A 503,483-nucleotide genomic window follows, 5' to 3' on the forward strand; every position below is an offset into this window, starting at 1 on the left:
GAGGTTCTAATCCTTTTTCCTTGTATGTCATCTGTTTTCAGTTATCTGAATTTCCTCAAGTATCTTTTCTCATTTAAAATATTTGACTAAATCTTTTATTTACCAGCCACCCTCATCTGATTGTGTATGATACATTTTTTCCTTTAATAACATGGAAATGAAATATTCATGTGTCCTTTCAATTAATTAAAATTTTCTTTTGATTATCTTCATATCCATGCATAAACTTAACCCAGTTCACAAGATGAACTAACTCAAAAGAGATAGAATAAATGTAAATGGTAAAATGTTTAGTACAAAGCATAAAGGGTGCATCTATACGGTTGTGGCTTCAAAAGTACACTTGCTCACATTAAAAGAAATGGATGTGGCTATTAGATTTGGGTCTTTTGGCTCACTCAGTGTCATTAAAAAGAAACTGTCTCTGCTTCCAGTTATATCTGGAGGTCTATTATCTTGAGTCTTCATCCTTCATTCAGAGGCAGCCTCTGGAACTTCAGCAAGCTTGCAGAGTATTAAATCAGGAATAATTTTGCCCACTGAGCACAAAGCAAACTATATTCCATATTGTCACTTCATTATAATTATTTTTCAGCTTAGAATTAAATTTTACAAATGGCAAATCATTGACTTCTCAATATAGACAGGATCCTCTGAATAATTTCTGATAGTTTATAGTAGTTTTGTTATTTCCCCTCTCCTAACACTGGCTAGGATCTGCTTCAGTGTAGTAGTGGTGCCCTATGTTAAACACTACATGCTTTTTCTCTGTCTTTTTTCCTCCCACATCTCCCTCTACACCTAACTTAAATTTGGCTGCCATTCCTATGACGATAACTTATTTTTACTTCTATTTCAAAACCATCTTTGTCTAAACTAGAATCCCAGCTTTGACAACACTGAGCTCTTCAGGATTCCTTATAAGCTCTCTCTGTTACTTCCTTTCTAAACCATAGTGCAGCCATTTGGTGATTACTATCAGATTTCTTTTTCCCTCTGGCTTCAGTAGGAACAATCTTGCCTCACTCTGATTAATTTGGAATGCCACTGGAATACTTTCCCAGCTTCTTCTTTTGGTTATGCCAACACTTTTATTGACCTCTTCTGTTGGTCTCTCTAATAATATCAAACTAGTTCTCTGCAAATAATTTCAGCCTCTGTTTATCTTGTGCAGATCTTAAATAGGAGAAGGTAAAAATATTTGCTAAGCAGCCTCATATTTGTGATCCAGATCTTTCTGTGCATTTAACTTTAGCTATCATATTGCCAAAGCACTTGACAATATCCAAGTGTTAGTTTGCTAGACCACTGGCATTTAATGGTGATCAGCATAATTTAATAGTTTTCTTGAACTGTCTGTACTTAGCTATTTGTTGTCCCTCAATATAGGATAAGGCCAGAAAAATAAACTTCAATGTAGATGCTTTCTCTTTCTGCTTATGTGTGTGCTTATTCTCAGTACTACCCTGTGATGAAACACGCTAGGAAGAAAAAAAAAGTAATATATACTATAACTTCTTTTCTGATTGTCATGTACTGTCATGTAGATTACACTGGATTTTGCATTTGTGCTACACTGCAGCACCTAACAGCCTATGTTTAGGGCCATGACTAAGGGTCATATATATTCTGCTAAAAGAAAAAACTACAAAATCTTTTGGTATTTAATTGGAGTTTGATTTAACTTAGTTGGAATGTTAGAGTGTTGCCAAGACATACTTGTATGAGTAGGGAAGAAAAAAAAAACAGATAATATCTCCTTTTTTCTATGTACTAAATCTACATTAAAACAGTTCTTCAACATAGTAAAAATGTACAAGACAGAGATTTGCAAACACATATAGCTACAATGATAAGTTTTACTTGTTCCTTCTATTTAGGTTTTCAGTTTGGTTTTACCTGTTCTTTATTGTGGCCATAGAAAGCTCTGATTTGCTCTTCAGTTAGCATTTTCTCCTCTGCTGCTTCAATGGTAAATCCTGCTCTTTTAATCTGCAATTATTCAGTTATTACACAGTGGCCTTTTAAAATGATTTCATACAAGATCATATGTTATTGTAAATCTAAAGATTGATTGATTTTTGGAAACTATCTTAAATTTAAAATTCTCTAAAATATTCCAAATATAACTGCTGAGTTTACATAAACTAAAGTTCCAGCTTTTCAAAACACTTCACTAAATTCAGGATTACAATTCCCACTAAATTAAGGTTTGTGCAAAATATAGTGCCGTTCAATGTATGTATTCATTCAGTTGTTAATAATAGCTGTTATTTAACATTGAACAAACTCATTTTAAACATTGTGAGTGGTTAACATGCAACCACTTCTAAAAACATTGTAAACTACATTATAATCTTAGTAGTCATATAAATGTGTACTTGTCAACAATTGTTGTACCTGGCTAAACTACTTGTCTTCAGAAACAGCAAGTAAACAAAAATAAAATCTATTTGATGATTATTTTAAATTAGATTACTGCATTAAATTTAGGTGTGCATAAGAGATGCACGCTTACATGACCTGTATCAAATTTCATAACCCACTGGTATGAGGTTTATGCCATATACTAATATTCAAACAACAAAGGCACTACCCAGCCCAAATACTGATCGTATGTCAATATCAATCTGCTTACCAGCACTTTTCTCTTTAAAAGCCCATATGATGCTGCTGAGTGTTTCCAGATTGTCTCGACAAGGCTGAATGTGGAAACATTATGGGTGCACACCTCATAAGGCAGTGCCAACTAGCAGCTGCTCAGCTCCAGCTAAATTGCTTTCAAGCACTGCCTGGTTTGTTTTTTTTTTTTTTTTGCCTTTGCTGAATTTTCTTCCTTTCTGGCCAAGGCAGAGTAACTGCAGGAACAGCCTATTCAACACTCTGATTTTCTTTCCTACAAAGGTCACTGGCCCTGTCATAACACTTTTTAAAATTAACATGGTTTTATCTTGATACACAGTGTTATGAGGCATTTTTTGTAACAGAAACAGTAAGAAATTCCTATAATCTAAATGTGCATTGCAGTAGTATCATATTCTGGAAGGCCAAATAATTTTTCTTTCACTGTGTGATGACTTAAACAAACATTGAATCCTTGAATGCACCCTTGTGTACTTACTGGAAACTCATTCTCCAGTGCAGGAACAAATACTGCACTACTGACAAGTATTAGTGTACTTACTAGTGCACATGAATTAGCCTCGCCATCTACATCCATATATTGTCATATATGTCTGCGTACAGACTCTCTTCCATAAGGAACTGGTTAGTTGATTCATGTGTGCCCACAATTCTTAAAGATGCTCTGAGAAGAATTAGCTTTACTAGCACAATTTCTAGTTCTTGTTTCTATTGCAATATGGGGGGCGGGGGAGGAGAAGATACTTTTCTGACTTCACATTTCACTGGTTAACACAGTTTGAATCAATGTCATACCTCATCAACATACCTCATCTAGTGATGTCAAATGTTAAAGCAAGAGTGTGAAATTGAATACGAAATTATTTCAGGTCAAAATTATCTTTCTTTTATCATCCTTATCAGAGAAGCATTAACAGGTCTTGTTCTAAAGCCTGGGCATAAATTAGGATCTACTTTATCTTACATCTTGCTACCATACCTATACTAAAGAGGATGAATAAATCTTCAAATTTTGTCTACCTTTTTTTTAATTTCTTTTACGTGTCCCTCTAAGACATCAGCAGGTTTTATTATTCCAACAGAGTATTTGACCTCTTCTTCTGGGAGAGGGGAAAAAACATGTGTCAGTGAATATATTTATTGAAACAAATACACAACTGAACTTTCCATTACTTATAAGAGGGTTTCTCTATATAATTATCCATTTTAATATTGAGATGGCCAAACAATGGTTCCAAAAATGTATGTGACTTGAACACATAAATTATGTCTTGGAGTGTAGGACTGTCTTTGGCCAGCCCTGGAATCCACATTCTTTATGAACCACTAGTGTTTTGGGTCATATGGTGGATAAATGATTCACATACAGCTAGGTGTGGTGGAAAAACTACTGTTTAAGGGTGCTTTGTCTAGGGAGCTAGCTCTGTATGTGCAAGAATAGAAATATGAAACAAATAAATATTACTGAGGAAAATTCACTAAGTGAAAATCTGGATGAATATTGGAGATTTCAAGATTTCAAATGGTTCTGTGATTCTATGATTCTAAATTAAAAACATGCAGAAGAAAAGCAGTTGGAATTTACAAAAGTCTGTGGCTTTGATAATGCTTTTCCCCAGTCACTAGTGGGGTTCCCAGTCACTAGCAGGGTTCTGCAGGGATCCGTCTTAGGGTCAGCACTCTTCAATGTCTTCATAAATGACTTAGACTCAGGATTTGAGGTATTACTTAGTAAGTCTGCTGATGACACAAAATTGGGAGGAGCTGTTGACACTCTCGAAGGCAGAGAGGCCCTGCAGAGGGATCTGGACAAACTGAGAACTGGGCAATCACCAACCACATGAAGTTCAACAAGGGCAAGTGCCAATTTTGCACCTGGGACAAGGCAACCCTGGCTGTACATACAGGCTGGGGGATGAGATGTTGGAAAGCAGCTCTGTGGAGATGGATCTGGGGGTTCTGGTCAACGGCAAGTTGAACATGAGCCAGCAGTGTGCCCTGGCAGCCAAGAGGACCAATTGTGTCCTGGATGCACCAAGCACAGCATTGCCAGCCGGGCAGGGAGGTGATTGTCCCGCTCTGCTCTTCACTGGTGTGGCCTCACCTGGAGCACTGTGTGCAATTCTGCGCGCCAGAGTAAAGATCTAAAACTACTGGAGAGTGTCCAGAAGAGGACCATGAAGTTGGAGAAGGGTTTGGAGGGGAAGACTGGCTAAAGTCATTGGGTTTGTTCAACCTGGTGGAGACTGAGGGGAGACCTCATTACAATCTACAGCTTCCTCACAAGAGTAGGAGGAGGGGCAGGCACTGAGCTCTTCTCTTTAGCAACCAATTGCAGAGCCCAAAGGAATAGCAGAAAGACATGCCAGGAGAGGTTTAGGTTGGACATTGGGAAAAGGTTCTTCACCCAGAGGGTGGTGCAGCACTGGAACAGGCCCCAGGCCTGACAATGTTCAAGAAGAGACTGAAAAATGCCCTCAGACACATGGTGTGAACTGTGGGGTTGTTCTGTGCAGGAACAGGAGTTGGACTCAATGATCATTGTAGGTCCCTCCCAACTCAGGTCGTTCTATGATTCTATGAAGTCAAATATACATTCCTGGTCACAACAGATGTTTGTTTCCTTAGCATTTGTGGATGGTGAAGCAATTTACTAGTTATTTATTATAACTGTTGAAGTAACATATGCTTGCTAACACAATCTAATGTTTAAAACAAGACATCTTCCTGGTTGTAGACATACAGTTGCAACATCCATAGCATACAGATCCTTGCAAATTGACAAAAAGTGGTCAGAATATAAACTTCATTTCTCTTTGCAGAATCTGAGGCTTACAGTTAAGCATGAGCACGTAATTCAATCACATCCCAAACACTGTAGAAGAACTTAATACCTCTAACAGAAACACCAGGCTACTACTTGTTTCAAATACCGGAAAACACTCATAGGCACCTGGACATGGTAAGGAAAGTATTACCACAAAGCGTTAGTGTATTATGGCTTCTGAGGGATCCTTTAACCTGGAGCTGGACCCAAGCTGAAAACTCTGTTGCCTGATTTTATCACACTTTAAGGTTCTGTGGATTAGTGTAAAGTCTGTATATAATCCTAGAGGATTTACAATACTGTACTCCTAGGTCTCAGAGAGTTAAAACTGAGGTCAGGAGCATGTCACTTGAATCATACAATAAAGAAGGCATGAATGGGAAGGAGAATGGACACAACTTAATCTGTGACAGTGATTGAATGCCCTATCACAGGAAAAAAGAAAAGCAAGATGAAGAAGAGAGGATGAAGTAGCTTATTCCATCTGAACATTGCCAAATGACATTCTGTGCATACATGAAGCAGCAGGAAGCTTCGATAGCCACAGATAACAATAAAAATAGAAAATATGTAGGTCCTAGCTCATGACAAGCCTGAAATAAATCATAGACATGAGACTTACAGACAGGACGGTGCATATTTTAAAATCTTTTTGGAACCTTATCCTACTGTTTTTGGTTTATGCTCTGATGTAAGTCTGGTTTTCAGTGCTTAAATCTAGTCTGGTGAAAGACTTAATTAAAAATAATCTGAAATACAAGGCATGCCATTCCATCTGAGATTAATTCTTCCAGTCTTCACAGGTTGCCCTCATTTTGGTGTTTCTGTAGAACATCCAAGGGTCAAGAAGCACCATCTCAACAAAAGTACATAGCTAAGGCAGGGACTGTGTAGAAGTGACTTCCAGACACTAGTTTTACACAAGAAAATTCCTGCCATGTAGTGCTGCTGCTATGTGTCAGCAACATGTATTTTGAAGGTTCCCAAAGGGAAGTGAAAACACTGTCGACAGTCTTATATCTTAACTGTTGACAGAAGAAAGCTTCCTCTTATTTTGATATCCTCCATCATAACTTGTTCTGTTATTAATTCAAAGGAAGGTCTATTGATGCTGAACATACATAATTCTTAATCAAATATCTAAAAAGATATTTTTTCTTTTTCTTTCCATTAACATTTCTAAAATAAAACAAATATATTTACCCTTGGGTGCATTGCCCTCAATACTCTCTTCTGACGATTTCTCTTCTGGGAAAACAAGTTCATCTACCTAAGTTAATAGTAAATACAGTACATTGCCAGTGTGAAGCTGAAGTCACTGAACACACCTGTCATATCTTTACAACATTTTAATCTTAAAATAATAGCATATTAGCTAACCAGGAAAGCAAGTAATTCTAGGAAAGACCTTGTGCTAGCCTGATTTTCCTTAACTGAGCTACAGTTTGTTAAAAGTTTCCTTTTACTGTAAGCAGAGTTCTTTGATCTCCATTTTAATTCAAAATAAGGAATGTAAGGAATGAGACATGACTATTTCTCATATATTTTTTTTTTTTTTTGTATAATGCATTCTTACTAAGTTATATATGAAAAATAGTCCTGAAAGAAAAAAAAAATTACTAAAACCTTTATGTGCTAGTGACATTTATTCTATTTCTCCATTTCTTCCACTAATAGGTTAATCCATAAATTTCTTAAGTTTTTATAAAGTATAATTTAATGGAAATTTCTAAAAAACCATGTCATATATGTCACTATACTGTCAAGAAAAAAATACCAAACATAAAACATGACATTGCAGAAAACACCATCACAGACATTGAGAGAAGCTATGTAAGTGTAAAAAAAATACTATTTAAATATCTGTTTTGTGTGTACCTCGATGCGTTCCTTCTGTCCAGCTGCTATTTGCTTCTCTTCTTCCACTAGCTCTATTGTTTTCTTAGTTAGAAGAGGAGCATTTGCACCTCTCACCATGGCAATAATTTTGCCATTCTGTAAAAGAGAAAATAACACTCTTGGTGAGTTTTCGCTGCTTAGTTTACACATTAACTTGACTTTTGGAACATGCTCTATCTTGTTGTTTCTTTTTTTCCAGCAACAGGACCACTTCCTATGCCCTCTGAAGTGAATACCCAATCTACTACTACCGTTCTTACTTTTACTTTCCCCCTTTTCTGCTTCATTTTCTACAGTTATTTCTGTGTTCACCATTAATAGTACAGTCAGAAATAAATGCAAATATGGAATTTATTAGCTCTTAATTTCTATACCATGGAGTTTTCTATCTTTGCATTACATTTCAGTGTGTGCTCTACTTAGGAGCACCATAGTTAAGCTAACTACCGATGATCAAAGATACTGCCAACTTCACTTAGCAGCATTCAGTTTAAAACCTGAAAGTATATTGAAAGTATTGTTCTTGGCCTTTATTTGTGGGAACTCAAAGCTTCATAGTGAGCAGTGATCTACATTGGAGTCACAGGAGGATAACCTTTCTGTATCCATCAAGGAGAGGTAATAAATATATGATTCATTGTTACAACTGTTCTGGTGAAAAAAGATGCATTTAGTTGTTTATTTTAACAAACTTTAAGTGGCAGGAAATGTAAACTCTTTTTCCCTGACAGAAGGTATGCATAAAATAATCATTTCACTGTAGCCATATGTGGACACTTAATGTGAGGCAACCCTGAAAAATTTATACTAATTTCTGACTAAGTAACTACCAAAACTATGGCTACCACAAATCTTCTGTAGCTGTATGTGCAGCAGCCACAAAAAAAAAAAAAAAATAGTGCTTGAGAACCACAGATTTAGGCATGAGAAAGAGCCTCAAGTAAACATCTGATTATATGATCCTACATACTGTAAAATGTAAATATCTGATTTATACAGCTTCACATTTCTTCTTAATCTGCTGAAAAATTAATGCAAAGGTAGACAGCACATTAAAAGAAACTGATGTGATGTACTTACAACACAAAAAAGGAACACAGGTTCACAAGTTTTCCTAAATGGTTCCAGAGTTGGAATGCTGTCAGCCTCTGCCTGAAATTAGATGCAAAAGATTGTTTACTTATGTGTTTATATGTATGCATGTATATATGTGTGTGTATATATACATATTATATAATATATACATTATATATATATAAACATCTTTTTGCCTGAAAGAAAACTGCAGTCTTATATACTTTGGTGTTACATATTTAAACTGCAATCTTAAATGCAACTAACAATCCATATGGCACTTTCTGGTGATGAAGAATGAACTGATTTGGTAACATGGGATTGGCCTCCGTTTATATCACGGAAGAATACATTATCCTAATAATGTTTTCCTATGTAGGTTGTAATAACATACATAAATGAGGAAGTAGCCCATACAGTCTTGACAGAAGAGACTATTCACTGTATTAAGTTCTTTGTCACATGTGGTCAATTCTATGAACACGCTTGCAATAATCTCTGAACACCTTTTTGTGTATAAAAAATACAAGTATTTTCTGCAGAAATGTTTTCATCAGGCAATTGAAAGTTCTCAGTAACACAAAAAAGGATGAACTTGATCAACATCTGGGAGGAATTGAATCAGTGAAACAAATTTATCTAGTTTGAATATGATATATACCTCCTATTTTATGTTGCTAATGCAGAGGAATATTTTTATACTATCATTTTATTGATAGTTTATTTTTGAATTCCTCCTTTTTGTTATCTTAAAAATGAAACAAAAGGGAATATTTGGCAAAAAGGTTCAACAGCCTTTTTCAGGGATGTAAGAATTTTAAATGTGATAATCAATAATGTACAGGTTTAAAACTAAAAATCACATAGTCCAGCTTTTGAGTGTTTCTGCAATCCCATCAAGAAAAACAAAAGTTGTGGGATATCAGGTCCCTTTCCATTACAACTCCTTCCATATCTATCGCAGTTTCTAATCTACCTCTAAACAAAGTCTTAAGAGGAAATACGCAGAAGAAGAGGAAATTAGGGCAAAATCAATGCCACGTATTAAATATGAAAGCTCTGTATATGCAGATATAAAGATATATTTAAAATAAAATGTTAATAAAGTTCCATACAGAATTTACATCCTTACCACTGCGAAATGCAACACATCATCTTCATCAAACTCAGTCTTCAGCTTTCTGAATAAATTCAACACGGCTTTGCAAGGACCACACCAAGCTTGATACACATCTATTACTAAAATGAGATAGTTTGGAATTACAAGCAGCTGACTTGTGGAACTTATAAAACTATATATATTTATGAATAGTACTGGGAAGGTGTTCATATACATCTATTAGTCCTCTCCTAGTCAGTGAAAGCATCATGAATACACCAGTGTATTCAGTGGATACACTACAGTTTCCTCTTTTATTTCAATTACTTTTGACATCAACAACCTACTTCATAATACTATTTGAGATTATTAATCCAAACCACTATGTTTCTCTCATATTCCTTTCCCTTTCAGTTGTTCTTTTTCTTTTACTACTATTGGTTTTCATTCTTATCTAATCTTTATTCTACAGGATTTTAACTTCATAAGCCCACATAAATAATTTATTTCCCATTATTGCTCCTCTGTTGATAATATCCTGTCACAAATTTGTTCCTTCTATTTAAATAGACATTTTAGGAGACTTTGGAGACACTGTCATTGGACTGAGTGAACTGAAAATATGGGATAATACACATCATTGAACATGTGCTCTCCAGAATGCTGACCAATTAGCTGCTCAGTATAACTGTACAGTATTAATTTAGTCTGTACAAGATTTTAGGGAAAAAATTCCACAGAAGTGTCCTACCTCCTACCATACAGAATATCATATTGGAAAGATATTTTCTAAACATCAGACTGTAGCAGTGCACAAAATAATGGATATTATGATTTGTGACAAGTATTTATTTATCAGAAAAGACAGTATATATCCATAAACAAAATATATAGTTTTATAAAGATATTAATATAAACTTTCTTTAAAAGATAATATTACAGCAGTCTTCTAGATTTATGACAAGTATCTATTAAAGATTATATAATATATATATATATATATGAAAAACTGTAAATGTTTTCATGGGAGATTAAACAGAAAATACTAACAGTACCTACTACACCTTTCTTTAGCAACACTTCATCCCACTGCTCTTGATTGGTTATTATGGTCTGAAATAAAATTAATTGACATTTTAACATCTTGCAAAGATTGACAAAATCTATATCCACTAAGCTCTGGAATTGTTCAAGTAATTAGGGTCTATACCTGGAACTGCATTTCTTTCTTCTTGCTTGCCATTTCTCTGTGATTATGTGAAACGTATCAAAATACAAAGTACATTAAACAATTTTTTAGAAGAACATGTGACAAGCAGAACTGATTTACATGTTTTTCAACACAACACTGCCTTCCGATTCCCTTAAAAAATAACTGAACAGAAGCCCCTACAACAATGACAGTTAACACCATGTGTCAGAATTCTGTGGTGCAATATACAACTTATATGCAAACCCCACATAGCACAGGAAACAGAAGAAAATTCAGTTTCTTAATCTGTTAAGGTTTTCAGAATTTTTTTGGTCTCAACAATTTTTCAAGCTTATAATTTTTCTCTTCAGAATGGCCACAAGGACCTTGGATGGGATGACCGCTGCTGTAAGAGCGGGCCATTTAAAAGAAGTATTGATTAAAGATCTTCAACTCTGATGACATCAAATCAGGCTTTCTGTCTTCTGGAATACATGAAAAGCAATGACTTACCAAATGACCAATGACTCCCAAACTGAATCCTGGTGCATTCATCATTCTGTCATTAATAAAACATGGTTTGAATATTCCCACTCCCCCCTCCTTTTTTTTTTTTTTCACCCTTTTCTCAATAGGTAATTAACTTCGAACTGGGCACGAAAATTATCTTAGTTAATGGATCTTGACTGAATAATGAATGTTATCACTGGATCAGCAGCTTGAGTGGAGGTACTGGATCAGCAGCTTGAGTGGAGGTTTATAAAGCTCTTGATAGTCTCTGTCTTGAGGAAAATGAAAATGCTGTCATGAAAGTCACCTCCACTGTCACCAATATCTGACAAGTCAACCAGCAAATACATCCAGAGTTTGAACTGTCCTGGCATTCCCACTGGAGATAGTCCCTTTAGATCGTAGACTGAGGCATAGTGGTCAACATGAGAAATCTTGCCCTGATGCTTCTTTCACATTTAATCTAAAAATTTTATTCATTAATAACATTTTAAATACAGGCTTTCTTCAAGTAATTAATTAAAACAGGTAGCAAGAAAGCGTTGTTAGCATGGTATTAGGTTCAGTCCTTTAAAGACTCTGAGGAGGCATGCTAACAATTCAAACCATAGTAAAATGACAGATTAAAATATCCAAAACTAGTAGAAAATCTTCAGCTAAAGAACTTATCTTTCATTGTTACTTACCTTCTCTGAGCAACAGGGATCAATATACTGCAAGATCAGATCTACAAAACACACACCACATATATCACAATGGACTATACTTCCCAATCAATGTACACATCCTCCCCAATCAAAAATGTGCAGTTATGCATTCTCAGATGTCAAATGAAAGCACTGCAGAACAGACACATATGTATGCAAATACACAAATATTAATATTAATCTGGCATAGTAGCTGTGTGAGACACGTGAAGATACATGTGACATCTATACTTTTAAATAACATTTTCTCATAACACATTCTTTCAGTAATACAGTATTACACTGATAAAACATGGACAAGCACACTTTCTCCATTATCTATGATACAGGCAACATGCTTCTCTAACCTTAATGCAATGCCTTTTGCTGTGTACATGCTACACCTCTTACCTCAACCAAAACTGCTTCCTTGGACTATTCACGTCTAAAAATAGATCTGGGTGTGCACTCAGATACACTGTCAAACCGGCATTCAAATATGCATGTTCTTTGCAGACAGATGTGGAATATCTTAGGACAAACCTTCATACACATATATGTATGAAAATACCCAGTGAGATTTTGACAAGCACTTGTGTATGCATACATACACATAGTTGCCTGTACACAAACACTTGTGTATGACAAGGGTCCCTGCATTCTCATAGGTAGCACTCTGGTGGACCATCTGCTCTCTACCCTTGAATTCTATGAAACTGGATAAAATGTGAAGAACCATGGATGGAAAACACTCATTGAGGTACACCACACTTCAGCTCATACACACATGCACACCTGCATGCTTCCACAAATATGTGCAAGGACTCACATCCTTCTGCAGGCACCCAAGCCTGCAAGTATGCACCTCTGTTACACAGGTGTGTGCTCATCTGCACAGGCCCTGTCTATGAACATGCCCAGGTGTGCACACATGCACAGACTTTTGTGCATAAGTCCGCCTTCTGCATGCACACACAAACTCACACAGAAACATGGGTAAGCAGACTAATAGAAGGACAAGGACCTGTTGGAGAGGGGCCAGAGGAGGCCACAGAAATGATCAGAGGGCTGGGACACGTCTGCTGTGAGGACAGGCTGAGAGAGTTGGGGTTGTTCAGCCTGGAGAAGAGAAGGTTCTAGGGAGACCTTATTGCAGCCTTTCAGTACTTAAAAGGGGCCCACAAGAAACATGGGAACAGGCTGTTTAGCAGGGCCTGTTGTGATAGGACAAGGGGTAATGGTTTTAAACTAAAGGAGGGGAGATTCAGGCTGGACATGAGGAAGAAATTTTTTACGATGAGGGTGGTAAAATATTGGAGCAGGTTTCCCAGAGAGGTGGTGGGTGCCCCATCCCTGGAGACATTCAAGGCCAGGCTGGACGGGGCTCTCAGCAACCTGGTCTAGTTGAAGATGTCCCTGCTCATGGCAAGGGGGGTTGGACTAGATGGCCTTTGAAGGTCCCTTCCAACCCAAACTGTACTATGATTCTATGAAATGCACAGACACATAGGAGGTTAGTGACAGCTTCCCACACAGGTTCCCATAACCAGGATGTTCAGGTGCTCGTGCACCCAGTGGTTTGGCACGCACCCCCCATGACAAGCAAACTGCCATGGCGCAAAAGCTTGGGTGCCTGCTCACCCCTGAGATTGGAACCCACCCGGGAGTAGGTGGGCAGTCCCATACCCACATCCACACCTTATCCCTGTCCTGGACCAGCTGCTTGCCTGGGGACACCCTCCAACCACCTTTGTGCCACCCCCCAACGGCTCTAACTGCCTTCCTGGACCGTTACCGCTCAGTTACTACCCAGTCTCCAAGGGCTGTTTTTCCCTCCTCACCCTCTTTCACCAGTCTGGGGATGACTTGGCACGAGGAGCCAAACTATGGGCATGCAGACTGGGGAACGTGGAGGGAGCTGAGGTAACCAGGAGACAGAGGAAGTGTTGCCATTTCCTGCACTGTTTCCCTTCTGTTTCTCACTGGGCAGAATCCAACCTTATCCTTTAAAATGTGAGAATATTAGGTATGGAACATAATTAGCAATCCACCTTCACTCTGTGTTACTTGCAAATTGTGAGATGATGGTGATGAAAAGAGGAAATTTTTTGTGGAAGTCACGGTGACCAAAGGAAGATCTTGAAAGCCAAATGGCGGTGACTGCTCATGCTCACCCGCTATCAATGCAGTCTGGGACTGCACCAGTTCATACCAGAGTATTGTTTTTTCAGATGCGAGCTTACATCTCAGCAACTCCCAAAATTCGCAGTTCTGTGTGCCTAAAGGCAAAGTTCATTTATACAGGTAGAAAACATGCCCAGAGCATGGTGTGGCTTTTTTCTTGTATAGATCAAATCTTAAAGGCACCCCAGCTGGTGACAATTTCTTTGTGGAGGGAAAGGTTTAAGAATGAGAACAAATTAAATGTAGGTGTCTCTAATGTTCACATTTCACATATGTGAGTTTTTCCTGATTTATAAATCATTTGGGCTTCCAATCTACTTCTGAAGCCCTGCCCAGGCACTAAATGTTGTTACGTGTATCTGCCTCATGTTAAGAAAATTTAGTTTCAGTGACATTCTTGTTACTTTAACTTTCTGGGACTGCTCACCTTGCAAAGCCACTACTGAAGAGTTAATTTTATTTCCAGAAACTGATATGAAGAAAAAAAGCAGGGTAATAGTACTTAAAGGAGCTAGAATAGATGTTCTTTCTCACTGTTAAATCAACCCAAGTTGACAGATGTTAATTCCGCAGCAGTGTGAAGTAGGCAGCGTTTCCACAGAGCTGTAGAAATTTTCAATGCTGAGATTGTGCTATGCCCTAACAGCTTGGATTAGACTGATTAGGTGGCAAGACAGACTGTGCAGTCGAATCAGAAATAATGCATTTATACAACCAACACTAAAACACATCCTATTATTTATTTATTTATTTATTTTTAAATTTTTAATGAAAATTCTAACTTGGAACTAATATAAATTCTGCATTCGCCTGCTTGGAAGTGAGGGAGTGCCCTTGAACAGTCTTTCTTGTGTGAAGAAGGAAAACAACTTTTGAAACCTTAGAGGCTTACAAACCTTGAAAGAACTACAAAAAATGAGATATTTAATACAATCACCATGTGGAAGTTAAAGCCCCAAAGTATAGGCTATGTTTTTGGATTTTCCTTCACAAACTGCTAACTTCTTTATTTAGACCACTTTCTTCACGAATACCCACTTTTTTATATATTAGGAAAATAAGTCTGAAGAGAAACACTGGAACGAAGTAATGCTCATTTATTAAATGTTAAGAGGCTGACAGCCTGTTATTTAACTATTCTGCTAGAGTGGATTATATGTATGCTTCAGATATCACAAAATATTTATTGTAAAGCGATCTTATTCATAAATTTGGTATTTTAAAACACTGGACTGAAGAAACTGATTTTCGTTGCACCCATCCTCATCAACACATTTGCAAAATTTAGAAGCAAGTGGTAAATCAAGATTGCAGTTATGTCATCTGTTTGTTATCAGCAGCTGAAGCTCTTCTTTTTGGGTTTCATACTGTGTCTCCCTCATTTTTTGTTCCGATAGTCATAATTTCAGTAAGGAATTAAATGTTACTGTCTAGTAATTGTTGTGTAAAGGTATATACCTGATTGTATGGGCATTAGGAAGGGGAGTTAAATAGTAAGGGCCTTGAATAAGGAAAAATATTTTCTCCAGCTTTTTATCTTTAACCTCCTCGTTTCTATATACTTCATGATATTGTACTAGTGTGAATTTATTTGAGGAATAACAGTCAACAATGACTATTTCTTCTCTTGGTCTCTGGGATGATGCTTAAAATATCCTCTCCACAGAGAAAGGAAAGCAAGACCTTGACTGGAGAGTGTACCTGATTTCCATGTCACTTCCCTCCTCACCCCCTAAACAAAGGGCTTTCTTCTGTCAGAGTCTTTTAGCTGCCATCTTAGGCCACTTCAGTGTAGCTTGTCGATTTTATATGTTGTTCTTTGATAATAAACACTATCAAAAAACTCTGCAAGTCTGCACTTTTAGTGGAACAAGTATAACATAAATGTGCTTCTTTAGGTTAGAGTACATAGTTCTGTAAAATTCTTAATGAATTTAATGATGATCTACTTAGTTTATCCAGACCAGAACTTTCTGTGGTCGTTATGAAAGACGTCAGAAAAAAAAGGGGTTAGGAGTTTACTGTCTTCCTTCCTGAATCAAAATTATTCTGTAAGTATACTGGAAAAATGCAATGGATAAACCAAAATGGGCTTATGATGAATGACTACATAATTTTTCTGAGTAACTTTAAAACTATTTCACTCAATTTTGTGCATAACTTGGTTTCAGATCTGTTCTTTGTCATGAGTTGTTAATGTCCCAAGTGACTTAGCTTTAAATGACTAACATTCTTCTACAAAGTAATGAAAACCAGTTGTAGACATTTCTGAGACTTGTAACCTTTGAGAAAAAAACTAGAGCTGGGTTTTCCCTGCAAGTCAGTCTTTTTATTTACCCTAGTACATGCTCTGGTGCCAGTGCCTATGTAGCTGTGATGAGTACCTGCCAGTAAACACACTGGAGACCTTAGTCACCTTAATTTATAATGTCTTGTGATCTCTTCTCTAGCTGTACAGTCCACAGATAAGCCAGTGCTGCAGTTTATTTGATAAGTGCTTTTTGCTTGCTAGATTTCCTGGATGTGTCCAGGTGTTCCTCCTGCCCCTCTGCCTCGATTCACTCTAGGATTGCTCATGATCAGAGAACATCTGACCTTCTCAGCTCCTCTGTAGAACCGTTCTTAGCCTGGCAGTGTAGCAGTCTGTGTAACTTGAAAGGTCTCTGTGTGTGTACTGGCTTACTCTGCATCAGACCATGGATCTGACAGCAATAGAAGAGCTTTCTTGCATTGTTGAGAAAAGCAGAAAGAAAGTATGTGAAATGGTGGGCATTTTAATCTATTGAAAAGAAAAATAGATGTTATGGTTCAGAAAGTTCCAAAACTGAAGAATGTGATCACAGTATCACAGTATGTTTGGGATTGGAAGGGACCTCAAAAGATCATCCAGTGGCTGCAAGTGCAGACCTCCATTGCACAGACTTACAGGTGCAATAGTTCTGTGTGGTAAAACCATATTGTTAAACAAAACCAACATAAAATAAATTAACAATCTAAGAAACTTTTTAAGGACTTACTGTGACACAACAGCATGTGTGTTCTCAAGGTGAGAGAACAAATGACCCCAAAACCAGGCAGTTAGCTTCCAGGTGGCAGTCCAAGCCTAGTACAGGTTACAGTTGTATAGGTTTGAGGGGCAAATAATTAGTTTTGCCTGTAAAAGGTAGCTAACATAATGGAATTGACAGATTGCTTTCAGAGAATTATCTGACTGTGTCAGTGATAGGCACATTCCCCTTATTTGCCTTGAAGGCTTTTGGACACTTTGTACCACAAGAGGTTCATGAATGCTACCATGGAACACACAGAAAATATGCAGACAAAAAGGAACCGAAACAATACAATGTTCTAGAAGTCCTGATAAATACCGGAATTAATCCTTCTGAGTAATGTGGCTATCACCTCTGGGACATGGTGCCCTAGAGCAAGAAAAATCAGTGTTGTTTTATTCTGCCTCACCCTAGAATCTCAAAATTATGTGAATGACAGCATGGTTAATAGTTGTAGATGTAGTACAAGTGACAATATGTTTTTTAAAATCTCTGCCTTTTTGAAAGTTTTATTTGTGTTTGGTAATTTGTGTATAAATGTTTCTATGTATTTGTCCTTCCTTGTCTGCATAATGGTTTGTCTTTTGGGTGTATGAAACGTATTCAACATCTTACATACTAATTTACGGAATATTAGAGTGTAACGTTGGATTTGTTCTTTGTAGCTGTGATATGTGCCCACCCATGAACACAAGAGGGCCACAAAAAATAATAGGTGATTTTCAAGAGCTCAAGTAGTCCTCATCAGAAAAATGGGTAATTCTGATCTGGATCACATCTAGGCCAGCTGAAACAGACTAGTAGTTTCTTCTCTGGCAGTCTCAAATACACTGATTCACCAGATCCATGTACAGTTTTCCATTACTCGTGTCCTGGTTAGGGCTCTACTACAAGAGAGGTAGAGAAACATGGTCTTTGCAACGGGATCTGTAAATCATAGGAAAGGAAAGATACATTGACTTGAAGCAGCTTGCTATATGTTGAAAAACAAAACCTGTGATATGAGTTAACAAAGATAGATTGTAAATGAGATTTACGTAGGTGTTTAAAATCAAAGTTAACTAGTAAAGATACAGAGTGGTTTCTAGTTTATCAAATCTAAAGATCTTCAGAGCCTAGTCTAAGTTAACAAAGCTAGACTGAACTCAGACCTTTCTATATTTTATGGAACTCCAGCTAGTAAACCTTGCTGTGTATTCCAGTTTTGACTGGAAGAAATTCATCTGCAGAGACAATCTGAACAGAAATATGCGAAAGGCTTTAGCATATTCATGGTAGTAAATCCCATCAGGGCAAAAATAGAGGGGATCAGACAATTGTGTTGTCTTGATACATTAAGGTAAGCATCGAAGTATGGTTGAAGAAAGACTTAAGGTTTTAGAGAATACCAGACCTGAAAATACAATGGAATATTACATGAATACTTGAATTGTGATGTAGTCTGAGCAGAATATGCAGTTACATTCCAGTCATGGGACAGGCTGGTATCTGCACAGCTGTATTGGGCAGAAAAATTTGTAGTATATGGTGTACTGTTCCTTGCTAAAATTGGAGTGGAAATTAAACAGGACAGAAAAAAAGCCACAAAAAACTTGCCAGAGACTAATTGAGGTATGTTTTTATGGTCATAATGAATAAAATAGTCAAACAGTTGGAGCACGATTTGGCTGCTGTAAGAGTTTGGTTTGGCTTTGCATTTAAATTCCCTACTAGTTGGCACTATGTGGTCATTTAAAAGGAAAAGTAAGATAGTGGGAAGTTTAGAAACAGGAAGAGCACACAAGGCAGAGACAGTTTATCAGGTCACATAGAGAAGGTTAAATGCAAATGAAATTTTGTTAACTTGTTCTGACTCTAAAGAATGTGCCAAAGGAGTTTAAACATTTTCAAGCTGTACTCATTTAAGCTTACATAGGAAAAAAAAGTCATGCTGAGTTATTATCATTATTGACTTTTTCAAGCTCTGATCCAGCTCATGCAAGTAAAAAAGACTACATATTTCTAAACAATTTGCTATATATCTGTTCTAAGATAACAAAATTGTAAGGAAGATAAAACAGGTCTCAATAAAATGCTTGCAGTCATCACATCTTTTAGTCAACTGTGGCTTTCAAAAATATACCACAGCACTTAGAAAACTACCGTTTAGAAATTATGAATGCCTGTGTCGCTTTCACAAACATTTTAAATGGTACATCCCCTTGCAGATGTCACTTTAACATTCAAGGTTTTATGCTGGTTCAACTTGTTTAATGGATGCCAAGTCCTGGCTTGTACACAGCATGTATCTGCACATAGAAGTACTGCAGAGGCCAGCAGTAGTCAAGCTTTCACCTGACATAGGCTGCACTTTTTTCACTAAGAATTTTGAGGAATAAATGCCATATGCCTCCCCAGTATATGACAAAAGGATGAGATAAACCACAAGTGATCGCTTCTGTCATATTTTCCTATGAATAGGAAAAGGAAATCTGGGGCTTGATCATGTAGTGTGTAATGATTTGTCAAACAAGAAGGTCATTGAGAGAGAGAGTAATAGTCACTGATTAGCAGAATCAGAAAGTTTTTGTGTGGATCACAATGTATTTTTATCTGTAGAAAAAGGGTCCTGCTGGAAAAAAGGTGATACAGGGCAAGCCCGTGGCTGGATGATACATCCTATTTGTGAGCTGCCGCTTGGGTTTCTCACAGGGTTTCCAATATAGCATGTATTGGAGGGTCAGAAATCACCTCTGAGTTATCTCAAAACCAGATTTGCCTCTGCTGTCATGGTTTCCTTCCTGTGCTCCAGCTGTACTCACTGCATGAGCATAGGAGGTGCTTTGGGTTGTAAGGATTGCTATTGCACACAACCTAATTGCCAAACACCCTGACAGTCCCATGGGCTCACCACAGAAGCTGGGGGGGGAACAAACTTGTTTCCCTGGTCATTGTCTTGAACACAAAAGACAGGTAGGAAACATGTATATACTCATTCATATATATTATACATTGCAAACTCAGGGTGTGAAAATGTACACAGTAATTCCATGTTCACAGATTGCTAACAGCTATGCCATCCACATGCTGTTCCTAGTACAGACAGTAATATGGTCTAACAATTTTTTTCCTGAAAAATGATTTCCCGGTGGAAGATGATCTGACAGTGAAATAAAGTATTGGAGATCTGTTAGGGAACCAGGGATGTATATTTCAGATATATTGAGAAAAGCTGATTAAAATAGTGTCCTGATTTTTTTAGCATTGTGTAGTTTCTATTCAGCAGTCCTCTTTGTTTGTTTGTTTGTTTTAAAAATGAATTCAGCTGCTGATCTCAGTGAGTTACCCTCCCTGTTCAAATTTGACAAACTTCAAGACCAAAGATGAGAAATTTCAATCTGAAGCACAACTGAAAGTTTATAACCTTTTCTCTTTTAATAAACATTTTAATTCTGTGTTTTACAGATAACACAGTGTGTAAATACATACTGGTGTATTTATACTGATATATATTTATATATACTAATATGTATTTATACATCAGTGTATGTTGATATAATTGCAATATGGTCATCATATCTATCTGGGAGAGTTTCGTTTTCAATTTATTTTGAATTATTCCCTTTCCTATGTATACAAAAATCTCTATCACACTGCAGGCAGTTGTTTGATCCTTAAATAAGAGAGGTTCTAGCTTTATCCAAATTATGAAACAGGCCATGAAAATGGTAATTATGTTAAGAATAAGTAAATGATCTTTCAAATATTCCCAAGATGGCATACTATTTTCTGCTTTTCGCTCTGTAAAACAGTACAGTAGTGTTACACTGTACATGAGCGTCTAAATTCAGTATTTTAAAACTACATGCTAAATGGAACAGGCCTATTCATTTTATACAAGTAGCTATAAAATTAGTTTTACCTCCAACTTTGAGCGCATACAAGTTTTACAATCTGATTGCACATATTTTCCACCGAAATTTGTTCAATGTTTTCAATTATCTCCAACTATTCAGTTAATATATCTCATAGCTACTTTATAAGTTTTTATTAACTCAAACTCAGATCTTTGAAACTTTCCCATGTGAATCTACTGCTAATTTCATTTCCACCATTTTGCCCAAAGTTTCAGCATCTGAAATATGCAGGGAAGCAGAGAAGTACTGCAGTTACAGATGATAAAAGTACTTTTGACACTTATATAAAAATTCTGATAGCCTTTCCTTTTTAATGCTAATCAAGTGCTGTATATAGCACAATAGAGCCATCGATATACCTAGAATTTTAAGTAACACACTTTCTGGATCAAACTAATTCTTTTCTCTGTGTCTCAAACTCATTTATAATTTCTGGGTTGAAATCTAAATGGTTCCAGGTTTAAATATAAGTTACAAAATAGTAATGATACATAACTTCATCTCTAGGCATAGTGTCCTATCACATCATTCAGCTTCACTTGATTTGCTTCACTTTTATGATTCACATCAGACAGGAGTGGTGCAATGACCTGATGAGTTCTACACACCTTAATCTTGAAAGGTTACTCAAAAGAGGATATTTGATATAAAAAACCAGCTACCTGAAGAAGAATCTGAATTGTGAAAATTTCTCTCTATTGAAAGCTTTCCAGTGACTTTGCCATGTAGCTAAACTGAAACGTTCCATACAAGGTTTAAAACATTTTGCCTGTGTCTGTGGAGGAAACACAGCAGTAAAACTCAGCCATAGCAGCAAGTTACAGTCGTACTGAGCAAAACCACACAGAGACGTCAGCTGAAGCCAAGGGAAAGATCTCAGATTTTCTTGTTTTCCTTGTAATATCTGTCCAGCATCAGGTCTATATCATTACACTTTGGCTGTGTTTTTACTACTGAATTGAATGGTGCATGGTTACTCCCTGGCATTGGGCTTTCTTAGTAAACTTGTAACTCTTAGAATCACCTGTAAATTTGATGAACAGCGTTAGGAAAGTATTTATTCCTGACAGCCAGCACATTCCCTAAACATCTCCTGCACATGGTGTGAAAGCTGGGGGTTGCTAGGGACCACTACTCTTCACTACTATGGACATGGTCATTGTTGCTTTGACATGGTACTCCGGCAATGTCTCAGCAAATCTCAGTCCATGCTCTAGGTTCTACTGGGCATACTCATGACATGCTGTGAAACACTTATTCCTTTCTTTTTTTACTTCAAGTTGAAAACAGGCATGGCTCTGGGAAGATGGCTGCCTTTCTCCTAGCCAAAGAAGATCTGAGACAAGAGTAAGAGGAATTCAGCCCCAGCTGGGACCCCTGAGGGACCACAGGAGAGGAGGTTCTGAGTACCATGTCCTTTTACGTCAGGACAGTGAAGAAGACAATGGTGATGTTCAGGAGAGAGAAGGGCTGAAACCTCAGACAACTGGAGTTTGGCATGTATAAAGTCACTGTGTTAGTCTGCAGCAGGTCTTCAGATCGGAGGCCTGAGTCGGCAGAAGGGAATCCCAATATGCAGTCTCCAGTTCCCCTTTTGGCTGTGTGTCATTCTCCAGAAGCATCATGACAGCCTCCAAGAATAAACCAGGCGAGGGGATCTTCTTTCACATGGGGACGTTCTGCTCAGACCGTGTCACTTGGCAATAAGATCTGGCCTGAGATTTTCTCTGAAATAGGAAAAATGAGGTTTATGCCTTAATTTTTCTCATGAGAGAGAATGGGTCTCAGTACTGGGGAGGTTTAAAGACAGATGCCTGTAGATGTGAGCCAGCACATGCAGAGGCAGGGAATGTGCTGTAGGAGACAGGAGGGTGGAAGGGGGGAAAGTCAACAGCTCTTCCTCAACTGAGAGTCTCCTAAGGCAACAGCAGCAGATAAAATAACATCAGCTAGAGTTTGCCTGCTGGCAACCAGACATTGTCCCCACTAGGACCTCCTCTCACTATCACAGTTGGCTCCAGAGTGGGAAGCACGATAAAGTGGTTAGAGCTACCAGCTGAGATTGACTTTGGCAGGCACATCAACTGTGTGTGGGTGTATGCTACCCCAGAGGCAGTAACTTTCATAACCTGTCCTTCCATTGCACGTGGGCCTTCTAGGGTGCTGCCGCACTCTGGCACCAACCACAGACCACATCCTCAGTGACACAGAGAAAAAGGCATAAACAGACCAAGACACAAAAAAATAAGGAATATAGCCTGGCTTCACTTGTAGAGACAAGCCTGGTTGCCTAGGGCAGTCCATCTGTCATGTGCAGCACTTAAGAATGGTTCACAGGTAGAGGAGGTGCAGGTAAAGGTCTACATATTGAGAAAGGCTGTATGTACAAGGTCTGCCAAGGGTGAAAGATCTAAAAAATTTTCAAAAATGTGAGCAGGATGGCTGCAAGGCTTTGACAGTTTGGTGCAGTGATTTATTTGAGTGCTGTGGTGAACTAGCCCTAAACCTGAACCAAGTTTGCCAAATGATCTCATTTGATTTTCTGTCGTTAGGTCTTGTGAGGCCAGTGGGGCTGGGATGCTTATCCAGGTGTTGGAAGTTCCAGGTTCTCCACTATTCTTTTGCTAGAAGGATGGTGATACACACAGTGTTCACCACATTGTCCAACCTGTGCATCAGAGCTTATCACTTCTCTCTTATGTAACTGAAGCAGTGGTCTGTTGACCCCATAAAAGTAGAATCACATAAAGCAGGATTTAATTATCAATAGCTTGGTTTGAACTCAAATGTAGGCAAACTAATATAACATAATTGGTCATAATATATAAGAATTTCTGTACCCAGTATCCCAGTAAAAAGGCCTGCTGCAATCACTAGGAACAGGTGTAAACGTGCCTTATGCTAACCATACAAGACTCCAGTCCTGGTCTGTTAGATTTGTAATCGAAGTGTTACGAAAACTTGCTGTATGAACCAGAGTTAGGTACTAAATGTCTCACATTATGACATACAGTCTAAGCTTGGAACAAGAGAAAAGTTTAAAACTCGTCCCATTAATCAATCTTCTAAACATTCTTACCACAGAATTCTCTAATTCATTAAATGATATGTGTATATTCAGTTGTGCTAGTTATTTGCCCAAAAATGTGTTCCTCTGAGACCCCAGATATCTACATACTGTAATCTGAAGTAGCACGTGGTCTGTGCTGTCTGCCAAATGTCCAAGTGGCACAGGATCATAGCGGGTAAGCATCATCTGTTTGGAGTGGCTCTCGGACCTTTCACAAACAGATGTCTGTGGGTGAGGGGAAGATGCCATTTCAGCCTTTGGAAAGTGTTTTACTCTGTCAGCAGCAGAATGGTTAGTATAGCTGCTGACAGTGTCCATGAATCTTCCCTGATGGCTCCTGAGACTTGGTTAACATTGCTTAACTTGGTTAACTCCTTGCAAAGATCGCTGAAAGGAAACAGGAATTACACTGCACAGATTGAGAGGCTGCAATGAGCAAAAGACTGGTCAGCCTTGACAACGTGGTGGTGTGTCAAATGATCCTCTCTTGTTGTGAGGTGGTCTATTGGAATTGTCCACTAATCAGCTCCACACTGACTAAAAAGAACCAGGAGTAGAAAGAAACCATCAAGATATCACAAAGCCAGCTTCTGCCAGGATGGGCTCCCAGAGGTGGTGCTTTGGCATGCAGTGGTTGGCAACAAGTCTTTGCACAGGGCACCAAAGCTGACCTCACACGTGGAGGTCAGTGTGGAATTAATGGCAGGAACAGCTAAGTTTGCATTTTATGTAAAGCTCACTTTTGTCAGTCCAAAAGTAGAATGATTTATTTTACTACTAAAAAATATCCCATTGAATTTAAAATTTACTCAACAAATGCGTTACCACGTGGCACAAAAGCACATAACAGAATGATCTGCAAGACACTGGAAACTGCATGTGTAATGAGAAAAATTAACCACTTGCCATGGGATCAGTGAGATATTTTTCTTCCCTCCTAGCTGGTGGAATAGTCAGAGAACTCACTGCACAAGTCATCTTCACCTGCACTCAGTTTCCAAAGCCGGTAAGTCTGTTAAGCCATTAGATTCAAGTATGGAATAATTTCAGTAACAGAAAGAAAAACCATTCCTGGAATACTATTGCTTGCCTAAAAGTCTTTGATTCTTTCTCCCCTCTTTCCCCACTTTTCTGGGTCTCTTATTCATCTGGTAAACAAAAATTTAATATTTTTTTCTGTTAGTCAAGTGGATTTTGACATGATATAAAAAAATTTTATGTATTTCCTGAATCCTTTTTGCATAAAAAACAGGCACAAAAGACCCCACAACATTTCCATAGAAATTTGAAGCATTTTCTAGGAAATTTTACTTCCTCTGCACGTCATGAAAATGTTAATTCTTTCTAACCTGTTGTTGATTTGTTTTGTAATTCTTACTTGTTGGTTAGCAATTTATTATTAATTAGCACATGTTAATAGTGCAATTTTACTTGCAAAAAATAAGGCCTTCGAGCAGCTTTTTGCAGTATTCTTTAAAAATCTGACAGTCACACTTAGGGTGCACCATCTGTAGAAGTCACTGATGGGTTTCAGGTTGCTTTAGGCACTAACTTTTTTCATGTCCGGTGGTGCCTTGCTTATTGCATCAATTAAATGTCTTGAAAAAGAATGTGGTGATTCATTTGGTTGTTCAAAACAATCAAAAGGACGTCATTTGTTCCTCTTCTCAACCACAAAAGAATGAGTAGACAGAGGACAGATTACAACGGAAGTACTCATTTCTTGGCTTGAGGTCTGCTTTCCATCATCTTAAATTGATTAGAACAATTTGTTATAAATGGTTTGTTTGTTTGTTTTGCTGAATTTTGAAAATGTACATGGTTTGTAAACTCAAGTAACTCAAGGTTACATTATATTTTTAGTTTGTGATTTACTACATGTCTTGGCTTAGGTATTTGTTTTTCAAAATTACATAAAAGTGTGTTTCTTTTTCATTAATTTTCTTACTTAAAAAAAATGTCATTGTTGATTTTTTATTTCCAAATGGAGACATTTTTGTTGAGTTTGCAAATACAGAAATTAAAGTAAAAGGTGACACTTTGGGCAGCAAGCTGTGGAAAAACTGATGCACAGCCAATTGTTGCAATTGTTAAATGATCTTTTGAGACATTCCCAAGGTAAAGTTGCTGTGTGCTTTTGGTTTAAAAGTTCCTTATGAATAATGGATTCTCTTCTAAAAATATATATAGAATTGAATATTGCAAACATTGAATCTCGCAGTTTGGTGAATTAAGAAAGTTATCTTTACTCAATTTAGTTCGTAAGCAAGAATCTGTGGAAGCTATTTGTTCTGTGCTTTCTTGTCTGATCAGTTGGTTTTGACTCTAGAATTGCTATATAAATAAACACAACAATGTGTAACAAAACATATTTTCAATCCATACATAGCTGTCTGGGAAAGGAAGTGAATCCCAAATGAAATCTTGAAAAGTTCTTACAGATTTATTTGAAACAAAGTTCTTACTGCAAAACAAGAAGGCCACTAGCACCCAGTGAATGTTTGGCACTTTGATCTCACACCAGAAGAGGTAGATTCTGGGTTTTTTTACAGGGAAAGTTACATACGTTTATTATACTGTTCAGCGTATGATACTCAAAAGATTTAGTAGAGGAGTGGCTATTCACCACTTTTTCATGTCTTTTCTTTTTTTTTTTTATGTGACTCTGCATTCACAGCGAACACAAATTTTTGTGACATAGACAGATACACTGTCAGCATCTTTGACCTGCACTTGACTGACTTTGCCAACAGGTATCACCACAGCTTAATTTAGGTGGACCTGTAAACACCCAACACTGGATTTTCATACGGTGTGGTAGTGATGTAAACCCTGTATTGCACATTATAAAAAGGAAGATTCATTTTTTTTCCCTGGCAAGCTGCATATCTGTGGTTAAAACTGAGTGACAATACATTGTGAAAAGTGTAGCATAATATAAATGTAGTGTTCACAATATGAACACAAAGAAAGACTGTGAACGAAATTTGCATATATTTGTACACAGACAGATGTAAACCTACAGAAAGGAAGTATTTTTTTTTTTTTTGCATTTGAATTAAATTCATAAAATACTTAAATTTTCTACATTTCTCAGTTATGTCATGCTCCTGGACTTCCTTTCTGTTGCTGATCACTAGCTTTCGTTCCCCCACCTTGTCGTTTTCTGGAGTTGAAGTATAAATTATTGTTTTAGTTGTCATTTATCTTGCAGATTTAACAACTGTGTTTTTTGGAATGATTTAGAGACTTGAAAATAGCTGCTACCACATTGCCTCTTGCAAACAAAAAGGACAAACTTGCCAACAAATGCTAACAAATCCTAAAAAGGAATGATTTGTAATTTCGTAGTAAGCGTATACTTTCAAAAACAATCATCCTGGAAAACGTGTTCATCCTTCAAACTATACGAATATCATGTGTTTAAAGTAATCGTCTTGAACAACCTGTTATGTGAATGAAACAGAATAATTCACAGCCGTTAGATTAATTATGTTTAGTGCCACTTGCAAGCTTTCTCTGTGTGGAATCTATCAATAATTTTTAGATAACTGAGATTTTCATCAATGTCATTTTCAACAGATGAAGTAATTAAACTAATCAAGTGAGCCTGTTATATCTTAGAAATAATGTAGATGTTTTGATTATCTGCTGCCACAACAGCTGCCAGTATTGCTACAGAAGCCTGGAGCTCCATACAGCGATTCAGCTGCACAAGGTGATTCATAGGTCCATTTCAAAGGCGTAAAGGTGCCTTTCAAGGGCAGATTCATGGGGGCAGTGCTTTATTAGCAGCCCAAGTTCATCACAAAGTTCATCTGTATCACTACTGAAAACTCATTAAGATGTTCTTTGGAAACATCTCTTTTTCTTGGTGCTGAAATGCCACATAGACATCCTGGAAGTGTTACAGAAGCATCAATTTGGTTTAGCAGTTGACAGGCTAAGCAAAGACTTGTGTCAACCGCAGCAAGAAAGTTTTTGCAACTAGATATATGTTGCTTGATATTCTTATCCTTCAAGTGGTAAATTTCTGTCTCTGGTATATATTCAGACCTGCCTGAGCTCCTCAAAATAGTTGCAAACCAATCTGAGATTTTTATCACTATTTGAACACTATTTCAAGGTGCTCTTGCAACTCTGAGAATTGGTTCTCAGCTGTAATGGAGTGCAGCACTAAAGCAGACTCCATTACTGTGCCGTAACATGCTTCTCACTGTGATTTTGGTAAGGCCACTGCACCAACTCGAAAGCAGTAAGATTGATTTGTCACGCAGAATCCGAGGTACGACAATAATTCCCTTCAAGTTATGGATCTCTTGAAGACCCTGCAAAGGATTATCAGCTTCCATGTTCTTGATGTGTGTTCAGTGTTGGCCCCCTTGTGTCTTTGGTGTGGAGGTAAGAGTTTTCCACCGTGGAGGACCAACAGGAAGACAAAAAAATATATTTTTAGTAGAGAAATCTAGCACAAAATTGTACTAGAGCAGGAAGACCAATTTAGTCCTCTTAATTTAGCAGTTAAAAAAATAATCTGTTTCACTGCATTCACTTGCTGCAAAGCAAGAAAGGGTGCTTTATCAAGTATGCTTTATGTAGGCTGATACTTGAATGACTTGAGACATTTCAGTATCTTTGTGTTTTCAACTACTAATTGTTTCTCTTATTATAGTTCTGTGTGATCATCCTCATATCATGCTGTGAGGATTCATGTTTACACTCATACTGCACACATGTTCTCATGCTTTAAGCTCTCAGATCCAATTGTAAGTTGTACGCCCAAAACGTTTTACCTGGTGGTCCATGAGACACAATGTTGTGAGTTTTTAAATACTATATTGAGTCAAAAGCCCCTCTTGTGCCAAAATTGAAGTAATTGCTGATTTTGTTTATGCATGGGAGTGCAGTCAGACAGGCTCTGCCATATCCTGAACCACTTCAGTGTGATAACCCAATGGTCTTGGGGTACTTCTGGATCCTTTAAATGAATACCCTTGAGTGGAATATGGATGATGCACCTTAAAATTACATGATAGTGGTGGGACAAGTCTGGATCTGTCAAAGAAGAAATAAAACAGTTGCTGTTCCTATTACCTGCCTGTCTCTCTGCTATTCAAAATCTATTTGTATGATATTCTTTGTATGAAGCTTCTTTCCTGATTTGATTTCTCCTTTGGAAAAAATTCATTTGTGAAAATGAATTACTGTAGGACTCCCATAAACAAAATCCTTGACAGGAACAACAAGTAACCTGTAAGTTTTCCACTGCTATCTCACTAAAATGGTGACTTGTGGTCTGGTGAGTCCTTTTCCAGTATCAGGCACCCCAGCTTTGTGTTTTCTCCTTCCACGCAGAGGAAAGTGAGGAGATTTTTCCTATGTACACCATGCAGAATGTTGAAAATTTGTAAATAAAAACATAATAAATTTTAAAAAATCATTGGATAAAATAAAATATTTCACCAATTACTGCTTCAGTTCATTCTGCCCACTGTTGGTATTTTTTGTTTTGTTTTGTTTTGTTTTGTTATTGTAAAACTAGGAAACAGTAAGACCAGGGAGCTCTGTGACGTGGTTCTGAATAATTTCAGAAGTTTTTAAAAATTGATATAGTCTATCTTGAGGTGTTCATAAATTGTGTTAGTACCTCAGCAGAATTGGATCCTGAAGAGCAATATGAATGGTGGAGGAGTGGAGTGAGGAAATGGTGACAGCTGACAGAACAGTAACGAGTTTGTACTAAAACTTCACAGTTACTTTCTCCTACTGTTCTGAAGTGATAGACGTGATACCATATAAACAGCTAAGCAGCAGTGCAGTTATCAGTGCTTCTCCCTTCCTGGATTAACTCAAATTCTTTCTTTAGACATTATTTATCCTTAAAATATGAATAAACTGGAAAAAAAAAAAAAAGGAAAGAACAAAGATATTTGTTTTTGGTTCTGTGGGGTTTGTTTGCTTGGTTTGTTTGTTTGTACACCTCAGGTATTTTGTTAAAAAGCTTTACTACTTGGTATATAACTAACATACACTTTGGAATAATGTTCTTAATGGGACTTTCTCTTGGATTTTTGTGTTCTGTGATGCCTTCTTCTGTCATATTCACATTTTCCTACAAAAGTGGGAATTTTGTACTAGCACATTTAAGACAACACTTGTACAACTGGTTGGACTCGTTTAAAGGTAAACTAGCCTGCCTGCAAGTTGCCACTACACCGTGGTGTTGATCTTCACTATCAGAGTTGGTAAATCTTACGTTAGAGCAGTGTTTCTTTTGAGCTTCGCTTTTATCCTAATCTTAACCTCTGAATTTACTGAACTGAGTGGAATGCCCTGAGTTTATTCCCTAGAGCTGAGTACAGTATGGAAACCTGCACTGGAAGGAGAAAGCCAGCAGGTGGCATTCACTGCATTGGGAGAGAATGTCCTGCCAGGAACAGACAACGGGCATCGGTCACAGACTTAGCGGTCGCAGGTGATAACACAACAGTGGTTTGATGCATCCCTCGTGGATGTCATCCCCTTCTATGGCAAGATCGAAATTACCCTTTAAACAACAGACATCTGAGGTCAAAAAGTAATAGTCTTAATAGTGAGCCGTGAGGAAATGGATTTTTTTTTTTAATATGCTAATAAAATCTATATATTTATCTTTCAGATGATAACACTGCAATTTCAATAATAACTATAAAACCACAATAAAATAATGAAGTGTGGCTACCATGTAAACCCATAAATTTATCACTTTTACCTTTTCTGTCACAGAAGAAACTTATTTTCAAATGTTGTTTAAAAAGATGCCACAGAGTGACAGGGTGGGATTTTTGTTTTTGTTTTCTGTTTTGGTTTTAGGTTTTTTTTTGGGGAGCGGGGGAACATTTATTCTCCTTTGTTGTTGTTGTTGTTTCTTCTGTGTTTTTGTGTTTGTGTTTTGTTTTGTTTTCAGTCTGTGTGTATGTTAAACTTTGTGTTTCTCAATTCTTGACTCTCTTTTTTTTTTTTTTTTTAAGTTTAGTTTGTATTTTAATCATCTTTTCATATCTTTCAGGTTCTAGAAACCATGCTGCCTTCCTGGATTTTCAAGTTCATGTATACTTACTTCTTGTCTTGTGCAGTTTTTTTTTCTTTTTCGGGTCAAAGAAAACGTTATAACTGAAATCAGGGTTTGCTTTTTAAAGAAAATTGATCTGTAGCCTGTTTTTAACTATAGGTTCTGGGTTTTGTTCGTATCTTTATTCATGACTCACTGAAATGGTTCTTTTACTAGTAACTACTTTCTGCATAACCAGGCTTTCTGCCATCAATCATATTGGCTGTTCAGCCAGAAGGGAAAAATGTAAAGAATGATGATATTACAGTAGCACTGATGTGCATTTTCAGAGCTTTAATAGGATAAGTGTCAGCACTGATGCACATAAGTATTGCCTATTGCAGCAATACTGAAAAGCGGAGGAATAAGACAGCCAAGTTAGTTGACATTTATGTATGTATCTTATGTACAATCAACGTAGTATTTTCTCCCAATTGAAAGCAAAAGTATATAGAAGAGAGGATTATGCAAAGTGAAGATTACTACTCTAAACACATAATAATCTAAACACTTAATCTAAAGTTACGAACAGAAGACTACCTTTCCGTGAGGCAGGACAGAAAAACTGATGCAGACATGTAAATTTGCTGTGTAGTTTTCTAGCTGATTAACTTGCCATTTTGAAGGAAAGATTAGGCAGGGAAGAAGTAAGAACTTGAAGCAGCTCAGTGAGGCAGCTCAATTACAACTCACCTTTGAAATGTGAAGCAGCTCAATTATGACTCACATCAGAGTTTCATCTCCTTGGGTTTGTTGTCTGCTCTTATTTTTAAATATAACAGTGTCAGCAGCAGACTGGTTTTAAGCATACCCTGTCTCTACCTGCTATGTAACTTGTGTGTTGTGATTAGTGGTTAATGTTGGAGAACCTGAGACTAAAGTACATCTCTCCATCAGCTTCACTGTTATGTGATTAATACCAGTTATGAATTCTGCATAGCTCCTTTCAAAGAGCTCAGATAACTCAGATAATTCCCCACAAATTTATCAACCTTGTACTGCCCAGTGTGACTCACTGTAAATATTTCCAAAAGGATATAAAATGATCTAACGAGGCCATGAAAACTACGTTGTGAAGCACTAGATATTAGATCAGTTAGGCACCTTACAATAATATCTTTAATGCGAAGTGCAGACAGCTTGAGCACTTGATCTGATAGCGTCAGAGGGATGATCTGTTTGGTTGTGAGAGTCAAGTGCGGATGGAGATCTGGTGGGCAAAATATTTCCCTTATATTACCAGAGGTACATGTATTTTCCTCATACTGTATTGTAGAATTTAGACAGAATAAGGCAGATATCTGGAGTCTCTGAGTAGTGATAAAGATAGATGGGTGAGTTCAGATGTTAATTCTCCTATTTATCTTAAATATGTGTTTTTGAAAGGGGACTGCTGAAAAGTACTGCTGAAAGTACCCATCTCTTCAAGATGACTGTCTCAAACTATATAGGTATCTTTTGGGTGGCCACAGCAGCTGCGAGTGACGTGACGAACGGGAAGTTTAAACAGTGGAAAGACAAGGAGAGATAACACCAACCACAGGGCGATTCATTACAGCTAAATGGAAAAAAGATTTTGTAACCTTCTCTAATCTTCTTTAAAAACATTCTGTTAAATGTTACGCACTGCTACTCTTTTTCCAGTGAGTGCTTTTCAAATAGTAGATTACTTGATGTAATTGGTTTACCGTAGCTCCACTGGCACGAGGGATATTCTCAATTCTAGGTGTTTTTTCTAGTGGCGTGTTTCTCTGAGGAAGCGCACAGGTATCTGTGAAGGGTAGTGAGAGGCAATCTGTTCTGAGGCTGGCTCAGCTTCTGGTGAAGAACCATAGAGACCTGGATGCTCTTTAAGAGGGACTAAAATGCAGGAAGCACAGAAACTATCCAGACAAATTCGAGGATGTCACTTGGTGGCAAGGCTACTGCTGAGGAAGAGACTCATGAAAGTGTGTAAGAGGTTTTCTGAGAAGCTGACAAGTGGGTAGACGCATCTGAACACGGTGAAGAAGGAAGAGAAGAGAGTGCTGACGAGTAATTCCACTTGAATCCCATTTGAGTCTTTCATGGCACCAAAACCAACAAAAAGTGTCATGATACCACCAAGCATCACAGTTCTTTTAAACAGATTTTAAAAGAATTATGTCAAAAAGGGTACTAATGGTGGCACATTTTGAGTCATCTAATATAAATGATTACGGTATCAAACATACAAAACGGTTATTGGAAAATGTGTCTGAAAGACTTGAGTTAATAATTGCATTGTTATGAAAGCTTCATAATGTGGTGTTCTTCATACTGTCACAGCTATTGCCTATGCACATGCAACATTCTGCACAATAAAACTAGTGTGTTACTTAGAGTGACAAAGACGAAGGCTTTTTTTTTTCCCTTGTGACATTACAGGAAAAGCTACTTGATAAAACAGAAGTCAAGGCAAAAGAAAGAAACAGTTATGTGGCTGGGTTTCCAGTTGCTGCAGTGGTTGTGCTCAACCTAGCTACCTTTTTAATGAAAGAACATCATTGTGTCATTAGGTGCTTGAAAGACAGTTGCATGCTGGGCTGCAGATAAATCCAGAAATGTTACACACTACCTGTTGTACATTTGCTGCAGGGCAGCAGATATTTCTTCTCCACTGAAATTATTGTGGTGGAGAAGAGCTTGTTGTTAACTTTCCTCCTCATCAGTGAATCAAGCTGTGCTTGTGTCACTTCTACATTATTTCCAGCTGAGTTCATATTGACAGAAATTTAATGTTTTAAAACATATCTGTGAGCTTCTAATTTCCAGCAATATTACCAAACTGGTCATATTTTCCTTAGGCAAACAAAGTTTGTTTCATCATCTGGTTGATTCAGCCAACATTTAGCTAAAATTGGTTAGCTGGTTATTTTTCTTTAGTTGTCTGAACTTGCTTCAAAGGAGATACAAAGTCAGATTCTTACGTATCACCATGATATTTGCAATTTTAGAGACAGAAACAAGTTATGTCCTTCTTAGAGACCCAATGCAGCCTTGTGTTTCTGTTTTCGACCCTTGCAGCAGCATGTTTCATTTATTGTGCAAGGTGAGCACACATGCAAGAAGCTCAAAGTACAGTCAGCATATCCCACAGCAAAGACCTCACAGTGCGGGAGGCCTCATGATGTTCTCTCTGCTGCTGTCACCAGCTATGTCTGACAGAACTGAGAGGATATCTTGCTTTTTCCAGTCTCAGTGGGTCAATATTAACTAACAGCCCTGATAACCTCCAAATGTCTTGCACTCATCACTGCCTGTTGTTTCAATCCACAGTCACCTGGGGCTGATGTATATCCTGTTTTGATTGGCACATGAGGAGATTACAATATTATATGCTATCAGTCCAAAGCAAGAGGTTCACCTACAGATGGCCCCATAACTCTTCAAAAAAAAAAAACAACTTTGTAAGTTCTTTTGGAGGTGGTTGTTGATGTGGGCTACTCATGTATTCTACACCGGTTCAGGATGTTCAAGAATGCTGTCTGGGATGTACAGGAGTTCCACACATCCTGAACAGCATTACTTCTTTCTCTGTAACAAGTAAGTAATCAATCGTCACAGTCACAAGTAGGTCCATAATCTGCTGGCCACTGCATGTGAAAGCATGAAAAGAAATGAAAGCCAAAGACCAATAGGGTTGCTGCATGAAGCTCTGGGGCTTAAATTCCCAGTAAGAATTTTCTGGTAAGTATTCAATTTCTCTGTAGCTTTCAGAAAGTTCTGAAATAATTATTTCCCCACAATGAAAATTGGGATTTTGTTCTTGCCAATAAAGTGGGAGTCAGTGAGATAAGTGCTGTTAATTTTTTTTGTGCCACTTACTCATTGCTGACACCTGTACACTCACCAGGAACACCTGCTCATCGTTTCCTTATTGTTGTAGAGGGCATGAGATCCAGTCCACCGAGCTTGCACCTGTGTTTTAGACATAGCAAAACTGTCTTGCAAAATGCCTCCCTTCCCTGAACAATCAGTGGGGAGAGGTATGTGCATTGGAACACTATGGGTAAAACTTCTCCACCTCAGAACAAAGACTAGAAAAATAACTTGCTGGCATATTTTACCTTACTTCTTTCAACATGTAGGTCTCACCAGCTTCACATACAGAGGACGTCTATGGGGTCCTGTCATTTTGATGGATAGGAAGAGGAGCTCTAAGTGTAAGACAGGAAAAATTAAGAGCATTAGAACAGGACATGGATCATTACTGGTCCCTTCTTCCCATTGCTGGAACAGAACAATCAGGCAGCTAGAACTCCTCAGGCTTTGGTTCATACTGAGGCAGAGCTGAGCTACAAAAGGCAAAACAGTGTGATACTAGTACTGCACATATGTCAGTAATATCCATGCCTAATCATATTAGTTTTCCTCAACATCATTTAGAATCACACTACTACCATAATGCTGATACACAATACAATAGAGTTTGATAAGAGAAGAGGGGAAGTTATCTACAGCTTTGATGGATAGGGACAAGTGATGTTTATCCTGTGAAAATGTCTACACCATTAATTCCATTGAATGTCCTGAAGACTGCTTTTTTTTTTTTTTACGTGCATTTCCATGATGCCCACTGGATTATCTGAGGACATGCAGTAGCATACTCCATTTAAGAATAACAAATCACAGAGTGACAGGACATTCTCATGATATTGTGTTGTGGCACAATTATACCTCAGTTCAGAGGTTAATGAGTTATTTCCTCTGAAAGCTTGCCCAGGTTTCAAGAGCCACACCTCAGAGCAACTAATGGAGTTGTTTAATGATTGTAAAACTGGGTCCTTTCATCATTGCTGTGTCTATTTGAGGTATTCCATCAGTGCCTCTTCTAAATCTGTGTAGAAAGGGTTACCAGATGGATTAATAGCATATTTTGACTGAATGAAGTCTTACCATTTTTTTATATGCATTCACATAATTATTTTTCTGATTGGCTAGTATCCATCTCATTTCACTCTCTGAAAGTGTATTCTTTTGGTTCTTCTAGCTGCTTATAAACTCATACTCTCACTGTCTTTATTCCCAGAATCAAGTGCACAGCCATGTTCCATTGGCCAGCTGGCAGCACCTCGTGAAGTACTCCTACTGCAAGGACATTATTCACTGCAAAAAAAGGCTGGGGATTACCCTTAGCAGCAAGGAACGGTGGATGTTCTCTTCTGGTTTTGCAGAAGAAGTAAGAGTTGGTGATCCAAAACTGTCAGATTATGATTTTGCGTAGATTTCATAGATGGGAAGGCCTGTGAACTGTCTTCTAACTCAGCAGAAAACACCAAGCTCTAGCTTACCTAGTGTTACGGAAGTTTCTTTTCCCTATGTTTCCCAAAGCAGAAATTCAGGCATAGATCCCAGAAATTTTTCTTAAGTAAATAATTTATTTGTAAGGTACAGTATAGAGAGCAGATTGAACTGGGAGCTTCCGGAGGAGGAATCCCAAGCAACAAAACCCCTGGGCAATTATAGCCCTATAATCTGAGATTCCCACCCTCTGAGTGTCAATTTAGGTCAATTGTGAAGTTAGAGTCTGAGGTCTCTCAATTCTTCATTGGATCTCTTAATTTTTGTCAGATGAGCTCTTTCTTATCTCTGTGGGTAGTTGTTTGTATTTCACTGACTACACTGGATGTCAATCTAAGTCCTGTCTATGAGTTGCTATTTTGCCCCTGCAGATGGGGAGAAAAATAAGTCCTCAGCAATAACCAAACCATTCTTCTGTTTGTCTGCTTTAGATGTGTCATTCCATTCCTTTATTTATCGCTAGGGTTGCAGTTTCTGATGATGACCAAAAGCTCCCATATTTTGAACCAACTCTGGGGCTCTTCCAGGCAGAAACTTTAAAAGTTCACAGTTTGCAGCCTAAGCAAACCTAGTTACTTATGCTTAGTGAGTTACACTAAGAAAGTTCTGTATGAGCAGTTTCTTAGCAAGCTCTGTAAGAAACAGTATACCAAATAGTTCAATAAGCTGAGGCAGTGTGTATGTCCTAACACTAGCTATGGGATACAAGAGTGGTTCTGAAGTCTGAGGACAGTGGCTTTACAGCCAGGTGGCTGGCAGGACCTGCAAAGTACTAGATGACTTTTGGTTTGATCAGATGATATCCAAGGCCCTTACTCCTCCCTGGTTCTTCATGTTGTCCATGTGTACCATGATCCTCCAGGCAGAGGTATTCCAAGCACATCACGATGCTCTGTGGCTGGATTACAAAATGACACCACTGGGGTGGAAGTGCCTCCACGACACTTCAGCTGTGGCTTTCTCTGACAGCAGAAGCTCAGGGAAACATAGGCATGGGGAGACAGTCTGGTGGCTTACTGCCTCTTACCTGCTGGCAGGAAAGCCAGGATGCTTTGATCAGGCTTTCACTGGCTTACGCAGTGTGGGTGTGCAGGGACAAGGGCAAGCTGAGAGCTTTTTCCCAGGAGCTATTTCATGAGGAGCTCACTACTGCAGAAATAGGTGTAGAGGATGTATTGCTTTCTTATTAGATTAGAATTCTGTCTGATCAGACAGGATCTCATTAAACAGGTATTATTCCATCTGATAATGAAAGAAGAGCATTTATTTTTAATTGAATTATTTTTCAAGCTCTGTGAGCAGTAATAAAAGAATAATTCTAGAAGAAAATGTTCAGAATTGGACATTGTTATATTTAATAATATAGATACTCTGATTTGGGATTACTTCAGAGAACAATTCAACTTCTGCAAGTGCAATCTCTGGTTTTGGTCTACTAAGACTCTCCTAAAAATGCATTTCTTTTTTCCCTAACATTTCATCTTCAATTTTACTCTGTATTCCTGCTTACTTTGGTCACCTCTGTTAGCCAGCAATGACTGTTTTTCTTTGACCCATCAAATTTTGTTAGCTTGCTTCAGAGACACATTTTTGAGCTGCCTCATTTGTTTCTTTGCCTTTTGTTTTCTGTTTCTCTCTTATACTCTCTTAACTTTGTAATTTTAAATAATAAATAAACAAGTAAATATGTGTTACACATTTCCTTCTTCTCCCATTCTCCCTTACATTGTTTAACCTTGACTGATAATGACCTGGGTTTTTAAACTGAGCTGTTCCTCTCATGTAAATCTTAAGAAAGATTTTGTTGTCTCAGATTTTATTGAAGATTTTATTGAAGTCTCAGTTTTGCAGACTTCTCAGAGTTCCTTCATTTTCTCTTCATGGTTCTAATCTTGCTCTAATGTTTCACATGTAGATACTGCTGTTGTGAGACTATTTCAGAAATGGTTCTTACACAGAGTGTTCTGTCAGAGGAAGAGGTCATCAGCACTGCTCAGATATTTCAACCAAGTGCCCCTGCTTGGGCACAAAGATTGTCTCATGAATCAGAGGGCTGTGTCCATTCCATGTATAGGATATGGATCTTAGAACGAGGCTAAGGAGGTGGGGCGGTTGTGTGGTAGGAACCTTGTTAAGCTACAGATGCTCCCTCTGTGGGCAGACACAAAGCTTTGTAAGAGTTTTTGTTACCTAAATAAACTTTAGAGCTGTTTAAAGCTTCTGGAAAGTTGCTGCAATCATAGCATAGCTTTGGTTTAAATCAGTAGTTCTCAAACCCTATACTCTTCAGCCTCCTTGTGTCAGAACTTGGCTGGTAACAAAGTCAAATAAGATAAGCATTAGGGCCTTCAAAAATAGACTAGCTCAAGTCTAGAAACCTGGAAAAATTACATTGAACTTCCCGATGCTCAGTGAGTTTTCCACCCACAAACATAAAACCAGTATTTCACTAAACAGGTGAAAAGAAAACAGACAATGACAAGATGACCCATGTGCCACATGATACCAAAATGCTCTTTCCTTAAAGCGGAGTAAGAGCTTCTTATGAAAAGCTCTTCATTCAGCTATTGCTGAGGAGTCACTCACTAAATCCAAGGAGAGTCATAAGTTGTGACAATCTGTTGTCACACGAAGTGTGTGATATAAATTGTACAAAGATATCCTGTTCATCAGCTTACGTGTTGCCTAAAAATTTAGAAAGTTGTAACTAATCCGGTACTATTTTTTGCTGGTGTTATTCTTCTCAGGAAGAGTTAGAGGTTAAAAAATTCAAGGGAAAGGGGAAGTTTGAGGTAAAAAAAGCTTCTTCCTTGAAGAGTTATAGGGGTCAGGAGGAAAGATTATTAGCCATTGGGAAAAGTCCCTTTTTACAGATAGAAGTGTTTTTAGGATAACTGTAGAGGGTAGCAGTAGAGAAGGAGAGTGCCTGGTGACTTGTGTGGCACATCCTGCTTACAGGACAGGCTCCACCAGCCTGTGCACTGGCATTTCGTGCTCTCACAGCAGAGCCGGAAGACAGTGAGAGAGACACCAGGAGCAGCGCATGAGTCAACTTCATGTTCCTCCTTGTGGAAAATGCTCTTCCTGAACTCGTTTCTCCATTTTCTCCATTCATGATACACAAACAGTCACCTGGTTAGGTTAAATTTTGGGAAAGGAAGCTGGTATGACAATTCCAGGGAGAAAATAAAGTGTGGGGTTCATGAAGATTCCCCTTTATTTCCAGTTACTCTTATAATCTTGGGGAGACTAAGTTTTTTTCCAGTGGGTAGCCTTTTCATGTAAATCTGCTGGTTTTCATATTGCAAAATTTTAGGGGGGGTTTCCACAGAGAGAGGATATGAAGATGAAAGAGGAAGAATTGCTATAGGAAGAGGTTTTATTAAAAAATGTGGCTGAAGGATTGTTTATCACGTCTTTGAGTAAACATTAGCGGTGTACTGACAAAAGATGTGTCACTGGATTTACTTAGTGTACGATGCTTCTGCCAAGCAGAGTATGAAATGAAAGAAGCATGTATCTTTATGCTATTATTTAATATCACATAAAGGCTCTACCTTATCATAGTGGGTTTTAATTTTCTTGTTAGATAGATTAATGTATTTTATTGCCATGGAGTATTAGAATTTATACTGTGTTTTGTGCAATGATAATATGTCTTGGGTAATGCAAATCAGCCTTCCCAATTATTCAAGAGCAATCATGAATGAAATAATCAGCATGCAAGGCAAATGTCTTCTAGTCTGTCTCCTGCAGCCTTCTTTCCTCTGAAACTTTAATCTCCCTCCTTGCTTGCCAGGACCTAAAAGCAGACAGCTACGTTCTTGTTAGCGCTAAGACAGAGCACTGAGAACCACCATCACACCTTTCCTTGGCAGAGAGAAAATTACTTCATCTGGACCCAGCTTTCCCCGCTTCTGCTGTGTGCAAGTCTGGTGCTTCACAAGTGACATTCACTGTCTTGTATATTTATATATGTACTTCAGTGCTCCTGTGTTGGGCTTATCCAGCCTGGAGAAAGGAAGGTTCTGGGGACAACTTTCAATACCTAAAGGGGCCTATAAGAAAGATGGGGACAGGGTTTTTAGCAGCTCCTGTTGCAATAGGACAAGGATTAATGGTTTTAAACTAAAGGAGGGGAGATTCAGGCTAGACATGAGGAAGACATTTTTTATGATGAAGGTGGTGAAACACTGAAACACATTGCCCAGAGAGGTGGTAGATGCCCCATCCCTGGAAACATTCAAGGCCAGGCTGAACAGGGCTCTGAGCAACCTGATCCAGTTGAAGATGTCCCTACTCATTGCAGGGGCACTGGAATAGATGACCTTTGAAGGTCCCTTCTAACCCAAAGTATTCTACGATTCTGCAGTTCCATTCCACAGATGATCATATATATCTACTTGAAGCAGGAGAGGCTCTGCAGGCAAGGATCCCATCTCAGTCCCAGGTGGGTCAAAAAGTGGGAAATGAGGGGTGCACTTGAGGGTCCAAAGTGGGAAGAAGCAGCTAAGAAAGACAAGGAAGAAGAATCAAGCTAACAAGGAGCTGATCTCACTGAGTGTACACTGAATATATTTGTTGAGGACTTCACATACTTTTGGAGAGAAGTTCCTGAGACCAGTTGGGAGCACACTGCATGGATCAAAACAGGTATCCTTTAAAGAGTCCAGGTAGAATCCGTGGAATTTAAGGATTCAGAAATGGGTTTGCTCAGTGCACCTGATTTTGTGCTGTCAGATTTTTTCTCTTTCCTCCCTAGAACTTCCAAGGATTTGTATGCTCTACCTATTCAACACAAGAAATCTTACAGCTGTGAAATAGGTGAAGCAGTTCACTGGAAGCTCCTGGCCTTGACTGTTGTTCTGTTAAAATAATGATGGGGAATAGATGACCGTGAGCAATTACATTTATCAGTGACCACATTTAGAAATGACATTTTTTAATATTAACTTGCAGTTACATTCTGTGTTTTCTGTGATGCAGGTCTGTCATCTTGTACAACGTCACCATCTTCCTCCTAAGCTATGGCTCCTGCACTTCGTCAGTCTGGTCACAAAATTGTCACCTGATGAACAAAATATCTCTGTACAATTTATGTCATACCCTTCTGCATGACAACAGATGGTCATGACTTACCATGGATTTAGAATGTGGCTCTTCACCAACAGCTGAAAACAGTGTAGTAAAGAAGACATCAAGAAATTGTGGGTTTTGATGGTTTTTTATAGCTTTGTTGTTGGGTTTTGGTTTCTTTTGTTTATTTTTTAATTATTTTTTTCATTTTTCTCTGGGCTTAGTTTTGTCTGGTATTTATTCTCTACATAATAAACATTGCTATAAATGCTGCCCTCCTGTTGCTTTTCTGCAATGTTTTCACCCATGCACTTATGCATAAAGTAATGTTCAACACAAAACTCCTTTCATAAGTTTACTCACATGTGGCTTTGCTCTATATGCCAGATAGTTGCTCTGTGGTTCCTGGTAGCATTGAAACCCCCAAACTGGAGTGTGAATGATAAAAGGCACAATACAGATGACAGCTTTAACCCTGAATTCTGGGCAGAGTATGTGAAGTGGAGACAAAGTTGGTCTGTCTGTCTCTATCCCACATAGACTCTGCAAGGGCGCCATGCCGTCCTCTCCGTGGCCTCTTACAGATCACTTTCTTTAGTTCATACTTCTGTAACTACAAAGTAGATGATCTTCAGCTATTGCAGACAGGAAAATGGGGATTGAAAATTGGCATGAGCTTCCTGCTAGGTATGGGTTGGGCAGCTTGAACCATCTGAGGTAAATAGCATTACTTGGTCATCCTTTCTTTTTCCCCACCAAAACCTGTTAGTGCTTAGAATGCCAGTGCTTGAGTGCAGAATTAAAGGGGTGTGTGCTGTGTACCTTCGTTTTCTCGTAATGCATTTGTTCCTTCTGCTTGCTTGCAGTGAGAGGCATGCCCATCTGACAGCATCATCAATATGACCTTTCCCTATAAGCAGGTAGAAGGAATAGATGCATCAGAAGGAAATGGAGATTTTTTATTATTATTATTTAAGAGTTGCTGTTCTGGATACTAGCAGATACGAATTAAAAATCTATGCTCCTTGTGCAGTTTGCCTGTGAGCAGGCTTGTATCACCATCAGCACTGTTTAAAAGGAGATGCCTGAGCTAGAAAGAAACAGGCCAGCTACAGTAGCACCGTAGTTATGACAGCAGTGAACACACTAATATTTGATGGTAAAAATCATCTGGGCCATCCTACAGATTTCTGTTAACACACTAACTTTGAAAGTTAGGTTTACAAATGGGATTTTGTTTTTGTTTGCGTGCTCTTTTTATGCAGAACTTCATGCAGAGAACAACGAAAGATACATTTAGCAGTTTGATGTTCTTTCCTTCCGAATGTTTGGGGAATTTCACAGTGTTCATTTGATGGCATTAAAATTGAATGGGATGACTAAATGGTTTACAATTTTTACATATTCAGTTAACGTGAAAGCATTTACTAATGTGTATAATTATCTCCAGAATTACTTGGATCATGCAAATGGCATTCAAACCAACTGTTTTTAACTATTTTCCTAGGGATGTGTCATTACATAATTTGTAGTAAGAATAGTGCCCTACAATCTGAGCTCAATATTATTGCCCTTTCAGAATTTACTTCTCAGATTATCCTCCTGAAGAGTGATAACTTTCTATTTTAGCCAGTTTTTAGAGTGCTTTCATATCTCAGCAGGGGAGTGGGTATTGAATACAGTTTATCACTTTAATGGAAGTCTCCAATATAGCAACACTAGGAACAATGCTCAATCCATTATCCTCTGAATTAAGAGGACCATACTGGGACCAGTGAGTTGTTTAACCTCGCATGCCTCCTAAGCCCTGATCAATGATAGAAGGTACAGGGGAAATGATTAAGTTTTTTTGTTTGTTTGTTTGTTTTGTTTGGTTGTGTTTGTTTGTTTGTTTTTGTTGTTGTGTGTTTTTGTTTGTTTGTTTGTTTTTTAAAAAAAAGCATCTTAGGTTAAAATGAAGGAAATATCAATCAGTGGTGAAGGCCAAGAGGTAGAGAGGAGTGTGTTTCATGCGTAGGGTTAATGAAAGTGACTGTTGGGTGGAAGAAGGAATGACAATGAGGTATGGTCTGGATTGTACAACAGGCACTAGAATGAAGTTCAACCTGAAGCCTTGATGCAAAAACTATTGTGATTTTTAATGACTGTGGAAAGAAGCTGAAGCATAAGCTGCACTGCACTTTCCCTCATTGGAACAGTTAATAATAAAGGTTGTTCGGCTGTAGCTGCAAGGAAAAAGCACCACAAATGTAAATTTCAGCTATATCCAATTTTCTGGTAGTGGAAGGGCAAGTGCCTCACTGATGAGGGGTATATGGTAGGCTGACCCTGGCCAGGAGTTGAGCACCCACACGACTGCTCTCTCAGTCCCTCCACCCCCAGCAGGATGGGACAGAGAAGAGGAATAACAAAAGCAAAATTCATAAGTCAAGACGCAGAAAGTTTAACAGGTGAAGGAAAGAGAAAAGAAGCAAACAAGAAGCAGTAAATCACTTATCATCTCCCTTAAGAGGATCAATGCCCAAACAGTCTCTGAGCAACCACCACCAAAACAGTCAGTCCCCTCCCTGCTTCTTCTTTTACCTCATCTTGCATTGCTGAGCAAAACATCATATGGTACAGAATGCCCCTTCAGCCAGTTCAGGTGAGTTGTCCAATGTCTTGTTCACCTCCAGCTTACTCACTGCAGGGCAGAGTGGGAAAGAGAGAAAACCTCAATGTGGTACAAGCATCAAGCAGTAGTCAGAACACTGTGTGCTATTAGCACTGGTTTTAGCCACAGATCCAGAACACAGAGCCATACGGGCTGCTATGAAGAAAGTTCACTCCATCCCAGCCAGACACAGTGCAGGGTGAAATCCCATGGTACCCAAGCCAGGCAAGCAGAGCAGGTCCAGTGACAGTCAGTGGTTACCACACAACTCTGAAGGGCTTCAGCATCACACTGGGAAGTCAAGTCAGTGGGTCAGGGTTATTTCAGCAAGGTACACAACCAGGCACAGGTGAAAAATGTCAGGCAAAAGCCAAGGGCAAGGCTGCCAAGGCATGATTTGTTACCATAGCTGAGGACATGCTTGGAATTCCCTTTTCCTCTCCCAAACTTGCACACCATTATGCACACCATTAGATTATCAGCAGACTCGCAAACAACACCACATTACTCTGATTTTTACCGGGTAAGTCATCCTGGAAACACTGTTCAGTGAGAATAGATAGTGACGCAGGACACATCTTCAAGTAACAGAATTTTTATTTAGCCATAGGAGTCCAGTAACCAGAAGGGAAAAACAATGTACTTGTTGCCCCACCTACAGCTTTGCCAGTTTTGCTGAAGACTTTGGTAGATCAAACTTACTCCAGCTTTTCTGGTGGCAGGGGTGCAAATGGCTTCTCTACAGGCCCTGCCTTGTTTTCCTCAAAACTCTCCTGAAGTACGAGAGCTGGAAGCTTTTCCACCTTGTGGGGCCCTGTCTCTCTTATCAGCCACGTATGCTGCATACTGCCTGGAGAAGAATTTGAAATGCTGCTGGTCTGGGAGCTATTCACCCATTTTAGAATCTGTCCCTTTGCATTTCATCTGTGTTGTATTGTATTGTATCTCTAGCTGCCGTCTTTGAACATCACAGGCTGAGCAGACTCTATGATATGAACAAGATAGAATCTGGGAACACTAGGGGAAGCCATAAGGGCACAATTCTTGAAGACTTCAGGACTTGCTGCTGGTGTCCTGGATGCCTCCTACTATTTAAAAGAGACAGAAAGGATACTGGAACCATTAGGAGTTTTCAACAAGGCTTTTTCAATGGAAACTTAAAAGGAAAAACATTTTTTCAGGATGGACAAAGTAGGTGTAAGTTCTTCTTTCAAAGAAATGCCATCAGTCTGAGGCATCACTAGCATTACTTTATAGATGTAACTCTTTAACCCTCCAAAATCAAGTTTTGACCTGTTTGAATCCAGGGATCATGGCACTTCTGCAGAAAAGATTTCCAGACTAAAAACTGTGGCAGCTTATGGGTCTACAAAGGAGGAAGCATACTGTTGTGTGACTCCTGGGAGTCTGGGGTGGGAGAAATCTGGCCTCAAGATGTTGGGATGCAGCAAATGACAGTGGGGCCTTCAGCAGAAGGGTTAGAGACCTTCTGCACTGAGCAGAACAGGCAGAATGCAATCATGAAAAAAACTTTTATATAATTAATATAAAACAGAGCTTCCCAGAACGGATGTAGTTCCCAGAAAATATAATCCATCTAATGGAGAAAATATATACTCCAGCATAAGTTTGTATACACATACGTGAGCATATGTTGAACTGATTAAACACAGCTCTGTTAGTTTATTCTAGCTTTGCATTGTTACATGTGCAAATGGAAAAAATGTGGCATCTGATGATAAATCAACAGGCAACTCAAAGTGACCAGACATCAAAGGTTTTTGGAAGGCTGTTAAAACATTTCTCTCTCCTAGAGAGCAGCTGATCCTTCAGTAAAGAACCAGACCCCTTGATTTGAATTCTACAGTCAGTTATGGGACTACAGTAACTTGTATTTTTTTGGCTACAATTGACCTAAGGGATGACAGCCAAAGATCCAGTCCTGACAGGAAAGTGACATAAGGCAGAAGTTTTGAAACCTGTGGTCTGTTCTGCTCTCACTTGCTCTAAACATGTAATTACCACAATTCAATGAGCTGTTTGTGGTTTTGGAATGAAGCAAGTAAAAGTGAAGTTGAGAGAATGACAAGAATTTTCATACGATTTAATTTAATACATACTCTGTATAAGTAACGAAAATAAGGATTCTGCTGAAATATGCTACTGCATACCCTGTTTCATACCTTGGATACTTTCTGTTTCAATAGAGTGTATGTCCTTGCTATCTAAGACCACTAGTACAAAAATCCTGTAAAGGAATCACTTCCTTCCCTCTCTTCCTTTCAGTATTGCAGTGGCCAGAAGTCGTTAGACTTTCAGACTGGGCAACTTATTGGCCACAGTGGGTTGTTGTTACTGAGACTTTTGAGGAAAAAGAAAATAATGGATACTCATGTTGTAATTGTTAGAGACAGATAGCTGAGGAAAATCTTAATGAAGCTTAAGGGCATGATTCTTGGGTCAAAGACTAGAGTAACACATATCTGCTTTCAAGAGAGAAGATAAAAAACAGTAGTTTCCGAAAGATGTGCCTTACTGATCTGCAAAAGCCAAACAATGCTACAGACCTATTCAACCATGCTGAAAACTCAGCAGTGTCCCTAACCCAGCAAAATGTTGACACAGTTTTATTTCTGTCAAAAGCCAGTACTGGCACACTGCAGCTGGATTTCCTGGTAGTTCACACTTCAGTGGGCTATTCCTGCTATGAAGCACAACATATCCAAGCAGCACATTGTTGTTAAAGCTAAAAAAATTTCATTGTATGAGAGTAGTTTATGGTCTTTATCCAGGTGGTAGTTTTGGATGTAATATACTCTGAATACATGATGAGGCATAAAACACACTAATGTTACCAATATGAAGAAGAAACTCTTTGCCTGAGCCCTGAATTCCACATGAGAGTTGATGTCAGGCCAGTACTTCACAGCCAGTCTGTAGAGCACAGACAACTGGATTACGGTGAGCACAGCACAAGCTGCCACCAAGACCCCAACCAAGCAGAAGTTTGCAGTCACCATGGGTGCCTCTTGTATCTCCTTGTGGAACTGAAAGCATTCAGAGGAGCGGTATGTCTTAAGGGTGCCATAGTAGGAGAGAAAAACAGGTGTGATCACCAGCACTCCCACCATCCAGACAGCAGCCACCCAGCCTGTAGTGTAGCACGTCCTAGACTCAAGTCGGAAGAGACGTATGATGATGATACCCATATAAAACATGAAGGTGGTGTACATGTGGAGGTAGATCATGGCACTTGCTAGCCTGCAGGCAAACCTCCCAAATTTCCATTCCCCTAAAATGTAGTAGCTGAGGCGGAAGGGGATGCTGAGAAGCATAAAGCTGTGCAGCACCAGGAGGCTGATTATGATAATAGTCATCACAGATTGTGATCTCCTTTGAAACAACTGATGGGACATTACAATGATCCCGAAGGTGCCGCCAGCCAGGTTGATGATATACAGGGCCATGAGAACGGTGAGGAGCCTCTCTGAGGTGTCTGGCAGTGTCTCATTGGAGGAATGGTTCTGCTGGGTTACACTGTTGTTAGACATCTTCCTAAGGTCCTCTTTCAAAGGTTACTGAAAGTGAAAAATGAGAATTTTTAAAATAGACATGTTTTCTTTGTTGGTTCCTTTGTTGTCAACTATGGAATGTCACAGATTTATTTTACTGAATTGTGTTTGAAACGATGTTGTCCCATGTAGTATACAACCTCATAGCTGTTGTCATACTGTATATGACAGAAGTAACCATTGCCTCTCAGTGTTACAACTACATTTTATATAATTATGAATGAGTTTTTAATTTACTAAACTGCATTCTAGATTTTTTTTTTATTTATTTGCCTCTAGATTCAGCCATTTGAAATAGCCAAGATGCTGTCTGTGAACTACACACATTTAATCTGCATCCATGTTATAAAGCTAAGTTGAAGGTGGGAAAAATACTGAAATGTGAAGAGTTTGTACTTATAATTTGTGGATACTTTATGAAGACACCTGACCCTTCCTTTTAGCATCTTGCTGGATGGGTGCAGGACACCCATAAGGCAGCAACAGTTTCGGTTTCTAGATGTATAGAGCGCATTGAAAATAAAACCCAGCAGATTAAAAATTCAATTTCATCTTGCTTCAGCTCCAAGTCTTTTTGCTACAGAATTTCACCTGCACTACTCTACTACAAAAAGTGAAGAAAAGCCAAAAAGTTAGTTTAGGAAGAATCTTCTGAAAGATTTAATCCTATTGGTACTCGTTGAACATAGCCATTTACTGCTGCGTTCTTATTTAGACTTAAGGCAAGATGTGGACTGTACAGTTTTTTTGGGCTTGCATACAGATTTCTGTACAAGTATATGGGGATAGCATGCAAGGTACATGCATACCTTGCTAATGAAATCTATTCTTCGCTTACAAAGGTTTTCAATACAACAAAGTTAAGAGCTGAAGAGCAGTGTTTTAAAAACGCAGTGTCTTCTGTCTCTGATTCCTTTGAAGTCTGAAACTCGTAAACTTGTTTTAATCAGCAATTCTTAGTTCTGTTGCACTTATCTGTAAAATGATGCACTGCAACTGCAAGACATTTTCAGAGAAACTTCTTATTCATGAAGCATCAGATAAAGCATCTTTAGAAAGCCATTGGAGTGTTGTGTCCAAAACTGATATAAACTTTTATGTTAATTACCTTTTAAAATGCATGAACTTAAAAGCATTTAAATGGTTACCATTTTATAACAGTCTAATATTCCTGAGATAGGCATGAGAAATTTGTTTTCCCAGAAACTTTGCTAGAAGAAAAGTTTTACAAGCTTTAAGAAGATTACTTTCTTCTCCTGACACAAATTCATTTTCCCATGTATATTGTTAATATTTAAAACTGGCTTTAAAAAGGTACAATATTCTTGTTATAAACAGCATAATTACAACCTAGATGGCAACATTTTGCATTAGTCAGAAATAGATTACATTTTTTAATTATTTATAGAAATAAAATACTTGAATTTTACCTTATCATTTCTTATGTTTGTAACTTCGCCTTTCTTCTTTGCCATTTCACGCATCCATATCATAACCCATGTGAAGAAAAAGAGCCTTTGGTGTTAACTGTTTGACTGAGAACATTTGAGGGGTTTTCTCAGCCCACATACAGGAAGTCACAAGCCTTCTTTCTTGCTTCGCTGCGATAGCAATCACATATAGGAACATGTACCACTATTTTGTTCATGCAGTGAGAACTGCTGAAAAGCTGCTGATCTGTCAGAGGCCATTGTTGTGTTCAGATATGTAGGACAGACCCACCCACCAGGGCCACTTCTGCCCACAAAGTGGTCAGTCTTAAAACTCAGATGTGCAGTGATTCCCTGAGCTGTACAACTACTACACATTACTGGGTTTTGCTACTATGCAAGGAAGAAGCACCACTGATCAAGCAAAGAAATACACAGCTGAGCAGAGGAGTTTTCATTATAAATGCACTTTTCCCCTGAACTTGTTTTATGTTTCATAATTAAGCTAAATGTGCCAGAATAACAAAGTGTTTAGCAGAGTTAACAAAAGATTTCACCCTAACATGCTATTAGATCTTCAAGAACCCAGAGGAGATTACTCACTGTTTAAACACTGTAAGTAAAATAATCCTTGGACATATGCAAAAAGAGACTTAAGACTTCCTGCTGTTAAAAAAAGACATGCAGAGGCTAAGGGTGCTTGAAGACTATGTTTGAACTGCAGGCATAAATGCTGACCGCAAACCATATCATTAGTATAAGGTAGCTCACAAAAAAAAAAGAGGAAAGCGTTGAGTCAGAGCTCTTCTGGAGACATTAAAAGTCAATTTCTTGACCAGAAATTAAACACAAAAATGTTAGCCCAGTTTATTTTTAACTAGAGTTCTAGACCACAGCCAGAGTCATCAGTACTCAAACACAAAAGGACAACACATAAGGTTTTGTGGGCAATAACATAAAATCAATATTCCAGCAGGGATGAACTAGCATTGCTCCTACCATCATGTAGTCATCCTCTGCTGTGTATCTGAGGATGGTTCCCTCTGAGAGGCGCATCTCCTATTATTAAGTACAGTCGTAAGGAAGAACAAGTTGTGAAAAAGAACAATTACAAGTAAATATATACAAAGACTCAAAAAAACAAGGGTGCTAAAAGTGAGGGAGAGAAACAGAAAGAGTTGTGAGGGTGAGTAAGAATATGTAGACAGTAGTCTGTGAGACATTCTCAGGATAAGCTCTGAAAGCTTTGAGGGAGCAGTTACCATCTCACCTAGGTCAGGAGGGATGTCCATTTTGGAGATTGCACATACTTATGGGCGTCAGGTGAGAGAAGTGTTCAATTGTTCCAGCAGACAGAGCACTGAAGGAAAACAGCTACGTGAATAATGGTACTCACCAGGTATGGTTCTAGCATCACTTAATCCCACATAAGGACAGGCTGCTGCCAGACCTGGTAGCAACGGCGTTTGGATGGGAAAATGATCAACTGGTTCTGCAGAAATGTACAGGAAGCTATGCAACAGCCCAGGTGTCAGACACCGATGGTTTCACAGAATCACAGAATTCACTGGTTAGAGCAACAAGAAACTACATTCACAGCATCTGGGTAAAGCAGGGAAATGTCTGAAGCCCTGTGTTCTGTCCACAAGACCTGAAGTGATCCACAAAGCTGGAACCATCAAGGAATAGTGCAGAAGAGACGTGAAGAAATTGTATTCCTGAAATGGCTGCTATGTGACTGATGGAACTCCAGATATAGCTGAATCGGGCTATAACATCAAGAGCTTTGTGTGCACTATCACTGTGTTAAGTCCAGGCTGAGATCTTTGGATTTAAAGTGATGCCAAAATCCCTGAAAAGGTGTTACAAAAATAATTCTCTTGTCACCTTGGGGAGAGCACCTTTGGCTGACACCAAAACTGCTGGGAGACAGAAAGCAAACTTCTCAACTGATGTTTCATAACTCTGAGTCGCTTTTTCCCTGAAACGTTTCCTAAAGCTCTTCAGTGTGTTAACCTTTTATTTTTGTGTTCTTCTGTTAAAAAAAAAAAAATCACTCAGCTCAACTCTGTAATCTAGGTCTTAAATTTTGGGTTAGTTTCTCATTTGAGTACCAGAGGAAATTGAGGTCACATCAGCCTGTTCAAATGAACTTTCAGATATTGCTTTCGCTTTGTCAGCACATAGTTTGCCTTGACCAGTGGTGAGAATAAGGTTGAAAGAAAAATGCTTATACACATCAGAGAACCAGGTCAAGCTTAGCATAAAAAAAGATTCTAAAGAAAGAAAGAACAGGGGATATATGGTACAATATTGGGGTAACAGAAGACAAAGAAGAAAGCTGGAGTTTTAAATTATTAAGAAGAAAAAATGAAACAGAAGAAGCAGCAACAGTTGAGAGAAGAGGAACAAGGCCTGTCCGATGTTCAGACACAGGATTAATCTCTGTTGAAGTGTCACCAACTATGCCTATGCAGGGGTGAAGTGGAGTTCCTTTAAGTAGGGGGCATATCCATAGTAGAACTCCAAGTTATTGGTTTCATTTAATTTTGATTTCCTCTGCTTTCTGTGTCACTTCATATGAAAACATTATGTTTACTGGTCAATGTAACAGCAACCAAAGTTTCACATACAGACTCAAGACCTCCTTACTGTCTAGGAACAACCATAAAACTGTGCTGTCTTCTGTTACTGCATAGGTTTTCAGTTTCAGCTACTTCCAGTCTAAGGTCATAATTGCTGATAATTTCAGATATTTATTAATAATAAACCCTCTATGTATAGTTACTTGTAGTAACTAAGCTACATATAGGCCATAAACAACAGTAAGATGGGGAATACCTGAGTTATGTTTTAACATACTGCTCTTCCTGTGATTGCAGATACCATCACAGTTCTTGCTGTCTCACTCCCACTCCATTAGACATGAGTCACAGGTACTGGGAAGTGAGCAAATCATACTCTATGATTAATGAGCTTGGATAATGCCTTTAATTTTCCAATCCCATCCATCCATGCAGCGTGAAGAATTTAATAACTTCAGCCAGTAAATGGGCAACAATATTACCAGGAGATTTGAGATTCTTGGACTAATCTTCTACTTATTTGGTTGCAGATTTGCTGAGAGGTTTCTCAGGATTCCTTTGTCAGGATGGAAGAGGCTATCTGGCTTCTCTGTTTATCAGAAAGAATAATATATAGTTCTCTCAGTCATATGTATTTAATATGCCTCAAAAGTAGACATTATGCTTTACAAAAGTGAAAGTAATATATCACGGATTTATGTGGAGGAATTTGGCAGAGCATGTCACAGGTAGGCTATGACTTGGCTTTCAAAACAAAACTTATTTCTTAGTGAAAAGAGATGAGATTTATTATTACCAATTTAGTAACTTGTCATTATTCTCCTGTGCTGGTCCATGCCAGTTTAGTAGTGAGTTAGAAGATTTCTGAAATAGTTTTGTCCTACTATTTGGTCTAGTTACCCTCTGATACCTTCAAGGGCAATTAAAGTTGTTTCTGCTTTAGGTTATTCCAGAAAACTGATAATACTGGCTGTAAAGCATCATTATACTCAGGAACAGCTGCAGACAACCACATGTGAGCCAAGGCTCTGGTACTGGCAGTATAACCTTTTCCTAGTCCCAAAGGCTTTCCTTTCTGCTTGAACACACTGCCCCCCATCCTCCTTGTCAAACTTAATTCCCTTTGTTTTCAGTCCCACAGCCTTTCTCAGAAGCCTGTGTTTCTAGGGACAGCCCCCCACAATGCCACTTAACCCTGTTTCTCATGTTCTGCTTGATATATGCAGTCACAGCCTCAGAGCCAAAATTCTTCCTTCCTGATACTAATATGCAGAATCAACAAGGCCTGCAGGAGTTAGATCCCTGAAACCAATTTTTGCTTGACACAGAGTTGGACAAGGCTTAATGTTTATTAATTTAAAAAGCAATTAGAAAGAAAACACATAAAACAACTAACTTATACAGGAAAGCAGAGGTCCTCATTATACTGATAGGAGTTTTCAGTAAGATACAGAAAACATGGAGGGTGTCCAAAACACAGAGGTGGTGCTTTCAAGGTGTGGTGGAGAGGTTGGTTTTGGTGTGGCTTTTATTTGTTTTGGATTGTTTTTCCAAATTCCCCTTGATCTTTAAATCCCACATATCCTGCAATTGTGGTTGTGACTGTCTCCCACAAAAATGAGCTTTACCTTTACTGAAGAAAGTTTCCCATTTTTCTGGAAGAAAGATGAGTGCTCACATTCTGGATGGAGTTGCAGAGAGAGAACTAAAAGATAGGGACTAGGACTCCAAACGTAAAAATTGTTTGCATTTGTCAGGAAGTTAGTTTATAATTTGATGTCAGGTGTCTAGAGGCCTGTCACTCAGTTTTGTCAAAATACACGTCTCAAAAAGCACATCTACTAGAAAAACAATAACAGAAGAACATTTTGAAGTACTGAGAACTTGAAGTATCAGACATCAGCAAATCTGAAAAAACGGGTTGGCTTTTATCCTTACTGGGGGGGTTGGGCTGAGGGAATCATCAATAGTGAGAATTCTGAAATACAAAAGAAATATCAGCATGAAACAGAAGACCTAGAGCATCTCCAATATATAGTGGTAGTATTTCATGCCCTTCTCAGTGATGGAAACTGTACTGGTTCTGAAACTAGAAGAGTTTTTAGTTCCTATCACTAAATAGAGATTTGAATACAAAACCTATGCTGCAAGTTACCAGCCTTTTCTGATTTAACTTCCTGTAGGATTTCCAAAGATGCCTAGAGAAGCAAGAATGAGTTTGAAATTTCAGTATTTTGGCTAGTGGATGCCACCACAGAAGCTACTTTCTTCAAGTCCCTGGAAGAAAAGGCAGAGCTGAGGTTTGGAAAACCTGCAGAGGGGCAAATCCACAAGCAGAGGAAGCTCCAAAGCTGAGGTAACTTGTGCAGTGGACTAAGTCCTGTATTTACAAAAACTGACTCTCACGTTCAGAGTGCCTTGTCCATAGCATGGCCACCATTTGCAGAAGAAAACAACACATGGAAGAAGAGCAGTCTGCGACACACAATAAAAGTCTCTTAGGAAGCAAAGTGTGTTGCAGACAGTAATAATCTGAAGGAATTAAAAACTATATGCTCATCATGTATTTAAAGTACACCTACTCTCTGCCCTGCCTTGGAAAAGGTTCTGTTGACATCTTCAGAGATGCCAGTAGTAATCAGGAATGAATCTATATGCTGGCCATTCCATCATCCATGGCAAAACTGGCAGTTCCAACAGACCCATACACTTCTCAGGGCAGAGCTGTCATTTCATATTCTAATCACAAATATCACTGGTATAATCATATGTGGAAACTCAATGGTTTAGAAAAAGACTGCCAAAGCTGCAAAAAAAAAAAAAAGCATCTCTATTGGGGTCTCTCTCAGGCTTCTTTTGGGTCCAAAGCATCCAGTTCTTTCTCTTTTCAGGAGGAGGTTTTAGATGCCCTAAATGACAGCAGTGATTACCCCAGATGCTCTGACTTTCAACCAGACCAGCACTTCTGCTCCTTCTAGTGCTATGATAATGATTAGTAGTCACCACAGTTTCCTTACAGAAGGGTATTTATTTACAGGAAACAAAAAGTGGCCTTTAAGAAGAAAGACATTTAAATCAATAAAGCAGTCTCTGGGCTTATTTAGGTCTTACCCAGGTTTGCTATTTGCTGAAATGTGAGGAACAATTACTTGACAGGATGTCCTGAAGCAACTCAGAAAGTCTTGTTGTTCACTATATTGGATAACACCTTAAAAATTGTATATGTTGGACATATTACTAAATAATTCAGTATTTGGAAGATGAAATAACAATGTAATTTCTGTTGTCTTTTTGCTAATTGGGAAGTCACTGTGCTTCCGTTATACATGCGGTTTGCAGGAATGAAATTAAATGAATGCCATGCCGAGTGTCTGTTTATACCCCATACTCTCAACACATGGCAAAGCAAATATGTACAATCACTCAAAATATTCTCATACTAAAATGATCCTCATCCTAAGTACCATCAAACTGTCTGCATCAATTCATTCCATAGCTTTCACTGTTTCTTTGTTTTCTCAGTTCAAGGATTTGAGCAATTACTGTAATTGTAAGAACATTTCTACCCTAAAGCATAGATGGGCCATGCAGCTAATTAACATACTTCAAGCTCACTCTGTGAAAATGAAATATGTGATGGGATCCAAATGAACTGTTTAGCAGAGTCCTATTGGTCTTCTCTTTCCATTGTAACAAAAATAGATTGCAGAACAAGAGAATGAGATGGAAGGGAACATTTAAAATGAAGTGGTTAGCTTAACTGATTTTCTTTCAACCACCAACATTTCTTAGAAGTGAAGGATGGGAGAAGTCTTTGTTAATATAGAAGACACAAGGAGGAAATTATTTCTGCATGTGCAACATGAGGTTACTTTATAAAATCTTGTACTCAACTACCGATGACTGGAACTCAAATAAGTACAAAAACGTCATAAGCTTGAAACTTGAATATTTTAAAGCATCACTTGCCAGCTAAAAAGAGGCATGGAGAGAGGTAGTCAAGATCAATGACCAAATACCTCTGTTGCAAATATTGTCCCACAGTCTTGGCTTCAGAGAGGTAGGAGAGGGCTACTACTAAAAACAGAAGGCAGTCTGTAGTATTCGGGAGGTTGAGGTAGCTCTGTTGCTGATGCTTTTTCTCCACTTTCCATGGGAGTGTGCAGGGGTTACTGGGTGGTCACTATTCCTGAGCTCCAACGAGCCTCTCCTGTTTCTGGTTTGAAAGCCTCTGAGCAAATATGGTAGATAAAACATTAAAAACCTGCTACTCTTCATCCAAAAATTTGGTAGGGGGGCATCCCCATATCCAGGAAGAGTCTTAAATCCATGCAATACAGAACAAACATAACACTTGCTTGCGTTGCACCCATTTCCAAAAAATTAGAATGAAAGACCAAGTCCTGTTCATGGAGAGAACAGACTGCCTGAAACACTGCAGCTCTTGAGCACAACAGGAGGAATCAAATTCCCAAGATGCTTAGAGAATGAGGTGAATGCTCATATCCAGAAATAAGATCTAGAAATAAGGGGTAGAAAAGTTCTTTGCATTAGGTAAGCTAAGACAGTGGAGAATCACAGAATCACAGAATGTTAGGGATTGGAAGGGACCTCAAAAGATCATCTAGTCCAATCCCCCTGCCAGAGCAGGAACACCTAGATGACGTTACACAGGAAAGCATCCAGGTGGGTCTTGAATGTCTGCAGAGAAGGAGACTCCACAATCCCCCTGGGCAGCCTGTTCCAGTGTTCTGTCACCCTCACTGAGAAGTTGTTTCTTCTCAAATTTAAGTGGAACCTTTTGTGTTCCAGCTTGCATCCAAGGCCCCTTGCCCTACCATTGGATGTCACCGAGAAGAGCCTGGCTTCATCCTCGTGACACTCACCCTTTATATATTTGTAAACATTAATACGGTCACTCCTCAGTCTCCTACAAGCTGAAGAGACCCAGCTCCCTCAGCTTTTCCTCATAAGGGAGATGCTCCACTCCCTTGATCATCTTTGTTGCTCTACACTGGACTCTCTCCAGCAGTTTCCTGTCCTTCTGGAACTGAGGGGCCCAGAACTGGACACAATATTCCAGATGCGGTCTCACCAGGGCAGAGTAGAGGGGAAGGAGAACCTCTCTCAACCGACTAACCACCCCCCTTCTAATACACCCCAGGATGCCATTGTCCTTCCTGGCCACAAGGGCACAGTGCTGGCTCATGGTCATCCTGCTGCCCACCAGGACCCCCAGGTCCCTTTCCCCTACGCTGCTCTCTAATAGGTCATTCCCCAACTTATACGGGAACCTGGGGTTGTTCCTACCCAGATGCCATACTCTACACTTTCCCTTGTTATATTTCATTAAATTTTTCCCCGCCCAACTCTCCAGCCTGTCCAGGTCTCGCTGGACGGCAGCACAGCCTTCTGGTGTGTCAGCCACTCCTCCCAGCTTGGTGTCATCAGCAAACTTGCTGATAGTACACTCTATTCCCTCATCCAAATCGTTGATGAATATATTGAATAATACCAGCCCCAGTACTGACCCCCGAGGCACTCCACCAGATACAGGCCCCCAGCCAGACTGCGCCCCATTGACCACGACTCTCTGGCTTCTTTCCTTCAGCCAGTTCACGGTCCACCTCCTTCTTCCATCTCTGGCACTACCACAACCAACTAAATGTATAGGGTATAAATGCCCTTATTTACACAGTCTGAAAGTACATATCAATTTTGGCACCAATGTAGCAAATCACAAGAAGAGTATCTTCCTTACCCTTTTAGTACTCTAAATCCTAAATCCTGAAGGAAAGGGGGATTTGCCAGATAAGATCTGAATGTGTTTCCACAAAGAGAGATGAGCAAATGGGATGGAGGGCTCTAGGCTGTTCAGGAGGGCTCAGCAGGGCAGGTGAGGTGGAGGAGTTGCACCGTATGTAGGGGAGAGGTTTGACTGTCTGTTGGCTACAGTTAGGGATGATGTGGTTGAGAGCCTCTGGGTGAGGATTATGGGGATGGAAGATGAAGCAGATATGGTTGTGAGTGCCTACTATTGATCTCCCAGGCAATATACTTGTTGAATATGGTCACCTCATAAATAGGGATGAAGACAAATCAGAGGTATTCAATGCTTTTTTTGCCTCGGTCTTGAATAATATTGACAGATGTTGGGCTGACCTGTCCCCTGAGTCAGAGGACCATGCGTGTGGCAACAGTGACTTTCTGTCTGTGGGCACTGAACTTGTAAGGTGCCAGCTGTGCCAGCTGAATGAATCGCAAGTCCATGTCACCTGATGGGATTCATCCCAGAATACTGAATAAGCTAGCAGATGTTACAGCAGGACCTATCTTGGTCATCTACCTAAGGCCTTGGGAGTCTGGGGAGATCCCCGCTGACTGCAAGTTAGTTGACGTTCTTCCAGTTTATAAGAAAGGCATGAGGGAAGACCCAGGAAACTACAGACCTGTCAGTCTAACCTCAGTACCTGGAAAAATTATGGAGAACATCATACTGGGTGTTAATGAAAGACATTTAAAGAACAATGCAATCATCAGGCACAGTCAACATGGTTTCACTAAGGGAAAGTCCTGTTTAATTTAATATAATTTAATTCTATGATGAGGTCACCTGCCTAGTGGATGAAGGGAAGGCAGCAGATGTAGTTTTAGTGAAACTTTTGATACTGTCCCTCACAGTATCCTTCTGGACAAGCTTGAACTTGACATGAGGTCACTTCCAGCTGAACTCTTCCTCTGCTCTACAAAAGGTGAAAGTCAAAATCAGCTGTGGAAGATTTGCGCCGTGGCTGAAGTGGATTTTGTATCACATATAAATCTGGCCAACGGGTGTGTTTGATGGAGGAGCTGTGCAGCTTGGATTCAGTGGGATTGGGGCAGGAGGCTATTTTTGCTGTTTGGAAGAGGCAGCATTTGCCTGGCTGTGCTTTGGCAACGGATCCAAATGTTCTAGGCCTGAACTTGACCGTTCTTTTCACCACACTTCAGTGTCACCACTGCTCACTTGTTTCTCATTCCCATGCTGGTCTGTTGGCACTGTCCAGTTCAGCCTATGGCTCTGGCTAAACTTTGGAATTTCTCCAGGCTGCGGCTGCTGAAACCACCTCCTCTTATCCCTGTTATCTCCTCGGGGCCAGCAGTAGCCCAAAGGGTTCCTCCAAAGGGTGCTGGGCAGAGCTGTGGTGGGCGGGGCTGCACACGTTGGATTCTGTCCCCCATGTCACTGGGCCACGGTCACAATGCCCCTGGGGCAGGATCAAAAGGAGCAGCTGGGTCCCGTGTCCACTGCCAGAGCTGGCCCGGGGGCAGCCCCAACACATCCCCGAGGAAGCACTTGAGGAGCTGGTGGAACCACAGGGCAGGGGCTGAGGGAGGAGGAGCTTGCATGAGGCTGCTGGAGGTTCTTCACTGCAAGGCAATCTGCTGGCAGGGCCGCCTTCCAAACTCAGCTAATGGATGGAAATCCTTCTCATCTGGATAGCAGTGGCAAGACCAAGGGAATACCTTCTTGAGGAGCACTGCAGAGCTCACCATCCTCATCCCCCTTGAAGCCAGAGTCAGCAGCTGTAAGAAGTGGGATTCCCAAATGTTGCAAGGGGGACCCGGTGCTCTCACCCCCATCAGAAGAAGGGAGTTTCTTCCTTCCAACAAGGTGACAGAGCCAGAGCTTGGGTTGGAACATGTTTATGAGTATTTGATGCCTTCTGTTAGTGCAGGGCTGGGAAGAAATGTCATCAGATTTCCTCAGCACGTACTGCTGGGGAAAGGAAGAGGTAGGAACAAAAGGAGAGGAGAAGGGAAAATAGGAGAGGTGAGAAGAGGAGTTCATCTGGAAGAGACCTACAATGATCATGAAGTCCGATTGCCTGATCCCTTCAGGGTTCACCAAACGTTAAAACATGGTTTGAAGGGCATTGTCCAAATGGCTCTTAAATGCTGACAGGCATGGCGTATCGACCAGCTCTCCAGCAAGGCAGTTCCAGGGGCTGACCACATTCTTGGGAAAGAAAAGTTTCCTCTTGTCAAGTCCAAAGCTCCCCTGATGGACGCAGCTTTGAGCCACTCCCATGCATCCTGGTACTGGGTACTGAGGAGAAGAGATCAGCACCTCCCTCTCCACTTGCCCTCCTCAGAAGCTGCAGAGAGCATTGAGGTTGCCCCTCAGCCTCCTTATCTCCAAAGTAGACAAACCCAATGTCCTCAGCATCTACAAAACAGAAGAAAGAAGCTCTATCTCACAGTATAATTCGACAGGCCCCATACCCCCTCCCAGCTGAAGCTCTGACGCAGGAGATATCCCCTACATCAAGACATGGTAAACAACAAAAAAAGCATTCAAGGACATCTTCCCAAGCAGCCAACCTCCCCATAAAAGCCAGCACAGAAGCACACGTCACTTGGTGCATTGGGAAGGAATGGTGAGGAAATGCGGCATGCTGTCTTCATCTCTTTGGCTTTCCTCCAGCCTACAGCTGCTGAAAGCTTCCCATGTTATGCCCTCTGAAAAAGGTTTGTGTCCCTGGTAAGCCATAAGGAGTGGGATACAGAGTGGTTGCAAGGGGGCCCAGTATTTTGGAGCACCCACCCATCAGGCATGGGAAGGATCCTTGCCCCCAAGGGCAAGGGGTTATTTGGGAGCTCTCAGAAGCCCCTGAGAGGGCTCCAGGTCAAGGGAGAATAGGGCTTGGGTACTTCCTGGGCAGCACGACCAGCCTGTGGGACAAGGAGCCAGGTCTTGCTCCCATGCTCAGGGAACAGCCGATCGCCAGCACTGGGGTCAGGAAGGAATTTTTTCCCCCGGGGCAGATTGGCACTGGTCCCCGGGGGTTTTTTGCCTTCCTCTGCAGCATGGAGCATGACCACTTTGCAGAGCTCCTCTGGTCCCTTTTGGCTTGGTTCCTGCCTGCTGCTCATGCACCACGAAGATGGCCTCTCGTGTCCTGCAGCTGGGGGGAGGAAGGCTTTTTTTCTCCCATGTGAGTATCAAGTGTCTCCATGGGTTTTTTGCCTTCCTCTGCAGCAGTGAGCACAGCTCCTCGGCCCTGGGCCACCTTTGGGCCATTGTGGCTGGGTGCCTGCTGCTCCTGCTCCATGAAGGTGGCCCTCGTGCCCCACATCTGGGGGGAGGAAGCTTCTTGGACTCCCAGGGCGGGCCCCGAGGGTGCTCCCGGGGTCCTTCATGGACTCCCAGGTTGAGCCCCAAGGGTGCTCCCGGGGTCCACTATGGCCTCCTAGGTCGAGCTCCAAGGGTGCTCCTGGGGGTCCTCCATGGACTCCCAGGGCGGGCCCCGAGGGTGCTCCCGGGTGTTGCTTCTCAACCTCTGTCGCATTGAGCACAGCCCCTGTTCAGGGCTCCTCTGAGCCTTTTGCCCTCAGTTCCTACCCTGCTTGCCCTTGCACCTCCCAGGCCAAGAAGCCCAGTGGTGGAGCAAGTTTCAGAAATCCAAAAGTCAGCTTGTCATTGCTGCGTATCACACTTTGGAAGATACCTCATGGTACCACACAACTTCTCCATCTTCTTTTGTGTGTGGTCGGTCCTGATCCTCATTCTTCATGTTCTCAGTCTTCAGGAAACAGGACAGCTTGGCCTGTGTTCCTGCTGTTGCTCTCTGCAGCTCTGTGACTTGCCTTTGCCAGGATGCAAAAAAATAAAGCAAAATCCTGTTTCCACTTGTATCCTTTGTGTTATGTGTCCTTGAAATTAGTTTTGGAGCTCAAACCCTTATGGCATTTCTGTCAAATAGTCACATCTTTATTTGAGTCCTTCTGAGTGTACAGAATAGAACAGCGCAGCACAGCACAGCATTGCTGTGCTCTCTTATGCCCCAAGTTCTGCATGCCGAGCTCTGACCCAGCACTGAGGGCTCTCTCCATCCAGGAGAGCCGCTCTCTGCAGGGCAGGGCCCAGGCCCAGCCTGGGACAGGGGCCAAGACGAGACAGGCACACACACCTACAACACGGCTCAGGCAGGGACCCAAGGCCCCAGGCTGAGCTGAGACACGTCCCCTGGGCCCTTGGCAGGAGATGGTGGTGGTGGGTGGAGGTCCCAGGGGAACATAAAACAATTCAGGACTTCTTTCCAGAAAGAAGACTTCACCATAGACAACATGCTTTCTACGTCTCTGCAAAGTTCATGTAGAGAGAATCACAGAATCACAGAATCACAGAATCACAGAATGTTAGGAATAAGAAGGGACCTCAAAAGATCATCTAGTCCAATCCTCCTGTCGGAGCAGGAACACCTAGATGACATTACACAGGAAAGTGTCCAGGTGGATCTTAAATGTCTGCAGACAAGGAGACTCCACAACCCCCCTGGGCAGCCTGTTCCAGTGCTCTGTCACCCTCACTGTGAAGAAGTTTCTTCTCGTATTTAAATGGAACCTCCTGTGTTCCAGTTTGAACCCATTACCCCTTGTCTTACCACTGGTTGTCACCGAGAAGAGCCTGGCTTCATCCTCGTGACACTCACCCTTTACATATTTATAAAAATTTATGAGGTCACTCTTCAGTCTCTTCTTCTCCAAACTAAAGAGCCCCAGCTCCCTCAGCCTTTCCTTATAAGGGAGATGGTCCACACCCTTAACCATCTTCGTGGCTCTGTGCTGGACTCTCCAGCAGTTCCCTGTCCCGCTTGAACTGAGGGGCCCAGAACTGGACACAATATTCCAGATGCGGTCTCACCAGAGCAGAGTAGAGGGGGAGGAGAACCTCTCTCGACCGACTAACCACCCCCCTTCTAATACACCCCAGGATGCCGTTGGCCTTCCTGGTCACAAGGGGACAGTGCTGGCTTATGGTCATCCTACTGCCCACCAGGACCCCCAGGTCCATTTCCCCTACACTGCTCTCCAGCAGGTCATTCCTCAACTTATGCTAGAACCTGGAGTTGTTCATGCCCAGATGCAAGACTCCACACCTGCCCTTGAAACACTTACAGATTTTGAAAAGGAAAAGGTAAATGAAAATAAAGTTTAATAGCATGGCAAGGAAAAGTGAGGTTGTTTTTCTCAGTGAAGCAAGTGAAAGGAAATAAGAACTTTGCTGCTTTCATACCCTCGTAGAGCAGAAGGCAGGATTTCACAGGGCCCATGTTGGACTGCTGCAAATCTGAAAAGGCTCCTGTGATAGCAGTCATATACAGGGTCATCCATGGGGTAGATATACATTCTGGCACTAAATAGAAGGAGAATGTGATGTTTCTTTAACCATAGCTGGTGGGCTATTGACGTCCTTGCCAACCTGACTAAATAATCTCCTGTTGTACAGTGACAGTGTTGTCAGACGTCTGTTCATACAGACCTCCAGGACCTCAGTCGGTACAAACCTTTCTGTAGGGAAAAGCAGACATCTGGTCTGTGAAATAATTGAAAGGGCCATAAGTCTTTGCTCAGCTCCCATTTTAAATGCCTGTGAGAAAGTAAGTGATTACACTTCACAGAGGATGATAGGACTGGCTCAAGCCAACTCAGGTTTTATAAATCACAATGCTTTTAGATGTTTCCTATATAACTTTGAGATAAACACAAGTCAAAAAACCAGCAGAAGAGTTTCACTGCTTTGTCACTACTATTTCTTTCTCACTTGTATGTCCTTCCCCTGTTCATACAAAAACCTTCTGGGTGGTACTGGCCTTAGCACCCTACAGCTGCCTTCCAAGGATGATGGAGCAGGCAGGTCTTTCCCCAGGATTATCACTGACCCATGCTACAGATTTGCTTCGCAAAGTGTTTTACTTGCAGGACAACTACAGTCACACTCATTTGCATGAGGAGATTTTCCATGGTCCAAGTACCACACTCATTTACCTACTCTGACCACATGTATCAACCCTTCAGTAGCTATTTACTCACTATGAGAAATAAGCTCAGGGGAAAGATTTTCTTTTCAAGAGGTCATGCTTTTCCTCTGAGCAAATCCTGACCTCTTTGGAGATTTATTTTATTTAAGTCTGAGAGTGAAAAAACTGCCTTAAATATGATTAATAAATTGATCTAAAGTGCAAATGAAAACCGGGGAGGGAGTTTATCTACGTGTTTCAAGAGTACATAGATTTATGTGTTTCCATTGTATATTTTCAATATACAAAATAGCAGAAAAATGTTTAGTAGAAATAAATGTCTTTAAAAACACTACATTTATCTGTAAAGCTGAAGGCTCATTTCATCTAAAAATTTGAAGTTCCTTTGCATTAGAAGATGTACAATCTCAAAAATAAATCCAGGGATTATATCCTCAGTTCAAAGGAGGACAGTGAAAGAGGCAATTAATTATCTTGTTTCTTTTTCACTAAGCATGGTTTTAGTAATGACTTTCAAATTGTTGTTAGGCAGTATCAATCAGTGGTTACCTTTGAGAAGCTAAAAATGAATTGATTAAAAAGTTGCTTGTTAGATTCTCCTGATACTTGAAAATCATCGTGGTTAAAAAATGTATAAATAACACAGGTTTTTCCAGTTTGAGCCTTGGGGATTTTTTGCTTTGTTTTTTCAAATTTAATGATTTGAATAAAAGTAAGTTTGTATCAAAATCCAACAGCCTTTTAATTTCTTCTTTAAAAATATGGCTTAAATTTGGAAGTGTGGCAGGTTGATCCAAGCTGGCAGCTAAACCTCCACCCAGTTGCTCACTCAGTCTCCCCAGACAGATGGAGGAGAGAATCGGAAGGGCACATGAGAGAAGAAAACTTGTGGGTCAAGGTAAAGACAGTTTAAGAGGTGAAAGGGGGAGAGGCATGGAAAAGAAAAAAAAATCAAATTATGCAAAACCAATCATCACTCACCACCAGACTGATGCCCAACCAGACTCTGAGTAACAGCTACTTTGGAAAAGTTCCCACCTCTGCAGTATTATTGCTGAGCATGATGGTATATGGTATGGAATATCCCTTTGGCTGATCCAGGTCAGGTATCCCAGCTGCATCCCCTCCACACCTTTTGCCCACCACCAGCCCACTTGCTAGTGGGACAGAGCAAAAAACAGAGAAGGCCTTGGCACTATGCAAGCACTTCTCAACGAGACCTAAAACACCAGTGTGTTACCAACACTGTTCTGGTCACTGATCAAAAACACAGCACCATACGGGCTACTATGTAGAAAATTAACTCCATGCCAGACAGGCCCATTACGGAAAAGCTTTTCTGGAATATGGATTACTTCAGAAAAAGAAAAAACCTTTCTAGGATGCAATTTTCTTCTGAATGGACCACACTTAAGTAAGCAGGACCATGCATCTGTCTCTAGGAGCAAAAATCTCTCTTCCTGTTTGTAGAGAAAGGCAGGGGCAGAGTGGGGTGAGTTTTAAAGGCTTCAGTCACTGCAAGATAAGGCACATCAGGTGAGTGAAGACCTCATGTGTGGGGGTCAAACAGGGCACTGAAAGATCACTGAAGATGAGCCGGCAGGAATAAGTGGCACTCAGTGAGGAGCGAAGCTCCTCAGTGCTGTTTCTGATACCCTTCAAAATCCTCACCATGACCTGTGTAACAGGGCAGGGCTTTATGGATATTACCAAATGAGTGGGACAATAACACGCTGGAGGGCAGGATTGCCATTTAGAGGAACCTCAGCAGATTGGGGAAATGGGTCAGTAGGAATCTTATGATGATATTAATAACGATTTGAGAGTGGTGCATCTGTGGGCCAGGAGCACAGAGATGATGTTTGGATTCTCCATCCTCAAAGATTTTCAAAACATGACTGGACACAGTCCAGGGCAACCTCCTCCAACTTTGAGTTTAGCCATATTTTGAGCAGGTGATAGGACTAGATGACCTCCAGAGATGTCTGTGATTTTGACTCATCTTAATACCACAGAGGTGAACCTTTCTTCCACATCTTTATTTTGTGTTTGCAGCTTTGTGAAGGTTCAAATCTAAATCTGATTACTAAATACAGTAAGTAACTTGCAGCAATTATTAATGTGGAACATCTAGTAATACAAATCTAAATTACCTCTTGCTCTAACACACATTCTGACTTCCAGTGCAAGATTTTGTCCTTGCTAATAGTTTATCATCTCAGGAATTTGTCTTATATCAAAAATACCCCTTGACATTAAAATATGTGAAATCACTTTGGTGCAACACTTTTTTTTTTCCATTTTCACTTCACCAGTAAATACAGTGGTTTCACACTCCTATACACATTTGTAAAAGGTGTTGTCATGGTGATGTATTTCACATGCTGTATATTCCACTTTTTCTTGTGTCCCTTGTAGAGTTAAATATGCCCACCAGTGACCAGTTTGGGGTATTTAAGCAAGCCACAGTTGAGATTTTTCTTGTGGATTAATTTTTGTCTCACAGCTTGGTTTTACTTATTTGTCGGTGAACTAACTCTTTGCTGTTTAATTTCACTCATCATGTTTTTCATCTGTTCTTGTAATTTTGCTGCTTCCTGCACTTCACATTCATAGGAGTGAAAAGCTTGTTGATGTTGTTTGCCAGCTTTATATATCACTCACACCCCACTGCTGCATTACAAAGAGCTCCATCTCTCCTACAGCATCCAAGAAGGCTCAACCTTTCAAATTGCTTCATTGACTGAACATTAATACTGCTCAGTGAAAGAGGTATCAGCCTGGGTTTGCAGTCTGCTGTTAGTGGTGGACAGAATGAGAACTCCACTTTCAAGAGTGATTATTGTTCTTTATTTTGTTTGTGACTAAGTTTCCAGGTAGAATATTATTGGGATAAAGTAAAATGCATGGAAATGTGCAATATCCACTTAGCAGCCCTGAATGGAGCATGTTCTTGAATATCAGAGCACTGCTGCAGTAAATTTCCTCTTTATTTATTACAAGATTGAGTACAGAGGAGATACAGCAGAGCTAATGAGACTGTGGATATATACGGATTGCATTAGTAATGAGAAACAGCTACGCTAATTAAGTCTGCTCCCTAATGAAATTAAAAGACATTTATAATAAATACAAAAGCAAACTACATTGGTTTCTATTTCCTTCATTATAGCAGGGTGACATAAACAGTATCATGATCATATGTTATCATACAACAGTAACCATTGATAGGGATGAAAGGGGACTCTATGTTGGTAGGGTGAGGTTGTTCCAGTTTCCATCACAGAAAACAATAGTTTTCTTCCTTCACCCCTTCATCTCCTCCAGACATACAGACTGATAAACTCGTGAACTATTATCTCCCACTTTTAAAATTAATTTTGGAAAAATACCTCGATGCATTAATTTGCACACATTAATTCCTTAAAAGTAATGTAATCTCAAAATGTAAGCTGGTGTAGGAGACCTAAATCAATATTTTTTTCCCACAGAGCTCAAAATTATTTTCACAATTGAGACAATGGTGACAATGGTTGTTGATGCTTCCATTTTGGCCCTGTAACATTTCAGTCAGCTTGCTTCCTGGTACATCTGGGGGACAGTCACATCGTCTCCGTTGTTGTGAGTTGTGTGTTGGTTTGGCTATACCTTCTTGTCTCAAGATGCCAGCCCATGTTGTCTGTCAGCCAGCACAGTCTGTCCATGCTTCTTCATCCTGCTAGTGTAAACAGAGGTCAGCTTTAGAGTGTGGGGTAGCTAGTGGTTGTCCACTGGCCGTGAACTATGATGGCAAAAAGCTATGTGTCTCTATAGACTGTGTGAGTGGAGGTTTCTGAGGTCATGGGTGAATTTCGTTTGATGGAGACCCAGAGGAAAGCTCTGTTACAGTCTCAGCTCTGGTGGTAGTATTGGTGGGGTCCTCTGAAGATGCACAGGCTGTGGGGTGAGGTGATGCAACAGGAGTGGTCAGCACAGAGACCAGGTCCTCCTCAGTCATTAAGCTGATGATATCTGATTGAAGAGAGGTTGAGGTGAGCCCACACCTGGGATCTGTTCCAAACAGAGCTGAGTACAGTGCACAGTTTATTCCCGAGTGCTGAGCTAAATTCTTGGCAAAATGCACAAAGCATATTTCCACAGACAAACCTCATGAATTATTGTCTGCCATGCACTCCGTGAGCATCTCCTTCATATTGCTGTTCAGATGCTCTACTGGTTCTTGGCTTCGAGAATGTCCTGATTTTCCATGCATCAAGCTGAACTGGGACCACAAATACTTTAGTTCTTTCATTACTTCGGTAACAAATTCCGTTCCATCATCACCCTGCAATACAACAGGGACTCCAAAAATGTGATGTCAAGAAGCTCTAAAAGACACCTCAGCTCCTTTTTTTTTTATGTAAATGGACAGAGAACACAAAATTTGTTGACGCGGTCCTGGTGCACCATTATCCACTCCAAGCTACCTAGACACAGGGACTGCATATTGATGAAGTCAATTTGTCTACGTGCTAAGTGCCACTTAGTCAGAACTGACTGGCCAGCAGATAATTCCACGTGGTGCCTTCTTTTTTCTTGACACACTGCACAGAAGAACTTGAAGAGCTCAACAGCATTTCTGGTGATGCTCACATTCTTAGATGACAAGTGTTTCATGACATGGTTGTGATCACCATGGCCAGTGGTGGTCAAAATTTTTGATGATATTATATGTATCCTTGATGCTCACATAATATGTGGGAGATCCTTGTTGTGTCTGCCTCCTCTTAATTAGCTTCTCAGTGTCTCTGCATTGTAGAGCTTCATATCTGAAAAGAGGGAAACAGCAAGCAGTTTATTAAGAATAATGCTGTGTATTTAAATGGGGAAAGAAGCAAAGTACACACTTAGAGTTAAAAACAAACAAAACCAAACAAACTCCAGAAATTATAGTTTTTCCATACTTATTTTCCAAGTAGATACAATTCATGTCTTGACTTTGACTTGGGATTCCACTTTGTCTTCTTTATTTCAGTAATAGTTCTTCTTCAAATGTAACTTCAAAGTCCTGAGGCATCTTTAGGAATGATTACTGAGTAAGTAGAGAAATCTGATCCCACTCCCTCCTTTTATGTACAACTTCTCTAGCACAAATTTCTGACATATGATACAGTCACATCATGAAACCAGTCATTTTGCAAAATGACTAAAATCTTCAAGCTATTTTGCAAAATAACAGAAAATAGTAGGCAGGTAATATGCAAAATATCTAATATCTAGCTTTTTGAACTTAATAACTTGAAAGACAACAGAAAGAGCAGTTTTATTTAATTTTATTTCCAAACTGCTCAAAACTGCACAATATATCACAGAAAAAGCTGTATATTGTGTTTTCTAAAATAGAGACTCTTGTGAGGTCAACTTTACTTCACAAAATTCATAGTTGTTTTTAAATTTTTTGTTCCATTGGACTGATATTAGAAACACCTGACCTCTTCCACCAGAACAACAGTGACAACCGTTCCCATTTTGTGAAATGCTAGGAACCATTAGACATTTCAGGTGATGAGCAAGTAAACAATGCAGTCCAGTGGTGTAATAAAATGGCCATTATTTTCTGAAATGCCTGAAACCAGTCATTTTGTGTGGCTGAAACATGAATGGTGGACAGCAGGATGACCATGAGCCAGCACTGTGCCCTTGTGGCCAGGAAGGACAATGGCATCCTGGGGTGCATTAGAAAGGGGGTGGTTTGTAGGTCGAGAAAGGTTCTCCTTCCCCTCTACTCTGCCCTGGTGAGACCGCATCTGGAATATTGTGTCCAGTTCTGGGCCCCTCAGTTCCAGAAGGACAGGGAACTGCTGGAGAGAGTCCAGTGCAGAGCAACAAAGATGATTAAGGGTGTGGAGCATCTCCCTTATGAGGAAAAGCTGAGGGAGTTGGGGCTCTTCAGCTTGTAGGAGACTGAGGGGTGACCTCATTAATGTTTATAAATATATAAAGGGTGAGTGTCACGAGGATGGAGCCAGGCTCTTCTCAGTGACATCCAATGATAGGACAAGGAGTAATGGGTTCAAACTGGAACACAGGAGGTTCCACTTAAATTTGAGAAGAAACAACTTCTCAGTGAGGGTGACAGAGCACTGGAACAGGCTGCCCAGGGGGGTTGTGGAGTCTCGTTGTCTGCAGACGTTCAAGACCCACCTGGACGCTTTCCTGTGTAGCCTCATCTAAATATTCCTGCTCCGGCAGGGGGATTGGACTAGATCTTTCGAGGTCCCTTCCAATGCCTAACATTCTATGACGAAAGAACTGCAAAATCACTTTTTTCTTTTTTTTCATAATAGCCACCTTCACAGATAAATATTTACAAATTGTCTTCTGTTTGGAGTTAAACTTCTGAAAACCAGTTTACTGTAGAGATAGTTTTACTTTTGCAAGAATAATTTAACTTACAAACTACTTTTCATTATGTGAAACTTTGTGATATTTCTAGTGTAGGGACACATTCATATCTTAGGCAGAAGATACAGCCGCTCTTTCTGTAGCAGAAGATGGGAAGTGGGGTGTTTCTCTGCCTGAAAGCCCCCAGACCAGTAAGGCTCTCTTTTTCTCCAAGTGTCAAGGTTGGAGATTGAATCTCCAAGATTCAAGGTTGTCCACCACAGGATTTTTCATCAATGCAGATACAGTCTGTGCTGCCCTTTCTAATTTTCTTCAGTGCTTTTGTAGCACCTGACTAGTGGAGTCTCTGTGAGGTCTCACATCTGTTGAGGAAAAGCATTAGGAAGACAAATCCTATCTGCAACTCTTACATGTCTCTGTTAGAGATCATGCTGCCACTACTACATGCCTCCCCCTCAGCCATAGGCAGGTTGTTTCTTTATGATGTAGACCTCTAAAAGAGATGAGAGGCTGTGAGCTCTTTTCCTTGAGTCTTCTTCCCTTAGTGTGCAGCCCCTGCTGAGCACAAGTGAGAATCTTGCATCCCAGGTTCACATGAAGCATTTGGAGGTGCTATTACATTTCTGTAATAATATCCATTTTGCCTCTTTTGTAGGTACTGAGTATGCAGGTCTTGCTAACTATGACCCTGCTGAACCCGTAGTTGGTTGTGTGTTAGCCTTCCCAGATATGAGACTTGCACCATTTCCATTAGCAAGGCCACGGAGTCAGCTGAGTACACAATTAATTGAGGGCACAGCTACCAGAGCTAAAGAGGGAAAAACAGTCAGGCGTTCCCAAACTGGAGGCGCTACTAGGAGAGAGGGAAGTGTTACTGGTTGAGATTGAAAGCAGCCAGCTGGTCTGTCTACTGCCTCACGAGAGGAAAGAGAACTATATATTACTTACAGGTATACTTCAGGAAATGGATACTGTGTATTATCTTTATTGATATTCATATAATAGAATCATAAAACCATTTTGGTTGGAAAAGACATTTCAAATCATTGAGTCCAACTGTTAACCTAGCACTGCCAAGTCCACCTCTAAACCATGTCCCTCAGAACCTCATCAGAAAGTTTAGTTTGATTTTCTGAAGCTTTTGGCTGTGAGGTCAAGCTGGTGTTTTATTACTGATCCCTTTACTTATGAAACCAGCTCTTGTTTCGAATCAAGTCCTAGCTATGGGATTTACTTACAGGAAAAGTGCACATAAAGTCCTATTTCTCTGAGAACAGAAGAAATGGGTGACTTCATGGGTCAGAAATGTCCAGCCCTGCAACTCTATTGAGGTTTCTGTTCAGGAACTGCTTCTTCTGCTGCCTTCAGAGGCTGCCATCCCCATCTTATCCTCGGAGAGAACCTCAAGTGGTGATTCTGTGATTCCTGCCTGCAGATGTGTAGGTCCTGTCTTTCCTTACCAGTATCTCTAGTATAAGGCTCCCTGGTCCTTGGGGGTACATGGAAATGGAAATGTCAGGTGATGTGGATCTGTAGAAAACTGCCTGAAAAGAAAAGATCTGTATCCTAAGGAAAATTAGACAAGTAGGATTGCAGTCTAATAAATGCCCTAAATCAGGATTGCTGGAAAAAAGCAGTCTTTCTGTATTTATCCCTACGTTGACTTGATATTCCATGACTCCCTGATGAGCTAGAGTGGAAACTGATGCAGCTGAAAGCCATTCAGCAGAAGAATCTCAGCCCTACGGAAAGAGCGATGTGGGAAGGGAAACAAAGAGTTGTAGAACACAAGTTTTCTCCTGTTAGTAAGAGTGCCACTTTTTGGCAACATTAATGGTTGAGAGCAACTTGAAACAAAGGCTAGAGACACAGTCTGTGTTATCTTGCCACTGTGTGGCAGAAACATGCTGACATTCTGCTCTCTAATCCTCATCCCCTATCCCATTCTCCATGGTACATCCCCTGTATGCCTTCCTGTAATACTGCTTTTTGTGTTCTCGTGTGGTTGTTTCCTAATCCAGAACTATCCTCCATGATCCAGAGTCAGCAAAATCAGGGTCTCCTTTAAGCCAGTGGTGCCTCTGACCAAGCAGGTGATGGTAACTTGAAATTCCTCCTTGCCTTGTAGATTGTTTCCTGTATGTCAGCTGTTCTCCATCACTGCCTCTGCCATCCCCAGTCACAGGAGCCACTTGGCTACATTTTGAATGTTGCTCTGGCCTTGTCCACATTTCCATTTTCAGGAGTTATTCAGACTCTTTTCCTTCTGTGTCATTACATGGAAACACCTCCACCCTCCCTCAACCCCCCTGGGGAATGCGAGCAGGGAGGGTGCCTGGGAGGGTGGGAGAGAGTAAGAAGCCGGTGAGGGGAAAAGGGTGGGGAAGCTGGAGGGAGCAGCACCAGTCCTCCTTGCAAGCCCTGTCAGCGCCCTTGCTGGAAGCATCGCTTCTGTCATCACCTGGCAGGGCAATTCCTGCCAGAGTTAACCACAAATTTGTTCTCTCAGAGCAATGGCAGCCTTTCTCTGCCAGACTCTGACATCCAAAAAGCAAGATGAATGGCAGATAAAAAGTTCATGTAGACAGTCCCGTATAAAGCATGACTTGGTGCTGAACAGTATCACCAGCTTCAAGTATGGAATTATGACCCCCTAATTCTGCTTATTATCATCCTGAGGTAGTATTAACATCATTAACATCAATTTTTGTTTGGAAAAAAAGACCACATTCTAGTATTTTTCATTATGCTATGGTTCAGGATATTGTAAGTGTGTACATTTTTGCAAGAACTATGCAACTTGTGATTTTAACACATACATTAATAAGATTGGTTAAGTTGTATGGTCAGGAGGTACTGTTTGTAAACATACAATTTATTTGTTTAAAATCTTGCCAAATTCAGATACAAAATCCTTTTCATTTGTATGCATATTTGCAGGAACTTGCAGGCTTGCTTAACTTTTTTAGCACATAGTTATTTTGTTTGTTAACACTTTATTACAACAAAAGGTTTATAATATAGTGTTACAAAGGTATGCAGTCCCTACAGAGCAAGGCATTTTCTTCACCAACAATGTTTGCTATAGGAGGAAAAGAAATGTCATGACATTTTTCATCTTCTCTCCCACCCCAAAGAAAAGCTGATTTGTTCATGTAGCTTTAAAACAAATCTGGATCGGAGCAGTTTATTGCCTTCCTAATGACACACAATTAACTAGTGGTGAACTACATATTCAAGATGACCCCTTTCATGTTGTGAAACTCTCTGAGATTCCCCAACTGCAGCTGAATCTGGCTGCTAGTTGTCGTCGTCTTTACCATGGTCCTTTTGGGGCAAACACCTTCTCAGACAGTTTTGTCTCAGATCTGCACACACTGTGAGCTCTCACATTTCTATCTTAACCGCTGGTGTGATTCAAGCTATATGCCAAGAGTGGGTCACGAGAGTACCACCACATCTCGCTTGTGTTACAGACTTCAGTGATTTCCAACTTTTGGTGTTACATAGCAACATTTAGACATTGACCTGAAAATACTTTTTCCTGATCTCCCAAGAGATAAAGGAGCTTGAAGCAAGAGGGAAGACGGGGAAGAAAGACTATAGATGATATGGCATCATCTTGGGTGGGATCAAAAGCAACAAGCCTAACTGTAAGATTGTACAGGTACAGCAAAATCAATCAATCAATCATTATTTGATTGTTATCTGATGAGCAAGAGATGTTGAAGGTAAAATACAAAGGAATGGAAAGAATCCAAACTATGGAAAGGTGGACTTGAACAGCATCATGAGGAGAGTCTGTGGCTGAAAATCAATCAGCTGAAAACCTTTAATTTGCTAAACTATTAAAATATTATTCCACTGACTCTAAACGGAAACAACATGACATTATGCAGATGTCAAGAAAAGAAAGATAAATTAGCCATTGCTGTCTTGGGTTATAGCTGTTGGAGATATATACACTTTTTTTTTTTTTTTTTTTTTTTTGTGATAGGAGTAAAGCAGCTTAGCTGTGAAAACCTGAATGTATTTCACAGAATTATTTTGCTGAATTTTTGCTCTTTTTAAGTGGAATTCAATTCTGTCTTCAGAGATAGCAAAACATAGTGCCTCACTGAGATACGATAAGCTTTTTAGCTGCACCAGGTTTATTAGCTTTTTGCATCCCTCCAATCCAAGCAGTAACATTTTAATTTCTTCTAGTTGTACAGGATACTGAATTTATAGAATTGATTTGAAGGTAAAGATACTGTGAGTAATTAGTTCCAAACTTCAGAATTGCACAAAATCAACATAGGTGAAAAAAAGCTATTGTTGTCTTGGAGACCTAAAATATTAGACTTTTTAAGAGAAGACAACTGCTGTCTGAATCATCTAAGCAGAACTGTCACCATTGCTATTTTTTTTAATTGAACAATTCTGTAAATAAAAATACATGCTTTGATTGAACTTACAATGTTCCTTTCAGTAACAATGTGCAATTTTTGTTGTTAGAGACATTTTCAGAATGTGGGAAAGAGAACAAAACTCTTTTCTGCTGCAATGATATCATCTTCAATAGGTCATTTTGAGATAATCTTTTAAGAAATACATATTTATTGCTGGCTTGTTTTGAAAGAGTTGTTTGATTGTTCAGTTCACTCAGGAAGTTACACTTGTCTTTGCAGTGAACAGACCTACTCAGGACGAACAATAGCTTCCCTTCTTTTTACGAGAGCTTGTGAGGAATAAACAAGAAATGTATATGGAAAATTATATAGATCATTACATTTCAAAAAGCTGTGCCTTATTCCATACAAAGCTGTTTTTCTATTTGTATTTATACATATTTTGCAAATTCTCTTGTGTTTCCTCCTAGTGTCTTTGACTTCACAAACCTTGATGTACAAATAGTAAGACAGAAGAGCCCATGCCCTTTCCTCCCTCTCCTCCTCGTGCATCTGCAACTCACTGAAAATCCCAGAGGTAATACTCCAGTTATCCAGCTGAGACACTGGAGGTGATCCACCCCATTATTTGGGGGAACAGATGTGCAGAGCCCTGTGCGAGTGTGTTGCGCTGTTTCCAGGGCTTGACTTGCTGAGGAGGGGTTTTGCCATGCCTGTCTGGCACTGTGTTCTGCCAGGTCCAGGTCCATGCGTGCCACAGGAGGTTGATGCTAGCAGCAAGACAACCTGCTGCGAAGCATGCCCACCTTTTGCTTGAAGAGACGGCTTCCACTCAGCACAAATGACAGCAGGTCCAGGCAGCTGAGGGCACTCAGACTCAAAAAAACTTCATTGTAGCTTTCTAACTGCTCATGGTCACTCACACGCTGTACGTAGTAGGCCCTGAATAGGTGATAGGGAAGGAAACAAACTATGATGACACAGATGAAAATCAAGTTTTTCACCTGGGCCCAGAACTCTTGGTGTGACCAGAGGGAGGCAGAAAGTTTTCTCGCCACTTTTACCAGGATGAAAATCTGCAGGCCCAAGAGGGCACAAGTAATGCAGGCAACAACTGCAATTATGATGTAGTTCAGGGCTTTCACACCCTCCTGCTGTAGTTCTTTGTGGAACTTAAAGCATGTTGTATCATTGTATGAGCCTGAGCGTCCATACTCAAAGTAAAAGACTGGCACCACAAAGACCATGACAAAGACCCACACAGCAGCACTTGCTGCAATGGCGTGCAGCTTCCTGTAAAACTCCACTTTGTCCTTCCATTGAAAGAAGATGAGCCACCGGATCACCAGCGTGATGACATAGAATAGGAATGTCAGGTGCATGTGGATGTGCACCATTGCACTCACCATTTTGCACAATGGCATCTTGAAGACCCACTTCTTGTTGACATAGTAGTGCAGGCGAAAGGGTACTGTGAATATGAGGAGGCTGTGCACAACAACCAGGTTAATGATGGCTGTAGTGGTCACGGACAGGGAGTTCATCTTGACCAGCACGAATGACATTGTGATGGACCCGATCCCACCTCCAGCAAAGGCGACAGAGTAGACAGTAATGAGTATGGCAGTCATGGTGCTTGTGTGGGTGAAGGCAGAGGAGGAGTCAGTGCTGTTCCTATTCTCTTCAGTCATGTTCCTGAAATCTTCCTTGTACGTATTCTAGAAATGAAAGAATACATAAAGACTAAGATAAGGTAGGAATGAGAGGGCCCACCTGAAAAGCCAGCAGAGTTTTCCACCTGGCTCTTGCTCAAGCAATAATCCTGGAATTTCACAGCTGGTACAAGCTGTAACCAGTAGTTTTATCCTAACACACTCCAGCCTAGAGAAAAAGGGCTGAGAAAGTTGGGCAGAGAAACTGCTTTAGTCCTTAAGACATTTCTAGCCCTACCCTTAAAAACAAGCATGACCTAGCAACATGTGGGAAGAAGAGATCCTTAGAGAAATGACATAACTGTGGTGGTTTTGAGCTCTCTATGTTATTAGTGCTCCTCTCTTCTGAGCATCTCATGCTTTTTCAGTGAAGAGACATTATTTGAGTTCTGTAACTCATTCATCAGTTTGTTTGGAACATAAATCTGCCCTTCCCAGAGCTAGATAATAACCATATGTTGCTCTATCAAAGCTACAAATTTTGTTTGTGACCAAGGACTGAGTTTTGCACACATTACAGTCAACTCCTCCTTCTCCATGGACAGTTTATCTGACTAAGGGATTAAACACCATGGATACCCAGGCTCCAAGGAGATCCTACTCAGATCCTGCCAGACCAAGTAGCGTGGACAGTGTTGTCCTTATGCATAGGGACATTTCACTTCTAATATGTGGTAACAGGGTGTTACAAAATGGGCTGTTAGAAAATGTTAGGAAAGGGTGTCCTGGGTTAGTACAAACAAGCCTGCTGGCCTGAGCTGAAGCTGGATGGAAGTTAATAGCAAGTTCAATAAGTATGTTATACATTTAAAAAATAGTACTGTTTCAAAGAGAGATTATAATTCTTAAAATTCTAAGTGTAACTTCTGGTAGGATTTTTAAGCACTATATGATCATGTGGGAGAGGAAGAGTTCAGGTAAGTGGTTATTGTGAAGCATGTTTGCAACTATGAAAGTATCAAGAGGATGTCCATGCTACAGTCACACAAAAGAAGCAGGGAAAATTGAACAGTGTTGGAATCTGTACTGTCCCAGTTATACTGCTACTGTTATCTGAACTATAGTTCAAAATTGACTCTGGAATGTCATCCATTTCACCAGTGACTCCCACAACACAAAACGGAGTTTTCTTCTGGGTAAGGTTTTTCAGTTTTTCTTTTAATACTGCAATATCATTAAATTCACAAAGTAATTTCTCTGTCTCTTTGCATGAGTGGTGTTTCAACTTATTTTCATTTTTAAGTGGCACATACTGCCAGCAGTTGTGAGGGAAAAAGTTCTTTAGCAAACCTCCCTTTTGTGGAAAAGAGGAAATACCTATAACAGGTTTTATAAATGGGTTTTGCTCACAGTGGGAATATCCGTGATGCATCTCAGATATATTTTGTTGTTTCTCAGCAATACTTCTAAGCATTAACCCTTAGAGTAATCAAGTTGTGCTTATCCATTGAAAAAGATCAGTTATTCTCTAGCTATCCCAAGGCATCTAAGACTCCAGATATTTTATAGTAAACATAACTGCCACATCTCAAGCTGATGTGTTGGTTGTTGACACTTGCTGACCTTTTCTGTTTGAAACTACTTTTCAGAGTTACATGGAGAACTAATTCCAGTGCATTATGAGAAGTAAAATGGGTTGCAATGAAGGAGCTTTTTCTTGAAGGCACTGCTGATTGACACACACTGCAGCTCTTGCATCAGAAACCATGCAAGTTCCTTCCAGTTCTGTTCTTGTTTCTGAGACGTTGCCTTACACCCGTGCAAGCCAGAAGGGATTAGCAATAGCTGTTCATCAGTTTCTCAAAGTTGTTAAGCTTTAATTCGAAAAGATATCTCTAAAAAGTGGCATTATCACACTCTTTTGATTTAAAATGCATGTTTAAAGTTTTAAAAGTGCCACAGCCCTAAAGGCAACAAGCTGGAAGTGCAGGTTGGTGTGAGCAGCCCCAGCAGCAAGGCTGCGCTTGGAGACAAAGGACGTCTTGTGGTCACCCTTCGGAGCCCAGCACTGAAACTTGAACTAAAGGCAGTAAGGAACAGATATACAGAAGTCAGATAACTGACATTTTCCTCAGATGTTCCTACTAAGGGGACAGCAAGAGACCTATATCTGTCTACAAATAAGTGACTGAGACACTGAAATGCATGTTTCTGCAGAATTTTGCAGCCATCACTAAATCACTTCATTTTAAGATTCTGTAGGAAATCTCGTTTTCATCAGTCATAAAAAAAAAAAAAAAAAAGAAGCTACTGGCAGCTATGATATGGGATTATCAGCCTCCCAATACTACAGGCATCCCACTGACCTACCTTGGCATGATGAATACAGAGTATAGCTTGACACAGAGTATGTTTCAAAGAGAAAAAGCTCCTTTCTGGTGAAATGAGGTTTCCTATTGTGTTGATGTTCACGTAGTCATAACCTGCTGGCCTGAAATACAACTAAGAAGTCCTTTGGCCAGAATTTAACAGGAGGCATGGGGAAGGAGAATGAATGCAGGTGTTACAAGAGACTAATTAATTATATGGCATAAGGCTACATATTGAACCTCACTGGAAATATGAGCTATAGAAGCCCAGAAGAGCCAGAAAATATCTCATAGCAGTGGAGGAACAAGAAAAGAGACCACTGAGAGTGGTATCAACCTGCCCAAGAAACAGTCTTCCCCCACACTGCTTAGCACCTTGCCAATGTCAGCTGGTATAAGCTTTTGCCAGCTATAACAGCATTGCTTCTGAAATGAACCCAGTTTGTTTAAAAGTAGCTTTTTAAACTATCTTATCATTACCTGGCATTTCACAGAGTGTCTGTATCCTTGTCACAGAGGTAGAGTTCAGTTTCAACTCTTCTTGACTCCTCCCCACACACCCTCCTGGCCCCAAAATAATGCGAAGCACCAAGTAGTGTCCTTCAGGACAATACTCTGCAGCTTTGCCTCACCTGGGCAGCTCCACTTCATGCACACTGATGTTAGCTCTTGACATCTATAAGAACAGAAGGAATGCAGAGAGGACTCACCCCATCGCACATCCAAAGGCAGAGAGTTTCTCCTCAAGGAGGTGTTATTGTTTCTGTGCCTTCTTACCCCCTCTAGCTACTGCCAGCTCAGTGATATTGCTCAAGTTTTGGAGCAAGTCTTCTCCTGTGTTAAGCCTCTCACCACCTGGCTAAACTGCCGGCTGACATGTGCTTTGAACAAGCATGAGGCAATGATGGTCACCCACTTCGTTTGAATGCCATAGAAGTTAAAGAGACATCTGCTGCTGCCAAGGGCTTGGGGACAATTGCCAAATAGATGTGTTTTAGTTTGACAAAGGAGGTAGATTGCCAAGAGGCCAGATGCTCATTTCAGAAATATTATCAGTTAAAAGATTATTGTGCATTCAAGATTCATAAGTTACCAGTGTGGATAAGGCCATCACAATCATTTTCTGTGACTGCTTTGTGCAGCACAATGCACAGGACTTCCCTGGACTGCTTTCTTCAGGCCAGACATGCAATTTATGAATACGATTCAGTCTCTGTCGAAATTTTCCCAGGAAAAGAATATTCATTCCAAACTTCAGGAACTTGTTTCTCTTTTATTCCACTGACAATGATCCTACTGTTTAAAAAAAAAAAAAAAAAAAAAAAAAAAGAAAAGAAAAGAGAAAAGAAAAAAGAAAAAAGAGAAAAGAAAAAAGAAAAAAGAAAAAAGAGAAAAGAAAAAAGAAAAAAGAAAAAAGAAAAAAAAGCTGAACCATATTTCTAGACAGGATTTGTACAACCTCAGCTTCCAAGCATGGTATAGGTTTCTGGTTTCGCCTTCAGATTTAAAAATCCTTTGCCAAATTTTGGCTTTCCCTATAGATACCTGGAGAGACGGAGAGATAAGAGACAGAAGATAATTACTTTCTCTTAATCCCAGTCATACTTGTGGCTCCTCACTGAACTGCTTCTATCAGCACTGTGCTCCTTTTGGTTCTTAGATTATCGACTTTGTATTTGGCAGTGGTAAAATGTATGTTGCTAGTTTGCACCTGATTTAGCAATCCAGATCAGATTGTCACAGGCTTGTTTCCTTCATTGCTTACTATTTTCCCAGCCAGGTTCATCAGCAGTTACCATTATGTTACATGAACATTATATCAACTTATTAAAAAAAACCACAGAAAAAAAATTTGTCAAAAATTATTACACTTCTACAATCTCTGCCAAACAGTAAGCTCTGCACTGTGTATAACAAGTGTTTGCAAAATTTATCCCCCCCATACATCTGCTGAGGGACTGGCAGGTTTCCCACAGATTTTCATGTGTTCCAACAGTTGGGTTCAGCAGAAGAAATGTGTGCAGCCTACATACATCCAACTGAGAAGTTTTATTTTAATTTGGAAGCGGAAAAAAAGTTTAATTAAAATGAAAAATTTCTATTTTTGACAGACTTAATGTCATGGTTTAACTGTAGCCAGCAATTAAGCATCACACAGCCATTCACTCACTCCCCACCTCCCTGCTTCAGTGGGATGGGAGAGATAATCAGAAGAGTAAGAGTGAGAAAATCCATGGGTTGAGATAAAGAAAGTTTAACAGGTAAACCCAAAAGCTACACACACAAGCAAAGCAAAACAAGGGATTCATTCACTGCTTCCCATGGGCAGATAGGTGCTCAGCCTCCCCCAGGAAAGCTGGGCTCTGTCACACATCACCATTACTTGGGAAGACAAATGCCATCACCCCAAACATCACCCCCTTCCTTCTTCTTCCCCCAAAATATATATTGAGCATGACATCATATGGTATGGGATATCCCTTTGGTCAGTTTGGGTCAGTTTTCCCAGCTGTATCTGCTCCCAGCTTCTTGTGTACCTGCAACCTTCTTGCGTACCTGCAACCTTCTTGCTGAAAAGTCCTTGACTTGGTATAAACACTACTTGGCAATAGCCAAAACATCAGTGTATTATCAATATTCTTCTCATACTAAATCAAAACCACAGCACCACACCAGCTACTAGGAAGAATATTAACTCTATCTCAGCCAAAATCAGACACTTAATAAAAAGGAAAAATGAGCGTTTGTCAGAACTGACAGTTCTACATTGAACTAGACTACGTTGGAGGCAGTGAAAAATACAAATATTATTTAACAGAAGTCTGTTTAAAATGTGCCATTGTTTCACAAATACCCTCATTCAGTCTCAGAGATGCTTTATGTTGAGAACATTGTAATAGCTTTTCTATTTGCTCTAATTCCATGCTGTGTTATGGTAATTCAGGTTATGCCACTAGAATAATTGCAGAATTCTCTTCATTTCAAAATAACCACACACACCTGAAATTTGAAGTATAAACATCTGCTTAAAGGAAAACATTGCAAATTAAAAACATGAAATATCATGTCTGTGTCTACATTTAGATATTGACTTTAGAAAAAAAAACTTTTAGTGATTCCTCTAACTCATTCACTAGCTCATTGACTCATGTCTTGCAGGTTGTGTTCTTATTATACTGATACTTTCCAGTTTAAAACCAGTCTATTGAAGAATAAATAGGATGGAAAAACATGTTAAGTTAGTCTTTTTTTTGTTTGTATCTTATCAAAGAGAAGAAACTTACCTCTCTGGTCTTTACAGAAGTTGGATAATACCAAACATACACACACAAAGATGGATGAAAACAAAGTGAATCACCTCTCAGGTTTAGGAGGCAGTGCAGAACTACAGGATAGCAGTATGAAAGAGGATGAAGCAATGTTTTCCTGTGCTAGGAAGTTACAAATAATGACGACAAAAACAGTCATGCAGAAAAGCTTTAAAATTTGATAAAATAAAACAGCTAGACAATTGGATACTTTTTTCCCCCCCTAAAGTTTAAAACATTGTTTTAAAAGCATTGCAAACTGTTTAAGAGGATGGGAGCAGACTGTTTTCAGTGGTGCCCAATGATAGGATGGGAGGCAATGGGCACAGGCTAAAGCACAGGAGGCTCCATCTAAACATGAGGTGAAACTTCTTTACTTTGAGGGTGCCAGAGCACTGGAACAGGCTGCCCAGAGAGGTTCTGGAGTTTCCTTCTCTGGAGACATTCAAAACCTGCCCAAACACATTCCTGTGTGATCTGCTCTGGGTGAATCTGCTTTAGCAGGTGGGTTGGACCAGATGATCTCCAGAGACCCCTTCCAACCCAAATCCTTCTGTGATTCTGTGATTAATTCTGTGTATACTTACAGATTACCCCCACTCTGCAAGTATTGTTTACATGCCTCTTCATTTCATGTAAGTGCTAAGAACAAAAAGCAAAACAGCCAGTATTTTAATGAGTCATTGCCTTACTTCTTTCTTTGAGCTTATGAAGAAGCAACAACCATGAGCCTTAGCTATGTGATGGCAGGATTGCCCATAAGCACACAACCTCAGGAAGATTTTTAGTTGCGTTCCCAGTGAGGAGTTCACGGGGAGAAGAAATACCCCCTTGGCTGGTATGTTACTGTCCCCCACCAGTCATCTGATGTCCTGTCAGAACACCTTGTGTGTGAATGTAACACAGGATCCCATAATTAGAAGATATTTCTTAGCCAATAGGAGGTCTTCAAAGTCTCGCAATTCTGAACTTACATTCTAGTACTGCCTAAAATGACTAAGTAAGAGATGAGTAAAATATGATTTTTTGTAATGGACTAAGTATGGGTTTGGATATGGTTATACAGCACAGACATCAAAGTGTAAGAGATGAAATGAAGCTCACCCTAAAGCCCAGCATCATGTCTCAGCCCTGTTTTCTGCCAGGATAGTAGCTCAGCATCTGGATCTTGGGATTCTGAGCTACTGCTATTCCTGTACGACACTAGCAAAATGAAACTGGGAGATTTTATCAAAAAAACATTAGCCATGTCAGTATCGAAGGCTCATCAGCGGCGATGGGCTTATGTGGTGTGCGTGGTAAAAGATGTCTTATTGTAGGACTGTGTCTCTGTGAGGAGTCTGCAAGGTCAGTTTTGCCCTGCTGCAAGCTTTATTAATTTCTGTCAGAACACACAGTTATGCTTCAGTATAATAGCTTTGAAAGCAAGGCTGTAAACATTCAACATTTACATAGAATCTTACATAAGAACGTTTTAACTGACTACATCCTGTTGCTTCATGTTTGGCTAAAAACACACAAGGGATGAGCTGTTCTGTGGTACTCTACAACAGACTAATATGTGATGGAGATCCTCTTTTTGCATTTTGCAATTTTAACAGTTGTTAACACCTAAAGAGCTGTTCAGATAATATTAAAAAGTTATCACCATAATAATTCTTACCTCTTACCTAGTACTTTTCTGCAGTTGATTTCAAAGGTCTGTTAAAAGACACACATATCATTCTCCCCATGCTACAGCTAAAAAGCTGAAACCTCTGAGGCAAAGCCACATAAAAAGCCAAGATATCCTTAAATCAAGTCGTGTACCTTCTCAAGTTAATCACATTGTCTTGGTTTCTTGTGAGTCTTGTTCTAGAATCAATACATCCCAATCAATAGTGGGAAGAAAGACAAGATATCTTAAAGACCTACAGGTAGTATGTGTGGGTTTGTTTGTTTTAGTTACATTATGTTGTTGGCATATATAATAAGTTAATTCATATGTTAATATGTATAATATTGATATATATTGTTCATACAGGTAATAATTTATATAGCATATACATTATATAATATGGTTGACAAAGAACAACATTGATTTCCCAAGCAGCCATCACAAATGGGGATTGCCAGGTTGACTTCTTTTCATATGTTTGCATTCTGAAAATCTTCAATCCTTGCACTGACCCAGGAATAAAACAAATATTGAAATGCCAGATTATGGTCTGGGACAGGCATTACCATTGTCTTTCTTTGTCTCTAAATTGTAGTTAGTGCCAAGCTCTAGATAAGTATAGAAAGCTTAGTACACGATTGCAATTCATTGTCCCTGCTACACTGATGAAATTTTGCCCAAGGTTTGTCTAATCTCTGAGGTATGTTTATCTCATTGTGGTTCAAATAATAGATTTCAGACTAGTACGTTCAGATTTTCACCAGTAATGTACTGAACTGGTGGCAGAATGTGGTTGTTTCAGAATATCACACATCAGTTGAATTTAAACACAGGTGCTAGAAGCACACCTATTTTGTAAGTTTTGAGTAATTGTTGTAAGTTTTGAGTAATTGTTGAAACTTGCATTATAGCAAGTTTCATGGACAAAGTCTGTTTAATAGTAGTTGAGAGTCTGACCCAGATTTCAAGCACTACTTGTCCTGAGACCAGAGTAGCATCGAATCTCCTTTACTCTGGATTCCAGGAAAGGTCCTTGTGAAATGAGAACCGTGTCCTTTATGGTCTGGCATAATACATGCTGTCAGTGACTTTTCAGCTTTTCCGAAGTTGGAAATGTACACAGAATAACCATGGCAACCCAGATATTTTGTTTTTCTGCATTTATTGTGCCACGACTCAAGGATTTGGAGTGCTCATTCAGAAGTGGACCATACAGGGTGGTAGGAAATATGCAGGTATGGTGGCTGGGTCTTCTAGAAAACGACTCCTTTCCTTCACTTATGTAGGTGGCAGAAAGTAAAAAAATAAGATCCACCTAAACATCTGAAATTCACTGTGGGTAAGCTGACTCTTTTAGTTAGTTGAGGGTAAAGCTGGAGCAACACTCCTGAAAACACCTCACTGATGTTGATAGCAGAGAATCAGGCCCCCAGAGGAGTCTCTAAACCTGCACTTGCTAAGACTGAGTTTTGAAATATTCCCCAAAGTGTTAAGGACAGTTTCCTGAACTGATCAGACTTCCGCCAGACAGAAAACTCTATCAGAAGTAGCAAAATATTCCATAATTATATAATTTTATTTTACATAGGAAGAGTTAGACCCTGCTCCTCATTGCATTCATGAAAGTATCAGGACCTGAATTATCAAAAAACTACTTCAATACTGGTTCTAGCCTTCTTTGTTCCCTGTATATATTCAGATCCATCATGCCAAATTCATTTATTTTAATAAATGTAAATGCATTATCCCATAGTGTATTAGTCTTGCAGTAAACTGTGAGCCTGATGCTCCTCTAATGTATAATTTTAATAGTCTCCAGATCCAGTTTCACCAGTGACACCTCTGATTGACTCTGGTGGGACAGCAGATCAAGGCTCAGATTTGTCAATTTTCGATTCATGGCTGAATATAAAGCAGCCAGTCACAACTATGGCATGAAGATAGGTTCCTCTGAAACCATCCTCCAAAATTCCGCAGTAGAGATATGAGGGGGCTGATCAGATTAAACAAGATTCAGTTTCTTGACAATGGATCTGATATAATCTTCCCTTTCCTAAACTGGGGAAAACCCTATATTGCCATGCATGTTTGACTGTGAAAGGGCTGGGTTTAGTACATGTACCTGTGGACTGACCAACACTTGTTCCTTAGGCCTTTTCTTAAGATGAGTCACAGCAGTGTTGCCAAGTAAGTGCAGTGTCTGCTTCCCACGTAAAAGGATGAGATACAGGGACAGTGTCATCTGCCACAGCCTGTGCTCCTTATGCAAAACCCAGATCTGCTCAGAGTCCCTCCCAGTGCCAACTGCAGACCTGGTCCTATTACGTAAGACTGGCTGGATCAATTATTAATCTGTAATTGTGAGAGGTTAATTGCAATTTATCAGTAAGCAAAAGATCAGCTTCTAATATGAATAGCTGAAAGGTAAAATGTAGTTAGAGTAACTTTTAGCTGCTACCAACAAAATTATATTTTTTACTCGTATTCTTAATGTGCCTTACTATTTCAAGCACCTGAATAGAAAGATATTAATTATCTACAAAAGTAAAAATGTTCAGTATCAATAACAGCCAAAAGCATTTTGGAGATAACAGGTTTATTAAAATGTCTCTATCTGGATTCTGAAGTAGTTGTGATTTGTGGCTGTCACCCAGGCAGCGCAAGACATCCTATCAGTGAGAAATACTGCCTGTGACACATCTGAAAGAACATTTTGGGAAATGTATTTTTACATGGAGAAGTACTGCAAACAAAACAAAACCTAAATCCACATCAAAATCTGTTGTGCTTCTTTAATATTCTGTGTGGGAGGAATCATAAATCTGGGAAACAATTGTTCTAACCCTGATAATTTGCCCAACTTCCCCATACCCACTTCTTTTTTCTACTGGGACTCTGTTTTGGCCTCAGTATTTGTCACTGAGGACAGGAGGGACAATCAGAACCACATACAAAAGAGATCTCTGCAGGTTTCAGTCTAAACAGACCTTTTGGAGAAGGTGTCTTATACTTATTTTTAACAACTGCACATTTCCAGCAGCCTGTCATGAACTTTAACATTATCTTGTTCTGCAGGATTTTACTAGTTCACATCTCTCTCATGCCAGTATGTTTTTCAGGAGATATGCCTTTCATCAGGAATCCAGCATAGCTGTTCACTCATTATTGGAGCTTGTTCTCAATGGGATAAAAAAAATGGAGGGGGGAACTGATTGACAAGGAGATACATTACTCCTACCGTAAGGATGACATTAGACTGCAGAGAATGAAGTAAGAGGTAACGTACCATGCTGATCCTATATGTATATATGCCTTTCTGAGAGGAAAAAACCCTTCCATTCACCTGAAAAGACAGTACTCATCCTAAAATTTGTTTGAACTCTGTACTAGCCTCTTACTAATTGCCTGCTGAGGCAGTCAGCATGTTGTGAGGAACAATGTATTAAAAAAAAAACAAGACAGCACAAGGCTATTGCTACTCATCCTCAAAATGTTTGCTGCAATTGCTAAGGCTGTTTTGTACTCAGATTGTTTATTTCATCAGATTTCTGACTGCAAAGCTAATACAAATGCTATGATCATGTGAGTGGAAAATATCATTTTACTAATGATCACTTTCATGCTGAATGTAGACATACAGATATTTACGAAATTTAATATACTAAAATGTGTTGCCTACGTTGTCAGAGGAACAAATCTCCCTGCATTAGTCTAAGAGTGTCTGCCTAGGAGCAGTACAGAAAACAAAAACTTAGTACCAGTACTGCTAGATTGATACTGAAGATGCTTTCCTATCTCATCAAAAGGACAATGAAATACATGACTTTGCTACTACATTTGGGTTAGAAAGGATTTCAGGGTTCCTCCTAGCTTTTTCAGAAATGAGGAATTTACTGCAAAGGAATTGTTCCACACTGCCTTCATAAAATACATTGATTTGTAAGAGCCTTTCCTGATAAGCAAGCTAAAGACTGCATAATGGAATGAGGCACTGTATCCATGAGGGTGCTCTATTGCATCAAATTGTTTGCACTGAAATGGTTTATTTTGCTGTTAAATCTGGAGGTTTCTGTTCTGAGCTAGCAATAAGGATTTGTGTTAAATTAAGGTCTTCAGTGCATTTGCCAAAGCGCAAAGCTAATTGTGTTAGGAATAAACTCATTACCGATGAATTTTTTAAGATGCATTTTTAAGCTCATTACTAATGCATTTTTTAAGACTTTTGACTATCCGACATTCAGCTGAAATGCTTAAGACATAGCTAGAGAATCCATCCAGGAGTAGCTACAGAAACACCGAGGGTAAGGACTGCTGTTGTGGGCTGTGTGAAGAACATCCACATCTGCCCTCTGTCCCACCATCCTCCTAACTTGCGTTCCCTAAGCCTCTCTCTTCATTTTGGTCACACAGGTCTCCCCAGAAAACGTTGAGCTCTGCTGGTTGTGGCCAGGTCTGATAGTCCTTGATCAAATCTGCTTATTTGGTCTTGGACTGCCCTCTGCTGTGGTGTGGCACAGAGCACCGTGCCACTGGATCCTGTTCTTGGTTGGTCTTTAAACCTCTCTGTAAAAAATAGAATAGAAAACAACAAACTATCAATTAGCTTCCCTGCCTAGCCTCCTTCATTTCATTCAGGTTATTTGGTGTTCTGTACAGCTTTCCAATCACTGGAAAGTAAAAGTGCCAAGTCTTTTACATCATTATTCATTACAACTCTTACTAGGTCTTTTTAGCTGAAGACAAACTGACAGAACATTCCTTTATGTTATTATGAGCCCTACAAGACAGATGTAAAAAAAAAAAAAAAAATCCAGCTGGAGTCAGTGGAGTTTGGTGGAGAAAAGACCAAAATAGTACCAACATAAGTTGATAAAACAGTACATGGTGTAGGAGATACCTTGTGCAGAGATGTGCTCTGATCCCAAAGCAAAATAGCTGCTGTAGGGCAGTGACAGCCCTTCAGCTTCTCCACAGGCTTTGTCGACACTGGCCTTAGCAACATGCCTCTTTAGCCCCATTGTTTCTGGTTCTTAAGTTAGCAAATTAAGCACTAATTCAAAACACCTTCATAGAAAAGACATCCCCAAGATGGTTTTCCTGCTGATACCAGTGGTGTTAAGAATTTGGGGAGATAAAGAAAATAAAGCACACAGTTAACGTGCTCAGTTGTACAACTGAATTGGAAATGAGAAGCATCAACCCACCAAGAAGAGATTCCTGTTGCAAGCTCTGTACCATCAAATCAGGATCATCACTGAAAGTGATCCAATGATTTCTACAGCCCTCATGGTGAGAGAGTGCACCATTCACTGCTATGTATCATTAGCACAATGAAAAGTACAGATAAAGTGATGCCTATCGAGTATCCACTCCAGACTTTCCCTTATGCCACTTGCTTTGGCTAAAACTCTTTTCCCCTTAATTTCACTTAAGAAAGATTTTACTCTGCTCACTGAGCTGACAATAAAATAATGAATTCTGTACCAAAAGCTATCTCCACTTAATATTCAGATTCAGTTTCTCCTAGACAAGTTACTGGGCATCTGAGCTCATTCTGTTTCCACACCTAAAATTATCCTTACTTGAACTTAATTTCAGCTGTGTACCTGAGATCTCTTCTAGGTTAGGAAGAAGTTGATGAATCTGGTGAGAGGTTCCAGCACTATACTCCATTATGCCTTTTTTTTTTTTTTTTTAAGTATTTCCCCCCTCAATTTTTTCATTTCAGATTCAGAAACAGCCTGCACATATCGTTTTAGAGGTAAAAGGGTAGAATTCATGCAGTCTTTCTGTATGGCATTGGCAAAAGAAGATATGCATGTTACCATATGAGTCTGAGGTATGCATGCAATTCAGAATGCAATACTATGAAGAAATACCTAAGCTAGCTTTACATACATAGGTAGTTGGTGATAAATCTGTGCTGGTATGACACTTTGTCTAGACAAATTTATCCCAGTTTTCCAGGATTAAAGGCTATAGTGTTTCCAGCATTTCAGTTAGTTCCTCCAGAGCTAGTTTTGGTACCTCTGCATGACACTGCAGAAAGCCATGTGCACAGCCCAGTTTGTGGCTCCTGAGTCATAAAAACATCCTGGTCAGCATGGACTTCCAGAGATGTTACAGTCCAATGTCCTGTTGAAAGCAAGGCCTTAGACTGGGTTGTCCAGGGTTCCATCAAACTGAGTCTTGAATATTTCCAGCAAGGGAGATTTTGTCACTCCAAATTTTTCAGTGTCTGTCTTGAACTGGGGAGACCCAATCTGGACAAGAGAGTCCTCTGCCTCAACACCAACTTCCCATAGAAGATGAGGAACCCATTTCTTTACTTCAAGATCCTCTACAGCCCTAGTCTTGTTTTTCAAAGCAGCTACTACAGTTTCAGAATAAAGATTATGATGAGTAACTGCACTTCCCAGAGACTCTTCAAGATAAGGACTCTTTAAGATAAGTTCTTGAGATGTTCCCTCTCTGGGATGGCTCTGGGGCTGAGAACCATGAACTAAGAACCACAACAAAGCTGAAAATGTGATGCAATCTCTCTGCCCAAGCTATTGCCTCTCTTACCTCTTACAGAAATTCATAACAGCATATTTATTAAAAACAAACAAACAAACAAACAAAAACAGCTTACCAAAATAAAATATTTGTTGCAAATGTTTCTGCATTTGAGTAAGGAGAAGATGTGGTAAGAAACAATCTGGAGTAGCTGGTTAGTATAGTCACTTTATTCAATCTAGATTTGAAAGGTACTCAGATACTTTGTGAAGATCAGCTAGATGTTATGACAATGCCATCATTACATGAACTTATACCTAATAGTAACAGAATTCCAACTATTTTATCCAGTTATTGATATTGCTAGCTTTTTCACTTATAAAATGGTGATCTGAATCTTCTCAGACTCTAGTTGCTTCTGGCAATGTACTTGAAAGGCTGGTTCCTCTACATACCAAAATGAAGCGCAATCCTATAGCATACAATCATGCAACAACACAAAGCAAAATTGACATCACATATCCTACTTTTGAATAATATGTGACTTTTGCAGAAATTCTCTTAGAAAGATAAGTTGGTATTTGAATCACCATCTGAATAAGGAGCAACTACCCCTTTCTTGGGGTCAAACATAAACAGCATACTCAAAGGAGCAATGCCTTTCCATGGGGGCTAAGAACACCAAAAGGGTTTAAGCTCTCACGTAGTGAGATGCTCCTGAACAGCAGCAAGTGTATGGACAGCTATTGTGGAGCATCTGGTGCCCTTCAAACATGCAGCCTAGTTTTTCCTGCTGTAAGTTGTTCATGTGCTTCAACTGACAATGCTGTCACAAAGGTGAAAACTGCAGTGGTGCAGCTCTAAGTGGAAGGTGAAAAAACAATTCTGTTATTTTCTGTCTTCTCAGCAGTAGGGGCATGGAGCTGTGTGTCCACAACAGGGGGACAAAAAAGCTGCCACTGCTGCTACAGAGGTAAAAATGACACACCCGATACATGATCACCCAGCAAAGCTACAGCATCCGAACAGAACACCACTGCGTAGTTACCCCAATATTATACACATAGACCAGTCTGCATTTGGTGACATGGGTCATTTTTGCTGGTGTACTTTCTGATCACTTTTCTCTGTCCCCCAGCCACAGCTCTATTTTGTCTGGCTTAACTGTTTTACTCAGTTCATGCTCCTCTGTGATCACTGAGAAAGACACTCAGCTGCTCTTCCTGGCTAATGAAGAGAAGCTCTGCAGCATTAATAAAATAAAAAAAAACTGTCAGCCAGGACTCCTTTGTTGCCTTCCTAATGGCCTCCTGTACATGCTGAGCAACAGGAGAACAGGGACATAAAATTCAGTATCAGAGCAGATAGCCGGCGGCTAAGCCAGCTGTCCAAAGTCCCTCAAGAAGTGGACACTAAACCACTGACCAGGCATCCTTGATGAGCTGTACAAGTGTCTGAGACATCAGGGAAGGTGTCCAAAAGCCCCGAAGGCAGAGCTGGCAACCCTCTGATCATCAGGGGACTTATGATCCTCAGCATCTGAGGTGACTTTGAAAAATTTACTCTTCATTAAAGTGTATCAAAACCTATGAGAAAGGTAGTAGAAGCACTATGGAAATTTTCTTCTTATTCTTTATTTAAAGATTGTCAAAACCAATAACACTACTCTTGTCTTTCTGGTTTACATTTCCTTTTGATAAATTAACTTTCAGAAAGGATTATGAAAGTGTGTGTACTATTGTAAAAGTAACCCAGGTGCCATTCCTGCAATGCCGAGTCCCAAAATACAGTTTAAACTATTTTCTACTTGCTTCCGCAAATTTCACAAAATCTGACATTCAAAACTGCTGCAGTGGACTAAAAACCCAAAGCACTTTTAACTTCCATCCTATAACATTTCCTCCCAGCTTTGCCTTAACCTTACCTCCCATGAGGGACCATTAAGCTTCATCCAGATCTGCAGTCTTCTCATTTGAGTTTAATATTTCCCTCTTCCTCTCCAAGGTGAGGCTAAAATGTGCCCTTCTGCACATCTGCGTCCAGTACCTTTGCTGAGTACCTGTGCGGCACTTACCCACAGACTCTCCAGAGGCATCACAGGAGTCTCCTCGCTCAGTACAACTTCTGACTTTGCAGAGAAGAGCTGCTGAGGAACTGCAACTGCAACCCAGCTCTGTCTGTTTCCTGAAATGTTGCCTATTGCCCAGAAACCACAAACAGCTGACAAAATCGTGGACTAATCATTATCATCTGACGTATCGAGTCTGTTGATGTTGAGGTGTTTGGGCGTTTTATTTATTCTTGTTCTGTTCAATACATATTAAGAATTTCCAGTTACTGCAAAATGTATCTGCTTGTAAGCAGCTACAGGTGCAAGGAGAGAGGACAAAACGGACTGAAAGTGAAGAGGCACAGGTGAGAGTATGCATTTATAGTCACGTATGAGGATATATAGATACAGGTATTTCTCTCCTGTGGTACAATGGCCACTCAGCCTCTCAGTGGCATTTTCTCAGTTGCTCTGATAACACCTGAGAGGTGAATATACTGATCCAACAGCCACTGCAGGCTCTTTTCTCATGATGCAGTGATGAAATGCATGTAGCAATCCTGAGGCAGGGAGCCTAAAAGGCTGAATACTTTCTGGCACCCCTGAAATGCTTCTATCTCATTATCAAACGGTGGAGACTTCCAAAGATATTATAGTACCCGCTCATGTGCTTTTTGTACACTACAGTCTTTTTATAAATGAAAAGTATTGACTCAGTCTTTTTATAAATGAGGAGGATAAAGCATGTGAAACTAAGAAAGTTTTGGCAGGGATTTGCTATGAGATTATAATGATCCTCTTCATTATACACTGTTGGCTACATTCTTAATTGTATTCAATTTATATATCTGCTGCCAGAAATCTGGCAGAGCAGTAGAGGTACATGCAAAGGTTCTACTATTGCTTCACCCCTTTCAATTTCCAAATGTTATTTTCTATCAGAGGCATTGCAGAATAACTGCAAATCCTGGCCATGCAAGAAGTAGAGGGACAAACTCATTTCTCTTCAAAAACTCAAAGATACATTCCCGGGAGATTTAGCATGAATAATAAAAGTGTACAGGATTAGGATGTTCTCTTTCTTCCAAATTAAGGGGATATGCTTGGGGACTTTTGAATCAAAAAGCTCATTAAATCCTCCATCTTATCCCTATGTTAAGATTCTACAAGATAAAAAGCAATATTTTGAGAAAATAGAAAATTATCCCTGGCAATGTCTAACTGCTCTTTTTAGGGTTTAATAAGGAAAGTATTGCTCCAATTACTGGTTGAACTAAGAAAATACTCTTTTAAGATTTCTGTGATCTATGGTTTAAAACTTACAACCACTTCAATGTAAAAAAGGCAGAGTAAAACCTTTCATCTAATGACTGCAGCAATGTTTTCCACTGCACTCAAACGCAAAAATCAAAAACACTGTTGAATTTATCTCAACTGTGTAATAACCTGATAGTTCTATGTTACATGTTATGAAGGTAAGACATAGAAGAGTTCAGATCATTTCTTCCAAATCACTTAGCAAGTCTGCTACTGAGTGACCACTTTTCTCCTAATTCTTATGCTTTAACTTGTAGTCTGTATTTTGCCTTTCAGTAACTAAGAAAGGTTTCCAGAACCTTCTTCTCACATTAACCTGTGAAATCCAGTGCCCTCACTGTTGCCTCAAGCCAAAAGCAGTTTTTAAGGAGCTGCTCATCCTCAGCACTTTTTTAGAGCATTATGTATCCCTGAAACTTTGCTTCTTAGATGAGTAAAGTTTGCACTTGTCCTGGGAATGTAGCTTTATCCATGGCTCTTAAAGACTGATCTACTTGCAGAGTCCTAGGGTAATATAGGATATGGACTTTTGGAGGTCATCTGTTTAATCCTGTCACTCAAAGCAGGGCCAGCTTATGTCAGGTTGCTCAGTGCCTAGTCCAAGAGTGGAGATCAAATCATCTATGGGCACTTGTTTCAATGACTGACCACCCTCATAATAAAAATAATTTTGTCCTAACATCCGACTGGAATTACTCATGCTGCAGCTTATATCCATTGCCTCTCATTCTATAGCTATGTACTTCTGAGAAGCATCCATCTCCATCTCTTTCTACAGCCTCTCACGAGGAAGCTGGTGAGAGCTGTAAGACTTGCCTGTGTTTTTGGTAATGCAGTCCAGGATGTGGCTGGTCTCGCCTGCCAGGCCTTGTGTTCAACTTCTCTATCAGGTACCTTGTGGTCCTTTTATGAAAACCTGTTTTCTAGACAAGCAGTGCCCAGCGCACACTGTTTCATGGGTTTATCCTCTCCCAGATAAAGGGTTTTCCATTTGCTTTTGCTGACTATCATGATGTTTCAGTCAGCCTATTTTTCCAGCTTGTCAATGTCCCACTGAATGCCCTCGATCCCTGCCCTTGAGTGTACCAGCCACCTGCCCTAATTTGGCACCATCCTCAAATTGATTGAGGGTGCACTCTGTCCCCTCAGCCAGGTCATTAATATAGACGTTAAACAGTATTGACCTCAATATCAGATGAGAAATGCTGCTAATAGCTGGTCCCCAGTTAAAATTCATACCATAGATACCAACCCCTTTAGCCTAATTAGCCGTCCAATTTTCCACTTAACTTGCTGTCATCCATCCAAGCTGTATCTCACCCATTTAGCTATAAAGATACTGTTGAAAATTGTGTCAAAGGCCTTGCTAAAGTATTCAACATCCATTGCTCCCCCCTCATTCAAAGAGCCAGGCATAACACCATAGAAGGCAATCAGGCTGGTTAGTAAGGATTTGCCCTCAGTCAGTCTTTTCTGGCTATTACAAATCCCCCACCTTTTACAAGCCTGTATTCTATTTCCAGAAAGATTTGCCCCATAACCAGTTCCCACAGCCCTCCAGAGATGATTGAGAGTATCCTTGTAACAGGAACAGCAGCTCTAAGCAGCCCTGAATGAACATCATGTCCCATGGATTGGGCCCTGTGGCACATGGGCTGTGAGCACTTGATGGCATTAGTGGCCACTGGTGAAGGTGTAGACAAGGCTGGCATCAGGCATGGAACCTGCCCACCATGCCACTGTTTGCATCACAAGGGCTGGCAGCCCTGTTGCAGCACCTCACGTGGCTGGATGTCTGCTGGTGCTTCTGCCACGGTATAACATCCCTCAGGTAAGCAGTAAAAAATGTAGCAGTAAGTCAACAGCTGTTGCTCATCTGTTTGATTTTGGAAATATTTTGTCCTGATGGCTTGACCATGTCCATTGATAAATCACACCAGAAACTCAACAGCCTTCAACTGCCTCCTTAATCTTTACAAGGGAAAACTGCCTGATTCATACTATTACTTCCAGAGAAAAGCAACAGAACTGTACAAAGTTTCAGACTAACTACAGAACCATGAAGAGAGAGAAAAAAGTTCAGGCAAACATGCAGTCAATACAGCATTTAACTTCCATGGCTTTTCTCTCCTATTTGCTGTCTTATTCTTTTCTTTTGTGTGCAAACAGAGTCTTACAACGCAGCAAGGTGAGGATTAAGGATAAAGGGTAGTAATGGAGAAAAATGGTACAGGAAAAGGGTGTGGTGGCAGGTGTGAAGATAAGGTCATGGTCACCAGAAGAACTGACAACACCTCTTGACTGAGTCTGTCTTTCATTCTCTTTTTCCCTCCTTCGTAATATTATTCTTTCAGGTGAGAAATATTTTAATCTTTTTCATCTGGACAGTAGCAATCTTTGAAGGGTCAAAAGCATATGAACATGATAACTTATTCTCCCAATTCCTAGATGGCTGTAGAAAGTTATTATAATCAGAACAACATCAGAGCTTGGCAGTTGCCCCTTGAGTTATCATGGCCTTTCTCTAGCATTCAGAAGCTATATATTAATGGACTAGAAGTTCAACTAAACATCTGTTCTATGTGCTACGTCACACTATAGGCTGAAAACCCTTTCATTCTCCTATAATAAATGTCTGATGCATTGTGAAGAAGAAAATACTAGCAGCATCAAAATGCTGCTGGACAGAAATGGCTTGAGACAGTATGTCTTTAGCCAAGTGCTGTTTCCTACTCTGTGCAATACAACACTTCTGTGAACTACAGTTGCATCCGATGAAAATGGGCTTTGTAAACATGTATCCTGAAATACATGTTCCTGAGAGCAGATCAGAGGACATCTCCTCACTGCCTCTGAGTAACTCCTTAAGCAATAAAGAGGATAGTGGATAAGCCTGTGAGAGACAGAAACAGAAATTGCTTATTGCAACTTTTATTATTCCAGGAGCGTTATGCGGGTGAGTCAGCAATACAGTACGGTCTAGACTGAGGAAGGTTACAAAGAGATTGAACAGTTTAAGTATTATGATATCACCTCAATTTATGCACAGATGTCTTTGGTAATTTGTACAAATTTTCTCTATGCTCACAGATCTGACCAGAAGCATTCAGTAAACATGGTAGATGTCTGTTGTTTGCATCGAGTTTTTACTATGTTCTCCAATATCTTTCTCTTGGAATCAGAGTTTAGTGATGCAGTCATAACTATTAAGGTCTCTGGATCCTGTGAAGACTATTTGAACACTGAAAAGATTATTTAACTTCTTAAGAAAAGCCAATGAATTAAAAAAAAAGCCAAAGCGAATAATTTCTGCTAGAATAGGGCACAGTTGATTCTAACTGACCTTTACTAGCCAGAAGAGTAATGTATCTGTTTTACAAATATTTCTTGTATCCTACACAAAACAGGAGAGCAGCAGGCAGTGATCAAGAGCAACTGCTGAAGCCTTGAGTTATACATCTTGGCATTGAATGCTCTGGAGGGTTTATCTTTCCTGTAGTGCAGGATGACGTGGTTTTTGCTGCAACATGTGAAGAACAAGGTTTGTTGGTTGTGCTGTGCAATGCTGTGCCAGAAGATGAAATAGAAAACATCCTTTGCTTCTGCTATTGTGGTATCCATGACTGGGAACAGGTTTGCCTATGGGCAGACAGAACTGGTTTTGAGGCAATGACAATCTATATTCTGCCATTTGGGATTTCCTGTGCAGTGTATCAGTGAAACGTGGTCAAAGTCTTTGGTCAGTGAGGAAAGGGAAGCAGTTTAGACACAAGGAAGGTAGATTAGATACTAGCAGCAGTGAAACCGCTCAGAGCAAGAGCGATGTCCTGAAATTTTACAGCATGTCAGGTCCTTTCCTGTAAAAGTGTGTGACTTACTTTTGTAACGCAAACTGGAAATGCAAGGAACTGCAAAGCTTTCTGTGTTGGAGGCATGTTTTGTCTGTCTCCTCTCCTGGAATAAGCACAGAAGTCTTGGTCTTCTGGGAGAGTTCCCAGCCTTAAGCAATAGGCCTTGCCTCTGGGAACTGTCTGAGGTGAACAACTAATCCAAGTAAGGCATAAAAATACCCCTATTTTTATCTGAGTTCAGATGCTGGCAGGTGGTTGTCATGGTTGCCAACTCTAGCTTAAAAAAAAAATACAGGAAAATGAAGTCTTTCCAACCACATGGAAGAGAAACCAAAGTAGTTTGAGCACTGTGTCTACTAACAACAAGATGTGGGCATCCACTATCTGAGCATTCATGGCAGATATCCTTCTCTGAGCAAACAGACTTGGAAATAACAGATGATTTTAAAAAATACCATTAAATAAACAATTAAATTGCACTTTGAAAACTCATTATGAATGCAGAACAGTGATGAAATCAGAGGTGGTTTTTTTTTGCCAAATAGGACAAATATCTGTACCACAGAACAGTCAAAACCCTTGTCTTGTTCAAGTAGGGTCCTCTGGATCTGGTGACAACAAGATTTCACCTTTCTCTGCAGGATGGAAGAGCTGTCTTGTGGGATATTGTCAGTGGTAGCCCAGTACTTTCCCAGAGTGAAGTATGTGGTCTGTGAAGAGACAGCGATGTCCCAAAGAAAGACAGCCATAGTGTGTAAAGGAGCACAAGCAGAAAAATTGAATTAGAAGTCAAGGTATGAAGTCAGGAATACAACACCATTGAGAGTGCAAAATCAGGCCCTCAAAAGTCAGGGAATGGAGAAAGTAGAGCAGAACAAAGCCAACTCTCTCAGCCTAGGTTTTTCTCAGAGCCACCTTCCTCCATTTGGGAGACAACGTTTCCAGTTTACTAAATGCTGGGAGGATGGAGACAGCCACTACAGCACTACAGCTGCCAGCAAGCTGCTAGGGTTAACCAGATCTGTCTGGCATGCTCAGGCTAAAGACTGGGCCCTCCTTATTGCCTCAGTCACACTGTTTTGGTGATACTTGTAGGAGCGCTGATGAATGGGAAGACCAGGCTGATACTTCTTGTTGGGTCAGCCGCACATTGAACCTAAACGTATTTCATTTGAGCTACAGTGGCTAAAATAGAAATATTTACGGATGTGCCCAAAGGCTGGTATTCAGCATGAGAGCCCTGCAGCACTGGCTCCCTTTTGTACATTGCTGAGAGATGATCACTACCTGAGAGAGCTCACAGTCTGAGCTGTTGTTAAGGTAAAGCTTGTTCCAGGAAACAGCTCTCGCTGTTTTAAACTGAGCCAAGCCAACATCCTTCTAATTACCTAGGCCTCTTGTCTCACCTCCTACACTGTTGCTGGTGACCCTCTGTACTACCACGCCAATGGGAAGTGTCTAAGGCTTCACTCCCACTCCCTCTATAGTGAAAGCATGGCTTCTTCCTGGAAGGCAGATGTCATTCCCATCTCTAGGTCTTCTCAGAAGTGGATGCAAAGCCAAAAGTATTTAATCTCAGGCAGCTATTGCTTTTTCCTCCCTGACCTTTTATATGCATGTATTCATGCACACATGCATATACAAACACAGCTATGTCTTGGTTTAGACAGGTTTGCTTCATAGTCCAGAGCTGGACATAGTTGAATACAGGCTTTAGATGCCTGAACTAAAAATAAGTACTCCCTGCTAACACATCACACACCTACACAAATAAAACTGCATGCTAGTTATCACAACAGCAAGTTTTCTAGTTCCTGTTTTTTAGTCATGGCAGTGGACTTCCAGAGAAGACTTCAGTGCATTACACTAACCCATCCCTAGAGGCTGGAGGGGAGAAGGACATCTCTAAAACATGAAGAGGCACAAAACCAAACTAGATGATGCATCTGAGCCAACAACAGCAAGAACAGCAAAATCATTCTTCTGTTTAAAATTAAACTGGGAAATGTATTTGGGAATTAGTGGAAACAACACCAGCTCCAGCTGGTCAGACACATACTGCAGCAATAATTTGGTCCAGGTTTTTGAATCCCGTACAGGAGCATGTAGCACTGCATCCAACTTTAGTATCTCTAGTTCCTCAGAGACTGTCTCTGAAAAATGACAGCCTAGGTGGGCTGCTCACCGCATAGCTCAGTAATAGCACGACAAACTAAGAAGATGTGAGCTACAGTAGCTTGCCATACAAACCACTGCAACCACAGCTGCATCACAGTTTCTGTCCGTCGCACGATTTTTGTTGAAAGAGTTGAAATTTTTGATTTTGTAGACTTCTTCTACAGAAGCATGTAATTTAATTGATAAATTCAGCAGTTTATTTAGGTTAGGATGCCTCTGTAGTTAGTCTAAGCACAGTCGTTCAGAATAAAATACCATTTGCTGGTTATCAAGAGCTCTGAGGTGGTTTGTTTCATAAGCCTCCATGGAGCCTATGCCCATGAGAGAGTGTTATCTGGCTTCAGAACTATGTATTGCTTCTAATCACCATCTCCAGCTCTATCTGCAAAACCTTGCAGATAGCATCCTACCTTTCCTGCTGTTGCCTGCTCAGTTAATCCTTCTGTCACTCAGAGGTACTCTTTGATGGGCCTACTGTGGTACATACTAGAACTCTCAGAACTTTGGTGATGTCAAAAAAATACTTAGTTTTCAGATTCCACTGAGATGGCCTCAAGGGAGGAGGAAATAACCCTGTTTGCATTTTAATATGTAATTCATTTGTTTATTAAAGCATTTGACCGATTGTCACTGCAGTGCTGGCACACTGCATTTCCTTGTTTGTAAGAGTTAGCAAGAAGCAAACCGACACATTTCTAGTCTTTGCTATGCTACTACCAAATGTTAGTAGCTTTTTCAAGTCCCTATCTGCATCTATTTCCCCTTTTGAGGAAGGAAAGTCCAGGGCATGTATTTGTTGGATGGAGCTTGGAACTGACTAGATTAATGATTTGATTGGCATGATATAAGGTCCGATTTTAAAGGTACACAATTTACTTTAAGCACTAATATTGCCATTCAAGTCAGCCATTATTCATTTGCTTAAGTGCTTTGTTGAACTGGGTCCTGAATATGAAGCAGCCCTGTGTTACAAAATTAATTGTCTCTCTGCCCCAGGAGCTTAGCCACTTTACTGGTAGAACCAACACACGGAAATTATGTACGCTGTTTGCAACAAGAATTAATAGTGCCACTGACGTGACTGGTACCTGAGAGAATGCCCATCAAGAGAAGAAGATTTCAAAGGAAAATTGAAATACAATAAACCAAAACCAATGAGCCTCACATCTTGCTAGGGAGCACGGTTGGTTCAGGTCCTGTGAGCTGCCAAAGAATGCGAGCCCTGAGTGCAAAATTCTGCAGCTGAGAGAGTGGGGTCTGGGAGCCATCAGAGGGTGGTGGGATGGAGGGAACAGCATGAGAAGCATCCTTTCTGCACCTCTCAGCTCCTTGGGGCTGTGCTCAGGCAGCAGAAGGCTGTAGGAAGCCCAGGCAGACAGAGACCTCAAATGTGGTTCCTTGTCCCTATCTACCCTGCTTGAGCAACGCTGCACCCTCTTTGCCCCTCTGCCATGCTAGCAGGGGGAATATGTCCTCCCCATCGAGTACACTGCAGAAATTCAACCAATCTGCACCAAAGATGTGGATGCAAAAGCCACAGCAAGGACATTCAGGGATAGTGCTGCTGCAGGGACAGTGGCAGGGCTCTTTAAGGTTGGGAGCAAACCCTAGCCTACTTGGAGAATACAAAGACAAGATCCTGAGTAGTGTCTATTAATTAAGAAATTATTATTTTATGCCACCTGTGCCTGAGGACTTTGGGAGTTTGGAGGTGGTAGATATGTCTGTAACCACATTTGGAAAAGAGTTCATCTCTAATCTTCTGCAGTCAGGAGATATGCGCCTCTGACCTTAGCTTTTACTTTCTGCATCAGGTTTTTCTTCATTTCCATCCTATTTTCCCATATTTTGTTTCTGACTTGGGTGTAGGGTCCATCTTTTTGGGGGATGTGTAAATAAGTTCATGTGGCAGGACGGTATGAAGGTGTATAAGAGGCTGTATAAGGGTGTTTTTTTTGTAAGTTCTTGACAAGTTTATCTCTGCTTGTTTGGTCCACAGTGGTGAATTTCAGTGAAAGACTGTTCAGAGACATTGCAAACATCTCTGAGGGCCCTCTGCCCATCTATTTCTTCCTCTCCACAGTGCAGGTATTTACAGGGTAATAGAGAAGATGAACTCATTTCTCTGCCTGGATGGCTGAATTGAGTAAACCCAAGGCATACAAAGTGGCTAAAATAATGCAGCTTTTAGAGAGAGGAGAGAGCATGGGATGTTGTCCTCCCTAGGAGCAAAGTGTGAGTGTCTGGATTAGCTGGGATTATCCTGCATTTGAGAGATGATATAGAGTATAGTGTTGTCCAAATCCTACTTAATATTTATTATCAGATGCTCTATTCAGTAAAATTTTGGTTTATGCTGGAGTTTTCACACTGCTGGACTGAGACACCTGTGTTTCCTCTGGCACCCTGCATACATCCCCACCTCCTGACTTTCACCCTGTAGATACTCTTGTTCATTCAGAGTGACCTGAAGGATTTCGGTGTTGTGCCCAGCTGAGGGATGCCGGCATGTCCCTGAGGCCATACAGCCACCAGTCCTGTCCACAGACACTCATGGGGCTGCGGGCTGCATCCACGGCAGCAGCCAAGCACTTGCAGCATTCAGATGGGCAGCTGTCCCAAATCTGTCCCTCAGTTTATATTTGTCATCCTTGCCATGAATGTCAGAGGAAGAGCTCAATCCCTTCACTGTATGAATAAGGCAGCAGAGCTATCCATGGGAAACGCCTCCAAAAGCTCCCTTCCTGTGAACTGTTTTGTCTCTGAAAGCCTCTCCAGAATTTCAGCAGAGCTTTTTGTGCTTGGGATCAAGAAAAAATCCTGGAAATACTGTCACAGACTCACCCAGTAACTCTTTCTGCTGAGCAGGGGCAGAGTGAGCTGCCACAGCTGCCTCCCTTGCAGCATCCTTTGAGGCAGAGGTACATAGTCCTGTGTCTGTGGGATCCTCCTAGACGAAGCCTGGATGGGTTTGACACTGTGAGGTCTGACAGACATGAAGAATTTGGGAGAGCAAATTATATAGTCCACCTGAGCATCTCATTCCAACTCTGTAGGAGTTCATAGAATCATTTCAGTTGGAAGAGACTCTCAGGATCATCAACTCCAACCATAACCTAACCTAACTCTAGCACTAAACCATGTCCCTAAGAACCTTGTCTAAACGCTTTTTGAACACCTCCAGGGATGGTGACTCCACCACTTCCCTGGGCAGCCTGTTCTGATGTCTGACAACCCTTTCTATGAAGAATTTTTTCCTAATATCCAATCTAAATGTCCCCTGTCACAACTTGATGCCATTTCCTCTTGTCCTATCACTTGCTACTTGGGAGAAGAGACCAACACCCTCCATGCCACAACCTCCTTTCAGGTAGTTGTAGGCAGCAATAAGGTCTCCCCTCAGCCTCCATGACACAGTATTTTGTGCAAAACAATGGATATTTCTGTGAAATGTTTTTGCAGGAAGATACCGGCTTGAGATGTGACCTTATCTATAGAGTGTGAAGACAGATCTCAGTAAGATGGTTTCCAAACCACTTGATGAAAACAAGCAGTCCCTCGGTGAAAACAGACATTTCAAGAGGTGAGTGAAGTCTGAGAAGAGTCCCTTCTTATTGTGTCTTCCAGAGCAAGCAGAAAGCAAACAACTTTTAGTGTATTTAATGTAATAAGGTTACGAGGTGGACATTTTCTGGTGTCCTGTAGGTCTGAGGCACTTCCCAGCCCACCCAAAACTCACCAGGAGAAAACAATTTCTTTCTGAGATTTTTGTCAACTTCCTTTTTCTTGTTAGGCTAAAATAAATGCAAGACAAAGTTGTTCCCTATGTGTTTTGGTGCACACACTTCTTAGTCAAGTCAGACTATGAAAAGTGCAGAAAAAGCGAATTCGATAAACTATTTTGGGGAGTTCATCTAAACCTTTCATTGGTTGAAAGTGGGATAAAGCTGGTGTTACATAAAAAAGCTTGATTCAGTTATTTTATAATCATTTCATATAACAAGAAAAAACAGACATGGGAGGCGGAAAGAAATGCAAAAAGAGAAAGGTGAAGTTTGAATTTAGGTTTTAATGCTCTCATCCTGCCTTGCCCATTTTCATGTAAGCAGAACGGTGGCCCAGACTTCGGTCCTTCACCTGACACTGTAATTCTGCAGTTTTCAGACATCGCCTGTGCCTCCAAGGACTGATAAGAGACAGAAAGATGTCACAAGTTTCACTTCTGCAACGACCAAGAAAGAACTGGACTGGCAGACAGAGGAGGTAGGATGGGGGCTGCTAGTGGGTCTGTGGTCAAGGACCCACAACCATCTTGTAGCGCCTGCAGCTGATTCGTGGCGAGACTGTGGGCAAGTGGTTTGTACTCCTTTGGTCCCACCGCAGTTGGCAGAATCTTTCTGGGTGATCCAAAATGGCTTTCACCCTCTGTGCTTTTGGGCAGAGATGGGGAGGGAGCACGTATAGAACCACAGACTAAAATATTTACTGACAGAAAATGTGTGAGGTCAGGTGATATTCTACTGTAGCTAATTGCAAAGAAGGAAAAATACAGGTTTTATTTATGTACTTTCTGAACACTCTGAACTTCCTGATGACTAAAGACAACCAGAAAATACAGCCAAAATGCCTTTTAAGGTTCTTGAAAACAGCCTTCATCCTACCAATGTTCTTAAGTGACACCTATTGTTATCTTAATATTTCAGGTATGTTTTGAAAATTAAGTTATAAGTCCTTCATGGGAAGCATAACTAAAACAGCTGTTTCTACAAAGACACATCTTTAGAAGTTTTTACATTTTTGTACCAGTTTATTTCATAATTAGGCCCCACAGGGAAACTTTCTTTCATTTTGAACAGAAACTCACAGGTCTGAAGAATCGAGAACCTTTGTATAAAGAGAATGGTGAAAAAAATACACCTTATTAATTCACCACTGCATTGTTGCTTCCTGATGATGTATCTTTCTGGTTTTTGATTTTTATTTATTATTTTAATTTTCAGATTTCTTCATTCCATGAATATAAACTTCATAAGCATCAACATGTTCCATGTTTAGAGGACATAAGTAATTTGAAGGCAAGTGGTCAAATAATAACATATCCTTCTGTTAATGAGTTGATAAAATCTGTAATACACACGTTACACATTTTGACTTGATGCACAGAAATGTCCAGACACCATTATTTCCTAAGGGCTGGTTAACTTGAGCAAGAACATCTTTTCTGGGGAAGAATGCAGGTAAAAGACCCACTGACTGGTAATAAAATCAGAACTAACCTGAGATATACAGGGTCCTTAACCAGATATATTGTTCGGTATATCAGGTACTTTGCACACGTAAGGAAAAATCCAGTTCCTCCTCTAAAGGCTTTACAGTTTAGACACATGCACAAGAATAGCTGAGACCAGAGCTGCTGCTATTGGTAAAAACAAACAAGAGGACTTTATTTTTCTGCTCAGCTGGTTCTTGCACTGATTCCTATGTATAACTGCAGTAAGGAATGGGTTGTACGCTGAACACATGAATACACACATGCACCATACTTCCTCCATTGTCTGATGCAGGAAGTACTTGATTCATTATCTTATGATAGGAATAAAACCAAATAGCATAGTTAACATTGAGAATGCCTATGGATAGATATTGAGACATGCAAAGCTTATAGCAAGACTCACGCTTGTTCTCCCACCTTGCCAACCCTGTGAAGTCTCCCTGTGCCTCACTCTATCCAACCTCACCCAGCGCTAACCCTTTTCCTGTGACAGATGCATGTGCAGAAGCTGGCAAGAAAGTTGGAAGAAAAAGAAAAGGAACTTTTAAAGGTAACAAAATTCCATTCTGAAGAAAGAAATAGGCATGAGATGTGAAGAAACGGTGTGAGAGTCAACCATAAGATTATTAAAAATAGATTGAAAGTTTGGACTTGCCCCAGAGCAATTAAGACTGTGTCAAAGTAACTCTGTGACGTCTGACTCTGCCCACATGCAGGTCCACCAAAGATTTTGCTGGCTGTCATTGGCATGACAAAACTCCCCTGTCATTGCTGTCTCTGAGTGCAGGGATGGCCTGAGAGCAGGCTTTTGGGTGAGTCAGAGAGAGTGTGAGTTTGTGGCTTACTGAGTCTTAATGGTCTCTTCTGATTCTGCCCAAAGTGGATCACAAATTATTTACTCCTGAAGCGTGCAGTTATCCATGAAGAGATGTACATGGTCCAACTTGCTTTCACAAATATCAGCTGGTTACTGACCAATTATCAACTGTACATTTTCCTAATCTCCTATTTTGTGGGAATAAAAATTACCTTGTGCCAACAGGTTTTCTTCTTCTATTATACCACAGGATCAAATAGAAGCATTTGGGTAGCTGATGTATTGGTTTGTCCCTCCAGTGGAAGGGGCCTCAGGTTTCTATATGCTCAAGTGGGATTTAAACAAGCCTTATGGAAATCAGATCTTCCATATCCTCATTCATCATAAGACTTTGAAAAAGCACAGTGCTAAACAAAATAGATTGTTTTGACTTAAAAATTCCTTTTCCTGCCTCCCCTCCTGGTCTGGCTGATAGTTTCATTTGTTCAGTATGAATAGAGGATATTATTTTTTCCCAGCAAAACAATTAAATGCAAGCACTTGTCATAACAGTCTCCAGTAAAGTTTTGAAACAGTAAGTATGTCTGTGATTTCATGGTAAGTCACAGAAATTGACACTTTTATTTAGGAGAGCTCTCCATAAACCAAGCCAACTTGATTAATGAGTCGGTAGAGTCATGGGATCATAAAATAGTTCAGGTGGGAAGGGACTATGGGGTCGTGTCTCTGGTCTAACCTGCTGCTCACAGCTCAGGGCAGGGTGCTCAGGGCTGTAACCAGCTGGGCTGTAAAACCTCCAGGGATGGAGCTCGCAGAGTCCTGGGTACCTGCACAGCCACCGTGCGGCCTCCTCAGAACTCACTGCAGTTCACTCACATCCAGCATGTACTGGGGAGGACGCAGTATCCACACATGGTCTAATGAGTGCCAAGCAGAGGGAGATAACCCCTCCCCTTGACCTATGGGCCATGCTCCTGGACTTAGGGTGGGACGCTACTGGTCTCCATCGTTGCCAGGGCACGGTGAGGGCTCAAGCTCAGTTCCTGTCCCACCACCCCCAGGCCTTTCTCGCACTGCCCAACTCCTGAGGATGCTTTCCTGTTCAGGGCATTCTGTATTTCACAAGCTACTGAGCCTCCCACCCATGTGTTTGCAGTGATGGAAGGGCTGGGAGGGTTGGCTGATGCAGGGCATCTTGCCAGAGCCCATGACTGCACATCATCCCCTCTGCGTTAGCTTGCAAAACCGTGACTAAGCAGAGCTGCAGGTGACTGTGCTCATCAGTGATTCCCAGTGAGCTACCTGTCAGACCAGTCTGACAAAGAACACTGTCACTATAGGCACTAGTTTCTGCTGATAACAAAAAAAAAGCCATTCCGGTGGACACAAGCATCTTGCTTGTGTATATCCTCTGGGTCTGATCCAATAGCTATAATAATCCTCAAAGTATTTCTCTCAGCGTGGACTCCAGCTTCAGCTTCTGTCTTATATTCCACTGCCTGTTTTTACCAAACAGATAGGAATTTCATTTCTGTAAAATTTTCTTTCACTGTGGACATCAACCACAATTTATGGGGCTAGAAAGACTGTCAAACACACAGTGTGATCACATAATCCTCACTTCTGATAAATGTCTGATGGATAGAAAGTGCTGGTTTTAGCTTTTTACTAGTCTCTTTACATTGAAAGTTTAACTGATACTACTGTTTTAATAATAATACTTTTCCTCTAACAAGTTATATCTGATTTTGTTGATTTTTAGGAAAAAAGTGAAATATTAGAAGAAAGAGTATTAGTCATACAACAGGACAAAATTTTAGAGGTATGACATCCTGTTGCATACCACAGTACACTTTCTTTCTTTGTTTAGACCAGCACCATTCTATAACAGGTTTACAAAGGTAATTACAGGGACGACAGCAAAGCGATAAAGTATAATACAGGTAAAAGTGTGTGGAGTAGGTTTGACAGTGGTCTCAGGAATACAAAAATAACACAACACCGAGAAGTTTTGGGCTAGGAATTTTGCAGACCTTAGTCTGCAAACCAACAAGCACACCTTTAAAATGAGTAATCTTGTATTATTTGGAACATAAGCCATTCAGAAAGTTATTGCAATATAAAACTAAAACTAGGAAGGCAGATTCCTGTAGATTTCTATCAGAGCCAATTTGAGACAGCAGAATATAATATCTGCAAGTGCAGCACTGGTGCTGATCTCAGGCTAGTAAGCTCTGACTTGACTTTTATTGCACACCAGACTGATGGATTAACATTGAGATTGTTTGCTTTTCTTTTCAACTTTAAAGGACATGCAGATAAAAATAAGACACTTAGAAGCTCAGCTCAAGAACCGTGAACTAATTGGCTTGTAAGTATTAGCAATACCCTCTATTCTGCATTTCTTATTATATCCTATCCACAATATTTCCATGTCAGTCATACCTGAAGCATATGCAATTAATCGTAAGTTAACATGGTTTATGTGGCATCAAACAAGCACCTCATATTTATGTAGAACAGTTTCTTTCTCTGTCATGCCATCACCCAACCACAGAAATGCATATGAAATTCAGATTTGGAAAGTCTCATCTCACTCTCGGCAGATTCCAGGAGCAGCTGATCTTTTCTCAGAAGACTAAAGTTGTGGGGCATATCCTGGGTATTAATTTAAATTCTCTTCCTTAATAATATGAACCAGGTTCATGTTATTACTTTAGAGAATTACAAGCAAAAGCAGCAACTTGAACAGCAGCAGCAAAGCCTGCAGCTACACAGTTATTTTCAGAACAAGTGCTCTCTGCTCTTGGCCAGAGTTCAAGTGCCATTAAAACCATGCCCCTCCAGCTCCCATCTCACTGCTGGATTGCAGTTTCCTGTAAGAAATAAGGTTACATAGAATCTCTGAATTTTAAACCACCACATCTAAGTACAGAGCTGACCCCATGTGCATTTAAGCATCAGACTTCTTATTCTCTTCCCTTTCTCAACTGCTCCACAATGCAGAAATCCTATAACTTCAGCAAACACAAAGGGTTAAGTACCCTTTCTTGTAATCACTCACAAATTAAGCACTAACTATGAACTGGCTGTAAGTACGAGCCCTGTTTAAAAACTCCTCTTTCAGTTCTGTGAAGCGATTTGAGATTCAGTTTTGTGTTCTCTTGTGTTCTGGAGAGGAGAGCTGTGTAATGACATTATGGAAGCACTACATGAACTAACTGTAGCAACAGAGACTGAAATGAAATATAAAGTTTAAAATAACAGGAACTTCGGAGGAAATCTGCTGTTTGCAATAGTAGAGCTACGCCCACACTTGAGGGGCACTACAGATCCTCTATTTTATTTCCTGTAGTGTCTCCATCAGTCAAAGTTGGAGGACATCATAGCAGACAATACAAGACCCTTTTTCCTATTTGCTGCCATGGTAGTACATTTGATGGGAGAAACCCAGCAATACTAATGTTTTCCTGCAATAAAATGATCTATGTAGCATTAGCTCTGTGCTGTTGTATGTTCTCTTCCTGCTATGTGGCTACTTCAGGATTTCCTAGTTTTGCATGTTATCTAAGACTGACTGAACCCATGAATTCAGTTGTTCCACGTAGTAATTCCTATGAAGGTGCATCAAGTAAAGGGGTTCCTAATCTACATGCTCACAAACACATGAAAAGGTACAATATCCAACCAGAAGAAGTTTGAGGCTCTCTGTAAATGGCTGTGTAACATGCAGCAGGGAAATGTATAGCAAACCAACCCTGAAATGATCATGAGCCCAACTAGGTAGATGAAAATAATTATTTTTCTTTCTGTTTACAGAAAAATGTCCAAGAAATTGTGGAACCAGATAGAAGCCTTGGGAGCAGGAAGCAGGTAAAAGAGAAAGGAAGATTAAAAAGAATACACAAGATTAAAAGCACATGCTTTAGTGGAGGGGGGAGTTTGAGCAGCATGACAATAAAAGCTGTCAAGAAACAAAATCCTGATATCAGCCTGTTAGCACAGTCAAGTGATATGAGTGCTCGGCCTGGAAATTCAGTGAGTGAATCTCCTTGTCCCTGCTGTCCTCTGGAAGGCTGACTCCATCCTGGGAAGCCTTACTGGTTCTCCATTGCCTAGGTGGCTGTAGGAGACAGATGCCTTTTGGAAGCTGATTGTCCCCAGACACCATGCTTTTGAGGTCCTTACTCATGCCTAGTCAAAGCAGAAGTCCAAAACGAAATATCGCAACACGTACTTTTAGAAAGAAGAAACCCAAACATGCTCAACCCAGAAATGTGAAATTTAAGATGGAGAGAAATGGGAGGGAGAAATTGAGTATTTCTTTAAAAGTTCTCAAAAGAACTGCTTTGCTTTGCCTTCAATCTAGTCTTTATCCTCTATAGTGTTGCTGTGCAGCACTTTTTAATGCAATCACCTTTCTAGTGAAAAGCAGTAAAAAACATCTGTCAGGTTGCAGCTCCTTCTCATGCTGTTGCTTAATTGTGTTCATTAATAAGCACTGCTTGCAATAAGCCAAATCAGCTGCAATCTCTGTTGGTGTTTCTTTTTGCTCCACAGTCAACAAGAGAAGGTCGACAGCTGCTGCAGCTCTTCCTCTCAGAAGGTAGCCACGGTGAAACCAGTAAAAGAGAACTGCACTGCTCCCCTTATACCTCCACTTGCAGGGCCTTCTCCATCTCTCTTTGTTCCAAGCTGGAAGCCTCCATTTTTTTCATCATATGTGACTCATCTTTGAGGTTATCAGCCTCAGTGGTTCCTTATATCACACAGCCACTGTGTCTCAGGCTCACAACTTTTTGCTCAGTTTTCTGCTTTGCAAGCCATTTTTAATTCTTCAATATTTGTTGTCCAAGAAGTGAGAAAACACCCTTTCTAAGTGATTTATGTATTTTCTTTCTCTTCCTAGACCTGGAAATCAATGATCCCCTACCTAAAAAAATTCTGTTTCTATCTTGGGTAGGTAAAATGTTCTCATGGCATACATACTTGGTTAGTTACACCTGGAGCATGATGAAGTCAGGATTATTCTGGCTAATGCTAGAGTATCATAGGAGACATAGTGTAAGCAAGGAGGAGAAATGTGCTGCATGTGTAGAGCTGTGTGTGTGTGTGTGCAAACTTAGTGGAGCAGCAGATTGAAGTAAACAGAGTACAAACTCTCTTCTGGACCTTGGGTACATTCACTGAGCACCAGGGCAAGTGATGCTGTTTTTCTGTTTTCTTAGCCTTGGCTGAAGATAGTTTGAAGAAAAGGAGATGTTTATGGATGAATTCTTCAGTTAGACACTTTGTGGTCAGGGTGCAACTGCTGCTGAAGCTATTGATCATTTTAAAGGAAAACAACCTTCAGTTTGCTTCTGTATGATTGGAAGCTTTGGGATGGATCTTGCAGTTGTCTGGGTGTCTCGTGGACATTGTCTACCTGGATTTCTCTAAGGTTTTTGATAAGGTTTCCCACACCCTCCTCCTACAGAAACTGATGTGTTATGGTCTAGGCAAGTGGTCTGTGCAGTGTGCAACAGGCTGACAAGCTGACAGAGTGCACCCAGAGGGTAATGGTAACTCACTCCTTTTCAAACTGGCAACCTGTCACAAGCAGGGTGCCCCACCGACTGATATTGGGCCCAACATTGTTTAATATCTCCATAAGTGAGCTGGGCGATGGGATCAGGTGTACCCTGATGAAGTTTGCCAATGACAACAAACTGAGTAGGGAAGTGGATGCTTCAGAAGTGAGAGCCACCCTACAGGAAGACCTGGGTAGGATGGAAGAGGGAGCTAACAAGGACCTTATGAAGTTCAGCAAGGACAAGTGCAAGGTCTTGCACCTGGGAAAATGTAATCCAGGGGCACAGCACAGGCTGGGATCTACCCAGCTGGGGAGCAGCTCTGTGGAAAGGGCCCAAGGGATCCTGGTGGACAACAAGCTCAGTATGAGTGACCAGCATGCTGCTGTGGTAAAGGTGGTCAAGAGGATGCTGGTCTGCATCAACAAGAGCATCACCAGCAGAGACAAATAAGTCATTGTCCTCATTGTCTACTCAGCACTTGCAAGGCCACATCTGGAATATTGTTTTCAGTTTTGATCTCCACTGTACAAAAAGATGTGGACAGGCTGGAGAGGGTCCAGAGAAGGGTCACAAAGATGAGCAAAAGACTGGGAAACTACCATAGCAGGGAAGGCTGAGAGAACTGGGCCTGTTCAGCCTTGAGAAAAGAAGGCTTAGGGGACACTTTATCACCATGTTCCAGTATTTAAAGGGTGGCTACAAAGAAGATGGAGACTCCCTTTTTACAAGGAGTCACATGGAAACGACAAGGCATGATGGGTACAAGCTATTCCTGAGGAGATTCCAATTGGACACAAGAGGAAAACTTTTCACTATGAGAACAATCAGCCATTGGAATAATCTCCCAGGGAAGTGGTGGATTCCCCAACATTGGACACTTTGAAGATTCAGCTGGACAGGGTGCTGGGCCATCTTTTCTAGACTGTACTTTTGCCAGAAAAAGTTGGGCCAGATAATTCTTGAGGTCCCTTCCAGCCTGGTATTCTATGATTCTAAAATGGATCAATTGTTGTTTCCCCTCCTGAGGATAGAGAAGCATTTTGTACTGTTGCACAACCAAACATAATTAGCGAGTGGTTATGGCTTGTTTCATTTGTAGAGTTTCATTTCCACTTAAATCAGTGCATTTTAATGTCAGGAAGTTCTTCCTGCTAACACAGGGCGTTCACCTGAGCGGATAATTTTCCAAAAAGAACAGGGTTTGTCTGAACAAAATAATGGAGAAGTGGTATTGGCTGAGAGCATGGTTGAGCTCACAATGAACGCTACATGGTCCATACATGACCTCAGGTAAATTTATTCCCTCCAGGCTTCAGTTGCCTACTTGTAAAATGACAGTAGTATTTATTTTCTCCACTTTATGTCCTTCTCATGTGTTCACACCAGGAAACCTTTGGTGGCAAGAGCCATCATTTAGCATTAAGTACTTGACAGTGTCAGACTCCATGGTAATATTGCCAGCAACAGGAAGATAGGATCCTGTTTTGACCAGGGCAATGAAATACAAGATTAGATGCTCCAATCGTTTTTAATACTAATAGAGCTGTTTTACAGTGTCTTTCTCTCATGTTGCAGGAACCTTTTGTGGCTGTTTGGCAAGATTGTACTGCATTCTGGCTGCTCGTGCATAACACTGGCCTTCTTTCAAAAGTGTGGTGGTACCTGGGTATATTGGCTACTGAACAGAATCTCTCAGCAGTACTATGGATCTTGGGCATGGCCACATTAACCCCAGAAGTTTCTAAAGACTCCAGACTGGATTTCTGTAGGGCTACTGTATTGCTTCTGGGAAGACCCTGCACTTTAAAATAAAGCATTAAGGAATGCTAAAAGCAAACAATAATGTCTGTCTTTCCTGTGAGAAATGCATCAGCTCCTCAGAGAAATAAAATAAAGCCCATGTATCTCACCAAGAAGGAGTATGCGTGTATGCATTCAGTTGTTTGCTGTTGGAGGTGGGTCTGAGATGCAAAAGTTGCTTCAATGTCCATATTCCCAAATCCCTGAATGTCCTGCCCTCATCAGTGTGGACATGAGTGCGGGAAATCTGTAATTAAATCTAAATAGGATCTTCTGTTAATGCAAATTGAAACGACCTCATTATCAGCAGAGCAGTGATAACTGATAGGAGCCAAAGCCTTGTCCTAAAAAATGCATCTTGGCAGATTCAGGACCAGTCAACTCCATGGATTAATATGTCAGTCACACACCTTGCTGCCTAATGACACAAGTCCTGCAATAGCCTCTCTCATACATCTCCTCATGAAAAAAATGGGGTTGCCACTTTTGCTCACAGTGTAGGGACTATCTGCAGGCTGTGACAAGCCCTGGTGTACCCTGGAGGAACCTGCCTTGCACATATCATGTGTGTGACAGGGCTGCAGATTTCAAATGCCCTGTGTAGGCAGAGGCCAACAGTATATCTTCTGTGTGTCTCACTGAGCTGTCAGGCCTCCCTCATCCACTGCAGCATGCAAGAGACCTTGATCAAGCTCTCATTGGTCCCACAGGACAGCTCTTTGTGGATGCTTAAAAAGACTTCAGTGCAACCTGCCTTCTGGGCTTGGCCCTAAGATCCCTCTGTGTCCTCATTTTCTACCCTCCAGAAGAGCATTGTGCACCTTCCATCCTCAAGTCAGTTTTGGAAGTAGATTGTCTTTGATCACGATGGAAAACATGTTGCCTCACAATGTCATATGGAAATCTTACAGGACATGCAGGTTGCTTGTCCTAGTTACAAATTTACACGCCTAGTCTCTGAAAGGAGACCTCGATGGTCTCCACACAGGGGCTATGTCTACTTCTGGGTTTGAAAAATGTCTCTCAGTGCTTCAGCAGCTCTCAGTTGGCATCTTTGTTTCTAAGCCTTGCCAACAGCATGTTTTTCCCTGCATCTGCCAAATTCACCACCCATCAGCTGCACAAGAGCAGTGGGAAAACTGTCCTGCCTGGCTGTCTTTGCTGAGTAAGTAATGCAGCAGTGAATTAGAGCTGTTGAAGATCAAAATAACCCAGAAAATGGTTTTAACTTCCTTCTAATGTTATCTCCTGCTCCAGATATTTTTGCTCTTTTTCACAAATTAGGAAGAGCATGAAAACCACTCTCTAATGAGACGGTATTTGTGGGGTTGTCTTGTCTTATGCCGAGTTGCCTTTCATGGTAAGTACCTGATGTGAAAAAGGAGATCAAACACTGAAAGTTGGGAAAGCAAACTCACATAAAATGCTTGTGATGCAGTGAGAGTGTGCTGAAAGCAAAGCATGGTAGCAAAATGTCTTGTTCCTATGTAGAAAATGGAGTTTTCAGATTTGAAAAAGAAAATCCACTAAAGCTATGAAGAGGGGATACAATTGTAGGAAGCCCATCTTATGAGACAAAACATTGGTAGGAACTCATAAAATCTTGGCATATTGAAACAACCGTGAAAACCTGTGAAAGTGTCATCTCACTGATCCAAAATGTTGCATGGTACATCTGCTGCTGCTGCCTGCTTTCCTGCATCCAGCTTTGGGCAGGTTTCTAATTCTGGAACTCCGTGTCTGAGTCCCCAACACTGCTTGTGAGGCTGGGCTTATGTAGCCCTGGGGGGGAAATTTGGAAGTGTGCTCTGGAACAAACATATGCACTTATTGCTCTGTCTCCATTAAAAAAAAAAAATGTCCTAAGCCATCGCCATTATTCTCTGTAATTGCCATAACCCACAGGTTGTGGTCCTTGTGACAGAAGCCTTTATCAGAAGAAAGCATAGTGGGGAATGATTTTAGTATCATGGTTTGGCTCTGAGTGCAAATCTTTATGGGCAACTTGACCATAAACTTTAAAACACAAGATAAAGCAGCGTGGCACTTGATGGTGGCAAGAAAGAAAAGCAATTGAACAGCCCAGTTTGCAGCTGGGAGGGGGAGTTCCTGTAGGGAGGGCATGTGGGGCAACAGTAAAAGTTTGGGAGAGACCAGCTTCTTTTTGCTGCTAAAAGCCAAATTTTCCTGTCTTGTCAGCTCCTCCTCTCCCTGGGCAGGAGGAAGGGAACTTTCTGTTCTGCCCCCGTGGGGCTGTGCTGGATGGGACACAGAAGGAGGCTCATGGGGAACTGCAGTGGGAGTGCTGCTGGGAGAAGCCTTTCAAGGACATACTGTGCAAGACTTTAAAAAGGATAACAATATCATTGCTTATTTGCTTCCTTTACACATCCTAAATTTTACTTTTTTACTTCTGACTCAGTTTGTATGCCCCAGGCAGACAGTGTGTTTAGTGATGTTAGATGTGTTTGCAGCAGCTTTCTCTCTTTGGTTTTGCCTAGCCAGGTTTATCTCATTCACTAATACCATGTCCTCTGATGGGACTGGATTAAATCATTGCGTTTGTAAAGGAAGTCAATTAACTCCCATGTCAGCTCTTCACTCCCCAAGCTCACCTGACTTCAAGGGGAAAGTGTGTTCAGTTTTTACTATATAGTAGTTTTTTCTTGTAGCTTTTCTTACTTTAATCTCTGAGCAGACGAAAGGCATGGATTTGGATGCAGCTCAGCCACATGTCCCTCCTCATCCCCCGCAGGGAGGAAGGAGGCCTCAGGGCAGAAGAGTAGTTCTCTCTGTCAGACCCATCAGCCACTGGCTCAGAGTAGCCATGCTGTAGCTAATTCAAACTTTCTAGTGTCAGCCTTGATTTACTGGATCTGCTGGGAGGCTCACTTGGCTGCTCCATGGAGTACCATAATCTCATTTATTATCACCTTTATGCTGGATGGGATTTTTCAGGTCTGCTCCTTCTTGGTGTAAGCCTGCTTCTCCTGGCATCAGCAATGGCTTCACTTTGAGAGCTCTACAGCATTGTCCAAGTGTCCAGCATGCTCTGAGTGGTGGTGGTGGGGAAGTGGCATTTGTGATCTCCTTTCTAAGGTTTTGTCCTTTCTCCACTTTTTCTTCTCTCAGGTGGAAAAAAGATGGATGCTGAAACCAGACCTCAGTACCCTGAGGGACTATCTGGTCATTTGGGTTCAGAATGAGTTGCCTGACAAACCCTTCCAAATTTCTGCAGCTGCTTCTCTCTGAACCAGGAAAAGGTATTTAAGGGATGGACGGTTAAAAGTTAGAAACACAATGGTGTCGGATACTCATAGTCCCTCCTGCAAGGGTCTGGAGGAGGTGAGGAAAGGCACAAATCTATAATTGGTCAAACTGCAGAGCAGGGCGCCTTTCCTGGGTGCAGAAGAACCACTAACCATTGACACTCTCTGGGGGATGCTTTCTTCGCTGTTGCAGACCCTGACTCTGAGGCAGATTGGTGGTTCTCTAGATGGGTTTAAAAAAGTCATGATGCATTGAAATTTGTCACCTTAGGCAAGTGCATGTGTAGCTGCTATGTTTGCGTAATCTGTTCCCCAGCACAACATGGTCCCCAGTGAATGACTTTCCTTTTCTTCACCCTGCAAAGGACTGAGTGATGTGGATACAGAAAGTTCAGGTGGATTCACATACGAAAGCCTGAACAAGTAGTTGGAAGAGAAATCTCTTGAGGGTAACTAAATAGGCAAACTGCATTAGGCTTAGGAAATCCTCTGAACTGAAAATAGCTGGAGGCGGGGACAGTACTCAGGGGAAGTGCCTTATATTAATATCTTTGTCCTAGTCTTACTTTTCCCTGGATATCTGGTTATGGACACCATTATTACACATTCTGCATATTAGACATATTTATCAGCCCAGTCCTAACAAAACTAAATACATTTCTGCCTTACTCCCCAAACAATCAGGTCCTAGAAAAAAAAAAAAAGTGTTAATGTGTGGGGGTAGGGAAATAACAGGAAAAATGGAGAAAGGTTAAAGTCCAGTAGTCAAAAATGAAGTGATTTGGGCCAGCCTGGCCCCACTGCCCTGAGAGGGAAGAACAGGATCGGACTATGGCTTTATGGAAGGAGCACAGTCACAAGGGACAGGGTGCCCAATGGGGGTGCACAAGCCACCCTATGGAAGGGAAAATCAGTCCCCAGAGCCAGCAAAAAGTGGGGGGAAAGCCAGGGCAGGGCCTGCAGCAGTTGCGCTGCTGCAGCAGTTGCATTGCTGCAGCAGTAGGACCCCAGCACCCTGACCCTACTGGGAGGCACTGCAGAGGCAAAGTTACTTGATGGCCCCATGGGCTCCTTGGGAAGCACTTTTCTCACCTCTTGGGGTGATGCACTGTCAGAAGTACATGTGTAAGCAGTGGTAGTCTTGCTGCATCTCCTAGTGATGACAAACAGGTCAAGGTGGCCCTCAGGACAGCACATTAGTCAGCAAACGAGCCTGCAGACAGGTAACCCAGCAGGAATGCAGCATTTTCATTTATTCTGGGCTGTCTAAGCAGATATGCTGATGGACTCCAGTTTAGACATTCATGTACATTGTCTGTCCTGGTACCTACATGCCCGTCTTTCCTGGGAGAATGAGCAGAAGTGATTTATCAGGTCTTGAATAAATCCAGACCTTGTGCTGGCAGGCAGAGATACTCAGCTGTCACCAGAGAGAAGACAGAAAGGATGAGTCCAAAAAGGAACAGGAAGCGTGTTCCTCTGTGATTTCAGTGCGCTACAGGTCCAGGCATTTGCATGCATTATCTGAATTACTGGGGAAAGCCATGAGGCTACAGGAGTTAGCAGCAATGATTTCCATATCAGAGGAGTTTCTGACTAAGTATCAGAACAGACATTTCACCCTCTGACTGTTTTGGGTGCTGTTTTTTTATTATATTTTTTTTTCTTTTCTTCTAGACATCAGAAAGAGTAACAGCTTAATCTTCTTAAAGAAGCCTTGATAATTTTTTAAGCAGAAGTCTGGCTCTGATATGAGGTTCATAACTTACATCTATAGATGGCCAATCTTGAGTAAGCAAGAAACATTTAGATTCATAAAAAGGAGAAGACAAAACAAGTTCTGTCATTTTCACAGAAAAATTTCTTACTGTCTTCTAACATATATTATATATCCAGTGTGCATTAATATTATTGGCTAAAACTCAGAAAACTATACTTTAAAGTCTTAGCCACACCATCTGTTTCTCTCCCTGCTCAGTGCCCTAAGCATATGGCCAGAGAGAGCATATTTCTTTTTCCCTTCTCTTCTGTCTCCTTTTTTATTCTGCTTATACTCATTACTTTAGATATCCTTACTCTGAATTTATGTGCATAAGCCTTTTATTTGCCTTCTCTCTTAATCTAGCTGTGTGATTCTGAACATCATTTAGGCTGGACTGGCAACTCCACATTTTGCCTTGTCAGAAAAATTATTCACCTTAATGTATATTCATTCTTCTAAATCATGATATATAGGGAATTGAATTGGTCCTAAGGATGTTCTTTGTGTCACTTTAGTGCCTGTTTCCTGTCACCAAAGGCCATTTTCTTGTCAATTCACTCTTCTGTTTCCAAACTACAGAGAAATTTTCGTGATAAGGTAAAGCTGTTATCTACTTATAAAAATGGCTTTGAGCAGCCCTTGTGAGAACTACGTGTTTTTAACTACATGGTTCTTCACTTGAGTGAAACTCCTTGAATAAGACCCTTTTCATGCTAAATAACTTGAAAAGCACTCTGAAGAGTGATATTTTTGCTAAAACCATGTTACTTGTGTTGGTCTTCAGATGCGAATCCCTAGTTAGCATTTTTCCCTCTCTTAGCAAATATATTGACTTCAGCAAGAAGAAGGTATTGCTTCACCCATTCTTGCCTCTAGACAGTCTGAGTGCAGCGCTGTTTTTCTGACTGTGGAAAACCTCTGAAGCTACAAAGAAACAAAACTTAATGAAGGTACAGCTGTCTTATTTTTGTAGCGGTTGTAGTGATGAAAGCATTTCCAGCACTGTGCAACTCCGCATGGAAGAGGCTGAGGGGAGACCTTATTGCTGCCTACAAATACCTGAAAGGAGGTTGTAGCATGGAGGATGTTGGTCTCTTCTCCCAAGTAGCAAGTGATAGGACAAGAGGAAATGGCCTCAAGCTGCACCAGGGGAGGTTTAGGTTGGATATTAGCAAACATTTCTTCACAGAAAGGGTTATGAAGCACTGGAACAGGCTGCCCAGGAAAGTGGTGGAGTCACCATCCCTGGAGGTGTTTAAAAGGCATTTAGATGAGGTTCTTAGGGGCATGGTTTAGTGCTAGAGCTGAATTATGGACTTGAGGATGCCTTCCAACTGAAATGATTCTATGATTCTATGTACTTCCCTTAAATCTCTTTCCTGAACTTTTTCTTTCTTCAAAGCATTGAATTTCATTAATACTTCTACGTTCCTTGAGCCATGCAGAGCTTCCATCTGGGTTTGTGTCCAAAGCGTGAGGCTCCACTGCCACAGGTTATTTTCCAATGCAGGTCTGCTGGGCGTTGCTCATGGCTGTTTATGCAGAAACTGCAGGATTAGTGCCGACAGAGGCATATCACAGCAGGGCTACTCACAGATTACCATCTTTCTACGGAAAGCAGCTAAGCTGCAAGAAGACAGACAGGTCCTGTACAACCATCTCTCCAGCAGAAACTGAATATTTTCAGTTCTCTTTCCATACATGAGCCCCACCTAAGGAAAAAAAAAGGGGCGGCGGGGGAAGCGGAGGGGGGGTTGAGGTTTTCAGAGCTCATTATAGCCTTTATTACAGCGATGTGTCCAAAATACAGAATGGCATTTGGATTTTTGTTTTTGCTTCAAGGGAGTTGCTGTGGTGGTATTTCAGTTTTACTGTTAACCAGTACAGCACAGCAGAAAATGGAGAAACAGATGTGCTGATGTCCTTAACAGGACTTTCTTGATAAAGGGATGTTTAACCTTAATTGACTTATCCAGATGCAAAAAGGTTTCATAAAATAAAAAGTGCATCAACATATGGTACAGACTTGATGTTTTCATTTCGGTTTCATTGGTGACACAATCCTACAGTAAAAATTTGAATGAGAATTAAACCACCCCCGTTTGGAAAGAAAATAGAACTGCTCAGTAGGAAAACTACAGAAACAGCCTTCTGTTGTCAGGGATGAGAACAATTTTGCTGCCTTTCACCAGCAGAGCAGGGAAAGCTGAATGCTACTGGGAAACCATTGACATTTCTGCCTAATATCTGTGGAGCATTTTGCACACAGTAGAGAACAATATGACCAAAGCTGATGTCCAACATAACAGCCAAGAGTATTTTTTCTCCCTGGTATGGGAAATGCTGTGTTAAATACAACTATTACAAATGTTGATTTGAAGGAAAGATGATCTTTAGGTTAGGGCTTTGGCCTGACACTTGGGATATGTTGAGTGTTAGGTCTGCCCAGTGCCATGGACAAATCATTCAGTATCTGCCACCCTCAGTTTTATATCTATAAAGTTTAGACCCTAATTATTTCTTCTGCTTTGTCTTTTGAAGAGGGCAGGACTTTCAATGCCTAAAATACAGAGGTCAGCAACTGAATCCCTGTTATGTTTGAGGAATGCCCAATGTGACTGCACCCAGCAGTGGGATATCACTCCCTAGTAAACAGAATGGGAGAAAACCTGTCCAAAACAAGCGATTCCTGCCTTCCTGAAAGAAGTGTGGCTCTTACCTTGTTTTTTTCCCCCTGAAGGCAGGGCAGTGCATTCCATCCCAGCAGTAATGCTCTGTCTGGGGCTGTTGAGCTTGATCTCCTTCCCCCTGCAGGAAAGGGGACAGGGAGGACCCTGAGGTCCTCTCTAGGGCCAGACTGTAGCACCACTGCCTCTCAATATTTTATTTTCACAAATAACTGTGAAAGTACAGACGAAAATGCCGTTTTCATGTGTGTTGAAATTCTCTGCAGAAGAAAAAGGAATCCTTTGTGACCTCTTGCAGCGCAGCTCTCTGCCCCATGTAGCCTGGATATCAAACCCTGGTGTGACAAAAACACAGGCAACAGGTCACTTCGCCCACCACCCAGAGATGGCAAAGTGGTTGTCAGCAGCTGTCCTTACTCTCTGAGTATCCCAGTGAGCATCTGAGGCTCAAACAAAAGACCAAGGTCATGAAAACCACAGCAGATGTGAAATGCCTTCACTTCAGTCAATTTTATAAATTGCTTCTGTTTCAGTGGCCATGAAAAATATCCTTCTCTTTCTGTTGAAAAAATATTAACTGAGTTGTGAGTTGCCATGGATGCGGCATTCGGTTTATTGCAGACTTTGTCTCTTACTGTGCAGGACCTCATTCTCAGCAGTCTCCTGGGCTTATAAATATTGAATAAATTGGACCACTTTTTCTCAGAAGTCAGAGGCAAAATTGCCACTAACTTAAAGGTGTGGGCTCAGGCCCATTATGTATTGTGTTATATTTTTTAGAACACTGATCACCTCTATTTTGGCAGTATCCTGATTCTACCTAGCAAATCAGGCTTCTACTCAGGTATAAATAAATTTTCAAAACAATAAAGGAAAAAAATCCCTTTCCCTCTATAAGCCACCACAGGAGACTGTCCCTGGGAATGGTTTTGGCTGGGACCCCATGGCAAGTGTTCTCATGAGTACACAGAAAACTGTAAAGAAACTGCCTCTGCATTGCAGCAAGGTATTTGAAGAAACCGAAGTGATCTGCATATAGTATGTTGTTTAGCTGCAGTAGTTTTCCAGCCGGCCACAGTGTCAGGACTGAGTGGATGGTGCTGACAGATAAACATTTGAGAATTGCTTGGACTGCCTATAGCTGCAATTACTGTAATGAAACAAAATTTGTCTCTGGCCCTGTCATAAGTTATTTGCAAAGAAATGGGAAGGGATAGGGTCTAAATCTTCAAAGCCAGTTGGCAATATAGCTAGAAAAAAATTATGGAAATTGCCTTATACTCAGTTGTTCATTCGTCTCCCGCTCTAAACCATTATCTCTCTTTTCAGAGGAAGGAGCTCTGCAGATGCACAAATGTCTGTATAAATAGTTTTTCTCTGCAGCTAAATCTTAAGCATTTCTTCAGTGACCATTAAAAAAAAAAAAAAAAAAAAAAGAGAGTCTCAACATTTCAGGGCCAATTTTGTGATTGAATTTCCTGAGCTCTGATGCAAACTATCAGACTTCAATCTTTCCATTTATCTACCTGTGCAATTCAAGCCACACAAGGACATCTTGGACTACCACAGAGCACACGGTGTCACAAAAGCAGGGCAAGACACTCTATAGTCATAGAGCCTGGGGCAGTTTTCATGCAGGTTTGCTCCTCTGCATTTAATAAGGCATCTTATCACACTTGTGGCGATAAAAACCTCCCCTCAGACTTCCTCATTTTCTCAAAAAATTCAAAGCTGTCTACAGTCAGTGACCCCCACCCTGCTCAAGTGACTTTTGCATGCAAAATAAGATGTTTAAAGTCGAGAAGAAGTATAATGTAATGACTTGGCCAAAGTTGCTTTAAATAGTGGTATCCATCATTATTATTATTTATTCAATGCTGACAGGTTATTTCACTTGTTTTAAACAAGCAAAGAAAGGAAAACATTGAACTTCAATTCTCCTCCCTTAGGACTTGTTGTAACCCACCTCACTCACTCCAGTGTCAGTCCTGATTCAGAGTAGTGTAACCAAAGGGAGAATTAGATCCATAGTCACCTTCCCAGATGGGGCGAACAATCCAGTTCCTAACTGGGTTGGTCAGAAGCAGACACTTTTTAAATTGCCAGGTTGATTAAACTGGTTCCCCTTTCCTCCACGCACCCATTTTAGATTCCCAGCCCAGGGGGTACCTCTGTGTTCCCAGGGCTCAGGCCCAGGCTCAGCTGGGACAAGCAGGCAGCCAGGAATGCTGCAGAAGCTGGGGTGCTCCTCTCTAGCCTGAGAGAATATGGGCCTACAGCACTGGGATGGAGTGACACATCCTCAGGCATTTCTCTCATGATTACCTCAAAGGACAAGAGCTTGGCAACTGCCGTAGGGATACACTGTGTGCAGGTCAGCATACAACTCACAGGAGACCTATAGAGGGCAAGGTATACGTTTGGCTTTCCTCTGCAGCCACACAGGTTGTGGCCTCGCATCTTCATTTTTCTCCATTAAAATAATCTCTCTCTGGACACTGGCATCTTTATGTTTCATCTGAGTAAGTACAAGTGCCAAGAAGCACCTATTCCCTGTCCCATCCTATCACCTAAGGAGTATCTCTGTCCTAGTCTGATTCCCTTTGCAGAAGTCAGGATGGAGGCGCTGGACTCCCAGCTTCATGCAGTTAGGGTTTTAACCCTTCAGTACCTGCTGCTTTTTTTTTCTCTCTCTTTTTCCCCACACATGCTGTCCTTGCAAAGGCATGTTTTTTACTGGAAACCAGTTGTCTGGGACAGGGAGAAAGAGATGGAGAGAGCAAAGCTCAGGGCCGGTCCTCACTTCTTGGCCTGCTCAAGAAAAAAAAAAAAGATCTTTTCAAACTGAGAGCTTTTTGTCCTGCACTGACTGAAGTTTTACTATAGTTATGGAAAATTGGTGCAGGGGAGAAGTAAATTCTGGAAGAGAACTGCAGCAGCACCCAAAGGACACTGTGAGGATTACTGTGCCATACTGGGTTCAAGGTGATTGGAAATACTGCAGGTGAAGGGCAAATGTTACTTAACAAAAAAATAGTATGGGTTTGACTTTAAATAAGAATTTATAAATCTAGGCTTTGAGAAGTGAGAGAGGACTGGGAGAATGAATCATCCCAAGCAATTTCAGGGTAGTTTACATAGTCTGGCATTTTATGTCAAGCCACCCAGTTCTTCTATTTTTAGTAGAACTAGAGATGGGTCCAGAATGTGAGGATTAGAGGTAATACTTCCCAGCATTTGCAGATCTCTGGTTAGAGATTTTTGACTCAACTGTCAGCAAAGATTAGGTGCACCTGCAGAGTTTGGGAGCAGAATTATATATGTTTTCTTTTTCCAAAATTCAGGCCGCATTGTGTTTCAAGGCTTTGGATCAGAAATGTTTTGACGAATCAAACACAGAAGTGTCTGAATTGTAAGAATAGTGAAGGAAACAAAAATTTCAACCTGATGATAGGTTTTCTCTCATTCAGTAGAACATACCATGCAAAGTCATGGAATCATAGAGCAGTTTGAGTTGGAAGGGACCTTGAAAGGTCATCTAGTCCAACCCCTCTGCAATGAGCAGGGACAAGTTGAACTAGATCAGGATAAAGAAACTATTAGAAGTACACTCTTGTTCTTATTTCATAATTAGGCTATACGATATCTACAGTTAATTACACTGAAAGTTTGGAAGTACAGAAGAACTTTAATAAATAATACAAACTTGTTAAAATACAATTTGATTTTATTTCTGTAAAGGCTCAGTTGCTTGAATCCTTATCACCTTTTTTTTTACTTTTTTTTTTTTTTTTTTTTTTTTTTACATTTACTTGAATTTAGAGGGAGATTTCAAATACCTCAAGCAATATTGATTCTTCCATCAGGAAGATCTTGGTTTGCCATGCCTATGGCTGATAGCTATGACTGTTTTCTCTGTTACTTCTCTGAAGTTAAATTATCTTACCTGTATAAATGAGATATCTATATGTGAAGACTAGTCCTGGGAGAAACACTTTTTATTTACTTTCACACAAAGACTGTACATATGCATGTTTTCCCGTAGTTTGTTTGGGGTTTTTTATTGATGTGATGGACTGATATTCCTGACACTAAGGTGATTCCTGTCAACCAAGGATTTTGCCTAGGGGCATTTTCTGTTCCATCGGGGTGTCACAGCACAGCACAAACACTGCTTTCACCATGGTGGCCACATTGTCCAGCTTTTCCCAAGCAGCCAGATTTATGTTAGCCATGGAAAGCCAGGCTGCTCTTGCAACCACTGCAGGGAACGGCACAAGTACAGGGCAGCAGCTACTTCTGCAGTCCCTGAAACCAAATGACTGCCTTTCCTCCATGTGTTGCACTAGAAAATAAGACATTGTGAGGTTAGATAATCTTATGGTATTTCTTGAGACACCAGTCAAAAAAGTGACTGTTTCCTGCAAGGCTTTTATTCAGGTGATTTTACAGTTTTTTCAAGACAAAGCAAAGCTACTCTAACCTTGATTTGATCAGAGGATTTGACTTCGCCAAAACCATACTCTTAACAAGCACTTGTGTCAGAGCTCCTTATATTCATGCCCACAAAGTGAAGAATAAGTTCAAATTTATGGAAGTTAATGAATTTCCAGTTAAATAAAAGGAGGGGTTAAATAAGGGAGAAAATAAAAAGTGGGGAGAAACTGCTTTCAATTCTAGTTTCTGATCTTGTCTTGGAGTCACAGGATCTTATATGTTCATATGTCTAAAGCATCAGAGACTTCTTTTCCATAGTATTTTGGCTTTTGTTTGTGGTTCATGCTGGGGGCACAACAGGGGGATTGTTTTGTTTTGATGGAGGAGAATCTGCTTTTTGCATATTTTGAGTCATGGGAGACTTCAGTGAGAATTTCCCAGTTAACAGCCAATAGACGTGAGTGCCTTTCCAGTACACAGAGGAAAGGTAAATGTAAAAGACATCTTCTTCTGTGCATTATTGATCCCTTATAAGACGGTTGAGTTGCTCACAGAACAGGCAGTACTGGATTCACATTGGGTGCTGCACAGCACATAAAAACTTTAACTGTTTTTAATATTTTTTTTTTTTTTAAATAAGCTACTTCTAGGGCAGTTCTTCAGCAGGGGAAACTCCAGGAGTTTGCCTGGAGGTCCTTGCAAAAAGCTTGAAGAATTTCCCTGGATTATTTCTATGCATGTGAAGGGATGGAGGGAGGTGCCTCCTGCATCTCACAACATGAGGGACTAGGGGAAAACTCAGGAGCAATCTCTTCATGTGACGGTTACCATTTTCCCTCCAGCAGCAACAGCACAAAGCCATCAGATGGTATCCATTGTACCTGTCTCTCCAGCAAACAATTTCCCAAGGACATTTAGCCGTAGTTGTGGGAGGATCTTTGGGACCATAGAGGTGGCATGAGGCTTTAGCTTTCCCTGAGTCACACACTATGGTGATCTTTGGCTTATGTTCCAGAACTATGCAGAAGTGTCATGGTCACAAAATCAGCGTGGTTGCGAAGGGGACCTCTGGATATCATCTCATCCAACCCCCCTGCTCAAGCAGGGCCACCTACAGCTGGGTGCCCAGGACCATGTCCAGATATCTGGCTTTTGAATATCTCCAAGGAGGAAGACTCCACAACCTCTCTGGGCAACTTATGCCAGTGCTTGGTCACCTCGCAGTAAAAATTGTTTCCTGATGTTCAGACTGAACCTCCTGCATCTCAGTGTGTGCTCTTTGCCTCCAGTCCTGTCACTGTGAACCACTGAAAAGAACCTGGGTCCATTTTCTTTCCACCTAGTGCCCTTCAGATATTTATATAAAGCGATAAGATTGCCATCTCAGCCTTCTTTTCTCTGGCATAAACAGTCCTAGCTGTCTCAGCCTTTCCTCATCCATGACCTCTTGATCATCATTGTGGCCCTTCATTGGATTCTTTTCAGTATATCCATGTCTTTCTTGCGCTGAGTTGCCCAGAACTGGACCCAACAGTCCAGGTATGGCCTCACCAGTGCTGAGTAGAAGGGAAGGATCAGCTCTCTTGATCTGCTGGCAACGCTTTTTCTGACACACACCAGGATACTATTCACCTTCTTTACTGTAATGGCACATCACTGGCTCATGTTCAACTTGGTGTCCAACTGGGATCCTCATGTCCTTTTCTGTCAAGCTGCTTTCCATTCAGGCAGCCTGCAGGATTCATGAGAAGAAGCCATAAAACGAAGGACCTGCTTCCTCCTCTGAACACAAGAACAGGTCCTTTCTTGCACTAGGCTACAGCAACCAGTAATGCCTCCAACCACCTCCAGGACCTCCTCTCCTGGTTTGCCACACTGTGAAACTACTAACTCACCCCCAGTGCCTCCCTTTTAGCGAATTGATTAGTCCCATTCAAAAACTGAATGAGCTATTTTGTGGATACACCTTCTCATGGACCTCCCCTATAAGATAGCATGAAATAATTTATGCTAGATTTGGTTATCTGCATTTTGAACTCCCCTCAGACTATCCTAGTAAAATTTTCACAGATAAGTAATAGGTAAACTGCTTTTCATGCTATAAAAATCTCCCCTTCGGTGAGTAACAGTGCTTCCTCATAATCTCACAGACACTTCAACTTGAAGAAGACTCTAGATCCAAAATGATAGTTGTGTCTCAGAGCTGCAGGGGTATCATATAGGGCTCAAAGGAGTTGCATGGTCAACTCATGTGGACAGTGCTGCCTGCTCTGAAGGACCCAGCTGCTCCCCTTGGCCTGGAGGCCAGAACCTAGTTGCTGAAGCAATTGCAGTTAGTAAGCTGGCTTAAACAGTACAAGACCGCATAGTTTTTTATTATAATATCAGTTATTACTGTAATTATTACTAGTTATTCCCCAACTAAACAAAGAGAATTGAACTGATTTCTGTTCTTCAGCATCTATTATGAGAGGTTTGGTACATCTGACAGCAAGAATCTATTTTCTTGCTGTATTTGCCAGCCAAAACATATTGAGGATGCTGATATTTAAAACTAAGCTTGTAAACCAGACATCATATATTTAAATTTAAAGTATAGGTACATTATTTAGTAAATATTTGCAATCGATAGATCTGAGTTCTTGAAACTGAATCTACTGTCTTTTTTGCTGCCCCACAAGATGACTCTAGTATGAGTATAAGGCTTGGCCAATGAAAGGTAGCTGGACATATTCCTTGTCACTAAATATAGGCAAGTCTATGCACTAGCAATCCTGTGGCTGAGGTCTGGCATACTGAAATAAGTCAGAATAATTCAAGGTTATGATTCCCTCAGCAACTGTATTTCAGTTACAGTGCATGTATATAATAAGACATAAAAGTTAGCATCGCATACTGTGATACAAAATGTTACACATGCCCAAGGGGCTTTGAGTTATAATTTTTGCTGGAGTTAATTTGGTGCTGTTAGTGGAGTGATTCTTTTAAAGATGCAGTCAAGGTAACATATTACATTTAATTTTTCCATTGCCATTTTCTTTGGCCTTGTCAACTGTAAGAAAAAATCAATGGTGCATAAATCTCTGCTCACATAACTAGGTAGTAACAGTGGAAGATGCACAGTAAGGAGGGCACAGACATGACTGCACCTACTTAAAACTTCTTGGAGCTCGATGATGTGCTGCCTTAAGGATCTCTGTTTTCTTTCCAGATGCTTAACCTCAAGCACTGGAAAGACACCAATAGAGAATTATGGCCCAAAAGAGGTAAGATAGTTCTTTGCCAAGTCTAGTAATTTTTTTTTTTTTCTGCTGCTGTCTGACTGTATCACTGGTTCACCTTCAGTTTTCCTATGGAACTCTTCACTCTCTAGCAAGACATTGCCCATATTCTAACACAGAAATACTCTTCAGGTACTGTCATTCATGATATGGCTTAACAAAGTGTTCCCTCTAGGGGTTTCTCCTTGAAAAAGTACATAACAATAAAGCCAGGTGGAAGTATTTCCCTAACAGTAACGTGGCAATTGTTATTGTCCCATAGTCGGAAGGTTTCTCACAGAGCAGCAGTTTCTCTTCTTCTTGCTGCCTCCATCCTTTCCTCTTGAATACAACTCCTATAGTAAGTCAAATTGGGAAAATCAAGTGTTGTTTGTAAGAATGTGTAGAAATAGTTTGAGAAATCTTACTTAATTTAGCTTTTCTGATTAGTTATTTTATACATGGCAGATGTATTCACAGTAGTGACCCAGACATAAGCGCATTTCTCAAAAAAAGCAACCAGATCCATGCAGTTTCATTAGCAGAGACACAACAGATGTGCTGTGAAATTTAGATGTTTAAAAGCAACTGGGATTTGTTGGTAAAGCTCATGTTTCCAACTGATAGAAGAGGATAGCAAACCTCCTATCACTACTGTACAATCCTTCATCTGTTGCTAACTGAAACGGCTGGTGCTTTACATATTGCATTTCATCCGCTGAGCCAAACATCAGCGGGTTTGAGTTATTCACAGTAGTCCCAATTCTATGCTTGCAGTAACTGAAAAGTAGAGGTTTTGTAAAACTGAAGATGGAAGCCTGGTTTTGTGGACTTCACCGGAGACAAAATATCATGCTCTACTTAAACAGCTGCAGCTATGTGATTGTAAAGAGGCCTGGTTTTTTGTTTCCAAAAAGGAGCAAGTTCACACAGACCCACTGGGAGCTGCGGGCACTTGAAGTCTTTGGAAAGTAGGTCATTACTATGTTTGTGCCTCATTTGAGGTAGACAAAGCTTCAGCACGGCCCTGATTGCCACAGGAAATAGTATGAAGCTGAAGAGTGACATATTTGAGAACACAGACTGGGTATTCAACCTTCCAGTCCTGGTCACATCATGCTTTCTGCTGGATACTGATGGATACAATGCCTGAACTGCCCTTATTTTTCTGTGGATCAATTTATGTATTCTTCTCACAGAAGTGCCTAAGTATTGCACCACCCATATTTTAGGAGATGATCTTTATTGTGTTTCTGCTCTGGACACTATCACAGCCACAGAAAAGGGGAACATTCCTTTTTCTAATGAGGATTTTATTACTTCTTTGTCCTGGCCTATGCCTGTCCTAGCAAATCATACCCTTGTTATCTGAGGTGGCGGACCTTAGCTGATGTAGCACTTGCTTTGTGCATCCACCCTCACCTCTCCTTCTCCAGGAGCATCGTTACTCTTCATCCACATCCCTCCTCTGTCAGACATAGGCTCATCGCAGCTTGAGGGATTTCTGTTCTACAGTAGCACTGAGGCAGAGATTTGCAAGAAACACAGAAACTCCAGAAAGAGCAACCCCTGCAGTGAGTGGTACAGCATTTCTGGACCAGAGCCTCAAAGAGAATGGGGGAGGAGGAAAGGAAGATCAGGACTATTTAGCTGTATGGCCATGCCCATATGTGTGTCAGACGAAGAAATGCTGCTGCACGATGCTGAACTCTCCAGTGGGTGAATGTCTGCTCTGGAGCCAGAGGACAAGGTGAGCTCCTTGCAGCTTTGATGGCTTTTCATCCACCCCAGGTCAGCAGGAAGATCTACAAAATGCTGGCTTGGCCACTTCAAACTGCTTCATCCCATTGTAGAATGAGTACATTGAACAATATAACTAAATACGGGCTTTACTCAAGATGGTGGACATACTTTCTATGTCCTGGGGAAAGCACGATCAGCAGTGTGAGGAAGCTGCCCACCTGCCTGCTGTGCTCAGTGGAAGCCAAGGTGAGGCATTTAATATTCTGAGGGATTAAGAGGTTGCAAATTACTCGCCATCAGACAGATGAGATTTGCAAGCCAGCATTGCTAATGCTGCCAATGGCAGGTGCATGAACCCTATCAGAGAGTTTGTGCACTTCATTTGCTCATGAGCCATGATGGAAGAAAGGCCAGGAGCCAGCAGACCAAAGAGTTCCCCTTTGCCATCAGTGCTTAATGCTGCACTGTCTGCTTGTGATTGCTTTAAGCTTGTGTAGTGGCTGTACTGACGGGTAGAACTCTGTGTATTTGTATAATTTTGGATTGGGAAGTGGTTCAAGAGCAAATAAATCAAATGCGCAGTGGGATTTCATATACTGGTGTTTTTCCATAGTTAATTACATTTTTCTCGGTGAAATCTGAGCTGAGAAACAAATGCTTAGCACCAACTTCATTTATCACTGAATATGCAGCCAAAAGCTAAAAGGAGCCAACCAACACAAGTTAAAAAACACTAACATGCAAAACAACACCTATACTATGGAAGTTACTTGTTGGGAGATGTTTCCTCTGAGACCCTGGTGACACATAAATCTAGCAAATATGCAGGAAGCAGTGCCAAATGAAGGATGAGGGCCCATAAGAAAGACCCACAGCCAGAGCAAAGGGCAATTTACAGGGAGTTTCTCCCAGCTGTCAGGACGCAACCCCAGAAAGCAAGAAGGTGCTTGTTAGAAAAGCCCAGCATAACATCAAATGCCCTCCTTCATACGTTATTTTGCCCACTTGCCCGCCCATCCATCCATCCATCCATCCATCCTTCCTTCCATCCATCCATTTCTCCCTCTGTCTCCAGGCACCTTCCACATAAAATTGCTGTTTCACTAATGGTCTGCAATTCCAAGCTTCACCCCTCAGTGACCACCCACCAGTGGTGATGACCTAAGTGGTGAGCAGGAGGGACAGACAGGTGTAATACAGAAGCAGACGGTTCTGGAGGCGCAAAGAAAACATTGTGGGTTCACCCTGGAATTCAGAAGCATTTTGGAAAGGTGTGTTGAAATGAGACTGGAAACACTGGGTATCTTCATACTGTAGCCAGCCACTTCCCCGGAGCCTGCTGCAGGCAGACTGCCAGCAGTGCTGAAGCGAGTTAGGTGAAAGACAAAGTTGAGTCATCTCTGCTCCATAGTGTGTTTGATAGAGCTGTGAGTATAAACCTTGAAGTCAGAGACACTGTTTCTGACAGTCTCTTCATGACACGTAAGAGGAAAGAAGTTCAAGGACATAGGGGACACCACCATTGAAAGTAACACAATATTTGAGAGCTCGCTGCAGCTAGCAGAAAACAGAGGGGGTTGTTTGCTGTCATTCCTTATTAAAATGCAAAGCAATATCTTTGTGCACTCTGTAAACCTGACTATTATTTCCTGCCAGTGAACTCTGAACAGATATAAAACTTGGGTGTATCAGGTTTCAGAGGAGATACAGTCTAAAATATTTTTGCAAGAAATAACAAAATATATAATTTTACTCTGTGTCTTTCATGATGCATTTATATGTAGTGGGAGATGTGATATAAAAAGGGGGGGGGGGGAAATTAGCACAAGCATTTATCCTGTCCATTCTGGGAAATGCCATAGCTTAAAAATTGCCTGCATATTCTGCAAAAGAGCTCTAACAGAGCTCCCCACTGCATTTATTCATCTAAACTATCAGTAAACATACAACAGCAGAGTCTGCAGTGATTCTTCCTGGTGCTCTTTTCTTTTCCTGGAAAACTTGTTTCTCTTCTGTTAAGAAATATTCCAACAGAAGTTGTTCTTCCAGGTACATTGCTCACTCTTGCTGTACTACCTTCAGTAAGTCTAACCTGTAGTTTGTAGTGGGTTGTGTGAAACTGGGACTGACAGAAGGTGCTACTCAGGCCCTGCTCTGGAGCCAGCATCACTGGGAAACCCTGTGGAGTCACTGACCATCTCCTACTCTAGCTGCACAAGATCACAGGGAAGGCCACCAAACCTCCTGTTTCCAAGGTTAAGCCACTTCAAGCTGGAGTGCGCCATACTACAAAACTTAGTGTGAAATCTCCATATCTGGATTTAAAATCCTGGTGCTGCTCTGAAGTGCATCCCTATCACTGATGGTTTGGTGAAACACTTACTTTTTCTGCTGAACTAATGATGCGCCATGCAGGGGCAAGAGGGTCTGAATTTTCTTAGTCCTGCACCTTGCCTCCACCTTGTGATTAACTTAATCATATTTTCCTTCCAGTTCGTGCCAGTTTAAATAAGATTGGCCCCTGTAAACTCTGAGAACCATGGACATTCCCACTGATTTTAGTAACACAGCTGAAAGACTAAACCTACTTTTGAAAATGTAGTGTCACCTTCTACTTTCAGCATCAGTGGCACCGTTTAGGAACAGAGCATGACATGTATCCAACCAGGCAGAAGTGGGATGGAGCAAAAATGAGAAATTAATGTAACACATATGGCTTTATTTTCCCTGCAACCCACATTCAGTTTTGACCATAATGATTTATTCTAAAAGCACATTTAACCCCAATTTTGTTCTATATAACAGAACAGATGGGGGAAATCCACAGAGCTGTAGTCTTCTGCATAAATAAGAATGATTGCATTCATATCCTGATTTTTTTTTCTTTATCTTTCCCCATCCATCGTCAGCTGTTTGATTTTTACACTTAAAACAAAGTGAATTGACAATTAATTCATGTACTGAATTTATGTGGTCTTATCTGGGGGAGACAGGTGAGTTCTCAAACTAGCGTGTAGCCACTGCTGTGCAAAACTAACTTTGTCATTCTGCTCTTCCCTCTTCCTCCCCTTGTCCTATATTCGCACACAAACACCATTGTTAATATAGGGCCTACATTCTTTTGAGTTCTGCTTGTGATGAACACACTGAGCAGTGGAGAGAGAGAGGGATTACGTGTATTCCCACAGCTGTGCTGGCACAAATGGAGATGCTGGTGCATCAACATGGGAGCTATCAAAACAAAAGCAAACAAGGCTGTATTGTTTTGGTTTCATTGAGGCAAACAAGAAAGAATATTTTCTTCTTCACACTTGAAAAAGGAGTAAAACAGCATGACTGGCCTCGTGTTATTTCAAATTTGAGAAATCAGCATCTTAAAGAATTTCTAGCAAAACAAAAATTTTACCTTGAAAAATTAAGACCAGGTTAAATGCTTGGAGGCTCCCTATTTCTGTTTGTTTGTTTGTTTGCCAGGCTTGCTTCCCAGGCCAGCACCTTCCAGCCAAAGCAGGGGCTAACAGCAGTTGCCTTTGCCGAGTCAGTCAGAGCCAAGGCTGGAATGCCCTGAGCCAGCAGCCAGCTCTGACTCTTTCCAGCAAACAATTTTACAGCCTTTGAAATGACTCTGGGCTGGTAAATGGCATTTTTATGGGCCATCACCTCATTGCAGCACTTTGCTCCACTTTAGCATAATGTATCTTTTTATGCCTTATTTTACCACCCTGTTATCTCAGCTCCTCGCAGAAGCATCCTGCCATAAGGCTGTTTCCCACCACACAGGCAATATGCCTTGAAAGCACCATGCATTAGCCCTCACATCACTTGCCTGAGCTTGGAAGGCCAAAAACCATCACTGCCCAAGGTGAGGGGATCATTCCAGGCTTCTGCAAGGGCTTTGCCTCCCACATGCATATTTACACCACTGCCCAGTAAATATTAATGCTACACCTTTGGCTAATGCCTGCATTCTCACAAGCCTTGCACCACCTCTGGTGGTCCCTCCAGGTTCTCCTCCCACCCAGGGCATAATGTAGCCTTGTTCTGAAGGGATTGGTTCAGACTGGAAACGCGCACAAGAGAAAGGTGAGAGTGAGGGTAGCAGGATTTGATACAGCTGGCATTGCTGTTAGGGCTGATAGGGCTCAGGGAGATGAATGGGAGCTCATTCTTGTCTTCAGAACGAGGAATCTGAAACCCAAAAGATCCTTTCTTCATAGAGCCTGTAAGTTCTTGAGAGCACGAACAATCTCATATAGCTGGAAACTGCCTAGCTCACCAGGGATCCCACTTTTGGGGCAATGGTGGACTGTATAAACCTCATACATGATTCATATGTAACTAGACGAGTCACAATGGTATGCTTTCAAAGTTCAGTTCAGTTAGCTTTGCAACCCTTTCGAAATTCACCACTGAGAACGAACAGGAACTCAGAGGGAAGGACAATCACCTTGTGGAAGAGTAGGTCTACCTTTGCAAAGTCTGGGAGGTGCAAAGATGAAACATCCCTCTGACACTCGTTCCTGCTCTGGCCCTAAGTCAATGACTGTGTATGACAAGAACACACATTAGTCGTACCTCATTAGACATGTCTCTGAAGCTATGTCAGCCCAAGCCCTGCTGATAAACTTATAGCTATGGCTGGTAACTCTTTCCAAAAGGCCATGAGCAAATTAGAAGTCCAGAAGTCCTTTTTCAGGAGTCCAGGATTCCTTCTTTAGGAGTTCTTATTTCCAGAATCCCATCCATTAATCCCAAAGAGTAAAATCTTCAAAGGTATAAAGGTAAAAGACTATGTCAAATGTTTTTTTCAACTAGAAAGATGAATACCATTGAAACTAATAAAAATTCAGTAGAATTTATTGATGGTCTAGCCATGGACCAGACTACAGGAGGTGAGAGCTCTCTGCTATACATTAATTGACCATTTGTTACAATGAGTCTTCTAAGCATTCAGATGGATTTCTACATTTTTATTTTATATTTTCAGACCTGTCCAGCTGGCTTTTTCCTCCATCTGCTTCCTTGGAATGCCTTGATCTCTATTTCAATCTACTTTTCTTTCTTATCTCTCTTACCCTCCTTTTCTTTCCCTTTCATTATTCTTCTCATAATTAACCACCTCTACCTGCTCTCCTCATCCTAATTTCATGAACAGCATGACCTGGCCTGTTCTTGGGTCCCCTTGGGCCTCCTCTCTTGTTTCCTGGCCATTGCTAGCCACATCTTGCTACCTAACTTGACAGAGGACCACAAGATGCTGGCTTCTACACAGAAAAAAATGTTCATAAGCCACATGCTTCAGCCAGTTATGAGAAGGGGTAAATATATCTTGGGTACAAACAGGTTTCAAAAACCATCTGACAGGGAAAAACAAGTTGGTCATCCTAACCATCAAATCTTCTGTTTTGAGAAATACAAAAATTGACTCTAACGTGGCAAAGACGACTGTGGTGGAACTGACATCACCAGGACAAGCCAGTGAGAAGTAAATGCCATTCTGCCATAAAACTGGTTGTAGATCAGTTTTCTATCTTTTTCTTCTGTCTTGGGGAGCTCATGTTTTTCATAAAAGAAATGTAAGTAAAATTTTAAAAAAAAAAAGTTTTGGTTGTTTTGTTTTTTGGGGTTTTTTTTGGTAAATTTCCATTTGTGTTTTTCCTTTAGGGTTCCTGGTCTATAAGGTACCTATTACAAACTTTTGTGGCTCTGATGCATTCTCCACCCCCACAGTGATGTGACAGGGGATTGCCCTGGACATGCTCACCTCAATGGACAGGTAGGACCAGGCAACTTGCTAGCAGCCTTCACAGACAGATGGAGCCCTGACACATTTCCTACCTACCCCACTCCTTCCTCTGGGTGATTACATAGGAAAACAATACCATGTTTTGCTCTAATTCACTCTTAGTTTGGGAAACTGAGGGGAGGTCCTCAAGGCTAAAAGGACAAAACAAGTCTGTCCATGAAAATCATATTTTCAAGCCATCAGAATGGAAAGGCCTGACACTAAACACTTTGCCTTGTGTAGCCGGCCTACACTGCACATGCACCATCCCTGGGCTGTGCCTTTGCGTGTGTTTATACCTGGGGGTGTGCACTTAATTGCTCATTTCCAGAAACAAGCCTCCATTTGTACTCAGTTGCAGATGGACTGGCTGATTAGGGGCTTGACTGTGCCCTGCTCACATGCACCAAACAAACTTTGTCATCCCCAGAGTCCCATTTTGATCCTGCACCCTGAGAAAGGATGCGACTACCTGCAGCCCCCTGGGCCAAATGTAGTCCAGTGAAGAAGTAGGGACTTTACACCTTTATTCCTGCCAGCTGTGGCTGGTAGGAGGTACATCTGAAGCTAAGCAGGAAGCTGTGAAGGGAACACCATACCTTCTTAAGAGACTGATACTCAAAACATGTGTAGCTAAAGGTAAGAAAGGCTAAAATGCATTATCACTTGGGAAAGGATAAGTGTTTGGGAGTGGTTGATTTTTTTAGCTTTTTTTTATTTTGGAAAAAGTTTGCAAACAGTAATGGAAGAACAGAGATAAATTCAATATTTCAAGCCTTACATTCATGAGCTTTTTATATGGAATGTGAAATATTCAATGAATTTATAAGTGGATGGACTCAAATCCAAAAAGTGATGTAAATGTATCTGTTTTGAGTACCAAGGGGGTTGTCTTGTGATTTGCTGTCCCCCACATATTCCATTTGCGCCATTCATACTTGTTCATTGACTTCCTTAGCTATCAGAAATGACAATTTCTGAAAATTGTTGGGAATCCAAGACTCTCGTTTCCTGTCAAACATCTGCATAGAGCCTTGTTCAGCTTCAAAGCTTATGTCAACTGTGTTCAATATCTGAATTTGTCTCTGAAGCAGCAGCAACGGCAACTGGCAGTAATAAAACCCAACAGGAAATAAACTCAGAGTAGAGCATATGTGAGCCAGGTCTTGGTTAGATCTATCTTAAAAGCCAGGATAAAAGGCAAAGCCAAGAGGACTTTGCATCAGCAGGTTAAAGCATGGTTGCCAATTGCTTGTTGGAATTAAAGGATCTTACAGAGCTGTTCTATTCATCCCTCTCACACAGAGACTGCTAGGCATTAAGTCAGCCAAGGGTCTTATATTTCTAGCTATTTTGGTGCATTCTGAAACTGTTTCTATTCTTAATACTCTGTAGTCATTAAATTAGAGCCAGCTGTGTCCTGTCACTGACATTTTTTGCAAACTGTTTTTAAAATGTAGTGCTTGCAGTTCATAGATGTTTAGTTATCCAAGAGCTGAATGACAAAACAGTGTAGAACAGCACAGATCGGAGAGCAACCAATGAGTTGTCCTGCAGTATTTCACAGTTAATATGAAATGCAGTCAGAATGCAGAAGGGACTGGACACTGAGGAAAACTGATAATGAAAGGGGTTTGAGGCATAAGTGAAATTAAAGCACAAACTGACTTTGCTTAAATGAACAGGAGTGATATTTTGACATGTCATTTAACATTTTCCGCATGGCTTCAACTAGAGTTGATTTGAAACCTTTCAAAAAGTTTTCCTTGTGTGCAAATTGACCCTTTACAATAAACGAGAAAAAAACACGTAAAACATTTGACTGTTAAAGCCATTTTAATTAAGCAATTGAACTGGCCTACATGTCTCCTAGGTGGGGAAGTCTGGGATATTCCTTTTAAACAGCAGCTGCTGGCAGAGGCATGTTTGCTGTAGGGGAAGGAGAAAGGGTGAGATGAAATCCCCCCCTCAAACCTGTCTCTGAGCTTCAGGGGAGCTCACTCAATTCTGACCACATGAATCTCCTTCCTGGTGTGTGGCTGACCACATGAAGGTAAGGATCTTTGAAAACAACATCTGCTGTTGGGGCTGTCAAAAGTGTTTGTGCACAGAGCTAAGGCTGCTATGTGGGAACGTGATTTTCCAGCAGTTGGGAGCTCTGCACTTTTTGAAGGTATGAGTCAGAAGGGGTATGGCATGTTCAACAGTCAAAACCAGGCAATTACCTTAAAAATCAGGAGCCCAAATGTGTGAAGATAAGATCCTAAAGTCTGACTATTTTCTTCCTTCCTCTAGACGAAGTTTCCACCCAAAGTTCAGGTTGCAGAGCTGTGTTATTTGCTCCGTGTCACTGTACTGTTTGCTTGGGAGGCAGAAGCTGTGGCAGGAGCCGTGCACAACCCAGACACTGGCTGGCACTTACCAGAAACAGCTACTAGGCAGAAAGGGGGGAAAGAAAGGGGAGGAGGGGAAGGGAATAAAATAACAACAAACAAACAAAAAGAACACAACAAGAAGTCAGGATATTTCTGCAAATCAGAAGTGAAACAAAAAATAATTTTGTACAAAAACTTTTTTTGCAACAAGTAGCCTGACACACTTGTCAGGTGTCCTTTGTCTGCTTGCAAGGGAGCTGCAACCCCAAATTAGTCCTTGAAAAGCACCCAGCTTCTTTGAGGAAAGGTGCTCCCGAAGGGCAGGGGATTGTGCAGAGAGGTGTTTTGCTGCAGGCTTGCCATGCTCCAGCAGTACTGTTCAAGGGAGCTGTAGGCTGGAATTTTAAAGATTCTCTTTCCACCATCCTGTGCTTGAAGTCGGGGTTTTGTATTCAAGGAACAAAGGCAGAGTGAAACCCACTGCAGCTAGAAATCCTAGGGGAGAGGGGGTTTCTATCACTTTGCAAAGCAAATTGATTTTTGAAGTGTACAGCATAAAATGCTCAAAGGACTGGTACTTCTTTGCCATAAAAATACTGATACTACCTGGCTCTTGACAGCAGTTAATGTTTGCCTCCGTATGTGGGGCAGGGGCACGTCTATGTGCTCAGGGCTCTTCCACTGTGTTCCTTTCTGCAGATCTCATCCAGCTCCAAGGACAGTTGATTCAATTGCCCAGCACTGCCCAATAACACCTAGCAAGCAACATTTAATTTCCTCTTTTTTTTTTTTTTTAGTTATCTCATGCAAAAAGATTACCTGATTGCTCCTCAAAGAGCAGAGAATGCTGTGAATCCCAGTGGGATAGCAAGCAGCACGGCTAATTTCTTCTTTTACAAATGGTCTAATTTTCAAGCAACTGTTGCTGCCGAGCGCTTCAAAGCATAGACTGAGGCAGTTCAAACTAGGCGGGGGGGAAAGATAGTGACTGAGATCTCCTGTGTTCCTCGTTTTCAGTGGATAAAACAAGTGAGCATGCTCCTTCATAAAACAGAAGTTAAAGAGGGAAAAGCAGTGGTTTGTTGGGGTTTTCTTAGAGATTTTTAAATGTGGCTGAGATTGCAGTCAAGGTTATGACAGTTTCTTCAAGGAGAGGAATAGCTCATGTTATAAACACTTCTAGCAGGAAGAAAAATCTGCAAAATCACAGGATCTTCAAGCATGCTGAGTTGTAGGGTGAAAAAACCCATACACTTCTAGCCATGAAGCATCAGCTAACATAAATTGTAATGAGTGGGTGAAACGGCAGCTATAAAACAACAAAATCAGCCAAGAAATCAACTTTGACACAACCAAGTTCCTCTCCAGTGTCGGAAGCTTCCCTAGTGTTGATATTTGCCTGGTTTTGTTCTTTTGCGAGTCATGACTTGGCACGCTGCCCTCGTTGCTTCTCCACGCATGCAGCGGTAGGAGAAGCATTGTCCCTGGCCAAGTGCAGGGTGGGCTCGGCGCCAGCGGCAAGCGTGGCTCCCTGGCCGGGCTGTGGCCAGAGGACTTCTTCTGGAGGGTCTTTTACCAACTGATGTACCTCAGGTGACCCTCCCCAAAGGTCTGATGCCTTATACCCTTTGTTGCAGGCATAGCCCAAGGTCCTTTGCTTAGGACAGGGTATTAAATCCACTACATCAGTGTGGGACTGGTTCCAGTGTATCCCTAGTGGGACTTCTGTGATCCTTGATCTAAATTACTTCACTGATGGAGCTGCTCCCTCTTCCCTTGAGATATCACGAGCCCTTTTAGCCCTTTGCAGGACATGTTTTTGAACAGCATCCTCTCTGATGGGAATGAAATTGCTTTCATGTGCAGTAATGTATTCACAGTTGTGGAGAATGTGGGATGCTTTTGTAATTTTTTTAATGAATGGGCTGTAGGATTTGTTCTATACATTGTATTAACCTGTATGTGGGCGCAAAAGGATCTGTTTCTGCTTAGGAATAGGGGCACAAGAGAGAAAGTGTCTGAAATCCTATCAGCCTTTGAGAGTATGTTATTGGCAGTCATCAGGCATGACATGTCTTGGTTGAGTATTGCCTGTTTAGATGGGAATGGTGGCTTGGGAGTTGGTAGAAGAGAATTTTCTTTGGAAGCAAAACAGGAGAGCCACAGCCCCAGTGTGGATGTCAGGGCTCATTTGTTGGGCACAATCCCCATGTCCTGATGATATCCCAGATTTGCAGTACCCTGGGGGGATTACAGTTCTGCCCTTTGTGCTCAACCCCAGGCATTCATGCTTTCCTTAGCTCTCTTGTTTTGGTAAAGCTGCAGCAGCACAGAGTAATACTTGGAAGATAGTAGCAGGAGACGAGATGTTAGTGTTAGAGATTCAAAGTCACATATTGATGTGAGACGTCAAGTTACAGGACCCCCCTCAAACCCACAAAGACTGTTTATGCTGATGCAAGCTTAAATTTAGCTGAAGTATACTAATGTAAGGATTACTGACAGGCAGAACTACTTTATGTTCTTCCCTTACATTCACTGACCTCCCAGGACCTGCTCCTGCCCTTCCTGGTCCCACAGCAGGAAGAGACAGGCTGCAAATGCTTCAGTCATGGGAGGATGGAGGTGGAGGACAGTGGAGCAGGACCTTTAGTGCACCATGCAGAGCAGTGCATGGTGGGGAGGAAAGGGACACAAGATTAGTGTCTAAGATACCATGGCAGCACTTGGTGATTTTGATCTTGTCTGGAATTGAACACATTTTCATATCATGGCATTAGTGTGGTAGCAGCGTGTTACCTGTCACTTATAGGTGTGCTCTGCACTCACGGTCCAGGTGAGTGGGACATGCTGACTTCTATGGAAAAGCCACGTGCATCAGCCATGGCCACTTCTGTTGACGTTGCTCACCTGTTGGCACAGTCCTCGTGAGCAGCTGAGCTCATTTAGACTGAAGGACAAACAACAAGAACAAAAGGGTACTAAAAGCAAAGGCAGGACTCTCTCCTTTGAAGACTTTTCAGTTGAAAAGGCTTTTTGAGGATATTTAGAGGAACTACACCTAAAGCAGAGATTTTAAGCAACAGCTAAGTCCATCACCAGGGTAACATCTAAAGAAGTAAAAGTATTCCTCCTGGGAATGCTTCTTAGAAATCCAGGATAATCCAGTGTTGGAGGCAGGATACAGTGCAGTGCATGGTTGAGTAGGTCTGAGCCAGTGATGGCAGTTCCTGTGTCCCTAAAAGAAAGAATAATACAACTGAGAGCCAGAGGAAGCTGAGCAGTGGTCACAGCCAGCAAAGGCCTCCAGACTTTATTATGTCTTAGTTTACTGCAAAAAAATTACAATCTTGCACAAAGATAAGGCAGGTAGTTCAGCATAAGTTATGGAAAGAATGGGAATCAGGCATGGTATTAAATAAGGGATGAGAAATGTTGATAATTTATTATTATGGCTTTAAGGGAAATACATGATTCTTCTGAAGTGATTTTAATGAGCAAGTTAGGAGAGAGAAGTAATTCTGGAAATACTACTCAGAGATTTGCACCGGGAATCACTGAAATGCACCCACCAAACCAGCCTGGGGCTGCTGAGGAAGTTTGAGTGGGTATCAATAAAATAGTTGGAGAGAAAGAGCCAGCCTGAAAGGGCTGACCCACTCCCAGCATCCCTGGTCACCTGGGACTGATCTCCTTTGCCATGTGCAGCAGTTATTTACACGAGGTAAAACAAGATGTGAGATCCACTATGGCATGAAGAGTGCAGGTCAAATCACTGGACACTTGGCAGGCTTTACTTGCAGTCTACTCATGTTTACTGGTACAGAGAGCTGAAGCCCAATGTCATCTGCCCATATCCCCACAATAGGGAACCTAAAGCAGCTATAGGCTCTTCTGAGACATCTTTCTAGCCAGCTTCCTCCTCTGGTGTGCTCCCCCACACACCATGCTCATCTTCGTTAAGAGTGTCCTGTGTGTCAGGAGCAGCTTTGCAACTTCTTTGCAGTTCGGACACTAGGGTTCTCACCTCCACAAGCAGTAACACTGTGTTCAGCTAGAGGATGCCTGAGCCTTAGCGTGGCCTGGGTACACTAAGTGAGACTCTGCAATCTGCCTCATTGCATGGGGTGGATGTCCAGCACCAGAGAGACTCAGAACAGAAAAGTAAACTGCTTTTCTGGCGGTTTCATACGGCGACCACTGCCTGTGCAAAGCCAGAGACATCTGCAGAATCGCCTTTTTGCTGCATCTTTCTTTTCAGTCCTTCCATCTGTGGCCCCTTTACTGGGCAGAAGATCTGAGCATCTTGGAAAACAGCCTACTTGATCATTCATTCGTGGATCCTCATCATATACCGAGCAGGAAGGACTGCTCACTTTCTCCAAGGAGCACTTCAGGACATCATACAGACTGTGTTTGTTGCTTCTCAGGATATGTTGACCTTTCAAAGAAAAGGAATTCAGAATGCAGCTGGGTTGTAAGAATAACTCCTTCTCTTCACCACTTCTGTTTGCTGACAATGGGTTGCCTGTTTTTAGATAAACAATAATTTTTAAAAATTAGCAAACAAGGGTGTGTGTGATTTATTGCAATGGATGAATGTACAAGTGGGATGCTGATAATCCTGGGACCAGGGGCAGATACTAGATGAATAGTAGTTAGGCCTGCTGACAGATGAAATGTGAACCTAGACCCGTTTCCCTACAAACAGGCAAATTATAAGGTCTATGATAACCAGTAACCTGGTGATTCATGATTAAGAGAGCAGGATTTGCTGTTGTTTTTTAGTAATAAGCAAGGACAGAGTTGCTTCATAGTGATCCCCACAGGCAGAGTGTTCCTGGAGGAAGATGTCCTCTTCTCCAAGGGCTGTTTCACTCTGAGGAAGATTGCATGCTAGGCAGAAGGTGGACTTCCATTTGCTGCCCATGTTTTATTGAAGACAATAGCCTTTTTGCAGGAAAATAGCAAATCCTATTGATGCCTTTCCCCTTACTAAAAAGCCATGCCAAGTCATGGGCTGTTTCGGGACAGGCTTCACCAGCTGCATTTGGGATCTTGCTTGAGACCTGGAGCTCCAATCTGCCTTTCTTTCAGCTGCAGTGCAAAGTTGAGCAAGCAAAGCTGTTCTGTTCAGGGACTGCTTCCTTCCAGACTGAGCCCACGGGGACCGAAGGATATGCTTTGAGTGCAGCTCCCAAGGAGCACAATCCAGCAGAGCAGCCTGTCTCAACCATTTGCAGCAAGACAAACACATGGGCTAAGTTTCCCTTTCCTAAGGGCTGTGTGCTTTATAGGTGTCTGGAGGGCAGGCACTCGTGCTGACAACCTGCCACTCAAATCACAAACAGGCAAGCTCCAAAGGTCACCAAGTCAGTTATAGGAAGTCAACCAGAATAAACAGCCTCTTTATCAGGCTTTATTTTCTAGCAGACTCACAGAATGCTCCAGCTTTGCTCTCTGAGGGAAGTTGCCTGCTGTGAGATGTCTGGGGATTTATCTGGCTGCGGCTCAGCTAACTTACACGCATGGTCTCCTCTCCCACATCTGCTTCCTCTTCCACTTCACGCCTGGCACCTTCTCCTTCTGGAGGGTGAGCACAGGGGCTCTGCCAGATCCAGTTTGCTCTCTGGGTTCAAGTCAAGACTGCACTGGCAATGTTATCCTATATTGACTTTTTCCAGCATTTTCCTCCTGGGAAATTAAACTGTTAAGGTGGCTTGCACTTCCATGAGCCACTGGGAACCCCCAAACTAGGTTACTGTTTACAGCACATCTCTGATTTCAACTGGGGTTTTCCAACAAAAGCTGGGTGTGATGGGGTTTGCAGAGGGGAGCAGGCTCTGACATTTGCCCTTGTTCTGTGGCCAAGGTGGATATGGTGCTGCTCACCCCAGCCCTGAGAGCACAGTGACTTGCTTCACATCGGGCCATCTAAACAGGAAAGGAAATGGGCTCTTTTCTCACTTCCCACTCACTGAAACAAAGGCTTGTTCACAAGGTCTCAAGCTTTTTCCCAAACTCTGTTTCTCCATGGACAACTGCCACAGACCAGCATGTACTGATAGCATCAGAGTTTTCTTTGGAAATTCTCCAAGGGATTCAGCTCAGTGGACCACACAGCTGTTATTCATACACGGTTTTGGAACTCCTGATCTGCTTGAATCCAGCTAAACTTTTTTTTTTTTATTATTATTTCTGTGCCATTGATCTCACACTTTTCTCAACTACCAGTATGAAGCTAGCATTTCCCTTCTCATCAGCTAAATTTTACTATTTGGGATTAATCTGCGCATTACTTGGTATACTCACTGCATGCATCCCTTGGAGCAACACCAGCCCCACTCTCCAAGATTAAGCTCACCTATTCTCTTGTTTTTAAGACATAAATAACAATTGCATATGCCTAAGCTAGAAGGGAATGTTTAGTGAGATGAGAACCCAATACACATCTTCAAGACTTGCTGCAGGTATGATCATCCAGAATCAGAAAGATGGGACAAAAACACTCAGTGCCTAAACATAGTCCTTGAAAAATAGACTTTGAGACATCCTTGCCATCAAGTTGCAACAAACCTCACCATGGTAGCTGCTAAGTTCGAACTTTCTCTCAGCTTTCACCTACCTTTTAAAATTACTTGAGTGTAGGACGGCTTGCTGGTATGCATTGCTTCACATGCTTTTCTGCTGGGGTTATTTGAAATGTCCCTGAAGAGCTAATCACGAGGATTTAGCCTTTTCAGTGTTCCATTGCAGTGTATTTTTTTGATCCTATCACCAGGCTACTGGCCTGTGATTTCACCTCTTCTGCATGTAATTCACAGGGCAGCATCTGCTGAAAAACAAGAGGGTAGCTTTCCTAACTGGCCTCAGGCTGTAAAGCAGAAGTCTTTGCTGCCCAGCACAGCCACAACATGTACTTTCTCGTGCTCAAGCTATAACACAAATTTCTGCATTATCTCTATCTCTGCGTGATTTTATCCTAACAGCTTTGCTATCAGGAGAATCCACTTGTAGCACAAGATCTTTATTTGACATTTTGGCTGTTTACTTCTGGAAATAAGAACAAGGTCTGAAAAGTGTTTTGGTGGGCTTGTGTTTGGTTAAGAGGTGCCAAAACTGCAGGCTGGCTCACAGCCTGCCCACCAAGTGCAAAACAGCAGTGGTTGCTGGAGGGGACAGTCAGTGAGGACAGCATAGGGCTGGGGGGTCATGCTGGGGCACTGCCACCCCAGCAGGTCTGCAGGGAAATTCCACAGGGCTATTCCTTAGGAAAGTACTGAAATCTTATTTCTGTATGTGGGGAGGAATAACAGCCTGGAAGTGGTGTGCCTTCCAAAGTTTTGAGGTTGCTCCTACTAAGCTTCATTCCAGCTTGGCTTACACTATATTAAAAATAACTATGTTTTCATGATGTTTAAGGCCTCATTGACAATATGCTAAAACAAGTCTGATTGCAGTTAAGGTCACAGCATAAATGACTCAGAAAAGCTGCTCTTTAGGAAAGGGTTATTCTGATACAGACAGCTTGTATAGCAAGATGTCACTTCAAAGAGTACCTCTGGCAGGAAGAACTCGAAAGCAATTATCTTGTTGGGGTTAGGTGCCCTTCAGTGCTCCTGGATTGGAGTTTACAGAAGAATGCATTTACAGTCAGTCTGAATAAGTCATAATTTAAGAGTGTGCCCTGGGATGTGACTGTCATTACCATTGTTCCTGTTTCTAAAGGTATTTACTAGCACAAGGAGTGTCTGACTTGAGCTGTGGGAGCTGCTATCTATGCTCTGCCACTGGCTCATTGTGTGGCCTTGGGCAAGTCCTGTAATTACACTGAGACCTTGTTTCCCAGCACAGAAACTCATATAATAAATGTCCCCTCATTCACATTAGGTTTTCTTTGACACTTAAAGCCAGTCACTAATTCTTGCCTTTCTCCTTCGTGCCTTCCTCAGCAAGAAGCTGCATTAGTTTCAGTGAAGTTGTTCATTGTCATAAGGGCTTCTCTGGATAAGGGCAGCAGTGAGGTCTGTGGTGACCAGCCAGCACTCAGAGATGTGTGAGGGAAAGGCACTGTGTGATTGCAAACAACTAATTACATTATTATTAAGTTCATTACTGTTTCCTGCTGAAAGGATCAGTATTCAAACCCTGCTGCATTCTCACAAGAAATCAATGGGATGTAGGGTTCATATTAATTTCTCTGAGAGACCAGTAGATTCTAAGCAAAGATAGTGAATGGCATAAAGCGTTATTTAAAAAGTAGTTACTGTGCCTGTATAGGAACATATGCGAAGTACAGCATGACATTTGGGGAAAATGTATCTTTTTAAACAGCAAGGTTTTACTTCTCTTAAGTTGAGTGACAAAAGCTTACAATGGTGTTTTTTCCTAACAGATAATCTCAGAATGGCTTAAATATACTTGCGCCTTCCCTCTGTGTGAACTGTTCTTTGTTGTTTCTTTGGGCTGCAGTGAACGTCTTTCCCGATTATATTCTCACTCTTGCTCTCCTTTTTCTCTCTACTTTGACTCTTGTTGAAATAAGCTATTCCAGACACCACCATAGCCTGCACAGATTTTGACATTTCTTTATTGAAACACAGGGATGCAGATTAACATTTTGGTTATTCATGAAAGATGATTCCAGGATTGCATAGTCATTACTATTTCAGCTGCCTAGCAATGGGAACACCAAGTTCTCAGATAAACAGAAGGAAAGCTGCCTGATTTCACTCTAGCACTCATACATGCTACTACATACTTCTTGCCCTTCCCACCACATTTGAATAACTCTAAGTGTGCTCTGTACCCCAGTGATTGACAAGGGATGCTGCTGAGCTGAGTGGGCAGTGATCAAAAACTCCAGGACTGCAGCAAATGGTCACTAAATTAAAGTGACCAAAAGCTGGACTATTGGAGGTACAGCATCAAATGGATCAGTAGCAGGTAAAACAAAGGAGTTTCTCACTGTGGTAAAAGCAGCACTCGCTGCTCCAATGTGCTATGTATTTTTGACTTTTTTTTTTTTTCTAAAGCATCTATACTGGTCAGTACTAAGGGGAAGATGCTGGATACAGGAACAATATAATCTGTTATAACATCTCACATTTTCTGAAATAGCAAAACCGAAGTGTCTCTCTTGTGCTCCAGCTCCCCTGTGCTATTTGTTGTATTGTGACCACAAATTGACAAATAGTTCACTTTCAGTAAACTAGAAAGAATGTATTAGGTGTCTTTATTGATGTACTGCTGTTTCGCAGTTGATTCTCACTGGCAGAAAGTAAACAGAGACAAAACAGAATCCATTTTATTTTTTCCCTTTTACAGACAGCTGTATTTTTCCAGGGTTAGGGTTTCCTGGATCTTCCCGAACCATCCTGGAGATCTTAACTGGCATAATTAAGGACTTGGCCAAGCTTCTGATACAGACATTCATAACAGCACTCCTTAAGTTGGGACACAGGCAAATAACCTTTGTTATCTGTGGGCTATTGGTGCTCAGATACAAAGGAGCCCCTAAAACCACCACAGACCAAAAGATACAGATGATCTTTTAGGCAGAACTACAGATTAGTCTCTCCTAGTCTGTCAGCTCTGCATGATATGAAACCTGCTGTTTCTCTGTAGATTTTTGTTTAGAGATATCGTACTAATCCCTTCAGGATCAAATAAGCAATGGAGAATTTCATGCGATTTCCCCAAGTGAGACCTGAAACAAGATGTTAGGAAGGTGTATTTCTTTCTGTTGCACTCCCTGAGATGATGGATGTGTAATGGCAGTTTGTGCTTTGTTAGTGCACATCTGTGTTTGTTCATTTAAAGAAAAACAAGACTTAAAATTTAATGTAAAATAAGTTTAAAGTGGGCAGAATGGAAAAGCAGATAATCCTCTGGGTTGGCACCCAAACTGTACTTTTCCTAACTTGTGTTGAGGACAAACCTCCTGGTCAGCAGCCAGAAAGTTGTTATTCCAACAGGTTTATTATCACACTAGTTCTACAGTGAAAGACGGTATGAAAACAAGAGTTGCCCAGGGACATTGTGTTTTGCTGGAACAAAACAAGAAAATTCTCAGAGTTTCTCATTGTGCAATGCAGCACACTGCAATGCACTGTGCACTCATCCAAGCATTAACAAAAGAAAAAAAAAATCCAGTAATCATAAATTCACCACAGTTCATATGAGAAGTGTAATGACACCAGACCAAATTCTGCTCCCGCCTGAAGACATGAGACATCCAGAGAAATACCCCTCTCTCCCAGTGGAGCAGCTGCCTCTGGATTTACATGGGAGCAAATTTGTACTGAATTCAGCCCATTGTGTTCTGTTATGTTATTGTTTGTTAGACACAAAAGACAACTACATTAAGTTCTGTCTGAACAGCAGCCCCCAACCAAGCTATTGTAAAGGGCTACCCCATTCTCGGGACACGTGTTTGGCACTTGGAGGTTTCTCCAGACAGACATCAAGAATTACAAGCAACTTTTAAAATAGCAGGCCCCTAGTTGACATTACTGAATTCTTGTTGAGATTATTAAATTAAAAGTTGTTTTCATTTAAGATGGAAATTCTGGCCCTGCTGAAATCAATGGCAATATTTCTGTTGGGTTGGTTGCAGCCTGGGTTGCCTCATCCATATTTTAACAGCATCACTGCTCACTCTCCGGGGAAAAAAAGGAAGCTTCAGGGGAAGATTAAATTTGCCTTTCCAGGTGATTCTTGTCTCCTCTAACTAGTGGAAAATCTGAGTGTAGATCTTGTTTGTGGGTTATGCTCTTACCTAACAAAATAAATCGAGAAAAGAGAAACAGAGCAGAAATTCCTTCCTATTGCTTAATATCCAGTTATGTTTCCAGAGCCAGCAAAGCCAGTCGTCTTAATTGAATGAATAATGTTTTTCCACTATTCCGGATTTTCTGTAAATTAATTACTAATTGTTTTCAGTAGCACCCATCTGTGACAAGCATGATTAGGAGGTTGAATCAATTATGAGATCACTCTGAATGTACACCAAGTGCAACAAGGGTGAGGGAACAGCTGCCTCAAATAAGAAGTGAAAAGGTTTTGAAGCTACTTCCCAGGTAAGCAGACATACAGCATGAATTCTTCTCCTGTGAATCACATTGTGCTTATCAATTTTTTTGTGTGTCATTCGCTTTGCAGAATAAATGAAGCTCGCTTAGGCTCTTTCGTCCCCAGTAACCTTGCTAAAACTACATAGCCACTTCTGGTGTTTAGGTCCCCTACTTTCAGGTCCTGATTTTTTTTTCCCATCTTTTCCAGATCTCTCCTCAAGGGTATTCTTTCATTTACAATCTCCTTTCTATTTCACACAAAGAGATGACTAAATGCAACACCTCAAAAGGAACTAGTTCTGCACTGCTCATCATCTAGGGAAAATGTACTAAACAGTTCTTGAGAACAAGAGAGAAATTGGCAACTGTAGAGCTAATATAACTATGCAGGTACTGTGAGGATACTGGGTTTGGGAAAACCTACTTCTTTCAGAAATTCCAGAAATTAACTGCTGCAAAAATGTGATACTTTTGGTTACATATTGCATAGTTGAGGTCAATAGTTGCTCTGTAATTCTTTTGTCCCAAGAAAAGACCCCAGAGATTGTTTGGTCAACAAGCTTGCTCGAGCATAATACAGTTTCTCTGATCCTGTGGAAGTGCACTGGTGTTCTGTTTTTCTTGCAAGTATGTACAACATCCCACATCAGACAGATCTGTTTAAGATCCATGGTTGCAGCAGGCAGTCCAGGACCAGACCCCCAGCTGGAAAAAACAATTGAGGCCTCTTGATTTTAATGGGTGGCTGCTGAGCCACACCACTCCAGCATCCGGCCCCCTCATCTTGGGATGCAACTAATTACAGCAAATAATTAGGTTTTCTCATCCTCACCAGATCCAATATGCAATCTATTTTTAGTACTTCTTCAGCAGTAGGCTGTCTGCACCCTCAAAAACTATCCAGAAGCCCCCTCCCTATAGTGTTCCTATCAAGCAATGCTCATTCCTATTTTCAGTCTCACCATCTGGCTAAAAAAATAAAAAATAAAATAAATCCCCATGGTTTTATTTGTAAATTCTTTAGAGGGCGAGAAAACAGATCTTTTAACACCTTCATATTTCACAGAGAGCGTTCAGGCTTTCTCTTTATTTTTATGAAGGCCCACCTTGCAATGAGCAAAAAAAACCCCTGTAACAAAGCATGCTGCTAATGGGACTTCACAAAAGAACACAAGTGCAGTAACTGTTTGCTTAGTTCATCTTTGGGGGAAAAAAAACTCAATGATTTCCGAGAATGAGTGACCACCTTCTCTGCACCAGGCACTCTGTGTTAATTAAAGCACAGTTGGCATCATTTGGGTTCACAAGCTATCTGCAGCACATAGCACATCAAGCTGCATGATACAGAGCAGCGGGAGCACTTTCTTCCCACTTCTCTTGAGATGCCTGTGTTTTTAACATACGTTATGAGCTCCTCATTCTGATATTGTGATTATAGAAAGCAAGAAGAGCCAGGAAGACGTTCCCTGGGAAAATGTTTTAAAGTGCTTCAGCAACTTACTTGTTTCCAAACGGCAGCTTGGAATGGGCTTTAGTGACAGCTCAAAAAGGAAAAAAAGACCATTTTGAATGCACTGAACTCGGGGCTTGCCTTTAGAACTCTCTGCTAGTGCTGGGTTTTTTTGGTGGGTTTAAGCTTAAAAGACATACTGGAGAGAGATGGGTTGCAATATAAAGCCTCTTCTGTTGTTCTGAAAATGTATTTCTGGTTTCTTCCACTTGTGTGCCTGGGGCCTTATTCTAAACTGTATGTGGGGTGGATGGCCCTGAGGGAACTGTTGGGGTTTTCTGGAAGCAAAGCAGTAGATTTTTGTTTATTACCCAATTGACAATAACAGGGAGTGAGGGAATGAACCTGTGTGTGTGACAGATAGACACTTACAGTTGGTTTGGTTTGGTTAGAGCAGCTGATTCCTCCAGAGCTGCCCTGGGCAGAATGTCAAGGTGAGACAGTGGGAGGAGATGGTGCAGCACCGTGGATCTAGGGAAGTGTGACAGCAGAAGAAGAATGAGCTGCCCTAGCCTGGAGGGAAAGCAGGCAGGGTGTGAGGGGAGCAAGTGCCAACAGTAGTTTTAATTTTTTTTTTTTTTTAAATGCTGACTGTGAGAATAACTCAATAAGAGATACAGGATGGCCTGGGATCTGTCTGCGTCTGATCCAGTGTAAGCCAGAGGAGTTGACCTAAGGTAGGTAAGTCCTATGTACATGCAATGAAATGCAGGTTGCTCCATGATTGCCAGGAAGCAATGTTTACAGTGCTTGACAGTGCAAAGAAGCCCTTAAAAGGGCTTTATCTGCTACTCCAAATAGACACAGCAGTCTAGTGAGTGTGCAAGCTGGCCAGAGGAGCAAACAAGTGATGAACTTTCATAGAGCACTGAGTGCCAGGAAGCATCCTTGACTGGGGTAAATGGCTTGATCTTCTGTGGAAGAACTGTCCAGAGCATTGAAAAACCAAGCAGCTGCCAGCAGGGATGGCTGGATTCCCATATAGGAAAGAATTTGCACTGCAGTATCCAAACGGCAGCATGGAGAGCTCATGGGCACTGAGTACAAACCTCCTACCGATGCGTAGGATGAGCACAAAAATGCATTTTATCAGCTGTGTAAAAAGGACTCAGTTGGAATTTGTGCTGTGAAGCCTGTATCTTGCTGGTTTATTGATGAGCATCAGTGTCAGAATCCACAAGCTGATGTAATGGCATGGCAGCAAGTCATGGGAAGGAAGAGCCTGAGAGGAAAACAAAGAAATAAAATTGCCTGGCTCTTGTCAAAACAACTCTTTGATGGTGAAATAAGTCACAAAAGATGAAGGGGACAGGGGCAACAGAGCTGCTGCCTTTCTGAGATAAAATAAGCCCCCTCACTGTCATTCTGAAAACACAAAGCCTTGAACAAAAGTGGCTACCAAGAAAGAAAGATGACCTGATGGCTAGTAAAGGAGCAAGATAAATAGTTCAGATAAACATGGAGAACAAAATAGTGAGACAAACAATACCTAGGGATGTGTGGGTGAGCAGAAGAGAGCACTGCTTCTGGCACAACTAGGAAAAACTGCACCAAGGCAGTGGGTCAATCTACTGCAAAAGAATGAAGTTCATCTGTTCTGGGGGACTCCCAAAGCAGATTTAATTTAATGCATTAGGAGACTGCAATGCTCCTTTGGAAACTATCCTTTGCCTTGAAGAGGAGAAAGGCAAAAAAAATGAAGCAGAAAAATGTTTAAATCATTTCAGTTATGAAAGACACCTTTAAAATACTGAGAGCCAGCTACAGGACATTTTATCTATAACTAGTGAGAACCCAATATTGTTGCACTAGACCATCTTTAAACAAACTGACTTCGCTCTGTCCATCTCTTCTATCTAAGGAGATTTCCTGGGGCAAACAATGGAAGAAGGGGGAATGGCATTGAGGAATTCACTGGAAGAGAGTTAAGTGTATGAAAAACAGGACATATCAGAGAAGCAGTGATAGAAAAGCCCAAGCAACATGACTGGAACACACACTGAGAAAAAATACAGAGAAAACTTTTGGACTAAGTAAAGATGAATAAAGTCATTTAGTCCTTTGTTGTTGTTTCATTTCTGTTATACTAAGTTGTATTCTCTGTAAATAGGTGAGTCTGCATCAAAGATAGGAAGCTCCACTTGACTATCTCTTTCTAATGAGAAAAAAAAAAAAGCTGCGAGGTCCGAAGTATTTGACTAATGATACAGGACACAGCATGAAGTCAGAAATAACAGTAAGATGTAGTTGATAAAACTAGTCTCAAGACAAATAAGATATGGGCAGAGACCTTATGTGATAGCTCGAATCTGGTTAAAATTACAGCAAAGCGAGGTAAGTTTCTTTTGACAGTATTTTTTTCAACAAGTTACTGCCCAGCTTCTCACTCTGAGCAATAGGGAAGTGGGTAGGTGCAGGGGAAATTTCATCCACATAAAAGTTCTCAGCCTAGAGAAAGCCTTGAGCACCCATGCCCATAGCGTGACCTGATAATGAAGCGTGGGGACTGTTGTCTGATAAAGTCCCTTTTGAGACATGTCAGATCCTGCCTGCTCTTGAGGAGAATGTTGAGCGTTCATCAGGAAGAAATGTAGAAACCAGAGGAGCCCAGCTTTCTGCTGAAGCAAAGCAAGGAGTCTCCACAGCAGCACTGAGACTGGCTGCCTGTCCAAATGGGTGGCCTGGCATCGCAGGGTTGCTTACTTTATGCTTCTTGCAGAAAGCTTCTCATCCTTCCTCTGCTAAGCTCCTCACCACCTCTTTAGACCCTGTTCCCCATGGAAAAAGAAGGAAATAAAAAAAGGAGCCAAGGTCACGCATCAGGTCAGCTGCCACCCTTCAAATGCAAGGGGGTGCACCTACTCAACAGGGTAGCAATGACTGAGACCTGTTCTCAACATGTATGTGCCTAACATGCATCTATAGTGACAAAAACTGTGGGGGAGAAGGGCCAAAAAGCAAAACAAAAAACAAATAATGTCTATGATCCAGCCTTCTGTAATTTAGCCAAATTAAAAATCTGGGAGGGGGAAAATTTCCCAGAAAACAGCACCATTGAAAACACGTTTGAGAGAGGAGGGTGAGTGATCTTATTTATGAGCTTTTTTTTAAAAAATAAAAAAATAAAAAAATAAATACATATGTATATATATAACGCTTTGGTAGGAAATATTTTAATCTCTTCCTTTAGAAGGTTTATCTTACTCTTTATCAATGAACACAGTGTACTGATGTCTGTAGGAGTAATCTGGACTCTGCAATATTGTCCATTTGAAAGCGCTGCTGATCTGAGCTGTTCTGGTGGGCAGGCTTGCCATGGTTAGTGAGATCAGCCTGCAAAATCCTGCCTGTATTTGTTATATTCTCTCCCTCTGGGTTCTTCCATAGATCACACAGACTATATAAGCATAAGTCTATGTTTCCTGAGCAATGGATGAGAATTGATAAGCCAATTACCAAAAGCTCAAGAGCTGCCTTCTTGCTGTTTTTACGCCACACCAATTTTTGCAGCAGAGGATTGCAGTGCTGATTTTATCATAAATCATTACTCATTATTTCTTCCAGCAAAGCCTTTGACAGCTTGCTTTGTGTAGTGTAGTGGAATATTCCACAGGATGACAAAGCAAACATATGTTGGAGGATCTGTGCAAGATGCTAATTGCAACAAGGCATGGGGACAGGTGTGGGAACACGGTGTAGTGTGCTACATAGTGTGTGTGTGTGACACATAGAGCATTCAATTCCCCACAAGTCTTGCACTTCATTTACTTTTGGGAAGCTATCCTGCAATGCTGTCACAGACAGGAAGGAGAAGAGAAAGCAGAATTGGCAGCATTTTATGATATTTTATACTACCACAAGACAGTGGGGAACTCTGGTTCATAAAGTCAATCGATATTAAAGTTTCTTCTCTTTGAATGCTCACAGCCAGAGCAGAGGTTTTGCCATCCTGTTCCTCCATCTGTACACCAGTTCAGAATGAATCATCTGCACTAGTGGACAGTGAAGAGAGTGAGTGCTCTGACAAAACAGCTTTTTTAAAGACAACCTTTAGAATTAAACCGTAGCCATCTGTCGTGGTAAAGCACAGATACACTTTTCACCTTTCAGAGGGCTTCACAGGCACTGACTAATTAGTCCTTAGGATGTAAGAGGACCAGTTTTTTTCCCAATTTAGACTGGAAAGTCAGCAGGGACATCTTGTATCCTGGGGCAGGAATTTAGGCTCCCCGCAAGGCAGGAGAATTGCAATCCTTTTGTAGTAGTCAACGTTTGCAAGTGGGGGAGTGTGAAGTTGAGCACTTGTACTCCTACTTACACACTTGTGACAAATTAAAGGCTTTTTTTTTTTCACAACTGGTGCACATCTAGACACTCCTATTGACTTATAAATGTTCAATTAGAATAGGAGCTGCAGGTGCTCAGTCCTTTGAATATTAAGCCATTAAAAAGGGTGTGAATTAGACCTACACAAGTAAAGTGTCCATTGATTTGTTAGCTGAACTGGAAAACATTTTCCATGCTCTAAATGTTTTTGGGTTCATTTGTTTTATTTTTAGCCAAAATGGTGTTCCACTACCACACTTTTTTTTTTTTCTTTTGATTTTGTGCTGAATAAAATGTTTTATTTCATTTTCTGCATTGGATTAAAGAATAAGAACTTTAGGTAGCTGAAGCATTGAAAGGTCATGAGCTTTGCTTTATTCTGTTATTTAGAAATGCCAGTTTGAAGACTTCCACTTTTTAAAAAAGAAGAGGTGAAAAAATGATTCATCAAGTTTGATACAAATCCATAAACAGTTTTTGTTGACTCAGGATTCCATGTTTCAGCAAATAAATAATTCTCCAGTCTCTTACTTCAGGCTTGGGAATGGAACTTAGGACATTTGCAGAGGGATGAGAGAAATCTGATGCAGCAACCACAATATGTTAGCAACGAAATATACGTATCAAGGCTGTAACTTCCTCAACGCTTTGATATAAATAAGCACACAGTACTTTGAGCTATTGAATAAAAGGGGAATGGCAACAGGGAAAAACCAAAAAGGAGGCATGAAAAATGGGTGATATAAGTAGGTAAGAGAAACTCATTAAAACACAGGGGTGTGAGAATAGTGAATCACCTCCAGGATGTTATACCTACAAGACCTTTGCCCCAGCTTTTCAGAGTTCCCATAAATCAATACATAGTGCAGCAATGATGTGAATAAAACGTAGTATTTAAGGCCTTTCAGTTTATCTGAAGAGTCATATACATTGAAGTAGGTCATTTTGAAAATTGCAGCCCATTTTTTTTGTATGTTTGTTCTAAATAAACATAATTTAGGATACCATACTATCTAAGGAATAAAGACTAGGATGTTTTTAACAGTCCTTTATAACTAACTCTGAAGCCTCATGATTTTTTTTGGCATGGACAGTTGTTTTCAGCCATGAGCATTACAGTCCTAAAGAAATATGCAAAATAAAATATGACAGCAGGGCAAACTATTGTATAAGCAAAGTGACTTTCTATTATAATGGAATAATAAATGCAGAAGGGGAAAGGCCAAGTGCCAATGCTGAAATGCATTCACAAGTGCATCTGTGCTGCTTCTGCAGCTGGAGTGCCACTTGCTTGCCTGGATTCATTCCGTGAAGCATTTGAGGTTAATCACCTCATTAGGAAAGTGGGCATCCAGCACACCTCTGAGCAGTGAGCTTGTACTCTTTATTGCTACTTTGCTGCCAGCAGTTACTGTTGATCGATTAATATTATGAAAGGATTAAAATGGGTGATAGACAGAACAGTCTGTTATTCCCAGCAAGAAAGTCACAAATCTGTCAAAAGACTTATGAGTAAGTCCTAGGGAGGGTTTGCAAGTGCAGCAGTATTTGTGATGCTGTGATTTGGGACAGGGTAATTTGACCTTGACTGGTAGTGAATCGTCCTGTGCCATCGCTGGAGACAGATGTTGTGATACTCCTATGACCTTCTCTGTACCTGCTTGTTTTCCTTACGTGATAACTCTGTGTTTCAGAGAAAGGATGGCATTTACCACGAGTTTGGGCAGTGTTTAGGTTTCTTGCTAGTTGAAGTCTCTGTAGCCTGTTGCAATATAAATAACACCACTGCTGCCCAGAAAGGATGGAACTTGGTCTTTAATATTAAAGATCTGTAGTAGTATATGACATGACTTGGCACCCTCTGAACCTCAATTGCACATGCAACACAGCTGCTAAATTGATAAAAATAGAACACTTTAATCAAATATTAACCTGTATAGAACACAAGGTGACTAGAAAATGAGTGAATGTTGAAGAAATTTTGCAGCCTGTCGAAGGAGTGAGAAGCCCCTAAGTTTTACAGTTTTTCTTGTTTAAGTTTTCTATGGCTTGTGCACTGGCCAGTAATGCTATTACCTACAAATCGAACAGGATAGCAGACTGGGTAAAGAAGTAGAAACCTCAATCAAAATTCAGTGAGTTTCTTCTAAAGGCTAGGATTATTAATAATAACTGTGCTGCGGTTGCACCAGGAGACCTCAAATGAAATTGGAGCTGAAATATATTGGATATCTACAAATACACATAGAAAATACATGGAAAACTGACATCTTAAACTGACAAGGTTAAAAAACCAAACAAGTAAAAAACCCCAACTACAACAATAACAACAAACCCAAAACAAAACCCACAACCCAACCAACAAAACCAAAATGAAATTAAAAAAAACAAAAACAAAAAAGAAACAAACAAAAAATAAAACCACACACAAAACACAACAACAACCAAACAACAACAGAACAAAAGGAAAGAAATTAAAGAGGGTAAGAAATTAATTCCCCAAGCTTATACAGTTCACCCACAGTTATATGATGGGCTAAGGGCTCGCAGTTGAATCAAAACTCAGGAGTTTCAATTCCCTGACCGCCCAGCTCTGTCCTTTCTAGAAGACAGAAATAAAACAAAGGCTAAAATGAGTAGAAAATATATTGATCTTTAAATGTGGTTGAAACAAGTAGGAGGTTTTGCTGAAAAATGTTAACCTGACAGAAGATATAAGGAACGTCACTGTGTGGTAGAGAAGAAAACATGGCATGCAGCAAACAACTCTGTTATGTCTTGGGAAAGGTGATTAAAGTTCCACTAGTGTCTTCTCCAAGGACTTTCAGTGTTTCTTCTTTCAGCCAGGCATCTGAACTTAGAGTTGTGAAGAAATCAAGTTCTCTTGCCGTCTCTGCTAAACTCTCTGCATAGTTGTTGTTGATAAACCGCTGGTGTTACACAGAGCAAGGGGGACAAGCCAGCAGTCACACAGCCAGCAGCCAGCAGGGGCTTGGGGCTTGTCCTGGTTCGTGTCGGTGTTGGTCGTCTTCTTTTGTCAAGGTGCACAGCTGTACATCATGGCCTGTAGGTAAAGATGACTGATAATCAACTTCCTATTCCTTAGGTCAGGCACCAGCCACTTTTCTTCATTATTTGAACATGATCCAATGCTCTTTCTACCAAAAGAGGAATTTCTGCTCATTTCCATGAGGGGTGAGTTAAGCCCTGGGAACGGAGAGTGAAAACCATGTTTATTGGGCTACTCCTTCTATTGATGACAATGCTGTGGTAAGCCTTCCTCTCTAATATACGATTCTGCCACAGATTCCAGAGTGAACACGATGAGAACTGGCCAGATTCCTTGTTTTTTAAATAGGCGTACAGAACTTCTTATCAAAGTAAGTGAGAATTACTAGGCTTTACCTGAAAGCTGGGAAATATCACTGCATTCACTACATATTGCAGATCACAGGACTCCCTTGAATTCCTGCTTGAAGTTATAAAAGTGAGATTATGCCTCAGCAAAATGCCTGGCTTGATTTAAACTTTTCTGGTCAGGACCAACTTATGACAACCATTGGGCAGCTCCAGCAATTATTTTCACTGCAACAGGAGAGAAGCTCCTTTGAAGTTCAGAGCTTGCTGAACTTCAACACCAAATTGTTTTGTTTTTTAACTTTTCTAGCTCTTCCCAAGTTTTTATCCTTCCAACAGTAGCAGACTGTGATGAAATCACTTCTAGGCTTTATTGTTAATGAATTCCTGAAGAGATCCTTCATAGGCAAGCTAAAATATAGAAGAACAACTAAATGGCAGTAAAAACAGTTTGCAGAGGTGTGTTTTTCCTCCTAGAAACATGATAGGTAAATGGCATAAGAACTCTGAGGGTCATTCCTGACCTCTCAGTTTTCCTGCTTGTTCATGCTTGGATTTCATAACTGGTGTGATAATCAAAACTATTATAATTTCACAACCTTATCTTTTAACAATGTATTTCTTTGTAAATCTATGTCCAGATAAGATAGAAATTAGTCCATATGCAGACCCAAAAAACTTTGTAGAATGAGGTTGTTTGTAGGTTAATTAAAACATGTCTTACGTGAGATATAATTATTTCTTCGTTAAGATGGCTATTCTGCAAAGGTCATCGCCTTCCCACATATGTTGTATACAAATTAATATATAGCAGCAGATTTACAGTCTGAATAGGTATTCTAAAACTGAGTCATAACAACCTTTATATCATACTGACCTTGTTTAATTGTCCTGCACCAAGTGTTCATATATATGTATATACGAAAATAAAATTAATACATATGTAAGTCTATAAAAGCAAACAACTGTAATTTAGGGACTGAAGTATGGAGATGTGCAAGCATATTTCAGCTTAGAAAAATGAACTTGAAGTTTCTGATACAGTCCATTTTATTGATGTCATTATTTGTGAATTTAGGTCAGATTTTCAGGACCTATTCAAAAATATCTTATAGACTATACAGTCACATGTGTGCATGTATATAGAAGCAAATGTTTTCATTCAAATACAATAGATAGAATTGTCAAAGTGAAGATAAATTTATATGTGACTTTTAAAAAGCCAAAATGCAATAATGATCCTGTATTTTGTTTCTATATTCTAGCTGGCATCCCTGATATGTTTTAGTGGTTACGAACAAGATTCTGTAGGTCATAACTTATATACAATTAAATTGCTGATACTATTAAAGGCCTTTCATAAAGACTATAGGCACAGTAAAATCCACACAAGTTTGCTTTTGGGCATAACAAAGACTCTTGAATAATCTGTGCCTTGGGAAGGTTTTGGCCAGAAGTACCATGACAAAACTGAACTTCTTCAAAAATTATCAGGAGCTCTTTCATCTCAGGATCTAAGGTTTTCACTGTCAAAAGTGATTAATGGCTTTACTGCTTTCTGCAGTTTTGGGACAGTCAAGTTGAGATTTCTACAGGCCAGGTTTTGACAGGTGACCAGCACCTACAGGACTATCCTGAAACATCCTTGTTGTCAGCTGAGCCAAGCAGCAGTCCTTCCTGGCAATTCCTTTATTTAGTTACTTATTTCTTTTTAAGGCCGTAGCTGGAATAGCCACACCAATTAAAATGCTTAATTCTCGATGTTTTCTGTTCCTGCGCTCCCTCTTCTGGCTTTCTAGAATTACTTAGCAAACATCTTATACTGACATCATAAGAACAACTCCGGTATTGGCTGTAAAAGCATCAGTTGTAAAGATAACAAGCGCTTTGGTAGCAGACATCACAAAAGGGATGACTGCTACTAAATAATTTAGGAAATGGCCATAGAAGCCAAGTGCTTCTGTACACATGTATTCTGAGTAAAGGTTCCCTGGGCTTTTGGAGAGCAAAAATAATGCAACGTTGATGCAATAGTTGAAATGCTATGGATATTAGATAGGGACAGTGATAAACCGAAGGCTTCACTAAAGTGTGCTATCCAGATTTCTAGTTTGCTGTTTCTCTCTTGAACGCTGCAGTAGAATGGTGTGCTTAAATTCATCCCCATCAAGTAGTAGAATTTTTTTCACAAATTTTCTTCTAAACTCTGTAACAATAGCATTTTTAAATAAACATTCTCCCCCACTGTTTAAAATCCAGCTATTGTGGTAATATACAGCTGAAATCAATTTTAATGATTTTCATTGCTGAGCCTGAAAAACAAAAACAAGGAAAAAAATTTTTGCATTTAAACTATTGTTCATTCTTAATAGTCTTCCAAACATATTTCCTGCCACTATGTATATGTGCATTTATCTTCACAAATAAAACCAGTCCCCCACATAAGGATACTGGTAAAGTGGTCCTGAGCTAACAGTGGAAAATAAGGTAAGCAAAACTTTCTTGCACATCCCATGTTATATTTACAAGGCCCTTTTCTAAGTTGTAAACACTTTCTGCATTTCAAGCACCAAAATGCAGGTAACATACAGAAAAATGTCTCAGTATTACAGAAATGGTTCAAATGCAAACTGAACAGACATTTATTTGGTGTTGATATTGTCCCCCTTTCAATAAACTCTGTGCAGCAATAAGAAACTCTTAGGATGGTCTGAGAAGGGTTTTCAGTGTATGTAAGGAGCATTACATAATATATACACCTCACATCTTCAGTTTTGGAGTTCCACCTTAATAAAGCAATATGAAAAGGTGCTTTAAAATGTATACTAAACACAGGAACCAACACCTTTCAGTTCAATGTGTGAAGTCCAGCTTCTCCAGGGATTTTAACATTTAAGGAGGTCCTAAAACTCAATGGCTTTAAAGAGATGTTACTTGATTGCAGTGAATTCCTGCCGTAGAGAAGTTTTAGAATGTAGAACTGAGATGTTTTGTGCCCCAGTTCCCCTGGTTTTCATTGCTGCCACCCATGCCACACACCAGCCTGCGAGGTGCTAGAGGAAAGGTGAGCAGGCAGGTGATGTCTGCATGTGTGAAAAGGAGCTTTCATGTTTTTGGGGTGTACTCTTAACCTCTGTCATTTGGTAGAGTCTGTGCTCTGGTCCTAAAAATATAGTAATGTGTGACTCAGGTGAGTCATGCCATTTATTGCCTCACATGGGAGTATTTGCTCAGATTTAGCATGAAGTATTTGCTCAGATCTAACATATCACTGACATGGTACATTACAGCCTAAGGGGAGAATGAAGTCCCGCTTCCTCTTCTGGAAAGTCCCCAGCAGTTCTGCTGCATATAACATCCTAGTAGGCGGCTGTGGTACTTTCAAGGTAATGAGCGTCATAAATGTCAGATGATGCATAACAGCGTTACTGTGGTCTGAGGACCTGGGTGTTGCAGGAGAGTGGCTTTATAGGAAATCATGGGGAATTATTAACCTGCATAAAGATACTCTCATGCATAAATATCTGCAAGATTAGAGCCAGTAATTTTGCAAGTTTTGATCCTCACATGTCATGTAATAGTTCACAGAGGGAAAATTTTGTTATACCAGACAATAAAAGTTGCTGTACCACAGAAGGGCTTCCCAGCTATGCGATCAGTTCTTACCAAAGTGAAATGTACAGGACTTATTAAAACAAACAAACAAAAAACAACAACAAGAACCTCGCTGTTTGCAGTATTAGAAAACATAATTTAATGGCTTGTAGTGTCACATACTGTGTGTAGTCCATATAGTAGCTATGAAATAAGGCATAAAATACCCCGAAAAACTTACTGACTGCTTTTCTTTTGGGGAGGCTTAGAACAAAAAGCAGTGATCTGATGTTTAACTCATCCAGCAAGCGAAAGGCACAAGTGGGACACTCATCTCACACTGGCTTTAGCGGGCTCCGAGGATGCTCGACACACCAGCCGGGGCGGGAGCCGGTATCCGGTACCTGGGGGCGGCAGCTCGGCAGGTCCGGTGCGGAGCGAGAGCTCTGCCGCCCCCTCCCGGCCGGGCCCGCGGTGCGGGCGGAGCGTCCCGGGCTCCCCTGGGTTACAGCTGCTCGCCCTCTTCGGAGGGGAAAACACAGGTACGCCGCAGCTTGCGGGCTGTGAGGCTGCTCAGCTGGGAAGCAAAGAAGCAACAGTAAATAAATAGTTATTTCAAAGGTAACAAGGAAGCCCTAAAATCCCTCATTAGAAACTGCAGGAGCCGGGACATCATCCGCACGGCGCGGGGGAAGCGGCGCTCCCGGGCGGTGCAGGAGCAGGTACAGGCGGAGGGGTGGGCGGCTGTCACCCCCCGCGCAGGTGCTGCCGAGCCGCGGGACCCCCCGGCGGCGGCCGACCCGGGGCTGCACGTCGCGGCCGGGCCAGCAGGAGGAAGGAAGAGGAAGTGAGAGCGGCGGCAGGGAGCCGCGGAGTGCCTCTGCGAGCCCCGGGATGGGGTAAGCGCCGGCGGCAGCGCAGCGCAGCCCACCGAGGCAGTGGCGGCAGTGGCGCGGAGTCAGGCTCCCCGCTCTGCGCCGCGGGGAGGGGGCGGTGCTGCCCGCCCTGGGAGGTAGGCGAGCCACGGGGCTGGCGCTGGGAAGCAGCGGTGGAGCGGGTGGCCGGGGCGGGCTGCGGCGCTGGCCGGGCGGTGCAGGGGAGCAGTCGGGGAGGAGGGACGGGACGGGCAGGCGGCCCACAAGCTCCGCACCTGCCCGCGGCGGGCGCCAGCGACCGGTCCCCACGGGGGGAGGTGGCGGACGGGGGGCGGCCGGCGGGAGCGACCACTGTTGCTGCGAGGAAGAGGAAACGCAGCCTCGTGCTTGTCAGTGCAGCGGGGCCTCGGCCGGCGACTGCGGGCGGGGGGGACGGCCCGGCCCGGCCCGGCCCGCCTCGCATAGCGGCTCCTCCCGCCGCCCTGCCCTCTCCGCTGGCCCGCGGCCGCTCCTTCCAACAGCCGCCCGGCGCGACTTCGCCTGCGCCTCCCCCTCCGCCTCCTTCCCGCTCCGGTTCCCCCTCAGCCCCATCCCGTGCCCCAGGCGGCCGTGCCCGCCCCCAGCTGCACCAAGTGGTCGGAGGCCGCTGGTGAGGGGCGGCGGGCGGGGGCCGCGCACCTTCGGGCGCCGGGGGGTGAGTGGTGGCGGGGCCTGGCTTGACCCGGCGGGGCCGGCGCGTCGCTTCGCGGTTGCTGGTGGCCGGGAGGGCGGGCGGCTTTGGGGACACCGGCTCGGCAGGTCCCGCGGGGGTTAAGGCGCGGGGTCAGGCTCGGGCGGAGGCTCCGACCGCAGCAAGTGTCGGCACAGCCGCGGGCGCTGCACGGGAGGAGAAACAACTTTTAAGCAAGTGCATCCCCGCAGGCAGGCAGGCGGGCTCTCGGCTCGGCATTGGTACCCAGCCTTCTCCTGCCAGGGCATGCCTCCCATTGGCCTTCAAGAGCCTTCGGCAGGGTTCGTGTGCCTTTTCCTAAGTTTGTGCTCATGCAAGCGATGAAACCGCTTATCAATGTCAGATGAAATGATTGTTCGGTGAAATGTGGATGGCCATTATGCAGAGCAACGGTGCGCGGTCTTGTAGAGCAAGTGGGTATCGGGTCCAAAAAGTTACGTTTTCAAAGTTCCTTGGCTTGAAGCCTTTACAAAGTTTATTTTGAATATCTTTTCCTTGCAGAACTAATACAACTGTCCAACTCTCCCTCGAGAATGGTATAAAGTAAATATTGGAGTTCCTGAAAAATAACAGTGAGTACATTTCGAATCAGCAACGTTTTGTTGTTAAATTTGTAATAATACATTTTAACCTGCCAAGGCTCAAAATGTGCAACAAACACATTGAGAGTGCCAATGATAATAATAGTGCAGGAAATGTACCGTGTGTTAATTGCTTAAGTATAAACATGGTTGCCTGTGAGCTGTATTTCATGATACAGCAGTTACGGTGCAGTTTCAGCAAGGGATGTGTTGAAGTGCATTCATAAGCAAATGTGTTTTCTTTTGCTTTTGTCCCTCAGCTGCCTGATTGCCCCTGGTTAAAATATTTATCTTTTGGGAAGAGGAGGAAATTGACTGAGAACTGTGCAAAGTCCTGTATCTGTGACTGAGGACGTTGTTTCTTCCTTTTCACCTTAGCTCTTTCCCCTCCTTTCCCACAAATGCACACACACACATGCATGCTGGCTTATCTGCAGTTATATAATCTCGTAGACATTTATGGATCATTCATTGTTCACATTAGTCCCATTCTTTCCCTGTCATTCCTGCTTGATTGAGCGACTTATGCAGAATTTCACACAGCAAAGAAAAATCTATTTGAATTTTCAGAAAGTTCTTCCACTTTGAGCTGCAAGGTTTTCTTTTCTTGATCCCTTATTCACACACCCCCCACACACCCCCCCCCCTTATTTTTTTGGGCTGTGTAGTTATGTGGTACGGATCTAATCTGATGACGGTAACTAGATAAGGAGGAGGAAGAAGAGTGGTGACAGTTTGCTGGTTAAAGTCCCTTTTGCGCATAGTTAGGAAAATATCCATTTACACACATGTGATAAAGCTGTCAAAAGTGCTACAGCAAGTTTTAAAAACTCACCAGTCAGAGAAAATAAATATTTATATGGCTAAAATATCAACATGATGTGAAATTGAGTATTCTTTAGAGATGCTGTATGTGCAGTCTGTAGGTCTAAGTGTGTGATTTGACCAGTCTAGGTGAACCTGATTCCCAGTTTATTCCTGCTGCAGAGGTTGCATAGAGGTGGTTGACTTTCTTTTGTCTCTTATTGTAATCTGTTTGAAACTCATTGCACAGTACAACACACGTGTCTTCTCTGTAGCTTGCAACTTTGCTGTGAGTCTCATTGTCTGAGGATTTACTTTTTTTTGTAGTGAAGAATGGCAAGGTGGGGAAAGAGAACCAGTTTCTGTACTTACTATTTTGATATTTTTCCTTATGTTCTCCACGTGCCAGGAAAAACTTAATAGGTGCACAACTCAGATGATTTTTGATGAGGGGATAGGAAAAATTCTTACCTACTTATTCTGTAGCAGTCTTATGTGGTCATTGAAAGTATCTGCAGCTCAGTAGCCTTTATTATATTACATGACTATGTGTGTTCTTAAAAGCAAGTACTTCTGTTTCCTCGTTGTTCAAGTGCAACATATTGCATATGTTGTCCTGAGAAGTTGGGTATTTTTAATGCCACTTCACCCTCGTATTCACAAAAAGTGCTTATTATGCTACATAAAGGTGTAACTGTTGCTGATGTGCTGCTGAGTGCATTTTACTTCCTGACAGCAAGGCTGTTCTGTAGCAAACTGCAGATCAAGAGTAACGTGGTGCTCCACCCTTCCTTCCGCTCTTTGTTTTTTCTACCTAGCAGAAGTCTCTTTGATTCTAGAGTTTGGGCTCATAGATGTGTTTTCTGACCGTGTCCAGCCCACAAAGTGGTGTTGGACTATGATCTCGTGTTTTCTGTGTTGATACACAGGGAGCAGAGCTCCCATGTTCACACGTAAGATGTGTGGTTTTCGTTTGGTGCTCTAGATGTGTGTGATGGAGTGAGAGACTAATGTCTGTAGATTTAACTTCGACTAGGGAGGAGTTTCTTTAGATCTCTGCCAGTGTACCTGCACACTAAGGTGCAGTGTCCTGTTCCAGTTATAGGCGTCTTTTTTGGATATATTGCCAACCACAACATTTCCAGTTCTGTGATTCTCAGATAAGGATTTGCTTGGGACTTGGGTGAGGCCATCAAGTACAATTTTCCTCGTGAGCTGTGAGTCTGCGATCACTTGAGTTTCAGTTTCCTCAAAGTAAATGGTCTCTTTAAAGTTTAGGAGCTCTCTTTGTCATGCTATGGTGCGAATGTGCAGTTTGTCCTTGTAGTAAAAACAGTGTTTGTAGAAGGTGATGGGATTTTAGGAACCCTGGAAACTGGAAAACATCAGACACCCTTGGAGCAAGGAAAAGTACTGTTGTCTCTTATGGTTTATTTTTCTGCACAGTTATGCCTGGGTCTAGGAGACTTTCTCCTCTGCTTTGTCCCTGCACTGTCCTGAAGGTACAACTTTGAGTGAGAACGATTTGGTTTGCCTCCCTGTTCAGTCACTATCCTATTAAAAATGAGGCTTCAAAAAAAGGTTTTATGGTTGTAAAGTCGTTATGGTTTGAACACTTGTGACTAGAAATGGCTTTGTACCACCCATCAAACCACTATCCAGTAAGGTCTGTGCTGCATCTTTAAAAGATTTCCCTGCTTTGAATTAGATTTTTTGAAAAGGTTCTTGTATTCGTGGCAAGAGGAATGTGCCAAGTACACGTTGTTTAACTTGTGTTAATTTAACAGAGCAACTGTTTAAAGGATTTTGGATAGTTTTCCTTCTACTTGAATCAGTCACCTTTGTGGGTTTTGTTTTTGTTTTTTTAAATTTTATTTTTTTCCCCTCTCTCCAAATTTAATACTGGAAAAGGAGAGAAAGAGAAACTGAAAGCAATTGGCAGAAGCCAGTATATTGGCAGGTGTTCGATAGTACTGATTGTAAGAGGTGATAATATATGTGACACTTAACATAAAATAAACTGCATACATATAGTGTTACAGAGATGAATGGAAGGATAATCACAAAATTGCAAAGCTGTCTTTCAGTTAGCATTTTTGCACCAAGCTGTTTACAAGGATTTGGTTTTGTGGTGTGATCTTTCATTATTGCAAGTGTTGCAAGACACAAAAGAGAAATTGAAGGATAATGCCACAACCTTTCTGTTAGTTTTCTGATCACTTAACATTTAAGAGGAATATTAATGGGAAGTCTGCGCCATCGGGGATAGCTCGCTTTTCTGTTCAGCAGTAAATACTACTGTGAAGACGACTCGTGTCTTCTTAGAAAAGTGTTTTAGTTTCTGTGCATATGAGCTCACTTTGGTGCATTTCTAGTGAGCAGCCTTTGGAATACTTTAGAAAGCTGAATATACTACCTGGAGATGTTATGCAAATGTGGTAAGCGACCTATTCTTGCCGCCTTTGAGGACATAAGTCTTCTTACTGCTGCTTCTGCTGGATTCTATTTACAGTCAAATAACACTGCAAAACTGCACAGGAGCTAGTATTAGCTCAAAGGATGGAGTGAGAGCTACCAGTCAGTGCTGAGGGAAAAGATTTCCCCTTTCAGACTGAATTTGGTTGATTTTGACGTGTTTATGAAACCTCATCTTCAATAAAGAGGCGGGGAGGGGGGTGGTGGTGGAGGAAATCAGAAAACAAATTGTTCCCAAACAGATCTATTACAGAATAGTAACTGTGTCCTAGCTGTGTGTGTTTTCTTGTCTTTTGCTTCTGCTTTCCTTCTGGTTTTTATTTCTCAAAGTCAAACTCTTCTCATAATTTCTTCTTGCATGTTTGCCACCTCTACCTTGATACCCTACTCTTTGATCTTTGATGTATTATTTTGTCCCAGCTTTCTTGGTTTCACCAACTTTGTCCAGTCCTTAAATTCCTTCCTGGGTATCCCTTAGATTATTTCTCAATGAAATTATTTTATTTAAGATTTGCAAGAAAAGCTGTGGACTGAAGTGTGTACCACCTCCTATGTTCTTTCGAAGTGTCTGTCTCAAAGTGCTTATTGTACAGGCCTAATTTATGTGAGGCATAAATTATTCATATATTCTTAGTACATGCATGAATTCTGGTGCTTGAATTTGTAGCTGAAATGAAAATATTACTTGCCTATTTTTCTTTCTTTTTAGCCAACGTACATGTATTGTATAGTCTAGCAGAAGTGTAAGGGATATGTGGGTCTTGGCAAAGATACCTCACGTGGGCAGTTTGGGCTTTTGTCTGGCTAGACTGACAATCTGCTGTGTACTTTGTTGAATCTTGCTGGAGTGACCATAGTGGGAGTGACTTTAAATGGCTCCTTCGTATTTTAAGAGAAATGGTAATCTACTGAGGCTGGGTGATGAGGAATTTATAAGTACTCACATAATATCCTCTGACCAGACAATAAAGCTGATTCGCACATTGCTTGTCTAATAATAAGAGGAGAAAAATGGCTGTGATACAGGTTGGTATAGTACAATTATGTAAATACTGGTTCTTGCATTCTAGAAAGGATATCTAGTATACCCTTTGGTCTCTAGGCTTTTAAAATGCTGTAGTGGTGTTTGTTGTCTTTTTTTTTTTTTTTTTCCCCTCTCAAGTTTTCTCTTCCCACCCCCTCCCTTCAGGCACCAGGGCACTCATCTGTTGAAGCTCTACCCCCTGTGGTTCAAGTACATTCCTCCTATCAGCCTTTTCACTCCACCTCCTGCTGTCCCTCTTAACACATACTGACATCTCTTCTGCTCACCAAACTTAGAAAATTCAGGTCTAGATGTGGGGTCTAATTCTGAGCTATACTTTATGTAGGTATATAATCTCTTCTATAGATATACATACAAGTTTCTTGTGCTTAATCTTTTTTTTTTCCTGTAAAACAGAAAATTTGAACAAATGAGAACTTCTATTGGAGAGTGAAAGACAGAACGTTTGGTGTGGTGGTTGTTAACTACTCAGGAGAAGACTATAAAGGGGGGAAAAAAGACCTGACCAACCAAAACGGTTACAAAGGTGAAAGAAAATGTAAGGTCTTTACCACTTTAGACTGCTTAATGTAATTTTAACCATATCTATAGCAAGTAATTAAAGGTTTGACAGCTAGTGCCTGTTCCAGAGAAGGATGAAAAGGACATGAAAAATGGCCCACATCTTGAACATTTGGTTTTTAAAATGGTAGGTAATGATGAGAAGCAGGTCAGTTTATCTGGTCTTTTTTTGAAAGGACTGGTTTGCATATTTAGTAGCCAAAAGTGATTTTTTTTACAGAAATGCAATTGTGAAAAGCAATGTATAAAAATTGAAAGGGAAAAATCATCTTTTCTGCTCTATGCTGCTCTGAGAGTTTCTCTGTCCTGGCTTTCTTCTCTGATGTATTTGGACTTGACCTACTGACATTTCTGCACGTGTTCTTCCCTCCATATGAACTGCTGGCAATTTCAGTCTATTTATTTGGTTAGCTTTAGGATGTAACATGTACATCACCTTTCATAAAGTTTTCTAATGAGCCCAGTGAGCTGGGCTTATATTTCTTGACCTGCCAAAAATAACCCATTTTTTCCTTCAGCTACCTTAGGAAGTTGGCTGGATGGAAGAGTGTGTTTGTGTAAAAACAAAAGTCAGTAGCATTGTGTGCTGTGTTGGGATGGTTTTCTGGAAGGCAGAGGTTTCAAAGACTTCGTCCCCTGCAGCTGCGAATGAGTCAGAAAACACATTATGGTAAAGGAGAGATGTGCGCAGAGGGAGAAGGAAAGAGAATAATCTACATAATTTTAAATCCAAGTTGGAATTTGAGTTCTATTTTAAAACAAACTTATAAATAAAATGGTCTAGGGCTATTTGCACTGGAATTTTAAATTGATTTCCTGGCCCATATGCCAAGGGCATCAAAACATCCACAATTTGGTGGCAGTGGTGATATGTGAATTCAAGTTAATGCAGTATAAGATTTTTTTAAAATTATATTTCAGATTCCTTAAATTTTGTAAAATCATTCACCTCAATCTAGAGATGGCAAGGCTTTTAGTTTTGAAATAATTTCGTATAATTAATATGTGAAGATTGAAAAAGCAACTGTACTGACCTATGGGCTACTTTTCTGCAATTAAAGGAATGATGTCGCAAAGGGAAAAAGCAGTCAGACTTCCCTCCCCTGAATCGGTAAATAGAGAACCACCAAACTAGACCAGAAAATCAAACCTAAGTCAACCCGCAGATCCTTTGTTTTCAACTAATTGTTCTTGCTGTGTTCACTGGTCCCCATAAGCCTGACTTAGGGGGATAAGCCTTGCTTTCCTGTCTTGAGGCTTTTCTCTCTTGATCTATTGAAATTCAGAGCGGAGGGCCCCCTTTAGCTGTCTCCTCTGTAACAAAGAGGCTCCAGCTGTGGATATGGATTGCAGAGAGAGGTAGCCTCTTGAGCAAGCAATTTAGAGTAATTTAGGAAACCTGTAGTTTTAATTTCATTTGGAGATGGTAAGCCTGAGTCAGTGCAGTTTTCAGGCTGCTGGTGTCCTGTGCTTCAATTCAGACGGTACCTGGGCAGGCCCAGTGTGTTCTGCAACAGGTTCAATTTCTGAGGTATGTAACTTTCATGGAATTACATGGTGAAGCTGTGTAGTTTTAACATGATGGAAGAAACATTGTAAGTCACTGGTTTCAGTCTTTGTATCAAATAAAACCGGTGTCTTAAGTGAGTGCATCCTCAGGAGAGCTGCTCTCCGATGTTTCGATGCCAGCGGTATTCCTGCAGACAGGAGAGGAGGATTAAAGTGTGCCACGTAAGTGTGTAGGCATAACCCTGGTTAGAAGGGCTCATAAAATGTTTTCTGCATCTTCTAGCTTCTTTGTCACAGTCTGTTTCCATCAGCCTCATCTGTGTTGTGATACCCAGCCGTTAGTTATGCGTGTAATTAACTTCATTATCAGTATTAGCCAAAGGGAGAACTGTGTGTTTTAAGTATGGCAGTCCGTGTGTGTTGTCATTTCACATGCATACTAAATGAGATGAGGCACTACTTAAAGAGAAACCGTGGCACAAAAATATGTTTCTAAAAAATTAATCTGGATCTATTGTTTTGACAAAAGTAGTACCACTGAAAAATAGTAATCAGTGGTAACACCATTAGCTTTTGAGAATTGCAGAAAGATGTCTTAATCCAAAGAATTTACTGAATGGGATAGGTAAGTCTAGTATAGTCAGCATGGATACTTGATCATTACTCATCTGTGCAGAAATTACAAGTGGGAGCAAGGCATGAGTGTGTTCTGTATTGGTAAAGACAACCTGAAGCATTTAGAAAACTTGGAGATAGTTTTGAGCATCTTCTCAATGTTAAGTTAAAAATACAAGGTAGGTAGTAGGCAGAATACATACATAAAGGGATGTGTTTGCAAGGTATTTTCTGAATAAAAGCTGGGGATTTGCCTTCCCTAAGGAAAGCATGGATGGTGTGCACCAGCAGTGGAAACTGTTGTTTGCTCCTACTGTTTTTCAGATTGTAATATGAAGTTACTGCTGTAACTGTAGTGCCTTGTTGAGCTGATTCAGCCTACCTGGGCAAAGAAGATCTACAATCAACTATTTTCAGATACAGGCAGAATTCATAGAATCATAGAATTGTTTTGGTTTGAAGAGACCCTCAGGATCATTGAGTCCAACCATAACCTAAATCTAGCACTAAACTGTGTCCCTAAGAACCTAATCTAAACGCCTTTTAAACACCTCCAGGGATGGTGACTCTACCACTTCCCTGGGCAGCCTGTTCCAATGCCTGACAACCCTTTCTGTGAAGAATTTCTTCCTCATATCCAATCTAAACCTCCCCCAGCACAACTTGTGGCCATTTCCTCTCATCCTATCACTTGCTACTTGGGAGAAGAGACCAACACCCTCCATGCTACAACCTCCTTTCAGGTAGTTGCAGACAGCGATAAGGTCTCCCTTCAGCCTGCTTTTCTCCAGGCTAAACAGCCCCCTTTTTCTCAGCTGCTCCTCATCAGACTTGTGCTCCAGGCACCTCACCAACTTTGTTGCCCTCATCTGGACTGTCTCCAGCACCTCAATGTCCTCCTTGTGATGGGGGACCCAAAACTGAACACGGTATTCAAGATGGGGCCTCACCAGTGCTGAGTACAGTGGCACAATCACTTCTCTAGTCCTGCTGGCCACACTATTCCTGATACAAGGCAGGATGCTCTTGGCTTTTTTGGCTGCCTTGTCACACTGCTGGCTCGTGTTCAAGTGGCTGTGAGTCAACACCCCCAGATCCTTTTCTGCCAGGCAGCTTTCCAGCCACTGGAATTGAACTGCTCCATCTACCAAATAACGGTAGAGAAGCTCCTTGAGTGGTACAGGAGTTGCCACCAAACACTGTGAGGAGCTGAGGGCAGCTCTGTTTAGCTCTCACTGTCCAGTATTTATATTGAATAAACCTAAACATCAACTGTAGGTAGAAATTCTGAAAATCTTTTAGTAAATGCTGAGGGCAAAGAAAAAAAGTATGCGATGGCTGGATTCAGCTTGACGTATCATCTATTGTTTGTTTTCATTTCTTAATCTCTTGCTGGCACAAAGCCTTAGGAACACAAAGTCAACAACCTTTTTTAGAAGGCGCTTTGTCAACAGGTGTGAACAAAGGTGAATTTAAAGTGTTACTGAGCCACTGACACTAGCTTTTAAAGGAGTGTACTGAGAGACCTCTCTGAAAATATCTAGGTTTCATGAAGGGAAGGACCTTCAGCTCGGTCTTTCCTCACTGAGAGAGAACTGGTCATTCCAGTAACTCTATAGGCAATAGCAGCTGTCTCTTGGGCAGTAGTTGCTTTCTGTTACTGACGGTTGTCCACAGATGAAAATCACTAGGTAGCAATATGATTTTGTTGAAAAATACTAAACCTTGGCCTTATTCATGATTTTCTGGTTTGTATTCATTCTGCTTTCATTTCTAGATATCTACACTTTATAACTGGAAAAAAACCCAAAACCCTGAGTTTATTCTGTGAAAGAATAACTTGATATGCAACTTTCTGATGGTTAATGAAGAGGGCTTTGCAGGTGGTTATCTGGGTCTCATACAATGGACGTTGGTAATAATTTGCCATAATATTTCCAGTCAAAATGTTAACCATATAGTCCTGAGTTGCTGGCATAACTCAGTTCCTCCTGCTGACATAACACTGTTGGGTCCAGTAGTGTTAAACCACCAGAGAGTTTGGCTTTTAGAAGAAGAGAATTATCTCAGATATACAGTGCTGTACGTGTTGACTTTTCAGTTGTGACCAGTGTGCAGCCTTTTTGTGTATAGAGTCGGATCATGGGTTCACAGTTCAGCTCTTAAGCGTCGAATGAAGAAATTGGTTCAAAGAAAGGAAGATGCCTTCCTTGAACTGTGTGAGAAATTGATGCAGACTGGTAAAATATTCAGTTGTTTTTCCTTTCTAAGATCTAACACTGATCTTCAACTACTTTTGGTCCCATTGAGGAATTCAGTGAAAGCTGAGGGTAATACATGCGATAATTGCAAAGGCTTTTGCTATTTACAGAGCAATTTGCATACCATAAAGGAAGAAGTTGCCAGCTTCTTTCCCACTGGTATGCTACTAAAGCACAAGAATTGTATTTAGGAAGAGGAGGACCTTCTCTGATTTTCTGTCAGTAGAGGAGCTGTGTCTCGGGAACAGCCATTTCCCCATCATTACCCTTGTACATAATGAGATTGGGTTGCTGAAACATTTGCATAAAATAATGCATCTTTCCGCAGTAAATATTTTAAACTATTTCTGACAAAACCCAGCAGCTTTCTGCAGTTGTCGCTGGCTTGCTTTGTACAGCTGTCAAAAGAAGAGCAAGACTGTATCAGAAAGAACCAGCAGAAGTTTGGAGCATTTGGCCTTACCACTTGCTTCTGCAGAAACAGGGTAGAACTACTGGAGTGTTATTTATGTCTGTGCTTATGAGAGATCCACAATGTAACGTCTTTTCCTTCTTTTCTCCAGAGCATTTATATGTAGGTAGCAGGAGCAGGTGCTCATTGCTGGTGAAAGCCATTGTATGCTACCTGCCCCATTGGAAGGGAAAATTTGTGTGTTTTTATTTAAAAACTGCCAATGCCAGCGGCATTTTATTATTATGATTATTATTCTCCTTTTCAAAACCATGTCTTGGACTTCCTTATCTCCTTTCACAAAAAAAGAGATTGTTCAGTTTTGGGCTCTTTGTTGGAGCTGTGCTGCCAGGAGCCTTCCTGGCCTCTGGCACTATCAACAGAAAATGCTGCTCTTGAAAGAATTGAGTGTAATTTAGGCAGGGCAGGGAGGGGATACCAAGACTGGTAGCAAAAAGCACAACTTGGCATTGGAAAGTAATGTCTGAAAAAACATTCGTGTCCCTTGAAACTGTTGACAATGGTAAAATAAGGTTAAAGGAAGGAGGAGAAAAGAGAAAAAGAGAAAGCAAGCAGAAGGGGAAAGCATTAACAGGGTCAAAAAGGGGAGAGTATTTTCATGTTTATTTAGGCTTTTTTTTTTTTTTTTTTTTTTTGCAAAATAAGCCTGAAACTGGGAATTTATGATCCTTACAGTTTTAGTTTAGTAATTCAACTCTGTGTGATACATTTAATTATGTATTTTGGGGTATTTCCCCAGCCTCAACTACACAAGCTTAGTCTGCCCGTGGTATGGAAATCAAGTTTGAATATTGTTGAGTTGTAGTGTAACTTCTATAACTGACTCTGACAAATGGAATTGAGATATATAATGGCATCAGGTAAATATTCCTCAGCAACACATCACTCCTCCACAGCTTTAATGCATGCTTATTTTTACATAATATATTTTTCAACTGAGTGCAAAATCTCTAGCTGGTGGCAGGAGAAGACCATAACATGTTTGTGGGGTGAATGATGAAGCCGTGTCGCAATTCAGGTTGTCCTGGGCGTTAGGAGCTGTACAAACTCTTTACTGTCTCAGAAACATCATTCTGGGCTTTATCCTTTCGTGGTTTGTTTTTGGTGTTGTTTTTGTTTTTTTTTTTTTCCTCCTCATCCTTTCTGTCTGCTGTTGCAGAGCCTGTTTGAGTCCTCAGCAAACAGCATCATTGGTTGTCTACCGTAAGGCTGTAGTGGGAGTAAGGAAGCTCTTGAGCTTTTAAGGCCAATCCTAGATTATTCTGGGTCTTTTAAGGTGGGTGGGTGTGTGCAAAGACAGGAAGGATTCTTATTGCCATTAAATTACAATGAAATATACATTTAAGTTTTGGGTTTGTTTGAAGTAATCTTGATGATTCTGCGTATTCTTTTTTTGCAGTGCAGGCACGTATAAAGATGGAGAAAATAAAAACATGGGTCAGATCAGCTGAGTGGGAAGCACCCATCTTATGCAGCTATGCTTCTGACAATAGCTGCTTTCTGAACAGCTTGGAAGGTCTTCCAATGAAGATTTTTGCTATGTAGGGGTCAAGAGATTGTAATTCGCATTCAGGAATCATTCTTTTAATCAAAATATTTGGCTTTTATGTCCATGGACACGTGTGCGTGTGTGCAAACATGCAATATGATGGTGCAGTGGGGTCTTTGCTATTTTTTTTATGGTTGTGAATATTAAGAAATTAGCCATAAAACTGTAGCTGGAAACTGAGCTCCTGCAAATTTAATGGGAACTGCTGTTGGATATGCAAGCATATGGCTGCATTCTTTATTAAAAGAGTCTGATGAAGTCAGCTGGATTAATGTTTTTTCATCTCATTTCACTGACCTTTGACCCTGAGAATTTCGTGTAGCTGATGAATTAAGGCACCAGTGGATTATTTGCCATTCACTTCAGAAATCCACGATGCTACCAAAGTCGTGATGTCCGTCTCAGAGTAAGGATGCAGTTGGATGTCTGGGATGTGTGGTGAGGCGCAGAGCCAAAGCCAGGCTGCTCCTCCCCTGCTGCAGTTGTTGGAGCGCGATTGCTTGGCTTGTGTTGTTGCTCTTAAGCAAAACGTTGAGTGTTGGGGTTTGTTTCCTAGGTCCCCCTTTAAGGATTGAACATCATTTGCCATTAAGGGATAGTAGCATATTTTCTTGAAAGCTGAAAATGAATGAAATTAACACCAGCCCTTCACACTGTTCTGACTGCTGTGTTAGAAAAGGATCCTGGGTATCAGAGTGACGGGCAACGCATTAGAAAAATTTCTCTAAATGTGGTGCAATACCTGTGGAAATGAGTGGATCTCCAGAGTGCTAAAAGATAATAAAGTTTTATTGCTCACTGTAAAGCTACTGGTGGAGGGAGTAGTTACACTAAAGTAAGATGAAGTTTAAATTTAAACCAGCCTGCCTGTGCTGGTCCATGTAGATAGATCCATGTAGATATACTTCTTCTGAAATAAGCACCTTCATAGGTCTTGGAGAGGAAAGACAGTGAATTACTGTTTAGATTAGTTTAGGGGCTTTTGGATTACTTTAGATTCTTTCCTTACACTTGGTACTGAAGGGGAGCCACACTGATTTAAGCATGTAACATTTTGCTTTAACTACAAATTTCACCACGGAGGCAGGCAAAAGGAGGTGAAAGAAATAAATGTTTGCAGATATATTTTGTTGTCCTGACTATTCTGGCGGTTCTTAATATCCAGTGCGTGGATAGCTATTGGCAGGCCCTGTACCTGTGTACAGCTTCAGCAGCCGTGGCTGCCAGTGATGCCAGCAGCTTACTAATACCGGACTAATTGTTTCTGTCACACCTGCATAAACCTTTCTATCTCTCCAAAACACATTAGCATTCATGAGAAGTTATTGAGCCATGATGAATCACAAACACATTTTAAGTAATTCTTTTCTCATTCTGCTTGGGCCAAGTACACCTTTCCTTAAACGATACCTTATTTTTCTACCCTGTAAAACCTTTTGTTTTTTCAGTCGGAGAACTGAAAATCAGAGGAATGAAACTGATTCCAGAGGAAGGAAAGTGTTTCAAGCTTACCTTTTAATAAGGGCCTTTTACCCTCACTTCTTACTTTTTACCTCTGAGCCCCATCATATGATTAGATTAAAAAGCTCTGGTCTGTGCCGGTTTTGTTAATGCAGTAATACGGCTTGATCGCATAATGTCTCACATTGCTTGTGAAGCTTTGGATGCCAATTCTGTCACCTTCCTGGGTGTTTACCAGTTAACAGCTGGTTTCCACGGAGAGCTGTGTCTGTCTCAGTATTGCTCACTGGGTCAGATGATGGTTACTGAAGCTGTACGGGAACTCCACAAGCCTTTTCCATACAAGACAGCCCGTGCTATTCCAGGATCTTGCTGTGATCTCACCAATATGTGCCTGCCAAGTGCTTAGTTTGATTTACCGTTCTCATTTTCGATGTAGATTTAGGCAGTCATGAAAGGAAAGATTAAAATAGAGTGGGAATGACTATGCAAATAACTGATGGAAATGTAAGAATGAACAGCAACAGCTATAGAGTTGTTTAATTTCAGATATTTATTTGGAAAGTTCAGTAATGATAAGGTTGATCAAAAATGCCACGTTTTGCCAGGACTGGAAGGAGATCTTGTACAATGAGATGAAAGTATTAACTGAAATATTGTGTAAAAGAGAATCTTGGGTGTAATTCTCTTTGTTACTTGATGTTTCCAGTATTTGTAAGCCAAAGCTTTAGGACAGATTTCTGCTGGCAAAAAATATTAGAGCAAGAGAGGCTTATATTTCAAAAGTTGGCTCATCCTTCCTTCCCCTCTGCTCCCAGTTTTTAGCTTGGCACCCTTAGAAGCAGCAACAGATTCTGTAGCTTCTATGTGGGGAATCTGTGTCTCTGTTCCCATTCCCTCCCTGCAGTACCTTGAAAATTGTCAGCTGATTTAAGCCAAGTCAGACCAACAGAAGTCCCAGGGATGCAAAGTTCAGGCACGTTTTGTGAAAGTAGGAAACTGGATGGAGCAGAAACGAGAAGAGAGGGATTCTGTTGTGAGCCTTATTAAACAGCTGGAAACCTGCACCAGGGATTCAGATGAGTTTCCTTAGCGCTGCTGCTCACAGGGAAGTTGTTTGCTTTGCTTGATTAGACAAATGTACGAGAAAAGGAATCTCTCACTTTTCTAAGGAAAAATGGAAGGCCTGGAAGCTGGAACTTGTGCTAGAAACAGATTGCCACTTCATAACTTAGCTGACTTCTACTCTGAAACGCACAGGGTGTGATTTTATTGTACACAAAGCTTCACTGTCAGAGCAGTTATAAAAGGTCTTCTAGATAAGTGAGACTCAGGCTACTCTAACGTTTTCATCAAGGTGTTTAAATAAAAATATTTGGAAGCACTTACTTTAAACATAAAAGTGTCGGAACTTCAGCGAAACACTATATTTTATTCACTTTTAAGCAGTCCTGTGCTGATCTTAGAATGCAAGAGCAGAACTATGGGCTAATACTGCTAATGAAGGAGACAACAAAAACAGGCAAAAACGTACGGTGTGTCTATATGGGATAGTGCTGTGCAGATGGTAGACAAATACAGATGAAGAATTATGAAATCTTGCTTTACTGGGGAGCTCAACTAAAAGGAAACTTTTTACTACCCAGTAAGGATGGATTACAGATTAATTTTATGTGTTTGCTAGGGAGCTTAAAACTATCCTAAAGCATGAACCCATGCTGGTTAATATTGCTGTAACTGTAAAGTGTACAGATTCTGCTTTGTGTCTTTATAAATATTTTAAATTCTATGGGGATGCAGAAGGGAAATAAAAACTTCTCTAAACATGATGGTTAAGGAAAATAGGATTTTAATTGTTTCCAAATGGTTGCTTGCTCACTAGGTTGAATTTATTACTCATCTCAAATTGGAGGAGCCATGTAAATTCAGATGGCCGGTGGCTTAATGAGACACTAGGTCTGGTGAAGTCTTCTTAGAGCTGGTCTGATGGTAGCTTCTGCCATGGTTTTCCTCAGACCACAGCTTGTGGCTTATTTCTTCCTTTTGACCTGCAGTTAGCCAATGGCTTGACCAGGCTGTTTTTTTCCATCTGGAACTGGGAGAAAGAACTTAAGAGATTTGTTTTGTTATTCCTCCCAGCCAATAGTACCATTGCTGACTTCTGGTACCTGTGCGTAGATTAAATTAATAGGTGCTGTAACTCAGTGTCTTTTTAATTTTTTAAATAATTAGTCCACCTCCTCATGCTTAGCATAAATTCTGTTTTCAATTTGAAGAAGGCATACTGCCTTGAGTTTGTCATGTGTCTCTCCATTTTAACAGTTAGAATTATTAAGTACCTTTTTTTTTTGGTGATACTATTCTTTTCTAAGCCCTTGTAGCATCAAGACTCATGGGCTGTTGTAAAGTACATCCACCGATTGAATTATAGCTCTCACTGCTGTCTGGTTTTTAGTCCGCTCCAGTCCTGACTGCCTTTTTTGCTCTAGTCTCTGAGGTTTTGGTCTTTTCTGCCCTAAGTGTTTAAATTCTCACATGTCTATTGCATTTACGGTTCTTAAAATTAGATTTATTTTCAAAGTCCTTTTTGAGAAGGAATGTGTGTGTATAAACCATAAAAAATGTTAGTCCTTTGGGAACCACATCATTTTACAGTTTGTGTTCATACCTACTGATATCTTTAACTAGGCCATGCTTTCCTTTCTTTCCTTCTCCCCCCCTTCCCCTCTCAGGGAACACTATTTGAGGTGAACTTTCTTCCTTTAGGGTTTTGAATACCAGTCAGGGCAGGATTGTTCGTCTTTTACAGACATTAATTCTGAGGTACTGCTTCTGTAGCAGTCCTTAATATTATATTCCTCTTTTGGGTTTGTGGGGCTAATGTTAATTTAATGCAATTATTTTCAGCTGCTGTCTTTTCCCTTTAAATCCTATATTCTGCTATGCTAAGCTAATGAAACCCAGCTATTGTGGTGTACTCGGCTGCTCTGCTTACTAAAGGCATTCATAATGTGCAGTGCACTAACTGAAAGAGATTTTTCTGTCTGCAGTACATGACCGTTTGTAAAGGGTTGCAAGATTTTTTTGCCCTTCTAAATACTTTTCTTGGCTTAGTCTTTTGCCACTTCCTTCCATTTGGAATTTTCTTCTTATTTTTCTTGGTTTAAAAATAAAATAATCTTAGAGTCAATTGGTGATGGTATGGAAGGAAGGAAGGGAAAGTAAAAGCATCTGGTCTGCTGGTTCACCTTTCACTGATGCATCCTGAATGTGTCTCCTGTGTCTCAAGAAGCAGATGCTGGGGATGTTGGAAGTTATGCTGGTTCTTTAACATATGGCACCTAGACAGTGTGTTTCAGGATGCTTGTGGTGGTAGGGCACCTGGTAGCATACTGCAATGAGAATCGCTGTGCTCTCAGGGCTGGACTGCTTTCCAGATGAACTAAAAATGCCTACCTGCTTGAGAGTGGAGGATTCGGCTTGAAGTCAGCAAGATGACTTCACTGCTGTATCATGTAGGAGGAGAGGATTCACTGCAAGGGAGGCGACATATGTTTAAACTTAAATATCATATAATTAGCCAAACTGGCAAAGGAAACTGTGAACAACATAAGGAATAAGTATTAAGTCCATTTTTTGATGCTTAAAGAGTTCCCCAGTGTGAAAACCTCTACTCCAATATTATTCGTTTAAAAACATTCCTGTCATACTAATGGATGCGATCGTCTCTGTCAGCAATAGTTGCAGCTTAGTTTGCTCAGCTTCCTCTTCAGGTGTGTGGATGCACCTGTTGTGGTGGGGATTAAGCCCATTCAGGGAACCCATCCAGGTTAAAAATATAATGTTTATTTTTCTTCAGATTATTTTTCTGCTCACTTGAGGCTTGGATCATTTCCCTGTGTCATACCACAAATAGTTTGCCTGATGTGGCTGAGGGGCTGTGCTAGAGGAGGGGATGAAACAGGAGAGTAGGGGAAAGAAAGGACAGGAATTGAAAAAGTGGACGCTGGGAGAAATGCCTCTGTAAATAGACCTCCTTTAGGGTAGATTGTAGGCGTTAGTAAGGATACAGCAAACTTGTGAATGAGAGCAACATGCCACTCTTCCAGCTGTACATATTTTTAAAGAATATTAACAGGTTTAACTGTGTGGGTATTCTTCATTATTTAAATGAAAAGATTATTTTATTCTTGGCATGGCAGATGCTAGTAAAATCAGTCTCCTTTTCCAGTAAGGTATTATTCAAGCCCATAGGCTGTTTCTCACCAAAAATAGTGAGAGGCAGTCACTGCCCTGAAGATACTGGCCTGATTGGATAAGATAGTGCAGGGTTTGGGAGAGGAGCAGTGGCACCAAGAAGGGAAGCAGTTTGGCCAAGTTCATAAAGTGGGTCAGAAGCTGAGTCAGTCACTGAGGCAGGTCTCCCGTGTCTGTCTGAGTTCCTGTTCCTATCCCTGTCATGCTGCCAATCTCTTCAGCTTTCTGCAGTAATCCCCTTCATCCCTTAGAGCTGTACTTGGAGCTGCTGACAGGGTGGAGAGAAAGGGGAAAAAACAAGGGGTTTTATTAATAAACTTTTATCTATATAGCAAATGGCATCTTGAAACTTGCTCATTCTGGATGTGACATCAGTTTGTGGCTGATGGTGCCATCAGCAGCTACTTGCTTTGAGTGTGAGTGTGTGAGGTCTTGGGATGAAAATCCTTTGGCAGGGTGATCCTTTACCTGCGCTGAGAGCACTTCTGCTGCCTGACTTAAACCCCTTGCTATACTAGTGTTTGAAATACGCTGGCTATTAAATCCATCTGTCCTTAGTGCGAACTGTACCACGTGTGTGCATGTTGTCAACCTTCTGTACTGCAGCCAGACTTAAGAGGAAACAGTGATTTGTACATCCCACAGTGAAAGTGTTGCTACCATAACAGATTTTTATGCTTGTTTGCATCTTCTTTTTCTTTTTTAATGCAGAAAAAAAAAAAGCGCCAATTAATGATCTGAAACTTCTCAAACTGTTTTCATATGGTTTCAGTGAGACCATGTTATACCTCTTATCCTATCTGTGTGTGAGGTGCTGAGAGACAGTTCTGTTCGAGTAGCTTCATGCTGGACCTTCGTGCTTCGTTGTTAGAAAGATTCGTCTCTTGCTAGAAGAGTTTTGCACAGCCACTGTTAAGTGCTGAAGAGCTGGAAAAAGAGCTTTGCAAAAGTCCAGGAAAGGATTTTCATTTGAAGGCCTATGGATAAGGATGGCCTCTTTGGTAGCCGTGCAGTACCTTATTCTTTGGAATTATGACATTGCATATGAATCACTTTTTCATATGGGTCTAATTTGTTTATTAACTTCATTCTGCTGTCATCTGTCAGAAAAAGTATATTATTTCTGAGGTTACTCACAGAAAGCTGGCACAGTGAAGTGTTTTATGGAAAAACAAAAAAATCATGTACAGTTGCCAAGAGTGTATCTGCTGCCTTTTTCACTTGGAGTACCACCAAACTGGAGAAAAACTAGTCTCGTATCAAGTAAAGAAAACAAACAAACAATGTCTTATTCTCTTTTATGTTTGTAAGTGATGAGAAAGGGAAAAAGAAATTTGAGGGCTTGTATAGGTTAAGGATTTTTTTTTTTTTAGGGGGGAAGGACACATTAATAAAACAAAACCCCATTTGTATGAAGCCCTTCTGTGACAGCAGTGTTTTTACACTGCCAAAAGAACTCTTGGCTAGTCCACTCACAAATTTTATAAAGAAATGTGACATGCTGGACCTCCAGTAATTAACATGCTCCAAAGGCTGAGAGGTTGGCCATGAAAATTACTCATCCTTTTTTTTTCCTTACTGCATAACTATTTGTATCACTATAAACAGCTGATATTGAATTCCTTTGGCAGATGAGTCTCTTGAATAGCCATGCAGAACAGTGTTGCTCTGGTCTGTCTTTCTACCGTTACTTCAGCTTCAGCTCTGATTTCTTACAGTGGCTCTACCTTAAGTTCATGTTCTAAGTATCAGGTTCCTGTAGCTTTCTTTCCTCCTCTTAAGTTTTTTTTGAATTGCTTAAGGCCCCCTTCATGCTTCTCCTACCTGTGCTAGTAGTGATTCCAAACTTGTCTTTTTAATCTAACCTCGACTTTGGCTTTCTCTGTGGTGCTTCTGTGTCTGAAATGCCTTACCGATGCTCTGTCACACTTGCCCAGGTGTCAGTAAATCTATAGCAAGAACTCTATTGCAGAGGTGCTGACAGGAGGCAATCAAATTCAAAACACAATCAAAATATTCCTCATTCATCACTAGCTTTTTGCTGCACCTTGTCTATTCCCCTTTGTCATTTAGATTGTCAGTTTCTTAAAGCAGAAGACAATTTTCTTTGTAACTTGGATAACACTCAGCACTTTACAGATACTTAATAAATAGTAAATCAAATAATATATATCCATGTAATAGCCTCTTTTTATACAAATCACAGACGCTTGTCTTTTATATTGCCTATCCCTATTTTTTATCCAGCTTGCAAAGCAGCATTTACACAATACAGTCTAGCATTAGAAAACTACTATTTGAATCAGACAAAAATAGATTTTTCTTATAGTTCTATGGGTTTTTCTTTTGTCATGCTTGCCTTTCTTTTGGACTGGTTATTCCACTGAGGTTAAAGATACGTCATCATTCCAGTGCTGCTCAGATGGCTCTATACCTTACATTACATAGCATATTAAAACTATGAAGCCATCTGGTCATGCGTGGATGAACTTGGTCCCTTCAGAATAGTTGCTGTTGGGGAGCTGACTGATCTCCTTACCCTTACTTTCCATACAGCTCTGCATCCAGGCAGTGACAGGCATTTCTGCTGCTTTCTAATCGATTTGCTGTTGAGATCTACTCTCTTCTGCTGGAGCCTGACTCATCAGTGTTCATTGTAAAAAGCCTGTGAGGTGGAAGGTCAGTCCACACTGAACTGGGAGCTTATCAAGATTCTACAACTACATCAGAGTTGTGTCTCAAGTATGTATCATGGTCATGTCTTGGTTGCCCTGTGGAAGGACAGCCCCATCTGGCTTCCATACATGAGTTTTGTTCTGCTGGTTTAGCTTCAGAAGCTGATGACCATATCTCACAGACTGAAAGTGAAACCACCATGTGACTAGGGCTTAGGTAGACAGTATTTATCTTTAGGTGAAGATCTAGCCAAAGGTTTTAAGAAGCACCTGTGCCTTGTCAGGCTGCTTGTGCTAATGGCTGTTTCATCCCAGGTGAACTTTCTGTGGTTCCACGCCACATACACCATTTTTACTCTGGAGGACTCTGTGTTTCAAATGCTGTCTTGTTTGGTCAGAGAGTGAATGTGCTCCAAGTTGAAACTCGAAGCATCACATCAGGAAAGAGGGACTGTTTTGTTGTTGCAGTGGGATTGTATATTCATCAGGTTCAAAAGTTGTTCTTGTACCTCTTGATGTGACAGAAGTATTCGCAAATACTTGGTGTTCTGTGCAGTTCTGTGCAGTCCTGGTCACATCTGCTACACGTTATACTGCGTATATCCCATTATCTGTGTGAGTTACTTTTCTCTGTTTCACTGCAGTTTAATTAGTTATTCCAGGCATATGATGGAAAAAAAAAAATATCAGTTTCTCCGTGTTATCACCTCACATATATTCAGCTAAGTTGCATAAGCTTATCCTCATTTCACCCCAGATTTTGTTCCTGGTTATATTTAATAGGCACAGGGTAAATGCACTTCACATCACGTTGATATTGCATGCACATTTTGTGGCGAATTGTATCTTTCTGACCTTTCCAAGCCAAACTAGTTCTCACAAGAACAACTGAGGTCCAGCCTCATATGCCCCAGGAGAAGATCCTGAGTTTTGTTTCTTGCTCTTAAAGCTGAGTAAATTCATATCATCCTTCCGTTCAAATGCCGATTTTGCTCTTATATTCTCTGCTTTTTATATGCTTCTGGTTTACATGATTACCTGCTAGTTTTTTGTTGATTTATTGGCTAATGCTGTATAGTATTGCTGTATGGGAAGGGCATTGTGAGTATAAATGCGTGAACAGTTGTGAGGCATTTAGTTCTGTAAAAAAGACTCACATAAGAACTTAGAAGGAAGAAGATTATTTGCATGTATGCAGTTAATATATTTTGGAATTCTGGGACTTGTGAACAGTAGAGAAGACTTAGATAATGGAGCTGTAGCAAAAAAGCAACTACATAGCTACAGAATATTTTACTGGTATTCAGAATAAATATACAATTTAAAATACATTGTTTGACAGAATACTGTAAATCTATGATTACATATTTGTGTCCATAAAAGGTGTATCCCAATATTTGGGAGATCTAGTGTGAAATATCAAGTAAATAACAAAGCAGTGATAATGTGTTTTAGAAAGGTTTTAAGTTAACGACAGAGATTTATTTAAATTACATGATATTTCTTAGATTACTGCTCTCTGTTCTAGATTACAAATCTCTTCTATTTCAATATTTTTCTGTGGGAGTTGGTGATAAGAGTGGGAGGAGATGCATTTCTGGTTTCATCTGTATCCCTGAATTAACTATGAAAAAGGGTGAGTTCTTCACTTAACTAAAACTAAATCTTATTGAAAATACAGCTTATAGACTTCTGCACAAGCTTCCACAACTTGTTTTAATTTTATAAGTGTCTTACTTTCATTAGTTGACCATACTGGGAAAGCAGGTTTTTCACAACAAGAGAAAGACTTCAAATACCAACCAGCTGGGCATTAGTTCCTCCGCTTTAATAGCAGAGCCTCCTTGCCTTCCCCTCCAACTTTGGCCACAGACCCATTTTCCCCCTTGGATTAGGGCAGGGTGGCTTTCTCTTTCCTTGTTTGGGGGACCAGCTATAAAGCTTGGTAGAACTTCTGTGCTGGGTTTCAGTCTCATCTCACCTGTGGCTGGTGGTACTGGCTCCTTCTGAGGTCCACCTCACTGTTAGGTGGGATGGTTGCCCATGGGCTGCATACAACACCTGACCCATAGAACAGATTTTATGGCTTTGACACGGAGTAGTGGCTCTTGTGGCAAAACGAGTTTAGGAAGAAATACATCTCCAGCTGTGATTGTACTCTGCCAGGGTCCTTCTGCATTTTACAAGCGAGTTTGTAAGCTGGTGGCTGCCTCTTATACAGAGAGAACTGGGTCATCTTGGTGAAGTGTCTTACAGATGTGGCCTTTATATACATGAGGAAGCTTTGCGCACAGAAAAGTCAGCCTACTTTGTATGCCCTCCCAATACCACCTGCAAGACATCACTGAGTCTCAAGAAAGTCTGTAAAACTCTGATTGTGAAGGAGGTATATTTCATTTGACTGAAGTTAAGACATATACATGAAATTAAATAAATTGTATCAACCCATCTGTAGGCAACCATTGGTCTTGATAATGGTAAATAAAAGATTAGATGTCATATGTGAAATGTTCCTTTCTGGATTTAAGGGACAAAAAAGCTGAGAGATCTGGTTGAGACTGTATATGAAACTGCTTTAAACTACAAGCTCAAAACCAAAAATTTAATTTCCAGTAGATGGGAAATTTTGAACCTGAGATTAAGGATATCTGGATTCTTTTACTTAAGGGTATGTAAGTGGGATATTGCTGTGTCAAAATGTGAGTTTATAGGTCACCAGCAACTCACCAATAATCTCAATCTAAGGCAGTTCGTCGTCTTTGAGAAAGCTGCCTATGCATTTAGCGTATGCTGAGTGTTTATCTGCATAGAAACACTTGGAAAAAGTAATATGGATTAAGATATGCTTTGGAAGTGGATTAAATTACATAGTACTCCTATACAAGGACTTCTAAGCAGGATTTAAGTGGCTTTTATTTTAGTTTCTTCCTCAGTTAAGTATATTAAATCAACTTAAAGGCATTTAAATTTTACTCACATGCCTGTAGAAGTTTAATGTAATCTTATTAATGTGTTTTTAATTTTATCTGCATTTACTTTCATTATTTTCTTGTAGACAAATTGGAGACATATTCAAATGAGCAGTAGCTGAGATCAGCCAGTTTAGTGTAATTTCATAGTTTTTATTTTTTGTGCCGTAACATTCTTAGATAGACCAGCTCTGTCTCTCTGTTTACTGATACCACCCAACACAGTCTTCTGGTTCTCAGATCCCTCATTTGTGAATTGTTAGTAATGATTTTGATATCCTCAAAGGGACTAAGAGCCCTCCATATGAGAAATGCTCAGTAACAGCTGTGTGGTGGTATTTGATTATCATCCAAATGGAAATCTGAAGTTTGTCTTTGGCTTTGTTCATCAGTGTAAAGGTGAGGATGGAGTAGGAGAAAATGAATGATCTAAGAAATTTTACCCTTGAGTATTGTTATTTTTCTGTAAAATTATGGCAGGCACAAGGAAACTGTGGTTTTAATGTAACATAGAGTTCAGACAGCTACATCTGTTCTTGCTGCACCTGGCTTAGCATATTCATGTATGATAAAATGTGCTCTGTTTTTTGCAGATTCTCACATGAGAGACATATATACACATTAATCAACAGATGGTAAATGTGGTGGTTTTTTCTCTTACAGAAGTAGAGACAAAATGTGAGAGAAACCTTGCTTTGACTGACCAGAACCTAATGTTGCAGAAGTTGATTTGTAAAATCGCAGCAGCAACTTTAGACCTTTCAAAAGACACTTCTTTTACTTTGTTGTTTGAGGCTTGATATAAATCCAGTGACACGGGGCTCTTGAGAATAGTAAATGTTGTGCACGAATAAGAATGAATGGCTTGAAAGTTTCATGACAAATTACTCATGTTGGCATTGCAGCGTGAGGGCTGTATAATGCTGCTGTATGAGGAGACAGACAGTGATTGTAAGTGTTCCCTCTGAATATGCAGCATGGTGATCTCTGGCATGTGTTTTTCCTGTATGTGGCAGCATCTAGCAGTGGGCAGTTGTAGCTTCTGATGATTTGAATTGCCAAGTGATGCCTTTACACTCAAATCCATAAGAAACCAACCTTATCCTCTCCCACCCACAGCCCCATTGAGAAGGGAAGCATACTGAGTTGCAAAAAGTATGTCAAATATGCATTTAAATGGCTTGCTTCTCTGACGTTTCATTTGATATGTGCTACATGTGACTTTGAAGCATAATAGAACATTGTCCTAAACTGATGGAGTTAGACAGTGTTTGATCTCTTCAACTGAACAAATGTATTGTTTTAATGCTAAGCAGAAGACCTTTTAAATAGGAGAATTGCTTTTATGCAGTTTTAAAGAGAAACCAGGATATAGCTGTGGTTTCTTTTTCCTTTTGGTTTTACAGCAGTATAACAACAGATAAGTAATATTCCCTCAGGCTGAGGTTAAATGCGTAAGAGACAGTAAGTTCTGTGGTAATGTTAAGCCCCTAAAAACCAGTTAATTATGAAGTGTGGGTAAAAAGTTTTCTTTAAATCTCTTTTGTTTCATTTCAAGAAGTTATCAACATCTTTGGAAAGTAAGATCTTTAAAATAGACATATTCCGATGACAGTAATGGTTTTAATTATTGACCTGCTGTTGTTCATGAAACATCTAGATGGTGTACTTGAAGGAAGTAATAGTTTTACTTACTAAAATAATGTTCTTATGGATATAGCACAGGTGAGGGAGAAGGAAAAAATTCTAAAAAGCATACTTGGCAAATTCTGATTTGTGCTAATAGCCTTTTTTGTCATTTTCTGGCAGCACTTTTCAGACACCAGGTTTTAAATTGTGACGCACCAGCTGTTGGTACAGGTAAGTCAGTGGTAACTAGTTTGAATACAAGTAGATATAACGTGCTCTGTACTTAGGCAGCGTTTTTTTGAAATATTGTGAAAACTGGCTCTGTGCAGATCTGCAGCTGATGTGAGCTGGAGGTTAGATCTATTGGATAGCTCTGATATAAGAATTGTACCCTAAGATTGTTGTTAAGATTAACCTGCCTTTTGCTTTGTGCTTTTCCGCCCCCTCTTTCTGAAATAACACTACATTTTGAGATAACAAATTGGCTAGTATCCCTTGTGTATGGTTCCTGGCTATACACAGTTAGGTAAGAGCATGAGCAAAATGTAAATTCTTAGGTAACTCGGCAGAAGATACTATTTCATCACAATTGCTATTTAATTTTTGCAAAAGAACCTCCCACGCTGAATGTTCTTTGAGTTATTTGGGGTTGATTTTTTCATGAATAAAATTCTTAGTCATCTTCAGAATCTATGCAATATCTTAAAGAAATAAAGACTTTGCACATTTGAGTAGTTAGTTGGTCTCCTTTTGTATCTCTCTTGATTCTTACGCTCCTTGTTGTGTATGTGAGAAGTTGCTCTTGTGGTTGTAGCAGTGGCCTTGAATTTGGGAGTTAAATGGTGAAATCCTTCCCTCGTGGAAACATACGGTGAAGAAATTTACTTTTGTTTCCTACTTTAAGCTCTGATGGTAACTTTCTACATGACCTTGGTGTGAAGATCTTATCAGCAGAGTTTACGTAAATAACCTGCACCTGGATCTACAGGGCAGGAATGCACTGTGGGCTGCCACATTGCAAAGTTGCCTGCAGGTCAGTGGTACGTGTGGCAGTTGTATTCCTCCTCGTATGTGACTCTTGAGGATGCACGAGGTCCTTCATCTTTCATCAAAATGCAGATAAGCCACCGAACAAGAGGCATCTTTACCTCAGCTGTGGTCTGTGCCCTGAACTTCTGCTCCCCAGCTGCACAGCTCACATCAGTTTATATCATGAACAGTCTTGGATCAATAGTTTTGTGGAGGGCGGAGTACTGGGATGATGTGCAAATTGGCCCTTTAATTGCTGCAGTGAACATAGTCCTGTGGACAAATCACAGAGCTTGTTGGTATCTGGATAATGACATGTATTTCCATGCCTAGTAGTTTATCCTAATAATATGTAAACTGGAAAGTTCCAGAAGATCTTTATGAAGGTGTTTGAGGTCACTAAAAGTTATCACTGAAAGCAAATCCTGTGCTTTTATTGCAAGTACCAACTCTTGATGCTATTCTAAAAGCCTGAGCTCATGAAGCTAAATGACTGCATTAAAAAAAGGTTTGTTCATGGGGGTAATAACTCTCATTAGTCTAATTGGTATAGCTGGAAAAAGTAAACAATCCTGAGTTGCAAAAAACTGTTCCCTGTCATGCAGTACAAGCAGCAGACTTCAAAGCTAAATTCAAGTTAGAGAACACATGCTTTGAACTTGCTTAGGTCTGTATCAGTCTGGCAGAAAAGGATAGTTTGTGTCTGCAGAGTAACGGACGTGATGGTAAAGCAAAACAAGGGAAGAAGGGTGTTGTCTATGGGAAGGAGTGAGTCAAGTAACATATGGTCTGTAAAACACGGAGACATTTTTATAATGTGCAATAAAACTATTGTCTCTGTATCTCATCTTTTTGTTATGTATTACAGCTGTGATCTGAGGCTTGTTTCTGAAAGGGTGGTGGTTTGTTTGTGGGATATATTTATTTATTTATTTTTAATCTCCTGTGGTAAGTGGTTGTTTATTTTAGGTTTTACTTGTTTTAATTGGTTACCCATGTGAGTTTTCTCTGGTGCACAGTAATATGCATTTAGAAATAGTTAATTTAGAATTGCTGCATAAAACTAATTAATGAAACAATATCATTTTTTTTTGGAAGCAGGATTAAATAGTACCAGCTGAGAAAGGTAGTTCTTGATTTGTGTTTAGGTAGTTGGGGTAGCAAATTTGGGTTTAGTTTCCTTTAGAATACACTTGTCACAGCAGAAAGGGAAGGGGAATTCAAAGTCTGAAAAGCACTCTCTATCTTGCTCAGTTGATGTGAAAAGGACATCTAGGAAAACTTGCAAGAACCATTTTGAAGATTGATGAAGAGTGTGAAACACTTTGCTCTTTCCAACTTTGCTTCTGCTACATTTACCACTTGGTTAAGCCTCAGGAAAGCTCATGAAGGTCCAAGAAACTTGGAGGACATACCTTAATAATTTGTAAAGATGTGTTCTGGTTATATACTGAATGTATGAATGTTGCTGTTTTCTGTTGCATGTGTACGTTATTCTGTGTGTTGGAAAGACACAAGCGTTCTCAGGGCTTTAGGTTTTGGTTTTAAAAAAAAAAAAAAAAAAGTAGTCCAGATTAAAAAAAGCTTAAAGTTAACTACACTAGCAAATCTTTTTTATGAATAGAGGGAGGGAAGGAACAAAACAACTAGCTTTATGTCTTTCCCAGGGAAGATGTTGGGTACTCCTGGTGTGCATGGCAAACTCTGGTTCTTTGATCCAGGCATTGCCCAGTGGCTTTGGTGTTGGGGAGGAAAAAGCAAACTGTTCTTTAGCTCCCGCTTAGTCCTGTGGGCAAATCCATGGGAAGAAGAAATGCTTTCATAAATTGGGTGGAATTGGGTAGTATATTAAGATCTCAAGAGAGATTTTTAGGGTCAAGGTCCAGGTTAACAGTGTGATGGAGAGCAGAGTGTACTAGTGGGGAGAGGACGCATTTCTGCTGCACTGTGATGCAGTGGCCTCAGGCCAAGGGAGGGATGCTGTGTGCAAGGCTGGACATCTCTGCCTTTGGAACCCATGCTATCTGGCCTTCAGACTGTTGTCTTCTAGGTCACTATGCCAGTTCAATTGCATGTTTGTTTTCCTATGCTGGCCCTTACATGGAAGGCTATGTGCCATATGTGTCGCTCTCATATTGCAAGGTTTGTATTCTGAGGTCAGTTTTAAATCACTGAGCTTCTTGAGTGGTACAGCTGTGACACATGCATGGGATGTTTAATTACTTTATGAAATGCAGGGGTTTTTTTGAAAGGATTATGTTCCTTCCTAGACACTTGCCTTGTGTGCTAGTCTTATTGCTGAGGGGAATATCAAAGTGTTTTTGTCCTGTGCTCCATATGGACTGCAAGTGAACTAGTATGAACTATACTTGCTTCCAAGAGAGGAGAATGGAGCTGAGTAAGCTTGGTGAAGAAAAGTTCAAATAAAATCATGGTGGCTTTAATGTGAATTTCCTTTTTGATTAAAAACTTACTCATTTCAAGTCTAAAATCAGCTTAACTTTGAAGGGAAGTTTCTTTTTATGATGTAACTAGGAAATGTTATTCCAGCTGATGAATGTTATTTTGCTATTAGGTGCAGTCGTAAAAGCCATTGACTTCTCAAGTGAAAGAAATAATACTTTTTTCTTGATATGAAAAGCTAGTTACCGTGTTATCAGGAAAAGGCTTTAATGGCTGTAGCTCACCTAATGAGGGCATTATCAAACCTTCTATTCACAGATTTATGGGGTGATATTTCTTGAACTGAAAAACTGTATTGTCTTTGAAACTGCCATTTAATCTTAAATTCCTTATAGTGGAATAGTTGGGGTGGTGGTGGGGTGTGTGTTTGTGTATGTTTGTTCGTTTTCTTTTATTTTGCTTTTTTCTTCCAGGTCAATATGAAAACATTTTGGTAAGTTTTACTGTTGTTTTGACCATAGCAGAAATCTTTTTTCCAAGTCCCTGTAAAATGTTTCACTAATTGCATAGCTTAGGTACTAGTGTGAAGTTACTGCTTCAAATTTATCAGTAACCTTTAAAAGTAAGCAAATGAATAAAAATAGTTTCTGACAAAAGTCTCTGTTCTTAAATGCTGAAGTTGCAGGGCTTTTCTTTAAATTATGAAGAAATTGGGTAGGACTGGGACTGAATGTGTTTTGTTTTCATATTGTGGTATGTTACGGTTTTATTTTAATGGCATAGGCTGGAAGAGGCAAACTAATTGCTGTTGTGGTGTAGAGGCATGTTGGAGTTTGAAGAATTGCGGAGTTTGTGTCAAACTGGAGTGCTGAAATACAGATAACAGGCCACAGCTGTGGCCACAAATTAGGCCTCTCCAATTTGATGCTGAAAGTATTGCATTAGAATTGCTCTTCTAGGATTACCATGGGATAAAGTCTGAATAAAACCAGATCTGAAATAGGGAAGCTAGAAGTGCATGCTGCTGTAAATGTTTGTTGGGCCTTCATTGTTGTAAAATGAAGGTGACCACTTTCTTAGTGAGAGCAGTGCTCAGGAGCTTACTGTTCTTCAAGAACTTCCACTGGTTTTTGCATCTTAGTGTTTCCTTAAAGTATTGGAGTTCTTGGTAGTTCCTTCCTCTTAGAACCAGCATGGTTTAGGGGAGGCTGAGAGATGTCCCTCCCGTGGTCCCACAGCACCTGTCCTAATGTGGGATCCATCAAGATTTGGGAGCATGGGTTTTACCAGGAGATATTTCAGGAAGGTGTGTAAGCTCAGTGCTTCCAAAATAAAATCCACCTGAAGTACTGTGCAAAGACCTTCCTATATAGGAAGGATCCAGTGAGGAAGTAAGCATCACCTTATGAACTCCTGTGGGTATGGGAAACCTCAACATGTGGGTATTGTTCTTGCATTCTGTGGAGTTACCCTGGTACTGTAGGAACAGTAATACTCCAGGTTTTTACAGGCACAGGACAGTAGTGTAGTAGTAGATCAGATCTAACTTACAAGGATAATTCTGAGCATTGATAGTTTTATTAGCAGGAATGTTCAGAAAAGCAAAACTACAGGCTTGTAGTCCTGTGTTCGGGTTGACCTGCCAAGAGGCCAATGCTAGGTACACAGTTGGTCCAAGTGCAAGAGTGTGAACTGGGGTGGACGAGCTGAGGCTGTCATAGATGCCTTATGGTTGCCAGGGTTCTTCAAAGTTGGCTGGAGCATTGAGTTCTTATAAAACCAAGGTATAGCTCTGGCCAAGAGGGGGCTGCGTGTCAACTTCACTTGTCCCACAAACACCAACTTTGTAAAGTACAGGGACTGGATTCAGGAAGACACTGAGTAATAAAAGACTGTGCAAGGTCCCTCCTGCTTCCTCAAATGTTCTCATTCAGTGAATGTAGCTCTATTCTGACCTGCAACATCCCGTTCATTGTTTTCATGCTAGGAGTTTCCTGAAAGCCCCATGGAACATGTGACACACTTTGTGATGTAGAACAATCACCTTCTGGAATGGGACACAACCAAAAGGATAAAACCTTGTTCTGCGTTGTGACTTTAATCCAGATTTGCATTTCAGTGAAAGACTCTATGGTGGGGAAGGTGTCTGGAACATAAGATACCACAATGTAAAGCACATGGTCGTTCCTTGGATTTGAGCATTTATGTATGCACAACTCAGAATTGGTAAATGTCTGAGCTTTTCAAAGGACTATTCCTTTTTTCTTGCTGATACTTTAACTGTCAAATGCATTTGGCATTTTAGTGGATTGAGAGATGACCAACTGATGTCTATGTACAGAAGCTTGAAAAGCAAAAACATGAATAAATCAAAGTGGGTTAAAGATCTGGCACGAAGTTTTATTTTAAAAAGGGATAAAGGTGAAATCTCACTGAGTGTACATTGTTCAGCACTTGTTCTCTGGGGCATATGAATCAGTCCCATCATTACTGATCTGTAAGCTTTTCCTTTTGTGGTTACAGTATATTTTCATTAGAAAAAACAATGTAAGATAATATTTGGTGTGCTACTTTTTGTGCTTATATATATTCATGTGCAAAATTCATGTTGTTTGCTTTTTTTTTTTTAAAAAAAAAGCAAGCATTTTCTGGCCATGTGAAGTTCTGACTTCACAGAGTTAAGTTTGCTTGCTTGATTTATATCTTGTCAGCAGGAAGGGGATTTTGAGAAAAGGCGTAGTAAGCCTGCAAGCTTGAGAAAGAGATATAATTTTCATCGTTATGCCTGTGTGTCTGGGACACGTTTTCCCAAAGGATTTGAAGTAGAATGTGCTTTGGGGACTGTGTGCTGCGTGTGTGGGGAGGAAGTCAGTAGGAAATGTGTGTTTCTCCTGGCCTTTTTTTGTTGCTGGTAGTTAGCATTTGGAATATTGTGCCCTGAAGAAGGTGAGGTCAGAACCTGGTGGAAGAGGGGGAGTCATAAATAAGAGAAGTAAAAACTTTGAGACCCATCCCCTCGTCCCCCTTGCTGCTGTACCTTCACATCCGTTCGCTCTTTGGTGGCTTTTTATCGGAATTGTTGAAAGAGGAGGCTAAATGAAGAAACCAGCTTTCCTTTTGAACTTTTAACCTTCATGAAAGCTACAGTAATTGGCTTCTGCAGGGCGTAGATTGTTTGAATCTGACATTTAAAGAAAAAAATACAGGAAGAATGAAATACTGATGTGCGCTTCTGAAATTCCCAAATTGCCAGTGAAGGCCTTTCTTCTATGTGCTTTAAAAGCCTCAAAAGTGCAGAGAGAGACTGGGGAGGGGTGAAGTGTCCCTGTTGCATCTCAGCCAGGATGTGCTTTGGCTGAGATGAAAGTGCAGCAGTTGGTACAAAACCTCCACCTGGGGAAAAATAGTTGGCGTATGTGTCAATGTAATAATCTCTTTGAGGGAGTGGAAGAAGGCTTGAAGAATGGGTCATAAAGCACTGTCAGAAAAGAAAAGGGGCTGTGCGTGGGGAAATGCCGAAGATGAGTGAGATTGATTGTACTGCCTAAGCTAAAGATGAGTATTATGCTTAGCTTTTGTCTATGAATGAATGTTGTATTTAAAAATAAATAAATAATAAACAAGTGTTTCCCCATTTAGTCCTTGTTAACAAGAACACAGTGAAACTCCTGACAGTTGCTGTTCTTTCTAAGAGTTGATCATGTGAAACATTTATTTAATAAATAAATTTATTTACTAAAAGCAAGGGAAGCACATTAAAGTCTAATACCTGCTTATTCTCATGGATCTTAAAGCAGTAATCAAAAAAGCAAATATAGTGTCTTAAATACAAATGACTTTTTGCCTCCAATGACTTTTAATGCACAAGTCAGTAATTAAAAAATCTAAAAGCCGATCCAGATCAAATCATGCTTTACATGACATTTATTTGAAAATGCTTCAAAGCAGCTTTCATGGGTATTGTTGCTAGCTTTTTCATGTATATAAAAATGTATTATATTTTTGCAAACTTGAAAATGGAAATTTAGAAGGACACAACCTGACAGCAGAGACCTGTAGCCCTTCCTTCTCACACACAAACTAATAGCTGTGCTGCACAGATCATTGCACGTGTAGCTGCTCAAAAGGAAAATGTGATCAACAAGGCTTTGTACTTATCAGCTGCTAGAAGGAGCTGCCAACCTTTGGCATGGTTGAGTTTCTCTTAACAGAAAGCAGCAATAGATATTGCAGTTAACTTGGCTGGTGGCACGCAAAACTGCTTGGCTGCCTTCTTCCTTTTAAGATATGATTCTTCTTTCTTAAATAAGGTTGGGTAATGAACCAGGAGAAATAGTGATGGATTTAAGAAAGGAATTGTTAGAAACAGGCAGCTCCTCAATTTACTGGGAATAACGTGGTTTGATTTTGTTAGAGGTGAAATGGTTCCATGCAGGATGCTTTGAGAAAATACATATGAATACCACGAGAAAATTTGGATCCTTTGTGGGATTTTTCATTTTGCTGTTGTGTTATGTGTTTTCAAAGCAAGAAGCACATTTTTTTTCTGTCATGTGCCAGTCTCTTTTAACATCTGTATTTCCACTTCAGCAATTAAGTGACTAAAAGCAAAGGCAGGAGGGTAGGGTAGGCAGGAGCCGTGAATTAATTTCACTATGTAAAACTAGAGAGATTATTTGGGGCCAGAAAGCGGTAACTGTCACAGGACAGTGGTCTCTTCCTGTCATGTGTGCTGAAAATAAGTCGGTTGCCAGGAATGACTGAGCCAAGGAGCCAGATGACAAGTTATTTCTAAGTTGAGAACAGCTTAAACTTTCAAGGCTCTAAAACCAAAGCACACAGCGTTTTGCAAAGTCACTCATATTAAATTATGAAAGCCTGAGTAGAAGGAAGAATGTGGTAAAGAGGTGAGCAGTAGTTGCTCACTGGGCTGTTTCAGAGTATTTGCATTTTGATTGGCTCTGCAGACATTTGTGAGTGCCTCAGGGACTCTTAATGTAAGGAAAAACAGCTTTATATGTAAAGAAAAATGGCAATGCGGCTTCAGACTTGCTCCCTGCAGCATGTTCTGTGTGCTCTTTCAGTTTTGGCTTAAATGAATAAAATGGTGATGCTTTCATTTTGCCTGGGAAATTAGTTTCCCTTGTTGATTTCTTTTAAAGTATGTAATCCACCTAGAAATCTATTTGTAATTTTGTGCTTGTAATGACTCTTTTAATTTGGCAGAGTAAGAGAATTAGAAGACATCGGTCAATACATACAGCCACAAAATGGTTTACCTCTTTCTGTCCCATCTGAAAGTCCGTACCTGGGATGCTTGTGAGAAGCCCCATCTGATGGATAATTGCAGCAATGTGCTCTGGAATGTTAAAAAGAGCACAGACTGTTTCCAGCAGACTCTGAAGCTGCAGCCTTCACTTCTACCTCTCTGTTTTGTAATGGCAGGTGTTGTATTCACACTAAGGATGGCAGTGAGAAATAGGTAAGCCAGTCTCTGCTTTCAGGAACTTGAGGGCTGGGAAGGGTGAAATGCTGGAAGCACTGGGTACATAGCCTGTCCAAGCACATGAATAAATTAAGGCAACTGCCTATTTTGGGTAATCTGTCAACCTGATTCAGATACAACCCCCTACAGGCTCTGAGTGCCTTTCAACTTCTCTGAGGAAGTGTGGTGCCCCATTTTATAGTTGGCAATTGGAGGCACAGAGGGCCAAAGGGCAAGTACATGGCCACACAGAAAGCCTTTGAATAAAAGAAAATTAAACACAAGTGTTCTTGGTTCCAAGTTTAACATCCTTGTCTTTGAAGCAGACTTTCTGTTCATTTAAACAGTGTGATTACTATGTGTGGCAGGGAGTTCTCTTTAATCAGTGCTGTGGGGAAAAAACTTGGTAGGTGTAAGGTCTGTCTGCAGGTGGGATTTTTTCGTTCTATTTTTCTCTGGTGTGTCTTACACTGGCTGCTAATGATCACATTCTCTCAAGGACACCAAGGTCAAATAAGAATCTGGGGCTTTATGTCTCAAGAGGTTTGTTTTGCAAATTCAAGAATACATTTTTCTATCTTGTTCAAATGAGAGCATTAGACTTTGTCCTGGGCACTGATGCAACATATTTACCTATTGGCTCTACTGCCTCAGAATTTCCTTCAAGAGGAACTTTTCAATGTCATCATTTTTTTTCCCAGTCCTAGTCAAAGTTGTCAGCATAGTTGGTGAGACCAACAAGGTAAGAGATGTGGCTGAAATTCGTCAAATTCCTTAACACCCCAAGAAAACAGCTTGTGAAGGTGTTGGGTCTAGCAGGAATCTGCTTCAGAGTTTGGAGAATCGCACACGTGTAAAGGAAACTCAAATCTTCAAAAACATGTTCTCCTTCATTTCTCCTGTACACCATCCTCCTAAGTTTTGTGTGCCCAGGCCAAGAAGCAGCAACTGGGAACTCCGTGTTGTGGAGAGCATGTCTTTCGTGAACCCTAATGCTGGAGTGATATTCCAAGCAAGGTAGGAGGAAGTCACAACCAGCTCTGACAGAACAGCAGAATCCACTTTTGGGAGCAGGGGACTGTACTTGAGAAGGGCTACAAATTCTGATCTTCAGGGATGTGGAGTCCACTTTTTACAGAGCAGGTTGTTTGACAGCTTTGGAGATATGACATCTCTTTCCTGATCATGTTTCTTACTCCAAATTAAGACCTTCTGATGGGCTGTGGCCACAGTTCTGTGAATGCTGCACGATGACTGCAAAAAGAGCAACCTGAAGCAGCAGTGTGCTGTTGGATGGGGTGGGGGGAGAGAAAAGAAAATAGAGTATTCTTTTAGCAGAGATGTGGCTTTTTGGAAATGCTTACACTTCCAGTGTACAACTTGTGAATATTACTTAATATAATATAAAATGAGAGTAAGTAAAGCTCTGTGTTTACTGTTGTCACCATGCTGCCTAAGATGTAAAGCTATGTTTTAGTCTTCACAGCAGGGTAGAAGTGCTTTACTGAAGGGCAGAAAGAGGACTTCATTCTGTTTCAGAGAGATTCATAGCTAAATCGCACTTGCTGCTTGAACATCAGAGATCTACTGATGTTAAATTACTACTGAAAGCAGATGAAAAGTGCCACGGAGTTACTGTGTTGTGCTTTGTTTTAGTGTTGCCGTTTTCACACAAAGGGCTTTTCAGCCAGGTGTTAGCCCTCTAGGAAGTTCAAAATGGTCAACTTTGGTTGACAGCTTTATTTGGAAACACTTCTAACTATGTCAAACTGAACTAGACAGTTAACTGAACAGTGATTTGCCATCCCTCACCCTCAAGTGAATGGGAACATTTAATTTGGGAACACTGAAGTCTGAAAACAAGAAGGATAAACAGTGGTTACTCTCATAGGGGATGTGGAGGGATGTTACTTCATATTTCTGAAGATATGAACTCTGGCAATCATCAGAGCACTAAACATGTACTTGGATTTTGTCCAAATACTTCAATCTTTTAATGTCTGTTACAATTATAAAGGAGCTCATTGAGTTAATGAAACATACTGTAATGAACTTAGTAATTGCATATTTTTACATTGTTCTCCTCTATGGAATTAAATCTCAACTGTGTGCCATTAACTTTGCACAGGTGCAATAAATCAATACATCTTTTTTTTTTTTTTTTTTTTTTTTTTTTGGCTCAGGGCATATTTCCATGATGGTTAAAGATACACAGGTTATATTCCTGTTTTCTTCTTTGTCCCTACCCATTCCTTTTAGTGGCCTTGATGCTTGGGTGAGTGAGTGGCAAATGCATTCAAGGGGCTAATCTGGCTCAAGATGTATCTTTGTTTCTGTTTTGTGGGGTTAGCTTTTGAACAGTCCTTCTCTGAACTGGACTGCTGGACACGTACCAGTGCTGGCACTGAGGAGGAAGAGGCCAGGCCATGACTTTGGGGAAGCAGGCACATCAGATCTGGTGTTTAACTGGACTTGGAATGGCAGAAGACTGAGGTTTGTGGAGTAGAAAGATTACATTTTAGCAAAGAACATAAAGATAGTAGCTTGGGATGATGTATGTATTACAATATTTTTAACAAGAAACAGTTCTGATGATCCATATGTTTGCTACATAATAAGTTAGAGGTGTGCATGTCGTTATGCAGCAAAGGCATAGTGTCCTTATGCTTGCTGCTGCCACCATATCCCTGTTCTGTAGTTAGCATTTTTAAGTTCTTAGCAGGTAAAACACTTGGCAATAACTCCTGGGTGTAATCAAAAGGGTATTATATGTTTGAGGCACTCTTATTTGTTTTTAGGATAATAGAGAAAAGCATTACACAACAAGCGCTGGTTCATTTTCAATAGGTGTTTTGATAGAAGTTGATTGAGTTGCAGCAGCAATCGGTGACAATTGATTTTTCTGGCTCTTGAGAAGGAAACTGCCAGAATAACGTGGCTGGCACAGTCCAGTCCTCAGTGTGCAGCTAGTGCCGGTCGCGTTGTCTGGATGTGTGTATTGTGGGAAGGCTGAGTGCTTGGTTCATTGATTAGCCAATTTGGAAACAGTGAGTGTTTTGCTCGTTCTTGGCATAACTGTGCATGTTCCCAGAGAGGCTGGAGCAGGAGCTTCAACCGGAGCGTGGAGATGGGGAAACACAGCTGTGCCATCATCAGCTTTGGACAGTGAGTGTAGCTGTAGCCACGTGGGGAGCCTTAGAGAACCTTTGTAATTATAGTTACTTATGAGACAGGAGGTACTTCGAGAAGCAGATCATATATGCTACAAAGGTGACTTTTTAACTGATAACTTTTTACCTGAGCAATGAAGTAACCATATTTACTAAATTAGCTAGTATTTTTCATGAGTCAGGTTTCTTTGTTATAGTTTTTCAGTTTTTTTCTGATAGTAAAACAGGAGACAATCATAACACTTCTCTTTAACTTTAGCTGCAGTGGCTGAATTGGTGGCTCTCCCCTTCTTGCACCCCGCCCCCACCTCTTTTTTTTTTTCTTTTTTTTTTTAGTAGCCCAACATAATAGTGCAAATCGGATTCAATGGGGTTGTAATGTTCACATGTGGGTTGTAATTTTGAATTTCGGAATGAACGCATTGCCTGCCCTGCCGCCCCTGCTGAAAGGGAGAGACAGTAAGCTTTTCAACTGTTGTCTGCTGCTTGAACAGCATGACTCTCTAGAGCTTATGACTCAAACCAGTAGAAGGGTGATGTTTGCATCACTCTTTCCCTGGGCCTTGTGGATTTTAATGTTAAATAAAGTGTGCAGTAACATTATGGGGTGACCACAAATTGTACCAAGTGCTTGAATGTGATGTATTATATTCGATTGTAACACAAAAGCATTTTACACTAGTTTTCCTGTCAGAAGTTTCATCTTTGAAATCTCAGTTGAAGTATGGAAGACTGGGATTTTTTTTTGCATGGACACTCTTTGATGCCACCTGGGAGATTGTTGTTCCTAAATTGTAACCAACGGCTGGTTTTAGTGTACTTGGAGAATCTACTCAGGGCATAGAAGGCAAGCTGCTACAAAAGCAGTTCTTTTTGCTCATTGTGTGCACAGCTGAGTACAGAAAAGGCCCAGTGTTTGAACACTGGTGGGCAGGGTATAGGACTTGAGAGTGCTTAGTCATTTTATCAGTGTGCTCACAGAATCACGGAATGGTTGAGGTTGGAAGTCATCCTGTCCAACCCCCTTGCTCACGCAGGGTCATCTGCTACTCATGGTTTTGCAACACAGAGATGAGCAGGGGATAGTCCCCTCTTAAAATACCCAGATCTCTTGTTACTAAGTGTCACATTTAATGCAGTTTACCAGGCTTTACACAGGACACATCTCCCCTGGAAATGGGGTGAACAGAGTGGTGGTACTGCTGTTTTCTGGTACTCAAGTTTCTTCTGAAATGTTTCTAGGATCCCTCCAAAATACCCTCTGCGTTCTGGTTGTATTAACCTCGAGCTTTCCCTGTTCTTGGGCTCTTCAGTATCATTTTGCTTTTATTTTACCTTACAGTGATCTTATGGTTGACCTGGCTGGGTATTGAGAATATCACTCAGGTATGTAGGCTCTTCCTGGCCTAGAATTACAAATAAAGGCCCCAAGGTATGTGACAGTATTGAAAAGGAGGATGATATCTGGTTGGGATGTCTCTGGAACAGTGGTTCCAGGCCTGCAGGTACACAGACTGAAGAGTACTCAGCAAAGCAGGGTGGCATCGATGTTAAGGATGGGCAGGTTTTTTTGGGGATGTTACTGTGTCCATATTTGTTTCCTTAGCATCTCTCTTTTCCTGTTTCCAAAGTGGTTTTAATAATGTCCATTAAAATGCCAGATTAGTCTCAACAACCAATATTGTTTGGAGATACAATCACTTTAGTGCAGAATAGCTCAAGTTATTCCACAAGTTTTAGCATAGACAAGGTTTCTAATATTAACTGTGACACGGTATTTTTTTTCTGGGTGGCCATCACTGTGTTTCCCATTTTCAGTTTGGTCGCTTTGCTGAATGTCCTTCAGAGAACAGGCACTGCAAGGTTTGTGAGTGCTAAGGGCAGATTGTTCTTTGTGACCATGAGAGTGTGAACTGGCAGAAATCTAAGAGTCCACAGGAGTGGATTCAGACACTGTATAGTGCTGAGAAGCCAGGAAAACGTGGCCTGTTTTGACTGTTACCAGTTTTGATGCACTGATTTAGGTAAGCATAAAAGAACACCTCTGTAGATGGAGCTGCTTTCTGCTGCAAAGATTACTGACAGGTGTTTTTTTTCCTTCTCTTGGTTTTTGTAATCTTAAAGGAGCACTGTCGATGCCTGAAGCAAAAGGCTGGTGTCTCCAAAACTTTTGTGTCCTCATTAGACCCATAAATGGTATCCAGTCTTTCTTCTACTGTTTCTGTTACTTCTTATGAGCATGATGAACATCAGGTTCTGCTTATGCACTGTGGAGTTTTAATGTGTCTCTCTTTTCCACAGTACTTTTCTTTGCAGAATGATTTCTTTAAAAAATAATAATTTGCTTCAACCTCAGACATCTTTGGGTTATTTCCTTTAGCATTCACTGATCTCTGCTCTCTCTTCCTCCATTTGACTGCTAACTTCCTGACTGTACCATTAGTTCCTCTGTATGTGTCATAAGCACTGATGGGGTAAAAAATTCTCTTTGTTTTCTTTTCATACTGCTGCTTCATCTTGCTTCTAGCAAGAAGTTAAGGGTTTCTCTGAACCCTGAGCTTATCTTCTTGTATCTGTTATCTCCTTTGGGATACAGCCAGTCATCATTGTCTTGATTCAGCCTCTGCTGAAGTGAAGCAATAAAGTGTTATCATCTTGACTCAAGTTGCTCTTTTGTGTGTCCTGTCTAGTCCCCTGATTTATCCAAATGCCAGGGAAGTCCCAAGTACCATAGACAGATCCGTGCTGGTGCTAGGAAAGAAAACTGTGACCTTTTGTTATTTTTTTTTCTCTTAGTTGTATTCTATTAAAAAGTGCTTTCCTGAGTCACAGCACTTTTGATGAACTTTCTTTACTTCTCTTCAATATATTTTCAGCCAACCTCTAATAAACTTATTCTATTTCCCATTACATTGGACTCCTTTGGAGCGTACTTAGCTTAAGCATTAAAAAGCAACTTCCCTCACTGCCCCAAATAAATTGTGCATCCATTCTTCTGAGTTGTAATATTTAGTATTACTTTATTTTAGTGATTATTTCATGGTACCAGTTTCCTCTTTTTTTTTTTTTTTCCTTCACTCAAACCTTCTTACTGCTGAAAACTTTCATTCAGTCCTTACAACCCTTCAAATACATCAGCACTACTGCTGAAATTGAGGCTTCTTTTTCCCATTACTTCCCTCCTACCTCTCAGGTTATGTGAGATTATCCTGAGAGGTAGGAAAAGAAAATTGTATTCGGCTGGACTTTAAGGGATATTTTTTGCTGCATGCTTCAGTTTAGAAACATCTGGAGTACAGCCTTATGTCAAGAAACAACCCCAAATGGAGTGGCAGGGCTTGATAAACTGTGAAAAGTTTAAATGGATTCTAATGTTTTATTCAGAGTAGTGTTTGATTTTGTTTCTCTACTTGATACCTACCATGGTCTTTAAATTCCATATGTTAGGCAGGTACTCAGCACCTTAGATAAATCATGCTTTTTCTGTGATGCTGTGTTATTTTTGGTATGGTGGTGATTCTGTGGTGGTGTGGTTTTTGTTAATTTATTTCTTGGAATAGTCTTTTGAATACCTGAGTTTGGTACTTTCCTGATCTCTGGTTTGAAGAGCTCAGATAATTACATCTTTAGTAAACAGAACACCTTTATCTGACTGGATGGTATATGAGTGTTAATTATATTGCCACAAGGATTCAGATACCTTGAATAATCAAACCCAAGTTTCTACTTCTCTCTCTTCTGAATTATAGATGTGTAACTAAAAGTTCCTTAGTAGAAGGAGTGCAATCTTCCAAGAAGCGGGGGAGTTCAAGTTAAATAAGTACCTGAATTTTTCTGGTATGCTTCAATATGTGCTTTAGAAGCAAGACCAGACAGCCTGCTCGCCTGTATTCTAAGTACATCCAGTCTGTTGTGTTTCTCTCCACCTTTTCAAGCACCCTTTAAAGCCTATTTTTCTCTCTGGTTTTGAAGAGTACTTTTTTGAAAGTGGGCCCGTCAATGGCAGTGAGACTTCAACCACATAAAATGCTTCCTAAGGAGAAGAACAACAAGACAACTGTGGGAAAGGTAAAATACATGGAATGAATTTGTGAAGAAAGGTTATGTGTATGTGAGAATGAGATTGGTGATAAACACTCCAATATTCAAAATCTTTCCTGGGCAGCTTTTCCAGTGGCAAAAAACATCCTGCTCTGTGTATTTCAATTCAAGGTTCCTAGATATTTTAAAGGGGAAATGTGGTATATTTAAACCCGGAGGGTCCAAAGCTAATCTTGTCATAATATTAAATGATGCGTTCCTGGGCTAATGATGCATTATTGATCAGCAGATTGTGGGGTCAGCATCACAGAAACATTCTTGTTGGGAAGCTGATGGACCGTTCTGAGCCGTGGTAGGGTCAGGTCTTCCTGCGGTGTCTGTGGCTGCTGCAGAGCAGGGAGCAGCCCCCCTGCATTTTCTGCTCGCCGAGATCACCCCCTCTTTCCCAGCACTTCATAGGATGTTGCTCATAGCTCCCGTGGAGCTTTTCTCCCCATTTGTGGCAGAGCATCTGTGAATTTTATTGACATGGGTCTGCTGGGTCTTGACTGCTGTCAAGTTCAGGGTTGAATAGCACAGAGTGCATAACAAAGGGAAGAAGGCAACATGAAAGCCTTTTTATGTACACAAAGTGTACATCCAGCCCCCTGGCTTCAGTGTCTTGTTTTTATTTCTTGCAGAGATGGTAGAGTATGTTTACAGCTCCTTGGACTCAGCTGTTCAGTCATGCAGTTTTAACTCCAAAAATAACTCTCTTGGGGGATATTAATCCAGCGTTGGATTATCTTTCTAAGATCGTTAATCAGACTTGGTCCCCGAGGGACCTTCCAGCTGAACTTGCCACTTAGTTTCCGCTCTCTGGGGCGACGGGAGCCGAGCGGAGGAAGCTGATGAGGTTTGACAAGAAGCGGTTACTTACGTAAGGTCCCGAGCAGAGGGACCTGTGTCCCTCTGCTCCCACTGCAGGTCCCTGCCAGCACCCGCTGCGTCCTGCCTGTGTTATTGCCCTCCCCTCCCTTCGCCTTCTTTCGTCATCCAGAAATGCCATGGGAAAACCTGCCTACAAGCAGGGGGTGCTCTGTGCCAGCTGCAGGTGATTCCTGTGTGCACTGCTTTTTGTCCAGGGAGGAGAAACACGTGCTTTGTTTTATTAAAATCTCAAATGCACGTGACATCCCTTCAGTCGCTTTTTCATCGTTAACTTCCTTACTCGAGCGGTTCGTGAAATGACCTGGCCTCCTGTGTGAGTATTACCTTTCCTCCGTAAAAGAAGAAATGAGCTGTTGTAGGCTGCTGTTTTCATATACGACTAGAACTGCAAGTCATATAACTCCTATTAGCCTGCATTTTTTCTTCTGTTTGTGGAGTAAGAATAGAGTTTATTTCTTGAGAGATGTGCTCTGATAGCTCTAAGTTATTTAACATATTTTGAGATCCTTGTTTGAAAAGTGCCAGAGAAATTGCAAAACAAGTTTAAAAAAAGAGTTCTACAGAGAACTAATTTCATACATGAATAAAATCCTGTTTTCCATATGCAATACATAGGTAGAAGGGGAAAATTCAATATGTTTTTACCGACATACATGCTCCGTCAGAGCCAGGCAGGTAAAATGAGAGCTTGTGTGTTTGTGCTGATGCATTTTTGCATTAAGTTTAACATACTTTGATTTCCAATTTGAGTGTTTATAACTCTGATTTAGTAGACCACTGGAAGCACTGCATAACATGGTTGAAATGCAGGAATGTACTGTCTGTGGTAATAACAATAAGTTGCAGAATTTGCACTTTAATGGGCTCATCTGTTTTAGTTGTGAAAAACCCTATTGATGCAAGGAAGTGTAGACAAGCGGTAGAGATATTTTGGCCAGGGAGCAGGGTTTCACTCAAATTATAAAACAGCATGCTGCTGAGCATGGAAGTTGCTTAAACCTCCAGGTTACAGCTGCGTGCATTCATTAGGGAAAATAATGGGACGTTGCCTTCCTTTTCATGAGACTCTTCCATCACTTCATACACTCGTGTCCTCACATGCATCCTGTTGCCTGGAGATTCTACCTTGAAAATGAATGTTGTAAAAATGAGTTGCAAAGTTGCTCTTACATATCAGTGTTTCTCAGATCCCACTGGGAGAGAAAAAGGGATTGCACTTGAGAAAACTCCTTGACTAGACCTTTTAGTGACGTCCATATACTTTTCACTGCTTGACTGCTGCTGTCATAACAAAAAGCAGTTCAGTTCTAGTTCTTCATTCATATCATGAAAATCACTTACTAAATTGGAAGCATTTCACACCAGGAATTGTGCCTTCCTTATTTTACTGGGCAGTGTCCAACACACTGTGTACCGCTGGAATAAATAGTAGGCAATTTGTAATTGTCAGCACTATAGGTTGCTGAATTTTCTGTGCAATCATAATTTTGTGATGACAGCTGTTTTGGCCTAAAACAAAGAATGCTTGTTTCTGGCATTGCCACATAGATAGAATGAGACTAAATTATCTTTTGGATCCTGCACTGGATTCATAAGATTGTAAACCAGGAAAAAAAGTTGCCACATTTGACTAGGATGTCACCTGAGAAACAGAAATAAATTTGTAGTGATGATTTTATATATGCTTTTCAGCATTCAAACTACGCTGATGTCTCTTGAGTTGGTCTTCTTCTGGTGAGAGAAGTGGAACTACATCCATTTGTATTAGTTAAAGATCTGTCACTTTGCTTTGTGTTTTATGACTGTATAAGCATACGTATATTAATAATTATAATTATGTAGGAGATCTGTGCTAGCCTGCATTAAAAACTAGTCACATTGAAATTATCTTCTGAATACTGTGGCAGAGTTCTCTTGCACCTTGCTTTGGAATGCAAATGCGTATTTTCCATAGCTGAATTTGATTAACTTACCATCAACTTCCCTTAACTCTTCTTGCTTAAACCATTTGCTTTCTTTCTTTCTGCATGACTCGATTAAGACGGACCACAACTCATTAAAGCAAAATGGGGGTTAATGCCCATGTTTGTATGTGAGAATGGAGGTTTTATGCAAATTTATTGCTGTGTGATGTAGTTTTGCTTTCGTCATTGTGGACAGTGATCATGAATCAATGTTTTTTTCTCCATTCTTTTCATTGTGAGCTCTGGAGTTAGCTAAACTCCTAGGAGTTACCTTCCGTTTGCCTCGCGGTGAAAGGTGACGGTGCTCCAAATTGGTTTCCTGTCTTCCCAGTTAAAAGGAAGTGTTTTTGCCCGTGCATTAGGTGGATTCTGTGGTTTTTATAGGTCTCCTTTCTCTCTCTATAGATATGTGCCCTACAGGTGATATTTTTTTTTCCAATGGAAACCATAAAAGAAACAAGATGCAGGTTGAAACAAAACTGTTGAAAGCAAGGGCTTAGTCGTCTGAAGCTCTCCTCAGTCAAGTCTGTCTGGCAGGAGCTGCTGCTGCTCTTTTTTGTGTTGTGGCCAGTGAACTCAGATTCTGGCTGAGGTTGCCAGCATCCCTCCTGCCAGGGATGCAGTGCTGTGCCAGGGCACGCCAGGAGAAGCCTGTCAATCTGGCACGGGGTCAGCCAGCTTTGCTTAAGCACTACAGGAGGTTTCATACCAAAATATCACCAGGCTGAGACTGCCGAGGACTGTTCTGCTGAGGAGGTGGGAAACACCATCACTGTGAATGAACGTGGGAGCAAAAAGGCGAAAAGGTCTCGGTTTGAGTGTTGAGGTGGATTAACAGGTCGTTGCTGCCAATAAGTCTCTCTTCTCTTCCCCTGCCACGTTCCACCACTGTTTGACTTGAATGTGGTAAAAAACAGATGACTGAAAATACTTGTTTTACTGGTTAGTTGAGTCAGGGTAACGCTCAGGGGAGAAGGAAATGGTGGGAGCGTGAGGTGTCAGGGGAGAAATGGCGGGAGTTTCACATCCGCTCAGGCTCTACGCGGGAAAAGACACCCAAAAGTGAATGACTGGCTCTTCTTACAGACCAGCAAGCCAGTTGCATGGTTTAGTTGTGTTTATTCCTGGTCCCTGTAACATCTGCCAAATGTAGACGATATCAGTGTGTTTCTTAATCATGCTGTTTAGTCTTTCAAGGCACTTCCTGCAATCCAGTCTTATTTATAGACCGTCCATTGTCTTATTTACTGCCTTGTGGTTTGCTTTGTGGTGATGTGCGATCCTGTCGGCATCGGAACTGCCATTGTTGGAAATAAATTACTGGAGTGTTAAAGTTGGTAAATTGCTCTCTTAGTCTGTGTCGAGAACCCTACGTAGAATGTAGCAGGGCTTGCAAACATGAAGGGCTGAGCCTTTGCAGAGTAGACCAGAAGACACACACGAAAAAAGGAAGAGCCATATATATACATGAAGACTGGACAAACTCCCACTTGTTAGTTGTGTGAGATGAAGGTACAAAATCTTTCGATAAAGGGATTTCATGATTTTGTTCAGGCTGATCTGAGTTCATGCTTCTGTTGCAGTTGCAGGAGAAGGATGGTTAGACTGGCTTAAGCCGAAGTAGCAGCTGAGGTGGTCAGAGCCTTTTTTTTCCCTGTATCTGTCTGTCACTTTTGAATGTCTGGTATATACTGTCAGCTCCTTTCTTGCCTTAGCTCTTTCAAAGGGTACATGTGCAACCATGTGTCCACGCTTTCACCACTTCCTTCTCTTTTCTGCTAAGAAGAAGTGGGACTGCACCTCTGGGGGTTTCTACAGCTTATCTTGTTTTGTCATACACGATGGCTTTCTGCTGGGTCTGGGCAGAGCACGGTGAAACACCGCGGTCGGCGCGGAGGGCTGGGCACAGTGAGCGGGAAGCTGGCAGCCCGCAGGAGGGTGAACGAGTCACTGTGCCTGAGAGTTGCAGAGCTTTACTACTTCAGTGGCAGTCCTGCTGCCACCCAGCTGGGAGAGGGATGCAGAAGGCTTGTTGGCGAGCTTAGAAGCTTGAAAAATGTTTGTTTGTTGTTGAGAGGTTACAAACTTTGAGCCAAAAGAGACAGAATTAAACTCTGCAGAAGCTGAGGGTTTGATTCTTTCCTCCCCCAAAATTCACAGATTGCACTGTTTGACATGAGATCCTATTGATATACGTATTGTTGCGGAACTCTGATGTTCTATGTAGCTGATTATATCATTGTGAATGTATACTCTATCCTTGTGTATTCACATATCTGAGGTTTAACATAAAGAAGTATTTATATATGAGTATCTCTGGATCCGTTAGGTGAGGATATGTGTGTGTATGTATATGTGGAAACTGCTGTGTTCTGCCTTCTTCCTGACATCCTGGTTGCTATAGTGCAGTGATCTATTTGTGAACACCCAGAAGATCATTGCTATAGTTAAAAGAAACAGTGTTTCCTGGCCATAACTTCCTGGGCAATCTCTTCTGGAGCACCAGCTTTAACCCATTCCACCACCTTCCCTGGGACTTCAGGAGTGACACTGTAACAGGAGGTTTCTTTAGTTCATCGCTTTTCCAGACCAGCACATTTAATAATATTTCAAAATAGTTTGTCTATTTAAATCTAATGCATGCCTGTTATTCACCGTACATTTCAGTGCTTCAGCCATCTTTCTAACAGGCTGTCGAGCTGTGCAGTGTGTTGTGGCATTGTGTCCTGTGTTTGCTTCTGGAATATGTGGCATTCTTCTGCTCTTGCACATACCTACACACATCCATTTTCATCCACCTGCCCAGCCAGGCAAAATGTAGGAGACCAAACGGCAGCGCTGGAGTTCTGTCTGAACTGCTGTGTGTTTTTTTTTATTTTATTTTTTTTTCCTTCTCTCTGCAGGTGTGAATGAGAGAGACTCTCTGCAGTATTTAGTGTCCAGTTGTGCTGGCTCCGAAGAACAGCAGTGTCGCAATGCCCCCTCCTGCTGATATAGTGAAGGTGGCGATTGAATGGCCAGGTGCCTTCCCCAAGTTAATGGAAATAGACCAAGTAAGTGCCTGTGTTCGTGTGCTCCTAGTAAATAAGTTCTCTGCTTGTGTGTGTGTCTCTGCATTTATGTTTACTTGGATGCACAGATATGTGTCTCTGAGTTTATGTCTGGTAGATGTTTTTGTAAGGGGTGTAACCCTCTTCCTCTCTTACTGCTTAATGCTTTTGATGTGTTTAGCTTTTTTTTTTTTTTTTTAAATTTGCTTCTTCTTTTTAAATAGCTGCTTAAACAAGCCCTTTACTGCTTGTTTGACACACTTAACACTTTTGTGCCTTAGTTTGTTCTACTGTAAAACTGTTGCAATGTTGTTACCTTTAGGTGGAAAGTCTTCACATTTTTAGTCAGTGCTTTGCATTTGGGGTACGGTCATACTGAATGGCTGCAGCAAGTGCAGATTTTGAAACTTAAGTAGTGATGCACTGTGAGCAGGAGGATCTTTGCTGTTCCATACAGGGATCTCTGGTTTTGTCCTGTTTAGCTGGTTATTTCTTATGCAATGGCCCTGTGGACTAATTGGAGGCAGTGTACAGAAACTAGGAAATTCAAAATTGTCAATTAAAGACTCTTTGTAGGAAATTTTGGGGGGAGGGGATTGAGCTGGGGGGAAACAAACCAAATCACGTTTCACAAGTGCTATATTTTATGTTTTGGGCTCTCTGAGATTGTTTTTATATCACATGTATTAATATTAAAAGCAACCTCTTTAATATTTAACAGCTTATCTATAACGTTTTGAAATCATACGGCATGTTACCTGTTTAGAATAATTATTATTTCTGTAAATAGTATTCAGAGTGAAGGAAAGCATTTCATAATGTGCTTTAGACCCTAGTGTATCTGGGGACCAAGTACATTATAAAGTTCTATTGGAGAGGAGAAAATTTGAATTCGTGCTTGAAATGTTTCACTGAAATGAGGTCCTAATTTCTTCATGCAGTGTAATCAGTTTCACTTCTAGTTAACCCTTTTGTGGCATATGCCTGGGAAGTTCCTGTGTGAACTTTGGAGAAACATGATACTAGAGAGCGGCTGGAATAACAGCAGCAGGATTTTTAGGCACTCTGAAAGCCCCTTTAGAGGAAAGGGGAGTTCCCAAGCTGTTAGCACTTTTTTGTGTGTTAGCACTGCCAACCTTTTCCGTGTTCATTTGCTGACATTTTTTAGTAAGTATTTATCTACAGATACAAATCTCTTGTCTTCTTGGAATGAAGAATGTTTTACTTTTTTCTTCCTATATAACAAATGGTAGACATTGTACCCACTGTGTTCAAGGAAAGATGAATGTTAGTCATGATGAACTACAGCTTATTGCTACTAAGTACAGTGTGAACAAAAATGAACAAATATTATGCAGTCTCCTTCCAAGCAGCAGTAAAATAATACCAAAATGTTTGGTTTTAATTTACAAAATGGCTTAAAGTAACTCTCCAAAAAACCTCATACCTTATCTGAAATATTAGCTTACTGTCAGGGAACCTTGTTTTTACCTTCATTATATGCTGGCTTAAGTCGGGTAGAATTCTTCCAGCTTAGCTTGCCAAGTTGCCTGCTATATTCCTCATGGCACTGAGTGGAGACAAGGAGGAAGAAGAGGGGAGATCATGTTGAAAGGGAGAAGCCCAGCAGCAGCCTGCTCCTGATGCAGGAGGCAATGGGGGAATGAAGGTTGAGGATCTCATCTCTCACCTTTCTGACATGGAAAAAACAAGTGTTGTGAACAGAAATGAAGATGGTGGGGGGGGAAAATCTCTTCCTAATACCCATACACACAAATCCACACATTAGCCTTTTCCAGGGATGGGAGAAATATGGGAATGAGCCCTGAAAACATACAGGGGACACATGCTTCTAAACACAAAGCTCTGTCTTTGGTTCACTTAATGCTAACTTTTCCCAATCTGTTTCTTTTCAAACATCTATGTAGTTGAAGAGCTGTAGTGGAGGAGATGATTCATACCTCAGATGGTGAGCTGTCGGGGATGATAAAGGGGAGGAGGGAAAAGGAAGGCAGAAAAGAGAAATTATTTGCCGATTGACCAGACATTGCAGCCAGTGCCTGTCTCCCAGGTGGGATCTGCTCATTCGAACACCATTTGACTTGTATTCAGAAAATCCTAAAAACTGCCTGGCAGTTTCCTCCCTCTCTGATCCCTTACCGGTAAGAACAGTATTTAAAAGAACAGCACTGTATTATTACTTTGAAAAGAACAACAAAAAAACCTCACTGTAGCATGACGCAAGTTCTTTATCTTTCAGAGTACTGAAGCTGTTCCAAATATTAAAGTACAAATAACATGTAAGACATCAGAGGAAAATCTGGATTTTTTTTGTTTTTAGGTTGTTTGTTGTATACACTTAGTAGCATTTATTTAAATTCAGTTGCACAGTATCCCAATTCACCTGCTGTGTTCAAGCATATTTTGCTTGACAATGAAGAGAATAAAATATTTTCAAAATGTGGAAATGTCATTGTGAAACCATAGTGATTGACAGTGGTGTACTAGGAGGTTTTGGGCCTGAAAAGAGCTGATGAGTATTTTTGTCACCAAGTGTTATTAAACTGTACATTTAAAAAACCTCCCCTTCAGGTGCATGACTTCTGACAACTTGGACTTCATGAAGCACAGAGTTTTTTTCTAGTTCATGCTTCCTGCTACATTTCTGTAGGTTTGTCAACCTGGGTTCATCAATGGTGGTGTTAGATTTAATAATACAAAATTAGTCTCACTGAGTTAGACTCTTTGCTTGCACTATTAATACATAATTAAATGCTTTTCAGAACCAGCCTCTGTGCCTAACCTTTCTTCTCATTCATTGAAATGTACTATTTGACATCAGGGTTTTACAACTGCTTTTTTCCTGGAAAGCTGTTTTAAACAAGGAGTGCAAAACTGCATATTATTTACTGCCCTCTCTCTCACCAGGTGAGAATTAAGTCAGTTGCAGCAATTGGCTGTTGCATGTATGCATTAAAGCTGATTTTAAAGCATGTACAATCTAATGTACTTTTCTGCTTTGTCTTTGAAAGATGGACTTGACTGAATTCAGTTGCTTTCTTCCAGAATACTTGATTTTTTTTTCATTTGTGTTTCCCCTCATTTCCATCACTTTCCTCAATTATAAATTTGAAAAATAACATCTAGACTCTTCCCTGCTGCATAAATCCCTACGGGTAATATTTGTACCATGTTCGAAATTAGTTTTTAGTGAAAAGATTTTATTATGACTTGAAGAGCAGGATATAGAAATGATCTTCCGAATTGAAGTCTTCCTGTCACGTAAGAGGAGGAATGGAAATGGGTTGGTGTCTGAATTTGCACTGTGATCTTTTTCTGGACTTTTTAGGGATACAGTCTGGGGAAGAAATGAATGGTAGATGCTGAGTGCCTGGTACGTTCTTCTCCCAGTCTTCTGGCTGATAATTCTGGAAGATGTTAAGAGTGGAGATAGATGGGCTCTGTACAGATGAACCAGGGTGCCGGCTACTGTGTCCTGACTTCTTTTATTTATCCCAGAAATAGCCATTTCATAAGAGGATGTTATTTCTTGTGTTCAGATGAAAATTTGCGTGCTTTAATTTGTGCCCATTATGTATAACTCATTCTCAACTGTTGGTGTTCTTCTGCAGCACAAACTATTTTATGTAAGCCAGTGCTGGTTTTAGGTTACCTGGATATTTTGTTCAGTGGGTTTACAGCTTCACTGTTCCTGCTGCAGGGGAAGCAGCTTCCAGGAGAGGCACAAGGTGGATACTTGGGGACAAAAACTATTTTAGCTCTCCCATTCAAATCCACTCATGTGTTAACACAAGTTGTACTGAAACCAGATTTCTCTAAACTCGGGGGCAAACTTCCTCAGCATTGGAGGTGAACACTGTTCCTACAGAAAGGAGTGGTTTGAAATTAAATTTGTCCATACAGTCTCTTCCTCTAGATTTACTTTTTTCTGTCAGATCATTAAACATAGATTAAATTAGAAGATGTGAATGTTTTACCAACAAAAAACCAAAGCAAAACAAACAAAAGAAAAAACCCTGTGTATTCTTTTCAAAGCACAAATGTGTTACAGTGAGCAAAATTTACAGGAGCACTGTCAAATGATAATTTCATGTTAATACATTGCAGTGCTGCACATGGGATGAACCACGGGCTGCTTTACATTAATACTTTTTCTGAGGTTTAGATTTAGTCAGCAAATTTACCTTGTAAGAGTGTCTTTCAAGTAGTCTCTTCTGCCAGTGTATGCTATAAATGTAATATTGATTTCTTTTTTCTTCAGAGGTGTCATTGTACTTCACTGCATATTAAAAGGAAACCAGTAAGATTTTTTTAAAGGGAATTTTCAAATAGTTTTGAGTTTCAGACCTAAATCTGGACCCTTGGGGATTGTTAATTGATTTAGTGCTGTGTTTCTCAAACTGTGGGGAGAAATACAGTTCAAAAGGGGTTGTGAAATGCTTAGTTAGAAAAAAGTGGCACATCGCTTCTGCCATGTGTGCAGACTAAGAATAGCTGTAGTTTCTACAAGTGCTGTCACTAGTAATAGCAGTGTACCGATACAATCCTAGCATCACAAGTCTAAATGTATGCAGTATTAGTGAGCACCAGCATTGCTCAGGTGGTGAAGAAGAAAGGGATATTGATGTCTCTCTGCACCAGAGACTGGACTGTAAATTTAGTGTCATTCCCTGTTGCTTAGTTCTGGCTCCAGACTCCCTCAAAATCAAGGGGTTTAGTGCTGAGGGGATGAAGGAAGAGAGAGAGGCTCTTACCTCCTTGCCACAAACCTGCAAAATCATATGAACTCCTATCCAAAAACTGCAGTAGTATTGCAGTAGCTGGAGCTACTGATGCTTTTTGGTATGCATATTGTGAAGATTTCCAATGTTATTGCACATTGTGAGTTTAAAGTAGTTAAGGAAAATGTCAGTGCCTTTCACAGCTGAGAAGATCTCGGTTTCTTGAAGACAGAGGACTCGGAAGCAGCTCATGGAAGAGTGATGAAAAGCCTCACGCTGACTTATAAAATTGTTTCCTGTCTGGATCTACTGGCAGCAGCTCCTTTCTGTCAGGTCAGAGAAGGGAGTTAGTGCCACTGCAGCTGTATCTCAGCCGTTCATAAGGATGAGCTTGGTTGCTGCTGATGGGAAATTTACCCAAAGAATGACAAACCAAAAGATGGCTACCTTTTCAAAAAGATCAAAACACACTCGACTAGCTTAAGCTGGTTTGCTAAAGGTAGGGCTTGCTTAAAATTGACTTATAATCCTTCCAGTTTTGTTACCATTGGGGATTATTAGTAGGACTGGTAAGGAAATGGTATCCACTAACTTAATGTGCCATTTTCTTTGGACTAATGAAAGGTCTCTTTTTTCCAACAAAAAGCTGTTCAGCAACAAGAATAATCTTGGAAACAATAATGCAGATATTTTAACGCATTGGATATAATTCAGTGCACTAACACACGTATGTACACAGACAGTGCTTTGTTAACATAATGAACCAATCATTGTTAATTGCAATGGGTGTCGAAAAATATGATTTCTTTTTTTACAGGAGTGTGGGGTTTGAGTAGTCGTTATTAGAGCTCCAGTTCTTTGCTGTGGTGGCAGCCAGGCATCCTGGATCAAAAGGCAATGCTATCATCACATGTTACATTTTATTAGTCTGGCTTGTCCAAAACCACATTCCCACTGGTTGGTTGAAGTCTTTCAAGGTTGAGAACTGGCATCTTGTGGTGCGTGGCTGGGACCTCATCACTGAAAAACACATGAAAACTTTGTCTTATACTGTTGAATACAGAGACTACAGCAAATCTTAACAGACTGAAGAGGCAACAGGTCTGGAGAATGATTAGAAATTGTAAAAGAAATGGGGGGGGGGGGGTAAGAAATACAAATATTTAGTGAGTTACATTCTAATGGATGCTATTTATGATTTCTACTTGGTGCTGTCTTCTATGTTAGGAAGCATTAGCTAAATGCAGTAGACAGATAAATATATATATATATTTTAAGAAGTGGATATAAAGCCAGGAGACACTTGAGGTCCTCCAGAAATAGTGTCCCAGTGTTCCTGATCTCCAGCATAAAGGATGTTCAGGAAATAGTATTTTAGGAAATACATGAAACACCTCATTAATTTTCTCCTTGGATTTTTTTTCCTGGCTCTGATTTTGTTAGCCCCATAGTGCTAGGCAGAATCTCTGCATTGGAGCCTGAATTTTGCTGCCTTCAATGATGGCATTTTCAAGATGAAGGCTGAACGTGGCTATCAGATTGTTGCATCTACAAATTTTTTTAAGAAACAGAAGAAGTCTCTTCTCTTGAAAGTTAATTCTGCTATATTTAAAGGAAGCGTGTGACGATGAGATTCCTGGAGTTATGCACCAATGAACTAATTACAAGGTACTTCATTCACGTTTTGGCCAGCTGAAGTATCCAGGTGTACTTTATGATTCAGTTGTATTCTCCTTGTAGAACTCTAAGATTCTAGTACAAAAGAGAGTAATATTAAAAATCCTGCTGTATAATGTTTTTGTGTCTTTGTGTAAAGACTCTTCTACCTGGGTAGCCCAACAGCGTGTTAGTCATGAGCTGTGGGTTTGAGGTTTCTTCGTTCAGTTTTCAAAGGTATGCCCAACTAATAAAGTGGTTGTGTGAAGAACCACATCTTAAAGACCTGCTTTGTATGTTAACCTGTATTTTAATTGGTTTTAAATAAGTGGTATGAGCATGTTGCATGCAAACATACTGTAACCCACAGCTGTAGGTCCCTAGGTGTTTTATAACTCTAAAGTACTCTTGACTGGGAGTTTATGGCATTGCTATTTGTGATGTACTTGAGGAAATGAGGAATGTTGTGGCTTGTCAGGACACTAAATGTGGAATAAGAAGTTTCTGTACATTTCTGTTTTGTTTTGTTGGTTGTTTTATAATGTTATGTTCCACTGCTTCTTTATTGTATAGTCACTTCAACATCCTAAACATATCATCTCTGTGGCAATGCTTAGATCTGGTGAAATGCAGATTTAGAAGTGAGGATGTCTTTGGGGGAGGGCGGGGAGTAACTGAGGAAGCTGCAGCTAACAGTAAAGGGGAAGAGGACATGAACATCCAGATTTCCCCAAGTCTTGTGTGCTCTGCAGAACCTCTGCTGCTATATTTGTATCGAAGTGTTTCTACTGACACATTAAAACGGAGCCAATAAAAGCTCTCTCCCATTGGCAGGCTGCACTTGCTAAGGGTTTTGCCCATCAGCTCTGGGATGCAAATGTTTCCCACCTTGGATTGTGTTGTTGCACTGACAGAACCGTGTGGTGTTGAGGTGGTCTTGTCTGCGTTTTATGGTCTCTCTTACTGCAGTGTTGGGGAGTCACCATTCTTCAGTTATTTACTCCCTCTGGTGCTCCCTTGAGGTAGAGAGATTTTCAGTCTTTTACAGATGCCCAATGCCTAATTAACAAGTCTGGTCTTAGTAATACTCCATTGTAGTCAATGGAGAGAACTGATTCCCAAAGTGGTTCAGAGCAGGTTGAGGAGGCTGAAGCGTAAAGTTCTCCAGGACCTCCCCCTTACAGGAGAAGACCTTGCCTCTTACATCATGAGAAACCAGTGGTGAAGTAGTGTGTCAAGGACCCAGGTGTCCTGGCATCTGGTGTTTGCCACCAAACAGTCCTGCTTCTGTTTCTGTAGCCCCTGGTGTATGACAGTAACAGATGAAACATCCACTGATTGTGAAAAGAGGTGTTTTTATGTTTTTAATAGCCATAAAAATGACTTCTGCACTAAAAGATTTGTTAGTAGAATGGTAGCATTAATTATAGATAGAATGGTGTATTTACTGGCTTGAGATTCTGTTTTTTTGACAGATGTACAGATCAGCAACAGAATTCTTTTTTTTTTTTTTTTCAGTGCTGAGTGTTTTCCACCAACAGATGTGCTGCATCTGCTGTTTTTCTGTGATAGGCTTTAGTGACAGCAAGGGTTAAGGGTTTTTTTGTTACTTCTGTGGCTAAAAGGTGTCAGCCAGGGAAAGTGATACCCCAGTCATTGTCCAAATCCAAAACAAAACAATAACCAAACCCAAAAGAAAAATCAATGAATCTCTGCTAGTCATTTGAAAAGGAAAGCTATTCAACCTTGACCTAGAAGAAACCTGCCTACAGTTCCCTGGTATAGCACAATCAAAGTATATCTGAACAATCAAAGTATATCTGAACTGCACGTATAACATGGTTTCTACTCAGATTTAGGCTTCTGACTTCTCTACAGTTCACACATGCACATTCACACACACTTGCTATTCGGTTTGGAAAGTGCTTTAAACCCAGGTTAGTGTACTGGTGCCTTGAACTGGACCTGTGGCTGAGTCAGCGTTGGTGTATTTGAATGTTCTTACGTTTCTTGTGCTTATCCCACGATTTCCTTGGAACAAAAGAGTTGCCCGGACTCAACCAGTTGACACTCTTGCCTGCCTGGGCTTGGTGCTTCCTGGTGACTCGTTCCCTCCATGGGGAGCCCAAGGTGTAGGAACGAAAGGATGAAACTGGTGAGGAAATAGCAGTGAGAAATTTCAGTCAGTGTTCTGCCAAGTTGTTTTAGAAGTGCTACAAAACAGGTAGCAGGGGCAGGTATTCAAGAAGACTGAATTAAGGATCTGTGTGCATCTTAGCACAAAAAACCTGGAGATATGACCTCAGACTTAGGCAGGTGAGTGCAGAAGTGGGGACTAGGACTGGCTGCATGGTGGATGTCATTAAGGCTACAGTTAGCCAGCATCTCAGACACGGGTACAAACCAGTCAATGCAGGCAAAGCTTTACTGGGTGTGTAAATTCATATCAGCTCTAGCGTCAATGGCAGGATTCTCCCTATGTGTGCAGATCAATAAGTCACAAGGCCATAATACCCTATTATCATTTCCCACTGGATTTCAGGTATCAATTGAATACCTACCCTAGGAAAATACTTTCGTACTAAGCAGTATGTTCAGCACAGATGGCTGTGATATGTTAGCTGAAGGGGCTATCTCCTATAGGAAGCATAAGTTTACTTTGATCCATGTTATTTCATGCATTAAAGCTACAGCTTGGTCTTCTTAGAGCCTTAAATGAGCTTCTCAGCATGTGTAAAAAACCACTTCATTTTTACTGGTGTAGGGGAGGACACAGAGGCAAAAAATAAAACCCCAGAAGTAAAGTGCACCAGCACAATATACACATTTTGGTTAAGGAAAAACTTTGAATTATTTTTGGACTGTCTGATTGTAAGGAATTCTTTGAAGTACCTTGACTAATAAGGTGAATTTGACTTTTTCAGGACTGTAAATGCAGCAAAGGTATTATGTAAATTTCTGTAAACATAATTTTATGATGATTAAAATAACAAAAACATCAAGTCCATTCTCTTTGACATCAGGCAAATATTTACAGCCAGGCAGAAAAAAAAAAAAGTGTCTTTGAATGGCCTGCTGGGTGGATTTACTCCACAGAATAGAAATGGGCTTTTACCTCATCTTTCATGGTTTAAAAATAAAAAAATACAATAAGTTGCTTTTGTTTGTCTTCTAGTACTGCCGCATTCCTATACATACAGTAAATAGTCGTGTCCTGTCACTGCTTCTGTAGCATAGATTCATCTCTTGCTGCCGTCTGTCTGTAGCAGGGTGAGGGATTCTGGACACAGCCATGAGCTGGATGGGAAGGGGCTGTGGGAGCCAGTCACTCACCTGCCTGTTGCTGCTTGAGCAAATGGGGGTTTTCTTGTCGCGGATGCCTGGCCATGTGCGGGCAGGGTGGCAGGAGTGCAGGTGCTGCCTGTCCTGCCTGCCAGAGCCCTCCTGCCCGTGCTGGCCAGATACCGCCTTCAGCAATGTCTCACTGTGAGCGGGGCACCAGCCACAATTTATCTGCTTGGTAGGGACGGGGAAACAATTCTGTCTGGAGACTTAAATGAAGGGAGAAGGCAACCCAAGGGATGAGTAGGAACAGCAGCTTATTAGGATTGCAGTGGTGTTTATTTTACTTTTATTAATTTGTAAAGTGCTATCAATTTACTAATTGCAGTCTCTGTATCCCAGAAGAGTTCTGCATTTTTTTTCATCCTGTTGCTGTTAGCTGGGTTGTACTTAGCCACATCAGTAGTGCCACAGGAGGACAAAGCTGCACCGTGGAAGGCTGGCTGTATTCGCAATTTTTATTATTGAAGACCCGTTTTGTTTTTCCTTTTTAGCTGTCCCTTACAGGTCCTAGTTAATTTGTTGTGGGTTTGTTTTGTCCAGGTTTTTGACATTAAAATGATGTCATATAATAATTTAAATGTGGTGTAGAATAGGAAAAGGGGGAGGGAGATGATTAGGATTGAGAAAGGACATAAAAACTGATGGTGTAGAGGACTTAGAAGTACCAAAATAATGATTTGGAAAGCAATTGTATCCGACCTTCCCCAGTATTTATATTATTGCCAGTTTGGGTTGTTTAAAGTGTCTTTTTGTCATAGTTTCCGATAGGAAACTATAGTTGCTATGGGAAGTAATGGAGAGGAGAGGCAGTTAACTCTTTTTGTCCTCCATTGTATTAAATCTGTTAGCTGATGTCAGTTTGCTTTGTAAAAGGAATTAATGTCCCAGATATAAATTTTGTCAAAATAGGGAAATAGCGGGGCAGGACCCACAGTAGAAATTAATGTCCCAGATAAAAATTTTGTCAAAACAGGGAAATAGTGGGGCAGGACCTGCAGCAGCATCCCGAGGAGGGAAGGGGAGGCAGCGTGCAGAGCTGTGCGCTGCACTTGGGAGCAGCTCACCCACAGGCTGGCACACGTGTGCTGGGTGGTAAACTGGTGTTATCCTTCCTAGACAAACCTGTGCTCCTCCTCCTCCTCCTCCTATCCCTCCCAAAAAATGGGGTTTTCTCTCTTTTGGGGAATGTTAGAGGGAAGAGAGCAGTTGGAAGCAGGGATCGCTTTCACAGGGTTGCAGAAGCTACAAAATCCCTGGAGGAGGAGGAGAAGGATGACAGCAGGTCAGAGCAGCTGCACGTAAATGACACAGTTATCCAGACTGAGGAACTGATTGGGATAAAAAATTGCGGGGAAGAAAATGCTCTTTTTCATTTCTGATCTGCTTGACAGCCTGGCTGTGGCTATGTAAGCAGTTGAGCCAGCGCAACAGAGAAGCTGCTGTGGAGAAGGGACACGCTGGCTGCTCCAGAAGGGAGCACAATCACACCTCCTGCCTTTTCTCCCATGTGCAGCTATTTGCTGATCATTTGGGTAGATAGCAAGTCAGATGAGGAAATCGGTGCAAATGAACGCTATTTTTTCTCCTTTTTACTAGGCCAGATTTTCTTTAGATCAAGTTACCTGGTGTGGATCATCTGGGTGGTCATGTGCAAATAGTAACAGCAGTGAAAGAGGAAGGATGGAAACTAAGGACTGAGACACTATGGCAAGCAGCGACAGAATCCTTTCAGCAGATGCTTTCATTCATGTTTGATTAAAACGGTCTTGTGTTTCTTTTTGCCTGTTTATAAACTGGCTTAGTTGACTTCACTGTTGAGGTAACAAATCCTTCTCTGATCCTGACCAGGGAGTTCTATCTCTGGCTTTCTCTCTATGCAGTGATGCAGTTCAGAATACAAATCCAAGGGAGAGATAATTCTTCCTCTGCATAACACACTCTGCTACTGAGTTAATTTCTAGCCTAATCAGTTTTCTATAAACATTAAAGGGAAACAGCTTGTTTCGACAATATTGTTAGTTTATGGGTGGATTTGTGTATTTTGTTAGCTTTGTTTGCTTTTTAAGAATTCAGTGAACTGTGGTTGCTGGAAGTGGGGAGGTGGTCCTATGCTGTTTAGGTGATTTGGGGAATTTTCACGAAGCAACAGATCTGTGTTGCACAATGTGGTCACCCATATTGGAGAAAAAATGCTCAGTAGTCACCCAGTGGGTGAAATTTGGTCTGTTTCTTTTTGCCGTGCAACTTCGTCTGTGTTTTGGGATATAAAAATGCATTTTTTTTTTCAGCCAACAGTCTTCTAAAAACACTTGGTTGTGCACCCTGTGTTTATAACAATGCTCAGAACATTGCAACATCACCAAACTAGACTGTTCCTTCTATTTTGGGACTGAAAGCAGCAGAGCTGTTTTCAGTCAGTCCAAATGCTCGTGTTCACAGATGCAGAGAATAAAGCAGAACTGATACATCTGGGATCTTAAACACCTTCCAGCTGGTGTTTTATCGGGCGGAACCTGCATATGTGTACTTAAAAGAGAGGATTACTGTCATCATATGGCCATAAATGAAAAGGACAAAAGGTGGTTTAAAAATATTGAATGTCTTCTTGCTTCAGATGTCATTCCTGGAAAATGCTCATGTTGATATCTAAATCTTCTGTTTCTGTTGGGTAATGAGATTCAGTGTAGACAAAAGACCCTTTGATTACTCAGTTGAGAAGCTGAGTTGATGCCGTATGGGCTAATGTTGACAAAAAGCACTGATAATGTCATCATGTGTCTGTGTAGAGTTGCTGTCTTTACGGATTATCAGACCAAAACGGCAGAAAATTTTGGGATCCTATCAAGCTTGATATTAAACAGAAAATGAAATACTACTAACTTGTTTTGTTCTTTGCGGTCAGGGGTTTTGGAATAATGTTTTGAGAGCACAGACCTGTTACAATTTGGTGATTTTTTTTTCTTTCTTTCTTTTTTCCTTAACCAGAAAAAGCCACTGTCCTCAATAATAAAAGAAGTCTGTGATGGGTAAGTTCTACCATATAATACATACTAGATACTATACTTTTGGATTTATTAAACAACCAGGAGATATTTTTTTCAGAAGAAAATCTAGATAGTCTGTACGATTAGTCATTAGTTTTGTCAATCTTTAAGTTGTTTTATCTTCAGATTTTGAATTTGCAGTGTATTTTGGATCAATTACTTGCAAGATGTGGGCCTAACAAAGCAGCTCCATCATGTGGGTGGCTCTCATTTAGACTGTTTTTTTACTTTCCACACAGAGATGCATTTTACCTGCTTACTTGATGCTTGTGGTTCATGGGTTAAGGAACTAAAGCACTGACTGTCCCTTTGATTTTTGAGTGCTGGGTGTAGTGACTACTGTAAGCTGGTCCAGTTGGTGTGACTGCTCATGTAAAACTGAAATGTTATGGGTCCTGCAATATGAACTAATAATTGGCTAAGAGAAATATCTTGCTTTAGTTTTATTACGTTAATATTTGGGAACAAAAATGCTGTTTTAACGAAGTGCTGCCACACATGATAAATGAGTTTATATTCATCAAATTGTTGCCGAGTTTAAAAGATGGTATTTTATACATGATGAAATGTATCACCTTTATACTACATGCATTGGGTGTTGCATAAACGAGCATGAAGTCCTCATACTGTAAATTCTTTTTTTCCCTGTTTTAGTGATATAGTGATCTTGCTTACTGCAAGCAGAAATTATGCTTGGTATTTTTTGTAGATCTGGACTGCATATTAGATCATTATCGACTTATTTTTGTAGCACTGAAGTGTCACTGTAGCGAAAAAGTAGTTTCCCTTCCTTTTATCTTTGCTTTAGAAGGAAGGTATTTGTTATGTAATTTGTTTCTTGACCATGGTCAAGTTTAGGGCTTTATTTCAGTATGCAAAAGGAAAAATCTCATTTATAGGATTTGTAGTGAAGTTTTCCCTCCATAAGCACTTTTTTATCTCAGACTTTGGAACTCATCATCGAAAGCTATGGAAAAGTATGAGAAATACATGGGAATGACAGGCACTTGTTTGGTCATAGTAAAATTATGTAAAGGGTAGTTTTTGAGCTTTTAATATTTCATTTTGTGATCAATTTATTTTCATATTTCTAAGGTGGTCCCTTGCAAATCATGATCAATTTGCACTGCAGCATGCTGATAGTTCTAATTTCTACATCACAGAGAAGGTAGGTAAATAATTCAGCACAATTCTTGCACAACCTGTCAAAATGTTTGCCATGATAATTTATTTTAAATTAACATCTGTAAAAATGTAGAGTCTTTTCTGTAATGCACTGCCAATGAGAGGGTAGGTACTGGGACGCCTGGTTTAATGATTTTGTGCTGATTTCTTCTGTTTGGAAAGGCAAATAAAAGTTTGAATGTGCCAAGGCCTTTGTATCTGTTGAGTTTAAGACTTTATCACTGAGGCCTTCAGCTTTGGTATTCATGCACATTTAGTATTCTGCTGACAAATGGTGTACAGGAAATTGAAATATGTAGAACATGAAGGGCTCTTTGAAGTCCAGAGAGACTTTCGGTGTGTGACGCTTCCCTCTTTGGCTGATCAGGTAGAAATAAGTTTCAGTGACTATGTAATATTTGCTACTCCTTCCCACCTGCTGTCTTGTTCTTTTCCAGTTCTGTAGGTTATGTTGGCTTATCTTTTTGGTCCCCAGGTAGCGTGGCAATAGGCAATTCATGAAGTGATGCAATGATTTCAGCATAGAGTAACAAAATGACTGTAGCTGTAATAAGAATGGAATGTCTAGTCTAAATAAATGGGACATGCTCATCTGAATGAGACCAAGTAGTACATTCATTCCTAGCATTGCTGATAGAATTGCTGAAACTACTGAAATTATGAAATAAAAGATTATTTTGTTTGGAAGAGTGTACACATTAGTACTGCAGAGGTACAATTTCTGAGGAATCGGAAAAAAACACTACTCACAACCTGCTGAAGTCTTCATGAAGGTTCCCTAACCTCAGTGGATTTTGAGCTGTACAGACCTGAACTTCGTTACATAAACATACGTGCCTCTTGCTTACCTTATTATAAGGTTAGTGTGGCTTACTCTTTAAGTAGAAGAGGCTTTTGGTTTTGTTTTGCATTTTTACAGTTGATTAGAATCTGCTAAACACAGCTGAGACATTAACTAACTTTTGCTTTAAGTCTTTCTTAAGGAAACTTAGACACAGTTAAGCATTTAGAAAGACTAAATTTAGCAAGACAGCTAAAGCAGTTGCTCATGAGATAGTGCTGCTTTTAAAAAATTTTTTTTTTTGCAGACTAGTTTCAGTTTTTCATTTAACTGTTTATCACCCCAGTCAACCTTCTCAATTTGTCACAGCTTGTTTTGGGATGTCCCATTTTTCACTTGAGCGGGTTTTTTTTCCTTTCTTTTCAAGTTTCAGTTGACAGACACTTCAAAGGTCACCACAAGGAAAACTGTTAAAGTAATTATTGGCTGCTGTGCTTTGCCTCCGCTCAAATTAGATAGTGAAACTGTTTTGTTAGTTGCCCCGAATTGTGACACAACATTTTCCAATAAGCTAGACACAAGTGAACTTGCCTGTTGGCATTTAATCTCTGATTGCACAGTGAATATTTCTAACAAGCCAAGATTGAGCAAATACTTGGGCTTGTTGAAGGAATTTGTCTTGATACAATTATTGGGATCTTCCAGGCTTTGCCTCCACTTTTGGTGGGTAAGATGCTGCAGCTTTGGACAAGAGAAGTCTTTTCTGTTCCACATAAAAGAAAGTCTGATGGCTTTTGGCTGCCTTTAGCTTTGCAATAAGGGTGGAAAATGATGGTCTTCTAGAACATTTTGGATTGTACTGCAGAGAGGACTTTGAGTTTGTTTATTCCCTACTGAAAATATGCAGAGTGTCTGACTCTGAGTCACATAAATAAGAGAGAAGAGTTCTAAATGCCACCACTATTAGTCAGATGTCTGTGACTTTTATTAGATACTGTTCACTGTTTATCACTGCTTATTGGATAGTGGCTGTAAAAAGAGACTTATATAGGCCATCACCCCTTCTACTACTTTCCCTCATTTGTGTGCAGTAGCTTATTGTTGCTTTCTGAATTAAAATGTGAAAAACACCAAACGTGAGGACAAACACATTGCACTTCATTGAAGCTACAACACTAATTTTTAAGGCCCACATTGCTTTAATCTGTCTCTTACTAGGGCATGAGCAGAGCTCTTGCGACCGTGACAGCTTCTAATAAGTAAATATTTTTCACTGCTCTCGAAGTTGAATTGTATGTTGGTACGTATGCAGAAGACATCATGTATCAGTTATGTTACTGTAGAGCCTGGGTGACTGCTGATTTATGGTCTTCCAAGTAGAGACCCCTTTGTAAAATATCACCATGTTTAAAGTTACCAGAAAGAAAAACAATTAATGAATTCTTGTCACTATGTATAACAAACTTTGAAGTGAAAATGTTACAAATGTGGGACTTTCAACACATGGCTTACAATTATATTTTTGTTTTTGGGTAGCAAACAGCACATCTGTGTTTTGGTTGTCATATGTAGAACTCTTTATCTCTTGTAGCTGACTTATATTTCCCAGTTATACCACATATAAATAAAACAAATAAAAACAACACTCAAGCATTTTTTTTTTCCTGGCTGTATTATTTGGAAAAATGCCTCTACAGGAGTAGCAATAACTCCTTCAGACAGTATAAGGGTGATCTTTTAACAAATCTTGAGTCAGCCAGGGTTTGTACTAGACAGGGCTTATCACAGCTGATGCAGTTTGGACTTCTGCCTTGGGCTTCTGGTTTGGCTATGTCTGTGCCCCTGAAAGAGCTGTGGAAATTATGTATTTTAGTGACTGGGGGGTGGTGGTGGTGGTGGTTTTGGTGTTTTTTTTTTTTTTTAATGGGAGAAATAAAATAAGCGGATATGCGAAGAAGAAAACCAAGCAAGCATAGTGCCTGAGCTCAAGCTTAGCTGGTGTTTTGATCACAATGTATTTGATTTTTAATTATGTTCATATGTGTGTGTGTCTTATTATCATGGAGGGGCATTTCTTTGGTAGGTCAAACATCCAAAATCCTGACTTCTGAATTGGGATCTCATTGTGCTAGGCACTATATAACAGAGAACAAAAAGTCACCTTTTCTTCTGTCTGTCCAGGTTGTACCTGAAGAGATGCTTGTGTACATCAGGTGTAATAACTCACAAATACTATAGCCTGGATGATCTCAGGTTTAGAACAGAAAATGCAATGTGAACAGTAGAAAATGGCTGTATAATTTTGTGTGCTATATGTGTTCCTGGACTGAAAACCACAGCCTGGATATCTGTCCACTGTGTTCCTCTGTTGGCAGTACCAGGAATCAAGGGACAGACATCTGAGTGGCTCATGCAGCACATTGGTGGATGTGCCCAGTCCCTTATTGCTGCTAACCCTTTGGGCTCCTCTACACCCATTTGTGCACCTGTACTGCCCACCACAGGTTCTAGGTTAAGGAGGGATCATGGTTAGCTCAAACTTGGTCTCAAAACACAAAGAGATTGTGAACAAGCTGAATCATTTAGGATGAGAAGAAATGGCCTCAAGTTATGCCAAGTAAGGTTCAGATTGGATATTAGGAAAAATTTCTTCACAGAAAGGGTTGTGAAGCACTGGAACAGGCTGCCCAGGGCAGTGATTGAGTCACCATCCCTGGAGGTGTTTAAAAGATGCATAGATGAGGTTCTTAGGGACACGTTTTAGTGCTAGAGTTAGGCTGTGGTTGGACTCGGTGATCTTGAAGGGTGTCTTCCAACCAAAATGATTCTATGATGCTATGACTGCAGCTGTTTAGATTAGTGTGTTGTCAACTTTTTTTTTTTTTTTTCTTTCTCCTTTGTCACAGAAAATCGTAGAATCACAGAACAGTTTGGGTTGGAAGAGACCTTCAAAGCTCATCTAGTCCAACCCCCCTGCCATGAGCAGGGAAAACTTCAATTAGATCAGGTTGCTCAGAGCCCCATCCAGCCTGGCCTTCAGTGTCTCCAGGGATGGGGCATCTACCACCTCTCTGGGCAACCTGTGTCAGTGCTTCACCACCCTCATTGTAAAAAAAAATTTTACTCATATCTAGCCTGAATCTCCCCTCTTTTAGTTTGAAACCATCACCCCTTGTCCTGTTGCAACAGGCCCTGCTAAAAAATCTGTCCCCATCTCTTTTATAGGTCCCTTTTAAGTACTGAAAGGCTGCAATAAGGTCTCCCTGGAGCCTTCTCCAGGCTTAACAGCCCCTACTCTTTCAGCCTGTCTCTTCATAGCGAAGGTGTTCCAGCCCCCTGATCATCTTGGTGACCTCCTCTGGACCCTGTCCAACAGATCCATGTCACATCTGAAGGTGTGATACACCACAATATTTGTCACTATGGGAGCCTTGCAGGAGTGTGGGACTGGGGAAGAGCAATGTTCAAGCTGGCTTCCCTGATGGAGGCAGAATGTCGTGTCCCTTAAACTTGCACCAGAGCAACTACCAAGAATTAGAGAGTAACTCATTCTTGCTGAAGGTCTTTGTGACCCAGCTCTGAGCTATGTACAGCACACATTGATGATACTGATGCCATTTTTTATGTTATCTTTTAAATGTAAGGACATTTCATGCTTATGTTAACTGATTTTATTCAGTCATAATTTCATTGTATTCATTTTTTTTACTTTTGATGCCTCTAAAGACTCCTGGTGATATTTTTCCTTCTTTCCCGACTCCCACATTTCCCTTTCATTCTTACGTGCTTATTGCATGAAGTGGAGGAGAGTAGTCACCGAGTGCCCTCGATTAATTTTGAGAGACTTCTGTGCTCTTTTGCACAGGGAGCTGCTCTCACTTTACTTTCACTGCGATTACTCTGGTCTTTGCTGTGTTTGCAGATGGGACATCCTTCTGCCCTCCACCTCCCGTGGACTGGGAATCAGAGTAGAGTCCCTGGAGCTTATTCTTTCTCAAAGGTGCTTTTGCTTGTGACCTATTTTTTTGCTGAATACAACCTGTAATTGTATATTCATGTGAAATTCCACCATGCCATTACAGGCTGCCTGCGTGGGAGTGTATGCAAATGATGGGACAAGAAATGAACTGCTTGCAGGGTCGGGGTTTTTTGGATTTTTTTTTTTCCCCACATTTTTAGGATTCATCTGTTTTCGCTGGTTCATTTGAACTTCAGTGAGCTGGAAGTAAACATTGTCAATAATGAAAGTTTTTCATTCACCAAAGGACCTGTTACTTCCTAAGCAGCTGAAAATGAGAAGTAGCATGAAGGCTGGAAACTGGAGAAATGTATTAAGTGATCTGTTCCTTGTATCTACCATTTTGCATTACTCTTGATAATACCCTTGTTAATAAAGCTACATAAATGGCAAATTCCAATCCAGATTTGACCAGGACCAAACTACGCCCAGCTTTCCCTTTACTCTGACACTGATCTGACATGTGGTATTCCCTGCATATTTCTGAACTTTTTACTGTTTTGGGGCATCTGCACAGCCCTGCAGAGATTCCTAACAATAAGAGCAGCTTATTATTAGGCATCAGAGTGGGATTGCTCCTGCCTGCTTGATGAGTGCTGGTAACACTGCCCTGAGGACTCCAGTAAAATCTGGTGGACAATAGTGTATTTCTCCAGGGGACAGTAGTAAAACTTGAGTATCTGTGCACTAAATCACTTTTGATCCTTCTTTGTTCAGGCTGATTTCAAGAACAGTTGTCATCCTTTTCTTAGCGAATTAGTCCACATTTTTAGGACTCATATTGTAGGACTTTAGGTTAATGCTAAATTTTCCAAAGAAAATTGTTCTGTCCTGTCAACCTGTTACACTTTGTGGCCCCAGCATGAACAGCTTAATTCTTCTGCTTGCCTACTTTTTAAATATTTGGTATGACAATACATTCTTTTTAATTCCTTAGTTCCACATTAAGGCTGATGAGACAAATCTAGTATTTTTTTTTTAAACCTGTGAAGATATTAATTTTCTTGAGTTTAGTTTGTAATTTTGCCTGACAAATAACCACTAGAGAGGCCAAGCTCTGAAAAAGTTTGTCTTTCTGTTACAGCACTTGAAGATAGATATGGTATATCACAGGCACAGTGTGACTGTTTGGATTCAACTGATAGCAAACAGTTCTGTGTAAGATCTGACTGACAGAAGCATGCTCCTCAAATCGACTTTTGTATTTAAAAACCACCCTATTTAGATGAGTAGTTTTACAAAGTGCGGTGAACAGACTTCACAGCTGAAAGGGCACGGTTCTGATTTCTTCCTTCCTTCCCCAAGAAATCCTGCTGCTTCATTTCTGCTGACTACCACTTTTTTTCTTTTGGACAGTTTTTGGAGGTGATGTCAAAGTGGGATCCTTTAGTGTCACTTTAGTTCATTAAATTTGCTTAATAAAAAGTCTGCCTGATCTGATGTAAGGGTGAGGCAGGCCCCTTGAATCATATCCAGGAATGAGCTGTAGAGAAGGAAGAAGCTAAAGGAAGGGTAGGAGGAGGAATGAAACTTTGCTCTTTGCAACAGCTGTGAGCCGTTATGTCCCTCAATTGCTTGTGGAATTGGCTTAAGCTGATGTGGGATGAATTTGTGGGTGAAATCTGACTGCAGTCACAAATGGAGAAGGGATGTTTTATCTGTAGGCTCTCTGTGTCTGACAGAAAGGACACAGGCAAAGGCGTAGGAGTAGGATGTACATGCTAGAGAAGCACAAGCACCTGCAGGCTTCCCCCTTAAACAGTCTCTGTGGTTCTAAATGTGGTGCTTGCAAAATGAGCTGGCCCTCTTTCCTGCTTGTGCTATGGTGCTTATTCCTGTCTTTTCCCTTACAAACTGGGCAAAACCCAAAATGATAAAATTTTCAGCTGGTTTAGTTCCCTTGTTGACTCATCAAGTAGTTATACAACTGTTTATGCCACATAAAAACAATAGTAGGAATGAGCAAGAGCCTGAAAAGCAAGACTTTGCTTTCTGGAAGCAAGCTGTGCTTTAATTTGGCAAAAGTGACTGTGAAACACCGTCTTGGCTTGGGTCTTCAGATATCTGTCTTAGGAGCAGCGTCTGCTTAAGGAGCTACTTCTCCTGCAGGGATCCTTCAGGGGTGCTGTGGGTGAATGTGTTGGGTGAACCACATCAAAGAAGTGACTTCAATTTGGCAATCCTTGTTTGATTTTTGTTTGGTTTGTTTTGGTGTCTGTACCAGTTCTCTGTCCTGATTTCCCCACATGATCTCACCAACAATAGTGTGAGCCCAGCTAAGTCTGTCATTTCCTGATGTTTATTTTGCAGGGTACAGCTCTTATGTTCCCAGCTTATCAGAGGATGGTGGGGCTGCGTGTTATCTGCCCACCCCTTCCGTGTTACTGGTACAACTGTCTGTGTGGTTGCTTGAATTGGGGAACTGATCCAGGTTAAAAATAACTTGTGTGTAACTTCTTTTAATGTGTCAGAAGGATGTCTGCCTACAGTGTAATGCCACTATTGCTCTGCAGAGCAAGTGATACCTGATAGTGTTGTCCCTGTAGATCACTCCACGTAAAAATTAGTAAATCATGCGAAGTATGAGCTTTTGCTTAGGATGTGATTTTCAGTGGCATTCAAGCTGGTATAACTGTAGATTGCTGGAGGAAAAGGTAGTCGAGCTTTCTTTTTCCTTTCCCTTGCTGTATTCCATTCAGTGCTCTAGCATCCTCATGTCTGTACTGCTGGAAGGTTTGTTCAGGTCATAGATCTGATGGAAGAAAACTCTGGATATTTTTTTTGTTTCTCTCCTTTTTGTGAACTGAAGGGGAGAGGAAGAGGTAAGATTTTTGAGGTTAGGTTGTGAACTGTGCTGCTTGTTGGTAGATTCAATGTTGGGGAAGTGATGGGAGCCTACATGCTAGAAGGCTATGTGTAGAATTGTGCCTCCAGAAACATTCCTCTGTTTAGAAACTTCAGCCAAACTACCAACACTTAATTTTTTAAGGAAAATGCTATTATCAAATTCTAATATGAAAAACTAGAAGACATTCTCCATTTCCAGCAGCTTCCCAGAAGAGGAATTTTATCACAAGATTATTTGCCTCAGTATTTCTTCTAAAACAGTACAAGTAGTACAATGTTGATAATGACCTATTCCTCTTAACTCTCATCTTATTAAAGTTTTTGGTGACTGAAAATAAACTTAAGCAATTTCCTACCAAGTAAGCAGAATGTTACATCTAACCTCATAGTCTGTCGTCAGCTGCAACAGTAGCAAATGCCATTCAAGGTTGGGATCTGATGATGGCTTTCACTCCCTTCTTGCTTCCTCAGCATTTGCATTTGTTGTACTACAGGTGTTGGAGGCTACATCTACACTTAGTCCCTTTAGTATAAGAGCCATGAAATTCTCTCATCTCTTCTTGAACCTGCTGATACTGCCTGCCTTCACAACCTCTTGTGACAGCAAGCTCAAGAAGTTTGCTGCCTGCTGAACAAAGAGTAATAATATATTCTTCATCTTCTTTTAACTGATCCTTTACTGCTTTCATCAAGTTACCCCCTGGTTTTCATACTGCAGGATTTCCTAACAAACAGTTCTGCATTCAGCTTGTCAACTATTTTCCCTTCTTTGGCCCTTGTCCCTCCAGACTGAGGAGACCTTGCCTTGTGAGGCAGCTGCTGAAGCCCACTGACCATTTTGCTTGCCTTTCTCTGCATTTGCGCTGACAATACTGTATCCTTCTTAAGATATGAAGGTCAGAAGTGCACAATGCCCTGCACATGGGTGCATGAAGTTCTTGTGCTATGACAAAATGATGCACATGGTTCAAAATGGTTCATGGTACCACCTCTGGTGATGCCCAGCATTTACTGGCTACTGTAGCATATTTGAATCAGCACTTCAAGGGAAATCTGCCAATAAGGACTTTGCTTCCCTTTCTTGAGGTGAAACTTAAAAATGAACTTTATTATATATCATTTTTTCCTTATTTACTGCTTGCCCAAAGTCTTTGTGATTAAAAGCATTATGGAGTCACTAGCTTAAAGTATATCTCATATCTCTAATTTTTTGTTGTGCCAGTTTGGAGGGAGGTGTACTGAAATAAATAATAGGAGTATGGGAAGAGGGAATAATCTATTGCTTGACAATATAAAGATGTGAAGAGTTTTAGATTTCTTTAGTCCTGTTAGAGATGTCTGAAGGAAACTGTCTGGTCAAGGTTAAAGAATAGTGCTGAGCGAGCTATAACCATGGGAACTAGTTCTTCTAGGTCTTCCTCAAATATGTTGAGAAAACATTCCATTCCAACCAGCTGCAGTGGGCTGAATCATGAGGCATTTTGCTGGGTATAACGGATTATTAAAATGATAAGACAAATACATGGCAACATAAACTTTAATTTTGCTTGATAGCTTTTCCGAAGTACCTCTCCAGCAAAGCTCTCAATGAATGGCTTGACTGTTTTGATAGGATTTTTTGAAAGCAAATTCACATACCTTCATCCCTCTCCATGGCTTGGTGGACTCTCTTAATGCTTGAGACCTGCTTTTTAAAAGCAAGTCTATGCAAGTCTCCTGCATGTATTTTGGTCAAAGTAGACTATGGCACAGTAAAGGCAGAGCTTTGAGAAGGAACAGAATCTGATGGCAGATAATGTAGGTTCATGTTGCTCCAGCTGATGGAGCTGGAAGCCAGAGGACCCCAAGACATGAACACATGGCAAACAGTCCAGGTGTTCTCTGCTTCCTGCATGTGTTTTGTTGTTTGTGTGTTTTCATGATAGTAGTTTTCTCTCTGATGGAAAACTCAAGCTTGGGAAGTGTCATGGAGCAGCATGATACTTGGAAATACTACCTACTTGATTAGAATAAAATAATCTCGTGAGTATAGACTCTTGCTAGATAATAATATTGCAAATGGGACTTATTTGTATCCATAATATAACTACTGTCTTAGTCCTAGATGACATTTATAACCGATCTATTTTCTTATGACGGAGTTTTTTTAGAGGCATTTTGGATAGTGCTGTTTCACTGGTTCCCTCACTGCCTATGAATAAGCCTTCTTAATATGGATTAAGAGCATGAACAGTATCAACAGACCTGATGTGCACTTGAGAAAGAGATCAGAAATGCCTTGGAGGAAGTTTTTGGTAGCGGTGTGCCCTGTCCTGAATAGCAGTGGTGCCTAACAGTACAATTGCCAAAGCTGGGCTACTTTGGTGGAAAGACATTCTGTTATCCTGGAAAAGAAATCCACAGGATGCTGTCCCTAATGCTAAGCAGATTAACTGTGTGTAAATGCTGCAATTGAAATTAACTGGCATGCTGACTACTGCATCACACGGTTAATGTAGGAAATCCTCTTGGCTTAATTGTACACTTACACGCTGTTTCCTGGTAGGCGCTTAAGTCATTATTTAGAATGGATAAACAAAATTGGATTTTTGATTGGGGAGCAGTTAACTCTTTTCAAGTTTTGGCTAGCTTGCTGTGTTAGAAACTTGATGCTTTGAAAACTTTCAGGGAGAAGGCATGGGCAATTTTCCTTAAGCCTTTGTCTAGAGCAAGACTTGAAGACTCTCTCTATCTCTTGTGATAGCAATGATTGAATTTACAGTATAGGTCAAACTTACGTGTTTTGCTCTAAGCCAGGCATGATAAAAAGTCTTTTGGGCTTTGTGTGCTGTGGACTCTGACAAATGTTGCAGCTTTGAGTCTGAAAGTTTTGGTATTTCTGACTCAGCTTGATAAATAAACAACCCCCAAATAGAACTTCCAGCAATGCTTTTATGTACTCTCTGTGTTCTTTTTCCTCGGCTATTTTATATATAACCTGCTGACATATGGTCACTCTGAAGAATAGTGTTTCTCTTATTTATCCATATGTGGTGTCTGAACTTCAAACAGGTGATCAGCTTCCCTTTTCCCACTTGTTTTTAAATTCCTCTGACTATAGAGAAATAGTGTATTTCTAACAAGATATTTTTCACTTGTTAGATTGATTGTAGATTAAATCTATGCAATCTAAGTGTCCTTATATAATCAGAGGTTTATTTTTAACCTGGATGCCTGACACTGTAGAGAGCATAACAGGTTAAGCCCAACTTTTTATGACAAAACTACTGTAACTGAACAAATTGTAGAGCATGGTTGCGGCCTGAAGCAACTGCAAAATAATGTAATTCAGGCTGTGGCTGACAGCTTGCTGCTCCCAAAAAGGGAAGGTATAACTCCTCCTCATGCTTCTGCTTTTCTCTTTCCTCTCACCCTTCCCTGCTCCCAAAGATGTGGTTCCACCATCTTCCCTGAGTTAGCACTGCTGCTCAACCCTTGCAGGCTTTGTTTCTGTTTATTAACCTGACAGAAAATTCTCTTTCTTGCCAGAGCTGCTTTCTGCCAGGTTAGTGGGATCGCGATTGACTCCTCAAATAGGTCTGTGAGGTAGGAAAGGGTGCACTGCGGCAGGAGGGTGATGAGGGACCCCCCCCTAGCAGTAGTGCGCTGCTGTTCAGCCAGCGCCTTGAACCTCCTGAGGCCACAGTGTAGCCTTCTCACACAGAGCCTGGTACCTTGTGTTTGCAATGGACTAGGAGTGTTTGCAGAGATGCTTATTGTGGCCCAGATGAAGTGACTTAACTTGTTAAACCACAAACTAATTTGTACACATGATTTGGTAGTTTGTGTTAATTAGAACAGGAATCGTGAGAAACCCCAAGCTTAAAGTTATGCTGCTGAAAAAATAAGCCTGTTTGTGTGCTTTAACTTGTATTTAAGAACAGTCTACATACTTAGCTCCAATATTTTCATAAGGGTATCAGTGAGCTTTCACTTCTGAATGTGCTTGGTACAGTTCAAGTTACTTAAATGTTGTCTGATTCCCTGTTTTAATATTGTTGCTTGCTACCTTTCGAGTAAAGATGATGTAGCCATGGGTGTATGTGTGCACACATGTACTCTGGCCTAATGCAGCTGAGGTCCAGTGTCTTAGCCTAAGCTTTTGATGGAGCTAGATTTAACCTATGATGACTGTCAATCCTAAAGAAATTACTTTTCTTCAGTTCCACAAATCCAGGAGTTGGTAACAGTTTAAGCCACCACAACTGTTTGCAAAGTGAGTTTGTTTCAACACTTATTTAAATTAAACCACACAAACGCGCTATTACCACTTCATACAGATTCCTTAGACATGATGAGACGTAGCTGAGTCTGGTGCTGTTTTACTACGAGAGGAGAAAATCTGGCACTTTGTTAGTGCTGTGGCAAGTCACCCTGTACTTAGCTGCTTGCCCTTTTTTGCCCCTCTCTTAAGTATAGTCTGGTGGCCTCCCTAGGGCTGTCGTGGCAGGACAAGACTCCTAAGGGCTGAGACGAGTTAGCCGCATATGTAAGCAAAGATGCTGTAAAAAAAGCTTCTCCCTTGTACCCCCTGTGTTGTCTGGCACTTAAATTATTTCAGCTAGAGTGAAAAAGTGTTAGTGGGTGGAGGATGATCTTGCATATAGCTAGAACCAATCCCACAGAGCACTTGGGTGCTGAGAAAGAGACAATGTACTAGAGTTCTATTTTGGGACTACTTGACCTGGTTTCAGGCAAGATTTATCCTGTTTTTAGCATTTTGGATTTGAGATGTATCTGGTTGGAAGCAGGAAGGATGACATTAAATTGGGAAAAAATGCCTGAGAAGAAATACACTTTCATTTATTTGGCTAAACACCAGCCTGCAGAAAGCCTGCAATGTGATCTTGAGCACAAAATTAGCTCTTATCTCTCAAACTGTTAGGGATTCCTCTGATTCCTTTGGTGAATTGGGGTAATGGCGGGTGAAGAAGCTATTGAACCATGAACGAAGTTGTGACTGCATTGCGCTGTGCACAGTCAGTACCTGTTGTGATGTTCATTGTGCTGGGTACTGTATTCTCCTAACCTGTGGTAAATACGAGGTAGCTTGCTGAAAGAGGAACAGGCTCCCCTATGCTTATTGCAGGGAAAGACCATGCACATTGGCACTGACTGCAAGTTGTGAGGATACTAAAAGCGTACACCACAGGCTGTGCTATGGCAACTTTTTCATCTACCCGTAGCTTTAGTTTAATTGAACACGGTATGTGAACTTAAATAAAATGTTTAAGGCCACCTCTTTCTGCCAGCTGGGTAAGGAGAATGACTTATGACATGTTCGAACTTTACTTACCACTGATTGCGATGCTTTTTTTACTTTGAGGGAGGATGCAGAGTTGTGGTGGCAGAGCTCAGTGGGTTGGTTCCAGTGGTTTAAGTCAGCATGTTCTTGTTATAGAAAAGGGAGAGCCAGTGGGATAATTTTTAAATCATGCAGATGTTTAATGACAGGTTTCAGCAAACTTACAAACTCCTCAACTATGTAGCACAATACCAGAGCCAGACACCATGAACAGTATATTTCAAATAAATATTTGGAAGTTGCCAGTGGAAGCTAAACATTGAAAAACATGAAGTCATTCTTGAAAGGGTTCAAATTTGTTAAATACCATGTGAACAGCCATCTAATTTTTGAAGCTCATATTAATATGCCTCGGTGGGGAAAATGCTGATAGCTGTTAGCTTATGTATGAAAGAGGGAAGCTTTTGCATGCAGGCAGGAAATTACTGTTGCTGGTTTATTGTGGCGGTTCTGCTCAATGCATGTTTCATCTTCTTATGTGAGTCTTAAACCTTCTGTATTTTTCTTTTTCAGAATCGTAATGAAATAAAAAATGGAGCGATCCTTCGGTTAACAACATCTCCAGTGAGTTACTGTTCTGTTCTCAAAGTGAAGATCTAATTAGTAAATAATTGTGAACCAGTGTATGTATTTTTAAGTTTTAGCACCACTGTATCCCACAGTTCTGCTGCAAAGGAGGATGATGGTGTGGTCACAAGATGACTATACATGGTGTTCTCTCTTTTTTTGAGTTATAGTGGCAGGGGTGGTATTTCTGAGTGACACTGGGTGGTAGGGTTGGCACAAATGGGTGGGTTTTGTCTCTCACTTCTCTCTCACTGGGAACAGCTTTTGTGTCCAAGATATCTCTGTTGCCCTGATGGTGTTGTAGCCTCACTCAAGTGCTCCTTTTCTGCTCCAGAGCACAGAGCTAAGAGGAAAGGCTGGGAGTTGAATGACAGAGAGCTCTGCTGGGCAGTTCAGGTCAGAGCTTTCCTGCTCTCTGAATTTCTATTGAGTTAGCAGCAACTGAGATTTTATGGTTTTCATTTTAATTTTTTTTTTCAACACCACCTCCTCGCCAACTCCTCAAAAAGCACGGCAGAGTTGCTGTGTAATGGCCTGTTTTCCTGCTGAGTTGAGCAGTACTGTTGCCACATGCTGAAAGCCACTATTAATCCCAGAAGATGTATGTCTAGGACAGCAGCAATCCTATTTCTTTGCTGACAAATGTAGTGTGTCATTAAAATTGTTTACCTCTTCATGGTGGTGTTCCAGCTTCTGCAGATTCATAACATTCTTATGGCCAAACTCTGCCACCCCCTACTGCAGCTCACTTGAACAGGCAAGACCGAGCTGTGGTGGTTTAACTTTTGGCTTCTGTTGAACCTGTTAAGAGTGGGGTCAGTTACTGCCATAAAACGTGAAAGCTTCTATCGAGAAGCCACACAGATATTATTGATAGGTTTTTCGATGGATCACTTTTCAGCTAGTAGGGTCAGGCTCAAAGTAAACAAACAGAAGTATATGTTGTTACTAACTTCCCAGGTTCTCCAGGCATCATGTGTGTTTCCACTCCTCTCCACCCTACATAACCAGATGATGACTTATATTGCACTTGGTGACCGAATTTGTACACAGGTTTGTGTATAATTGGAAGTTGAAGAAGCCAATGTGGAAACATATACATGACTCAATTTTTTTAATAAGTGGCTGCAATATTAATCTACAGGAGTGTACCTTTTCAACAGAAAGCGCTTCTAAGCAGCTTCCAGCTGGGCAAAGGCAAGAGATTTCTGTTATCCTTTATCATCTTTTTCAGTGTTTGCTATATACAGAGCTTTACAGTCATAAGAATAAACAACAGTTTAAGACCATGGCTCTGTCAGAGCCTATGTGACTCCAGAGTCTCTTGCCATATGTCACCAGAACAGCCTTGTATGTGGGGAAACCACTTGCTGGTGGAGTAAACCCCATTTGGTGAAACTTCCTCAGAAACAGACAGCCCAGCACCAGCTCTTCCTAACCTTTGGGACTTCTTAATAACAAATATCCAGTCCACTGAAAAAGGGCTATCTACTGGCCAGACTTAGGATCTCACGAAATCAAAACAACATCTGTGGTTCATCAAGAACCGATGTGGTCTGAACACACTGCATCATTCTTTTGTGTAACCACAGCATGGAGTGACAACATGAGATGACTCGTGGAATCCTTCTCCGTCTCAAAATCCACAACCAGTTGCACCATGCAGAACTGAAGAGAGGCTGTGCTGCAGCTGATGTGTGGAAATGGCTGTGTGCCTGTCTTCATGGTCACTAGTGCAATTGGAAACATGACCTACAAATACAAAAGACAACTTTTGGATTTATAATACTTTCTGCTAATACCTATGGGCAGGAAGGTGAGGCTTCCCATAAGACTCTGTTCTGCTTGTTCCTGTTCTTTGGGAATTTGCCTTAGGGTCAGTCAGCCATGATAGAGGTCCTTCAGATGCTGAGGTATGACCTGTTACATACCAAGTTGTAGACCACACTGGCATGGGCCTGTGGTTATGAGTGACTCAGCCATCCTGTTATAAGAAAAAAGTCCAGTCTACTTTCTAGCCATCAGTATTGGTATATACCATTGCTTGTTTGCAGGTTTTCTGAAGTTTTTATAAAGTTTTTGTTAACTTTTCCCCAGAATCAGGGAGGTGGCTTGGAAGGAGGTTTCAAAGGGCTAGGTTGATTTTTGTCAGATTAGAGCGTATTTGTATTCTTAAAATAGACATAAAATGAAGTTCTGTGTGTTCCCACCCTACAATGGTGTCTTTGATTTTAAGGTACTGTCAAAGTGGTCATCATAAAGGTACCTAAAATAGATAAATTAAAGGCTTCCAAGCTGTGGTTTTTAGACTAGTGACCCACACATCACTTGCCATTTACCCTGAAAAGCTAACAGGCCATCTGTTTCCATTTTTCCCCTGACATTCTGTATGAGAGTAACAGTAGCTGGAGAAGATAATGTGAAGAACAGACTGCATGATATACTCCTGCAAAATGGGAAAGATGCTGTCCTAGCTGCTGGGTGGGAAATGTTTTTTTCATCCTGTGAAAATATTAAGATTCTTAAATTTTTACCTGCTTTTCATCTGTCTTACATCAGCATAAAGTTGAAACTACCTCCTTCTTCCCCCAGAAAAAATGGCATCTTACCAAAAATGCTTTTTTAAGAGGTGGAAAAAATAGAAAAGAAGGAGAGGAAGATTAGGAGAAATTAAGAGGATCCACATGTGGATAATGCAATGTCCATATAGTTCCAGAGAGGCTTGAGCTGCCTACTTCCTGGCCTTTGTCAGAAAAAATAAGTCTCAAACTTCACAAGTCTTTTGAACAAACTTTTTGCCTTGGAAACTTGAGAGGAATCATTTTGACCAGTTCTGAAGGCTGCATGCTTTTCTAGTTCTTAATTTTTTGTGCAACTGATTACCATAACAGCCAGTAGTCTGGCTATACCCATTCACAGTTGCATGCCGTGAGTCATTGAAAATTGAGTGAAAAGGATGAGATACGATCTTTTCGAGTTCTGTTGTCATTAACCTTAAATTGTGTATTGCTCATGTACCCAGAGCAGGTACTGTTAAAGATTAAAAGTAGGGAGAGGAAAAAAGGTATTTTTATCTAGGAGTAGTAAAACAGCGGTTTTGGGTTGGATTTTAAAATTAAAATTTGAAGTCTTACTCCCCAAATCTGAATGTTAAATAATTTCTCCCCATATGGGGATCTCTTTCTGAAAATGATTGCTAATGTTGCAAGGACAAAACTGCAGTTATGGTGTGCTGCTAAATCCATTATAAATGCTTGCATTTGGAGATTTTAAATGTCTTTGAGTGAAAACTTTGTAAACACCAGTCGCTAGGTCTGGTGGGAATTTGAACTGCCTCTTTGTTTCCATAGGTCTGTTTGCTAAGTTTGTGCCACTCTCTGAAAGGCTGTTTTTTTCTAAACAATGCTATTTTTTTTCCTCTATAAACCACTCGCCACACAGACACTCTGTTTCCTAGGTAACTTGAGTACAGATTAAATTTCTTTCGTATTATCTTTGTTCCTATATCATCTTTCTTATTTATTTTTAACCTGTCGTATCATTTTTCTTAACAATTCTTCGTGCTGTTGTGTGTTTTTGCAGTTTTCCATGACCTGTTTTCCCCCTTTGCCCATTTGCATTTCTGAAGGAACTCATCAAAAGTTTCTTATGCAACATTTCTTTGAATTTGAACATATGTGGCAGTTGAAATGCCAGATTGCTATTGTCTTTTTTGTGATAGCCATATTCCAGTGAACGGTGGGTAGGTGTATAAATGAGCTGTAATCGCTCCTGAGTGTGAGACTGTTCCAAAAGGACAGTTGTGTCCTGCGATGCAGCAAGCGGGGTCCAACCTTTCAGTGTGTGCAGCTGCAGGATTCCTTTGATTGGATCCTGCAAGTCATTGTTCAAATGGCTAATCATTTTGAAAGGATGGGAACATTAAACTGAAGGAACTGCCCTATTTATTTATTTAATCATTTTCAAAGAGAGCAGATTATTTGAGCACTCAGTATTTATTTGAAGGTAGCTTCTCAGGCACTTAAGTAATGTGGGTTGCTCATGAGCTATGTGCCCTAAAACTTGAGTCAATGGGTAGCCTTTTCTAATGTGGTATTTATGGTGCCTGAACATTTGCTCTTGTGCGTGATCAGATATTGGTTGAGTTCTCAAACCTCTAAGTTGTTTGTAGGCTGATGTATTAGCATTTCTAGCATGAGCGATCATGTAAATAGGTGTGTTCATTAATAGTCATAATAGTGTTTTCCCTGAATGCTTTTACAGAAGTAAGCAACCTGTTTTTTTTTTTATTTATGTGATCTACACAGACAAGGAAGTATAGAGTTTTCTTAACCTATTTCTACTTACGAACCTGAATCCTTAGTCTTTGAGTAACAGTTTGGGGATCTAGTATATAATCTTTGATCTGCAATTGCTTTAATATGTGCTCAACTGACTTAATGTTCTTGAAGTTCAGTAAATGCACAAATATTTACAGGTCCAGTCTATGATTGTGATTATATTTATCATGTAACGGTGAATTAGTTATTATTGAACCCTATATCAGGAGCACTGACCATGGAAGTCAATGAGCCACTTTTGTATTTGTCTGCTCATAATACAAGAGAAAGATTTGGGAAGTGGAGCTGGTTGTTGTCTTTACAGAAAAAGATCTAATCTCATGTTTTTAGATTTCCAAAGGCGTATTTTGAATAGTAAGCAAAAAGGGTTGTTTCAAATGCAGCAAGAGAAAAAATTGCTTCTCAAACATTCATAAGTGGCTACTGATTGCATAAACATATTTTAGGCATATTTATATAATACATATGGTTATGCATCTATAATGCATTTATCATTGATTTAGTACGTGACTCTGGACATGACCATTTCCCTGTTCCTCTGTTTCCGCCTCCTTAATTGTGTATGATGATAGCACAGGGCTACTCTGTGCATTACATTTGTACAGGGCTTTAGATGTGGAAATTGCGCTTGAATATTAATGTAAAAATGCTAACAATAACGTCTTTACTAATTAAAATGGAATCTCATTGCTTACCTGGCGTCAGAGGCTATTCAGCCTTACTGGGTCTGTTGAATCTTGTTGGTGTATAATGGTGATTATGTAATGTATCCACTCCTCCATTGCTTTCTGACATTTATGCAGTTTTAGGTGAAGTGGCAGTAATAAGCCAGGAAAAGGTGGCAGTTTAAACCACCATGGTGTTTCAACAGTGAGCGATTTAAAGTAAAACATAGAAATGCACCTGTTTGGTTAGTGCAAAATTGTATTTGGTAGCTACTTGTGGTCTGTATGCCCTCTTTTTAGCAGAAAGTTGAATAATGTGATTAACTCATCTACAGGGAAGACCAAAATACTTTCATTTTATTATATTTGCTTTTTGTAAAGGATAAAGAAGAAAACTGATTACATAATCTCAGTGAGGGTGACAGAGCACTGGAACAGGCTGCCCAGGGGGGTTGTGGAGTCTCCTTCCCTGGAGACATTCAAAGCCCACCTGGACACCTTCCTGTGCGACCTCACCTAGGCGTTCCTGCTCCAGCAGGGGGATTGGACTAGATGATCTTTTGAGGTCCCTTCCAGTCCCAAACATACTGTGATACTGTGATAATGGTAAACCAGCAATTTAAATCAATGGTCCGAATTTCTTCAATAGCCCATTAATGTTTGATAGTGGTTGCATCTGGAATTTGTGTCCTTCCTCCTGCCCTGGCTCTCTGTATTTTGTATTCTATACAGAAACCCTGCGTATGTCTGAGTAATAGGTTGCATTCAAAGTTTGCACAAAGTGGCAAAGAAATAGTAATTTCATCAGTAGAATCCCTTGTTAGGATGATCTTGGGATTCCTAACCTCCAAATGGCTATTTGAGTCTCTAAGCAAGTCACATCTTGGATTGAGGTCATTAGTTTTCTTTTTAAGCTGACAATCTCATCAAGCGGCTCCTTTTAAGCACTGCTGCTCCCTGAGGTCAACCTTTCTGACTGTCCTTGGAGCAAGTCATTTAAGACTAGATGTGCAACTTATGCCTCTTGACAGCCTTTTGAAATGCTGGGGCTTCAACCACACAGGTTTTACAAGCCTCCTGTCTTCCTTCCCTTCTAAACAGGAGAGCAGTTAATGCTGTCTTTCATTTTCTTGAACAGCCGTGTTTCTGTTAATTCCATCATAACGGTTCTCAGTTGGGCAGATTTTATATATTTATTTATTCTTACCTGAATGATATTTCAATAAAAGCAGAGACATGGCAGCTAGCTCTACTGTTGCTTTAATGAGCTATGCTCTCTGTCCATCCACTGATGGATTGTAAGTCATTAAAATAGCTCCCTGGTAAGCACTCGGAGCATATTTCATCTGGGTTTCATTTTTTAATGCAATCATAAATGAGCTGTACATTCCATAAGCACGTATGAGTGCTATGGCAACAAGAACTAGGAGGCTTGTGAGAATTGCATGGTATTCACTGAAGCAATATTTTCACCCATCAGGCACTTGTGATGACAACAGCCAGCATTACTTTTGGCCATGTTTCCAGTGAGACATGTACCAGCTCTCCTGCTGAGACAAGTATTTGTTCACCCCTTTAATCAAGGTCGGCTCTGACATTATCAATTCTTTTTGTTTCCAATAGTGAGAGCAAGGTTTATTGGATGCAGTGTTTTGCAAAACTTGGTTAATGTAGGAAAAGTACAACTCTGTAGAAACTTTGCTGATGGGGCATAAGCATTGACGTGGTCAGATAAAGCCTATGATTTTGGTAAGCTCTCTTTTATGTGCTTAAAATAGGACCGAACCACTTCTGTGTCAGAGAGACATTGCCGTATAGACTTTTGTGCTCTGTAGAGAGGCCCAAGCTGTCTCTGATCTAAGATTAGATTTCGGTTTTAGTGCAGTGAATTTCAAAGCTCTCACTGACTTCAGAGGAAATAGCATTAATGTATCTCTGTCGATAGGCTGGTCCTGCTCATGCAGGACCTGTTCTGCAGTGTAGGTGAGCTGTTAATGCATGTCCCTGTACTGGTGTTTTGGTGAGAGGCAGGGTTAGCTCTCTCCATGCTTAGTATTGATTCATGTGCGATGGAAGTCCAACTGGGATGGCAGCAACAGTTCACCAGCCCCAGTTTTTTTATGCTGAGGGCAGGAATCCCTCCTCAAGAGGAAGGATCACAGAATGTTCAGGGTTGGAAGGGACCTCTGGAGGTCATCTAGTCTAACACACCTGCTAAAGCAGGTACACCTAGAGTAGATTGCACATGAATGTGTCCAGGCAGGTTTTGAATGTCTCCAGAGAAGGAGACTCCACAATCTCTCTGGTCAGCCTGTTCCAGTGCTCTGGTACCCTTGAAGTAGGTTTAGAAGTTTCTCCTCCTATTCAGATGGAACCTCCTATGCTTCAGTCTGTGCCCATTGCCCCTCATCCTATTGTTGGGCACCACTGAAAGGAGTCTGGTCCCATCTGCTTGACACCCACCCTTGAGATATTTCTAAACATTGGTGAGATCCCCTCTCAGCCTTCTCTTCTCCAGGTTGAACAGACCCAGCTCTCTCAGTCTCTCCTCATAAGAAAGGTGCTCTAGGCCCCTAATCATCTTTGTAGTCCATCCTGCTTGACTCCCTCCAGTAGGTTCCTTATCCTTCTTAAACTGGGGAGCACAGAACTGGACACAGTACTACAGATGCAGCCTCACCAGGGCAGAGTAGAGGGAAATGAACTTGTTCATTAATAATCTGTTGTTAATGTGTATGAAGATGAGGTGTTGTTTACACAGCAGGTGTAGATGTGATGTGAAGGGATTTGGAGGTGGATGTTCTCCTGGCTGGCTGTACTTAGATGTTCTTTCTTGCTTGCTACTGTGCTACGTGGGCCGTTATAGTCCCTATCTGTTCGGCCACAGATCTGCTGCTCGAGTTCTGCCCACTCAGACTTACTGGTTGAACAGCTCAGGAAAGCTGCTTAGTCACACCAAACCAGGTCTTTTGTATATCTTTCCTATTTATTTCATTTTCACTGGGTACAGAAGACTTCAGAGAACCCACCTTTCATGGAAAGCTGGAAGAACTGTATCTTTCAGCTGGCAGATAGTAGGGGTGGTAAATGCCCAGAAACACAGCAGGTGAAAGAAGATGTGCACAAATTTTAATAAGGTTAAGGTTAAATGTGAGCAACCATTTCCAAAGTCAGGGCAATGCAGCTGCCATGGGGGTATTGAAGATTTTCCAAAGTGTTTCTTTTCTGAGGTGGGCAGGAATTCAGAGGTTACTTCTTTTCTGTGAAAGACTAATGTTTTGAGGATGTTTGCACCTCTGAATCTTCCTGACTTGTTATAGTGGGGAGTCTAGATTAGAAACAGCTCAATGAAGGAAGTTATTTGGTGAGGTAGGAGTTGGCTGTTGAAGTTCAAGTTCATGTAATAATAGTGGTTGCTCTGGATTTTTGTAGCTTGTTATACAAGAGTACTTGAGCAGAAGTTCCTTTACCTACTTTGATGAAGGGAAAGGGTTGGAGGAAGTATTCTGTGGTTATCCTGGAAGCTGGAAGTTGGCGTAATCTATTTTTATTTCTTCCATAGGCTTTGGCAAATGATTTAGTCTACCAGCTACTTAAATTTGAGAGAATATTATTTTAGTACTATTTGGACAGACATTGCCATTACAGAAGTACAGTACAAGCCATTGTTTCCCCATTACAGCTCAAAACAGTTGATGAAGTAGGTAACTTATGGTGGCAGAAAGACCTTTTGGATGACAGATTCTGCCTTTTTATAGATAATGTAACTGCTATGGATGCAGCAGCCAATACTTAAAGCATAGAAAAACTCAGGACTAAAGATATTGTTTCTTTTCAGTGCCATCTTAATGGAAGATGTTAACCAGCATCATGCTACCTAGAAGATACTTCCTCCCGGTAGATGCTCCTCACTGCATAGATTCTGTCCAAAAACTGATTAGAGACTGTACATTAATTTTTCCTTATAAAAAAATGGAAGTAACAAAGCTTGCTAAACTCTGAGGCTGTTGGGACATTTCAGTTATTAATGTTTGTGAAGCAAAGTTATGTTGACAGGAAGCTGTATCTGGAACAACACAGCGGTGTTTTTTGTGTTCCCTTTTTAAATTTTCACTTGCACTAAAAATGTCCACTATGTCAGGATCTTGATCTGCAGAGATGACCATCTTCTGTGAAGGGTACATTCATTACTTGAACGGAAAAGGAATTGTCTCTCAGCACAGCCTTTTCTTATATTTTTCTTCTCCAGCTGAGAAAGAATAAGCATAATCTCAGAGAAAATAACTCTCAGCAGAATTTACCATTAATTTGGTTTCCTAATGACACATAGCTTCTCATTCACCTTTTATTCGGTGCAGGTAAGAAGTGAATTTTAGGAAATTGAATTTTGCAAGTATCTGTATATAGTGAGGAGGATTATTTTTCTAAGAAAAGTATTGGCTAGCGAGCTATTAACTGAAGCTTTAGGGTATTATGTTTAGGTAAGTGAGAGCATCAAATTGAAAACGTGAGATGTATTTTAACATATTTGTACTGCTAAAGAGCAAGACAATTTAATATGCATTGTTTAAATATCCCTTTAGCTTTTTATGATCAATGTTCATTTTGGATTTCACTGTCTCATCCTGCATTTGAAGCATTAATGGGAAGAATAGCCTAATATATGTGGATGTTGAACTTGCTTTAAGATATATGAGTGATAATATCATAGTATTATGTGGGAAGTAATTATTCCTGTGCTCCTTGTAAGAAAGTGTGTGAGTTTTTGAATTGATTGTGAACAAAAGGAAGAGGGGGAGGAAGGAGCAGAAGACCTGAAGTTGGCCTCTACTGATATAACCCAAACAGGACAGTATATGGTACTCGCTGTTAAAGGTCATAAGAAGTGCATAAACTGAGTAAGCGTTGACAGGGAAAAAAAGTGCTACCATGATTACACTGAGATTGTCTGAAGCAATTCGTTTTGGTTTTGTTTCTACTTTTATTGATATGACACATAAGCTCTTTAAGCCCAAGGCAGTCTTTTATAATGCTTACGTTTTGCCTGAGACAATGGGATGTCTATCCATTGCTCATCTTATGTTTCTGCAACAATCAAAATAATTATAGGTAATAATGGACAAATACATGAGTAATATACTTTTACAAAAGTAATAGTATGTGAGCTGATGAATAATTTCTAAGCATGCAAGTGTTAGGTATCATTAATATTAAACATGGCCATTGTTGCTCCGTGCACTAATGCTTTATTCATTATTGCCATTGTAACAAAAGTTTGTTGTTGTTGTTGCTTTTGTTTTCTATGTTTTGTTTCTCTTAGGCTCAAAATGCACAGCAGCTCCATGAGAGGATCCAGTCTTCTAGTATGGATGCGAAGTTAGAAGCACTGAAAGACTTGGCCAACTACTCACGGGATGTTACGTTTGCCCAAGAATTTATAAACCTAGATGGTATTTCCCTCCTAACACAAATGGTTGAAAGCGGCACAGAGTAAGTATTCTGCTTAAACTCTGATGTCCCTCCCATATGGGCTGCTTTCGTGCTCTCTGAGTACCTGAAGTATTTCTGTGTACAACTTGTAAGATTTATATAAAATAAAACATCTGAAGAGTTTGGGGCTGCTAGGACAGCATATCTGTTATCAGTAAGATTATATATTTTAAGTTTCCCGTAACAACGGGCTGGTGAGGATTGGAGGTGAGCAAAGTGGGAAGACACAAGTACCCTCTGTGCCATAAAGTTCTGGGGAGAATGTGGTCCTAGTTTCTTCTCTGCTCATTGAAATTTAGATAAATCATTGATAGTCTATTTCAAGGCTGATAATTAAGTGCTGTCATCTGAAAGCTGTGTGAGGATGTGTGGAGCAAAACCTAGTGCTTGCTTTATTTCCATTTTTATTGTTTTAATTCTGGCTGGGGTTCTTCAAATGCCAGTAGCTTTTTGAAATGAAAATGAAAGCTGACTTCTGAAAATACATTTATTTTTTACCAGAACATCTAACAGTTTTCACTATTGGTGATATTCAGGACCATAGTCCCGAATAAGTGTTTATTGGTGTAATGTGGAGGGTGCTACAGAAAAGTAGCAACTGGGTTGTTGAACTATTAAATTAGGTTCTAACAGTTACTATTTCAAGCAGGCTTTTGCTTTCAAGTAAAAGTTTTAGTACTTTCCATGAAGAAATTGACAATCCCCGCACCCTTTCCTGAGAGAAAGAAAGTAGATTTCTTATTCATTGGGGATCTTCAGTCTGGTGGACCAGACTTCAGAAGTCGATTGAAATCCATCCAAATTCCCTTTCAAAATGTTCTCATGTTCCCTTGGATTCAAATAAGTAAATGCTGTTAGGGGCTAAAGAAAAAGTAGTAAGTGGGCTTGTAAGGCAAAAGTAGCATGTGGGCTTTGAAATTGAACACAAATTGTCTCTGATAATCCGATGAAAGATATACTGTGGATTTTCCACAGAGAAATTAAAGTACTTTTTAGAATCCAGTAGTCCTTAGATTGAGAAATATAAAAGCACACTGTCACTGATCTCTGCCTGTTATGTGGTCAATAGTTTATTGGACGTAGAATCCCTATTGCCTAACTCCAGCTGTATAATGAATTTCCAATAGCTCTTTGTTTCTTCTTCAGTGTTTTGGGGTTACAATCTTTATTTTTTGCAGTGATTTGCAGATATCGTGCCACTTAAAAAAATACAAAAAAAAATGCTTCTAGTTATCAAATTTGTCAGCTTGTCCTATATTAATACAATATTTCTTAATTAGGGACAAAATTAAATTTAAAACCAAAGACAGGCTTAAGTTGATATAAACATATGCATACAGTTTCTGTACTAAATAAAAAATATACTGAATGAGTAGGCTCACATGTGTCCATGAAGATCAGAACATAAATTAAAAGTCACTGCCTCTGTAGTTTATTTTGTCACAGATTTATTTAAGTTAAATGGTTTAACTTACTCCACTGTGGAAGGTATTTAAACTGAAGCACTTCATTTTCTATTGAAACAGATGGGGAACATTCACATTTTTACAAGAATTTCTTTTGGCTGCGTCAAGGCTGATCAAATGCCCTCCTCACCCTTTAGATGTGTCTATACTACTGTTTTGTAGTTATGGGGTGGATCACGTTGTAGCAGGCTGGTCTGGGTTAAAAGTAATTATTTGGGGGGGAAACTACTTAAGCCAGCACCACTGTTGAAAGAACTGCTCAGCAAATTACACCCTAGTAGTAATTCCTGGCTGAGGGTATAAGTTTTCAAACCACACAGCAAGCTTGTAGACTGGACATATGAGCAGTCCATTGCTTTTTTTTTTTAAGTGGCTTGCATTTGGAGAGATTTCAGATTCTTCTTTTTAGCTGATGTAATGTATCACCAAAGATGCATTGATCGATCCACCTGTCTAATCTAGTTATCAGTGTTTCTGCCTGTGGGGAAAAACGCTGTCTAGTTTGGGCATTGAACGAAGGCTCAGACTGTAAGATTTTCCACCAGCTTCACCTGTTGATGAACTCTCAGTACTCACTGCAGTCTTTTTCATGTTCAGCAGCCTAGATGTTCTGCAGCTTCTGATGTCTGCAGGTCGGGTTTTTCCACATTTGGCTTTGCGAAGGGAATTGTAAAGCAAGGACATCTGTGCTATGCTGTACACTCCTTTCCACTTTTATACTGTGCATCACGGGCTGATAAGCACATATTTAACAGAACTTCAGATTTAATGAAAGGAACAAATTCTGATACACATGGACTCAGCAGCCTAACCTTGCTGTGGTGCTGCTGTTTTCCTTTCTCCTCCGACTTCAAGCTATTGATCCTGTCCTCCCACTTCAGGGTCTGTCACTCGTTACTATTTCAGCACAGGAAGCCAACAGACTAACTGCTTCCACAGAAGAAGCAATTTCATTTTGATTTTCAGCTTCATTATTACAACGAAACAGGTTCCTAAAATGTCCTGTGAGTGAACAAGGTGTATGTGGGAGGCACAGAAAGTTAGTTAGTATCTGGAGGAGAAAGTGAGACAAGGACAGCAAGCCATTTGAGTGCCCTAAGCTGTCAAGGAAGAGCAAGTGGAGTCAGTTGTCCTCCTATGTTCTCTGTTCCTGTCTTCACTTGGACCACCTGCAATACTGTTAATAAGCTGTCCCACAAGAGGCTTGCTGAAGAGGCAAAGCAAGCCAAAGGCCTCCTTGCCTTTAGCTCCCACCCTGGGCTGTGTGCCCTCAGCACTGTGACCTTGTGGACTGTGCTGCTGATCAGCTCACCCAGGTGCTTCAACCCAAAAAGCTCTTTTTCCCTCCTTTTACCTGCCCCAATACCTGCCACTTTCTTTCCCCCAGTGGTATTTTTAACTCCGGTCATTTCAGTGTCTCTATATGTACCTACCCAAACAATTCTATTAGCATTAGAAAGGGGGGGCAGTATTAAAAGAGGAATGAGCAGCCAGAAGTTTCAGGGAAGGGCAGAAACTTCTTTGATGGGCCAGTTTTAGAAGGCAATATGTGTTGTAAATATACCTTTAAGGTATATCTTCACTGCCAAGTTCTTACCCACCTATGAGTTGCTGTTGTTGAGCCAGCCTTGCTTGAGTGAGCTTGTGACTCAACCATACAGCTGAGAGAACCCCAATGGCTTGGTGCTGCTAAGAGTGGGTCCAGCTCCCTGCCTTCTTCTGGTCCTTGTGTTCACCCCCATTCTCCAGCCCAGTCCTGCTTCCTTCCTGGAATTGTTTCTGGTGTCTGGATGCTTTGCAAAACCAATCCAGATTGTTAACTTGGCTGAAAAGTATCCACGTCTGTTCTGCAGAGATAGTTTTCTGCTTGGCTTGAGATTTGCAGAAGCAAGAGAGGAAGTGTGCATGAGTGGATGAAGAAAAGGCCCTTTTTTGTGGCGACAGACCACTACATTGGCTTAGGTGCATCAGTGAGCCACAACCTGAGAGCAGGCATGTTGTGACATAGTGTGAGAGTGGCTGTCCCTGCTCTGGCATTGCAGCCTGGAGACTGGCACTGTGGCTCTGAGGGGCTGGGACATAGCCCATGGGGCAGCTGCTGCTGCTCTGCAAGGAGCCCCTCTGTGCCTCCCCAGCTGCCCGTGGGTTAATGCCGCTGAGGGCAGCCCTGCAGCAGTGAGCCCAGGCTGAGTGGTGCTTCTGTTCACCCTGTGCTGCAGCTGTGCTAGAAATCGATGAATTTTGTTAATTCAAGCTTTATTCTCTATTTTCCCCAGAGGGGCAGACAGTGCTCATTAAAAGTACCGTCATGCTCAGTGTAAGGTTGCTCTGAGGTTTTCTTTACACGTGGAACTCATGTTAGGGGCAGCTCTTAAGTTATAATTTGAGTGTGTAATTAAGTTTTAGTGGGCAGCCTCTGGAAGGCAAGACTCCAGCTTTTTATATAACTTTGTCTGAGGAAGAGGTCTATGCTTTATTTATACTTGGCTTTATTTATTGTGCTACTTACTCATTATTTTGGTGAAGCTGATGACTATAAAAGTACAGCAACCAGAGTAAGAGAATGTAAATGCCTGGGCTTCTAGTTACCTCTGCTTCATTTTCCTGGTGATGAAAAGAACTAGTAATATAAAAAGCTGTCAAGAACTAACAGTGTTTCCTAGTTAATTTTCCATATGTTATTTTTCTGAATATTGAAGAAAATTAGAATGCATTAGAGAACAGCCTGTCTAGTTTCTTGCTGTTAATATAGCTTGAAACATAACAGAGAGAGGCTTTTTTAATTTTGCATATGTTTTCAAAAGTGGTTTTAATACTATGTGTAGTTACCATAATTTGGGCCAGATCTCCTTGAGAGCCTGCTACTTAGAACAAATAAACTGTAGACATGGTGTGTGCTGGGACAAAGCCATAGGGCTTGGCAGTGAGCAGATTGTAGGGTGCATGGGGCCCTAGTGAAGCTGAGAGCGTATCTTGTCAATATGAATATATTTATATCAGCAGAGATGCATCATGTCTCAAAAACTGTCCACATATATCTTGATCCTGTTGATTGAGATGGCTCATCTTTGTTTTTCCTTCAGGCTCATTCTTGCTTCCAGTATGTGCTACGCATCTTCTTATTAACTGAAGAAAAAAAAAGACTGGTTTTATGTTTATTTTTATGGTTTGGGTGACCTATAAATTATAGCAGAGACTGCAAGACAAGTTAGGTCATGAAGAACAAGTAAATGCTGATTCAGTTTTATAATTGTACATGGTGTCCAATCATTTCTCAGGCTGTGTGCATCTGTATCACCAAAAAGGGGAGTGAGTGTGCACACAGTTATTTACCTTTCCAGAAGGAGATTTCCTTGGCACTTCTAATGCTGATTTTTTGTCTGAAGCCCAGTTTGTGCCTAAGGGGAGCTGAATATGCAGTCCACCTGGCTGGATGTACGTGTGCTGCTTCCACTCCCCCCTAGAATGCAATGCTGTAAAATGAGGCAGAAGGAGAACAATGCTAGAAGGTCCTAGTTACCATAATGACTGATGGAAAATGTCTTCAGGAGCCAAACTGAAAAAAATGATCATGTCTCCTTGCTACCCCATCTGAGATAATGTAGTTGGTTCATTCAGAGCTGTATTCCATAGTCTAGCCCATAATTAATATTTCAGAAAATCATGGCTGTATAAATAGTCTTTCTGATGTAGTAGAAGACTGGTAAAGATGTGGTGTGGTTTTTTTCTTGATGTATCAGAAGTTGTGTGACTGGGACAGACTCAGCTTTCCTTAAAAGGAAAAAAACCTCTCATAGTCCCTTATAAAGTAAGAAAAGGAAAATGTAAGTCATAAGCCATAAATATTGGAAGACCGAAGAGTTAATAAAAGGAATCTAAATTTATTTTTATCATTACCAGTAATAATAATAATAAATAATCTCATTACTGGGGGAAAAGGAGGAAGGCCTATGCAGAATTTTCAGTATTTTTTTCATTGGCATTATCACAATCTCTGTCACTTGTCATTTGGCTGTAATAACAGGCAGTTTTTGCCAAAAAACTGAGACTGTGCTAAGCCTAGCTGTCTTGAAAGTAACCAGAATTGTTTCTGCTGCTGTTGAGGTTTTTCTTCCAAGGTCTGCTTCACCAACGTGGCTCTGCTCAGCAGCTTTATGTGGCACAGGAGCATGCTAATCAATGCATGATTGCAGATAACCTGGTTTTATTTTTAAAGGAGTTGTAATTGCTTAGGGCACAGATGGGAGAGGAAAACTTGCTTTAACAGTTGGATGGTTGTTAAATTTGGTTATCTTCCTATTGGAAATAATAAGTACAGCTAGAACAGGTTAATATAAGCGGCTAAATAAATGTGTGTTTGTATGTTTTTTTGACTCTTGGCTAAGAAGAGTCTTCTATTGAACTCCTGCAGTTGCAGAGTTGGCTGCTGCACAGCCAGAAGTCTCTGAGACTGCAATTGTGCATGCTTTAAGGACAAATTGCATTGTTCAGTGAAATTCTAGCTCTTGGCTCATCTTACAGAGATAATATTGTATACCAGCCCAGTGGAAAACTGAAGACAGATTGGTCTGGAGTTATTCCGACTTTAACACACTTTTGGGGACAGTTGCTCACATACCTGCTAATGATTTTTTCCATCCCAGTCTGATGAGTATTTCAGTAGTGCTGTCAAAACACTTAAGCAGCCCTTGCTCACAGCCACTTGTCCCTGTCCTGCTTCATCTGAAGACTTATGCCAGTATTGTTTGTAGTAAGCTGTACTGGAAAACTAATGTAGATTATTGAAAGTGACAATAAAGGATACATTTAATATAGCATTCCTAAATCCAGTTTAGTTCCCTGATTGAGCTCACAGGGTTGCCCCAGAAAAAACAGTTGTGCAAGCACAACTCACTGGGTAAATGGAAAATGAATTTTCAGAACATATGAAAAATGCTAAGCTCTTAGAGGTCTTTGCCACTAGATAAAGTAGCCCTTTTCCACCCTTCCCAGCTACTGGCTGTGTAGTACCTGCTCCCTCTCTTGGTCGTCTGTAAGTGGCTCCTTAGTGATTCAATTCAGTTTGCTAATCCAGCAGAAAACAAGCCAGACGATGGAGGGAGGAAAAATAATTTGTATTTTTGACAGCACTGGCCTGTAAGACAGGCTCAGCCATTCCTGTGAAGCTTCACCTGGAAGCATAGATTACTTAATCTGACATCGCTGCCAAAATCGATTCTTGTCCAACAGGAGCTTTATGCAATCTTCATTTCTTAGCGCTTCTGTAATGTCGGGAGAGGGTGACTATTGTCTATAAGGCAAAAATCCAAAAGAGTAGATAAAATTAGGTTATCCGGCTGTACCACTGTGGAGATGGTAATGGCAGGAGAATGGGAAAGGGCTGCAGCCCAATCTTTCAGTGCGGTTCCTATAAAGGAAGAAAGTGTGATAGGTTTTCTTTGTGGGAGGATTTTTGTGTTGGTTTATTTTTCTCCTGCTTGCTCTCTTTTGGGTTTGATTCCACATCAGTCTTCAGGCTTGGATTCCACTCTCCCTCTCAACACACACACAAGCACAATTTCTTGAATATCCTTCTGATCGATGTCATATACATAGCACACACGGTACATTTTAGAAAAAAGCCTCATCTAAAGATTGAACCATCAAAGATCACATCTTTGGAGAGAAGGGGAGAGCTGCTGCTTCTTGCACTCCCCCCATCCCCCATTTCTTCAGAGTTGTTTTTCTTACTTTGCCTGTGCTTAAGAATATTAGCATTTAAATGGCCCCTGCTAAGTACTGATATCAACACCTTGTTGATAGGAACAGGGAGGAAGAGTGGAGACAGTTTCACTGGGTTCTTTTTGCCGACCACTTTTATAAATGTGATAAAAAGAGTAATTTCAGCAGTGGATTTGTATTTCCAAATGTTCTTCAGAGTATCAAGCTGGACAAAACATTTTTTTTTCTTTTTTTAACTCCAGACAGAAGTGTAGTCTTTGAGGAACCAGCATAAATAAGGAAGAAGTGCTTAAAATCTCCACTTCTGCAACTTACCAGGATGTTTTTGTCTCTTGGACTGTGGTGGCTGTGGGATGTTGTGGTGACTGTCAGGAGTGGCTGCTGCGTAACTGAATAGTCATTTCATCCAAATAATTTATTTCAACTTCCTGGCCAGAGTGTTTCCCAGACTTCATTTATATGTGTTAGCCATGCCTGATAGAGACAGAAGCCAGAAATATGTACTTCTGTGTATTTGTCTTGTCATAATTCTAACCACTGCCTGTTATCCAGAATATGGACTATCCTTGTGTTTGCCTGAAAAGCAGTAGCCAAATACTGATTTGATGTTGTTAACCGGTTGTTCATTCATCATCCCACCAGTTTTTCCACAGAGGAGGAAGTTTTTGTGAACATCTTCCACCTTTGCTAACAATGACCCTTTCCAGGGCCACACTGCATGAAGAGGTTTTATCCTCGATGGTATTTTTGTCCTGCTCTGCAAGCGTTTAAGCAGTGCAGGCTCAGAAACATTGGTTGTGGTGATGTGACTGCTTTACCTCTTGGTATTGTTAACTCCAGTGAGTCCACACTGGCTTTCACAGCGGGACAAAATTTTAGTCGTTCTCCCTAGTGCTGACCAACCCTTACTGTGCACTGTGTTACCCCACCTGAAGTTTAGATTTTGGGTATCTTTGGTCCCCGTAGAGCAGTTTTTGCACATGAACAGATAGGAGTTGATCCGTTATGGTCCTTGCTAAGCTGATCTCTGCTGGAAGCTGCTCGTGACATAACCTGCAGCATTCGAGCAGGTATTAAGTCTGAATGGCTCAGGGAAGTCCAAAGGGAACTGCTGCTCCTTGGGATTCAGCTGGAAATGTATCACAAAGTTCCTTTGAGGCCAAACAGGGAACATATTATGGTAGCAAAATGTCTAAACTGGTAACTTGTTTTTAATGTTTATTTTGCATTATGTTGGCATTTGTTTGAAGATTTCTCCCTGTATAAAAATTGCTGTCTGTTTTTGTCTTTCACCAATATATTATCTGAACCTTTCAGAAATGCTGCTTAATTTACCCTCATAATGTTAGTGTTTTGGCCATGGTTTTGTTCCCATCTATGCAAGTGCCATTTTGGGATGGTCTCTAATTAAAAAGATAAAAAAAAAAAAGTAAGTAAGTGAAATATTGAGCTAATTACAGTGTCTAGATCAGTAAGGCCATCAGCATTTTTTACTGTACCTGTGGTAACTCACCCAGGAAGCATTTTACAGAACTGGCTGGTTGCTACCACAGTCAGCCCTCTAGAAGAAACCCCAGTTGAGTATATATAGGAAGAGGAAAGCTGATGGAGGTGGTGGGCTGTACTAGTTCCATTCCAGGCTGACTTGCTGGAATAGTGAGCTTGGCTCCTCCTTCATTGTGATCTGAGGGTGAATATGAGAGGGACTCCTGCTCGTGCCATGTCCTTTTGTATTAGGTTTTTGTTCAATGATAGGATGAAAATAGCATGCGCTCCTTCAGATAACAGCCTCCACCTGTTCAGTGGTAAAAATCTATCTATAATCATCCTGTACCATGTTGCTGCAACATTTGATGTCCTAGATTGATTGCTACTCTTATCACACTTTCCAAAGCAACAGAGATTAATATAAATTGTTTAGTCTAATATGATAATTATCTTTCCTCTCAAGTCAAAATTTGCTGTCTTTGTATTGCTTCACTAGAAAAGTCCTAAGTGATTCAATTTTTTCTCCATATTATTCTAATTTCATATTTGCTTTTACATTGTACATCTTCTGACCTCAAATTAACTGATTGCCAGTTAACTCAAGATGGATGAGAGTTCTGTAAATACTAAGAGCGTTGCTGTCTGAATGTTTTGTTCTAGGACACAGGTGTTTGTTCTTTAATCCCTGGGCTCAGTAATGGAAAAAATGTACCTGATTATAGCCTGTTGTGAAAAATCTCTGGCAATCTGCCCTTTGAGGTGGTACCAGTTTACAAACACCACTGGTGTTTCTCTTTGATGTCAGACAGACACGGCACAAATTTCAAGTTTACTTGCTGTTTAGCCAAAACCAGCACCTGGATGAAAAGCAGCTGTTTTAAAAACTGGATTGAGAAGGATGCTATGAAGTTTTGCTGCCATGTGCTGCATGAGTTTACTTAGATCCACACACATTTGGGAGATGACAAAACCCATTTGTGGTGATGGTTGTTCTTGCTAGGGTTTAGCAGAGTCTCCTACAGCAAGGAAGCACTCTGTTTACAGAAGCAAAAGAATGACATTCTGCTGAATTTGAGATCTCCTATAGTGAGAAATGCTTTGGACTCTTCTACTCCTAAAAGCATGTTGAGGGTAATTTTGTCCCCTTTTTAAGGCTGTCTGACCATCAGGATGATGTGAATTTGCTCATTACTGCTGGTTACGCAGATAGCTGTTGTAGCATGGAAGAAAAACAAAGCCATGAAATCCAACAACAAAATCTTGTCACTTTTCTAGTTTGAGCTAGGCTTTAACCCTGTCTGTGGTTGGATAGATGGTAAACTGTGCCATCATTCTGTTCAGACATGGGTGTTGCAGCTCACAGCTAGAAATGGATGATTTCAAATCACTGATCCTGTGATGTACACTGTGTTTTCTCCCCTGATGGTTACACAAGCCAGCCCAAAAGCTGCCCTCCCTGAGACTGGTCCTTCTCAAAAAGGAGGTCTTTGCAGTCTGTGTAGAAAGCACATTGCTTATGCATAAACGGAATGGAAAATGCAAGGTGGGAGGAGTCACTGCTGTACCAAAAGGTATAAAAAAATAAATGAAGTCTAGCCAAGTTCTGGGACAGGCAGTTGGAGAGCTTGGAGTCCTGGAGCTGTTGCTGTGGGCTGAATGACATGGCAGCAAGTGGGAAGGGGAAGAGCTGGGGTGAAGGGGATGGGGAGGAAGGAGGGACCTCCTTCTTCTGCTTTTGAACAGTAGTCTGCCCAGTGTGGGTGGAGCTGCAACCAACCCTCTGAAATAAAACTGTGGAACAGATTTAGGAGACACAAGAAGGGATTACGTAGGAGATGGATTTTTAAAAATTTTTTGTTTGTTTCTTTAAGTGGTGATTTAAAAAGAAGTTATTTATCTTGGATGCTATTTTTACCATGGATAGTCTTTCTTCAGCTGGCTTAGTCGCATTATCAGCAGTTCTGAAGCTGGTTATTGGTAGGAGGATGACTTGAAAATTGCGATTAGTGGGCTACAGTTTTCAAATGCACTTATTATTTGCCCCCCCTGCCCCCCACTTAATATTTGGCTTTCAGTTTCCTCTGTATAGTAATATGATGCCATAGCTTCTGGTTCATAACAATGATACATAACAATGTATATCTTGGGGGAAAAAATAGGAAACGCCTAACTAAGAAACTCTTGGGATGTGTTAATCCTCTTGCTGCAACTTGGAACCAAGTGTTTTGGGAGCTACCAGGAAAGCAAAAGCCTCAGGCTGAAGGTTGTGTCTGTAGCTTGGCCTCTTAGACTCTGAGTTAATAAGTGACACTTAAGCAGGTCATTGTCTTTCTCAGGTGGGTTGATTCAGCACCTTGGGTCTAGGCATGTCCATCCCTGTGTGAATTTTAAGAGCAACAGAGCTATAGCTGAGCTTACACATTCCGTTGGAATGGGGCTGCAACGTTGTATTTATGTGTTGTGGAGCTGGTGCAAGATGATTTTGAGTTGTTGAGTAAATACAAGTCTGTGGTTAAAAAGCCAGGGCAAATGGTTTGTCCCCTTCTGAAGTCCATGGAAAGCTTGTCTCTGACTTTAGAAGGTCAGGCTTGTGGTCTGTGTTGGTCCTAGCTACACAGCATCTTTCAACATACTGACAACTGTGACATCAGTATTTGTGATGGAAACTGGAAGTAAATAAAAGTTTGTCAGGCAATGCGATACGTATCATAGCAACAAGACAGAAAATACTTAATGTGTAAACCTTTAATGTTTCGTACCAAATATTTCTTTTACTCAAATACTTAACTAATTTAGGATGCCTAGAAATACTTTAATGATCAAGAGAAAAATGTTTTAGAGAAATCCGATATATTTCCCCTATCGACTGACTTTTCTCTTCTGCTTTTTTCCTAACAGAAGTTAATACAAGTATTCTGAATAAATATTTGAAATTAATTTTGAATGTTCTTTACAGGTTACTGAACTGTTTCTATTTGCAGCAAACTGCTAGTGATTTACTGCCTCTTATTGTGTCTGTCTTTGAATTGTATGAATCAAGTATGGGTGTGTGGGGGTGTGTGTGCATAGGTAAATAGAATACAGATGTTTTAAAGTGTGTCTCCTCACCTGCAAGTTTTAATTTTGCAGACGATATCAGAAATTGCAGAAGATAATGAAGCCCTGGTAAGAACCTGATTAGATCACTTTGCACAATTCCTCTTCTTTTGCATGACTGAGTTCAGGCCTTTGCGCTATTCTTTATATGTAAATACAACGGTGCATTTTCATGCAGCCAGTCTTCAACATTCTTTGTTTTCTGCTCTTTGACTGTTAAAATTTTCTGATTAAGCCTTTTTGCTTTGCTTGTGGAATGGGTGTTTAATTTCTCTAACTTCTGCAGGGACATCTACTGTTTCTGTAGTATGGCTTTTTTGTTGTTGTTTTTATTTTTTAATTTGAGCAAACAAGTTGTTTCCCTGCCTTCCCCAGTTCCCCCCTTAAATTTGTCTGGCTTACATGACTGATAATAGACAATCATAATTGTCGAGGTTAGTAAGATGAAAGTAAGAGTCATTGTGCCAGTTTGAATTCCTGTTATTTGCTGGTCCCTGGTAGTGCGAATTGTTGCAGATAACTGCATGAAGCAGTATAACTCCAGTATAGCAAAAGGCCTCATATGAGAAAGTTCAGAAGCATGCTTATTGCTCTGATGATTTTGAATGGGACTCTTCTGTGTGCTTCAGGTTAAGCACAGGCTTCATAGGCTTTGATAAATTGGGACCCCAAGAGATATTCTAGTACCTTGATTGGCTTGTGAGTTTGACATGTATAATGCAGCAAAAACCCAGGGAAGCAAAAGAATAATTAATCCATTAACTGTGCATCTGTCACTCTGTGAACCTGATGTGGTTTATCACCAGGAAATGCAGCTCCCCATCTGAATCCACGCTAAATTAAACTTTCACAAATCTGCTGTAAAACAAGTTCTGAAACATTTATTATTAAATCATTGCCTAATAAATAAATTAGACAGTAAGAATTAATTTGGGGGGAAACCAAAATCCTTCCTCTGCAGTTGCTTTCTCAATTTAATACAAAGTAGTTCGTTTCATAATAGAAAAGTTTAGGTTCTGAGGAAAGTGATTAAAATGGCATGAGCCTTTCAGAATTCTTGGCAGCATCACCCCTGCCAAGACAAGGTACCTCCTCTGAGTTTTTCCTCACTGCTGTGAAAATAGTTCTTTGTGGAAAAATAGTTATATTCCTTCATCATCTCTCTGCTTCCAAATTCTATTATCCTGTAGGCTTATCTACATTAAATTATGTGATAGTCCTCAAGACAGTACTAAAATACTGACTTATGGTTGCATTGCACCCTGGGTTTAGGACCCAGTTAATGCTGATGATCCAAATTCCTTTTTTTACACAGTTTAGTTGTAGTTACTCATGGGAACAAGGCATTACCCAGTTTAAGAGGATTCTTATTGATTAGTGTAGATAAAGCACATCAGCGGGTACAGTAGTAAAGAAAGTGTAATGTGACTAAAGTTTATTCTAACTTTGGAAGTTAAATCCTGTCAGGACGAGCTTCAGTTTACAGTTTACCGAAACCAATTGTTCTGGAAGCTGTCCTGTTTGTACATTTTGAAGATAAAATGTATGCACTAGTGCTCTATGAGTGTAGTTATCGAACATCTTGACTGTTTTTCACCCATGTATTAATAGGAAAAGGTCCAGTGAAAGAAACTATTAAAAAAAACCTCAGAGCTTCATATAATGAACTCAACTAAACTTTAAACTTTGCAGCCTCCCCCTGCTGTCTAAGAAACTTAAAGAAACCAAGTACTAATAAACCCAAAACTTTTAATTTACAGGATGACATATTTCATAAAGTGCTAGTATTTATCTCTAGTAGCTTGCACATACTAGCCTGACTTAATTAAAACCTGATTTTCACAGAGAGGCCTTGTTTAATAGCTTTGTCCGCTGAAGAAAGTTCTGAAGTGTGAGTTTCTTTTTCTCTGTCTTTTCTGTTTTAGAGGTTCCCATTTTGTTTATCCCATGTTGGCTAATACTTACATTAAAAAACAAGACAAAACAAACCTGACCTTTGCATTGGAGTACTGAGTTGTAGTCAAACCACACTGTATTGGAGAGTGATATTTTTCCTGTGTAGCTAATTATTGCTGGTATTATTCCTGATCTTCTAAGAAAAGCTGGTCCATTTAAGGAAATTAACAGGAAATGAGTAAAACCAGAAATTTAAAAGATGGGGAATAAGAGAAAAGGTAACTCTAATCACATCTTCATGAAGAACCAATGTTCTGCTGGGGTAGTTTCCCATGCAGACAAATGCTTAATGTACCTCAAAGTGGATTTAGTCACACTCCATTGTAAGAGTATCTACACCTCGATTTATTCAAGAATAGTTAAAGTTCTATTTAAAATTCCCAGCTTGTTTTGTTTAATCAGAATTAATTTCCAAGCTTAGAGAAGCCCTGATACCAGGGATACGAAGCTATTTCAGGTTTTTGGAATGCAAAATGGCTAATGGTTAAAATCAGTAGGGCTGATCCCTTGAAACTGTATTGAAACTGTACCATAAATAAATATATCAGCGGTGCTTGGCACGATGAAAATAATTAAATAAAGTCTGTGTCACTTGTAGTGAAGCAGTTAAGTGCATTTTCTGTAATCTAGAAAAAATAGGGGCAGCTACCCTTGCAGATTGTTCAGTCATTTTCAGCTGTGCAGAGTAAGTACCAAGTAGGTGTGAATTGCTCGTAGTTTGATTTGATGGTGGCTTAGCTTCACCCTTGGCAAGGTGACTTGAAGAAGCAAGGCAGTGTAGAGGCAATGAAGAGGAGCCATAGCAATAAAAAAAAAGTAGTTGCTCACGCTGCTTGCAAAGCATCCTGCTGCACCATCAGTCCTCACTTTAGACTTGGTTATGTTCTTGCCCCCATGGCTTTTCCAGAGCTCTTGTCCTCTGATGATTAGATATATTCTGCTCCCCTGTTTAAATTTATTCATAGCCATTTATCCTTGACAACTCTAACTTGAAAAGCTGTTCTTACCCTTTGATGTTGACCTCAATGATGTCAGGCCTTTCAGCTGCCCAGTAATAGGCTGTGAGCACAGTTGCAGAATGATAAGGGAATTAAATTTAACTGCTTCCTTAACTCCTGCACTTGGTAGTAGGTTGCTGCTCTCTTGCTGCCTCCTGCCCAGTTAAAGTTGTTTCTTCTCTGCACAACTAGAGATCAGCACTGGTTCTCTTTTGCTCATGAAAAATGGTTTCTGTGAAGATGGACTTTTCTTTGGCCTATAGTCCTAATGGGCTGGTGGCTGTATTTTAGTTGTGACAGACAAGCAACAGTTAATTTCCAGGTTCTCCTGTGCAACTTTTATCGTATAAAACATGAGGTGGTCCACCTAGCTTTATAAAAGCTGAGATTGCTTTTTCGTTGTTATTGCCTGATAACAGCTGAGCCTGACTAATTATCTTGATTTAAAGAATAATTTGAACATCTGAGTACTTTTCCCTCAATAGCAATACAATGTTCATTTTGATACGTGTTAAACATGGATTTAATTTTTTTCCCCAGAAACATCTAGGGGATTTGGGTGCTCAAGTCCCATTAATCCAAGTTGCTTTAGGTATCTTTCAAAATATCAGAAATAGTTCTACACATATATCTGAGGTTTCCTTAGCACATGTGCTAAAGATGGTTTAGCATATAGAAGTGATACTAGGAAGGCGGGTGAAAGACAGGTGTGGTGGTCAGGATCACATGCACATTCCTGTCATTTTTAGGAAAGAAAAGCTAATATCAAAATGTGTGCAGTTTTTTTTCTTCAGAGTTTCTTAAGGTAAGAATGCAGAAAAGTCTTAGGAACGTAAATTAACAGGTTTTGACCTGCTATTTCTCTAAAACCAGTAAATGTGAAACGCAACCATAAACTTATTCGTCAGTCAGGTTTGTCGGAGGGTTTGAGGTGCATGGGCTGTGAGTCAGAGCATCCATCCACAGTGGAGCAGCTCACGATGGGACAGCTGATGGTGCTAGAGACCACAGCTTTCTGCTGCTTCTGTGGCTTTTGCCGAGAGCTGTGGTGGATAAGTAGGTGCTTCACGACCAGCTGACCCATCCTCACAAGGGTGGTTAGAAGAGGGGAGTCTGACATCAGAGACTGGGGAAATTTCATCAGCTGTCCCAGGGTAGGATGTCCCCACCCTAAGAGCCAGAGCTCTGAACAGCATTTGGGAGGGGTTGCACAAGTAGCTTGTTTGATAGCAGAGATCATTAAAATGTCAGTGTTAGTGAGATATGAAGTTACAGTTACGCAATGGGAATTTCCGATCATTTTTCCTCCTCTTTCCATGATGACTTACATTAAAAAGCACCTTCATCAGGAATTACCATCAAACTATTGAGTCATTTTGCCAGAGCAAGCAAGGGTTTGGTATTTACAGAACTGCTGTGCCTTGTGCTGTGGAATAGTCTAAGATGATTTTATAAAGAAAGAGGCCCCATAATTTTTCAGACTTCTTCTATGACTAAAATGCTTACTGAGATTTTGAGTTAAACAGCTCCTATCACATATTTTCTAAGATTACTACTTTTATGAGCAAGCTCTGATTCCCTTGAAATTTCTAGCATCTATTCTCTCTGTCGCTCTTAACAGTGTGAGTGCGTCTGTGCGTGTGTGTCTTGAAATGATTTGCTTGGAAGTCTACTTCTACCTATCTGCTTGTGTTTAAACACATAACAATGAATCAACACCGCTCCCTTCCCACCCGCCCCCCTCCAGATACTTTAATCCTTATCTTATTCTAGTTACCCTGGAGATTGCTTTCATCTCTAGCTGTGCTGTTCCTAATACTTATCCTTTAAGCCTGGCTTTTGACTTTTGCAGTGCCACTTAGCATATGCATGTGTGTGCAGGTGCATATTTATAGCTATATATTTTAAAAACACGTCAATGTATGTGTGGTGCTGCCTAATATACAGAGCTGGAGTGTTTCTTGCTGCTTGATTAGTCCCAGTGTTGCAGCTCTTCACTCTCATTAATTATTTGAAACAGTATCACTGGAGTGACACCTGGTGGGGTGTCTGATCATTTTAAGTTGAAAAGTACTTTCATCTGGATCCTAAACAGCTGTACCATTGTCACATCTACTAAAAACAGGGTTATACATTAATACTAGTATTTTCAGCTCCATTAACCCACCTTCCCCTCCAAAGCTGTAGGGAAAGCTGCATTAAGTGGTAGGATTAATCAGTATTTTTTGGTGAGAAGAATAAATGGAACTGTTGAACATAAAGGAACTAAACTAACCTGAATTCCAGCCACTACTGTTCTGAAGGTGAATATCCATATGCAGGTTTAATACAGTTTAAGTAATCCCTCTATACTATACCTGTCATGAATGGGAATTAGTTTTCATGTACAATTAGTAGTTTACAGAATAGTATTTATGTACTAAAACCAGGCTAATTGACTCAATTTTTAAACAATACATGAGAAAAACTAGGAGAGATAAATGGAGTGCTTAGTTTGATACTAGGAGAGATATTTTTATCTACTTTTCAACCTATATGGCCTCTCTCCTTGGAATTATTTTTTCTTTTTATTTGGATCTGATCTAGTCTAGGTTACTAAAATCCCAGAATTCCATATATTTGTGGAAGTATTCTGTCATGAAGATGCACAAGAATTTGTTGTAAGGTTTTAGAGGGCAGCCTTTCCTGGGGATGCTGTTTTATTTGTGGATTCATAAATAACCATTTTATGCAAAAAGAATGGATTGGGGAGAATGGCAGGACTGGAACTGATTAAATTTTCTGCAAAGTCGTCTTGTCATCTTGTTATGAAATTCTTGATTGTTTGGAATGCTGATGGTGACATTTTAAATCTAATTTAATTCTTGAAAGATACGCAATATTAAAAAATAAGCAAACAAAACCAAGCCCCCTACCCTCCAAAGCACAACCAAAACCTTCCAGATCATGTATTTGTGGAACAAAATATTCCTGTATAATTACAGTGTTTTTTTTTTTTTTTTTTTTTTTTTTTAAAGACACTGTGTTTTTCTTGTTTGCTCTTTGGTGTAGTTTTTTTCATTTTGTCATAAATAATCAAAACCACTGTGGACACCCTTAGTGACTGTACAAGAGAAAGGTGTGGTTTGGTTTGGTTTTGTTTCGACTTACAAAATGTCAGCAATGGCAACTTCCTTTTTAGTGGAGGGCATCTGGGAAGTTCTGATGAACAAAAGCTCCTGTCTTAAATGAAGGGGCCACTAAAGGCTGCATGTCTCTTTCAAAAATCCCGGAATGTCAGATTACATCAAATCCAGTAAACTGGTTATTGGAGTTGCTACCTTGAAACTGATTTTCTACTGTATTCCTCTGTACGGTAGTAAATGTTTTCTGTCTGAATGGTTGGTGGCTTATTTGTGTTGGGTTGGTGCAGGATAGCAGAGAATTACATTGCTTAACTATGGCTACAGTATTAGCCTCAGGTTTCCAACATACTGAGCATGGTAGCTCAAATCTGACCGAGTTTTAAAAATTTTATCCTTTTATTATTTGCATTAAAAATCAGTGGGACTATTCATGCTGTTTAGGTCGATTGTGTGCTCATGCTTGTTAATGCTTTAGTGGCAGGCAGTTTGGCATGCCCTTAAAGGTAATGCGCTGCTTCATTTTGGGCTCTGTGCGCTGCTGGTTGTATTGAGTAGCTGCCTCATTGAAATCATTATGGCTGCTGACTCTTTGGTGCCCTGACTATATATAGAAATGAAGCTAATCTTTAAAAGCTGGTTTTTAACATGGAGAGTTCCTGTGCAGCTAGTCAAGGTTGAAGCATATTCCTTATGTTGAGTTTAAACCTGTTTTGAATTTAGTTGAGTGCATACAAAGATGCATTGAATCTCGAATTTGCAGATGTAAAATGCAGTGTAGTGGCCTGCAAACCCTATGCAATTTGAGCTGCGTGCTCGGATAAACTGTGGGAACTTTGCAATTTGCCTCACATGGTTGCCCATGGATAAACAAAAGGAGATGTATCTTCAGATTCAAAGAAATAAATTGAGACATTAACTACTGGAGAATTGCTGATCACTAGAAAATATCTTCTGGTGAATTTTTAACATATATCTGCTTCCTTGTAAGAGAAGGAACAAACAGTCTACCAACTTTCTGCCCATCTGCTTGATACAGAGGTACCCGTATGTAGCACTTACGTATGACATGCAATTAGGAGAATCTCCACAAGTTGCTAAGAAAAAGCTCATGCAATTAGGAGAATCTCCACAAGTTGCTAAGAAAAAGCTCAATTCTTTTCTTCTGTTAGATCAAAAATTCCAAATTTATATGGGAGGTTTAATTAGGACCCTCTGATTTCCTTGAGCATTGCATGTAGCGTTCTCCTGGGGATTAGTTCTTCTCTTACAAAACCGCTTTCTTCCAGGTGTGACTGTTCTTGATGTCCATGCTAAATCGTTTTGGAGACTGCTGCACGGCCTCTCTCGCTCTTCTGCTACTTCTTAGTCCCTAATTGGCTTCATTTTCCTGCCTTTCTGAAAGCTTCCTGCTGCTTTATTCCCTCGGTCACTGCCCTGCTGCATCACTGGTAAATGTTGTTATGACTCCTGTCTCTTGCAGCTTTGGAGATATGTTGTCCTTTACACTGACTGCATTTGTTGAGCTGATGGATCATGGGATTGTATCGTGGGATACATTCTCTGTGGCATTCATTAAAAAGGTAAATTTGTAATTGATGCTACCTGTTCTATATCAGTTTGAATTTTGAGGTGAGTTGCTTTTTTGTTTTGTTTTTTGTTTTTGTTTTTTGTTTGTTTTTGTTTTGTTTTTTGTTTTTGTTTTTTGTTTGTTTTGTTTTGGGTTTTTGCTTTCGTTTTTTGTTTGTTTTTTGGTTTCGTTTTTTGGTTTCATTTTTTGTTTGTTTGTTTTTTGGTTTTGTTTTTTGTTTGTTTGTTTTGTTTTGGGTTTTTGGTTTCATTGTTTTTTGTTTTTTTTTTTTAATCATTTCCCCCCACCCTGGGTACATAATTTAAGTCACTGATCAAAACGGTGCATGAAAATGGAGTTAAAATACTATTTAAAGTTACAAATATTTGTGATTGCACGATCTGGCCCAAATGCTATGGAAATCAATGGGAGTGAAATGGGATCAACCCTGTATTAGGCTTAATACGCTAGAAATTGCTTGCAATTGCGGTGTGACCTCCTTGTGCAGATACCATGCAGTTAAAGCAAAAATTAGTATTTTGATTTAATGTACAGTAAAATGAGCAATACCATATTTATTGAAACAAAACCAGCACTGAAGTGTTTCCTCTAGGGATATGGGAAGAGAAAGGAGTTAATTGACAATTGAAATTAAGCTGATATCTACTGAGTGTATCAAGTTGAACTCTGCCCCCTGAATCTTGCAGCTGAGGTCTGTGGTTTTGAAACTGATCTTTCTATGATTTATAACACTTTTTTATTTTCTTACATGTAGGAGATGCACAAAAACAGCAGAAACATGAGAGTACTCTCTAAGTACAGATATTTAACAGACTTCAGAAAAAGGGTTTTGTTACTGATTTAACCCTTTTCACTTACTAGGAAAAAACCCCAACCGAACACCTTTTTAGATTGTACTCAGAATTTATCTTAAGTTAAAATGCATTAGTACAAGTTCAAAAGACAGCAGAGTTACTTCACTAAATGATATCAGAAGCAGTAATGGAACTGATATAAACTGTGGCAAAGATCTCTTCTTTATACAGAGTGTATCAGAGCAAAAGCTTTTAATTTAAATTTGGTTAAAAAGTATTACCACCAAAGGAAAGTACAGCTTTACTTTTGTTGTCAAAAGTGAAAGAAGAAACAATTATGGAAAGAGCATTAGATATTATAGCTCAGTTTTTGTCATTAAACATAGATGCTATTTGTAAGAAAAATTTGCTATAGTTGATCTGATTTGGGGGCTTTTTTTTGCCAGTCTTGCAGTCTATATAGTCTATTTAGATTATGATGATTATTATTGTTATCTTTTCATGTCAAAGAAAATAGTACAACTGTTTTATAAGTGACTTCATCAGAGAGAAGGTCAAGCCTAGAATCCCTTATTTGCTAGGGGAACCTATTAAGAAGTGTATGAAGAGACTTGCTAAAATGAGTTTAAATCAATCTACTTTGTTAGTGACTCAAAATGATTGTCTTTGTTTAACCTTATCAACATCTTTTGCCCTGTGGGTTGCATAGTACCTACAGAAGAAATGCTGAGTGTGCCCTTGTTAATGGCTCATCTCTTCTGTCTGGCACTTCCATAGGTTTCCCTGGACAGTGGCCAAATTAACAAAAGACGCAAACAAAAGCATTCCTGCCAAGTACCTATGAAAACCAAAACTGGCAGTAAAAACCCAAAGTGAAACTGGTGGACAAGAAAGGGGCCAAGGAGAAGAATAGGACAGTTAGAAGAGAAACAGAAGGATAAAGAATGACAAAAATAGAGGAAGGAGGCACAGGTGTGTCTTGATCTGCCATGATGTTAGGAGCCAGAACAGTGGGTCTCTGTGGGCAAGAGGCAAACCTAAAGGAGCACCTTTGGACCAGGTCTCTCTGGCAGCAGTTGGCAGCTTTATTCTATGTTGCCTCTCTCACCTTGGCTTTTGACAGGCCACTTGAGGTTGCTGACAGGGTAACTCAAGTGGTTTGCAGGATGGATAAGGGAGCTGATAAGTTTTTGCTAGCTGAGGGGGAACTTTGCAGTCCTACTTCAAGTGCTTCTGCCTTTTGAAGCTGTCTTTCGTGTTAAATGGAAGCCAAACTGGAATGGGCAGGAATTAATCTGAACTTTTTTCTTGAATAGTTTTCTAGCTTAAATGTAGAAGCTGGAGGAGACCTCAAGGGGAACCTCCAAGTGCTTCTAATGACTAACTGCTTGGTGTTAGATTCAGTCTCCTTTCTATCCTTTGGCTACATAAAGGCTGCTGTTTCAACTGCTGCAAGTAAGAATTCACACTTTCAAGGAGAGCTTTGTTCCTTATCTTAAGGGAATATAGCCTCATTTGAAAAAACTTCCTTATGATATGCAAGATTCTCTTAAGACCTTTTTCTTGCTTATGACAATAAAGTTCATTTCTAGCTTCCATAGTTGCCTAAAGTATTTCGATGCCCAGTTATTAGAGAATGTCATGGTAATTGGATATCAAAGTATGCTATACAAATTTGGTAGTCCCATCCTTATTCCTACAAGAGGAGAAATCAAGTTTGTAGTATTGGTTGAGATAGTTAATAGTATCTTTTAGAATTATTTATGTAATTGCTGTTTTATAACTGCATGTGCAGAATCTTAACCTTGATGAATTCTTTGCCTTCTAAAATGTACTGTGCAGGAAAAGGGGGTGGCAGCAGGGAAAGTATCTCTGTGTCTCACAGCTGTCACTTGTTTTTTCTGTCTTCAAGTGCAACCCTAGTTCCTTACTTGAAGATGAGATGCACACTTCAAATTTTGACTATGCATTAGGACTGACAGAGAACAAAACTACGAAACTTGGACATATTTTTCTGTATGTTCCTGGCATAAAATTGATCCAGGCAATAACTAATGAACATACCACTGCTCAGATCAGATCTGTTTCCTTCACTGTTCTTTCCCTGTGTAGTTTTTGTTTGTGATGCAGTTTGTTTTGTTTTGTTTTAATTTTTTGTTTTATAATTTTGAATTATCTCCTGTGCTTTAAGTGATGCTGAAACAGGAAAAGAGCTCAGATTATATCATTCAGTTTGCTATAGATTTCTCATCTGCCCTCACTTTACATGTTTATCTCCTGCTTGAGCACTGGGGCTGAATGTGAAAAGGCATTCTGATTCCTAATTTCTCTTTAAATTGACAGGAAGTTAAGCATCCAGTTTTTGTGTGTTGTTATATATGTCCTGATAGGACTATGCAGATTTTAAGGTTTCAAGTATTTTGCAAAATAAATAGTTTTATCCTTAATGAGACTCACCCATGGGGCACATTTTTATGTGAAAGTGCAAAGCAATGAAGTTGCTTATTTCTGGAGGAGAGGCTGTATTTCTGTGAGCTTGCATTATTTTTATCATCAGAATTTTTGAGTGCAGGATTATTTTTAGATGTTGAAAGCCCTCCCTCCACATGGTGCTCAATAAGCAGAGAACAGCAAATAACACACATTTGAACTCCTATTGATTTTTGTCTCTTTTCAAGAAGGGTCTCTTTTTTTTTTTTTTTCACATCCAGAACTTCAAGCATGGTAACATAATTTCTTTTAAATCTAATTTTGCTCCTTCTGGAACTGGCATGCCCTATTTATTAGGGTAGACAAACCTGTTCTTTCTAGCCAGACTTCAGGCTTCAGCAAGGTAGTTATGAATGTACATAGCTTGACATGCAAGTTACCTAGCCGATGTTTTGCATGTATGTTCAGTGTGGTATGTCACAGCTTTTGAAACACACAAGGCAGCTTCATACCTTGGGTTTGTGTTTATGATAAAAAGACATTATTGTCCAGGGTCAAAAGAATAAATATGTCTACGGCAGCGTTTCCTAAGCTGAGGTTTCAGTTATCTATACTGTTACATTTCTGCAGGCCACTGAAATGAATATGTTATAGCCCAGTGGATATTTACAGTGCCACTTGAAATATCACGGGAAGGAGCTGCCGCACCAAGAATAATTCATACATGTCAGGGCTTCTAAAGAGGATGGTGACAGAAGACTGACAAGTAGGGACACAGTCTGGACATATTGTATTCCTTCTGAACAATTGATCCATGGATGCCTGATGATTGTGAGGCACCCATAGTGTGTTTGGTTTATTTTGTGAGCAGTGCAGAGTTGCTCTGTGCGGACACTGTGTGTATTGGGGGCCTTCTGGACATGGTGCAGCTCTGGCTTCAGAGTATCAGAACACAACCAGATTACCATGAAGGAGAGGAAGGGTAGCACAGTGCTTCTGAGACACAGCTTGTTACTCTAAACAGTACAAGGTGCATCATACACTAACGTAAATATTACTTGGGTTCAGGGCTTTCAGGCAGGAGATACTGAAAGCCCAGAGTAGAAAAAGGCAATAATTGAGTTGCTTCTCTTCTCCTATTCCCTATGCATGCATGGGTTGGTTCATTGTTTTCTGTAAAGTTAACATGTATTTCCTGAGTTACGTTGTATTCAGCATAGTATGTTCTTGTTGTGGTAATGCAAACCAAGTAGCAGAGAAAACAGCTCTTCAATAAACTCAGCAAACTGTGCTAGATTAGAATAAGAAAATCCTGTCCCTCTTTACTTGTTGCCTCCAACCAAAGTTGCAGAAAGGGCATTTTGCTCCTTCAGCACTACTGAAAACGTTACAAGTGCAAAACAATGTTATTGTCTATATGTCAGTGTTTAACTGTGAATTTTACAGGCAGCTAGGCAGCTTTTCCAAGCATAGGACATGCCTTTCTTCTTCCAAAGGGAAAATGATGCTGTGGTCTAAGCAAATATCTGTAATCAGAAACAGTATAATCACATTATTGGCTTATAGTATGAGTACTGAAGAAGTGTGTGGACTTGAAGTTTTCTGGAAAGAACTCATCAAACTTGAGACAAGTCTGCCATAGTCTGTTATTTGGCTGTAAAGAGCAAGTAACTGTGGCCACATGACATTTCTTGCCTCTGTCTGTGCTTCCTCTGGTACCTTTCAGCTTGACTGTGCTGGTATCAGTGTATTCAAGGAAGCACCAGGCAGTTCTCGCTTCCCCATCAGCAGAAGGCAAAATTCTTCCCAGGAAGCTGAGTCCAAGGACCGTCAGCATGTGGAAAAACGCGCATTCCTGCATCTTGCTGCACAGCTGTGTTGGCTCTGCAGACGTGTGCAGCGTCTCATTGCCACGCTGCAAAAAAGGGGAGGTCAGGCCTGGTTTTCATTAACGTGCCATTTGTTTGTGGCAGCTTCCAGTGAAAGTGAAGGTTATTAATGCATGAACACTTATCCAGACTGGGCTCTACACAGAGTTATGGAACAAGTTGTGCCGCTAAATGATCATCCACAGAGTTTCAATTTGTAACCTGGAGAGAGGTTCCAGTGTTGCTGGTAACAGCTAGGCGGGGGGGAAAAAAAGAGCATGTTTTGCTATAGAGCTGGATGTACATTTATCTTTTGAAACAGTTGCCTTGAATGTTGAGATATTTATTTAGAGAAAACTGGCTGCCCAAATTTCTGCTGGAGAAAATAAGAAGTATTTTCCTTGTCTTGTCCAAAGTTTTACTCATAAAAAATATAATCATTCTAGTTATTTAATGTTGATTTATCATGTTCATAATGTAATGTTGAAGCATTTATTTCAGTGGTGTGAATATTGATATGAATCTGTGGTGATTTTTGTCATCTAAAGAATCTGTGCCACTGTGTCCTTTGAAGGTATCTGCAGTGCCTGGTTAATTGATTTCAGGTATTCACTGATACTCGGCATGTGGTCAAGACTACTTTTATTCTAATGCTTTTCTGAGCCACATCCACGGTTTTCTTTTTCCCTTTCCTTTCTTTCATGACGGGATGTAAATTATCTAAATGTTTGAATTTGTAGATAGCAAGCTATGTGAACAAATTTGCCTCGGACATCTCTATCCTGCAACGGTCGCTAGCAATCCTGGAATCCATGGTGCTCAATAGCCATGACCTATACCAGAAGGTGGCACAGGAGATCACAATTGGGCAGCTAATCCCACATCTGCAGGGGTGAGTGTCTTCAACTGCCACCAGGTATGGTGGGTCTTTTTTTTTTTGTCCTGAGAGGAGCACAGCATTTGGAGAGAGTGATATAAAGACTGGCAACCTCCTGCATGACTCCTGCATCCACTACAAGTGGCTGCGTGACTGGTAACCAGCTTTCTGGAGTTGCTTTTTAATAGATTTTTTTCTTTCTTTGCACTAAGCTGCCTGTGTAGTTGGAAGTGGGGAATGGAGGGAAGAGCACCCCATAGTAATGAAATGCTTAATGCCATTAATATAAAGATGGGGTTGTTTTGTTTGCCAGCCTCTAGGAAGTGTATAAGACAAAAATTGGTCAGCTTTTACTGCAGGTATGTTTGAAAAAGGAGAACTTTTTCTTAAACAGTAATGTGTGGTGGTTAAATGGATGGAAACTGCCTCTTGTAGCATAGGGTTATGTATTGTGAACCATGATTATGCTTGTCTCCCAGCTGGGACATTTTCCACTCACCTGAAAAGCTTTTAATACCAGCAGGTTCATTTCCAGAACGCTTTAGAGAAAATTCCGCTTTCTACCTCTAGTTGTGGGCATCAGGCAGAAGCTGATGGTCTGGGCTCCTGGCATGAGCAGTGGAAGGTCAATGGCACCTCAAGGATGTAATTCATTCCACCTTTCCTGGATGCTGAGTCTCCCTCTAGAACATCTTGTCTCTCTTTATAATAGAGACTATCTGGTCATGGCCAGTTTGGACTGACTGCCTGACTTTACATGGTTAACATTAAGTGCAAACAGTCCTTCCACTTTTACCTTCAGTAAGGCAATTGAAAGATCAGTTTCTACAGCTTGTGTATATTCACAGTCTTCTGTTGTGTTTATAATTTTCCAAACAGGACAGACCAAGAAATCCAAACATATACCATAGCAGTAATAAATGCACTTTTCCTTAAAGCACCGGATGACAAGAGGCAGGTAAGTTGGGTCTTGTATATCTATAGATCTGTAAGAAAAATGTGTCATATTCATACCTGCAGTTGTTCCAGTCACAATTTTCCTGCAGTTAATTCAAACTGAAACTTGCTCTGTTTTTTCATGCTGTTATAATATCACTCATTTTAATGGAGCTACCTCCATCTGCACCATTATTAGTAGGAATTAAGCATTCTTCTGTGCTTTTTTAGTTCCCTGTAACCTCACATGAACCATATTGACTGTGGCTGGCTGTAGTATTTATTGTACTGAACTCTTTGCCAGCAGAGCCTGTAAAACCAGGCTACATTTTGGTAAACTGTTCCTCCCATGGAGTTTTTAATAAAAATTGCATTCCTTTTGAAAACCAAAATATCTTGCCATGTAAGTATTTAATGACTTTTATGGTATACTATTTGAAGTTAAATTTAGTGCCAGAGATCAGAAGTCTCAGAAGGAAATATTTCAAGATTGCTAGTTGCTGTTAAATGAGGGTAGAATGCCATGTGTTATGAAATAGAGAAATTTTATCCATATTTATTGAGTCATTAGCCTGTGTCAAAACAGATTCAGTCATTTATTTATTTAACATTTTTGTCACCAAGATCAGCGATGGTAATTCTTGTGGTGACATTCTGTTAGTGTACAGAACAAGTTCATTAAGAGCTGCAGATCAGTTCTGACAAGGACTTTCTTTAGATTTATTTACATTTTTAAATGCTGGAGATTGTTTAAAGAAACATCAAAGCCCTAAATGGTATTTTCTCTTTTTTGCTCCAAAAATTACAAACAGGGGAAAGTAAAATGATGGATTAATTAAAAAAAAAAAAAAAAAGTCTCTTTTCCCCACTCCTTTTGTCCTTCTACCTCTAATACCTTCTGCTATTAAGGGAAGAAGTCACCTCATGAACCAAAATTAGAGTAAGAACTTTCTTTCAATTTTGACCTAAATCTATGATAGGTCCTTGGAAGAAAACCAAAGGGACTGGTATGATGTGGATGATTACACTGCAATTAAAGAAAGGATTTAAATTGGTGCTGATATCTGAATTTCCTTTTTTTTTTTTTTTTTCTTCATATCCTGTTTTTGTAATGCAAAAAGTCAAGAATTTATTTGTTTTCCTCTTTTAATGAGGGCTCCATCGTTGTTTTTCTTCCTCTGCCACTGTCAAGGACCAAATAATCTAGAGAAACCTAGGTTATTAAAAAAAAATAAAATGAAAAAAGACCTATGAATTTGAGTATTGAAATGAAACTGTGAATGTTCAAAACACTTTTTTTTTGGCAGTTTTCTGCGTTTTTATTTACAGACATGCTGCTATGTGAAGTGAGATAGCAAATTTTGTCAAAAAAATTCTTGTTCTCATCTGTTACTACAATACTTGTTTTAGAAGAGGCAGCTCATCAGCTGGTAATAGCCATAAAGCCTTTTTGGAGACAAAGTTGATTTTGTTGCAGTATTCGATTTTTGTGAATGCTTGTTGCTCCTATTAGTTTTTGGTCCAGTGACAAAAACCAGTGTCTCAATAAAGGATTTTTAAATTACAGGTTTAAGATAAATATGACAATTTCATAATCTTCCCCTAAAAGTAAAATAATAATAATAATTTCCATTTTTTTACCTCGAATGCAGAAAAGACTACCTCATATTGTTGAGCTGTTCATCCTTTAGCAGTGAATATACTTTGACAAAACCAACCAGTCCATTCCCTGTAACGTGAAGTTATCTCATGTGCCTGGCACTCCCCCTGCAGCTCAGTTGTGCGTTTCCGAAAGAGATGGAAGCATCTGTATCATTCATTCCTCTGCTGTTATGTGCAATTGAAACCTGCTCAGCCAGGAAAGGCTTAAAACCTAAAGCTTTCTCTTGTCTTTGCTCCCTTCTTCCTTCCTTATTGTTCCTGTGTTCTGGTGCAGCAGCCTTTATCTGGTATAAAGAAACCAGTCAACATCCACGGCTGCCTCCTGTCTCTAAATGAGAATTATTTTCTTTTTGCAAGCAAATTCTCATCCTAACGCTGGCTTTATTTACATTGTTTCTGCAGCTGTATTTCACAAATCCAACTCTTCACGTTTCATGTAATAGTCTCAGTTTTCCTGTTTTCTAATTTCTTCTTTGTTATAGAAAAATAACCAATTTGTGCTCTGTCTTACTCTTAAACTCTCACAAAGATCAGCATGAATTTTTAAAAAATTATTTCTCCTGAACATGAACAATTTTTTTGATATGGTAAACCTGAACAATATCTTTATATGGTGCCAGCTATGTTAAGGTTTGGAGCTGATGACAGCTGAGGAAACCGCACAGGGCTTTCCATCGTGCAGAATGAACCTCTTGTGTTTTTTGGTTCTACAGATTATTCTGTCCTGATATAAAATTGCACACAATTTGTCACCTCTTGCACACTCACAGAATCACAGCACATCCTAAGAATGTCCTCACGCATGTGTCAGTGTTGATGTGGTTTGTTGTGCTGTATTATGTGAGGCTGTGATACTTGAGCTTTATTTCCAATCAATGATCTACTAGTTCCAAACATTACCCATTTGTGTACATATAAACAGTGTCTAGATAGCAGTGTGCAGTGTTACCCAAATCTTTAAATAGTGCATTTTGAAAACAAGAATTTAAAAATAATTACATGGTGATAATTACTGTAAGTTGTATGCATCGCATATGCTGGCATATGTCCACATACACACGTGCATTTCTATATTGGTGGAAAAGATAATGAAACATAAAGATGTGGTATGGGCTTGTAGATAGGATTAAGATTAGACTCATGCTTGGTAAAATACTCCCTCCTATGCATTGTAGGACAGTTTGCAGCATGGATAGCCAGGATCAGCTGCTTAGGAATTAAAATAAAAGCCTATTCACCTTGGTAGTGACTTCAGGCAGGTCTAGAAAGAGAAGTTAATTTAAGACATAATAGTGGACCAACGTCAACATATTGCTACCAAAATACAGGGGAGAAGTATTATTTGCTATGGTGAAACAGTATTGAGTTGCAGGCTCATTTACTGAGTGAAAGAGCACTTGACATAAAACCAGCTGAAATATGAATGTAAATAGGCATGTTGTTTGATGTCTTGTTTTAAAGTTCTGACTGGATTCCATTCCGTCCGTCCTTCTGTGTTGTTTGGGGCAGGGGGGAGGTTGCACTTGAACAAGTATGTGTAAATACTCTGTTTACCCCAGAGAAGTCTCTCCTGAGATCTTTGTTTCATTGCTAGTTTTGGATCACCAAAATCCTCAGCTTGTGACATACTTTTCATTTTCTTTGTCCCTTTTTTCATAGTAGAGTAATCTGAGTTTGTGACCCCTGAAATAATGCATACAGTCATATAGCTGGTATGCTGCTTCATTTAATTTATAAGTAATGCTGCAGAAAGTTAAGACCTAAAACCTTTTAAGTTAGTGTTCTATGTATGGCACTAAAATACCTGCTTCTGGCTAATTTTATTTTATTTTATTTTTAAATTAAAACTAAATCAGGAAATGGCAAACATTTTGGCACAAAAGCAGCTTCGCTCCATCATCTTAACTGTAAGTATGTAATTTTCAAAGTTATTTTTCACTAGCAGAGAGAAAAAGTGACTCCAGTTTTGGTGTTGATAGGTTTTATCTTAATATATTTTGATTACACTTTATTTTTATATATTTTGAAGCATGTCATACACAAGATAAAGGTTTGGTTGTTGAATTGGGTTTAAAACTCATTATCAGAAAGGGTATTTTCCCAGTCAAATAAATTGTGGTTTCTTAATGAAAAAGTTATACTGAATAAAAGAGAAGTACCTCAAGCATTTTCTTCCCATGGAGGATGTGAACTTTATTGTGCAGATGAGAGGTTTTCTGAGGAATTTATAGCAAGTCCTCTATGTTAAGGTTTGGAGCTGATGACAGCTGAGCAAACCGCACAGGACTTTCCATCCTGCAAAATGAACCTCTTGTGTTTTTTGGTTCTACAGAATATTCTGTCCTGATATAAAATTGCACACAATTTGTCACCACTTGCACAAAAGAAGCATGAAACATTGCTTGGAGTGAAGTTAATGGATGTAATATAAAAGACTTGCATCTGCTATAATGAAAAATCAGAGGAATTTTGCCTTTGACCTTGGAGTAGATTGCATCTTCAAGGGAATAAGGAAAAGTGCTCTTTCTCTGTTGTGAGATACTTGGCAATGTAAAACAAACCAAACAACAAACAAACAACCCGTCGCTCTTTCTCATTCATTATCATAATTTCAGTGGTGTGTACAAAAACCCAGAATTTGTTTCAGAGGGCATAGTTTTGCGCTGCATGTGTTCATAAGAAATTTGGTATAAACATATGGATAATAAAGCAAAATTTCTGCAGTGCCTTTTGGCAGACAGATTTGTTTATTCTCTGGAGCTGTACAATATCAGTTGCTGTATCCATCTCCTACTTGATGACTCTTTCCTTATGTATGCTCTGCTGTGTTTAGTGACCTGGATCTTTTTCCCATATAGAACTCCTTGGTGTTTTTAGGCACACCGGGAATTTTTAAATTGTTCCATCAGTTTGGTATCTGCTCTCTGAATGGGGTAATTCTGCACATATGGGGCATTGTATGCTAATATATTTCTGAGCAGTCTTCCTCATACAGAGCAGAGTTGTCTGATAGAGGTAGGACTGTGGTGTGATGTTGACTCCTGCAGCAGTAGCCCTGTTACATCACTGTGTTTACTGGTTGTGGTGCAGGCTGAAAACTTTTCTACTCAGGAAGCTACTGTCTTAAATATTTTCTTAATATACACTTTTTAATGATTTCTTTTATTTATTTATTTATTTATTTTTTAATGCAGAGCTCTAATGCTTTTAGTAAGGAGTTAATTTTTCTTTGAAGTGATTTCTCAGTAGTGATTTTTTTTCATGCCACTTCTCAACATATGCACAGGCTCTATCTAGTGGTCAGAAGGAGAAAGCTTCAATGCATTGTTATTGTGAAGTCCTTTCCCTTAAAGCTACTTATATAGTACCTGAATCACTAGTGTTATTCCTGGCTTGATTTTCTTTTTTTCTGGAGTATACATGCATAGCAAACGCGTACTTACAGAAATGAAAACACCTGAGTGCACTTGATGAAATTTTCTGACAAAATGGCATTCATGGGAGTCTCTTTTTCTTTGTAGCATGTTATCAGGGCACAGAGGGCTATCAATAACGAAATGGCACACCAGCTTTATGTTCTGCAAGTACTTACCTTTAACCTCCTGGAAGACAGAATGATGACAAAAATGGATCCACAGGATCAGGTAAGCGTCTGGCGTGATCTGGTCAGAACAGGAAGACGACAACTGCTCCTTGCTGTGCTTAGAGCTCTTTATGGAGGAAAAGACACTGCTAGGAATGCTTACATAATTCCTTTTGTTCTCTCTCTTTCTCTTTGTGAAGCTGGGCTATGTTTTCTGGTTGTTAAGAAGATGTATTGGTTATTGCATTCTTTATGCAAAAGTGCAATAAAATGGACAGAACTTTCTCTTTAGCATGTACCCTGTTTCCCTGAAAATAAGACAAGGTCTTATATTGACTTTTGCTCCAAAATTTTTTACTTTTTTACATGTATAGCTGCCTGAACACTACTTAAATTGACTTTTTAATGAACTGTAAATAGGGCTTATTTTTGGAGTAGGGCTTATATTTCAAGCATCCTCAAAAATCCTGAAAAAACATGCTAGGACTTATTTTCAGGGTGGGTCTTATTTTCGGGGAAGCAGGCTAGTTTGATGAACTGAGTTTGGTGTCATCCTGAGCTAAAACTCTGAGCAGCAGTCAAGCTTTTGTTTCTTTTCTGTACTTCTCAAAAGCAACAGAGATGTATGGTCCTTCCTAAAAGGGCTTCTGTAGAACTAAAATTAATGTTTAAATGAAAACTATGTGATGTGCTAGAATTGAAGTTAATTTTTGTTACAATAAGACCTATTTTTGTCATTGGGCACCTATAGTAGTTGTTAATTTTTTTTTTTATTGTTATTGCTTGCCTTGCCCAAATACCAGCTTTGATATTGTTCATTGTGAAAAAAAGAGACACTCCCCTAAGAGATTCAAGTTTAAATTTAGAGTCAATGAACCATAGAGAAGTTGCGTTTTGTTTTGTTTTGGGGCCTTTTTTTAGGCCCTGTACAAGGAAGAACATGATTTCATTTTTAAGAGTTGTGTTAAGATTTGCTGATAATTTCAAGAGATGGAGGTGGGAGAGTGAGGTGGTTGTAAACATAAGTAACGTGATGCTGTAGGATTTGACTCTTCCTGTTTCTCAAGTTTGAGGCAGGAAAGTTTGACTTTCAGTGACATACACACAGCTATCAAGTGCATATCTCTATAGAGAGTGGCTAACACAGTGTTGTTAGTATGGATGGCAGGATGATTATCGCCATCTTGAGACATTTGTAGTGATGTGTAACTGCACTAGTTCCTCTCTTGCCCATTCCTGTACTGGCAAAAATGGACAGTTACCAAAATGAATGCAGAGTACTGAGCCATTTTCATTTCAGTCAACGAAGTACTTAAGTACCAGCTTAATTTGAAATGTGTGTGATCTCTTAGCTTCTCTGGTTTCATGCCTGTGGTTAAAATTAAGTGTGCAGTTAGTGGCCTTGCTAACATGGGTCTAGCTTCTCTAAGTCAACACTTAAGTATGTGCATATGAACCCCACAGATGTGAAGGCTTTAGAAAATGGGAACCACAACATCCTTCTTGCTGACTGTCTCTCTGAGTACGAAGTGGGGAATTTAGTCAAAGAAAGGTTGGGCAGTGGAGGGAAAACTGTGTTTCAAAACAGCTTTTATGATACTGGTTATTAAAGTGAAATGTAAGTTATTTTAACCTTTTTTTTTTAACCTTGTTTTAACATAGGCTCAACGGGATATCATATTTGAGCTCCGAAGAATTGCATTTGATGCAGAAACTGAACCTAACAACAGTAGTGGCAGTATTGAGAAACGCAAATCTATGTATACTCGAGACTATAAGAAACTTGGATTCATTGTGAGTATTTTTGTATAGTGGTACACTGGAAGTGGGCGAGTGCATCTGTTGTAGTACATCCTATAATAAGTCACTTCTCCTACTTGGTTTTCTAGCTATTTCCTACAAGGGAAATGCATAGTTTCTGTGATGGTGTGGTTGGTTTTTTTTGTTGTTATTGTTTTGGTATGTGTTGTGTTTGTTTGGTGACAGTTCTGTTTGTTTGGTTGGTTTTGAGGTCTTTGTTTTGTTTTGTTTTTAAATCTTGTTAACTTCATGCGATTGCTTTAAAGTTAGGGTTAATTGGAAGAAATAACTGAGGCTGAAGCACATAGTTTTGCATGACATGCCATAATTAAAATATCTTTTAATGATATCTTATATGAACAGGCATTGTCTAATGGATCTGTGGCAGACCTGTAAAGTCATTGTGGTCTGTTTGTAGTGATGTGGACTGAAAAGCTAAATAAATCCGAGGTAGAATTCTATGGTACTTACTTGTAGGGCCATGTGTCTTGGTTGCTTGAACTCATTTCATTTTTGAGTAGAGGATGCAGAATCTCTTATCCTGACTCAATCAGACCAATTCCAGTTCTGGTCTTCTCTGAAATGTGTTGGAGAGCAGAGCACAATCTGGTTAAACTGTTACATACATTCATATTAATGAATAATATGTATTTTTTCCCCTCTGGAAACAGAGCACGCACACATGCACTGCAATCAGTATCTTGATTTATCGTTTACTTTAGGTTAGTATGCAATTTTTTTTCTCCTTAGGTAAAATTGTATGTTTTGTATCTTATGTGATTCATTACTTTTGCTCTTGGCTTGGCAAATTTACACTGAATATGGTACAGTAGCCACAGTTATAGACAGGGTGGTTTTAAGCACTGATGCAAGCCAAAGCTTGCTTGCAGTTTGAGCGCTCTGCTCAGCTCTGTGGAGTGGGGCTCACCATTGCACAGTTCCCTTGTGGTTTTGGGAGGAGGCTTTCTGGATTCTGATAGTTGTTTTCATTACTGATGAGTGAGGAAAAATTACTGCTGTCTCAGTAAGCAGCTGGCGAGAGGGGTCAAGGACAGCAAGAAGAACTTTTTCAAATACATAGCAGATAAAACTAATACCAGAGGCAATGTAGGCCCACTGATGAATGAGGTGGGTGCCCTGGTGGCAGAAGACACAGAGAAGGCAGAATTGCTGAACGCCGCCTTTGTCTCTGTCTACTCCGCTGGAGGCTGTCCTGGGGAATCCTGTACCCCTGAGACCCCGGATGAAGCCAGGTTAATGGAGGAGTTTGCTTTAGTCGATGAGGACTGGGTTAGGGAACAATTAAGTAGTCTGGACATCCATAAATCCATGGGTCCAGATGGGATGCATCCGCGGGTGCTGAGGGAGCTGGCTGAAGTCATTGCTAGACCGCTATCCATCATTTTTGCCAAGTCTTGGGAAACGGGAGAGGTGCCCGAGGATTGGAGGAAAGCAAATGTCGCTCCACTCTTCAAAAAGGGCAAGAAGGAGGACCCGGGTAATTATAGACCGGTCAGCCTCACCTCTGTCCCTGGGAAAGTAATGGAACAGCTTATCCTTGGTGTCATCTCAAGGCACATCAGGGATAAGAGGGTCATTAGGGGCAGTCAGCATGGCTTTACCAAGGGTAAGTCATGCTTGACCAACCTCATAGCCTTTTATGAGAATGTAACAAGGTGGATGGATGATGGCAGAGCGGTGGATGTGGTCTACCTTGACTTGAGTAAAGCCTTTGACACAGTCCCTCACAGCATCCTCACAGCTAAATTGAGGAGGTGTGGTCTAGACAATAGAGTAGTGAGGTGGGTTGCAAACTGGCTTAAAGAGAGAAGCCAGAGAGTGGTGGTCAATGGTGCGGAGTCCAGTTGGAGGCCAGTATCTAGTGGAGTGCCTCAGGGGTCAGTACTGGGGCCAATATTATTCAATATATTCATTAATGATTTAGACGAGGGAATTGAGTGTACTATCGGCAAGTTTGCTGATGACACTAAGCTGGGAGGAGTGGCTGACACGCCAGAAGGCTGTGCTGCCATCCAGCGGGACCTGGACAGGCTGGAGAGTTGGGCGGGGGATAACCTGATGGAATTTAACAAGGGAAAGTGTAGAGTCCTGCATCTGGGCAGGAACAATCCCAAGTTCCAGTATAGGTTGGGGCATGACCTATTAGAGAGCAGTGTAGGGGAAAGGGACCTGGGGGTCCTGGTGGACAACAGGATGACCATGAGCCAGCACTGTGCCCTTGTGGCCAGGAGGGTGGGTGGTCAGTAGATCGAGAGAGGTCCTCCTTCCCCTCTACTCCGCCCTGGTGAGACCCCATCTGGAATATTGTGTCCAGTTCTGGGCCCCTCAGTTCAAGAAGGACAGGGAACTGCTGGAGAGGGTCCAGCGTAGGGCAACAAAGATGATTAAGGGAGTGGAGCATCTCCCTTATGAGGAAAGGCTGAGGGAGCTGGGGCTCTTTAGTTTGGAGAAGAGGAGACTGAGGGGTGACCTTATTAATGTTTATAAATATATAAAGGGTGAGTGCCATGAGGATGGAGTCAGGCTCTTCTCAGTGGCAAACAATGATAGGACAAGGGGCAATGGGATCAAGCTGGAACACAAGAGGTTCCACTTAAATTTGAGAAAGAACTTCTTCTCAGTGAGGGTAACAGAGCACTGGAACAGGCTACCCAGGGAGGTTGTGGAGTCTCCTTCCCTGGAGACATTCAAAGCCCGCCTGGACACATTCCTGTGCGACCTCACCTAGGCGTTCCTGCTCCAGCAGGGGGATTGGACTAGATGATCTTTTGAGGTCCCTTCCAATCCCAAACATACTGTGATACTGTGTGATACTGTGAGTTGTAAGTAAACAGGCAGAAAGAGAGGAACTTGACATTTTGGGATGATAGGCATGATAGTAAAATTAGGGCTTTGAATACACTTTTGAAATTTAATGTGTTTTTTTGTTATCTGTGAATCTCTTCTCAGATCCTATGCAATTAAAGTCCATTGCTATCTCGGTTTCTAAGATAGGCAGCTCCTATGGTGAGATGAGCAGAGGACTTTGTGCCCTCAAGGCCAGAACTGAATGAAAAATGCCAGGCTCTGGCTTAGAGACCAATGGGCTGGATATAGAGCCTCCAGCTTGTGCTGAATGAGAACAGAGGTGGGGATCGCTGTCATAGGAGAAGGAAAAATAATTGGTGGCAAAGAAAGAAACGGTGACAAACACAGAAGGAATTATGAGGTCTGCTAGAGTTGGGGGACTGTAATACAGAGATTGTGGCATATGGGATAATCAGAGAGATCAAATTTAAAACAATTGTCCTGTTGTTCAGGCTGATCATTTCTGGATATCTGCTTCTTGCTGTAGCTTTATGAGATGTTGAAGACTCTCAGCTCTCACAGCCATCACTTGCACCTAAGTATCTAGCACCTCTGAAAATCTGATCTTGTTTCCTTACAGCTGTAGCTGGAAAACTGCATGTAACAGAGCATCCAGCAGAAGCTGAACTGGAACTGGCCAACAGACCTGAATTCCAATCCTGTTTTTCTGCTGTTTAACAAGGACTACAAATTACTCGTTTTGCTGGCTGCCACTAGTTCTTCCAATGCTTTTGTTTGTCCTACAGTATATATATTGATTCTGCAGAGCTGAAATTAGTAGCAACAGCACGTTTTAGCTGATACGGTTGTGAAGAAAACACTTGGAGTGAATCAAAATGTGTTCCTCTCTTGTCTGAGTTTGCAGGAGCTCTTTTGCTGTGCCTGTGCAGCAGGGACTTATCTGTTATCTTTATTACTCTCACATGGACTGTTCATTGGGAAGCCTACTGAAAAGACGCCAACAGTTGTCAAGGGTAACTGCAGCACTGTTTACTATTTAATTCTAATAGCCTTCCACAGGGAAATGGGGAGCGAAGTCTAGGAGGGAATGGGAGCTGGGATCAAAGCAATGAAGAAAATGTGGGGAAGGCATAATGGGAGATAAGAAAAAATATGGGCAAATGAGCTGTGAAAGAAGCACCATAGCAAGGATCCCAATGGGAAGTAGGTTATCCCAGTAACGGTGTAATGAGGCAATGTACAAATGATAAAAATGTCACTTGTGAGCTGTGAGGAGAGTTATTCTACTCTTGTACAGAAGTTTTATTTTGAGCTAAGAGTACAAGTGACCCTGCATGTACAACTTGATCTCTAACCTTGGAGATGGGCTGTGCTCTGACTGGACCCCGGTTAGTCTGGCTGCCTTTACCGCATCTACTTCTTTTCAATCCATCAATAAAGTGTCTTCAATACTTTAATAAGTCACTGATCTGTGCTCTGAAAAACTGGAGGTTTCCCTTCCCCCTTTTTGGCTGTGTGGCACAAGAAGAAATCCAGCCAACTAAGAGACTGCCTTCAGATGCCAGTCTTCACTGGTGGTGGTGGTCAGGATGCTAATTTATTGAACTGATTAACCGTTCTTTCCGAGGGGGAGAGCGCAGCCACGTCTAGCCATCAAGTTGTTCCTGGGCTGCTTGTTCTCTTTCTCTATTGAAATGCAAGAATTCTGTTCATTTCTCTTGGCCACATCAAAAAGCTTTGCCCCACTACAAATGTAATGTCAACAAGAGACAAAGTCCAGATGTGGTTTCAGAAGTTTACAATATAATTAGTAAAACTGCATAGTTAGAGACCTCCATCCAGTTAAAGAAACCACAAGGCCTTTCTAGATGGTCGTGATGACCCATGCGAAGTTTATTATAGGCAAAGAGATTTTCAGATGAGACAGTCTTGAGGAGGTTTATTAAAATCCTGATAAAAACAACAAAAAATGACCCAGTTAGGAGATCTAAGATACCCACCACCCTATTGAATTGTTTTCCAAGTCAATTGCAAATTAAATAGCCTGAATTTGTTATTTCCCTCCTCCCCCTTTTAAAATCTTTTTTGACAGGGAGATCCCAACCAATGTTTATCCCAGTCAATTCTTATAGTAGGAATAGAGTTTTTTAGACTTTCAAATAATAACATAGTTCAGTGTTAGAGATATTTAAAAGATAAAGCCACATATATTGGTAGTGATATATTAGTCCTAAAATTCTGTATCTTTTGAAATGATTCAGTTTTGCTGAGCTAATTGAAGGTGAAGCTTTTAAAGTTTTCTTGCATTTGAGTAAACTTGATTCACATAACCAAGTCAGGCAATAAATACAACTTAAGAAACTGATATCCTGTGCATTTTCATTGGAATTCTTTGAACATCACTACCGATCATTAAGAAATTATAGTGAATGTGTTTGTTTAGAGGCAGATCTGATCAAATTCTAAGAAACTTCAATAGGTTAAAAAGTTGGGAGGAAAAAAAAAAGTTCTCATCCTAGAACAGGTTTTCTTAAGCTTGCAGTGTACAGAGCTTCTGAGGTTTTTGGTTTGACTTTTCTTCAATAGAATATAAATGGTTTGTAAGACTGCAAAAAGTCAATATGGAAAGTGATTTAATAATTCTATCATGACACACTGGAATTTATCAGTGTAGCAAAATAAAATGTGGGTTAGTACAGGAGATACGAAGTCAGTAAGGAACTGCCTGATAAAAGGTGGCAATTTAAAGGGAGATGGAGAATGGTGGGTTGTTCTTCAAAAGGGAGGCATGGACTTGACTTTCAAAATATTAGTGGTGGCAGCATAAGAGTCATACGCTGATGAAATCTTCTTATGCTGCAAATCTGGGAGGCGTCAATGAAAGAGCCACTGTGTCGTTCACAAATTAGATGACCTTTTGGATTAAAGAAATAGAAATGTAATTTTCTTCAGTGATACAAAGTGCAGTGGTGTTCATTTAGGACCACTTCAAGGATTTCTTCTGTACACAAATATCTAATCTATGAGAAAAGAGAGACTGTGCAATGTAGCCATAAAATCAAATGTTAAGCTAGGATGTATCCGGAAGGACATTTTTATAGCAGATAAACTGTTAGGGCCATTTTCTGCATTTCTGAGACATCATCTATTGATAGAACACTGTTCAATTTTAGTTACCTATGAAGTGACTTGTGGACTGATTCAGTCATAGAATCATGGAACAGTTTGGGTTGGAAGGGACCTTCAGATGTCATCTAGTCCAATGCCCCTGTAATGAGCAGGGACATCTTCAACTAGATGAGGTTGCTCAGAGCCCTGTCCAGCCTGACCTTGAATGTCTCCAGGGATGGGGCATCTACCACCTCTCTGGGCAACCTGGGCCAGTGTTTCACCACCCTCATTGTAAAAAATTATTACTCATGTCTAGCCTGAATCTCCCCTCTTTTAGTTTAAGTCCATCACCCCTTGTCCTGTCATAACCGAACCTGCTAAAAAGCCTGTCCCCATCTTTTATGGGGCCCTTTTAAGTACTGAAAAGCCACAATAAGGTCTCCCTGGAGTCTTCTCCAGGGTGAACAACCCCAACTCTCTCAGCCTGTCCTCACAGCAGAGCTGTTCCAGCCCTATATAGGATGAGTACAGAGGGTGAGACTTGTGCAGTGATGAGGGCGATGTCTTTCGAGAGATGACTTTAAATGGTTGCCTTCTTTAGCCCACCAGGCTGAAGGCTGTGGAAATATCAAGTGTGTGAATGCTGAGAAGGAGGAAATCATATCTAAGGTAAAAGGCAGTGATGGCAATCAGTTTATGGAAAAGATTTTTGGTTGGAATGATGGGGACAAGAGTCATTACTAGCCTAAAGATGGAGCTTTGGTCCTTTATGAAGAGGTTTATATACTATGTTTGACAATGGTGGATCCAGGAAACAAAACACATGAAGACTATGTGGAAAAACAAACAAACAAACAAAACACACACAAACTCAAGCAAAAACAAACAAACATAAACAAACAGAGGATGACTTGGAGAAGTCTGAAAGTAGACATGAATAATTAAATGGATAATGACTTAAATGGCAGCATAGCTGACTTGTTAGGTGTTACAAAAACTTTCTGATGTGAGGAGAAGCAGCGCCAGAATAGATAGTTTGGAGAATATTTCTAGTAGACATCTCTGAAAAGAAGCTTAAAAAATAGTTGAGAGTTACTAAAGCATGCCTTAGGCAGAACATAGACCTGATGAGCTTCTGAGATTTCTTCCAGAATTGTCTTTCTCTTCTTCATGTCCCAGATGAGCAGCTACTTTTGATCTTTTGATCTTATTCTTCAAAAATCCCTTGTTTCACAGCACAACATCCAAGGAGGGCCCTGAAGATAGAAACTATTCCGTTTTCTCATGGGTTCTTCTGTGGTGTTTCTCATTGTCTCTTTGAAGAGTTCCTTAGCTGGAGCCTAGGAATAGTGTTGCCCATTTAGAGATTAAGGGAAGGTTGGTTCCCGCTCCTCCCCCCCGCCCCGGGACTTTTCTGGCTAAGGAAAGATGGTCAGGATTTTATATTACAAAACGCTTTCTGCTTTTCTCAGTATGTGTTTTCTGTTACACCTGTGTGATTTATTGTCAGCAGAGCTGAGTGTATCAAGTCAGGCATGTGGGAAATGAAGGAACATACAGTTAATGTCTTGCACATTCCAGTCTTTAAGGCCCCCCTCTAGATAGGCTAAGTCTGTGGCTGGCTAAACTGAGGGGTTTGGCCTGAAGTTTAGGTTGTTTCTGTTCCACCAACAAATGCACTTGTTCAGGATATTACCTTTGCAGGCAGGAGTCATCTGTGTGTCAGAGTGATTGTAGTGAATCAGGTTTTTTTTCTCTCTAGAGCAGGTGAAACATAGACATTTATTGTATGAAACAGTCCCTATGTTGCTGTGGCCAAGAATAACTTAAGACCAAGTCAGTAGCTGCCTGGATAACTATCTAGAGTGATTTATTCCCTTGGATCCATTTTTGTTTCTTCCTGTATGTTTATTCCTGCAGCTACCTCAAACAGAAACCCCTCTGAGGCTGTCTTCTGAATGGCTTTAAACTCCTTTGACAAATTATGATTGGGCAGAGTAACTTTCTCCTTCATGTCGTGATATATACCCAGCGGAAATCCCTTCTCTGCACTGAAAGAAGGAGGTTATCAGTGACATAATTTGTAATAATGTAATTAATATTTTGTAATGATTACCAGCAAGAGGGGCAAACTCACATGACAGCAGCAAGCGTAGGCATACTCCAGCCTTTACCTGCTGTTCTTGCTGGGACACCTTTCTGAGTTCTGCTAACTCTGTCTTTAGGCTGCTTCTGGGCTCGCTCCCTGAGCTGTGGTAGCTTGGAGGCTCCTTCTTTGTTCTGTTGCAGTCTCCTTGCTGTGCTATCTCACTTTCCTTTGTGACACCTTATCTCCTCTGGCCTTTCTTTGCCTCATCTTTGGTTTTGATTTCCCACTCCCCTTGGGCTCCTTATTCCATTTTTATCTCAGGTTGGATCTGTCTCTTTCCAGCATGGTGATCAGTGATCCCTGTTACCTCACTCATTCAATATCTCCCTGAATTTCCTCTTTTTCCACCCCTACTCTTTTCTCGTGGTGTGGTTCTGCTCTGGATTTTCCCTTGCCTCCCTCTCTCCACCTCCTCTTCCCACTGTGTTTGTTCCTTCATCAGTATAAAACCAGCTCAGTCGGTTGGCTCTTATTTCCAGCCTTTGCACTGAAAGTGCCAGGACTTTCTAAAGACAGACCCAAACTGTGTTTTTCCTGTGTTTTATTTTCAGAAAGGGGTGGTCTGGGTTTAGCTGCAATGTTCCCAAGATTAACGTTTGCGTCAGCATGGAAAACTTCAGTTGCCATGATAAGTGCTCTAGAAGTTATTAACAACTGAGAACAAGATGTAGTGATGAGAAGTGCTGGGCAACTGTAATAATGGTCAGCACTAAGAGTCCCACCTCTAACTGACCTCTAGACAAAATGCTTTACTTTTCATTTTTTTTTTTTAACAAACTGGAGGTTCTGACTTGAATAGCTCAACCATAGTTAGATTCATTTGTTTCCTAAATGTATAGTGTTAATTTTGCTTATTATTTTTGGCTTTGAAATAGTTGCATCCTAGTTTTGAAGAATTTAACATAAACTGTTGATTTATTGTAACCTAATATTAATGACAAATTATATGACCACAGATTTGAGGAATGGGTGTACTTACTATAGTATGTGTGTGTATTAAAAGGAGTTTCATGTGTCTATTGATACAAAGGCAGTAGATAAATACTTTGATTCCTGTATGATAATCATTCAGCCTTTATTACTGACTCTGATAGAAAGAAGTAGAGTCAGAGTGAAATCTTGCGGTGAAAGGGCAGTGCACAATGTCGATTAAGCAGTAAATTGAGATGGGATCTAAAAAGGAAGAACTGGGTTGGGATGCCATGCCCTGCAGGAGCATAGTCTAGGATTAATAGTTAATAAATTTTCTGGAGTTGTTAATGTCAGCTAGATCTCTGAAGCCCCTTTGTTCCAGCTGGACATCTGAATTAATGGTTGCGGTCTGCCAGGCTAGAGAGAACAAGACCTTCCTAGGAGGGAGAGAGTGAGGTGGACAGAAGCAGTGACCCCATGTGATACATTTACTTAGCTGCTCTTGTTGAAGACCTGAGGTCATCCTTTTTCTTGCTAAAAAAGGAAAACCTGAGTGTTTGAAGTCTTAAAAACTATTTATGAGTTGTAGGAGTGGGAAAGCCCAGGACAGGAAGCTGAAGCTTTGTGTTTTGGGGACTAAAATCTGTAACTGGGGTAAAATGCTGAAAAACTCATCTAAAATGTCTTGAGTAGTTGTTTTCAGCTGTTCTGTTCACATGTCTCTGCTGTTTCCTTCTGTCGGTGACATTTCTGCAGTGATGGAAAGTGTTGCATGGCTTATCCCTTGTGGGAACTTTTCATCTGTGATAGAAATAATGCTTTCTTACATGCAGATTATCTTGTTGGCTTTGGCAGTGGCAGAGGATCATTTTTGGAGTGATATGGTCTGTGTGCCGATCTAGATCTGATCCTTTTTTGAATTTTAAATTGATAAGAATTGTTGGCTTAATGGTAGAACAGCATAGATGACAGGTTGTCTGTACTACTGACAATGATTTGTAGTTTTCCATCCTTCTCCACTCCCTCTACTCCCACATCCCTCTCTTTCCCTATCTACTATTTCAAAGCTCATGAAATCACTTGTTGTTGGAAAAATAGTCAGTTTGAGAAGGTTTCATTTCGTTGAGCTGTTCAGATATGCAGTGGCTGAGGCTGCATTGGCTCAAGGCAGAAGTGCCTGGCCCTCAGTTTGGTTGCCATATTTCTGTATGTAACAATGGCCTGCCCTAAAGTAAAATTCTTTATCATTAATTAATGATAGCTAATAATTAAGCACCATGAAGCAGAGCAGAAACCATGTCTAATGGTACTTCACCAGAAAGGAGATTCTTCTTACCTCCCATTGTAGTACATGGTTCATAGATTTGTGTGTACTTTTAATTAACATTTACCAGAATTACATTTCCAGATGCTAAGACCAGGAAAAATATATGGTCTATGCTTTGCCACTGAAATTCCATTTGATATAGAACCAGGGGCTAAGACAGAAATATATATATTTCTCTCATTTTTACCCTTATGACCACTAGAGGTAGCTCTTCTCCATTGCTTGCAAGTTTCACTCTGTTCTTCAGGTTTGAAGCTGAACTTTTTCAGCAGGTATTTTACAAATAAGTTATTGCTGATTTATTTCTCGGGGTAAGTTTTGGGAGGTAAAGGCTAATCGTACATATTTATTTCTAGGTGTTACGAGAGATTTATGGTTTTATAGTGGCTGTTACTTGCAGTATTTGATGAGATTTTAGTTGAAAAATACAGAGATTGATATGATTGTATTTGCTTTCTTACACACTTATTTAGAAGTACTTGAGACAAAACAGTATTTGAGAACCAATTTTGTCGTTCCTGATCTTAGAGTGTAACATTTTTCTGTATAATCCTGTTGCTGTGTACAGCAATAGCTCATGAACAAGATCTAGTCTCTGGGAATAACAGCCCAGGACCTCGTGTAATATTGATCTTAAACTAGTGAAAACATCTAAACCGATGTCGAGGTTTGAAATGCTTGTATATTTCGCTCAGATTGTCTGCATAGGGGTGGAACACCACCTTGAACTAGAAGAACAGCAAAGTCGAATATTTTTAGAAAAAGGCAGAAATAAGTCTATAAAGCCTTAATTAATTTCCTTCCCTCTTTGTCACACTTAATTACATGCATGTGCAGTATTTCCTCTGCTGTCTCTGCTCTTCTCCTCCTTTACACTTTGCTCTGCATTTCTGTCATGATCTGTCTCTCTTGCTTAGCTCCAAGCTGATAATGATAGGTCGTCCTTCCCATCTGGCTTGGTTTCTGCCCTACCACTCTTGTTCTTCTTCTTCTTCCTCTAAGTCTCCCCACTCCCCAACACCTGACCTTGACCCTTTCCTCTCGCTGTTGCTGTGTGTGCCCTTAACTTCTCTTTCCACTCCACTACTGGTTTGCTTTTTCTCTAAACCTTGAAGTTGGGGCCAGGGAATGGTGAGGACAGGCAGTGTCTTCAGAAAAAACTGAACACTCCCAAAAGACTTACATTTCAGTTCATCCTGAGTTTCTATAATGTTGCAAAATGTAGCCTACGTTCCAGAGGAATTTCAAGGCTGACACAAGGAGAAGTATTTTACTAAACTAGAAGTTTTTCTTGCATAGTGTGAGAGAGCTGGAGTTTCTTGACAAACAGTTGTGTAAAAATTGATCTAATAAGATCAATACAGTGTTCAGTAAAACATTCCTAAAAATGGTCAAATAATTTGCTAAAACTTGCTAAGGCATTTGAATCTAAAGGAGATGCTAGGCATTCTGTCCTGGCACCAGGTCTAGTAATGAATGGTCTAGTAAGTTAGCAAGTTTTAGTAACCTTTTTATAAATGGTCTATGTTTCCTTCACGTGCTGTATGGACAACATCGAGAAACTAGTTGATAGCTTGTGATTGCAGAGATATAGTGATTTCAAATCAGGTCCATCTTTTTGGAACACTGTGTAGTTGTAAAGTATCAGAAGGAAAAGAAAGTCTGAAAATTGGAAGTGTCAGACAACCTAAACTGTGGGTGACACAACCAGTTTTACTTGTAGTTTAAACGTCTCTTTTAAGCTTCCATTTGCTTTTGACATCTTGCTTCCCTCACGTATCTGTGAACATTACTACTCGATAGATCTCTGGCAGAACAACCACAAGAAGAGGTACTGAAACCTGCATTAGAAAGGTGAACAAAATGTGTGAAGTACAAGAAAAGAAAAACAGAATGGAAGAGGAAGGAAATAGAAATGAACAGATGGCGATGTTAAAGATGTAACTAAGTGTTTTACTAGTCCATACTGGCACTTGGAGGAGCCACAATCAATAAACCCAGTGGATGATTTTGCAGGTGAATTTCCTGAATCTATATGGAGATAATTCAGTCTGAAAAGGAATTCTTAAATTTTATTTCCCATTTAAAAAAAGTCTCCAGTTCACTTGCTGTAAAACAAAGGAATGTTTTAATTTTATTAGCTTAATATTTTAGTTTATTTTACAGTATGCAGCTCCGCTGGCAGTCTCACAGAATGTTTTGGAAGTGAATACTTAGATCATCTCTTTACACTAATGCTGAATGTCTGCCAGGATTGGTGGTGTTGTTTTTGTTTGTTTTGTTTTGTTTTGTTTCAATATTCACGTGAAGATAGAAATCGTTGATTTACTGTATTTATATGGCTTGATAGTATTTGTAGTACAGCTGAACCTCATTTTAAAAGCAAGGTGCTAATTTGTAAAACTTCACAGCAGAGGGCACTAGCATCAAACCAGATGTAGGCTGTTCATAAATGTTCAACAGCTCACTTGCATGGGTACAGAATCCTTTCAACCTTAGAAATAGGAGAAATAACTGTTCTGGGCTGTAAATTCCCATTTCTCAGTTGAATGCCAGCAGATGTTTGATGTGTAGGCTAAATGATATCCACTAGGGCAATAAAAAGTTACATAATTTGGCTTGCATGTTACAGTTTGCTATACAGTACACTGTAAGTAGAGCTTCTTTACTGTCTGGCACTTACTGGTGAGATTTTTTTTTCCCTCTGAAACAGTAGTTTGTTCCTGTGTCTGACTGTTTTTCAGTCTTGTCTAGGCTCCATGATGAGGAGGCTTTCTTGCAACATGGATTTTTTAGGGTTGGTTTGAGTTTTTTTATGTGTTGGGGTTTTTTTGTTTGGTTGGGGAGAGGGGGGGGAAGAGGTGTTGATTTTTTTTGTTTGTTTGGTTTTTTTGTTGGATGTGTTTTTAGTTTTTTTGTTTTGTTTTGTTTTGTTTTGTTTGTTTTTTTTTTTTTTTTTCCCAGCAGTCTCTGCAGATCTGTAAAAGATCAGATTTTGTAAATGTAGTTAAAGATGTGATCAGAAAATACTTACGTTTGATTGCCAGCTCAGGCTAGGTTCTGCAAATGTGAGCAATAGTAGCAAAGCATCAATCTCTTTCCGAACCTAAGAGGCAGAAATACGGAGATCGTGGAGGTGCCACAAAAGCTTACTCTCATTGCCACCCTTTGCGTGGTGCTGTTGGGAGCCCATAGGCGTGTCACCTACTACATTCTTTCCCATAAGCATAGTCTCATAGTTTTAAGTTACTGTTTGCCATAAATTAAGCATTCCACAGTTTCACATCGTGCTATGTATTTCATATAATCATAGAATCATTTTGGTTGGAAGAGACCCTTAAGATCATAGAGTTCAACCATAACCTAACTCTAGCACTAAACTGTATCCCTTGGAGCCTCATCTGTACGTCTTTTAAACACCTCCAGGGATGGTGACTCCACCACTTCCCTGGGCAGCCTGTTCCAATGCCTGAAAACCCTTTCCGTGAAGAGGTGTTTCCTAATATCTAATCTGGTGTAAGGACATGGAACTATGTTGGAAATAGGATTGCTGCACACAGGGTGAAGCACTGCACACCAAGGCTTGTGGTTTAGCAGAATTCATGCTGAAACTCTATTCTCCATGCTGACATCTAGATTTACTTGAGACCTTCAAGTCAATGTATGGCTGTGGAGGAGATCTTCTCTGATATAACTGAGAAAAGTTTAAGCCCCAGAACTAATAAATTTCTTCCTTTGAGCCCCTGAATCCCTTGGAGCAGTGGAAGGAAGTGGGGCAGGTACCTGCTGATGAGCACACGCAGGGGACAGCTTGGTTGCCCTTCATGTAGGTGAGTGGAACAGAGCTGGCCAGGATGGCTTGGAGTGTGACCCCCGAGAGAGAGGAGTGATCTCTTCTGGCCACAGGCACAAATGCTGTCAGGTGACTGTGTTGCTTCTCAGCCAGGTATGATTGCAGAGTGGAATAAATACTGGAGAATGACCCCCCCCAAAAAAAAAAAAAAATCGATAGATAGATAGACAGACAGAGAGATGGGTGATAAAAACTGTCAATTGATAAGTAAATCCAAACAAAGACAATGCATTTTTGTTCATAATCAGGCTGTGGTCTGCTGACCCAGAGTGCTAACAGAAGGAGGGAAGAGGATTACTGCTGTTTGGAGGAATAAGCTTTTAAATGGCTGGGAGAAAACCTAAGAGACTTGATTGCCAAAAGTCAGTCAGTTTGTAACCTGGAAAGCCTGACATCATGAGATGCACAATGGATGGTATCTATGTATTAAAAGAGCTACTATGTTTATATGAAGTTAGTAACATTGCTCTGAGCCAATAATCGTGCAGAAAGAGGTTCCTGGGTCAGATGCATCGTTACAGTGACCAACAACTGGGACCAGGAAATCTATATGTTAAAGCTGTTCTTGTTTGCCATGAAGCTGCATGTGAATTACCAGGATTGTCAGGAGCTCTGGGTGTCTAACAATTCAACTTGCACACTGGTGAAATTAATAAACCGGTCATTTACCATATACTGCTGACTTCCTCTTAGCTTTAGTCCTTCCAGAGAAGAAAAGATTAAAAAAAAAAGATCACTTTTTGATGGGCTGCCAACCTTCTTTAAGAATGAAGTTAAAAACTAATTTGAATGAAATGTCTGTATCTATGTGTCTGTAAGAATGGACTAACTCTGTAGAATCCTAATCTCTTGTATTTTGATTTTTTTTTAATACTTCATTTGATCATTTTGTGCTTATTATAAATCTTAATTGCAGGAATCATCCTTTAAATCAGTTTTGTAATGACAGGAGAAGTTCTCAAATTTTGGAGAGGATAAAAGGTTGTTTTTTTTTTTTTTTTTCGCATTGTTTTACCTCTCCAATATTTTCAATTGTGAAATTGTAAGATAAAAATCCTAAACTCCTTGTGATTTAAAAAAGTATACCTCTTCTGAAGAATATCCACTAACAAATATAAATACGCTAATGTCAAATTAGGGGCAATGGAACATTACATTTCTGGCATTTTTTTTTAATATCTTATCTGTGAATTCAGTGTATTGTTTTCTTGTTTGCTGCTCATTAACTATGTGCAACCCAGTTCTAAACTTGTGGGGGCAGGCAAGCTTCATGGATTTGGGTGCAGTACATCTGAGTAGTTTGTTTCAAGTGTATCGGAACAGCATAGTTCTAATCCCTTCTCTTAGAGGTGATCTTGGACATCGTTCTCTGGATATTATGCACTGCACATACCTCAGAATTTGTGTGCAGAAAAAATAAGATGAAGAAACAGCCCTTCCCGAACTGGTCAGATATGATGAAATATCTTTTCTTTTGTAGTGTGTGCTTTATCTGTTTCACAAGGCTTGATTTGGATAGCTGCTTCCACACAAACCCTTGCTTGATACTTGATGGTAGTTTTGTGAAACAGTGTAAATTTGATTTAATGTTAATTATTGCTTTTTTTTTTTAAACTCCTATGTGATATTCTAGTGTATGCAATGCGTGCAAACAGATATGTAGGTTACTTAAGTGTGCATATTACTCTGTTTCCCCTCCTCTCATTCCTCATGTTTGTTTTTTCCTGTTGTAAGGTTTAAAGGACAGTAAATAACATTGCATACAAAGTATTTATGTTTTCTTAAGTTATAAAGAATTACAGGCATTCTCTTTAAATATGTGATTTCATTGACTTAGAAGTGTGAATGAATTAGAAGACAAGGAGGAGAAAAGTGACTCATTTGTGAATAACTGAATTATTTTCCCAAATTAAAAATGCCTTTGTATCTGAGTTCTGAATATTTTGATTGTTTTTGAAGTTGGCTTGTTACACAACCCCTACATGAGCAGCAAAGGTATGTGTTCATATAAAAATTCCTTAATTAAAAAAAAATCTTCCTACATTTTGGTACAGCTCTATGCTCTTATTGATGTCTGTCTGGATGAAACCGGAGTCAGAACAGAACAATGCCCAGACATGCAGAACATATCTGCGTTTTATAGAGCACAGCTCTAGTCACAAGGGCTTCAGATTTCCTGTGAAGAGAGGCAAAGAAAAATGGAAGGTGGATGAACTGAAACTCCCCAGTAAATGGATCCAGTGTTTTTTTGTCTCTCTTTTAAATTACCTTGCTACTGAGGACCCGTGAGGCTATGCTATAGGATGGGCATAAGCTATTGTTGGCTTAAGACAGAAGTATTGATTCAAAGGTTTTGGTCCTTTTTTCCAAACCCATCTCTGACATCTACAAAGCCTGGCTGTTTGTACTCGAGCAGGGGGAAGATACGATTGTCGAGCTGGTCATGTTGTATAAGGGACTTATGTCCAAATGTAGCTAAAATATCATAGATGTTGACAGTTCCTTTACTATAGATTAGTTTTCAGCTTGTCCTCTGTGGTTACTGAAAGCTTGACCTGGTCACAGGTAATAAAAGAAGCGGCAGCTCCATAGTGGCAGCACGATTTTTGCCTAGGACTGAGTTCCATACGCCTCGCCGTGGATGACATTTCCCCTCAATTCCCTGGGTTTAAATTTCAACAGCTGTTATATCTGGCTGCCAGGCAGCCAGTAGATTCACATGGCTGATTCATTTTGGAGTTTTCTCAGACACAGGGCTGACTTCTCTCTACTCTTTATTTGAACGAAACACAGCCTGGCCCTTTCCTTTTGAACTACAGCGATTTTAGCTTACTTGCTTGGAAAAGAAAAACGTGAAACCTTTCTGCAGGAATATCTAAAAGGAGAGTAAGATCGATCCCAACTTACTTTTGTGATACTGGCACTGGGTTTAGGTTCTTTGCAAAGCTCACCATTCTCAAAGCAACACAGTTTGTAAAGATGCAGGGATGTCACCAGCCACTGCAGTCATCGTTGTTAATGAAGTTCCAAGGGAAGTATAATTCGCTGCACAAATGGAGACCAAGTCTTCTTGTCCTGTGGTTGTGCCATAGCTACCATAGCACGTAAACTGCATATCCTTTACTGGAGCTCATAGTTGTTACAGCAGGAAGAATCCTGTTTGGAGTTTCACTCAAGTCTTCTGAGTGGAGATTATAGGAGAGGCAACTGCAGCAATTAAGTGAGCTGGTTCCTGTGCAGGTTCCCTGTACATACCCATCCTTGAGGAAATTCTAATGATTATTTTTACCCTGATTTTACTTGGATGCTTATAATTTAAGTATTTTTTCCTTAAAAGAAACCACAACTGAAAGGTGTTTTAATTAATGCACCTTAATTACAGAGACAAATGTTATGTGAAAAAGAGTAAGTTTAGATAAAACTGCCTAAAGTGTAACTAAAACAATCAAAAAGATTGTTAGAAGACTGACTCAAGCAGCCCAAGATTTGGCAGAACTTGGTTTAGAACCTTTCATTTTACTTAATAAAAAGATCTAGAGATTCTTTTATTTTTATTTTTTTTTCTTGTCGATAGGCTATACCACTCACGTTTTGGCCATATGCTAAAATATATACGTATGTACGCTTGTCAACTGTTTTGTTGCCTGTGGAAGAGCTCTGAATTTCTCCTTAAAAGCAGTCTTTGAACCATCAGTCAGGACCGTTAATGCTTGTATACCGAAAATGCTAGCCGTTATACTTAAATAATGAGGGGAAGTCACAGTGTACCATCAGAAGATTTTGAGCTTACCTGAGCTCAGAAAAGGCTTTTCATGCCAAAATTTGACTTAGGAACACCAAGTCCCAGAGAGGTTGTGGAGTCTTCTCTGGAGATGTTATAAAAATGCCTGGACACATTCCTGTGCAACCTACTCTAGGCGAACCTGCTTTAGCAGATGGGTTGGACTGGATGATCTCCAGAGGTCCCTTCCAACCCAAACCATTCTGTGAAGTCAAAGTGATTTACACATCTGATGGGATTCACAAACAGATAAAATTGCTTGGGTAGATTTTGTTTCTGCTATGAATGACTTCCATCTAGTTGCAAACATTTAATTTGTGTTTGTTTACAATGTTCAAGTTTAGATGCATTAATTTGCTTTGCTTGCTGTTCCTGCTAGCACTTTTCACACTGTTTTCTCACATGACTGTCTTCTTGCTAGCTTGATAATTATCCTGCTGGGCAAGATGAGAATTCATGCCTTAGATCCCATCTATGTAGAAAAGGCAAACTGCTTTAGTGGCACTGGTAAAATTAAACCAGTTATCTCCTGACACATTCCAAGGTCCTACAAAGCCCCGTGTTTATAAAACTATTTCTTTTTATGTTGGGGATACTCCAAGCCAGTTTATCGTGGTGTGTTTCTTGACTGCTGTAGTTCAAACAACACAAAACTTGTTTGCTGGCCCGGACATGGGTAATAGACTTCCATGATGATTTTGGAAGAGCTGGAGTTATCTAAGAAGCTGTAGCCTTTGCTTGCTCTCCAGCTGCCCTGGCTGGAGGGGTACTTGCCTCACACCCTTTTAGTTGAGCCTCTAGAAAGTCTTCTGGGAATGGTCCCTAATTCGCTTCAGTGAAAGACATCTGGATTAGCTCCTGACTTGTGCAACAACAGTTTCATCTACAGAGGACTCATTGCCCAGAAGTGTGGAACAGGATACCTGGCAGGGTCTACTGACATGGCTGTTAAATGAACTGATAATCTCAAGTGTGGAGTAATAAAGTAGTACGACTTTTAATTTCTCCACCCAGTCTAGCTAGATCTGTGAGTAGATGTTTAACTATTTATTCAGTTATTCTGTAGACTTTGTGGATACTGGGAGATATCTGTTACTAATTTGCCATGCTGAAAAAATGTAATTTAAATGACCGTGACCCATTGATTATTTTTGAATATCCCCGAGAGAGTACGTGACCTGTTACTACTTGATAACTTCATTTGCCAAGAACACATTACAGCAATAATATTTCGTCAACAATCTGTAAAGTGCTAAGCATGTATTCAACTTTAGAGTTTGTCCTCATTAACTAAAATAAAACCTGAAAGGTGGTTCATAGTTGTCTTGCATTGGGCAAGATGTGATCACTCCAAGTTACAGTACTCGTTTTAGATTCTCTTAGGCTTTCAAACTGATGCCAGTACACAAGACTTCAGATCTTGGAATCCAAAGCATTACCTCCATGTAACTGTGAAGCTGTAATATAGATAGATATAAAATAAAAATAATTATGCAAGAGCTTTATGTCTTGCTTTACAATGTGTAATTTATTCATGACTGAAATTACACAATGCTTGTCTTTTGATGTGCCCTGTTATGTTTTATCTGATGATCCTAGCTGATTTAGTTACACCACCATAACATTCAGATTTTTGCAATTCTGACCGCCATAACATCCGTTCATTATTGGGACAGATTTCTGGTGATGACTTATGTAGAGCTCTATGGTGCTTTACATTGGATTATGTAGTAGCTCAGTGAATAAAGGGAATATGGTAGTCATATTATGATTTTTTTTTTTTTCTTTTCATAGGGCAAATTATGTGCAGGTTGTGCTTATTATTTCTTTGCTATTGAGAAGGTCAGCTTTGTATTGGTGAGTTCAAACGTGGTCCAGAAAGGCTGTTGCTTAACATGTTTTGTAGATTGGAGTGAGTTTTGTTATTGAAGGTTAACATTTGCAGTCTACTAATATGTGTTGCAAAACTGTCATTAAAAAACTAAAAGTTAAGCAGGTAAAAATGTCCAAATATTTGCTGAAACACAAAGCTGGAAAAAGCCTAGAAATATGTTGAGGGAAAAACTGCCATAATTGCACGCAGACAGAATTTGTAAGTCTTTATGAAAACTATATCGAGTAGTCATATACCTGAGTACTTTATATGTGGTAGGGTAGTGGGGATGTGATTTAAATGGCTTGCACTGAAAGTATCTTAAAAGATGTTTGCATGTTCTTTAAAAGATAAAACAGTTGATGAGCTTGGATACTTCTGACTTGAGGTAGACAGCATTTTTATTATTACTTTTCTTTTTTTTTTTTTTTTTTTTTTAAATTCAGGGATTGTCCAGATACATTTTCATTCTATAACAGAGGTCTGCTGGAAAATTTAAAAAATTGGCTTTGGAAGAAAAGTAAAGTACATTTGAATATTTAAAGAGTTATCAAGGGAAAACCAAAACTTTTTGTTAGTGCCTGCTTTCACTGAAAACATAAAGGTTGAAAATTCCCGAGTCACTGTTGTATCTCATTAAATTAGATGGTGGAAGTTGCATGCATCATCATCTCTTTGAATACAGGGCTGTTAAATAAAAATACAAGATTACCTCCTCATTAAGAAATTTAACTGACTACCTCTTTTTTTTTTTTTAATGTAACATTTTTTCATATTTCTAATTATTGTGTAAATCAGCAGATGGGAACATTTTGCGTGTAAAACTTCAATATTATTTAAGGAGGAGTAAATGGTGTGATAGTTTCCTCATTGGTACTTCCAACATAAGTTTATCAATTAACAATTCACTGCAAATATCAGTTAAAAAGTTCCCACCCTCCTGATCCAGAGTTCCTATGAAAAAACGTCCCTGTATGCACTACTGTAATTTCATCATTTAACCCAGGGAGGATTTTTGTGTAGGTGCTGTAGAACCAGGTGATTGCTTTCCTTCCAAGCCCACAGAACAGTAGTTTAGACTTAGAAGAAATAAGAAAATTAATAAGTGCAAGTAATTGAAGATGGGAGAAAGTGATTACGGTTCTTTGGCACTATTTTTGTAGACAGATTGTTCCTTTTTCTGTAGAAAAAAATATGACCGTTTTTGAGTGGGTTCATTTTAGATCAACAGAATTTAAATTTGACTCTTCCTTTTCTGAAGTTCTGTAGTTCTTTTATCATCAGTTCTTTTACAATCCTCATTCCTCCCTGGGATCTTCTGTAGTGGTTTTTTTCATACAAACCTACAGAAGGGAGGTTTGGAGAGTAGCATTTCACCTGAGGTGCTTTGGGGTTCAGAAAACAGAGATTGGGTCTTCCATGTAGAACAGCTATGACTAGGTCTAGCAGCTACAACAAGCTGCTTTCAGGACAAACTAGCATGACTTAGCAACTGATTTACATAGTTGAACTGATGCAAAATCTGTAATAGACGATCAAAATCTGTCAAGGCAGAAATAAATTTTGTTCCTAAATAGGCTGTAAGTGCAGGGAAATATAAGGTTTTCAGCATGTTCGCATGGAAGATACTGTTATTAGGTATATTATAAGGAAGGAGTGGTGCTTATTCCTGTAGCAGTTATCTACAGACAGTGCATCATTGCAGTCATTAGGCATCTTGGTGTGAGAACACATCCTTACAACTGAAATCTGTACATCTCTCAGAGATTGCTTTGGAAGCTCAGAGTAAGACAGTGGAGCCACTCAGGACAAGAGATAGAGAAGAAAGCTTTATACAGCTAGGACTGCATGAGGATTCTAGGTTGTCTGAATATAATTACTGCTCTGGATTTATCCAGAATGGCTGTAATCTTTTGAAACATGCCACATGATTTTTTTTTTTTTTTTCCTAATGGCATAAGCAGACATGATTTTGGGTTACATCTTATCCAAAAGATTGAATTTTTATCTCCACTGTACCCTGTTAAGCTGGCTAACAAAGTCTTAAAGCTTTTGGTATATTAACATGTGTGATATAAGAGCATAAGCTGTTAAATACCACTCAGATGCTGAAGCTGAAGGACTCATAGATGATATTCAGTCTAATGGAAAAAAAAAATCTGAAAAATTTGAGCTAACAAATCTGTTCCATTTGTGTTTCTTACTCTTGGCTTTTCATAAATAGAAAAATGCAGCAGGCTTTGTACTAAACAGATGCAGCTAATATGCCTGAATTGTTGTGTTCCATATATTTAATAAATTATGTTGTAGGTGGGGGTGTTTGCATACTTCTGAATTATTCACTGCAGCATTTTAGATAATTTAGCTTTGTATCTCATTTCTAAACCCACTCTCAATAAGTTAATATTTCAATCACAAACATCCAGCATGTTAAGAAAAGGATGATTTTAGGGGGAGGGAGGAAGAAGGAAGGGAACAAAGCAACTGGCATTCCTTTTGAATTTGAAGAACAATTGAAGATAATGTATTGTCTCACACACACACCAGAACTGTCTTTGGATCCTCAGCTATTATCAGTTGGCATATCTCCAGTTATTTGTTGGCATATCTCCAGTTATTTGACTTACCAGAGCTGGAGAACAAGCCCCAGCTATCCTGGGATCCAAAGTAACAGAAACTTTTGGAACAAGCAACTGAAAATAACTGAGTTTATAGACTTGACTCTGAAAACAGTAATAAGTGGTGACTTTTCTGATTGAACATCGAACAAGCAGGGGTGGCTAGAAACAAAACGAGTCATCCTTACTAAATGTGGTGAGGTTTCTCATGTCCCCACTGTTTTTTTTTGTCAATGTTTCTCTGTAATTTGGCCTGTAGAATGGGCTGAAGAACTATTCAAGCAACAGGTCAGCCTTTTTGTTTCAGTATCTTGCTTTAAACATTGTAGATACCATTGAGATGAGTGCTAATATTATTATCTGAAGGAAGGTAGCCAAATCTTTATGTTCTCTGACTGACAAGTATTTATCCAGATATATACTCTGTCTGTGCTGTGGATTGGGGGTAAACAGAATGTGTGCGGCCCTACACTGCATCTGTGGAGCATCTCCCTTATGAGGAAGGCTGAGGGAGCTAGATCTCTTTAACTTGGAGAAGAGGAGACTGAGGGGTGACCTCATTAATGTTTACAGATGTATAAAGAGTGAGTGTCATGAGGATGGAGCCAGGCTCTTCTCGGTGACATCCAATGATAGGACAAGGGGTAATGGGTACAAACTGGAACACAAAAGGTTCCACTTAAATTTGAGAAGAAACTTCTTCTCAGTGAAGGTGACAGAGCACTGGAACAGGCTGCTCAGGGAGGTTGCAGTCTCCTACTCTGGAGGCATTCAAGACCTGCCTGGATGCCTTCCTGTGTAACCTCATCTAGGTGTTCCTGCTCCGGTAGGGGGATTGGACTAGATGATCTTTCGAGGTCCCTTCCAATGCCTCACATTCTGTGATTCTGTGACACTGAAGTTCTGCTCGCAAAAGGCATTGTACAACTGGTGCTTTGTAGTTCCCTGTTGGCAGCCTCCCAACAGCTTTCCCAAGGACCTGTGCTCATGGGGAGGCTGTGTCAAGTGGTGTTCCCCAGGAATTGTACTTTATGCCCAAAATGAAGGTGATTTCCAATGCATGGAAGGTCCTGCTAGGATGTTCATGCTGGGTGTGGGGGCAAGGGGACGTTTGCATGTCTGCCAGATCCAGCCTTTCAAAAAATACACTTTCTGGAATGCTTGGAAGTGGCAAAGAGGGAAGGTTTCTCCTTCCAGAAGCCTGTTGGGCTTATGATCTGTGTAAAACAGTCTTGTACTGATTTTAAATGTTCTGACTGATAAATGTATCACACATGGAAAATTAAAGGCTGAGTCAGGGAGATACCCACAAAGGGCTTATATTCATCATTCAGAGGAAGAGATGAAAGTTTTAAAAAACCCAAAAAGATTTAAAAAAAGAATTTTTGGAAAACACAACTCAGCAGGTTTTTTCCCACTCCAGACTACTACCCTTCTGAAATATCTGCCGCATACAAAAACTAGGATTTCAGACACCCTCTTGATTCCCTATTGCAGAATGATCAGCCTATGATTGCATTGCTTGTATACCAGTTCTCCTAAGCTGGAGATGTAAAATGAACAATTTTGCACACCATCTTCAGCTGGAAATCTTTGTCTCCTTTTAAAGTGGCAGCAGCCATCTTAATGTATCGTTTTCTCTTTATAGTATTTCTCATCTTTCACTTGACTATGAATTACTGACTGGCTAAAACCACCTGATCATACATCTGAAGGAAAGACAGGCAAGAGAGTACAATCTGATATTTCTATCATGGCCTGACAGAATCAACAGGAGAAGCAATAGTAAAAACTATGCTTTTGTCAGTGAGGTGGGTGGATCAGACCCTGAGCACACAGCAGAAACAGGCTGATGGAAGAAGAAGAAATCTCTGCTCATCTTTGCCAGTTACTTTTCTGATAGTAAATGCACTTTTAAAGTCTCTGTCAGCTGGATCTTGCAGAATAGAACTGCCATCGCAAAGCAACTAGGGAAATCTTTCTGTGTCAGAATGATGAGTGGAGCTGGAGACATTGCAAAGGTGATACTGATAAAAGAGCATGGCAAACAATAGGTATTTTTTGATGGAGATGTACTCTCGGATCTTTGTTTTTCTGAGCAGCTTCTGTGGCGTTTTTGAGCCTGTCTCTAGCCAGGCAAATGGTCATCTCTGAAACGTGAACTACATGAAACTTATTGAATGTACATTAATTCCATCCAATCAAAAGATGAATAATGAATATTTTGAGCAAATGTAGTTTTTCATGTAGTGTGTGAAACTGAACTTTTGAAATTTGTAGGAGTGTGTGGAAGCTAACGAGTTTTTATTATATTTGTTAGGTTAACTCATTAATTCCATAGCTGAAATTCATAGATTCAGAATGTAACAAAAAATGTAGTTGAATTCCACGAGGTGAATCTTTTTAATTTCATACACTTTTGTCTGATGCCCCTTGTGTTCAGGAGTCCACAAGATCCAATAGACTTAATACAGCTTTTGAATCTAGTATGTTTTTTTCCTTTTTTTGGTTTATTTGAAATCGTTCCGTAGCAGTTGTATAAATAAGTGTTTTGGTGGTTGTTTCTTTCTTTCTATCTATCTATCTATCTATCTATCTATCTATCTATCTATCTATCTATCTATCTATCTATCTATCTATCTGTGGTTTTATGTAGGTAGTACTTTTAGCCTGTAGTACCACCAAGTAGTCTGTCTGCTATGGAAGACTTGGAGATCTGTGATTCTAAAGCGCTCAACCTTTGGGAAACTCCATTCTGTAGCTACAGAAGTGGATGACTGACATGCCAGCCTCATAGTGTTTGCATTTGGCTTTGAAGTTCTTTGAGGCACGGACTATTTCCTTGTTGAGAGTTTTCTGCTCAGCAAAAAGAGCTCTATTATTGGACTTCTGGCACAGCATGCTAACATGGTGCGCATCACTGGGGAGCCGATAGCTTTTGTGAAGATGCTAATTGAGTGATCTTGTTATCTTTTTACAGAATCACGTAAACCCAGCAATGGATTTTACACAGACCCCTCCGGGAATGCTAGCCCTTGACAACATGCTGTACTTCGCTAAACATCACCAGGATGCTTATATACGGGTAAGGCTTCTTCTCGTCTGTGAGATCTGTGTGGTTGCCTGTTCACACTGATTATTTCCTGTTTACAGCTGACTTCAAAGAGTGGGTTCAGAATCCTGATATCATTAACAACAAACTCTAGGAAGGCAAACCAGATAACACTAAACCATGGCATAAGTCTGTAAAAGCTTTGGGAGAAAGCTGTACAGCTGTCTAGTCTGTCATTGCTGGGGCAAATATTATAGATATTACCTTTTGCAAATACTACTTTTTGTTTAGGCCTGCAAAGAGAAGGGAGATGAGCTTGTGCCTTTTCAGATGCATGATGGATGTCGATAAGCTCAGAAAAGAGTAATTGTGGAGAATCCTCTGCCATGCTCTAAGTCTACCTACAACTGTCAGGGTTTTCTGTGGAAAGGAGACTTTGATGAGCAAATGCCTTGTAAGTGACTGAGTTGGCAGTGTCCTGAGAGTTAAGATGTTCCCACTAAAACTAATGTTGTAGGTGAGGTAATGCTTGGAGAAAAATAGGTAAATACCAACATGATTCACTTGCACCCCTTTCTGCCCTCTGCCCACTCCACTTCCTACATTTGTTATTTCAAGGGTAGTTAAAGCAAGTTCCATGTTGCATCCTAACAAGAAGAGGGATACAGCTGAATAATACCTGCCTCCAAGTAGAACAGCTTTTCCTGACCTCTATTGAAGTTGAATGTTTGCCAAGCATAAACCTAGCGAGCACAGATGGGACTAGAAAGTAGTCTAGAAAGTCAGTATCTTGAGATACCAGGGATGGTTTATCTTCCCCTCCTCCCTGCCCCTTAAAGTGCACAGGCAGACCTGCTTGAAGGAGGTGGTGTATAGCAAGGAGACAGTAGACACGCCAATCGTTTCTACTAAAAAGTGGAGAGTGAACTTTTAATATGTGTTATTGACTTGGTTTTGCTCTAAGTAGAATAGTGTCAAAGCTCTGATAGGTTTGTAAAGGGCTTTCATTCATGGACATAATAGGAGACCACAAAATTGTCAGATCTGCTATTTAAACATATTGTTCTGCCTCAGTCTGATTCTAGCAATAACTGTTAAAATAAACTATGGTAGCATGCAATACAGAAGTATTTATCAAACTCTATAAATCCTGAAATTAATTGTTATTTCAAATGCTGGACAGTAAGTATGTTTTCTATGCTGAAATGTGGTTTTGTTTAAAAAGAGAATGGGTTACTTATTGTTATTAAAATTTGGTAAGGCCTGGTAAGGCCTTCATAGGCTTCTTTTGAAAATTCGAAGTTCAGAAAATATGCTTAGCAGGGATAGCCAGTGCTGCAAATGAGAGCTGTGTTTAAAGAAGTCTGAAAGAGTTTAAATAGGACATAAATTCTGTTGAAATAGAGCTTTCATTGGCATCTCTAAATTTTTTTCTTATTTTTTCATTTTAATGTTGCGAATGTTGTCTTAAAAATTGGATTCAGTGTACCATGTAATTAGCCACTCTTTAGTAAGGACTTTAGTGCTGGCTCAGCTTTGTTTTTTTAATGCAGTATTTTTGCTGCTGCATGATTAAGAATTTTTGCTGTTATTTTGAGATTCCTCTTTTTATTCTTGTACGGTTCCTGTTAGGACAGTGTCTGGGTGCCTCATGTATTTCCTGCCTGAGAAAGAGTTACACATACCATACAATGGCACACTGATTAAATTGCTTGCCCAAAGCTGCTTTGGAAACTGTTAATGCACCCTGGGGTTATGTCAGCCTACCCATCTTTCCTGACTAGTTCTACTTAGTGGTTATGCTAGCATTGCTGATGTTGTAGCTTGTCACTCACCTGCAGTGGTCCACCTTGTTATGTTAACAGCATGATGAACGCCTCTGAGATGAACGGTATTGTGTGACTCCTACAGCATTGCTAGTCTTTGATCAGAAAAGACACCTGCTTTCTATCTTTTCATCTCTTTAACTTACCAGCTGGTGTACAGGAGTTTCCTGTGGGTCCGTTTCCTGCTCATTTTGAGTTTCTCATTTCGTATTACCTTTTCCTTGTGGCCTTTGGCTCCCAAAGCTCCCACAACACCGGTTTGTTCTACATGTACAGCCTGTTGACCTTGCTTATTTTTTCAGATATATTTCTACATCTCTAACAAAAATTCTCTCTGTGGTCAAGGTTAAGTTTCTATGTGAAATTGTTAGCTATACAAATAATACTTGCATACTGAACAAATTGTTTGACAGGACCTCTTTATTTTCATTGTTGGTAGTAATACTTTGGTTCCTAGGAGGAGAGATTATTTTCAACTTGGCCCTTTGCAATACAATTGATTGCTGTAACATGGTTAATTCCTAAGCCCCTAAATGAGATAATATCTGAGACTGGAAACCAGAGCTGGCTTGGAACGAACTTTGAAAATATGAAGATTCTCCTGACAGAATGTGGTGTATCAAATAAAGACACTATCAGGAAATCATGATGGTTTCATTGAGTCTGTTGGCAGCCGGCAGTTAATTGGGCACCATGAGTCACCGCAGTCTGACCTGCCACTTTCTTAGAATGCCCTGGCTGCATGGTCCTTAGTAATGTACCTTCTTGTATTACTGGAAAAAAATGAATAAGGAGAAGTTAGAAGATAAAACAGGTAGTAAGTAATCTCTTCCCTTTTCATTCCTTGTTTTGCCTTTATAAGCGATTCTGCTCGGAAATTTGCGTAATAAATGGATTAGTTAGGTGGGAAGGATGTTTGAAACTGAAGTACCAAGTGCTTCAAGACCAGTACCAAACATACTTATTCATAGGAAGAGTAAATACAATTGCAATGGCTTGAATAAGATGGGTGTGAAAGCAGTGGGGCAGATGGGTAGCTCTGCATCTTGAAAGCAGAAAGCATTTCGAGGTAAAAACATGGGTGTCACACTGAAGGAGGAAACAAAAATAACCAAACTTTTTTTCTCTGTTTGATTCTTTCTTACCTACTTCTCCACAATCCATTTCACAGAATCACAGAATGTTAGGGATTGGAAGGGACCTCAAAAGATCATCCAGTCCAATCCCCCTGCTGGAGCAGGAACACCTGGATGAGGTTACGCAGGAAGGTGTCCAGGCGCTTTTTGAATGTCTTCAGAGAAGGAGACTCCACAATCCCCCTGGGCAGCCTGTTCCAGTGTTCTGTCACCCTCACTGAGAAGAAGTTTCTTCTCAAATTTAAGTGGAACCTTTTGTGTTCCAGTTTGCACCCATCACCCCTTGTCTTACCGTTGGTTGTCACCGAGAAGAGCCTGGCTCCATCCTCGTGACACTGACCCTTTATATATTTAGAAACATTAATCTCTCATTCACATTTCTCCTGTTGGATACTTATTCCTAAAATTACAGTAATATGTTTTCTTTACTTGCTGTCTTCCTTCAGATAAACACAGTGCTGTTTTTCTTTAGACTCTGAGTTAATTGTTTCTGAATCTCAGTTTTTGTTTGCTATACAGTGTGACTGGAACCTCCAGAAAAATGCTTGTTTAGTGGCAGGCAAAAGCACCCCATGTTTCTTAGTTTCCTGTTCAGTTAGTTTTTCCTTCTCTTTTTTATTAATTGTCTGGTGCTATCAGTGACTGATATGCAGTGCGTTTTTTTTCATGTTCCAATTAAATAATCAGTCACTATCATCAGAGGCTTTGCTTTTAAAAGGTGGTGACATAGTATTTGGAATGCATTGATGGAACTAATGTTGAATCACTGCAAGAAATTTTAAAAATTTCCACAGGAAATAATTGGCAGCTTCCCAAGCTACATAATTATAGGACAGAGTGTATAATTAAAGTTAACAGTGAAGAAAATGATTGGAATAAAGGTTTGTGACAGATAATATTTTTTTTTGTTCTTTTGGAGCAGACAAGTCCCCCCCCTGCCCGGTTCCAAATTGTTCCTTTCCAAAACTACCTCAGCTTCACGTTCTACTAATTTTAAAAATAAAATTATAAGTTACCATTTAAAACAGACTTTATTCAGTGCAGACATCTTGAGATTTTTCTTGCTGTTAACTTGTAGCAGTGTGCCTTCAAAACTTTCCTGATTGTAAAAAAGGTCTGAGGAAAAACCTTTCCATGGAAATACTATTATGCCACCATTCCTGTTAGTATCTCAATTTATTGGTTCTTTCTCATTGATTTGTTTGGGAATTTGTGGTGCAAGACTATTTAGATCCATTTTGTTCTCATGATATGTGAAACTGAAATATTTTGTGTGGTTTTGGGTGTCTATTCGTTTTCCTGATTTTATTTTTTGTATGCGTGCACTTCAGTGATTGCTAATATTGATGTAAAATAATGATATTTACTTAATTCGATGTAAAGTGCAGGCTAAAGGAACGAAATGGAGCACTCCTTTTATTTGTAATCCAAATAGAGAAATTCGATAGTTGTTGTCCTGTGTTTAAAAGCGACACGTTTGTGCCTGGGCTGCTTCTGTAGAAACACTAGTTTTGCTGTTTTGATAAGCTGACCCCTATATGAGCAGCCAGTGTTCATTCAGATGTTCCTGACAGCAGGCAGCAAAATCAAAGCTGCTGCTCCAGTTGTGAGTGGACTGCCATTCATCTTGGATCTTGGCTAATTTAGCAGTGTTTCCAGGAAGAAAGAGCAGATGCCATTGCGTAAAGTGAATTCACAGCAACTGCACGCTAGTTTCTAATGCACTACCATTGAAATATTCCCTTATTTTACATTTTCCTCACAGTCAGCCAACTATAGCAATAACCTTCATCTGGGATAGAGTGTAGGATTTTACTTAGAGGTTATTAAATTTCACAGTAAGTCAGCTGAGTCACTAAGAAGTTGTATACGATACTATCTCTGGTAGGGCCCACATTTCTCATTCTAATGAACTTGCTTTTGATGACTGATAAGTTGGTGATTTGTCTATATTTTTCTTCCGCGCTTATGACCAGCCATATTCCAGCAGGTCTCACTGGTTCTTTGAGGTAAGTTTCTGCCTTGAGAAGACACATACTGTGTTTCCTCGATTTGTTTGAGCACAGGAGATTGGTGCTTGAGGCAGAAACTTAGCAGTTCTGGGTCTGAGCGTTGGCTATCCACCCATTTGGATTTTGCCCAGCTGGCTACCTGAGTTTATGCCCAGTTCTTTGCCATTTATTAGATTAGTAGGTTCTTGATAAAAATAAGTGTTCCTTGGAAAGAGGTCATTTTACTGTACCCTGAAATTCAAGTTCCTCATCTGTAGAAGAGAAGGTTTATCCCTTTTCCCACTGATTTTTATCTATGTCATGCAAATATTTGTGAGAAATCAAATGTAAAATTTTCAGTATAAAATATTGTCACCAGGGTGGGAAACCAGTGCGGAAACCCATGCTGAAAAGTTGGGTTTATTAATTCCTTGGTATGTTTTAAAATGGATCCATTGCTACTACATTTTTCTGAAAGATGTGCGAGATATGCTCCTAAATTTTCTTCTCTTTTATTTAAAGCAAATTTTAAGTTATTAAAATGCTCCAAATCAGTGTTTGGACTTTGGTTGAGCCAAGAGTTATTTTTATTACCTGAAAATTAAAAATGGAACTGGTTTAGGATCAGTAGTAGAAAATCCCCTTTCACCTGCATCTGCTGAGCTGGACAATTGGTTATTCACACAGCTGCAGTGCAGAGGCACTTCTTCCCCATCAGCTACTTGAGTTGCTGCCTTTGGGAGGTTGAGGAGGGAGCTCTTTTCTTGTTGAAACTTTCAGAAGTCACACTGGAGGAGCAGGTTCTGTTTGTGAGTGCCGGTGGTGCAGGCAGGAAGACTGGCATCCTGCAGAGACCTTTCAGAACTTTAATGTGTTGAGTCACAGCCAGACTGTCTGCCATATACTTTCAAACCCATGCAGTTGTTGTACAGGAGGCTGCCTACACATCCTTCTGCCAATTCACAAAGTCTCCTCATGCCTACTCATTCTAGACTGATCAGATACAAGTAGTCCAACATGTAATTTCAGCATTTTCTGAAATAAAGCCGAGCCTGGTTTGTGACGTGCCTTTTTTTTTTTCTTTTTTTTTTTTTTTGCCAGAAATGATAGGAAAAGGGATGTTATTTATTTCTATTCTGCTAAAGGTAGGGAGAACACTGAACTTTGTTACATGTGTCTTCCTGGTCTGTCTCATGAAGGAATGCAGGTTTCCACGTAACACCTTATTACTTAAGTCAAATAGTTCCCAGCCTGAGAATAAGTTCTTGCCTTCTCTTTTCTCTGACAGTCTTTCCATTTGCTGTTCTTACCCTTTACTCAGGCATCTAACTGTTTTTCTGCCTGCCTTTTTTTCCACACCCCCTCCCCTGAACATCACTCAACGGCTCTGCTTTCCATACCAACACACCAGGAAGCTGTATGGTTTTGCCCTGAGCGTCTCCATCACTGATGGCAGAATTGCAGTGGGTCCCCTACAGTAAAGAGGCAAAAGCCTGGAGTGGCTGGTTGCACCATAAATGCAGAGTTAGTGCTGAGGGAGGAAGAGAATTGTATGGGAGTCGTGGGACCCAGTGCACAGCCCTGTGTGCTGTGCATTATGGGATACATATGATGGTGTTACAGCCCTACATACGTTCAGATCTGGCTGGGGTTGTTCAGCCTGGAGAAGAGAAGGCTCCAGGGAGACCTTATTGTGGCCTTTCAGTACTGAAAAGGGGCCTGTAAGAAAGATGGGGCAGACATTTTAGCAGGGCTGGTTATGACAGGACAAGGGGTAATGGTTTTAAACTAAAGGAATGAGGAAGAAATTTTTTACAATGAGGATGGTAAAATACTGGTGCAGGTTGCCCAGAGAGGTGGTAGATGCCCCATCCCTGGAGACATTCAAGGCCAGGCTGGATGGGGCTCTGAGCAACCTGATCTAGTTGAAGATGTCCCTGCTTATTGCAGGGAGGTTGGACTAGCTGACCTTTGAAGGTCCCTTCCAACCCAAACTGTTCTATGATCATTTCTCACAATTCATAGCACACCTAAACTTTCCCACCTACATGGAAGCTGTCAGCTAAATGTGAAGCTAATACAAAGGGCGCAGAAGCTGTTGGAATTCCAGGTGTTGTCTTCAGACGGTTTTGAATCATGCCATGAGTTGCAGAAGCAGTGCAGAAAGATTTAGCTGTGTTTTGTGGAGACACGATCACTCCACCTGCAAAGCTGAGATGTATATACATGGGGAGAGAAGATTAACTATGGAGCCTCACAAGTTTTCCCATTTACTCTGTGCCAGGAACTTTAGTTATGCTACTCCAGTGGTCAGTCTTGTTGATATGCAATAAAGGTTGATGCTTTCGTAATATTAATATATCCATACCACAGTAATGTTAAGGCACTAGTCGGGCCTGTTTCACATTCTGAAAGAAAATTTTAAAACTTACTGTATTCTACAGGTACTGAAATTTCCCTTCTCATGTGCCACAGGTGAGCAAGGAGAGGATTGCAGGGAAGGCTTTGCTGCCTTGTATTTGTGTGGGACATGGAAGGAGAAGGAATACCTCTCTGGTAGTTTTCAAACTGGACCAGGTCAACACCAAATCCACCCCTCCCCCCTCTTTCCTGTGCCTGTGGGAAGTGAAGAGCACATCCTGGTGCTGCTTCTGAAGAGGACATGGCAGCTGAGCCTTCTCATCTTTGGTCTTACCACCATGCTTTACAGTGATTTGGTTGGTTCTGCATGGAGTGACAAAGAAAGGAGGAAGATACATAGTATTCCAAGACAAACTACTGTGTATTTAGTTTTTGATGGATAATAAAGACAATACAATTATGCTTCACGCTAAGGTGTTTACATGAGAAACAAAATTTTTTGCTGGGTAAACGACTGCAGTACCATGCAAATTTAGCTTGTGATAGTTTGGCACTACATTTGTTTTAAAAGAGAAGGGGAAAAAACACACCATAGTTTTTTCAGAAGAAAACCAACTATTGGCAATTTTAAGCCATATTTGTTAGAAGTATTTATGGCTGCAGAGTCAAACACTGACTATAATATTGCCACGACAGTTTAAATTCACCTTGTTACCTATATATTGTTATATTATGACATAATCAGGTGCTTTTCTTTTCCCTCCTGCCCTATGTGACTGTGTCTTCTGACTGTTCTTCTTTATTGAGCTCCATGCCTTCTGCTCACAGTTCTCTGTGGGAGCAGCACGCTGTGCTCCACTTCTCACACAACGTTCTGGTTATCCTCCATCCTCCAGGTCTTTACTGATAGTTGTGCATGACAAAACATGTATCAGACTCTTCATATCTGGTCCTTAATGTGGTCCTATAACTAGTTGTCCCTCAACTAAGGCACAGCTTTGTGTCAGTGTTTCTTGTGTCAGTGGCTCCTTTCTTTTTCAGTATCTGTAGCAGGTCTCAGTTCTTGTCTCACATCTTGTCTTAAATTGCAATTCTAGTGCCTTCCTGATGAAGGCAGACATAACTGTTGCTTTATTTTAGTTTTGCCATGAGGAATTTCTGTAATGCCTGAGGAATGTGAAGGAAGGCTGAGATCAGGGAGAGAGGAAGCATGGGAAATTAAAAATAAAATAATTAAGATAAAAAGACAGGTTAGAAGGGACAGTGCTGAGTGAAGGATCTTAGAAGAACACTGGTGCTGAAGTTGAGGCAAATGACAGGCTGCCTTAGGAATAAGGCAAAATTGGTGAAGAGGATGAATGAAAACTGAATTGCTTGTCCTTTTCAGGAACCATATCCTTAGGACTTGCTTCCTAGAGTTATTTAAAGCATTGAAATGAAAAGGGAATGGTGAAGCCTACCATATGTGATAAGTAAGCTTAGGAAAAGCAGTGTCAAGAAAAGGAGGAGCATCACTGCAATTTGGGGGTATTAAATGCTGCCTGACTTTTCATTTTGGATCTGAGGAAGCTTTTACCATCTTTACTAACCAGCTCTCTGAACCTCTTGATATTAGCATACTGTAGACTGCTAGAAAACTTGGTATCCATTAAAGCAGGATCATTTTAGATAGTACTACAAAATAGGTCTGGGGAAATGTTTCTTTTTAATAGTGCAGCAATGCTTGTTGAACTGTCTGCTGTGGGATTTATTACAAGTATTGCTGCAGCTATACTGGGTCTTGCCTTTCACTTCTGTATTTACTTCCTAATCATGATGAATCTCTGTTTCATTGCCAGGCTCTGAGGTTGGTTCAGGAATCTAAGAATTACATCTGCAGTGGCTGTGGGCAGAATACTTTGAGCCAATTTAATCTTTAATGTGAGGGATTAAGGGACTGGCTAAATTGATATTCCTTTCCAGTGAAGGAGGAATATTTCTGTCTGGTGGTTTTATCCTCCTGGATTTTGATGAGGAACCTTTTGAATATACCTGTCTTCAAAACCTTGTCTTTTGTCATTCATTACTCTTAGTTGCGGATATAAACTGTATTATTGGAGCTGATGCAGATTTTTAAGTCCATGGTAGTCAAGTGTGGAAAATTCTTAATTTTGTCCAGTGCCTCCCTGAGGATCTGGTTTATGCTCCTGAGGTATTTGATGGACTTGATGAATAATTCAATGGAAAATCATAAAGGAACACTGCCATTAAAAAAGTGAGATTTTTTTTTTTTTGCTAATGAAAATTTTGCCTTATTCTTCTGTGATCTTGGCATGACACTTGAATTCATTTTACGTTGTTGTCCATGCCGTTGGTAGATCTCTTGTAAAGGCAGGTGGGACTTCTTTGCATGATGCTGAGCACCCCTGATTGTGTAACACACAGGGAAGTACGAAAGATGTTAAAAACAACAGCCTAAAATATTCTCCAAGGAGGAATATTCTTTCCCGTATCTCACTAAATGCTTTGTTGGACCAGTGGATGTCGGAGGGCTGCCTTCGACTTCTTCAAAAGACTTAAAACTTCAGAGGAAACAAGGTACTTCTGACAATTCATATGGCTAAATCCCAGAAGAAATTAAGCTCTCACCATTTGCTGACCAATGCTGCCTAAAAGGTCTACTTTGGGAAACACAATTTTGTTTGTTTTCTGATCACTCATTGGTATTGTTTGGCAATTGGGAAATGTTTTACTTCCATTTACAGTAGGAATTTGTAAATAAGAGAGAAGAAATATGTATCGTATAAAAACAGTGAAAACTGTACAGACCTGTATTCTGCTACCAGTACTGTCAAATTCCCGTGCCTTACTAGGCTATAGAGTTTCATCTGTAAAATGTCAAGAAAATGGATAACAGTGGTTTCCTAAAAATTTCACCTCCTTGCATTTTTAAAAACATTTTTAAACTTCTTCCTTTCTCCCCTTCTTCTAGTCAATTAATCACATTTTTATTGTGGTATTACTTTGTTCTCATTCTGTGCTTCACTCACTCTTTTTTCCTCCCTTTTTCTGAGCTGCAGTTTTTGGTTTTTGTTTGTGCGTTGTGATTGTTTGGGTTTATTTTGTTGGGTTTTTTAGTGGGTTTTGTTTGGTTTTTTTCTGCATTAACTCTTAAAAAAAATCAACTCTCTCGCTTGTCGTGCTTGTTAGTATCTTTTCATTGCTCAAACTTTTCCTGGCTTCTTTCTCTTTCGTTTTCTTTTTCTGGAGATTTGTCTAGATTTTTTTTTTTTCTTTTCCCTAAAGAAAAGAAGAATAGTTATTGTCATTAAGTGTTCTACATCATGGTGGCTTTCTGCTTTGTCATGGTAATGGGCAGTATTGATCAAAGGAACAGAGAAAGAGAAGACGATCTTCAGCATTTAGTACTCCTGTACTGTGAGTTGGTTTGGGGTTTTGTCTGTAAAACTTCTAGTGTACTAGAAGCCACTTTTCCATGCTGGACCTTCCCAGTTGTCTAGCTCTGAGGACTGGAGAAAAGAAAAACTGGCAGAAGTAGGTTCCTAATATCAAAGTAATGGACAGCTAAGCAGACCAGAATCAAGGTAGGATTGAAGCAAGTTGGAACATGAGCCAGCAGTGTGCCCAGGTGGCCAAAAAGGCCAATGACATCCTGGCTTGTATCAGGAATAGTGTGACCAGCAGGACTAGAGAAGTGATTGTCCCACTGTGCTTGGTGCTGGTGAGGTCCCACCTTGGATACTGTGTTCAGTTTTGGGCCCCTCAATACAGGAAAGACATTGGAGGTGCTGGAGCGAGTTCAGAGAAGGGCAACAAAGCTGGTGAGGGGTCTGGAGCACAAGTCTGATGAGAAGCAGCTGAGGGAACTGGGGCTGTTTAGCCTGGAGAAAAGGAGACTGAGAGGAAACCTTATCACTCTCTACAACTACCTGAAAGAAGGTTGTAGTATGGAGGGTGTTGGTCTGTTCTCCCCAGTAGCAAGTGACAGGATGAGAGGACGCGGCCTCAGGTTGCACCAGGGGAGGTTTAGGTTGGCTATTACGAAAATTTTCTTCACAGAAACAGTTGTCAGGCATTGGAACAGGCTGCCCAGGGAGTCAGCATCCCTGGAGGTGTTTAAAAGATGTATAGATGAGGTTCTTAGGGACATGGTTTAATGGTGGACTTGTTAGTGTTAGGTTAAAGGTTCGACTCCACGATCTTAAGGGTCTTTATCAACCAAAATGATTCTATGATTCTGTGGTTCCAAAAGTTCTGCAATGGCCATGGTTTCTGCCTTGAAATATTGGTTTCTCCGAAGCAAAATTTAAGCACTGTACCTGCCAATTGTGAAATGTCTGGTGGATCTGCAACTCACTGTGGATTTGTGAGGGGGAGGAGAAGAAAGATAATAGGGTGCAGCCACTTCATGAGCATTAATGATAGACCTCCGTTTGAATGAGGGTTGTGTGGGCTTTGTGACTTCCTCACTACCTTCCTTTCCTTGGTGAAATAACTGTTGTGATAGAAATGTGAATCGAGCTAGCAGTATGCTTTGCAGACATACAGAAGTATTTTCAGTCTAGAGCTGTGTGTTATATTTCTTTGCTATTGTTTTTATCAGTTTATGAAGGAAACATGTCCATTCCTGGCTTATTTCTCCTCCATAACCCAAGCGATAAAGGAAATAACATTAAAATCATGCCCTTATCAGCTATATTTATAGCATTTTACTTTGGAACAGGATATGAGTCGTGAAGTCGTGAAAAGAGTATTACAAATATAATAATGAATGTTGTAAATCTGTTGCCAAGATTAGGAATGATTTCTCATTGGGTATTTATAATTACATCTCTTTTTTCTTTCCCTTTTTACTATTGCTGTTTCTTACTGAAGATCTGTATCTGTCAATTTTGCCTACAGATATTTAGATGCAGTAAAGGGCCTTCCATCTTCTTTTGTTACAGAAATGTAACTTCTCAGCTCTGCCTTATTTTGCACAGCAAATGCTAAAAGATGATGCTTTGCAGAGAGTGTGTCTGAAGATCATTTCAAGGCTGCTTTACATATTGATTACTCAAATTGCCATTTAATTTACTATATAGCAATACACAGTGCCTTAACTATTTCTCTGGCATTCTTATTGATTGCTGTAATTCTGCCTTACATTATATGTTATATGGTGTCACCATTAAATATTTATGTGCTCATGAAATGTTAATTTGTTGGGTTAATGTGAAACTCAACAAAATGCATTTGCCAGAAGCAAGCAGAAATGCTGATCCGAATGCCTCCCTTCCCCTCCCCCTTACCCTTTCGTTTTGCCTCTCCATTGATTTTATTACCAGTGTTTCTCTGCTGGGTCTAAATCTCTGTCAAAGCAGCCCCCTGCTCCTATATGCAGATTTTATGTTTTATTATGTGAGAGATAAAACACAGTAATAATAAAACAAGAGGAGTGATCTCAGGGAGGTGTTGAGACACAGCTTTATTAATACATTGTGCTTTTGCTACTCCATTGTCACTCCTGCATTTGGGTATGGAAATGTACCACTATTCTTCATGAAAGAGGCTGAAGCAGGATGACTCATCCAGAATGCAAAGTCATATTCGCTTATTCCTTAAACAGTGGCTGCAACAACGTAAAACAAAAATCGCAGGGGTGTTTCTTTGATTTGGTACAGCTGTTATCTAGGGATGACATGGAACAATTAAATGTAATTTAAACCAAAACTTTTAGGAGGAGGAGTGGCTTCTCTTGGCAGACTGGTAAACATGATTCTGACACCATCCTGTTGGAAAAGCCCTGTAAAAATTTGTGGGGGTCAAATATTTATCATATTCCTAATGACTTCCGAAGCTTCTGTGAGAAGTCTAGGTGATTTAAAAAACAAAACAAAACAGCAAAAAACCCACCCCAACAACAAAACAACCAACCAAACCAAAACACTGGCAGATGAAAGGTAGTGATCATCCACTCATAACACAGAGAGTAACCATCCTTTTACATCCCTGTGTGATGGGTTGGGAGCAGAGTATCATCTAGGAGCTGCCCTTTGTACAGTAGGACTAAAATAGTTATGTAGTGAAGAGGCTTTGGCATGCTATGTGGAGCACATAACTTTCCTAATTGCTTTTGGATTTTCACTCTTTTACTACTTTTACCTTCACAGAGAAGCACATAAGAAAGTATGAAATAGTCACAACTGGGATTTGGGGAGGGAGGGAAAGGTTTTTCTGGCATCCAGCATTGCATAGGTGCTCTGCTCCACCACATTGTTTTGAGTGAAGTTCCAGCCTTGCAGGCTTTTGTAAAGCTTTCCTTGCTGCCAAAATTGAAAGATTTAAACAAACAAAACCCAAACCAAAAACACAACAAAAAAAAAAGCCAAACAAACAAAATAATGATGAAGATGGGAGCTAAGGAGACAGGAAGAATGCAAAGCAGAGAGCAGTGTCTAAACATCTGTTTGTGAAGAAAATTGAGAGAGCCTTGGAGGCTCTCTGCTGCTCTTACCTTTGAAATTCATTTTCTTTCTCTGTCCCTCATCCCCAGGCTATGCAGCAGCTGTTTAGGATGTGTTTTGTTTCTTTTTTGTTTTTAAAGCTGATGGCAAAGTTCGTTACTACAAAGACAATTCTTACTGTGAATCTGTTTTGACCATTATTTTTTTTCCAGCCCCTATTTTGCTCTCTTTTTAGGCTCTCAGCTTCAGTGAAATCTATAGCATTTTTATAACCTTTTTTTTTTTTTTAATCTACAGTGAAATAATGTATCTGATATATAGCAGAGCTTAATGGATATAAAAATGTCCAAGGAATTATTTTCTCCCATTTATTTTGCAGTGTCACTCAACCAGGAATATAAAGATCTCCTTGAGTTGTTTTTGCAGCGTTCGTAGGTTTTTATGCAAGAGTGATCCCTGAAATGTTTTGTGCACAAGGGCAAGTTTATTCCATAATAGAGAAAATGCACACATTTTCCTCTTTTGTGGACTTCAGTTTGATTTTTGACATTTGAACATTTTTTGGAACCTGAATCCAAAATGCAATTTTGGTTCTACTTCTTTTTTTATAGTTTCTTCTAGGTCCATTCATGTCTATGAATAATTATATCTTTTGAAATGAGAGAGTGTCTTTCTCTTCAGCTTCTACTGCAGTTTCTCCAAGTCAGGGATGGTTCAGAACAGCAACATTACATAGGAATGCCAAAGCTTCCCAGTTAGTCATGGAGCAGGACTGAGTCTGTCTTGCTGACTGCCTCAAACATAGGTCATTTAGCAGTGGGAAGGGCTAAGGTTTATGAAAACAGAGGCTCCACATGCAGCTTCCTAAATTCAGCCTGGTATATCCTGTAAATGTTGGATGCAGAGGACAGTACTACAACTCATGGGTTCTTCAAACTAAGTGTTTTCCATTTTGCTTCCTTCTTCAGATTGTCCTGGAGAACAGCAGTCGAGAAGATAAGCATGAGTGCCCATTTGGCCGGAGTAGCATTGAGCTGACAAAGATGCTGTGTGAAATACTGAAAGTTGGAGAGCTACGTAAGTTGACCTGTTTGTTTGACCTCTAAGAACCATGGAGTGAGTTCAGTGATACCTAGGGTCTATTTCAGTGCAAGAATTTTCTTCCAAGAATCGTTTCTCAGTATGATTATATACTGCACACTAGCACTCAAAATGACTGTGCCTGTTTTTGTGTGTCTCTTGCTGATTTGTGGACATACCAGGGATGAAGGTTGTGTACAGGAAACAGGCACCTTGTCTTTGAATCTCTTTTATGTGAAACAGGGCAGTTGCATCATTTCCAGAGGGGTCAGTTAATTTTGTGTCGGGTGATTTGGTGCAGTAGACTTCATGGTCTTATCATTCCATGGGCTTGTGCATAGTTTGATTTTATGTGAGTATCATAGTAATTCTTTGTGGGATTGCTCATCTAAACTGACACAGCCTGTTTTCTCTTAGATATCTAGAGCTCTATTTAAATACCAGATGACATATGTATCATTTACTCTAGCAATGTGGTATGAAATATTGTATTTTAATAGAGAGTGAACAAGCTCTCTTAGGCTTTGATTACAGTCCCTTGACAAATTGGTAGATACTATCAAACAGAAGAGAATGACTGTATCTTCATTAGTCTAGAGTGTTGGTGTTTAACTCTATCAATATATATAAACTTCAGCTACCCATCAATAATGTTTTGGACCCAGCTGCAGTCTGTTTTGGCAAGCACTACCATGAGCTTCATTTTCCTGTTGCGCAAGCAGAGGGTACAACTGAGATACTTTGTTTCCTTCAGAGACCTTTTCTTCCTTTAAAATTTTTTCCCTAACAAAGATCTTTTATTTACCTTTACACCTAAGTCCACAAAACTTAATGAACGAAAAGCAGTGCAAAGGCCAGCCAGAAAACCTATACATGTCATGGGTTCTTGTTCCTACCAGATCTGCAACAGATACCTGTTTTAAAAGTATGATTTGTCTGTTAATACATCTAAAGCTTTTAAATGCAGTATCTTGAGAGAATTTATTGACCAAAGGAAAATTCTGTCTCTGTGCAATGGGCCAGGATGAAACGTGTGCATTGTCTGTGGCTTCTAAATCAGCATTCAGTATTTGACAGACCCAGATGAACAATATGATGTTTACTTTTGAAAACCATCCGAAGTAAACCAGAGTTATTAAGGAGTACATTCACTATGTCTATAAATAAACAGTTTAGCAGCTATTTTAGATATACGGTAATGTGTTGTGTAAGGTTCAGACCGTAGCAGATACGTCTCTCTTAAAATAACCTTACTGCTGCAGTTGAGGTGTCTTAATGCCAAATCATGCCTGATAGGTCTGTCTGAATTTTTATGCTGATAAATGTAGATGGGACATATCGTCTTAAAAAAGCTGTAAGCCTATTTGAATTAAGTATAAAGATCAATTTTATTTTTGCAAATGCAAAGAAAAATATCTAACGTATGGTTTTGTGCATGGTGTTTTTGTGTATGTCCCATCACCCTATGAGACTTGCAGTACACTTTGCTGCTAAGAAGGAAGATTGATCTTGAGGTTAGCCAGATGTCTCATACTTCTTTCTTACTGTGTCATAAGAAGTCATTCAATAAATAAACCTCTTTTTTGTCACAAATATATTTGTTGTCCACATGCAGGGGGTTGTCAGTATGTAGATTGTTTGCCATGTATGGTACTGTCTATTACGATTGCTTTTAACTTCTGCAGATAACCCCTTTCATGTTTTAACTTTTCCATATCTGGTCTTTTAAAGTGGGAACTGGGAATAAAATAAGAGCATTTTGGGTGGCATTCAGTTACCATATGAAGAAAAAAGTGAAAGGAAAATTTGTTTGCTGTCTGAGCTTTAGAAAGAAAATGAATTGTCATTTTTTGTTTGTTTGTTTATGGGAATTATTTTTGCTTTGCGCAGCTCTATGGTTTGGAAGCATAGGGTCAGAAAGAAGAAAACAAGTCGTTAGGATGCGGGGTGAGCTGGTTCACAGCAGGGTCCTCTGGTGCTCCTTCATAGGCATATGATGTTGCACAGAGAAGACTTGAGGCTGAAGAGACGTGCTCTGGTGCTTCTGTTGATAGAAACCAGATGTAGCACGACTGACTTCTGTAAAATCATGCTAATCTACACCCACAGAGCATCTGCCTCTGGATGCAGCAATAAGATTGCATCATAGCCTTATATTCACAGGGGACAGAGCTAAGGTTACCTCTAACTCATCTTGACGATTCACCTGTTCACCAGTATGTTTCCTTAATGGTTTTGTTTATGTGGAACTCTAATTGTCATTTTAAAAGTCTGTAATAAAATATACCTTTAAAATAACGTACAGAAAACAAATTCATTGAAAATAGCTGTGACAGATGCGAATTTTAAATGACCTGTGATCAGTTGTATATTTTGTTGAAAAGTGCAAACTAGAACTGACATCTTAGGAAAATGTACATTCCAGTTTATTCTTTTCTTGAAAATAAATACTGTATTGCTGAATAGGATTGGACATCTTAAAAAACAGTAGTTATAGTTTAGGGCAAAAGTGTCCCTGGTAGTTTGTATGTGTTAGGTTTCAAAATATATATTTAGAATGCTAGTGTTTCTTTAGAAATTCAAAACTAGTCATTATTGCGTTGAAACGTAGAACTTTTTTCTAACAGTTTCTGAATTGTATAATTTAAAAGCCACAATAAATTACCTTTTGCTCATGAAATATTCATCAGTAGAAACTTTCTTAAAGAGCAGAGTAGATAAAAGCTGCTAGTCTGTCCATTATTTATGAAGAACACTTTAATGCTGATTATATTCCACCTGCTCCACCGTATTAAATACCTTCAGGCAACAAGAAGACATTTTACCATTTCTTTTTGGTCCTTTCAAGTGTGCATTCTTCCCAGCAAGGGTTCATAAAAAAAAAAAAGTGTTAAAGGTGTGCCACCTCTCCTGCTTTTGTATTTCCCCGAATCTAGGTACTGCTCTTGTTAATTCTTTGGCTTTGGTTCCAAAATGCTCATGACTTGGAAATTCATCTCTTTTTCAACAAAGCATTTAAGCATATGTTTAAATCTTGTATAAGTAAAGAAAGCTCAAGTGCAAGCTGTGAGTCGAGCATATGGTAACTGCTCCACCGAGGTGGACTTGCAGAGTAGAGGAGCTAAAACTCAAGAGAAAGGTTGGTGCAGTGTTTAAGTAATGTGGAAGTTAGAATGAAACATGTCCATAAGCCTTTTCAATGAAATCTCTGAATAACGAAAGAGTGGGATATTTGACTATAAATCTTTTGATCTTGTGCTACTGGTGCTGTTAAAAAGGCATTTAAGAGAATGGCTTTACTGAGTACTTGCCAAAGCACTCCTCTTGGCAAACACTACAGTAATTTTGATTTCTCCAGTAATAGCTTCTTTTGTATATCTTAGCTAACAAGATGATTTGCTTCCTGTCCTCTCTATCTTGGAACTGACATCAGACATTAACACTTATCCAGTGGTCAATCTTCCTCACCCTGTAGGGTAAGGCACTTTGACAGTCCACATCCATGGTACACAGATGAGTTTGCAAAGAGCAGAAAAGATGCAGTACAGGTTAGAGGTTGACCTGCTGGAAAGCAGCACTGCAGAGTAGGACTTGGGAGTTCTGATTGACAACAGGTTGACCATAAGTCAACAATGTGCCCTTGTGGCCAAGAAACCCAATGGTATCCTGAGGTATGTAAGAAGAGTGTGGCCAGCAGGTCAAGGGAGATTGTCCTCCCCCTCTACTCTGCCCTGGTGAGGCCACATGTGGAGTACTGCATCCAGTTCTGGGCTCCCCAGTTTAAGGACAAGGAATTACTGGAGGGAGTCCAGTGGAGGGCTACAAAGATTATTAGGGGCCTAGAGCACCTTTCTTATGAGGAGAGACTGAGGGAGCTGGGTCTATTCAACCTGGAGAAGAGAAGGCTGAGAGGGGATCTCATATCAATGTTTATAAATATTGCAAGGATGGATGTCAAGAGGATGGGACCAGACTCCTTTCAGTGGTGCCCGACAATAGAACGAAGGGTAATGGGCACAGACCGAAGCACAGGAATTTCCATCTAAACACAAGGAAAAACTTATTTACTTTGAGGGTGCCAGAGCACTGGAACAGGCTGCCCAGAGAGGGAGTCTCCTCTGGAAACATTCAAAATCTGCCTCAACACATTCCTGTGCAATCTACTCTAGGTGAACCTGCTTTAGCAGGTGGGTTAGACTAGATGATCTCCAGAGGTCCCTTCCAATCCTAACCATTTTGTGATTCTCTGATCAGGCCATTCATATTTCCTCTTTAGTATCTGTCTAAGGTAATCTCCATCTTCCCTCTTCTTCCTTCAAGTTTCAGTACGTGATATATATGCTCAGGGAAGAAGGAAACCCACATTACAGACTCCTGGCTTTGCTGGAAGGCAGTAACATTGCAGATAAATACAAATTTAAAAAGAAGATCCAAAAGACCTTCCAGAACTGCAGTTAGTAAATTTAATGGGAGATTTGGAGTTCATTAAAACCTAGTATTTGTCATAAATAAGAATTGGAACTCAGCATTTTGTGTAAGTAGTCCTGATCCCCCCTCGTCTGTGCCTACAATGCCCAATCCTCTGTACCCTCAGCATGTGACACTGATCCTACGCTCAAAACTCCTTTAAACCCTCATTCCTGGTGGAAAGTGGCACTTTGGTGTGCTAGCTGATTTATGCAGAACTGGCACAGCTTCCTTGGCTTGTTGCCTTATTTACATGCAGGTACAACTGAAATTGTTTTGTGTTGAAGCTGGTGAGGAGGCTTGTAGCTGATAGGGGAACGATAAATTAATGCTGTATGCACTGAGAAAAGACAGTGCTACTGCCAGAGCTGCAGTCTAAAGATGTTCATAAGCCAATATCATTGCATGCCCGATGTCAGGCTGCAGTTAAGGCATGTCAGACTCCAAGTATTTTTCAGTGTGTTTTTGAGCAGGACATAGGTGTTCAACTTCCAGTGTTCCGATTTGGTTGTTCTGATGGGTGGTGTTTAGAGGCTTTTGCAAAAATCTGTGCTCAAGCTTTACGACAGGCCACAGGGGTATACACTACATGTCAGATATATGTATTGTCCTAACAATTCTGTCAGATAAACAACTTCTTTGCTTGGTTTTCTTGGTTTTCTGTTGTGGGGAATTTAATTGTCATGGGGTTTTGTTAGACTTGATTAATTTATAGGATTTTTTTCCCTGAAAGAGATTATCTAAATGCCAATGTATTTTAATGCCCTTGTTGCTGTTTGCACATGTTCTTGCTCTAGATTTCTCATTGCAGTTATTGCCCAGGTTGTAGAATCAAGGTGGTTTAGAAATTGTTACATTATTGTCGCTTTAGCAAACAGAACGTGCTGGGCATTAGAAGGTATACAGTGATATTCATGGTTGTGCCCACTGAGATGAAGGTAATCAAATCTCATGCTTCAAGGATTCAGCTGATTGCTACAAGGGTCAGGAATACTTTTTCATCTTTGCACAATTTTTCCTCTGCATTGCACAATCCATAGTGTGCAATATAGTTTGTTTCTCTTGGTCTTTCTCTGAAGCATATTGGTCACTGCAGGATCAGCACTCTGCACCTGAGGGCTCGCCTGGTTTGATTTTCCTTTTGCTACAGCAAATCCAATATTTTTATAACAGAATGTCATATTTTAAATTTTTTCCCCTTGTTTGAATGCTAATTGCCTTTTTGTCCTCCTCTTCCTCCTCCTTCTCTCAAATTTAAATAGAATAAAGCCCCAGAAATAGTAAATAAATTAGATATGGGAATTTTTAGTCTTCTTGCACATCTTGCAATTTCATTTTTCTGGAGACTGAAGCATTTTATGAGTCACGAAAAGTTTGTTAGGAAGTTGAAAAACTTTTCTGGCCAAAAAGGTACCTAATGAAAGGTAGCAATTTTCTCTTTCATCCTGAACTTTCATCCTATCCATGTCTGTCAACCTCCTTTGTCTTAATTTTTTACTGCATTCATTCTTAAGTATCCGCCTTCTTATCCTCTTGCCCAAACCATCATCACATCAGATAACACCAAATCACAGCAAAAATCAAGCAGATCTTGAACAAAGGGTGGAAGATAAACAACGTTTGAAAACAATTTCAGTAGCAGTGAAGGGGGAAAAATATCTAAAATAATCTCTATTAACCTTAAGTTTTAAGGGTTCCTTTGGAAATATTACTAGAAAATTAGCCATTCGTGACTGTAGGGACATTAAATGTGCTTGTCTTTTTCAATGCAAAGGTAGTAATTTGCTGAGTAGTCCGAATTGCACTTTTCTTTTGTATGATAGCAGAATCTTATGTTATCAGAGAGTCCCCTATTCCTGTTTCCTGGCACAGTCCCACAGGAGAGACAGAATGAAACTTTCTTTTTATAGGGAAATACTGGTTTCTTTGCAGTTAATCTCGTCTTCCTTTAAAAAGTCTGTCCCTTCATGCTTATGATATACCATGTAGTCTCTAGAAAATACCTACTATAATCTATGAGAATTTGAACAAGGGAGCTGCAAACTCAATTAAGTAGCCTGGACGTCCATAAACCCATGGGTCCAGAGGGGATGCATCCGCGGGTGCTGAGGGAGCTGGCTGAAGTCATTGCTAGACTGCTATCCATCATTTTTGCCAAGTCTTGGGAAACGGGAGAGGTACCCGAGGATTGGAGGAAAGCAAATGTCACTCCAGTCTTTAAAAAGGGCAAGAAGGAGGACCCGGGTAATTATAGACCGGTCAGCCTCACCTCTGTCCCTGGGAAAGTAATGGAACAGCTTATCCTTGGTGTCATCTCAAGGCACATCAGGGATAAGAGGGTCATTAGGGGCAGTCAGCATGGCTTTACCAAGGGTAAGTCATGCTTGACCAACCTCATAGCCTTTTATGAGAATGTAACAAGGTGGATGGATGATGGCAAAGCGGTGGATGTGGTCTACCTTGACTTGAGTAAAGCCTTTGACACAGTCCCTCACAGCATCCTCACAGCTAAATTGAGGAGGTGTGGTCTAGACAATAGAGTAGTGAGGTGGGTTGCAAACTGGCTTAAAGAGAGAAGCCAGAGAGTGGTGGTCAATGGTGCGGAGTCCAGTTGGAGGCCAGTATCTAGTGGAGTGCCTCAGGGGTCAGTACTGGGGCCAATATTATTCAATATATTCATTAATGATTTAGACGAGGGAATTGAGTGTACTATCGGCAAGTTTGCTGATGACACTAAGCTGGGAGGAGTGGCTGACACGCCAGAAGGCTGTGCTGCCATCCAGCGGGACCTGGACAGGCTGGAGAGTTGGGCGGGGGATAACCTGATGGAATTTAACAAGGGAAAGTGTAGAGTCCTGCATCTGGGCAGGAACAATCCCAAGTTCCAGTATAGGTTGGGGAATGACCTATTAGAGAGCAGTGTAGGGGAAAGGGACCTGGGGGTCCTGGTGGACAACAGGATGACCATGAGCCAGCACTGTGCCCTTGTGGCCAGGAAGGCTAATGGCATCCTTGGGTGCATTACAAGGGGGGTGGTCAGTAGATCGAGAGAGGTCCTCCTTCCCCTCTACTCCGCCCTGGTGAGACCCCATCTGGAATATTGTGTCCAGTTCTGGGCCCCTCAGTTCAAGAAGGACAGGGAACTGCTGGAGAGGGTCCAGCGTAGGGCAACAAAGATGATTAAGGGAGTGGAGCATCTCCCTTATGAAGAAAGGCTGAGGGAGCTGGGGCTCTTTAGTTTGGAGAAGAGGAGACTGAGGGGTGACCTTATTAATGTTTATAAATATATAAATGGTGAGTGCCATGAGGATGGAGTCAGGCTCTTCTCAGTGGCAAACAATGATAGGACAAGGGGCAATGGGATCAAGCTGGAACACAAGAGGTTCCACTTAAATTTGAGAAAGAACTTCTTCTCAGTGAGGGTAACAGAGCACTGGAACAGGCTACCCAGGGAGGTTGTGGAGTCTCCTTCCCTGGAGACATTCAAAGCCCGCCTGGACACATTCCTGTGCGACCTCACCTAGGCGTTCCTGCTCCAGCAGGGGGATTGGACTAGATGATCTTTTGAGGTCCCTTCCAATCCCAAACATACTGTGATACTGTGATACTGTGAAGATGTTTCATTTTTACCGCCGAGTGACAGTGAGACAGATTTTGGAATGTTTCTTCCTACACATGGTACTGTTGTCTTCAAAGTTGGTACAATGTTGGCTTCGGGGTCAGTTTGCTCCACACCCTGGTCTGTCTGTTGCCCTCTGGTGTTTTTCCCTGTTGCCCCCTATGCCTGTTATCACTTTGGAGCAGGGATCATAACTTGTTTTGTATGTGCAAAGGGCTTAACCACATTGTGTCCTGGATGTGACCTTCTTTAGCTTCTTTAAAATTACACTTAATATTGTTATTAATAATAATAATAAAAAGCATGGTGTGTGTGAACTCAAAAAACACTTGAGGGCAAGAAAGAGATGTGGATGTAGGAGATTTTTTTAGAAATTGATTAATGTATCCAAAAGACAACAAAGAGGTAACTTGATTAAGCGTGAAGAGCTCTTTCATCTGGTAATGAAAGCAACAGCAAAAATCGAGACCTGGAAGTTAAAACCTCATAAATTCAAACCAGGAGTAAAATATAGGCATTAGCTGTGAGGGTGCTGAACTAGTGAACTAACAGAATAGAAAGCTGAAGAACGATGAGAGGAGAAAAAAAAAAGTTGGTTTCCTGTGATTACTGTGGCACATATGATGTCATGGTAGAACTTGTTTTAATATCTTTACTAGAACCCAATTCTAGGATTTTTACCTTATTTGTTTTTCTTTTTGGTTTGGTTTTTGTTTTTTTTTTTTGCTTTGTTTTTCAATAGGCTATAATGGATGATGTAGTAACTTAAAGTCTGGGCAGATGTGACAGTAAACAAGAAATATTAAAATATTTTGGATTATTGCCATAGAAATAAATTACCATAGGTTATAATAGTTTGGATTATTACCATAGGAAAAAAAGTATGGATGAAATAAAATCTTCAAAATATCTCCCACTTTGTAAACTCTGCATCTCTTCTGAGCTTGGAGAACTTTGTTAGCTTTCATCCTGTGTGTACCATGGCACTTCTTGGTTTCCCAACAGGATATATGTGAACACTGAAAAATACAACCACAGGGCTCCCTCTTGCACTGTCAAACACTGGATCAGGCAGCTCAGGGAAGTGGTTGAGGCACCATCCCTGGAGGTGTTTAAAAGACACATAGATGAGGTTCTTAAGGACATGGTTTAGTGGTGGACTTGGCAGTGTTAGGTTAATGGTTGGACTCGATGATCTTGAAGGTCTTTTCCAACTTATATGATTCTGTGATTCTAATGGTCTCTAGTAAAGTAGGCAAAATCTTGTAGCAAAGTTCAGGCTTTTAAAGTTCACTTGCAAACCTGCAGAAAGAAGGAGCATCAGACAGCTGATATGTAGCCAAATGTGTGTTGCTTATCAGTAATGATTTCTGTACGTTTTAAGGGTGGTCATTGTTCAGGGACAGTTTAATGCTGAGCGAATTGACGTAAAGAGAAAGAATCATCTTGGAATCCATTATGGACCTCCTTATTTCACTTTGTGTTTATACTTTATAAATACTGCTTTATTAAAGGTAACCAAAGTCTCGTGTGTCTTGCAGCAAGCTGTGCTTCAAATCTGAAGCCCTTATGTTTTCCCAGCACTGCTGTGCAGCAGAGTGGAAATTTTGCAGCCACTCCTTTAAAAAGAGGCATGTAGTTGTTTAATGAATCGTATGCAGAATCAAACAATGTATAAAAGCCCAATGTTATTTTAATGACAACTTGCAGTGTATTTTATTGTTGCTTTGCGTGTTCCATAAGTGTTTTTCTTGGCAAAGCTAAAGGATTTTCAGGATGGGAGTAAGACATGTTGCAGGTGAAAAGGTGCACTTGAGATTTTGGTACCTGACTGGAAAAGTCAGAATGATTTGGGGGTTTGAGGACAATTGCATTAGCAGGATGTCTGCTGAAATGAGAACAGCTTTAACTGCTAATTCCTGTAGTTCCCGAGACAAGGCTGTATTTGGAAAGGCTAGAAAATGTGCCATATTCTGGGAAACACACGAGGCCTTGCAAAGAATGCTCCCCTCCTTGAGTGGCTGAATATCCCTGTAACAACCCCCTGCTGAATTGGCTCTGAGGTAGTGAATGTGCCACTAATTGTCCCAGGTTGTCCCTGCACATGAAGCTTCATGGGTGCTTGCAAGGCATTGGAGACACTTCTGTGTTGCTGTTGGCTGTGTAGTCAGGTCCTGTCAGAAAGCTTTATGCTCTTAGAATTTTTGTTTGTTCTAAGTAAAACAGATACCTTTAAAAAATATTAATCTGTGAGGGGAGCTTCTGAGCTTTAAAAGTATTTAAAATTCAAATTGCCAGGCTTCTGAGAGAGAAGATCAGGCAGAATGCCCTGATGCAGTACTGTCCCGGGGTAAGGCAGGTGCCAAGTACAGCTTAGTTGCATTTACCTAAAGCTTTTCTCTGGTTAACACATGCTGCTTCTCCAGCCATGCACTGTGCGTTGTAAACAGGCTCTTTGTGTTTATTCAGGAAGCCATGAGGGTTCCTTCTGTTGCTTCTTGAACCTGACAGATGGATACATGTGGTCTTGGAAAAAACACCAAAGCAGGGGATACTTAACTTTTGTCGTATGATTGTACCTGACTTTTGGCATAACCTGATTCTGTGGAAAGCTACTTTGACTGATTATATACCCACTTGAAACTGGTGGAAGAACCGTTTTCATGGAGGGGTTATACTTGGCCATCCATCGTTCTTGATCAATTAAAAAGGGAATGTCCTTGATTTATTTTTTTGCAAGAGTGTTTTCTCAAATAATTGATCAAAACAATGTAAAAAAAGTAATCAGAGCCTGAGATCTTAATATATTTTCTTTAAGTCATTTGTTGTTCACTAGCAGTATTTAATTGTAGAACGTGATCAAACTGGCATTAATGTAGTTCATTGTAAATCTTTACTAGTCAAGCTCCATCTTTGCAAGTAAAAATAACCATAATGGTGAGTAACCTGAAAGACTGAATCTGTGCTGTGAAGGTGACACAGGTTTTTAACATTTGATTAGTGACATTATGTATGTGTTGAAATACCAGAAATGCTTGCTAATGAAAAGCTTGAGAAAATTAGCTTCTAGCAATTAAACTTCACTTGCCCTTCTTGAGGAAGCATAGATTAGATGGAATGGTGACAGGAGAAAGCTACAGACCCTCAGGCCTTTTACAGACATTCACATTCAAGCAAGAGCTTTTAATAGTGCTGGCTAAGTAAAATAAAATTTTTAAAAAAGGAACATGTGGGGTTATGTTTTGTTCTGTTCCATGAAGAAGGATTCAAAAAGTGAGTACATCCACTCTCAAAACTTCCCTTTCAGCTTTAGTATTTTACTCCGCATGTGGTGTTCTCTATTCCTGAATTAGCAGAAACTTTGGATAGACTTGAAAAACAACTTCAGTGTAATTTTTAAATATTAATACCTGCCAGTAAGGGAGAAGGGGATTCTTAATTTGGGGAGAGGAATTCCAAATAGCCTGGAAAATTGGCATTAAAACCACAGTAAATGCGGTGTAGGGGTGGAACAGGGAGGTGAAATCATACTTCCTAGCAAAATTTGCATTAGGATCTCACATCCCTCCTGTAGGGCATCAGGAACATAAGCGTTGGCATGCCTGGCCCATTTTTTAGCTGGTATAGCTAGATTTTCCATTTTGTTATTTCATGAGAGTTTTGAAAGAGGACAGCCCTGTTTCTTCTTGGGGGCATACAATCCTCTCACCTTTCTTTTGCTCAATGTATCAGGGGTCCATATGTGCTATCAGGACATCTTTCAGAAACAGCGGAGCCTCCTGTAATTTCTGCTTAGCGGTTTTTGGACAAATTAGTGCTGCATTCTTTGTACACACTAGTTGTGTGCCTATATATGCTGACAAGTCATTAGAGGAATGTAATTGTAAGCTGCCTACTCCAGGAGCCCATCACTATAGGCAGCTTATTAATAGGGAGACACACATGCGTGCACCCATACAGACTCTTGGTTTTTTGTCTTTGAAGCCAGGTTGTTGTAGGAATTTAGGTTCCTACAATTTTTTTTATTTTGAGTATAGGGGATATCAGAACAAAATAGAGCTCTCTGTGAAGCATTATTAGATATGTAAATGCTTTCTGTAGAAGAGTTGTTAGCTGCCCCTAAACACCTTGTAATGTACTGTGCCCCTTTGGCACGGAGAGCCATGACTGTTCCAGGTGTTTCCAGGTTGTTTCTAAAGGAAAAATTGATGACTCAAGTTAGACATATCTTTATCTTCTTCTTTCAGTCTTGTTCATTACTGAAGTTCATACAGACTTTTTTCTTTCTCTTACAGTTTTAAGTGCTGTGTTTTAACAGACCTCTGGCCTGCAGCAGTTCTAGGTACCAGGATCAAGCTGTCTCCTTATTTTTCCTGGGCCTTTGTGTTTTACGTGTGCACAGCTTGCTAAGTCAATTGCTAATAATCCCCCAACTGGCTTGTGGCTCTATTTGCTTCCCTAATTACCACTACAGAGCATCAGTTTAATTATTCTATCAAGCCTCTAAGAAAGGGCTTAAAACATCCATCAGCTGTATCCAGATTTGTTGTCTCTTCACTTCAAAGACCCACTTGATGACAGATACTTAAAAAGCCATAGCATAATAATGTTAGCTATAGGCATGTATGAAGTGACTGATAAGGAGCTAAGGAAAAGTGTTGGACTCTGTGTTTATCTGAAGTAGCTTATCAAGACAAAAAATAATTGGTTTTTTGTGTATATATGAGTGTGAAAAAGCTTGTTGGTGTGGCACTGATTTTCTTAAGCTTTTTGCAGTAAGCTTTCTTCTGATGGATAAGCTGTCCTTTGGTCGTTTGGTTGCTGTTTGGATATCTTTAATTTTTAAGTTTGCAGCCTCTCAAGACAAAATGTAGTTGATATTTGCATAATAAAATTCTAAGGCAAGATCTCTAACAGTTTGTTCTTTGAGCCTCTCCAAACACTCAATGAGAATTAGGCACCAAACTTACCAAAACAGAAAGCAGGATAATCACCTTATAACCATACATTTCACTTGGTTTTGTCTTCTCCATGTTCAGCTGTCCATAATTTTTCATGTCTGGCATAGAATACAATTTATTATCCTCAATGGTGACAGGACTTTGTTTAGCTAAACTAAATAGACCTGAACACAACAGAATTCAGCATAGGTTTATCACAGGGTGGAGCAGAGTTACAGGCTCTCATTTTCCAAGTTGAAGGCTGCACAGTTTCTCAGTGAATAGCTCAGTTGCTGTTCATCTGGGATTTTCAGAGAGGACTGCAAACCTCACCTCAGACATTTCAGGGTCTATATCTATGCAGGAGAAGTTAACTTAAGTCTTAAATAGGCAAAAAATTGGCTGAGCCATAGCACAGGAGTGTTACTGCAAATATGTTTTGCTAGAGGCAGAGGCTGCTATCAAAATAGATGAGATGGTTTGGAAGAGGAAAAAATCAGAGCCAGTGCTAATGAAAAGGAGCCGTGAGGATGTAAGTGGTTTTCCATAGGAAAAAGCGTTGATTGTGTCTGTCTAGGCCCTAAATTTGATAGTTAATCAGGCTGCAATTAGTTTTAATTTAGGCTTTTGATTTTTATGCTTTGCAATAGAAAAAGTTCTTATGAGTCTTGACTTTAAAAAACTAAAGGAAAACAAACCCAGCACACAAACCCCCTGCCCCATGCTATGTTTTTTTACAAAACATAAGAGCATGGGATTTCAGAGGTGATAGTACTGCAGATATTGAACAAAGACAAGCTTTGTGTGGAGCCATAGTGCAATTTAACCATTACCCTGAAAACTCTTCAAACTTTAAGGACAGTGTAGCCCTCAGCTTTTTAGTTTTATTGCCTACTTTTCCCCTATCACTGTTTTTCAGATATGTTTTGTGAAGGGCTTGTGACCAGACTGGAGCAATTCCTGCAGTGACCAGCTGCAGGTGCTGTTAAAACTCATGGCCCTGGTACCAGCTAAGGGTTTTGATGGCGATAGCCTTTGCCTAAATTAACATCCTAGAGTTCAGTCTACTTCCAGCCTGGAAAGTTCACTGCCTTGTCCTATAGTAATCCATGATCAGGATTCTCATAAGCCTGTCACCTGGAAGGACCAGAAGATCACTGATCTACAGTAGTATTTTGCTGATGTGCTATATTTAAAGGCCTTAAAAGTCTTGAGAATTATTTTTGAGGTTTTCTCAAGTTTTACGGGCAAATGTTTGGAGCCGTGTCCTGGAGTTCTTCTCTTCCTTCAGCTTTCAGCAGTGGAGCCATCAGCCACCTCTTCCATTTCCTTCACCTATATAGTGAAGGGTAGTTCTAATAATTATTTCTTTGCATTTGAAAGTTATACATTTTGTGTTTCATGAACACTCAGCACATCTATAAGATTTGCAGTGCAGCTGGTCTAGAACTCAATCCGTTGTAGTCTCTGGCTGGCTGTACTTTATTTCTGCAATGATGTTGTCCCATTTGATTCTGTGCCCTCCACCCCCCCAATCCTGTTTTTAAATAGCACATCATCATGTTTTAGGAACATTTGAGTTGCATTTTCAATCTTTTTCCTAATATTTGCATATTAATAAGTCATTGGAAAACATTATGTAAATTTTATATAATGCTGAATATGTTATCAAATCAAATGGCCTTTAAGGGTAATTGTAGAAAGCTACTATCAGCTAGGGAGATGAAATATGTCTGTATTTAACTTTTCTCTTTTCCCGTACAGTTAAGTACCAAAGACTTGGAATTGATACAGGCATTTCAGAAATGCCACTAAAATGTCGGAGAGGAGGCAGACCTTGTTGGGCTTTTGGAGGGGTTGGTTTGGTTGTTGATGATATTGTTGTTCCTTCCCCCCTGTCCCCCCTCCAAAAGTATTTTTTTGTTAATCACAGTTGGAATTTTAAAATATTTTGCCTTAAAGTTCTGGTTTGTTTGCTCAAGTTGAGGACATAAAGCTGTTCCCATCTCTCCAGCTGCAACTTCAAAAAATTTTGTGTGTGTAAAAAGTGTTGTCTTTACTAGGCAATTGAGAGCAAGGGGAAGAGACAGTGTCTTTTCATTTTTAAATTAGGAATGGACATCCCAAGACTGACTTAAGAATCACAAGATCTCTCTTATTTGATCCTTTTTGCCATCAGTTTTTTGAGATGGCTTTCTCTGTGTCTGTCAGAGCGAGCTTAGAAATCAGCAGTGAAAGCACAATTCTTTTGATCTCAGTAGGTGAAGTTTCAAGATGACACCAAATATAGTGTGACATGAGAAAAACTCCATTTGTTGGAACTTCTGGGTTGCTTAAATGGAGCACTAGGTAATGATGGATGTTCTAGGCTGAGATTTTCAGGGACCATCGTGAGAGTTAGGATTTAAAATTGTTTGACTTTATATCCTTTAAGCTTCCCAGTTAGCTATGGTAGCAGGAGCATCTTGCATTACTCAGCTTTGAAAAAGCTGAGCTGACCCTCAAATGGACAGATATACACATCATCTCAGCACACTGGAAGAGCTATTTTTGTGCCTGCTCACTGACAATGAACAAATAACAGAGCATTTCCATCAGCAGCAGTTCCTTTCCCCCTCTTTTCCACCCCCAGTTTCCAGGGGTGGGTGGTGACAGCTTGAAGTGATTAGCTATATTTTCGGATACCTATTCATTTTGAAAATTTTTAAAAAGTGTTTTTCCTTGTCGCTGCTAAATTATGAATTTTTAAGTGTTTGTAGATGCTTTGGTGAAGCTGCCACAATTATTTTCTTCTATTATTCACTGCAATTTAAAACTTACCTCTGCAGTGTGTGTGTGTTCCTTTTGTTTTCCCATTAAATGAACTTCTGCAAAATCCGATATTACTGTACAAGTATTAATGGAAAGCAAATCTTCACATGCATGGACAGTCAATCCACAAGTGGTGTGTTTTATTGGGGATTGGATTTCACTTAGTACATCAGGGGATGATATTCCCACAATGCCTTGCTGGAGCACTGGCATAGAGGCAGTTTATAAAGGCTGGAGAAAGTCTGATGTCACGCACTGCAGTAGGGCACACACAGCACACGTACATATGCAAAATGTCCCATTGCATAACAGCTGCTTTACTCAGATGCTAATTGTCACTTCCCTGTGAAATTCAGAGTTGCAGTGAACTTCCTCAGGAATTTTTCCTGGTTTATAAAACTCCTGTTGATCCATTCAGGAAGGAGATGCAGTGTCATATGATTTGCATAAGGAATTGAATTGCAGTGTCTCGAAGTATTTATGATCCAAACATGGTTAAGCAAAAGGTACGTATTATTTTTTAAGAACAAGATAAAGGAAAATCTAGACCAAAATAAAGTGCATCTTGTACCTCATGGGAAGGCAGAAAAAACGTGGACTCCTCACTAGGCTAAGCTGCTACAGTGGGGGAAACCTTTACATTTGGTTTGGTGAGTACATATACCCCAGTTGTACCAGGGTGTAAGAGGATGAGGGTCAGAGTGTTTGTACCCCCTTTGTGTCCAGATGCTCTTGACCTTCTCCACCAGCAGAGACAGCTTTTTACAGATGTGACTATAATATTATCAGTTTTTGTAGCTAAATGAAAAGTTTGTACCTTAACTCTGTCAACTTCCACAATTTGCTTTAGATAGTGAACAACTGTGTGAAGATTTGCCGTCCTGTGTGTTTTTGCAGTACGAGTTTCACAGGAAAGACCACAGGTTAGCAAATGGGTTAAAAGCTAGGTAATTTATCTACTTTTCTTCCAGCCGAACTAAAGATTAAGCAAAAATGACATATGCAGTGAGGTTTCACACACAGATGCTACCTGAGAAAAGGTATGCTCCTGATAAATTTTTCAGGATTTGTCTTTATACTTAACTAGAGCTGAGACATGATCCCGGCTCCTTTCCAAGTGTGAGTCTAGTTTCCCTATTATCACCCTCTAGGTCTGGTTCACATAATACTGCCTTTCTGTAGCAATTAATGGTTATATACCTGTCAGGAACTCCAAAATGTGTCAGAAGGCAGAAGAGGAGGCCAGAACTGTGTCCCACTTGCCATCTCAGGAAACACCATGACTTACCACATCTGGTATAGCTATTCCTTTAAAAAACAAAAATAAAAATTCCTTCTGGTACAGTTGTATTGGGAAAAAATTAGCATGTAGAGCAGGCCTGCTTAATTTCCTTTTTATCAAACATCCATTTTGAAGGGTAGACTTCTGTAAATCATCTCATTAGTGGGAGCCCATCTGCTCACACTTCTTCCAAGACAGTCTAATGGGTGTGTGTTGTGTGTGTGCATGCATGCACGAAGGTTTCCGGTTGTAGTCAGTGTTGATTCCCGTTAGGTTTCAATCAGGGAAAGAAAGATTAATGATTTGGGAAGAGAAAACTTGTCTGGAATGATCTAACTCTCTTCCCTCAAATAACAACCATGTATGAATTATGAGAAATTTGCTCATTTAAGCTACAGTAATGATGGTTCTTATGGATCCTGCCTGAGTCCTGGTGTGAAGCAAACCAAGATTTGTTTGTCATGTGCTTATATATCACAGATTTTTTCATCCTATTTTTAAGCTGTGCCCTGCTTAGTATGAAGTTAAATCCTCCATGTAGTGTTTCAAAGAAATATTTGTTCTGGTATCTTGAGTCTTGGAGTATTTCCATCCAGACGAGCCGTATTACAGGGCCTGTTGTGTCAGCGTCCATTTTATTGCAGTGGAAAGGTCCGTCTTAGATCTGAGGAAAGAAATCTCCATCTCTTGCTTCTGACACTCCTGTCTGGGAACTGAAGAGTCATGCAGAAACAGGACTTCAGTTTTCTGACTTCTGTTTTATTACTTAGACATTTCAGAGCTGATGTGAGCTATGATTTGAGTATTCCCAGGAGCAAGACTGTAGTTTTTTCCCCTTTACCACCTGTGTTTCTCAAGTGCCACAGGCTTTTATTACAGCCCTATCAGAAATCTCAGGAGCACCATTCACTCAGAGTAGATTGATGGTGTTTTGAATCTCGTGGTCTTAAGAATGTATATCCAGTCTTATTTTGGTGCATGTATAAAAAGCTGATCATGTTTTTAAGACGCAGAAGAATCTATTTAGTAACAAACCTTTAATGCTGATCAACAGCCTACTCGCATTTCTCAGAAATGTGTTATCTTCTTATTCAACCCCTTTGATCTGTCATACATAAAACCTTGAATTTTTAAGGTCAGATCAAGGATCTGTGCATTGATATTACTGTGTTCTGAAGAAAAAAAAAAGCATGACATATATGAGAGCTACTTCTATAAAGAAATGTAGATCTTTTCTCTGTCTCATTTGTGTCAGAAATGAGAATCATGGCTGTCAGTCCGTTCTAGCTGATACATGTTCGTATTGTGTAATCATGTTTTCAGCAGCTCTGCAGTTGGTTGCATTAGGCTTTCTTGAGAAGATTTAATCTTTAGTTGCATGTGCTGAAAGCTATATTTATTTCTTTAAATGGAAGCTTAAAAGTTCTGTACACTAGAGGATGTGGTAGGTGTGCTAGGCACAAATACATCACAGCAACAATAGCTAGGTGTTAGGCACTGGCTGAGGCTTTGTCCAGCAGTGACTAGTAGCTTTGAATGCTTCAGCTCTGCAGCATTTTGAGCCCAAAGTTCACGGGGCTCAATTTGCAGATTATTGATTCACCTTGTCAGAAAACAAGGCCTTTGCTCTTTACCACCCAGGTAGAAGCACCAGAAATTAACTTTTGAAAGCCAAGATCAATGCTCTCGATGGAGATTTTTCTGCTCTTGAGACATTGACAGTCTCTTTGAAATACATTAGGGTTGAGTGCAATTTTTTTCATCTAGGAAAAATGTAACACTGGCAGTATTAAATATGATGGAGTCATTACTTCTGGAGGTGAAATATCACCATTGTGCCAAATTGAAATCTTAGTGCTGAGGCATCATTTTCAAGGAAAATGCATGAGCCTGTCAGTATCTCATTTTGTCTTGACTAGGGGGGAGTGCAGCCCCCTGGAACAGATGGGAATATCCCAAGTAACCATGTAAGTGCTATGTTACAAGGAAGAAGGATTACAGGGAGAACAGAAACAGAAGGAGGATGTTACATATGTGATGGAAATGGATGCTGACTGCACGTAACAACAGAAGTCAATTTTCCATTAAATTCTAAGTTTTTCTGTCCTTCCTTCCTGCCTCCTACTTTTAAAGTCTTCCTGTTTCACAGTGTGAATTGGTCAGTTGGCTTTGAGCTAATCAATTTCTGGCAAGGCGGTTTAGCTTATGTGTTGAATGAAAATGGATTTGAGTAGATAGATGTGTGTGGCTAGAAAAGGAAGGAATTGATGGATTTTGTGGTGGTTGGAGCAGTAAACAGATTGACCTGTGCCACTCAGAAGAACAGATGAGCAGCTGTGACAGTGGCACAGCTGCATCAGTAACTAATGGAAATGTGGCAAAGATGGCAAAGGGGAAGAGCTATTTTGTCTGAAAATTGGTTGAGTCTTCCTAATGCTGAATGCTCGTAGGCTTGTGTTGATTTATTAAATGATGTAGATATGCCAGCTTGAGCTCACAAATTCCATTCCACTAATGAAATCTAATTTTTCGGTGCATGACTTCTAATTGGCAGGTTTGTAGCCTGCCTGGAATCGGCACTTGGTGGCAGGAGCCAGATGTTGCTGAGGCAGGTGTTGCAAAAGATTCTTTAAATTAAATCTTGGTGGTTGGGGACCTACTTCTATAATAATCCAGCTTTCACTGAACTGAGGCAGATTTATGTAAGGTGCAATGAAGGTTACGGTTCCCTAAATGTTCTTGTAATAAGTCCTGTCGTTTCCACCGTTTTGGAAGCCTTTAATGTTTGATATGAAATCTTTCAGTGGAGTTTTTGTCTTTTTTTTCTTAGGGCTTTTAATAAGACATACCTTAATGACATCTAACCCAGTTACTCCAGAGTACCTCAGGGACAGAGCAGTAACTCTCCCAGTGTCCTATGAATTGTCTCCAAGGGAGATGAGGCCAGGTGCAGGTACAAAGCTGGCTTGAGTCATTTAAACAAAGCTTAGCAGCCACTGGAAGGTATTGATATTGTCAAAAACTCTTGAGACTGGTGTTGGACATGCTGCAGAATGGTGGCAGCACGTGCTGTCTGGTTCCTGGGCTGCAGAAGGTTCTATCTGTTTCATGTTACATATGGATTAATAGCACAGAGTCACCATCCCAAATGACTGGAGCCCACATCTTCCTTTCAGCTCCCATGTCAGTGGCTTGTTGAAGTGACTCAAGATGTTTCTTCACAGTTGGTGTTTTTGTGGTGAATATCAATATTGTTTGAATATGCTCAAGGTTTTAATTTACTTCCCAGATCAAATCTGGAGAATTTCTTGTGTGAATCTTTTTCCTCTCATCCAGTTCTTTTTCTTATAATGGATAAATCAAGTTACTTATGGTAACTATATTGACATAAATTAGTATAATAATGGCTATTGTTATTATTACTGTAATATTATGGGTAGCATTTTATATCATTACATTTCAAAGCTTTATGTAAGAAGAAGCCAGTATTGTTACTGTGATCTTTTAGGTCACAGCTGACCATAATGTAACTAATAATAACATCTAGGTAATAACCTCTTAACACACCCAGTATAGCTCAAGTCTTAATGGATTACATTGTGCCTAGACTTCGTGTCGATGCACAGTAGAAAGAGGTCACAGGTGCTTTTCTCTGCTCTTGGGAACCTGGTTCTGTTGCAGTATTGGCACAGAGGCATTAGTACTAGAATAAAAAGATATTATGCACCTCCGTTGCTTTTACTGACTCTTAAAGAACAGTCAACACATAGAGGTTACACAGGGCTCCATAAACAAAGACTTTGTGGAAGTGCCCTGACTCTGCACCAGGCAACTCTTGGTGAGTTCTGCCAAGCTTGAACAAGGTCTGAAAGACACAGCTGAGCTGTGGTGATGTATTATAGAAGAAAACTAGTGTATAGACTAGTTGTGATGTTGACCAGAAGAAAAGAGTCTTTGGTAACTAGAGTTAGAAGCAGTACTCAACACACAGAATCACTTGGTTCCCCAAGGGTCTGTGAGAATGGAGGTTCTGTGCAAAAGGTTATGGGGATGTATTGGGGATCTTGAATTAGATTTTTACTTCAGATTACTGAGATTTTTCTCTTCCTTCCTTAAAGAAAAGAAGACAAAAAAGAAAAAAAATATTTGAATAAACGACTTTGGGAAAACAGTTCAGTAAGCAAAGGACTACAAGATGGAGTCTAATAAATAATTATTTAAAGATAGGGTCATTTAGTGAGGGTAAACGATGATTTTCTAGCTGTGTGAATGAACTATGCCACAGGTTATTGAAAGACCACAAGAATCTCAAGCTAGACTGGGGAGTTTGGTGTCTTTTGAGGCCCAGCAAGATTCACAGTGGTGAGGAAGGATAGGTAAAATGTTTAAAGGGCATGTTCTGCTTATGTTTTTTTCCTTTCCCATGGGTTTTCTTTTTCCATGGGTTAATCAAGCTCAGTGGTGAGATAAGAAGAGGATTTTGCAATAAAAATATAAATTGTTATGAAAATTATTTGTTTTGCTACAATTTGTAAGTATATTTGGAATACTATTTATTTCTTTGGAGACATTTTGCAAGGAAAAGAACTGAATAATGACCTGCTCTCTCTGTCTGGTGATACTACCCTGAATAATTGACTTGACTCTGCAGCTGAAATGAGATGAAACAATTGCAAACACACTGCATTTTTAAAGACAGGAGAGGAGGTAATTTTTTTCCAATATGTTAAAAAAAAGTAGCTTGTTCATGCTTAATTTAATCTCCTTTTTTTATAAAAGTTGTGGTTTTTGTAGTCCAAGAACTATCCTAACTAGTTAGGGAAGGCAAATTCCCTGAAGCTGCTATATTTACTTTCTGATATGAATGTGAAAAGTGTCTCTTTTAATCTGTTCTGCTAAAAGAAACTTGAGAGCGAAGGCATCTTGCCTTGTTGTCCAACTGAGTTCAGGAATACTGTTTCTTAAGCAAATGCAGGATTAGGGTCTATTTTCGTAATTCAGTGCTAGCTTACATTTTTGAAAGTTGTAGGGATTGTAAGACAATTACCTACAGTATGCCGAATTTAGGCACTTACCTGACAGCTAAACCTTATGCATCTTCCAACTGCTTCATTAACCTGTATTCACTGTTATAACCTAAATAGAACACACAGGTTCTTAGGTTCTTTGAAAGACCTTCAGGGAAAATTTCTACTTCTTTACTTCAGGCGCTGAGCTGAGGCAGACACACTTGCCCCTTCAAAAAACAGAAGCATTAGTTCACCTTTTCATTTAAAATCAGGGAAGCATATGCAGTTATTTTTGGAGGACCACTTTAGTAAGCACCGAAAGTATAGGTGCAAATCAGTTCAATATTTGAAATCACTGCTGTTCTTCAAGTTTGTTCTTGTTTTTTCTTCCTTTTTTCTTGTATGGCTGTTTCTCTCTTCACTAAGATTCCAGGAAAATGCTGCTCTTAAGCTGTTAAAAGTTGTCATTGCAGTATGGCTTCTGCTTAGCATAAAGACATGGTCTATGTGGACATGTGCAACTAGAGCTGAGCTTCCTTTAGGAGAGGCAAATTGCCCCTGGAGCCAGGCCAGAGTCATCCACTCAGTCACTATGCAGAGCAAGCTCAGGTGGGGACACCCTTAAAATTGCACCTCTCATGGATATCTAGTATTGAAAATCTTATCTAGGGAATCTGAGTAATTGTTGTGAAGTTGAGCAGTGCTGACAAGGACATGCAAATTGCCCACGAATACATAATTAGGGGAAAAATTATTACCAATCTAGTGGTTCTCCAAACAGTTTATAAAGCGTAGAAGAAAATGATGACTAATATAACCCTCTGTTCCCATGAAATCACAGTCCACTTGAGTTTGCTTTCACAGCTTCTTATTACAAGTGCTTTTAAGAGGCAACGTTACAGCAATGATAATTGCTTATCATTGTTGAGAAAATGCTAAACTGCAACACCAGGCCATGAACTCGTGGATATTCTGTACTTGGAACACTTGTAAGATAGTCCCATGGGCTGCATCATTAAATTTGAATTCAGTTATTTAACTTCATTTTGGGTTTTGTAGGGGAGCTTGAAAGAGCATGTTGTTGTTATTATTACTATTACAACTATTATTATTATTATTTTGCATGGCTATTACTCTTCAATATATCATCTATTATGTTCATATATTACTCACAGAATTTACTCATATGTTTTGCTAATATTAATTTAGTACAAGGCTCAAATAACTTCAAGAGATACTAACTGTTCTGTTTTGGTCTTTAGAGCTCACTACTGGCACCAAGAAATGCCCTTATACTTTATCATGTTAAATCTTATGTTTTGAGGGAGCAAAATGAAGCAAACAAAGTAAAACTTCTCTTAAACCACAAGCCAACATAAACCACTACAGGCCAGGTTCCACTGCTTGTTAGTACGTCTGACGACTGATGCACAGCAGACCCGTTGCATCTTGTCTCAATTGTGGCCTACAAGGGACAGTGATGCAGACAGAAAAGATGCTCAGGGCGGTCTCTTACACTTTCTGGCAAAGGAATCAACACAGCATAAATGTCATAGGCACAAAAGGTGTTGCAGAGCTTAACTGTCCTGTACAACTTCTTTCCAGTCACAAAGTCAGGAGCATCGCTCTCTGGCCACTGTAGGAAAACACATGTTGGGTCTGAAATACTTCTCTGCAGTGCAGCAACAGATGGACTCCAAGAGTCAGTGCCTCTCATTTGGAGTCCAGCACAGTCAGAATGGCACTGTCGTGCCCCAAATGTGGTCTTAGGAGAAAACAGTGTAGTCTCAAAGGAAGCTACTTGTTCAAGCATATGGATATTGAAGCAATCCTTCGTTACTTCCCCATATACTTTGGAGCTACCAAAATTTGGCACCTTTTCCACAGAATGACTATGTTCACACTGTAAAACGTATAATGACGTATATCAGAGAATCACCATTTACACACAAACAGAAGTGGAACAAGAAGTGTGTGAATATAGACACAATGTAGAATGTAAAGATGCAGACTGTTTCCTACAAATGCTGGTGGATTTGTGTTGGATGAGTAATGCAGAAGCCTGGGTGCCTAGCTCTGAATACTGTATCTAAGCAAAATTCTAAGTAGCAATTGAGAGATGAACATCAGCAGCTTATTAAACAAGCATCAATTTCATTGAACTTCTGTCTTCATTAGGTTTGTAGTTCATTGCTTATACTTCTGACAGAGAAGTGTGGATGATGCAGCCTACTTTTGATAAGTGTTTTGCATGTTAACCTTTTGCCAAATGACTATTACTATTTTTAAATATTTATTAAAATCAAGTGGTTCGTGTCTTTTTCAGGCTTGTTTGAATGAGTCAGTTGAGACATTTTAGAGCTGTTCCCAAATTATGTTGTGGTTTTAATTGTCTGCTTATGAGAAAAAAAATAAGCCTGCAACTGAATTGCTCAAATTTGTAGGTAGTGAGAGTACAAATATGGAATGCCTGAGTAGGATGTTAGTAATTCATTTGGGATTCTGTGTAACTTGTATGCATTTTAATGAATTGATCCTTCTCTCTTTGCGTATGAGGGTCCAAGCAAATCAAAGACCAAATGTCTATCTAATGATTTTACAGGATATAGCAATAAAATGAGATTCAGGCTACATTCTGGGGGTTCTGGAGAGGCTCAAACTGGAATTCTGGGAAAAGACAATGAATACTCCTATTCATTCAGCAGATTGGCTGAACATAAGAGCATGTGAGCTATCTTTTTTAAACAATGGTATATGGAATGTTCCTTGGGGTCTGTGCAGCAGCATTTTCTTTTACAGGTTGCCATACAGACTTTGTTTTTGCAGTCCTGAAAAACTTAAGCACTACTTGTCTGGTTTAGGATTTGATTTACTGTTTATCTCTGAAATGTCTGGGATGGGGTATCTGAATTACACATTAAATAAATGGTGCAAAATAGTTTCCCTGTTTAAATTGTAAAGTAGTTATGTTGTCTGAATGAAGATTGTTTACTCTTATGTTTCTGGATGAGTCTTATTATGTCTGAAGGAAAAACAGGCCTACTTTTCTTTCCTCTTTACTTACGAAGACAATGGCCTGGTGATACCAGATCAGGGAAGAACCTACAATACGCTACATGGCTTTCTTCCATTAGTGTGTTGAAGGATCTTATTTGCAATTAACCAATGTAAGATTTAAAACAGTTTTTCTATCATGTTATAATACCTTGGTTTTTACTGTATTTTTTAAAATAATTTGGACAGACTGGGGACTCCCAACTCTGCAGCACGTGTTTCAATAGCACACTAAGTGTATATATATATATGTATATGTATATATATATATTTTTATATATATTTATATATATATGTACATATATATATTTTTTTATATATATGTCATCTCTGATTTTAGCTATCAGAGTGGTAGATTTCTCTGCATCTCCAAGTTAAAAATAACCTTTTATTTCCAGAGTAAAAAAAACTGCCTTACTAAAAGTGTAGGGTAGGAGGTGGCATGAACTGTTGAAAGTATCTAAGATTCTTATAGATGAAGAAAGCAACCAGAATATGGATCACTTGTTTTCTTCAGTGAAAGTATGCTTCTGCTGTTTTTCATTGCAGGTATTAATTGGTGGTGTTACATTTACCAGTTTCTCTTTGGCAATCCATAGAAACAACTCCAAGATTGATGGTTTTCATCAGCTGAGTCTGCTTCACTCCATGTAGTGAAATTTTAGCTATTCAACACAATTTGTTTGCTTAAAGATATGAGGCTGCTTTAGCTCCATGATTTTTTAATGTAATTCTTTATGTTGGCATTAGGTTTTGGTCTTTTCTTTAGATTTTTTGTCTTTTCATATTTCATGGAATCATAGAATAGTTTGGGTTGGAAGGGACCTTCAAAGGCCATCTAGTCCAACCCCCCTGCAATAAGCAGGGACATCTTCAACTAGATCAGGTTGCTCAGAGCCCTGTCCAGCCTGGCCTTGAATGTCTCCAGGGGTGGGGCATCTACCACCTCTGGGCAACCTGTGCCAGTGTTTCACCACCCTCATTGTAAAAAATTTCTTCCTCATGTCCAGCCTGAATCTCCCCTCTTCTAGTTTAAAACCATTACCCCTTGTCCTGTTGTAACAGACCCTGCTAAAAAGTCTGTCCCCATCTTTCTTGAGGGCCCCTTTTAAGTACTGAAAGGCCACAATAAGGTCTCCTTGGAGCCTTCTCTTCTCCAGGCTGAACAACCCCAACTCTCTCAGCCTGTCCTCACATCAGAGGTGTTCCAGCCCTCTGATTATCTTGGTGGCCTCCTCTGGACCCTCTACAACAGGTCCATGTCTGATTTTCTATTTTCTAATTTTATTCCACACTTAACAAAATACCCCTTTGTCTTTCTATTTCCAGTCTCTTTTCTTAAGAAAATGAACCAGGCGTGATCAGATTGTCCATGTGTTCCTGTCTTTCCCAATAATTTGAGCATGAGTTGATTTCAACCAGACTTAACAAAGGGAGGCATGAAGTTCTGAAAAATTTAAAGAGAAAATAGCTTTCTGAATACAGTAGGTTTCTTTTTTCAGTGTGAGAAACATTTTGCAGTGATCTTGCACTTTATTAGACATAGACAGATCCCTGTGGGATCTTGGGGATTTAAGTAGAGACCTAAGTCCACAAGAAGACAATTCTCATTGATCCTACTGTTCACCAAAAAAAACTAAATAACATCTTCTACAATGATTATTTCTCTTTTGTTATTGATTTTTTAATTTCAGGCTTCCAGTGAAAGCTTAATGTCACTGCTATCACAAACCAAAAAGCACTGCTGGCACTTATTATGTAAATTTTGTCACTCAGTTACACAGATGACTCCCTGGTAGAAATAAAGTGCACATGAAGGCAGGGAACTTGATGGCCCAGTGGAATTCCTGACATTTACCATACACCCTGTCTATGAGCTCTATTTCTTGGGCCTCCAGGTCTGATGGATGTAGTTTTCAGCAAAAAAAGAAGGTAAATAGGATTGTTCATGAGACACAAATAGGACTGCAAGTCCTCTGTGTGGGAAGAAATGGAACTGAGAGATGTCCTGAAGTGGAGGCTGTCAAGAGAGATGCGGTCAGCACAGTTAGGGTTAATGGAGAAACCAGAGTTATTAAATGCTGCCATAGGATAATGGTCTCCTGCTGGCATATCAATGTGGAGACATTTTGGGGTAATTAATGTCAAAGCCAGGCAGAGTTTTTTGTGTTTGAAGGAGATATTGATCCTCTGGTACTGTACCAGCATATAATGACTTTATTTCCATTATATCAATTGATTGGAGCACTATCAGTTATTTTATTTTATAGCTGTTGATGCAATAGAGTGACAGTTGCTTGCTATAATATTATTGAGTTGCTTGATATAACATTGATCGCTGAGTTGCTTTATACCTGCTGTATATTATAGCTAGCCATGGAGTGCCATATATAAAATGTACAATTTTTATCATGAGAAGTTTAAAGTAATAATTCTAGGAAAAAGAAAATGTATCTGAACACTTGATGGCAGGAAATACCTTCTGGAACTTCGTCTTTTTTGCTTCTGTTTCCATGTAGAGGAACACAAAAGATGAAATTTCACCCTTACGCTCAGTGCAGTACAGAAGAAAGTGTCAATTCCTTTGGGAAAAGCAGAGTCCAGCCTAATTTGCATCCATAGAAAATTGTTGATGTAGGATCACAGGAATGCAACACCCTTGTAAATCTGAATTGCCAAAATGATTGATGAGAACCCTTGCAAATACAGCAATAACCCTGAGCAACACTGGATAACCTGATGTCTGGAAGAACTGACCTGCCAGGCACTCACCTTTGATGGTGAGGTACAAGTTGAACCCTATTGAGACTACAAAGACCTGCCTTCCTGAGGTGTAGTCCCTCAGGAGGTGGTTTGACCTTTAAGGAGGTGTGAAGTACAACAGGCCTTTTATTGTGAGAAGTATACTTTTTGGAAATGAGATCTATAGAGCAGGTCTCCCACTTACATATTTACGATAGATCCTGAACGTATGCAGGTTTTGGGTTTGGGGCGGGGGAGGGAGGTTAATATATATGGAAGGCATACTTTTGGAAGTCTTCTAGGTCAAGTCAACCTGTGATAAATAAGGTCTTCACACAGCTCAAGCTTATGGCTACATATTGACAAATTACCCTCATCAGCTTTTGCATTCTTATATTCCTCTCAGACACAGGCAAGCTCAGTTGCACAGAGTGGTCAGAACGCTGTTGGGTTCTTTGTGATGCTCTCTCACATCACATCAAACTTCCACGTCCAGAAGAAAATTTACCCTTTGTCTGTTTAAAAACAACACCACCATAACCCACCTCCCCCTCAACCCAGAAAGAAATTCAACCAAAAAAACAGCCAAGAAAAAAAACCACAACACAGCAACACTGACATGTGATGCGTAGTCCTAAGCAGATGGTAATTAGGTAATTACAAGCAATTCAAAATATTTGTAGTGCATGCTTTTATTCTGTGAAAACAACCTTCCTTTTTTTCCCCTTCAAATATTTTAACTGAAATATCATGGTATCATTTACATTTAATCATTTCACAACAAAAGTTTACCATGATAGCTGTGTTATATGGACCAATAGAAAGGGGTAGGTGATTTTCTGTCACGGAAATGTGCTTTGCTTTTATGTTTCTCCAACCAGAAAAGATCTAAAAAGTTGTGAAATGTTTTTAAAAAAAAAAAAAATTAAGTACTAGAAGAAATCATTAATGGAAAATTAAAATGTAAATTTAAGTAATTCTTCCCCTGCAAATGGCATCCTGACCAATTCTGCTCTGATCATAACCTGGAGTGTTCTCAGTAGTTATTCTTTAGCCTTCTTGCATGTGTTAACTACGATATCACTTACTGAGTCTGTATATACTTTAGTCCTTTCTCTGCAAACCACATCATGGAACTTCCCTTGCATCATTTTTCATGAATAAGTGAATCCAAAAATCTTAGACTCTATAATTCGACTTAGATTGGTACAATTAGTCTACATGTTTAAGACAGACCTCCAAAAGTACCACAGTAAATGCAGGGCTCAAAATATCTGAGTGCTTTCTGCGCGAGAGTGCTTCATCTTCTTCAGCCTTTTCAAGGTACTTAATCAAACCAAATATGCAGTGGGGAAAAAGCCAGTGCGTAAAGCAATGTATTAGTGCTGTTCTTCAAACACTGTCGCCAAAGACTTCTTGACACTTGTTGTTATGTCACTAGTCTCTTTGGCTTCAGATACTAGTTCTTCAAATTAATTAGAAGAAATTTCCTCTAGAAATGTTTACAAGACATGCTCTGTCCTGAGATATATTAATGGTAGTAGAACTGGAGAAAGTATTTCTCACCTTCCCTTTGACTTGTGTCATTTTATCATTAAAAAGATTTGGTCTGATGTTTCAGGTCCCTGACCACAAATGCCCACATGTGCCATGTGGTGTTTCTTTCTGTAAACTGTGTCAAGCAATAATCTACCTTTTTTCTAGGAATAATTCTTTTGTGACTACTAGAAGAGCAGTGTAATTATTGTTTTTTCAATTTCTTCGGCGAGAGAGTTTGAGTCATAGGAATGGCTTGTATCCAGTAAATAACTATTTTCTTAAGTGGAGGAAGAAAATTTAAAAAGAAAAAACAACCAAACACACACAGCACCTCCCTCTGCTTCCCATATCCACCCCCACTGAATTTGTACTAACAAATGTGTGCTCTGCACTCTCTGGTTTTCTTTTTCCTCCTGTTGAATCTTGTGTGTGTTAGTAGTGGCTAAGCCCAAATTCACTCTCACATTACTTAGGAAGCACCTGACTACTTTAATAAAAAATACCCTGGATTTGTGCCAGTGCCTGACTCTCCAACCTCCTCTGCCTTTGTAGGATCTAATGGGATTTTACCTGTACATTCTATTTTGGCTGTGATAGGTACCAGAACTGTCACAAAACATTACCTGTTATTCGTTCTGTGCCTTCACAGGATTGCAAAGTGACTGGTACCAGTACTAATGTGATTCAAGAGCCTGTGGGTTCTTCTGACTTGGCTTTAGACAGTGTTCATGCTAAAACATAATCGCTATAATCTCTCAGGAGAGGAGGAGTTTCCAGCCCAAGCACAGAGGCTTGGAATGAGTGTCAGGAGCCGTCCCAGTGGGTTCCTCCTGTGGAAATGGTCACAGTGCAATGGAGATCCAGTATTTCACTGATGGTGAGTCCTGATTTACCATGGAAATAAGGGGCACTGTAAATTCCTGTGCTTTTACCTATGTCTTCATCTATTGTGAATAGATTAATACTGCTGTTCTTAGTGACTAGAGATGATAATTACATTCTGCATCCCTACTTCAGTTTCATTGAATCTCACTGAAAGGGAGCTGTCATGGTCTGGCAGGAGGTTTGTGTTCTGGGAATCTTTGCAGTTTGTTTTAAATTGCATGACCTGTATGTCATTTCTGAGGAAGGACCTCTTGCCACTCTTGAACTTTATAACTCCCTTGAGAATTTACTGTCTTTTTCTAGGCATCCTGATGGGCTTAATTATGTAAAAGGCACTGGTAAATACTTAGCTTTTGAACAGTATTTGGTCATGTGCATTTATTCGTAAATAGAAAAAACTGAAGAAGGGTCAAGCAGAGCCAATACTCCCATCTCTCTCTGAAGGGACTCTAGCTCTTCTCAGTCAAGTCCAGGAAGGGCTTTTCCAGGATATTGGCAGCTATTTGGCTTTATAGTATTCCAAATAAGTAAGATGCTGTGTTATAGGTGTTATTCTAAAAGAGGTAGTATTTGGCTTTAGGCTAACGTATACAATAGGGGAAAAAGGTTTTAAGAAATAATAAGACAAGCTTTTACCAAAAGCTTGCCACATTTTTAACATGAATCGTAGAATGGTTTGGGTTGGAAGGGACCTTAAAGATCATTTGGTTCCAACCCCCACTGCCATGGGGAGGAACACCTTCAACTAGACCAGGTTGCTCAAAGCCCTGTCCTTGAACACTTCTAAGGATGGGGCATCCACATCATTACTGGACAACCTGCTCCAGTGCCTTACCACAGTCACGGTGAAGAATTTCTTCCTTAAATCTAATTTAAGTCTACCTTCTTTCAATTTATAGACATTACCCCTTGTCCTGTCACTACCTGCCGCTGTAAAAAGTCCCTGATTGTATCAGAAATAGAAAGAAAATTCTCTTAAATGTGCAAACTCTTCCTTAAGCTTGGAAGTTCATTGTTAATGTTTGACAAATACCAGTTGGTCTAATACAATTGTCCAACAGCTCTTCCTCTGCTTGCGTGTTAGAACTTTGACAGCTCTGTTAGTGCAGGTTGGAAGAGACCACTTTGAGAAGCCAATAACGAGAGGGAAAGGTATGCACAGATACACACACATTCATTATTTTGTGTCATAATAGTGAAGTTTGAGTCATTAATGCCTGGCTCATTATTGTCAACAAAGTGCACCAAATTGCAGGTGGACTAATAGAACATCTCTGCCATGACTCATGCAAAATGGGGATCAGAACCAGTTAAAATCAAATACAGCCTAGAGGATATTTCAGAACAATATATAAATTTCTGTTGTGATATAAATAGGTTTAGGTATTTTTTTTTCCAATAAACCTTTCATAGCTAAAATACTTGTCATGGAGATGTGGATGTATAATAAAATGGGGAGATTTATCACACAGGCATGCATTAGACTACTCCACTTAGTTCTCCCTTTGGATCAGAGTTAGTTTACTCACTGTGTAGCTCTTCTGGCAACATTCAGATTAATCAGGTGTTCTTTTATGCTCTGTAAAAAAAAGAAGTTTCCCATTTCTGTCTTTTTAAGGTTACTTTCCGTAAGGTGAATTTTGGATAGCTCGCAGCTTAGGTTGACAAGAGTTTTAGAGCAACTGGAGACTTGGAATGACCCTCAGCAGCAACATTGTTTGGAAAGGGGAAAGTGGAGATTTTAGGCCATGAACAATATATTCACAACATAATTAAAGAATCTTGTTTCTGGTACATCCAGCCCTAGATATGGCAGTGTCCGTCATTATGAGGTGCATGGCTGGTGTTCACATTTCACTGCATTTATGTAATTTAGAGATTTACTTTAAAAAATAAAGCACCAACTTTCAAAATCTGGTATTTAAATGATAGGTGATTATTAAGACTTTCTGCTGAGACTTATCAGAGAGGTAATCTCTTTAATAGGAAAATCTCAGTCATCTATTTAGTAATACTGAGTAATCTGTTTAATAATGAGAAGCATTGTACCTCTTTTCTAAAGCCAGATTTTTTTTCTGTTGGTGGGAATTGAAGATGGAGTTGACTTTCATACCATCTTGCTGGTGTGATGGAAGGCCTATTTGTTAGAATAGTTCAGTGCTCCTCCTTCCGTCAAGGCTGAATTGAATTATGGGTGCCCAGGGCAAAGTTGTTTCTAACATACTGGTATTTTTATCAGGAAAAATTATATATATTAGAGCATCTAAACAATCAGTCTCAGAGGAAGAAAGGAAGTATTAACCCTATTTATACTCAAGGAAACTGAGTTGTGTGGTATGATTCTCATGCTAGCAAAAAGCACTTGAATCAGTTCAGTTCCAGTTGATATATCCTAGTCCATAGCTGATGAGCAAAAGTTACTGAAGACGATGCTATTTTTGGTCCATTTCTACATCAGGTGTTCTGGGAGTTGTAGGATTTATTGCAAAAGGCAAAAGGGTATTATAGTGTTTACCTGAAACTCCAGCCACTTCAGCTGAATGCACAGCAAAGATTTTGAAAAATAGGAATTTTTTACATGTTGGCAGTTTCAAAGATGAGCATGTGAGGAAAGTGGTTAAAATTTCTTCTCAGTGAGGGTGACAGAGCACTGGAACAGGCTGCCCAGGGAGGTTGCGGAGTCTCCTACTCTGGAGGCATTCAAGACCTGCCTGGACACCTTCCTGTGTAACCTCATCTGGGTGTTCCTGCTCTGGTAGGGGGATTGGACTGGATGATCTTTCGAGGTCCCTTCCAATGCCTCACATTCTGTGATTCTGTGAGAAAGAAAAAAAAGTAACAATGCAATATTTGTAGTAGCTATGAAACTGTTGGAAAGAGTGTTTGTAAGAGTGCAGGGCACATTCATCAGTTTACTTTCCCATTTTGTGCATTTGTAAGGGTAAACAATTATTGTTCGTTAAGACAGATGTGTCATAATGATTGCTGAAATATTTTGAATTGTCCCTGAGTCCTGTAATGTTTGTTCTGACCCATGATATAACACCGTCATTAATGCAGTTTAGTTTCTGGTAAAGAATTGCAAAGTCTTAAGTAAAAAGGATTTCTGGTGTTGTGCAGAATGAGTAACTTCTATTTCTTGAAAGGTAGATTTTTGTGTGTCTGTGTATGGTCAGTAAGCTTTCTTACTGTACATTCAGTAAACCAAAATGAGTCAAATTAAGGTAGAAAAAAATTAATGCAGCAGTTTCATAATAGCCAGCCACTAAAGGGTAGCTGGCCCAGGCTTAATGATGTAAATGCAGAAAACAGCATTACTGCAAAACTGAAAATGAGGCGGTAAAACTGGATCATTGCAGGTAGCCACATCATGTGTTCCCATTCATTGATTTATTGAACAACATCCTTATACTAATTACTGTTCTTATCATGCGTGTGAGGGTTGGAAACCTTTTAATTTCCAGCCTAAATATATTCAGAATTATTTTAAATCTGTTTACCTTCATGCCAGCTTTGTTGTTTATTTAATATCTCTCCTCTTTCTGTTTCTCTCCCCTTCTCCATAAATTTATATTATTTCATTTCAGCCTTCATCCTGCTGGATTAAATCAGAGTAGTTGTTTCAGTCCATTCCAATACCGTTCTACACTAAATATTTTAGGAGCACTTCCTTGCGCTTTCTTCTCATTTAAGTCCCTGTATCTTGCATATTTTTGCAAGTGCTATTCCAGTTTGTGCACTACCAGTGCCTGGTACTGTGTTTTTGATACTTCACTACCTGTGCTAGAAATTTCTCACTGATTGTGTTTTAGGATTACTGCTGCTTTTTTGGGGAGTTCTGTCACAGTGATGGCTCTGTATACAAGGTGACTTTGCTGTTTCTAAATAACTGATGAGTCTCAGATTAGAGCAGAAATCCTTTTTATTACTTGAAATCCTTCACACTATTCAGTGTCATATTATTCTGATTTCTCTGGATCTCAAAGTCCATCCTTTACGATACTCCGATCTTCCCTCAGGGTACCATCAGCAGTGACACCAGCTTTGGGCTCCAGCAAATTTTGTGGAGGTACTCTGTCGAGGGTTTAGATTGCGGGGTGACAATAAAACTGTGGCAGATGTATGGTTAACCTCCTCTCCCCCCCTTTTGCCCCTCTCTCTCCCCCCTTCCCATTAAGGACAGGTGATCGAGAGGAAAAGAAGGACAGAGAGAAGAGAGTTGGAAAAATTAAAAATGTTTTACTAATGCTACTAATAAGAATAGAGAAAATAATACAAAATGTACAAAACCAATCTTGAAAGTCTCAGCAACTGCAGAGCCGGCACCCAAAGTCCTGGACTGGGTTTTGCAGCCAACCGGAGCTGGATTCAGTCTGTCACTAGGCCTCAGTTCGCAGGGACGACTGGCAAGGTCCTCTCCTTATGTCGGCCATAAGCAAAAGGGAAAAAAGGGACGAGATCCTCGTGATCTCCCACTTTTATATGAAGTATTCGCGTGAATGGAATGTTACACACAGTTGGTCAGTTTCTTGGTCACCTGTTTCTCGTTGCCCCTCTCCGGAGATGTGAATCTGTGCTTATCAATAACTTCGCACTCCATTGCTATGTTTACCAAAACATGTATCTGGTTCTCCAGGAACATGCAGCTAATATGAAGGCTTTAGCTGACAGGCAAATTCACTAAAAGAGAAACTTGTTTTTTAACAAAACCAGGACATACTCCTAGATTTTTTGCCAGCATTTTTAATGAAAATGCGGAGGCTGAGACTGACTTCTGAGGAATTCCAGTAGTACTACTCTTAGCTTGATATCCCCCCTTCCTTTTTGTCATTTTCACGTGTGGCCAGCATCTCACCCACCTCACCGATTCTTCTATCAAATCCTATTTTTTCCAGATGAATTACTAATTTTCTTTCTGGCACACAGTGCTATATCAAAATATTTTTCTAAAAAAAAGTGAGATACAGGAGAACTAATCTGTCTGCTGTGCAGATAAAGTCCACCACATTTCACCCATAAGAAACAATACTTACTTTGTCAAAGAAGATTAGGTGAATCAGACTTGATCTCTTCTTGATAAGCCTATGCAACATTTATTCCAGTCTCTCTTCACCTTCAAAATTTGCTCTGAAACTTTGCCTGATACTGAGAACAGCCCTGACAATAACCAATTTCACCTTTCCCTCCTGTTTTTAAGTATAAGCCTTGTGTTTGCTTTTGCATTCTCTTTAAATGACAAATTTGTTAAAAATCTGCCTTACTTGCAAGGCCATATGTAGGACAGAGGGCAAGGACTTCATGAGATGGAAAAGGAAGAGCTCTTCATGATGAAGGAAGGGGCATTATTTCAAAATGAGGATTTTAAATATAAAGGAGATTCTCTTGCAGATTTTATAGGAGTAAGTTGGGCACATAATCGGCATACCTTCATGTGGGTAGCTGTGAAAACTTACGCTTCTTTAAGGCTGGAGGGCAGTGAGGGTATACATCTTCAGCTGGTCTCCCACTTGTGCTGTCGAAAAACTCTGGTAGTTTGAACTTGCATGTTAAAACTCATATCCTGGACTGTTCTGATTTTACTCAAAGAAATTTCCCTCGTGTCTTTCAGGCATGGGAAGAAAAAAAAGGAATCCATGAGCTTTAGCTTACTGTTAAATCTAAAAAGGAGCAGTGAAACCCTTTGTATTGTGTGAGAAGGTGCTGGTCTTCTCTAATATCAATCAATAAATAGGCAACACAAGGTAAAATCAGTTGGATCCATTTTGAATCAGTTCCGGTTTGAGCTCATCTGGTGGCTGAGGCCGTTCTGGTTCAGTTTTAGCACAGGCTGTTGTGAAAAACAGGAGTGATGGGCGTCCCACAGGCAGGTCCATGAGGGCCTGTGGTGGTGGATGAGGCTCTGCTCCTGATGCCGCCTCCTCTGCTGGAACTGCAGCACCTTCCACTGGGCCCCAGCTTCTCACCAGCTCCCTCGATTCTCCCCTAGCTCTGCCTGGTGGGACAGCAGAGCCAGGAGAGACTTGCACTGTGGTGGTGGGAGCGGATGCAAATACAGGGTGTTTCAAAAAGATGGACCCAATTTGAAATCACTGTATCTCTGCAACCAGGAAACTCCCATGAGTGAAACTCCTGCAGTCCATACAACAGGTGGAAAGAACAGAGAATTTATAAAAAGGTTACTAAAACTTGATAACTCATTAAAACATTTGTAAATTTTTGTGTAATCTTAACATGTTGGGGTCCATCTTTTTGAAACACCTTGCACTGTTTGGGGAGCGAGTGATAGAAACTCATAAGAAAAGAGAATTAAGGCTGTCTTACCCTGCTCTTGATAAGTCCATGTGTCCTACCGGGTACATGCACACACATCAGGGCAGTGAGATGCACCACTGAGGCTTCCAGCACAGGCACCACTTGAGGGTGATTTTTCTGGTGACAACAGAGCTATGACCTGCCACTGCCCATGAGGAGCTGTTTGGCTGCAAATTATCTCCAGCAGGAGCAGAAATGTTTGCGCTGACCAGGTTTTAGTTTCTCGTGCTCGCTATGTCCCACCTGGGGACAGGGAGTTTCCATTTTCAGTTGAGACATTACTCTGAGCCACTAATGTCCATTCGCCTTCTATGTCTGTCCAATTTGGGCTTAACAGAGATTTCTGAATAATGAATCAGGTTGGGTTACAGTTGTGGGGAAAAAAAAAGAAACCAGAGGTTTAGAGTGGCAGTAATTCAGACTCTCTTTAATTCCTTCCAGTGGAAAATGTCTTGCTGCTGAATTTTAATCTACTGTAAGAAAAGTTTCTGCTACTTTTTTCAAGTTTCACTGGGAAGGAGTTGTTTCTTTTTCTCATAAAGCCAATCTGGTGGTTCTTTTGCCTTAGTGATTTTGAAACCAAGATTTTTAATCTGTCCTATTGGTGATGGAGAAATTTAGCTATTTCTCAAAAAACATGTGAAATCTCAATTGATTCTTGTTGGTTTGTTTGGAAATGTTATTTCCATAACTTCTCACAGTAGATTGGGAAATACTATCCTTTTCCAGATGTATTACTTCACAATTTTTAAATAGATGCAAATAACTTGTACATACAGGTGGCACAGCTGATCAGATTTAGTGAAGAGAGAATTGAAGAATGCTTTCTGAGAGCATGATAGTATTTTTCCAAATGAATTTATATTGTTTAGCTTGTGTTATGAATCAGTTTATTTTAAGAAAAGCAAGGCTAGTACACTTGGCTCTTATGCATTGTCTCTTGAGACATGACTGGGATAATGCTTTGTAAAAAACAGCCAAGCAATAATCCTAAATTTTGAGAACTAATTTTAAACAGAAATGCGGAAGCAAAGAGAGGTCTTGTCTGAGAAGGCTTTCATTTTTCCTGCTGAAATTGCGAAGTGTCTGCAATGGGAGCAATAGGAGAGAATTTCTAAGCAGGTTAGCTTAGCTCCTTTTTCAAGTACAGTCATAGTCCAACAGAGAAATTTCTGCCAAGATTTTTGCCTGTTTTATACTCTTTTGTTAGCTTGTTCTGAGAAATCATTATTTTCATCTTTGTATGTCACTATTCTGTGATCCTCATGCATGTAGACTTATTTCTGGAGTGAATGATAATACGCTTGGGAAAATAAGACCCTGAAGGAAAATTAAGACAATTACTCATGGTCAGGATGGAATAAAGTGATAGAAAAGATATAACTGCCTTCAGGAACCTCGAGGCATGATGTAAAAATTACTTTATTCAGTTCTCTTAGTCAACAAGGACAAAACAAATAACAGATATACAATACAAAAGAGAAAATGTTTATCAAATAACGACAACAAAAAAGCTAGAGACTAGATAAGTAATGAAACAAGTTACAAGGGAATACTGTGCAGTTATTAACATCAGAGACATAATAGTTTAGACCAAATTTCCTCCTTATTGTTCAGATTCTGATAGTTCACAAAGATGTGACCTCAGCAAGCCTTAATGTGTTTTCTGGGCCTCTTTCCTCTCACAGTCTCCCACACATTCACTTCATTTATATTCAAGAGCTTTTTACACCATACAGCATAAGGAGAGAACTCACCCTACTTCACTTATCCCTAAACTAGGTGATTCTCTAAGCTTCTTTATAATGTAAATGGTTTGGGGTTATGATGAAATATGTCTGTTAATGTTGGAAATGGAAATGCCCTAGAATGTAGAGCAGGAATTAATTTTAAAATGTTTGCACTCTCTAAAATACTTTTAAGCAAGAGATCTGTTTCCCAGACTAAAATACAGTGTTCTAATGTATTATTTTTTTACAGTGGTATGGCTGAAATGTTCATTTAATGTTTCAGCCTATAAGAAAAGCAATAACATAACGTAGGGCAATATTACAGTCTAATTAAATGTTTCTAAAACATAACTTCTGATTACCTATCCAAAACTATGCTCTGGCAGCTGTAATACCAAACAGCTCAGTTCGTATTAGTGTATGAAGTGAAAAACCCCACTAAAGTAGCTTATGAGCTGAATGTGCCACTTGGAAACATGTTGTTTAAATAGCTTCTCTTGTTAAGCCTGTGGTCTAATTAACTTGATTTTCTGCTTGCCTTTCAAGAGGTTAAGTTTGACATCTGAAGAGTTAATGCTAACTAATGTCCTTCTAGAGACTGATTAATGTTCACAAAGGTGTTTGAAGATGTTTGGCACTTATGCAGTGCATTATGGTGATGATCTCAGATAAATATAATACACTAACAGGCACTGAGTTTCAGTGTTTCCTGAGCAGCTTGCACACTACCACATCACTGTTTTCCTTCTTTGTGAGTACCAATTACTCAGTTTGATCTATGTTAAAAGAGTATGCTTCAGCAGTTTTATTTTTGTTCTGCCAGTCTGACTTTGGGACTCTAGCCCAGATAGTTTAAAAACATAATTTACAGATTAAGACAATTTGTAGAGGAAGAAAGCAATTTAGGTGCTTGTGGTTAAATAACTAAGATGCAGTTTTCACAGTGAGTTAATGACAGCAAGTCCAACTGGGTTCCAATAGCAACTGAGTTCATGAGGAGAGGGAAGATTTGCATTTCCCCACGGATCGCTGGGTTGTCGCTGCCTCGCTCAGCCCTGCTGGTTGCCTATGGCAGACCAAGAACAGAATAGCAGGTGGGCTATAGACATGCTAGGGTGCTGCCCATCTGGGGTATATTGCATGGGATTTTACCTGAGCAAACTTGTATCCAGCAGCCAGTTCTTTTTTTCTCACGTTTTAGTTTCACAAAGGGAGAAAAAAAAAGTTATTTGGCAATTTGGCATATATGTATAAAAAGATACATATTTTAAAGGAGGTAGGTAGTTTGTAGGGATGCAGAAGCAGAAGGGAGAAGAGGTGTCATTACTATGGTGGCTTGTCCTAAAGGCAGCTGTAGTAGTGGTGGTACTGCATGTGTTTTCAAAGAAGTCAGGGAGAACATAGATGTGCATCTCCTGGTTCTTGAGCAAGCAATGTAATTTCAGCACAGTTTGGAACCGGATCTGAAATGAAAGATAAACTGCTGTCACTCTAAGATGTGTGATACAATGAATTCCCTCACCTTAATTACAGGCAATCATTTTTTTTTTCACTGATGCCGATGTCATCATTCCCTGTGTGTCATTCTGTTGTCTTGTTTGGCATTTTGAGCGTATCTGGGATTGATTCAAAGCAAGTGGTTGAATTTAGAGTGGTTTTGTTTTGTTGCCATCTCTGTGACAGCAGTGGACGTCAGTTCAGCTGTGTTAACTCACTTTCCTAGACAAGTGGTCCTTTGCCCTCCCAGCGTTTGCACTTCAGGAGCAAGCCCGACTGATGAGGCAGAGGTATCAGGCAGCCAACCTGCCTCATACCCCACCATAGGGGTATTGAAGGTGGCCTAACAGCCTATCACAAAAGTGCCCTAGAGGAGGCATCTCATATACAGACACCTCTAATAGTAAGTACAGAGGGTTTGTGGCTGGGTAATTCAGCTGTAACTTTTTTTTTCTAATAGGGGAATGACTTGGTTCAAGGAAGAAGATTCTTTTCCTTTCTGGCTTGACTGCTGGTTTGTTGGCTTCTCCATCTGCTCATTTGCTTTTCTTCCTTGCAGTTCTCCTGCTGTTACTCGCTTGTAATATCAAATACAAAAAAAAAAAAGTTTTTTTTCTACTAATTGTCTTACACAATGGCCACATAATTTCTTTACACTGTAATTTTAAATATTTGATTTTAATGAGAAGGTCTGTGTGAGGGAAGGGGGAATGGAAGCTGCTTAGGTAGCAAGGGGGGACTTAAAAAAACCTGTAAACTTCCTAGGTTACTGTTTGCAGTGTTTTTCCTGCAGATTTTCATAGGCTTCTTTTAAGTTTTGCTTACAGATGGAGCCCTAGGCAACCTATTTAAAGTAAAAATCATTTTCAGTGACAGCTCCTCTCTTGTGAATCGAAACAGCATGGTCTGTATTTAAATGGTAACCAGAGTATATTCTTGATGAAGTATCTCACAGAAGGTCTTTGGAGAGGCACAATCTATGACCTGTAATGCGGTCTATGTAACTTAATAAAGAAAATGCGTAATTAGGGGTAAGAATATGCTTTTTAGCAAGAATCCCTTCAGGAGGGTAAGAAATAAGCTGGTACTCTCTAGAACAGAGTTAGAAGTGAAAAGTCAGCACTCTTGCCATGAAAGGCAGTTTCTGGATCTACTACTCATGGGAGGGGACATCAAGTAGCTGCAGAAGCAGAGGAAGAACAAGGGCCCACTTCCACACTCAGGAACTTCTGACACCAGCCCTCAGTGTTGTGGGTCTGCGGTGCTCCAGCAGTTAGTAGAAAATGTGCCAGATTATAGTATGTAGCAATAAACTTTGCCAATGGGTGATGCAGGGTTAAAAAGAGTGGTTATGCAGTGTGACTGCTTTTTATAAATGCTGAGAATATCTGCTTCCCCCATTGCTGCTGTCATTCTTTCTGATTTGTCTGGAGATACAGTTAAGGGTAGGTTCTCTGAGGGCTTAGGAGAGAAAGGATGCAACGGGGAAGGGACTACAGTATCGATGTGCAACAAATGTGATAAGGTGTTTCCCTTGATAGACCTGAGCTTAGCTGGCCTTCTGTCAATGCCACTATCTGTGTCAGTCAGAATTCAAGTAGACAGACAGTTTGTGGGCTTAGAAATTGTCAGAAATGCTTTTTTATATTTTGGGTGTTTTTGTTAAGCTTTCATGTAGCCATCATTGCCTTGTGTGCTTTGCAAGGTGCCAGGAACACGACAGAGCAGCAGTGTTATCTTTTGTAAGAAGCTTTTGCATAGTATGTTTACTTGTTTAAAAAGCTTCTGTAGATTCTGCTTTGTGTGTGTAATTTCTTCGTATTCTATATTTACTAGAAGTGACCATAAAGACTTCACAGTCCCTAAGCAAATTTATCATGTTGATCAATTAACATGCTGATGATCTTAAAGGTCTTTTCCAACGTAAATGATTCTGTGGTTTTATATTGTTGTTCAGGGATACTGTAAATATCCCGGAGCATAGCTGCAGATCTGTGCAGATCTCACAAAAGGCATGGTTTTTTGATGTGACAAGCCCTTGGTTTTTCATACCATTTCCACTCTCACACAGTTTTCTCCTAGAGGTGCATGACTAATTCGAATGAAGTGCTCCCTCACCTCTGAAAATAATACTCCAATTTATCAATCAGCTTTTAAAACTGCATTTTCATATTGTTGTTGATCACTGCTTTTTTCTTTGTACTGGTAATAGTGGAGGAGTGAAAAGGGAAGCCGAGTGAGTACTTTCCGGTTTGCTCAAGAGAGTGCTGTGGCATATTGTAAAGGCAGTTCAGAGTTATTCATATCTGGCACCTGTTTTATCACAAATAAAAATAGGTTGCTTTTGAAAGAGATGGGGAACCCTTACAAGCATGATGCCGACTCTTTGTAATATTTTTAATTTCCTTTCTGTGTATAAGAGCGTTTTTAGTAACTCTCTTCTCTTTGCACTTTGGCTTTCTGTTTGTATTTCTGACCACAATGTCCAGTCTTCAGGTCTGTCTTAAGTAGGGGAGGTGCAGTGAAGTCTCTATATTTACGAAGAGTTGCAAAAGGAGTTATATTTACAAAATCAGTCTGCTTGTGTGGACACTACTGGCTTCATTGGTTTCTCAGTTCACCATCAGCTCTGGATGTGGCAGGGTGGGTGAGCCTGCCCAGATACTGTTCTTCAGCTGCCTCCTAATGGATGTAGCACAGATGCTACCACTGAACTCCTGGATCTTTTGGTAGTGATGAGTGCGGAACTTTATTGACTTGTGCCGCAATAGTCAGGGTTCTTCTTCCATTGCTTTCATTTGGAACAATGAGAGCGACAGATTTATAAATAGTGGTTCCTTTATTTAATGATCTCTTGGGAAGGGGAGGTGTGTTTCTGACACAGCAGTAGTCACCTTCAAAGTGAATCTGGGTAAGTTAGTGAAGAGGTTGGGGATGCATGAGCCATAATCATCCTAGTCCTGCCTGCCTTATCAGGCTCGAGGCTTCGTGGAATCCTTGTTTTTCATTGCATGGTGAAATTTATTCTCAGCCTCAAAAAAGGAAAGTGTACAAACTGTAGGAAGCCTTTTCTGTGTACTTTTATTCCAGTTTCACTCTATAGTTCCCTGATTAGAAGTAGCATGGGTTCAAAGAAATGCTGTTACCTTATGTCTTTCTGAGGAGTCTGAGTTGGTGGTTTTGCTGCATGTTTAGCACTTTTGTATTCTTTCTATTCCAACTAAATATGTCATTAGGTAAGGTAAGTTGTTGAAGGTCTTGTAACTACATAGTGCTGGGTAATTTCAGTGCTCTAGAAATGCTACATGCCATGTCAAAGAGGGGGCATTTTTACCCTACTGTACATGATCAGCTCATTGCTTTCCTGAGTTATTGTGTGTATGCTACTTCAGTGCTGCAGTTTTGGATTTGATTCACTCCTGATGTGCTTGTATGGAAGGACATTTCTGAGACACCCACACCCCTGGGGAAACCAGTGGCACATCTTGCACAATTCAGTGGTACACTGTGCTTCCTAATCCCCTTTCTGTTTCAAAGCAGATGAAACAAAACTCTCACATAATTCACCTAGATTTGGAATTAAACAAATACAGCTTAGCTTTTTGCATTATTTTGCTGTGTCTTGAAGCTTAGTTGCTTGTATTTTATTTTCTCAATCAAAGTAAAAAAGATGAATGGCTTTTGTTCTAATACCAATTGAGCCTTCTAAACAGCACTGTTCCCAACAAAAGAAAATTATACGATTGGCAGTGATATTACTGCTTCATTACTGCACTGCCATTGCTAGTGACCTTCCTTGCCTTAAATTACACTGTTTCCCCGTGATGTGCCAGAAAGGTAGCCAAAGGTTTTCTCTCAAATTATTGCCAGTAGACTACAGGGCTCAGTGGTGTAGATAACTTGGAAATAGCTGTATTTCTGCAGTATTAGGTGCGCTTTTCCTTACTTACTCTGTGTGTTACTGAGAGAATTTTTGATTGCGTACACAAAAATGGTCATGGCAGTAGTTATTTTTACTGTATCTTATCTTCAGGGAGAAGTAGAAATTACAGTGCTGCTTCTCGTGAGAGCTATTGAGAATTCGTTGCTCTTTGGTTGTCGTCTTTTACTGGCAAACAATAATCCCAGAGGAAGTCATGCCAAATGGAGATGATATTTCCAAGGTCCATATTGCACTCTTCATTTGTGGATTTGCTGCACTTCAGGAAGGGCAATGGATCTTTCTACCCGCCTCCCCTCTGATCAAATATTATCATCTCCATTCTGTGAAACTGGGGAAAACAACAGACGGGATAAATGACTCACCCAGAATTAAGCAGCAGCTCAGTAAAAGAAAACGCAAATCTCTCTGAAGACTGGATCATATGGATTCCAGGTACCTTTCAGACAGAGAGATGTTTTTGAACCCCTCTCTCCCTTGCGCTCTGCATCATTGCTTCTCTCATCTCAAAACTCACGCAATTTCACTACGCTTTTCTTGATAAGTTTTGTGCTGCACAGGATCCATTAATCCCACCCCCAACACTGAGGCTTTGTCCTCACCACAGGTGTCTGTCGGTCCTTTTATGTGTGACAGCATTAATGCCAAGTGACCATATTCATATGACTGACTGAATAATTTGATTGATTTAAGCTGTCTGCCTGCTCTTGACATATTTGAGAATAAACAACAACGTTACCACTCTCATTTATTATCTACTTAATCAGATCTAGTTGTATTTTGTAGACCAGTTATACAGGGCTAACATCCATGAATGAGGTGCCTCATTTGTGATTAGTAAATTGTCTTTGATATACACTCCCAATGTGATGGGTCTAAGCCTTAAATTTACAGAAAAATGACTGTTTCAGTCACCTCAACTTGTCTCCCCATAGCATAGTGAATGGGTTTTGAAAATAATGGTTTGGGCAACTACTAATTTTAAACGTTCCTCTCCATGATAGATATGGCTATTTATTATTTTGCTTTCACACCAGTACAACCCTTTTCATGTCTTGGATCCAAGAACTTCACAATGGAGGTCAGAATGACCATACACCTTTTTAAAGACGTGATGGGGGATGAGTATCCAGTATCAACATAGCAATTTAGCAGAATCAGGAAGAAGGCAGAGGTTTCTTAAGGTCAAGGGCAGTACCCTTCCTAGAGAGGTTTAGCACGATGTATTTGTCTGCTGTGGTAGCTTTGAGAGGAGAGGAGGGTTGTCTCTGTGTTACTTCCAAGTATTGCACAAAATAAATTCTAAGATAAAAACATTGTATTAATATTTTTTGTCCCCTTTCTGAATGGAAATAGCCTACTTTTTAAGGTGGGCGAAAGATGTAATCAGCACTTCCAGCTGTCAGCCAGCTTCTGCTGAACTGGTGGCCTTTTGTTCATACTGACTTGGACAGTGAGGTGACATGCCAGCCTGGTATCTGGTCTGGTGCACTTACCCTTTCCTGGAGTCTGTCTTGCATGCAGAAATCCCTATTGTCTGTATTCAGCTAACCACAGCAACTTTGAAATTTAAATTTCTGCTGTATTTCAAGTTGAACATCATCGTGTAATCTGTGCCCTTCCAAAGACAGGTTTATGCAAATATGCAAATATCTAACTGTTCTCACTACAGCTAGGAGAAATTTGGCCCTGATGATGTTGTTTCTCGTGGGAAAAGGTATTTAGAGATGGGGTAAAAATTAAGGTATAACTTTTTTCTTCTTTCTCAATTTGTTTTATTTTTCCTGTTGTTTTTGACTAATTCACAGAGGAACAACATAGCATATCAAATCTGTTTACTGCTCAAACAGTCATGGATGCTTGAATGTCTTTGTTGTAATTTAGGAAATGGACTGACCGACAAAATTGTGTTGGGGAGCACTAAAAATATACACCGAATGAACCACGTAAGCACCTATGTAGAAATAAGCTCTTTTTTTGCCAGTGCAGTTTATGATGAGAAATGAACTAAGCTTCTTTCTCAAAGTCACAGCTATAGATCAGCTAGAAGCTTGAAGGACTGTTTGAATCCTGAGAGATGACACATTGATCTACAGCTCCGAGAATTGTGCCAAGAAAGGAAAATCAACAAGATCTTCACCTGATTTATGTGGGCCAGACATATGTGACTTGCCTTTCGAAGGTGATCTCACAAAGGCGTAATTAAAACTTGATGATGTTGTTAAATAATCATGATGATTTGTGTCCCTGCGTTGCAACTGCGTGTGAGTTTTTCATGTGGTTATAAATGTGGTTAGTCCTTGCTTGTAAAAATGAAGGTTAGAGTGTGGTGGGCTTAAGGGCAGGAATTTTGTGCACTCTTTTTATGAAGAAAGTCTCCAACCAAATTATTCTAATGCCGGACCTCTGCTTCAGTTTACAACTAGTCATATTGCAAGTTAGTGAAAAAATAAATCCAAGGAGTACTAAATTAGTGAAACTGAGCGGCCTCTAAATGTGCCCACTCTGCAGAGACAGGCAGAGCTCTGATATGGGAGATGCTGACTTGGGGCTGGAGAACATGTGGTAAGACCACGGGTTGTGACTCAGTCTTACTCTGGTGTGGAAACCACTAGTAACACAGTATTGACTTCCCTTCATCCTCATCTTGCCTGTCAAAAGGAGAAAGAAAGCATCAGGACAAGGGTTTTCTTTCATTAGGTATTTAAACACTCTGAGCACAACATACACGTGACCTGAGCTGCAGCCTGTAGATATGTTGTAATTTAAACACTCCTCATGTGCCTTATTTGTGATTTTTCCATTGAATCATATTATTTTGGATAGAATTTTCGAGACATACAAATAGCTACCCTTGAAGTTAAGTATGGATTTTTTTCCCTCTACTGTCTGGATGCTGGTGGGAATTTTGAGGAAGTTGTTTATCATTTGATTTTGAATTTTTATTCGGGTTTGTTTTATGCTTTAAGACATTGATCCCACTTTCTAATAAGCCTAACTTTCTCCATTTATGTCAATAACAATGATTTTTACTCTTTTGTTTTCAGACCAAAAATGCATAAAACACAGTATGTTGCCTACTTACTAAAAAATGGGGGGTGCGGGGAAGTGGCACCTCTGATTCTGCATGCAGAACAGCCAGCATAATAGATATGGTTTGGGGCTGATTATCATAAGGAGTGTGAGTTAGAACCGATGATCAAGTTTCTGAGAATCCCTAGCCTTTCCATTAATTTTGATTTATTGATTTTTATGAGCAGGAGCAGTGATAAGCTCAGGCTCTGAGGAGGATCAGAAAGGCCAGTGTGTGTCGAGGGTTATTGCCTTGTTTCGTGCTGTGATTTATACAGCGTAGGTACCAGCTGCATTATTCTGCTTGGTGTTATTTCTTCTCATCATTATAGTATTTGATGACTTAAAGACAAGTGCCCTCTGAGAATCTGTTCTGTTGTGTCTCTGACATTATTACAGGCTGAAGGTCTGATTATTGGAAGTGCTGAGCCCTTGCAGCTCCAGTGGAATTAATGGAAGCTGAAGGTGCTCTGAAAATCATGCCTGAGGCATTTTATTCTTTTAAAGAGATTGAGTCGTGCCTTATAAATATAGGTGTCTGCTTTGACTAATGGAGTTTATTTTATTAGAATGAAACCTGTGCTCCAAAATTAACTCTCGTCTTCACTACGTAGCTGAGGAATTGATTAGATCTTCATAAATCTGATGTTAGAATTAAGCTTCGAATTTACAATTAAGCTTCAGAGCTTTGCTTTATAATTGGAATACTGAATGTTGGGAAAGATCAGAATCCCCGTTTCTTTGAGGGTTGAGGTGATTCTAAGCACAACTCATGTTCCTTTGGCAGAGCTACTGGTGCAGCAGTGGTAACTAAAGATGCTGAATGGGTGGCTTTGTGGCTAGAAGAGGTACCAGGACCAAGTCTTTGCAGCTGATGCAGGGGATCAGCCCGTCTGAGCCTTTCACACTCTCCTGCAGAGAGTCTTAATTCTGATTTATCCAGTTCCACTGAGAGAAAGCAGATGTCAGACAGTGATCCAGCCTAAGGAAAAGGGTGATTTATCCTAATGCTTGATAAATCTGCCATTCTTGCAGAGGAGGAAACTTGGCTGAGCAGCAGCAGTTTTATCCTGAAGTGAGGGAAGGTACTGCTGGATGGGCATGTGAGTGACTGCCGGAAAACTCCAAAGGAGCGCTCATGCAGAGGTGAAAGCCACAGCTGAGAGATTTGAGGACTGGGTACATGCAGAGAGGCTTAGTCAACTTGACTTTTGTTTGCTTTTTAAGAACATTAATATGCAGCCTACTGATGTGGGTGTTCAAGTCATGGAAGCCTTTAAAGATCCTCTCCAGCCCTTTGCTAAAACCCCTTCTGTTCCCAGATTGCTCAGATGTGCCCAGGGGTCAGCATTGCTTCAACCCTTAGTATTTTAAAAGCCATTCATCACTCAAGTATATTCACAACAGTCTTGCCAAAATGTAGTTTTCCTTTTTGGGAACATCATTATAGTATTCTTATACTTTTTCCTTCCTTCAAGCCAGTATCTGATCAAAAAATATATAGTTTGGGGTTGGTTTGGTTTTTCTTTGGTTGTTTTTTTTCTTGGACTGGTTGGTTGGTTAGTTTGTTTGTTTTTTCTTCTCAGGTAAGGGACAGATGACAGAAGATCCATTTCTTTTGTTTCCAGTTATTTTCAAAGAACAAATTTAATCGGTTACATTCTCATCTATGTATCTGTGTAGATTTCTCTGGTTACCACTGTGGTATGTCCATGTACAATATGGTAGATCATCTGCTGTGTCAGCAGAGATTCACATTTCAGTGTCTACATTTATCTAATACTGTTTTGTGACCGATGGATGGGGCTTGGTGTTTGAATCTCAGCAGGCAATACGGTACATGCTGTTAGCAGTGGGGAAGGCTGTTGTTTTGATGAGGAGAGTTGTGCTCCTTCCCTGTGTCTTTCTGTCTCAGCCTGAACAACAAAACTTGGCACAAACAAAACACCCATTGAGAGAATATTTGGGCAAACAGGTAGTTGCTTCCTCTGTTCTTGCTGCTGGTCTCCTGCAGACAGGCTCTATACGATGTTTCATTAAGACTGTTGACCAAATCTGACTTTTCAAGATAATGTTTTGACATCCTTTCCTACTAGAACTGGGATTCTTCTCAGTTACAGTGTTTTCTAAATTTTGTGGTTGATTGTATTTTATGTTTATTTTTTTGAGCTCCTGCCTGTACATGTTTTATTCCACCTTCCCTGTTTTTCTGTTTTTAGCCAGTGAGACCTGCAACGATTTCCATCCCATGTTCTTCACCCACGACAGATCGTTTGAGGAGTTCTTCTGTATCTGCATTCAGCTCCTGAACAAGACATGGAAGGAGATGAGGGCAACTTCAGAGGACTTTAACAAGGCAAGAAAAAACGTGGGGTGAAAATAACTGGGCAGGATGGTGAAACAAGGCCATGTATTCTTCCACAGAGGCACAGGGGTTTACGGATCCCACTTCTGCTGAGTGCTGTGGAGTTTTCATCTGTGCAGGTTCTTTGCACATCAGAGGACCAGCATTTAGAATGTGGGATTGGGGGATGGGAGGTGTAAGAGTGGTTCACAGACCTTTTTCCATCACGTTGCTCTGCAGACTGCAAAACTAAAAACCTGGCTTGAGGGGAAATTCTGCCTTTTTATGTTAGTAATATTATGCTGAAGTGCTGCAGCTTCTAAGGTTGTAAATAATGCAAAGAGAGTACTGCAGTGATAGTTCTGTACATTCATTTCATATGAGCATTGGAGTGATAAAATATTCAATAGTGGACACAATCCTGACAATGTGCTGTACAGTTTAGCCTGCTAAAACAAAACAAAACAAACCCTCAGTATTGAACCCTTTTGGTTGTAAGACAGAGTTCTGAAAGTTTCAGCCAATCTCCTGCCTATCAGCAAAGCTATGGAGAACAGGGCCATCTGTGTTAAAGGGCCCTAGACATCCTATTTTAACTCTCTGACTTACCAGAAAGCTGAAAAGTATCTTTGGGATTTTGTAAGAGTGACAAACTTGTGCTTTTGTGGCCAGCTGGCATCCTTGTCTTTGTTGGGATACTTAGACTAGATCTTGATCCTCTCCCTGAGACTAGAGGTTGGTTATAGAGCTGTTGGTTAAGAATGAAAAGTGAGACTGTTGCACTGTCACGAGACTCAGATGTTATGTGAGAGCTAATAACTTCTAATTGGAACTGCCTGTTATTGAACTGGTCTAAATGTCCATTTTCAACTGCAAAGCGAAGGTGAATCTTTAGTGTGGAATACCCTTTGTTGAGTTCTTTTAGGTGACGTAGTTGCTGGTCGTGCCAGAGCCCTGGCAAAAGAGAGGAGGGAAGCCCAAAACGTGTGCTGTTAGCTAGATGACCTAGAGTCTTGTTCTTTCACAGAATTTCTGACATGCTTCTCTTACCTAATGGTGCAGGAGCACAGAAGGAGAAATAGCAAGGTCAGTGAACAGTGTAGAAACCTCAAATCAAGGGCTTAAAAAGGCAGCAACGTTTTAAGACTACTACTAATATGTGATTGTTTTAAAAAAAATGTATTAACTGCCTATTACTTACAGACCTTCTGTCTCGTTAGAAGAAGGATTTGTGTACGTAATTCCCACAACTTGAGTTGGAATATTATTAGTAATCCTAGGGGATTCAGGAAATGATACTCTTGTTTCTGGCAACAGCCCAGTTCACCCTAAAAATTAAACATTTACTTTTCAGTGCTAGACATTGCTATGGAGCTTCATGGAAGATCAAGTAGTTGCTTCTCTGGTTTGACTAGTTTGAGCTTTGTGTTTTCTGTTGCTGAAAGTCCTGTGACTTCACCCAGCAGCTCTTGCAGGTTCATCAAGGTGCACAGCAGGTCCTACAGCATGTATCATTGAAAACATAGGTGATTTTTAACTCCATGGGGCAAATCTAAAACATTTGCCATCACGCTACCAGGAATTGTCTCTGGTGGTGGCGCTGTTGTGCATGAGAGATGAACCCAGGATCTTTGCCTGCAGAAATGACTGTTGATTTTGTACCTGTTTTTGTAAAAAGGAGGGAATACTAAACTCTTCCAACTCTCATTTCTAACAGTTCAGTAATTACGCTCTGCTTGTCTAAATCCTTTCTTTTAGTCATAAGGAGATTTTTGTGCTTTTATCCACTGCAGTTGGCATGTGGTGGTGATGTGCATTACTCAGCTGATAAATGTCTGAAGGGGGATCTGTGAGTGAAGCAAACTGTGTTGTTGTGTGGGCTTGTGAAGCACTTCTGCATTTGTGGGGGATGATCATTATATAGTGGTACCCAAGGTTTACCCGTCTGGTTGGTGGATGACAGCTGCCAGTGCTGATTGCTTTACCAAACTGAACAACACCATTTTAAATCCCTACCTGGTAAGAGGCTTTGGTGATTGCAGCATGTTAGTATTCTTTCTGCATCTTTCCTGTGTGCAAAGAGTACTTGTTTCTTTTGAAAGAAAAGTTACTTTTGAAAATTTGGCAGATGAAGGCCACATGGACCCAGGGAACATTCAACCCCTACTTCCAGGACTGAAGAGGAAGAAAGCAGGTCTCACAAGATGCAATAGCTTAGTTACTGTGGAAAAAATATCTTTCATCCTCTCTTTGTGTTACTATTTTGTGGTTTCAATAACTTGTCATGGTAATGGATGAAACATCACTTTGCTACGGTTTACTACCCACCTGGCTGATGGGATCATTAATTTTCTTCCTTCTTCCCTTCCTCCCCCAAAATCTCTCAGTATATTGGCTGGTAGGTCTTGAGACATGGAGATTCTGCTAAGAAGCAAATCCACTTGCTTTGATCTTTAGTCGTAACTGAAGAATTGAGCATTTTGTTTAATTTTAAACTTTTGATTAATCACAATAGCTTGTGCACTGAGGGGCTGTAGGAGGTCTGTGTGCACTTATAGAGATTTATTTCCTCCTCTCCTGCGTTGGAGAATGATAGGTGCTGAAAGAAGTGAAGTGATTGAATACTTCCCCTCAGGTTTCACTGCCAATTCTCAGGGGTTTTTTAAGTATTAAATTAAAACTTCATTTTGATGACAAAATGGCATACTGTGTTATCGTGTTTCCTCAGTTCATGTTGTGGAGATTTCATATAGGTTTGTTCATTTTTAAAGCTTAAAAACAGAAAACAAAACCAAAAAACCCAAACCAAAACAAAACAAAAAAAAAAAACAAAACCAAACAAAACAAACAAAACCCAGCACTTTTCTCATAGTTGGAAGGATTTTATGGTGTTTTAGTGAAACATTTGTGATCTCATGATTTGTCTCTCTGATTCCTATTTGTTAAAACAGACACCTTTTGTCAACTCTTACATTATGAAAAACTCCTTGGATCTCTATGGTGATAGTATGATGCTGTCAGACCTGAAACCTTTTTTACAATCTCTCAATATACTGATAGATGTCTGAATAGAATAATTCAGTCAGGCAGCTAAGCTTTTATTATGCCTTTACAACATTTTAAGACATACATAATTCATGTCTGGTGAGTGTTCTAGAGAATTAAGATGCAGTTGGATAGCTAGACATGCAAGTGGCAACAATTCCGTTTGAAACCTTTTTGTTTTTCTTTGATCCTACAGATGATCAAAGGACGCTTCACAAACTCTGTCCTTCGCAGTCATTTGTGAGCAGACAGCATGGTTTATGACTTTGAAAATATAATCTTGTCTCTTATAATCTTGAAAATATAATCTCTTGTCTTGTAATGCTTTACATAATTCTATGTGTTTTATTGCAGCGGAAGAGTATTGATCTCTGGAGTCGATGCTGACTGTAAGACAGCTGGACTGAGTTATCTCACACTCCAGCATCTAGAAACCTTTATCACCAGCCTGTCCATTTAAATAGGTGCCCATCAGTCAGTTTTCCCTCACATAGCAACCAACTACCTACACTCTGCTCAGGGTAATCAGACCCTGCTGCCATACAGACTAAGATGTATTTAAATTGGGGCTTTTGTGTTTATTTTTATCATGATAGTAGGTGGAATTCAAGGTAACTGCCCCACTGTAAATTTTTTTCTGTGGGGCTAAATGAAAGCATAGTCCCAGTAGAAATTTTTTTTTATTGATCCTCACTAGTTGTACCTAAGTAAATGTCCCTCTGTTGCCCCAATGCAGATTTACATTGAGATTGCTATCTTGCTATCTTTTTAAATACATATATTATTTCTCATGAGACAATGAGACCACAGACAGGACATTACATAGGGAATAAGATTATCCTCTTACCTCTATTCACCAGGGATTTCAGTCTGCTACTTTTTGTACGTGTAAAGTTCACGTACTAATAGGAAGAAGGGTGAGCAAATGGATTCTTTTAATTGCAGGGCCAGCTATGGCTTGTCTTGTTAGACCTGCAGAACCATGTGAACAGTTTGCTAATTCTGTGCCTAGTGTAGTGCCATCTTTAAAATAAATAAATAAATAAATAAATAATAATAATAATAATAATAATAATAATAATAATAATAATAATAATAATAATAATAATACTTCCAGCCCCAGTGTGCAAGGAAAAAGGTAAAATTATTTGATTCACTGGCCATGATTTTTTTGAAGCTGCTTTGTAGAGAATGGGCAAAATGATGGCTGCTCTTAGGTATTTAGATGGCCAAAATTACTATTCATAACAAGACACAGGTTATCATTTCAACATGGCTAAAGTTAAGCAGGGGATACCAAAACTGAAAAACTTTCTACGTCATGTGGTGTATGATGCTTGAAATCAAAATCTATTACATTCACTGAAATTACAGTTTTAAGGGACAGGAAAATGGGATGAGGTTCGCTAATGATGCTACCAATGCATTTTTCTCATTACGGATAACTCAATTTATTTTGTCTGCTGGCCATGTGTTCAAGATCATCATAGTATAAAACACTAGCTTTTAAATGTTCTATGAAAATTTATTTTGTAATAAGAAAAACATTCTCAGAAAACCCCCAAAACCTCTGGTTTCAACATTTTGATAATGTTAGCATTCGTTTCACAGTGGCAGACCTGGGTACCAGGCGCAACTGTATTTGTGGTGTTCGGTTATTTCAGCAGCACACCAAGCTGCAGCACTGAATCCTTGTGCAGGAGTGGGATCTGCTCAGCAAGACGATAATATATGTCTCTGACAGGTATACACATAACAAACTGTCTTGTGTGGTAATCAGTGAAGTAGACGTTGTTCACAGTGGCAGCAGATGCAAACAAGAAATGCCCTACTTGAGTCCTGTAATTAAATACCAAAGCAAACACTGAGGCATTTGATAACCACAGAAGATGTTTATTGCTCATGCTTAGACCCTGTGAACATTTTTCCTTGCGCTGTGACAAGATAACAGGAAAGGTAACCAAGCATAACATAAAAATGAAAAATACCATTTCCTTGCTTGATGGCGGCTTGGAAATGCCATGCCACAGGTTTCTCAGCTTCTCTAGTGTTGTCATGCTTTCAGCAGCTCTAGGATGAATAATTGTGCAAGGCTGCATTCAAAATATGACTAAGTGTTCAAGGACAGGCTTTTAAAGAGTGTACTTGTGTGAGAGGTGTTTTCTATGGGAACACGTCATGGGCCAGCACCACCAACAGATAATCTGAGTTACCCATAAGGAAGCAAAGGTACAGAGGGTCATTTGGAAAGGGTCAGAGCAGCAATGTAACAGAGGAGTTGTCACTGCCTTTGCTGGGTCCTCTGCAAATCAAGGAGACTCCAGAAGCAGAATGTGCACAGATCCTGTCCAAAATGTCCCCCTGGCTGCATACCGGTTGTCCTAGTGCCAGTCCTCGCCATGGCAGCTCTGGGCCTGGCCTGGAACCGGCAGGGCTTTACCACAGACCTGAAGGAGAAGCAGGTTTCCTAACATGCTCAAGTGATCCCCTCTAGTGGCACTAACAATATTCTGCACTTTTCTGCTTGTTGCAGAGTTGGCTGAGTCTTGATAAACCCCTTTTTACAGGAAAGAGGCAGAGGCACCTAGAGCTCAAGTGCTTTGGCAGTAAAGCAGCAGTGGGGCCAAAAGCAGAACCGGGATGTCTGGCCCTTTGCTTCAGCATCCTACATCACCCTGTCACAGCTGCAGCAGCAGCCCCAGCCCGAAAAGTGGTGCTTTCCTCTGTGTCTCTGCCTCTCTTTCCCACCCCCTCACAGGGATGCTTGCAGGAGGATGGCAAATGATAGCTCCGGGAGCATGAAAGAACCATTACCTCAAACAGGAAAAAAAATGATTCAAACAAACTTGAAAGTAGAATTCTTTGGTCAGTCCATAAATCTGTCTGTCCCTTGCTTCTCCTTTCAATGATGAGGAGGGAAAGGGATGACAAATAGCTCTTCAGAGATGCTCTCCAAAGCATTTATTGTTTTCTTATGGGTGTTTTTTCACCAGATGAGTTTAAGTTCTTTTGAGAGAAGCTTTGAAAGGCTGTTCTGTTTGCATTTCACCTGTGGGAAACGCCAGGATAGTGGAATGATTGCACCTCTCTGTTAGCTTTATTGCACATTCCCTTGGCAGTGCTTTGTTTATATCAGTCAGGGATACCACAAATAAATTATTCTCACATAGACTGAATTCAGTATTCCCCAGGCTTAGGCAGATTAGCACAAATTAAATTCCACATTTTCACACCTGAGGCCATTAGCACATTATTAACTTTTATTGGAAACAGATAATTTCTATAAATATATTGTATCATTAATTGTGTAATGCATGAATTTATGAAAAAGTATAGCAATTAACATTTTGCAAATCTGCTGCATAGCTTATACAGAAAATGTGGCTTTTTTAATTGAAGAAAAGAATCACCCTCCAAATACAATGGGAATCTCCTAGAAGAGCATAACTGGGTGCAGGAAGTTTGTCAGCTCTATTCCATTAGGAACCATTTCCTTAAGAAGGGCCTGTTTTAAGCAGTGCAATTTAATGTGATATAGGGAGAGCCTGTTTAAGACCCTTCCCTGGCATTTGGTCATTGTTCCCTCTATGCTTTTTGTAGCCTGGATATTGCAAGTTTATTCCTGCATCGGCTGCTCACTTGGAAATGGCTCTGTTCAGTCTTGTCCGTCTCTGTGTATTTATCTACACCTGTCAGATCTCCAAATGTGTCTCACTGCATTTGTCAAAGCCAGTTTATTACTCATCTGCTGCTTCTGGCTGCAAGAACCTGAGAAGGAGTGTTTAAGACTCTTAAGATGTGGTCTTCCACTTACTGAGGCATCAGTCTGTAAAAATCAGATCTAAATTTAAATATTCATACCCCAAAGGCTGGGACTGTCAAGCTCAAATGAACTGAACAGGAGTATTGCATTTTAAAATCTATTTGATTGTCTCCTTTTGAAAATTTTTCAGTCTTAAATAGCGTTGTCAAGAATGCAAATACATTAATAAAAAAAAGTGAAATTTAAGTACTTAGACTGGATAACGAAACAGCAAGGAGCAGTATTTGCCCATCCTCTGTTTTTGTAGCTTAAGAACTACTTTTCTAGTTCAAAGATTTTTTTTTTTTTGTTAAAAATACTATCTTTACTATTTTCTGTCTCTACCAGAAGGCTTCGAAAATCTTTAGTAGCAGGGTCATATCTAGTTATTATCTAGTTATTATCCTAGCTGAACTATCCTTCTCCAGTGATCACATATGTAATGATTTCATGGAGGGCATAGGCTTAAAAGGAAAAGCATTTTAAAGCTGAAATTCTGCCTAGTGTATGCCAGGATGGGTACACTAAAAAAGAGGTGAATTCTTCAAGCAAAAAGCAGGGAAAGGAAGGGATGTCTTAACAAAACATCTGTTACTTTAAAAATAATAATAATAATAAAAAATAGTATTTTAATATAATCCATTCCTTGGTCAGAAACTTGTTTGTCTTATCCTTTCCCCAGTGATGAAAGTCGCTGTTGGTTTCAGCAGTGAAATCTCTTCTTTGTGAAAAACCCAGCCGTCATTGGCAGAGAGGATTTTATCCCCCAGCTTTCTAATGAAGTCAGTGTGTTACTGTAGAACGCTTACGGGTCTGCTTAACACCCTGGAGATGGCAATTTTTACAACTGTTGGTACTTCATATTTTCAAAGTGCTCTTCATTTTCATCTCTGTGGGAGCTGATCAAACCAATAAACATCTTGGCCTTCAAAAATATGATTGAGTGGAAAGCCTGATAACCAGAGGAGAAACACTGAGTGTAGGTTATCTGTGCTAACTGCTTTTTCTGTACTCTGTAGAAACCTTTTGCACTGGGAAAGAATTCCTGGCTTGCATATAGAGTGTGCTGGTTGCTGAGGGAAATGATACGACCTAACTGGAACTGTCACCAAAAGAGCGTATTTTGTGATATCGCCCGTGTCATTCCTGTGTTAAAGTGTGGATAATAATCAGATCCTGGGAACCACCCTTGTCTCTGTATTTTTATTTCTTCTTTCTAGGATATGTGTTTGTAGTACAGTTAAATCAGAGGTGCATGGCATATGGGTTTTTGCTGCATGAATTGCTGCTGATGTGAATGTCAGTGGGCATATAATACCAGATTTTCATTTTGTGAATCACAATGCATGGAATTCAGCCCGAGAGCTCCCCAGACTATAGACCTTATTATAGGCAAATGAAAAAGGGAAAGAAGGGGACTGGGGGGAGGTGATGTCTTAGAGATTTTGTTTCAGTTGAAATGAGGTTATCCTGATGAATGATGCAGCTGACAGTGAGATTTTTATAGCCTCTCTTAGAGTAGCAGAAGAGCTCGTGTTATTGTTGGTTCACTTTAAGTAATTGTAATCTAAATAGCACCGTGGTTGAAAAGAGCAGCAGAAATCTTTCATACATGTCTCCTAAGCAAAGCCAGGGCGCTTTGTTGTGTTCATCTCATCTGTCCTTATACAAATGTCCTTCATTGTTTGCAATCTACATCTCGCGTGTTGTCTTGGTGGAATACGTCAGTCACCGTTAAAAAGGCATTTGCCAGTCACTCACTGCTGCTGCCTGTCTCTATTTTTAGCACATGAGGTAACTGCCCGGCATCTGCCAAAAACAATCCTGTTACCCAGTGCATCCGTGTAAATGGAGACTGGCAGGGAGAGGGCTCTCCCCTTCCTTACTTCACACACAGCAGCTGTTTCACACTGTGGCTGCACCATGTACACGGGGACAACACAGGAACTTGCCTCTGTGGCTTTCCCTGGGTCACCTTGGGCACCCATGGTAGGGCAGCTATGGCAGATTTAGCGTTGCACAGGCTGTGTGAAGCTTTCGCAAGTGATGATCACAGGTTAAAATGGGCCTTGGTTTACAAACATCATCGTTCCCAGAGGCAGGATGAGTGGGAAGGTGGAGGAGGGTGGGAGGTGAGGGATTTAGCGTGTACTTTCTGAAGGAAGCATCAGGTTTTGCCCCACAGAATATTTGGGCTTGAGACCAGAGCAAGGGCATTTGTTACTTGGGAATGATAGTGAAACTGAGTTGTGTAACTTGGGTTCTGACACTTCTCCATTGGGAGCAAAATAGCTTACTGGAGGGTGGAAAGTGTTGTGTGTGCCTCTGAAAGTGATAAGGCCCTTTTTTTTTTTTTCTCTTTCACCTCTACACTGTCTATTTGAATAGCCATGTGAAAAATGTTGTGGATTTATTGATGACTGAAAGATAATTTAAACCCTATCAGGCTCCCTCCCAGATCCTCAAGGTACTATTATGTGTTGGTCATGACAAGCAGAGAAACAAGACCCTCAGTAATACATACGAAAGATGGAAGCTGAGAAATATCAGCTCGTAAGTTGAGTGCAGGAGTGGAGAGAGATTTCATAGCATGTAAGTATTTTAACCTAAGCACCAGAGACAGGTGAAGAAACTAAGACCAAATTCTTTGTCAGAATCCTTGAAAAATACATTAGTGCAGCTGATTGAAGATCTTACCATATCAGTTGAAGATATTCATACTAGGACCATGAAAATGAAATGCTTGAGAACCATCCTTGCATCAAGAATGTCAGGACTGAGTCTGGAAGAGTGAAAGCATCTGGGGAAATAGCTTACACATACTTTGATTTTTTTGGTAACTCTTCTCTCCAGAGATGTATCTTCAGATTTTCAAGCATCAGTTTTCTGTCTTGAGGAAACTGGGTGATCTTTGTTGTGTTGCTGATACAGAAACACCAGTAGCAAGAACTTAAAAATTGCAGTTGTATCCATTTTGCTTGAATATTAAGAACTGCCTACAACTTTTTGTTATACTTAACTAAGAGTCCAAAGGAAACTACAGATCTCATTGTATCATTACACTGTCAGCTTCTTCAGAAGCAATTGATCAGACCTTCCTATGGAAAGTAACATCTCAAAAGTCACAAAGTAGAAAAATGGAACATCCTTCTTTTTGTGAGATGAAGGGTGTAATCTCATAGCTGTTGAAATTTTCAGATTCCTTCCAAAACTTCTTTTTTAAGGCCTGTATGTGATTTTTTAAAAAGCACATGTAAGAACTAGTGACTGGATGTAGAAACCTTACTGGATTTCTCTCTCTGTTCTAAGTGAAGTTTCTCTAGCCTCTCTCCCTGTTCAATACTCGGATCTCCAAAAGGATTCGTGCCCTCAGTCTTCCCTTCTGCCTGTCACCTTTCCTTGGAGCAACAGCATGGCTCATACAGTGCTTCCACCTGTCTTATGGAGGGTGTTAATGACTCTTCTCACTTTCTATAGCTGGAATACCTGCTGGCTACCTTGCAGAGCCACATCTCCTGTCAAGAGATCGGAAAGGACCTTTTGAGGTCCTAGAATATTGGAAGCCACTTTGTGAAGCCACGATGGGGGTTACTGGCAGTGATGTGTTTTCAGCAGTGCTAGAAATCTGAAAGATACTGCTGAAGTTTTCAAGTCAAAATTACATCCATAGACCTGTTTCTTATTCCCCAAAATGTAGCTATATGGGCAAAAAATGTCTTCCCTTATGAGCAGTGGCATAAATACAACATTTTAATAAGGATGGCACAGAACTGGATCTTCTTTTATCTAGCCTAATTCTGCATACAGTGGGCTGCAAAGTTTATTTTACTTAGAGAAAAGACCTATCTCCACCAATCTGGGAGATAAACCTCGGCTAGAAAGTACTGAATGTGTGCAATGGCTTCAGTTATATACATGGCCTAAATGGCCCTTCACTGTGTATAATCTTTTAAGGTAACAGCTAAAGCAGAGTCTTTAAACTGGTGGTTCTACTTGGGGAGAAAAGAAGGAAAATCTCTCCATAAAACTTACTTGGCTTTGCATGGGTTAGGGGATTTTTATTGCCTTGTTACTTTTAAGCTCTGGAGAACAGGATGTTTCATAGCTGCTCAATTTGCTTTAGTTATTATCATTTTAAAGAATTTGATGATTCTAATTTCCTTCTCTACGCTTCTTGATTTTAGTACTAGAGTAACACTTCAGTATCTAGTATTGCTTTTTCTCATGGCTGGGGCTTTGATATTAATTTTTGCACCACAGCAAGCTGAGAATGGGTGATTGCCAATGCAAACTAAGGACTCAGGAAGACTAATTTCATGTTTTAGAAATATAATTGCAGTTGTTTGTTTGCAGGATGGTCGCTGTGCTGATGAGTCAGCAGTGTGCCTATGTGTGATGTGGACGTAACTGTGTGCTGGGGTATGTTAGCTAAACCATAACTAGCAGGTCAAAGGAAGGGATTATTCCCTCAAACTTGGCACTTGTGAGGTGGCAGCTGCACAACTGTGTCCAGTTTTGTGCCCCAGCAATGGGAAGAGATTGATGCAATGGAGCTACTCCAGCAAAGGGCCACCAAGGTGATTAAGGGGGCTGGAGCACAAGGCATTCAAGGGGAACGTGAAGGAACTAGATTTGTCCGTCCTGGAAAAGGCTGGGGGAAGGAGGGTGGATCTTGTTGTATCTTCTTCCACTCTCTGAACAAGAAGCTGTAGAGAAGGTGCGTACCCTTCTCAGGAGTACACAGTGAAAGAGGAAAAGACAAGTTCCAGTGAAGGAAACTAGTAGGACAGAAGGATAAAATATTCTCAATTACTGATACTGGTGGAGCACTGCAACAGGTTGCACAGAGGGATTGTGCATCTTCATCCTTGGAGAGACTCAAAACTTGCCCACACAAAGCCCCAAACAACGTGACTTGAGCTTAAGGTTAGCTCTGCTGTGTCTGCTGGACTTGATGATGCCTAGAGCTTTCCAGCAATCTGAATTATTCTAGAGTTTTATGTGTGAAAACTACTTTCTTATCCAGTATGGAACAGGTAGAAATAGTAATTCGTATCATTAATCATTATTGAGACAAACACAGATGCAGCATCAACCAATCTCGTAATTTTTTTCAAATGTTAAAGAAAGTGCAAAAGATCCTTGTGGTGGAGCCAGTAGTCACTTTTAAGAAGACAGGCTTTCCCCATTAACTGCAGTGACCCCCTTTAAAGCAGTGTTAACTTGTCTTAGCTCTGACAGCTGAAGTGTTGTTACTCAAGAATGTTCAAGCTCTTTCAGAAATACGAGGTTAAAAGCATTTCCTCAAAATTTTCTTGCTATAATTTAGGTTAAGTGTGTTTTGCTAAATATTTGCCACTGGCTACTAGTGCAGCTCTGCTGACATGGCAACTTGTCTAACCACATTGACATATTAGTGTGTTTGATCCCTAACGCTTAAAGCAGGCAGTGTATGTAGCAAATGCGGAGCAATGTTTGGCTTCTAGTCGATTGGTTTTGGGGGTGTTTGTTGTTTTGTGGCTGTTGTTTGTTTGGGTTTTCTGTTTATTTTGGTGGGGTTTTGTTTGTTTAAGTGCTTTTCTTGTACACAAGCCTCTGCTTTAGCTAAAGCCCATTGCTTACAGGTCCTAGCTCCTTGTGCAAGCTGTGACTCTACCATCTGGGGAAGTTTCAGGTATTTCTTTTAAGCGCCCATTTCTGACCAAAGAAGATCACCATTTAAACTGACGGATCACAGAGAAAGTAAAAAAAAAAGGAGAAAGGAAAGGTGACGTTAACTTGTTTTTACTTGGATAGCAAGAATACATAAATGATGTCTTGCATGTTGCCTGGAAAATTAGTGGTAGCAATGGAGACTTAGCCCCCACCTCCTTTGTTAGTGCTTTAATGATAGGACAGCTCTGTCTTGGTTTCTTCTCTCATGTCCTGATGCACAATTTGTTTGCAAGGAGATGTATTTTTTTTTTTCCATTGTGGAAGCACCTTCCACATTTAAGCAAAATATTTCCCCTTTGTTTACAGCCCTTAAAGGTTACAGTAATGAAGTGGTTAGATGCATTTTTTATGTAAAGGGCTGTAATGAAAATGTGTTGCAATTTGGGACAGTAATGAAAAGGGTGAGGAAAAAAATGAAGAGATGGCATTCACATTGTCTTTCTGTGCACCATTTCTCATGCACAGCGTTAGTAAGCAGCAAAAATTAAAAAGCAATAATCAGAGAACCAGAGCTGTCAGAAATTAACACTCTCTCTCTCTCTCTCTTTTCAAATGATCACGAAGAAAATAGTCATGACAAATTTAATAATCAACTGGTATTTATCAGTATGTGTGTATGTGAGCACAGCATACGCAATGCTCGCAGTGATTACCAAGGCAAACGAGGACAAGCTGTGTTCACGGCAAGCCCAGCACTGCAGCTGCCTTTGGGTGGGTGGGATTCTGTGGCTGCCACAGATGTCGCAGATGCTCTGTGTTGGGTAGAAGATCCGCATGTGAGTCTGGGACCTTGAATGCAGAAACCTATACGCTCACGTTGCCTGGCTCCAGTACAAGCAGCGGTGCTGTTGTTGCCGAGGAGAGACTATGCCCCAAAAAAGTTCCCTGCTGTCCAGATGTGAAAATTAGTTTCAGGCTAACACAGAGATATTGAGCACCGCTAGACAGGGCAACATCTCAGGTGTGGAAGGCAGCAAGACCTCACTGTGGGCTGTAGCTCTGATAGAAAAGTTGTCTACATTGACTGTATCAAAAAAAGAGTGATATTGGAAGCTTTGCATGCTGCAAAGCAAAGCTATTCTGATTAAGCTGATAATTTTAAAATAAAAGGGCTACAGAAGAATCAAGATAACCAGCGAATCACTTATTTCTATTTTTCCAAATGAAACAAAGTGCTATTTAGAAAAAAAATGCCGTTAAAAATATGTTCAGGACTTCAAGGAAGAAAAGCAGGCAGAAAAATTGTGCAAGCACCATTAAGCTGCGGAAATTTTCCTTGGAGAAGTTGCAGTACCTTTTCAAAGCAGCATATGGGGTTTATTCTGGTGACTCTAATTTTAACATGAATGGGAGTCACGTGGAATACTCCTAGCATACTGCTTTGAAAATATATCCCTGCATGATTAAGGAAGACTGAAATCTTTTTAAGCCTCTATCTTTATTTATTTTTTTTTAACCAATTCTGAAATGTTCTTAAAGGAAAGCATTAATGGAATGAAAATGGTCCAACCCTGAATACAGCTGTAATGTAACATGTAGAAATACTACTGGCTTAGCATTATAAATGTTCTTGTGCTGCAGAGGCTGAGGAGTGAAGGGAGAAGAAAACTTGGAGTTTGTACCCACGGATGCAACTGCCTCTGCATTGCTTGACCTTTATAAATTTGTCTCTTGACTAGGAAGATGAAATAATCATTCCACCTACCAGGTGCAAAGCGCAGAGTTCAATGAAGAGAGTGAGCACAAGGCTCTGAGATGGCAAGCATGGCCATGCTGCAGTATTGACAGCATCTTTAGCTCACGGATGATTGGGACTGAAGAAATATGTACTCTGAAGATCGATTAGAGAGAGACTCATTAGTGAGAGGGAAGTTCTGAGCAGATGCAACAGCCCTGACAAAATGAGCCGGAACACTGATAGATCTGGGCCTGGTGTGTGGGCTGAATGTGAAGCAGGGTTGCTGGAGGGAGGCTCAGAGAGTCCTTTCTGACAGCCGGTCCTTCCTACCCATCTTCAGAGAAAACAGTCTTCACAGTTTCTTGAAATGTTTTGAAAAAGCTAAGACAGAGAATGTCCATAAAATGTCCATCCGTATTGATGAATACAGACATGAACATGGTGAGAAGTATAGACATTAATTTGGTGTCCTTCCAAAGACACAGAGAAACAGGGAAAAAGTTACTTTTCCAATACTTTTTTTTTTTTCAACTGAGTATGTAAGGTTTTTTTTTATAACTTTTGTTTTGTGTGGGCTGCTACTTTAGTGCTCAAAGATATCCTCTGATTGTTTGCAATTTCTTATTGCCTATCATAGTAATATTTATCTATCTATCACAGAGACACACACCAAAAGAAGTTGCCTGCCTTTTCTGCTTTACACAAAATCTTCACCAGTGATATGTTAAATGGGGATGCTGGGCTCACCTGTCCTTCATATCTGTTGACTTTCAGACTGAGGTGTTAATGTGATTTGCTGGGGTTTCTCCATTTGTTCCAACATGGTTGCCACTTTCCAGACTTAAACATGAGATACAACAGGCAGCATAAAGGAAAGAGTATTTATGACAGCCTTATTCAAGCAAGAGACTTCATTTAAGCAAGCCTATTTATAAAGCGAGGTTATTTATACTGCCTTTGGCTGTGGATGGGCGTGTGTGGGCATGCTTCTGTTGTGCATGCGCCACGTGTTTGGGTATGTATATTTGGCTGCACATTTCCATGTGCATGGATTGAAAAAAAGTGGCTCTCTCTGAGAAGGGGATGTTTAAAAAGCCCAGCTTAGCCTAGGGTGGCTCTGAAGCCCATGGAATCAGAGCGCTGCCAGAGACTGGAACAGAAAAAGAGTGTCAGTAGCTCATTTTATGTGCTCCAAATTGCCCTCTGAGAGCATGGAGGGTGTTGCTCTTTCTAGCCAAAGCTAAGTGTCTACTTGGTAAATTGCTCCAATTAGAGTATACCTGCAAAAAAATAACTACATGGTAAACAACCCTAACTGTTCATTCACCTTATGTGAGCATTAATTTGATTTTCATGCCTGTGTGAGGTGGAAGCAGACAGAGCTTGTTCTTCTCAAGGAGGTTCATTGTGCGCTTGCCGAACCTGGAGGCAAGACTTGTGTTTTCTGTTCTTCTTGTTAATTGTGTTCTCGGCAATCCCTTTTCTGCACCTCCAGAGCCTTCTGACACTTACCCTACCCTACAAGCGTGTGATGCAAAAGTGGTGTGAAATGAATGTGATAAACAGTGGATAGGCCCTCATTAACAGCTATTAAAATAACAGTCTAGAGGTCCTTCAACAGCAGCTGGGAAGGTGAACCAAGGCAAAGATAACTCTGTAATTGAGCTGTTTTCAGTACACTCTTTCTAAATATCATCAACCAGCATTGTCATTCTGTTCTTAAAGGTGCATAAGCACTAATACAGTTCATCTAAAGGCTGCTGTGTGCCTGATTGTTACTCTTAACTAACACAGAGCAGAAGCTTTTGAAATTAAACCACACTTGTAGAAAACTGTCCCAAATCAAAACCCTCATTTCATTTTCCTGAGTGCCCAGGCAAGTATATACAGAGCTTTTATAAATCTAAAGATGTTTGCTAACATCATCTATTGTGCCAGTCTTAAGGGCCTGTTGGATCAAACTCAAAGCCCCGGTTTCAGGTCTCATGCTGCTAAACCTCTTCCCCGTTAGCAAGAGAGAGCAGTTTTGTGTGAACAGATTTAATCTTCCTGTGCAGCAGATGTGCTGACACATGGGCTTCTACAGTCAGTGGGGTAAATAATCTCCTGTTTAAGTAGTTCCTAAGTACCTATTTATGTAATTAACGCATTAAAAAAAAAAAAATCATGCATCATTAGTTAAATAGTGAACCATGACAGCATCAGAGGAAGTTCAGATACCTGAGATAGATTATTTTTCCTTCATTTTGTCCCTCATATTGTTCTTTGGTTTTGTTAAAAGCAGGAAAGTTAAATAAACCATTCTGTTGCCACTTCATATGATCAAGTAGAGATTTAATCAACGTCTTCTAGAAGAAGAAAACTGCAATGCACTAATGAATAAGATGAAGGGGAGCATGTGTGCATGTAAAAGAAGCAAGACCAGCTACGTACGTGGTATACTGTGTTTCAGCAGTGTTAGTAGGACACTGTACAATCCTCAGTTCTCATCCTGTGGAGACCAGGCATTAAAGAGAAGTCTCAGACTATTTGGATTGCAGATAAATCCAGCTTGTGTTGCATGTTTGGCAGTATGTGCAAAACACAAGCTGGAGAAGTAGCTAAAGGTAGAAGAAAATTGCAAGTAAAATGCTGCAGCAATGTGAAATTGTTCAGTCCTGGCCATGTGTACTCCAAACCAAATAAGTGAATGAGAGAGGTTTTTTGATACAAAATTACGATACGCGGTTGAACAAAGTGGGCAAAGGAGGGAGCAGAGAAATCCTGTCCCCAACTGCAGATGATGAATATGTGATAGATTTGGCAGATAGCACTCATAGAGGGTGAATGTAATGGAATTTTTTAAACCCACAAGGTGATTTCTGTGGCCTTTGCAGTTGTGTACTTAAGGAATCTTGAAGTCGATGATGTGTACTGTAAAACCTTTTTCTGTCTACTGTCTGGATATAATTGATTTGAAATTCTTCAGTGCCCTCTCATGCTGCATGACTGCCATGTCTGTTTGAAATGGCGAGACTTAAAGGTTGCAGATAGCTGCAGGGGCTTGTGTATTTTAAGGTTTGGTTGGTTGATTGGTTTTTTTTGTTTATTTTGGTTTTTTATATGATAGGTATACAAAGACAAACTAACTGTGATTGTATATTACACTGACAGCAAACCTAAATATCATTTGAGGTTGTTTGTCAGATAGCGCTCTGCTGTTTCCATTGTCAAGGTTAGAAATAATTTTCTTTTTTTGTGTGTGTATATCAAAATCTATCCAACTTCAAATCTATTCCCTATGACAGCGTAGTCTTCTCCTAAGCAACCCAGTTCCTCTTTCTTCCTTTTTTTACACCACGTTTCTTATGTGTGGTTACAGTCGCTTTCTATTTGTGTGTGTGTGGTGGTGGTGGTGTTTTGGTTTTGTTATTGTTTAGGGTTTGTTGTTTTTATTTGGTTTGAGTTGTGTTGTTTGTTGTTGTTTGGTTTTGGGTTCTTTGTTTTGGTTTATTGTTTTGGTTTTTATAGGATGGGCCTATTTTGGTTCTGCATTAAACATGAGGCATTTTAGATCTTCTTGGAGGTGGAGGTGGGAATGGAGCCTATAGTCACGTTGTCTAGACTAGGAAGTCTCCTTTCACCACGCAGACTACATGTAATCATTTAGCAAAAGGAAAACTGAGAAATATTCATGTCGGTTCCTGTAGCCAATTTCAGGATTGTTTGTAGGCTGTCTTTGGCCTAGCTGAGGAACTTCAGTTGTCAGAGAAGAAAAAATATTGCAAATTCAACATCCCTAGGCAGTCATCATCCAGACTGCTTGTTGTCTGTGTCCAGGACTGTTGTATGAAACTCTATAAAGCTCTAATTTCATTTGTGTAAGAGGAATAAAGATTTTTGTTAATGCACCTACCTGCATCTCGAAGGCTTTTAACATATGTATGCATCCTCAGAAAAGGGCCAACTTGCCTGGTGGTGCAGCAAGAGACTTGAATGCTCCCTGTGCATGAAGTAGAGAAGATAATGAATATTGAGTGTGCATATTGGTGCTTTGATGGTGGAAATCAAACCCATCCATGCTCTACAGAATGAAAGGTTCAGTGTTTCTGTAATTCATGTAGACCTTACTGGGTGCTGTGGTGGCAGATCTCCTCTGAAGGTCATGTCTAATCTGATTTGCAAAGCCGTGTTCCTGACAGTGTTTTCAGCAGCTTATATATCACTTGGTGTCCCTAGTCTGATAAGCTTTGTGGTTTGTAGTAAGACTGTCTTAAGTGGCAACAATGATAGATATCTCTTTATACCGTGGCTCAGTGTTTTCATTTTAATTTTTTATGTGTTGATGTCCACAAACTTATTTCGGATCCAGTAATATTAGAAAAAACAAACAAAAACCACCAAACATGCTTATTTGAAATAAAGTGTAGGGGGCTTTTGATAAAAGAGGCATGTTTTCCGATATTAGGATTTGTGGAAGACCAAACTAAATGTGAAATGTGGCCTTAAAATTCTCTGAAATACTTGCTTGTGTTATCTACAGTTTAGGTCCTGATTGCCACTTTGAGAATATAGATGTGGAAGGGAAATCTGTAGTTATTCCTGGAATAAATGAATAGATTCCTGGTGCAAATCAGTTGCTTCTACCAATGAACTTTTGAAAGTGACGGAAAGTTTACTGAAAAATTGTTATGGCACTGGAAGAGTTGTGACTGGGTGCCAACCAGCGAGTCTGTGTCTTGGGAAGTGTTAGTAGGTTAACCATCTCCCCGTGTAGGTATCTAGGCTAAAAAAAAGTAAAACCCACGATTGGGAAGGATGAGCAAGCATTATGTCACCGTTGATTGTTCCTCAGCTCCCACACACAAACAGGTCTTCACCCATGACAGCGCACCACCAAAAGCTGCTGTCAGATTGGAAAATGGCAGCTTCGGTGTGAAGCCTTCCTGAAAATCTTTGATCCTTTGGTTGAACAACAACATTTTCTTCCACTGTCTTAGAAGTTTTTTCACAAATCTCATTTATTATATTGCTTTGAAATTGGCTGAATTTCTCTAGCCTTGAATTTTTGATCTCCTTTAAAAGCTTTCTTAGGTATTTGTGCCCTGTCCTGCTTTAGGGTACAACAAAGTTCTTAGTCTGTTTATTCTCACACCGCAACTTTGAGAGGAAAAGAAATGCAATTTACAAGGGAGATTAGTAAGAAAAGAAGGCGACAAAGGGTGAGGTTTCTAAAAGTTATATCTAACAGCTTGCTGCTGTCAGAAACAGAGATCTCTGTCACTTCTGTTCCTTTCCTATGACAGGAAAAGACCTTAAAAATTGATCTTCTGAGTTCTTGACTGGTTGCCCTAATCTGGGATGCATCTTGTCCCTGTCAGTGGGTGAAATGCAGATGAACAGTTTTGGAAACTCGGCCAAGGGAATGTTTCTTCAGATGCTTCCAAGTTGCACTGATAATCATTACATTTGCTTGCAGCAGTGCTTTGTTTAACAAAGCACAGTCTAATGGAGAGTTTTGAACTCTGTATATCATACAACAGAAAGGAACAATGTATTTGATTAGGAAGCTCTCCAATTTAATATTGGCTTAAAAAAAATAATCAGGATAGAGAGTCACTAGGAATGTGACAGTTGTTTTTCGTTGTCCAGTAGCATTTGATATATTTATTTATGGTTTGTGTGACTATTTTAAGCTGAACATATTGACAATACTTCCAGTCCATAAGACATGACAATAACAGCCAGCAAAAAGAACATTGGCACTGCTGAGCCGCTTCATTATTTGCACACAAATTGATGTGGTACTCTCCACACCCTCAGACCACCCTCTCCACTGTGTGATTTAGGTGGAAGCAGGAGTGGGAGAGGGATGGAACTAGATAGATTGCTCTGGGGGCTCTGGGGGTGATTTGTTTGTTTGTTTTCCTGTGAAGATCTGTCAGCAAATCTAGGCTTTGTAGTTAGCCCCTCCCTTCCCCTGAAATGCACATTGACCATCTCTCCACAGTTTAATGTTTCAGAACTAAAAGAACGACCGCAAAAGCCCACAAGCTTGGGGTGATGCATATAGTGATGGTGGGGCAGGAAGTAGGAGGTGGTGCTGCTCTAAAGGAAAATGAAAAGCCTGACAAAGTACAGCATTGCAAGAAGTGAATCCTTATGGCATCCTGAGCCATTAGAAAATCCAGTTCGCTTAAAAAGCTCGTTTCTCTGTCAAAAAAGATAATTGAGTGACAGATGTTCTGAAAAAGCCAAATCTCTCAGTGTAGCTCTCTTTTCGTGGCCTTGAGCACTAGATCAACAGGCTTCAAAGACCTTCCTGGACTCTGGATTAGGCCCACAGAAGGCTGGTAGAAGACATTTAACAAGGAGCAGCCTTTATTATACAGGGAGTATTATACTGGGAATCTGCCTGCAAGACTGTGTCACAGTGCTTTTTAAAGCGCCACTATTTACAATGCCTAATGCAGAGGATATCTGTTATTAGAGCAATACAGGAATGTGTTTTTTCAGAGGGACCTTCTTCTTTTATTCTTCTTTAAGTTAAATAAATGAAAACATTCATGAAAAAGGAACGTGTCCTCCTTTTTTCCATCTGAAATTCTTCTCTAACACCATTATAATAGTATGCCAGTGTCTCATAGTCTATCAGGGCTTATCTTTGTAATATAAATAGATACATTTAGGTGTTCTCCCATTCTGCAGTTTCAGTAACAGAAGCATGGAGAGGATGAGAGATTTTTTTTCAGGTGTCCCAGAGAAAACCTGAGGAACAGCCAGAAATCACCCCAAACTGCCGAGTCAGTTTGCTTTATTTCCTCTTGTGACCTAGTCATATCTCCTTTCTTGTCACGTCAGATGGTAGCGCAGAGATTTATACCCACGGTTAACAACCCTTTTGTGGATGTAGTTTTCCTGGTGGCATGTTTCATCAAGACCCAGGCAGAATAGGGTCCATCCAATCTAGAATTAGTTGCCTGCAGGCTCAGGTCACCATCAGTGGGTGCCAGATATGATTTTGGAAGCCTGGATTGCTTAGGAAGTTTCATAGTAGTAGTGTCAGGTTTTGACCTCATTTTGGACAGATGCAATTTATGGAACTGGAGAGTGAAATGTAATATTTTGATGGCCCATGCAGCAGTCTTGCCTTGTGCTGGTCTATTACTCAAACTTGAAATACAAGTAATGTGTATTACTTTGGTACACAGGGAATGTAGCTCCTTAGGAAATGCATGCATATGAGTGAATACTTCTCGTGTTTATACATTCATACAAATATGCGTAACGTGATGTGTTTGCACAGGGAGAAAGTCAACGTGTGCACAGCTCTGTCTGCGTGTACTTTCCCAGCGTGTATGAAAAGAGAAAGCAAACTCGCAATCAAATAAGCACCGAGAGCAGGGGAAAAAAAAGATGAGATTGCAGTTGATTATGAGCCTGGCAGCAGATGTGCTTCACAAATCCAGCCCGCTGCATCCAGGCTGTTTCCATGGCGATGGAGCGAGTAATTGTGGAGCTCCGGCACGCTCCCCCGTGGCCCCGCTAAGGTGGACACCGGGTCCCCACTAGCGCTGCCTCGCTCCCTCTGGTCAAGCGCCGGCCCCTGTCAAAAAACAGGCAGGCGGAGAGGGGGAGACCTGGAGATGAGGAGCTCTGATTTATTTGTTTCCCGCCCCCGTCTGATGGTAGGATGCTGAGGGAGCAGCGCTCTTCCTCGGAAACATGGTTTCCCGAGATGCTAAATAAATGGGCAGGAGTTTCCCCGAAAGAGGAGCGGGCTGTGATTGGCTGCCGCGCCCGCCCGTGCCAATCCCAGCCCGACCGGCCCTCGGGTACCGCAACATAAGCAAAGCTACACGCTGGGCACAGGGAGCGGGGCAAAGGTGTGCGGAGGGAAGGGGGGGTCTGCTCCTCTCACATGGCTACGCCGAGGACGGATCTCGTTAGAGAGCTTCGTCGGAGACCATCTGCCACTCGCACACGTTGTGCCTTCCGCAAAAAGCAGCATTAAGTCATTCGCTCGCTGTCGTGTGGGAGGCGAATTTGTCATCGGGAACGATGGAGCTACGGGATCTCTGTAAGTAAATCCTTATACTTTATCCTGCGATTTCAGCCTGGGCACAGATCAATAAATGATGTCGAGGAATGGCAAAAGAGAATTAGAAAAAACTGCAAATATCGCGAAGGGTTTCTCGGTTTTGTTTCACATGTTCTTCCTAATGGTTTCAGGCATCAAACAAACTAGTTAGCTGTTTGCATTGCCTTGGGTGGTTGTTTAGTCTAATTAAGACTAGTCTGTTAGGATGCTGTATTCTCTGAGGCATTTCAGAATACCTCTGTGTTTGAAAAGGAAAGAAAACCACATGGAGCAGAATATCACAGGCACAAAAGTCTGATGTGCCCTTATGTAGTCACCAGCATTCGTAGTGTCAGTACAATAACAGGCACGTTATTATTGGTTTGTCAAGCACTAGTTCTGACCCCCAGCCAAGAAAACATGAGTTGTTCATCATTCATCACTGTGCTCAGCACAGAGAATCACTGCTTTTCCTGCCCTTTATGTTCTCTTTTTTTTTCTTTTTAAATTAATTTCTTCTTTGGAGGAGGCTTTTAAAAATACACATTTAATTCAAACACTTTCCTGTTTGTTGATGAAACAGGTGAGTACATGAAAAGTGTGGAGAGTTTCCTTTATCACCATTGTGGGGCATGAGTTAGAAGTTGATTCTCTTGCCTGTCGGGACTATGCTTTTGATTCTATAAAGCAGAAATGGTATATTTAGAAGTGGGGGGTGGTGGTGGTGTGCAAATCTGTCCTTCTGTAACCCTCTGGGGTTACTTGAGTTACACGAGCCATGAATTCGGTTCAGCATTGTTCATGTTTTATCAGTTATTTGCTGTTAGACTGGGAGCTTTGCTGCACAGAGCTTGTGAGTGACTCTGCTTAACCCTCTCAGAGGCTGTAGTCATCTTATCTGGTTTGTGAAAATACATAAGAGAAAGGACAGAAATAGAAACAAAAATATATAGAAAAACCTTTCTGTAATTTCACTCTGTTGCCTGAGGTAGTTATGCGTATCAGGAATTTTATAGTAACCAAACTAGATGCAAACATCATACGAAGCTGGCTGCTTTTTAGGGATCCGTTTTTGGTGTCTTGTGTTCATTTTAGAACTAAACACACAACTTCCTTTCCCAGTGTTGGGAGCTGCTGGGAACTCACATTGCTGCCTGGGAATCTCAGGCTGAGGGTGTGATTTTTTTTAAATACGGCTTGACTGGTCAGCTTTGCTTTTGAGATACTGCTTTGCAAGTTGTGGCAGGAAGGTGTGTCTGTGGAGCTTATTCCTTCAGTTAAAGCAGTCGGCGTCACCTCGGAGTTAATGCTGAAAGGAATTGTCACTGTTTTCAAGAACTGTTTGATCAAAATAAATGGGAAAAATACAGAACATGTACTTCAGAACATCAATACAGTGAGAGTGTCTGTTGAACACTGTATTAAGCTCTTCTGTGTACTTTTGAGTTTTTAACCTGATGTATCACAAATGCAGAAGAACCCCTCATTAGCTTGAATTATTGCCTTTTCTAAGACAGAATTAGTCGCTTTTCCCTGTGTTTCCCAGGGATGTTTGAGTTGCCTTTTGTTGAAATTATGGCCCCAGGTATCCTACAGTACTGGGCTTAAAAACAACAACAACAAAAAAAAAAAAAAAAAAAAAAAAAAAGAAAAGAAAAAAAAAAACAAACTGATAGCTCTTATTGCATCACTACTAAACAAAAATAAATACTGCAAGTGTCAAGAATGAGATTTTTGAAATTAAACACGTATTTAGGTGCTATGTCACTTTCCCTAGGGGTTTGTATCATTTATTTGTATTTACTTAGCACTGATATAGCTGAAAATCCCATCGCATACGGCAGTCTAAGCAAAGAGATGTGCCCATTCCCCATCTTGGAGGTAGATGCTTTGATCTAGGCTGAGATGTTCCATAAAAAGCTGAGGGAGCACTTGAACTCTTGCACGCTTGGGCATGGTTTGTTCCTGGCTCCAGGCTGGTCATTTTTAACACCTTTGGGATACATCAAAATGAAGCTCCATTGCACCTTTTGGGGTTTTAAATTCTATATTTATTACTTTCCGCTTAATTTTCTGATTGATAATGTGAGAGAGAATATTATCTTTTAAGATCACTGCAACTCTTAAGACAATATTTTAGTTCTTGTTAGGACTCCAGGGATACAGTTCAAACAACATGAACCTCTGAAGTTTAGTCACTAGCATTAGGCAAATACTGTGACTGATAGAGTTCCTATATCTCCCATAACCTTGTTTGAAGGGATTTGTTTGCTTGTCTGTCCCTGTGCATTAGCAGATAAAAGGGCGGGGGGACAGGGAGGAAGAGAGATGGGCTATAACTGCTAAGCTTTGGATAGTGCACTGGATCAGCCTGAGGGCTGCAAACCACAGTGGTGCCTCAGGTAGGAGCAGAAATGTGTGTTGCAGTGCGAGGTGCGCTTGCATTAGGGTTTTGACCTGATGGCGCAGAGAACAGTTGCTTGTCGTTAGTGCTTGGGGATGATCTACGTGGGAGAGGCATTTCAGATTCCCAGGCTGTGAGAGTTCCAGCAACAGAGAAGTGAGTAGGCTTTGGTGAGAGCTGTGGCGTGCTGGCAGCAGTTGGGAGGATGCAGAAGCTGCAAAATGCTATCTTGGGGTAGCTTTAATTGGTTGCATTGGAAAACACTCGGTTTGATGGGCTCATATGTCTTCTAAAATGCTTGGTGCCAGACCAAATTGGCATACCTCCATTGGCTTACATGAGAAGCCACCAGGCATTGATCTGAACTTCGGTCTTATGCTTACTTTTTTCTTGGAAGAGCAAGATTTTTACAAAGGCAGCAGGTTATTTTTCCTCTCTGTTTGCCTCAGCAGCAGTAATATTGAAAACTTGAGTGGAATGGGCATCTCATGGGTTTTGACTTGTTTCCTTGGACTGTAAACTTGATATGTTATCCTTAGCCTGCTTGCAGAGCCTCATTCTCGTATGTTAATCTACACTGGAAGCCTAGAGCAGAAAATCAGAAGGGGGAGGCTTTATATGTATCCAGAAATACTAAATTTGAATATTTCATTCTTTCTCTGGATTGTAACCCTTCTTCAATTTCAGCAGAAACATTGTGGTCACTCATGTTCTAGGTAAACAGATCCTACAGCCACCAGTCTTCTATTTTGCATCAGTTGTGTTTTTGTTTTCACCCCATTATTGAAGTAATTAGGTACAACTTTTACACAAACTACAAAACAAGTACTCTTCTTTAGGTGGCTCTGGTGTGTTTACATCCAAATGAACTGCAGACAGTCACAACTCCAAATGAGAAAAACAGCTCAAATGAGAACAGTTGCTTATTTTTGCATCTGTCAGAAAACATTTTTAGGAGAAACTACTCCATGCTAGGACGCGGCTTACATAGAACATCACGCCAAGTCACGGAAAGCTCTCTCTCCCTGTTCAGTACATTCATGGTCGTGTCTCAAATGGCAAGTGCACACCACAAAGCAACGCCAAGCACGGAATAAAAATGGAACAACAGTAAAACAAAGACGAGTGAATCGTGAAAAGCCCATTGATTTGCTTGACACTCGTTTTGTTCAACATTGTGCAGTGCTAATCTGAAAACTCCTGTGCATCACAAAAAGTTTTTGGAACAATAAGAACTGTCAATTCCAGCAGATTTTACAGGCCTGTCATTATTCTTCCATTGTCTTGAAGCACTAAGTGGCGTACAGAGGGATTTTTGGCAGGAGTTCAAGAGTGGTCTCATAAAGAGGAATCGCGTGTCACTACCTCGCTTACGTTATCATTTGCAATTACAGTTAAGCCCAGCACAGGGCCCTGAAAACATGCCTGCACCTATTTGGGTGTGCTACTTTTATGGTGCTCATTTATTTTGTCTCTCAAAAAAATCCCAAACATGCAACCAGAAACCACCACTTTTTACTGCTCTTAATTGCAAAATTGTAAAAGGAAGAAGTTCTAGATGCCTTTCTACATTTTTACTTGGTATCTCCCAGAGAACTAGAATATGGTAATAAACTATTATCCTGCTCCACCTGCTGCTCCTTTGGAAAAGTGGACACAGCAGCAGTGATGGCTACAAGCAGAATTTTTTATTAACTCCCTTTCACTTGAGATGGTATCACTGGTACTTCTCTTGAAGCATCTGGGTCCTCTCCAGCACTAGTGGAGAAAAATTCCTTCTGTTCTGCCCTGTGTTCTTTCACTCCAGATGCTTTGCTCCCTGTTTAAGAAAAACAAGCATGCTCACCCCACATTCACCATCATTAGAACCTACAGCCCCTCTTAGGAATGTCCCCCCATGAGGAGACACACGATGGGAAGAAAGATTGGCTTTGTATCAGGGAGGCTCAATTTTAATTTCTTTGTCCAGTATCAGAGGCCATGTAACCACGCAGTGTTTTGTCTTCTGTACTCACTCTTCCCAGTGTAGTATCATCCGTGTACATACCTCACCTGAATTAAATAAAGATCCAATATAGTAAGGTCATGACATTCACTCTGAAAATGAAAATATGAGCTGAGTTAGGCACCCTTGGTATCAGTAACTCGCAGAACTCATATGTATTGCAATAAATCTGCAGCATTTTGAAAAGTCTGTGAGGCATAGATTCCTTTTTTTGTGGACTTCACGTTAATTCTGGCAGGTTTCGCTACTTGAGAGTTTAGTGGTTTCAAAGAAACATGTGAATGTCAGACCTCAGAGGACACATATGACCTTCATATAAGAACTTAGATTAGCTGTAGTTGGGTGCTTTAAACTCCTCTTTTGTGCACAAATCGAACTTGTAATGGGGTGAAAAAGGAGATCTTCCTATTAATGCTAGCACACTGTCAAATTAATACATCAAATAATAAACTCTTATCCTGAATTGGTGGACTGCTTTTATCAGTGCTTTTGAAGTGGCAAAGAAAGTGCTTTTTCCATAGCTACAAACCAAACTCTCTTAGTCTTCTCTTTACTTTGAACATCAATTTTCTTAAGTCTTGGAACCTCGTGAGACAGAAAGCGGCTTTCACGGCTAGGTGTTTCAAGATTCACATCCAAGCCACATAAAGGCATTCTCTTTTACACGAGCTTTTCAAATACATGTAACCTTCTGACTTGACCTCTGCCAGTTTGCATTTCAAGAAAAAGAATCTATCCACATATGGTTATCTCCAGTAAGATCAAAGCTGTCACTGTATTCTGACACTTGTGGGAATTAAATGAATATCTTAAAAAAAAAATGGGGAAAATGGTGAAAAGTTTTGAATGAGTTCACATTTATAGAAGACGTGCACCCACGGATCTTGGAAGTGAAAGGAAGACCTTCAGGATTAGCTGCAGCTCTTCTGTTTAGAAGCAGCAGAATGTTTCTTTATTTGTTAGCCTAACCAAGGTAATTAAACAGACTTGAAGACATAAACAAAAATAGATTTTCTAGATTCCTACAAATATAGCTCTGCAAACATTTTGCTATGAAAGTTAATAAGGTTCTAACTTTAGAGGGGGTTTTCTGCCTGGTGCCTAGCAGACGCCACTGCAAAGGATGGTGCATTTATTGCTGCCTTTGGAGCCCCTCATCAAGGTGTGGTGTCTTTCCCAGTTTCCAGCCCTCTCTGGCAAAAGTGTAAACGTCATAGATTTATCCCTGCTCTAGTGAATACTCACAAAGGGATGCCATGACTGTCCCAGAAAGTGTCTTAAGAGCAAGAAATGCAGCTCTGTTCACCTGGCTGTGTTTCCTGCTGTCCTGTGTGAAAGCAGCAGTGTGACTTTGCAGAGCCCGTCTGCCCTCCCTGTAGATACATCCTAAGGCAGAGGGGAGCCAAGGGTGTGCTTTTTGCTGTGTCGTGCCCTTGCCTCAGCACAAGCCACAGCTGAGCCCTTGGCTTTGAGCTAGTGGGGATGTGCCGGAATATGCAGGAGCTACTGCCCTGAACCCTCTCCAAGGGAAACATGTCCCAGTTTTTGTCACCTCCACAAGGTTATCACCTCTGCATCTGGTAAATCAGCATTATCCTGAGGAATGTTGTGGCTGGAAGAACCTTCCTCTGCAAGAAAACTAATTCACGGTCCCTGTATTTATCACAAGGGCTTAGAATGTACCTGTGGTGCTAGCCACAGGGAAGGGAAGGACAATGGATAAAGAGTCTTGTTTCCTGAACCTCTCTGTGCCCCCTCGCTACAAGAAAGACATTGAGGTACCGAAGCGAGTTCAGAAAAGGGCAATAAAGCTGGTGAGGGGCCTGGAGCACAAGTCTCATGAGGAGTGGCTGAGGGAACTGGGGCTGTTTAGCCTGGAGAAAAGGAAGTTGAGGGGAAACGTTATTGCTGTCTGCAACTACCTGAAAGGAGGTTGTAGCATGGAGGGTGTTGGTCTCTTCTTTCAACAGGGAGAAGTGCCCTGGGAAGTGGTTGAGTCACCATCCCTGAAGGTATTTAAAAGATGAGGTTCTTAGGGACATGGTTTTGTGACAGTGTTAGGTTAATGGTTGGACTCCATGATCTTGAGGGTCTCTTCCAACCAAGATGATTCTGTGATTCTATGACTTTCCTCTCCGCCTCCCCATACTCAGCTTTTGTAGGATGGAATTAAGCTATTTGGCTGACAGAAGCTCTGCTCAGCTTTCAGAAAGGGGAGCCTCCCTGATGTGAGACTATTATCTGTTCAAGCTCTCGAGGTCATGCTTTGAAACAGCTACAGCTGCGAAGAGGTATATGATGCCCATGAAACGTCTCACTTTTACACCACTAAGCTGCTTTGGTGCATAGAGTAAATAGGGAAGGGCTTGAGTTAGAAATACCTCTGGTGCTTTGTAACTGCAGTGAGAAGTTGGATTACATTTATTTGTTAATGCTTGGTCTTGAATTTTTCTGCCTTTAAATGCTATTATAACCCAGTTAAAATTTTAATAGAAAAGTGGAAAGTCTATTCACTGGTGTTTCACAAATAAATTTATTTGTTCTCACTTCCAAACTTACCTTTTAAAATCACCTGTTCAAATTAACACCCTATCTCAAACAGCAACACAACATTTTGGGGTTATGCTTAGAATGCCTTAAGTCCCATTTTCAATTGCAAATGGAATTATGCTCATTTCTAATGGTACAGAAAAGGTATAAGTGAATCTCAAACTAAGTTCTGCTTGTTCATGCATGAAATTATATATCAGCCCACCTTTGCATGCAGGATTTCTATCATTTGAAAGTCATTGGCCTCTGCTCAAGACTGAACTTTGCACCAATCCCAATAACAGTTTTCACTGCTAAAGGTTCTAGCCCAGTGAATTTCAGGGCTTTGAATTTTTATTATATATTTAAGGTATAAGCTAGAAACTTCGAACCAATAATTTCTTTGGTGGAGCAAATATCAAGTGTGTCAGGCATACAGATCTGAGCATTAGAATTTATCATCGACTTGGTAAGACAAACAATTGCTGAATGTGCGTCAGATTTTTTGGATTATAAAGCACTTTGCTGACAGGTTTCAACCAAGACGGAAAGAGTCACCTTTCTAATTCCATTAAGTGTTGTTTGGAATTGGTAATAGAATGAAACTGATATTTTTCAGTCAGACATACATGAGAGATTTGTAATGTGAAAAGTATAGGAAAGCCCCACAGCTAATTATATGATTTTTAAACTTTAACACCAGAGCGTGGTTGCTGCTTGTTCCAGAGGGTTGCCCAAGCTATGATTTAAATCTTTTGTTGCACCAAAATCCCAGAGGTTGTTGCAGTTTGCGATAGGAGGCTGCCAAAAAAAATAGTCACAGTGTGTACTTCTTGAGGTTGTGAAGAAATTTGCACATTTCATCATGATCTCCTGCATAGACAAACACCTGGGCCTGCATCCAGATCCTTTCGGATCATGCCCTTGATCTGGTGTCCTCATCATTGCCTCTGCATCATCAGTGCTGGCAAACTGTGTGACCTATTGAGGGGATGGTGCCTCTCTGATGCCACAGCCCATTTGGAGCATCTGTCTGTGGCTGATGCCACAGAGCATCCATGAACAGTGAGTGTAGTGGGTGGTATGGGGGTTTTGGTGCAGAGCACAGCGGTCCCACTGTGTAATTCCAGTCGCCTCAGCAGTATTCATTGCTTCTGTGAACATTGAGCTCAGGGTGTAACCTCAGGAGCTGCTTCGAAGGAAGACCAGTGCAAAAGGTAAAGCCTTGGTTGTGCTGAAATAAGTGCTAAATCTCCCGTCAGTGTCAGGCTGGTCCCCAGAATCAAGGGGTTGTCTTTCTTCTGCAGCAAAGTGGTCAAATTGTGATTCTGTGATTCTGTGAAATTGCACTGCAAAGTAAGTCAGAAGGTACCTCCTCCTAAAGAAAATGAAAGGTGTCAAAGAATTCTATGTGAGTCACTTGCAAAACAAGAAACTATTTTGATTACTGATATGTAAAAAAGAAAGTTTGTTTCATCAGGGATAACAGCTTGTTACTTGCTTTGCTCCCAGGATGCAGGGAGAAAGGAAGAGAAATAAAGTACTTGTACTCAAGTTGGCTGCTACAGTCCAGCAGCACAGTCAATCAAATTGTTTCATCATTCCAAGTCATTCTGTAATAGCACTGATTTATCTCGCTGACATGCAATTGTCCCCTGTTGATAATTCCAGTTTCATCCAGAGATGGCAGAGATTTTGCTGAAAACCTGCAAGCTCCTCTTACCTGCAGCGAACAGTAGGAGGTCAGAGTAAGACTTCTTCCTTTTCATTGATGCCTATAAATAGTCCATGCTAACCCTAACAGCCTTGAAGATGTAGGGAATATTTAAAAAAAAAAAAATTCACTATTCTTAAAACCACATTGACTCAGCAGAAGTAGACGTGTGCATTTTAGACCAAAGTAGGTTGATAATTGAACCCTGCTGCGAATGCTTAGCTCTTTAATTCTGGCTGTAACATTTTACATTTATTTGAACTCTGCAGTGGACTGGCACAAGTCTTGATGTAATGGCCAGAAAGGAAGCTGCTACATTATTGTATATATTAAAAAAAAAAAAGTTTTAGTTACAGTTTTTACAATTTAGTTTTCTTCAGTTTTCTCTGTGTTTGTAAGAAGTTTATTAACCTAAGTGCATTTAATTTATATCTAGGAGCCAGTTGCTTAATAACAATTTCTGTAGTTCTCAGTTGTCCTAAGCAGAACTAATCACAGGAGCCATTTTGTGCATGTCAGTGGGATTGTTCCAATATATAAATGCTATCTGAACACAATTTGTGCTACTTTGAAAAGCAGATGAGATTTCTTAGGAAAGTTCAGTCCCTTGGTCTTGAGGACAGAAGCTTGTCTTTTTTTTTTTTTTTTTTTTTTAATGTATATGACACTAGTATGCAAGAACCCAATAACTGGAAATTACTGGAAAGTCCAGTTTTATGAAGTAGGAAGAGATACCCTTGGATGCTTGGTATTGCTGGTGTAAGAAGAATGGTTTGCTCTGTGTGCATAGATGTTATAAATAATCTAGGAATACTGCACTTTTGACTTGCCCTGTAGTCCTAGAAGACTTCTTACTAATACAGTTCACTGGCTCATCACTGCAAATGTAAATTTCTGCAGAATATGCAGGTCTCTGTATTTCCAGGTTAATTTTGCTGGTATCTTAGGCAGACTTAAAGGCATCTTCAAAAAAGTACCTAAATTAATACATATATCATACTGACAAATATGTAAGTGAAACAAGGCTGTACAACAGCCTAAAGATGTTACCTACCATTGAAGATATTTTCTTGCTACTATCAGTCTTGAGGAGGAGTTGAGTTCTGAAAATATTTTACCTGTGAAAAGGTTTTTGGTATGAGTTTGAAAAGGAAGAAAAACAACAGAGTTCTACTGTTTTATTGATGCTTTCAGGTTTGATAGAGAGGAAGATTAAACTGTGTGTGTTTGACAGCAGCCTTTGATCGCTTGAGAGAGATTCTGCCTGCTCTGCCCTTAATCCTGTGGTAATTCAGGATCCTTAACCGCCAATTTCTAAACGTGATAATCCAAACCCCCTGTAGTCAGTTGTGTTGGTCTCATTAAAGGCCAAACTGGACCTTCTCGTCTTGAAATAGAAAGTAGTTTAACCTAGCAGCCAGTTAAGTGTTGTTGGATTTTATTTTAAATGAGTTTTGCTGGTCTAGTAGTTGGTTTCAGCGTAATGCTTAGCTGTCATTCTTCTCTTTGGGTCTTTTGAGGATGCCATTACTGCAGTAATGATGAAAATTATCCCTGCTTAGAAATCCCCCCTCTAGAAAAACTTCAGTTAGCATAATGAAAAAAACCTTTCCTGTACAGGCTATTTGGTTTGCTCACTTGATCTGGAACTCCACCATTTCCATGAGTGCTTTGCTTTAGTAAGGCTCGCCTTGCCACAAGGTAAGAAAGAGAGAATGCTTCATGGTAACCATCTACGATGTCGTTGAAATGTCAACATGAGCTGGCTACAATACTTCCACTGTAGCTGTCCTGACCTACGTGTTCTAGAGTGCTATTAGAAAGAAAAAGGAAGCCAGTTCTTAGGTATATCACAGTTCAAAACACACCCCTCACCGCACATGCTGTTAATGAACCTTTGGAATTAGGTGTATCTCTTTTACTACTAAGTCATTTCACCTTATTTTTCTCTCAGTTTTATTTTAGAAAATCATTCCTAAGATAGAGGAATTTAGAAGCATAAATACCAGGACAATGCTATAGAACCAGTACTCCTGTTTTCAACAGTACGAGTATCTGGAGCTATACTGCAGATGTTTATAGATGCCTTCCAGTAGCTTTTCATTGACACCAGTGAGCACTCGGGTTAGCTCCAGCTTGCTATTGAAGAGGCATTGTAAATTCTATATTGGCCAAACTGATCTTCTTTCAGAAGCTACCCATAAACATAACACAGGAATAAGCTGCCGACACACACGATACTGGCTGGCAGGCTTGCTTCCTGTTGGGTATATACTAAATTAACATATGGGTTATATAACCTCTGCTCTCTTTTATCAGAGAGAGTGGCAAGAAACTCATGTCTTCTGGAGATGTTCAGTATACTTACTTAAAACAGGAAAGCTAGTAAAGGGACTTGTCTCTAAACTCTGGAAAGGTAAAGTCAAAGTCACTCACTCTGCACGTTACCAGAGTAGAATGATGGCCAAAAAGTACTCAGCAAATCCCAAGAGAGGGAAGGTGCAAGTCCATGCAGCATTTGAGGGCAAAAAATTAACAATGTGAAAAGCAGAACTGTAAGCCAAGATTTATTGTAACTGTCAGTCAGTGTTGTGAAGGGAAGAGAGAACATCATGCTGTATCTAGAATGGAAATAGCAAGGCCAACCTTGAGCAATAAGGTGTTCTTTGTATTTGGCAGGCATGCTGTCTCTGAGAGGCAGCAGGGGAGAAAGCACCAACTGTCTCATGGTGCAGGTGGTGACTAAGTCAGACTGACACAGTCTTCTTCAGTTCCTCCATCGACCGTGGAGTTGTTGAGCCACCTTGAACCAAGCAAGAGAACTTCACTGTTGCTCCCTTGGCCTCTGACACACGTGAGCAGTAACACTGTCCTGACTTAATGGGATGTTGCAGCTATAAAATATACTGAAGATTCAATGCTGTGGTTCAGAGCAAGCAAGAATAGACTTGAGCCTGTTGGGCTGACATTTCCTTGAAAAGGAAATAAAGTTTACAGATATAAACCTATTTTATTGGCCAAGGACGCTTTTGTAACTAAAGCACTATGAATCTAGTCTCTTAAAGGAAATGCAAAATTTCCTTTAACAGAACTGATTTTGTAGAGAAGCAAGAATAGCTAGTGCAATGTGCTAGCCCTGAAATTGTTCGTGATGTTCATTTAAATTTATTTGTGGCTCACTGGGTCCAAATGAGCTCTATCTTTCTTCAAAACTCATTTTTTTCAGTGTTAGAGCCAAATTTGGGTCTGAAAGAGCTAAAATGTGAATAAGTACACTTTATAATGTATGTGAAAATATATGACAGCCCATAGCTGGGCACTATTAAGGTTTAGACTAGACCGGTGATGCCAGTTTTGTTGTTGGCTGAGCAACGTCGGGTCAAGTAAAAGCTGAAGGTAATGGGCTGCTTCACTGTTACATATTGGGGTGGTCCCACACCATGACCAGAGCAAATGTGTCCTCCTCTTGTGCATGTATCCTTTCTCAGTACAAGATGTAGGCCTGCTGCATCATGGGAAGACTTTCAGGTTGGGTTCTTAGGGAGGAAGGAATAAGGGAACCGTCAAGAAAAGGAGAAAGAGGGAAGAATAGAGAGAGTACACACCATATTAATTGGAGACAGTAAGTAGGTCACCTTCATTAGGTGTCTATTACAGAGGTCTTTTTCACTTTGTTTCTACAAGTGCTGGGGTTGGAAAAAGTATTTGAGTAATTTCTCTATCACTTATATTTTCCAGTGCTTCCAGTTACATTGGGATGTTTCAGTTCATCAAACAAATAAAAGACCATGTAGCATCTTCACTGTGTTGAATAACAATTATATTGAAGAAATAAAAGATTGAAAATATCAGCTACCAAAAATGTGCCCCCAAGTATAAAAAATGCTGAGTCCTAGGATGGTTCTGCTGTTAAAGCTTTGGCTCTACACTCCCTTTCTTCCTCTTTCTAGCATAGTAGTGGCAGCTGATACAATAATGGGCTACTGTACAATTTTACATGTAAGGTACACAGTCACATTTAGAACCTGACAGCATTTTCTTTCTGGAATAGGAACACTGCTTGCGGCCCACAACTGAAACAATTAGCTATAAAACAGAAAGCAGTTTTATTAAAAAAAAAATTTAAAAATGTTCTCCAGCTTACAGATACATTTTAAGAATTTGTTAAAAGAAAGCAAAATAAAAAATTCAGGTAGACAGGTGAACAAGCCTCAGAGTACTTAACTAGATCTTACAGGTTTTGAGACTATAAATTATTTAAATTAAAAGTCATTTGAGAATACATAATAGAAGAATATATAGAAGAAAGGACTCTGACAACAGCAGAGGGAGCAGAACAGAAATGGTGATGTTACTGTATGTACCCACTTGCTCTAAAAACAGCAGCTGAAAGGAGGAATTCGAACTAAACTCTATGAACATGTATCCTTATAGCGCTTATTAATGAGTAGTTCTGTTCCTCTCCTAGTTTCTCTTGACGCTTTTCTGAGGGTTAAATTAATCCCTTGTGCAGCTCAGCTGAGGATAATGAAGCTGCCCCAGGATACAAATTTAGCCCTTGGGTTTGACCTACCAAAGGCTGAGCCTCTATTCTTCACTATGTTTTCAGGCAGTTTTGCTTATGTTGGATTAATTAAAAACACCCTCTCCATTCCCCAGGCTTATACGCTCTCCTGAGCAGAATAAAGGAGATTCCAGTGCTCGGCCTTTCTCAGTCTCTCCATGCCTGTGCAGAGACACAGCGAAAAATGCCACTAATGAGGGGAACTTAGTGAAGCTGATCACTCTCTGATACAGACAATGTGGGCAACGTTTGTGATGTGAGGGACAGTTTGGATTTCTACAGGCTGTTGCTTGTGTTTCTGGAGCTGTAGGTGTTGCTTAAGTTGGCCAGTAAGGCAGAGGCTTGTTTGCTGGAGGTGAACGCATGGTATTAAACCATGTGGTCATCTGGAATTTGATCTAGGGTAGATAGACTGAAATGACTGTCCCAGTTCCTGTGTATATAGATTTTTTACAAGGTTTCAAAACAGATGCTTTTCTCTTAACATTTAAATACGTCACTGTCTATTAATAGTACCAGGTTGGGGTCCAAAATCTGGCTTTATCCAGTGTGAGAGACAGATTGGAATCCAGTCCAAAGTCACCCTGTGATCTGCGAATTTTGATTGCAGTAACTTTCCTCTTTCTTTCCTTCCTTTGACACACTTCTACCTTGGTTTATCTTTTATTTCCACATCCTTCTTTCTATCATGCCAACGTGCAGGTACCACATAGTGGCCACAGGGGGGTTGATGCTTTACTGCAAGGCATCAAAAGCAAAACAGCATTGAGAAGGGGAAGTTGCCCTCATGAGAGCAGAGCAAGAAAACATTTGGCTCCTTTACCTCAGTGCCATGAAAACTAAGTGGACCCAGCCAAATCCACTCTTCCTCTCCTCTTTTTCTTCTTTAACCCTCTAAATTGTCTGTGATTGGGGTTTAAGCTGTGTTTAAAATAGCCTATGTATATTAGTTTGTTCCTTCACAAATCATGAGCCTGGGCACATCTGTGTTAGCATGAGCATTTCATTTTGATGTTCAGTAACAGCAGAGACAGTTTGTTTTTTTCTTTTGTCACAGACAACAACGGGTGGCTTCTGACAACTTGGAACTCTCCAGCGGTATTGAGAAGCACCATTGTACTTATATTTGAGAAACGTTAAGTTTTCCCTATGGCCAAAATCAACCTGTGAACACCAAAAACTAATTTACGGGAGGTGCTTAACACGTATCAGTGATGTTTCTGACAGCCATGCTGTGTGCTGGTCCTTTGCTGTTGTAAATGTTTAATTACTTGGCCACAAGCTGTCAGGAGGGTATTTTCAGACAAAGGAAAGAGTGGTGTCCTAAAAAAGGCTTCTTTCAAAGTCTGTAGTTGTGGTGGATTTATTTTGCACTGATTCTAGAGAATGCTGATCTAAATCATCTTGTGTTGTGACACTTGACCAAGGCCTATAATCATGCTACTAATTCAACTGTGTCTGATGGAGAAGTCCCCAGATTAAGCAGAGTACTTACAGTGAGGAGTCCCCTCTTTGCCAGCTGGGAGGTTGAAATCAGCTGCATTCTGAAATTGGAAAGAAAGAATCTGTGAACTGCTTTATAAAATGGTATCTTCCTCATTACCCTAATCACATAAGTATGCTGAAGGCTGCAATCAGCTTCCCCCCCCCCCCTTTTTTTTTTTCCCTTTAAATCAGGCAAAAGAAAGGAAAAGACTAATGAACATTAAAGTGAAAATGGTCACTTGGGTCATCCGGGTCCCATCCATGGAACTCAGTAATAGACGTTAGAGCAGAGGAGACCATTAAACTTCTATTCCATCTGTCTTGTTGCATGCTTCAGGACACAACATTTCCTAATGGCCTTTAAGCCATGTAGATCTATGTGGAGAACAAAATAGCCTGTATAATGTTCCATAGTATAGATTAAGGGGTCTGCTTATCTCAGGATTTAATTTCTTAAATGAAGTCATCTCATAGCTGAAAATCACATTCCTTAGATGAATTTCGTAAGGTAATGCAGATGGGAGCAAACATACACAACATTTTCAGTTGCCCTAGTAGATCTTGTTCTCTAGCCCCAAAGTGGCATTGATTTAAACCCTGAGCATGTGAGCAAGGCCCATGAATGAGCACATGACAGTATTATACAATGCTACCTGTAGCATTAGCTTCTCCTGTCCACTCTCTTAGATGTAGTAGTTGCCACTCTTCTGTGCTGGGGAGTAAAATAAATGAATAAATGCATGGGAGGATTAAATGATGTGTCCGAGGTCATACAATGGCACCCATGGCAGTCAGCAATTAGATCTGTCCAACCTAAATATTAACACACTGCATAAATTAAAGGGATGGTCTTCTTTCAGTTGTTTTATTTGTATTTTAAGTATGAAAAGAACCTTCAGGTACTATCCAGACTGTGGCCCTTGCAAAGTTTTTAACTCATCTTAATTCAATTAGTGCAAATTGGTAATATTGTGCCACCTGTACTTCAGCAGAATTTCTGGGTATCCATGTAGATGTCCAACTACAGTTTAGTACTTAAACTCAGCCTGTATTTTCTCATTGCTGTTTCCATGAGATTTCTCTTCTTTTTAAGGAGTGTTGTTATTGCTGTGACCTCTGTCAAAGCTTAGCAAATGAGGCATGGCTTCACCAGAAAAGGTTTGGAGTCAGGGCTGTGTTTGCATTCTGGTAGAACAGGGCAAACATTTATCTGATCAACACAGAGCAATAGCACAGTGGTAGCCAGACCAGATCTGGCAAAGCACAATAGAAGCATTGATATTGCAAATTTAAAATTTGATTATATAATGAAGGGGAATGAAAAGTTCTGGCTATGGACTCATCTGAATGCAGAACTTTGAGCCCTAGAGGTCCCAGAGTATGCACCAGATGTATGTGTTACGGAAAAGAAGAATTATGCAGTTGGGGATATCGTGCATATGTGACAAGAGCCTTTAACACCAGTAGAGTGATCCTGAGCATTATCAGCTCTCATTTTTGTTGTCAGTTGTAAAGAATAAAAATGGAGTCCTAGTGCAGGAGACAAGACCAGAAAATTCTCCACCCAAAAATAATTTTTAAAATATCTACTATCCTTTTGTTTTGGAGGAATGCCTGTATTAAAAATGTTACTTTTCATTACTATCTCTGCCTTGCATGTAACATCCCTGCTTTGCACGCCAGATGAAAGTCACATCTGTGGTTCCATTTGTTTAACAAGCAGTTTTCCTGCAGGCCCTCTAATACTTACCCTGGGGGGAGTTTATAGACCTTATCTAAGAGGAGGAATTACTTTGTTGTGGCTTTGACATGCTCTTTAAGCAATATTCAAAAACCATTTGAAACCACATTATATAAAGAGAATCCTTTTTGTGAGTCTCAGTGAAGAAAACAAGAGTGAGAAATTCTCCTGTTCCATTTTCTGGCTTTACTCTGTTTCCTAGCCAAGGGCTAGGAAGCTGTTTAAGTCATAGGGCTCAGTAATTAACACTGAAACAAACAAAACCAAATCTAAAAGTCTTTCTGCTGCTCTTCAGTGTCCTTACTCACCTGTTCCCCTTATAATTTAGATGGCTCACCTACTGGTATGTATTTAAGTGATGTCCTGCTTCTATTGGTATTTGCTGTAGAGATCACAGAATACATTCCTTATCCAACAGAATAATTTAATCCTTATTCTTTAAACCACTTATTGAAAAATGCTTCTGCTGTTCCTGCTTTAAGCCCTGCCCTGCTTTCTCCATCACTGTCCTGTGAGCTTCCAGGACACATGAGGTTGCTAGCCGGGGATGTGACAGATGCTGACCTACTGGGAGCTGATAGCTCGTTTGGAGTTGAACACAGGAGCTCTCAGGAGCTGGTTTTCGAACCCTGAGCTGCTCAGTGGTTTATGGCAGCAGTTACTCTCTTGCATTAGTTGAGATGGAAAGTGATACAGATTTACGATGCTGGGTTTGATTGCCATTTTCAGTAGGGTTTTATCTCTGATTATGGAGGAACTCAGAAAATTGACCATAGAAAGTTCTGTGAGAACAGTCCTAGGGAATGACAGCCTTTGAGTAGTCACCCAAAGGTACTGGTAGAAGACAGTCCCACTATTTCGCACTGTCCTAGCAGTGCAACCCAGCCTCTGACCTGAAGAAACTGAGACAGAAACCAGACGTTAGTTCCTCCTCATCTCCTTTGGGCATGCCTCTAGTTTGGTGATGTAAATAGCAGCCTGCAAGTAGCCAGGCCTGAGATCACCCATGCATTTCATTCATGGGACTTAGCTGTAGTATTTGAGTTCACTTTTAAAGGCAAATACAACTGAAAGTTTCCATTAAAACTTCTCTACTGCTTGAAAACAGTGGCTATGCTTACAACAGTAACAGTAACAACAGCAGCCAAATTTTCAAGAAGGAAACCTTTTTGTTGTTTTGGGGGCTGGGAATGATTGGTCTTTTGTAACATTAAATCTCAGCTTGGCCTTAGCAGGGAGATGCCAAGCTGCTGCTCCTGGAACAAGATGGAGAAATGGGCTCTTCAGATTTGACTTCCCTTTAGCTTTTTTTAGCATTCTGGAGGATCCCCAAGGCCCCATGGAAGCCTGATGCATTCCTGCTGCAACAATTAACGTAACCGACCCTTGCAGGGAGGAAACTTTTACGGGGCGGTGGGAAACATTACAGTATTTTCTTTTGGAAAATTCCACTATTGACATGAAAAACAGCAGGGTAACAGCAAAGATGGATTGCAAATTTTGACAGCACCGACAGGTAAATATTGGCTTTGTGCAAACAAGTTTCTATAAATAACACGTCTGCTCCAAAAACGCCACAGATGGCAGCAGGGCTGCTGGGGTATTGATTTACCCACTGTGCTCAGTGCAGGAAAGCACAGCTGTCAGCTTTGCTGTTCTTCTCATTCTGAGTGTTGCTTCTGTTCCTGCTGAGAGCTGCGTGCCTTGTTCACCATTTTTCTTTGGCAAGTGGAGACAAAGATTAAAAGCCCAAAAGAAATAATTTGAAAGAATACCCCGCCAAAACAGCAGAGAATAAATGAACAAGTGCAGAGAGTAACTGTAGAGAATACTGTATATAGGTGTTCCACACACCAAAAGCCACCAAGAACCTGTCTCTCTTGCTCAGTCTGTACTTTAATACATCTCACAGCAGTGCTCTAGAGAGGTCCAGGAGACCATAGGGGGCTTGAAAAGGAAAGCTTATGAGGAGACAACACTGAGTTTGTACATCATGAGGAGTAACAGGCAGAGAGGTTAGTGTTGAGGAGTAGAACCTGGTGCTATCTTCTCGGAGGTCTTACATGCAAGTGTAAGCTCTGCCAAAAATCCCTAGCAGCTAGAGGTGGCTTATAAATAAATGCCAGCTAAATAGGCAAATGCTTAAAATTGTCATGATTAGGTTTTTGGCTTGTATGACCCATTTGAGGACAGTCTAATCTCAGGATTGTAATTTTCAGACAGTAGAGTCAGCCAGTGCAACCACTGTCTCATTAACAAAAATGTTGATTTAGAGACGTAATACCTGAAATTGCTGTTTAAAGGAACATTGTAGACAGACTTCATAATCTCAGTTCCGAAAAATGTTTGCCTGTGGTGCAGGTTTGCTCTAAGGGCTCATCAGTAGCAGAACTGTGTACCTCCTGGGGCGGATACAGCGTATGCCATTTGAAGGCATTTTTCTGCTGGTTTTCTGTGTAATTTCTGTGTAGTTGCACAATCAACCCAGACAATGAAGGTTCTTCTGTCGTTATAGCTACATCTGCATCAGGGATTTTGCCCAGAATTACCAGGTACAGCTTTTTGTTGTCATTTTGTCTTGTGTGGTGGCTTTGGGCCTCTTTTGTTTGCTTTGTTTGGTTTGGGTTTGTTTTGTTTTGGTTTTCTACAATTAGATTGCATAACTAAAGAGCTAAAAATCAGGATCTGGCCTAGCTGAAAGAGATTATTACATTGGTGTTTGTTTGGTTTGGTTAAATTTATTTGTTTATTTTGTGGACTTTAAGTTTGGGTGGCAGGAACTGGATTTCAGTTCTCCTGAGCTTGCTGTGAGCCTTGCAGGAGAGCTGCCCCACGGTGTTCAGCAGGGTTTCTCCTGGTGCTTTAGATGCTGGCCCAGATGGAGACCTAGACAGGTTCATTTGTCTTATTTCTACCTGAACTTTAAATGATTACAGGAAAAGACAATTCATATTAACACAATGTATAAGTCAAGTGTTAACATGCCTGCATAAAATTCAAACTTGACACGATCCTGTCTCCATTTTGGAAAAAAATGAGAGTTGCCAAATGAGAAAGGTTTTTTCCCGAGACAGACTAAGAATCTTTTGTGGGAGAAGAACAAGACAAAATGTTTGTGAAAAGGACCATGCAAACACCTTAATTTTTTTTGAAATAATCAGCATTACTTTAACTATTATTCAAAGTAATTACTGTACAAAATAGGTAATTTATAAGTAGTAGGGTGTAAGAAGTTGTCAAGAGGAGATTTCTGTCTCAGTTACAGAATGTTACTGGCTTGAAGGAGCTAGATGCTAGGCATTTATGAAAAGGCTGTGTATCTGTTGCCCTCATTTTTTTTAAGTATTTTTAAGTACTAAGATAGGAATCTCATGTGTATCTTCTAGAAGCTACATTGCTTCATTCAAAGCTGTTCTTTTCCCATATTCTGCCTTGGTTTACTGAAACAACGGGAAGAAAGAATCTTGGCTTCTGAGTTGTAGGCCAATAAATTCACAAATACAAGGATGGGTCAATAAGCTTAATTTGTGAGTGCGCTGCTGCCCATTGTGGTTGTGTAATAACTGAGCCCCAGACAACTCATACCAACACTGAGATACCAGTGTCCTACTGCCATCCCTGCCAGCTTCTCCAGAGCTCTGCAAGTTCAGAGGCTGCAATCTTCATCTTTCACAGCTAGAGGCATGTGATGAGGTATGCAGACTACAAACTGATCTGAATATGATGCACTGAAGGTTTCAACGCTGAATGCTTTTCAAGCATTTTGTTAGATTTTTCTCTCTCATTATATAAATACATTGTTTTAATATACATATGTCATCACAAGCTTTCCCTGAAATCAGAGTCCCCACTGTATTTTGAAATCTTGTTTTTCATGTCACAGATTCAACAGAGGAATAAAATACTAATTTGTGTCTGCTCAGGGTGGGAGGAGGGGGAAAAAAGGGCATCCTGTAAGAGTATAATCCGATGTGATGGCAGTTGCCACTGCTTCGTACTGCTTAGAGGTTTAGTGACCTGTGAGCTCCCGTTCCCTTGCTCTCTCATTTGAAGACATTTCACGACATTTTCATTGTTCTGTTATTGCAGTCTTTTTTCTTAAACTCGACCTGGGGGAAGAAAGGGAAGAGTTATGTGTTCAAAGAAAGCAACATCAAAGTATTCCCAGCAGCCAGTCAAAACTTCAGCGGATATTAATTCTTAGAACTCTGTGGCTGGTGATGTGGACTGTTTACATGAGCCAGCCACCTGCTTGTCTCAGTATATTCATGGATAATTGCAGACTTCTCTGAGATTATTTTTTTTCTTAATCTCTCTCTTTTTTTTTTTTTTTTGGTGTTTTTTTGTGTTTTCTAGTAAGATTTTAGTCAACGTTACAGAGCCAACAGTGGTGGATACAGTGTTATCGTAATAGAGGTCATTTGAAATTACAACAGCAAGGTTGATAGGAGCCTCGGAAATGTGGGGCAAGGGCATTAAAAGGTATAAAAGTGATCCTCTGCACTGGATGCAGTCACCTAAAGAATATGTGTCTCTGCTAATGCAGAGCAGCTATTGGATTTTAAATTACTGAGACTGTTTTTTTCAGCATTATGTTCTTTTTTTAAGTCACTAAAGTTGCGCCTAGTTTGTGATTGTGAGATCAGAATAGCTAAAAGAGGAAAATGTGGATCATTTTCATTGCGATTAATTTTAAGTCAAACTCTCACAATTAAAGCGAATGTCTAAATTGACAATTATAAAAAGTATAAATATTATCCATTGATAATACAAGCAAGCATATTGCATGAACGAACATTTAAATTGCAGTGTCTACTGAATCTGCATATATGTGCAGTAGTGTACATGTATATACATTGGCAACGGACATGTACATCCTCTGTAGTATTTTCTTGGGACCATGAGTTTTCATATCTCTCTGTCAAAACATGTCATGCATTACAGCAAACCAGTATTTTCCTAGGTTAATCACTAATCTGCCTGTGTAATGGTAAATATGTTGCCATGGGCACAGTAATAGCAGAACTGAGAGGTGAGCTTTCGCCTGGTTGGACCTGAAAAATGCCTATTTTTACTTTCGATACCCATTTGCTCAATCACAAATGAGGATAAGAGGATAAAGAAGCACCTCTTTAAAATGTAATTATAGAAACATTTTTCATATGTATTTTTCAATATGCAGATGATATTTACTGTATGTTCATTACTTGTAGTGTTTGGACAAAACTCTTTTTTTGTCGGGCTCCACATTTCTTCACCAGATTGTTTTACAATGTGTAGTCTACATATGATCAACAAGGAGAAATCACATACCTTTCTTCACTCCAACATGAATAACACCCATTTCGGGTAGTGCCAAGTCCCATTACTTAACATTTAATTCCTTCCCTAAAGTATACCATGCTTCCAGAGTGCTGCATAATGTTACTTAGTTGTGCAGATTTAAATTCCAGACTGACTCTTGTCCTTTATTTCCTTTTTTGAAAGAAAGAAGATTAACCAATATAAATGGAACATCATTATGGTTTATTTTGATAGCATATAGGGTAATGAGTCTTTGACCTACATTTCTGGTGTGTGACACGCTCTTGCCCTATATCTGGGTAATGAATGACAGAAACATTGGTGTGGGTTGACCTCTTTTTGATACGTTTTTTGTGGTTTTTTTATACCTAGGGGAAATACTGAAATACAAACCTTCGGTTGAATCCTAATGAAATATGGAAGAAATAATACTAAAGAAAATATTGAGGCAAAATGTCTGATAAGTGAAGTTATGTGGAAAGTATGTAAAGGGCAAATCTAGAGTATCCTTTTAAGAGTTTGGGGTTCTTTATGTAATAGATGCTCATGGACAAAATTATGCAACTAAAAGTTGCATCCTACAGTCTGTATATGTTTCAAAAGGTGTTTTTATCAAATTTGAGCTGAGTTAACAAATCATCCTCAGAAGCTGAATATCTCTGGATGCTCCAGAAAGTCAAACCTCTATGCATGAGTCTTCAGCCTGTTACTGTTCTGAAGACACTGCCCCCTGAGAAATGGATGCGAAAACAGGGGCACCGCTTTCCTTCGCGATGGCCTTTCTGTCCCTGGCAGCGATGCTGTATTGATGTATCTTTACGGTTCAATAGCAGAATGTAAGCCTGTAGGATTCAGTGGCATAGTTTGCCTCACTAATATTACTGTCAAAACTACGCATTTTCCCCCTTGAAAATTACTGCCAAGGTAAGCAGATATCTGAGAAAACTTATCTAAACCAAAACAAATTAATTACTTTTGAGTATGTTGACGTAGCTTTTTTACACAGTAGGTCTAGGCACTGTAAGCACAACATGGAAGGGAAAAAAATATTGAAGATACTTCGTATTGAAACCAATGCAATACTTTAATTCCGTTATTTCTTTGAAAATCTGATGCCAATAGTGATATATAATTAAAAAAATAAAAATTTAAAGAGGGAGCCTTTCTGGAGGAGGAAATAGCAATGTCCCTTTGTCCTTCAGCAATCTGTTTTCAAATTGCTGTCCAACCAAGCTCCGAGGTTTTAATATTTCTAGAAACACCTACTGCGTATAGCTTACTCTAAATCGGCATATATATCAACAGTATGAAAGAATGTTCACACCTCTTGGAAACTGAGCTAAAAGGTCATTTTTTCGACAAATTCATGAGCTGGCAAAGACAAACCTAGCTTTTCTCTGCATTTTTAATAGCATTCCTTTTTCTGTGTGAAGTCCAGAGGGCAATACTCTGTAGTATACAGGCACCATCTGAATGATCCAGTGAATGTATCACACAGATTGGCACACATTTGTTCATATGTTTAAGTTTAGGTTTGTTTGAATTTGCATGTCATGGGTTTGATAGGTTATGTTCAGCAGTATCACAGTATCACAGTATCACAGTATGTTTGGGATTGGAAGGGACCTCAAAAGATCATCTAGTCCAATCCCCCTGCTGGAGCAGGGACGCCTAGGTGAGGTCGCACAGGAATGTGTCCAGGCGGGCTTTGAATGTCTCCAGGGAAGGAGACTCCACAACCTCCCTGGGTAGCCTGTTCCAGTGCTCTGTTACCCTCACTGAGAAGAAGTTCTTTCTCGAATTTAAGTGGAACCTCTTGTGTTCCAGCTTGATCCCATTGCCCCTTGTCCTATCATTGTTTGCCACTGAGAAGAGCCTGACTCCATCCTCGTGGCACTCACCCTTTATATATTTATAAACATTAATAAGGTCACCCCTCAGTCTCCTCTTCTCCAAACTAAAGAGCCCCAGCTCCCTCAGCCTTTCTTCATAAGGGAGATGCTCCACTCCCTTAATCATCTTTGTTGCCCTACGCTGGACCCTCTCCAGCAGTTCCCTGTCCTTCTTGAACTGAGGGGCCCAGAACTGGACACAATATTCCAGATGGGGTCTCACCAGGGCGGAGTAGAGGGGAAGGAGGACCTCTCTCGATCTACTGACCACCCCCCTTGTAATACACCCAAGGATGCCATTGGCCTTCCTGGCCACAAGGGCACAGTGCTGGCTCATGGTCATCCTGTTGTCCACCAGGACCCCCAGGTCCCTTTCCCCTACACTACTCTCTAATAGGTCATTCCCCAACCTATACTGGAACTTGGGATTGTTCCTGCCCAGATGCAGGACTCTACACTTTCCCTTGTTAAATTCCATCAGGTTATCCCCCGCCCAACTCTCCAGCCTGTCCAGGTCCTGCTGGATGGCAGCACAGCCTTCTGGCGTGTCAGCCACTCCTCCCAGCTTAGTGTCATCAGCAAACTTGCTGATAGTACACTCAATTCCCTCGTCTAAATCATTAATGAATATATTGAATAATATTGGCCCCAGTACTGACCCCTGAGGCACTCCACTAGATACTGGCCTCCAACTGGACTCCGCATCATTGACCACCACTCTCTGGCTTCTCTCTTTAAGCCAGTTTGCAACCCACCTCACTACTCTATTGTCTAGACCACACCTCCTCAATTTAGCTGTGAGGATGCTGTGAGGGACTGTGTCAAAGGCTTTACTGAAGTCAAGGTAGACCACATCCACCGCTCTGCCATCATCCATCCACCTTGTTACATTCTCATAAAAGGCTGTGAGGTTGGTCAAGCATGACTTACCCTTGGTAAAGCCATGCTGACTGCCCCTAATGACCCTCTTATCCCTGATGTGCCTTGAGATGACACCAAGGATAAGCTGTTCCATTACTTTCCCAGGGACAGAGGTGAGGCTGACCGGTCTATAATTACCCGGGTCCTCCTTCTTGCCCTTTTTAAAGGCTGGAGTGACATTTGCTTTCCTCCAATCCTCGGGCACCTCTCCCGTTTCCCAAGACTTGGCAAAAATGATGAATAGCGGTCTAGCAATGACTTCAGCCAGCTCCCTCAGCACCCGCGGATGCATCCCATCTGGACCCACGGATTTATGGATGTCCAGACTATTTAATTGTTCCCTAACCCAGTCCTCATCGACTAAAGCAAACTCCTCCATTGACCTGGCTTCATCCGGGGTCTCAGGGGTACAGGGTTCCCCAGGACAGCCTCCAGCGGAGTAGACAGAGACAAAGCAGGCATTCAGCAATTCTGCCTTCTCTGTGTCTTCTGCCACCAGGGCACCCACCTCATTCATCAGTGGGCCTACATTGCCTCTGGTATTAGTTTTATCTGCTATATATTTGAAAAAGTTCTTCTTGCTGTCCTTGACCCCTCTCGCCAGCTGTAATTCTAAGGAGGCCTTGGCTACCCCAGCTGCCTTCCTGCATCCTCTAACAGCAGCCTTATATTCCTCCCAAGTGGCCAGTCCCTGCTTCCATGACCTGTAAACTCTCCTCTTCTGCTTGAGCATACCCAACAGATCCCTATTCAACCACGCAGGCCTCCTGGCTCCCTTCCTCGACTTCCTACGTGTGGGGATGCTCTGATCCTGAGCATGGAAGAAGCAATCTCTGAATGCAATCCAGCTCTCTTGGGCCCCTTTTCTTTCAAGCAGTCTTGCCCATGGGATTTCCCCCAGCAATTGCTTGAAAAGGCCGAAATTGGCCCTGCTAAAGTCCAGGGTTGCAATTCTACTTGCTATTCTGTTCCTGCCACACGAGATGCTGAACTCCACCATCTCGTGGTCACTGCAACCCAGGCAGCCCTTGACCTTTACTGCTTCGACCAGACCCTCTTTGTTAGTGAGGATGAGATCCAGCAGTGTAGCTCTCCTGGTCGGCTCCTCCACCATCTGCATGAGGAAGTTATCATCAATGCACTGGAGGAACCTCCTGGACTGTGGCTGGCTGGCTGAATGGTCCTTCCAGCAAACATCAGGGAAGTTAAAATCACCCACAACAACCAGGGCCTGTGACTGTGAGGCCACTCTCAGCTGCGCATAGAAGGCCTCATCAACTTCCTCAGTCTGATCTGGTGGCCTGTAATAGATACCTACAACCGTATCACCCCTGCCAGCCTGTCCCTTGATCCTGACCCATACACTCTCAACTCGTTCCTCATCTGCTCCTGGGCAGAATTTAGTACATTGCAGTTGCTCTCTCACATAGAGAGCAACTCCACCACCACGCCTGGCTGGCCTGTCTTTCCTGAAAAGGGCGTAGCCATCCATGACCACATTCCAGTCATGTGAACTGTCCCACCACGTTTCTGTAATTGCCACCAGATCATAATCTCCCGACCGAACATAGGATTCTAACTCCTCCTGCTTATTCCCCATGCTGCGCGCATTGGTGTACAGGCATTTCAGGGAGCGAGCAGAGCACACCAATTTCTCCCTAGGGGCACAGGAGGCCACCCGGTCCTCATCTGTTTTAGAATGCTGCCCCACTGGGGCAAGCCCAACTACAACCCCATCCCCCTTCGAGCCTAGTTTAAAGCTCTTTAAATGAGCCCAGCTAATTCCTGCCCCAGCATCCTTTTGCCTCTGCGAGATAAGCCTTTCCTGCATAACACTGTCCGGACTGGAGTCTTATAAAACCAGCCATTATCAAAAAAACCAAAGCCCTGCCTGTAGCACCAGTCTTGGAGCCAACCATTTAGAGATTGAATTTTCCCATTCCACCCCACATCGTCACTTGAAGAGGGAAGGAGTGAAGATCACTTGAGCCCCTGAATCTTTCACCATCCTTCCCAAGACCTTGAAGTCATTCTTCATTCCCCTCAGACTACGGGAAGCAACTTCCTCCCCATCTGCCTGGAAGACCAGCAGCGGGTAGTAGTCTGTCGGGTGCACCAGTCTGGGGAGCTCTCTAGCAATATCCTTGATCCGGGCAGCTCTTCTTATTTTTAATCCTAGGTCATTTGTGTGGTATATGAAGACTTTTCATGAGGCTTTTATTCTACAAGAGGAAAACACCTTGAAGGGTTTCAGTTAAAGACTGAAAACATCAGAAAAGGCAGTGGGAAATACATATTTGCATGGCAAAATATGGGGCGTCAGGAAAAAAGGCTATTTAATAAAAAAATTTAGGTGAGAGGTGGCGAGTAGGAATTTTAGTAAGACTGGAAACCAACATAAGTTATTACACAGGTGTCAGAAAACTTTTCTCCCTTTGTTCACAGGGAGATGCACAGCTCAAATTTTGTCTTTCAGTTTTAAGTATAAGGTTTGCAGACTCCTTGAACAGTAAGTTATATAGCCATACATAAGTCACAAAGAGTAGTTTTCTGTGCTGTGGAATGGAGAGGTTACCAGGTGATCAGACATTTCTTTCAGCTTTTCTTTTCCCTTTTGTTTCTAGTACAGCCTTTGTCAAGGCATTGAGGTGCTAACACATGAATTTTTAGGACATCCTGAAAAACCTGCTGTGTTCAATAAGCTCTCTAGGATGGATGACTGCAATCAGCAGTGAGTTCTCTCACCTCACTTCTTCTCTTGATCATACTCTTTCTGAAGCATTGGGAGGGAGGTCTTTCAGATCTGTCTTTCAGAAGCTAGGTCATAGCTTCTCTAAATGTCTTTAATTCCCAGGACCAGGATTTCACATGGGTGAAGCTTTAAATCAGGAGCTGAGACAATTCAGTGGATTCTTGTCTACCGGCTTCTTTGAGAATCCAAGTGAATGATGTCCAATTTTAATTCTAATTTCTTCGTTATACTGGTGGATATTAGAGATGGTCAGATGATCCTTCCCCCTCTGCCCCCACACCCCCCCTTTTTTTTTTTTTTCTTTACACTGTTGCCTTTTGGAGAAAGAATTGGAAATGGAGGCATCACTATTCTGTGTTAACTTTCTTAGCATGCAAGGAATCTCAGAGCAAAAGAGTGGGATTTTCACAAGGCCATACCTTATTTCTGTGTTGTCTGTAATTGCTTGGAACCTAAGGGAGGCATGGATGAAGGGAGCTCTTCAAAATATTTTTGAAAGAAAAAATACAGATTTGTGGTTTTAGTCAAAGTTTAAATAACAGAGTCATGGATAAAGCCAGCAGGCAGTTTAAATTATTTGGTTTCAAATAATAATTCCACGTACTGTTTCCAGTTCTGCTTCACCCATTTAAATTACTTTTGCCCAAGATGCTGATAGTACTATCACGGAAACAGGTTTATAATAGGAACAGTTGAAAACATTTTGTTTTCTTTTAAATATACCTCACAGTATGGTTCCTCATGTTCTTCTCTGGAGTGACTAACTTCCTCTTTACCAGGATACATGATTTTTTTGAGGGATGAGTAAATAATGTGTTCAGGGTTTTCATGGCAGGGGGTTTAAATATTCTCTCATTTCACACAAATATGACTACCTTTAAATGTGAACGCAGGCATTTGAATGAAAATTACTTAGTGGAAGTAAGGTGACTTAAAGGTGTCCAATTAGCTGCTCTACATGTCTTGTGAATTGAGCCATATTTTTGATATATATTTTTTTTCCTAAAATGGACTGGGAAGCAGGATCTTTGGCACTTGAAGTCTGTTGCCTCTGACCTATTTCTGTGTGCTGTCAGTTATCATAATTTTCATGTATGGAAAGAAACAGGTGAATACAGGATTTAGTACTTAGCAACAGCTTGTTACAATGACTAAAGACCTAGTTGGGATGGAGCCTGTACACACATGTGCCAAATCAATTATTTAGTTGCTCTGATTTTTCTACCGATTCAGTTAAATGGTTCCAGTTCCTGCTCTGAACTTTTAAACGGTATCCACTGATAGTGCAATTTCTGGTCCCATGTGGGAAGGTAGTAAATTACCGCTACAGATCTCCTTTATATATGTATACCTTATACATTTAGCCTACCTATTACACTACTGCTTCTTCAGAAATATGGTAGCCAGCTATTCAGTCTATGGGTAACCAAGGCAGGTGATGAAATTTCTTTTTAGTCACCTAGAGCGAGGAGGTGCTTGAAATACTATAGTATCTGGTGGATAAGAAGTCCCAGAATAAGACAACTCTTGGGATATAATTCCAGGGTTATTTTGAAGATGTTTATGTTTTTGTAGGATACCTATGGGTTGCTTTCAAGTGAGAGTTTTCATATTGCACTTCTATAAAATGAGGAAATTTGTAGTACTGTATCATGCCACAACGCTCTGCTTTGGTTCTGAGTTTTCAAAGGGTTGGTAGGCTTCTATGGAAGCTACTTTTATATCAGAGGATGTGTCTTTTTTCTAGACCCCCTGAGTATTGTTGGAATCATTGTGGGAGCTAATCAAGTGCCTAAACTTTGATGTCCAGTGTCATGTCCAGCTCGACAGGAAATCCACCTCTGCACAGGCCTGGCAGGTGTGACACAAGTTCTACAGGTGCTCCCAGTCCTCCCATGGTGACAGCTGGAAGTCACAGGCAGATCGTATGAGTCCTATGAACTCTTGAAACCCAACCTCTTTTAACAGTATCTCCAGAATTGTTCAGGAGAAAAGATGAATGGTGTGTTTTGTGTAATTTCTCTGTAGAGACACATATTCCTGGCAACATGGGTATGTGCTTATGCTGTCCTTAGTCCACCTAGTCCTCAGCTCACCCGGCATTGTCATCAACAAGCTCATCTCTGGAGCACTATTACTACTGCTCCTATGATTACTCTGGGGGACAAACACGTGTTTATTCAATAGTAAACCCAAGAGATATCATAGATTGTTGTCTTCTGTATTCATTCATAGAGTGACCTGATGGCTGTCATATTCTTGAGGGAAGAAGAAGTACAAAAATTAGATTAACAACTGACATGTTGACAACTAAAAGTTAACTGTAGGGCATCTGTCACTGCCAGGCTGCAGAGAATTAGCTGTCCACATCTAAGATTAGAAGAAAACTTTCCTGTAATTATTTAGAGCATGATGAACTTTTCCATCAAGGATTGACATAAGAGACAGGTGAGAGACTACACAGACATCCTGACACATGGCTTGCTCTATATAGTGACTTTATGAGGTGAGAAGTAATTTTGAATTAATGCTTTTCTGTGCTATTTATGAGTATGTTGTGATGGTTACTGTCTGAGTCATTCTTGCAGTAACATGCTTCTGTGGGTTCTAGATTGTCGATTCTGAACGGATTGCTTGTACCCTTTAACAAAGCCTGGACTACTTCTTTTATGTACAGAAAATAGCAGCAATTGTTCAGATCTCAGGGCTGACAGATTAGTTTTTACATGGCTCTTTTATGTTGCTGAGAAGCTGGAAAATCTGGAAAATGTGATACGGTCATTTTCTGTAATTTAGTGAGGATTACGAGAAGCAATTGTATCAGCATCTAAATACTTGTGGGAGATTGCTGAAGTGCAGCAGCCATCTACCACCTCTTTTCCAGTCTGAGGTGATAACAAGGCATGGATTTCCATATGGTATTGGAACAGTAGTTACAAGTACTTGGAAAGTTGCTCGTTTTGATAAGTACCCATACTAAGCGAAGAGTCCATTAAAAACAAGATTTTAAAAGACCTTATATAGCAACAGAATATGATAGCAATGAAAGGTGCACCAATGTGCTTAAAACTACCCATTCTGTTGGTCAGGTATTTCATATATACACTTTTCCTGTACTCTGATTTAGTGGTTATAAAATTTCAAGATTATAGAATTTTACTGTGATGTACCACAATTACTTGGCCTTAGCTAAACATGTCCCCATTAAGTTGAATTTATGCTAATTCTGTCCCAGTTAAACAGCAGATGATGTTATTGGCTGCACTACTAAATTGCTTTCCTAGGAGACATTCCATTAAATAAGTGATGCACCCAAATTGGAATGTAATGAATTACATTTTTATTTAAGCTTAGTGTGCTTTACATCTGTTATCCAGAGAGAATTAAGTGCACTGTGGATGACGAGACAACTTGGGTCATGTTGTCCAGTCCTCAGTGAGCCTGGAACTTATCACATGATTTGTCCAGCTAATTTTTAAATAGCATAGGCTTTTTCTTTCATTTGGGTTGGAAGGTGATTTCACAGCCAGACATTACTTTTTTCTAATATTTATCTGAAATGTTGCCGTCTCCTGTTTTCATTTATATTTTCCCAGTTATTCTCCTCACAGATTGCCTACATGCCAAGGGCATTTGGGCACTCAGTTAAACTGCTTTAATTATCTGGATAGTCTCACTAAAACCAGAATGGTTGGGTAAACTTGCCCTTTTGTTCATTATGGACTTTTTCCGGTAACACATTCCCCCATTCTATGACAGCTCTTTAGGCCAACTGGATCCAGGAGGAGCGTTGTCCTCTGCTATCGTTTCAGGTATTGGCAACTCTCATTGGGAGGAGAAAAAGGAAATGAAGCATCTTTTACCAGTGTGAAGGCTGCCCTCCAGCATGGTGTATTAAGTCTGTTTTCAGTGAGATTTGAAGTAGAGCAGCATCTCAGATAACCTGAATGTGAAAAATACTTTATTTCCCAGCAGGCCGATTTTGCTTGTAATTCATGTAGTAATGGGGTTAATTGTAATGATGATGCTTTTAGGGAAGAAGGTTTAGTTCCAAAGTTCTGTTGATGTAGTTTGGTAAGCAAACAGCTTACAAATGTATTCATATGTTTGTGCACAGGCTGTGCAGTCGTGGGGAACTACAGAAAACCACTAAGTGTGGCTTAGAGACCAGAGAACTGCAGGGCAGAACTCCTCAAATTGGCAGATAAGGAGTGTTTGCTAATCTGCTTCATATGCCAAAAGAGATGGGCAGCGTGGGATATCAGGCTATGTAAACAACTTTGAATAAGAGATTCATTGTCTGTGAAGAAAGGTAAAAGCTTTCAAGCCACTTGTACCCTGGTCACTAAGAAAGAAACGTAGCTGTCAGCCATGGAACCAGCACCTGTTTCCTGTTTGTGCTGTCTGAAGAGAAGGCAAACAACTATTCCTAGGAATCCTGGAACTGGGCGCGCAATAGAAAGCCATCATATGCAACCTATGCCAACTGTAAGCTCGATCCACAAACCTAGTGATGCTTAGCTGTTTTCTGGAGTGTGTCAGTAGGAATCTTCCCTAGTGAAACTGGAAGTATTAAAAGTTTAGTAAGCAAGTATTCTTCAAGAAGATAAATAAATAACGAAGATCTTTTTGCACCTCATCTTCCCTCCATACTGATTTTTAATACTTTGTAGCGATTTGAGAAGTTCACCATTTGAAACACTAGTTGTTGGCCTTGAGAGGTGGTTCACTGCAGGCAAAGCTGTGCTCTAGTGACTGATTAGTGCCAGTGTGTGCTGCAATGAGTGTCAGCAAGAACACTGGTTCAAGAGCTCTCCTCACCTATTTGCCCAAATATGTACATTTTTCGATATCTGATATTCTGTAGTTTCCATATTTTCGTAAACTGAAACCTATTCTCTTTAATATTTGTAATGAGTTTATGGTCCAAACTGGGAGGAGTCCACAAAACTCCGTCTTCTAAGTGGTTGAACATTTGTTGGACTCCATTTACACTATGAGAAACAGCAGCTTCTATAGTATCCCACATGTAGAAGGAGGAGCATAATAGTCAAGAGATCAGGACCAAGGACTGTGCCTCAGGGGCAGCCCAGTCCAACCTGCCAGGAGCTGCTGTGCAGCCATTTGAGTTCTCCTTCCTTATGAACACGTTTCCCCTTTTATAATTTGCCTTCTCAAAACTACGAGTCTTTGCAGCATTGAAGTATCTTGCTTGCTTACATGGTGATCAGCACCTGTGGCAACACACCACTGCATAAATAACAAGGTGATGGTTGGGAGTTTTCTTTCATTCTCACATGTTTGTTCAGTCTAGATGGCAGAAAAAGGGTTGTGGAGTGGTGGACTAGAAAGAGAGGTTGTGCACCCATCTTCTTGGGAAGCTTGGGGAATAGACTTTGAGCTGTTAGATACAATACACGGCTGAAGATGTCAAGGAGTGAGTTACTTGGCAGTGCAGCCATGGCATTCTGTTTTGGATTCCGTCAGCTCCAGAAACAGTCTTGGAAAGCAAAAATGAGGAAAAAAGGGTGAGATAATAGGCAGTATGTTTGCCATCTGAAGAGTGGAAATCATGTTGCAAGATTAATAATAGAAGAAAGGAAAAAGCAAAAAAAAAAAGACAACCATAGTATGTATGACAAGGGTAGATCCAAGGAGAGCGTATTTTAATGGGGCAGATTGAACATCATACATACATTAGGGAATAAAAATATGTATGCACCTTTTTTGTTTCTGGGAATTTTAAGCATTTGACAAATCATGGCTGGCAGTTGGCAAGAGCCTTCATTTTTTTGTTGTCTTGTTAGTTGCCAGGGAAGGAAGTCAGCATTTGTTCAAGCTCTGTCTAAACAGAGCATCGCAGTTCAAGCACATCATTATGCCATCAAGCTCAGGACCTACCTTCTTCCACATGCAATTTCAAATGTTCTCTGCCAGACATGTTATTAACATTCTCTGGCTTGGCTCACACCACCACTTAATGCATTTGCAAATGGGTAGAGAAAAGTTGCAGATAATAGTTCAATTTTGGATTTTCAACTTTGGTTTACAATCCTCCCAAACCCCAACAACTAGCTAATCTGAGAAAACATATTGCTGCTTTTGTGACAAAGACTAGGTAGAAGAATGTTGCAGGGCAGGCTTGGAGCAGAAACAAGAAGCCTGCATGAGCCTGTGTTACTCTATCCCAGCACTTTACATCCATGCAGATTGATCCAAGTGTTGGCAAAGAAGCGTTTGCGTGGGAAGAAAGGCTGCCTAAGGCAGCATCTGTATCTGGAATATGTTTCCACAGTAATACCACACTTTCAGCATGAATGCACCCTTATCTATGGCTAAGACTTAAAAGTATCTAAATTGGGCCCTGTATATTATATGTACATGTGTCTAGTTATGCGTTAATTATTTTCTGATGATCATTTCTATAATTCGTACTGTAGGCAGATATCTTTATCTGGACATATTTCCTACATTCGGAATACAAATTAATGAGTTTCAGTAGCCAACTGTACAGCCTGGGATTAAGTGTCTTTAAAAAAAAATTCTGCCCAATAATCACTTTTAAGATTACTTCAGATTAGTTATACTATTGCACATATGGTAAGGAAAGTGATATTATAAATAAGGCATGTTGCAGTTATATAGCCACAAAACGATGCACCTTTTCTCGTAGAAGATGAACTCTGTTCTTCTGGCAGGCAGTTATGACTAGGGAGAATGGAATTCTTCACAAATTGCCTCATGGGCAACTTCAGCTGTTGAGCCAACTGTAAGATACAAGAGCTGTTGTCTTGACCTTGTCTAGTGGAGGCTGAGTGCATATGTATATGTGTATGGATGAGAGAGATGGACTTTAAACAGAGAAAGGAGGAATTTTGGTTAGGACCATTAGACCTCTTCCGCAGTCCTTCAGTAAGAATGTGAACTTTGTTCTATTTTGTTATAATTTCCCCAATTTTCATGCATTTTGGCCAGTTTGCTTCTGTTTAATACAGTTGCTAAAGGCCTATTGTAGTTTGTTAAGGGTTATTTCTGAAATCAAATGAATGGAGATAGAAAAACTGGTAAATTAGTTGCCCTGAGAGATGGATTCCCAGCCTCTCACTGGCTGACAATCTTAGCCAGGTGTTAGTTGAGCTGGTTTAGAGAACTGTAACTTACTGAGATCCCTGCACATGTAACACTGTAGAATAAAATGAATTTTGCTGGGAAGGGGTTCAGACTAGTTGATCTAATGGTCCCATCTGAATTGAAAGGCTCTGAACCTTGCATGTCAAATTATTAAGACTGAAGAAAGTGAAAAGACGTTATTGCAGCTGTTACAGTATACACACACACAAAGAAAAATAGGTTAAAAGGGCTTAGTAGGCATTACACTCTGTTTCTCTCAAGCTAGAGAGCAAAATTTGGAGATGGACAATTGGCCACAGCACTCTGCACTGTGTGCCATAGCTGGGCAATAACGGTAGCTGCAAAAGAAAATGCTCACCTCATTCATCTGTTGGGAAAAATCTCAGTTCAGATGAGGACAAGAAAAAAAGAACTCTTATGACAAGTTATATTTGATGTGGCATTCTTGTTAAAAGCATAGAGATAAAACAGTTTTGAGGCCTGTTCCCTAGAGTTTTCCCTCAGCATCATTGCTCATAATGTAACAAAACCTCTGCAAAGTAGATCACATAGAACTTTGAGCTCATCCGGATATAAGCTGGACAAAACTTTGTTGGAATAAATGAATGTCATTAATTGTACTCAATAGAGCTAAGTTTATTTACCCTAGAAGAAAGGTTCGCCAAATGTATTACAGCAGTTCCAGCAGAAAACATCAGCAATTATGGCAGTCCTGCACTTAAATGTGCATTAACATTGCACTATCTTACACGGTGAATATCTATCTGTGCTGCGAGTACTTGTTTACTAATGTGATTTTCTTTTACTTTTTCCTTGGATGAGAAGACTCTATAATTCTGGTTTGTATATAATGTGTGTAATTGCAAGGAAGCATCGGATTTTAGAGCTTCTGACTCAGTAGCAAGTCTGCTCTGCTCAGGAGAGATTTCAGAGCATGAAAGCAAGGGAGTCAACCAGAGATAAGTGTCCCTGCCAGCGCACACTGATATGTTTGTTAATATCACCTTTATGACGATAAATGTACAGACATCTGAGCTCTCTGTCACATTTACAAAGCCACGTTCCCAAGTTCCAGATTAGCTCTTGTTTGAATGAAATTATTTTGCTATTGCAAATATTTCTAGTGACCACAATAAAATAAGGATGTTTGCCAAACACCTGAAATGATAAATACTGTCATCACTGGGCAAAAATCCATGTGTGCTACTGGTTATAGAAAATGTAACAGAACCTTTCACGGTGGTGGTTTGCATTTCCTGTTTTACCAAACTGCTAGGAACTACCAAAAATAAAATAACATGATATGCCTGAAATAGCATCATTTATTTCACTGCTCTGACACATTTGAGGTTGCACAGAGAGAAGTGATCTGTGCATTCCTTTCCTTACTGAGGAACTCTAGCCTCTTTCTCACAGTAAACATGGCTGTAGAATCCTTTTTGAATTAGAGTGCTCTGGACATGTCTGAAAAACACCTCATTTTCAATTAAATTATAGCTGTGTGAAACATACTTCTTTTTATTCCATAAAAAGAAAAACAAAAAAAAAAAAAAAAAAAAGGAAAGATGGGCACAGCAAATTGCCAGATGGACATTGTAAATGCCTACAGGTTGGGTTCTGTACTGGCAGAAACAAGCATCTCTGTTCCTGTCAGCAGCTGTGAACGGCTATTTAGCATGTTGTGAGTCCTGATCAATCTCATCTTCCTCACTCCAAAGAGGAAAAAAAGCAGCGAAAGCCTTTCCTTTCTGAGCTGTGTGTGTACTGTGATCCTCTCTGCCCAGCCCCGTGTTCTTTCTGTTATTGGGAGGGTTGAGGATACATCATTTTGATAATACTTTTTTTAATACCCAGTGAAAAAGAAAAAGTCTTTTTCTCTTTTAACAGCAAAATAGTTACTTAACTTCCAACTAGAAGTCAAGCAGAATTCATAACCAGTCTCACTGTAATAGTTTTGAGTAGCAGAGCCTTGCAGGGAATGTTCTGCAACCAAATTAGCCGGTTGTCATGCTCCCCAAATCTCTTGCCAAATGGATATCCCAAAGAGTATGGTGAAAAACCTTTTAATTAGCTCTTCCCTGAATAGGTCTTCCTTGATTAGTCATATCTGAACATTGTGTTTTAGAAAGGAAAAATTATTTAGAAGGAGAAAGGAGTATACTATAAAATTCATAACTATTTGCATCCAAGTGGGAGTTCTGTTCACAGGAGGCCAGTATGAACCTAAATGATGTAGCAGCAGCCAGAGTGCAGAAGGCATTGGTGGGAGTCTTGATATTGATGAGGTTAATTTGTTATGTACTGTGGGACAAAAGGAGAAAAAAATCATGCTGACCTAGCTAAGGCAGTATTTAAATGTGTGGCAGGGGACAGCAGTGGGAGGAAAGCTGAGGAGGAAGCAAGAATAAGTAAAACAAGATTGATTTATTGGCTCTGAATTGTTCATCTGTATTCTGTTCTTTGCTGTGCTGCAGAGGGGGAGAACAGCGCTGGCACTGTGGTTGGGGAGCAGAGCAAGAGAGGGGGAGGAAGGTGGTATCTATCACAGGCACCAATAGTGTTTAATTTTCCAGAGGCTCTGATTAAACAAATGTTGCTGCTGCCTGGCAGCCCTTGCAGACGTTTGTTGGGACAGAATTAATCAAGAGGTAATTTGTCTGCTGCAATAAACAGGGTGGCTTGGTGGCACAGACTTGATAGAGACTTTTTCTGAGTTTCCTGGGAGCAGCCATATTTCCCAAACTTCTTTCTGTGCTAAGGTAGTGCCACCAGCTTTCCTAAGGATAGGGGTTTGCTATTGATGGGCCCAGGTGGAGTAAGTGACGACCATAAATAGCGATGTATGAGCATCGTTAAGTTGATTGTGGAGCCCTGATAATTACAAGGGAGAAGGTCAAAAGGAGTGACCTGCGGGACTGATCTAAGGACTGCTCTTGTGCACAACCAAATGGTGCTGGAAGGGGTCAGGCTCTGTCCCATGCATGAATGGGGAAACAATTTCACTGCTGATGCTTTCTCATGTAAATAGGAGCTGAAGGAGCCAAGAGAGAAATACCTTGCGCTTAAGAATAGTGCATGGTGTCTGGGCACAAGCAAGGTGGGAGCTGGGTAACCAGCATAAACACGCCAGTACTGTGTGTAGACAAGGTTGGCTGTGCTCCACCTGTTTGCCTAATTGAGGTTTGCCTGTACTTTCAATCACCTGTAAATGTAATAATGAGCTGCTTTACTGAGCTTTTCAGTTCACCCTTGTACAACTAGGAGGTCCTCAGCCACAACACAACTGAGTTGCCCCATGGCTTGAGGAAGCTCCAGCACAGATGAGGATGGGAGCTGCTCTTCTGTGTGATGTTTTTGAACTTCCTAAGCACATGGAAAAGGAGTCATAAAACTGTATCTATTGACTTTTGTTCTCATGACAGTGGCTGGATGGGCCCCATAGCAGCTACAGGTGCAGCTACAGGTAAACAAGCAGCTCAACACCTAAGTTAGCTGAACTCACTTTGCCCTTTTCCTATCACCTCTTCTTTTCTTACATATTCTATGTGATTATACCTTCTACTGTTTGTGTGTTGTTGGTAAAAATGACAAGTGACAATACAGCAAATAAGTGTCCAGGAGGGATGAAGGCACAGTTTAAATATGCAGGCCACTCATGGGAGTGATTATAAAATCTTAATACCACTCTGTGAAGGGCACAAGTATTATAAAGATTTTATTTCTGCAGTGAATTAGGAAGTTTAAAAATACATTCCTGCAATTAAAAGGCAGTCTGCTTGGTTAACCTTTAGTTCAAACGTCCAGGGCTCATGGGGAAAGAGAAATTAATTCTAACTGATGTAAAACAGCTACAAGAATGACTTAACATTCCTAATGGTGAAACTGTTGTCATTTTAACACCTTTTGACTCTGCTTACTTGGGGTAAGCACTATCAGTCCTTAAAAAGCAGGAATCTCACTCTCGCAGTGTCCTTGACCTGTTTGTTTCCAGGTCTGTGGAGCTATAAGAGGGAAGCTTAAAGCTCTGGTATTCTGCTGTCTAGGAAACCTTTTACTAGCCAGAGACTGAGTCTTTACGTCTCTCGGGAGGGACTTAGGCTTGATGTCCAGTTTTGTTTGGGGGTTTTACTCCTTTCTAGTGGAAATGAAAGAAAATATTATTGTTTACTGTTCCAGTAAAGATACTGGGAATATTACTTAATCAGTTGGATTCATAAAATAAAACGGGACTTGCTTGCTGCAGTGCCTGTGGAATTGGGATGAATGGATGGATGGATGGATAAATAAAGTCACAGAGATTTATGAGCAGAGGACAAGTGGTATCATTAAAGCCGATTCTTCTTGTGCCTCTCACATCGCTATCATTTTGGCTTCTGTGGGGCACAGCTACAAACATGGAGAGAAATGTGCTTGCACAGAACAGATTTCCCTCCCAACTGTACTCAGACACATTTGCATTGTACTCAGAAGTCTAAAGAAATGTCCTCAGCTGGCCAAATCTCTGAGCATCTCAGGAGTGGAAAAGCTTTCTCCCCTTCTTGCTTTTGATAAGATGGAAACTGGAAATTTAACATCTGCTCCTTCCAATGAGTGAATTTAGTAAGCTTGAAAGAGATGTCTTTAGATATGCAGGTTTATCACCTCTTAAAAATGGAAAGCTGTCTGTCCTGTCTAGCATTCTGTTTTCTGTCCAGTGGAGCCTAAAACTTGTTTTTCTCTGCCAAGGAAATGTAAAATGAAGGGGAAAAATTTGCAGCACACTCTGCTGAGTTCTCTTGGTGGAATAAGATATTTTGCAGTTCTTGGGAATGAAATGATCTCTGAATACCAAAGAGAACCTCCTTTTCAGTCTTCAGACAGGGGCTCCCCAGCAGGGCATCCACGTGTGCTTCAGAGGTGTTAGTGCTGCAGCCGCATTTGTTCTGTACAATCAACATGTGTACCAAGTGTTGGTTTTTACACTTGAAAACGGGCTTCCTGATGGTTTAGGAGGAAAAAATTACACATCTCTGTCACACCTACTTATGCTACAGTCATTCAGAATAGCAGTTTGCCTTTTCTGATATTAAAGAAGAAAAGAACAACAGGAAGGACAATTACAGGGGCATGTTTCAAGTGTGGCTCTTGCTTGAGGATAAGCAAAGTATCTCTGGAGAAGCACAGTGCCAAAGGAAGACAAGGCAAGTAAAAGGGCCAAACACATGTAGCTAGCTTTAGATAACAAGTGATGTTATGCGGCTGGCCCAAGGGAGGAGTCCTTGTGGAAGACCATGGTTAAAAGACTCTGCCTTGACCCACTGGCAGAGTGACCCTCAGTGCCACCAGACTCAGCTGTCCTGCAAGAAGCACTGGCTGTCTGCAGGCGTGTGGGTGCTTTTCATTCCTTTGAGCCATAGCCTCTGTTGTAGTGGGGAATATGCAGCAAGCCCTTTGCTCCAGCTACCATCACTCCCTTTCACCCCTCAAACCTTCAGCATCCCTGTCAACAATGGAAAGTCCTTCTCGTTCTTTCCAGCTAGGGGAAGGTGTTGATGGAATGAGGTATTTATTAGGCAGTTGCAATAAAAAATAGTAATCTGGGAAGAGTCAGGCTGACAGAGGTGCTGCAGGTGCTTACTGTCCTATCTTACATCCTTGGAGTGGATTGAGGGGGCCAGGATTGTGGGAGCAGCAGCGAGCAGAGGTGGTTTGATTGGGCAGCCTAAGAGTGGCAGCAGCAAGAGGTTGACCCAGGTTTTATCTGTGACTATCAGGGAGTGTTTGTCAGGTGCCCCATTAGAAATGCTGGGAAGAAATGTACGGGGGGCATCTGCTGGCTCTGCTGTTGCCTGCCCCTTTTGGATGTCAATTATCCAGGGGCTGGCGGGGCGTGGGGGAATACTGCAGCACCCCAATCTCGCAGGCTGGCTTTTTACTGATGCTGGTAAGAATGCCCTTGCTGAAGAGGCACAGCACCCTAATAATAACAATATTCCTCAGCGATAAAAACACACTTGGTTTATGTACTCAGAGCCTGAGATTAGTCTGACCCAGTAATACCCTCCACCAGCGGGCTTCTTAAATCAGACACAACGAACACCGAGGGAAAAGCCTGATAATTTACATCCTCTATATTCCCCACCATAGGCACATCACAATAGGGCTCCTGTTCCCTTCCCTGAGCACAGTGAGGTTCCTCCCACCTGCCTAGAGCCCTTCAGCAAGCGCGAGCACAACTCCCACACCCCTCTCTCTGCCAGAGCTTCAGCTGCTGGTGCTGCTTCCACGTGCAGGCTGCTCTGCTTGCTGGGCTCGGAGGACTGATTTTGAAGCTGTCTGTTGAAATTTTTCCCCCTCTTGCTTAGCTGCATTTGGCTGTTGATTTGTGCTCCCTCCTTGGCACTGAGGTCCTAGTTTGGAGTGGCAAGTGATGCCTAAACACAGAGGGAAGCTGAAAGCAGAAGGAGCTTTTTGATGGGGTGAGAATTTCACATGATCAGTGGCCTCTGTCCCAAGTCAGAGGGGCCACATCCAGTTTCATAGAATCATAGAATAATTTGGGTTGGAAGGGACCTTCAAAGGTCATCTAGTCCAACTCCCCTGCAATGAGCAGGGACATCTTCAACTAGATCAGGTTGCTCAGAGCCCCATCCAGCCTGGCCTTGAATGTCTCCAGGGATGGGGCATCTATAACCCTATGGTAGTGGAAAGCAGTCCTGAAAATAGGTATAAACTGAGGATTTTTTGCTGATAGGGGAAGTATATGAACTTATGCCCAGATGAACTTATGCCCCATGCATGCATGGGGAGCTGTACTCTTCTCTCTCTTGGTGAAGTTCATAAAATCATAGAATAGTTTGGGTTGGAATGGACTTTCAAAGGTCATCTAGACCAACCCCCTGCAATGAGCAGGGACGTCTTCAACTAGATCAGGTTGCTCAGGGCCCCGTCCAGCCTGGCCTGGAATGTTTCCAGGAACGGGGCATCTACCACCTCTCTGGGCAACCTGGGCCAGTGTTTCAACACCCTCATTGTGAAAATTTCTTCCTCATGTCACACCTGAAGTTGGGCTTGCATTGCTGTCTGAGCAAAACCTATTAGAGCGGTGACAATTTCCTTATCTTCACTCAAGCCCTCTTAAATATCTACCTTTTTCCTTTGCAACCACTGGACCCTATCGTGCACGCAGTAAAAGGCTGCCCTGATTTGGATGGCTATTTCCTCTGCAGCCGTGGCCTTCTGCAGCTGCCAGCTGTGCAGGAGCTGCGGCGACAATATGCTGTTAGGGAATTCGCTGATTTGGTTTCCCCTCGGTAACTTCCTCAACAGGAAGTGCTGTATCTCGGCTAATAGAGCAGCTCCATTGGTTGCATCTTTACATCCTTCTAGGAAGCACTTGCATCCACACTTTCTACGTTGCCATCTCTGTTAGTAAAGCTAGATGATTATTTGGAGAAACATTTAGTTGCCACATGTGTTTTTTATGTGGGTACCACTGACTTAGGATCTGTGAGTTTTATGAGCGATATACTGCAGGTGCATGCAGATCTCCAGTTCAGGGAGGGTAGGAGACTGGTTATTTGGGAAGGACCTTGTTGTTGTACCCTGCAACTGAAGGACCATCCATCAGTTGCCCTTGTTGCAGTGCAGGCCTGAATCCATATCAAGAGCTCTGCCAGGTATATTTGCTGGGAATACTCCATAAGGAAACTATAATTTCATTTTCATTGGGAAATATTTACCTACCTTTGGGTTCTAACCTGCCTTTTGTGGACATATCTCTGTCAAACAACAATTCTGAGGACTTGGGTTTACATAGACAGCAAGAAGCAATTGGCTGACTTTTGTACTTTCACCTCAAGTATCTTTGCTTTTAGAAATTATTTTTTTTTTAGCTCAGATTTCTATTGGACTAGTTTAATGCCTTCCCAAGGATCTCTAATAGGTAGCTTTCCCCCCCATTTCCTTCTGACGACTTTTAAAAATGGGAACAAAACTAATAATAGTGTTTGCACCTAGGTAAGTCCTCAGGTGTGCATTATAAGTGTTGGAAGGGTCTCTTGTAATCTTACAATGAGCTAAATACAATAAATTATTTTCTACCACAGCAGATACAACATGGCACATGAGGCAGATCTGCTCTGCTTTCCCAAGACCAAACATTGGTACAAGGGAGCCTGGTGAGGTGTTGAAATTAATTTCACTTCAATAATATTCTAATGTGCAGCGAATATGTGCCCTACTTCTATGTTGATGCAGGACTCAGATATACTGATGTACAGTGGTGGATCGGGAAAGTAGCTTCTTATTTTTACCTGTGCAAAAAATAATAATTTTCTGAACCGTGATCTCCATAGGCTGTTTCTCCAGTAACCATTGCTTATGTATGCTGGGTAGGTAGTGGCTGCAAGTTACACCACCAGCTCTGCTAAGCTTGTGTTTAGTTTGCCAAACGCTCATGATGTGCAGAAGAAGTTTGTATGGCCTCTGTGCAGGACTGAGGGTGCCAAAAGCCACAGATCAGAATGCTTTGAGATTGTGTTGCTTTGCTGGGTATTTTTTCTTATTTATTTAAAGCTTAACCCTAGCATTCTGTGTTCCTGTAAATCACTGAAGCCACCAAACAAGACACAGTGCAGTGTGTTCTGATCTGTGGTCCTCCCCCACGAAGAGACAGGACTGAGGAAGCTGAAGGTGCAAAGCAAATTTGAACCAAGCCCCATGAAGACACGGGCACTGATGGCAGGTGAAATCACAGGAGGTATTTCCCCTCCTCATGCCATCAGCCAGCAGCAGTACCTCCTATGAGACGTTTCTTCTGCCTCCCTGGCTCACTCCTCCATGGAAACCAGCATCCAGCGCTTGCTGCCCCGCACCGCTGGGCCCCTGGGCACATCGCCCGGTTCACAGCTGCAGTGGGGAGCTGCTGTTTTTCACTCTCCTACTATAATAGCATCCTTATGAGGTTTCCCCCGGTCCATCTCTCCTCTGCAATAGAAAGTTACATGTTTCCGCATGTAGAGTATTTGGATTTGTTTAGTGTGTTCCTGGGAGCGCATCTTAACCCTAGAAAGAAAAAAAAAAATGGAAAAAAAGAACGAGAAAAAATAAAAAATGGTAGGTCAGGAAAATCTTAGTCTGTAGTGGGAGTTAGAAGAATATAAAAACAATAAGTGGTTTTATACAGGAAAATTGCTTTTGCTGAGCTGCCTGTGTGGTGATGTGGGGCAGTGACAGTGCAGGCATCTGCCTTTTGCTGAGCAGACATAGGAGTGCTCAGAAAACACTGGAAAAATCTCTGTTTATCAGTGGAATGCCAGTGTTAAGGGTAGTCTATTTAAAGAAAATGCCAGAGACAGTTGACTATTCTCAACAGTTTTTGGGCTTTATGCATTCTTGATGCAAGAGAGGGTATGGGGGTTTCCAAAATAATCTAGTGTTTAAATATTAGGTGTATCTTATTTTACAGAAAATACCTGCTCTGTGTTGGTGCCAGGTTCATCCAGGCTTACACCATTCATCCTAAAAATGAGGCAGAGTTTTTTTCCAGATGTGTTTTACACAGTTATTTCCAAGTTAGGCCATCATCCCCTTTCTCTCCCTGAATATTTATTGCCCTTCCCTGCCTTTACAGCCATGAAAACAGTAGTCCCTTCCCACCTGCAATGCCTTCCCTCTACCCAGTGATTTCCCCTTGACTCTATTACATGGTCTCTGTGAGCACTTCACACACAGAAAACACAGGTTGCATCATTCCCATCAATTTTTCCCTTATAGGAACCTCGTTCCCCTTTCTGCTTGACTTGCAGTGGGATAAAATAGTAGAAGATTTTTTTCAGAAATTTTTTGTTTCCTTGTCTCTTGCTACACTCTAATTACACCACACAGCAGAATATTCAAAAGGGGAAATAGCATCCTCATGACTTTAGCCTCAGTTCTGCACGTCTTGTTAGCAACATGTGAAACAGGTGTGTGGCCACACTATGTCTGTGCCCCTGGGCCATGTTCACTCTAGCATGACATCTCCCATTTATTTTTTTCCTGGACCCGAGCAAATTTACCAAAGCAAATCCTTTGTGTAATCACATGTGAGGTAGTAGGGGCATATCAGAATTAGTCTGATACTTTTTTTGTTGTTGTTTACTGCTGCATTATGCAGCGCACAGAATTCAATTCTAACCTTTCAAAGGAAAACAAATAGCTTGCATTTAATTCTAATTCTGCATCAAAATAAAAAGTAAATAGTCATGGGGTTACAGGAAAGGAGGAGTCTGCTGCCGTATTAGAAATGTAGATTAAGGACAGTATGGAAACAAGTGCAGTGATTTATGACAGTCTGGAAAGAAGTGCAGTGCTAGCATTCAAGTTACAAGAGAAAGGGTCTTTCATCACCAGAAGATTGTAAGCCTTTCTCCATCATCCATAACTCACTAGTTGGTTGCTGGAAATAACACTATTTAAGATGTTATTTAGCCCCCAAGGCAGGATCAATGTGTTTCTGGAAATATTGGTGTTTCTGTATTTGTCATTGGTAGTTTCAAATAAATAGTGGGGAGTAAACTTGAAGTGAAATACTGCAATCTTGTCTTAATCCTTCTGTAAGAAAATTTCCTTTGTTTCTGATGTGATAGGAGTAAAAGGATCGAGTTATTTTTCAGGTGCTTCCTATACACGTAGTGAAGGGAATGGAGCAGTGAGACCAGTCTACAAAGGTCTGATGGTCACTAATGTCTTCAATTAGGATTTCATATAGCTGTGTATGGCTTGCCCTGTGCCTGTGGAAAGGTATCCTGTTCTTGAAGCAAAGGATTGGGTAACCTAATCAGTTGCATTCCTAATTTCTCTGACTAGCAGATGAGTTTTGTAAACAACATGAAGTGATTGAATGGTTTTGAATTGTTTATGTTATCGTTAGGAGTCAGATAAATCCCTGCTGTCTATTTTGGGGAGCAGTTTATTTTCCTGTACTGTGCATGTCCCAAAAAAGCTTTCCTTTAATCTGAGGGAGAAAAGGTTGCAGCAATCAAAAATATAGGTCTCTGAAGCCATAAACAATTTCACCGCAGTTTTTAGAATGAGGTACAGCAAAACATGTCATCTGTGCTTTTTCTTCTTCTAAGAACAGTCTAGTTGAATTCCTTATATGCTTGGTTATGTGGCACAACTCAAGAGGAAAAAATAGTATGTGTTGTTCTTGGTTATATGACCAGCACAGTGGTGATATAACCACCTGAGGCAAAGATCTCATTGGACTAGACTTCACAAATGCAGAATTTTCCAAAGGTATCATTCATTAATTTCAGAACATTTTAAAATGGCAGTGAAAACATTTATTTCCTTTTTCTTTTTCTTGGGCATGAACATTTTGTATATGTTCGACACTTCCAAGCAGATCTTGGTCTGTAATAGTCCTGACAGCACTTATTATGATCTGTCAAGTCAATAATTTGTGAGCTCCGGTGTTACAGAATAATTGTTATAGTTAGCATCTAACGAGTCACAATGGATTTAATTTTTTCATTGCTTACTGTATTTTTGTGAATCATTCAGTTAATTCATACCACTATTTTTATTCTTATGACACTGACTGGACTCTGATATCAATACAACTGTCACTTGAAATGGTTATTAATATGAGATGTGCTAAAAAATTGGGGTACTGTGGACTTGTTTTTCAGCTCATTGCTTTCTTCAGTGACATGAATGTGAAAACAAGGGTTTACCTAAAAATTATTATAGCTTATTTGTCGTAAATTATGACGCATAATAACATGTGTGTTCATTCATTCTGAGGCATAGCACAGCTGCCTCTTTGCATCATTCCTAGATGTTAAGCCCAATCATTTACCTTAACTGGAAGGATGTGCAAGTTACACGATTGAATGAAATAGTCCAACACTAGTATACTGAACATTCAATTTATGCATTCATCAGGAAAACTTCAGTGTGTAATCTAGTTCTCTAATTTGGACAATAGAATCCAAAAACACATTTTCAGTCTTTCTGGTCATTTTTGTTAGGTAGAAATTTTGAAAGTTTTTCTTCTTAATAAAATGGAATGTCAAAAAAACCACAAACAAACAAACAAAAAAACCCCAAACAAACAAAACAAAACAGGGAGCACTGAACTGGTAAATGCCATTTAACTAAAGTCCAGCAAAACAAAAGCTGACGCTTCCAACTTCTACTTATCATTTTCTTTTCCTTTGTTCCTGTGAATAGCAGATAAAATGTGAGGTGGTACTTTAAGGAAGCAAAGAAGGAATTTTACTGTTTGAGTCATGGCCCAGCTTTTTGACTTCCTGGAGAAACACTTAAGTATTAGCAAAGCTGGGCAAAATTACAGAGCTTTGCGTATAGAGTTGAATCAAGGCAAACACTTTTCATAGGCAAATCTCATTCTCTGTGAAAAATGTACATGGGAAAAATTGAAATGTTTCATTTCTCAGGTTCCTGAACAGAGACAAATTTTTGGGATACTGTAAGAATGTTTAAACCAGTTAATTGATGAATGTTTTATTTTATTCCATAGAACCTTTCAGTATTTCAACTCCTGTTCCATATCAGGGGAAAAGCAAACATCAAAGCAATTACTCAGGATGGAAAGTCTGAACTTCAGGTGAAGTTCTTTCTTTATCAAAGTCAAAACAGCTACCATTGAGAATAGCGTGTGGGCCTGAAATTCCCTGAACCCACTTTTACTGTCCGTTTTTGCCTACAACCTCCCTTGTGTCCAGCCAGAGCAAAACCTTACTGACAGCCCCCAGTCCTGGGCAGCTGACCGACCCCTGCAAGGTGTTCCCTACATCTAACCTTGGGGATCATAGAATCATCGAATCATAGAATAGATTGGGTTGGTAGGGACCTTCAAAGGGCATCTAGTCCAATCCCCCTGCAATAAGCAGGGACATCTTCAACTAGATCAGGTTGCTCAGAGCCCCATCCAGCCTGGCCTTGAATGTCTCCAGGGATGGGGCATCTACCACCTCTCTGGGCAACCTGCGCCAGTGTTTCACCACCCTCATTGTAAAATATTTCTTCCTCATGTCTCACCTGAATCTCTCCTCTTCTAGTTTAAAGCCATATACTCCTTGTCCTGTCATAACCTGCCCTTCTAAAAAGTCTATCCTTATCTGTCTGTCATACACCTCTTTTTTTAATAGGCCTTTCAGAATTAAGGAAATAAATAGGTGATAGAGCTGCAGAATTGGCTCCATGAAACAAGTGGAGTTCGTTATAGACACAGTAGATCAACTTTCAAGATCTGTTTGGTTTGAGACAAGAGGGTTAGCAAAGAGGAGAGAGAGGCATGAAGGGGAGAGGTAGAGAAGCTGTCCCTGTATAGCCTGGTGCTTTGTGCGAGGCTGGTGTGTTATGGTTCACCTGGATGATTAGGGTTCTCCATTTCTCTTGGTATTAAAAAGATAGGAACCTGGTGCACTGGCTCCTCTTCCATTTAGACATGCAGTCTCCAGAGTTGGCTGGAGAAAAGGAAAAGGACAGTAGAAGCAGGGACATTGGTGGGCTTGGACCACGCACAATTCCATGTGGACGTTCATACCTCAGACAGGACAGACCTCAACACAGTTTTTTGACCTCATAAAAGAGCCTGGAGATCCTTTCAGAAATGGACCTTTATTTTGTTTTTATCTCAGATTAGGGAGATAGGAAGATGTGAAGCTCTAATGCAAAGTGTTGTTCTTACATTTATCCGCTTACCAGGTGTACTGAGCAATGTTTCCAGCCCTTTCTGTTCCTTTTAAAAAAAAAATTTGATCTCCCACTTTTCCTGTTTTTCTGCCTATTCAAAGAGTCTTTTTTATTCATCACTACTACCCAGAACTTGAGTCTTTTGATTTTTACACTCTTCTATGAGAAGACTTACCTATTAGAATTTAGTCCTTGCTTCCTTCTGTAGAACCAGCTGTTTGCCAGTATATTAGTGAAGTTTCATTTAGTGAATGCCATTTAATGTAATTGTGTATTTTAAGGGAAGCAGCACCCAAATCTATGTTCCTAGTCATGGGTAACTCTCATATTGTTTTCCTTTAGAATTTGCAAGCGTGTTACTTGGCATATTAATTATTACATTGGTATATGACTAAGGATACAAATATCTCCTCTTTTTTTGCCCTCCCCACACTTAACATTTTGTTTGAGAAGATCAGTACATTTTGTCTGTGAAAAGCCCTGGATTAAATGCCACCCACAAATTATTTTCTGCATGTTTTATTTTGCCAAAGGAGGTTGTCAGACATTGGGGGAAATAATGTAATATTGGCTGACCTAAGACTTCAATTAACTAACATGGAAGTTTACAGAAACTGTCATAATAACTTTGCACATCATTTTACTGGGGCAGAAACGCTTTGTCACACAGCACTTATTTCTTGCTTTGCTTACCTCAAGGCACAAAGTAAAATAAATTTATTCCTTATTTCTAATGCAAATAGTATTCTGCAAATATTAAATGTGGGGAAGAGGCTTCCTGTCTATCAGTCATTCCTGTTTCAGCCCAATACAACCCGAATAAGTGGCATTTGACTTGTGTGTTTAGATTAGCATTGTTTTGAGCAGAACCCTTGGATTCGAGTGGAGCATCTGGTTTTAGCCCTGTAAGAAGCCAGTGGACTGTTTTCACATTGTCTTTTACCAAAATGGTTGAAGACATTTTGGACAGTATTTACATGTATTTTGATGATGATTCTAAATCCACATGCATTTCAAGTTTGTAAAGGACTGCTGTTCACTTCTCTTTCTATTACTGTCAATTTTAACCTCGACTTCTTCAGGCCAGTCCTTAAGGAAGGTTTCCCTTCAGTCAGCTTCTTCTCGAGACGTAAGTGTATAAATATGTAATTTCCCCCATATTTTCCCTTTTCCTTTTGTATTTCCTTTTAACTGATCTTCTAACAAAATCTCATATCTTCTTTTCCTTCAGCCTTCATTTTCTATTGAAATACAACATCTATCAGAGCCTCTTTTTTTTTTTTCCTTCATGCTTTTCCACCGCTTCATTTATTTTGTTGCAAGCCATCAGCCAGATGCCTACCTCCACTGTAACCTTTGTTCCTGCTCTGGTCACTTTTCCATAATTATAACACCCTTCCTACCAGATGCCTTCGTTTTTCCTTTGTTTGCTCCAGTCTGTTAACATTCGTTGTCAAAAACATCTTCTCACCCATCCCTTTAGCTGTATTACCCTTCAGTGGAATTTTTTGTAGCCTTTTATCTTTTTTTCTCAATCAAGGTCAAGCTGCTTTTTGCTCCAAGTCTCTGCCACTCTTCTTTGTTCTAACTGAGCAAATGAATAGCAATTTTTGAAAAAGAACTGGAGGCCTCCTTGGTGTCCAGTGGTTCTCCATCAGGATCTATTTATCCAAGAGAAAAATAATCTGTGCAGCTAACAGAATCCTGGGAGCTGCTTTGGAAAGTGTCAAGTCAAGCTGTGGCCACAGGCTCTTCCTGCAGAGGTGGAGTGGCCCAGGGATGTCATATAACAGAGTGCAGCAATTAGTGATCCATTTCCACCAAACATAATTTACAAAATACTCACATCCAGTAGCAGGATGAGCCAGGAATCTTTTGCAGGGAAGTGAACTTTTTTACATCAGCACCTTCAGATGCAGTCCCTCCTCAGATCCCTTCCTCGCTTTTTCTCAGCCTCCCTTTCACACCTTGTTTCAAGGTGCTCATCAGTCTTGCACTCGTGGCCCTGGGGCTGTTATTCCTCCCTTCTCACCAGAATGTAATGAAACCTCTATCTCCTCTTTCATAGTCTTGGATTAACAACAGTCTCTGCTCATCAGTGCCCAGGAAGCATATGATTTCAGTGTGGTTTCCCACCAACAAACATAAAAAGCAGAAAAAAAATCAACTCCTCTGAAATGTAAAACAATTGTGGGCCTCACTTCATCTTCAGCCTTTTCTTTCTTCACTACTCGACTTTCTGGATCTCAGGATCCAGTGCAAGGTCAGGCTCCTTCAGGTTCTCTTCCCTCTTTTCCTCACCAGAGGGCAGGCAATTTATTTGGGTCCTGAGGCTCTGAACAAGTTTTCACATTGCAGAGATCCATTGCTACAGGGTTAAGTTTTTGGACACCTGCTATAGGCCTTTTAAACACCTTGTGTGGAACAACTGTCACATCTACTACCTCTCAGTTCCATCATCACATCCGCTAGGCGTACTCATTCGTTCATGCTAGGTGTTCCTGCAAAATGGTTGTAACTGCTGAATTGGATAATGATATTGATACCAATTCCACATGGAAATGGACTGCTCGGCTTGATCAAAACCGTTGCATTGTTTCAAGTCTCTTCTCTGCAGACTGAAGGATATCTTGGTTCATACTAGAAAAATACACTCACAAGCAAAGGAGTTTAGAAAGAAAAGTCAGCAATAGCAACACAAACTTTTTTCACAATGGATTTCAAATTCTGCAGAAAATTGAGAGATAAAATGTATCAGAGCTTACACCTACTAAATCCTCTGACAGCTGCTTTCTCATCCTGCTGCCTGAAAATGCATCAACTTAATTATTCCTGTGACTGTGTACACCCAGACAGCTTAGAATTGCCTCTTTATCGCTGGCTACAGGAACTGTCCTTGTGTTTTGGAATAGTTAAGATGATTGAAAACTGTGAAAAATTGTGGTTTTGTGTTGTTTTTTTTTTTCTTTGTAATTCCAGAATACACAGACCGTAATAGAAGTCTGGAGAAGACTCTGGAACTTTGAATAGAGTTCTGGAACTTTGGAGTCTTTTGTCAATGGTTAGATTGTGCCAGCACTGAGTTTAAATTTGCTTATGTAGGATGTTGGGTTTGTATTAATATTCTATAGTAATGGGGAGTGGAAACTTGGTGTACGCTGTGACCAAGAGACTGGTGTTGTGAATTCACAGACTGCAGTATGTGCAGATAGATTGGGGTGGGGAGTGGGAAACAGCATTAAATTATCTTCCAAGGACCTTAAAGTCTTTCAGGATGACTTGTCTGAGTACTCTGAAAATATAACCATTGATCTAGTTAATACAATTTATCCTTTGGAACAGTCTAAAAAATTGTCTTGAATTACCTGGTGCACACAATAAACACGTAAAGTTTTCATTAAAGGAGTTGACAGGTTGCTTGTAAACTGAAGTCATTTCCTTTCCCTTCAGAATTAGATTTGCTTTATGGCCTCCTTTGACAATAAGCACTGTTCATTAAGAATGATTTGGCCATTTCGTTCTACAACCTTATTTTTGCCTGCTCTGTGGATTTAACTGAAGGAAATCCCTTTGTGACTGAAATGATCAAACTGGATCTCAATCAACAAATGAATCACAGAATGGTTTGGATTGGAAGGGACCTGTTTTCTCCTTTGCTTTTTTTTTTCAACCCTGCATAAACCAAGCTGCTCCTTTTGGGGAGCATTTAGATAGAAAGGAAACTAGGTATGAATTCTTGACAACGAATTTGCAAGAGATGTCTTTCATCTAGTTTTCTGATTCTTGACTTGTTGATTTTTGAATGGTCACGTGGAAAAGGTAGTGAACAAAGCCTTAAAACTTCACGTCAGATGCTTCAAGTGTGGTTATGGGGGGGGGGAGGCGGGGAGTGTCTCTGGATACAGCGCAGTTCAGTGGCTGCTCTTTTATCATATGCTGGGATGAGGTGGAGGAATCATGCCTTGCAGTACTTGCTAATTTTGAGCCAAATTAAGAGAGCACTGAACTAAGCATATCAGTGTAATGTGGCCTCAGGATTTATACCTAAGTTTTGTCTGTGCAGAAGAAGGGTGGACTATCAAGTTTAATGGCGATCAGTCAGCGTAACATACTGACACACACAACCCCCGAGTTAGTCACCAAGCAGCAATCAGTGTAATGTGTGCCCCAACATACAAGAGATACAACTTAGTGTCTTCTGTGGTGGTCTCTGGCTGTGTTCTTGGTGCTGTGAGAGGGTCATTACATGTGAGATGGCATGTTTATTCAAGAGAAGCACTGATGTTGCAGCGAAATTATGAGAAGGGTTCATCTCCTGTCTGGTGCTCCACAGATGCGTTGTTGTGAATGTCCAGCACCTCAGGCTCTTCTGAGGGAAGTTTCTGAGAGGACTGATGCTTTTAGTTCATGTTTGGTGAGTGGAAATCTCAGCCTTAATTTTCCAAAAGCTTACAGGCAATGGTAGGTGCCTGAGAGGGCAGCCTGTCTTCTCCAGCTAGTGCTAAGGACAAACTTCTCATTGATATCAACTGAGCAGAGAGGTTTGTGCTTTTCTTAGTTGCAAACAAGCCACTGAAATGTGGTCAGTGGGAAGGCTGCTGTGGAGTTTGGCCCTGATAAACTTCTCTTTCTGATGTTGACAACTTTACTCTTTTTATTTTGTCCTCTTGTTGTAGAGCCCAAGTGTTCAGGTATCTGCTCCATCCAGAAAGGAAAATACTTAATTTGCATAGGCAAAAGTTGTCATAGCAAGAGGGAGAAGGAAGAACAAGAGAGGGGGTAAATGTTGGAAAGGCGAAGTAGTCAGAATGTGATATGACGAGATGAGGTCAAATAAGCTAAACACAAAGCTAGAGTAAAACAGCTTAACAAAAAATACATAACTTTCATGTCATAGTGATACTGACTGTAGAAATATGAGACACATTAGATGGATGTAAAATATGGAGAATACAGTCCTGTGTGATTAAACGAAAAATAAAAAAAATCTTTTTTTTCCTTCTTTCTCTTCATGTCTTCAGTGAATTTACTTGTCTTAGTCGTAATGCACAACTCAGGATTCTCTTACTATACCAGAGATGATCAGATAAAAAGGATGACTTAAAGCAAATGTGCCCTCTGAAACACTCATTTCTCAGTAACAATAGCAAAGCATAATGTAATTAAAACAGCTATCTATAGTGTTTCCTTACAGTCATGTTGAGTAGAGAATACCTTTAGTTTAATTGTAAGGTCAGACACATGGCGGGGAAGGGTTGATGCTGTCTCTCAGACAGCAGTAATCAAGGGCTGGCAACTCAGCTTTGGAAATTGGACAGATTAGAAGTTCTTGGCAGTGATTCCCAAATGCTCAGGAGACTCAACGCAATCAGCAGCATTGACATTTTGGCCAGCTAGTTAAACAGTGTTGGCTATAAAACATTACAAGGCAAGTGATCATCCCCTTATGTGCTGGGCCTGGGGCGTATGCTTCTTGCCTTCTGTCCCAGGAGCAAGGGGAGCCTCGAAACCAAGGAGCTCTTTGATGATATCCTGTTAATAACTTTGCAGATCATAGCAAAGAAGAGAAATTTGCATGCTTTTTGTGTTAGCCACAGCAGTGAGCACCGGAGAAGGGTTTATACAGGATTTTGCAACTAAGCATAAATGACAGCACCCTCAGTCTACTGAACTGGAACCTCCTTTGCATTGTTTAGCCAAGAATGAGTGCTGCTTCATATGGATGGTTCAGAAATAGGACTGAAAAGAGGATCCACATACATGTAACTCCCTAAAATACAGCACTTATTCATTTGTTTTTATTTTATCGGAAAAAGTGATCATAGAGGCACTTGTCCCAGTGTGAGTGCCTGAATTTAGGAAACGGAATCTATATGTGAGCAACACAAAACCAGATCTGTAGAGATATTTGAATGAATGCGTGAAACTGAAACTGCATGCATGTGTGAGCAATTGTAGGACAAATCTGGTTTAGTGCTGAAAAATCAAAGTAATGTCATAGTGATGGTTAATAAAGTACTGTAGTATGGTTAGTTTAACAGTTTTACTACGCCTGTCTGTTTAAAATTGCAGTAACTTGTTGCTTTCTAATAATGGCCAGGGAATTTGATCCCGTGAGTGGTAATGGGGCTTACATGTTTGAATTAATCTCCCTGGTTTTGCATGCTTCTTTTGAACGATACTGCAAAAATGATGACTGCAGGCTGGCTGTAAAACCACACGTAACAAAGTAGTCTGGCACAATTTCTCAGTGGGACTGAGAAAGCAGAAGTGAAACCAGCAGCTGAATGTCACGTTCTCTGTGAGGGTGAAGAGTTAAGCCCAGTTTGCTGAGAGCCTGGACAGTGGTGTTAGAAGGCACCAATAGCTGAAAATGTTTTCAATGGGCAAGGTTAGTTTCCAGTCTCTCCCCTCTTCTCCATTCCTAGTAGTTAATAATAATTAGTCCTTATTAATAACATATAAATATATAAAATATAAATTAAAATTAATTAGCAGTGATAAGTAGTCATTGTCAAGAAGGCAGAAAGAGGAAGGCAGAAGGTATTTTTAAACATCAAATTTGTCCCTAGGATTGTCTGCTTAATTTTTTCCCACTATTCCTTTGAGGATGTTTCCTTCATAACATTTCCTAAGCCCTTTCAGGTATTAAACCAAGACCAAATGAAATCAGTCAGAGTGTGCCATTCACCTTGTTGGGCATGATCCATTAATGTTGAGGTGTTATGATTGTTTGGCTTTCCAGTTTGTCGTTTTCAAGGTGTGACAGGATGTTTCTTGCTGGCATGATAGAGTGAGGGAACACACTCTGCCATCAAGGAGGTGTTTATCCCCCTAAGCAGTCAGATGGTAGTAAGGAGTTTGTCTTTCAGATAGGGAACTAGCTGTTTCCCACTGGCAGACCAGCTAAATCACTCTTCAGAGGGATTTAGCTGCACGTGGCCACCATCTAAAACCAAATGCTTCTGGATATGGGATGAAGAATACACAGGTATAGAGTACAGAATTTAACATTGCTTTTTACTGTCAAACTAAGTTTTAGAAGACTTCCTCAAGTACACAGCAACATACCTATTAGATTTGTGGGAGTGGATGGAGTGAGTGGAGCTCAAGCTTTGGGCCAGATTTGCAAGATTTACCAAGAGCAGGATCTTAACTGCAAGGATGCATTCAAAACAAGGCCCCAGCCGAGTGATTGTAAGTCGGCTACCTCATTCAGGGGGTGGAAACATGGTGAAGGCATTTGCTGCCCACCTGAGCCAACACCTTCAGGAGAAGCATCTTGCTTCTCCAGAAGTAGATCTCTGGGGTGGGTGTAGTCCCTGTTCTAAGGAAGAAGATTATCCTCAGTTCTTTAATTGCTTAGTTTCACCTGCTGGACACAGCTAAAATGAGTGCTTAGATCACATCTGAGAAAAAAGTGATGTCTCGGGAAGCAAGAATAGAAGACATGGTGCAGGCAATAAGGTATAGAAGACTGAGGCAACACATGTGAAGCAGTGAAATTCATGCGAAAAGAGAGATTTTCAGAAGGATTAGGGAACCTCTAAGGGACTCAGTTTCTGTTTTAAGATACATAGTGAAGATGAAATAATGAAGGAAAATTAACAGTGCAGAAAAAGCTTTTGCCCTTTGTTTGAGTAGCAGTTAATTTCTGTCACACCTGCTTTGATGCCAGGGGGGTATTACCATTTCCTAGTGATTTTTAGCTGTTGGATTTAGGTGGAATGGGCCTTTCTAAGTCTGATAAATTGTTTTTTCAGCCAACTTAAGCACAGCATGAGATAAATATTTCAAAGTGTGTGATTTGCACCAGCACCAAGAAAAGAGTCTAGGATTGTGGAGAGACAGACAGTAATCTGTGATATGTATTGATTTGAACTAGAGCCAAGCAATTCCCTTTAGTTAACTGTCTCAGCAGTTTTCTCCTGATAAAATAATTAATATGCAGATAGATGGCAGTTGCCCAACCATCCTTCATTCTCATTTTTCAGTTTGCATTGTTTATGGCATTGCTTCAAAAGCAATCATGTAATACCCAGGGCAAATTGACCTCTCTCTCTGTCTCCCCTGACTAATGATATCTCTTAGTAAGTTTTCTTTCCTTCACTATATATGGCCATAATGTGCCTGCAGTGTAAGGGTCTCACAGAATCATAGAGTGGTTGAGGTTGGAAGGGACCTCTGGAGGTCATCTGGTCCAACCTCCCTGCTCAAGCAGGATCATCTAGAGCCAGTTCCCCAGTGTCATGTCCAGGTGGCTTTTGAGTACCTCCGAGGATGGAGACTCTGCAACCTCCCTGGGCAACCTGTGCCAGTGTTTGGTCACCGTCACAGTGAAAAAGTGCTTCCTGATGTACAGAGGGAATGTCCTGTGTTTCAGTGTGCATCCATCACCTCTGGGCATAAGGAGCAAGGGAAGCAATGGGCCACAGTTAGCAGCTTTGTGCTACTGCTTTCTGATCAGGAGAGAATCTCTAAGACCTGAAAAAATCTCTGCAGTCTCTCTTGTGGGCAGTTGGTCTGGCCCCTGTGTCTTGTGCACTTCACCAGAGTTGAGCTGTCAGAAGTGAGGATGTGCATCTGTGCTCTTGGTAATCTGCTTAGAACTTCTCAGATTTTTTTCTGCTGTAACAAGTCAGATGTTCCAGGGGAGGTTTAGGTTGGACATTAGGAGAAATTTCTTCCCCCAGAGGGTGGTGCAGCACTGGAACAGGCTCCCCAGGGAGGTGTCACGGTCCCAAGCCTGACAGTGTTCAAGAAGAGACTGGACAACGCCCTCAGACACATGGTGTGAATTTGGGGGTTGTCCTATGCAGGGACAGGAGTTGGACTCGATGATCCTTGTGGATCCCTTCCAACTCAGGACCTTATATGATTCAATGAGTCTGGTGGTGTTTGTGTGCCTGTGCCCGATGTGACAGGAACATCACCTCAGCTCAGAATGCAGAACAACCACACTACTGCTGCCGCAGGCACACAAACCACAGGCAGAGTGGGACTTAATGTCCTGTAACCAGCAACTGTAATTTAGCTGTCTAGGGAGCCAGCCAAGCAGTAAATGACACCCTCCCCACCACTTCCCCCCACCCCGATTTTTTTCTTGTTGCGGAGCAGATGAGCTTTTACTACAAGCTGTGATGCCCTGGCAGAAGTTGGCTTATTTTCTGGTTATGCTACTGAAAAATTTTCTTGAGATCACATAGTACTAATCATCTTCTACACCTAGAAATCTTACTGTGACCCAGAATAAGATTTGAAACAAAAACACATGAAGTGTTAACACAGGTTTTCTTTTTCTCTCCTTGTCAACCACAGGTAATGCAGGTAGTGAAAGAACAGATAATGAGAGCGCTCACTACCAAGCCTAGCTCTCTGGATCAGTTCAAGAGCAAACTTCAGAATCTCAGTTACACAGAAATACTGAAAATACGCCAGTCTGAAAGAATGAACCAGGAAGATTTCCAGTCTCGTCCCATTCTGTAAGTACTGTCTTTTGTTCCCATTCATTTTTCCATGGAAGGATTAACAAATGTGAATGACATTTGTGGCTTTTATGGGGAAAAACAAGGAGGAAAGCTGTCCAGGGAGCTGTGCTCAAAAGCAGTAGCGTGGCATCTGCTTGAAATGCATTATCTTTTCTTCTACTGGGAATCATAACTTGTTCTTTTAGTTCAGTTAAACCGGATTCAGCAAATACCTGCAGGGTCTCACATGGCTTACTGGTATGAAACAATGCTTTGATATTTCCTAGCTTTGCATGTTTGTGAGCCTGGTTTTGGTGCTGGTAGTGTCTTAAAAAACCTATTTGTTCTCTGTCGAAGGGTCGTTAAAAATTCCAGTTCACTTCTCTGAGCAAGGCAGGGAGAAGCCCATAAGAAAAGGAGCCAGTGCACACTAGCTCCACAAAAGGGTGGTGTTTTATGTGACTGTCTTTGTTTACAGCGTTATCTTAGGTCTTAATGACAAGCAGTCACTTATTTATAAATGATAAAACATTCTGGCAGCCAGCCAATGGGATTCTCATTTCCTGGTTGTTTACTGCAAAGTATCAGATGCTAGTATTACCACCATAGCTCCTTCTCGATTCTCGGAACACCCTTTATTCTGTTATATGAAAAATGGAGGCTGTACTTGGCTCTGAACCAAGTCTGGGCTTGTGGCTGAACTGATGGCACAGGACAGATTGCAGACTCCGTGGTACACAAATGATGTGCTGAGAATAGCAAGAACCTTTGGAGATCAACAGAGAAGTGGTGAGAACTCTGGAAGCATCAGCTGAAATGTAATGAAATCCTGACCATGTTTCAAATGGAATGGCTTGTGATTTTCCAAAGCTCGTTTTCAAGGCAAAGGTATAGAGAGGGGTTTGGACTGGAGCATTTCAGGATTCAGAAGCAGGATGTTGATTTTGATTTGTTTCTAAGGGATACAGATACCTAAGTACAATCTCTGGGGACACATTCCTCCAGGGGCAACAGGGCAATAGCAGAAGTGTAAGCTGAGTAGAATTACACACTTAAATTTTAATCATACCAATGTGGATCAAAGGGGTAATGCTTCTCTTATGTTTTCAGTGTGTTAGAGGATAGGATCTAATGCCCAATTAGAACTCATGTCACTCATAGTAATGCATCAGTTAAAAAGCTACAAAAGGTTCCAGTCAGTTTTGCATCGTTACACCACTCAGAAATCCCCTGCCAATCCCCTGCAACATGTAGTGGTTCAAAGCCGCTCAGTACTGCAAAGCTTGTCACCAAAGCTTCTCGTTTTCCCTGCTTTCCCTATGAGTCAACTCTGCAAGTATGATACAGATCAACTATTTATATTCTCTTGTACCATCATCTGACCTCGTGAAACTTGCCAGTGCCCTCTGCAAGCTCTTTATTTCCAGTATCACTCTGGTGAGTCGCTGCCACAGTGTGGAGTCTCCTTCTTCATCCTGGAGTGACTGAAACAGCCAACACAAATAGTTAAAAGGAACTGAAGAGTTACCAGGGATTCATTTCAGATTCAGAACAAAGGCTAAGCCTAAAGGCTATAAAGGCTAAGTAAATCGATAAGGTGTTTAAGCAATCACAACTGCATTTGCAGAGATTTAACTCCATGCATTTGCATTTTGATTGCAACCATGATCACTTATTCTTGACTGTGAAAAGAAATGGTTCTTTCATTTTCCCCTTTGATTTGATTCCCTGTACTGAACTCTCTCATATTGCATAGATGGCACAACTGATAAAAGTACAGAATCATGGCCTCATTGTAGGGAAAGGACTGTGAGTGAAGAGAGCAGTCGTGGTATTTTGAAGCCCTGCAGATATGCTAAAAGAGATTGCACACAACAGTGAATGTGAACTCAGCATGCCTTGTTTAATTCTGTATGAGAATATGGCAATCAGATGGTGGTTTTTCTTACCTTGAACATGGTAGAAGTCTTTCTTCTGCTATTGATTTTATGAAGCACTGAAGTTTTCAAGTGAGAGAAGCTTCAGTTGAGTTGAATTTGCATGTAAGCTGGAAAATGTTACCTTAGATCCTCATAACTCCAACCAACTTGTTTTGCAAGGATTAGTTGTTTCTTTTATATGAGCATCGTTGTATCATGTGAGATGTTTTCTTCAATGTCCACTTTTGATTAGGGAAAATAAAAAGTCCTTTGGAACAGAATCAGTTCAAGATTCTAAGATCATTACTGATCATCCCAACTGCCACTCCTCAACAAAATTATAAAGTATCACTGGTTCATTTCGAATAGCTGTGGAATAAGTTGTCTAGGAGTCCTGTGGGTCCGTAGAGGACTAGAGATCTCACTGACACATTAAATGGCAACAGAGATGAGTTCATATTGAGTAAAGATCTGATGTCCAAGTGGACACTTGCTGGTTAAAGGAGAGTTAGTGTCAGGTAGGGAGCCATTGCTAAGTAACATCTGTGTGAAAATCATCAACAGAGAGAGGGATGTGGATGCTTTTCGGCTTTTTATCTTACACATTTCTCTGCAGTCTTAGAAGGAGTCACTAATGCCTGCTCTGAATGCCTGAAGTGATAGAGAGAGGGCATAGATACAAGCCAGAAAGATAAAAGGACAACACACATGAAAGCAGTTCTGAGATTACTCTTCTGTTGTGTTGTAATGATTTAAATGTCTGTAATATGCCCAGTCCTGGAAGGAAAACAGCTAACAAGAAAGAGTCTTAATTGTAAGCTGGAAAGGTAAAAGCTGGGGACAGATATAACTAGTGCTGAAGAAGAACTAGTATAATTTGAATAATTCAAAAATAGTTTCAGTGGTTTTCAGATTTGCTGACAGTTCGGGTCTATTATTGTAAAACAGGTAACTGATGGCAGTATTGCCTATAGTGCCACAACCAGAAAATTAACTATCATACAGATTACTCTGTGGTTCCCTCAACCCTTCTGTCTTACTAGCCCACTAACTTTTACTGTTCTTACGTGACAGGAACACACTAGGAAACTAAAAGCAATTTTTAAAGCCACTGTCTCCTTAGAGTTTCCAAGTTTGTTCTCTCTTCACAAGGCACAAACTGTTAAGCCAATGTCATCTGAAGGACAATAAATAAAATTTTCACTGAATGTATTTGCATTTATGATTTTCCTTTAGCTTATTGTTCCTGATTGATTTTAAAATTAGGCAGGAGTACTTATTTCTTGTGCAGACTTTTTTTTTTTCCTAAACCTTCTGTCTTTAGACACTGACCCCAAGGAGCTGAACTCCCTTGCCTTCAGATAGCTTTTTAAAGGAAATATAAAGATTCAAATAGGCACATCTTTTGTTCAACTGCATGCCATGGTTTGATTGTTTTGCACCATTTCTGTCACTTTGAAGTGGTGGAACAGAAACCTTGACAGTGAGGAGCGCTAAATGTCAGGATCACCTTGAAAAAGTGTGCCTGGAGCGATGATATCTGAAAAACAGCTGAAAACCATACAAGTCAGAGTAACCATGTGTTGGCATGAGCTGCTGAGGACAGTAAGTGCAGGTGACCACGACAAGGGATGGATGGACTTATGAGGTGTCACTGAAGACTTTCTCTGAGGAGTAATGAGTTGTCTCCACAACCTCTGAATGTTCAAATATGAGGACTGTAAGCAGAAGAGAGTTCTACCTCTCAGCTTCACAGTTTTGAAAGCCAATATGCTCAAATATGTAGGACTCCTCAGCACATCAGCAAAGAGGTAGAAAGTGTCCCTTCTGTCCTACCTCCTCAACTCCTATGGAAAGTTAACCGTAGACAGTGAGGTACTTCAGAGAGGATTACATATTTATTTTTGGATTGGTTAAAAATCATTCTCTTCCTCTGCTTTGCAAATGGCAGATGGGGCTTTGGAGGATGAAAGAGGGAATACTATGAGCAGTCAGATGTTAATGTGCTGGGTGACCCATTCATTTTTGGTTTTTTCAGTAGTGTCTCACAACTGTGATGTTATGATATCTTTAACACCTATTTTATGATAACCATCCAATTAAACTACCTAAATATCAAGCCAATGTTTATACCAGTCTTGAATGTTTGAAATCAGTCCAGCTGGAGATTCAGACTGCAGCCTGGAAAGCTGAGTAATCCACACTGTGTTTTAACACTCTTCAGCCCCTGCTCCCAGCTCTTACCTGAGGAATGGGGAAGCTCATCAGCTCAGTAAAGACAAGAGTTTTATTCAAGTGCAAAATTCTTTTGATCACAGTATTTAACCATTCAGCATATTCATATCTTAGTTCCCAATGAGAAAACAAGAGCTCTTCAAAATTATCCTGAAGGACTAGTATTACGTTTCCAAATGGTGGACTGTTTCTATAGTTACAATGCTTCCTTGATGTTTGACCAGCTAGATTTTCACAGCTTGTAAATATGCAGTGGGTTATGCATCAAGAACTCTCAACCATTCTGTTAATACCTGGGGGAAAGATGCATTTGTGTTTAAAGGCCTGATGTTTCTAGCAGAGGGCTTCCAGTTGTTTCAGTGGGAGTCTGGCAGATCAAAGGTAGAAGATACAAATGAACATGGAAATCGGCAGAGACTGGGTTCCCTAAGTTTTGAGGAGGGGAGAAATTTTTGTTGTCTCTATGGGATACCACAGCTTTGCTTCCTTTTGATGACAATTGCTAGAGCAGACTGCCAGACAGAATGATTTTTGATATTACTAATTTGCACAGCAATGCAAAATTATGGTTCTGAAATACTTCATATTTTATAAATCCTCTACACATTCAGTTATTTTTTAATCTTACTAGGCTTGCTGTCGAGTTGATGTTTAAACCTGTCTTTTATGTATATTTAATGAATCTAAGTGAGGATATAACTGATTAATTTAGACATCTGTGAATCTGTGTGATAGTGTATGAAATAAAACTTTAAATATGTGCATACGTTTTCTGTCTAGTTCTTGACATGTTGAACTCTTATCCAAGTAGGATATAGAAAAAGGATTTTCTGAAGGATGTATAGTATTATTTCTAAATGCACTGTAGGTTTCTGCACTCCTGCACAAGGGTGAAGTTTGGTCCTTGAGCAATCCCTAGTCATGGGTTAGTCTTCCACAAAGTTCTGATGATCAATGAATTGAATGGCATGGAATTAAGAACAAGCATATAGTGCTGGTTATTACTTTAGCTCATTAGCATGGTTTGCCATTTTTTATCATTGTTTCAAAAAGTGATTTTGCCTTCTAGTGTTGTCCTAAATAATAATGCTAGTAAAGTATACCAATAGACGATCGTGCAACAAAATGTGACAGACCCTCAAATAGGTTTCACAGTGTTCCTGTGATGAAAGAGCATTATTAGCCACAGAAAAACCTTGTTCATATATTATAGCAAGCGTTATTTTTAGCTGAGTAAAGTAAGAAACTAATAAACGACTTGCCTGAGTCATACACCGATGGCGTAGCAGAGAGATGTCTACAACCGAGATATCCTGACTGCCATTCTGTGTTATAAGAAAAAAGGTGTTTGTTTTTTTCTGGAGCAGAGTAGATTCTGAGCTGGGGCTGCCTGTGACTGTTATCCCCTTCAAACTCCTTACAGAAACACCTTGTGAGAGTGTCTGAGAGGAAGGAGGATGGTCTGATTGAGTTTGACAAATGCCTACTTTCTCTCTTCCCAAGGGAACTGAAAGAGAAGATTCAGCCTGAGATCTTAGAACTAATCAAGCAGCAACGTCTCAATCGGCTTGTGGAGGGCACCTGCTTTAGGAAACTCAACAGTCGACGTCGGCAAGGTACAGCTCAGACTGCTTAGTCTGGCTTCTTATTGTCACTTTTGTCTAAAAGTTAAGATAAGGCGTACTACTGGCAAGATCCTTGGTTGTAGTGCTGTCTGGTTTTGGCCTCATCACACAGATCATCTGGAACAAGTACAGCATTTGACAAAAATCGCAAGCAGCAGTTGTGCACTCTCAACTGAGTATTTTGATTTCTGCCTGGATGTCCAGGCTTCTTGTTCATCTCAAAATAAAATCTCTGCAGGAGTGGCACATGGAACTTGGCGTAGCCAGAATTTTAATCTCTCGGACTTGGACCACCTTTATATATGTGTGAGCTCATTCTGCACCCCTCCCTCTAATACTGCCTGTGCTTGGTTTTTGTCTTATATTACCATATAAATTAAATATATTATGGTGTTCAAATATACTTTTTAAAAGCACTTAGATCAGTAATTTGTGTGCCTTCAGATGAGTGCTTGATTGACATGAGAAAATTATTTTCCCCAATCATATGAGTCATTGCTCAATGCTAGATTTACAGCTCATTTTATACAGTCAAACTCTCTATGGTTCTTTTCCCCTCAGAGAGGCACACTTTTTTCTCCAAACAAAATAATGGGGACATAGTGTATATTCAAGAGATTAATTAGAAGTTGTATCTAAAAATTTCCCTTTAAACCCCTCATTTTGTGAGAATTCATATTGCCATTTGTTTTCTGCTGTAAATGCAATGCAAATTAGAAAGTTAAAAAGCTAAGAGTAAGAACTGACAAAGATCAATATTTGAGACCTTCAGATCAATTGGGGAAAACTGCTTTCTTCACAGTGAGAAGTATTCCTGCAATGTCTCCTTCCTTAGAAACAAGGAGGCAAGTTTCTGTAATGTAGGGAGAATATTTTGGAAAATTTCAAAGCCTTTGTGGAAGGGCTGAGTTGCAGAAAAATTTGATGCAGCTTTACATCCTCTCTGTCAAGCCTACAAACACCTATGAAGCACTGCACAGAATTTGGGGGAAAAGTATTAATATTCCACTGTGACTTTCTATACAGATTTTGTAGGGAGGCATGATACATGTTTTCCTTGTAGCAGTGTATTTACAGAGTAAAAGTAGCTAAAGTAATGCATCATTTGGTTTGGCTGTCAGTAGTGAGGGTTGTTTATTTTATTCCTCTCAGAGCCTTAATCCGAATGACTGAAATTCTGGGGACAACCAGGTTTTGTAGCAAATGTTCTTTGGCAGATCTCCAAGAGGAAGGTAGACTGTTTATTTTACCTTAAACAGTTGTTAGTTCATGATTTATAGGATCAAAAGCCTTAGGGGATATAAATTAGTTCAACCTATGTGAGTGCAGTTGAAGTTAAAAATAAATGTATTAAAAAAACCCAACATACTGTGATCTTCTGGTCTACAGTTGAGAAGGTTGCTACATATCGTGCCTTGGAGTGAATTGTATAAGCCACTAGATTAATTACTTTGATGCAATATTTATACAGGACCAAAAAAATCACTATTCTTTGGAAACAAATAAAACACATGACAGAGCCCCAAAGAACTTGTTCTTCTCTGAAATATATTGGGTTCTGTCAGATACAAGCCCATTTAGAAGGACGTGTTTCCACATGCCTTTAAGAGTTTTGTATGGTTTACATTAGACTCCCTGTATTCCCTGAAAAGGAGGGAGAAGACTCAACCGTTACAAAAGATGATGATGTGTGAGGCCACCAGGACTAAACTCAGTAAGGTCTAACACTGTGCAGTCTAATGAAGAACAAAAGCATTGTTTGTAGACACAAGTATGTTTGGCGTATTAGCCATTCAATTGAGATCTATTTTTAGTTATGTGCACTGCCTGGCACAGTCCAAACAGCAGCTGGCACAAAGCAGAACAAGCTGTCTTGAAATCCGTCTTCGTCCTTCAGGATCTTCTATACCCCAGGCAGACCAAACTGTAAGACCAGGGCTGTCATGTCAAGAACTAGGAGATTAAATGAATGTAGGACCAGAGATTTTGCTAGTGATATTATAAATATCAGGACAATCAAGCTTTCAGACAGTTCATCTGAATGTCCTGATAAAAATAGTACAAGTCCCAAATTCCTGAGTGTGTCTTCTGTTAGCCTTAATCCACCTCCCCATCTCCTCTCCTCCAGCCTACTTCCATGTACATTTGGCCTGTGTTTACTGGTGGTTCAGGAGCCCCGTCCTCTGCCCACTGCTCCAACTGAATTCACCTTTCACGGAGCATTACCAGGGCCGTCAGAGGAGCCTGGTCCATAGAAATGCAGGATGGGATGGGGTGGAACGGAACGGAACGGAACAGAACAGAACAGAATAGAATAGAGCACTGCTCTGAGGCATCACAATTTGCCTGTTATGGCAACCTACTTGTAAGAGTAGTAAGATCAGGTAGGTGTTTTACTTTAGTATGCATATTGCATCTTTTACCTTTCCTGTGATTCTTTTTTTCCCTCGAGACAATCCTGGAACAAATGTTGTAAATCTACAGATTACCTGAACATGCCCTACACAGGAGAAGCTGAAAGCATTAAATTGCCAATTTAAAAAATAATTAGCAGGCATTATCCCATGATTAAAGACTCCAGAACAAACTTCTGCTAAGACTGTTGTTTGAACATGTGGTAGGACACACATGATTAGTCACAGTAAGTTGAAAAAACTAACTTACAAAAAAACGAGCAGGATGTTTACAGCCTCTTACAACCTTTTGAGAACAGGTGAAACACTTTCATATATACCTGGCATTGGAAATCCTCCAATCCAACAGGCGAATCATTGAAAGGCTGCTGAAGATAAAGCTGTGAGCTATCTGTAGTCAGATCTCTGCCTTTTGTTTTTCAGCACAGGATTTTCGTATCAGCAAGATCTCTCTGTAGCTGAAATTCAGAAACACCGTTGTTGTCCCAGCAGGATCCTTAGCACTTTCAAGGACTACATGGCCTTTCCCTTGCAAAGTTTCAGAGGAGAACTACAGCACTAACTCCTGGTTTATTAAGCATTCTTAATCAGCTGGAAATGAAATAGCAAAATCTAGCTTGCCCTTCTGCTCATTGTTCAACAGCAAATCATGAAGCTCTGAACAACCTCACTTTGTTCCTTGACTGTGGACATCGGGTGGCAGATAGACCTCTACAGGTTTCTGCTTCCTTAGATAAAGAAGAAAGGAGAGAAGACTAAAGCGAAAGCCTGCAAAGCACTTTGCACCCTCAAAAGTTATTTCCAGTACAGCTAAGTAGCAGATAAAGGCATTTTATCGAGGATAATAGATATTTCTCATGCTGTCATCCAGTACATTTGTAGTTTATGTTGCTGGGTGCACTCTTGGAAATAAATTTCACTTTTAGCTTCATAAGGATGATAGAGAAATTGCATCTTATTGAAGTGGTTTTGCAGCCAAAGATGAGGTTTTTGTAACAGTAATTATTGAAAGGGAAGGAAAGCCTGGTGATACACACCACTGAATTAAAAACACATGGTACAGAGAAAGCTTAAATTAAAACAAAATATCAAGTGAAGACAGGTTTTCTATCTCTTGCTAGGATAAGTAACTCACACATCTGAACAAGAACACACATTTGGTCTTTTTTCTGCCAAACCTCTTTGCTACTGCTACTCCGTCCGTAATCTCCGTAGTCCCATAAAAAAATAATATTCTGTGTGTGTATGACTTGCTGAGAGGAGCTGGTTAAAAATGTGCCTCTGGCATTGCCACAGGTCAGTTATTCGCCAGTCATTTGCAGGGCTTGCTTGCTTTCATCTGAGCAGTTAAGAACAGTGAGAGTGAAAATGTGTCACTACAGTTGTATTAGAGAAAGACAATGCAATGAAAGAAAAAGAGTCCACATACATGCATCTAAAATCTACACAAATACCTGTTTTGTCACTGATATTAGAAGTGTGTTCCTGTTGGTAAATCCACAAGCAAGAATTTTCTTTGAACAAAAAAACTTTTTTAGTGATTTTTTAGTGATTTTTGGGATAAAATGTGTGCTCTCAGACTTTGTTCCGTGCATATCTGAGCTATTTTCTTCTCAGTTTCTAACTATAGAGCACTTTCATACTAACCACAACATTTCTTTACCTGAGATAGCATTGTTAAGGGCATATGAGTCACTGGCCATTAATGCACTTGGAAACACAGTGTGAATGGCCAAGCACTCTGTAGCCCATCAACAAAACGTTCTGTGCCATACTATTTGATCACAGTTTTGAATATTATTCTTCTAGCCAAATTGTAGCTGATTTTGTTATTTGTTTTGAGGTTTTTTTTAACTTCGCCTATAATCTTTAACAATGTGCTGCGCTACATTTAATCCACTGACTGCTCTAGCAATTATCTGACGATCAGGACAATTTGTTTGAAACCTTTTCATGTTAAAATCCAGAATGATTAATTATGTTTCCCAAAGAAGAATCTCTAGCACCTTAACTTGGTTGCATCAGTGGTCAGTGAGCTAAAAGACATAAGGACTCACTGGAAAGCATGAATTACATAGTGTCCAAATATTGCGATGAAATCACAAGCCGACATCGTCTCTAAAGACTGTTGTGGTTAGTGACTGTTGTCCCTACAGCTGCTTGCTTTGAGGAAGAGTTTTATGGAAGCAGGTGTAGTAACACTCGATACAAAATAAGAATTGTAGCTCCTAGAAGGGTCTTAGGCTTTGGGGCAAATTCATAAGACTGGGTCTAAAACCAGAACAAACTCCACTCCTTCCTGAACTGACTGTTGCCCTGCTCCAGCTGTGCACATACACATGGATCTGCCAGATGTGAGCTACAGGGTCTATTGAGAAATGTCTGTCCTGTCTTTAAAGCCTCTTGTGGCACTTCAGCTCTGCGGACTTGGGTTTAAGAGCTATGGAGAGTTTGGACAGTAGTTTTTCTTGGTTTTATAAGCACCACTTTCTAATCATGGTAGAAAAGAGCTTTTTCTTCTGCTTTTTTTTTTGTTGTTGTTTGTTTATCCATTTAGAGCTGAAAGTGGAAGCTGGCCACTTCCCACGTGCTGTTTTGTACTTAAGATTTCTTCACTTTTTTTGTCAGTGCAAGCAATTTCATATAATTTTTATTTTTACTGCAGCATTATTTTATACACTACTTTTCCAACAAAATTGTGTTCAGCACCTGCACTACAGTAAAATAACATTCATCCTGGTCAAAACTGTTCACTTCCGGGGTGCTGAGTTCTCACGTAAGGAGGATATTGTCTGATAATTGTTTGCAACTTCATGTATAGCTGTAAAAAAGCACCCCAGCTGGTAAGGCTGAGGTGGTTGCCAAAGCAAGAGTTACATCCCATCACTAAAGGTGCTGATCACCCTCCTCAGCCTGGCTGCTGCAGTCGTTTAGTGGCTGCGGCTGAGGGACTCTCCTTAGTTCCATTTGTAGGCTTCATTTACAGGTTTTACTCTTGACAGCAAGGCTGTGGCACAGCAGCAGTTCTTAGTGAGCCCACAGGAGTATTGTGCTGGACATGCCTCAAGCTTCAGTTTATGGCTATTAGATCTTTAATTGACCTTGGGTTATGGGGAATTGCTGTAAAAGGCTCCCTAAGCCTTCAGAGCTTCACATAAACCCAGAACTTCCTAAAAAATGAAGTAAGACTTTGTCACTGAGGGGTTTTTCCCTCTTTGATTATTGGAGCAGGGCATTGAAACAGGACCAATGTTACCAAAACACTATAACCTTTATGAGGTTAAAGAGTCAAACTTTTTCAAACCCTTGCTAACAACAGCCGTCCCATTTGTGCTAAATTGAAAGGAATACATGGTATTTTTTTTTGCAATTACACCATCTTCCTGGCCAGATCACTGAGAAGGTAGTAAGATCATATTAGCTTTTATTAGGAAAAAAATATTGTTTTAATCTTAGAGTTGGAAAGGTTTATTCCTTTCTACAGCCTAACAAACAGTGAGGTTGTAGTTAAAACTGGATGTGAAAGCCTCCTGCTAGAGTTTCTAGAGGCTTTTCTTTAGACAGGCGAGGGGTGTGATGGTCTCCCATCAGATTCAATGGGGTATAATTTTTAAGCATCACATTTTGCTTTGGTACTGGTAGAGTTCCCTGTAAATGGTACAAATCTAGAAAAGTTTCAGATGCGTCCCTCTGAGACACAGAAACTGTACAGTGGGTTGATTGTGTGTGTTTTCTTCAGATGAGAGTTTACTGAATGAGGGCTCCTGCTTGTTCTAGTTTCAAATCCCTACAAAAGCTTTGCAAGTGGGGTTTTCCTCTTCACCCTGTACTGTGCATCATTGTCTGTATTGCTTACAGTCCAAGGATGCTTATATTTCAGTAGCTCTTTTTGTATGCATCGCAAAATCATAATCTCAGGTTCTCCACCACAAATCTTTCAGTATTGTGCGTCCCTGTGAGGTAGATAACCAGAACCTTGTCCAGTGCCATTTTGAGCCTTTGCCAGCAGTTTGTAAGGTCTTCTGAAACCTTTCTGCGAAACCACTCAGAAAGTGGTTTGAAATGCATGGGGTTTTTTCCCCAAAACATTTTTACCCACCATGACAAAGCAATTTAAAAGGGCATGTGAAAGCCCACTTTTGCCATTGAAAGCTGAATTACCTTTGTCTGTATTTTATTGCATTGAATTTTAAACGACTGGCTAAGGGGCTGGAGAGTGTCTTCTAGAAAGAAGTTGGGTCCATGAAACCAGTATTTTATTAGCAGAACCAATGAGTCCTTCCTTTGCTAACAGCCCAAACGAGCTCACATATGCCGGCTCTGGTGGTTCAGCAGCTCCTCTGACGTTTCATCTGATGTGTGACTGTATTCAGTCCCAGTGATTGCAGCACCATGGGACTGTGTCAGTGCTAACATTTCCCCTAAATTGTCCTTTGGGCTGCTGCTCGCCACAGCATCAGCACTGCCAGCAACAAGAGAAGCACAGAGTGAGAGAAGTCTTCTGCCTCCCACCCCCACTGGCATTTTAACATCTAGCCTTGCTCTGAGCATCTGGAGATTTATGGCTTGGATGTAACAAGTTCGTATTTTTGACAGCTTGACATTATGTGGTCTATTTATTAACTAGAAAGTGCTCTGACAAGGAAGGGAAACTTTGTTCTTGCCATTTCAGAAAGGGAATTGGCAAGCACCACCCTTGCATGCTAGGCAGCGTGGTGGCCCAACTCTGCAATGGCCATGTTCTTCACAGGAACAAATTTTAACAAATATTATTAAGGGGAATTATATTCTGCAAAGCAGGAGTTGGCAGGGGATGTAAATACACACCTCCTAGAACGGGCTAAAATGCAATATGTAGTGTGGCTGCCTTATCACATGTATATTTGTGACCACACAAAGCCCTGAGTTATCTGCAGGACAAGGGAGTTAACATCTGCTTTTAAAATCTTTGTGTGTTTGTTATGTCCAGTCCCTCCGTAAATATGGGGCTGTTCTCCCATGTCTATAAAAAGACATGAGTCATAATTTTCATAAAGTATGGGATGTTTCAAATGTATCAGGTTTTGTGTGTCCCACACAAGACAGCTGGCAGGGCTTAATTTTCACATAGTGGGTGCTAAAAATGAAGCTTTTATGGGTACATTAGTTAACCACTCAGAGCAGCGGTTATTTTGCCAGTCTTCTGTCCATGAGGATATATAATATCATATAAAACTAAGTCAATTATTTCTTGCTAGCATTTATTTTTGGAGCTGGTGACTAAGTCAATTAAAAAAAAAGATTGGTGCTAGCTTCATTTGATCAAGTAAAATTACTCAGCAAAGTCCCTGCCCTACTTTCCATACACCCCACACACTCCTCTCCTTCTTCTGAAAGAAAACAGGCAGTCCTTCCCCGTAGTGTCTCATTTGAGTAAGCTCTCTCCTATGCTATTGATAATGCTGATGAAGACATGTTAGTTACCTTGTTTAATGCATTTGTTTTAACAGACAAATTCTGGTATTGTCGACTTTCACCTAATCACAAGGTCTTGCACTATGGAGACTTGGAAGAAAGTCCCCAGGGAGAAGTCCCCCATGATTCATTGCAAGATAAACGTAAGTCATGCAGAAAGATTGTGCTACTTTTGCTTCTTTTATGCTAGTTCCTCTTTGTAACTTGTGGTTGGTTTCTCTACTACAGATGTCCAAATGTCCAAACACAAGACTTTATCAACAGGTCTGGAGACAGAGAGCAGAGGACGTTTCGTCCTGCATTCAAACAGTGCTCTCCTGGTTTTGGCAAGTGTGTATGAGGACTCAGCTCAGCTTTCCAATAAGTTTATAATTTAATTCAGCTTGGAAATGACATACCTTTCATGGGGGGGAACAGAGTTTGTTTTCATTGCTTGTCTAACTGCAGATGTCAAATAAAAATACTTGGGTATATCCAGAAGTGCTTCCTGTCCACGGAGACAGGTGTTTCTTCTGTAGCAAATGCTCTAGTAACTGGAGGAGAAATCCATGGAAGGGAGAGTTCTTTGTCATTATCATGGGGAGTGGACTTAGAGATGGCACAGTGCTGTGAACTGTATTGAAAGGACTTCACCGTTACTGTGTGCCCAGTTGGGAGAGGACATGCCGCTGTGACAACTCCTACCAGGGGATTTATCAGGATTTTTTTACTGGATAAAAGTAATTTTGGAGCCCTTGAGAAAAAAATATACTCTTGGGATAATTTCTGCTTTGTCCTTCAACATGAGTTGGAGAGGTTTAACCTCCAATCCTGGGAAAGTTTTTATTATAATGGAAATAATGACCGATGTAGTTCTGTCGCCAGAAAGTGACTTCAAGAAATCAAGCACTGAATAAGAAATTATTTCCTTTTGTTCTTTTCTGAACTTCCATTGGTGATATATGCCATTCTTGGCATTATCAAATTAGATATCCTTGTACAAGTATTTCAATTGGTAGCTCTACTTCTTTCATGGAATGACAGGAAGACTAATTTTTCAGAAGCTGGAAATTTTTCCAGCCTGAAAATCATGACAGGAGAAAATAATTGATTTAAACTTTCATGTGTATTAGTAAAGCAAATAATTGTTTCTCTTTTTTGCTGCTCAATCTGTCTCCAGGCAGCATTTTTTAAAATTTCTGAGTGTCTGGGAGGAAAAGAGGGAGAGCTTGTCTGATGCTGGAGCCGTGGCAGTTCACAGTCACATTACCTTATTTTCATTGCCTTACAAATTGCCTCAAGGATTTTTCATGCTCTTACTGCAATCTTGGCAGAATGTAGGACAGGGGCTCACGTTGCTGCACTGGCACTGGAAGAGGCTTGGTTTTTTTTCTGGACAAGCCTTAGAGAAATAGTAGCCCTTCAATGTTACAGTAGCATCAGAATGACAGAAGAAGAATGAAGGTCGCACTTGAACTGCAGGCACAGTTATGACACCAGCAGTTCCCGTATTTGTTTGCTTGGAGCATGATACCACACTCAGCCTACTGACCCTGCCTGCAAGCTTCATCCTGCATTTGCATTTTCCATAGGCTCTTGAGCCTACTTGGGAATGGCAGAATCCCATGGGGACAGAAGGCTCCTACTTTGGAAACCACTGAGCCAGACCCATATGTTGGTGCCTCCCTGTCCATGCCTGGTGGCAGAGCAGATACTGATGCAATTTGAGAAAGATATGATTATTTCATTAAAATCTCAGGCTTTCAGACTATGAAGGATATAAGATGTACCACAATGCCACCGACATTAGAGTTTAATTAAAGATTTGAGAATATTGCAAGATATAAGATTAAAACATGGCACTATTGTTTGAAATGTGTCAGGCCAGAGTGGCTTGGGAATTTTACAGACATTTTCCAGAAATATTCTGGTATTCTTTGGATAGACTTATATTGAATTTTGAACTATTAAAGTATGATCATGATGACTAGATTGTCAGCATTTGGGAACAGGTTAACAGATGAAAGAGAATAGCTGGGTAAGAAAATTCAAGACCAGTATAAGCAGCATAGGGCATTTTGTGTGCTGCTTGCCAAGCTTGGACAACTAGAGACTATCTCCAAAAATAAATGAAGGGGCGAATTTTAACCTTTTCACTTCTGTGAATGTCACCCCTCTCTTCAGTCTGACAGAGTTAACAAGCTGTGCAGACTCCAGCTGGGACGGAAAACAGCTGCCCTCTTTCCCAGGGCTTTATCTGTTGTGAGCACATCACATCTGTGCTCACACCCTCCAGCATCTTGTAGTCAGCTTCTGATATCATCTGAAGTCTTTGATTCTGTTTTTCCAAAGCAAGGAATAAGCCAAGTTCCAGATAAATAAAGATCTGGATGTCACATCAGTCTGTGATCTCCCATAGTAACTGCATTCCTGATCACAGAGATCAATCATATGACACCTGGAGAAAAGCCTTCTTGGCTGAGAGATCTAACTTGGGAAAACCCTGCCTTATGCAAAGAGAGAAATTGCTTTTCTGGGTGTCTTCGTAAATGACAGAAACGTCTTCTTCTGAAGAAAACCTTTCTACCATGGTTGCAGTCAAATATCTCCTTTATTTCCCAGTTTGTCCTAGCTTACTCTTTCCTCTCACAAATAATATCTCTTCTTGACCAAAAAGTAGAGTAGTGTCAGAGACAAGAAGTCAGCAGGGCCACAGCATGAAATGCTGAGGCTAAAGGCAGAAGAGATTGAGTAGTGAAGGGCCAAATAACTTCTATTTCTTTTAGTTTTCTATGCAGAGAAAGTCCTTTAAAAATATCTATTATATCCCATCATATCCATTTGACCATAGTGCTGAGGTAATCTATAGTAAAGTAAGTAGTGTTGCTGTACCCAGCAGAAGAAAAGATGCATTTCTCTTCTCCAGTATTTCCATTGGAGTTGTAAAGAACTGGGCAGTAACAGATTTTCACATTATGATTCTGTTCTATGTATCTTGAAGCTTTTCTGTAGCCACAAGGATAATGTATTATTTATAGATTGTAGAAACTGTTACTCACTGACCATATTGCATTGTGGAGCATATAGATTCTCCATAATGTAATTACCGTTGGAAAATTGACTTCCATTTGAAGCTCAGAGAAATTTATCTTCATGGTTTAGTGACCTCACTTTGTGAGTGAGTCTGAGTGGCAGCAGCTTCCAATGATTTTAGCTTTTTGTTTTTCCAATGACTTTTGCGTATTTCACATTTTAAAGCAAAAGGAGTGGGTCATTATAAGCCTTAGTAGTCCGTATTCCTGTTAGTACCCGAAAGCAGCTAAACTGCTGATGGGAATGAAATAAAAAGCTATTTGAAATACTCATATAGGCATTAGCAGAAGGACAACAGCATCAAGTGAGGTAAGGTCCAGCTTGTCCAGCATCCTGTCTCCAGCAGGGACTTTACCTGTATGCCTAGTGAAGAGCAGCAACAAGCCAGCCATATTACATTAAGGCAGAAAATAGTATATGTTTACTAGATATGTGAGTACACATAAAAGCTGTCCAGACACACATACCCATCTATGTGAAACACTCTTACCCAAACTAGTCTCAACAGGCAAGAAAAAGCATACCCATACTTTTATCCAGATGCCTGAAATTTTGTCAAGACTCACTGGTTCCTATTTTAGCTGTTTTCTTACAACAGGCTGGAAATGGCAAAGGAGGTGGCAATTTTAACACATTAGTCTTGCCTCTTTTTAGATTCTGTAGCTTTTACACACCTTGACAATAACTAATTTTCTGGTTTCTGCTTTTGTTTCTTTTTAATGCAGTGCCTGTGGCAGATATAAAAGCTGTTGTGACTGGGAAAGACTGCCCTCACATGAAGGAGAAAGGAGCTCTTAAACAAAACAAGGTATGGTTCTCAAATTTCTGTGAACACGCACCCTGCAGAATACAAAGCTTGTCAATCGACCTTTTGTGAAGTAATACAGGTACTTTTCATTCCAGCCTGCCACCTTTCAGTGTATGCACATGCACTTTGTTTTCACCTCAGACCATTTTGAGTTGAATTATTGGGACAGCCTTCCCTTCTTCACTCAGATTTCATGGCAGATGCGCGTTGTGATATGCCCAGAACACATTAGGATAGTCTTTAGTAGTGATGTCTTCTACCTCTAAAGCAAAGCAGTTTTGACTGCTGCTACAGAGCATACTAGCAATGACTATTAGTACCTACTCCTCTTTTGTCTCTGATAATTAATTAGTTTGTTCAGATGTATTCTCTGATGTTCAGTGAACACTGACACATGCCAAAATTGCAATTAATGTCCAGCTGATGATACCTTAGGTCCAGCCAGGTAGAAAAACAACTCTGCCAACAAAAGGTTGCAAGGTAAATGCAGGACAATTAATGAGGTGTATAAGGATGTGTTCAGCAGTGCATTTGGCAAAAAAATGTATAGGAGGCAATGGTCAGCTTAAATTAAATTTATGCTGCCTTTTGGAGTTTCAGATCAAGAACTGTAAACTGACTGCAGGACTCAAATTGTACAGTGCCAGAGTCTTGCAGTGTTTTTGTTAGCAAGAATTGCCACCACAGCAAGAAGAAATGTAGTTGCTTGTGAAGTCTGACATCTTTAGTGGTGAAGGTCTTCACACCATATTGTATGAGGTATGTTCATAAGCTTTCTATCAGGTCACACTGTCTGACCTTACGAGGATTTTTGAGACTCTGGGAACTAGATCAGAGGATTTGAATCAGAATTTCTAGTTACCTGAAAATGATAAATTTTGGGTCCAACAAGAAAGAGATTTTGATGGAGAAAATAGTGCAGTTAAGAGTGCTTGCTTCAATACTTCAAAAATAAAATGCATGTGTTTAGTGTTCAAATAAATACTGGAAAAGACAGTTCTGATGGAAACCATAAAAAATTAAAAGGCGGTGTCAAAACTACATCACACAACTGTTGCAGCATCATAGCTGCAACTTTTTTTTCCTTTACTAGATGCAGATACACAAAGCAACTTGAGTATGCTTTGCATTTGTTTCCCATACAGACAAGTTGCTCTAGGTCTCTCAGGATACTGTCATCTCCTTTCAGCATTGGCTTGCTTGGAAATGAAAAAGTCAGGCCAAGAGAGGGAAAAAAACTCCCAAGAGTATTTTTCCTTGTTGATTTTCTGAATCAGGGCACTAAGACACACATGCATACAATAGATTGCATACAACTCCTACGTTATGTTGCAGCTGAACCATCAACAGTATTTGACTCAGGCATTTATATGATGCGTATGAAGTATTTTTAGTGCTTCCTCATCTCAGCACTCATATGTCCACACAAAAAGGAAAGATAGGAAGATGGAAAGCAGTGGGTGGCAGTGATGGAAATACGTCATCTTTATGGAGCAGTAATGTCTAGATAGTATTTATGCTAAATAGCAATGCTGCAGATCAGTTTGTCCCCAGCTGTCAGCTTTGACCCATTTCGTCACGTGAAATTGCTTTGGACTGGCATAAAATTTCTGGCTGAGAATGTGAAGATCAGGAGCTTATAAGTAGCATGTCTGCATCCATGGCTGGAACATTCCATCTGTGACCCAAGCAATAATAATTGTGATGTATTTACAATTTTGGTGTGGTGCAGGGTTTTTGATGTTTTTTTCTCTTTTTTTTTCCTTTGTTCTTTTTCTTTTTTTTTTTTTTTTTTTTTTTAATTAACACCTTGTTTCTTCCCCTGGGAATCACTGAATTACTGAAATTTATTGTCATCCCAATCAAACTGTCATGCACAGCATTGCAGCTGCTTAGCTGACATCACAGGAATAACATACCATTCTTTGCAGAGTACCAAGTTAATGTAGGCAATGAAGTGAAAATTTAAAAAAAAAACCAAAAAACAACCAAAAACTAAAAACTAAAACATGCCAGACGCAGAATGCGATTTGGGTGACTTTGGTGTACAAAACTTTTCACTTCCTGAAATTTTACAATCAATGATCTCTTTTGTAAAGAGGCCTTTTCATCTTGCGCTGTCTTTGTGCATATATAACAACCACCTTAATGTTTATTCATTGGCAAAAAAAAAAAAAAAGGAATGGCAGAATGCCACTGCTATGAAAATAGCTGGAACTGGCCGAATGTCTATAACAAAGGCTTCAGCATCTCTTCATTTGCCGGCACAGGGCAAATTATTCTTCCAGTGGGACAATTTAGAAATAAATTAAGAGTTAAACTGAATTGGAATTTGCATGCATATGAAGCTGGAACAACTTGATAGGACTAGACCTGAATCCATTGTTGTTCATCTTGCTTGTGCTTTTAAATTAGGTTTAATTTTACAGTCCTCATTTCTGACTCTCAAGAAATATTAATGAATTTGAAGGAAGTGAGATATATTCCGTTTTGCAGCCTTCAAAAAAAAGTACAAGAGAAGAATTTGGAAAAAAAAAAAGTCATTGTGTATTTCTAAATGTCCTCCTATCACCCTTTATTTGCCCATGCAGTCTTCAGGCTTGGTGCCTTTTTAGTCAGCAGAAATGGTTCTACTCACTTCCCTGTTGAATGCAGTTTTTCTTTTATTTCATGTTGGTTGAACAAGTTCCCTGTCACTGTGCATATAGATAGTTCTCTGGGGGATGGATCTTCTGGCTCTGGCAAACAAAATTAACATGACTGTGGTCTCAGCTTTCAGCAGAAACACAGATGTTTGAAGGCTGTTGAAGACAGAGTAGGCAGAGAGTAGTGAGGTGATTCCAGCTGCATGGGATCACCCAACTGTAGGCACCTAAAATGCCTCTTCATCAAAATTAGCTTGTCTCTGGCCCATGTGAGGGACAAGTGGAGACTTCGGGGGAAAAGAAGCTCTGAGTGTGGGAGAGCAAGTTTCTCCTCATACCACCTACAACAGCTTTCCTCAGAGTTGGAGCCAAGGAGTGGGAAGTGTCCAGCCAGCGGGTGCAGAGTCTCTTGTCCCCTGTTTCCAGTGAAGCTCAAAAGAGAGGCACGTCCAGTACAGTAGTACTGGGTCCCAGCACTGTTACCTTTTACAAGCACCTAGGGAAGGGCAAAGATCTGACATGCACAAGGGTGGAAGAAATAGGAGTGTCAAGGGAGTGAGTTCAGGAGATTGAGGTGAGGGAGTAGGAAAGCAAAACAAAAAGGGAAGGAGCAGGTTGGAAGGAATGGGAGAGAAAAAAAAAAAGACCAGAGGGAAAGAGAAAATGGTGGAAAAGGCTAGAGTGGAAAATGACTGAGAGATGTTGAGAAGTAGGACAGAAAAGGGAGGAGAAGACCACAGATGGCTGATAGAGACTGACCAGTTTTCCTTTAGGAGTTACCAGTTCCTCACAATCACCTGTCATTGGAAGGGAATGTAACAAAACCAGGTGGGGGTGCCTGATAAGTCAGCCAGTTCAACCACTGAGGCCACTGTCAGTATGGAAGACCAGTTGGCAACTTCAGCTCTTCAGGTTTCCGTTTTCTTTGACAGTTTGATGTGCATGAGGTGGCAGAGATGCTGGAACCTGGAAGCTCTAATTCCTGGGCTTTTAGTCTCCAGAGCATCCAGCATAGTAGCTGAACTGGAGCCAGGGCTTCCAAACTCTGACTTTCGTCCACAAAGGGAAGCTTAGTACCCTAGATATAGCTCTTTCTCATTCTCTGCCTGCCTGGGAATGACCCAACCCATGGCTCCCTGGGCAGGGTTTTTCTCTCCTTTTCCTTTCTTTGAGATTAAAAAAAAAAACCTTAATCCCGTGGAATTTCTCAAAGTACAAATGTACAGGGACCAGGCCTATGGGATTGTTATTGACCTTCGTGAAATTCAGGAACATCATAGTAGAGCAGTACAAGCCATTTTTTTTTCAGTGATACATTTAATTTTCACCACCTCAGTTGCATGACTTGGCATGTTCAGTCAGTAATTTAGAAAACTCTGTGAGGCAATAATGCCACGTTTGTGTGGGCAGAGGTAAATTTGTTTCTGTAATGAGGGACATCACTCTTAATAAGGTGTGACTGAGATACTTGCCCAAAACACAAAAAGGATACATCAGCCATGAGCTGTTTGTTTGCTGAGTGCACCACTATTAGTATCTACACCTTCCATGAGGATTTAAGACATACTTGTCTCCTGTGGCCTGGCGATAGAGCAAGTTGGACCTGATAATTAAACTCAAGGAAATCAAGAGTATTTACCATGAGAAGTCTGGTCTCTGATCAACCAAGATTATCCCCAAGTACTGCAAGTTTTATGATTTGGACTTTACTGTCAGTCACACAAGTGCAAAAATCAAGTAACCCTTACTGAAATCCAAAGACCTATGTCTGTTTCAGCCCAGGAGATCGGGAGTAGAAATCTAGAGCCATGTATGTGCTGTAGTCCTCACAGTCAGTTCTTCCGTTTTAAAACTTAGCGTGTCAAATTTACGAAACCATGCTTTTGTGGCCTCTGGCAGCATAGGGACAGTTGTCAGCTGAGAGTCAGCAAAGGTGATCAGTATTATGGGGCTTAGGAAGCCAAGAGGCAAAAGGAGCATGACATATGATGCAGATCGCAGTTAGGAGTCAGCATTCTCCTCTGTAGCCAAGTCTTTTTTCCACAGTGTTATTATATCCATACCAGCTAGCTTATGCGTTGTGAAATCCTTGTACCAACACTTATAGTGATGCGTGCGGTAACCATGAAAACACAACATCTTTACGTGCTCGCTGCTGGCCAGTGGAAGTTCATCATTTATTCAAATTGGTTGGGTTTCCTCAGAGGAATTCAGTCTGGGTGACTTCTAGGGAAGGTTAGTGCTTGATGAATTCACTTTGGCACCTTTGAAATTCCAGCTTCAGTGCTGAGGGGAAAAAAAAATGGTTGTTTTTTCCTTTCCTGGGATTCGTTTGGGTCTTTAAGTAACCCATATAGTTCAGTTTGACAGAGGCTGCTGATTCTAGTTTAAGTAGAAACAAAATGACAGAAATCTCTTAAGAATGAATAATTTAATAGATTTCCAGCAGTGAAAAGAGCATAAGTATATACCAGGAGATTAACTGTCCTATCAAGATTTTTGACACAGGGAATCAAACCTTGCAGAATTTTTCTATGCAAATTGAAAAAACAGTAGAACTTCATGAAGAGTTTGTTGCAATTGTAGTATTATGCATGATATTGATTCTAGTCCTCACCATTGCCTAACTGAATTTTAAACTCAAATAGTACACTAATCTGTGACCAAGTGAGCTACAGTCAGCACTGAGGGGTGTGAGTTTGTTTTGACTGAAGCATCTGTGGAGGAGTTCTTGCTGTGCTGGTCCATTGGAGTGGTTTGGTACTGCTGCAGTTTCGGCCAGTTAGGAGAGTACCATAACCTATTTTTCCACTTGTTTTGGGGAATAAGTGGTAGGAAAGAAAGACAGACCTGAATGTCTGAATGCCTGTCTCATGCAGCATTAATATGTGTTTCTTTGTATTGTTCCAGGAGGTGCTAGAGCTTGCTTTCTCTATACTGTATGACTCAAGTGGCCAGTTGAATTTCATTGCTCCAGACAAGCATGAGGTAAGTCAAGTTCAGAGTACAGAAATTTCTTTGAAGCCTTCTTAGTTCCTTTCTGGCAGCAGACAGCTTTATAAGAATATAAGTGTGATCATCTTGACACAGAGTACCAGTCCACTTAAATCTGTGTCATGTCTCACAACAAACTGAAAGCAGAGGGATTAGCGTGGGAGCAAAACCTGCAATTTTCATGCATATCCCGAGCTACAGAAGGAATATGTTTTGTGTTTGTACATCATAGAGCACATGGGATCCAAATTAAAGATCAGTATTTCAAAGCCTGACTAAAATATGAGCCAAAAGTAGGAGAAAGAAGAGAGCTTGGGCAGACCTTGTAGTTCCACAGATCTTCCTCACCATTTCCTTGTGTAATAAGGATTTCTCTTGGTCTGCTCTACTGTAGACACTGAAGAATTTTGCTGTATGTTCACTGAAGTGACCTTTAGTTCAACACTGATGATTTATACAGTGAAGCTTTTAAAGAATCACTGCCGTTCTCCGCTCATCTTGATGATGCCAGCAAAATCAGGGGAGGTTATGACATCATTGGGTCTTAGTTTTAGCCAAAGATTTGTGTTCTCCAGAATGGCATATCCCATTATTCTTAGTTTCACATTGCATAAGACCATTAATGACAGGTGATTGTAGAAGGTCCTCTTAATTGTCTTTCCACAGGATAGCATTTTACAATGGGTCTCACTTGTATAAAGACAATGTAAATACCAATAGCAAGGCAGAGTGACAGCCCCTTCCCTGCTCCCTGCTCTTACTTGAAAACACAAGGAAACAAACAACATTATTGCCTTTTGCAAGTTGGTGGAACTAATTTACCTAATTATGTGGAAGCACTGGATGTGTTTCTCTCAAAGAACTTCCAAGTAAAGATTTAGCAGAATACACTATCTGAAAAAAAAAAAAAAGAAAAAAAAAGAAAGAAGTTTTTCTTTCTTATTTCTAAAGCAACAAGAGTTTTTGTTCCATTTGCACGCTTCGTATTTAGTGGTGTGACATGTGGTCTGAGTTCAGGGCACTGCATTAAGGTGATGAAAGACAGAAGATTGCATTAAACTGCATTATACTGTAGTGTATTAAAGTGCATGAAATTGATTTACAAGTGAAGTGTATTTACTTACACAGCTCCAACGTTTGCAATTCTGGATTATAACCTTCAAATAAATGTTAATTTTAGGAGCGGAAATAAGATTATGCTCATTTGTGTTTTCCTGGGGATTAATAGTTGAGTGTCATTTTCAAGTACATTAATTCCAAAGAAAGACTTGCCGGTCAGTTTTGATCTAAGTAGCAGTAGCTTCACAGCCATAATGTGCCATTAGAGCTGTAGATCTAAGCAAAGCATGATTGTCTTCCTCCTCCAAATTGAAAATATGTCAGATGCTTTCTGATATAAATTCTACAGAAACTGAATTCTAGACTGTTAGAGCTCATAAGAGCAAATAGTCATGAAAATCAGCAAATTTTTCAGCCAATAATATCTCAAATATAGCCTATAGCAATATGTGTATTATAATGGTCTAAATCAGAGGGTGTCAAACTCATTTTCACTGAGGCCACATCAGCCTTGCAGTTGCCTTCAAAGGGCCGAATGTAATTTTAAGACTGTATAAATGCAACTACTTCTACATTTATACAATCCTAAAATTACATTTGGTCCTTTGAAAGCAACCGTGAGGCTGATGTGACTCTCGGTGAAAATGAGTTTGACGCCCCTAGTCTAAATGTTCAAAAACTGCTACTGCACTCTGCTGATGGCCAGTAGCATTGTGAGATGCGCTAACCAAATTGCTCGAGATTGAGTTAACACACCTACTGTCTTTATTTCTCTTTTTCATCTTGTGTGGCTTCTTTGAGCCAAAACTAATATGTTCAAAAACACGGCCAGAGGCAGCAATCTCTGTTGCTACTTGACAGTTCCCAAGTGTATGTTTTCAAAAGGGCATCTCACTCCCTCTGTACTTTTCTATGGCCTACGGAACAGTGAGTTTTAATTAAAGCAAAAAGTGCAAATGTTCAGAGGAAGCACCCACAAGGAAAGGCAAACAACATGTTATGCCGAGGCAATCAGCTATGATGCAGGCAAGTTCAGCAGCAGAGAGAGGGATTGTGGTGTACAGCGGGGATTTCCTGAGCTGGGGAAACCCCAGGGGAGCAACCAGACCCACTAGGAGCCAGCAACTCTCACCAGAGTGGCTGATGGGGCCTGGGCAGGACTGGGGATAATGGCCACCACCCCCTCTCTCCTACAAAAGATGGCCCTGGGGACCACCCTTATATCTGTTGGAGGGAAAATGCAGCAGGGCATAAGTAATCCAGGAGGTTCCTGAAATGCATTGATGATAATTTCCTTCTCCAAATGATAGAGGAGCAATGTACACTTGCAACCCAGAAAACCAACTGTATCCTGGGCTGCATCAAAAGAAGAGTGACCAGCCGGTCAAGGGAGGTGATTCTTTCTCTCTATTCCACTCTTATGAGACCTCAGAGGAGGGCCACAAAGGTGATCCAGAGTGCTGGAGCACCTCCTCTATGAAGACAGGCTGAGAGAGTTAGGGTTGTTCAGCCTGGAGAAGAGAGAAGGCTCCAGGGACACCTTATAGAAGCTTTCCAGTACCTAAAGGGGACATACAAAAAAACCTGGAGAGAGACTTTTCACAAGGATGTGTAGTGACAGGACAAGGGGTAATGGCTTTAAAATGAAAGAGGGTGGATTTAGAGTAGATATAAGGAAAAAAATCTTCACCATGAGGGTGGTGAGACACAGATTGCCCAGAGAAGCTGTGGATGCCCCATCCCTGGAAATGTTCATGGCCAGGCTGGATGGTACTTTGGGCAACCAGGTTTGGTGAAGGTTTCCCTGCCCATGGCAGCAGTGTTGGAACTAGGTGATTCTGTGAAGCCCATGACTCTTCATCAAAATAACTCAGGTGCATGTCAATAGAAGTGCTAGTTTAGCAGCATTGTCAGCTTGGGAGATATGGTGGGTCACATCTCAAGATTTAGAAAGCTTTGTGTGAAGCATCAGGAACTATGTTAGTACATGGCAATTTCAGGTCAGACTTACAGGTTTTTTCAAGCACTTCTGCAGTCCTCATGATAGTAGAGTGATGTCTGAATGTGGTAATTGAGTGTGTCCTAAAACCAAAAATTGAGTGAGGATCATAGGATGATTCAGGTTGTAAGGGAAATTGGGGTGTTCCCAGTCTGACCTCCTGCTCAAAGCAGGTCAGTGATGCACTCAGACCAGGTTGCTCAAGGCAGCATCCAGGTGGATGAAGCCTGCACAACTTTTCTGGTTGTCTGGTTCCACTGACTTGACTCCCAAGGTGTTTCTTTAATAAAAATCTCATTACTGAACCAATATCATTGAGATTTGGACCTCATTTTTACACACTTAAGTTTGGAGATACCCTTAACCATCTGTTGGAGCTTCCTGCCAGCCAGAGCATTCAGCACTGTGAGATCACTCCACCGTATTTGTTTTTCATTTAAATACTAATAGCTAGTTTCAACTACGTAGCAAAAAGGTGGATTAATCTTATCCTTGATTTTTGACAGAGAAACTGATGAGGGTGGCTATAATTAGGTTTCATTGGAGTTTTATGAAAATGAATCTGTAGTAAATTAATTTTTCAGTGGCTATTAGTCTGTTTTGCATATTAAAAAGAAAAAAGCTTCTGAATTAATGCCTCTGTTTTTCTACCATCTCATTAGGATTTCTCTCTGCTCAAAATGTACAGGAGTTTAATTAGATGCACTTGCCAATGTGGAGATTAGAGAGGAAGCCCCTTTTCCAGGGCATTGCACTCATCAGAATTGTGGCCAGAATTTGGTTTCTGTGGGCCTTGGATGGGTTATATCTGGAAGAGAAGTGCAGTTCTGCTTTCTGGCTCACTGAGATTCCTCCCCAGAGAAAGCGCTGGCCATACTCGCTGAGCAGTGATGGACGATTTATGTCAGGGGCTGCATCTGTTGAATGGATGCTCTGTGCTTTTGTAACCTGAGCAGAGCCCTTTGCCTTTCTGTTCCTTTTTCTCAAAGTGAATTCTGGGAAATCTTTCCCAATGAAAGCTTTCAAGTCTATCATAAAAAATTATAGGCTGTTCAAAAATAATTACATTTCTAGGATAGCTTTTTTCTTTCACTGATATTCCATGGACACTCCACAAAACTTGCACACTTTAAAATCCTTCAGTGAGACACTTTGAGAGCCTACAATAGGCAGGCTAAGTTGTTTCTTTAGTACTTGTTAACAGGGCAACCTGAACCCTAAAGTCTCTTCTATACAGCTAATCTTGTATGAAAGCTGCGGCTTGGCTTACCAACACCCTGGGTGAAATCCTAGCTCCGCTACTGTTCTGTTACTGTCTTAAATGAGTCACATTTCACTTTGGGTGTTGAAGTGAGTTAACCATCTTATTTTAAAAATATGCCCTTTTTCTGGATCAAGACATCCCAAGAGGGGGTTTTCTCTCTCTTAAAAATAATCTTCATTTCTGCTGTAGCATAAAGTCAGCCATGGCTATCTTTAAACTTGGTGGTATCACATAGCAAATGGTCAGCTAAATTTAAAATTCATTTTTTGGCACAGAAACTAGCAGAAGTATTTGTAAGATAAAAATGAAGATACAGTTGATTTGATTTTCTCCTGCAAACTAGAACAGAAGTTCATCATTGAAATCTATTTTTGAGATGATAGCATTTGAGTACTTCTGTTCATAGTTGAATAAATGGCTTGTAGTAATAAATGGAAGTGACTTAATTGATAGAAGTTGACTCTAGATTACCAGTCTCCCTTGAATTTTTTACTTGTTTTAAATGGTTATTCAGCCCATGTTCATCTCAAGCTGTCAGCTGTTGGGAAAGATGACATCTCCTATTAGGAAAAAGCTAACAGTAAGGAAAGGGTTTTAGAAGCCAGTTCAGCATTTGTTGCACTTATTATTACACCAGGTAGCTTGGCATTTCATTTTCATGAAAGACACAGCATTGGTTGACTTTGTAGTTTTCACAATATGTTATTTTGTGTAAAATAGTGGTAAAGGAGGCATAGATATGTGAGAACCTATCTTTGTGTAAGTCAATTGATATCACTTAATTTATAGGGAAGACACCACAATAAAACTAAGTAGTTGATACAGGATTTCTTGCACAAAGAGTCAAGAAGGATTTTGGGTTGGATCCAGTTTACCTAACTTGGCTGTCTTGGAATTAAAAGTTTAGTGTAAGATAATCAGGCTCTTTCTGTAAGTATTGGGGAAAGAGAAAGAGGGGGATGAAGGAGGTACCTCCAGAGGTTCATTGTTCTAAGTTAGCTAATGTCCTTTCTACCATAACTATTAAAGAATATTCAACAAGAAGTCTGGAGGAGATACCTAACTATCAAACAATTACATGTTGTCATTTCTTCCCATTTTTAGCAAATAATTTTGTCCATTTTCTGAGCCATTCAGTGGAACATGCCTTCTTCATGATACTAGCTAATAAAATGAATCAACCTTATTTTAGGTCTCTTCACAAGTCTCCGCGGAAGCAGTAGCTGTAGAGGATCAGGACAGACAAGCAGTTTGTGTACGGAAAGTCTGTTAATGACAGTTTTTATCTTTTCCCTGTGTAGTACTGTGTATGGACCGATGGGCTGAATGCCCTCCTTGGGAAGGATATGTTGAGTGACCTAACACGGAATGACTTAGACACGCTGCTCAGCATGGAGATAAAGCTACGCCTCCTTGACTTGGAAAACATACAGATCCCAGATGCTCCACCGCCTATTCCAAAGGAGCCCAGCAACTATGACTTTGTTTATGACTGTAACTGAGGCTGCCACTGAAACTTGCTTTGAAACTGGAAATATTATAACTGGAGAGATATTAAAAAAAAAAAAAAAAGGAAGAGTGTGAGGAAAAAGAAACCCACTTGTGCACCTTGGATTTTGGCTTTGGGGAGGGGTGTAGAAACATTTGCGTTCCTCCCTGTTCTCTGCATCCCTTCCTTCCCCATTCCCATCTTCCCCATTGCTCATCCAAATCCACATTGCTTTAATTAACTTGTAATTGCAGGCCGCTGGCCTTGCTTAAGGCAAAGACTGCCACTAAGAAGCACCCTCCCGAGGACTTTTTTTTACATTTTTAATACTGGAATAGACATTCTTAAGTAAAGGACGATGTTATCAAACTGCATGCCTGTGAAACCCACTCAGCAGGGCAGAGGCTTTAACTGGAAGGAAGAGGGAGGTAGGGAGCAGAAGCAGCTACTGTAAGCAGAAGATTTCCCCAAGAGTCTGCTCACAACTGAATCCAATGCCATGATGAAAATCGTTAACTGCTTCCCAGTGCTTGTGCCATTCGTCACTGTCATTATTCTTCCAACCCATCTCAGCTCTTGCCACCAGCCTTCACCCAACTGATCGGCTCCCAGAACAGAAAGTCTGCAGATTTTTGCTGTACCATACGCTGCAACAGCTTCTAACTTCTTCTCCTCTCAGCTCTTAAGTAGCCCCACACTAGCAGATCACTCACACAAACTGTGTTTGAAGCCACTGGTGTGTCACATCCCTATAGCATTCCCTAAGCCTCGGTTGCCTCTAAAATTGGCTTGTTGCTATTCAAAGTGATTTTTACTTTCTCAGTCCAAAGTTCAACAGTAACTCCCACAAATTAATTACAACTGCCAAACATCCAGGTTTACATTGTTGTCATTGCTACAGTGTTATGAATTTGCAAGGGATTTTTTTTTTGTACGGGTCCTAATATTTTTATTTTATTTTGCCAAACAAATATATTTAATGAAAACTAATTTCATTGTGAGTACTTTTGGGGGACAATATTTTTACTTAATTTCCATTTGGAACATTTGCCCTGAAGGGAAAAAATATTTCCCTTCGACTTCACTGTTGAATAAAAATCTGAGTTGTGATGATTCTTGGAACTTGATTTTTCTTCTGAATTTGTGTTTTATTCTTTATGGTTCCTAGCAATTCTGACATGTTTGGTACAAAGAGGAGAGGGAAAGGTGTGCCCTTTCTTATGTGCATCTGATTTAATATACTTACTTGTTTGTGGTTACAAGGATGAGATGCATCCAGAGATCATGGGTCCATGAATCTTCCTTTGAGAACGACTGTATGTGAAATCCAAAATCACAGCATACTGGTGTGATCATGGTCAATTTAAGGCTGCTGCCTTTACCCTGTTTTCTGGAGCAACTGTGTTCCTATTCCATTCTCGTGTTTCACCTCTTCCATTGAGAGTGTGTCTGGCTAGATTTCCTCTCTCCTCATGTTCTTCTAGATATTTCACTAAGTTCTGTATCTAGGTTCTGGGTCTAGATCTAGAGCAACCTGCCAGCCCTTTCCCCTCCCACTGCACAAGATGAAGTCAGATGTTTATTTGTGTGGGTTCCCCTCCTACTCAGACCCAGCTGAAGACGACTTTGGAGGGGTTATATCAGAGATTGTGCTAGTGAGAAACCTGGAGGGTGGTTCCAGTTTAGACAGATGCAGAAGACCTCAGTTGAGGTGACCTTTGCTCCATCCAGCTGTCTCTAGGGCAAGCATCCTGAATGACCTCACATCAGGTAAGGAAACAATGTCCTGCAGGTGCAGCCAAAGGAGGATGAGGAGAATGTGTGAATTCAAGCATGAGGGTCCCAAGGAAAGTGCCTTCCTGAAGCTGTGTGTGCAGTATTTCATGAATGCCTTGGTCTGAAAAGGAGACGTAAGTTGGTTTGGGTGGTAATGCGTGGTACAGTAAGGATAAAAGGAGACTCTGAGTTAAACACTGGAGTTTACAGTGGACTGTGGCCTGAGAGAAGATTCAGTCTAAATGAGAACAGGGATGTGCAACATGAGGTACGAGAGTTCGAGATGTTTTATTCTCCAGAGAGCCTTATCAGACTACAGCACAGGTCATCAGGTGTCCAGGAAGGAGTGGGACCAAAGGCACTGACTGCCATGGGGGATTTCAGAAGGGTCCTGGGGGTGGGGGAGGGTGTTAGGAACATGTTTCTTTACAAGGCACTGATTCTGCCTCTTGTCTGTGTGAAGACAGGACTCTGAGCAGAACTGAGAACCTGAGCTGTTTTATTAATCTCCCTGACCCAGCTGGATGGCTTGGCTGTGCATAACCTTTGCTTTTTATTTACAGACTGCAGAACTCAAGCTTCAGATGGGTATTGGTTGTTGTCAAAAGAAACACCTTTCACTCCCCAGTGATAAGAGCCGCATGCTGCTGGCTCAGAGGCAATCCGGAGCAGTGATCTTAGCAGGTAGGCGTCTGCTTGACAATCAGAAAGGAACAAACAAAAACCCTCTTCCAGGGGATAACTTGAGCAGGAAGGAAAGGTTAGACTTGCCTCCCCCTCTAAGGTGAGTGCCCTAAATTACACACCAAGAGCCCCCGGGGAAGTGGTGGGGGAAGAGCTGGCAACCCAGCCCTCTGTTTTTACCAACACCTCCTGCCCATCGGCATTACACCAAGGCCCATCGACACCACACCGGCAGCGTGGGGCTCCTGAGCGTGAAATGCTGGCAGCTGCCACCTCCTTACACCCCTCACAGCCCTGCCATACAGGAACTCCATCTCCTCACGTGGCCCAGCTCTTTCTGTGGGTTATGCATCGTGTGGGATGGTCACATGAGCAGGCATGCTAAATTTTTCTCCACCCCCCCCACCCCACATGTCCCACCCTGCCATGAGAAAGAAGAGGCTGGAGAGATGCGTTGGTGTAATAGCCTATGCAGCTATTTTAAAAGCACTCCCACAGCAATGTGAAGGGTCATGGTGCAAACAAGAATCCTGCCTTCAGTTTCTAGAGCTGTCATACAGGCTGGATTCACCATTATGAAATTAAAAAAAAAAAATGTTTAATGATGAACAAGTATCCTGCTGCTTCCCATTCATTTAAAAAAAATGAGAATGAAAATGACAAATTCATTTGCTCATGCTGTTGTGTGTTCCGGAAAAGCTTTTAAGGCTTCACGTTCAAGAAGCTGCAGCAGGAGAAAAAATTGTTATTGAACTTTCTTGTATAATTTCAAAACATTAAGTGGGTAATTGCTTGTAAAAGCCATAAAGGAGAGAGGGAATGAAAAAAAATAATCAGTCTAATTTTAGCTCCTGTTTTTCAAATGACTTTGCTTTTGAAAGTGTATATATTCTTTTACCAAAAAACTTGAATCATGAAAAATATGTATCTTCTTAAGTCAACTGCTTACCCTGCTTGTAAGGACAAGGAGAAGAACAGCACTGCCAGGTAATCCGGCACAAAAGCAAGCTGTATGTCAGAGAAAGAGTTTGCACTCTGGGCTTTCATTACTGCTTTTCAGAAGCAATTCCTTTTTCCAGTATGGAGAGCTCTTACAACTTGCAGGGAAAAATAACTTTCTCTTGCAAAGGGACGGGTGGGTGATGGCTGTCTTCTGGGTTGCAAAATGACCATGCAAGATCCTAATTAATGTATTTGCGAAATCCTCCTCTCATGTCTTCAAGCCCTACCCAGGATTGCATTTTGCTTGCCCAGGGTCCTTGTTACTGACACTTGTTTCCCATTAGTAGTTCCTGGTAACGCAGACATGGCACATGTGTGTGGAAATGTGAAGGCTTCTATGGAAATCTGGTGGGATCCACTGTCTGGAACAAATCCCTGTCTTCTCTGGCTGAGCCACAAGGGATCCCTGTGTGCCTGCAGCAGCCCTGTAGCCCCCTGACTGTGATCACACAGGCTCTGGCCACTGAACAGCTCTTAAAAGAGGGAAGGATGAAAAGGGAGGAGAAACAAAACCCCCTTCTGGCATGGTGAGACACAGAGAGAGGGGCATGGGCACAAAATGCCCCTGAACACTGGTCTGCTTTTTGGTTGTTTGTCATTGCATTGGACTGCAATGATGAAAGGTAGCTTAGATGTGTCCAGCTCTGCAGTGGTGCCAGCTGTTAATCCTGAGCAATAACCAGCCATGGAATGTGTTGGGAGTAGGAGGACACTCTTGTCCTGCCTTTCTTCTTGGTGCTGCTGCTGCACTGACAATAAATGCCAGTAGCTTCACTATCATGTGAAAGTCATTCATCTAAGGAGCATAATAAGATCAATGTGAGATTTTTACCCCCTTCTTGTTTCATTCTTCTTGAGAATTTAAAAAAAAAAAAAAAAACAAAAAAACTAGCCCTTAAATCTAGCCCTTACTGACCTCGGGATGTCAGAAACAAGCCTGGAATACTAAGCATCTGACATAAGAAAGCCCTTCCCCTTACAGCAGCATCAAGGAGCTGTAAGTGGAAAGGATTTCCCACAACTTCTGCATGCTGCTGAGGGTAAAATCCCTGCAAACTCTGAAAGACTTTTGTAGGACAGAGTTTTTGTCACTGATAGCTGATTGAGCTGTCATTGCCTTCCCCGGAGCTTGCTAAATCATGATGAGGCTCGATCAGTGCTCCCTCCCTCCCTAGATGATAATTATATTTGAATATTAAGCATCCACCTGGCTTACACAAGTTGTCTGATTAACAAAGCACTTACATCTGTCCCCATGCAGCAAAAGAGGTTTCATTTCATTTTGATAAACAGACCTAAATTTGGGCGGGTGCTCGTAGACCTGGCTGGATCAGGGCCTGTGTGAGCAGAAAGTCAATTTTACTTGTTACTGAGGTTTTGCTACTTGCTTGGAGGTGATGCAAGTAATGACTTTTCTGTCTGATGTGTAATTGGATTGGGTACCACTGATTACTTCAGGAGGTCTGATTATTCAGTGTCACTCCATCTGCTTCATGTATCTTTAGGAATTGCACAAAGGTAAAAGACTTGAAAGGGGAATGCTTTCTGCATGAAATCAGTCTGAAACTTGCGAGGAGAGTGGTATCAAAAGCACAAGTTTGTTAGGGCTGGGTGAGGTATAAAATGGATGTTGGAAGAACAGTGAACTTTTATACCAAGGTGATTTCAAAGTGCTGATTCAGGGAGTGCTGTCCTGTAGCAACCTCTTGAGAGCAAGGTTAGAAAGAACTGGAGGTAGTTTGAAACTCGTTTAGTAACATGTACTTACGTTTTATTTTCATTTCTGGCTGGGAGGCCTTGAAAGTCTCTGAAGAGCAGAGCTGGTCTGGTGATGCTTAGCTTGCAGAGATGTGAGTAGGACAAAGGAGCCATTTGATTTGCCATCCTTCTCCAAGTGGAGAGGTTGCTGTTGGAAGCAGAAGAGTTTTCTGAACTGATTTGTTTTTTCAACAGAGAATTCCTCAGTTTGACTGTAGCCACCTCGTAGAGGTGGTATGTGGAGAACAGTAGCTGTTCTGGGTTTATATTATCTTGGAAGAGCCAAACAAGCCTCCTCATGTTGGGAGGCTTACCCAAAGCCTCTCTCATCCTGTTTGCCTCGTGTTTGTAGACCATTTCATATAAGATGTGACTTACGGGACAGGCACAAAGCTGGGGGACCCAGTGCTGCCTGTTCCAAGCAGGATCCTAGCCTTGAGTTTCAGCCCAGGGTATGAACACAAGGCAAGCAGTGCATATAGAGGGTGAGAGGGAAACGAGACACCTGATATAATTTTGCCAAGGATGCAGCCAAGGGCAGACTTTCTTTCATGTGACACTTAAGGATGTGTCTTGAAGGACTTCATTTGAATTGTCATTAGAGGATTTTGCAGCCTGATTGAGCACCGCAGTTAAACTCTCCCTCGATGAAACCTCGTGAGTCTAATTTTAATCTTGTAGGCAACATGGTGTTCAGCCTAAAGTGATTATGTTTTGGGACTCCTCTGGGTTGTCGTGAGGGGGAGGGAGGCTGGTTGTCTTTTGTTTAATAAGAGGCAGCATTTTTTTTAGGAGGTGCATCTGTATCCTCTCAGTTTCTCTTGAAATGTCGCAGATTTAATATCCCCTTCCCACTCACCTTCCCCAGGGGGCAAAGGCACCCTGGAGATCTTTGCCACACACAGGTGGGAGGCTGAGCCTGCAGGACTTCATTCCCTGCCAATTAGCAGGGAATTTGTTGTGTAGGGGTATTATAGTTTTTGAAGAAATCAGGAAAAGTAATGTGGAATCTGCCAGGCTTCAGAAAAATAAGTTTTCCATAAATGCTTAAAATGAGGACACTGACGCTACGAGCACGGTATGTCGTGCAAAGCTGCTGACTGCTTGCATCTTTCCCAGAGGAAAATGGCTCATCCACGGGGTTTTCCCAGCACAGTTCCCCCCTCTCCTCCCCAGGCAGCATAAGCCTGGTGCACTTGAAAAGCTTGGAGATGTAAGCAGGGAATCATGTGAAAGATTTCTCTGCCAGGGCTATGACATTTAAAGAGTGCCAATAGGATTGTTTTGGCTTTTTTTCACCCGCACTGGTCCCTTTGCACATATTGCTTGACTCACGATACCCTCTGTCAGTCTTTGACCTTTCTCAAAGTCCTGGGTTCCCCCTTTCTGTTCCCATCCCAGGGTGGGTGCAGTGATACCTTACACCACAGGTGTCAAACAAACGTGGGCCAGATCCTGCCCCCCTCATTTTATCCGGCCTGGCACTTACTCTCCAGCAGCACCGAGCTCCTTGTCCCCAGGCTCCTGCCACCACACTAGTCAGGTGTGCAGTGAGTGTGATGTGCGTGTTATGCTACAGAAGCAGGAGGACAGTGGGAGCTGTGGCTGTAGCTACAGGAAAGTGGTGAGCCTGTGTAAGAAGAGTAATAGGTGAGACTGGTGGGGGACACTGATAACTGCCTTGGGGCACTGAAAGACAAGAATTACCTGGGATGGGGATGGTGAATAAGGAGGCTGCTCCTCACAGGGGGTGATAAAAGGAGAATTATCAGTAGGCATGTCCGTCCCCAAAGGAACATTCTCCTTATTCCACCATGGAAGAATGAGAATGTTCATGCCAGGGAATGGCATTAAGGATGACGTTGCTGTCCAAGGATTTGGCAATGGGGGAATAAGCAGAATGTTACTGGGATAGAGGGAGGGGGAGAATTGATGGAGAAAGCGTGATTGCTGCTTATGGGGAAGGGGGTTTGAAGGAAAGATTAGCCTGTGTGAGAGGGCCTGACTATTATTTAACCTGGTCCTAAAGGGTATCTTGGTCTTTTACTTAGGTGGCACACCATAACATCTTTGGTGGAAAAATTTGAATCCCAAAATGTCCAGTAAGAGAAAGACCTATGTAGAAGGAAGTCTAATTAATTATAGATGGGAAAGCGAACACATGTTTGTGTTTCAAGGAGAAAAACCAGTGTGTCTTTTGTGTTATGAGACAGTGCTGATGATAAAGGAGTACAATGCACATAACTGAGTGGCAAACACAAGGCCCGCAGGCCAAATCCTAAAATTGCATTCGGCATGAAGGCAGCTGTGAGGCTGATGTGGCCCCTGGTTTAAATGAGTTTGACACCCCTGCCTTACACCCATCCACCGTTTCACCAATCACAAATAGACCAAGTGCAAGACAGCTAAGCCAGTTTTCATGTAAACATCCATTTAATGTGCTTAGTTCCTCATTTCCAGTACAATTTGAGGTCCATCGTAAACAGAGGTTGAGGCATTAAAATGGGCTGGCTTGTGGATGGCTTCTGCAGCATCCGATGAGGTTGTTTTCAGCCCAAGCTTTTCCTTCTATGAAGACCTTTACCGAGTTCTCCACACTGATCGTCCTAACACCTATAAAAGCTTACCATTTCGGAGCCTCCAACTTCTCATTGAATCTGAAGCTCGCAGGTGGATGCACACATACTGACACACACACACAGGGTACAAGTGCCTGAGATGCATTTCCCCAGAAAACCATACTGTAACTAGCATATTTACACCTGAGCCATGTCAGATGCTCCAGTGGACAGCATCGTGATGAGAGGGAATGGAAAAAATCAAAGCTGGGAGCATCCTGATGGAAACTGGCAGGTTAGTGGGGCTGCACTGTGGTGGGGACACGTGAGGAAGAGGTTGGGACAACGTAAATGAGCAGCCAGCCTCACCGTCAAAAATACCTTACACCTACAGCCATGCTCAGGCACAAAGATGAAGTGAGGATAGCCCCTAAGAGCAGGGGACAGCAACAAATTTCTGAGCTGTGTGTGCGGTACAGTGGGTAACCAGAAAAAAAGTAATGCACAAGACAAAACAGCCTTTCTAAGGCATTATTTTAGATTTTTTTTTTTAACTACAGCGATTGTGCCCAGTGGAAGTGCCCTGTTGGCAAGGGTGTGATCCATCACTGCATTTTCATCACCTTGAATCTGCTGCAAGAAGCAGTGCGAGGAGAGGAGCACTGATGTGATGATAAACAGGCCAGGAAAGGGGCAGTGGAGCAATCTCCCATCAGAAAATGCCACTGAAAGAAAAGTAACACACAGAAAATCTGTGAATTTAGCTGAGTCATTGATTTGGGAAGGGAAACTGAGATGATAAAATGGCCAAAACTTGCTGCTCAGATGGCTTTTGGGATGCCATGTGTCACGATTCTCCTTCTGTAAAGTATTATTGTTTCGGGGCTTGCTTTAGTTCTAAGATTCAAAGTGCCATAGAAAGTTATAGCTGAAATAAAATGTGATTTTTTTTTTTTTTCATTTTTCACTTTCTATTAGAAACTGTATCACTTTATTTATTGTTTTCCCCCCAAGAAAAGAAGCCACATTGCAGCAGTGTGGATACCCTCCACCAGATCAGAAGTTCTGTCTCAGAACCTTCATCACCAAACCTGCATCACCTGAGGAAGACCATCTTGCCTGCCCATGTAGCTTACTTGCAGTAAAAAGGTACACACAACAAGTCCATCAGCAGTAATTCACACAGAATAAATTGCAGTATTTTCGCCCAGATATATTTATGACAAGATGATTGGATGAAAAAAGCAGTCCAAGCCCCCAACTTTTGCTGCATATGAAGGACCGGCCACAGCCATGAATCAAAACCGTGCTCTTGGGGAAAAAGAAAAAGGACATCCAGCAGCGATTGCCCTAATTGTTTGATTTGGTTTTCGTCAAACCTGAGTCACTTTTAAGTTTCCCCAACTTCAGGAGGCTTCTTATCAATGGGCTTCTGAAGACAGGTTCCTGAATCAAAGTAGTTAGTCAAGTGACAGGCAAGTATTCATTCAGATCACCCTGGCTGGAAAAAAAAAAAGTAAGTGTTGTGGATTTAATATCTTTGTTAATGCGGAGCAAATAAATTAAACACAGTCAGCGGTGACGCTGTGGTCAGCCTGGACCTGAGCACTCACTCACGCTCCATGGCCATGTGAGGTGTCCCATCTACCCCAAGACGGGCACCAAAGCACATGCTGTGCCAGGAAAGCCCTCACCAACTGGGAAATGCTGCCTGCAGTTTTCTAGTGCTTTCCACAGGGTAGTTTCCCAGAGGTTTGTTCAAAGAGAAGCAAGCCTGTCAAGCAGGCAGGAGGTGTGGCAGGGGAATCACTTTCTTCTCCTATTTTGATGAAGCTTGATAGACCCTTGATGCTGAGTTTTGCAGGGACTGAGCGGGGTATTGGTGTAACAGCACTGCAGGGCCTTATAAAACTGATCCCCCCGAGCAGAGGCACTGATGGGTGATTTAGCACTGTGTCTTCCTGGAGGGATGCTCCAGAGGAGGTGGTATGAGTGGTTTTGCACCATCTGATATTTATATAGGATATTAAACTACTGGAGAGTGTCCAGAGGAGGGCCATGAAATTGTTGAAGAATTTAGACTGGAAGCCGTATGACGAGTACCTAAAGTCACTCAGTTTGTTCAGCTTCCTCACAAGGGGAGGAGGAAGAAGAGGAGGAGCAGGCGCTGACCTCTTCTCTCTGGAGACCAATGACAGAATGCAAGGGAATGGCAGGAGGATGTGTCAGGGGAGCAAGGGAAGCAATGGGCCACAGTTAGCAGCTTTGTGCTACTGCTTTCTGATCAGGAGAGCACCTCTGAAAAACTCTGCAGTCTCTCTTGTGGACAGTTAGTCTGGTGCCTGTGTCTTGTGCACTTCACCTGAGTTGAGCTGTCAGAAGTGAGGATGTGCATCTGTGCTCTTGGTAATCTGCTTAGAACTTCTCAGATTTTTTCTGCTGTAACAAGTCAGATGTGCCAGGGGAGGTTTAGGTTGGACATTAGGAAAAGGTTCTTCACCCAGAGGGTGGTGGTGCAGCACTGGAACAGGCTCCCCAGGGAGGTGTCACCACCCCAAGCCTGATAGTGTTCAAGAAGAGACTGGACAACGCCCTCAGACACATGGTGTGAATTTGGGGGTTGTTGTATGCAGGGACAGGAGTTGGACTCGATGATCCTTGTGGGTCCCTTCCAACTCAGGACATTCTATGGTTCTATGATCTGCCCAGTGCACTGATTCCTCCGCGAGGGCAGAAAAAGGGGACTTTGCCTTGCGGGAGCCATCCTCAGACACCTGATAACTCCCTGCTCATGCTGCTGAGTGGGGCTAATGTCTAGGAAAGTCAGCTCAGGAGGAGCAAATGATTCTTGCTGCTGTCAGCATCCCCACGCTGTGTGAGCCCCACAAACCTGGTGCTGGATCCAGGAGCCCAAAGGTGGATCCTTCAGACCCCAGCCTTGCTGGATGGAGCTGAAGTTGTGCTTACCATTCTGTCGAGAGAAGGAAAGCACAACTACAACTGCCTGGTTGGCCAAGCTCCTGATGGAAATTAATACTGCTGCTCAGACCATCTCGTCTTAATAATGGCAGATTAGGGCACCCAAGATGGTATAGGAGTACAATTTTATACTGTGTATTGGAAAAGAAAAAAATTATGGTACAGCGAGATGAGAACTTGTAGGTGCACCCCATTTGTTAATGGACTTGTAATTCTCTTGCTGACACATTAGCACATTAAAAAGGCATTTTCCAGGCTCTTGAACATGTCAGTGAAGGTCCATTTCCATCATTTTCCCAGCCCACTGACACGGACTCCTGTGGGCAACCATCCGTGTCTCCCAGACAGTTTGGTAATGCGCCGTGTCCTCTCCATGCCCCGCCCGCGGCTTTTACGCTTGGATGAAGCCATAGCCCTATGGCAGAGTTGTCTAACATGAACCAGAAATACAGCACCAGGAATTGTTTGGTATAGGATGTACCCAGATGCCCACACCCCAGCTGAAGATGTTGAACATTGTTTCCCTTACTGCTGTGGTGAGGAGTTGAGCCAGGCTGTAATTTACTCCTGAAATACCCTGGCATGAAAAACAGAACTTAATCTTTTTTTGGGAGATAGGTATGCTTATCTTCAAGAAAAGAACTGCGTTAGTAAAGTAACAGAGGGATTTGATTCTACTGTTGCAACAAAGATAATAAATATTCATTTCTGAAAGATAGAGGTGGATGTGAGGATGATAAAACAGGTGTGCAAGACCCGAGTGACAGGTGCTGAATAACTCATGAGGAGGATCCTGGGATTTAGTTAATGGCATCAAGAAATATAATGTCCTGCAAGAGCCGTTCCCTGCAAACAGAGAGAATAAGGTCTGTTCTGTCCCAGCGATTCCCCCTGGTATGAGCACAAAGAATAGCTCCCAGCAGCCCGTCACACTCTGGACAAAAGCAGGATTAATGATAGTGTTTCACGTTGGCCTTTACCCTACCTGCCTCATTGTGGTCTGAACCTCCTGGGGATGGGAAGGTCTTATTAATTAATTCTCTTAATCCAAGCACATGTAACTGATTTATATGCAGTCTAGGGCCTGATCCTGCAGGGCAGCAGCTGACTTTGGGAAGGCACACAGCTTTCCAAATCGCCAGCAGAAGGGAATCACTGGATCTATGCTGCAAAATAAGCAGCAAGGGTATTTAGGAAACCTGTACTGGTGTTTTCCCAGTGTAGCTAATATGTGGCATTTGTTGCTCATCAGTGTGGCAGATTCAGCTCAGCCAAAATTCATTTTCTGGGGACAGCTGCATGTTTGGTTTCACCCATGGGCGAAACACAGTCTGGAAGAAGATGGGAGAAAACGGTGTTGGGAAGAGCATGGGATTTCACTGCTCGAGGATGCAAAGGATTAATTCTCCTTCTCATCAGGGGAAGGAGAGATGTGACTGTTTGGCAAGGGCTTGAGCTGGACCCCGCCAACTGCTCTTTCATCTCAGTGTGCCCTGTCCCCAGACCCACTGCAGTGACCAGCCTGCTGCTAATGCAGGGAACAACTCGTCCTGGGGACAGTTCTAGCAAGTGTATGCATGCCCTCTGCATGGACAGGAGCTGATGCTGTGGTCTCATTCCCCTCTCTCAGGCAGTATCTCTGTGCCGGGGGGACTGAGCTAGCAGGACCAGCAGCCGAGGTTTGGCAGTCCCTGCCCTCCCCAGACAGCCAGACCAGTAGGTATGATGGATAGGCCATTCAGTGGGTCACGGCACCTTTCCCACTTGCATCTGAATCACCAAAGAATTAAAGTCCCCAAACAATCGGGCAATATTTTTAAATGATAAATAACAATAAGCCCTTGTCCTGCTGAGACTGCAACTCCTGGGCTTGTCCTACCGCTTAACCTCTCCACTGCCAGCAGGGATGAGCCCAAGTCCAGACAAGGTCCCTCCACCCCTACATTCACCGCTTCCCTGCAGGGATGGCCACATCCTGCCTCTTCCACCCTGGAGCATGATCCTGTCCACAGGCAAGCCCAGCAAACCTTGGCAAAGATCCTGGCAACGTGCCCTTTTGGCCAAGAAGGCCAGTGGTATCCTGCGGTGCATAAGAAGAGCGTGGCCAGCAGGTTAAGGGAGGTTCTCCTCCCACTCTACCCTGGTGAGACCACATCCGGAGTACTGCATTCAGTTCTGGGCTCCCCAGTTTAAGAGGGACAAGGAATTACTGGAGGGAGTACAGCCAACAGGTTACAAAGATGATCGTAGGTCTGGAGCATCTTTCGTATGTAGGAAAGACTGGGAGAACTGGGTCTGTTCAGCCTGGAGAAGAGAAGGCTGAGAATAGATCTTATTTATGTTTATAAATATCTCAAGGGTGCGTGTCAAGAGGATGGGACCAGACTCTTTTTGGTGGTGCCAAATGATAGGGTGAGAGGCAACAAGCACAGACTGAAGCACAGAAGGTATCATCTGAATATGAGGAGAAACTTCTTTACTTTGAGGTTGATGGAGCACTGCAACAGGCTGCCCAGGGAGGTTGTGGAGTCTCCTTCTCTGGAGACATTCAAGACCCACCTGGACACATTGCTTTGTGATCTGCTTTGGGTGAACCTTCTGTAGGAGGTAGGTTGGATTGGATGATCTCCAGAGGTCCCTTCCAATCTTAACCATTCCGTGATTCTGTGACATTTACTGGAGTAGCCAATCCCACACTGCCCATTGTCCTGACCCAGAGCCACACAACTCCTCTGCCATGACCCCTGTGCCCTGGGATGGATAGCAAAGTGCCCCTTGGATCCCTCAGGGCAGTGCTTGAAGTAAACAAACAAGATTTATTTATTTTTGTCTATCTAGTGTGTGAGATACAAGTACAAACAGCCATAAAAAATGAAAATGTCATTATTATCACCGAAATTAACTGTTAAAATGGAGCAACACCAATCCTGTCAAGTTCCTCAAATTGAAGGCTTGCTCCTTCAAATGTGCAATAAAACATTTCAAGATTAATTGTCCTTTTGAAAACATATTTAATTTTTCCTTCCCCTTGTGTTGCAGAGATGCCAAAAAACCCAAGAAAGTCCTTGAATTAACTATTATGGATACATAAACTAACAGGTAGCACCTTTTTTCTTTAGTCAAAGGGAAAAAATAATTTACTTCCATTTTTTTTCTTTCACTGTAGATGTGACAGAAGAAATGTCTTTCCAAATAGGAGTCTCTTCTCTCAGGATGTATCTAGAGTGTGTGCACACATGTATGTGTGGAGCCCTCCTTCGTTGAAAATATACAGTAATTTTGCCTGTCTCACTGCCCTTCTCTAAAAATGCTGAAAGCACATACTTATGTTGCAGCAGTGTTGCTCTGAGGTACGCCCGAAGTACCTCAAACAGAAGCAAGCAGATTAAGAAATGATGAAAGCCTTAGATACCCACGTGCAGTGAAAATGAACCATCGGGACAAATACAGTAAGTGGCTTCTGTTGGAGGGGTTATTCTGTCTCAGAAATGCCTCAGGAGAGAGCTACAATGTGAGGGAAACTTTGAACATGGATGCCTTTGGACAATTGGCAGTGGAGAAGCAGTGAACACCACCAAAAAGGCCAAGTCATGCCCTGAAGGACAAGTGTTACCACCTGAGTGACGACACTACGCCAAGGGGAGCAAAGTCCGAAGTCAAGGTGAGAATGGAAAGAATCCGTAACACGTTTACTTTGTAAGCAGTGGCAATTAGCAGGTCAAATTTTAGTGTCTGAAGTCTTGGGTCAGGGTACCCTAGAAAGCCCGTATTTTAAAATTCGACTTTTTTTTTGGGGGGGGGGGAACAGCTGGCTATACTTCCTATTGCAAATCCAAAACACCGCTTCATACAGCCTGTAAATGGAGCATGTTCTGCTTTATCTTACTGAGAGGAAGGAAATTATTCATTTTTACTTGGGTACCATAATCTCCCACCATGAGGCAAGCTCTCCTGGCCAGGTTGAATGAAGCTTTGAGCAACCTGATCTAGTTGAAGGTGTCCCTCATTGCAGGGGGTTTGACTGGATGACCTTTGAAAGTTCCTTCCAACCCAAACTATTCTATGATTCTGTGATTCTATGATTCCATGATTAGCGTGCTTTCCTATGGCCTGCTTGTTCATCAGCTGCATTGAGGGGGCAAAGACAATGTTCAGAGAGCTTGAACAACAGCTCGACAGCGGTGTGTAGGAGACAGGCCAAACACCCTGCACTTCTAGGGCAAGGGAATACACCTCTGACTTTGTCTCCTGATGCTCTCCTGGGAGCTACAACTAAACATGGAGGAGCTGTTGTGGTCCAGAGCATCCTCTCTCCTACAGCTGAGGTAGAAATATTTAGCATCTTCTGCAGAAAACAAGCCTGCTGTGCTAGGGGAGCCGTTCAGTAAAGTGGATCCTCCTCAGGGATGCAGAGGACCACCAACAATGCCATCCCAGGCACTGTGCACAGGGAAAGTAGAAGCTTGGGAGCTCATGGAACAGGTGGCATTCCTGGCAGGAGCAGGATTGGGCCACCTCTCTGAAAACACAAGCAGTTGCCTGATAAATATAGCCAGAGAGTTTTAGATAAAAGTTACAGCTTACCTTTATCTGTGGTGTCTGTAGTTATTTTTGCTAGTCATCAAAAGAAACTGCTGGATGTAGGATTAAAGCAGAGGAATGAGGTAGACACATGAATTATGAATTTTGCATCTCAAATTTTTGCCGAAAATAGTGTGATGCACCAAATACATCTAGGATAAGTGTCCTCCAGCTTTGAAGGGCTGGAAATGATACCAGCTTCAAGGAAAAAGTTTCTTTGTGTATGAAAAAAACAAATGGACAACTTTCCTTAACTTTTTTGGCATCCAGTAGTTCCTAAATTCTGCATATAACTTTTGCAACAGTGATACTTGTGTGTTTTGGCTGCTCATCTTGAAATGCTTCACTGGGATTTGTTTTTCAGCAGGTCAGTGCTAAGTATTTGCCAAAACCCAGCTGTCAGAAGGGGATCAGAGAACCAAACACTGAGATACCCAAACCCAGATGGTCACTTTTGGGCAGGAACATGACTCTGTATCTTTTCTACCTCTTCTCACTTCCTCATCACTAGGTGCCTCGGAACTTGCAACATGGGATCATTAGAATTTCTTAAATAAATTTCATGGTTTCCACATCAGAGCTTTGGGGAAGGAGGCCTCCTTTCCAGAGCACTGTCAAGGCTACAGAGGAGTACAGAGGGTGAAAAGTGGAAAGGCTTGGTCAGAAATAAAATGATCACTGGATAGCCACATAAATAACTTTGTTTATTGTGGGTAGGACTCCCAGGCTTACCTTTCTCAGAGTTGCCGCAGCCATGCTGATGGGACACCTGCCTATTTGCTGTGTTCCACTTCTACCCCAACCCACAAGAGACTTCAGTTTATCGCCTGCCCAGCTCCTAAAATAAAATGAAATTCCCTATCCTGCGCATTATTTTTTATCTGGACTGTTAAAAACACGATTATCACTACATCGCTCAGAGGCAGGATTATTCAGTCTCCGTGCTGGGGATCTGCAGCACTGCCGCTGCTCAGAAAGAAGCACACCCATAGACAGCAAATAGAGATGCTTCTGATACTCATAGGATAGATTTGGACATACCCAGCCATATAATTATTATGATTTCTGTTTCCTGGAAAACATCTATTTGGGTCTGATTGCTGCTAGAGGCAGCTGCTGGTTTGTGTTCAATTCAGGACCTGGAGATCTCTAGAACGTACTTGATTTCTTCCTTGGCTATACATGATGGGAATTTAGTGAAGAGTGGCTGACTTGTGGCTGGGGTGTCCATCTTCTGCCTTTTCATGAGACTGAAAGACACGCTTTGTTCAGTCTCCAAAATGCATTTCCACTTATTCTTCCAGAAGCAATGGAGAGGATCCCTTTTCCTTGGGGTGATGAAGTCTGGAAGGTGAAAGTCACTCTGTCCCCACTTTGTTTTCTTCTGGGCATAGTGTTGGACCAAGATGTTTACTCGACTATTCTCCTGTTGGAAAATTACTCTGATGAGGGGAGGGAGTTTTAGTGGAGGTTATTTAACACCCTCAAGCTTTATTGTTAATTTATGTTGTTGCTTTAAATATACATAAATGCTAAGTCTAAATGATGAATGGTAGTGAACAAGTAACTGGGAGACAAACTCCATAAACACTCCAGTGTTAATTTGTTTTTTAAGTCAGGAAGACAACGAGATACTACTTCTGTGTCACACTTCAGTAAAAGCCTGGGTAACATTCCTGAGTCCTCCTCTGTCTACTTATCAGCTGGTTGAATGGCCTTCACCCTATATTGTTTAGGCAAACAATCCCTGATGTGGTGTCCAGGAGCTTTATGAAGGAAAAAAAAAAGCTGAACAAAGACAAAAGAAAACCAACACCAGGAAAGCCCGAACCATACTTCTTTGTGGCTTTGGGCATGGCTTTGCAGAAAAAGGGTATGGGTCCAGTGTCAGCAGGCTTGGAGCACTTTATTGTGACAGACGGGTTCATTTGCAAGGCAGAAGATTGCCTGCTCATTTTGGTTGAACCATTTAGTTGGACAGACTGCTGATGCCTATGCCTATACCCTTTGTATTTAATAAACCTTGTATTGAGCATACTTCAGGGTTCAAAAAGGATTCAGTAACTCATTGAAAAACATTAAAGATATTACAGTTCTTTTTTTATGCATCCAGAGTGAGAATAGATAGACGTCAGGAAGGTGTTATAAGAGAGTGAACATTTATCTGAAATGCTATTTATATTTCATTGAATTGGCTGAAAAGGACTGCAGAAGGCAAATAATGAGTGAGGGATTCAGGCGGGCAGGCAGCCATCCCACTGTGCACAAAGGACAGTGTCTTGACAGATGATTTAATGACTCCAGTGTGTGCAGAGGGGCCAGAGACCAGGTGGAAATATCCTGCGTTCAGGGCACAGCTTGAGTAGGGAAAAAATGTGATGTGGTGCCTGCTTTCTGCCTTGCTTACAGTTTGATGGTCCTTGTGCCACTGGTTTTGATTTGTGTGGGGCCATTCCTTCTGAAGGCAGGAGCCATGCCTACCTTCCCCAGGTTCAAGTGTCTTCTGGGGTGAATTAGGTCATCAGATTTGCATTGAGCCCCAGCTGCTCACCTTACCACATCCCTCAGAAGGAGCCTGAACAAGTGCTGTTGTGTACAAGTGAGTGTTTTCCATAATACCCTAATTTCTGGAATGGGCCAGAAAAAAAGAAAATACAGCTCTGAGTCTGAAGCTGAGAAAAGATGAATCTAGGGGTGCCCATCCAGGGTAAGGAGACAGAAAGAATGAAGCAAGGTTTTCTGAATGCAGAGCCATTTTGGAGAGGCACATTTCTGCTTTATGGTGAGATGGCTATGAACAGTGGTAATTAAAACCAGCTGCCCATGTCATTGTCTCATATATATGCAAGACTAAACCACTGATGTCAGACATCAGCATAAAATCTGCTGCAAGTGAAAAGACAGGCAAGTGCAAATAAGCCCTTCATGAATTTTCAATGATAAATCTGAAAGATGTGGTGTTAAAGGCTGACCTCATGCCTGAGCTTGGCTTGTCTGTGTAAAACCAGATCATCAGTGAGGTCAGTGCAATCTTTACTGACTGTAACCTCAACCTCAGCTTGTTTCACTTAGTGGATATATAGTCCTCTAAGTGCTTTGAGTTCTTCCACACAGCCAGACTTCCCAGAGCATGAAAATTCTATACGTGGCTGGCTGGCCAGTGACTTGCTTAATTAATATTTGAAAAATCAGATTGCACTGCCTTTGCATATTCATTTATGGTTGATGGATGCTATTCCTGCAGGGCCATTTTGCTGATGGAAACTGTCCAGCTCACCTGCAGGTCTTTCATTATTCAAGCAAATTGGTGAAACATCTCTTTGAAAAAAGAAAAAAAGAAGTCCCCCACCCTATTACTGAACTGCGAAATGCCATCAACAGTACATATGTTGTACAGGTCCCCTTTCTGAGTAGAGAGGTCCCAATAGGAGGCTCAAAAAATATGTTTAAATAATCTTGTGAACTTCGGTATGTGCTAAAAGTGCCTCCGATGGCATTTACCACTGTTCCCTAACGCAAACACTGGGAATAATTATCTTTTGTTGGCAGATGTTCTGTGTTGAGATCAAGAGGCTGTTGAGCTGTATTTCTTTTATTTGCATTACTGGAGGAAAGAGTAAATGGAACAAATGTAATCAAACATTTATTTTTCTTCTCCTTTGATGTCATGGTGCTCTCCTTGTAAACATGTATAACCTGAAAGCATCTGGGGCGAGATTTTCCCCCTCTGCCACAGCTTCAATCAGTGCTAAACCAGGAACCTAATAGTGGGTTACATTTCTGACAAAAACCCGATGCAATAGCGACAGATCTGCAGATATCATAGAATCACAGAATCATTTTGGTTGGAAGAGACATTTTGGCTTGCCTAGCAGGCTACTGGCTATTTATGGCAAGGCAACAATGGGAGAAAAATGCCATCAAGCTGAGTGGATAATGCTTGGCTCTTACTTCTTCCGGATTTAAATGAGTACCCAAAGTGCAGGGCAGCACGGAGTCCATCCCAGGGTTCCTGACTTGTATTTATAGCTGGCTCTGAGTGACTGTTATCTAAGTGTTCCAAAGAAGCCTTTCTAATTAGTCCTTTCTCAGTAGTATTGCCACACCCTCTTGCTTCTTAATTACCAGAGTTGTTTATTTTGTCCAGATAACAGCAAGAATTAGGTTGTCTTTAGATGCAAAAAGGCCCACAATTATGCCCACACAACTCAAACTGCAAAATCTGTGTTAGTCAGGTCACTTCTGAATTTGTAGTGTTGTCTGTGTGTAGTAAGAACAACAGCCAGGTTTGTTTTTCTGCACTAAAATTGATGAACTAAGGAAACATACTTCACTGCCAGTAACACAGCTCTATTTTTCACAGGTTCTCTATTTGAAAGCCCTAAGAGTCTTGTTCCCACGTTTTGTTATATCCAAAACTGAACTAAATCGCATCAGTGATTTACATTTCCAAGAGCTCAGGTATCAACAGGTCTTGCAAGCTGGGACAGTTAATTTCATTAAAGGTTGCAGAATAAAGGATAATCATCTCAGCTACAGCTTGGCAGTAGCTTGGAACAAATTTTCAGGTATGAGTGTAGGAAACTATTGGTTTAAATGCTCTCCCTGCAGCTTTGAATGACAATGAGATGGAGAGAGAGTCTGAAATAGATGCATAACTTGAACTGCAAGCAGCAACTGATAAGAAAACTGGGGCAGAGGGAATGACTCAGTTGGCTGTGGTGCAGTAGCAAATCCACATGGGGCTTTGGGAATGTTCATCCCTGCCAGTGATAATTCACCAACCACAGAGATGATTATGACAGTCAGAGAAATTCAGAGAGCAGTACTGAAAAATAACCAAAGCAATGAACCAGTGGGAACTTCAGAGTCAAAGGGCACAAAGGACAATGTTTTGAAAATAAAGGGAAGAAAAGGGATTGAGAGGATCTTTGATTTAAAGGCTTCTTCCTGCAGGTTTTATGTCTCCAGACACAAAAATACAAGGCTTATGTCTATTCCCTTAAGAACTGAACAACATGTCAAAAAGGAGAGAGAGACAGAGAAAGAGAGAAGGCCTTCCAAGACAATATTTAATCATCATAAAAATGTGTGCATGGATGTGACAAGGAGAAAAACATGCATATATTTGAAAAATAAATACATAACAGAAATCTAACCAAATAGTAAAAAAAAAAAAAAAAGTGCCATAATGTGTGCAGTGACTTGGACAGAGTATGATAGATAAATACACACTGCCAGCTTATATCCTTTCAGAAGATGACTATTCCATGTTTCAAGGGAGCGTCTCCCTTTTTCAACCAAGTGGTCCCTAATGCCGACAGATGACATATCGATGCTTACATCTCCTGTTCTGGACCTTCATGCAAGTGTTTTCCATTCTCTTTTCAAGGGCTTTTTTCAATATATTTGCTATATGCATAAACAGGCCTTTAGGGACCCATTATAAAAAACAGCATTGAGAATAACTCCATCCTCACGTCTCATTTCACACTTCCAGTGGCAATCACATGAATGTGTCCCCTTTGGGGAAAGGGTGACTCCTAAATTGCGTTTAAGCCCTTGTTTAGAAAGTCAGAAACGCTAACTCAGTTACATTGCATCTCTATCAGGGGCAGCAAAAGTGGACGCTTACATGTCACCTAGCTTATTTATCACCACCACCCAAGCCAGTGTATATTAGATGTCAGGAACTAATATGGAAGCACAACAAATTAAGGAGTGTTGTTGGAAGGTGTATGTAACTACATGTGCACATTTTTTATTTAGGTATTTATTATCATTAGTCCAAGTTCAGCCTTGAAAAAATTCAATTGACCCCACGTCTTTTGTCCAGTAGTGTGAGAATGACCTGTGTGTCTGCAGAGCTGGATCATTGCCCAAACACTGAGGGTTTCCTGTCTGCAAGAGGTGATGTCCTCACCACACCTCTGGCTCTACACAGTCCTCACCCACTCTTCAGAAGTGACATGTGGAGGCCTGGAAAGAGACAAGATGTTGACTGCATTCTCAACTCCATTAAGGTGTATAATACTGCAGGCAGGTACTTAGTGGGGTTTCCAGGAGTTCATCCCCTCAGCCCACCTGGCTCTCATGGTCCTCCAAGGCAAGTGTCAAGGCCCTTGGGCACCTGTGGACCATAACAACCCCGGTCAGCCCCACCTGGGACCCTCACCCAGGCATGCAGCTCAGCCCTGAGCTGGACCTGGTGCAAGCCCGGGTTGCAAACACATTGAAAAAAAAAAAACACATGAGAATTGAGGGGGACAAAGATACTCGCAAGCTGTTGGTTTACCCTGCCAGACTTTTTTTGGTTAGGGCATCACCCCTGTGCCCTGGTGCTTTGCAGAGGGCAGAGCTCTGCTCCCCCATCACTCTTGGTGCTGCACTCTTCATTTATAGGTAGGCAGCACCTTCCGAGTCACCCTTGTCTCAGGTTGGCTTCCCTGACTTAGATGTTGTGCACAAGCCTAATGGAAGCATTTATGATCACATCCCTTCCTTTGGGACAGACCTAATGTGTTTTTTACCTGCCATTAACATTGTTCATGCACTTACTAAGATTAAGAGACAAAGTCATGTGCTGTACCAAGGCAGCTTTAGGTCTTACTCTCTTTAGGTCTTAGGGACCTGGAAGTAACATAAAATCTACTTGGCGAAAGGCAGGGGTTGCTATTTGATTTGAGCGGGAAGGAGAAAGAATTAACCCCAGGGGGAGGGGTCACCTTCCCAGCTGGCCTCTAAATCTGTGTATGCAAATCCCTCATTTGTCTGACCAGACTGAGTATTTCAAAAGCTTTGGGGTTTTTGTTTAACTGGTTTAAGAGCTTGGCTAATGCATAAGGTATAGAAAAAACAGCTCTGTGTTACACACAATTCTGAGTTATCTCACCGCTCCTTCCACAGCCTGAAATGAAAGAAAATAACTGATTACAGGCTAGAGCTGTATGCTTTACTGGTTTACATGCCTGGGAGCAGCCTGGGATCTATCTAGATACTTCATAAGTGCCGTTGTTTAGACTTGTATTTTGCTATAGATTTAAAGCGGAAACCATTCTGAAGACCTCTCTGCTAGGAAGATTATTCTTGCCTATTATTAGCACTCTGCTTTTTCAGCGAGAGCTCATGAGCCAATATGCAGAGTTTTAAAGGACTTCAAAGTGTCATTGGGAACCAAGTGATATGTGTGTTAAAAAGGGTTTAATGGAGCTGCAGTCACTGTAGCACAGTGTCTTTTTATAGCAAGTTTTTACAGCATTAAGAAAAACATCCTGCAGATTTCAGTAGGATTGGCATATGGATAAGGTGCTTTGCACTATGATTTTTGTTTATCTGCTATGAAAAAAAACCAGCATTGCTAGCTATAGAGAGAATGATAAGCCGGAGCAGGTCTGGAAAACTCGTGCAACAGCTATTACTTCTATTTTGGGTCTTTTTTTTTTTCTTTTTTTTATTTTTTTTGGAAAAAAATACATTTGGAAACCCATGTCTTGGTTTCGAGAATGGAGATATGGAGTGATTAGTATTCACATTGAAGCTTTTAGCAGTATTTTTTTTTTTCCTCAGAGCTGCTGGATTATGTTATCATTACCACAAGGCAAATCCTGCTTATCAAAGTTGAGGCAAACTTTCTGGGACTGTGTTTAAAAATGTCACAGGTCAGGCTCCTGCAGAAAAGAAGTAGTTTGCAAAAACTATATTAAATATGAAAGCCAACCTGATGCCTGCGTGGTCATGTTGTTCTGCAGGAATGTCTGAAGATTTATCATGGA

The 503,483-nt window shown here is 40.6% G+C and overlaps 4 protein-coding genes across 11 annotated transcripts in view; 1 reads left to right on the top strand and 3 right to left on the bottom strand.

The window, feature by feature from the left end:
* Nucleotides 1-10,785, bottom strand: part of NME8 (NME/NM23 family member 8) — a 21,507-nt gene extending 10,722 nt beyond the window's left edge. Inside the window, exons 1-8 of the mRNA XM_065832166.2 lie at nt 10,753-10,785; nt 10,598-10,655; nt 9,576-9,682; nt 8,450-8,521; nt 7,349-7,465; nt 6,674-6,740; nt 3,664-3,743; nt 1,900-1,992 (exon numbers count right to left, since the gene is read on the bottom strand). Of these exons, the coding sequence (XP_065688238.1) occupies nt 1,900-1,992; nt 3,664-3,743; nt 6,674-6,740; nt 7,349-7,465; nt 8,450-8,521; nt 9,576-9,682; nt 10,598-10,655; nt 10,753-10,785 (627 nt within the window). The remainder of the gene's footprint in view (nt 1-1,899; nt 1,993-3,663; nt 3,744-6,673; nt 6,741-7,348; nt 7,466-8,449; nt 8,522-9,575; nt 9,683-10,597; nt 10,656-10,752) is intronic.
* A 34,154-nt stretch (nt 10,786-44,939) lies between these two features.
* On the bottom strand, nt 44,940-49,403 carry LOC136097594 (probable G-protein coupled receptor 141). The gene is made up of 2 exons (XM_065830122.2): nt 49,274-49,403; nt 44,940-47,849 (listed from the first exon to the last, which is right to left on the bottom strand). The coding sequence occupies exon 2, from the start codon at nt 47,820-47,822 to the stop codon at nt 46,959-46,961; it is 864 nt and encodes a 287-aa protein (XP_065686194.1). The 5' UTR covers nt 47,823-47,849; nt 49,274-49,403; the 3' UTR covers nt 44,940-46,958.
* A 23,675-nt stretch (nt 49,404-73,078) lies between these two features.
* GPR141 (G protein-coupled receptor 141) lies at nt 73,079-81,812 on the bottom strand. Of its 2 annotated transcripts, none has more exons than XM_065832399.2 (2): nt 81,743-81,812; nt 73,079-76,155 (listed from the first exon to the last, which is right to left on the bottom strand). In XM_065832399.2, exon 2 carries the CDS (start codon nt 76,126-76,128, stop codon nt 75,208-75,210), a length of 921 nt encoding a protein of 306 aa, XP_065688471.1. In that variant the 5' UTR covers nt 76,129-76,155; nt 81,743-81,812; the 3' UTR covers nt 73,079-75,207. The 2 variants fall into 2 exon arrangements, with proteins under 2 accessions (XP_065688471.1, XP_071661644.1); XM_071805543.1 differs by lacking the exon at nt 81,743-81,812 and adding an exon at nt 79,169-79,242.
* Nucleotides 81,813-162,766: 80,954 nt separating this feature from the next.
* Nucleotides 162,767-481,500, top strand: ELMO1 (engulfment and cell motility 1). Of its 7 annotated transcripts, none has more exons than XM_071804820.1 (23): nt 162,767-162,858; nt 164,066-164,136; nt 210,353-210,502; nt 223,228-223,268; nt 224,382-224,454; nt 237,975-238,025; nt 248,354-248,523; nt 260,328-260,363; nt 267,854-267,953; nt 273,794-273,945; nt 274,810-274,888; nt 278,385-278,435; nt 280,050-280,172; nt 281,774-281,905; nt 307,345-307,449; nt 322,145-322,253; nt 371,375-371,511; nt 451,248-451,411; nt 457,054-457,166; nt 465,079-465,186; nt 468,841-468,923; nt 474,479-474,556; nt 480,186-481,500. In XM_071804820.1, exons 3-23 carry the CDS (start codon nt 210,425-210,427, stop codon nt 480,384-480,386), a joined length of 2,184 nt encoding a protein of 727 aa, XP_071660921.1. In that variant the 5' UTR covers nt 162,767-162,858; nt 164,066-164,136; nt 210,353-210,424; the 3' UTR covers nt 480,387-481,500. The 7 variants fall into 7 exon arrangements, with proteins under 7 accessions (XP_071660921.1, XP_065687632.1, XP_065687631.1 ...); XM_065831560.2 differs by having other exon boundaries at nt 162,807-162,971; XM_065831559.2 differs by lacking the exon at nt 162,767-162,858 and adding an exon at nt 163,340-163,528.
* The last annotated feature ends 21,983 nt before the right edge of the window (nt 481,501-503,483 follow it).

The sequence above is a fragment of the Patagioenas fasciata genome, chromosome 2 (genome assembly GCF_037038585.1).
Source record: "Patagioenas fasciata isolate bPatFas1 chromosome 2, bPatFas1.hap1, whole genome shotgun sequence".
Classification (NCBI taxonomy): Eukaryota; Metazoa; Chordata; class Aves; order Columbiformes; family Columbidae; genus Patagioenas; species Patagioenas fasciata.

Bases quoted from the DNA above. Each gene is read 5' to 3' on its own strand.
- LOC136097594 (XM_065830122.2), bottom strand. From the start codon at position 47,822: ATGTCTAACAACAGTGTAACCCAGCAGAACCATTCCTCCAATGAGACA.
- ELMO1 (XM_071804820.1), top strand. From the start codon at position 210,425: ATGCCCCCTCCTGCTGATATAGTGAAGGTGGCGATTGAATGGCCAGGT. The intron at 273,946-274,809 runs GTGAGTGTCTTC...TTTTCCAAACAG, and splicing joins CTAATCCCACATCTGCAGGG to GACAGACCAAGAAATCCAAA. The intron at 280,173-281,773 runs GTAAGCGTCTGG...GTTTTAACATAG, and splicing joins AAATGGATCCACAGGATCAG to GCTCAACGGGATATCATATT.